General features: G+C 42.1%; 5 protein-coding genes, 3 long non-coding RNA genes and 1 other non-coding gene across 33 annotated transcripts; 5 read left to right on the forward strand and 4 right to left on the reverse strand.

Moving 5' to 3' along the window:
• Positions 1 to 28365: 28365 nt before the first annotated feature.
• MAP3K13 (mitogen-activated protein kinase kinase kinase 13) lies at positions 28366 to 224351 on the forward strand. Of its 3 annotated transcripts, XM_054550329.2 has the most exons (16): positions 28366 to 28472; positions 30940 to 31066; positions 44485 to 44708; positions 171232 to 171791; positions 180181 to 180364; positions 186217 to 186408; positions 190527 to 190685; positions 192653 to 192811; positions 193726 to 193834; positions 203768 to 203877; positions 205959 to 206075; positions 207031 to 207168; positions 213153 to 213939; positions 218813 to 218883; positions 221709 to 222006; positions 223839 to 224351. In XM_054550329.2, exons 4-16 carry the CDS (start codon positions 171317 to 171319, stop codon positions 223938 to 223940), a joined length of 2901 nt encoding a protein of 966 aa, XP_054406304.2. In that variant the 5' UTR covers positions 28366 to 28472; positions 30940 to 31066; positions 44485 to 44708; positions 171232 to 171316; the 3' UTR covers positions 223941 to 224351.
• LOC112132935 (small nucleolar RNA U13) lies at positions 184986 to 185086 on the forward strand. Its single transcript, XR_002914635.3, has one exon. It is a non-coding gene; the product is annotated as a small nucleolar RNA U13 (small nucleolar RNA).
• An 845-nt stretch (positions 224352 to 225196) lies between the features above and the next one.
• On the reverse strand, positions 225197 to 240630 carry TMEM41A (transmembrane protein 41A). 6 transcript variants are annotated; one of them, XR_010139369.1, is made up of 7 exons: positions 240379 to 240587; positions 238379 to 238532; positions 236703 to 236864; positions 236172 to 236310; positions 231461 to 233279; positions 230485 to 230556; positions 225197 to 228060 (listed from the first exon to the last, which is right to left on the reverse strand). XR_010139369.1 is itself a non-coding variant. In XM_054553105.2 (6 exons), exons 1-6 carry the CDS (start codon positions 240495 to 240497, stop codon positions 233264 to 233266), a joined length of 660 nt encoding a protein of 219 aa, XP_054409080.1. In that variant the 5' UTR covers positions 240498 to 240580; the 3' UTR covers positions 225197 to 233263. The 6 variants fall into 6 exon arrangements, 3 of the variants coding, with proteins under 3 accessions (XP_054409080.1, XP_002814416.1, XP_009237897.1); XR_010139368.1 differs by having other exon boundaries at positions 225197 to 230556; XR_010139367.1 differs by having other exon boundaries at positions 230485 to 233279.
• Positions 240562 to 248225, forward strand: LOC134761116 (uncharacterized). Of its 2 annotated transcripts, XR_010139371.1 has the most exons (3): positions 240562 to 241304; positions 241478 to 244950; positions 245632 to 248225. It is a non-coding gene; the product is annotated as an uncharacterized LOC134761116 (long non-coding RNA). The 2 variants fall into 2 exon arrangements; XR_010139370.1 differs by having other exon boundaries at positions 240562 to 244950.
• LIPH (lipase H) lies at positions 247632 to 322408 on the reverse strand. Of its 7 annotated transcripts, XR_008524104.2 has the most exons (14): positions 322205 to 322350; positions 311752 to 311872; positions 306449 to 306521; positions 298112 to 298565; positions 282070 to 282437; positions 280937 to 281045; positions 275013 to 275114; positions 271751 to 271840; positions 266822 to 266989; positions 264747 to 264842; positions 262117 to 262228; positions 252885 to 253058; positions 250367 to 250637; positions 247632 to 250241 (listed from the first exon to the last, which is right to left on the reverse strand). XR_008524104.2 is itself a non-coding variant. In XM_054553103.2 (13 exons), the coding sequence occupies exons 4-13, from the start codon at positions 298158 to 298160 to the stop codon at positions 250154 to 250156; spliced, it is 1356 nt and encodes a 451-aa protein (XP_054409078.2). In that variant the 5' UTR covers positions 298161 to 298565; positions 306449 to 306521; positions 311752 to 311811; positions 322205 to 322350; the 3' UTR covers positions 247632 to 250153. The 7 variants fall into 7 exon arrangements, 6 of the variants coding, with proteins under 6 accessions (XP_054409078.2, XP_024100616.2, XP_063578657.1 ...); XM_054553103.2 differs by lacking the exon at positions 250367 to 250637 and having other exon boundaries at positions 311752 to 311811; XM_024244848.3 differs by lacking the exon at positions 250367 to 250637.
• On the forward strand, positions 261507 to 266047 carry LOC129058754 (uncharacterized). Its single transcript, XR_008524106.2, has 3 exons — positions 261507 to 262481; positions 262996 to 263059; positions 265170 to 266047. It is a non-coding gene; the product is annotated as an uncharacterized LOC129058754 (long non-coding RNA).
• SENP2 (SUMO specific peptidase 2) lies at positions 318811 to 366897 on the forward strand. Of its 4 annotated transcripts, none has more exons than XM_024243984.3 (17): positions 318811 to 319163; positions 326466 to 326521; positions 334638 to 334771; positions 335163 to 335229; positions 336987 to 337077; positions 342425 to 342593; positions 345362 to 345465; positions 347764 to 347858; positions 348730 to 348781; positions 349466 to 349529; positions 350691 to 350867; positions 353582 to 353713; positions 355398 to 355601; positions 357848 to 357927; positions 360008 to 360092; positions 362089 to 362184; positions 365566 to 366897. In XM_024243984.3, the coding sequence occupies exons 1-17, from the start codon at positions 318901 to 318903 to the stop codon at positions 365626 to 365628; spliced, it is 1932 nt and encodes a 643-aa protein (XP_024099752.1). In that variant the 5' UTR covers positions 318811 to 318900; the 3' UTR covers positions 365629 to 366897.
• A 12695-nt stretch (positions 366898 to 379592) lies between these two features.
• On the reverse strand, positions 379593 to 557404 carry IGF2BP2 (insulin like growth factor 2 mRNA binding protein 2). Of its 8 annotated transcripts, none has more exons than XM_024244035.3 (16): positions 557113 to 557404; positions 555483 to 555543; positions 430939 to 430987; positions 429252 to 429303; positions 425317 to 425380; positions 422331 to 422603; positions 420009 to 420143; positions 411187 to 411309; positions 410692 to 410827; positions 407987 to 408115; positions 394257 to 394325; positions 393190 to 393306; positions 387986 to 388060; positions 385257 to 385388; positions 382883 to 382996; positions 379593 to 381475 (listed from the first exon to the last, which is right to left on the reverse strand). In XM_024244035.3, the coding sequence occupies exons 1-16, from the start codon at positions 557288 to 557290 to the stop codon at positions 381383 to 381385; spliced, it is 1800 nt and encodes a 599-aa protein (XP_024099803.2). In that variant the 5' UTR covers positions 557291 to 557404; the 3' UTR covers positions 379593 to 381382.
• LOC129058755 (uncharacterized) lies at positions 484207 to 494679 on the reverse strand. The gene is made up of 2 exons (XR_008524107.2): positions 491248 to 494679; positions 484207 to 490992 (listed from the first exon to the last, which is right to left on the reverse strand). It is a non-coding gene; the product is annotated as an uncharacterized LOC129058755 (long non-coding RNA).
• Positions 557405 to 576716: the final 19312 nt, after the last annotated feature.

Here is a 576716-nt window from a genome sequence, read left to right on the forward strand (position 1 = left end):
GAAACAGCCTTTGCAAAAATTCTAACAGTGAGAAAATTATGGCAGTCAAAGAGATCTGATTTAACCAACCCCATCTTGCCTTTAGCTGCCCTTAATTATTCCTGAGCTTAGGCCAAGTTAACTTTGGGAGACATTTGGTTTACAGTTTAAATGATACTAGCCCTTCCCCAAAACTCAACTGCCTTTGTAAAGCTAACTGAGAGACGACCAGGCTAGGAGGATAGGAGCGTGAATTCTCTCTGCTAAGGTGTAGACATAGACCATTGCCAGCCATTATTCTGGAGGCCACCAGACAGACAACTTCCCCATTTACTCCTGCAGATAACATTACTATTGTAGAACCTAAGTTTGGCCTTTTGAGATATTTTTTCAGGTTTTATGCATGCCTAACACTGATGGCTCCACCTGGACCAGTCAACAGCTCCTGTGGCCCCACCCACAAGCAACTCAGTACAAGAGGATAGCTTCAACCCCCTATGATTTCATCTCCAACCCAACCAGTCAGCATTTTCCATACCCCAGCCCCTGCCCACCAAACCACCTTTGAAAAACCCCTAGCCTACTAGCCTTCGATGAGATTGATTTGAGTAATAACTCCATCTCCCATGTGGCGTGGCCAACCTTACATCAATTAAACTCTTTCCTTACTGCAATGCTGTGGTCTTCCTGAATTGATTTTGTCTGTGCGGCAGGCAGGAAGAACCCATCCAGTGATTACTCTAACATCAACCAAATACTTATATAACATTGTTACTAGAGGAGGGTCTGGACTGCAAGTTGTCCAGGTTCTTGGCGTTTTGAACAAAGAATTGGATGAAACACACAAAGCAAGGGAAAAACAAAGCAACAGAAGCGAATATTTATTGAAAATGAAAAGATACTCCACAGGGTGGGAGTGGGCCCGAGAAAGGGGCTCAAGGGACCTTGTTACAGAATTTTCTGGGGTTCCAATACCCTCTAGAGGTTTCCCATTGGTTACTGGGTGTATGCCCTATGTAAATGAAGAGGACGAAGTGAAGTTACAAAGTCATTTACTCAGTGTACACCTATGTAAATGAAGAGAATATTTCCCGTCATAGCTGAAGTGTTTCCATTTGATTTAGTTCTAGGAAGTCTTTAGGTTCCCTGCCTCCAGGCCCTATACTCCTGCCTCAACATCTTTTTATTTTATTTTTTTATTTTTTGAGACGGAGTCTTGCTCTGTCGGCCAGGCTGCAGTGCAGTGGCGCGATCTCAGCTCACTGCAAGCCCACCTCCCGGGTTCACGCCATTCTCCTGCCTCAGCCTCCCGAGTAGCTGGGACTACAGGCGCTCACCACCATGCCTGGCTAATTTTTTGTATTTTTGGTAGAGGTGGGGTTTCACCGTGTTAGCCAGGATGGTCTCAATCTCCTGACCCTGTGATCCACCTGCCTCGGCCTCCCAAACTGCTGGGATTACAGGTGTGAGCCACCGCACCCGGCCTGCAACATCATTTTTATTTGTCTTACAATCACATGCAACTAGCGAAACTGTTATGGGTGGACGGTATCCAGGTTCTTGGCGTTTTGACCAAAGAATTGAAAATGCAAAAACAAAGCAAGGAAAGAATGAAGTAGCAAAAGCAGAGATTTACTGAAAATGAAAGCACACTCCACAGGGTGGGAGCAGGCCTGAGCAAGTGGCTCAAGGGACCAGTTACAGAATTTTCTAGGATTTCAATACCCTCTAGAGGTTTCCATTGGTTACCTGGTGTATGCCCTATGTAAATGAAGGATGATGGTTGGGTGCAGTGGCTCACACCTGTAATCCCAGCACTTTGGGAGGCCAACGTGGGTAGATCACAAGGTCAGGAGTTCGAGACCAGCCTGACCAACATGGTGAAACCCCGTCTCTAATAAAAATACAAAAATTAGCCCGGCGTGGTGGCACATGCCTGTAATCCCAGCTACTCAGGAGGCTGAGGCAGGAGAATCACTCGAACCCGGGAGGCGGAGGTTGTGGTGAGCTGAGCTTGCACCACTGCACTCCAGCCTGGCAACAGGCGAGTGTCCATCTCAAAAAAAAAAAAAAGAAAACGACAATTTAAATGTTTAAATGGCCCATCAGGTAGCCAAATGTACCTGAAGCTTTGATTGTAAACCAAACATTGGTTATAAACTATTTTAGCAACTTATAAGTCAGCAAACCAATATATATTTAATCTGGATCATTTTATCTTTTCCATGATGAATCATGGAATGCAGAAACTTTAATAACAAAAGCTTTAAGGATTCAGGAAGAACAAGGTGGCCATCTTGGTTTTCCATGAGTCCATGCTTAACACTGGACTTAAGTCGTCTTGAATACCACTTGTTTCTCCAATTTAGGTGCATAGCACTGATAACTAATGGGTTTTCATAGCTAATTTGACTTAGACCATGGAGTTCAAATGACTTTAAATAGTGATAGTTAAAAACACTATTGACAAGGAGATTTGGTTATTTCTGTGGTCTACAATAACACAATAATTATGATTGATAGCATATACTCATATTAGAATTTTAGAAATTCCATACAATTTTGGAACATATATTAATATCATTCACTAACATATAACCTGAAGATGATTAAACATTTTTTTTATTTTCACAATGCTTCCCATGTAACTAAACGTATCAAATAATCCTGTTTACCTCTCTTTTGGATGGTTCACGGGCCTGCTGTAGCATCTCAAAGTTTGAGGTCAGAAAAGACAATTTTGAAGCTGCAATTTGATTTTGGGAAGCTTGTTAAATGTTTATAAAAATTTACATTCCCATGCCTTCTCATTATATTTTACCATTCATTCAACCAGTTTGCACAGAGAGGGGCCAGAAGTCCAACTGGTAAGAAATTCTTACCCTTTTGCCAGCATGTCAGCTTTCTTGAGTTCTCTCTCCATGAGCAGCCCTAGTGACCCTGCTCAACTGTATGCAAACAAACCCATTGCTATGAATTAAGAATATTCACAAACAATTTACAAATTTTGAAGAAATTAGGCAGACAGAGAGAAATATGACTCAAGTTCTATTTACAAAATTATACTCAATACACTTAAAGTATCAGGAAGCCTAATATCCAAAAAGTTAGTTTAGGGTTAAAAAGCTTAGTGTGCTCCATCAATTCCTGTGGGCTTGACAAAGGTAGCCTAGGAATTCCAGATAAATGGAACAAATGATGACGGTAGAAATGCATAGAAAATAAAATAACTATTCACAGAACCGAATAAAAGCCTTCCACTAGAAACTAAAAAAACAACCAAAAAAATGGTTATATATATATGCGACCACAAGCAAAGCCCAGAGGAGAATAAACAGCAAACAAATGAAAATTAGAAGCAAAAACAAATAAACAGGAACCCAACCCTAAATTTTTCCTACTCAATCTACCCTGGAGGCTACAGTGTTACTCAGGGCCCCCAAACACCCACATAATGAATATTTTATTCCTGATACACAATTCAACATCCTTAAGTCCACCAATATCATCATACATCCTGTACAATCAAGAAATTCACTCTAGGCACATGACCAATCAGTACTCCAGTGCCAGCACTATCCATGCAAAACAGTAAACGGTGTGAAGCAATGCATGCATGTATGTGAAATTTAGCTCCATACTTAACCAGCTTCATGCTTAAGTATATTAAAAAATATATTTCTTATTTTACTTTAGTAAAGACTAAGAGCTCTAACTATGAAATGTTAATTAGCCAAATTTCTCCAATTTTCTATCAGGTTTTAAGGAATATTTTATTATCTAAACTTTTTTTTCACATCTCTCTCCCCTACTTACTGGTTCCTTACTACATTGTTTCATAAATAACCTTTTCTTTTTTTTTTTTTATACTTTAAATTCTAGGGTACATGTGCACAACGTGCAGGTTTGTTACATAGGTATACATGTGCCATGTTGGTTTGCTGCATCCATCAACTCATCATTCACATTAGGTATTTCTCCTAATGCTATCCCTCCCCCAGGCCACCATCCACTGACAGGCCCCACTGTGTGATGTTCCCCTCCCTGTGCCCATGTGTTCTCATTGTTCAACTCCCACCTATGAGTGAGAACTTGTGGTAGTTTGCTCAGAATTATGGTTTCCAGCTTCATCCATGTCCCTGCAAAGGACATGAACTCATCCTTTTTTATGGCTGCATAGTATTCCATGGTATATATGTGCCACATTTTCTTAATCCAGTCTATCATTGATGGACATTTGGGTTGGTTCCAAGTCTTTGCTATTGTGAATAGTGCTGCAATAAACATATGTGTGCATGTGTCTTTTTTATTAATATTATACTTTAAGTTCTAGGGTACATGTGCACAACATGCAGGTTTGATACATAGGTATAATGTGCCATGTTGGTTTGCTGTACCCATCAACTCGTCATTTACATTAGGTAGTTCTCCCAATGCTATCCCTCCCCCAGCCCCCCACCACCTGACAGGCCCTGGGGTGTGATGTTCCCCACCCTGTTTCCAAGTGTTCTCATTGTTCAATTCCCACCTATGACTGCGAACATGAGGTGTTTGGTTTTCTGTCCTTGTGATAGTTTGCTGAGAATGATGGTTTCCAGCTTCATCCATGTCCCTGCAAAGGACATGAACTCATCCTTTTTTATGGCTGCATAGTATGCCATGGTGTGTATGTGCCACATTTTCTTAATCCAGTCTATCATTGATGGATATTTGGGTTGGTTCCAAGTCTCTGTTATTGTGAATAGTCCTGCAGTAAACATACGTGTGCATGTGTCTTTATAGTAGCATAATTTATAATCCTTTGGGTATATACAGTAATGCGATTGCTGGGTAAAATGTTATTTCTAGTTCTAGATCCTTGAGGAATTGCCACACTGTCTTCCACAATGGTTGAACTAATTTACACTCCCACCAACAGTGTAAAAGCATTCCTATTTCTCCATATCCTCTCCAGCATCTGTTGTTTCCTGACTTTTTAATGATCACCATTCTAACTGACGTGAGATGGTATCTCATCATGGTTTTGATTTGCATTTCTCTGATGACCAGTGATGATGAGCATTTTTTCATGTCTGTTGGCTGCATAAATGTCTTCTTTTGAGAAGTGTCTGTTCCTATCCTTTGCCCACTTTTTGATGGGGTTGTTTTTTTCTTGTAAATTTGTTTCTTTGTAGATTCTGGATATTAGCCCTTTGTCAGATGGGTAGATTGCAAAGATTTTCTCCTATTCTGTAGGTTGCCTGTTCACTCTGATGACAGTTTCTTTTGCTGTGCAGAAGCTCTTTAGTTTAATTAGATCCCATTTGTCTATTTTGGCTTTTGTTGCCATTGCTTTTGGTATTTTAGTCATGGAGTCTTTGCCCATGCCTATGTCCTTAATGGTATTGCCTCAGTTTTCTTCTAGGGTTTTTATGGTGTTAGGTCTTACATTTAAGTCTTTAATTCATCTTGAGTTAATTTTTGTATACGGTGTAAGGAAGGGATCCAGTTTCAGCTTTCTACATATGGCTAGCCAGTTTTCCCAGCATAATTTACTTACTAGGAGATCTTTTCCCCATTGCTTGTTTTTGTCAGGTTTGTCAAAGATCAGATGGTTGTAGATGTGTGGTGTTATTTCTGAGGGCTCTGTTCTGTTCCATTGGTCTATATATCTGTTTTGGTACTAGTACCGTGCTGTTTTGGTTACTGTAGCCTTGTAGTATAGTTTGAAGTCAGGTAGTGTGATGCCTCCAGAGCTTTGTTCTTCTTGCTTAGGATTGTCTTTTAGATAACTTCTGAATTAGACAAAATTGTTCTTTTTCTCATAAACAACACAACTTTTTCAGGCACATTTTGTATACAGAATTATGTGTTAACTAGAATTCTTATCCTTAGTAACCTAAAACTTTAATGAAATCCTAAAAAGCAAGAAATCCTGAACTACCAGATATGGGCATTTATAGATAAGAACAATTACACAATTATACATATTTCCCCATATCACAAACCTTTCTTAATTGGAAATGACCCAGATATTCAATGAACATCCAAAATAATTTTAAGATTTTAATTTACATAAAAGTTTCCCTAAAACACTTATTCCATTCACTGTACTCAATTCATTCCCCCCCCCTTTTTTTTTTTTTTTTTTTGAGACGGAGTCTCACTCTGTTGCCCAGGCTGGAGTGCAGTTGTATGGCCTTGGCTCACTGCTATCTCCGCCTCCCAGGTTTGAGCAATTCTCCTGCCTCAGCCTCCCGAGTAGCTGGGGTTACAGGCGCCCAGTCATCGTGCCTGGCTAATTTTTGTATCTTTAGTAGAGACGAGGTTTCACTATGGCTGGTCTCAAACTCCTGACCTCAAGTGATCCACCCACCTAGGCCTCCCAAATTGCTGGGATTACAGGTGTGAGCCACTGTGCCTGGCTAATTCTTTTACTTTTTTAAACAGTTTATCTAGATTACTTCTGTAAACTGAGGTATTAGACATTATCATTTAAAGTTAGTTGTTTCCTTGTTAACCATGTTTTTAATAGCCAGTGAACATCAGGTGCTCACCTAAACCTAAGTAAGAGACTCAAAGTTAAATACATTGGTATTTTTACCAGTAACTCAGAAGATTTAGCAAATAATATTAACTTACTCTCATTTGTCAAAAAAAAAAAAAAGGCACTCAAACCAAGATCATTTTGTTTTGGCTGGGTTATAGTTTTATAACCATCTATGCCAAACACTGACATCTCAAAAGTATCTAGCAAAGACAAACATAAAATCCAGACCAACATGTATGCTGACAATTCTGAAGGCATACCTATTTTTATTTTATCAATAATTTTAAAACAAACTTGTTTAGTAAATTATACTTAAGTCACATGAATTTGAAATTGCTTAGATTTATTTACTTAATATATGAGTGCTCTTTTACTTATAAGTCAATTTGGTAGACATCATATAACAATAAGTGTACATACAAATAACCACATCTAGACATGTATACATACACACACACACAAAGATCCAATAGCTTGGAACCCTAGCCATGAGATAGCAATACAAGCTTGCCAGTTTTACTTTGTTTGCCCCAATAGGTAATACAATGCTGTGAACCAAAATTTCAGGTAAAGCAGTTTTCACAGCAGTTTGATATTTAAAGGTCAAACCTCCCCAGGTTCCACAGAACACTGGGGCCAAACAGCACCAAAGAGAACTTCACATACTAACCAGTCCTGATCCTGCTTAGAAGAGCAGCCCAAAAGCCTGGATATATGCAATTCCATTCCACTTTTCCATTCAACAGCAAACTCCAGATTCCAAACAATATTGAGGCCAAACAGTATTGCAACTGCCAGAGAAAATTCTGAGCAGGGCTTAGTACTAGATCTCAGAACCTCTGCCCAGGGTGTTTCCTTTGGAGAGGTTGAGGTCCAGAGGATCCCCCGGGGCACCCCCTTTGGGGTCCAATCTGAGTGTCAGACATCTCTGACCTTATGTGGGCACAGGTGCCGTTTTGCATGTTTTCCTTCCAGAGGCAATGCCCTACTCTGAGCTTTCCTTTGGTTCATGGGTATAATCCCCAACTTTTAGCATCCTTATAATTTGATAAGTTTGTGCTTTCCCATGCTTCCCATTCCACTAGAGTGATAGCCATGAACTGTAATGATAGGAATTGGAGGCTGGGTGAGTTTCTCTTGTCCTCAGCCGAGTAGGGTAAGGGAAGAATTTAGCATAAGAAAAGAAGTGTTGGCCAGGTGCGGTGGCTCACACCTATAATCCCAGCACTTTGGGAAGCCGAGGCGGGTGGATCATGAGGTCAGGAGTTCGAAACCAGCCTGGCCAACATGGTGAAACCCTGTCTCTACTAAAAATACAAAAATTAGCCAGGCGTGGTGGAGCGCGCTTGTAGTCCTAGCTACTTAGGAGGCTGAGGCAGGAGAATCGCTTTAACCTGGAAGGTGGAGTTTGCAGTGAGCCAAGATCACACCACTGCACTCCAGCCTGAGTGATGGAACGAGAATTTGTCTCAAAAAGAGAGACTTTAAGTCACCTGAAACACGTGCGAGTTCACCCTGAGTTGCATCACACATAGTTAGCTATAATTTAAAGGGAATTATTTATAGTAGTCTTTTAAGATTGGTCCCCTATATTAAAACAAGATTTTCCTAAGGTATTGATTTGCTCTTACTGAAATTAGAAAAAATTTTACTTTCAATTTTATAATCTATTTCCTTTATTTATATTATTTATTTTTTTGGAGACAGAATCTCGCTTTGTTGCCCAGGCTGGAGTGCAGTGGCACAGTCTCGGCTCACTGCAGCCTCCACCTCCCAGGTTCAAGCAAGTCTCCTGCCTCAGCCTCCCAAAGTACTAGGATTACAGGTGTGAGCCACCACGCCTGTAATTAAAATTAAAATTAAAAATTTTTAATTTATAAAAAAAATTATTTATTTATTTTGAGATGGAGTCTCGCTCTTGTTGCCCAGGCTGGAGTGCAGTGGCATGATCTCAGCTCACTGCAACCTCCACCTCCTAGGTTCAAGCGATTCTCTTGCCTCAGCCTACTGAGTAACTGGGATTACAGGCATACGCCATCATGCCTGGCTAAATTTTGTATTTTTAGTAGAGACGGGGTTTTACCATGTTGGTCAGGCTGGTCTTAAACTCCTGGCCTCAAGTGATCCCCCCACCTCAGACTCCTGAAGTGGGATTACAGGCATGAGCCACTGTGCCTGGCCTAACCTATTTTTTTTGTTTTTTTTTTTTTGACATGGAGTTTTGCTCTTGTTGCCCAGGCTGGAGTACAATGGTGCGATCTCGGCTCACCACAACCTCCACCTCCCAGGTTCAAGCAATTCTCCTGCCTCAGCCTCCCGAGTAGCTGGGATTACAGGCATACGCCACTACGCCCGGCTAATTTTATATTTTTATTAAAGACGAGGTTTCTCCATGTTGGTCAGGCTGATCTTGAACTCTCGACCTCAGGTGATCTGCCTGCCTCGACCTCCCAAAGTGCAGGGATTACAGTGTGAGCCACTGCGCCCGGCCCGCCTATTTCTTTCAAAAACTCAGAATCACATCTCAGAAGTTCAACTTTTGCCAAGTCTTGCTGCTCTCAGCTTTTTTTCTGCTTGAGAAGGCCTGAGATGGTCTTTCCTTCAGATTCTTTCCCAGTTCCTGTAACTTTCTTTTATTTCCTCTAATTCTAACTATTATGGCCTGATGCTAAAATGCTTTATCTTGAAGGTCTAGAGAAGCAATGTTTTCCTGTAGCATAACTTGATTCTGTACTTTTAGCTTTTCTTGATATGCCAAAATTTTCAATGTAATCAGAAAACTTTTCTTTTCTTTTTTTTTGAGACAGAGTCTCGCTCTGTCACCCAGGCTGGAGTGCAGTGGCGCGATCTCAGCTCACTGCAAGCTCTGCCTCCTGGGTCCACGCCATTCTGCTGTCTCAGCCTCTCGAGTAGCTGGGACTACAGGCGCCCACCACCACTCCCAGCTAATTTTTTGTATTTTTAGTAGAGACGGGTTTTCACCGTGTTAGCCAGGATGGTCTCGATCTCCTGACCTTATGATCCGCCAGCCTCGGCCTCCCAAAGTGCTGGGATTACAGGTGTGAGCCACCACGTCCAGCAGAAAACTTTTCATACTATTCCTTAGAGCCATGTATTTCCCTGCTGTCATCATAACCTTGAACACACTCTTTTTGTGTCTGATTAAATTCAAGCACTTTTATCATCAAGTTTGACTTCCAGGTTATCTAAATGGGCTTCCCATAAGCAGAAGCAGTCACGCTGCAATAGGTTTTTCTTTATATTTTTGGTAACTAGCTTAAGAAATAAGATTTTATCATTCCTATGCTGTCTTTATTAGGTTTTTCATTGCTAAAAAAACAAACAAACAAAAAACAAAACACAGGCCCAGTGCGGTGGCTCATGCCTGTAATCCCAACACTTTGGGAGGCTGAGACGGGCAGATCACCTGAGGTTGGGAGTTCGAAACCAGCCTGACAAACATGGAGAAACCCTGTCTCTTACTAAAAATACAAAAGTAGCCGGGCATCGTGGTGCATGCCTGTAATCCCAGCTACTTGGGAGGCTGAGGCAAGAGAATCACTTGAACCTGGTGAGAGACAGGACTAGTTGGATTTCCTAGGCTAAGAATTCCTAAGCCTAGCTGGGGAAGGTGATCGCACCCACCTTTAAACACGGGGCTTGTAACTCAGCTCACACCCGACCAATCAGGTAGTAAAGAGCACTCACTAAAATACAAATTAGGCTAAAAGCAGGAGGTAAAGAAATAGTCAAATCATATATCGCCTGAGAGCACACAAGGAGGGACAATGATCAGGATATAAAGCCCCAGCATTCGAGTCGGTAGGGGCAACCCCCTTTGGGTCCCCTCCCATTGTATGGGAGCTCTGTTTTCAGTCTATTAAATCTTGCAACTGCACACTCTTCTGGTCCGTGTTTGTTCCGGCTCCAGCTGAGCTTTCGCTCGCCATCCACCACTGCTGAATGCCGCTGTCGCAGACCTGCTGTTGACTCCCACCCCTCCGGATCCAGCAGGGTGTCCGCTGAGCTCCTGATCCAGCAAGGCGCCCACTGCTGCTCCCGATCAGGCTAAAGCCATTGTTCCTGCATGGCTAAGTGCCCAGGTTCGTCCTAACTGAGCTGAACACTAGTTGCTGGGTTCCATGGTTCTCTTCCATGACCCACGGCTTCTAATAGAGCTATAACACTCACCACATGGCCCAAGGTTCTATTCCTTGGAATCCGTGAGGAAAAGAACCCCAGGTCAGAGAACAAAAGGCTTGCTGCCATCTTGGGAGCGGCCGCCACCATCTTGGGAGTTCTAAGAACAAAGACCGACCCTGTAACACTGGGAGGCAGAGGCTGTGGTGAGCCAAGATCGTGCCATTGCCCTCAGGCCTAGGCAACAAGAGCAAAACTCCGTCTTAAAAAACAAAAAACCATCTGAGATTTAAAAGGGTTAAGGTTTTTACATCCATTTAACTTTCTGTATTGCCTTTGAGGTTTTTAAATTATCACTTATCACTCTTGGTTAAATGTATGACTTATTTTACAATAACCTGTGATTCTGTTTTAATCAAATGTTTTGAGCCTGTTTACATCTTAAACAAATGTCCTCAAAATCAAAATCAAAATCCTGAATTAAGTCTCTCATTCTTATTACTGGGGCTTATTGAGGCTATAAAAATTAATCACTGCAAGGCTGTAGACTCTTTCTACAGCTTCTAGTCAGACCATGAACTCCAGTATCACCACCTCAAGCCTGATACTTACATATACTGAAGAAAACCAGTTAAAGGACTCCTTCTTGTCCCCTTAAATGGTCCTTACTAGGTGTTATTAACTAATCCTTGTGCTAAGTTACAGGGTTTTGACTCCTGGGTACACATATCTCATCTGAAGAAGACATTGAGTCCTGCCAGTATCTCACATCAAACCCAAGTTAACCAAAGCCTTGTCTTTAGACCTGGGCAAAAGTGGCAAAGTAAACTGCCTTTTTTTTTTTTTTTGAGACGGAGTCTCCCTCGCTCTGTTGCCCAGGCTGGAGTGCAACGGCTCAATCTCGGCTCACTGCAACCTCCGCCTCCCAGGTTCAAGCAATTCTGCTGCCTTAGCCTCCCAAGTAGCTGAGATTACAGGTGCTTGCCAGCACGCCCAGCTAATTTTTGTATTTTTAGTACAGATGGGGTTTCACCATGTTGGCCAGGCTGGTCTCAAACTCCTGACCTCAGGTGATCCGCCCACCTCAGCCTCACAAAGTGCTGGGATTATAGGCATGAGCCACCTTGCCTAGCCATAAACTGCTTTTGTGAGACATAGGGACAGACCTGCATTCAAAACATTAAAATTCATTTAATAATTTTGCCTTTATCTGAAATTATATAATTTTTTCTATGCCTTGATACTAAATAATTTAAATGGCTACCTATGGGCTTCCTTTCCTATCATTCTTTAGAATTAGGCAAGGCCTATGACCTTTTGTTTAAAACGTTGCTAATTTTTAAATATTTTCTTTTACCTACAGAATTTAAAACTATTAAATCCCTCCAGGCGGCCCAGGGACTATCACATGAGATTGTTAGGGCTGGTCCTGAGGGATAAAATTAATTCAGACCCTCCTAATCGAGGCCAGGTACACAGATGCTTGTGAAAAAAAAATGCTTGTGTTTTGTATTGCTAATTGCTAAAGCCAAGATTACAATAGCTCAATGCATAGAATTTATAGAAAAGTCAATTTTATGACCTTTGTTTTGCTTAAAAGGGGTTTTAAGGGTTGATGAATGCCTGTCCATCTCCATTCCCATCTGGCCTGTAATGTTTAATTGGCTGTAAATCTTTTGACTCTAAGTCCCTTGCCACAGGGTTCCCACTGAAGGACATGATGGACCCGAGGCAGGTAGCAAGTCACCCCAGCATCGATATGGGACAAAATAAAAGCTTGGCTATCGATACTGCCTCTTTCATACCTTGACAAAAAAGGAAATATATGAACTAAAATAAAATCCTAAGCCCCCCAACAGAATGAACACCCCTCTTGGCCAAAAAAGAATGAAAAAAAAAACCTGAAAAAATAGTTCAGCCCATGAAGGAAGTGGGGGGTTGGACACACCTCACTATACTCCCACCACCACCCCTTGGAATTCAGGCACAACTGACCAGCCTTAATATTAAAATAGAGCTTATAAGACTGACAGATTCTTCATGGCGATAAAATATCAAATTATAAACAGAATCTAAGACTATGCCAAGGAAGGGTTAATTCTCCACCCCAAGGTAAACAGTCATATGTTACTTCCATGTTTGTTCAATATACATGCATCAGGACCACTTTCATAAATATTCATAGCTTCCCTGTTCAACCAGGAGACTTAGTCTTATTAAAAACTTGGAGAGAAGGATTCCCTGAAGATCAATTTTAACCAAAATGGAAGGGCCCCTATCAGGTGTTGCTAAGCACTTCAACTGTTGTTAAATTTGAGGGAGTCACTAGCTGGGTATACTTGTCAAACATTAAACCTGTTTCTTATAAGGCCCCGCAGGCACCTGAGAAAGACACCATGACCTACACTTGTAAACCCCTAGGACACCTAAAGCTGTTGTTTTGCAAATAAACACATAAGTAACAGCCTTAGTCCCTCCTACAGGTACTCAGCCTTCTTAACAACTCCCATCCCATACAGATTTGCACCCCCAATGGATATCTATGGCTATGTGGTCACCCATTCAATCTGCCTATAAATAAGTTGTGTTTCCTTTGGGATCTTAAAACACATGGTTACCAGGGTATTGATAATGTTTGGTTCCTGGATCAATGTACAATAGGACAAGCAGAGCCCCCTAACATACAATTATATAACATCACTCATCTGAGCGCTACGCGGGCAATTGGCCTTATATTGGCTAGGGTTGGAGCTGTCGTCGGCTCGTTGGCCCCATGGGGCAACTTCTCATTAAAAGCGCCCTCCCAAGTCTCACTTGGTTTTTGCCCTTCCTAGGACCTTTGATAGCTATCTTGTTATTACTAATCTTTAGCCCTTGCTTGTTTAACATCTTGGTGAAATTTGTGTCATCTAGATTATAATAATCCCATATAAAGATGATGCTGGCACAAGGCTTCTAACCTGTCCTATCTTCTGAGTTGGGAAATAAAGACATCCTGCCTTTAGGCCCCTTAGATCAGGCATCCAGATATTTTTTACTCCTCCTTTACTAGGCAGGGCTATGCTCATAAAATCAGCAGGAAGAAGTTACAGAAGAATGACTTTTGTCCTTCATCTCTCCTTAAGATTAAGGGTTCTCTGAGAAGCAAAGGGAGGATTATGTTAGGGAAATAGAAGCATGGGAAACCCAGGGTAACACCATTTTAAAATCAACTCCATCTTAAAACTAGCAAGGCACATCCCTTGCCAGTCATGACCAGCAGTCATAAGATGTTTAAGGCTAAGGAAACAGCTTAATAATGCCTGTAAGGACCAGTTCACAAAACAGTGGGTCACAAGACCCCACTGATAAAGACAGGTGACAGTAAACAACAGGTCACATGACCGCACTGATAAGACGGGGCAGTAAAGAAACAAGCCTAAACCAGCTAGAAGCAAGATGGCAAAAAAGCAACCTTCAGTACTCATTGTATGCTAATTATAATGCATTAGCATACTAAAAACCCCTCCCACTAGTGTCATGATAGTTTACAAATGCCATGGCAACATCCAGAATTTACCCTGTATGGTCTGGATGGGGGAGAAACCCCCAGTTCCAGGAGCTCCCAGAAAACTCATGAGTAATCCACCCCTTGCATAGCATATAATCAAATAGCTATAAAATAGCCAGCTAGCAGCTCCCTCAATGCTACTCTGCATATGGGGTAGCCCTGCTCTGCTTATGGAGCAGCCACTCTTTTATTCCTTTACTTTTTAATAAACTTGTTTTCACTTTACTCTGTTGGCTTGCTCTTTTTTTATTTATTTATTTTTTTAAGACGGCATCTCCCTCTTTTGCCTAGGCTGGAGTGCAGTGGCGCCCTCTTGGCTCACTGCAACCTCTGCCTCCTGGGTTCAAGCAATTCTTCTGCCTCAGCCTCCCGAGTAGTTGGGGTTACAGGCACACGCCACCATGCCTGGCTAATTTTTGTATTTTTAGTAGAGATGGGGTTTCACCATGTTGGCCAGGCTGGTCTCGAACTCCTGACTTTCAGATGATGCACCCTCCTCAGCCTCCCAAAGTGTTGGGATTACAGGCGTGAGCCACTGCTCCCAGCCTTTTGGCTTGCTCTTGAATTCTTTCTCGCGTGAAGCCAAGAATGCACTTGGCCTCGTGAGCTGAACCTAAATTTGGGGGTTTGCCTGCAACGCTACTACTGTAACTGGGTCACTTGAGATTTTCAGCACCCCAGCATTTTTTAGTGACTGAAATAATGATAATTCTGATCAGGACCTTGCTTGCTTGCTCATGTTAACCACTCGCTTTTTGCCCAATATCCATTTTTCCCACAATATAACTATAAACTTCTGATGCGCTGTTTCTTTGTCAAGTGGGAGGAGATAACTTCAGGGTCACAAAAGGTGTTTGCCGAAGGAATGAATGCATTGAAAGCTATTGCAACCAGCTGCTGACGCCCAGAACTCTGGTTGTTCAAGGTGTTATGTGGGACTGAAGAAACACAGACTTTTCACCTTGATTCCCTAAAACTCTCCCTCCTTTATTCTCTAGCCACATAAAAATTCCCTGCTTTTTCTTCTTGTTAACATGGATTTGAGACATCTTGCTTTCCTACCTTGTTGCTCTGGCCAAATAGAACAAACCTTCCTCTATCTCCAAACTGCTGTGTGTCAGTGTTTGGCATCAATTGCACATCGGGTACAAGAGCCTGAATTTGGGCTTCTACTAGAAAAGTACTGACTGCCTTGAAGCCCTGGTAACAGTAGCAGTGAGACCCCACTCAATTCAGCAAGGACAACTGCCTCAATGGTCAAAGACAACGTCTAGATGACAGCCAATCATAAACAGTCCTAAGCACATGCTTCCGTGTGTTGACAATAAACAACAGCCTCATCACAGCAATCACCTTCTTACAGGTGAGATATCAATCTCTAACACCTCTGCAAATTCGCTGATCCCTGAACTCCATCGTGCTCTAAAACTCTATGTAAGATCAACAGCTTGTTCTGCTTGGAGAGACTGTGCATAGCCAGCACAGTTCTCCCTTACTATAGCAAGCAATAAATTTAGTCATCTTGCTTCAGATATTGGTCTTTAGAGGAACAACCCTGCCAGGGTGTTCTAGCAACTTTGAACATCTCCACAAAGGCTAAGTAGGCAAGGCTTCACAGCTCTGAATAGCCTGAAATTCCTCCTGGAGCAAGGTGAGATAATGAGCATGGTGCGGAGCCACTTTGAGGCAGGCTCTCCTCTGTCTGGTAGGGGTCTGTCACAGGCCATTTCTCATTTATCCTCCTAGTTTCAACTGAATGCAGAACTTTCTGCCTTGTGCCCCCACCTAAGGGTTCGGCTGCAAGCTTCTGTGAAGATCTATAAAAATGCTTGGCAGTAGTTTAGGGTTGGCTCTTAACAGGGCAGGGACTAGGGTGAGGCAAGAAAGACACCTACTGGACAAAACTGGGGGGCACAGTAACAGGGCTGTGCAATGCTGATCCTGCCCTGTTCCTCAACAACAGAGCAACTCACCATTCCTGACATCTGTCATCTGGTTCCTCTGTTTGGTGTCATGCTGTGAGACTAGGGATACAGGGAGCTGACGCCATGCTGACTTTCTTTTCCTGTGAATACTAAACTGTCTAAATCCATCTGGGCTTCTTACTTGCTGAGTCTGTGGAAGACAAGCCAATGTAGCAGCTGCTACCATGCTACTGCTTATAGACTGCCTGACCACTTGACAGTCTCCTTATCATTGTTATGATCTGATATATTCTTAAATTATCTCCTCATTTAATTTGTTTCAGTAATTGCTACTTAACAGGATGCTGGTCCTCTTGGCTAATGCACTTCCACACCATTTTCAAGTTAGTGCTTTTGCTTGTTAAATGCGTTGGTTGGGCTTGTTGTCATTATGTCGCATTATATCCCTAATTCACAAAAGCAGATCAGTTCATCAGAAGTGGTTCATTAAAGCTTAAAACAAAGATAAAAGAATGGAAACACTATAACTTAGCATAATGCCCAGAAGGCAAACGGTGAGCTGGATTTCAATGCAAATACCAAGCTTTTGCCTGATAGAACATGCAAATCTATTGTCATAGGAAGAACAGAAATGGCTATCTAAACCCAGCTTTCCCTGCAATGGTGATCTATTAGCCCTGGAACCCAGGGTGCTGCATGTGAAATTTCATTCAATAGTGACATGAAGCCATCAAAACTGACTTCTCTGGTAAACCAATCAGGTTTTTCTGGAACAAACAAAATAATGCTTTCCAGTCTGGGTGATTAAAGACTGTTAAGGAAGCAATAAATAAATTTGAGTCTGTTTGTTAACAAATTTTACCCTGCCCTAAATGGGCATTGGGTACACTCTTCCAGGGTGAAGTTGGCTGACATTCAAGGAAAAAAGCTACTCACATAAATGTTTGAAATGAGAGATAGGATGGCCGGGCATGGTGGCTCACCCCTGTAATCCCAGCACTTTGGGACGCTGAGGCAGGCGGATCACCTGAGGTCAGGAGTTCCAGACCAGCCTGGCCAACATGGTGAAACCCTGTCTCTACTAAAAATACAAAATTAGCCGGGTGTGGTACCACACGCCTGTAGTCCCAGCTACTCGGGAGGCTGAGGCAGGAGAATTGCTTGGACCCAGGAGGTGGTAGTTGCAGTGAGCCAAGATTGCGCCACTGCACTCCAGCCTGGGCAACAGAGTGAGACTCCATCTCAAAAAAAAAAAAAAAAGAGAGATAGGATGAAAATAACTTCTTCACAATACCAATGTGAAAGTGTCAATCTCAAGATGGGGTCACTCATGTCAAACCCAAAGAAAAAAAGAGTCAGGTTAGAAAGGGAAAGCCCTCCTGCACACATGCCTATGATAAGAACTATAACAAAGACTCTGAAAGTCTCTTATGCTCTTATGCACATATGCCTGTAACAAGAACTTTTGCCAAAGACTTTCTAACCTGCATCTTGCTTCCTGAATCACAGGACAGCTAGCCAAATGCACAAGAATGCTTGCCTGGCACACTGTCTCCACTAATGAACTGACATCATCTTCTGTGATAAGCCACTGTAACCAATGTTCTCTTTGTTTCAAAACAAATTATGTGTACTTCTTTTGCCTTTAAAAGTTTTCCCTTACCTCAACTTCCTCAAATATGCCCACAGTTTACTATGGCCCCAGTGTTCTGGATTGCAATTCTTCTGCTTATTCCCAATTAAACTCAATATTTTTAGAGAGTCTCTCTGCTGGTTTCTTACGTTGACACAAAGAATATCAGTAATGATGATTTATATAATTTCAAGTGGCTTGTTCAAGTGTCAAGTGTTGAGCCTTGGAGATATAAATATATTCATTATATTAATGTTTAATAGAAGCCGTCGGGATTCCTAAAGAAAACCCAATTGTGGCAAAAATGACTCAATCGCATGTTATCTTCATCAGGTGAAATAAGTCAGAGATCAATGATGTATTATTGAGCATATTTAAAGTTCACAGCCATATACTGCAACCAAATCTGAGCTGAACACAGCCAAAAATTGATCTGAGAATGCATTCACTGCTATTTCTCGTGTTTCAACTTCTCAGCTTTTCAGTGAGCCTGGCTTATCGCTTTAGGTTTGCTAGTAGTTTTTCATTACATATGTCATCTCTGTCAGCTTCTGAACTGAAAATCATACAAATGTCCCTTTTCAACACCATAAGCACCTTTTATGACATCTCGGCATTCTCCAACATCCAATTTCATTTCGTGTTGAAAATGCAATTAGGCTATCGTTGGCAGGTCTCTCTCCCAATTTCCCACCGTATATCATTCTTTTCAGAGAATATTTCATTTGCCAATGATCATCCCTTTCAGCTTTTCTGACAAACTGACCCTAGTAAGAAAAAGGCTACATAGGTATATATTGGAGATATGCCCCAGGTAACTTGTGTTGTGTATTCTTTCTAATACAGGAATGCTTAACCACCATTCCTGGCAAAAGATAAAAGATTACTCATCCCCCTGAATGCTTCCAGTGATGGGGAGCACAGTACTCTTCATGGTAGAGAGTTCTGTTTACTTAAAAAAAAAAAGTCCCTATTCTATTCTCTGTGACCTTCCCCTACATGATTCTACTTTTGTTCTCAAGAATTATATATTAAATCTCTCTTTAATAGAATGGTCTTTCATCAAATATTTAAAGATACTAACAAGTCTGCCCTTAGCTGTTCCTCTTAGGGGCTTTCTCAGGGACTACCATGTCTCATATGGTAAGGTATTTCTAGCTGCTATGGTGGTTGTTCACAATACTCTTTGAATTTGTCAATGACTCTTTTTTTAAAAAATTTTTTTATTATACTTTAAGTTTTAGGGTACATGTGCACTACGTGCAGGTTTGTTACATATGTATACATGAGCCATGTTGGTGTGCTGCACCCATTAACTCGTCATTTAACATTAGGTAGATCTCCTAATGCTATCCCTCCCCCCTCCCCACCCCACAACAGGCCCCGATGTGTGATGTTCCCCTTCCTGTGTCCATGTGTTCTCATTGTTCAATTCCCACCTATGAGTGAGAACATGTGGTGTTTGGTTTTTTGTCCTTGCGATAGTTTGCTGAGAATGATGGTTTCCAGCTTCATCCACGTCCCTACAAAGGACATGAACTCATCATTTTTTATGGCTGCATAGTATTCCATGATGTATATGTGCCACATTTTCTTAATCCAGTCTATCATTTTTGGACATTTGGGTTGGTTCCAAGTCTTTGCTATTGTGATTAGTGCCTCAATAAACATACGTGTGCATGTGTCTTATAGCAGCATGTTTTATATTCCTTTGGGTATATACCCAGTAATGGGATGGCTGGGTCAAATGGTATTTCTAGATCTAGATCCCTGACGAATCGCCACACTGACTTCCACAATGGTTGAACTAGTTTACAGTCCCACCAACAGTGTAAAAGTGTTCCTGTTTCTCCACATCCTCTCCAGCACCTGTTGTTTCCTGACTTTTTAATGATCGCCATTCTAACTGGTGTGAGATGGTATCTCATTGTGGTTTTGATTTGCATTTCTCTGATGGCCAGTGACGATGAGCATTTTTTCATGTGTCTTTTGGCTGCATAAATGTCTTCTTTTGAGAAGTGTCTGTTCATATCCTTCACCGAGCATCCATTCCCTGTATTCTGTACCTCTCATCAGTTGGGCCATATTCATGTTTCCTTAACTCATGTTTGCCCTCTCTTTTAAAACTATAAAGACAGGGTACTTTCCCCCCCTTTTAAACTTCCAGCAAAGTGTTTTTTTTGTTGTTGTTTGTTTGTTTTTGAGACAGAGTCTCGCTCTGTTGCCCAGGCTGGAGTGCAGTGGCATGATCTTGGCTCACTGCAACCACTGCTTCCCAGGTTCAAGCAATTCTCATGCCTCAGCCTCCTGAGTAGCTGGGATTACAGGCACGCATCACCATGCCTGGCCAGTTTTTGTATTTTTAGTAGAGGCGGGATTTCACCATGTTGGCCAGGCTGGTCTCAAACCCCTGACCTCAAGTGATCTGCCCACCTTGGCCTCCCAAAGTGCTGGGATTACAGGCGTGAACCAGCACACCTGGCCTGTTTTTTTTTTTCCTTAAAAGGGATAATTAATTTTTTATTGAGGTATAACTCATATACCATACAATTCACCCTTTTATTTTATTTTTGAGACAGGGTCTTCTAGGCTCGAGTGCAGTGATGCACACGGCTCACTGCAGCCTCATCCTTCTCGGCTCAAGTGATCCTCCCACCTCAGCCTCCTGAGCAGCTGGGACCACAGGTGTGTGCCACCACATCTGGCTAAATTGTGTATTTTTTTTGTAGAGACAGGGTTTTGCCATGTTGCCCAGGCTGGTGGCAAACAATTCACCCTTTTAAAGTATAAAACTGAGTGGTTTTTAGTATATTCACAAGGTCGTGCGACCATCACCTCTCTCTAATTTCAGAACATTTTAATGAATTCAAAAATAAATCCTTTATCCATTAAACAGTCCCTTACCATTCCTCTTTCTCTCTATTCTTTGCAACCACCAATCTACTCTAATAGACACACTAACCTGTTTCTATGGGTTTGCCTTTTCTAGATTTTTCAAATAAAGGGAATCACATGACATGTGGCCTTTGGTGTCTGGCTTCTTTCACTTAGAATAACGTTTTCAAGTTTCATCCATGTTGTAGCATGTATCAATACTTCATTTCTTTTTATGGCCGAATATTTCATTGCAAAAATAAACTGTATTTTGTTTATTCATTCACCAGTTGATAGATAGCTGGGTTATTTCTACTTTTTGGCTACTAGTATATGAATATGTATATGAAATTTTTCATGAACTATTCATTTCATATACAAATTTTTGCATAAATTCTCTTGAGTATATATCTAGGAGTCGAATTGCTAGGTCATATGGTAACTCTGCTTAACTTACTGAGGAATTACCAAACTGCTTTCTCGCTTTCTTCATTTTTTTTTTTTTTTGAGATGGAGTCTCGCTCTGTCGTCCAGGCTGGAGTGCGGTGGTGCGATCTTGGGTCACTGCAACCTCTGTCTCTCAGGTTCACGTGATTTTCCTCCGTCAGTCTCCCAAGTACCTGGGATTATAGGTGCATGCCTCCATGCCTGGCTAATTTTTTTTTGTGTGTGTGTATTTTTAGTAGAGACAGGGTTTGATCATGTTAGCCAGGCTGGTCTCGAACTCCCTGGCCTCAAGTAATCCGCCCGCCTCAGCCTCCCAAAGTGCTGGGATTACAGGCATGAGGCACCATGCCCAGCCCCAAACTGCTTTCTAAAGTGGCTACGCCATTTGACATTCACACTAGCAATGTATGAGGTTTCCAATGTCTCCATAACCTTGCCAACACTTGTCAGTTTTTAAAAAATTACTAAAGTATTTGTTCTTAGATATAAATTATATCTTTCTTTGTCACCAAGCATGGTCTTCTCCCTTTTGTGTGAATACATGTTTAGAAGTTGTCTGGCTTACGGAAAGCACTCAATAAAAATATTCATATTGTTAGCCATTATTAGTGTTATGTACCTTTAAGAGGAATCAAATTGAGTTGCCTTTTCTCTAATATTATGTTTCCATCTTCTTTGAGTAGCAAATAGAATACACCTAATATATGATGCATTGTTGAGTTCAAGCCAAAACAGGTTGATATAACTCAAATGTTCCAGCAATTGTTATTTCTTTCCAGGTTTCCCTAACAAAGTGCCTTGATTTTAAGCCTGGGGATTGAGCCACTGTGGAGCAGGTATGCCACCCCTACATGGCAGATGAGGCTTCTGATGTTGACACTGGCCAGGGCCTTTGCAAACAAGCCAGGCCAAAAAGGTTCAACAGTTACAGCAGGTGCTTTAATGAGGGCATTGATCTTCTCCTCTGTGATGGTCACCTCATCAGCATGCAGGGTGAGGGTCAAGTAGATGCAGTGGAACTTGGAGATGAAGACAGCGGCCGTGGTGTGGGTAAAGCAGGGCTGTCTCTGCCAGGTGTAGTGTTAGTCACCGAGTGAAGTGGGTCTCACCCCAATGCAGCTTTAATTTCTTCACAACAGAGCACCTTGGCGACAGATGAGAAAAGGGAGCAATTTCTCAAGACAACAATAAAGTTTGTCACATCAATGGATTCTTCCTTTCATGAAACATTCCTCTGTATCAGGCAATGCTGTTTGGCAGCATTTTATCCACAGGAGAATTTCTTTCAAAATTGGAGTCAATCCTCCCGAAACCTGCCGCTGCCTTGTCAACTAAGTTTATGTAATATTCCAAATCATTTGTTGTCATTTCAACAGTGTTCACAACATCTTCACCAGAAGTAGATTTCATCTGAAGAAACCACTTTCTTTGCTCATTCATAAGAAGCAACTCCTCAGTCCTTCACATTTTATCATGAGATTGCAAGTTTTACCATGAGATTGCAACAATTCAGTCCCATCTTAAGGCTCCACTTTTAATTCTAGTTCTCTTCCTATTTCTACCACATTTGCAGTTTCTTCCTACACTGAAGTCGTGAACCCCTCAAGTTATCCATGTGGGTTGCAATCAACTTCTTCCAAACTTCCAAACTCTTATTAATGTTGATACTTTTACCTACTCAAGCATTATACATTAAATTTATCTTTAATAGAATGGTCTTTCATCAAATATTTAAAGATACTAACAAGTCTGCCCTAAGCCGTTCCTCTTAGGGGCTTTTTCAGGGACTATCATTTCTCATATGGTAAGGTATTTCTAGTTGCTATGTTGGTTGTTCAGAATACTCTTCAAATTTGTCAAATATTCTCATTAATCACAAATGTTCTTAATGGCATCTAGAATGGTAAATCCTTTCCAGAAAGTTTTCAATTTACTTTGCCCAGATCCATCAGAGCAATCACTATCTATTGACAGCTATAGCTTATGACATGTATTTCTTCTTCTTCTTTTTTTTTTTTTTTTTTTTTGACAGAGTCTCGCTCTGTTGCCCAGGCTGGAGTGCAATGGCACGATCTCGGCTCACTGCAACCTGCACCTCCCGGGTTCAAGCAATTCTTCTGCCTCAGCCTCCCGAGTAGCTGGGATTACAGGCATGCGCCACCATGCCTGGCTAATTTTTGTATTTTTAGTAGAGATGGGGTTTCACCATGTTGGCCAGGCTGGTCTTGAACTCCTGATCTCAGGTGATCTGCCCGCCTCAGTCTCCCAAAGTGCTGGGATTACAGGCATGAACCACCATACCTGGCTGAAATGTATTTCTTAAATAATGAGACTTGAGATTTGAAATTGCTCCTTGATCCATGGGCTGCAGAATGGAAGCTGTGTTAGCAGGCATGAAAATAACATTCATCTCCTTGTATATCTCCATCAGAGCTTTTGGATAACAGATGCATTGTCAATGAGCTGCCATATTTTGAAGGAATTTTTTTTTTTTTTTTTTTTTTTTTTTTTGAGACAGAGTCTCGCTCTGTCACCCAGGCTGGAGTGCAGTGGCGCAGTCTCGGCTCACTGCCAGCTCCGCCTCCCGGATTCACACCATTCTCCTGACTCAGCCTCCCGAGTAGCTGGGACCACAGGTGCCCGCTACCACACCTGACTAATTTTTTTGTATTTTTAGTACAGATGGGGTTTCACCATGTTAGCAACGATGGTCTCGATCTCCTGACCTCGTGATCCGCCCGCCTTGGCCTCCCAAAGTGCTGGGATTACAGGCGTGAGCCACCACACCCAGCTGGATTTTATTTTTTAAAGCAGCAGATCTCACCAGTGGGCTTAAGATATTCAGTAAATCATGCTGTAAACAGATGTGCTATCATCCAGGCTTTTTTGTTCCATTTATAAAGCACAGGCAGAGTAGATTTAACGTAATTCTTAAGGACCCTAGGATTTTCAGAATGGCAAATGAGCACTGGCTTCAAGTTAAAGTTACCAGTTGCATTAGACCCTAATGAGAATCAGCAGGTCCTCTAGAGCTTTGAAGCCAGACACTGACTTCTCCTTTTTAGCTATGAAAGTCCTAAATGGCATCTTCTTAAAATAGAAGGCTGTTTCATTGAAAATCTGTTGTTGTTTAATGTGGCCACCTTCATCAATAATCTTAGCTGGATCTTCTGGATAACTTGCTGCAGCTTCTTCATCAGTACTTGCTGCTTGACCTTGCACTTTTATGTTATAGAGAAGGCTTCTTTCCTTAAACCTCATGAATTAACTTCTGCTGGCTTCCAACTTTTCTTCTGAAGCTTCTTCACCTCTCTTAGCCTTCACAGAATTGAAGAGAGTTAGGGCCTTGCTCTGGATTATGCTTTGGCTTAAGGGAATGTTGTGGCTGGTTTGATCTTCTATCCAGATCAATAGAACTTTCTCTATATCATCAATAAAGCTGTTTTGCTTTCTTATCATTCGTGTGTTCACTTAAGTAGCACTTTTAATTTCCTTCACATTTACAACTTGACTAACTATATGGCACAAGAGGCCTAATTTTTGGCCCATCTTGGCTATCTATATGTCTTCCTCACTAAGCTTTACCATTTCTAGCTTTTGGTTTAAAGTGAGAGACATGTGACTCTTCACTTCAACACTTAGACGCCATTGTAGGATTATTAATTGGTCTAATTTCAACATTGTTTTGTTTCAGAATAGGGAGGCCCTAGGAGAGGGACAGAGATGGGGGAAAGGCCCATTGATGAAATAAAACATACACAATATTTATCAATTAAATTTGCTGTCTTAATGGCATGGTTGATGGTGCCCCAAAACAATTACAATAGTAACACTAAAGATCACTGATCACAGATCACTGTAACAGACATAATAATAATGAAAAGTTTGAAAACTGCAAGAATTATCAAAACGTGACAGAGATATGCTGTTAGAAAAATGGCACTGACAGACTTACTCTACACAAAATTGCTACAAACCTTCAATTTGTTAAAAATGCAATATCTGAGAAGCACAAGAAAGTGGTGCACAATACAATGAGGTATGCCTGTACTGAACGTGTGTCCATCCCCTCAGGGTGTGTACAGTGTGTAGATACGAACACAAACTGCTAGAGCGATTTTGCCATCTCAAGGAAAGCTGGCCATAAGTGGAAGAAGATGCTACTGATGGCAGAGCATGACAGAAACAAATACGGGTCCTGGATGATATCGTCGAGTTGCTGAGGCAACCAACCCTGATGCCTGTCATAACACTCCAGTTATAGAAGTCAAGATATGCCCTTATTGTTTAAGCCAATTTGTGTTGCATTTTGTGGAAGATGCAAAGATACGCTGTCCAGATTCCCTTTCAAGGAAGCACTTGCTGCCCAGGTGTAGGGAATGTGGTTAGCAGGCAGCCCCCAGCTATTTTCTTCAGGGTCTGCTTCAGCTGCAGAAGGCCACCTTGCTTGAGATTACACCCTTTATAGGGCAGACAGCATCTAGTATAAGGGGCTGGCCATTTTAGCCTGACAACGATACTCTTGATGGGCAATACTTACTCTAAAGCTCCCTCCCAGGATGGCTGAGGATTTGCTGGACCTGAATAGCAGTTCGACTACTTCCTCTGAACAATCCTGCTTCCACTCCATTCCTCACAAAAATCTTCTCATCTCCAATCTGGAATACCCAATCTGTAACAAGTTTTCTGTAACATCAGGCAAAAACATCCTGAGATTCAGTGGGCTAGTTTGAATTCAATCTTGTCTATAGAAAGAGAAATGCACTCATGATCTCTTATTTTTGACTTTGTATTAAGGAAGATTTCCAGCATGCACAAAAAGAGAAAGAAGAATATAATGTAACAACAATATCAATGTATGACAAATAGTTATCATCTGATACTGTATTATTTTAAAATAAGTCCTAGACATATTATTCCATCCAAAAATACCATAGTGCACCAATGTTTACTTTGAGATGCAATACAATGTCTTCTTCTCTGTTCTCCTCCTAATCCAACTCCTCTTTGTGTTATCTCATCTTTTCTTCCTCTTCCCACCACCATAGGTTAAAAAGAGGAACTGTTTTAATAGAAGGGGCAGGGGTGGCAGTAGTAAGGGATAGAAGGGGCAGGGGTGGCAGTAGTAAGGGATAGAAGGCCCAGAACAAATACTGGAATCCTTTCATTCATTCAACATTCTAGACGTATCCTCTCTCAAAGTCTTGGGATACTCAATCATCACTAGTATAGGGAGTTGTTCAGATAGGTGGTACTGGACAATGACGTTTTTGTTTAGCCAGAAAGGAAGCAAGGAAAAGAGTCCCTTAACACCTGCCATCTAGTGGACACAGTGATAAGGAACATGCAGGTTTTCTACTAAACAGATTAATACATGGTTTGTTATATGGAACAAACAGGAAATTAAGGCCAGAGGGGTAAAGTGATTTAAGGTCATATGGCTAGTTAATAGCAGGGCTTGGCATAGAACCCAAACAAGTTGACTTTAAGACCTAAGTAAATTGTGATTGTTTGAAACATAAATATATCATTCAAATGATTTTAAATTTGATTAAAGTATCATCCTGTTTTGTATTTATTTGTATTAAGTTATAGTATATTAGTATCAAAGGAGAAAAAGTGCCATTGGTTGAATGAGGGAACAAGATGGGCCTATGAGATAACATTAATATTGAATTATTTTTCATTCAATGGTCCCATTACCAACATTTCAATAATAATAATAATAATAATGCCTATGCTAGCTCTGTCATATTCCTAAACAAAGGTTGAATAATTATTAAGAGAAATTGCTTCCAATTAGAGAAAACTAAATGCAATTATGCCACATCATTGACCGTGCATTCACAGAGTCTATATTACCTTCTGGAGTTTGTCGGATCTGTTACTCATTCCTGTCCAGCCAGTTAAAATTGAAGGTAGAGCTCACAGGAGCTGATACTTTACTCTCTACTTCTGGGTAAATATAAGAAGTTTGCCAGGGGAACGGAAATACTGTGTTTCAAATGAATGCAATGGCCACACCAAACATTCAGATGTTCATCACAATTAGGCGGCATCTAGGTTACATTGCCCTTGTCTCTCCAGGACTGGGATTTTCCTAATCCTTTTCACTTGAGAGGGAAGGATTTAAAAGTGAATCTACCCTTACCTTATTAACATTTTGAGGCAGATTTTGGGAATGGGGAGAGGTGGCAGGCATTTCGAGACTCTACTTTTGGTGATAGCATTGAAACTCATTGTGTGACATTTAGACGCTTCTTTGGATCCAATTTTCCTTACCTGTAACAGCAAGAGGTTGACTAAGTGATTGCCTCTAAAAGTTCCTTTCAGTTCTGTCATTCTGCGAAATTTTTATGCTAAGGATAAATCTTCAGCTCAGCTGGTCCCTTCTGCTTTTTCCTGGGTTGACTTCCTTCCTCCCACTATCATTTATTATCTCCACGTTCTTGAGGGTAGGCCTGGGTTTTATTCAACTTTCCCCCATTACCTAGCACAATAACTAAGCAGGTTATTTCCAGCAGGGTTAAGGTTGTTTTCTATATAAGATTCCAACTTTGTCTGGAGGGGCTCACAGTTCCGAAGAGGGTGCCAGGCATCATCAATTAATTAAAAGCTGAGTATCTGTAAAAATAAAATAGTGGGGGGAACATAAAGGGTAGCAGGAAATCTGGTTCCAGTTGTCCTTAAGCACAGGTATGTTCCAACAGGGAATAAGAGTGCATAGTAGTGCAAAAAGTAATGGTTAACACTCATCGAATGCTTTCAATGTGCCAGTGCTTTCCACGTATTATCTCAAGTAATACAATCGTCCTATTTTCTAGGTACTAGTATTATGTTTCACACTTGAAGTGGGCACAGAGAGGTTAAGTAACATGCCCAGGTAACACTGTTACAAGTGAGAAGCAGCACTTGAAACCAGATAGCACAACCTCACTGCCTGCACTCTTAGCACTCCACTAGGTAGATAAATAAGAAAAATCACAGTAACAATCATGATTTCTCCAAGAGGCCAGGTGAATTTGACCAGTGATGAGTCCAAGCTACAGAAGGAGCAGAGGGCAGTGGCTGCCGAAAAGAAGGCTAAAGAAGTTTGCAAAAAGATAACATGCACTTTTCCAGGCTAGATACACAGGCGGAGAAGCAAACTGGCGAAATAAAATCCGACAAGGAAGATCTGGAGCGCATCAGGATGCCAGGTGAACGCAAAGAACAGGTCGGAAGTGACGTCACTGGCCGAGTCGCGCGCTCAGCGGGACTGCGGGTCCGGTGGAATTCCGGCCGGACGTGGCGCACGGGAAGTTACGCAGGGGAGGCGGTACCTGGTTGTGGAGGGTGACGCCATGGGTGGGGCGGAGCGTCTGGGATGCGCTGGGAGCCTCGGATCCCCGACAGGTAACCTGCGGGCGGATCTGAACGGGGGCGAGGGTGGCAGCTGGAGTTGATGGCCTAGGTCGCTCGGGGCCCTAAGCGCGGGTGGACACAGCTTAGGTAATGGACAGCATTAGGTGGTGGCTGGAGAAAAGGCTCCTTGGCATGAGACTCTGAGGGGTTGAGGATATGGAGAACTCTTGGGAACTTGGTCTTGAGGGCCCGAAGTCGTCGAGGAAATACAGACAGGTTGAGTCTTCTAGGAATCAGACATGGCTGGGGGTCATGGGTTTCCGATCATTGGCGCTTATGTTGGAGAGACGGAGCCTGGGGCACTGAGATGAGTTGACCTAGGGTTCACCTACCCCGACCTGTTCTGCTAATAGGGGACAGGGACCTCGACTTTTTGTCTCTTAACTCGTAGCACAGTGCCTTGTCGCAAGTAGGCATTCTTTAGATGTTGTGGAAGGAAGGAATGAATGAATGAATGAACCAACCAACATGATTCTGGCTCCCTGGCAGAACCTCTCCCAAATTTCAGTATTCTAACCTCTGAATGTAGAAATGACTCCAGTTTAGTTTGCTAACCAGGGGTTTATGAGGATGCTCGTGCAGGAGATACCCAGGACATTGTTGGTTTTTGTTAGTTTTGTTTTTTATGGTTATTGAAATTTAGAAATGTGTCTTAGTATTCTTATCCGGGTGGAGAGGATGAGTCATTTACTTTGGCTTCTTTCAGGTTCCTTTACTTTTCTGGGAAGAACTTGTAGGGAAATGATACCAGGGAGGAGTTGCACTGTTGTAAATAAACTGCTGTTGTAGTGCTGACTGTTCTTAATGCTTTCTTTTAAGCAAAGTAAACTTACTTTCCTTTTTCTTTCTTTCTTTTTTTTTTTCTGAGACGGAGTCTCTCTCTGTCGCCAGGCTGGAGTACAGTGGCGATCTCCGCTCACTGCAACCTCCGACCCCCTGGTTCACGTAATTCTCCTCCCAGAGCCTCCCAAGTAGCTGGGATTACAGGCACGCGCCACCACCCCCAGCTAATTTTTGTATTTTTAGTAGAGCCTCGGCCTCCCAAAGTGCTGGGATTACAGGCCTGAACCACTACGCGCGGCCACTTTCCTTTTTCTTGTTTTCTTCCTTATCTTATAAGTAAGTGTACTACTTACATTTGAGATGTGAGAATTTTAACTCACTAAAAATGTTATAATTGAGAATATACCTTATATTTTCCATTATAAAAATGAAAATAGTAATTTATAAAAATCCAGAGATTACAGCTGGTGTTTATAAGTAAGGTTAACTCCTTCCAAACAGTTGTATTAATAGAGGGTCCCCAAAAGAAGATTAAACTGTTTCCTTTGTTGGAAGTACTTGTTTAGGTGTCTTAAATGTGATAACGAGTGGGGCCGGGCATGGTGGCTCACACCTGTAATCCCAGCACTTTGCGAAGCCAAGGTGGGCGGATCACTTGAGGTCAGGAGTTCGAGACGAGCCTGGCCAACATGGTGAAACCCCATCTCTACTAAAAATATGGAAAAAATTAGCCGGGCGGGGCGCGAGCCTGTAATCCCAGCTACTTGGGAGGCTGAGGCAGGAGAATCGCTTGAAGCTAGGAGGGGGAGGTTGCAGGAGCAGAGGTTGTGCCACTGCACTCCAGCCTGGGCGACAGAGTTAACTCCTCAGGAAATATAAATAAATGAATATAAAATATAAATAAATAAATAAAATTTAAAAAATAAAAATTAATTTTAAAAATGTGATAAAAAGTGGGCAGGGACCTAAAAAACAACTACTGTAACCAGATTGGTTTTGGTTGTCAAACGGAAAAAAAGTGCAGATGAGACTGTCATCAGGCTGTGTAATGAAATCTTGGCATGAATTACTACCTAGTCCAGTGAGGTGAATGTTGATGGGCTACATAATGAGATAGCAGCTCTGGTTTCAGAATCTTACTGTTAGATTGGGTATAGTGGGGTAGGAAACCCTGAATTTATGTCATACGGGTGTGTGTGTGTGTGTGTGTGTTTTATGAAGATGAAACTCGTAAGCATTTTTTAGATGTAAAAATCTAATATGTTCTTAAAATAGGTTGAAAACTCCAAAAAGTTGACATGTAAATATATTATTGCACTGTTTAAATTTTAAGTTTACATACCCTTAAACCTTGTGTTCCCAATTTCTGGAAAGTGCCCAGAATCATGCCCATTTGTGTATACTGTTACTGTGGTGCCACCCTTAGAATACATAAAATTATGGTACAAAGTCATGTTTTGAGATCCTGTAGATTTATGTTAATATTATTGTCTTACTTAAAAATGCAGTCTAATTTTGCTACCTCAGTCTCCTGTTCAGTGTCAATCTGCTGTTCAATGTGATGTCCACTAAACTCTGGACATCTAAATGTCTGTGTAGTATAACTTTTATTCATAATGAGTTGGTATCTCAGTGGTACCTTAGGTCTGTACATTGACATTCTTGAGGTTTTTAGTTTTGCAGAACACTGATATCTATGGACTCTAAAATGGACTTCATTTGAAGAAACCCACGGACCATTAATGGACAAAAACATGAGTCAATATGTATTATGGCATTCAAATCCTAGCACTTTGGGAGAGGTAAGTAGTTGACTGTGTTTTATGTTTGGTGAGATGGTAGACCAATCTTAAATTTGCCTAGGAAATTATAGGATTGTAATTGAAAAATACAGTTCTTAATCTATGTTTTAATCAAGACCTTCCAAAGAGAGGTTTGTTTTGTATATATGAAGCAATTGTTCTTATTTTCCTGTAAAGTTGATCAGAAATTTAAGATTGGCAAGCTATATTTATATTGTTCCTGGAAGGCTACTGCTCTGCTTTCTTTTTTTAGGGGGGAACCTCCTTTCAAAACTTTACATCCAGGTAGAAATAATTTAATCTGTGGATCCGTGTAGAAATGAGGCCTCAAATAGTCATTTAAATTATCTTGCATCCAAGTTTTGCTATGTAATAGTATATGTATCAAATCTAGTGATCAATTTTATCTTGTGCCTCAGGTTTAAGCAAGAAAAGAGGCCAAAAAATGTCTTTGTTTCTTTATTCTGCCTTATTTATACTATTTTATTTTTTCTTTCTTCTTCTTTTAAAAAAATTTTGTTTGGTGGTTGATTCTCCAGGCCTTTTATCTTTCTGTCTCAAGGGGGCAAAATTTCTTTTCTCCCATTTTGCCTTTTTTAATTGATCAGTTTGTTCATTTTCAGAACCTTAACTTCTCACTTTATGATAATATTTTTCACCTTTTAATCACTAAGCATTAAACTTACAGTTTTTTGCTGGTCTCCTTTGTAGATACACTGGCTTCTTGTTTAGAATTTGTTTAATTCTATAGCAGGCAGTACTTCTAGGAATTCATCTTTCAGATCTATTTGGCCTTACACACAGAAATTTGCATACAAAGATTTTTGTCACCATATTGTTTGAAATTAAAAAAAAAATCAACCTGCTAGAAATAGCCTGTGCTTCAACAGAGGTCTAGTTAAATGACTGCCTTTATACAGAGTAATACTTTGCAGCTCTTAGGACAAAGTAGGTGCAGAGATGCAGATATGGAAAAATCTCTAATATACGTTGTTAACTGAGAAAACAATAAAAAGAACTTTACATATAGTATGTTTTCATTTGTGTTTATATAAAGCATACATTTATATACATACAAACAAAACTTCTTCAAACCAGTGTAAGGAATTATTGACAGATTACCCTGGGGAATGAGACTAGAGGCCTAGAGTAGGAAGAAGAGACTTACATCTCACATTTTTTCCATATACTATTTCTGCTGGGTTGATTTTTTTTTACTATGAGCATGTTTGTATTTTCATAATACTAAGAAACAAACAGCAAGGCTTTAGGATAATTTAACAATTATGAGAGCCTTTTACTATTCCCTTATGACTTTCTGTTCTTATAATACTTGGACTATTTAGAAGAAGTAGGGTTACACAAATGAGTTAAGTTTTTTTCAGAGCTGCAGTCTATTCCAGTCCATTGTAATAGATTTTAAACCTTGACGTTAGATTGTTACTATTAAGATCTTAAGAATACTCAGTGCTTAGTCTTGCCGAATTCAGTATTCATTTACCGTATATTGCATGTTGCTGACCTGACCAGGTGATACCATGGGTGTTACCTTTGTTTGCAAGCTAGGTTAGTATTGCAGTGGCATAGTTCTGAACTTCACAGTATTACTGAATAGGATGAACTTTGTTTTATTTGAATTGCTATTTAGGGACTTTTTAAACAACTCTTATTATTTTACTTTGTTCTTGATGTTTAGAACTGGCTTAAGGCATTTCGAAGAATAGCTTGTTCTGTTAGTAAAATCAGCAAACCAGAAAAATAATTTGTATAATTGGTAATCTCATTTTGTATTACTTTGAATTGGCTGATTATCTGCCTTGGGAATGCAGCAGAAAATTCTGGTGACTTTTACTTTGATAAACATTTTTGTCTTCCCACATTTTTATTGTAGGACATTTGGAATAGTAGTAATAGATAAGTAAAATGAATTATATGAAAAATTTAAATAATAATCTTTATTTTTTAATAGGGATTTCATTAGAAACTTGCTTGAGAATAGGCTTTATAAGATACATACCTATATGATACAACTTTTTGTGTGTCTGTTGAAATTCATAATGAAGGCTGCTAACTAGGGGTTGAGTCATGATTAGTAGAATAAAAGAAGTTATAGGCTCATGCCTGTAATCCTAGCACTTTGGGAGGCCGAGGTGGGCGAATCACCTGAGGTCGGGAGTTCGAGACCAGCCTGACAACCATGGAGAAACCCCATCTCAACTAAAAATACAAAAAATTAGCTGGGCATGGTGGCACATGCCTGTAATCCCAGCTACTTGGGAGGCTGAGGTAGGAGAATCATTTGAACTCGGGAGGCAGAGGTTGCGGTGAGCCAAGATTGTGCCATTGCACTCCAGCCTGGGCAAACTTGGCAGAGTATTTTGCATGTGGTCATCTCTGTTAAATGATGCTTTGTTTCCTAATGTCCTTGGGATTAATCACTATCATCATGAAGGGGAAATCAGTGAGTGGGATGCCTAGATTTAGACTCCTTATTCTTGCTAAGTGAATGGATAGCAATGAATTGAATCCAAGGACAGATTGTTTTCCTAAATCAAGAGGATAGAATATGGTAAAGGTGACATGGAAAGAAAGGAGATGAACCTGAATGTAAAAATTACATGTAGAAAACACAGAATTGAGGAAAGTTGCTTCTGTATGTGTGTGTATATATGTGTGTACATAGATACATAGTATATTATACCTACATCTATGTATATTACATACATATATGTTCCAGAAATATATATATTTATATAGAGAGAATATATATATTCCAGAAAAATATATATACTTTATATAGGGAGAATATATATATTCCAGAAATATATGTGTGTGTATATATATATATATATAGAGAGAGAGAGAGAGAGAGAGAGAGAGAATATGTATGTGTATGTGTGTGTGTGTATATATATATATTCCAGAAAACCAGATAGGAAGTTATCGAGTTAGTCAATAAGAATAAATAAATAAATAAATAAGTGCATTAAGGCCTTAGAGCTGGGCCTGTCATAGGCTAGTTGGTGATTTTGCGAGTAGCTTAAATAATTTTGGAAGTTTTAAGATTATTCACAGAGTCGAAATGACAGGAAGGCAGACCTAAGCTTAAGTGAGAAAATTAAAATGTAGCAACATAAACTATTATGTTAACCATCTTTTTTGAGATTCTGTTGTGTGTTGTTTTGGGGAGGGCAGAAAGAAGAGAGAACTCAAAAATTTATTGCTGTTCAATTTGAATTGAACTAGAACATAAGTCTTTCCTAGCATTCCAATTGTTTATGACCGAGATTAACCAAGATTAAACAGATCCCTTTAACCTATAAAACATTAATACACAAAAACGGATTTGATTACCTTGCAGAACAGGAGAACTGTTTTTAATCGAAGTTTTGATCCTATAAAAGGGTAATTGTGATGATCTAGATTGAGGGGACTGGGACTTTTTAGAAGACTTTGGAAGGGTTGGAGAAACTCCATAGGAAGTATGCTTGTTCTCTGTTATTTGAGGCCAAATTTCATTCAAAATAAGAGAACGTATAGAACTATTAATAGTTTGCAGTGAAGCAGACTGTGTTGAGAGGCAGTGAACTCCTGGTAATTAGGGTTGCTTAAGCAGAATTTGAACATCAGGAACACTGTAGAGGGGATTTTTCATTGTAAGGGAGAGTGTACTAGATTATTCCGGAGGCCTCTTTCAAATCCTAAAAACTTTTTTATAGTGTAATGAAGTGATTTATTGTCAATGGGTTTAATCTCTTATTCCTATATTTAAATACTGATAGCTAACATATCCACTGGTCACTTATCCACCAACCTTACCTCACCCATAACCAGGACATAAATTTTAAAATTACTTGAACTTCAAATTATAAGACATAAAATTAACATGCGTTTCTCAGGTCCTTACTCAGTTTACTTTTATTTTAGACACAATTCTGATAGGCTTAATTAGCTGGTATCTAACTCCATGAGATATTAGAAGTAACAAATCATGAATAGTCCAGGTGCTTCTATTAGAGGCAAAGAAAAAAAGAAAAAACTCATAAAGCAGACCAGCTAATTTAAAATTGTAGCAACCTGAGTCCTTTTGATAAGATGAAAACAGCTCTATATTAATGGATGTTCAAAATGATAACCCTGACTGAACAGAAATAATTTATGTTTAGTATTTTCTATTGAAGAAAGGAAGAATACCTGAATTTTAGAAAGATCTCTTCAGTGTGTTTAATAACAAAAGACAGTCGGACAGATATTTTGGCATTTGGAGAGGCTGCATTGTATAGTGGAAAGAGCGCAAACTCTAGAGTAATACAGACAGATTTGAATCTGGGCTGCAGTCTATTAATTAAGTTTTATTATTCATTTCAAGCCTCAATTTCCTCAGCTGTAAAAAGGAATTTACTGAAGGTTAATGTATATAAAGTCTTGCCTAAGTAAAAGTAGCTATTATTATTATTTCATTATTACCATAAAGCTTACTTTATCTTGAATAACTTTTTTTTTTGCCTATTCAAGTAGAGCAAGAACAAACTTATGTAATAGTTTTAGCGTAAGTTCAATATATATAATGCCAATAATGGTGATGGCATGCTTGAAAAAACTTTTAAAAAATCATACAAGTAATTCATATCCACTTTACAAAAATTAGGTTATAGAAAATATACCTAAGCAAAAAAAGGAGTAAAGTTGTCAGAATCCTTTATCACTATAATATTTTAGTGCGTGCTTCATTTTTAAACTGCTTTGACATTCCCACAGGGTGTCACTTCTGAGCAGTGACTGCTGAAACGGACTCTATATTACTACTGTTGGGGAATTTATATTAGTCACTGTGCTTTCTAATCATAACATGAAGTGAAAGATTGTGACATGGCACAATGCTGATTAAGATAAAGCCCTGGTCCTGGTAAATTCTGTTGTATTGAAACCAATTTTGTAGAGTGGTGGGTGTTGCTTTCTGTTCTGGAGCCAGAGAGCCCAAGTTTGAATCCCGTCTCTACTATTTACCAGCTGGGTAATTACCTGAATTTCTTAATTTTTTTGTACTTCAGTTTCTTTATCTGTAAATAGGAGACAATAGTAGTATCTAATTCATGGACTGTTGTGAGGATTAAAGGAATTAATCTACATAAAGTGTCTAGAGCAGTGCCTGGCACAAAGTATAGATTCAGTAAATATTAGCTGTTATTATTATTAGTTTTTAGGCAGGTTTATACAAGCATATAAGATAAACAGAATGAGCACAAAATTAAGTCAGTGAGATTAAAAACCTCTTCTGAAAAAGAGAAGGGAGAGGTATGGAACAGAGGCTAGTATACCCTGAGGGACAGAGGCCTCTGGTAATTATTTACTGTGCTGAAATTTCAGAGGGCTATAACCCGTCTTTTGTTGCATCATGCACATGTTTACAATATTTTTACTATATGTTTTTCATTTGAACCTTGCAAAGGGGTCTGAATTTTTCTATTTGAAGGCTTTGTTTCTTTTTCTCCCTGTTTAAATGTTACAATATTTTTGAACCATAATACTTCCACATCAGTTTATTTCCCTACCCCACAAAGTGAACATCATTTTATGCTATCTCTTCCAACAAGCATTTTGGCTATGCTTTCAGAGGTCAAAAGCTCTTTAAGACAATTTGATATCATGGATAGAGATCAAAGACATACAATAAATTATCATTAAATCAGTGTATCTGACTACAGCCCCAGGGAGAATCTGTAAGAACTTTAAATTCTGTTGCAATTTTCAGTGAAGGGTATTAATCAAAGAGATAAGCCAATGAACATATTCAGCCATTCTGTCTACTGTACCTTTTCAAAAATTTTTTTTTCCTTTTCTTTGTTTTTGATTTTCTCCTTTTGTTCTTTTAGCATGGTATCTAGTAATCTGATTAATTACTGACCAAAAAGTAGTTTTTAATTTCCCTTAAAAAATTATTAGACTTGTAGTAGAATTTTTTTGTGTTTTGTTTTGTTTTCAAGCATCAAGTACCACGTTTTTGAAGACCGTGGCCTATCATCATTATGCATTCAAGATTTGAGTTTGAATAACCTCATCAAGACTTAGATCTTCTTCAAAAGCTTCAAGTCTCGTCTGCATTAAAGCCCTCCATTGAACCCTCTCACAAAAGTACAAGCTTAAAGGAACTAAAATCCATTAATACATTCCATTTTATATCCCTTCCTCTGACTTCTCTTCAATTTCCTTGGCCTCTAGGGTCCTTCATATTGCTTATGTTCCTTTAGACTAGAGCCAAGGGGACAGTGCTTTCCAAAAAAAAAAAAATGTGTTCTGTGGCCATAAGTTTTCATTGATAGAGAAGCATAAATTTAACATGATGAATTTAGAATTAGGTCTTTTATCGTATCCTATAAAAAGTTGAGTTAACAGGCCGGGCACCGTGGCTCACGCCTGTAATCCCAGCACTTTGGGAGGCCAAGGTAGCTGGATGCCCTGAGGTCAGGCATTTGAGACCAGCCTGGGCAACATGGCAAAACCCCATCTCTACTAAAAGTACAAAAATTAGCCAGGCGTGGTGGCAGGCGCCTGTAATCCCAGCTACTCGGGAGACTGAGGCAGGAGAATCACTTGAACCCGGGAGGCGGGGGCTGCAGTGAGCCGAGATCGCGCCACTGCATTCCAGCCTGGGTGACAGAGCGAGACTCCGTCTAAAAAAAAAAAAAGTTGAATTAACAATAAGGAAATGAGGATGAAGCAGTAAAAATATTTTGGGTTACATTATACTCTCAGAAGCTATGTGGTTTAGAGAAAAGGGCCCCCAACCACAAAAGTTAGCGGTTCTTATTCTGTCTGCCTTGTACTAGGTATATGGTAACTGTGAAAGTCACTTAACCTCTCTGAACCTTAACTTCGTCATCTATAAAGTGAATCTAACATTTTCCCCCCGGCCTACCTCACAGGGTTGTTGTGAGGATCAAATGAAATAATGTACATGAAAAGACATATATAAAATGTATAATACAGACAAAGGGTCCTGTTACATAGTTGGAAGTCATTCCCTCAGATTTTGGGCCTAGGAAAGTAGGTGATTTAAACTCACTGAAAGCATGTACCATGTCCAGGTTGGATACATGGCAACAAGGCTATGTTAAATTTTTTTTCTCTGAGTTGAGTCCCTAAAATACTATCATGGGCTAGTTCTAAGAAGGAGCATGAATATATATTCCCCTAAAATTATAGCTTAGCATTGTTAATGCTTTAGAGCAGTTATGGGAGTTATAGGTTGTAACATATTAGTGATTTGTGAAACTTTTTTACTAAAATGTGACCCTCATTTTTCTTTAAATGAAAGAACATAGAATATTTCACAATGCATCCCACGTGGTAAGAGTAAAAAATTGTTTTAGTTATATGTACAAATGTGTGTGTGAACGTGTGTGTACTTGGTCATTAAATAAAATGTACTTTTTTTTTCCTGTGAGTTGCACTTGCTGTTCTTTCTTTTCCTTTTCCTTTTTCTTTTTCTTTTTTTTGAGACAGAGTCTGGCTCTGTCACCCAGGCTGGAGTGTAGTGGCACAATGTTGGCTCACTGCAACCTCTGCCTCCTGGGTTCAAGCGATTCTCCTGCCTCAGCCTCCCGAGTAGCTGGGATTACAGGCGCCCACCACCACGCCCAGCTAATTTTTGTATTTTTAGTAGAGATGGGGTTTTGCCATGTTGGCCAGGCTGGTCTCAAATTCCTGACCTCAGGTGATCTACCTGCCTCAGCCTCCCTGGGATTACAGGCGTGAGCCACCATGCCCGGCCTCTTTTTTGTTTTGAGACAGGGTCTCACTTTATTACCCGGGCTGGAGTGCAATGGCACAGGCGGCAGCAGCGCCATGATCATGGCTCACTTCAGCCTTGACCCACCAGGCTCAAGTGATCCTCTCACCTCAGCCTCCCCAGGTAGCTGGGACTACAGGCACATGCCACCACACCCGGCTAATTTTTGTATTTTTTGTAGAGATGGGGTTTCATCATGTTACCCAGGCTGGTCTTGAACTCCTGAGCTCAAGCGATCCACCTGCCTTGGCCTCCCAAAGTGCTGGGATTACAGACATGAGCCACTGTGCCCGCCCGTCAGTTGCTGTTCTTGGAGTACCGTTTTGGCACTAATGCCTTCCTACATATTTGGATTCCTAGGAGACTCAGCATTTTTTTTTCACTTTATACTACTAATTGTGACAAAGAATTTAATATCAATTTGACTTATGGTGTAATTGAAATATTTTTTATTTTGTAGCACAGAGAAAGCCTATATGCCTTATGGATATTTAATATTTTAATATCTATTCTGATAATAGCATTTAAAAGGTTGTTTCAACCTCTACTAGCAGAAAGATTGTATCAAATATTTTGCTTTTTAATTTTTTTTTACTTGTATCTTTCTGGCCTAATGGCAAACAAAACCCTCCTTTTAGCATTACTTGAGGACTAAGTAGAGAGAGGCTATCGAGAATGTAGTTAGCATGACTGGGAATTTGATGGTCTCTGGAAAAGAAAATGCCATTTCTTTTCTTTCTCTGAGTAACTAGGTTTATCTTTAGTTTAATGATTTAAGATAAATAAATCACTGACATTAACTTGTTCAACTGTTACTCCTAAAAATAGATATCTCCCTCTTTGGTGATAGCATTGGTTAAGTTAGCATAGGTGACTTTATTATAGTGTCCGTGAACAATAGGGCATGGCTGCTTCTTCCTAGGGTTGTGCTTTCCAATTCATTGATGAAGAACTAATTTTTTAGTGCTTTAGTGTACTGAAATGCTGTCTTTAGTGCCCTGGAATTACTTATTTAAACTGTGATAGAAGGTTGTACAAGGTATTAATTTTCTCTGCTTATAAATTATATGAATGTATATAGTCCTAGCAATATGAATATTTATCAGAAGATGTATAATGTAGAATCCAACTGCCTCATTCTTCCTGAACAGCCATGGCCAAACTTCTTGCATTAATGGAGACAGAATGAATTGCAAAGGTTGTATAAGTCGAGGCTATTATGTTTATGACAATTGGCAGCTGTGGCATAAAAGGTTCATTACTATATGTAATTGACATTTTGTTGTTCCTTCTTCCTCCACACCTCTGCCAAAAAATGGCATTGGTATTACTACCTCTCCATGTAGGAAGTAGGATCTACCTATGAGAAAGTTCAAGAGAGTAGTTAGGCAACTTCAGCTATCCCTGACCTTCTTCCACAACCCTCATGAAACTAATCCATTGCAAAATTCAGTCTTTTCTACTTCCTAAATATCTTTCAAATTATTCACCTTTGTTTCCATGTCCATCCTTATTTATTTTATCATCTTCGCCTACATTTTTGCAATAACTCTTGAATGGTTTTTTGTATTTACTCCTCCCCTCTCTAATCTCATTGCTTTTAGACTGATTTTTAAAAATACAATTCTAATCTTTTTGGTCCTCTGATCTAAACTCTTAATATCTTATTACCCTTAGAATTCAACTCCAAATCTTCAATCATTCTTTGTCTACTAAGCTCAAGCCATAATGGTCTTCCAATTCTCTGACAATGCCATTTTTTTTTCTTCAGAGTATTTGTTGTTATTTTTGAGACAGAGTCTTGCTCTGTCGCCCAGGCTGGAGTGCAGTGGTGCAATCTCAGCTCACTGCAACCTCCGCCTCCCGGGTTCAAGCACTTCTCTGCCTCAGCCTCCCGAGTGGCTGGGATTATAGGCGCCCGCCACCATGCCCAGCTAATTTTTGTATTTTTAGTAGAGACGGGGTTTCACCATGTTGGCCAGGCTGGTCTTGAACTCCTGACCTCATGATCCACCCGCCTCGGCCTCCCAAAGTGCTGGGATTACAGGCGTAAGCCACCGCGCCCAGCTTTCTTTAGGGCTTTTGCAGATACTTTCTGCTTGGAATGCCCTCCTCTCTCCTGTTCCTCTTCGCATAACCCACTTCTACTCGTACTACCAGTCTCACTTTAAATATTATTTTTTCCAAGAAGCTTTCCTCCATATCTCAGACTAGATTAGGCCTCCCTTCTCTATCATTCTTTCATAAATCACCCATTTTTTTCTCACACCTAGCATAGTTGTAATTATTTCTCATATATAATCATTTATTAATAATCTTACAAGACAACCTTCAGGAGGGCAACGACTGGTGCATGTTTTATTACACTGTATGCCCAGTGTTTAGGAAATTGCCTAGCAAATAGTAGGGATTCAGTAAATATTTGTCAACTGATTCTTCCCACAGCCAACACTCTTCACTTAGATATGTCAGTACTGTAAGTTCTGGGTTGTTTAACTTCCTCTGTTCAAAATCCTCCTCTTGACTGAGTGCAGTGCTCACGCCTGCAATTTCAGCACTTTCGGAGGCCAAGGCAGGAGGATTGCTTGAGGCCAGGAGTTCAAGACCAGCAACACAGTGAGACTCCAGTCTCTACAAAATAAAACTAATTTAAAAATGAGCCGGGCATCGTGGCACATGCCTGTAGTCCCAGCTACTTAGGAGGCTGAGGTGGAAGGATTGCTGGAGCCCAGGAGGTCCAGGCTGCGGTGAGCCATGATTGTGCCACTGCACTCCAGCCTGGGTAACAGAGCGAGACCCTGTCTCAAACACACAAACCAAAACCCTTCAGTTGCTTCTCATCTCACTCCAAGTATGAGCCTAAGTCTTTATAATGGTCTCCAGGGCCTTACCTGATATGCCTCTGCTCTCTCCTTACCTCTCTACCATCTATTGGACTACCCAGCCCAGATCTCTTAGCTGATCCTTAGAAATGCCAAGCTTTCTTCTGCCTCAGGACCTTTGTACTTGATATTCCCTGTGCCTAGAATACCCTTGCCTTAGATGTCTATCTGGTTTACTCTCTCATCTTCTTTAGGCCCTTCAGGTTATGTGACCTCAGTGAGGCCCTCTTTGACCATCTTATTTAAAATTGTAACCTCACTACATGGCATCCCTAGTCTTCTCTGCTTTACTGTTCTCCATCGTACTTATCTCTGATTGGCATTCTCTTCATAGGTATTTTCCCCAGTATTGAGAACAGTGACTGACACATGGTGGGCCCTTAGAACTTATTTATTAGTGGAGTGAATTTAACCTGTACCCACAGAGATGCATATTTGGGACAATGAGACCTGTAGCCCAAATTATGAGGACTTAATATTTCAAGATTAATTAATATTTAATTAATATTTCAAGATTAATTAAATTTATTTATATCCTGCCTTGTTCTAAAAAATATTTTAAAATGCGTATAGTATGTAGGATGGGGACATAAAGAGAATAAGACAAAGCGAATGTAATAGTATTAAAGTAGGTGAAGTTAATGTACAGAAGGTCCTGCACAGTGGCTAAAGTCATGTTATAAATTTGACTTATTAGAGAGTTAGCTTGCTCAGAAATGATTGAACTGGAATCAAGAATTTGTTCTCTGGCACAGGTCACAGATATTTGAGTCTTACATAGAAACCTAGAAAACCTATTTAACTATAAGACATTGTGCAGTTACTCTTCTAAAAAAAAAAAACTTCCTTTCTGTATTAGGAAATTTCCTATTGGCATAAAATGTACACAGTCTGTTCATTACAAAGGCTCTGCTACATTTGAGAGATGGTAGTCACAGCTACCATCTCAGCTTATATCATGTCCAGGACATTCCCAAGGTTGATTTAAACCTAGTAATTGGATATTTTTGAAAGTTAACTGTGAAAAATACCAACCAGCACATCAATTACCCCAGTTTCTCCTCCTCTAATCATGAGGTAGCATGAGAGTCCAGTGGTTGTGGCTTCCTTCCTTTTGAGGTAGATAATTGGCAACTTAGAAATAAGTTCTTGGCTGGGCACAGTGACTCACACCTGTAATCCCAGCACTTCGGGAGGACAAGGCGGGCAGATCACCTGAGGTCAGGAGTTCGAGACCAGCCTGGCCAACATGGTGAAACCCTGTCTCTACTAATAATACAAAAATCAGCCAGGTGTGGTGGCACATGCCTGTAATCCCAGCTACTCGGGAGGCTGAGGTGGGAGAATCTCTTGAACCCAGGAGGCGGAGGTTGCAATGAGCTGAGACCATGCCACTGCACTCCAGTCTGAGCAACACAGTGAGACTCCGTCTCAAAAAAAAAAAAAGAAAAAGAAATAGGTTCTTATGTAGTCACAACTAAACAGGGTAGGAAGATTGGGAGTTAGATGAATTAGACTTCAAGACATTTTTCACCAATACAGTAACCAAAATAAGAGCTATTCTCTCTCTCTCTCTGTGTGCATACAGTTAATAGATATTATATAGTACTTGTCTTTCTGTTCATGGTATGTATAGTTTCCTAATTCTGTCTTTTTTTTTTTTTGTCATTTAAAACTGAGTCTGAGAATTATTGCCATGTCTGCAGGCCAGAGATAAAGTAGGGAACGTGGCGACGGACTACAGGCCTTTCAGTAGACTCTGCAGTACCTCACTAAACAAAGCTGGTATTTTTGAGGCAAAAGATAAGAATATTTAGCTAAATGGTGTTCCACTTGCAAAATGTGCTAGTTCTTGTGTGATTTTTTTCTTCTTTCTTAGAAAGCTTTCTCTTTTCTATCTTTTACTTAGAGATAAATATTACATTTGAAGTCACATCTGTCCCACACCATTTTTTTCAGGGTTGAAAGACGAAAACTAAATGAACCATAGACTTAGGGAAATAATGGAAATATGTATGTTTTAAAAAAAACATTTATGTTCCACATATTTCAAGGCAAGGAAATGAGGAGAAACATTAAGAACACCACAGAACCATTAAAATGGACAACTCAAAGGGAAAGTATTTTACCAAAAGCATTATGTATAACATGTTGCTGATTAAATTTGTGTTGTTATATTTAACGTGTAAGTATACATTATTCTAACTAATTTAAAATATGTTTATTGAATTTGCTTTACATATTTTATTTATTTGATGGAACTTTATATTCATTTTTTAAGAAGTCAAGTATCTCCTCGTTTTGGCATTTGATGAGTAACAGGAGAAAACCTGAGAAGAGACAAAAGTAATGCAAAGGTCACCGTATCTTCCAGCATAAGTGATGTAGAAACAGAAAGATCTTATTTTCAGTCAAAGTGGTGAAGTGGCAGAAAGAAAATATCCCCCGACTGATTTGCTGACACTAATTTTGCCATATAGTGAGGACAAAAAAAATATGTCTAGGCATTTAACTCATTATCTCCTAAACTATGGTACACAGAATGTCTGACACAACTACAAGAGATTTTGTAAGCCAAAAGGTTCTGTAATGACATGTTTGGAAAATGTTGCAGTCTTTTTTGAAAGTTTATAATGTATCTTAACACATTCCAAACGTGTAATCACAATTCTTTTTCGCTGATAAAATCTATTAATAACCCTTGGAATCATCTTTCAGGAAATGCTGAAAATTTTGCTTCTGTTTAGGATGCAGAATGTTGCAAGAGAACATTGTTCCCATCCTAACAATGAGAAAAATCTTGATAATCCACAAAGTCTTGATGCTTCTTGAGCTCATCAGAGAGTTGAGGTCACAAGGCAATCAGATGAACTGAAATTCCAAAGAGAGGCAAGCCCTTTTGAAGAGAGATAGGACACAGAAACTGTGTTACCTTTGGCAGAGCATAAGAGGAAGAGAAGGCATCGTAAAGGTAGGTAAGAAGAAAGCAGCTAAAACTGTAATGAATTCTTAAAAGGCTGAATGTGGGCTAATGTAACATTTCAGAATAACGGGGAGCCCCAGTCACAAAAGGAGCCTGCACTCACTTGCAAGCGTTCTTATATGGGCCCTTGTGTTAGTTTCCTAGGGCTGCCAGAGCAAAGTACAGCAATGTGCTGCTTAACGACATTTCAGTCAATGACTCCATCTTCATATTGCTATCTTCTCTGTATGTCTGTCTCTCTCTTTTTAAAACAATTTTTAAAGATACAGTACAGTAGTGTTAACTGTATATATATTCTTGTGAAACAGATCTCTAGAACTTGTTCATCTTGCAAAACTGAAACTCTGTACCCCTTGAATAACTCATCTTTTCTCTCTTCCCCATTCTACTAGTAGCACCATTCTACTTCCCATTTCTAAGAGTTTGACTATTTTTGATATTTCATATAAGTGGAATCATGCAATATTTTTCTTTTTGTGGCTGGTTTGTTTCACTTAACACAATGTCCTCAAAGTTCATCTGTGTTGTGGCATATGATAGGATTTCCCTTTTTTTTTTTTTTTTCTCAGACGGAGTTTCACTCTGTTGCCCAGGCTGGAGTGCAGTGGTGCGATCTCGGCTCATTGCAACCTCTGCCTCCCCAGTTCAAGCTATTCTCCTGCCTCAGCCTCCCGAGTAGCTGGGATGACAGGCACCCGCCACCACACCCAGCTAAGTTTTTGTATTTTTAGTAGAGACGGGGTTTCACTTGTCTCAAACTCCTGATCGCAGGTGATCCACCTGCCTCGGCCTCCCAAAGTGCTGGGATTACAGGCGTGAGCCACCACGCCCGGCCCTATTTCCTTTTTTTTTTTTTTCTTTTTTTTCTTTTTCAGATGGAGTCTGGCTTTGTTGCCCAGGCTGGAGTGCAATGGTGCCATCTCGGCTCACTGCAACCTCCAGCCTCCTGGGTTCAAGCAGTTCTTCCGCCTCAGCCTCCTGAGTAGCTGGGACCACAGGTGCCTGTCACCACGCTGGCTAATTTTTGTATTTTTGGTAGAGACAGGGATTCACCATGTTGGTCAGGCTGGTCTCAAACTCCTGACCTCAAGTGATCCACCTGTCTCGGCCTCCAAAGTGCTGGGATTACAGACATGAGCCACCACGCCCGGCCTACCTTCTTTTTTAAGGCTGAATATTATCCATTGTGTGAATATACCAAATTTTCTTTATTCATCTATTGGTGGACATTTAGGTTGTTGGCTATTGTGACTAATACTGTAATGAACATGAGCATGCAAATATCTCTTTGAAATCTTGTTTTGAATTCTTTTAGATATATACCCAGAAGTGGGATTGCTAGGTCATATGGTAATTCTATTTTTAATTTTTTGAGGAACTTCCATACTGTTTTCCATAGCAGCTGCACTATTTTACATTCCCACCAACAGTGTACAGAGACTCCAAGTACTCTACATCCTTACCAACACTTGTTATTTTTATTTATTTATTTAATTTTTAATTAATTAATTAATTTTTTAATAGTGGTCATCCTAGTAGGTATGAGGTGATACTATTCTGGTTTTAATTTCCCTTTCCCTGATGATTATTGATGTTGAGGATCTTTTCATATGCTTGTTGGTCATTTGTATATCTTCTTTGGAGAAATGTCTGTCAAGTTCTTTGCCCATTTTTAAATTGGGTTATTTATTTTTTATTATTGAGTTGTAAGACTTCATTATATTAATATATTCTGGATTTTTGTCAAGTTCTCTTGAGAAACTTTTTAAGGTTGCCTTTTCACTGTTAGATTATTTCCTTTGCTGCATGTAAGTTTGTAAGTTCGCTGTAGTCCCATTTGTCTAATTTTTGCACTTGTTGCCTGTGCTTTTCATGTCAATATCCAAATAATAATTGCCAAACCCAATGTCATTAAGCTTTTCCCCTGTGTTTTCTTCCAGGAGTTTTATAGTTTCAGGTCTTACAGTTAGGCGTATGATCCATTCTGAGTTCATCTTTGTAGTCAAATTTTATAGGACCTTTGTATGGCAAGGGTCCAACTTCATTCTTTTGCATGTGGATATCCAGTTTTCCCAATGCCATTTGTTGAAGAGACCATCCTTTTCCCATTGTGTGACCTCAGCACCCTTGTCAAAGATCATTTGACCATATACATGAGGGTTCATTTTGGGGCTATTCTGTTCCATTGGACAATATGTCTGTTTATGCCAGTACTATTCTGTTTTGATTACTAAAGTTTTGTAATATATGTTGAAGTCGGGAAGTTTGAGGCCTTCAGCTTTTTTTTCTTTCTCATATTTTTTAAGGCTATTCAGAGCCTTTTGAGATTTCATATGAATTAAAAATTTTTGTTTTCTATTTCTGCAAAAATGTTGTTAGGATTTTGATAGGGATTGCATGAATCTGTAGGTCACTCTAGGTAGTATGGACATTTTAATAATAAGTCTTGCCAGGCGCGGTGGCTTATGCCTGTAATCCCAGCACTTTGGGAGGCCGAGGCGGGTGGATTACTTGAGGTCAGGGGTTCGAGACCAACCTGGCCAACATAGTGAAACCCCGTCTCTACTAAAAATACAAAAAAAAAAAAAAATTAGCTGAGCGTGGTGGTGCACACCTGTAATCCCAGCTACTTGGGAGGCTGAAGCAGGAGAATTGCTTGAATCCAGGGGCAGAGGTTGCAGTGAGCCGAGATCCCACTACTGCACTCCAACCTGGGTGACAGAGCGAGACTCTGTCTGAAAAAGTAAATAAATAAATGAACAAATAAATAATGTTAAGTCTTCACTCCATGAGTATGATATGTCTTTTCATTTATTTGTGTCTTCTTTAATTTCTTTCAGCAATGTTTTATAGTTTTCAATGTACAAATCTTTTCCCTCCTTCTTTACATTTATTCCTAATTATTTTATTATTTTTGATGCTATTATAAATGGGTTTGTTTTCTTAGTTTCGTTTTTCAGATTGGTCATTGTTAGTGTATAGAAATACACTGATTTTTGTGTTTTGTATTCTGAATCATTGATTTTGTATTCTGCAACTTTGCTGAATTTATTAATTTTTTGTGGAATCTTTAGGTTTTTCTACATATATAATCAAGCCATCTGTGAACAGAGATAGTTTTACTTCTTTCTTTCCAATTTACATGCCTTTTATTTCTTTTTCTTGTATAATTGCCCTGGCCAATACTTCCAATACTATGTTGAGTAGAAGTGGTGAAGGTGGGCATCCTTCCCTTTTTCCTGATATTAAAGGGAAAGTTTTCAGTATTTCACCATGGAGTGTGACATTAGCTGTGGACTTTTCATAAATGGCCTTTATTGTATTAAGATAATATCCTTCTATTTTTAGTTTGTTGGGTGTTTTTATCATGAAAGGGTATTGAAGTTTATCATGCTTTTTCTGAATCAGTTGAGACGGTCATGTGGTTTTTGGCCTTCATTGTGTTAATGTGGTATATTACATTGATTGATTTCATATGTTAAGCCATCCTTGTGTTCCAGGAATAAATCCCACTTGATCATAATGTATAATCCCTTTAATATGCTGTTGAATTCTGTTTGCTAATATTTTGTTCAGGATTTTTACATCTGTGTTCATCAGGGATATTAGTCTGTAGTTTTCCTAGAGTATCATTGTCTGCTTTTAGTATCAGGGTAGTGGTAGTTAGTTTGGAAGTTTTTTATCCTCTTCAATTTTTTGAAAGAGTTTGAGAAGGATCAGTGTTAATTCTTCTTTAAATGTGTGGTAGAATTGTCCATTGAAGGCATCTGGTCCTGGCTGTTTTTGTTGTTGTTGGGAGGTGTTTGATTACTGATTCACTCTCCTTACAGGTTACAGGTCTTTTCCAATTTTTTTTTTTATGATTCAGTCTTGGTAGGTTGTATGTTTCTAGAAATCTATCATTTTTTCTATGTTATCCAATTTGTTTGCATATAATTATTCATAGTAGTCTCTTATGATCCTTTTTATTTCTGTGGCATCAGTTGTAATGTCTTCTCTTTTGCTTTTAATTTTTGTTATTTGAATCTTCTCTATTTTTTACCTTAGTCTAGCTAAGGATTTGTCAATTTTGTTGTCTTTTTTAAAAAGACAAGTTCTTAGTTTTGCCGATTTCTTTCTATTATTTTTCTATCCTCTATTTTATTTATTTCTGTTCTATTTTTTATTATTTCCTTCCTAATACTAATATTGAGTTTAGTTTATAATTTTTTTTTAGTTCCTTGAGGTGTAAAATTAGGTTGTTGATTTCAGATCTTTCTTCTTTTTTATTGTGTGTTTACCACTAATAACTTTCCCCCTTAGTACTACTTTTGCTGCATCCCATACCTTTTGATATGTTGTACTTTTGTTTTCATTTGTCCTCAAGATATTTCCTAATTTTTTGTGATTTCTTGTTTGACCAATTAGTTATTGAGTATATTGTTTATTTTACACATACTTGTGAGTTTTCCAGTTTTCTTTTTGCTGTTGATTTCTCGTTTTGTTTCATTGTGATTGGAAAAGATGCTTGGTATGGTTTCAGTCTTCTTAAATTTGTTAAGACTTGTCATGTGGCCTAACATGTTATCTGTCCCAGAGGATGTTCCATATGCCCTTGAGAAGAATGTGTGTTCTGCTGTTGTGGAGTAGAATATTCTGTATGTCTGTTAATACCAATTGGTCTATGGGGTTATATACATCTGTTTTCTTACTGATTATCTGCCTGGTTGTTCTATCCATTATTAAAAGTGGGGCATTGAAATCTCCTGCTATTATTGTGTTACCATCTGGTTTTTCTTTCAGTCTGTCAATGTTTCCTTTATATATGTGGGTGTTCTGCTGTTACAAATATAAATACATATTTATAATTGCTATTTCTTCCTAGTGAATTGACCCTTTATTATATAATGTCCTTTGTCTTTTGACAATTTTTTTTTTAATTTCAAGTCTCTTTTATCTGATATTAGTGTGGCCACTCATGTTCTCTTTTTTTTGAGACAGAGTCTCGCATTGTCATCCAGGCTGGATTGCAGTGGCGCGATCTTGGCTCACTGCAACCTCTGCCTCCTGGGTTCAAGCGATTCTCCTGCCTCAGCCTCCCAAGTAGCTGGTACTACAGGCATGCGCCACCATGCCCAGCTAATTTTTGTATTTTTAGTAGAGATGGAGTTTCACAATGTTGGCCAGGATGGTCTCAATCTCTTGACTTTGTGATCCGCCCACTTCGGCCTCCCAAAGTGCTGGGATTACAGGTGTGAGCCACCACGCCCGGCCACCCCTGTTCTCTTTTGGTTATCATTTGCATGGAATATCTTTTTCCATCCTTTCACTTTCAGTCTATGTATGTTCTTATATCTAAAGTAAGTTTCTTATACATAGCATATAGTTGGGTCTTTCTTTAAAATTCATTTTCTATGTCTTTTGATTGAGAGTTCTGTTTACATTTAAAGTAATTATTGATAGGGAAGGACTTACTATTGCCATTTTAATATTTGTTTTCTGTATGTCTTGTAGTTCTTTTGTACCTGTTTTCCTCTCTTGCTGCTTGCCTTTTTGTTCTGTTGACTTTTTGTAGAGAGAGACATGCTTTGACACCTTTCTCACTTTCTCTTGTGTATCTTCTAAAGGTATTTTCTTGGTGTTTACGATGGAGATTACATAAAACATCCTATAATTGTAACAGTCTATTTTAAACTGATGTCAGCTTAATTTAAACCATGTACAAAAACTCTACTCCTTTACATACCCTCTACTTTATCAATGTCACAAATTATGTCTTTTATACTTTGTATCTAGTAACATAATTTTATAGTTGTAGTTTTTTTATGCTTTTATCTTTTAAATTCTACATGGGAATTAAAAGTGATTTATGTACCATCATTACAGTATTACATGATTCTGTATTTACCTGTGTATTTACCTTTACAGAGAGCTTTACGTGTTTATATGCTTTCAAGTTGTTATCTACTATCCTTTTATTTCAACCCGAGGGACTTCCTTTCGCATTTCTTGTAAGGCAGCTCTAGTGCTGAACTCCTTCAGCTTTTGATGTTCTGGAAAGTTCTATTTTTTTCCTTCATTACAATTTTTAAAATTGTATATATTTATTTTTATAATTTCAACTTTTATTTTAGATTTAGGGGATATATGTACAGGTTTGTTACATGGGTATATTGCATGATGCTATGGTTTGGGATACAATTGATCCTGTCACCCAGGTAGTGAGCATAGTACCCAATAGTTAGTTTTTCAACTCTTGTCTCCCTTCCTCCCCTTCCTCCCCGTCTACTAGTCCCCAGTGTCTACTGTTGCCATCTTTATGTCTATGTGTACCCAATGTTTAGCTTCCACTTATAAGTGAGAATATGTAGTATTTGATTTTCTATCCTTGTGTTAATTCTCTTAGGATAATGGCCTCAAGCTGCATTCATGTTGCTGCAAAGAACATGATTTCATCCTTTTTTATGACTGCATAGCATTTCATGGTATACATATATCAAATTTTCTTTATCCAATCCACCACTGATGGGCACCTAGGTTGATTTCATGTCTTTGATATTGTGAATAGTGCTGTGATGTACATGAGTGCATGTGTCTTTTTGGTATAACAATTTATTTTCTTTTGGATGTATACCCAGAATTGGAATTGCTAGGTTGAATGGTAGTTCTGTTTTAAGTTCTTTGAGAAATCTCCAAACTGCTTTCCACAGTGGCTGAACTAATCAACATTCCCACCAACAGTGCATAAGCATTCTCTTTTCTCCACAGCCTTATTAGCATCTGTTGTCTTTTGACTTTTTTGTAATAGTCATTCTGACTGGTGTGAGATGGTATCTCATTGTGGTTTTTATTTGCATTTCTCTGATGATTAGTGATGGTGAGCTTTTTTCATATGTTTGTTGGCTGCGTGTATGTCTTGTTTTGAGAAGTGTCTGTTCAAAGTTCCTTTGCACACTTTTTAATGGGGTTATTTGACTTTTGCTTGTTGAATTCTTTAAGTTCCTTATAGATTCTGGATATTAGACCTTTTGGTGGTTGAATAGTTTGTGAATATTTCCTCCCATTCTGTAGGTTGTCTTTTTACTCTGTTGATAGTTTCTTTTGCTGTACAGAAGCTCTTTAGTTTAATGAGGTTCCACTTGTCAATTTTTGTTTTTGTTGCAATTGGTTTTGAGGACTTAATAATACATGCTTTACCAAGGCTAATGTCCAGAATAGTGTTTCCTAGGTTTTCTTCTAGGATTCTTACAGTTTGAGGTCTTATTTAAACTCCTTCAGTTTTGAAGGACAGTTTTGCTGGCTATAGTATTTCTGATTGGCAGTTTTTTTCTTTTAGCAGTTTGAATGTATCATACCACTCTCTCCTCTGCAGTGTTTCTCCTGAGAAATCCAATAATAATCTCATGCGAGTTCTCTTGTATGTGACAAGTCACTTTTCTCTTGCTGCTTTCATGATTCTTTGTGTCTGGCTTTTGATAGTTTGGATACAGTGTGTCTCTGTGGGCCTCTTTGGATTCATCCTAGTTGGAGTCCTTTGGGCTTGTTCAATTTAGATTTCCATTTCTTTCTTCACGTTTGGGACATTTTCAGCCATTATTTTTTCAAATAACCTCTCTGTCCCTTTCTCTCTCTCTCTCCTTCTTTTGATAATCCAGTTAATGCATATATTGGTCAACTAGATGGTGTTCCATAAGTCCCTTAGGCATTCTTCACTTTTCTTCATTCTTTTTACTTTTTGTTCAATTATCAAGCAGGAGCTTGACAATTCTTAATGGGTTTGCTGATTTTGTCTTCTGTTTGATCAAGTTTGCTGTTGAATCTGCTTAGTGTAATTTTTAATTCAGTTTTATATTCTTCAGCTCTATAATTTCCATTTGGTGCACCACCCCCGAGATGCAGTCTTGCTCTGTCGCCCAGAGCTGTAGTGCAATGGTGTGATCTCGATTCTCTGCAACCTCCGCCTCCCAGATTAAAGCAATTCTCCTGCCTCTGCCACCCAAGTAGCTGGGATTACAGGCACGTGCCACCACGCCCAGCTAATTTTTGTATTTTTAGTAGAGATGGGGTTTCACCATGTTGGCCAGGCTGGTCTTGAACTCCTGACCTTGTGATCTGCCCGCCTTGGCCTCCCAAAATGCTGGGATTACAGGCATGAGCCACCACACCCAGCCTTTAAAATAGTTTTTAATCTCTTTGTTGGTATTTTCATTTTGTTCATGTATCATTTTCCTGACTTCCTTTATTTGTCTATCTGTCCTCTTGTAGTGCATTGAGTTTCTTTAAGACAATTATTTTGAGTTCTTTGTCTGGTAATTCATAGACTTTCATTTCTTTGGGGTCTTTTTTTTTTTTTTTTTTTTTTTGAGACTTATTTTGTTCCCTTGGTTGGGCCCTTGTTTCTTCGTATTCTTGATTATTTTTTGCTGGGATTTGCACATTTTTAAAAAACAGCCACTCTCCCAGTCTTCTGGACTGGCTTCATACAGGGAGGAAGAGATGTTAAGACTCTCTTCAGCCCAGCTATACAGTCTTAGGGCCTCTCAAACTTTTAATGGGGTTATATCTCCTCTGAACTGTGCCTGTAATTTCCCAATTACAGAGGTTTGCTGGTTTCTTTTTTAGGCACTTGCTCCCTCTGGTGTCTTTCCATGGTACTGCTGGTTTTCTGGTGTTCCTACAAGCTGCCTAGATCTCTTTCGTTCTCAGCAGTTCGCAGGCATGCAAAAGTTGTCAGTCCTGTCGGCATTCCAAGTCAGGCAAGACAGAAAGCCATCTCTTAAGCAGTCCCCAGAAAAGCTGAAAGGTTGGATATACTTTCTACTCTTCTCTTTTCTTCATGAGAGAAAGGCCATGAGTTGGGTATTGTCTCCCAATAACACTGAGTTCTGTTGTCTTCTGTCTGCTGTGCTGCAGGTTCTCAGGTGCTGCAGCTAGCTGCTGAACTCTCCGCTGTTCTCAGTGGCCCCCAAGCATCCAAAGTATTCTGGTTCTGTCAGTGTTCCACATCAGGCTGGACAGTAACTATTCCCTTGGGCGCTTTCCTAAAAAGCTAGAGCTTTGGATGCACATTCTATCCTTTTCTTTCCCTTCTGATGAGAAGATGCAAGTTTGACATTTACTTGCAATTATGTAGGGCTGGACTGGCTTGGGGAAGGCCTATTATGGGTGAAATGCATTAGCTTTTCTTGCCTGTTTCAATGTGGCTATTCTTGCCTTTGAGCTTGCCTGGGATACTGTGGCTTTTTAACTGGTTTCTGGAGTTCTTATAAAGTCTTTTTGGACCATATGTTGTTGTTAAGTCAGTATCTCTGTGGGGAAATGAGGTCTGGGGATTCCTATTCCACCGTGTTTTCTCTTCTTATAAGGATGCCAGTCATGTTGGATTAGGGCCCACACTATTCCAGTGTGACGTCATCTTAACTTGATTATATCTGCAAAGAGCCTATTTCCAAATAAGGTCACATTCACAGGTGCCAGGGGTTAGGACTTTAATTTATCTTTTAGGGGTACATAACTGAACCTACAATAGCTTCCACCGCTGCTCATGAAAAGATTGAGGCTGGATGCTCACTCTGTAATCCCACCACTTTGGGAGGCCACAAGGAGGTGGGTGGATTGCTTCCGCCCAGGAGTTTAAGACCAGCCTGGGCAACATGGTGAAACCCTGCCTCTACAAAAAGAAAAAAAAATTAGCTGGGTGTGGTGCCACATGCCTGTAGTCCCAGCTACTCTGGAGGCTGGGAGGTGCGAGGGTCGCTTGAGCCCAAGAGGTCAAGGCTGCAGTGAGTGGAGATCACACCACTGCACTCCAGCCTGGTGACAAAGCGAGACCTTGTCTCACAAAAAAAAAAAGAAAAAAGAAACAAAAAGATTGAGGGCAAGACAGCAGATTGAAGAGAGCCACTCTTTAGTGATACACAATTACACACCCTGCCTAAATTATCAGCTATTCTCTCATGTGAAGCAAAAACTTTAAGTGAAAGGAAACCCTTTTGTCCTCAGTCCAGGCAAAGAGTCACTGATTAGGGGGGCAGGGTAGAAGCAAAAGCTGCCTGCCCTTAGGGAAGGCACAGAACATTCTCCAGCAGTAGCTGCTACTATTTTGTATTTAGTGTGATCCGTGGGATACTGGAGGGTTTTTGTTTTGTTTTGTTTTTACAGTGTTCCTCCACAGATATAAGGCAAAATTTCATTGCCAAGAGGTTGGGGTAGGGGCACAGAAAGCCACATACCCAAGGCCTAGGTGCACAGGGCCTAGCTAACATTGAGATATCAAGAGAACAATGAGTTTTCTTAATAGAGTGGAGTTAAAAACAGCTGTAGCCTACTGCTGAGGGAGGGAGAAGGATGGAGAGAGAGAACCCCCTCTATGGCACAGATATGCAGTGACTGCTGAAAGCTGAGATTGGAGCAGGGACGCTGAGTAAAATCCCTTGAACACTGTAGACTCCACATGAAGCACAAGATAGTAGCTACCCGCTGCTAGAGGAAGGTGCACAGAAGGTAACTACAGCAACAGGGAAACAACACCTCAACCACTGAGTAGATTCTCTCTCTTTGGAATTTGTTTACCTGGTGCCTGACAGAATAGCCATCTCTATTTCCAGGAATAACTATTCTTTCCTTCATTTTACAGGAATAACTATTCTTTCCTTCATTTTATACTGTTATTCTATGGACAATATTTGGAATTCTATAAAAAATTATGAAATATGTGAAAAAAAAAAACAACCATTTTCAAGAAATAAAGCAATCAACAGACCCAGACCCAGAGATGACTCAGATGTTGGAAATACCAGATGAGGACTTTAATTATGATTGATATATTACAGGAACAAGTAGAAAAAGTAGGCCTCATGCATGAACAGTTGGGAAATTTCAGCAGAGAAATGTAAACTCTAAAAAGAGTCATATGGACACACTAAAATAAAAAAACATGATATCTGGGATGAAGAACTCTTTTGACAGGCTTTTCAACAGACTGGAAAGAGGTGAGGAATGAATAAATAAATTTGAAGGCGGATCCATAGAAGTTATTCAAACTGAAGCACAAGGAGAAAAAAAGAATGATATGGAAAGGGAAAAAAAAGAGATATGAGAAAGAAATAAAAATAACATGATATAACTCTTCAAATACCCATTTATTCCTGTGATAGGCAGAGGAGTCAATACCTGCCACTATGCTATCATTGCCATTTTTCTTTGTTCATTTCTGTATTCCTTAGTGCTTCTCTGTTCTTGCTGTTTTCTGCTTTCAATATTCACAGTGATAAGCAAAGGTTGTACTCACATTCCAGAACACATCCAGGCTCTATGGTGGAACTTAAGACAACTTTGTAGGAGTTGAGTCAGAAGTCGCTTTGAATTAAACTGTTTTGTGTTTCTCTAAATCATATGTCTCTAAAGCACTCAACAATTGGTACCTTGATTTTCTTTTATTATAGAATGAGTTTCCTAGGAATATTCCTACTCCAAGTCATAGTAACCTTTGTTTCCTCCTTTCTTTGTTAATCCTGTGTATTAGTTCATTTTCATGCTGCTAATAAAGACATACCTAAGACTGGGAAGAAAAAGAGGTTTAGTTGGACTTACAGTTCCACATGGCTGGGGAGACCTCAGAATCATGGCAGGAGGCAAAAGGCACTTCTTACATGGTGGCGGCAAGAGAAAATGAGGAAGAAGCAAAAGTGAAAACCCCTGATAAACCCATCAGATCTCATAAGAGATTATTCACTATCATGAGAATAGCATGGAAAAGACCAGGCCCCATGATTCAATTACCTCCCCCTGGGTCCCTCCCACAATGCGTGGGAATTCTGGGAGATACAATTGAAGTTGAGATTTGAATGGAGACACAGCCAAACCATATCATCCTGCAATTTCATGTGTCTACCATGAGCCCCAGCCCAGAATCACCTTTACTTATTTTCTTGGCAGCCTGGGGAGGTCCTTAGGCTCATCAAGGTTCCCTGATGTCTCAGAGTCCCCCAAATTGGTATGTAGACCTTTAGTTATTGTCTAGACTCCCCTCTCCTTCTCATTTGGCTATTTTGAAAGAACTTTTACATTTTTGGTTGAAAGTGAAGTGGGCAGATACTTAGGCACATGTTTTAGAAAATATGGTAGTCTTTCATGCTTATGCAAGTAATCTACAAAAATGTTCATTGCATTACTGTTTTAAAAGAAAAAAAAGGAAACAGCCTACACAGTCATCAAGAGGAAAGTGAATGAATGAGCTTTGCTGGACTATTCATTCATTGGAATAAAATTTAACAATGAATTATTGAGCTTCATGTATCAACATAGATCGGTCTCAAAAATCATGTTGAATATAAGTTGTGAAACTTATTGGCCTTGTAAGAGCCTAAATGTTATTTAGAAAGGCATCGGGTAAATAGCCGCTGTGTCTTTGGTATCATGAGTGATTTCAGGAAGCTGGGGAAACAGTGGGATTTTTGAATTCCATTTTTCCACGTGAAGAGGAACTCCTTCCTCTACTGGGTATTCTGAAAACTGACTAACCTTTGCCCCAGGCTGCAAGCCAAGGAGAAGTATTTACTTGTATAGCTACCTCCTCCAGTCAGGTCACATGACCCTCCAGAATTACTGCTGCTTTTCACTCTCCAAGATGTAGACAGAAGATAGAAGCTCGGGTATCAGTTCCAATTTTGTTTCTTTGGCTGTGCTGTTATGAGTCTATCCATGCATGTGTGTTTCAAGGGTCACGCAGAGAGATGCTTGGACAGAAATTGGGGATTACCCCTCTGGCTCTGTCTCTGCAGGATTCTGTTGGGGATTTTAATGTTTTGAGGGGCAGGAAGGATTCATATTATCTTGGCAGAGAGTTATCCAGTGAAGAAGTATTTGGGATTATACAATGCAGAGATTTCCCACTTTGTGCTGCCCTAGGAAGGGGATTAAATGCAATCAGGGCACTTCTAAACAAATTAACATTTATCAAGTAATTATATATGAGATATCAATTGTGGAAATATAGTAGGCTGAAATCAAAAGCATCTTGATGCAAATAGATTACATAATTATATGTGAACTATCAGTGTGGGATGATATTTTGAATAAAGTAGAAATAGATAATAAAGTTCTCTAATGAAAATGCCTGACAGTTTATAAAGCAGCATGATTATCAGAAGGCCTATCCCCTGTTGATAGCCACTGAGAAAAAGTACATTTGAAAGTATGTTAGGTGAATATAAAATTCTAACAGTACATACGGACATACTTTCTGAATTTCATAATAAAAATAATAAAGAAATAGAAAATTAGAAAAATAGCTAAGGCAGGCAGATCATCTGAGTCCAGAAGTTCAAGACCAGCCTAGTCAACATGGCAAAACCCTGTCTCTACTAAAAATACAAAAATTAGCCAGGCATGGTGGTGTGTGCCTGTAGTTTCTGCTCTCAGGAGGCTGAGGCAGGAGAATCACTTGAACCCAGGAGGTGGAGGTTGCAGTGAGCTGAGATCACACCTTTGCACTCCAGCCTGAGAGACAGAGTGAGACTCCATCTCAAAAAAAAAAAAAAAAAAAGGAAAATGTAGAATAAAACAAATTTCAGAAGCATTTAGCAGAGTCGGAGTTTCACCGTGTTAGCCAGGATGGTCTCGATGTCTTGACCTCGTGATCCGCCCGCCTCGGCCTCCCAAAGTGCTGGGATTACAGGCATAAGCCACTGCACCCTGCCAATAGTACAATTTTTATTTGGAGAGGTAAACACCAAATTCAGAATAGTGATTAAAGTATTAGGGAGGAGAATATGAACTTGGAAAAGTACAGTTTCCTTTCCAAGTTTGAAAAGTATAAATTTTGGAAAATATCTGATACAGACATGAAAAACATGAAGTAGTGGTAAAAAAAAAAAAAAAGGGAGGGTGAATTATTGTGAAGTTAATGACAGATTAGAATTGGGAAGCTCTTTGGACCCTTTGGTAACCCAGAGGCTGGCTACCTTCTCTACTTGTCTCTCATGGCCTCTGCGCTCTAACCAAGGAGGAATGACCTTCCTGAGTTTGTTAATCACTGTCTGATGGGGAATGCTGCTCTGGCAATGCCTCTGTTTTGGGCATGGATCCCTGGGTTTAGGGCAGCAGAATGTGTTGCCAAGAAACAATGTTTCTCAGAAGTGGAGCGCAAGATTTTCTAAGAGATCCAGATTCAGTTCTTGATCTACTACAGTTTGCCCCTCCTCTGCATGCTGTGCACTTCTGTTGCTGTATTACCAGCTGATGTTGTGAATACTACATTTCTGCCTGTCTTCCTAGGCTATCGGTTATTCAAGCACTCATTCTTTGGCACATAGAGGGTGCTTAATAAATGTGGAATAAATGCAAGTGTGTGCTCCCTTTTAAGACATGGAATAAAAGTGGTAAAAAAAAATTGATTATACCTCAATACATGAAATATGTGGCTAAATGAGAATTTATTTGTTTTATTTAGAAACAAGTTCTCATTCTGACTGGGGGCAGTGGCTCACGCCTGTAATCCTAGCACTTTGGGAGGCCGAAGTGGGTGGATCACTTGAGGTCAGAAGTTTGAGACCAGCCTGGCCAACATGTTGAAACCCCATCTCTACTAAAAATACAAAAATTAGCTGGGCATCGTGGTGCATGCCTGTAATCCCAGCTACTCAGGAGGCTGAGGCGGGAGAATTGCTTGAACCCAGGAGGCGGAGGTTGCAGTGAGCCGAGATCACACCACTGCATTCCAGCCTGGGCGAGAGCGACTCCACATCTCAAAAAAGAAAAGAAAAAAAAAGAAACAAAATCCCACTCTGTCACCCAAGCTGGAGTGCAGTGCTGCAATCATGTTAATAGCTCATTGTAACCTAGAACTTCAGGGCTCAGGTGACCCTCCTGCCTCAAGTGATCCTCCTGCCTCAGCCTCCCAAGTAGCTAGGACTACAGGTACACAGCACCACATCCAGCTAATTTTTAAACATTTTTTGTAGAGATGGGGTTTCATCTTCTTGCCCAGGCTGGTCTCAAACTCCTGGCCTCAAGAGATCCTCCCACCTCGGCCTCCCATAGCGCTTGGATTACAAGTGTGAACCACCACACCGGGCCACAATTTTTAAAAAATAACTGATACATGTTGGCCGGGCGCGGTGGCTCATGCCTGTAATCCCAGCACTTTGGGAGGCTGAGGCAGGCGCATCACGAAGTCAGGAGTTTGAGACCAGCCTGACCAACAAGGTGAAACCTAGTCTCTAAGAATACAAAAAAAATAGCCAGGTGTGGTGGCATGCACTTGTAATCCCAGCTAATCGTGAGGCTGAGGCAGGAGAATCGCTTGAACCTGGGAGGTGGAGGTTGCAGTGAGCTGAGATCGCACCACTGCACTCCAGCCTGGGTGACAGAGCAAGACTCTATCTCAAAAAAGAAAAAAAAAAAAAAACAACTAGAAATATATTACACATAGAACAATGGTCCTCAAACTTTAGTATGCATCAGAACCACCCTAGAGGAGTAACTTAACAAAAAGGGGAGAGAATGTATGTGTGTATGTCTTAACAAAAACAGATTGCTGGGTTCTACCCTAGAGTTTCTGATTCAGTAGGTCTGGTTGGAGTCTGAGAATCTGCATTTCTAAAAAGCTTCCAGGTGATGCTGATACTGCTGGTCCAGCGACCATTAATTGAGAACCACTGCATTAGAAAAATCATGGGAAAAAATATGGAAATACATAATGAAAATAACAAAATCAAATATCCCTTTCCTCCAAGTATCATTCCTTTGGGAATGCCTTCCAAAGAAATCCAAAACAAGCAAATTGTTTCACTATAACACTTAACAAATTTTGTTAGTGTACCCTATTGCAAATGGGATATTAACCACCTTTACTTCCAGGGACCTAATCTGTAAAATGAGGATAATAGTGTATCTTTTAACTAGAAATATCTCACAGGTTTGTGAGGATTAAATTATCAAGTGTTCAGAACAGTGGATTAATATATATTGCTATTATTATATTAATATTTTTGGTTAAGATACATCAAAACTAACCACAGAAAAGTGAGACAGAGAGAAGTTCTGAATAGAAGATATTAATTTGTGAGTCATTAGGATATAGAAGATCAATTAGAGAAAGCCCTGAACAGAAAGGCAATATATTTTTGCTTACTTATAAAAATGAAATTGTATCTTAGAGGGCAAAGTGCTTCTTGATTTTGCATTTGAGAGTTTACTGTTTGATAGATAACTTCACATAAAAACCTTTGCATTGAAAAAAATTATTTTATTGGGATTTTATGGTTACAAATATATTTGAGCTAAAATATGTAAAAAATAAGAGATGTTCTTGAAATTCCACTCCCCACCTCCTGGGATGCCAACATTTTTATTAATATCCTTTCAGACATCTCTCTATATTGCAATAACTTTTAAAGAAAGTGTTTGGGAAAGTAAAAGTTAGGAAATAGTTACAAATTCTTTATGTTAAATATTTTATTAATATCCAAAATAGCATCATCAAAAGTTCTTTTTTTGGCTGGGTGGGGTGGCTCACACCATTAATCCCAACACTTTGGAAAGCTGAGGTGTGCGAGTCACTTGAGCCCAGAAGTTCAAGACCAGCCTGGGCAACATGGCGAAACCCCATCTCTACAAAAAATACAAAAATTAGCTGGGTGTGGTGGCACATGCCTATAGTCCCAGCTACTTGGGAGGCTGAGGCAGGAGGTTCACTTAAGCCCGGGAGGTGGAGGTTGCAGTGAGCCAAGATCACACCATTGCTCTCCAGCCTGGGTGACAGACCTGTCTCAAAAAAGAAAAAAAAAGTTTTTTTGTTTTGCTGACTAGATGGGAGTAGGGAGGTAGAAATGGAAGAGAGAAGTCCTTGGGAAAAAGCAATTTGATTATCTAGTCGTTTCTCTCCCTCTGTCTCCAACCACAACAATTTAATTCCAGTTTTATTTTAAAAATCAAGATTGAGGTTATATGTGGTGTTAGTATCCCATCCTAAATTGGAGACAGTAGGGATAGGAAACATTGTGAGCTTGGGCAGGAAGGACGATGACTGGGTTTTTAATTTTATCCTATAATTATTATGATGTCATGTTAATAGTTTAAACATTCTTGTTGAAAGACTTGTAATATTGAAAATATTCCAGCCACTGTTATAAAATAGTGTATTGAAATATTCTAGGAAAAATATTAAAAAGCAGTGCTTCCTTTGCTGGATTTCCCCGATACTCCACTCTTTCTCCATTCACTCTTGTGTGCCCTTCATGTCAACTTCTGAAGCACCAATATGTTCTGTAGAAACTCAGATTATGAAATCTGAGTTACGTTTTTTCAGCCCTGAAAACAGCTTTGGAGAGGAAGATAGATGACTAGGCTAAAATTCCAGGGCAATCTTTATTGTTCTTTCACCTTCTGAAAATGAGGGCGAGAAGTGCCAAGGGTGAAACTAGAGATGTGGCCAGATCGGGGAAATATTTTGTTTCTGCTCAAAATTGTCCTTCCTGTTGCCTATGACTGGAATGATCTTCAGTGGTTTAGGGTTAGTTTCATACTTGGCTCATACTGGAAAGGAAAGGTTTCCTGAAGCCTTTTCATAGTTAATCTGAAATAATTTCTGTCAGTGAAAATAGGTATTTTAGAAATTCTAAAGTAAAACAAAAATGATAAATGCTTTATATTATCTAGACTTTTAGGTAGTTATACTAAGGTCACAGGAATTACATATGGACTCAGATTCTAACTTTAGCATGATATATTAAATGTCTGACAGACTTGAAAATAGACCTGTCTTTGAATAGCTTGAAGCCATATCAAGAGTAAATTTCTTGAAGTGGGTAAACATGTGAAGTTTTCTATGTATAATTGACCCTACATCTTGATAATGTCAAATATATTTAAACTTGATCTCTTCTTAAATGGCCTAAGTGAGGAAGGGAAAGCTTTCATTGTGTGTGAAGTTTATTGATTCATCTGTGGTGTAACATTCAAGTTCAAGGTATTAAGACAGATACTACTTGGCATACCATTCTAATGCCACTTATGAAAGTAGTTTCTATTTGAAAGTTCCAAATAGATACTCCAGAACTGACAGGGGAATTCCAGCAAGGTCATTCACCCATTAAAACTTTAAAGAAAAAAAAAAAAAAAGCAAAGGAAAAAAATTGCCTTTGTGTAAACATTAACCTATCTGCTTTTAAGTGGTTCTTTTTGTTTAATTTTTTTAATATTAAAGGGAGAGTTCAAACTGGATTTTTAAATATTTCAAGTCACAAATAATAAATTTAATTAATTTAGAAGTTAAGTTTATACCTTTGTGGTTTACTATATCTCTTCTGGGTTGGCAAAATATCCAATGCTTTAAAAAAAAATGGCTTCCCATTATGTAGCCCACAAAATACAAGAGACAGAGTACAGGCAGGAAGGAATTCTTAAAACGTCTGTGGTATGTTATGCTTGGTAGTTATATCAGTTGAAACATACCAAGTTCTTGCTCTTGAAGCTTTATAAACCTGCCTGACAGACAGTCATTTGACTAAGCAAACATTGCTGGATATACATGATGAATTAAAGTATTGTCATTCTGTAAATGTCTTTTGTGAGATCTAGATACACAATGAAATGTTGACTGTTTAGAAAATAGCAAGAGCAGTTATTCATCCCTAGGCTGGCAGTTTATTCAGTCCTGAATCTTGAAATTCATATTTCATTTAATGTTAAAATTCTCACATATGGTCCCTCATAAAATGATAGCACATTGAATTTAGTTTTAATTTTAATTATGTTGGTAGCTTTCAAATCTTTTTTGTTAGAGTTGCTTATGAGTCTGTAGGGGCTTCTGTGAAAGTTTCTATTTAATTTATGTTTTCAGTCCCTCCTGTTCCACAGACTCATACTGCTGCAGAGATGGCAGATACATTCATTATCTGCTTTGGACAAAATAGAGCTTTTAAAAAATGTTTATTAAATGTTGAGTAGATACAAAATATTTATAAAACATCTGTAAGGCTTATGGAATAACTATACAGAGAACATTTGTGTACCTACAGCCCAGTTTAAGAAAGCAGTATTACCATTACTTCTAGTGTCTCCTGTGGGCTCATTCCTGATTCTATACTTTTCTTGTACCCTCAGAAGTAACCAGAGTTTTAAATTTTGTGTTAATAATTCTCTTGCGGTTCTCAATGGTTTTATCACATTTCTATATAACCCTAAACAGTATATTGATTAGTTTTTCATGTCTTTGAACTTTATAAAAATGAAATCCTATTGTATGTCTTTTTCTGGGACATGCCTTTTTTAAAAAAAAAATCTACATTATAGCCTTAGATTTATCCATGTCAATGCTTATAGCATTCCTCATTAGTTTTCACTGCTGTATAATATAGCATTGTATGAGTATTACAGAATTTCTTAGCAGATGAATTGATTGATGAACATTGTGATGTTTCAGTTGTTAGTTATTACAAACATTGCACCTAAGTATACATATATTCCTGTGTTTGTATCTACCACATATATGCAATCATTTCTCCATCAGTGTTCCTAACCTTTTTTGTGTCACGGCACACATAGAAAATGATAGATGACATGTGTGCAATACACTAGGTTAAAGAAGTAAAGCTATGTCCTGGCCTGGGGGCTTCTGCTTAACTAGAGAGCTGAGTTCCATATCTGGGCACACCTGTCACCCATTCATTGCATACTAGGGTACCTTGGCACACCAGTTGGGAAGCTCTGCTAGTGTGTGTGCCTGGGAGTAGAATTGCTGGTTATAGGTGAATGCTTCTTCAGTCCTTCTAGGCTAGATACCAAATTACATGGTAGTATTAGTTATTTCACTTAACTGACATCTAAAGTGTTTGTATCAATTCACGTTCTCTAAATATATTTAAATCAAAAAGATTCGAGAATTCTACCAACCTCCTAATTATGAAGGTTAAGTAGGAAAAGAAATAATTATTCCCTAGGATATCAATTCAAATTTGCTTTCTCGAAACATGATAATGTCAAAATTCTCTGACAATGTGACAGCAGAGAGTTGTAGGTAGCAGGCAATGTTAAAAAGTGACAACATGCCCCGTAGTTGTTATTAATTGTGAAAGCCACAGCTTAAGCGAAATGAATTACTTATGAGAGCTGTAATTCTGTCTTCCAAGTTGGGTATTGCATTGGCTTTTTGTTTCTTAGCCTCAGGGACTGTTTTCAGATAATGTATACAAGATAGAGTAATGAAAACTATTTGCTATGTAAGTAACTTTTTTTTTTTTTTTTTTTGAGAAGGAGTCTCGCTCTGTCACCCAGGCTGGAGTGGAGTGGCGCAATCTCAGCTCACTGCAACCTCCACCTCCTGGATTCAAGCAATTCTCCTGCCTCAACCTCCCGAGTAGCTGGGATTACAGGCGCCCACCACCACGCCCAGCTAATTTTTGTATTTTTAGTAGAGATAAGGTCTCACCATGTTGGCCAGGCTGGTCTCAAACTCCTGACCTCAGGTGATCCGCCCACCTCAGCCTCCCAAAGTGTAAGGATTACAGGCATGAGCCACCGTGCCTGGCCTAAGTAAGTGACTTTTAGTGTAGAAAGACAAACCTTAAGAAAAGAGCTAGTTTATCTTGACTATTGGTTTTCTTTTAAACAGTAGAGCTCTCAATCAGAATTACATTAGGTTAATAAGTGATAATATTAATTTCTCCATTCAAATGACATCAGACTAGAGGATTGATTTTAGAAAAATTACAACCTGACATAGGTTTCCCATGGCATTTTCAAGAAGCTTCTGGACATGACCTCCACAGTTACCATTCTAATGGCTTGCTCATATACAAATTTAAAAGAAATTTTTACTTGGTGGGAGTATTACCTTCTGGCTTCCAGGCTGAGGATATTTAAAATTAGATGGAAAATATGAGAGCAAATATTTCAAACTCATGCTTACCCTGGTTTATGAAAATCTAATGCCAAATTTGTATTTTAATTTATTTGGCAGAGAATTACAGATTAAAACTGTATTTCCATTTTACTGGTATACTGTGCACTACACATAAGTCAGGGTTTCAGTTGTTTTTATATAAATTAGGATTGGAAACATAGTACCTCTTGAATTAACACCTGTAGTATGTGACAGTAGTGCGTGTGTGTGTGTGCGTGCATATATACACACATGTATATATACATAAGTGTGTATATATTACACATACATTATATATACATACATTATATATACATACATATAATATATACTTATGTGTGTATATATTATATATATGCATGCACACACATACACACATGTGTGTATATTATATATATGCACACACAGATATGCACATACCATGCACTCATGTTATACATATGTATGTATGTGTATAGTATTGATTGAGGCTCAATGCATATTTAACAGTATCAAATAGCATTGATTAAGCATCTGGATATAGTCAGTTCTGTAACTTCACTCTAAGCATGTAGCTAAGTTCTAGTTACAGACATAAAGGATACATAATAAATGAGACTCAATAGCAAAATAGTGGTAAATATGAATGATACATTCAAGATTTTTTTCATTATTTTTCTCCTTTGAATACAAAGTGTTTATTGTGATTTGCCACATGTGGCCATATTCTTTTTTTTTTATTATAAGTAACCGAGTTTTTTGATGTTTGTTTGTTTGTTTGAGATGGAGTCTCACTCTGTTGCCAAGGCTGGAGTGCAGTGGCTCAATCTCGGCTCACTGTAACCTCTGCCTCCTGGGTTCAAGCAATTCTCCTGCCTCAGCCTCCCGAGTAGCTGGGATTACAGGCGTGAGCCACCATGCTCGGCTCATTTTTGTATTTTCAGTAGAGACAAGGTTTCACCATGTTGGCCATGATTGTCTCGAACTCTTGACCTCAGGTGACCTGCCTGCTTCAGCCTCCCAAAGTGCTGGGGTTACAGGCGTGAGCCACTGCGCCCGGCTCATTTTTGTATTTTCAGTAGAGACAAGGTTTCACCATGTTGGCCATGATTGTCTCAAACTCTTGACCTCAGGTGATCTGCCCGCCTCAGCCTCCCGAAGTGCTGGGGTTACAGGCGTGTGCCACCGCGCTGGCCGCAACTGAGTTTTAATAGCAAGCACACATTTCCCTATAGCTGGCTATTATATAAGTGCTTCTTTAATTTCTACACAAGTATCCCCTTACGGAAATGGTAAGTCAATTTATAGCCCTAGAAATAGTAAGATGACCTCCTATAAGGACATTCTATGCTTGAAATGTCAGGATTTGTCTTTAAAAGCTCATGTAAAATTTGCATTTTTCATTCTGTTTCAATATATTTTCCCCTATATAAAGTTGACACTACAGAAAGATCTGTTCTGCGGCTTTATATACCCCAGTTTGAGGAGCACGTTAAGTGGAATTCTATTTGCCAAAGCCCTTTAAATCAGAAGGGCTTTCTTCTAGGAAAATGTTGACTTCTGCAATCTGGGTTCCATTTAGGCTTTACTGAAAGTGAAAGAAGTTTCTTGGGTGACTTTGGCCATCAGTGATCTCTCTCTCTTTTTGTAATAATCTTGTCATCTTTTGTATATCTTTGTTTTTTAGACAGTGCATTTGATGGAACCCTTTTTCCTAGATCTTTCTTTTGTCTTGGTTTCCAGGAAATTACACCATCCTGCTCCTTTTCACAATCCTCTGTCCATCCCTACTCTGTTTTCCATGCTTCTCTGGTATTACCCTGTGTTTATATTTCACAGCTCAGTTTTGGCCGCTCCTTCATCACTCTGTATAATCTTTCTCAGTTATCTCAGTTCTGTTCTCTCATACCGTGTATCCAGATGCCTTTTGGACAATCCAACTAGGACATTTTAGAGTCACTTCACACTTTGCCTTTATAAACTCACTCTCACATCCCCAGTGCCTTGCACAGTGCCTTGCACAGTAGGTACCAACAAATATTTATTGAATGAATGAGTTAAATGAATCTCATTCCCTTCATCTAATTTCCATCTTTTGTCACTGGTGTCACTGTTCTGATCTCTCTTTGATATTGCAAGTATTTTTTATTTTTTCTTTTGAAATACATTTTATATTTGATTATTTTCACTGTAATTTCATAATCTTTACCCTAATGTAGGCCTTGTCACCTCATGCCAAGATTACTCCCACAGTTGCCCATCTGACCTTTTCGGTTCTAACTTCTCCTTTCTCCAAGCCATTTTCACCATAGCTGCTCTAATAATTTTTTAAATGTCTGTTTATTGGGAAAAAAGTCTATTGTTTTAATAAACTTTTTGTTTTTGAAATAATTTGAGATGTATAGAAAATCTGCTAAGATAGTACAGAAAGTTCCTGTAGAAACTTTACCCACCTTCTCCTGATGTTAACATCTTACATAACTATGGCTCATTTATCAAAATTAAGAAATTAACATTGGTACATGACTATTAACTAAAAGCCAGACTTTATTTGGTTTTCCCCAGTTTTTCCATGACTGTAGTTTTTCTATTCCAGGATCTAATCCAGTGTACCACATTACATTTGGCATACCTTTTTTTTTTTTTTGAGACGGAGTTTTGCTCTTGTTGCCCAGGCCGGAGTACAATGGCACAGTCTTGGCTCACTGCAACCTCCGCCTCCCGGGTTTGAGCAATTCTGGCTCTGCCTCCCGAGCAGCTGGGATTACAGGCATGTGCCTCCACGCCCAGCTAATTTTGTATTTTTAGTAGAGATGGGGTTTTTCAATGTAGGTCAGGCTGATCTCGAACTCCCGACCTCAGGTGATCCGCCCACCTCGGCCTCCCAAAGTGCTGGGATTCCAGGTGTGAGCCACCGTGCCCAGCCAAAGTCACCTAATTTTTAAATTCCAGTATCCTATTAGATATCTGTACTATAATTTAATTTACTAGTTCCTTCCTGATTTCCATCTTTTTCTTTTGCAAACAATGCTGCAGTTAATATTCATGTACATGTGTATGTTTTTAGTTATTGCTGGGTGAAAGTGTATGTGTTCATAATTTGATTGCCAGTTTGCTCTTCAGAGAGATTCTATCAATTTATCCTCCATTATTTTCCCATAACTTTACCAACATTGTATCTTATGAAACTTTTTTAACTTTGCCAATTTGTTAGGTGAAAATATAGGTTAAGATGACGTCATTGTACTTTTAATTTTGATTTCTCTTATAATGAGTGAGGTTGAGTGTCTTTTTATTTTTATTTTCATTTATTTATTTTTTTGAGACGGAGTCTTGCTCTGTCACCCAAGCTAGAGTGCAGTGGCGCGATCTCGGCTCACTGCCAGCTCCGCCTCCTGGGTTCATGCCATTCTCCTGCCTCGGCTTCCAGAGTAGCTGGGACTACAGGCACCCGCCACCATGCCCGGCTAATTTTTTTTTTTTTCTATTTTTAGTAGAGACGGGGTTTTACCATGTTAGCCAGGATGGTCTCAATCTCCTGACCTCGTGATCCGCCTGCCTCGGCCTCCCAAAGTGCTGGGATTACAGGTGTGAGCCACCGTGCCCGGCCGAGTGTCCTTTTATATATTTAAGAGCCATTTATATTTCTTCTCTGAACTGTTCATGTACTTTGCCCACTTTTCAATTAGGTTGTTTATTAAAGCACTTTATTATTTTATTTTCTTGCTTTAAAATCTTTTGATTCCTCCCATTTTCTGATATTTTAAGTTTAAATCCTAGTCCCTTTTTCTAGACTTTACATTCTGTGTTTCAATTCCGATTTCCCAGTACTTTTCAACAACCGCCCCTGCTATGACCAGCCTGGTTTGTTCCCTCTCCCAGGGGCACACTGTGCTCACCCCTTCCGCCATGCTTTCTTTTCTAATGTTCTACTTTTCTCCTCCACTTGTATCTCCTATTTTGAGGCAGAGATTCATGTCATTTCCTCCATTTGTGTAAACTTCCTTTTAACCTCAAGGAGATTTGTAGAAAAAAGAATTAACTCATAGTTTGTAAACTCTTTAAAAAATGATAATCACTAAGAGCCAGCACAATTAAAAAAAAAACTGCTCAAACTACATCTTCATTTCCATTAGAGTTTGACAAGATTGGGATGCTATGGACATGTCTTTACTTATAAGGTATTTTGTTCTCCTGATATGTTTGAGGAACTACAAAAATATAAGCTGTATGAGAATAGGTGGTTTTGTAGCTGATCAAACATGTGCACCCAAAGAATATTGATTTATGGATCAATATCAAACTAAAGGTCTCTAATAACATGTTTCAGAACTCTATTCTCAATCTTGACTGTTCAATGTTTATTTACTAATAATTTGGGTGAAATCATGGTCATTAAGTAGATGTAGTTAGGCTGAAAAGGTTACTTACTATGACAAAGGACAGCTGGCATGATTCAAAATGATCTTAATAGTTTGGAAAAGTGGGCTAAAACCAAAATGTGAAATGTAAAAAGGTTGTATATAGGGCCCTGTGTTTCATCTTTAAAATTAATTGAGAAAAGAATGAAGGGATTCTCTCACAAGGACAGGTCATTGGATTTAGAGCCCACTTAGATAATCCAGGATGATCTCATTTTGAGATCCTTAGTCACATCTGCAAAGCCTCCTTTTCCAAATACAGTCACATTCATAGATTCTGGGGATTTGACATGGGTTCTTTCTGAGGGGCCACCATTCAGCCTACTACAAAGAGGAACTTGCAGCCGTCACGTGTGTCGCTTTGCATCCCTTGCTCTCTCCTCCTCATAGACTGCTACCTTGGCTCAGGGTCACCTCAAAACTGCCTATTTGGTTTTGCGAGATAGAGGGGTGGTTAAAAGCTGAGAAGGTAAGAAGGACCAGGTATGATCAGACTGGCTGTGAAGGGGATTCTGGAACTTGAAGCAGAGGCTTTGGGCAGGACCAGCTTCCTGTCAAGTTCAAGTGTTCCCTTGTCAATCACATTCTGTCCTTTGGCTGCTGAAAACCCTCCCATGGCATCTCAGTGTATGAAATCCAAACCTCTCCCCACAGTTACAGGGTCCCTGACTACTTTTTTGGCCTCACATTTGGTCCTTGATCTCTGCTTTGGCCACACTGGCCTTCTTCCTCTTGGTTCTTGAGCAAGCCAAGGTCATTCTTGCCTCTGAACCTTTACATTGGCTGTTCCTTTGGCTGAAACACTGTTCCATTCTACTTGCTTCACACTTGGTTCCTTCACTTGAAACACTAGTTCTTCCCCTCACTCCTCAGTTCATGTTCCTCTCAGCTCAAACATCCCTCCTTCTCGGTGAGTCCTGAATATTGAGTTTTCCCCAGTCACCCTGTTCTCTTATCATCACAGCACTTAGCACCCCATGAAATTTCCTGGTTTGTCTGTTCTCCACCCTCCTGCTGGAATGTCAGTCCTGGGAGAATAGGAGTCCTGTCAGATGGATTCATTGTTAGCACAGTGCCTGGCAGGTAGCAAGTGTTCACTTTGCAACTCCAGGGGAAAGTGGGGTTCTCAGACCCGTGAAATCCAACTAGGATCAGCTCAAGCCCTTTCCACATGTACTTAAAAGCCTCAAACCCCACCACAACCCCAGGATTTTAGCAGAATCTAGAGTGGCTCCTGTTCTCCAGGGCACCCCTGCTCCAGAGCAGCTTATCTATTGATCCAAACACGAATCTTAGCCTGTTCCTCAGCTCCCACAAGAAACCCCCTCTTTATAGTAGCAGCTGACATTTACCCAGCAGTTACTATGTTCCAGGCACAGGTCCAAGTACTTTGTATGAGCTACATCACTTCATCCTACCTAAGAAGTAGGTGAAATATTGTGCCCGTTTTACAGATCAGGCAGCTGAGACCCAGAGAGGTTAAGCAAATTACCTAAAACCACTCAGCAAGTAAGGGATAGAACCAGGATTCACACTTGGGAAACTTGTGTGTGTTTGATCCCAACACAGGAAAGAAAAAAAAAAATGAGGGTAGAGCTAGGCACTTGGTTTAATGTAGCTCATGGGCCAAAGGCTTAGGAGGTTACTAGGTTCAGAGTATAATGCTTTAAAAATCTGAAATAATCTTGATTTGCATTTATAAAAGTATAGCATCCAGATTAAGGAATTTGATAGTTCCACAATTTTTTTTCTGCATCAGTTTTCATTTGAGTGTTCTATTCAGTCTTGAGTATTATGTTTTAAAGGGAGCTTGAAATTAAAGTACCTGTATTATTTTTCTATTGCTCCCATAACAAATTATCAAAAACTTTGTGGTTTAAAAACAACACAAGTTTATCTTACAGTTCTGTAAGTCAAAAGACCAACATGGGTCTCACTAGGCTAAACCAGGGTGTCATCAGGGCTGGAGGCTCTGGGGAAAAATCAGTTTCCTTGCCATTCCCAGCTTCTAGAGGCCACCTGCAGTCCTCTGAGTCCCCCTTCCACCATCTTCGAAGCCAGCAAGAGCTAGTCAAGTCCTCGTATCACATCTCCCTGACCACAGCTGGGAGGGAAAAGTTCACCGCCTTTCAAGGATTCATGTGACTAGGTTGGACTCCTCCGGATAATCTCCCCATTTCAAAGTCCTTAAACGTTAATCACATCTGCAAAGTCGCTTTTGCCACGGAAGGTAACATATTGACAGGTTCTCGGGATTAGGACATGGACATCTTTGAGGGGTGCATTATTTTGCCTATCTTGGTGCTTGTTGCAGAAGATCCCCAGGATAGTGAAGGGGTCAAATTGGACACAGAGAGTCTGACTGAAAAGAATTGAAGATGATCCCCAAATTTATTGCCTGGGAGAGAATAAAATAATGTTCATAAAGTGATTAGTGCAGTAAGTATGTAATAAATGGTTACTGCTTCAAGGGCTAATGGTAGAAATTACAAGGCCGGGCGCGGTGGCTCACACCTGTAATCCCAGCACTTTGGGAGGCCAAGGCAGGTGAATCACCTGAGGTCAGGAGTTTGAGACCAGCCTGGTCAACATGGTGAAACCCTGTCTTTACTAAAAGTACAAAAATTAGCCGGATGCAGTGGCGGGCATCTGTAGTCTCAGGTATTCAGGAGGCTGAGGCAGGAGAATGGCTTGAACCTGGGAGGCAGAGGTTGCAGTGAGCCGAGATCGTGCCACTGCGCTCCAGCCTGGACAACAGAGTGAGACTCTGTCAGAAAAAAGAAAGAAAAGAAAGGAAGGAAGGAAGGAAGCAAGGGGGAAGGAGGGAGAGAGGGAGAAAGGAAGGAAGGAAGGAAGGGGGAAGGAGGGAGGAAAGGAAGGAAGGAAATAAAGAAATATGGTAGCTCAGAAGGGAAAGAAGCTTAGGAATGTGGCAAGAGATGAGGCAGTATCATATGTTATCTTGCAAAGAATAGAATTTGGGATCCATGTTCTCACTTTACATCAGATCAGCTGGTGGTTTGAATGTCAGAAAGTACTACGTTTACCAAGAACTTTGCGTTGTTCTTTCACTAGTAAAAGAGTCAGGGAGAATGGAGATGGGGGAGGACTATAGTGGAGAAACAACTTTCTGGCCCTTTTCTGCCATGATTGTACAATGTATAGATTTTGAGGAGGAAGAGAAAGTTGTTTTTTTGTTTTTTGTTTTTTGAAATGGAGTTTCAAAAAGGAGCCTCAGCCTCCCGAGTACCTGGGATTACAGGCACCCGCCACCACGCCCAGCTAATTTTTGTATTTTTAGTAGAGAGGGAGTTTCACCATGTTGGCCAGGCTGGTCTTGAACTCTTGACCTCAGGCGATCTGCCCGCCTCGGCCTCTCAAAGTGCTGGGATTACAGGTGAGAGCCACTGCAGGTGGCTGGGAAAGTTTTATGAGAGGAAAGCAAGATATTTGAAGCTCAGGGGACTATCCTTTTCTTTTTTCTTTTTTCCAGGAACATATGGGAAAGAAATCCCCTCGGAAACCAAAGCGCTGCCATTGGAGATTATAAGATTTTTCAGGCTTTCCTTATAATCTTCCTTACATTTGTCTCTTTAAACACATTTAAGTCGACCTTTGAGAAGTTGCTGATAAGCAGTTATCAAACAAGAGTTAGAGTAAAAAACCCTCCCACCTCGCTCTGTTGGGTGGTAGCTTCCAAGGCTAAGTGTGTATCAGTGTGAACCTGATCCAGAAACAGCCAGGAAGGGAGCAAAGTTTAGTTTAGTCTGTGAGGAAACTGTCGGCTGCTGGTAGTTCCATGCTGTCTGTTCAGACTTCAGCTTGGTGTAAGTAGTTTTTTTTTTTTTTTAAACTATTATGACATTTTCATATAAAAAGGATTGTAAGAATAATTTCCATCAAAGATTAAATCAAGTTTCTACCTGGCTCTAAATCTTACGGATTAGAACTACTGAAAAGAAAGTTTCAGCACTCAGCAGTAGTTTTATTTTTTTTAATGGAAAAGAAAGCCGTGAGGTGTTTCAGCAAGTGTGCTGCTAAAACAGGTCCTGTGTACATGAAATGATTTCTAATGTCTTATGTTGAGTGAAAGTGTTTACAGTTAGAAAATAAAAGTGAGTATGTATCTAGTGCCGAGAGATTGTTTCTAAGCAGTGCTTAGATTTCTCCTCATGTTCTTTCCAGTTGCTTTTCCTCTGGTTTAGGTTCATAGTTACAGATTCATGTTAGCAAATATTTAGCAGTCTCTCAGATAATTAAATTGGAGGTTTTGATGTTCAAAGAAATTAAAAGAATGAGAATAAAAGTAGAACTTAATATCCTGTAACAAGATGTTGGGCTCCTAGATTTAAGAGCAGCAGAATGTATTTTCAAAGAGGAAGAACTTTGTAAAACAGAAGTGGCAAGCAGCCTGAGGTTTCACGCAACTTCGGAGAAATCTGTTTTAAGATTTGACATCTGTATGGATTTTTCAGACTAAATTCCCAGTCTATGGTGCGTAAAATGAGTTTCATATATGAAATTAGAGTTGCCATGTTTCAGCTGTTCTGTCTTGAGATTAGGATCCAGGAACTACACATTGTTACACAAACATATTGACTTTATTAATGCAGCCATGAGAATGTTAAGGTCGCATGTGGTGTTGGAAAGGTTGGTATTTTCTATTTCCCTTTTACCACAATGCATTTTTAAAAAACCTGGTACGTGACAATTATATGACTTTTAACTATATAAAAGGTGGAATTAGCCAGTAGCCTTTCTTTTTTTTTTTTTTTTTGACAGAGTCTCGCTCTGTTGCCCAAGCTGGAGTGCAGTGGCACCATCTTGGCTGACTGCAAGCTCCGCCTCCCGGGTTCAAGGGATTCTCCTGCCTCAGCCTCCCGAGTAGCTGGGATTATAGGTGCCCGCCACCATGCCCGACTAATTTTTTTTTTTTTAGTAGAGATGGGGTTTCACCGTGTTGGCCAGGATGGTCTCAATCTCCTGACCTCGTGATCCACCCGCCTCGGCGTCCCAAAGTGCTGGGATTACAGGCATGAGCCACCGCGCCTGGCCTAGCCAGTAGCCTTTCAAATCACTGGAGGAGTGCTCAAAAGAGAGATTATATAGACGTTCACTGGGTTTCCCCATCCTCTGTCTTCATCTCAGACCTCAGTCTATTTCTCTATCCTGCTTCTTGTTTCTGCTGTACTGAGCGGGAGCCTAGATGATGGTGCTGGGCCCCAACTGAATCTTGGTGAGATGGAATCCAGGACGCGTTGTCCTAAGGCTCTAGGGCTACGATGAACTGAAAACCTTTACTCACTCTCTAGCTTTCTGAATCTCGTGATGCTAGCCTCTTGAGTTGATTAACTTCTTCAAGTCAATAGCTTCTGCTGGGTCAAGTTCCTCATTTACTTGTTGGTTGATGAGAAGGAGTGGAGGGCTGGGGGTGTCCTGGGAAAGAAGCCAGTGTGGCAGGTGACATTGTTACTAGGGAAGCAGCTATTTTTCTCATGGGACTTGAAATATTTCAGTCTCTTAACAACCTGGAAGGCCATACAAGTGTGTACTAGCCAAATCGTAACAAGCCCCTTTGAAAAAAATGTTTTTAACCTCCAGTAGGTGCCCGTACCATCCAGACCACTGCTGGTGCCCTTCAAAGCAGCCCTCAGGATCTGGCTTTCAAGCATATGTTTTACATCATTGCCTGCCATTGTTCTCACTCAGGTTGCTCTAGCTACAAAAGTGTTTTGCTTTCTCTTGAACACATCAGACCTGCTCTTGCCTTAGGGCAGCTGCTGCCTAGAAAGCTCTTCCCCCTCATTGTTTCTTCCCACCCTTCATTCGGGTCTCTATTCAAATAGCTCCTCCTCAGAGAGGCCTTCCCAGACTACCCTAACTAAAATGGCACCCTACTCCACTTCCACCACAACACTTCTTTTTCTTTTAACCTAATTTATCTTTTTTTTTTTTTTTTTTTTTGACGGAGTTTCGCTCTTGTTGCCTAGGCTGGAGTGCAATGGCGGGATCTTGGCTCACTGCAACCTCCGCCTCCCGGGTTCAAGCGATTCTCCTGCCTCAGCCTCCCCAGTAGCTGGGATTACAGGCATGCGCCACCACGCCCAGCTAATTTTGTATTTTTAGTAGAGATGGGGTTTCTCCATGTTGGTCAGGCTGGTCTCGAACTCCTGACCTCAGGTGATCTGCCTGCCTCGGCCTCCCAGAGTGCTGGGATTACAGGCGTGAACCACCGTGCCTGGCCTTTTTTTTTTTTTTTTTTTTTTAAATAGCCACCTGACAGTATTTATTTTATAAATTAAAAAATGTGTGTACATTTATGTATGCCTGTGTGTGTATGTGTGTGTGTGTTGTGTATGTAGGATATATATTTGGTCTTTCCCTCTAGAATGTAAGAACTTTGTCTTGTTCAGGGCCATATTGTCAGTGCCTAGGACAGTGCCTGCTTGACATGTAGTAGACACTTGGTAAATTGTTGTATGACAACTGGTGTCATTAAAATTTATTTCCAACCATAGGAATTTTTTGAATAGATGATATATTCACATTTCCAAGATCAAAACATATCAACTTCGAAAAGTCTTCCCACTCCAGCCAGTCGTCCATCCATTCAGCTCCCATTCAGGGTCCCCAAACCACGGCTATTATTTTTCCATGTATCTTTCCAGAGTTTCTTGATGGAAATATAAAAGTATAAATAGATTCTTATTTCCCTCCTTTTTACACATAACATTATACATAATGTTCTAAATGTTTTCAGTTGTAATATATGTTGAATCTCTTTCCATGTAAGTACATAGAGAGCATCCTCATTTTTAAATAGCTGCCTACTATTCCATTGTACGCATGTACTATAATTTATATAACCAGTGACCTATTGATAGACATTTTGGTTGTTTCCAGTGTCTTCCTATTGTAAACAATGCTGAAGTTCATAGCCTTGCATGTGTATCATTTTATACATGCATACAGTGTATCCATATGACTAAATTCCCCAAAGTAGAATTACTGGATCAAAAGGTATCGTAAATATTGCCTAACTGCCTTCTTTAGGGGTAGTACCAATGTGTACTCCCCCCATTATAAGAGTACTGTTTCTCATATCCTTGCCAACAGAGTCATCAAACTTTTGGATTTTTGCCAGTTTGATAGGTTAAATAATGGTTTCGGCGTAGTGTTTGCTTTTTAGAATTTACAATAAAATTTGTGTTGAAGTTTTAAAAACTAATTTTCATTTTTAATTGTGGTTAAAAATCCTATAACATAAGTAACCATTTTTAAGTGTACAGTTCAGTAGTGTTAAGTATATTCACGTTCTTGTGCGACAGATTTCCAGGACATTTCTGTCTTGTGAAACTGAAATTCTATACTCATTAAATAACAACTCTCCACTTCCTCCTGCTAACTCCTAGCAACTACCATTCTACTTTCTGTTTCAATGAATGACTAGTAGCTATCTCATGTAAGTGGAATCACACAGTAATTATCCTTTTGTGGCTGGCTTATTTCACTTAGCCTAATGTCCTCAAGGCTTATCCATGGTGTAATATATGGCAGGATTTCCTTCATTTGTAAGGTGAACAATATCCCATTGTACGTATATGCCATATCCTGTTTATCCATTCATTCATCAATGGGTATTTGGGTTGCTTCTACCTCTTGGTTATTGCGAATAAGGCCTCTGTGAACACGGATGTGCAGATATATCTTTGAGATCCTGCTTTCAGTTCTTTTGGCTATATACCCAGCAATGGGATTGTTGGATCATATGGTAATTCTATTTTTAGTTTTTTGAGGAACCACCATACGTTTTCCATAGCAGCTATACCATTTTATCATAGTTTTAATTTGTATTTCTTTCATTATGAGAGGGGTTGAGCATCTTTTCATATTTAAAAGAAATGCCTTTTTCTTCTGTGAACTCTTCATATTCTTTGCCAGTAATGGAATTTTTTTCCTATTATTAATTTGATAACATTTTTTGTTCTTATGCCCTTGAGTTTTCCAAATTTATAAGCTAGTCTAGTAGTCGTACATACAGGTATGGAATAAGACTACCTGGGTTTGAATTCTGGATCTACTAATAGCTGTGCAATCTTGATTGGACAAGTTACTGAACCTTTCTGAGCCACATTTTCTTATTTGTTAAATTGGAATAACGTTGGATTGTTGTAAAGATGAGATGATGTATATTAGATACTTAGTATAGGGCGAGTATGATAAGGCAAAAACAAAAAAGGAAAAAGAAATTAAAAGACCTAAAGTGCAGAAAAGAAATAAAACTGTCATTATTAACAGATGACATGATTGCATGCATAAAAAACCTTATGCAATCTATAAAAAAACTTGAATAATTAATGAATTTAGTAAGGCCACAGGTTAGAGTCAACATAAAAATCATACTAGAAACAATTAACAGCTAAAATAGGTGAAAATATCACCATTAAAACTATCTGGCTGGGCACAGTGGGCTCACACCTGTAATCCCAACATTTTAAGAGGCTGAGCCCGGAGGATCACTTGAGGCCAGGAGTTAAAGACCAGCCTAGGCAACATAGCAAGACCTCATATCCATTAAAAAAAAATTAAAAATATGAAAAAAAAATAGAAAGAAAAAGAGGCTGGGTGTGGTGGCCCATGCCTATAAACCTAGCACTTTGGGAGGCTGAGGCAGATGGATTGCTTGAGCTCAGGAGTTCAAGACCATCCTAAGCAACATGACAAAATGCTGTGTCTACAAAAGATACAAAAATTAGCCCGGCATAGAGGCACACACCTGTAGTCTCAGCTACTCAGGAGGGTGAGGTGAGAGGATCGCTTGAGCCCAGGAGGTGGAGATTGTAGTGAGCTATGGTCATGCCACTGCACTCCAGTCTGGGTGACAGAGTGAGACCCTGTCTCAAAAAGAAAGAAAGAAAATAAGAAAAAATACCTAACACACAGGAATAAATCTTTCAAAAGAGCACAACACCTCTATACTCAAGACTGTAAAACATTGCTGAGAAAAACTTAACAACTCAGAAATAGAAAGTGCAATATATATATACCATGATCATGGATATAAATTGTTAAGGTGCCATTTCTCCCTAAATCAGTCTGTAGATCTAATGCAATCCCAATCAAAATTTCAGCAGGCAACATTAACGAAATTGACAAGCTATTTCTAAATTTTTTGTGAAAATACAAAAGATATACAATAGCTAAAACAATCTTGAAAAGTAACAAAAAGGTGAATGATTTGTAATACGTGACTTGAACACTTAACTATGAAACAATAATCAAGACAGTGTGATATTGCCTTGAGGGCAGGCAGATTTGTCAGTGGAACAGAATAGGGAAACCAGAAATAGATTCACGCATATAAGGTCAATTGATTTTTGATCAGGTGGTGAGTCAGTTCAATGAAAAAAGGGTAGTTTTCTTTAACATGTTGCTGAAACAATGGATTTTCTTTTTTTTTTTTCTTTGAGATGAAGTCTCGCTCTGTCACCCAGGCTGGAGTCCAGTGGCGCCATCTTGGCTCACTGCAATCTGCCTCCTGGGTTCAAGCAATTCTCCTGCCTCAGCCTCCCGAGTAGCTGGGATTACAGGTGAGTGCCACCACACGTGGCTAATTTTTGTATTTTTAGTAGAGATGGTGTTTCACCATGTTGGCCAGGCTGGTCTCGAATTCCTAACCTCAAGTGATCTGCCTGCCTCGGCCTCCCAAAGTGCTGGGATTACAGGCATGAGCCACCTTGCCCAGCCAACAAATGGATTTTCTTATAGGGGGAAAAAATTTCATGTCTCTCTCACTATACACAAAACTGCAATAGATATGGATCTATTGATAAATAGTCATGGATCTATTGATAAATAGACATTGATCATAGATCTAAACATAGAACCAGAAACCTTAAAAAAAAAAAAAAACAGCAATCTTGGGTTATGCAAAGATTTCTTGAGCAGGACACTAAAAGCACTAACCATAATAGTACATTAAATACAATTAAATGAACTTATTGCAAGAACTTCTTAGGACCTTTAATATGTTAATGTTTCTAGTAAGAGGACCATGCAGCATTTTCTAAAGTGTTTGATCACAGAATCCTTTATTCATCTGGAACATGGAACATACTTGGAGAAGTGTTGCTTTGATTCTCTCCTCAAAATGTAGTATTTTTGAGAGCTATAATAAGCCCCCTCTTTGATACAAAGTAATGTAATTGGATCCCCTTCCCTTCAACAACTTGAGTAAAGAAAACCCTTCTGCCCAAAGAGCTGTGATTACACCCCATCCCCTATTTGCTGGTTGGCTAGCCAACTGTTGCAATTACTCTAGGCTAATGTCACATTACAGCAGAATTCACCATAGTAAGAGGGGCAAAGAGTGACTGAAGGTGCAAAGCATTTTTCATTTTCCTTGCTGCAGGTTCCATATATATTGTCCCTCAGTATCGGTGGAGGATTGGTTCCACGACCTCCTAGGGATAACAAAATCCAAGGATGTTCAAATTCCTTATATAAAACCTATGTAACCTATGCACATCCTCTCATATACTTTAAATCATCTCTAATTATTTATAATACCTAATGCAATGTAAATGCTATGTGAATCATTGTTATACTTTATTGTTTATGAAATAAGAAAGCCTATACATGTTCAGTACAGATGCAATTTTTTTCCCAAATATTTTCAATTTACAGATAGTGAGGAGGATAAGGAGGGCCAACTGTACTTGCTTGGCCTGCTCAGCCCTCCTCTCTCACTGCCTAGCAAACTCCAGGTTGTTAACCCTTTGCTTCTCTGTACTCAGCTCCCATAGTCCTAGTTCCTAATTGCTTGAAGGGCTGTAGACTGACAGTCTTTATGCATTCTAGATTTCTATAGCATGGCTGGTCTCTGACTCATAGTTTACTGATGAATCAGATTCCCCTACCTGCTGTTGCTGCCCATGAACTGAAGTTTTATGGAATATGAGTTGTCACATAAGAAGTAGGAGAGGAACCAGAAGAGAGAGTAGAGGCCAAACTTCACCTTAACCAGAATTTGACCCAAGGCCCATCCTGTTCAGAAAAGTAAATCTCAAAAAGAAGTCAAAATGGAATGTAATGCCAGAATAAATATAAAAAGAAAAGAAATTGGCTGGGTGTGGTGGCTCACACCTGTAATCCCAGCACTTTGGGAGGCTGAGGTGGGCAGATAGCTTGAGGTCTGGAGTTTGAGACCAGCCTGGCCAACATGGTGAAACCCCATCTCTACTAAAAATACAAAAATTAGCTGGGCATGGTGGTGCATGCCTGTAGTAGCAGCTACTCAGGAGGCTGAGGCAGGAAAATCACTTGAACATAGGAGGCGGAGGCTGCAGTGAGCCGAGATGGCGCCATTGCACTCCAGCCTGGGTGACAGAGTGAGACTTTGTCTCAAAAAAAAAAAAAAAAAGTTTAAGGAAGTATCCCTATAATATTTCTGGGTTGTATTTTTTAAATCGAACTACTGTCATAGATATCAGTTTCTCCTGAATGTGGAAAGCTAATAATGAGATATGGAAATATCATCAATGTCATCTGAATGGGGCTTACTAGATAGACTATACATGACTGGAAGTTAAAAGGCTTTAACTTTAGATCTGCCACTAATTTGCCTTTTGATAGCAAAATATACTCTTTTAAAGAAAAAAATTACTGCCCTCCCCTTATTACAAAAAAAGTATGAATATATGTGCGTTTATGTCTGTATCTATGTACATGTACACCAGGATCTGTCCTAGATACTTCCTCATGTGCCATCTTATTTAATCATCTGTCTGTGTCTCAGCTCCTCAACCTGGAAAATGGGATAATAATATCTCATTCTGCCTTCCTCACAGAACAACAAATGTGATTATAATGAAACAATAAAATATACTACTTTGAGCATGACTCTGTAATTTAAATTACAAAATTTAATTTGTAATTTAAAGACTAAATCTTTTTTTAAAAAAAATTTTAAATAGAAATAGAGATGAGGTCTCACTATGTTGCCCAGGCTGGTCTCGAACTCCTGAGCTCAAGTGATCCTCCCACCTCGGCCTCCCAAAGTGCTAGGATTATAGGTGTAAGCCATCGCAGCCAGCCTAATGACTCAGTCTTTAATGCCATGTTGTGAGATGCGTAGCAGTGGTTTCCATAGCAAAATGATGTGATGAATCCTGGTAAAATTCATTTCAAAATACACTTGCAATACAAACTTAGAAGAAGCAATTTACACAGGATGTTTCACAGACACTCACGGAACACCTGGAAAGCACAGCAACCTTTTCTCTAATTTTCAATAAAGGCAACACAAAGTAAACACATGCTTTACGGTATTTTATGACACATCTCATCTAAGAAAAATGGGCAAGAGAAACACTTAGGCAAATAAGTGGAGGCAGAATGCCAACACAGATGATAATGAAAAGAATTTCACATCAGAACTTGAAAATTGATTTTGGGCCTGTGTTAAGATAAAATGGCTATTTAGAAGATGAGAAATTCCACAGAAGTCATATAGGGGGTTGTAGGGGGTGAAAGGAAAGAGGCTTATATAACTCTAATACTTATTAACCTGGACCTAGTCACTGAAACTTGATCTCTTTTCTAGCAACCTGATTCTTTATTATTTGTAATCAGAAGGTTTAAGAACTACTGGGCCTCACCTCTAGGCTGTCTTTCCATTGTCCATCCAGTTTTCAGAACTTAATAATATGGTGGGGGTGGGGGTGGGGAGGGGACACAATAGCTCCCAAGTATCTAGGAAACTACAAATTTTCCTCACTAAAACTCCCTAAAATAACTAGGTTAACACAAACTAGGAAACAAGCTCATCAAGGAAAGACCATAGAGAGCCATTAATTGAAAAATTGTGAAGGGCTGCCTGTATAATCTATTTTCTGAAAAATGATTTGATAATGAGACCCGTAGGAATAAACATGAAAAGCAATGGCCAGGCGCAGCGGCTCACACCTGTAATCCCAGCACTTTGGGATGCCAAGGTGGGCAGAAAACTTGAGCCCAGGAGTTCGAGACCAGCCTGGCCAACATGGTAAAACCCTGTCTCTACTAAAAATACAAAAAATTAGCTGGGTGTGGTGGCATGCTCCTGTAATCCCAGCTACACGGGAGGCTGAGGCAGGAGAATCTCTTGAACCCAGGAGGCGGAGGTTGCAGTGAGCCAAGATCATGCCATTGCACTCCAGCCTGGGTGACAGAGTGAGACTCCGTCTCAAAAAAAAAAAAAAAAAAAAACAAAACAAAACAAAAAGACAGAAAAACAACTGGCTCATATGGATGTTTTAAGAAACTGTAAAAAAGAAAATAATTTTGCTAGAACTTTTTCCAGTCAAAAGGCCCAAGAATCAAGTGTTCAAACAATGTACTTAAGAAATTATACAAGAAATGACTTAGAAGCCATAAGTAGCAAGTTGGAAATTACTAACATATAAGTGGATGTTAATAGTGCTGGTTCACTGAATAAGGAAAATATTATGAAAACTTTACAACTTAGTACAGAAGTTGCCTTCATTATATAACATTACCCCATGCCTATCAAATGAATTCTTCAATTTTGATATTTTTTATTTCTAGCATTTCTTGATTGTTTTTTATACTTTCCATCTCTGTGGTCAACTTCCCCATTTGTTCATGCTCCCCTTTCCTGCTAGATCCTTTAACAGAGGGAATAATTGTGATGGCAGTTACACGAATCTACATATAAGTTAAAACTCTTAGAACTATACACCATAAAAAGTCAATTTTACTTGTGTTAATTTACAAAGAATGAGATTCTGGCCTGTTTAAGGCAAAAATAATAACAATGTATAATAGTGTTAAGAGCATATAAGGAAATAAAAGACATAATAACAAGAGCACAAAAGGTGGAAACAAAATAGTGTGGTATATGAGGTATAATAAGTGTAATAAGTTAAAATTATAAAATGGTATCTCTAGGCTGGGTGTGGTGGCTCACACCTATAATCCCAGCACTTTAGGAAGCCGAGTGGGTCACCTGAGGTCCAGAGTTTGAGACCAGCCTGGCCAACATGGAGAAACCCCGTCTCTATTAAAAATACAAAAATAGCCAGGTGTGGTGGTGGGTGCCTGTAATCCCAGCTACTCAGGAGGTTGAGGCAGGAGAATCGTTTGAACCGGGGAGGCGGAGGTTGCAGTGAGCCAAGATCGTGCCACTGCACTCCAGCCTGGGTGACAGAGTGAGACTCTGTCTCAAAAAACTATTAAACTAAACTAAAATAATGAAATGAAATGAAATAAAATAAAATAAAATGCTGTCTCTAGAACAGTGTGTTCTCGGAGTGTGTTCTGCAGACCAGCAGCATCAATATTACCTGTGATCTTGTTAGAGATGAAATTTTTGGGCTCCACCCCAGGCCTAACTGAATCAGAAACTCTGGGGGTATGGTACCATGATTTGTTTTTCTGTGATTGTGATGCATGCTAAACTTTACAAAACATTGCTTTAGAGCAGGGGCTGGGAAATTTTTTTCTATAAAGGGCCACATATAAATATCTTTAGGTTTTGTGAGCCATGTAGTCTCTGTAGCAACTACTTAACTCTGCCATTGTAGCACAAATGCAGCTATAGACAATAAATAAATGAAGGAGAGGGGCTGTGTTCTAATGAAGTGTTATTTATAAAAGTAAGCAGCCAGCTGGATTTGGCCCGTGGGCTATAGTTTGCCTACCTCTGCTTTAGAGCAACTATTCACACACAGATACAGCTAAAATGGTGAAAAGAAAATAAAAGGAAACATTAAAACATACAGACAGCCCTCACTTAGTTATATGGGACTATAAAAATGTTCATGCAAGCTAAAACTATGCAAAGCAGTTTTAATAACCAACGGGAAAAATTATGATTGTTTTGTGACCTTTAATTATTTCTTTTTTTTTTTGGTCAAAATATATTTGGTAAGGGGTGGAGGGGAGGTGTTTTATTGACTGGAAAGATGCACCAGGGAACTTTCTAGAGGTTATAAAAATGTTTTAGGTCTTGTTTTGGGTGGTGGTTACATGAATGTATAGCATTGTCAGCATTTATTATACCGAGCACATGAGATTATGAGTTTCATGTATGTAAAGAATATATAATCAAAGATTTTTTAATAGTACAAAATAAAGGTGTGGAATAAAGTATGCAGTTCACATTAGGTGACATTCTTATTGCAAATAAAACCTGATGTAAATTATGGGGTACTTCTCTGTATCCAAGGAAAAGAGGCGACAGGGCACTGTAGGGAGAAGAAGCAGTGAGGCCATGCAGCCTAATAGGTTGGGAGAAGGGGAAGTTCCATTTGACTAGAGTGAATATTAAGGAAGTGGCAGGAAATGAGGACAGATAAGTTGCTAAAGACGCATCAGGAGTGGGTTTATGTACCAAGTCAAGGAATGTGTACTTTATCCTGAGGATGATGAGAAACTTCCCTAATATATTTCAGGGCTTAAGTGTCTCTTTTCTTCTTATAAGGACACCAGTCATTGGATTTAGAGCCCATCTGATATGGTTGGCTGTGTCCCCACCCAAAATTTCATCTTGAATTGTAATCCCCATAATCCTCACGTGTCAAGGGCAGGACCAGGTGGAGGTAATTAGATCACGGGGGCCGTTTGCTCTACGCGGTTCTTGTGATAGTGAGTAAGTCTCACGAGATCTGATGGTTTTATAAGTGTCTGGCATTTCCCCTGCTGGCACTCACTCTGTTCTGCCATGCTGTGAAGGAGGTGCTTGCTTCTCTTTTGCCTTCCACCATGACTGTAAGTTTCCTAAGGCCTTCCCAGCAATGCAGAACTGTGAGTCAGTTAAACATCTTTCCTTTATAAATTATCCATTCTTTGCTATTTCTTCATAGCAGTGTGAGAAAGGACTATTACACCATCCTATCCAGTCTGACTTCATATTAACTTAACTAATGTAATACTTTATTTCCAAATAAAGTTACATTCTGAGATTCTGGGTAGATGTGAATTTTGGGGGCATACTATTCAACACACCACAACACCAAATAGTGTCCCCCCAAAATTCATGTCCACCAGAACTTCAAAATGTGACCTTATTTGGAAACAGGCTCTTTATAGATGTAATTAGTTACATATGAGGTCATAGTAGTTAGGGTGGACTCTAAATCCAACAACTGGTATCTTTATAAGAAGAGGACATACAGAGAAATATATAGGGAAGAGGACCGTGTAAAGACAGAGGTTGAGAGTGGAGTGAAGAAGCTATAAGCCAAGGAGCATCAAAGATTTCCAGGAGCCATCAGAAGCTATGAAGAGGCAAGGAACGGTTTTTTCCCAAAGCCTTCAGCAGGAGCATGGGCCTGCCAACACCTTGATTTTGGAGTTCTAGCCTCCAGAACTGTAAAAGAAAAAATTTCTGTTGTTTTAAGCCACCAGTTTGTGATAATTTGTTAAAGTATGCCCAGGAAACTAATGCAACGTTTAACCCACATTCTGCTTTCTGTGTTAAGCCTGTGGTATTGGTTTTAAGGCATGTCTAAATTTTTTTTTTATTCCTCTCTTTAAGAGGTATAGCCTAATTCCTCTCCCCTTGGGTATGGGCTGGACCTAATGACTAGCTTCTAATGAATAGAATAAAGAAGGAGCAAGAGGCTTCAGGTTTCCAGCCTTGGAGACCAGGTCAGACATTGGCAAACTATAGTCCACAGGCTGACTGCCTATTTTATAAATAAAGTTTTATTGGAACATGCCATGCCCATTTATTTGTGTATTCTATGTGGCTGTTTTTACGTGACAACAACTGAGATGAGCAGCTGTGATACAGACTATAAGGCATACAAGTCTAAAATATTTACTATCTAGCACTTTAAGAAAAAGTTTGCCAAGCCCTGAACTAGGTCATAAGAAGCACTGCAGCTTTTTGCTTGCTGTGAATAACTTGCTCTAGGGGAAGCCAGCTGCCTTGTCATGAGGAGACTCAGATGTCCCTGCAGAAAGGCCCACGTGACAAGTAACCAAGGCCTCCTGCAAACAGCCATGTGAGTGAACAATTTTGGAAGTAGTTCCTCCAGGCTTCAGGGGACTACATCCCTGGTCAACTGCTTGACTGCAACTTAATGAGAGACCCTGAGCCAGAACCACTTACCCATGCTGCTCCGAGATTCCTGCCCCTCAGAGACTGTATGAGATAATAAATGTTAGTTGCTTTTAGTTGTTAAGTTTTGGGGCAATCTGCATGCTGCAGTGCACAAGTAATATACTCATCTGTCCCTTCTGCAGTTTTCAATGCAACCTGCAAGCTGCTCTGTCTGTCTTATCTATGCCACAGGCTTTTGCTATTTTAGAAACATACTGGGAAACGAGACTTTTATATAAAGAAATTCCAAGATGACATAGACAAGACTTTTAGGAAACAAAGGACATTGGAAGGCAAGAATATTTTCATAATTCTCTATCTAATACAATACTAGATATGATTATTGCTACTGATATTAGGTCTATAAATCATGCTTGAGTCATCAGGCAAGATGTTTGTTATGTTACTATTATTTATACAAAAAGGAGTATTAGAGTATGCCATTATAATCTTTATTAGGTGCTTTTTGTAAATGTTTCCTATAAATGTAAAGCAAGTTGTCTCTAGATGGAATAGTGTGAAGTTCTGTAGGTGTATTAATTTTCTCTTACTGCGTAACAATATAATCACAAACTCAGTGGCTCAAAACAATACACATTTGTCACCTCAGTTACTGGGCATGGCCTAGCTTTGTCCTTCTCTGAGGGTCTCACATAGCTTCAGTCAGGGCTGCGTTCTTTGGATGCTCAACTGGGGAACTCATAGACATAAGTTATTAACACCATTCACTTCCTTGTGGTTTTAGGGTGTGGTTGTAGTACCGAGAACTACAGTTTTTTTATTTTGTTTTTTTCTCCCTGTTGGCTAAAGTCTGCCCTTAGGTCACAGAGGCCACCCACATTTCCTTGCCACGCGGGGTTCCCCAGCATGGCCACTAGCCTCCTTACAGCTAGCAAGGGAGGGAGAGACTCCAGACAAGTGCTCCAGTTTTATATAGCATATTCACATATTACGTGCATGTAATCATGTTCATCCCAGCACCTTTTCTGAATTATATTGATTGGAAGCAAGTATTACACTCAAAGAGGAGAATCACACAAGGGTGTGAACACGAGAAGGTAAGGATCATGAGGGGCACCTTAAGAGTTTGCCGTAATGGGCCTGGAGATTACGCAAATCCTACTTGCAGGGTGGAATTAATGCCTTATCAAAGATGGTTTCTGTACCTAAAAAGGCAACAGAGTGCCTTATTTTTATTTTTTCCTCCTCTGTGCTGCAAACGGATGACTCTCAGCAGGGTATTTTTATTTATTTATTTATTTGAGACGGCATCTCGCTCTGTCGCCAGGCTGGAGTGCAGTGGTGTGATCTTGGCTCACTGCAACCTCCGCCTCCCGGGATCAAGTGATTCACCTGCCTCAGCCTCCTGAATAGCTGGGACTACAGGCACGTGCCACCATGCCCAGCTAGTTTTGGTATTTTTAGTAGAGATGGGGTTTCACCATGTTGGCCAGGATGGTCTCGATCTCTTGACCTCGTGATCTGCCCGCCTTGGCCTCCCAAAGTGCTGGGATTACAGGTGTGATCCACCGCGCCTGGTTGGATATTTTTTAATGACTAGAAATGGAATAATAAAAAGCAGGAGGGTAAAAGATATACATGATCTCAAAACATACCTTCAAACTGGAATGTACTGTAGCTGGAAACAGCTTGGCATGCAGCTAACTAGATTGACCTAAGCAAAGGCTTCTTGCCTATAAGGAGCCAAAGGTGCTATTTTTAGGAGCATAAAGGGAACCCATTTCCAGGAGATCAAAGATACAGTGGAAAAACTTTTATTATTTATTCCAGTAAATGTGATGGATCACAAATCTACCTTGCTATAAGATATGCATGCATTCATTCATTTAGAAAATTGCTATTGAATGTTTCCCATACACAAGGCCGTTTGCTAGGTGCTACCCAATTTTGCGTATGTTTGTGGAGTATGTCTGTGGGAAAGAGTGCAACCATCTACTGTCTATACCTGCTATGGGTCTGGGAAGAGGCATAGAGGCACATGTGCCTAGTATCTGCTAGTCCTGGTATATAGTGTTTTTTCAAGAAGTTTGGCAGTAAAGAAAAGGGGAGTGAATAGATAAGTCAGAAGGAAATTCTGAAAAGGAGAGACATGGACATGCTTACAGGAAAAGGAGAAACCCAGCCAATAAGAAGAGACTTGATGATCTGTGACAAAAGAATCTGTTACATAATAGGTGCTCAGTTAATTATCTTACCCCTCTCCTTACACAGTTTCTCCTCACTTCTTTTTTCTTAAACATATATTACCCTGCTCTACTATATGCTATACATGGCAGTAGATATCAAACTGAGTATGCACTTGACCCCTTTCCCTTTATGCCCCATCCAACTTGGAAATATCATTAGCCATTTAATAATCACTTCCGCCCCCCTTATCAGCCTTTGGTCCTTCCTCCTCTGACTATGCCCAACACAGAGTACCTCCTTAATCGTGTTTTCAGCTACCATGTTGATTGCTTTGCATCCTCAGTTAGGCCCTCATGGCTGATTGGTGGCCTTTCATTTTTATCTACTGTTTCCCACAGTGGCTGTCGAAACCTCTCTTGCTGCATAGAATCCCAAATCTGTCACCTTTTCCTTTCACCAGGTGATCTGCCTTCTATAATGTTGTTGGAAATTGGATCTTGCAACTTCATTTCTACTAATCTCATAATTTTTTTTTTTTTGAGATGGAGTCTCGCTCTGTCACCCAGGCTGGAGTGCACTGCAACCTCTACCTCCCAGGTTCAAGTGATTCTCCTGTCTCAGCCTCCTGAGTAGCTGGGATTACAGGCATGAGCCACCATGCCCAGCTAATTTTTGTATTGTTAGTAAAGACAGGATTTCACTATGTTGGCCAGGCTGGTCTTGAACTCCTGACCTCAGGTGATCGCCCGCCTTGGCCTCCCAAAATACTGGAATTATAGGCGTGAGCCACTGCACCTGGCCCCGTTTCTATTAATCTCATCATCTTTTATTGCCATCTGCACTTTTCTGTTTTCTCTCAAAAAAGTATACACACACACACACACACACACACACACACGTAAACACATACGCCTTCTTCTGGTTCAGGCTTTTCATTCCAAATCCTCCCACCTCCTCAAAGTTTATCCCAGCCATGACCATCCCTCACTTTAGTGAAAAGACACGCTATCTATTACAGCGTAGTGCAGGGGTCCCCAAACCCCTGGCCACTGACTGATGCTGGTCTGTGGCCTATTAGCAACCGGACCGCACAGCAGATGAGCAGTAGGCCAGTGAGCTAAGCTTCATCTGGTATTTACAGCTGCTCCCCATCGCTTGCATTATTGCCTGAGCTCCCCCTCCTGTCAGATCAGCGGTGGCATTAGATTTTCATAGGAGCAGGAAACCTATTGTGAAGTGCACATGTGAGAGATCTTGGTTGCGTGCCCTTTATGAGAATCTAATACCTGATGATCTGTCATTGTCTCCCATCACCTCCAGATGACACTGTCTAGTTGCAGGAAAACAAGCTCAGGGCTCCCACTGCTTCTACATTACGGTGAATTGTGTAATTATTTCATTATATATTACAATGTAATAATAGAAATAAAGTGCACAATAAATGTAATGCACTTGAATCATCCCGAAACCACCCCCTCCCATCCCGCCCCCTGAATCCATGGAAAAATTCTCTTCATGAAACTGGTCCCTGGTGCCAAAATGGTTGGGAACTGCTGGCATAGTATATTACAGAATCATTTTCAGGATATCTTGCTTAAATTAGAAGGGAAAAAATTGTAACAAGTTTTGTTTTTGTTTTACCTCACATACCTATTATTTATTTGTGGTGAAACATTTAAAATCTATTCTAGCAATTTTCATGTGTGGAATACGTTGTTATTAACTATAGTCACTGTGTTGTACAAGAGATCTCCTGAACTTATTCCTTCTAACCGAAATTTTGTATCCTTTGACCAACATCTCCCCAAAGCCCCAATAACACATTTTTTAAAGTTAAAATAATTTGGTTAAAATAGCAGTGAACATTTCTTATCAATTTTTGTAACTTTCCCCAAAAGCAATACATTTGCACTTCACAGATAATCTAGAAATTTATATTAAAAGAGAAGAAAATAAAATCACCAGTCTCTCTATATCCAGAGATAGGCATGATATATGTATGATCTATATCCTTCAACCTCCTAGTCATCTATAAATGTTAGATCACCTGGTATCCATTATTATGTTGCCTGCCTTTTTTCACACTTTGTCATGAATATTTTTACCTGTTCCTATACATTTTAGTATACAACCTGTAAAGGTTTTAAGTGTTCTATTGAATAGTTTTATCATAATTTATTTAATACCTTCCATTGTTAGGAGTATTATATTATTCCCAGTTATTTTTGTTTTAAATAATTACATGATGAAATCCTTGTAGCTAGATCGTTTTGCAAAGTGCTGATTATTTATTTAGAATTAATTTCTCAAACTTGAATTTTGGGTCAAAAGATATTTACATTTTAAGCCTACTGATACCTATTGCCAAATTGTACTTCAAAAAAGATGCAGCAATTATTTAGCCATCAGCAGTATATAAGAGTATCTATTTTGCTATACCCTTTCCAAAGGGTGCAACATTTTTGTCTGTGAATTGCTTGTTCATGACCTTTTCCTCCTCCTCCCTCTGCCTTATTAGTATGTTTATCTATCTACCTTGATAATTTTTGAACTCATATTTGTTCAAATTAGTAAAAGTGAATTTCTAATACTTTTGAACTGAGGTGTCATAATATGAAGGAAGATTTTTTTTTTTTTTTTTTTTTTTTTAGTCAGAGTCTCACTCTGTCACCAGGCTGGAGTGCAGTGGTGCAATCTCGGCTCACTGCAACCTCACCTCCCGGGTTCAAGCGATTCTCCTGCCTCAGCCTCCTGAGTAGCTGGGATTACAGCTGTGCACTACCACAGCCAGCTAATTTTTTTGTATTTTTAGTAGAGACGGGGTTTCACCATGTTGGCCAGGATGGTCTCGATCTCTTGACTTCATGATCCACCCGCCTCAGCCTCCCAAAGTGCTGGGATTACAGGCATGAACCACTGCGCCTGGCCGAGATTTGTTTTTATTTATTGGACAGACTACAGATTATGTATACAGATACAGATATATCAAGGTGTGGCTTTACAAAGCCATTTAATACTGTTCTGTGTAGCTTACTCTATTTCTTTATACATCTCTATTTACTCTATTTCTTCTACATTGCCTTATTGATCATCATTCAGAGGCCTGGAATAATTAATAGTTTAGTTAAAAGTAAAGCATGACATTGATCTCAATCTACTTGTCTGACTTATAAATTATTCTTTAATACTAGCCCATTTTCTCTTTCACATTTTTAAAACATATTTTTTAAGTTTGCAGTAGATGGCAACAGCAGAAAGCATTCTTTCATTCGATTGAAAATGTCACCAGGCATTTTGAGGGAACAATACAAAAGAACTTGCCCTAAATGTGAAGAACTTGTGATGGAGGCGATTTCAGAAATATCAATGTAGCCGGGTGCGGTGGCTCGTGCCTGTAATCCCCGCACTTTGGGAGGTTGAGGCGGGTGGATCACCTGAGGACAGGAGTTCGAGACCAGCCTGGCCAACATGGTGAAACCCTGTCTCTACTAAAAATACAAAATTAGCCGGGTGTGTGCGGTGGTGCATACCTGTAATCCCAGCTACTTAGGAGGCTGAGGCAGGAGAATTGCTTGAACCTGGGAGGCGGAGGTTGCAGTGAGCCGAGATTGTGTCATTGCATTCCATCCTGGGCAACAAAAGCAAAACTCCGTCTCAAAAAATAAATAAATAAATAAATAAATAAAAGAAAAGAAAAAGAAAGATAAATGTAGCATGAAATTGGTGACTATTTTATACTCCAACTAAGCAGTGAGCTCCAACAAATAATCTCCTGGGGAAAATGCATTTAATTTTTCAAATGTTGCACTGTTTACTAATTCCAGTATATTTTACTGGTTTTCTGGAATTCTACTTTTTCCTCCTACCTCTCTTTATATTTACTTATAGTGAAAGCCACTTCAAGACACCAGCCTCTTTTCTAGATGAATGGCCTTTTGAAGATGACCATTTATTATGGATCCTTGAGTAATTTAATAAACTAAAAATACATGCTAAGAAAATGTGGCCTTTTAGGCCACTGCTTCCATTTTGAATGATCTTCAATGGAGCTTCATTTTGCTCATTTTGAAATTTAGGCCCAATACATCTCTTGAGTATTTATAATAGTTTTCTCTAGATCATAACATTCCCCCTAAAGTTAGATAAGCATTTTCTGTAATTCACTCATAACAGGAGCAAGCAACACTACCATAGGTGACCTATGGACATGCTGCTTTTCTTTCCAAACTATACTGACAGGTGGATATTCTGTCCCACAGACCACGAGGGGTGGCTATAAGATAGGCCTGGCCAGGCATGGTGGCTCACGCTTGTAATCCCAGCACTTTGGGAGGCCGAGGCGGGTACATCACAAGATTAAGAAATCGAGACCATCCTGGCCAACATGGTGAAAACCTGTCTTTACTAAAAATACAAAAATTAGCTGGGCGTGGTGGTGTGCACCTGTAGTCCCAGCTACTCAGGAGGCTGAGGCAGGACAATCGCTTGAACCCAGGAGGCAGAGGTTGCAGTGAGCCGAGATCATGCCACTGCACTCCAGCCTGGCGACAGAGCAAGATTCTGTCTCAAAACAAACAAACAAACAAACAAATAAATAAAAGATAGGCCTAGTGGTTATGGGTTTTGAAAAGAAAAGAGGAGCACTTGGTACTCTGGCCGGTTGAAAGCTAATGGTGATTTCAAAGGCAGAGAAATCAGATTGTTCTGAACTAGGAACAAGCAGCGGCTGTAAGCATATGGTACTGTAATCAAAGGCTTCCATTTCTACCTATTCTTTTTTTTTTTTTTTAATTTTAGATTCAAGGGGCACATGTGCAGGTTTGTTACATTGGTATATTGTGTCATGGTGGGGTTTGGGCTTCTATTGAACCCATCACGCTAATATTGAACTTAATACCCAGGAGATGGTTTTTCAGTCCTTGCTCTCCTCCCTCCCTTCCTCAGTGTCTCTTATTTCCATCTTTACGTCCTTGTGTCCCCATTGTTTAGCTCTCGCTTATAAGTGAAAACATGCAGTATTTGGTTCTCTGTTTCTGCATTCATCCACTCAGGATAATGGCCTCCAGCTGCATCCATGTTGCAGCAAAGGACATGACTTCATTATTTTTATGGCTCTGCAGAATTCCATGGTGTATATGATCTACCCAGTCTTAAGACTGTCTCAAAATAAGAAAGAACAGATTGGGATTCAGCTAACGAAGATGGTCTGGAGTGGTTTTCAAAAACTGTATTTTGGAGTGAAGAATTTTTTCACCCTTAATTACATCCCAGCCCAAATTCTGTATGTGAGATGTATTAAGAAAGGAAACTTTCCAGTTCTAGACTGTAAGCTTCTTCAGGGCGGGGACTGTGTATTTATTATCAGATCTCAGCTCAGTGCCAGCACATACCATGTGCTCTGAAGTGTCTCCTGAATGAATGAATGAAGTTAACTGCTTTATAGTGACTCTTTCCTTTCATGTCTCCCTAAGACTCCCCTTCTTTTCATATGCTCTTAGCATGCTGTGTGCATACACTGCAGTAGGCAGGAACTCTTTCTCCTCAGCAAGGACGCAGCTTAGAAGAGAGGTTTCTGGTAAAGAATGTCTATTGTTGGTTAGCACAAGGGAGACCCTGGGGCCAAAGCCTTCTGAGGTGGTTTTTAAAAGATTAAAGCATCAAAATTTTCCAGGCCACAGAAAAATAGAAATTTTTATAAGAATTTAAAATATATTTCCAGACCCTAGCATGTTTTATTAGGTTCAGTAGAGCACTTATAAATTGATCCAAGGATTCTTGAATCATATTTTCTATATTCCCAAAGCACTTCTGTTATCAGAACTGCTTCTATGACACTTTCTTTTTTTTTGAGATGGAGCTTTGCTCTTGTTGCCCAGGCTGAAGTGCAATGGCGTGATCTTGGCTCACTGCAACCTCCGCCTCCCGGGTTCAAGCAGTTCTCCTGCCTCAGCCTCCTGAGTAGCTGGGATTACAGGCATGCATTACCACGCCTGGCTAATTTTTCGTATTTTTAGTAGAGACTGGGTTTCACCATGTTGGTCAGGCTGGGCTCAAACTCGCGACCTCAGATGATCCACCTGCCTCGGCATCCCAAAGTGCCAGGATTACAGGTGTAAGCCACTGCGCCCGGCTTCCTATGACACTTTTATGACCATTGTCACTTATATCTTGTTGGATCTCTGACTATAATTGCTTGGGTCCATGTTTCTTGTTTGTTCATCCTTGTTTTAATCATACTATGTGGTATGCTAGTATTTTCTCTTATGTTACATTTCAGATACTTTTGAGACAAAATATGTGATTTTTCAGTAAGATACCATCTCACACCAATCAGAATGGCTATTACAAAAAGTCAAAAAATGACAGATGCTGGCAAGGTCACAGAGAAAATGGAACACATATACACTGTTGGCAGGAATGTAAATTAGCTCAACCATTGTGGAAAGCAGTTTGGCAATTTCTCAAAGAACTTAAAACAGAACTACCATTCGACATAGCAGTCCCATTATTCGGTATACACTCAAAGGAAAATAAATCGTTCTTTCCTAAAGACACATACATGCGTATAATCATCATAGCACTCTTCACTATAGCACAAACATGGAATCAACCTATCAACAGTAGACTGGATAAAGAAAATGTGGTACATGTACACCATGGAATACTACACAGCCATAAAAAAGCATTAGATAATGTTCTGTGCAGCAACATGGATGGAGCTGGAGGCCATTATCCTACGTGAACTAATACAGGAACAGAGCACTAAACACCACGTGTTCTAACTTATAAGTGGGAGCTAAACATTGAGTATACATGGACAATAGACACCAGGGCCTATTTGAGGGATGGGAGGAGGATGCAGACTGAAAAACTACCCATTGGGCACTATGCTTATTACCTGGGTGATGAAATAATCTGTACACTGAACCCCCATGACACACAATTTATCTATATAACAAACCTGCACATATATGCCTGAAACTAGAATAAAAGTTTTTTAAAATGTGACTTTAAAAATTCTTGTTGGCTTTCCTTTAGAATTGAGGACAGTTTTCTATGTCCCAGGATTACCGAGTGAATGTTAACTGACTCTGCAAAGAAAGAGGCAGTGTTAGTGGTCACTATTATCCACAGATGGGATGATGTCATGCAAAGAAGATCCCAGGAGACTGGTAATCAATTCTTGGCTCTGCCATGAATTCCAAGACTATGGACAAATCTCTTAACTTGCATTTATTCATATGTTAAAAAAAGGAAGACAGAGTAGATTGAGTTTTAAGATTTCTCCCAGTATCTTGGTTCTCTGAGTAACTAATTCTCAGAATGTCTAGAGCAATCATTTACTTATCTCATTTAATAAATAGCCACATAACACCAAGTAGCAGGATATATTAGTGGGGTAGAGTAAGTAGCAGTAACAGAGTCTCAAAAAATTTGGTGCCTCATAAAAGGAAGAACACTCATCATTAGCAACCCTAAAGCAGGCAGGTAATTCAGGACAGATAGACAGCTTTGATTCATTAGAATATTCAAAGCCCAGGGTTACTTCTATTTGTTCTGCCATTGCCTAGGGTGTTGTCATCATCTGCATGGTACAAGTTGACTCAGTGTGGCAATGGGGAAAAAGAGTCCAGGACAGAAGCTTCATCTCTAACAAGACCCGGAAGTTGCAAACACCACTCACTCACATCTCATTGACTAGAACTTAGTCATGTGGTCACGTGTACAGCCAGGAAAGTACAGAAATATTTAGCAGAGTGGCCATGTACCCACCTAAAACTTTAAAAGTAGGAGTGGGGGCCGGGCGCGGTGGCCCACTCCTGTAATCCCAGCACTTTGGGAGGCCAAAGTGGGCAGATCACCTGAGGTTGGGAGTTTGAGACCAGCCTGACCAACATGGAGAAACCCCGTCTCTACTAAAAATACAAAATTAGCTGGGTGTGGTCGTGCATGCCTGTAATCCCAGCTACTGAGGAGGCTGAGTCAGGAGAATCACTTGAACCCAGGAGGCAGAGGTTGTGGAGTGCCATTGCACTCCAGCCTGGGCAACGAGCAAAACTCTGTCTAAAAAAAAAAAAAGAGAAAAAGTAGGAGTGGGGATCAAGGATTCTCTTACCAAAAGGAAAGAGGAAAGATTAGATATTGGAGGACAATCTCTACCACTATACCTTCTGTTATAATTTTAAGCCACTAAAACAATTTTTATTTTCCTATTTATTGTGTTTCTTATCTAATGAAATAGGCTGAGATCAGGCTCTGTGATTTATCCCTCTGTGTAAATACACCAGCATATGTTAAGTTATCTTGAACATAGGTGGCATGCATTAAAAAAATGTATACTTGATTTATATATTGATGTTCAGAATATCTAAAAAAGCACTATGGCCAGCCCCCTTCCTCATTCCTATATTCTCCTGTGTCTACTTATTACCTGTTTAATGAATGCTACCTGTACTGCTTTAATTCTCAACCTAGTTGAACAGACTGAATTGGAACCTATGAAGTAAAATTTTAAAAATACAATATAAATTGATTGATTCAGGGCAGGTTGCTGCTAGTAGCAACTACTATCTTTTACTATTTGAGGTAAAGATATTACTATCCTATCTTGGGGTAGTACAATTACACGTAATGGAAAACCAAGAGCTTTCCAATGCGGCTTCATTATTTAATTGTAAGTGTATTTCTTGGACATAATGTATAATTACATTCATGAGTACACTTTAAAACAAGAGTTTTTCCCTGAAAGATTTTTGAGTCCTGTCCCCTCTGTCCCCTTCATCAGTGTTAACAGTAAAGAGATGACTATAGTGCTGGGCATTGTTAAAAGAAAAACTTCAGCCAAATTAAATTTAAAGGAGTTTAATTGAGCAATGAACAATTCGTGAACTCGGCAGCCCCCAGAATCACAGCAGATTCAGAGAGATTCCAGCGCAGCCACGGGATGGAAGAGGATTTATGGACAGCAAAAGGAAAGTGACAGTACAGAAAACGGAAGCGAGGGGCAGAAACAGCTGGCTTGGTTCCAGCTCAGCATTTGCCTTATTTGAACATGGTTCAAACAGTTGACTACATTTGATTGGCCAAAACCCAGTGACTGGCATAGGTGTGGGCTATGGTCAGTTTACACCTCCACTTGCTACAGTTTACAATATACAGAAAAATCTTTAGGCCAAACTTAAATACGTAAGGAGGCAGCTTTAGGCTAAACTTGACTTAACAGTATGACTCTACATAGTATGGACCTGTTTATGGATGGTCATATAAGGCTCATTTTAAAACTGACTTCACAGTTTACTGATTCAGTGTTAATATCTTATCATTTTTGACTTCTAGTTCTTCACTTGCTGTACTCACACACTGTAATCTTATATTAGAATGAAAGGTACTAATGTGTGCCTTACCAGTTTTACATTTGATATGGACCTTGGGGGAATTGTCCCTGCTCTCTCATATCCAGTTTCCCCAAATCCTTCCCCTTCAAGGTCTACCTCCTTGTTGAAACTGACCATAACCACACCCCACCCCCGCCCACCCCAAATGGTCATTCCATCAAAGAGAAGAAAGACTTAATTCAAGCTCTGGGTAAGAGGGTGGCAGTGCAGACTGGGACTAGTAGAGCAAACTGCAGCATTAGACCAGGCTGTGTTTGTGTAAGGACAAGCCTTTATTCCCTTCACAAGCGTGCCAACTTGCCATAGATAAGTAAATCGTAAGTATCGGCTATCGTTTGGTCTAGGCAGAGCGACTCTTGGCCTTGACTCAGCCTCACTTCACATTCCCAGAGCTCTTGATGAGCCTCAACTTGGGGCATCTTTGTTCTTGTCATATTTGTCTCCAGGAGACTTAGATGTTTCCCTAAGGGACAGGACATACGTATCTGCTAACGGTCCGCTCCTACCTCTCTGTGTCAACAGAGGGCAGCAGAGAGTATCACCCGGTAGCCTAACCTGTAGGCTTCAAACCCGGGCAATGGCAATCCAAGTGCCTAGGGAAGCAAATGCATGGGGAGTGTACCCATTGCCCCCTTTTGAAGCCTATAGGTTAGGCTACCGGGTGATGCTCTCCGCTGCCCTCTGTTGACATAGAGAGGTAGGAGCAGACCCTTAGCAGATATGTCCTGTCCCTTAGGGAAATATCTAAGTCCCCTGGAGACAAATGTGACAAGAATAAAGATGCCTCAAGTAGAGGCTCATCAAGAGCCTCAAGAACAACACTGGGACTGTTATAAGCATGGGGGGGCAGGGTACTAAATGTGTTGCTGTATGTAGGATGGTCCCATGCAAGGAAGACTATTCTTGCCCCCAAATTTCAGTTACCTTTCTTCTAGTATTGTATCCCAAATTCAAGTAAAACATTCCTGTCTACCCCACTAATTTAACATCTACACCATTTTGTATTGTTACTCATCTCACCAAAGCTCCTTGATACTTAGAAATTGGCTTTTTAATCTTTGCATTGCTACTTCTTAAAAATTTGTCCTTAATTTTACTCATTGGATGATGAAAAACAGGTCTTTAAAGGGGGAGGGTTAACAGGTAATGGATAGAATTTAAAAGTATAGTTAGTTTCAATAGATAACACAGTTTAGATAAAAGCTATATTAGATGAGCCAATCTCCCCAGGGCCCTAATTTTCTCACATGTAAAGTGGAACCAACAACTACCCTATTTTAAAGAAATTTGTGAACTGTAAAGTGCAGTACAAGATCGTTTACAAAGAATGTCTAGGGCCAGATTTGCTCCCAATTATTATTTCTGGAATTTAGATATCTGAAACTCCAAAAGAGTGCAATATAATGAAGATACGTTAAGGCTGGGCGCGGTGGTTCATGCCTGTAATCCCAGCACTTTGGGAGGCCAAGGTGGGCAGATCACTTGAGGTCAGGAGTTCGAGACTGGCCAACATGGCGAAAACCCGTCTCTACTAAAAATACAAAAATTAGCCTGGCCTGGTGGTGCGTGCCTGTAATCCCAGCTACTCCAGAGGCTGAGGCAGGAGAATCACTTGAACCCAAGAGGCGGAGGTTGCAGTGAGCCAAGATCGTGCCACTGCACTCCAGCCTGGGTGTCAGAGCGAAACTCTATCTCAAAAAAAAAAAAAAAAAAAAAATTAACCGGGCATAGTGGCATACACCTGAAATCCCAGCTACTCAGAAGGCTGAGGCAGAAGAATCACTTGAACCTGGGAGGCAAAGGTTTCAGTGAGCTGAGATCACGCTGCTGCACTCCAGCCTGGGCGACAGAGTGAGTGAGACTCCGTCTCAAAAAAACCAACCAAACAAACAAAAAGCAAAGAGAACTCAGAATTGACTTTAAAATGAAGGTCAGAAAAAGGATAGGTCACAGGAAAAATACGCTTTTATAACCTTTGAATAGAGAAATAGAAAAAAAATTAAGAGATTCAAAGTTATAATCTGTCAACCACAGAATAAGAATAACCTATGAGAAAATGCATGAAATTCAGAAATATAACATATATGTTTAGTTATAGTTTTGATTATGAGGTTATTGAGTAACATAACTAACATTGTTTACCATGTTGAGGTGCTATGCTATACCTATAATTACTTCCATTTTGCAGTGAGTCATTTAAGTGAACATTTAAGTAACCTTGCCCAGGGCTTCAGAATTAATGTATCTTAAAGCCTGGATGAATTGAGATAAACGGTAAAAAGATTTCTGTGAATGTCACTGACTTCAAAATATCAAAGATACAACTTGCTGTTGAGAGGAAATATTGAGTCTTTAAAATGTTGAACTTTTGATGGTGACAAAGATAATAATAATAAAGTGTAAACACCATGTAAGAGTTAGAAGACAGAATTTGAAAGTTAATCTACCAACATATTGAAATTATTAATGTCAGAAAAGGAATTCTATAGTACAGGGAATCTGATTTTAATTTGGTTTTCTTGAATAGGATGAAAGAAAATCAATTAATGACGTTGTGTTAATAAAGACTCTTGCCTGCAATTGACAGAAACCTTTATCAAACTGTTGTTTGTTTGTGTGTTTTTTAAAGGGAGTAGAGAGTAAGGGATTGATTGGCTTATGTAATTGGGAGGTCCAGCAGAGTAACTGGCTTCAGACAAGACTGAAGTTAGATGTCCAGTGGCCTTTTTCAGGAATCTGTCTTCTTTCCTTTATCTCTGGTCTGCTTTCCTCTGCCCGATATATGGATGGAGATGACAGCCCTCTGCCTACTTGTCCTTACAGCTAGTATCCTGATGAAACAAATGTTCAGCCCCAACCCAGCCAATAGTTGTCAAACATCCTGGGGATGACTCAAATGATGCTTATTGGCTGGCTTGGAGGATGTGTTTATCCTTTCACTAATTATTACGACCAGGGAGTTGAGTCGGCCAGCCTTGTGCCACGTGCTCACTCTTGGAGCACTCGCTTCATATGGGGTCATCCCTATCTGAACCATATGGACTAAAAGTGGGGGAGAGATAGTTCCTTCAAATTGAGGATGATACAGAGGCAGGCTTTATGCATGTATGTATGTATTTATGTATTTATGTATCGAGACGGAGTCTCGCTCTGTCGCCCGACCTTAAAAGGCAGATATCCACTACTCTGATGTTTTGGTCTTTAATTATATTGCCTGCAATGTGTGGCTAAAGTGGAAATGCCAACTTGTGTCTAGCTAAAGAAGGGGAGAAATTAAAACAGGATCAAAGAATAGAAGTTAGACAGTTAAGAGGTTTTTTTTTTTCTCTCTCTCTCTTTTTACATGAGCTGTAAGAAAGTATTATGAATTCTAGGCCGGGTGCAGTGGCTCACGCCTGTAATCCCAGCACTTTGGGAGGCCGAGGTGGGAGGATCACCTGAGGTCAGGAGTTTAAGACCAGCCTGGCCAAAATGGTGACACCCCATCTCTACTAAAAATACAAAAAAAATTAGCTGCATGTGGTGGTGGGTGCCTGTAATCTCAGCTACTCAGGAGGCTGAGGCAGGAGAATTGCTTGAACCCGGGAGGCGGAGGTTACGGTGAGCCAAGATCGCGCCATTGCACTCCAGCCTGGGCAACAAGAGTGAAACTCCATCTAAAAAAAATAAATAAATAAAAAGAAAAAGAAAAAGAAAGAAAGAAAGTAGTATGAATTCTATGTGGATGAGTAATCTATAAAGTCTTCTTTTGCTCTTTCAATATATAAAGTACCTCTGCAAACTCAGTATATTATTTTTAATCCTACAAAGGTTTGGTTTATGGTATTTTGCCAGAATTTGTATGTTATGGAATGGTGTATTTTGGGGATGGTAAATATTTTATTAATTGAGAAATCCATCTGCTTTTGATTTGCTTCAGTACATTTGCATTATCAATCAGAGAAGAATCTTATATCCCTCATTGGTAATCATCCTTTTGACAGGAATAACACATTAAAGCTTCATTAAGCTGTTAAGACTTATTCTGAATAGCACATAAAATCTCAAGCAATTGCTTTTCTCCAGCTGGCTAGATATTTTATTATCCTTTAATTAAAAATATTGAATAGTTAAGTCTAATTAACTTGCAATATTCTTTAAAGTTTGCCATAATGTGTACCTTTAATATAAAGATGACTGTAGAATTTAACATGAGGCTTTAATCTTCTTAAAAGTTTACAGATATGTATTTAGTGCAAATTTTTATTTATAGCATACCTTTTCAAAAAGAGTTTGAAGTGCTTATCATAAAAAAGAACATATATATAATAAGGTTAACCATAGAGTAATCCAACCCAAAACAAGGAAGAGAAAGCAAGTATGCATGTAAATATATACTTTTGTGCGTAGCTTATTTTAAAGCATATGAATTTTAAAGTGGGCTCTGAGCTTCCCAGCAGCAGGGGCGAAAAAATGAAAATTCAGTGGATTACATTGTTATCATCTAAAAGGTAGACAGACACCTAATAATTCTTCAAGAACAGAAAATTTTTCCTTCATATTAAGTTGTAAAACAAATTCCTCATGTGAATTCCTTACATGGGAGATATCATTCAAGATAACGGACAACACAGAAGCAATATGAATCTTCCTTATAATAATTTTTAATAAAAGCAAGACCACAACACTCAATGATAGTTATTCTGCTAAGGGGTATTAGGCTAATGATATTTAGATAGCATGTAGCTTTCTGATGATCTCCCTTGACACAAGGATAGATGTGAGTGAACTTATGTTTTTCCTTAGATGTTTCTTAAAAATCACTTTCTCAGATAGGCATTTAATGGGAGCTGGACAGAGAAAAAAATGGCAGTATAATAATAATCTGCTGAGGTGTTTGAATATTGAAATTCAGTTATTGACCAAGGCTCCATATACTTTGGAGTGGAAATAGGGTTAACATTCTGATATGAAAGTGGATAATTCTGACCAGTATTCCCAACTAGGAGACAGATTGTTTTCCAAATTAATTCACATCTTTTTATACAAACTACATCTTTATGTAGAAAAATGTAGCTGCTTTTTAAAAACAATGAATAGAGCTCTTGATCAGCTAGCATAACTACCTGAAGGTTCCCCTGATCTGTTTCAGAACCCCAAAGATATTCCCCAACCACCTGAAGGAAAATGACTTGGATGAACTTCCCTTTGGAAGTTGGGTCACTAGTAGATATTTTTAGAATTTCCTGAAAAGATTTTGTATTAGTCTGTTTTCATGCTGATGATAAAGACATACCTGAGACTGGGCAATTTTCAAAAGAAAGAGGTTTAATTGGACTTATAGTTCCACATGGCTGGGGAAACCTCACAATTATGGTGGAAGGCAAGGAAGAGCAAGTTACATCTTACATGGATGGCAGCAGGCAAAGAGAGAGTGAGGAAGATGCAAAAGTGGAAACCCCTGATAAAACCATCAGATCTTGTGAGACCTATTCACTACCATGAGAACAGTATGGAGGAACCGCCCCCATGATTCAATGACCTCCCACCAGGTCCCTCCCACAACACGTGGGGATTATGGGATTACAATTCAAGATGAGATTTGGGTGGGGACACAGAGCCGAACCATATCAGCTCTGTTCAAGATTTATTATAAGCAAAATAAAGATGTTGTATTAGTTCCTGTGGTTCTGATTCCTGGATCTGCACAGTTGTTGAAATTTCCCTTGCTGAGAGAGTAGCAGGGTCTCAATAACAAAATAAAACCAACTACCAGTATCATTTACTGAGTATCTTCTGTATGTAGGTACTGTGTGCAAATCTTTACATGTGTTATAATATTACTTTAACCTTCACACAATAATATAGGCTATTATAATCCCCATTCTAATAATGAGAAAACTGAAACTCAGGTTTACCTGAATATTCATAACTAATAAGTGGCAGAAACAGGATTTGAGCCCAGATCTCTTTACCAGCTTTTAACCACTACACACTGTTGTCTGTGAAGGAAATTTGAGTCTCCGTGTATTAGCATTTGAGATCACTAAACTCTTTCTTTTTCCTGGTATTTCTGACAAAAATTGCCCATGGGTCATGATACTTTGGACTTCGATTCTGGCTTAAATGAATTGTTTTCCTTTTTTAAAAACATATTTTTTTTTCCTCAAAAAAAAAAAAAAACTCCAAAACAAGAATAGCTTATATTTTTATAGCAGAATTATTGTACCTTAATTTCTATGTATAGATTTTTATCTAATAATGAGTTTTAAATATCTTCTTGCATAATGAGACTAGAGTCATTTTCCAGTTACTACTGAAGTTTGAGGAGATTCATTTGGTTCTTAAAAGAGCTTACTCACCTTGATAATGGCTTTGCAGTCCTCCACACTTAGTATGCCCATGTGCTGAAATTAAAAATTACTTATAATGATGGGACTTGGCTTGATAGCTCTAGAGTTGCATTGTTGCATACCATAGCCACCAGCTACATGTGACTATTTTTGGAGTTAAATAAATTTAAATCACTTTACGTTAAAAATTCACTTCCTCAAGAACACTAGCCATCTTTCAAATGCTCAGTAGCCATATGTGGCTACTGTGTTAGTGCAAATTATGGAACACTCCATAATCACAACAAGTTCTCTTGGGCTGTACTTCTCTAGAGTGTACATTTTTCATGCCTCTATCTCCCTTCCTACCTTCTGCTTCTAAAATGATAATGACTTCCTCCAAGGCTGACTTCTATGTCTTCCGTAATTTGGTGAGACAGCTTATCTTTCCAATGATTTCCCATGATAGTTGACATGGAGGAGTCTTTGTTGGCTGAGTTGATGTTCCTGTGGTACAGGAAGCATGCTAACCCAGGCCAAGTTTATCATCTTACTAAAGTGGCAAGTCCATAAAGCCAGCAAGTTTTTATTTTCCAGGTTATGTATTGAGCCAAGAATCTTAGGTGACTGTTATTAGAAGCATTTATAGACCCTGTTTTGTTGAATTGCTTCAGAGACTACTCCCATCCCTAGTGGACTTATTAGTAATTTTGTTGCTGTCAAACCTTACAGAAAAACTTCTACAACAGCTTTAGCTTTTTTTTTTTTTTTTTTTTTTTGAGAGAGGGAGTCTCACTCTGTCACCAGGCTGGAGTGCAGTGGTGTGATCTCGGCTCACTGCAACCTCTGCCTCCCGGGTTCAAGCGATTCTCATGCCTCAGCTTCCCAAGTAGCTGGGATTACAGATGTGTGCCACCATGCCCAGCTAATTTTTGTATTTTTTAGTAGAGATGGGGTTTCACCACGTTGGCCAGGTTCGTCTCAAACTCTTGACCTCAGATTTTATATGTATATGTATATATATATATATTTATGTGTGTGTATATATACACACATATATACAGATTTTTTATGTGTGTGTGTGTGTGTGTGTGTATATATATATATACACACACATATATATATATATACACACACACACAGCTTGATGTTTCTTGGCTATCTTATTGACATAGTCCACAAAAAGTTTGCCTCTTTCCATTAGTTAGTCTGTATTGTTTTGGAAGAAAAAAAATGTTTTTCATAAATCTGATTCTTTTAATGAATCTTGATTGGCTTTGGTTGTTGTTAAAATAAATAGAGATGTATATTCTTCATCTTTCCATTTGTTCGTTCTTTTTTTTTTTTTTTTTCTTTGAGACGGAGTCTTTCTCTGTCGCCCAGGCTGGAGTGCAGTGGCAGGATCTCGGCTCACTGCAAGCTCCGCCTCCCGGGTTCACGCCATTCTCCTGCCTCAGCCTCCCGAGTAGCTGGGACTACAGGCGCTCACCACTACGCCCGGCTAATTTTGTTTTTGTATTTTTAGTAGAGACGGGGTTTCACCATGTTAGCCAGGATGGTCTCGATCTCCTGACCTCGTGATCCGCCCACCTTGGCCTCCCAAAGTGCTGGGATTATAGGCATGAACCACCGTGCCCCGCCTGTTTGTTCTTAAATAATGTGGTACACTCAGGCCTACTGGGCGTGTACTAATACTGTATTTGCCTTGAGCACTCCCATGTTACATGTGTAAACTTCTTTGGTCTATCTTTTTGTAGTGATATTCCACAATAAGCTCCTTTAGAGAAGTTTGTTAACTATGTTGTTTGCCAACGATATTCTATTGCTTCAATATATACAGTACACTGAATATCTTTGCTGTGTGTAAAGTAATCCTGAAAAGTTTTCCTTTTCCAAATGAGCTAAGAAGTGTGCAATACTCACTAGTGGTCAGGTTTAGACCCTCCAGAACCACTTAGAAACAGGCCACCATTTTCCTTCTCTCACAGTTGTATAAATAATCTGATTGAGAAATAGAGCAGATCTCTGTTCAGAATGTTCTTGGTCACTGGACACCTCATAACTGAGGCTTTATATTAACCACGATCGTTCTAGTTTCAAGGATTTGAGGCCATTTCCCAAGTTCAGAAAAATCATGATCAGTATTTGTCAAGTATTAGTCATTGTGAAGTGTAGTGATGGGGAGTAGGGACAATAAATATATTCATCTCCAATTTTGTATAACTGAAAAGTGTAAAAATAAAGAAGAAAGAGATGCCTTTTGAGTGAGTTTAATACAGCTGTTTTTGCTGTTAATAATAAAACATCTTACTGAAACCAAAATTTGTTCAAAGTTTCATTAAGCGCCCTTTTGGAGCTGTGTCTTAATCGACTGCCAGAAGTTGAATAAACCAATGAGGAAACACTGTACCCTACTTAAAAGTAGCAGTAAATTTTTCTTCCATATCCACTTTTGATACATCATGAAGGTCAGCAAGATGTTACTGCTGTACAAAACGGCTACATTCGTGTAATATTATTTTCCATATGTCTGTTTTCTTAATTACTAGATTATTGTTCCCATGCATTCTTCCCGACAATTTTGCTTTTACAAGTCGTGGTGGGCAGGGCATACATGTTCACTAGTCTGCTAGTTTTAGAAATGGTTTTCCTGACTTTGATTTGTTTTGATCGCATCAGGCATATTGCTGAACAGTAAGAAAAGGGTTGAAGAAAAGAGTTCTAATGAATAAAAGATGGGATTTCTTCTATATGCATTTTTGTTATACTTGATTCCACAGAAATTCTATTTTGATTCCTTCATTCAATAGCAATAATAATGTTTTTATGACTATCACAGCTTGAAACACACACACACACACACACACACACACACGCACACACACACACTCAAGCTGCCAGTCTGTCTTAAGGCAGTGGCAGATGCCTGATTGGCGGGCTCTGTTTATTCTGTGACCAGATTCCTTCTAAAAGAAGGAAGGCCATGTCTGCCTGAAGCCTATTGGCCGGGCCTACTCTGGACCCGCCCCTCTTTTTTTTTCATGGCACACACCACAGCGAAGTCTGTGCGGAATCCTAAACCAGCCCAATTTACATCCATTCATGAATCTGTGACGTCAGCAAGCCTTTGGGCTCCTTTGCGGTGGGCTGGAGGATTGTGTGGGTGGAATCCCCCTCCCCTTTATTTTTCCAATTCTGCAAGGCTTTTAAAATTCACCTTACATCTTTTCAAAGCAGGAAAATGGAACAGCATGTGTAGGAATTCTTCGTTGTTGTGAGTATTGCACTCTGTTTTTCCTGTTTCTTCAGCATTTATTTCACAAGGAGAGACAGAGAATGTATTTGTGATTTGAGGTGATTAGAAAGCTGATATTATTGAGGGCGACACCGTGAGAGAGACAGAGAGACAGAGGCGGAGAGAAACCCGAAACCCCGTTACAGCTAGGAACCTCTGAAACTGACAGCTGGTTTTCCTTTGCTTGTCTGCGTGCTAGACGTGGACATTTTTCATTTACGGTTCTGCACGTTACCTCGGATGCCTGCTTGGCTTTCCTTAAAGCGAGATTCATTTCTCTGAGAGATGATGTGGATGGTATTAGCAGAAAAGCCCAGAACACCAGAAAGGTGCTGAGAAAAGCGGGGCCCGCAAGGCAGAGCAGGTTCTATCCTGCGGGGCACTTGTCTTCCTTGCGGCCGTCCTTTCTGCCGTTCCTCACCCTTCACCTTGCCTTTGTTTCATATTGTGTAACAGTCAGTATCTTGCGATTGCAATTTGGGGAAGATGAATACTTGTTCAACCATTTTTCAAAAGCTCTTATGACGGGAGCCATAGTGGTGTATTTATATATATTCATAGCTCTTCTTTATGTCACTCTATACTTTATTTATAGTGTCAAAAACCTTAAAAGCTGCATTAGAAGGAAAGGGGGAATTATCCTTAAACTTGGGTTTTTCAATATCCTCTAATGAAAACTAAGAAGTGGTTACAATGTTCCACAATTATATTGCATAGAAATGCACATGAGTGTTTTCGTAAGATGAACTTATTAGCTGAAAATAGTTTATTCCACTGTGTTGGGGAAACATGGAAAAGTTCTGACATGTTCCATGTATAAAGTTGGTTTGGTAGTTTGCTACTGTAGTTTTAACAAAAAGTTAGTATTTGTGATTGAATTTGTTTTCCAAGGGTCTGTTTATTCTGGTGAAAGTTGTGAGAGTAAAGAAGAGGGATGTGACGTTTTGACATGTTCTGCCCCTGGGGCAGCTCCTCAACCCGAATAATCTGACAGCATTTCCCAACTGCTTCACTTTGAGCAATTTATATGCCAATCTGCAGCATGTACCCAGTTGTTCTTTCTCGTGAGGAAGCAAAATGCCTGATATTTCTTATAATCCAGGCTGCCATGTTTACCTTGTAAAATCAATACTTAATTTTTAGATTTCTATATTATCTTTTCTCGTGAAGCAAGACTTCTAAATTATGGCTATAATATCTTTTGAATTGTTGTTCTTAATGAATCTTCCAACTGTAAACTCGTCTAATTTCAAACTTATCATACCTGAGGATGTAACATTGTCTTTTGTTTCTCATCTTGATATTACCGTCAATCATTTTGTATTTCTGAGTACATTTGAACGTGCTAGAGTAATAGAGGGAAAACCTCTGCCTGATTCTAAATCAGATCTTTGTCCTATACTCAGACAATTATGGTTTCATATTTTACTATTTTTTATTTGCTGGGTTTAACAGATGAGATGACATTTTAGACACAATATTTGTAAACATCTTGACTTATTTCAGCATTTTCCTTTTTTGTATACCTTCAGAGAGTTTGTTGAAAGTAGCAATTTCCAAGTAATTTTAAATTATTGAAGTCTACTAGCACGAAAGATCAAATTCTTAGGATATTTTTAAAATGTTGTTTACATAATCAAACTCATCTTAAAAAATGTTCATCAGACTCTGTCTTTGATGCACATTTTGCCAAAAGATAGCCTTATTTCTGTGAAAGAATACAGTATGTACTTTGGATTTACTAAAGTAAAACTGTTCCTTTAAGGCACAGAGCAGATATAGAATCCCCCTCTCTCCCCACTCCTAGCGACTGTATTCTACATTATATTTATCTTCATGTATAGTGTACTTGTAGGGACAAAAACAATAACTCTTAATTGTTTAATATCAAACAATAAAATCCTGTGTATCAGTGACTGTCAATAGATGGCTTTCTGTTTAAAAACTGAAGCTACTCCAGAAGTAGGAATTAATTTATTTAGTAAACAAAGTCAGTCAAACCAGAGCCATGTCCTGGGGAACTGTCAAAGGAATGGTTCCTAAGGGCCAGAGGCCACATCCACTGGTAAATGACAGAACAACCATACTTCAGATGGCAAAACCGGTCAGTTTGGTTTGCATTGTGTGCCTATCCTCTTTCTGTGTGCTTCAGCTGAATTAACTGCTTGGAGAGCTCAAATAATTCAAGATAGCCAAGATGACCAATTCTGCCAGGTGGCAGCCTGATCTTGCAATATTGATTAAAATAAAGAACATTCCCCAAGAACAGTTTGTTGCAAAAAATAAAAAAATAAAAATAAATCACACCCTTGCTCTGTGTTACTATTCTGTAAGAATATGGGGGAGAAAAAAATTTAGAAAATGCAGTCTTTACTCTGAAGGAATCTAGAAAGGAAAATGCCGGAAATAAACTTCAGTATTAGAATTACCTGTGGAACCTTTTTCCCTACCCTCCCTACCTCTTTCCCCCATCCCCTCCCCTCCCCTCCCATCCCCTCCCCTTCCCTTTCCCTTCCCTCCCTCCCTCCCTTCCTTCCTTCCTTCCTTCCTTTTCTCTTTTCTTTTTTCCTATTTAACGGTTTTTAGTATGTTCACAGAGTTGTACAATCATCACAATCCATTTTAGAACATTTTCATCATCACAAAAAGAAACCACATACCCATTAGCAGTCACTCCTCATTTCTCTTCACCCCCCAGACCTAGGCAACCGCCAATCTGCTTTCTCTATATATAGATTTGCTCAGTCTGGATATTTCATGTAAATGAAATCATACAGTACATGCTCTTTTGTAACTAGCTTATTTCACTTAGCATAATGTTTTCAAAGTTTGTCCATGTTGTAGCCTATATCAGTACTTCTTATCTTTTTGTTGCCAAGAAATATTCCAATGCACCATATTTTACTTATCCATTCATCAGTTGATAGACATTTGGGTTTCTGCTTTTCGACTGTTAGGAATAATACTTCTACAAACATTTGTGTACACATTTTTGTGTGAATTTGGGTATTTACCTGGGACTGGAATTGCTGGGTCATTATGATTACTATATGTTTAACATTTTCAGGAGATGTCAAATTGTTTTCCAAAGTGGTTGCACCATTTTACATTCCCATCAGCAATGTATGAGGGTCCAGTTTCAGCATATCCTCTTCAACACTTGTTATTATCTATCTTTTTTATTAGAACCATCTTAACAAGTTTGAAATGGGATCTCATTGTGGTTTTGGTTTATATTTCCCTAAAAGTGAATGATGTCAAGGATCTTTTCATGTACTCATTGGCCATCTGTATATCTTCTTTGGAAAAATATCTATTTAGACACATTGTCCACATTAAAAATTAAATTATCTTTTAATCTTGACTTGCAAGTGTCCTTTATATATTCTGGACACAAGCTCTTTATCAGATGTATACTTTGCAAATATTTTCTCTCATTCCATAGGTTGCCTCCACTTTCTTGATAATATTGTTTATGGTATAAAAATTTTTAATTTTGATGAAGTTCAGTTTTATTTTCTTTTGTTGCTTATGCTTTTGGTGTCATATCTAAGTTGGCTTTGCCTGACTCAAGGTCATAAAGATTTACTTCTATGTTTTCTTCTAAGAGTTTTATAGTTTTAGCTCCACATTTAGATCTATGATTCATTTTGGGTTATTTTTTGTGTATGCTATAAAGACAGGGTTCAACTTTATTCTTTTGAATCTGGATATCCAGTTGTTTGAGTAATATTTGTTTAAAAGACTATTCTTCCCCCCATTAAATTGTCTTGGCACCCTACCAGGGAACTTAAAAAAAATACTGATGCCATGCTTCCACCTCCAGAGATTTATATTTAATTGGTTTGTGGTGGGACCCATTGATGATGTATTTTTTAAAAGCTTCCCAGCTGAGTCTAATGTGTAGCTGGGCTTGAAAACTATTGACATGCAGGGTCTTAGAACAGAAGAGAGAGAGAGACTTTCAGAATCAGGAGAGAAAATGAGCGAAAACATAGCATTCTGATATGAAAAGGAGGGAAGAGAGGAAAATTAAGAAGATTCATACCAGAAAGCTTGAGTTTTCTTGTTATTCACTCAAAGAGTGAGGGTATCCTTGGAAGTTAATGAAATATGTTAAAGAGGAGGAGCTAACATTTATTAAGCACTTTCTACATGTCTGTAAATTTTTTTTTTTAAACAAGGTCTCCCTCTGTTACCCAGACTGGAATATAGTGGCTTGATCACCGCTCCCTGCAGCCTCAGCCTCCTGGGCTCAAGCCATCTTCCCACCTCAGGCTCCAAATACCTGGGCCTACAGACACATAACCACTATGGCTGGCTATTTTTTTAAATTTTTTATAGAGATGAGGTCTCCCTATGTCGCCCAGGCTGGTCTCAAACTCCTGTGCTCAAGTGATCCTCCTGCCTTGGCCTTCCAAAATGTTGTAATTACAGACGTGAGCCACTGTGCCCAGCCTACATGGCTATAAACCTGTTGGGAGCTTTTATATACATTATTTTATTAAAATATAATCTTCATCCATCCTGGGCAACATGGCAAAACCCTGGGTCTACAAAAAATACAAAAATTAGCCGGGTGTGGTGGCACACGCCTGTAGTCCCAGTTACTCGGGAGGGAGGCTGAGGCATGAGAATTGCTTGAACTCAGGAGGCAGAGGTTGCAGTGGGCCTTGATTGTGCCACTGCACTCCAGCCTGGGTAACAGAACAGACCCTGTCTCAAAAAATTAATTAATTAAATGTAATCTTCATGATATGAAGTAGGTAGTAGTATTCCCACTGCACAGATGGGGAAAAAAAGGCTCAGATAGGTCATTGACTCAACCAAAGACACCAGGTAGTGTATGTTATATCCAGTTTTCAAACCCAGCTCTAATTCCTAGTTCTGTTCTCTTTCTTCTGTTTACTATGGATTGTGAACATTAAGTATTGCCATGAATTGCTCTTGGTCCTGTCCAGCATGAATTTAAACTCTTCTGTAGCACTGCTCTGGAAAAGGCAAAGAAAGAGTAAGGTAAGTTAGATGTTGGGGGTTATATAGGGTTAAGTGTTGGCACAGCGGGTGTAATGGAAGATAAGAAGTTGGAGGTAAATGAGGATTATCACATAATAACCATGGAGCCTATACAGGCTATACTCTCCCTAGATGTAGCCAGCAGAAAAAGCCCTAAGAGAGTGGAGGGCCAATATACTGGGCATGAAAGAATGATTGAAAGGAATGATAGAAAAGATGAACTTCCAGGCGCAGTGGCTCACAACTGTAAGCCCAGCACTTTGAGAGGCCAAGGCAGGCGGATCACCTGAGGTCAGGAGTTCAAGACCAGCCTGACCAACACAGAGAAACCCCGTCTCTACTAAAAATACAAAAAAATTAGCCGGGCATGGTGGCGCATGCCTGTATTCCCAGCTACTCAGGAGGCTGAGGCAGGAGAATCACTTGAACCTGGGAGGCAGAGGTTGCGGTGAGCTGAGATTGCACCACTGCACTCCAGCCTGGGCAACAAGAGTGAAACTCCATCTCAAAAAAAAAAAAAGTAGAATTAGCAAGTGTAAAGGTGCGTCATCATTTTTCTATTCATTTAATCAACAATATTGACTGAGCATTTACTATGTGTTCTAAGTATGAGGTACGCAGCCGTGAATAAAACAGACAAAAATTGTTGCCCTCTTGGAACTTAGTTTAATCTAATGAAAGGAGATGAACAGTAAGTAAGTAAATTATGTTTAGACAGTGATAAATGTTAAGGAGAAAAATAAAGATGGGAAGGGAATAGAGCGTGCTGGGAGTGGGGTAAATTTAAAATGGGACTTTTGCATTGTATTGTTTATGTGTGGATATTGATTCCTCAAAGAGATGGTGAACCATCAAACAAAGGGGTCAGTGGTTGACCTAGTCAGGCACCCTGAGATGTAAAGAGAGTTTCTTCTAAGTCCTAAAAGTCAAAGTGAATATTCAGTATTAACTTTATTGTATAAGTGCCATTTTGGTAGAGATTAGTGATGTTTCTGTTGGGTGAAGAACAGGGCAAGGGTGGTGCTTGGAGAACTCTTTTAAACTTGCATGCTTCTCTATTAGAATAGATCCTCCTACATAAGTGTGTGGATGCAGATGTGTGCCTTCCCGTAATATCACCACTGAGAATCACTGCATAGTAAGGCATAGTTAATGGGTGGGGTGGGGGGGGATGTGTTCTGCTTCTCAGATGAATTGGGCAGAGAACCACCGATGTAGGCAATATTGAAAACACTTAAATTTCTTTTGCTTTTAAAAACACTTTAGCAGGAGTTTCACACTCACCACCTTGAACAGAGGTTGAATTGAACCCTTGGTGTATAGTAAAGTTTTTAATAAAGAGGTTCTATCATTCATCCATTTACCTGCGTTCTTTATCTAGAAGAGTCTTATACTAAAATAGATAAAATCAACATGTTTTCTCTTTACCTACTGCAAGGCATGAGGATGCAATGGAAAAAGAATTGGACTAAGACTGTAGGAGTCTATGTAGCAATCAGGTCATCCTTACCAGGTCATCCTTAGCAAGGCAATTACCCACTTAGCTTTTAAAAAATTTTCCTCAGCTTTGGTTTTAACATGAGAGATGAAGAAATTGTTCTTAGTGATCTCAAATGTTCTTTTTAACGCTAACATTGTAAGATTCTTGGAACCTGGATGTTAATTAACAACATTAAATAAGCAAGTGACAATTTCTAAGGCAATCTGGTTAAAATCTACTTTTATTCCAATTCTTTCGTAGTATTTTTTGTTTTTTGTTTTCTCGAGATGGAGTTTTGCTCTTGTTGCCCAGGCTGGAGTACAGTGGCGTGATCTCAGCTCACTGCAACCTCCATCTCCTGGGTTCAAGCGATTCTCCTACCACAGCCTCCTGAGTAGCTGGGATTACAGGTATGCACCACCATGCCCAGTTAATTTTTGTATTTTTTAGTAGAGACAGGGTTTCACCATGTTGGCCAGGCTGGTCTTGAACTCCTGACCTCAAGTGATCTGCCTGCCTCGGCCGCCCAAAGTGCTGGGATTACAGGCGTGAGCCACTGCACCCGGCCCTTTCACAGTATTTTTATAGAAATTTAGCCTCCATGGCATGCTGCGACAGCTGGGGAGGAGGAGAAAGTGTTAGAATTGTTTCAGATGGAGACATCTAGGTGATAGATTATAGGTTAAATCATCTTTAGATTTGCCCACGGATTTTCCTTATAAGCAGGAAATAGATTCCTGATCAGTTATGACTTCACTACCTTCACGCATGCCCATTATAAATGTCAATTGTCTGGACCATTGTTCTCTGTAATCAAAAAAAAAAAAAAAAAAACCTTCCATTAGACTAGTGATTTGGTGATCTGGGCTAATAGGGGATGTGGCTACAGATAATCCAGTAACTTCAGTTTGGTTGTACATTGTAGCCTTTTCCTGATGTGACCTTTGTTAGTGCTCCTAACAAAATTCATCCTATTACCTCTTTCTGCCCATCTCTCACTACCTCCTTTTGTCTTCTAACTCGAGCTGAAGCTGGATGAAGGATGAAGACTATATTAAATTGAAAAAATGAAGACCCACTAAATTCATAAATATTATAACCAGCCTTTGTAAAAATAAGATATTATTCTGTATGATAATTGCTAGCTTTTGAAAATTGTTCTTTTCATAATTTTCCCAATAACAAGTTGGTCGATGGATTGGTATTTTAAATTTGTAGATTTTTTCAAAAAAAAAAAGATAAATTTTAAAATTACAAAACAGAAAACTCCCTTTTCATTTGTATGTTCATTTCATCAGTTTGGAATTTTTCTTACACCCTTCTTCATTTATATAATTGTCAAGCCAAGAGGGCTGATGTCTAGTCCTAACAGCTATAATAATTTTCATATAGCATTTTCATTTAGTAACAATACATATCTGTGTAGCAGTGTGGTAAAAACATCTTACAAAAAGCAATCATGTGTTGCAGGGCAACCCTAAGAGAATGTGCAGTAACTATACAATTTTAATTGTTTAAAAATTTTCAGGAAAAACAATGTAGAACGTCTTGCTGACAGATGGTGATTGTCTTCAGTGTGCTAATTTGCATTGTGAATTCCTGGGCTGGGGTAATAGTAGAATTGAGCAATTCTGAGGACATTTTAGTGAAATTCTGGATTCACAAAAGGCCAGAGAAGTGAAAGAATGAATTGATTCAAGGTTAAGGTAGCCAAAGACGAAGGACTGGAGAAAGATGACAGAAAAAAAGGAGAGCAGAGCCCAGGGAGACGGTGGCTCAGCTGATGAGGCAGGTGGCAGCCAGGACAGCAGTTTCCACCTTAAACAGAAGGGAGTGGATCTGGGACTCAGACTGAAAAAGACTCTTTGGAGTCCTAAAGGGGGGCTGTCACAGTTGCCATTACTAAAGAGGGCTCAATTTGCAAAATAAGCCCACTAAGGCTCCTTATTACCCGAGGCATTGTGCCTGCATTTTTAGTAGCTGGCCTGCCTTCCTTTAATGGGACACATTAGGCTATCTGCAGGCTTGGATAACCATGGATAATTGAGACTAGTGAGATAAAGCTCACCAAAATGCAAAGCCATGATTGCTTTTTCCAGGGAAAATAATCTCTTGATTAAAGTTAGGTTAAGCATTTTACTAATTACTCACCAATTATTTCCTCTCCCATAACAAATTTAGATACTATGCACACTAAGAAGGAACAGATGCAACATACCTTTGGATATTTCCAGCCACTGCTTCCAGACCTAAATTACAGACCCACTTTCATTTTTGCTAAGCATAGAAACTCCTGGGAAATACTCACCTGATACTACAGCCATTAGGGCTCAAGAGCCCATTTACAAAGCCATTTTACGACTTTGCCAGGTTCTCCCTTCACCTTCCTCCTCCTTTTTCTGGCCATTTTTGAGCAGAATTCCTTCCATCTGTTTGTCTAAGAGAAAATAATAGATGATTTGCTTGTGTTAATGATTGAAGCTATGCCCTAATCTAGTCTTTTAAGTATTCTCAAAGACCTAGAGGCAGACTAGACCAGGTTTCTTGGAGAAAGAAAAACAGTCACATAATCCTTTATATTTTCTGTAATAATTTCTTTTCTCCAATCAGGGCTTCCACCATAACACATTGAAAAGTACTCACTCATCATCTGCTCTCCTTTGATTAAAAGCTTATCTACATTGATGATAAGGATTTCTTTTAACTGAATCTTAGACCTTTGATACCGGATTTTGTTAAAGCCAATCTGCTTTTGTCACAAATTTTCTTATAAATGGCCTTTATCTTTTTTCTGCTAACTATTTAATAGGCTATGGAATGGCTTTAAAAACAAAGAATAGCCAATCAGTTCTAATAGACTTTGACCATATCTGAAAAGTAAAGAGAGATAATAAGATAACCTCGTTATTAATGCAGAGCAAAGAGGACCCTAAGATAAGGTCCCTCTTTTTCCCACCAGGAAAAGGAAGTCACTCCAAGGGAGTACCTATACGTGAGACTGTCCTGCTAAAGCTTCGCCAAGCTCATGAGAAATATGAAATGATCATTTTGATCTACCTGAAATACATAGAACTTGTACCCAGAAATTCTTTACATTGACAATAGTTATGGACTTGAATTGGCTGTGTGCTGGACTTGAAGTTTTGGGGTAAGGAAACAATAGTCTTGAGAGTTCCATGTTCTAAGAAATAGCTTCTGGTTTATTCTTGGGTAGTGATAGCCAAGGATTTGTCAGAGACTGGGAAGCTAAGCTTCTGGGCCTTGTTTTGGACCTGTGCTTTCATAGCTGTATATTATTTTTCATCACAGGAAACTGAAAAAGTAGAAACAAACAAAAATGTATCTTTGATACTTTTTCCACATTCCTCAGATTCTCCTATTTTTGTATGTAATTCATAAAATATAGTTTATGAAAAACTACTCAATGTTTTTCAGCTGGCTCACGCTTGTAATTCCAGCACTTCAGGAGGCTGAGGCGGGTGGTTCACTTGAAGTCAGGAGTTCGAGACCAGCCTGGCCAACATGATGAAACCCCAATTCTGCTAAAAATACAAAAATTAGCCAGGTGTGGTGGCATACGCCTGTAATCCCAGCTACTCAGGAGGCTGAGGCACAAGAATCACTTGAACCCAGGAGGCGGAGGTTGCAGTGAGCGGAGATCACGCCACTGCATTCCAGCCTGGGTGACAGAGAGAGCCTTCATTTCAGAAAACAAACAAACAAAAAGAATATTTTTCGGATACTTTAATGATAGAGCGTGCCTAAATAACAAGAGAACAAAACTTTTTTTTCTATTTCTGTTTCTTAATTCCCATCCATATTGCCCTACCCCTGCCAACCATGACTAGTTCTCATCAACCTGGTTAGCCTGGTCCTATACAGTGAAAAGGATTTTTTTTTTTTTTTAAACAACAGGGCTGTTTATCTCACCTGGGTGCAGGTGGGCTGAGTCCGAAAAAGAGTCAGCAAAGGGTGGTGGGATTATCATTAGTTCTTATAGGTTTTGGGATAGGTGGTAGAGTTAAGAACAATGTTTTGGGGGCAGGGGGTGGATCTCACAAAGTACATTCTCAAGGGTGGGGAGATTATAAAGAATCTTCTTAAGGGTGGGAGAGATTACAAACTATATTGATCAGTTAGGGTGGGGCAGAAACAAATCACAATGGTGGAATGTCATCGGTTAAGGCTATTTTCACTTCTTTTGTGGATCTTCAGTTACTTCAGGCCATCTGGATGTATACATGCAGGTCACAGGATATGATGGCTTAGCTTAGGCTCAGAGGCCTGACATTCTTGTCTTCTTATATTAATAAGAAAAATAAAACAAAATAGTGGTAAAGTGTTGGGGTGGCGAAAATTTTTGGGGGTGGTATGGAGAGATAATGGGCGATGTTTCTCAGGGCTGCTTCGAGTGGGATTAGGGGCAACGTGGGAACCTAGAGTGGGAGAGATTAAGCTGAAGGAAGATTTTGTGGTAAGGGGTGATATTGTGGGGTTGTTAGAAAAAACGTTTGTCGTATAGAATGATTGGTGATGGCCTGGATACAGTTTTGGATGAGTTGAGAAACTAAACGGAAGATACAAGGTCCGAATAAGAGAAGGAGAAAAACAGGTATTAAAGGACTAAGAATTGGGAGGACCCAGGACATCCAATTAGAGTGTCCAAGGGAGTCCAAGGGGGATTAGTGTAATTACTTGCTTGGTTGGCAAGCTTTTAGGCTCTATCTTTGAGGTTTTTTTTAATGTTGTCATATACCAGGCCAGATTAATTTAGGTAAAAACAGCACTCTTCATTTAAAAATATAGAGTCCCCCTTTTTCTTAACAGTGAGTAAGTGGAGACCTCGGTGATTTTGGAGGAAAGAGAAATGCAAAGCCAGCAAAAAAGATTAGAAATGTCTAGGAGAGAGTGACTGAGATTGACAGTGTGGTGGAGATAGCTGGGGAGAGGTAGAGGGTGGCATAAGAATGGGAACAAGAATAAGAGTAAGCATAAAAGTAAAGAATAGGACTTCATCAGGGTGAAACTATTGGAGGGTACTTTATCACTGAAGATCTTCTATCCACTTAAAGAGAGACTTAAGGGTGGCAGTTTGAGGTAAAACCAGGCACCACTGAATACCAAGAGCCTGAGAAACTGCTTGGGTGATTTGACTAGTAAAGGCTGGTCCATTATCGGACTGTATAGAGGTGGGAAGGCCAAACCGAGGAATTATGTCTGACAGAAGGAAAGAAATGACTGCGGTGGCCTTCTTAGACCCTGTGGGAAAGGCCTCTACCCATCCAGTGAAAGTGTCTACACAGGCCAAGAGGTATTTTAGTTTCCTGACACGAGGCATGTGAGTAAAGTCAATTTGCCAGTCCTGGGTGGGGCAAATCCCTGAGCTTGATGTGTAGGGAAGGGAGGGGGCCTGAGAAATTCTTGAGGAGTAGTAGAATAGCAGATAGAACACTGAGAATTGATTTCCTTGAGGATAGATTCCCATGATGGAAAGGAAATGAGAGGTTCTAAGAGGCGGGCTAGCGGCTTATAACCTACATGGAAGAGGTTATGAAATGATGACAGAATAGAGTGGGCCTGTGAGGCTGGAAGGAGATATTTTCTTTGGTCCAGGAACCATTTGCCTTGTGTGGGAAGAGATAGGTGGAAGTTTCAGTGAGGGAGTAGGTGGGAGCGGCCAGATGAGAAGGAGAAAAACTGCCGTGAGGGATAGAAGTTGGACCGCTAGCTGCTTTTTTAGCTATCTTATCAGCATAAGCATTGTCCTAAGCAATGGGATCTGATGCCTTTTGAAGGCCTTTGCAGTGAATGACTCCAGCTTTCTTTGGAAGTAAAGCGCCTTGAGAAGAGTTTTTATTAAGGAGGCATTAATGATGAAGGACCCTTGCCTAGTGAGGAAACTTCTTCTGCCTATATAACAGCATGGTGGTGCAGGATATGAAAGGCATATTTAGAGTCAGTATAAATATTGATACATAGTCCGTTTGCAAGAGTGAGGGCTCAAGTTAAGGCAATGAGTTCGGCTTGCTGAGAGGTAGTGGAGGGGGGCAGAGCGGTAGCCTGAATGATAGATGTGGAAGATACTATAGCATAGCCTGCCTTTGCTGGTGAGTGGTGATTAGGCCTGGTGGAACTGCCATCAATAAACCAAGTGTGATCAGGGTGAGGAACAGGAAAGAAGGAAACATGGGGAAACGGAGTGAATGTCAGGTGGATCAGAGAGATACAGTCATGGGGGTCAGGTGTGGTATCAGGAATAATGTGTGAGGCTAGATTGAAGTCCGGGACAGGAACAATGGCAACTGTGGGAGACTCAACAAGGAGTGAGTACAGCTGAAGGAGCCGGGAAACAGAAAGTATATGTGTCAGGTGTGAGGAAGAAAATAGATTTTGGAAGTTATGAGAACTGTAGAGAGTGAATTGAGCATAGTTTGTGATTTTGAGAGCCTCTAAAAGTATTAAGGCAGCGGCAGCCACTGCACGCAGACATGAGGGCTAGGCTAAAACAGTAAGGTCAAGTTGTTTGGACAGAAAGGCTACAGGGCGCAGTCCCGGCTCTTGTGTGAGAACTCAGACCGCACAGCCCTGCACTTCGGCTGTATGTAATGAAAAGGGAGTGATGAGTTAGGGAGAGCCAGTGTGGGAGCAGCTTTTAGGGCTGTTTTTTAAGGAATGGAAAGGGGAGTAGGGAAAGGATTTAGGATCTGTTGGGTCAATTATATAATGGTTTAGTCAGGATGGTAAAACTAGGTATCCAAAGGCAGAAGTACCTAACCATGCCCAGGAAGGAAAGGAGTTGTTGTTTTGTAGAAGGGGTTGGGATTTGGGAGATTAACCGGACACGATCAGCAGGGAGAGCACGTGTGTTTTCATGCAGAATTATGTCAAGATAGGTAATGGATGAGGATGAAATTTGGGCTTGACTAAAGTCATAGGGGCTGTCCGTGAAGCCTTGCGGCAGTACAACCCAGGTAATTTGCTGAGCCTGATGGGTGTCAGGGTCAGTCCAAGTGAAAGCAAAGAGAGGTTGGGATGAAGGGTGCAAGGAATAGTAAAGAAGGCATGTTTGAGATCCAGAATAGAATAGTGGGTTGTGGAGATGTTGTGGAGGGAGGTACTGAGGATAGGAGAGTATATGGCTTTGGCATCACGGGGTGGATAGGCAAGACAATTTGGTTGATAAGGCGCAGATCCTGAACTAACCTACAAGGCATGTCTGGTTTTTGGACAGGTAAAATGGGGGAACTGTAAGAAGAGTTTATAGGCTTTAAAAGGCCATGCTGTAACAGGCGAGTGAAAACAGGCTTTAATCCTTTTAAAGCATGCCGTGGGATGGGATACTGGCATTGATCGGGGTAAGGGTGATGAGGTTTTAATGGGATGGTAAGTGGTGCATGATCAGTTGCCAAGGAGGGAGTAGAGGTGTCCTATACTTGTGGTTTAAGGTGGGGAGATACAAGGAGAGGATGCGAAGGAGGCTTTGAACTGAGGAAAAGGGCGGCAGTGAGGTGTGGCTGTAGCCCAAGAATAGTCAGGGAAGCAGATATTTAGTTAAAATGTCTCGACCTAATAAGGGAGCTGGGCAGGTGGGGATAACTAAAAAGGAGTGCATAAATAATGTTGTCCAAGTTGGCACCAGAGTTGGGGAGTTTTAAGAGATTTAGAAGCCTGGCCATCAATACCCACGACAGTTATGGAGGCAAGGGAAACAGGCCCCTGAAAAGAAGGTAATGTGGAGTAGGTAGCCTCCGTATTGATTAAGAAGGGGACGGATTTACCCTCCACTGTAAGAGTTACCCAGAGCATCTGTGATGGTCCAGGAGGCTTCCAAGGCGATCGGGCAGCGTCGGTCGTCAGCCGCTAAGCCGAGAAGATCTGGGAAGGAGCCTTGGGCCAGAGTTCCAGGGCCTCTGGGAGTGGCTGTCGGGCGAGTTGGACAGTCCTATTTCCAGTGGGGTCCCGCACAGATGGGACACGGCTTAGGAGGAATCCCGGGCTGTGGGCATTCCTTGGCCCAGTGGCCAGATTTCCGGCACTTGTAGCAAGCTCCTGGGGGAGGAGGTTCTGGAGGAACCCCTGGCAGCTGTGGTTCAGGCGTTTGGAGTTCTTGTGTGCTGGAGATGTGGCTGGGGTTTGTCTCACAGTGGAGGCAAGGAATTACAACTTAGAAATACATTGCTACTTGGCTGCCTCTACTCTATTATTGTACACCTTGAAGGTGAGGTTAATTAAGTCCTGTTGTGGGGTTTCATAATTTTTGGAGCTTTATTTAATGTCGGGAGCAGATTGGGTAATAAAATAAAATGCATATTGAGACTAAGATGGCCTTCTGACCTTACAGGGTCTAGGGCTATAAAGCATCTCAGGGTTGCTGCCAAACGGGCCATGAACTGGGTTGGGTTTTTATATTTGATGAAAAAAGCCTAAACGCTATCTGATTTGGGATAAAGAAAAAGGAGCATTAACCTTGACTATACCTTTAGCTCCAGCCACCTTTTAAAGAGGAAATTGCTGGGCAGGTGGGGGAGGGCTAGTCACGGAATGAAACTGTAAGCCAGACCATTATGAGGAGGGGAGGTGATAGACGGATTATAGGGTGGGGGAGCAGAGGCTGAGGAAGAGCTGGGACCTGGCTTGGCCTGGCGAGGAGCAGCCTGGGAGAAGGGAGAGGTCACATGAGTCTGTAGAAAAGAAGGATTCAAAGGACTCAGAGCTTGGGGTGGAGACTGAAGGAACAGACAGGGGAGAAAGAAGAAAGATTTGAGATGAGTCGCATTGGGAGCAGAGACTAGGGAGGGACCGATGCACAGAAGGATGCCTGGACGTCAGGCACCTCAGACCATTTGCCCATTTTTCGACAAAAGTTATCTAGGTCTCGTAGGATGGAGAAATCAAAAGTGCCATTTTCTGGCCATTTAGAACCATTGTCGAGTTGGTATTGGGGCCAAGCAGTGTTGCAGAAGAAAATAAGACGCTTAGATTTTAGGTCAGGAGAGAGTTGAAGAGGTTTTAAGTTCTTGAGAACACAGGCTAAGGGAAAAGGAGGAATGAGGGGTGGAAGGTTGCCCATAGTGAAGGAGGCAAGTTTAAAGAGAAGGGTAGAGACACGGAGAAAGGGGGTGGGGAGCAGCCCTGGGCTGCAATGTGGGTGAACAGCCAAAGCAGGTGTCCCCGCAATTGACTTGCCCCCAAGGGAATGTGGTGAATGAGCAAGGCAGGCGTCCCCGCGGAGATCAGACACCAATGGAACGTGGGTGAATAATCAGAGAGGCGTTCCCGCAGTGATTAAACACCAAGGGAAGGCTGCCTTCCCGAGTCCGTGACCGACGCCGGAGTTTTGGGTCCACGGATAAAATGTGTCTCCTTTGTCTCTACCAGAAAATGAAAGAAATTGAAATTAAGAGAAGGGAGAGATTGAAGGATGGCTCCAAGATTGAAAGGAGAAAGAGGTTGAGGGATAGTGAGAGAGGTTGGAGAAGACAGTAAAAAGAGGCCGCTTACCCGATTTAAAATCAGTGAGATGTTCCTTGGGCTGGTTGATCTGAGGACCCGAGGTTGTAGGTGGATCTCTTCACAGAGTGAGGGTGAGGACAGGGGACTGGTCTCCCGAAGGAGTCCCACTGACCCGGGTCTTTGGCACCAAATGTCTCACGTGTCCGTGTGAAGAGACCACCAAACAGGCTTTGCGTGAGCAACAAGGCTGTTTATTTCATCTGGTGCAGGCGGGCTGAGTCCGAAAAAGGAGTCAGCCAGATTTCTTTTGATGAGTTATACATTCATTATTTTTTTCACTCCATCTCACCAAGAAAGATGAATTAGCAATTTAAAAACATCAACTCTGCAAGAGACCTACCCATGAACCAGCTAAGGCTGTGGTTCTCAAAGTGTGGTCCCAGGACCAGGACCATCACCATCACCTGGGAACTTGTTAGAAGTGCTCATTCTTGGCCGGGCATGGTGGCTCATGCCTGTAATCCAAGCACTTTGGGAGGCCGAGGCAGGTGGATCACCTGAGGTCAGGAGTTCGAGACCAGCCTGGCCAACATGGTGAAACCCCGTCTCAACTAAAAATACAAAAATTAGCCAGGCATGATGGCGGGTGCCTTTAGTCCCAGCTACTCAGGAGGCTGAGGTGGGAGAATCACTTGAACTCAAGAGGCAGAGGTTGCAGTGAGCTGAGGTCATGCCATTGCCCTACAGCCTGGGCGACAAAGTGAGGCTCCATCTCAAAAAACAAAACAAAACAAAACACAGAAGAAGTGCTCATTCTCAGGCCGGGCATGGTGGCTCACATCTGTAATCCCAGCACTTTGGGAAGCCAAGGCAGGAGGATCACAAGGTTAAGAGATAGAGACCATCCTGGCCAATATGGTGAAACCCCATCTCTACTAAAAATACAAAAATTAGCTGGGCATGGTGGTGCGTGCCTGCAGTCCCAGCTACTCAGGAGGCTGAGGCAGGAGAATCGCTTGAACCCGGGAGGCGGAGGTTGCAGTGAGCCGAGATCACGTCACGCACTCCAGCCTGGCAACAGAGCGAGACTCCATCTCAAAAAAAAAAAAAAAAAAGTGCTCATTCTCAGGCCACTCCTCAGACATTCTCAGTTAGAAATGTTGAGGGTGGGGCGCAGCCATCTGTGTTTAACAAGCTGGCTAGGTAATGCTGATGCGTGCTAAATTTCAGGAATCCTTGATTTATAGCAGAGCTTCTCAGACTTTTAGTGTGCATAGAAATCACTTGCAGATTTTGCTAAAAAAACAAATTCTGATCACTTGGCCTGGAATGATTTTTGTCAACATTTCTAATTAGCTCCCAAGTGATGCTAACGCTGCTGGTCCTAGGACCACATTTTGTGAGTAGCAAGGATCTGAAGAACTGTCGTAAGGCAGGCACTCCAAGAACTACTACTAGAAGCAGGCTGTATCAAAACTCTAACTTTCCCAGTAGCTCCTAGGGAAATACTCCTAAAAGAGGAAGAAGGCTTTTTTTTTTTTTTTTGAGATGAAGTCTTGCTCTGTTACCCAGGCTGGAGTGCAGTGGCAAGATCTCAGCTCACTGCAACCTCCACCTCCCAGATTCAGCTGATTCTCCTGCCTCAGCCTCCCCAGTAAGTGGGATTACAGGCGTGTGCTACCACGCCCGGCTAATTTTTATATTTTTAGTAGAGACAGAGTTTCACCATGTTGGCCAGGCTGATCTCGAACTCCTGACTCAAGTGATGCACACACCTCAGCCTCCCAAAGTGCTAGGATTACAGGCGTGAGCCACTGCGTCCAGCCAAGAGGAAGAGTTTCATGCATAAAGTATTGATCATAGCATTTATTTTAATAGAAAAAGAAATAGCTTAACTGTTCAATAATGGGGAAATATAGTTAGTTAATCCTCATATATTTGCAAATTCACCTAGTAGCTAGAATCCATTTTTAACCCCCAAATCAATACTCCTGGTGCTTTTACAGTCATTTGCAGACATGCACACAACAGCAAAAAAACTGAGTCACCTGACATAACACACTCCCAGCTGGGGTCGAACAAGATGAGGCTCTGCCTTCTTGTTTTAGCTCTCCTGTTGTAAACAACTGTCCTTCTTAAGGTCTACTTAGTGCCCTGTTTTTTGCATTCTTGTTGGTGATTTCACTGTTTAAAATGGCGCCAAAGCGTAGTGTTGAAATGCTATCTAGTGTTCCCGAGCCCAAGAAGGTTATGATGTGCCTTACAGAGAAATTTCATTTAGGCATGAGTTATTGTGCAGTTGGCCATGAGTTTGATAATAATAAATCAACAATATAGATTATGCAAAGTGTCCTTAAACAGAAGCACACATAAAGCAAGGTTATGTATTGATCAGTTGACAAGCATGTTGTGACCAGAGGCTTACAGAAACCTAACCCTATACTTCCTCTAGGAGCAATGGCTCAATATTCATTAGTTCAGTGCTCACTGAGGCTTTATAGAATGTAGCTATTGTGAATAACAAGACATAACTGTAGTTAATAATCAATATGCTGCCATTTTAAAAGGATAATGATGAAATCTATGCAATAATATAAAAAATGTACACTAGTCCCCCCTTATCCATGGGGGATATGGTTCAAGACCTCCCGGTAGATACCTGAAACTGCGGATAGTATCAAACCCTATACATACCAGGTATTTTTCCTAAACATACTATGATAAAGTTTAATTTATAAATTAGGAATAGTAAGAGATTAGCAACAATAACTAATAATAAAATAGAACAATTATAACAATAGACTAATAAATCTTTGTGAATGTGGTCTCTTTCTCTCTCTCAAAATATCTTACTCATCCAATATCTTACTCATCAAAATTCCTTACTCTTCTATTTTCAGACCATGGTTGACCAAGGTAACTGAAACTGTGGAAAGTGAAACTGCAAATAAGTTAAGACTACTGTATATGATGTAGTGATAAGAGACAAGAAACAGGAGACAAATTGTCAAGTATATTACAATTAAGAGTTACATTTAAAATTTTTTCAGGTAAGAAAATTGAAGGTAGTATACAACTACAGATTGAATGTTTGCCCCTCCAAACTCATGTTGAAATTTGATCCCCAGTGTTGGAGGTGAGGCCTAATGGGAGGTGTTTGGGTCATGAGCTTGGCACCATCCTCATGGTACTGAGTGGGTTTTCACTCTATTAGTTCCCACAAGAGCTGGTTGTTAAAAAAGAGCCTGGTACCGGCCGGGCATGGTGGCTCATACCTGTAATGCCAGCACTTTGGGTAGGCCGAGGCGGGTGGATCACGAGGTCAGGAGATCAAGACCATCCTGGCTAACACGGTGAAACCCCATCTCTTCTAAAAATATTTTTTAAAAAAAATTAGCCGGGCGTGGCGGCAGGCACCTGTAGTCCCAGCTACTCGGGAGGCTGAGGCAGGAGAATGGCGTGAACCCGGAAGGCGGAGCTTGCTGTGAGCCAAGATCACGCCACTGCACTCCAGCCTGGGCGACAGAGTGAGACTCTGTCTCAAAAAAAAAAAAAAAAAAAAAAAAAAGAGGCTGGTACCTTCCACCTCACTCTTGCTTCCTTTCTTGCCACGTAATTTCTGCACATACTCGTACCCCTTCACCTTCCGCCATAAGTGGAAGCAACTTGAGGCTTTCAACCAGATGCCCAGCCTTCTAGCCAGAAGAATCATGAATCAAATAAACCTTTTTTCTTTATAAATTACCCAGTCTCAGATATTCTTTTATGGCAACACAAACAGACTAAGACATATACCAATAGTTTTTAAAATTTTTAATTATACACAATAATTACACATTTATGGGATACATGTGATATTTTAATACATGTATATAATGTGTGATCGTATCAGGGTATTTAGGATATCCATCACCTTGAACAATTACCAGTTTCTTGTGTTAGGAACATTTCAAATCTTCTTTTAGCTGCTTTGAAATATACAATAAATTGTTGTTAACTATAGTCACCCTACTGTGCTATCAAACACTAAAACGTATTCCTTCTTTGTAACAGTATGTTTGTATCTGTTAACCAACCTCTCTTCATCCCCTCTTCTCCACTCTTCCCAGCTTCTGGTAACTATTGTTCTACTACCTACCTCCATGAAGTCAACTTTTTTTTAGCTCCCACATATGAGTGAGAACATGTGGTATTTGTCTTTATGTGCCTGGCTTATTTCACTTAACATAATGACCTCCACCTCTACCTCTGCTGCAAATGACTGTATTCCATTCTTTTTTATGGCTAAATAGTATTCCATTCTGTGTGTGTGTGTGTGTGTGTGTGTGTGTGAGAGAGAGAGAGAGAGAGAGACACATTGTCTCTATCCATTTATCCATTGATGAATACTTGAGTTCATTCCATATCTTGATATTGTAAACAGTGCTGCAGTAAACATGGGGGTGCAGGTATCCCTTTGATACACTGATTTCCTTTCCTTTGGATAAATACCCCATAGTGAGATTGCTGGATCATATGGTAGTTCTATTTGTAGTTTTTTGAGAAACCTCCATATTGTTTTCCATAATGACTGTATTTATTGATGTTCCTATCAACAGTGTATAAGAGTTTCCCTTTCACCACATCCTCACCAACTTTTGTTATTTTTTTGATAATAGCCATTCTAACTGCGATGATATCTCACTGTGGTTTGATTTGCATTTCCCTGATAGTTAGTGATGCTGAGCATCTTTTCGTATACCCATTTGCTATTTATGTCTTCTTTTAAAAAATGTCTATTCAGATCTCTTGCCCACTTTGTAATGGGATTATTATTATTACTTTTTGTTGTTGAGTTGTTTGTATATTCTGCATATTGGTCCCTTGTTGGATGAATAGTTTGCACATATTTTCTTTCACTCTACATGTTATCTCTTCATTTGGCTGATTGTTTCCTTTGCTGTGTAGAAGTTTTTAAATTTAGTATAGTCCCGTTTTTCTATTTTTTGTTTACTGTGCTTTTGAAGTCTTAGCCGTAAAATCTTTGCCTAGACCCATGTACTGACGCATTTCCTTGATATTTTTTTCTAGTAGTTTTATGGTTTCAGGTCTTCAGTTGTCAATCCATTTTGATTAGATTTTTTAATAAGAAAAGCCCAGGACTGGTGGCTTTACTGTTGAATTCTACCAATCTTTTTTGTTTTTGTTTTTGTTTTTGAGGCAAAGTCTCGCTCTGTCTCTCAGGCTGGAGTGCAGTGGTGCAATCTTGGCTCACTGCAACCTCTGCCTCCCGGATTCAAGTGATTCTCCTGCCTCAGCCTCCCGAGTGGCTGGGATTACAGACGTGCACCACCATGTCCAACTAATTTTTGTATTTTTGTTGTTGTTGTTGTTGTTTAGTAGAGATGGGGTTTTGCCATGTTGGCCAGGCTGGTCTCGAACTCCTGGCCTCAAGTGATCCACTCACCTCAGCTTCGCAAAGTGCTGGGATTGCAGGGTGGAGCCACCATGCCTGGCTGAATTCTACCAATCTTATAAAGAAGAACTAACATGAATTCTTCTCAAACTATTCCAAAAAAATGAAGAGGAGGGAATTCCTCCTAATTCATTCTGTGAGGCCAGAATTACCCTGATATCAAAAACTAGTCAAGAACACAACAAAAAAAGAAAACTACAAGCCAGTATCTCTGATGAACATAGATGCAAAAATCCCCAACATAACACTAGGAAACCAAATCCAACAACACATCAAAAAGTTAATACATGGCTGGGTGTGGTGGCTCACGCCTGTAGTCCCAGCACTTTGGGAGGCCAAGGTGGGCTGATCACCTGAGGTCAGGAGTTCGAGACCAGCTTGTCATACACTGCAAAATTCTGTCTCTACTAGAAATACAGAAATTAGCCAGGTGTGGTGGTGGGTGCCTATAGTCCAACATACTTAGGAGGCTGAGGCAGGAGAATTGTTAAAACCTGGGAGGCAGAGGTTGTAGTAAGCCAAGATCACACCACTGCATTCCAGCCTGGGTGACAAAGCAGACCCTATCTTAAAAAAAAAAAAAAAGTTAATACACTTACTACACATGATCAAGTGGAACTTATTAAGATGGATCAGCATATGCAAATCAATAAATGTGATACCATCAAAAAAAAACTATCAACAGAATAAACAGACAATCTACAGAATGGGAGAAGATTTTTGCAATCTATGCATCCAACAAAGGTCTAATATTCAGCATCTATAAGGAGCTTAAACAAATTTACAAGAAAAAAAACAAACATCCCCGTTAAAAAGTGGGCAAAGGACATGAACAGACACTTCTCAAAAGAAGACATACGTGTGGCCAACAAACATATGAAAAACACCTTAACATCACTGATCATTAGGGAAATGCAAATCAAAACCATGATGAAATACCACCTCATACCAATCAGAATGGCTACTAAAAAGTCAAAAAACAACTGATGCTTGCAAGGTAGTGGAGAAAAGGGAATGCTTTTATACTGTTGGTGGGAGTGTAAACTAGTGGAAGATAATGTGGCTATTCCTAAAAGACCTAGAGGCAGAAATACCATTTGACCCAGCGATCCTATTACTCTGTATATATCCAAAGGAATATAAATCATTCTACTCTAAAAACACATGCACACATATGTTCATTGCAGCACTATTCACAATAGCAAAGACAGGGAGTCAACCTAAATGCCCATCAATGATAGATTGGATAAAGAAAATGTGGTACGTATACACCATGGAATACTATGCAGCCATAAGAAGGAATAAGATCATGTTCTTTGCAGGGACATGGATGGAGCTGGAGGCCATTATCTTTAGCAAACTAATGCAGGAACAGAAAACCAAATACCACATGTGCTCACTTATAAGTGGGAACTAAATGATGAGAACACATGGACACATGGTGGGGAACAACACACACTGAAGCCTGTCAGAGGGCAGAGGGTGGGAGGGGGAAGAGGATCAGAAAGAATAAGCTAGTGGATGCTGGGCTTAATACCTGGGTAATGGGATGATGTGTGCAGCAAACCGCCGTGGCACACATTTACCTATGTAACAGACCTGCACATCCTGCACATGTATCTCTGAACTTAAAATAAAAGTTGAAAAAATAAAGGAAAAATAAAGAAATAAATGTGATACATCACATCAACATCAGCAGAATAAAGGACATATGCCATAGTTTAGATAGGGTTTATTTGTTCCCACCAAATTTCATTTTGAAATTTGATTTTCAGTGTTGGAGGTGGGGCCTAATGGGAGATGTTTCGGTCATGGGGCAGATCCCTCATGAGTATACTAATGGCCCTTCCTTGCGGATCAGTGAGTTCTCACTCTATTAGTGCCTGTGAGAGCTGGTTGTTAAAAAGAGCCTGGCACCTTCCCACCTCTCTCTTGCTTCCTCTCTCTCTATGTGATCTCTGCACAAGTTGGCTTCCCTTTGCTTTCCACCATGAGTGGAAGCAGCTAAGGCCCTCACCAGATGAAGATGCCCAGTCTTGAACTTTTTGAGGCATCAGAATCAGGAGCCAGGGAAACCTTTTTTTAAAAAATAAATTACCCAGCCTCGGGTATTCCTTTTTAGGAACACGAAATGGACTAAGACACCATATGATCACCTCAATAGATGCAGAAAAATTATTGATAAAATTCAACATCCCTTCATGATCAAAAACTTTCAACAAATTAGTCATAGAAGGATCATACCTCAACATAATAAAGACCACATGAGAGAAACTCACAGCTATCATCACACTGAAAGGGGAAGGGTGAAAGCCTTTCCTCTAAGAACTAGAACAATATGGTCACTTTCACCAGTCTTATTCAACATAGTATGGGAAGTCCTAGCCGGAGCAATCAAGAAAAGAAGGAAATAAACAGCATCCAGATTGGAAAAGAGGAAGTCAGATTTTTCCTCTTTGCAGATAACATGCTCTTATATATAGAAAATCCTAAAGACTTCACCAAAAAACTCACAGAACTGATAAACAAATTCAGGGAAGTTGCAGGATATGAAAATCAACATACATGAGACAAGAACTTAGGTGGTTAAAAAAAGTTTAAAAATCAGTGCACAAAAATCAGTAGTTTACACAAAATATATACCAATAACAAACTAGCTGAAAAATAATCAAGAAAACAATCTCATTTACAATTGCTACCAAAAAAAAAAAAATCCCAACTAGGAATAAATGTAACCAAGGAGGTAAAAGACTTATACAAGGCAGCTACAAAACACTTATAAAAGAAATTGAAGAGGGCAGGCACCGTAACTTATGCCTGTAATCCTAGCATTTTGGGAGTCTGAGGCAGGTGGATCACTTGAGTCCTGGAGTTCCAGACCACCCTGGGAAATGAGGCAAAATTTTGTCTCTACAAAAAATACAAAAAGTAGCCAGATGTGGTGTGGCATGCACCTATAGTCCCAGCTACTCGGGAGGATGAGATGGGAGGATTGCTTGAGCCCAGGAGGCCAAGGCTGTAGCGAGCCATGATCACAGCACTGCACTCCAGCCTGGGTGACAGAGTGAGACCCTGGCTCAAAAAAAGAAAAAAAAAAGAAGAAAATTGAAGAGAACACAAACAAATGGACCGCTATCACATGCTCATGGATCGGAAGAATTAATATTGTTAAAAATGGCCATATTACCCAAAGCAATCTAGAGATTCAATGCAATCCCTATCAAAATACCAATGATGTTCTTCACAGAAGTAGAAGAAACAATCCTAAAATTCATACGGAACCACAAAAGACCCTGAATAGCCAAAGCAATACTGAACAAAAATGAACAAAGCTGGAGGCATCACAAAACCTGACTCCAAAATATACTACAAAGGCATAGTAACCGAAACAACATGGTATTGCTATAAAAACAGACACATAGACCAATGGATAGAATAGAACCAGAAATAAATTCATGTATTGACAGCCAACTGATTTTTGCCAAAACTTTTTGAGTTAGGGCAATAAAATTACTTTTTTCCTCTATTTCTCAAATTTTCATAATATTGTTGTATTGTTTTTTAAATGTTACACCTTAAAATTTGTGTCGTATTGGTTCTTTCAGAGGTACCTCCTTTTTACTTCCCTGAGCAGCAGAGGCAGTACATTCTGGTTGAGGAGTTGACCTTCTAAGGAAAGACCTTTTGGACATCAGTGTACGAGAGTATGTTCTCTGCGTTAAACAAAATAAAAGTTGCTCTAATTGACAATATGAACATCCAAGAGTCATTCAGAATTACAAACCTCTGGTCAAGAGTAATTCAGAATTACAACCTCTGGTCAAGAGTAATTCAGAATTACAAACCTCTGGTAAAGGTAAACTAGGTACTTAATAGATACTACAAGCACCATGCTTTGTAAATGATTTGTCTTGCCTAATCATAGCCCTCCAAATTTCTCTACACCATCCCACTCTTTCAAAGGGGTTACAAGTTTGGCCTCTAAAGTGAGACGATGCTAGTTGAGTCTTAGTGTTTCCATTTATTACCTGTATGCCTTGGGTAAGTTATTTAAAGTCTCTAAGTTTCTCCTATGTATATAATAGGAGTAATTACAGAACCTAACAGGGGTTAAATGAGATAAGGTACATAAAGTCTGAGGATAATGCATTACATATACTAAGCCCTGAATAAATGATAGTTGCTAATATATATTAGCTTCTTTCTTTTCATTTATTGTCTAACCATGTTTTTAAAAGACTGCCAGTTGATACCTGGCGGAAATTTTTTTAAAAAAAAGATAGAAAAGAAAAAGAAAAAAAATACAATAGTATTCCTGTCCACAAGAATTCACAGTCTACTTGGAGAGATAGACACATATACTATATTTTAGTCGGACAGCGATTCTCAAACTTTTGGTTTCAGGACCAAAAAAAAAAAATGAGGACCCCATACCAAAGAGCTTTTGTTTATGTGAGTTATATCATCTATATTTACCATATTAGAAACTAAAACAAAAAATTTAAGTGTTTATTAATTTATTTTAAAAATAATAAACCTATTATTCAGTAACAGAAAGAACATTTTCTTTCATGAAAAAGAACTACAGTTTCCAAACCTTCATAATTTTTTGTGAGGAGAGTGGTATTGTGAAAAGAGGTCTTTGCAAATGTCTTTAATATCCGACTTAATAGATGATAGCTGGATTCTCATATCTGCTTCTGCTTTCAATCTGTTGTGATATCAAATGGTATATAGTGGCCACAGGGGATGTCCACTGTCTACTTGTGAGAGAATGTGATAAAAAGGAAAATAATATGTTATTATTATGTAAATAATTCACAGACCCCCTAAAAGATCTCAGAGATCCCCAGGAGTTCCCAGAGCATACTATAAGCACCATTGCGTAGGGTGTGAGTAATAGCTAATATCTCTATTGGATTTAGTGTGTGCCAGACACTGTTCACAGTGCTTTACATATTTAATCCTCACAAAGCTCTGTGTGGTGGGTGCTATTGTTATTATCTCTAATTTCCAGATGCAACCAAAGCACAAAGAGAGTAAATTCATCAAGGTGGAGTCAGCATTCAGTTTCAGACTGTCTGGCTTCAGGGTCCAAACTCTTTTCTGTGCCACTGCACTCCTCCCTCCTTGGCAAGTGAGCACAGTTTCATAGAGAAAATAACATTTTTCTTAAAGGCTATGTAAAGATGGAGGTTTTAATAGACAACCCTTAGAGAACACTTTATTGTTACTCATTACAAAGCAGGATTTTATTCTTGTGAATATTTTCAACCTTCAGCTCTATCTCCTAAGTTTCTTTGAAATCACTTTACAGTCAGAATTTTTTTTTTTTTTTTTAGACAGAGTCTTGCTCTGTCACCAGGCTGGAGTGCAGTGGCACAATCTCAGCTCACTGCAACTTCTGCCTTCCAGGTTCAAGCGATTCTCCTGCCTGAGTCAGCCTCCTGAGTAGCTGGGACTACAGGCGCCTGCCACCACACCCAGCTAATTTTTGTATTTTTAGTAGAGATGGGGTTTCACCATGTTGGCCAGGATGGTCTCGATCTCTTGACCTCATGATCCGCCTGCCTCGGCCTCACAAAGTGCTGGGATTACAGGCGTGAGCCACTGAGCTGGGCCGATATCTTCCTTTCTTATACCTGCATCAACAGCACCATCCTACACACCCTAGTCTGTCCAAGGTTCGTACCAATAGCTGCCAGTTACTGCAATTTCAATGCTGAAGGCAGGATTTTGCCCGTTCTTTTTTTCTTATGATAAAATACCTATAGCATAACATTTACAGTTTTAGCCATTTGAAGTGTTTAGTTCAATGGCATTAAGTACATTGATGTTGTTGTGCAACCATCACTCCCACCATCCATCCACAGAACTCTTTTCATTTTGTAAAACTGATACTCTGTACCCATTAACCAGTAACTCCCCATTCCCCCTCCCCACACACCCTGGCAACCACCATCCTATTTTCTGTCTCTATGAATTTGAGTACTGTAAGTACCACATATAAATGAAATCATACAATATTTGTCTTTTTGCGACTGGCTTATTTCACTTAGCATAATGTCTTCAAGACTTATCCATATTGTAGCATGTGCTGTCACTTCCTTTCTTTTTAAGGCTGAATAATACATCTCAAGGATTTTGTCTGTTAAGAATAAACCATAAACACAGGACCTAAATAAATATCAGTTAATTTCAAAAACAAATATAAAATGGTATAAAGAAAGGAACACAGAAAGGACCTGTAATGTACTGTTTCTGTGCCTTATTACAAAGTTACTGTTTTCTACATTCATTCTAAAACTCACGATATTACTTGGTTGAACATAAAAAATCAACAGATTTTTTTTAATGGTTGAGCAACAGCTAGAATCCATCATATCTACCGTAGCCATTTCACGTAATTCTGACCTTCTTTTCCTTTTCTCTTGCTTTTTTCTGTTCCCAATCCCTTTTCCCTATCATAAAGTAAAACAAAACTCTGTTTCATCTCTCCTAGGATGGCCATTCTATGGAACTGTTCACAATTAAAAAGCAGATGGGTTAGATATCTGTAAAATAAAAACCTAAATAAACTGAAGTACATTCTATTTAAGTATAACCTGTGTTTTGGGGTGGGGGTGGGGGAGGTGAGCGCGGGTTGGTAGGGTGGGTCATAGTCCTTGAGAAGGATTTTTATAGTGAAGTTTCTATTATTATCCTGGGACCATGTAGAGAATTCGACTTTCAGAGTATGTTCTTGAATGACTTTTACATGCTGTGCTATGCCCTGGGGATGTAGTGGTAAACAATAGCAGGTTTGAACATGTTGGATATAAGATAAAATTTATGAAAGACATTATATATTGGATTATGGCCTAATGAGTTCAAGGATTTACCCCAGATTATACAGCTGCTTAAGTAAGGATTTCAGGATTCAAACCTGAACATGGCACCTGCCTGCACAGAGCTTAAAGACTAGCAGAGGAGATCATTAAAGAGCAATTATAATACAGCGTGATATGTGCTATTAGGGGAGGAGGTAAAGGGCTGAGGGAATACAGGCTCCACAGGAGGACATAAGCGGAGCATCTAACCCAGACTAGAGAGAGGCTTCCTGAAGGAAGTGGTAACAGAGATGAGCCCTAAAGAACAGGCAAGAATTGGGAGAAGAGAGGCATGTGGAGTGTGTTGCATGCAAAGCGGATTGCAAGTGCTTTATTCCAGAGGTGACAGAGAAGGCAGTGAATTCAGAGAACTGAAATGAATCTGACTGAGAATGGCAGTCAATGTCACACATGAGGCTGGAGAAGCAAAATAGGCCTAGAGGGCTGCACTTTGTTCTGGGAGCAGGAGATTTTATGAAGTTGAGTGGTATGTTCAGAATTACATGCTGAAGAAATCGCTCTGGTTATGGAGATCATGGAATAGGATAAAGAGACTACAGACAAGGGTACAATTAGTGAGCATTAAAATAATCTAGGCTGACCGGTGGCTCACGCTTGTAATCCCAGCACTTTGGGAGGCTGAGGCAGACAGATCACCTGAGGTCAGGAGTTCGAGACCACCCTGGCCAACATGATGAAACCCTGTCTCTATAAAAAAAAATACAAAAATTAGCTAGGCATGGTGGCGGGTGCCTGTAATCCTAGCTACTCGGGAGGCTGAGAGAGGAGAATCACTTGAACTCATCAGGCGGAGGTTGCAGTGAGCCGAGATCACGCCACTGCACTCCAGCCTGGGTGACGGAGTAAGACTCCGTCTCAAAAAAAATAAATAAGTAAAATAAAATAATCTAGGCAAAGATGTTAATGACCTGTGCTAGAAGGGGTTATTGGGGTGGGGAGAAGTATGCAAATTTAAAAGATATTCAGAATGTTAAAGGATACTTTTTATAAGAGAAAAATAATAAGTCATACACACATAAAATGAGTCAAAGATTTTATTTAACTCATTAATTAATGAGGAAACTAGTAAGATGTTATAAGAAAAATTCAAAGCATATGTATATATATATATATGCAATCAGGAATGCTGAAATGAATGTACAATTAGGGGCAAAACCAGTCAATATCCACAGGGCAATAATCAATTACATTCCACCAGAAGGCACAATTCAGTTGCATTTCCATGGATAAGAATCAGCTGCCTTGCTATTTGCTATAATTTGCAGAGTTGTAAATATCTCTTTTTTTTTTTTTTTTTTTTTTTTTGAGATGGAGTTTCGCTCTGTTGTCCAGGCTGGAGTGCAGTGGCACGATCTCGGCTCACTGCAAGCTCCACCTCCCAGGTTCACGCCATTCTCCTGCCTCAGCCTCCCGAGTAGCTGGGACTACAGGTGCCCACCACTGCGCCCGGCTAATTTTTTGTATTTTTAGTAGAGACGGGGTTTCACCGTGTTAGCCAGGATGGTCTTGATCTCTTGACCTCGTGATCCGCCCACCTCGGCCCCCCAAAGTGCTGGGATTACAGGTGTGAGCCACCGTGCCCAGCCGTAAATATCTTAAAAACAAGGAAAGGCTCACAAAAAACTGGGAGTCGTGCCCTGGGCAAGACTACTCAATCATCTTTTTTTAACCTATTTCCTTAGGCAGAATACCCAGTCATTTTTTCTGCCCATTTCAAAGTCTTTCAGTCTTCCCTGACAAGAAGATATCAGCAAGATTTTGGTGATTAATTGGATGTGATGATGGTTAGCAAGGAGGAATGAAAGAGAAAAGTCAAGTGTGGCCACTTATTCAAGGAGGTTGAGGGGGCATTTAGCCAAGATGTGGAGGTTGGAACAGGAGGGTACAAGGGGAAAGTTTTGGAGGCAAGGGAGAATGAGAGGTGGAGTCAGGGAAGAGGATGCCTGAGGAAATATAGGGTTGAGACTAAAAACCAGAGGGGCTTACATCTTCGGTAGTAACAAAGCAGAACAGGAATGTGATGCAAGGTGGGATTAGCTGGCTATAGGTTTGAAAAATTATTCCCAGCAGTCCTCTGATTCATAGATGTCAGTGGCTTCTCATTTAGAATTTTTCATTTATCCTGTGTCCCTCTGGGTACGAGTCCCTGAATACCTGCTTGCTTGGAGTAGAAACATAAAAGAATGATGTTGATTAAGAAGGTAATTTTGACTTAACTAAGTCAATTTAATGAAAATAAACTCTAAGTATAGAGAAACATGTCTCAAGCATCTTTCTATACCTGGGATGTTTAGCATAACATCCAGCAATTATATTTAGTACATATATAGAATGAAAGACGCATATATTGGATTATGGCCTAAAGAGTTCAAGGGCTTACCCCAGATCATATAGCTACATAACTATTCCAGGGTATACTACGTAAGTATACCAGTTCTTATTACTCTAATGCTCAATCACTAGGATGGGGGAGTTAAATTCCAACATCTCATGGAATTTTCAGCCTTCCATTTATTAGGAAAGGTTTTTAAAGTATTTCTTTATTTCTTAATTTCTCATGTTTCCAGTAACTAAATATAACTGCAAAATTTGGATATATTTCTGCTCTAAGGAGAGGAAACTTTCTAGAAAGACCTAATTTGAAATCAGATGGACTGAACAAGCAACCTACTGACTCTGTAACATTAGAGAAGTTATTTAACCTCTCTGTACCTCATGATCTTATCTATAAAATGATGATGATACTGACCTCCATGAAGATATAAAGACTAAATGAGATAAACTATATAAAAATTTAAGCATAATAGATGACTTCATGGAAGTTGATATTTTTAATTCTAAGGTATAAAGTTTTTGCATGCCAACTTTATATCAAAATATGCCTTTTTTCGAACGTGGGATATATTTAGTACTGAGCTCCTTTGCTTAATTCTTGATAAATCTAAATGTAGTTTTTTCAATATAATTTCTGCAGAAAGATTCTTGTTTCTTGATATGGGTATCACGAGTTTCAAATACTTTGCTTTTCTCTCTTTCTTCCCAGTCTATTGACTTTTCTTTTTTCTTTCCACTATACCAAACTTTACCATTGCATGCTTCCAGAATGACATCGCTGTATTATAACTTAAATTAGGTTTGTTTTGTTTGGTCCCCTTTATTATTTCTCAGATGCAACAAGCATTTCTAATTCAATATTATTTCTAATTCAGCTTTTATTTTTATTTTTATTTTTGAGATGGAGTCTTGCTGTGTCACTCAGGCTGGAGTGCAGTGGTGCAGTCTTGGCTTTCTATAACTTCTGCCTCCCAGGTTCAAGCGATTCTCCTGCCTCAGCCTCCCAAGTAGCTGGGATTACAGGCACACATGCTCGGCGAATTTTTGTATTTTTAGTAGAGACAGGGTTTCGCCATGTTGCCCAGGCTGGTCTTGAACTCCCGAGCTCAAAGCAATCTTCCCATCTCAGCCTCCCAAAGTGTTGGGATTACAGGCATGAGCCACTGTGTCTGGCCCTAATTTAGCTTTTAAAAACACCATTACAATTCGAGATTATTACTGATTTCCTTTTTTGGCCATTTTCTGAGTGTATACAAATATACTGAAATCATAAATAGGTATATTCGGCCAGGTGCGGTGGCTCATGCCTGTAATACCAGCACTTTGGGAGGCTGAGGCAGGTGGATCACTTGAGGTCAGAAGTTCAAGACCAGCTTGGCCAACATGGTGAAACCCCATCTCTACTAAAAATACAAAAATTAGCCGGGTGTGGTGGTGCACATCTGTAGTCCCAGCTGTTCGGGAGGCTAAGCAGGAGAACTGCATGAACCCGGGAGGTGGGGGTTGCAGTGAGCCCAGATCGTGCCACTGCACTCCGGCCTGGGTGACAGAGGAAGACTCTGTCTCAAAAATAAATAATTAATTAATTAAAAATAGGTATATCCTTTCAGACCTCTTGGTGATAAAAGCATTTGAAGGAGTTGGAAGTGATAGAATAATGATTTGAGCTGTTTCCCATTGTTAAGGAAAGGGTAATAAACCTCAATTTTCCTCAAAGAAAGATCAATTATACCTGCTCTGTCCACCCTACATGGCTATTATGAGGCTCAAATGAAATTAAAATGTATGAAATTACTTTGGAAATGCAACTCAATATACAAATGTAAGATAACAGTGATTACTGTTATTTGCTGCTGTTTTGATACATTGTTCCTAAGGACATAGGCCGATGGAGCACACCTGCTGTACGGAGCATCTAGATGTCCCCAAACAAATGAGAGCTGACTGTGATCCTCTTCCCTCCTTCCCTCATTTTTTCCGACAGTCAGAAGGGTCGGTGTGGTGAAACCCTATGTGCTCAGTTTGGAGTGACTGAAGGCATGTAGACCTTTTCTTTGCTGGGTGTTGTGTTTGCAGAGTTATTTACACCACCCAGCAACCTAACCCAAGGTGAACAGTCCCTATTAGCAAAGCAGTGACTTGCTGTACCTGTCATTGTTCTGTTAACATAACATCAAACATTTTCTATACCTAGAGGATGACATTTCATCCCCTGCTTTTCCTATGCATTCTTGTTTTGTTTTGTTTTTTTCATGGTTTCCAGAACCAATTCATAAGATAAAAGAATCTTACAATTGAAAGACATAGGAGAGGTCATTCGGTTCAATCCTCTTTCCCAAAGCAAAAATCTTTTGTACAATTTATCTGATAGATGTGCCCCACATTGAGCATTTCCAGTGATGGAGAGCTAATCGGTTGTGAGATATCCTATTCCATTATTGGATTGTTCTAATTTCTTATATTCACAGAATGTTTTTTCTAATTGCTTATATGACCTTAGAGATCATTCTAGTCCAATTCCTTCAGTTTGCAGATGAAGAAATTGAGGCCTGGAGAGGTTAAGTGACTTGCCCAAGGCCAAACAAATAATTTATGGCCCAGCTGGGACTCCTGGTTCATGGTAACTTCTTTCAAAATCATTAAACTACAAAATCGTTGAATTCATAAATATTGAGTGACATTAAATGCTATTATGCAGTATATAAATGCTTTAGTATGTAGCATATTTTAGCATAGCAAATACTTACGTTGCTCTATAGATAAACATTTCTATTTTGATGGAGAAAATGTGACTATTTTGTTAATTGTGTACAAAGATCTCCTTAAAGCTCTCTGAGAAACTCCCTCCTTTAAATAGGACTGTTTTTTTCTTTCCTTTTTACAGGGGGCAGAAAGAAGTAATCAGTCTGACCCTTATAATATATCTAAGATGTCTTATTGTTAGAAGAGACACAAAAACACACTTCTCTGCCTGCCATGAGGGTTGTGGGGTGGACTGGAGCCAGGGGCTTTTTTATATTCCTGTCAGGCGTTGGTTCCCGGCCTGTCAGTGGCCGTGTGGATGAGACTGGAGCGGAGCCTGCCCATATGCCAGGGAGACTTTGAAAGGTCGCCTGGTCTGCCCTGCCTCCTGGAAGGGCTGCACATAAAGGGAACTGGCAACCTTTCTGTCTTGTGAAATTACTTGCTGGAAGCTTTAGGGTCACCTCTGGCCCTGTGGGGTGGGGAGGGCTGGTGGCAAGAAAGGGACAGAACACTGATCGGCTATGATGAGAGAAGCCTACAGACTCTGGAAGGGTTTTGAGGTATTGGACAGACTTGTGGGGGTGAGGAGAGGAACATTCGAAAGAGTGTGACCTAAAGAACTGACAAGCAATGCTGTCTGTTCTGAGAAATAACCGAGAGCCTAAGAAAGGGAACCTGATACTGTCTTTGCGTCTGTGAGCCAGTAGCCCTAATGCCTTTTTAGTTATAGATGTGAAAATACTAATTTAGGGTTTATCAGATGCACCAGAAAGAAAGACATTCCCCCACAAAAAAAATTTCAAACTTTTGATCTCATATCCCATGAAGACAGATGAGCAGCCTCTTATTCCCCAAAAGCAGAAAGAGTAATCTCTCTATTCCTATTGAATCTCACTATACTTAGTGCCTCTAAGTACTTAGCACAGTCTCCCTTCATTAGAACTAATTGCGTTCGTGGATATCTCTGCTACAAGATATTACCATATCCCCTACTAGGTTAGACTTGAGTTCTGAAGAGCCGGGACTGTTTCTTTCTTTTTAAAAAATTATGAAATATATCAGGCATACCAAAAGATAAAGAAGATGTTATCTTTACACCGTTATAGCCGCATATGTCTTCTGAGAAACATGGTGCCTAGCATGTAGCAGGCACACAGGAAAGATTTGCTGAATTGTGGTACCAACTTCCTTCTTATACATATGCACTCATTTCTTCTGTTCCTTGCAGATTATGTCAAATCAGAATCATTTTCTCTAGATGCCTAAGTGCTCAGAGTCAATACAAATATACTCTGATATTCATGGAAAAATAACTGGTCTGAAGTGCCTTTGGAACAGTGGTGCCCACATCAGACAGTCCTGTTGATTGTCATTAGAGCTAAGAGGTAGCCAAGTGTTCTATTCAGAAGACTTAAAGGTTAAAGAAAGCAGTGAAACAATAAAGCTATATGTAGCTAATGGGAATATGGATTTGGGCTTTGATGCTAGTAGTTTTTTATTTATGTTCACCATCACATCCTTTAGCCATCAGTGATTTATTGAGCAAACCAAAGTGTGACTCTTGGAAGACAGAGGGTTTTGAAGAAAGGAACACTGTTGGGTTGAGGAAAGGATAGGAGGAGATTATTCATGTGTATATTAGTGTTAGTGAGGGGAGGAAAAAGAAGCAAAGGAAAGTGATAAAATTACCCTTGAGAAAAAAATGCTGATCACCAAGCTGAGCATAAAATGGGTCCATAAAATTTGTAACTCTCCTGACCTGAGTATAAAAATGATATGACGCCAGGTGCGGTGGCTCACGCCTGTAATCCCAGCACTTTGGGAGGCCGAGGCCGGTGGATCATGAGGTCAGGAGTTCCAGACCAGCCTGGCCAACATGGTGAAACTCCATCTCTACTAAAGATACAAAAAAAATTTTAGCTGGGCATGGTGGCGCGTGCCTGTAATCCCAGCTATTCGGGAGGCTGAGGTAGGAGAATTGCTTGAACCCAGGAGGCAGAGGTTGCAGTGAGCAGAGATCACACCATTGCACTCCAGCCTGGGCATAGGGTGAGACTGCGTCAGAAAGAAAGAAAGAGAGAGAGAGGGAGGGAGGGAGGAAGGAAGGAAGGAAGGAAGGAAGGAAGGAAGGAAGGAAGGAAGGAGGGAAAGAAGGAAGCTTCTCCTTGTATTCATCTAACAATATTTGTAGTTCTTTGCCCCAGTTACAGTTTAGCTACTTCCTTATTTCCCTCCCTGCCTGATGGTGTGTAGGAAAGAATAAACCCTGGCTCGTTACCTCCTCCCTGCAGCTCCCCCGCCCTGCACCCCCTCTGCTGGAGGTCCTGCCTCAATTAGTGGTAACATCGAGTCCTCCACACCAGAAAACCCTCTGTCACCATCACATCCAGCCAGTCACTCTATCCTGTTAATTTTGTCTCCAAAGTGTTGCTCAGATTCTTTCCATTCTCCCTAGAGCTCTTTCCACACCCCATTCGCCCTCCCTCCATTTTCTACCCTGAAACAGAATCATCTTTCAAATCGAATCATGTCACCTCCCTTCACCTCTCCATAGTTCTCTGTCCATAGGAGAAAAAAAAAAAATCCTCGAATCCACCTTTCCAGCCCTATTTTCGACATCTCTCATCACCTCTCACCAGCCCTGCTGATGTTTGTCCCTCTCCCCAAACAACCACGTGATTTCCTTCCCGCCTCCCTGCGTCTGCGCACCCTGCCCCTCTGGATGATATTCTCCATACCCCTTCCCTGGTCATCCTGGGTGGGGATTTTTCCCTTCTCTGTACTTCAATAATTTGTACCCATCTCCCTTAGAGAGCTTCTCACATTACATGGTAACTATTTATTCATCCATTTTTCCTCTAATAGACTCCTCTAGAGCAGGGGTCCACTGTTTTGTTCATCTTCGCATCATTGTTATTGCTTAACACAGATGATTAACACAGATGATTAACATAGCATTTGTTGAGTCAGTGAGCAGAATAGCAAATATCTAAGTGACCACTTTCCTCACAGAAATGGGAGTTTTTAGGTGTGATTTTAGCCTTGTGATTTCAGTAGCAAATCGGATGGGTGCTTTTCTCAGAGGGCTGTGGTGAGAACTGATGTGAGGACATCTATAAAAGTCCTTGAATATTTTCAAAGACACGAAAGATCTAAATTTTAAGTATTTAAGCAGCATGCAAGAAAAAAACAGTTGTTTTAGCACTTCTAATTATATTCTGTTTCTAAGAATGATCTCAAGTGCTTATAAGGCTGCTAGGTTTTTTTTTTTTTTTTTTGACTTGTAATTTTTGATTGTTTCAATAAACGATTTTCTGCACTGTTTCTCTTCTTACTAGGATAATTCTGGGTTTGTTTTTTTTTTTTGGTCTTCTTTTGATCTGCTAATACTATCTTTAACATTGTTATATTTGGGAAATAATCCAAAGCAGCTAAGCTCTTAGCTTGCTGTAAGAGGCAGAAGAGAATCATGGGCCACTAGGGCACCTTGTTTGGGGGCTCTGCCGGTTTATACAAGCTCATGCGTTCAAGTAGTGTTGCCTCTTGCCAGGTGAACATGTCATCAGTAGTTTTCATTTGGTGGTAAATAATATCACCATTTTCTTTTCAATTGATATTTGCAAGTTAACTAACTATGGATAAAGCAGCCCTAAGCCTATTACTTGTTTTCTCTCATTTGAGGACTTTATTTGCCCAGGGCTCTTTGAATCCTAAATTATCCTCTAATTGCCAATATGTAAAGGGGGAGCATTTTCCCTATAATTTCCTGAATTGATGAGTTCGTGTGGGAGCAGGTGAGTGAGAGTTGCTTTTGAAAATCTGACAGCACTTTATCCTGCTGCTGGGGCAGATCCCCTCCCTGTCTGGGCTCAGGGCTGCCCTTGTCTTCAGCCCCTTCTGTGGATGGCTGCACTGATAGATGGAATCTCCTTGGGGAGCTTCATGGATCAGCCCACTGTCCATTACCATGTAGCAGGATTATAATTTATAGCCCCAGATGGTGACTCCCTACCCCACCACTCCCTATTTACTTCAGTAAAGCGGCAGAGGCATTAACTATTAAATTGCTTCCCTCTTTTTAAAATAATTGATGTCATTTGCAAAGGGCTTAATATAAAAATACGCGTACTTATTAAAACATTTTAGTAAGTAAAGTTTCATCACTGTATGAAGAACATTATGCATTGTAATAAAATATAAACAACCACATGGTCAGGCTTATTTATCTTGGCATACTTCCATGTGGAAATGAGGTTCTGAGGCACAATTTCTGGTGAGATTCCTGGATTTTCATCGGAGAGTGTCAGCTCTTTCTTTTTGGTAGATTGTTAAAGCTTATGGAGCTACCTCTTACCTGGAACCCGCATTATTTGCATTCCAGGTTCCTACCAGAAAATATAACCTATAATTTTTAGTTACTCAATATTCTTGAAAGCTTGAGTGTGATAAATAATGCTCAAGGAAGAGTTCCCGAAGGAGATGCAATCCATCCCCTTTTGGATTAAATCAGATTATCGAAGAATTATTTACTTGGACTCTCCCTACTGTAAGTGTTGCTTTTCTGGAATTTGGGGAATCTCACCTTGCGTGGAGAGGTGCTCTTAAAAACGGTCCTAGGAAAGGCACCACTGTGTTTGCTGGGAGGCTATTGTTGAGGCTACTTTATCCTCATTTGGGGTATATCAATGAAAGAAAAGCCTCTCAGGCCATAGCACATACAAATTAGTGTAGTAGTATCACAATTTATTTATTTATTGTCGGGTGTTTTTTTTCTACAAATTATTTTTATCTACTGGTTTTTGCTTTGGGTGGTTTTTTTAAACATTTTATTTGTGTTGTTTCTTCACCTCTTTACCTATTACTGTGTACATCTTTGTCTGGAGTCTGTGTGCTTTCTTCTAGTGTGTACTTTTAAAATTTAAGTCTAAGAAGTCCAGCTTATTATATCCAGTCTCATAGTAAAATCATAATGTTCTGACCTTTGAATTTTAGTATTTACTGTCTATGCTGTTGAATTCTTAAGATCTCTAACATCTCCACAGCGTGAACCATGGACGGCATTTATTAGGACGTAGAGGCCAGATGACGCCTGGAACTCTCACTGTATAATTTAATCCTGGGCGCTGTGTTGTTTGGGTTCATTGGACTCTGAGTGTGCATATATAATTATGTGTGCATGTGTAAAAAACGCAGCCCTGATAGGAAAGAGAGGGAGGAACATCATTAGCAGAGATTAGATTTGTCTCTCCAGCTGGGCAATGTGCCTCTGAATTCCAAGGGCTTTCCCCAGTGTAAATTATTAGACTGACTCAGCTGCTGTTCAATTCCCCCCTGGCTGAACTGCTTTTGCTAATACTGTTAAGCTGTGGCCCAGGAGGCAAAACGTCCTGAGGTACTAGATATATCTGACGCATGCAAAAGGCAAAACCTCCCTCTTTCTCATATTTAGAAGATACTGGTATATAGTCTTCCCAAATCAAAAAATAAAAGGCAAAATGGAGATAAGAAAAACCGTGCCAAACCTCAGCTATACATAGAATACTTTGGAAATTGTTAGTAGACTGAAATAATTTCTATCTAGCTAAAGCAGATAGGCGTAATCTAATCAAAAGAGTTTAATTCAGATCAGTTGAGAGTATCTGACTTTAGATCTGCTGCTGTTCTGAAATTGCTGAAGTCTAAACAAATTAACCCCACTCTGAACCAACATACATCTCCTTGATTGATTCAGGGCGGCAGAGTGGTCTTGCCTGAATTTCTTCAGAGGTGATAATACACTAACATTTATGAAAACTTGAACTTTTTAAATATAGCATGAAGCATAAGGCACAGCATAAGGTACATACTTATTAATTGGTTGAATAGAATTTATAGCTATAGTAAATGCTCTGTTTTAGTTTTTTTTCCATTCACAATTAGGACTATGTGTATGTTGTACTAATGTAATTCAAAAAGATATGGTGAGGTGATGGATATGCTAATTAACTTGATTGTGGTAATCATCACAATGTGCATATATCTCAAAACATCACACTGTACAATTTTTGTCAATTTATTTTTTACTGTAAATATAATTTTTATTTGTCAATTATACCTCAGTAAAGCTGGAAAACAAAAACAAGAAGACATGATATCTTTCCTCTATGGTTTTATTACCTAAAATGGCCAACTTATATATACAGATAAACCTAATGGCTGGTTTATCCATCGCAGGTCAGGAGAATAAATGAAGTGCATAGATAATATAGAAGCTGTAATCAGGTAATTATTTATATCTTTCTTTAAAAAGTCACAGTTTTGTTATCAACTCTATTAACAAGTAGCAAAATTGTCTGACCTAAGACTTGCTTTTTTTCCCCCTCCTTCCTTTCCTTTTACTTTGGAGAAGATGCTGAAGAATAGGACTAAAATATAAAGAACAAGGACATCAGATAACAATGGGATCACTTAATGATCAATTTTTTAGGACTGTAAAATGCCCAGCACAGTGCCTAGGCACTCAGCAAGTGGTACCTGCCACTACCACCATCATTAACATTATCTGCAGCAGTAGCAGCCATACTTACACTCTGCATAAACAGTAGCCTGGATAGTGCGTAAGTGTAAGATTAAATACTGGAAATAGATGAGAACTTATTACCTTACCTGTGATTTTATAAAGAGGGGAAATTTTAAACACAAAAGATCAAGGAAACAAAGCCTGTTTTCAGTAAGCAGAAAATAGCATTGTAAGAACAGATGAAGGTGTCAGCATTTCTCTAAGAGGAACTCTTTTGTGGTCCCCACTGCCAGTGAAGGCAAGGAGGAAAGCACAGTGGTGGAGATGGGATCAATTCTGGGGGCAAATTGATGGCAAAGTTTACACTTGAACGTGAGATCTGTTTTACATACGTCAGGCTATGGAAACAGAATGGATTGTCCTTAAAAGTTGGGGTTGGCAATCAGACCAGCTTCATGGGTATGTAACCTATGCAGTTGCACAGGGACCCATGCTTGGTTTAATTTTTTAAAAATTTTTTCAAGATAGAATCTTGCTCTGTCACCTAGGCTGGAGTGTAGTGGCTTAATATTGGCTCTCTGCAACCTCAGCCTTCTGGGTTCAAGCGATTCTCCTGCCTCAACCTCCCAAATAGCTGGCATTACAGGTGCCTGCCACCACGCCCGGCTAATTTTTGTATTTTTAGTACAGATGGGGTTTCACCATGTTGGCCAGGCTGGTCTCAAACTCCTGACCTCAGGTGATCTGCCCGCCTCTCCTCGGCCTCCCAAAGTGTTGGGATTACAGGCGTGAGCCACCGCGCCCAGCCCTATGCTTGGTTTAATACTCTGTTATCTCCATCTTGAAATTCTTAATAATTCTTAAACAAGGGGTCTTTCATTTTTTAGTTTGTACTGGCCCTGCAAATTTTGTAGCCCATCCTACTAGCAATGTATAAAATCGTAAGTTCTTAGTTGATGTTCTCACTAGCAATGCATTTCAGTACATTGAATATTTCTTGTGTCGTGCCTTTTTTTGCTGCAAGGCCAGCATGCTTATTTCTACCTGACTACTGTTAGATTTCTAGAAGTGGTTCTGAAGAATGTGTCCCTGCCAATGAATGACTTAAGAGAAACTCAGCCTCAATTTTATGCCACCAAACAATGTTATTTTGCTATTAAGGTATATACGCATTATTTAATGTAATCGCATAAATTCAGAAACTACACATTTACACATTCCAATTACTGTGGTCTTGAAAAAAAGCTTTCCGATCATTGCATAAGTAATGAGTAATGTTTTCTATGAGGCCAAATTCTTTTGATCAAAGAAAAGAGACTCCTTAGCCCAGCATTCAAAACCTTTTATGATGTGGCACCACCCTATAGTTACAGCAGTGTTGATCACTGCTCTCTATGCACCTTATGTTCCAGCTCTTCCAGACTGTTTGCTATTCTTGGAAAATGCTATTTATTTCTTGCCCTCCATTCTTTTCTTTGCGCAGTTCCTTTGGCCAGAATATATGTCTTCTTCCAGACAGCAGCCTCATCTCTCTCCATCCTTCACTCATTCTTTACTGGTGTAACTCTGATTCTTTCTTCAAGGCCTCACTTTATTGCTCAAATGTCTCTTTTTCTGTGAAGTCTTCTCTGGTAACTCAATCATAGTTGCTGCTTCCCCTGCCGTGCTTATACTGTGCTTGAAGGCTAAAGTCTGCCTTACATTGTACTTGCTTACTTGCCTATCTGACACAGTAGTTTGTATGCTCCTTGAGAGTAGGACTATCTGACCGGGGTCTATTCCATCATCCATGGCATCGTAACGTGATGTCTGGCACGTGCTCAATACATGTTTACTGAGTGAGGGAACTGGAAGAGCACTGAGTGTTAATTCTCTAAAGTGAAACAGCTAGTTGACGTCAGTTGATCTTGTTAGAAATAGTTTTGACTTTTAGAAGCATTTGTGTAAGAGACAAATAATAAAAGCAGGGCTGTCAGTGGGAATGAGGCCCCCTAGAATTATACAATGTTGTGACCCTGGGTGAAAGAGTAGTAAGAGTTCAATATCATAAGAGTTTAAAAGGATTGGGAGGTCCCAGAGTAGCCAGGAAAAATTACCTAAAACAGTTTGAAGTCAGAAAAACAGGAAGCCCAGGGTGCCACTTGACTCTCAATTTAGCCATTCCTAGCCGGCAATTTAGTTCCCAACTATTCTTTTTGTAGCATCTTCCTTAATTAAATTGTACTGCCATGTCAAGAAAAGGCTTGAAATGAAGCCAGTAACATGGAAGGCATATTTAGAAGTATGCTAAGTACATTTTTATGCTAACACTTTAACTCTCAAACTAAATTCTAGCTATTGTGCAATTTAAGTCTTTTCTCTTGATTCTTTTGTAGTAGTAAGGAAAGAAAGAAAGAGGGAATAAATCAGAATCTGAATCTGAATCTACTGGGATTAAAAAATAATCAGACTATTCTTTGAGCTTCTCTGTAACCACAGCCAAGCATGCCTTCTAATTTTGTCAAATGGGATTAGACATATGTAGGCTAAGGGAAAAAGCCACTAATCCCAAAGCCTAGATGGTACAAAGTATTGTAGATGGGTTAATTTCTAAGATTTTGGTACTATTCTAGTCCTATTGTCATTTCTGTTATTCTGTGAAGAAAGTCATTTAACAGACTATATGTAAGGATTTTGTGATTTTTCCCATAGGCATTTAATAATGACTTATTTTCATATTTTAAATTTTGGTGCACAATTCATTTTCATCTTCTGAGGTTGAATGGATGCCCTATTGCAATAAATATTCTCACTAATGAACCGACTTGTTTTCATGCTAGGCAAGTAAAAAGGGGATCTGTGGAAAAAAGCCTTTAAATGAAAGCCAGAAATTATAGAGTGGGGCTGGATCATTCCAGAAGAGATGTGGGGTATATTCCCACAACATTTTTATCCAGTAAAATAAAGATTAAAATTTTATATTAAAAGCATGCCTAGAAAGAAAAGAAAATTATAAAAGAACAGTAGAAACTCTAAAGATTATATGGGAAGGACACTCTAAGTTGATTTGCCTCAGTAAATGATGGAAATTGTACATGAGCTGATTATCTATTTGTCTGTGAACCTCGGATATAAATAATGTTTCTTTTTTAAACCATTTTTTGCCACCACCAGACTGTAGATCTTGAGCCTTAACCCACCTCCACTTTCTGGAGTGGGAATCTCTAAGGATGGCTTTCCGATTCTAAAGACATGTAACCGTGACTGTGCTAAACTCTTACCTCATTTTGCTGTCTAGACCTATGATTATTAATTTTCATTTGGAAACACTCAGGGGTACCTCTGTCTCAAATGGTGCTAAAGGATTCTAAATACAAAATTAACTCTGATATACACAAAATAGAACATTATAACTATAAAGCAGAGTGACTGCATTTTAACAAAGTTTGCCACACCATGCACAATTAAATGGACTTTGTCAAAGTCTTCTTAAGTGTCTTTGACAAAGTGTCAGGAAAAGTATCAGTGTCCAGCAGCTTGTTGATGCCTTCTGGTGATTCTACTATTGCTCAGGACAGCGTGGGGACTTTAGCTTCAGAGTGCGTTTTGCCAATTTCAGCTCTGGAATTAAGGGGGAAGAAAGCTCAAGTGTGTTCCCTCTTCCCCACACCTCACCCCTATTAATCAGTTCCCACACCTGGCCCCTATTATTTGGTTTCTGTCCTTATAGTGTTGTCTTTTCTATAAATGGATTTCATATAAATGGAATTATACAATATGTAGCCTTTTGTCTTTGCTCGTTTTAGATTTCCTCGTAGAATTTTGAGATTTTTTTATTTTTATTTTTTTTGAGTCAGGGTCTTGCTTTGTCACCCAGGCTGGAGTGAAGTGGCATGGTCATGGCTCACTGTAGCCTTGAACTCCTGCGCTCAAGTGATCCTCCCACCTCGACCTCCCAAAATACTGGGATTACAGGTGTGAGCCACTTTTTTTTTTTCTGCCTTACTTTTATCTTGGTAGAGTCTGGCATGGGCAGAGCAGAGATAAAATGTTTATGTTCAATCTATCACATTTAACTAGAAATCTTGTCTAATAGTTTTAGGGGAAAAAATCAGAAAGTGGGAGTATAGAGTGAAATCTTCCAATTTTGCAGTTGAAATCAAACTTATTTCATGAGAGAAACCATTTGAAGCTTTCAGGGTCTTATTTATGGTAAGCACTCAATAAAATGCCAATTCGGCCAGGTGCGGTGGCTCACACCTGTAATCCCAGCCTGTAATCCCCTTGGGAGGCTGAGGCGGGTGGATCTCTTGAGGTCAGGAGTTTGAGACCAGCCTGGCCAACATGGTGAAATGCCATCTCTACTAAAAGTACAAAAATTAGCTGGGCATGGTGGCACATGCCTGTGATCCCAGCTACTCAGGAGGCTGAGGCAAGAGAATCGCTTTAACTCAGGTGGTATAGGTTGCAGTCAGCCAAAATCATGCCACTGCACTCCAGCCTGGACAACAGAGTGAGACTCCATCTTAAAAAAAAAAAAAAAAAAAAAAGCCGATTAGTTTGATTTGCATCTACAACAACCCCAAAAGGGAGGTTTAGTATATCCTGTATACAAGTGAGGCAACTAGAATTCAGAATATTTACATAACTGTCAAAGACTTCACAGCAGATAAGTGGCTAGGAATCAGACAAGGTATTTCTGATTTGAAAACCTGCATTCTTTGCAATTACAGCACATCATAAGCATTATGTAATAAACATGGAACAACAACTATTTATAATATACCAGGCTTCATTACGATCTGATTTATTACAGTCCTAGGGCAACCTTGCATTAATGGGAGGTTAGTCATGAAATTTGCTCTGTGTGCTGTTTTTGCCCAACCCACTACCACATTGGGCGTCATCAGAAGGCGTGAAATGAAATGAAATATATATATAAAGGTGGACTAGAGTTGGACATAGATCAGACAAGGGCAACTGAGATGATTCAAGGAGCGTGTGTCCTCAAGGAGCGTGTGTCCTGCCTTAGAATTGCAGACTGGAGGCTGGGCCCGGTGGCTCATGCCTGTCATCCCAGCACTTTGGGAGGCCAAAGCGGGCAGATCATGAGGTCAGGAGTTCAAGAGCAGCCTGGCCAATATGGTGAAACCCCATCTTTACCAAAAATACAAAAATTGGCTGGGCGTGGTGGCGTGCGCCTGTAGTCCCAGCTACTTGGGAGTCTGAGGCAGAAGAATTGTTTGAACCCAGGAGGCGGAGGTCACAGTGAGCTGATGTCGCACCACTGCACTCCAGCCTGGGCTACAGAGCGAGACCCTGTCTCTAATTAATTAATTTAAAATAAGCTTAATATCTCTGATTATCAGGGAAGTACAAATCAAAACCGCAGTGAGATATCATCTCACCCATTAAAATGACTATTATCGAAAAGATAAAAACATAAATGCTGGCAAGGATGCATAGAAAATGGAACTGTTATGCACTGTTGGTAGGAATGTAAACTAGTACAGCACTATGGAGAACAGTATAAGGGTTCCTCAAAAAAACACAAACAGAACGGCCATATGGTCCAGCAACCCCACTACTGAATATTTACCCAAAGGAAAAGGAACCAGTATACTGAAGAGATATTTGCACCCCTATGTTTGTTGCAGGACTATTCACGATAGCCAAGGTATGAATCAACCCATGTCCAACAATAGAAGAATGGATAAAGAAAATGTGGTATATGTATGCAATTGAATACTATTCAGCCATAAAAAAAAGAATTAAATCCTGTTATTTGCAGCAATATAATGAATTGCTGCAAATAACATGAATGAGCCTAGAGCAGCAGTCCCCAGCCTTCTTGGCACCGTGGACCAGTTGCGTGGTAGACAATTTTTCCACAGACGAGGGATGTGGTGGGTGGTGGGTAGCAATGGTTTGGGGATGAAACTGTCCCACCTCAGATCATTAGGCATTAGTTAGAGTCTCATAAGGTGCGTACAACCTTATGAGATCCCTCAAACGTGCAGTTCAAATGTGCAGTTCACAACAGGGTTTGCACTCCTGTGAGAATCTAACGCTGCTGCTGATCTGACAGGCGGCAGAGCTCAGGCGGTAATGCTTGCTCGCCTGCTGCTCACCTCCTGCTGTGCAGCCTGGTTCCTAACAAGCCACAAACTGGTACCAGTCTGCGGCCTGGGAGCTGGGGATCCCTGGCCTAGGGGACATTATGTTAAGTGAAACAAGCCAGTAACAGAAAGTTAAACACCACATGTTCTCATTCATACTCAGAAGCTAAGAAAATTAAACTCATAGGAGTAAAGAGCAGAACAGAGGTTTCTAGAGGCTGGGGAGGATAGATAGGGAGGGATTTGTTAAAGGATACAAAATTATAGCTAGATAGGAGGAATAAATTCTACAGCTATAGCATCCCATAGCACTGTAGGATGACAATAGTTAACAATAATATATATTCCCAAATAGCTAGAAAAGAGAATATTTTAATGTTCCCAACACGAAAAAGATAAATATTCAAGATGATGTATATGCTAATTACCCCAATCTGCTCACTATGTATTATATGTATTGAAACATCACTATGTATCCCATAACAATGTACAATTATTATGTGTCAATTTTTAAAAATTAAAAAATAGGCCAGGTGTGATGGGTCATACCTGTAATCCCAACACTTTGGGAGGCTGAGGTGGGTGGATCACCTGAGGTCAACAGTTCAAAACCAGCCTGGCCAACATGGAGAAACCCCATCTCTACTAAAAATACAAAAATTAGCCAGGCACTGTGGCAGGCGCCTGTAATCCCAGCTACTTAGGAGGCTGAGGCAGGAGAATCGCTTGAACTCAGGAGGCAGAGGTTGCAGTGAACTAAGATCACACCGCTGCACTCCAGCCTGGGTGACAGAGCAAGACTCTGTCTAAAAAAAAAAAAAAAGTTCAGCATATGAATAAGAATCTTTCATGGACTATTAAGAGAAGTAAGTGATGTTTATGTTATACCCATTCCTTTTGTAAACAGATGTCACAAAAAACAATGACTTCCCCTACAAAGCTATCATCGGAAGCAAAGTATTAGGTAAAAGGGCCCTTGGTTTTTCCTGGCTCCTTCAAGTAGAGTTGTCTTTTCTTGTCCTCGCTTTATGAGATGTCCTAACTGTAGATTATACCATGATTCAAGAACAGCTAGACATGCATACACATGAATTTGCAATCAGTTATTTAGAACACAGAAAAAAAATCAGAAAATGAAGGGAAAAACATTTGCACATAGCCAGAATGTACATCACGAAACCCATGTACAAAACCTCACAGTTTACTCATATGAAGAGTCATCAAGCTTTTGTACAAAATCTTATTACTGTTATTTTGCACACAGTTCTAACATGTTTGGGCACATGATTTCCAAGCCCATGACAGATATCGACTTCTCATGTAGATTTGCTGGACATACCACCTACTCAGGCAAATTTATTGAGAGCTATGAAATTGACATTTAATTAAACAACTAATACCAGACATTGAAACAACAGAAAATTTAAATTAAGCAAACAAGTACAATAATAAAGCAATCATTAGCATTTCAGAAGGATTCTTCATTTTGCAAGTAGATTTATCAGTGATACTTCAAATAGTAATTTATATTAGTGATTTTTAAATGTTATTTTTAAAATGTGATTTATATGCAACTTTTTAGGAGCACTTAATGAAACCATGTGCACTTGTACTGAATTCAAATGATGATTCCTAAAGGGAGGCAGTTATGTCTTTTTTTTTTTTTTTTTTTTTTGAGACAGAATCTCATTCTGTTGCCCAGGCTGGAGTGTGGTGGCATGATCTCAGCTCACTGCAACCTCCGCCTCCCAGGTTCAAGTGATTCTCCTGCCTCAGCCTCCCGAGTAGCTGGGACTACAGGCATGTACAACACGCCCAACTAATTTTTGTATTTTTAGTAGATATGTGGTTTCACCATGTTGGCCAGGCTGGTCTCGAACTCCTGACCTCAGGTGATTCTCCCACCTCGGCCTCCCAAAGTGCTGGGATTACAGGTGTGAGCCACTGTGCCCAGCCTAAATATGTCTTTAAATTCTATCCTTTGTAATATTAGTCTTTGTATTGAGGGACTACATATTGTTTTCTGTCACAAATAGTTTATTATTTTGCATTTATTTTTCTTTCCATTAGAACTGTCTTATATATTTATCATTTGTATTGAGGGACTACATATTGTTTTCTGTCACAAATAGTTTATTATTTTACATTTATTTTTCTTTCCATTAGAACTGTCTTATATATTTATCATTTTTTTAGCACTTAGAATCAATAATTAATATTTATTGATGTTCTTCCTTGTTATCTTCATTTTGGACAGATGGGATTTATCTAGGATCCTTTAGTAGTCTGCATATTTCAGCTATATATTGGGAGTAGAAATTGAAACTACCCTCAATGAATAATTAAACAATGGGTATGGATTACACTCTAGCACAAAGTCATTCCAAAACAGTGACATAAGACAAGTGAAAAATGGCCAATCTTTGACAATTTCAAATTTCTATTGTTGGTAAAGCTCAAAATGTTCTATCACACATTTTCTAGAGTATCATCTGGATTGAATCATTACTTTAAAAAATTAAAGCTCAGGACTACTTCTGTGAGCAAAAACAACAGTAAGTCACAAGAAATGTAAAAGTCTAAAACAATAGGATCTCTCACTAATTTGGCTTTAGTTACTGCTCTATTAAAATTTGACATTGGATCCAGAGTCAGAAGTGCTTTGTTCACCCTGGAGTTTTTGTCCTGGTCATGTGTAATACAGTCTCCTCTGAGAAGTGACACACACTTCCGGTGATTTGGTAAAACTTCTGTTCCTATTCACCTTTTCCTCCATTAGCCCTCCCCTAGGTTTCTGCCTTTCACCTACACTAGTCCTATGATTAGGAGCTTCAGGGAATGATGGTAGCAGTAATCTAATTTCATTTTTTAGATTCTCCACAAATGAACCTACTTAGATATTGAAAATTATTCCTCTGGTTCCTTTTAGACACCCAGCTATGTTTTCTTGGACAGTCTTTTAAAAGATAAAATCCCCAATTCAGTTTGATCCTGATGAACCATCATTAGAATGAGCTATACTTAAATCATTCACAAATATTACTAAAACATGGTTGCAAACCTGTCATATTAAAATAAGGTAGTGGAGTACTGTGCAGTTAGCAAATTCCCATGTACGAAGGGAGCCACAATGTTGGTTAATCCTTGTAACAGACTAATCTATTAATATGAATAAAGTGCATAGAGCAACACTGGCCAATGGAACTTCCTGTAATGATGGAAATGTTATTTTTCCCACTGTCCTATATGGTTGCCACTAGCTACATGTGGCTACTGAATACCTAAAATGGACTAGTACAGCTGAGGAACTAAATCTTATTTTATTTAATTTTAAAGTTAAATAACTACATATAACTAGAAGCTACAATATTGGATGATGCAAGTATAGAGTTTTAATGTTAAAAACAGAATGGGGCTGGGAGTGGTGGTTCACGCCTGTAATCCCAGCACTTTGGGAGGCCGAGGCGGGTGGATCACCTGAGGCCAGGAGTTCAAGACCAGCCTGGCCAACATGATGAGACCCTACCTCTACTAAAAATGCAAAAATTAGCTGGGTGCGGCAGCACGCGCCTGTAGTCCCAGCTACTCGGGAGGCTGAGGCAGGAGAATTGTTTGAACCCGGGAGGCAGATGTTGCAGTGAGCTGAGATTGTGCCACTGCAATCCAGCCTGGGCGACAGAGCGAGATTCCATCTCAAAAAACAAAAAACGAAACAAAACAAAACCCAGAATGGAGTAAACCCTACAGAAAGTGAGCATATTTTAGAATTCTCCAATTATCTTTAGTTATTGCTAAGAATTCATACTTTTCATCCTAAGTTTAGAACCTAAGTTCAAGGTAAAATATTCCATATTTTTCTGACCTAGACCTTTTTTAGTTAAATAGAAGCCCATTATAATATTGACAATACAGTGTTGTGGTTAAGGGGTTGGTCTTGGGCTCTGGCTCTGGAACTGGAGTGGAACTGGGGTGGAACTGGGTTCAATTCCTGTTTTCGCCACTTAGTAGCTGTGAGTCATTTAAACTATCTGTGCCCCAATTTTTCACCAATTATTGTCAAGGAGTAATAATAATACCTTTCCCCAAAGGGTTGATGTGAGGATTAGATAAGTTAATATGGGAAACGTGTTTACAGCAGTTTCACATAATCTCAATAAATGTTGTTAATACGTTATCATGTTGCTATGTGTGCATGTAAAGTCTTCTCATCCAAAAAAAGTGAATTCCACCATATTATATCAGGTTCTGCACTAGGTGCTGAGGCTAGATGGTGGGAAAAGAAAAAGGACGAGGTACAGAGATAAACAATGTTTGATTCTACTCTTACAAACTTATGAGACTTAGTTGTTTATCTTGAAAAACAGAAGGCATGGCGCAATCACTGCTCCCTCCAAACTTGAACCATCTATGATTCTACCATTCTTAAGAAAGGCCTGAAAAAGCAACGCAAGGATAGCAGAAGGACTTTTGATGGCATCTTGCCTGCCAAGTGTATCTAGGACTTGCCCAGGAACAGTGTGTAGAATCTGCAGCTTTGTGAGAACTTTCATATATGTAATTGGAAGTCAAAGTCTGTTGCTGATGCTCTTCAACAGCCCTAAATATTAAACTGGCAATGAATTATTTGATTTTAATGTATAGTATAAAATAAGTATATAATGTATTATATATTAATATCTCTAGTTATATTTTACTGTCCAACTAAACAATCCAAATACTGACAATGAATTTAATGAGAAAAGAAAATTTCCATAATACGATTTCATTCAAAAAGATTTTTTGGCCAGGCATGGTGGCTCATGCCTGTAATCCTAGCACTTTGGGAGGATGAGGTGGGAGTATTGATTGAGGCCAGGAGTTCAAGATCAGCCTGGGCAATATAGTGAGATCCTGTCGCTACTCTTAAAACAAATTTTTTTAAGACTTTTCCTCCTTTCTCACTTTCTTAGAGTCATGAAGCTCCTGAGAGCAGAGCCAGCCTATTCTTACTAAGCAGCACACTATCCATCACTTCCCAGATGGCATATATTTTTTATTTTTATTTTTATTTCTTTTTTTGTGAGACAGGGCCTCACTCTGTCTTCCAGGCTGGAGTGCAGTGGCGCGATCACAGCTCACTGCAACCTCTGCCTTCTGGCTTCAAGAGATTCTCATGTCTCAGCCTCCTGAGTAGCTGGGACTACAGGCATGTGCCACCATGCCTAGCTAATTTTTGTTTTGTATTTTTAATAGAGACGGGGTTTTCTCATGTTGCCCAGGCTGGTCTTGAACTCCTGGGCTCAAGTGATCTACCTGCTTCAGCCTCCCAAAGTGCTGAGATTACAGGTATGAGCCACCATGCCCTGCCCTGGTCTAATTATTCTTATGTTTAAAGCATAAGCAATGTTTTCCTAGAGATATTTTCTTGAATCAATGAAGTCATCTCCTAATTTAACATCACAGTATTAAAACCAGAGGGGTTAATTTTTTTTTTCTTTTTTTTTTTTTGAGACAGAGTTTTACTCTTGTTGCCCAGGCTGGAGTACAATGGTGCCATCTTGTCTCACTGCAACCTTTGCCTCCCGGGCTCAAGAGATTCTCCTGCCTCAACCTCCCGAGTAGCTGGGATTACAGGCATGTACCACCATGCCCAGCTGATTTTGTGTTTTTAGTAGAGATGGGGTTTCTCCATGTTGGTCAGGCTGGTCTCAAACTCCCAACCTCAGGTGACCTGCCTGCCTCGACCTCCCAAAGTGCTGGGATTGCAGGTGTGAGCCACTGCGCCCGGCCAATTTTTTTCTCCCAAATACTAGAACTACATAGTATTAATATTCTCCCAAATATTATAGCCATGTAGAACCTTCCTTTTTGTGTGTGCAATTTAATTAAAACCTAGAATGTAAAAATAACTGCTGTAATTAAAGACAAAGGAAATGAAATATGAAAAAGAAGTTGCATACATTTGGGATTTTTGTCTCCTATTTTCCATCTTGCTTTTACCCTTTTGACCTGGTATCTCACTGTTTATTGATTCTTTGTGCTTTCATTTATAATACCAAATGAATGTTACAAGCTCAGCTTGCCTCAGTTTCTATATATATCAACCCATTCCCCTCTTCTTAGCTCTCTTTTCTCATCTTATCACTTTCCTAAGGAAAAGCTTGTCTTTCCCTTGCCCTTCTTTTTATCTTTTTATTCCCCTTGATTTCACATATATATTGAGTATATTGACATATATCTGTTTATTCTAATTTTTCTAGTTAAAGATTTGCATAGCTAACAAATATTGAGGGTAAATGTGATATATATATGCTATCTCGTATAATCATCTACTCTATGAGGTGGATTCTGTTGTTAATACTAATTATAGATGACAAAATTGAGGCTTAGAGAGAGTTAGGGTGAGGTTAGTGATTACGATTTGAATCCAGGTCTATCTTCCTCTAGTGCCTTCTCTCTTAAGCTCTTACAATATTGCTCTCAATATGATGAAGTACATCTGAATATAGATTGGGCAAGAAATAACTTTAAAGTGTATATAATAGCACTGTTTTTTTGAGACAGAGCCTTGCTATGTTGTTCAGACTGGAGTACGGTGGAGCAATCATGGCTCACTGCAGCTTAGACCCTCTGGGCTCAAGTGATCCTCAGCCTAGTGAGTAGTTGGGCCTACAGGCACACGCCACCATGCCCAGCTATTTTTTTTTTTTTTTTGTAGTAACAGGGTCTCACTGTGTTGCCCAGGCTGGTCTTGAACTCCTGGGCTCAAGCAATCCTCCCGCCTCAGCCTCCCAAAGTGCTGGTATTACAGGTATGAGCCACCTTGCCCAGCTATAAAACGAATTCTTTAAAAATAATTTTAATTTTATTTTTTCTTTTAACTTTTAGGTTTAATAATAATTTTTAAACCATTTCAATTCTTGTTCTCCTAAACTATGTATCTTAGGAGAGTCCTAGAGTTCCAAAACAGAGAGGAAACAGTCACAAAATAAAAGGAAAAGAAAAGAAGGAAAGGGACTAGCATTTAATGAATGCTTACTGTATACTTAGCATCTTGTCAGGGACCAACTTAAGTTCATAGTTCCACATATTCTGTAATCTTCCTTTTTAAAAAATAGGGTATTTCTTTATCTTCTACTTTTCCATGAACAACTGTCTTGCTTATAGTTCCTGAAGATAATTATTTACCAAAGGTTGTTTTTGTAATCCTAAATGCAAGAGTTTTGGTGCCTTCACATGTAATTCATCTGGACCTTAGAACTTGGAAATAATCAAAACACTGATATATGTTCTTGTCTTTTCATCTGTTTTGGGTTTCAGTTCTCTGAATCATGATCATTCTGCCTTTTCTAGAATCAAATGTGAATCTCATCAGTAGAAAAGGTAAAAACAAAATAGGAGTCATTAACTTTTGTTTGCTCATTGTCATCTTTTTAAGTTCACTTTTCATTTTGAATTTATAATTCTTTTTTTTTTTTTTTTTTTTTTTTTTGAGACAGAGTCTCACTCTGTCGCCCAGGCTGGAGTGCAGTGGCATGAACTTGGCTCACTGCAACCTCTGCCTCCCAGGTTAAAGCAATTCTCCTGCCTCAGCCTCCTGAGTATCTGGGACTACAGATGTGCACCACCACACCCTGCTAATTTTTGTATTTTTAGTAGAGCTGGGGTTTCACCACGTTGGCCAGGCTGGTCTCGAACTCCTGACCTCAGGTGATCCTTCCACCTTGGCCTCCCAAAATGTTGGGATTACAGGCGTGAGCCACCACATCCGGCCTATAATTGTTTTTAAGCCTGTTTGCAAGCCTCAGCACACAGTGACAATTAGCTTTCCTGACAGTATCCTTAACATTTCACATCATTTTTCATATCTGCAAATATAGTGAAGTGGACCCATTAATCTGTGCATTTAAAGCAACAAGGGTTTGTATTGAAAACCTCTGATTAAACAAATAATGCATGCTAATGGTAGAAATTTGGAAAAATATAGAAAACTTCAAAGAACAACAGTAATAACCACTGTTGACCTTTTAAACCTAATTTCTTAAAATGCTTACTTAATTATACACATCTTAAATTTTTATGCCTATTAATATTTATGTATTTAAAGGTACATATATGTCTGTATCTTATTTTTAAAACATTTAAAGCTATTGATTTTATCATTCATATGGCAGCTGGATTTAGGTCACAAAATGTCGAATATTAATACTTAAAATACCATATATTATTTATTAAAGATTTATGGAGATAGCATTGATGATATGATTTATGGATAAATCATTCCTTTGGTCAAGATGTTTCACCTTTGACTTAAGGCATTTTTGAAGCCTCACAAGTTTCTATTTCTTGATAAATTTACAGACTACTACTCTGAAAATGAAGTATCTGTATTCATTTTAAAGCCTACAATAAACTTATTTTAACTGTAATCACAGTTGCATTTATAGGTACTGGTATTCAAAAGGTAATTTGTCACCATGGAGAATTTGCTTCTTTGTAATTTTTATTTTTTTGCTGTCTCCAGCATACTTCAAGATTATTAAACATTTATAATCTTAACCGAAAATAGAGGTACATGGTAAACATGGAATCAATATTTTTGAATGCATAATTGTTGAATGAAATGTTATAAAGAAGATGAAATGAGGTAGGTCAGTGGATTTTGTTGACTGAGTTTTTATTGTTCCTTCAAATAGGCGTTTCAGGAGATGGTCCACAGTTAAGAGAGTAAGTAGGGATAAAGCACGATTGTAGGCCATTCTTTTTATCTGATTTGAAGTCACATACTTCTAATCATATAACTCCATTCGAAGAAGCTAGCTAATGTTTTCAAAGTTCAAATTAAGATCTGGGTGACAGACCTCTATCCTGGAAAGATCATTTTATGTTATTACTATGCACAAGTAGAGTAATCTAAGTTTTAAAATGGGATTGATGCTCCTAGCAGCAGAAATTATTTTATGTTCTCAACTGCTATATGAATTTTAGAGAAATGACCAGAAGGCTAAGATGGCAGTGTTGTATTCATTTTTAAAGATAGGCAAGAAGACGCCAAGTAAAGAGAAGATAGCTTAGAAAGAGCTCAGTGTCAATCAATAAATCTTGTAGCAATAATGCTTAATTTAATTTTTTATTCAATTTTAGTCACATCAAAAACTTTGTGGGGCTAAATTGTCCAAAATCTTTGATTTATTCATATTTATGATATAAAATTTAAAATCTGATCATTATAAAAATCCTCCATTAGTAACATGGGAAAAATTGTATTCTATGATAGAAATCCAAGAATTTGAGGGCCATTTGGCCACATTACCTCCTCCATTCCTCTTTCTCTCTACATTGCATCCTGGGATCTTGGCACAAAACCAAGGTAATTTCCAGAAATTGGCAGTGCCCTGCCAAATGCACAGCTGCTGCTGTCTCCAACTCTTGCCTACTAATTTTGCACAAACCACTTCCTCCTCTTCGGGCCAAGAAACTCAGAAGGCACGGAAAGTGTTCCTCAAGGGCAGATATGGGAGCACTTCCTGCACCCTTTGCAGATCGCGAGCTGTTGTAAGGGCGGCAGTAGCATCACCTCACCTACAGACCTTCCCAGAGTACTTTCTTTTTCTTTTTTCTTTTCTTTTCTTTTTTTGTTTTGTTTGTTTGTTTTTGTTTTGTTTTTGAGACGGAGTCTCCCTCTATTGCCCAGGCTGAAGTGCAGTGGCAGCATCTCTGCAATCTCTGGTCTGTTCCCTGCAATCTCCACCTCCTGGGTTCAAGCGATTCTCCTGCCTCAGCCTCCCGGGTAGCTGGAATTACAGGCGCCTGCCACCATGCCCAGCTAATTTTTTGTATGTTTAGTAGAGATGGGGTTTTGCCATGTTGGGTCTCGAACTCCTGACCTCAGGTGATCCGCCTGCCTCAGCCTCCCAAAGTGCTGGGATTACAGGCATGAGCCACCGCACCTGGCCCCCTTAGTACTTTCTTCTGATAGGGGTGCCACTCCAAACTTGCCCTTTACCCCTCCAACGTTCCTTGTCTTTTTCCCTTTGACTCTCAACATTCAAAAATCTTGACCCACTTCCTTTCTGTCTCCTTCTAATTTATACTAGTTTTGATTCCTTATGAATTGAAAGGACCAATCAATTCTCATGAGGGTATCTGAGACAGATTTGCACAGGGAGAGAGGAACCAAGAGGGCAGAAGACAGCCAGAGACAGGGGAACCACCTGTGTTCCCGCAGTTTCCACATAAGAGTCTCTTCACTGTGCAGTGGCAGCGTGTGGGTGTACGTACAAACACAGGTAAAACTGAGGTATTTTTAGCTTCCTACACTCTTCTTAAATGTAGAGTCAGCTCTGATCATATTTGAATATAGCCATGGTGATGATTTTTCTTTCCCTTTGTTCTTGTACCTCTCTATTTCTCTGTCTTTGTTGGGTCACGTTGGACTGGATATTCTTGGTAAGTATGAGGGAAGCCTATTTGACTACACATCTTTATACACATCTTGAGGTTTACCTCACCTCTGCCCACTCTGAGAGCAGTCAGTGGGTAGCCTCCTGCTGGCCTGTGGATAGGCGCAGGGTCACCCCGCTAGGTGGGCGCCAGTGTTTCCTTGGGAATAGTCTTGGTGCATCTAGAATAGCACTGTGAATTGCTATTGTTTTTGTCATCAGTGGCCATGATACCATGGCTATTTGTTTCTCTTCGAATAAACAAACAACCATGCTAGTGGAAAGAGCTGGGCTGAGGAAGGAGGACTCATCTCAACTCTGCCACTGGTCAGATGTTATATTAAGTAAGTCGGCAATCTCTCTGAAGTTTGATTCTCATATGTGAAATAAGTGGGTCGAACCATATTCCTTGATTGTCCTGTTTTTCCCTGATCTCTTAAATATCAAACTGCATATGATGACTGTGATTAGACTCATTCCCATGCCAATGGGAACAGGTCCACTTTACATTCATCCTTAACCTGTTACAGATAGGGAAAAAATTACAAAACAAACGTGTTTTTCTAACTTTTTGTGTATGAGCTCATCCTAACATTATGTCATTAGGCAGAAGTTCAGGATAAAAAAATTGACAAAGTAGAAATTTACGAGGAATTAATATAAAGTCTGATAGTTTGATTCAAAAAAATAAATCACACAAGGAAGTGTTTGGCTGCAATTCACATATATATTTGGGTGTGCAATTCATGTGAGCCAATAGCATGTAGGACTTGTGCTGTATAACAGGGGTTCCCAACCTCCAGGCCACGGTCTGGTACCAGTCTGTGGCCTGTTAGGAACTGGGTGGAACAGCGGGAGGTGAGCAGCAGGTGGGTGAGCAAGCGGCTTCCTCTGTGTTTATAGCCATTCCCCGTCACTTGTATTACCGCCTGAGCTCCACCTCCTGTCAGATCCGTGGTATTAGATTCTCATAGGAGTGCGAACCCTATTGTGAACTGTGCATGTGAGGGATCTAGGGATCTAGGTTGTGTGCCCCTTATGAGAATCTAATGACTAATGATCTGTCACTGTCCCCTATCACCCCCAGATAGGACTGTCTAGTTGCAGGAAAACAAGCTCAGGGCTCCCACTGATTCTACATTATGGTGAGTTGTAGAATTATTTCATTATGTATTACAATGTAATTATAATAGAAATAAAGTGCACAATACATGTAATGCACTTGAACCATCTCGAAACCATCCCCCTCCCCGGTCCATGGAAGTAGTGTCTTCCACAAAACTGGTCCCTGGTGCCAAAGAGGTTGGGGACTGCTGCTGTATAGGATAACCAAGAGTCCCGGCAGCCAAGGCAGACCGGAAGTAACTGCTGAGTCAGTGGCCGGGTCAGATAGTATGAAATCAGCAGTCTTAAAAGAGATCAGGCAGGGCAAGGTTAGAGAGGCCAAAGGCAGGAGACAGCTCAAGGTTGTGGCAGGTGATCAGCCAGAAAGTATAATGAGGAGATCAGTAATGTCGAAGCTCAGAGATGAGCACGAAAAGAACAGGGGAGGGGAGGCTGGAGTCGGTGGAATGGTGTCTGTAACAAAGGGCTCCAGTTTTTGTTCTTTCTTCCCCCTGCCCCAACCTTACATTCCCAGGCAGCTTCACAAGGCCTAGATTTCTCCATACCCTATAATTTAAGTGCCTCTTAACCTAACCCCATCCAGTTAAAGTGATCTCTCTAGTTTGTTAGGAGGGAAGAATCACCTGCGCTGTATCATAAGCTTTCAGAGCCCACGTGTGGAGGCAGGAGTTAACCTTGCTGCACACTGCTCCCCCACATTAGCCACTGCTGTTTCTGGGTCAGCAACCCCCTCACGCACGCTCTGGTCATTCCTCCTTCCCTGCCTCTGCCAGTGCTCTTATTCGCCCCTGATTTCCTTCCCTCTGTCACACACCTTACCTTCAAAGGTCCGTCTCAAATCCTACCTCTTTTACCATTGTTCCCATCTCTCTTGGCTCTGTAGAACGGAATATGGCTCACTTGTCATGGGGGATGATGGCAGGAGGTTATTCCTTCAGTGTAATTATTAGTTCCATAAGTAGTCCGTGAGCTTCAACAGGATAGGAACCATGTCTTCAGAGACTGCCTGGTACAGGAGAGAATGTCATGATTAGGGAAAATAACCCGGTATTTCATCCTGGCTCTGTGACCTTTAGCATCCACCTCTTTCTAGGCCGTCATTTCCTTCCATGAAAAATAGGGATAATCATTCTGTGTTCTGGGTTCCTTACCTAGGGATCAAAAACTTAGATCAAATGATCACAGATAACAGCATTTTTTAACCTGGAAAGCACTCTATGAAAGTGAGGAGTCATAAAAGTTTCCATCGTGTTGTAAAAAAGGCAAAGGATTTGGGGAATCTGAACTTTGAGCTAGATTTTAATTCCTGCTCTATTACTTACTGAGTATATTACCTTAGAGAAATTTCTTCTCTTGTGAAATAGAAATGACATTATTACAAGGATTATGGTGCTGGAGCTGGCTTATACACCAACTTGTAAGAGCCAATTGTCAAATATTTAGAAACTTTGCAAGCAAGTTGTTAAACTTTTATTAGCTTGAAATCTGCTATGGTGGGAATATTTACACCAGGGAAATGAGCAAACACTACAAACCAGATTGCTGTTGTTTTGGAAAGAGCTGATTTACCAGTATATTGCTGATTATGTAAACAGGCTTCTGTAAATTATAAAGCACTTTGTCTTACTTATTATTAAAAATAGTAATGGTAACAGTAATGTTCTATATCCACAGAATCTAGGCTAGTGCATGGCACAATTCTCAGTATATATTCTTTTTTCTTTTTTGAGACAGGGTCTCGCTCTGTTGCCCAGCCCGCAGTACAGTGGCACAAACACAGCTCACTGCAGCCTCGATTTCCTGGGCTCAAGTGATTCTCTCACCTCAGCCTTCCACCCAAGTAGCTGACACTACAGGTGTACGCCACCATGCCTAGCTAATTTTTGTATTTTTTGTAATTTCTGTATTTTTTGTAATGTTTGTATTTTTTATGTTTTTTGCCATGTTGTGCAGGCTGAGTATATATTCAATAAACACATTTTAAATTTAGCTTTATGATTTGGAAACTTCTGCCCCTGTGATAAATGAGCCCCATCTTTATCTTTCTTCCAATCTCTCTCTACAAAATGTCTTTTTAAAATCAGATAGCATCAGTAAAAGCCTAGCTCCCTAGCTCGGTGCATGATGCATAGTAGGCCTTAAATTCTGTATGTCCATAGTTGAGCTAATTGTCTTCTTTCCAAACCTTTCTTTCTGGCATTTCATATCTCAGTTATTGACATTGTCTGTCTATTTATTATTCCAAATAAGTGATTTGAAAAGTCTTCCCTCTCCCCCTTTTCTTTACCCACCTCCATGTCTAATCAATTACTAGATCTTACCAATTCTACCTCTTAAATCTTTCCTGTTCTCTTCACTGCCATTGCTAACTGACTTATTCAGGTCCAAGTCATTTCTTTTTGAACTATAGCTTCTAACTGGATCTTTAGTCTTTCCCTTTGAATCTAACCTCTGCTTCTATAGATGTGATTTTAATTTATCTGACCAAATTACTCCCTTGCTTAAAATTCCTTAATGGTTCTCTGTTGTCATGAGGATAAAACCCCAAAGATTTAGCTTGTCATACAGGCCTACCATAGTCTAGCCTTTGCCTACTTTTTCTGAGAGTTATCTCCTGCTGTTTCCCCATACTACCTGCAATGCCTAGTCTTTCTTTCCTAGTGACCATTAATTCACCCCTCAAGACTCAATTCAAACAAAACTTCTTCTTATAACATCTATAGACACATTTTATATTTATTTTTCTGAGCTCCCATTGCACCTTATACATATCTTTGTCCCATAGCTAACCATGTGGCTGTTATCTATTGGTCTTTCCTTCTAGATTGTGAGTTCCCAAAGGGTAGGAACCTATGTACCATTTACTAATGCCTAACACATTGCATACCATGTAATAGGAGCTCAGTGAATGAATAAGAATTCAGAGGATAGGATATTTTCCTCTCCCTCTCCCTCTCCCTCTCCCTGTCCCTCTCCCTCTCCCTCTCCCTCTTCTCCTTCTTCTTCTTCTTCTGATGGAGTCTCACTCTGTCGCCCAGGCTAGAGTGTAGTAGCGCAATCTTGGCTCATTGCAACCTCCGCTTGCTGGGTTCGAGCAATTCTCCTGCCTCAGCCTCCTGAGTAGCTGGGACTACAGGCATGCACCACCATGCCTGGCTAATTTTTTGTATTTTTAGTAGAGATGGGGTTTCACCATGCTGGCCAGACTGGTCTCGAACTCCTGACCTCATGATCTGCCCACCTTGGCCTCCGAAAGTTTTGGGATTACAGGCGTGAGCCACCATGCCAGCCAAGGATAGGATGTTTTCATTGGTTCACTAATACAAGCTATTCATGGGATATGGTAATGAATAAAAGGCTTAAAATTTAGGTCTCGGTTATGAAGATAAGAAAATAATAAAATTGAGAGGGTCTATTTTAATCCATAATCCGTGATATAAGATACTATGGCTACCCATCACCTTCAGTATAAAATCTCAAACTCAGCCTGGCATGCAAAGCTCCTTATAGTCTAGCCCCTACCTATCTGTCCATTCATGTCTTTCTGCATGCACTTATATATAGCCTACATTCCAGCCACTTTGGATTTCTCATCTGTTCTATAGTCTTTCAAGCTTCCATGCACTCCTTCACAGTTTCCCCCACACCTGTAATACCTCCCCCCTCTTCTTTCACTCACACCTTCCTGACTTGCTTAATGAATGCCTACACTTCCTTCAAATGGATCAAAAGTTACCACCTTTGAGCACCTTTCCCTGAAACTATTCCTCTCTCTTCTGTGCTCTCAGAGCACTTACTTGATTCATTATAAGCACTGTTCCGTCAATTTTTGTTGGTCTTTCCTTTACCCCCCTGCAAAATGAGGTCATCTTCATACCCTGACCTCTAGCATATTCTAGATGCTTAGTACAGAGTGAGGGAAGGAATGACTGTTACAAACAGATTTAAAAAGAAAGTACATTTCTGATAAAAAACATACTTTGGGCTGGGTGCAGTGGCCCATGCCTGTAATCCCAGCACTTTGTGAGGCAAAGGCAGGTGGATCACCTGAGGTCAGGAGTTCGAGACCAGCCTGGCCAACATAGTGAAACCCCGTCTCTACTAAAAATACAAAAAAAAAATTAGCTGGGCATGGTGGTGCGTGCCTGTAATCCCAGCTACTCAGGAGGCTGTGGCAGGAGAATTGCTTGAACCTGGGAGGCGGAGGTTGCAGCAAGCCGAGATCACACCACTGTACTCCAGGCTAGGTGACGGAGCGAGACTCTGTCTCAAAAAAAAGAAAAAAAAAAAAGAACATACTTTGAATAAATTTAAGATTGACTATGCGTGATCTGGCCAATCTAGAACAAATCTTCACTTTTAAAGGTTAGATGGCCGCAAGAAATGGTGCTAATGGACAGATCAGAAGCAAAGAACAAGTTTAAAGAGTTAGGGCTTAGTTGTGTTACCCCAGATTGGGTGCAGTACAATAAAAACAAATTTTATATCTTAGAAACTTGTCTTGTCACAGACACATGACATTTATCTCCGTGACTTAATGAATGCCTTATAAAGTGACACAGTGCCCAGTTGATAAGACACGAAAGCAAAGAGAAAAGATGAGTAGCAACTTATAACACAGGATGTAGTTTGTAATAAAGATGTGTATATCAGAACAACTAAATTTCCCTTGTAGAAAAGGAAACAATTTTTTCTGATTAAAAAGGCCAGGCGCGGTGGCTTACGCCTGTAATCCCAACACTTTGGGAGGCTGAGGGGGTTGGATCACCTGAGGTGAGGAGTTGGAGACCAGCCTGACCAACATGTAGAAACCCTGTCTCTACTAAAAATACAAAAATTAGCCAGGTGTGATGATGCATGCCTATAATCCAGCTACTTAGGAGGCTGAGGCAGGAGAATCACTTCAACCTGGGAAACGGAGGTTGCAGTGAGCCGAGATCGCGCCATTGCACTCCAGCCTGGGCAACAAGAGTGAAACTCCATCTCAAAAAAAAAAAAAAAGATAATAGATATTAATACAGAATGCTTAGAATACCTTGAAAATCACAACAATATAAACCTCTCCCAAATCTAACCACCTAAAATTAACTATTGTTAATTTCTTGGATTTTTTCCTTCTTTTTTCTTGTATGTATGTCCTTTTAAATAAATTTCTAAGTTACACATGTACCCTAAAACTTAAAGTATAATAATAATAAAAAATAAAAAATAAATAAATAAATAAATTTCTAAGTTAATGTTGTATATATTGTTCTAACCTGTTTTTAATATTAATGTGTAATGGATATTTTGTCGTGTTCATAAATACTCTTCCACAGCATAATTTTTCATTGCTGCACTCATTTCCATCACATGGACTAACCCACAGGTTAACCAATCCCCATTGTTTCAGTTTTTTTTAATGCAAACAGAAGTGTCGTAGTGTGCATACTAAAGAAAGGATGATCTCATATCTCCCTCCTGTTTTTCTCAGGTTTTGGAGCCCTCTCTTAAGTCAGAACTCTGTCCCAAAAATCTTCTGAGTGTCATCTCAGGACCTTGGTTATACTCATGGCACGATGGCCAACTTTCAGGAGCACCTGAGCTGCTCCTCTTCTCCACACTTACCCTTCAGTGAAAGCAAAACCTTCAATGGACTACAAGATGAGCTCACAGCTATGGGGAACCACCCTTCTCCCAAGCTCCTTGAGGACCAGCAGGAAAAGGGGATGGTACGAGCAGAGCTAATCGAGAGTGTGCACAGCCCCGTCACCACAACAGTGTTGACAAGCGTAAGTGAGGATTCCAGGGACCAGTTTGAGAACAGCGTTCTTCAGCTAAGGGAACACGATGAATCAGAGATGGCGGTGTCTCAGGGGAACAGCAACACGGTGGACGGAGAGAGCACGAGTGGAACTGAAGACATAAAGATTCAGTTCAGCAGGTCAGGCAGTGGCAGTGGTGGGTTTCTTGAAGGACTATTTGGATGCTTAAGGCCTGTATGGAATATCATTGGGAAGGCATATTCCACTGATTACAAATTGCAGCAGCAAGGTAAGCTAGAGTATGGACTTGGAAGATATTTCTTGTGTAAACACACCATCACCACCACCATCACCACCATTAGCTGGATAACCTGGGACCTTTGAGCAAATTAAAGAACTAGTGACAGATGAATACCTCATTTCAGTTTCCAGTAGACCGGCTGAAGGGAAGAGATTCACATTTGGTGGGTCTTTTTTGGTCGTAGCCCATCTTTTGTGGTCATCCAGTCTAGTGGCGTCCAAAGTACAGTACATATAAAACAATCCATGGGATTATAAGAAGAAAATATTAGAGATCCTGTTTATCTCATCATTTAAAATTTCTATTTTCATACATTTTCAGATATATTTCATATTTTAATATAGCTGTACAGATATATAATACATAAAGAAATCATGCAGTGGCTACATATTTAAAATTTTTTGCCAGGTGCAGTGGCTCACACCTGTAATCTCAGCACTTTGAGAAGCTGAGGCAGGAGGATCGCTTGAGCCCAGGAGTTTGAGGCTACAGTGAGCTATGATGGTGCCACTGCACTTCAGCCTGGGTAACGGAGTGAGACTGTTTCTCTAAAATAATTAATTAATGGATAAATAAAAATAAATTTTAAAAAGTTTACTGATAACTTATACAATCAAAAAAATCTGATGGCTGCTGGACCAATTTAAAACCAGACAGAAGCCACATGGTAATGCCCCTGAAGATTGTAGGACTTAGATTATAGTAAAACTTAGATTATAGTAAAAAGGAGTTATTTTCTCACAATAAAGGCATAGAAAGCTTACATTTTGAGGAAATGACAAAATATCTAACCAGTCTTGAGAAGTGTTATTATTTCTAGATCCCACAGCTTTTAAAAAAAGGAAGTTTTATTGGGCATTGTGGCTCACGCCTGTAATCACAGCACTTTGGGAGGCTGAGGGGAGCGGATCACCTGAGGTCAGGAGTTCAAGACCAGCCTGGCCAACATGATGAAACCCCATCTCTATTAAAAATACAAAAATTAGCCAGGCATGGTGGCGTGCACCTGTAGTCCCAGCTACTTGGGAGGCTGAGGCACAAGAATTGCTTAAAACCAGCAGAGGTTGCAGTGAGCCAAGATCGTGCCACTGCATTCCAGCCTGGGTGATAGAGTGAAACTCTGCCTCAAAAAAAAAAAAAAAAAAAAAATTAAGTTTTTAACTCCCATCATTGTGTAACAATATATTCACATATTCTAATTCAAATATTAATATTATACTTTTGAAGCCCTGGTGTTCTTTATAACCTCATTTTTTAAAACTTTTATTTTAGGTTCAGGGGTATGTGCACAGGTTTGTTGTATAGGTAAACTTGTGTCATGGGGATTTACTGTACAGATTATTTCATCACTCAGTATCCAATAGTTATTTTATCTGATCCTCTTTCTTCCCCCACCCTCCACCCTCACGTAGGCCCCAGCGTCTGTCATTCCCCTCTTTGTGTCTATGTTTTCTCATCATTTAGCTCCTGCTTGTAAGTGAGAACATGTGGTATTTGGTTTTCTGTTCTTGCATTAGCTTGCTAAGGGCAATGGCCTCTGGCTCCATCCATGTCCTTGCAAAGGACATGATCTTGTATAACCTCATTAATATTCTTCAAAGTAACTTTTTTTCTGATAACAAAAGTAATATATGTATGAAATTTGGAAAATACAAGTAAGTTCCAAAATAATTTTAAAATAATCTATGATCCTCCATCTCCTGAGAATAACCATTAATGTTTTCATTATATATTAGGTTAGTCTATTTGTGTATGTGTGTGTATACTTTTAAAAATTGAGTTATACTGTATTAATCCGTGTTCACACTGCTATAAAGAACTACCTGAGACTGGGTAATTTATGAAGAAAAGAGGTTTAATGGACCCACAGTTCGCCAGGCTTAACAGGAAGCATGGCTAGGAAACCTCAGGAAACTTAGGATCATGGCAGAAGGCGAAGGGGAAGCAAGAAGGTCTTACCATGGCAGAGCAGGAGACAGAGAAGGGGGAAGTGCCACACATTTTCAGACAACCAGATCTCGTGAGAACTCACTCACCATCACAAGAACAGCAAGGGGGAGATCCGCTCCATGATCCAATCACCTCCCACCAGACCCCTCCCCTGACTCGTGGGAATTACAATTAGAGATGAGATTTGGGTGGGGACACAGAGCCAAACCATATCACATATTGTTTTGTAATATTTTTTCACTTCATATTGTGAACATTTTCCATGTCTTAAGTATAATTCTTCAGCATCATTTTTAATGGCCACATAATATTAAATGATGTGAATGTGCCAATATTTTTAAGCAATCCCCTATTGCTCAACATTAATTTGTTTACCTTTTTAGTTATTATAAGCCATACTGCAATGACCATTTGTCTACTCCTTTACTTTTGCATATATCTTTGATTAGTCCTTAGGATAAATTCCTAGGAGAGGAATAGTTGAGTTCAAAAGATGTGTTGTTTTAAGACTTTTGATACGTATCTTTGTGGCCTTATGTAAATGATTAAATTTTTATGAGTTCTCTCATGAAGAAATTCTGGAAAGGGAAAATATGGACCAAAAATGAGATTCTATTTATTTTATAACTGAATTTTAGACTCTGGGACTCTCCCCTGAAAGTCTGTTCATCTCTTTTAGTCAAGACTGTTGACAGCTTTTCCACAATAGCCAGCAGACTTCAGTTACCATTATCTACTTTTCTCATGCATTTTATTTCCCCTGTTTCTGCAATACATTCCTTAAACCAAATACCAACTCCTCCCTCTATACCTGTTTTCCATAAGTATATTGGGATTTACTGGTATATCTATCACTTCCAGGTCCTTTTCAGGATTTGTCAACCATATCATCTATTCTTGCTCCATGCAGAAATTCTTCGTCAGTCCCTGGTTTTATGTATGTGTATCTCTCTCTCTCTCTTTCATACATACTCCGACATGCTACACATTCTGCTTTCATTTTCCCTCCACCCCCTGGCCCCCGTGATTTCAAGGTTTTAAAGGAAATTAGTTGCTTCTTGCTAACAGCATTATTATGTTTTACATTGGAAATAAATATAAGCAGGAAAATAAAATAAAGAAGAAAATAAAAATCACCTGCCTTTCCACAATCCAGAGATAACCATTTCTAATTTTTTTTTCTTTTTTTTTTTTTGAGATAGAGTCTTGCTCTGTCGCCCAGGCTGGAGTGCAATGGCGTGATCTTGGCTCACTGCGACCTCTGTCTTCTGGGTTCAAGCAATTCTCCTGCCTCAGCCTCCCAAGTAGCTGGGATTACAGGCACGTGCCACCACGCCTGGCTAATTTTTGTATTTTTAGTAGAGACAGGGATTCACCATGTTGGCCAGGCTGGTCTTGAACTCCTGACCTCAGGTGATCCGCCTGCCTTGGCCTCCCAAAGTGCTGGGATTACAGGCGTGAGCCACTGTGCCCGGCCCTAATTTGTTATTTTTTAAAAGTTCCCTATTCTTTGGCTGGACACAAAACTTACTGATAGCTGCATATGTGATCTACTACATTTGGTTTTTAGGGTCTCTGCTTGTCCAGTCTTAGACTTACTTTTGGTGATAATTTGAAGATCTCAGGATCCAAGTGCATCATTGAGGTTCAGACTCAGAATGAGGGGCGATACACCCATCCCATATGTTTGTCAAAAGGAGGTTTTAAAATTTTTTGTTATTATTCTGCAAACTAGTATTTAATTTGTGTTCCAATGGATTATGTGACTTTCAAAAAGGTTTATTTCAGAAATAAATAAGAAACAGGCCTGGTCAGCTTAAGATGCTGACACAGGCACAGCAGGTGCCTAGCCTTTCAGCAGATTGCAGGATATCCTACTGAGGGCTGGTGTTGCTGTGCACCATGAAAGAGTTTCGCTAGCCAGAAACTAGCAAATTTCCTTGTCAGGTCTGGGATCAGGGAGCTAATCTTCAATCCTGCATTGCAGTCAACCAAAGGATAGCACATGTCTCAGGCGTGTCCCTACATTTGGTACATATGAGGAAATGTCACTGGATTTTTAAAAAATTTTAATGATGTCCTCATCTCCCTCTGAGTATGTTGATACCCCAAGTAAGATAGCATGCAATTTAAATCTTTTATTGCCAAAAAGTTTCCAGTCTCAAAGCAAGTACTGTCATGGCCATGTCTGAATAAACAAAGGAGAACTGTTGCCTTAAAGTGGGTGGACATGTGTCTTTTTCTCAGTCCTAAGGATTCTGGTGGATATTGGAATTAAGATCGTAGTCATTGGGAAGATAAAAGAGAAGATAAACGCTGGGGAAGAGTATCAATGGGACAGACATAAAAGCAACGAAAAGTTTGGGACTAACCCTAGAGAGAGTGTAGTCAGTTCTTCATTATTATGAGATTAGTTATCTCGCTCATCAATTATCTAGGCCCTTAATTTTGTGCATCCTTATCACCAATTTCCTTTTTTCTGCCATTTTCCCATTTCTGAGCTCTCTGCTCATTATTGACAGGGACTTTGAGACTGGTCAAAGAGTGCTAAATTCATATCAATCGATTTTACTTCTGATAATTAGTTTCGGTAAAAAGATGGATGGAAACATTGTTGAAGCATTACTTTCTTTGTTTTACAATCTGTGTTCTTTTATTACCAGTGCTATCCGCTTTATTTTTCTATGGATAATCAAGACTTGGCTGAACATAGTTGAGTAGCACAGGCATGAGGTAGAGGAGAATTTTATTTTTTATTGCAATACCTGGAATACTTTGTATTTGAGTGCCAAATGTATTTGTATTTTAGTAATTAATCTTTTTATCATCTTATAAAAATAGTAGTAGATATTATTTCTAAAAAATATAGTGAGTTACAATGTAAGGATCCTAAAGCAATATGAAAAGAAAGGACTTTTTAACAAATTATTTGGGAATCATTAAATAGCAATGTGGAAAAAAATAATTTATATCTGTCCTCATACCATACACCAAAATAAGTTTCAGATGAATATAAAGATTAATTTTTTTAAAATGAACTATAGATAACTTTTAGAAGATAAACTAGGCAGTGGAAGAAATTACAAAGGAAATAATAGACAACGATATAGAATAATTTGTTCAAAAATAATAAAATTAAAAGAAAAAGGCTTATAAAAAATATTCTCATTTGTATCAAAGAAATATAGAAGGAGTTTCTTCAAGTTTATGTGAACTATGGAAGGCTAATAGATAAATGAACAAAGGGGTTTTGACAATTCATACAAAGCAGATTGTGAGTATTAAACAAATGTGATCACCGGCAGTTAAACTAGTGCAAAGTTATAAAACACTAAATTAAAATAGAACAAAAAAAAATTGATAACACTTACTGCCAACATGTTCATACATTGCTATTGTGAGCAAAAACTATCAAAATCCTTTTGGATAGAATTTGGAATGTATGTATTCCTGGAGCCAGGAAACTGTCCTCTTTAACCAAGGAATTGAATCTGGGGATATACTTATGCAGAACAGGTAAGAAGGTACAGAACAACTATTAGAACTTATAATAAAAATAGGAACTACATGAAGGATACATGATATGTGAAAAAGTAGAAAAAATTAGACATCACCTGCCATTTTTACATAGCTGTAAACATGAACAAAAACTAGGAGGGAAGGTGGCAAGTGGGTGTGGGATGAGCTTTCACATAAAATCTGGGTTTTTCTGACTTTTCTGATCTTTATCTAATGTTTCCAATGTTTAACAGTAACTAAAGATTGAGTAAATAGGGTAAAAGAGACACCCAAACAGTCTAATTTTAGTAGTCATTCTATTAAAAATTAGGGTAATTTGGGCTTGTGTAAAGCTGTTCAAAGACGTACTGCTCAGTTATGTTCTTGCCCCAGAGTCCAGTAATAATACTTTATTCAGCCCCCAGAATGGCCAAAATGACACTGGGTTTTTTTTTATTTTTGTTTTTGTTTGTTTGTTTGTTGTTGTTGTTTTGAGACAGAGTCTCGCTCTGTCACCCAGGCTGGAGTGCAGTGGCGCAATCTTGGCTCACTGAAACCTCTGCCTCCTGGGTTCAAGCAATTCTCCTGCCTCAGCCTCCTGAGTAGCTGGGATTACAGGCCTGCACCACCATGCCTGGCTATTTTTTTTTTTTTTTTGTATTTTTAATAGAGACAGGGTTTCACCATATTGGCCAGGCTGGTCTCGAGCTCCTGACCTCATGATCCACCCTGCCTCGGCCTCCCAAAGTGCTGGGATTACAGGCGTGAGCCACCACGCCTGGCCAATGACACTGTTTTTAATTTGTCACTGGACCCCTAATGAGGAAAATTATCTTACAATATGCCATCAATATCTGTGTACCACGTGTGCTGCATGTATGAGCCCATGGAGGTGAAAGTGAGATTTCATGAGCCACTTATTAATACTTGTCCTCTATAGAAACCCTAAAGATAGTTAAAATAGCCAACGCTATCACTTGCTGTTTCCTCCCAAATCTCACTTGGTATCATGTGTTCCTTGGGTGATTTTAAATTTTTCAGCTATTTGTATTTGAGAGAGATTTGCTTTTATCTAGCATTTATTCAATTTCAGTAGAGCAGAAACCTTTAATACTGCTCATATCAGGAGAATGGGATGAAGGCCCACGGCATAAACCACCCTCATTTTATATATTTTTTGCTCTACGTAGTTATATTTTGAAGGTTAGGTTTTAGCAATTGTAATGAGAAAACATTTTATTGAGAATCTACAGAATTTCTTTTCTCTTAAGGTAGAGAAAATTAGAGAAGAGGGAAGTGTAGCTCATTTCTAGAGGCAGATAAACTCTTTCCACTCTTGTTTCATCAATGCAGTGGACGGTGAGTTGATTTGCTTTCAAGACCAGAGTATCTTTGAAGCTAACTCAACACTACTTTGTTCCATGTTCTGCAAACACTGGCTTTTGAGTGATCTGAGGAGAATCTCTCATGACCTTTCACACTGTCATCATTTTTCTCACTCCAAGGGACTCTTAGCTCTTTGATATTTGTTTCTTACCTGTGATAATACCCTGGTAAGAAGGGGGAAAGGAGAAGCCTCAATAGATTACATTCTTTTTAAAAAAAGTTTCATGAGATTAAAGCACATATTGATCGAATTTTTGAAGTGCTTTATTTAAAATAGCATTTTATTCATTATAAAAGTGATATAGGCTTATGGTAAAAATAATTTTTAAGACAGAAAACAATAAAGAAATGTAATATGAAGCACTAATAATGCCACCACTTAGAAATGACCCTTCTTAAATTTCTGGTGCAAAAAAATATTCAAACTCTAAGGAAAAAGAAACTTGAAAATACTACAGCTATATGAGTAAGCATATCATGACTAATGACTAATGGCCCTCTCAATTACTTATGAGAGGCAATGTCACATAGGAGAGAAAGCACTCTTCCTAAAATTGGCCAATCCTGGGATTCTAGGCCCAGTTCTACCACTTATCAGTTATATGATTTTAGGAGAATTTACTTAACCACCCTATGCCTTAGTTTTTTTCATCTTTAAGTAACTATAATAAGGCCATACCTGTAGGGTTGTTGTAAGGATTGAACATATGATATATGTAAAGTACTATGCTAGTGTATGGTATATAGTAAGCACTCAATAAAAGGTAAATATTAATGTAAGTAGCATGCATAATGAAGTTCTTAGGAGAGTATCATTAAAAATTCATTAGCGGCCCGGCACAGTGGCTCACACCTGTAATCCCAGCACTTTGGGAGGCCAAGGCTGGTGGATCACCTGAGGTCAGGAGTTCGAGACCAGCCTGACCAACATGGTGAAACCCTGTCTCTACTGAAAAATACAACAATTAGCCAGGCATGGTGGCTGGTGCCTGTAATCCCAGCTACCTGGGTGGCTGAGGCAGGAGAATCTCTTGAACCCCAGAGGCGAAGGTTGCAGTGAGCTGAGATCGTGCCATTGCACTCCAGCCTGGGTGACAGAGCAAGATTCTGTCTCAAAAAAAAAAAAATCATTAGCAAAGATTCACTGAGCATCTGCACTAGAAACTAAAAGAGGAATAAAATAACACCAATAGTGGGTGATGGGGTAGGGATAGTTGCATAGAGACAGATGGGTAAATTGACTGACATGCAAGCTTAAGGTGAGGAGGTAGGACTGCAGGAGTGGTAGGATATGTTTTATTTGGAGGAAGGTATATTGGAGGCTTCTGCTCTGCTTTATTTCAGTGGTTAAAAATTGATACAAACTAACGTTTATGAATATTTGATCTATAGTTCCAAGGTACATAGGAAGGTTCTATCTTTTGGCGGGAGACAGAGGGTAAGGGTCATCCTGGGTGACGATGAAGTTGGTACCTTCAGAATGGCCTTGTAGAGTGGTCCCTTCTGAGATCTCTTCAAGCTTATTTCTTGCTTGTGTGCCTAGATACTTGGGAAGTGCCATTTGAGGAGATCTCAGAGCTGCAGTGGCTGGGTAGTGGAGCCCAAGGAGCGGTCTTCTTGGGCAAGTTCCGGGCGGAAGAGGTGGCCATCAAGAAAGTGAGAGAACAGAATGAGACGGATATCAAGCATTTGAGGAAATTGAAGCACCCTAACATCATCGCATTCAAGTAGGTCAAGGCTTTTTTTTTTAAGAAGTAGACCTATTTTCTTTCCCCTAATATATACACACAAGTTTCTGCCTTGAGAGATATTTCAAAAGCATTCTCTAGATTTAGTGCTGTGCTAGGTGCTTTGGGAGGGTATCAAGAAACTATTAAATTGGAGTTGTGTCCTCAGGCATCTTATAATCCAGTGGTTCATTTTGCCGAAGTATGTGCAAAGTACATGGAAGTACGTGGAAGGGGCATGCACGTGGGGCAGGAAGGGAAAATGTGGGTTCCTGCCAAGCAGTCAGATCTGCTGCATCAACCTCATTTATCAATGGGATGACAGAGGTTACTTCAGTATCACCTGAACAGCCTAAGATTCACTTAAGAAAACAAAACAAAGTTGGCCGGGCGCGGTGGCTCATGTCTGTAATCTCAGCACTTTGGGAGGCCAAGGCAGGCAGATCACTTGAGCCCAGGAGTTTGAGACCAGCCTGGACAACATAGTGGGACCCTGTCTGTAAAATTTTTTTTTTTTTTAATTAGCTGAATGTGGTAGCACAGGCCTGTAGTCCTAGCTACTTAAGAGGATGAGGCAGGGGGATTGCTTGAACCCAGGAGGTTGAGGCTGCGTTGAGCCATGTTCATGCTACTTTCCTCCAGCCTAGGTGACAGAGTAAGACCCTGAAAAAAAAAAGGAAAGAAAGAAAGAAAAAGAAAGAGACAAAGGTAACATCTGAAGTGATCAAAGAACAATCAATCCTTGTGTAGTAGATACACATTTTGTGTTAGGTTCTGTTAGCATCCCTTCTTAAACATTAACTTGTAATAGCAGGTACCTTTAGAGTATAGCCTCTGGTTTTCCTAGATCCCCTTCCAAGCAATGTCAAACATTCAGCTTTCTTAACCTAATGATTGTTGAGTTATTGATAGTAAGTCACATGTTATATTCATTTCACAAAGTGATTGTTTTCAAGAGTCTGTGAACATATCTTTCTAGCCTAGATGATTCTTTTCATAATATTGACTGGGATCCTTAACAGAAGGAGGAGAGTCAAAGTTTAAAGGGTGGAAGTGCTGAGCTCTAAACAGATACGATCTCTTCTGCCTGAACCTTTCCCTTGAGTTCTCTCCCTCGCTAGCCTTTTAATGTTGCCCTAGGCTTAAACAAATAAATGGTAAGTGGCTTTAGAGGAAAGAAGGTGAAGAACAGGACAAATATCTTTAGGTAGGATGAAAGTTTAGAAACTGGAGCTTCGTGATATATTTGATATGTATTTTGCATTCCTGGAAAATAGTATGACCAATGAGGCGACAGCTAAAAGAGGTATAACTTACAAATCCCCCTCCTAAACTAGGAGGAACTTCTCCCAGCCTCAGAATGGATCCTTCCTTGATAAAACTCTGATTATAAAGCTAAAAATGTCATGTGATAAGTCTTAATTGGGATCACATCCACAAAGTAAGGAAGGTAAATCTTGGGTACAGGTTTTGTAGAATGGGTTTAAATGAGTACTGAAGTTGAGTTTTGATTCCCAAACAAGACCCCTTATGGAAAGGGAAAGACGTGTGAAAAAAAGAGAAGCATTCAACCAGGACACTAAGAGACAGAAAGAAGTACTTGGATTCATTTCCTTGGGGAAGGGACATTCATGCAGAGGGCATGGGAGAAAGCCTCAATTGCTGCAGTGAATTCTATCCTTGGTTGACCTAGTAGGGTCAGGAGGATGTGTGACTAAAATGAAATGCTGCAGAGACCAATTATCATCTTTCCAAAGAGGATAAATTTCAAAAGACAATGGGGAGATTATTTCAAGCAGACAGACAAACAGAGACCCTCTTCTTTCTTTCCTTCATTTTACTTCACTGAGACCATCATCACTTCCAGTATGCTACATCGTCCTAAATGGAAGGAAGGGTCAAAAGCTTTTAAACTTAGATCACTAGGACGCTGGGTTTGAGACACAGAATGTTCCGTAGATGAGTATGGCCTTTGGGCCTCTTGAAGTGAATTAGGCTGTGTGTTGCAGGTAAGAGCGCTTTCCAGCAGGGTACCCTAGGTCACTGAAAGTAGAAATGTGTCCTAATAGGATGGTGTTGTGAGAAGCTTTATTTTTACTTCCTTTCTTTTGCTTCTTTCTCTTTCTTCCTGTCTTTTTCCCACCTCACCCTTCTGACTCTCCTACCTGCACATGCAGTTTTCGGCATTGCCCTGCTAGTGCCCAACTCTTTAGGCTGAAGATACTTGACTAGTATTTACCTCTACATGGAAAACAATAGTGAGACTGTGCTCCTGGCCCATTACACCATGCTCTCGGGCATTGTGCAGTGTTATGTTTGCAGCCATCTGTGCCATGTGTTGCTTGGCCAATGAATCCCATTCAGGACCGTCTGGAAGATACACGAGCGAATGATTAGATTTTAGTACATCTCTCTGGATACTGATTTCTGTGCTTACAGCTTCTTTTGAAGTTAATAAAAACCACATACAGAAGGGGAAGTACAAGATAAGAATGCTATATTCTTTTTGCATCCAATTTTTTTGTTAATCTTTTAAGAAAACTCAACCTGACTGTTCCTAATGGAATTCAGTGCCAAGAGGAAGAAAAGGTAGCAATTAGAAGTGATTATAGAGCTGTTATTTATAGCTACTAAGAAACCTTGTCATAGTACAGGGCTGATGGAATGATTGCTCCTTGTTCGTCAGTCAAGGGAAATAAAAGGTGCATAACATCACTGTTAGACCGTTTCTATGTGGAACAAGTTAAAACATAGTCGAATAGGAGGCTGAGTACCTTTAAAAATGTTTATGTTGATATACTTAAGCATATTACATTATACCTGCCGTATTTATTAGTTCTCTGTAATGATAATTAATCATTTGTTTGTAGCTGCCAGACACTTGGGTTCACCAAGCTTTCCTAAGAGACATATAACCGGAATTTGAAAAAAATTATTAAAAATCAAGATAAGAATTCTTTGTAGCCTAGAAAATGATAGGAGAGTAATAGAAATAGCTTTGTGGCATTTGACAGGCACATCAGGGCAGGGGAAAATGAAGACTAATTATACTTCTTCATAACCTGCTATGATGTAAGATCATCATCACCTTCATATGATCAGTGCCATGAGCCATGACCTCTAAATTCTTTCATCACTTACAGCAGCTAAAGAGATAGGCATGGGTTGGTAGCTGGCTGAAGACTTTAACTGGATGTCTTACAGATACTCTGCTAACTTCTCTAGAAAGTTTCAAAGGAATGCATGTATACCCATAAGCGATAAGACATAGAGAATTACATATCGTAATTTTTCTTCTCATCTTGAGAACAAAACAGAAGTAGAGTTACTATGATCATTCCCTCTTTCATGAGATAATGGTGTTAACACAGGAATTCCCAATGCGCTTGTCTAAACAGAAGTTAAAAAGCTAAAAGGGAGGCAGTATTGTGCAGAGTGGAGTGGGCAGGGACTTTCAAATTAGGCAGACTGAGTTTGAATCCCAGCTCTGTCACTTATTAGTTGTATGATCTAGTTGTGATTAGGACAAGTCACTTTCTCACTCTGAGCCTTACTTGTAAAAATGGAAAAGGTAATACTTATCTTACAGTAATTTGGGGCAGATTAAATAAGACAAATAAACATGGAAATATCCTTGAAAAACAGAAGAGGTTCTTTCATGTTAGTCTCCTTCCTCCTCCTCCTCCAGGCCTCTGCACATGTTATTTGAAGGCTTTTTTAGTCAAGAAGGTTGAGGTGAAGTTAACAAACATTTGTTAGAGACTTGCTGTGAACCTCTAGGCCTTGAGGTAGACAGAAAAGAACTTGAAGACCTTTCCCTTCAAGGAGCTTATAATCTGTATGAGGAGAGAAAAACTGCATATAAAGAACTAGTGGCTGTTGTTAGTGGCTGTTGTATATCATAGGAATTTAGGGAAGAGAAAGATCTTTTTGGATTGGAATAATTGGAAAAGGTTTTCATGGATGATGTAGGAATTGATGCAAATAAAGGCTAATAGATATATAATATGTCGTATAGGCTGGACGCAGTAGCTCACGCCTGTAATCCCAGCACTTTGGGAGGCCAAGACGGGTGGATCACTTGAGTACAGGAGTTCAAGAGCAGCCTGGGCAACATGACAAAACCCCGTCTCTACTAAAAATAAAAAAAATTAGTGGCCGGGAGCAGTGGCTCAAGCCTGTAATCCCAGCACTTTGGGAGGCTGAGGCAGGCGGATCACCTGAGGTCAAGAGTTCAAGACCAGCCTGACCAATATGGTGAAACCCTGTTTCTACTAAAAATACAAAAATTAGCTGGGCGTGGTGGTGGGCACCTGTAGTCCCAGCTACCCGGGAGGCTGAGACAGGAGAATTGCTTGAACCCGGGAGGTGGAAGTTGTGGTGAGCCAAGATCATGCCACTGCACTCCAGCCTGGGTGACAGAGCGATTCCATCTCAAAAAAAAAAAAAAAAATTAGCCTGGCATGGTGGTGCACACCTGTAATCCCAGCCACTTGGGAGGCTGAGGCAGGAGAATCACTTGAGCCTGGGAGGCGGAGGTTGCACCACTGCACTCCAGCCTGGATGACAGAGCGAGACTCTGTCTTAAAAAAAAAAAAAAAAGTTGTATATTGTTTTTCATATTCTTTTGTGATTCATAAGCATGACTGGGTGTTCCCACTCGCGGGTGAGATGTGCCTCCCTCCAACCTTGTTACAACGTCAGCACATTACCTGTCTGACATGAAAAAAAAAAGAAATGTTTTTCAAAGATTATGTCAGATGGAAAATTGACTCGTCTTTGGATCCTCAGTCTAGTTAGTTATTTTTAATTTGAGTAAGTTAAAATTCAGCAAATAATATTAAAAGTAGAAGTATTTTGTCTGAATTATCTTTCTGTACAGTCATAAAACCCTCTAAAACTTTAAAAGGAAGAAATTTAAAATTATTCCTTTTTTTTTCTTTTTTTTTTTTTTTTTCTGAGACAGAGTCTCACTCTGTCACCCAGGATGGAGTGCAGTGGCACCATCTCGGCTCACTGGAAACTCCTTCTCCCAGCCTCAAGCAATTCTCCTGCCTCAGCCTCCCGAGTAGCTGGCATTACAGGCGTGCACTACTATGCCTGGCTAATTTTTGTATTTTTAGTAGAGACGTGGTTTCACCATGTTGGCCAGGCTGGTCTCGAACTCCTGACCTTGGTGATCCACCTGCCTCGGACTCCCAAAGTGCTGGGATTACAAGTGTGAGCCACCGCGGCCTGGCCAAATTATTATTATTTTTTATTTTTGAGACGGAGTCTAACTCTGTTTCCCAGGCTAGAGTGCAGTGGTGCAATCCCAGCTCACTGCAACCTCCACCTCCCGGGTTCAAGCAGTTTTCTGCCTCAGTCTCCTGAGTAGCTGGGACTACGGGCACGTGCCACCATGCCCAGCTAATTTTTTTGTATATTTGGTAGAGACGGGGTTTCACTATCTTGGCCAGGCTGGTCTTGAACTCCTGACCTTGTGATCCACCCGCCTTGACCTCCCAAATTTTTCTTAATGATCTAAAACAACATAGTATCCAGCCTGCACAAACTTCAGAAAAGTGTGCTCTTTGTCCCGGAATGGAAGGGTCCCACAGAAAAGGCACCAGACACAGCACAGCATATAGATAGCCAGAGTGAACAAAACAAACAAAAATTGTCTATGTGCATCATAGAGAAACCTGTAGACTAGAGAAGTTTCAATGCTAATTTGAGAATCAGGAACTATTATCTATACACATTTTAAAAATAATTCGGGTATAGAATTGGTTTTTATTAAATACTCTTTAAATATACATATGTATACTTGTATGTGTGTATTGATGTACATGTTTGTGTTTTCTTGGAAGGGGTGTTTGTACTCAGGCCCCATGTTATTGTATTATCATGGAATACTGTGCCCATGGACAACTCTACGAGGTCTTGCGAGCTGGCAGGAAGATCACGCCTCGATTGCTAGTAGACTGGTCCACAGGAATTGCAAGTGGAATGAATTATTTGCACCTCCATAAAATTATTCATCGTGATCTCAAATCACCTAAGTGAGTTCTGGGGCTAATGTTTCAGCTATTTTGTTTTGTTGTTTTGAAATACAGAATTTTTATCAACCTCAGTTGACATTTTCAGACATCATACCTTTAGTTCAGTTTCAATCAGCACGGTGGGTAATTCTGTTTGCGCATCTCTTGGGTTATTGTTGACCTACCTGCTTACCTGTAGGGCAGATACGTCCAGATACCTGAAACCACTTTTCCTTTTTGGTGCTTTTAAATCATACAACTGTGAAACAAAATTCATTATTATCTGAAGTATTCACCTTCTATCATCTCAGATAGCTAATGCCAGACCTTCCCGCTGGAAGGCTTGATTTGTTGTTTTCCATGTGTTCAAAAAACTTTTTAAACTAAGTTTCAGAAATGTATACAACAGGATAAAATGGATAAATAAGAAACAGGCTAGCTGGGTGGAGTGGCTCACACCTGTAATCCTAGCACTTTGGGAGGCCAAGGCGGGTGGATCACTTGAGGTCAGGAGTTCGAGACCAGCCTGACCAACGTGGTGAAACCCTGTCTCTACTAAAAATACAAAAAATCAGCCAGGCATGGTAGCAGGTGCCTGTAGTCCCAGCTACTTGGGAGGCTGAGGCAGAAGAATTGCTTGAACCTAGGAGGAGGAGGTTGCAGTGAGCTGAAATCGCACCGCTGTACTCCAGCCTAGGTGACAGAGCAAGACTCCGTCTCAAAAAAATAAAATAAAATAAAAAAGAAAAAGAAACAGAGGCAAAGGAAAAGTTAAAACATTAGAACCAAAAATTGTTCACAAATTATATGCTGTAAGATTCTGTAGACGTGGATTACAGATTTGGCTTTGAGCTTCTAGTGTCTAAGCAAAGGAGGAAATAAACAGTTATAAGGTTCACAATGGCCATAGGTGAAATGAACACTGGCTATGTAAGAGAAGCAGGGCTGTTTCTAGTAATCTCTGTTTTCAGAATGATTTCTTGGCTACTAATCACTTTAAGAGGAGTGTGTAGTTAGTTCCCCAAATTGCATGAAGAAAGAAATTGATAAAATGATTTATTTCAGTATAACTCCTATTTTTAAACATTATTCTTATTATTTATCATCACATTTTGGGTTAGATGAGCAGAGGATTAATCTCTTTTCAAAATATATTTGTAGCCTGGGCAATATAGTGAAAACCCATCTCTACAAAAAATTCAAAAATTAGCCAGGCATGGTAGTATGAGCCTACAGTCCAAGCTACTCAGGAGGCTGAGTTGGGAGGATCACTTAAGCCCAGAAGGTCAAGCCTACAGTAAGCCATGATCACACCACTGCACTCCAGCCTGGACAACAGAGCACAACCCTGTCTCAAAAAATAATAAAAATAAAAATAAAAATATATATTTATTGTATATACACACCCACATATATATTTGCATAGTGCTTTCATGGTTTATAATATCTTGGGGGGATCCATTATCACATCTTTGATCCTGGCAAAAACTGTGTGGGATACGTAACAAGTATTGTTATTCTTATTTTATGTAAGGGAGACTAGAGCTTAGCCCAAAGTCATGGGGCTAGAACTTGAACCTAGAATTTCTGAACCAAAGGCTACTGCATTCTACCTCATTATGTGAAGGTAGGGGATTCACAATGAATCCTGCCTTTCCTCCATGGATGGTAGAAATCAATCCTTCATTATAAACTTCAAAACAGCTCTTATTTATCACCATCATTCTCAGCAATATTTATTACAGTGCTTAGTTGACTGAACAACCTCCTCCTTGCTTTACTTGCAAGTAAACGTGATTGTGTAGTGTTCATTTCTTCCGTTCACATTCTTACCCTGTTGCTTTTGCCATCCAGTGCATACATGTAAAGGACATGAACTACCTGAAGTCCTCTTGGAATGGTCTCTTTTTTAACCAACTTGTTCTCCTTGTGAATTAATCTTAGAGGGAAGGAGTCAGGAAGCCGTAGAATAGAGTAGTAATCGGGTTACCCAGTAAGCCTTTCCCTCTATTAGCAATAATCCCAGCAGCATTGGCTTCTTTAGGTTTCAAGCTGACTTTGGGAAGACAGAGATCAATCTGACTTGCTGTAACAAGAGATCTCATTGCCTACATTAAATCTGCAGGCTCTGTGACCCCAACTTTGTCTCACAGAAGATTTCAGAAAAGTTCTAATGTTATATTTCTCTAGTCTCCTCCCAAGTCCATCCTCTCTTGTCACACCAACAGAGGCAGAGAGGAAGTTCCCAGAAAAAGTTCCCTCTTCTAGGGGCTTACTGCCTACTCTCACTTTCCTGGTGTATGATATCAATTCTCCAATTCTCTCATATATCCCATAATATTTTAATCCTTATGCATTTTCACTAAGACTAACACTGTTAAATCAAAACTCCTAAGTTATATAGATTTTACATATTAGGTGCAAAACCAGGGCATGGAGGATAGTATTCAAAAGCAATTGTAAGCTCTGAGCTATTTGGTAAATAGCCATTGGTGTTGCGGTTGTGAGCATGGTAAATGTGAAGGAATCCCTGGTTCAAATGGAGAAGCAAGGGGATAGAATCGGATGCTTTCTGCCTCACAGCCTCCTCAATTCTGATACTATTTGAGGATGAAGCCTCTTATCATTTTTTTTTTTTTTTTTTGAGACGGGGTCTCGCTCTGTCACCCAGGCTGTAGTTCAGTGGCGTGATCTCCGCTCACTGCAAGCTCCGCCTCCCGGGTTCACGCCATTCTCCTGCCTCAGCCTCCCAAGTAGCTGTGACTACAAGCGCCCACCACCACGCCCGTAAGCCTCTCATCATTAAACATAGGTCCCTAGATGATTAAAGCCTCTGAAACCCTAAGTCATTAACTTTCTAAAGTTCTGAACAGGTTATTTCAAGTGAATTCGATCTAATGTGAAGCTGTCAATTTGGTACCGGATTGTATTCATCTTCAAGGCTGGCAGAGCACTTTGCCTCAGGTCACATTTTCAGATAACTACTATGACAAGTAAAACAGGACTGGTGTGGAATTTACTTAAGCTTGGATTTATTTTTGCTTTTCCCTATCAGCACTAGTGAAATCCCAGCATATATATTAGCCTCTTAATGTCATTAATCCCAAATATCATGGTCGCATTCATGATATTAGTTGGCTATAATTTAAACAGTGTTTTAAAAGAAGTATTCTTTTTAGTGGGCTGGCTAAAGCCAGCAAGGATGGAAACCAATATTTATTGATAACGGTGCCTTACGTATCTTACCTCATTTAATTCAAATGAAAATTCATTGAGATTATTATTACAGGTCTATCATCCCTTATCCAAAACTCTTGAAGCAAGATATTTTCAGAAAGGTAGTGCACTACCTTAGACATCCAGCGAGGTCTGGAGCAGTACCCTAAAATCAACCACATTAACAAATCTGCAGCAAAACTTATTGTTCACACAAAATGGGATGAAGAAAGTGAGTTTGCCTTATACATGTGAAAAAAATATAAACTGGTTGAGAACTTTTTGCATTTTCAAATTGTGAATAAAACCTGAAGAGTCTCCATCCTAAACATGAGAAAACTGGCTTAGAAGAGTTAAGTAAGGCCGGGTGCAGTGGCTCATGCCTGTAATCGCAGCATTTTGGGAGGCTGAGATGGGTGGATCACCTGAGGTCAGAAGTTCGAGACCAGCCTGGCCTACATGGAGAAACCCCATCTCTACTAAAAATACAAAAATTAGCTGGGCATGGTGGCAGGTGCCTGTAATCGCAGCTACTTGGGAGGCTGGGGCAAGGAGAAAATCCCTTGAACCCAGGAGGCAGAGGTTGCAGTCAGCTGAGATCATGCCATTGCACTCCAGCCTGGGAGGCAAGAGTGAAACTCTGTCTCAAAAAAAAAGAAGTTAAATAACTTGGCAAAGGTCACACAGCAAGTGGAAGAGGCAGAGTAAGACTAGGTGTTAAAAGCCCATTACGCTAAACTGCCTCACAAGTATGAATGATGCTGTTTCTAGTGTATAGCCAATGCCCCAGTGACATTGGAAACTGCAAGCTGAATGCTACAAGATAGGAAGCAGCAGATAAAGTCTTCAGTTTCAGCCATTTAGAATCATGGTTTTCGTTAGTACTAATGATTTGGATGTTTTCTTTTTATTTCTTTTTAAAGTGTTTTAGTGACCCACACAGATGCAGTAAAAATTTCAGATTTTGGTACATCTAAGGAACTCAGTGACAAAAGTACCAAGATGTCATTTGCTGGCACAGTTGCATGGATGGCGCCAGAGGTGATACGGAATGAACCTGTCTCTGAAAAGGTTGATATATGGTGAGTGGCGCCACCAGTTGTGCCAACTAAAAAGCCTTTTCCCACTTTCGCCCTATTAGCACTGTCTTCCTTCAGCACTTACTTTTCCAGAATATTCTTCAGTGTTGCTCACTTTTGTTTGATTTCAGCCTCATATTATCATGAGGTACTTCCCAGTATGGTGATATATGGGGAGAAGGATTAGGGGGAATTAGGGTGACTATCCACTCAGTAAGTCATCAGTTTGGGGGACCTCAGAGAATATGCTGAACTTTCTAGAAAACTGAAAGTTTACTTCAAATGATCATTTAGTATGGAAGTCTTTCTGAAATGTGTTACATAATTCTTACCTTCTTGAGTAAAGTACAAGAGCCTACCTATTCTCAGTGACTCAGGTCATCATTACACATATCAACAATGTGCTTTGCTATGATACAATTATGTTCTCTAGACATGTTTGAGATGTAGGAGGTTATTTTGCCCTTTTATTGAACAGCCTCTATAGGCTATGCTTTTAAAAAAAATCTCTATAACATTTCCTCTGAGGTTATAAGTCTTTTCTATTAACAGTATTTTTCCCTGTAATAGCTTTTCTTCTACCCTTAAAACTGGCAACTAGTAACTTTTAGGCTTAAAACCAAAATAATAGCACATGTCAAAATTGCATGTAATACCAGAGTAAACAGGATAAAGTAGAAATGTGGGGTCATTTGTAATTTAGATAATCATTACCAAAGTACCCTCCTTAGGGATTACTAATTGATGTTCCCACCGGAAATATGTAAGAGTGTTTTCTCAGTCTCACCAACAAAATGTGCTAAACTCTTGGATTTTTGCCAATCATATAGGTTAAAAAAAATGGTATCTTGAGGTAAAAAAACGGTATCTTGGGTGCATTCCTCTTAGGATAAGTGAGCCTATACGTTTGTTCATATGTGTTAGAGCCATTGTATTTTCTTATTTGTGAATGACTCATAATCTTTGCTCAGCTTTCTGATTTTTACTCATAATTTATCAGAGTATTTTATATATTAAGGAGATTCACATTTTGTGTAAATTGTAGATACTTCACATTTTGTTATTTTGCTTATGGTATTTTTTTCCGTGTCAGATTTTGAAAATATAGTTTAATTTCTCAATTTCTCCTTTTATGGCTTTTAGATTTCATGGTTTAAAAAGTCTAAAAGCCAGGCACAGTGGCTCACACCTGTAATTCCAGCACTTTGGGAGGCCGAGGCTGGTGGATCACTTGAGGTCAGGAGTTCGAGACCAGCCTGGCCAACATGGTGAAACCCCATCTCTACTAAAAATACAAAAAATTAGCTGGGCGTGGTGGCACGCGCCTGTATTCCCAGCTACTTGGGAGGCTGAGGCAGCAGAATTGCTTGAACCCAGGAGGTGGAGGTTGCAGTGAGCCAAGATTGTACCACTGCACTCCAGTCTAGGTGACAGAGCAAGATTCTGTCTTAAAAAAAAAAAAATAAAGTCTTTAACACTCCTAGATAATTTTTTAACTCCTTATTTTTTAGAAGATTTTTATGGTTTCATTTTTCTATTTAAATCTTTGATTCATGTGAAATTTATCTTGATTTATGGTGAGTTATAGATTTAATTTTTTTCCCAGCTGTTCCAACAATATTTATTGACTAATCGATTTTTCCCCGCTGGTTTGTGATGTCACTTCTATCATACATTCAATTCCTAAATGTATTTGGTTTATTTCTGGATTTCTTGTCCAGTCCATTATTCTGGTGGTCTGTTCACACACGGGAGTTAATTATTCAGGTTTTAATTTCTGGTAGTGTTGATTACCCCACATAGATTTTTTTTTTTTTCAGAGTTGTCCCAGATGTTTCTGTTTTTCTTACAGCAGTATTAGAATTTTAAAACTGAGTATATGTACTAATTTGATTTAAATTAATAGAGAACTAAAATACCAATCAGTCTTTCTGAAACATCTTCTGTCCATGTTCCCGGCGCTACTGTAGGTCTTTTGGAGTGGTGCTTTGGGAGCTGCTGACAGGAGAAATCCCTTACAAAGATGTAGATTCTTCAGCCATTATCTGGGGTGTTGGAAGCAACAGCCTCCACCTTCCAGTTCCTTCCACTTGCCCTGATGGATTCAAAATCCTTATGAAACAGACATGGTAAGAATATTGTCTCTAAAACAATAGGGAGGTGTCTAATGTTTATTTGGAGTAAATCTGGTGGTGGAAAGAATAGGAGCTTTGGAGTGGGAGAATCTTGGGTTCAAATACTAGCTCTGCCCCTTTCTATCTGTGCAATTTTGGGCATGTTATCCAATATCAGTTTTCTCATTTGTAAAATAGAGACAACACTGATTTATAGAGTTATTGTGTGTAATTAATTAAAATTTAGAAATAAAGAACTCGGTATGATTATCTCGAAATAGTAGGCCTTGGTCAATGATAGCTATTATTTCTTGCTAGTCCTAATGGACTATTATTAAATAGGTCACTGATCCTAGATTTCCATTTCGTCATTAGAGGTATCTCATAATTACTTTTTCCTTTTGCTCTTCAGTATATCAAAACTGTACTGCAGGGCAGCCAGGCACAGTGGCTCACACCTGTAATTCCAACACTTTGGGCAGCAGAGATGGGAGGATTGATTGCTTGAGGCCAGGAGTTCAAGAACAGCTTGGGCAACAGAGTGAGACCCCATCTCTATTTTAAAAACATAAAATAAAATAAAATATAAATAAAAAACTGTACTGCAGGGCCAGGCATGGTGACTCATGCCTGTAATCCCAACACTTTGGGAGGCCGAGGCAGGAGGATCACTTGAGCCCAGGAGTCTGAGATCAGCCTAGGCAACATAGTGAGACCCCATCTCTGAAAAAAAAAAAATACATTTAAAGAAATGTTAAAACTGTACGGAGATACAATTCAGTTATGCTATCCTGATATAATGGAGTACAGCTGGTTTTACTCAGATATAGCCATTTTGAAGTAAACAGTCTTTTTCATAAAGTAAAATAAAATCTTCATTCTCCTGGACACAACTCCTGAAATGCACAAACTGTCTTGTTCACTTTTAGGCAGAGTAAACCTCGAAACCGACCTTCTTTTCGGCAGACACTCATGCATTTAGACATTGCCTCTGCAGATGTACTTGCCACCCCACAAGAAACTTACTTCAAGTCTCAGGTAAGTTGGGAAACTTTCTACCAGGTGCTACTAAACAGAGGACTCTCAATGAAAAAGAGTAACTCTTAGAAGGGCTCATTGTGTTTATTATAATAGTTATATAACTCTATTCATTGTGAAACAATAAATATGATACTTCACAAAACATCTTAAGAGTTTTTAAAGCACTTAACATTATTATTAACTCATTTGAAAAGACACGTGTTGGCCGGGTGCACTTTGGGAGGCCGAGGCAGGCAGATCACCTGAGGCCGGGAGTTCAAGACCAGCCTGGCCAGCATGGAGAAACCCCCCCTTCTACTAAAAATACAAAATTAGCCAGGTATGGTGGCGCATGCCTGTAATCCCACCTACTCAGGAGGCTGAGGCAGGAGAATCACTTGAACCCGGGAAGCGGAGGTAGTGTTGAGCCGAGATCATGCCGTTGTACTCCAGCCTGGGCAACAAGAGCAAAACACCACCTCAAAAAAAAAAAAAAGAAAAAAGAAAGAAAGAAAAGAAAAAACATGTCAGAATATCATCCTTATAGTGGCTCCTGGTAAAACTGCTGAAGAGAAAAGAGAAAAAGAAGATATGAAAGCTGTAATGTACATACACCTGAATTAGGATTACTGCTGACCTTCAAGAAAGTATTACCTTCTTTAAAGTAGAAAAGCTGAAGTACAGAGGTGGGAGGTTAAATACCAGAATGAGCCTATGATAGAACGCAGCCTAGAGAGAACCTTTTCTCTAAGTGTGTCACCTAGTAGCTCCAAATAAGTATAATTTAATGATTCTGTTAGCCTCTACTCTACTACAAACCATCTCAAAACTTTTACTTTTATTTTTTGAGACAAGGTCTCACTCTGTCAACCAGGCAGGAGTACAGTGGTCTGATCTCAGCTCACTATAGCCTTCACCTCCCGGGCTCAAGCAACCCTCCCACTTCAGCCCCCCAAGTACCTAGGACTACAAGCATGCACCACCATACCTGGCTAATTTTTGTTTTTTTGGTAGAGATGTGGTTTCACCATGTTGCCCAGGCTGGGCAACTCCTGGGCTCAAGCGATCTGCCTGCCTTGGCCTCCCAAAGTGCTAGGATTACAGGCATGAGCCATTGCCTGGCCCCATCCCAAAACTTATGGCTTACAACACTAAGCATTTATGTGTATGTAGCTCATGATTCTATGGGTTGGCAATTTGGGCTAGGCAGTTCTACTGGCTTTGACTGGGCTCACTCATGTGTCTATGGTGAATTGTCAGGTCAGCTGGGAGGCTGGCTGGTCCTAGGATGGTCTCATTCACACGCCTGATGATTGGCTGGCTATTAGCTAGAGCACCTTGCTTCTCCTCCACGTGGCCTCTATCCCTCCAGCAGGCCACCTTGGGCTTGTTCACATGGTGTTCTCAGGGTAACAAATGTAGTGAGAGAGCAAGTCCCAATGCACAAGTGATTTCCAGGCCTGTGCTGCCTTATTCCTGCTAATTTCCATTGGCCAAACAAGTCACAGGCCAACCCAGATTCTTGGGATTGAGAAATAGGCTTCACCTCTTCACAAGAGAATCTGCCACAGCACATTGTAAGGGCACGGATCTGGAGAGAGGAAGAATTGGTGGCAATTAAATTAAAAGGGTGCAAATGTCATAAGGATTGGTCATCTAACCACTATCAATGTGGATAAGGGGCTGGTAAGAGATGAATTTTTTATAAGGCCCTTATCCCTTCCAGATCCAGACCCAGGCAATATCAAAAGGGATAGAACTATAACTTTTGAAATAAATGTGATGATCCTAAACTATAGCTGTATGCTTATAGAACATAAGAAAATTATTACCTAATTTCTCATTTCTCATATAGCTTTATCTCACTTAATGTTATGGTGCTTCGGAAATGAATATTTGTAAAGTGAATCGCATCTCCCCGCTGACTTCTAGTATCATTTCAAAGATTCATTCTCGGAAAAGACATTTTACTAGCAATTGGCATTTCAGCCTCCTTCTCATAGCCCCCCATCCCTGAAGGACGATGAGTTTACCCACCAGGAAAGTATCTGATGAAAACAGTCCTGGACTTTGGGAGGGGCATCATCCCTGGGAGCTGAACAAGTCCTTAAATATGCTTTTCACTTTGGGAGGCCAAGGCAGGCAGATCACGAGGTCAAGAGATTGAGACCATCCTGGCCAACATGGTGAAACCCCGTCTCTACTAAAAATACAAAAATTAGCTGCGCGTGGTGCCACACACCTGTAGTCCCAGCTGCTCGGGAGGCTGAGGCAGGAGAATCACTTGAACCTGGGAGGCGGAGGATGCAGTGAGCTGAGATTGCGCCACTGCACTCCAGCCTGGGCGACAGAGCGAGACTCCATCTAAAAAAAAAAAATATATATATATATATATATATATATATGTTTTTCTATCTGCCCCTACCAGAGGCTTGGAGTACTTCTGTGGTATCTGATAGGCAGAGAGACACTCTGCCTATCAGACAGATATTGAGGAATATCTTAGTAAAGGCATAGGTTTTTGTTTTTTGTTTTGATTGCAGTTCCTAAGAAATGATAAATCAGAGACTCCTGTCCTGTTACCAAAGTTCTAACACACTCTCTGTGATCCGTAAACTTAGATCTCCCCACAACTGTGTCTTTAAATAGTCAGGCTTGCCCTATTGTTTGTTACTATTTCTAAGAAATTATTACGTAAGTAAAGTGTTTGCTTTCAGAGGAAATAAGATGAGGTAGGAGGTTGACTTCATGACATTTCCTGCATTCTTTGATACACATTCAGATCAATTCCCTTAGCACTATCACCCATCTGTTCAAATACATGTAGGTATGGGGGCACTGGGTGAGAAATCTTTCAAATATCTTCTGTTAGTAATCAGAAAAAACACTTAACCCTTTTGTGAAATGAAAGAGAACAATAGTACTCGCTAGGAAATCTTTCGAACTTTAAGGTATGGTTGCAATCACAGCTTTGCTTCTCTTTTTTTTTTTTTTGTGAGACGGAGTCTCGCTCTGTCTTACCCAGGCTGGAGTGCAGTGTCGCGATCTCTGCGCACTGCAGCCTCCACCTCCCAGGTTCAAGCAATTCTCCTGTCTCAGCTTCCCGAGTAGCTGGGACTACAGGCGTGCACCACCACACTCGGTTAATTTTTGTATTTTTAGTAGAGACGGGGTTTCACCACGTTGGCCAGGCTGGTCTCGAACTCTTCACCTCAGGTGATCCACCCACCTCGGCCTCCCAAAGTGCTGGGGTTACAGGTGTGAGCCACCATGCACAGCCAACTTTGCTTCCTTTACAATAAAACTGTACATACCATAATTTTGAAAAGCAATTTCTGATGATGGTATTAACTTACAAGCCATTAAGACGGTCAATATAAGTTTACAAATTTGGAAAAACTTCCAGTTCTGAACAGATGTTACTTAAGTCCTCCTAAAACGTCACTTCTGAAGCCAGTCCCACATTTTGAGAACCTACCACTTGCAGAGCCCTGTGCAGGGCAGCTAAGTCGCCACAGTCGGTATCCTCACCTGAAACCGCTCCCAGATTATCAAGATACCCATAGCATGGAGCATTAAAACTGAACTCAGAAAAGGTTGTCTTAGGAAAAGAATAGGAAAGAAAAGGAGAGGAGAGAACAGGAGAGGAGGTCAGAAGAGGAGAGAAGAGGGGAGAAGAAAACTGAGTACATTAAGCATCTATCTTAGCTCAGGCTGCTACAACAAAATGTCACACACTGGGTGGCTTAGAAACAACAGAAGTTAATCTCATGGTTCTGGAGACTGAGAAGTCCGAGGCACCAGCAGAGTTCGTGTCTGCTGAGGGCCCAAGTTCTGGTTCATAGGTGATGCCTTCTCACTGTGTCCTCACGAGGCGGAAGGAAGGTGAACAAGCTCCCTTGGGCCTATTTGATAAGGGCACTTTTCTTATTCATGAGGGCTCTGCACTCATGACCTAATTACTTCCCCAAAGCCCCACCTCCTAATACCGTCCCTTTGGGGTTAAGATTTCAGCATATGAGTTTGGAGGGACCACAAACATTCAGACTATAGCAGCATTTTTTCATATTCACTTATTCTTCTTCCACATTTTTTCCCCAACATAAAATGTCTCTTCTCCTTAAATAGCTCCAAATCTGCTATTTTGCTACCTCCTAGAATTTTCTTGGTATTTATAAGTCAATTTGTCTCTGGATCTGAAAGTGAGACTACCTCTAGCTAATATGAACTGGCTAGTGAGGTACTACAAATAGCAAGAGACCTTTAGTCTAAACCCCGTCCTGTCACTTCATACTGTGTGGTCTTGGCTAAGTCACTCGATTACACTAAACCTCAGCTTATTCACCAAAACAATGAAGATAATCCTATCTTCCCTTCCTTAGGGAGTTTCTGTGAGGAGCAAATGAAAAGATAAAACTGCAAATGCATTGTAGACCATCAAGAACAGTTTGATTGTAAGATGTCATTATTCTTGGCTGGCCACAGTGGCTCATGCCTGTAATCCCAGCACTTTGGGAGACCGAGGTGGGTGGATCATTTGAGGTCAGGAGTTCGAGACCAGTCTGGCCAACATGGCAAAACCACGTGTCTACTAAAAATACAAAAATTAGATGGGTGTAGTGTAATCACCTGTAATCCCAGCTACTTGGGAGGCTGAGGCACGAGAATTGCTTGAACCCAGGAGGCAGAGGTTGCAGTGAGCCAAGATCGAGCCACTGCACTCCAGCCTGGGCAATAGAGCCAGACTCCACCTCAAAAAAAAAAAAAAAAAGATGTCATTATGTCATTATTCTTGAGTTGCATATGATAGTATAAAACAAAAACTAAGGTGTCATTATTTACCTTAATTTTTGTAGCTTTGTGCTAAGTACAAAAATTAAGCCTCCTTTGGGTTGTTACATTCTGGATTCTTTTTCTGATGAACTCCTGAGATAAATAAGATGGCGGCCAGGGAACTCCTATTGTGTTTGACTTTATCCTGCCCCAGTAGGGAAGACCTGGCTTTTTGGCAGGCACATGCTCTTTCTATAGTCCTCTTGTACCTGAGGCCTTGCCTCCTCCTGCCTGCTAAGATCCTCTCAACGTCAGTTATCAATCAATACTTGTTAGCCCCTGGTCTCCACTTTCCACCAAAACTGTCTGTCAAGAGGTGCTGCCAAGAGCCCAGCTGACTCCTTCCTGAGAGAAAATGCATCATTTGTTTTTCATCAACAGCACATGTATAAAGATGTAGCCTATATGAAGCAGATGAACAAAGCAACTGATTTCAATACAATATTAGATTCTGCCAAAGCTATTGCTTCGTTGCTAGACAATCACCCATTTCTCCAAATAGGCAATTACTGTTCCTGGTATTCAATTACATTTGACATGAGTCTTTAGAAAACATTTTCACCCAATTCCAGATCCCAGCTGCTAGGTGGATCGTGTGCCTGGCTTTGAAGCTCTCTCACCCCGCGGCCTTTGCATCATTCTAGTGTTCTCTTGAGTGCCATTGCGACCACCCAGAAATGCAGGGACTGGGAGTTGCAGAGACACCCCAACTCTGAGGTTAGACTCTGCTGCCTTAAAAGTAATCTTCTTGTGAGGGAGCAGATACATATGCAGAGGCTGGACACTCACATCAGGAGAGGAGTCGTGTGCCCAGTAAGGGTTGGACTGGACCCCGCTATGGCTTTTCTGATCCCATCTGATTTCCCTCTACTAAGCCCCCCATATCTTGCTTCTCTACTCCTTAAGCTAGGCTGGAACTGGCTCAATCTCTTTTTTGTTATTGTTATTTACTTTTTTAAAAGTGTGGTAAAATAAAGATAGTATGAAATTTGCCATTTTAACCATTAAAAAAATGTTTTTTTTTGAGACAGAGTTTCGCTCTTGTCACCCAGGCTGGAGTGCAGTGGTGTGATCTCAGCCCACTGCAACCTCCATCTCCCAGGTTCAAGCTATTCTCTCCTGCCTCAGCCTCCCAAGTAGCTGGGACTACAGGCACCTGCCACCATGCCGGCTAATTTTTTGTATTTTTAGTAAAAATGGGGTTTCACCATGTTGGCCAAGCTGGTCTCGAACTCCTGACTTCAGGTGATCCACCCGCCTCAGCCTCTCAAAGTGCTGGGATTGTAGACATGAGCCACCGCGCCCGGCTGATTTTAACCATTTTTGAATGCATGACTCAGTGGCATTAATTACATTCACAATGTTGTGAAATTGTCACCACTATCTGTTTCCAAAAGTTTTTATCATCTCATTCAGCAGTAATTCCCCATTCCCTCCTCCCCACCACCCCCGGTAATCTCTATCTACTTTCTGTCTCTATGAATTTGCCTATTCCAGGTTATTTCATTTAAGTAGAATCATACAATATTTGTTTGTTTGTGCCTGGCTTGTTTCACTTGGTGTGTTTTCAAGGTTCACGTATTTTGTAGCATGTGTCACAACTTCATTACTTTTTATGGCTAAATAATATTTCATGGTATATATACCACATTTTGTTTATCCATTTATCTATTAATTCAACTTCATTTTAACACCTACACAGTATTCCCCACTTATCCGTGGTACATTCCACAACCCCGAGTGGATGCCTAAAACCTTGAATAGTACGGAGCCGGACTGCTGTCCATCAGAACACGTTTCTTTTCATATCTTCCACCCACAAACGTAATGTCTCTTCTATCTTAACTAAGCTCTGTCTTTACTTTTTATTTATTTATTTTTATTTTTTGGAGCAACCCTATTAACTGATTAGGCTCTTATCAATACTGTGGCCAGCAGGAGAGCAACGCTGGTTATGTTCCAGGGTTTCTCAGGCCTTGTAGTGAAACGATGGGAAATGCCCCTCCACTCCTAGGAAGGTGGCTTTGTTGCAGGTCAAGCTCGTGCAGCACTCCTCCCACCCTTAGCCTTCTCTCTCAGAGGCTCCTGATAGCTGTGCAAATTGGCTTTGGGCTTGCCCATCCTCCCTTTCTTCATATGTGCCCAGACATGCCTGAATTGCAGATTAAGCTCAAACTGGAACTCCTTTTCGATGAGATTCTAAGTATATAAAATGGAACTCGAAATCAACATGTGCCAGGAATAGGATACCTTTGGGGGAAACACATTATTCATCAGTACCTGGTGTTTTCCCATACGTCCTTTTTTCTGTTCACAGGAGGGAACTTCTTTTCCGGAAACCTACTTTCTTACAGATTTCAGTCTTCAGGAAGTTCTCCTTGAGTTTCCCTTAATTATAAGCTAGCTGTCAGGAGATTTATTTCCTCTAGAACTAAAACAAATCTCATCTGTGATATAAAATTCCTCACCACCAGAGGGAGGTACTCCTTTTTTTGTCCCTTCTTGAAGTATTTTAGTAGGATACAGTGACAGTTTTGCACAAAAGAGGATACTTCAAGACACAAATCTGACCCTCTTATTCTTTTTTGGTCTAACTACTTTCACTTGTCATTCTTTCCCCTCCTGAAGCTCAAATACTCCTCCTGCTCCATGACTTTGATCTGATGATTGAGAGAATAGCATTACCAGGGGCTCAACCAAACTTTCGTTTACAGCTTAGATGCTGTCAGAGGCCACTATCAAACAATGCAGTAGTGTATTCTGATGAGACTGGGCACGTTCAGGGTGGTATGGCCATAGACTGCAGAAGTTATTCTGGATCTTGGCTTTCTAATGACATTGTTGGATAGATTTGCTGCCTGAAAGTCAACCAACCAACAGAAACTTCTCTCCAGTGTTCAACATATATGTGAGAAAATCTAGCATATTATAGAATGATCATTTTTTGCATGATTAAAATATAATTTCCTCTATAAAAATAGATGAGAAATAGCTAATTTGGGGAAAACCTTCTATAAATCCACAGTTACTTAAGAATAACTTCTTACTTGATCCAGAAAGATACTCTTTCTATTATTGTGGTAAAAACACTTAATGAGAGCTACTGTCTTTTATTTTATTTTATTTTTATTTTTTTATTTTTTTTCTGAGATGGAGTTTCGCTCTTGTTGCCCAGGCTGGAGTGCAATGGCATGATCTTGGCTCGCTGCAACCTCTGCCTCCCAGGTTCAAGCGATTCCCCGGCCTCAGCCTCCCGAGTAGCTGCGATTACAGGTGCCTGCCACCACACCCAGCTAATTTTTGTATTTTTAGTAGAGACAGGGTTTCACCATGTTGGCCAGGCTGGTCTTGAACTCCTGGGCTCAAGCAATCCTCTCACCTCAGCCTCCCAAAGTGCTAGAATTCCAGGCATGAGCCACCGCACCCACAATAGCAATTAGGGATTTCTATTTTTTTTTAATTTTTAAAATATATATAGGCAAGGATGTAGAGAAACTGGAACCCTTGCACTCAGTTGGTGAGAATGCAAAATGGTGCAGCTAACATGGAAAACAATAGGGAGATTCCTCACCAAATTCAAAATGGAGCTACCTAACGATCTGGAGACATACTTTTTAACATGAAGCTAAAGGTAGTAGAATAATTTTAGAAGAAGATTATACAATTAGATACATTTAGTTACAAATCTAACCTTCACTGGAAATTATATCTCATTGGCTTCTGGAGATGGAAGATAGTCTATACATAACATGAGGAAACTTATTTTTGCTGTTTCTCTCTGTGGCCTATTGCTGTAGGCCATATTCCAGTAGTGGTTTTTTTCTACCCCCCAAAATTTAGGTAAAATTAGCTTGAAATTTCATGCCCTGTGGAAAGCTCAATGTCCTTTCTAATACTTCTGTACATTTCTGGGAGAGTGATAATTTCATGGCATCTCTGCCTCTGCCTTCCTAAAATTCTTGGTCCCCACCCCTGCTGCCTTGTGGTTGTGCCTTTATCTTTGTCCCATATTGACCAAACATTCAATTCAGCACCTTTCTTTAAAAAACAAAACAGGGCCGGGTGCGGTGGCTCATGCCTGTAATCCCAGCACTTTGGGAGGCCAAACTGGGTGGATCATTTGAGGTCAGGAGTTCAAGACCAGCCTGGCCAACATGGTGAAATCCCGCCTCTACTAAAAATACAAAAATTAGCCGGGCGTGGTGGCAGGCACCTGTAATCCCAGCTACTCAGGAGGCTAAGGCAGGAGGATCACTTGAACCCGGGAGACGGAGGCTGCAGTGAGCCGAGATCACGCCACTGCACTCCAGCCTGGGCAACAGAGCAAGACTCCGTCTCAAAAATAATAATAAATAAATAAATAAATAAATGTTTTTTTTTAAAAGCAGTCATCCAAAGCCTAGGTGAATGTCAGAGACCTCACTGAAAGTTTAGAAAATTTAAAGAAGTTTACATTTTGAACAACTTCAACCATGTATTAGACATCCATCCCTGTTCTAAAAATTTTGTCAAACTACTAAATTGCTTGGCCATACTCTCTCTTTCCTCCTCCTCCTTCTCTCCTTTCTGTTATTTCCCTCAACTCCAAATTCCCGTAGTTTCTTATATTTCTATTCTAATTTCCTGCTGTTCATGCCTGTAGGGTCTTCTACTCTAGGTATTTTCTCAAGATACTTTCCCAAACAAAGCCTAGGAGGAATTCTAGGGCCAAAAGGTGTTCATAATCTTACACGCACACATGTTTCCATGTGGTTATCAGAGCTGTTTTTTTCTGGCCTGGCAATCTCAGCCACCATCTTGCCTTCAAGTGAACTCTTTTATTCCAAAAGCGATGGCCAGCATGCCGGCTCTGATGTTCCTCATAGCCAGTGCTGGAGGAAAACTTGGAAAAACACAGCATCATATATTGGAGTAGAAATATAGAAATGGGCTGGGGCATGGAGATATAGTAGCATGAGATATTTTGCTATCAATCAAATCATATTTATTGAACATCTATTCTGAAAAAGGCTCTTCAGTAGAAGCATGCAGGGAAAAAAAATCTTGTACGTGACTTTATGGATATATCAGGGATTGAAACTCCTGGAATTTATCAAAATCTAATTTGTCCTTACCCAGGCTGAATGGAGAGAAGAAGTGAAAAAACATTTTGAGAAGATCAAAAGTGAAGGAACTTGTATACACCGGTTAGATGAAGAACTGATTCGAAGGCGCAGAGAAGAGCTCAGGTCAGCTCATCCCTCCTTTCCCACCTCCCCTCATCCCCAGGTCTTCAGATGTTAACAGGCACCCTTATCATAACCACCATTTCACTCTCCACACACCTTTCACCTCTGCTTTTTATTGTTATGCTCTTTAAAAGTTGCCCCAAAAGTTAGCCTTCCTTTGTATCTCTTTCCTATCCTTTCTTCCCAACTCCATTATCCTCTTTTATTATGTCTCTGCAACAAAGATTCTTGAAACAATGCTATTTAATCATTCAGCCAGTGTCCTAGGTGCCATGCAATTCCAGAAATTTATAAAGATTTAGTCCCTGGCTTCAAGATGCTTATAATCTATTAAGAGATATAAGGCCAGGTGCAGTGGCTCACACCTGTAATCCCAGCACTTTGGGAGGCCAAGGCAGGCGGGTCACTTGAGCCCAGGAGTTTGAGACCAGCCTGCCCAGCATGGCAAAACCCCATCTCTACTAAAAATACAAAAAATTAGCTGGGTGTGGTGGCGCACGACACCTGTGATCCCAACTATGCAGGAGACCGAGGCATGAGAATCATTTGAACCCAGGAGATGGAGGCTACAGTGAGCCCAGATTGTGCCACTGCACCCCAGCCTGAGTGACAGAGTGAGATTCTGTCTCAAAAAAAGAGAGATAAGACATGTTCATGAATAATCGCTGATATGGTTTGGCTCTGTGTCTCCACCCAAATCTCACCTCATATTGTAGCCCCCATAATTCTCATGTGTCAAGGACAGAACCAGGTGGAGGAAACTGGATCTTGGGGGCGGCTTTCCCCATGCTGTTTTTGTGATAATGTGTGAGTTCTCAGGAGATCTGATGGTTTTACAAATGTCCGGCATTTCCCCTGCTTGCACTCAATCCATCCTGCCGCCCTGTGAAGAAGGTGCCTGCTTCTCCTTTGCCTTCTGCCATGATTGTAAATTTCCTGAGGCCTCCCCAGCCATGCAGAACTGTGAGTCAATTAAACTTCTTTCCTTTATAAATTACCCAGTCTCCGGTATTTCTTCATAGCAGTGTGAGAACAGACTAATACAATCACATCTGAGTCAGTTCCGAATGCTATAACAAATTTTAGACTGGATAATATATAAACAACAGAAATGTATTGGTCGCAGTCTGGAGCTGAGAAGTCCATAATCAAGGTGCCAGCAGATTCAGTGTCTGGTGAGGGCCTGTTCTTCATAGATGGCACCTTCTATGTGTCCTCACACCTCAGAAGGGCAAAAGGGCTCCCTCAAGTCTTTTTTATAAAGGGACTCATCTCATTGACAAGGGCAGAGCTCTCATGACCTAATCACCTCCTAAAGACCCTACCTATTTATTTATTTATTTTGAGATAGAGTCTCTCTCTGTCGCTCAGGCTGGAGTGCAGTGGCACCATCTCAGCTCACTGCAACCTCCACCTCCCGGGTTTAAGCGATTCTTCTGCCTCAGCCTCCTGAGTAGCTGTTGCAGGTGTGCTAACCACACTGGGCTAATTTTTGTATTTTTAGTAGAGACAGGGTTTCACCATATTGCACAGGCTGGTCTTGAACTCCTGGCCTCGTGGTCCACCTGCCTCAGCCTACCAAAGTGCTGGGATTATAGGCGTGAGCCACTGCATCTGGCTGACCCCACCTCTTAACATTATCATCTTGGGTGTTAGGTTTCAACACATAAATCTGGGGGGACACAAACATTCAGACCATACCAACTACTGTATCACACAGGATCTGGGCCGTGGCTAAGTGTAAATGAGTGATCATGGCATTGGCTTTAACTGCATATTTCCATTAACATATGAGTCTATTCTACCGTATTCTTATTAAGATAGTGACAAATTATAGACAGATTTTTATCTGTGGCCCTCTTGGCTATTCTGTATCTTTAGGATAAACCAAGTGGAGAGCTTAGACTTCCCACCTCCCATTCCATTTTGTCTGAGTTACTGCACTGGACAAGGAAGCCTTAAACTAAGAGGGCCCTTGCGCAAATGCTTTTGTGATCAATCATCCTGTTTCTTATTTCATCAAGCGGACTTTTTTCTCCCAAATTTGGTTGGCCTGGCTGACCCTGTGTTTTCTTTGACAGGCATGCGCTGGATATTCGTGAACACTATGAGCGGAAGCTTGAGCGGGCGAATAATTTATACATGGAATTGAGTGCCATCATGCTGCAGCTAGAAATGCGGGAGAAGGAGCTCGTTAAGTATGTATCCAGACCAGTGTCTGATTTGCGTCTGTCAGTCAGCAGAAACATACCACCCTTCCATGTCGCTGCTACTCAGAACTGGCAGATATTCTATTCATTCACCCAACATTCCTTCCGGGGTGTGCTATGCACGGGTCCCTGCCCCTGGCGAGGTACACAAATAAGTGGAGTTGCCACAGAGCAAGTTATAGGGGAACGTGCACTTGGCAGTCATTTGCTGCATAGGGAAGGGGTCTGCATTTCAAGAAGAGCACGGGATGAAGAGCGGGGAGCCGATTGCCCCCTGGGGAAATGTGTTGGCTGCTGAAAGTGGTGTAAGGTACTCCTGATGGTGGCAAGAACACCCTGGGAATCCTGACCAAATAAGCAGCTACGGAAAACAAGTAGGACTTCTGCCATTGTATAATGTTGGGGAAATGAAAGTGAGTGTTAGTGTCTCAGTCCATGGGCTGAAGAACAGAACGAAGTCAGGTTAATTTGAATTTAGTATTTGCTTTTGTTTTGTTTTGTTTTGTTTTTGAGATGGAGTCTTGCTCTGTCACCCAGGCTGGAGTGCAGTGACACGATCTCAGCTCACTACAACCTCTGCCTCCCGGATTCAAATGATTCTCCTGCCTCAGCCTCCTGAGTAGCTGGGACTACAGGTGCATGCCACCACGCCCAGCTAACTTTCGTATTTTTAGTAGAAATGAGGTTTCACTATGTTGGCCAGGCTGGTCTCGAACTCCCAACCTCAGGTGATCCACCCACCTCGGCCTCCCAAAGTGTTGGGATTACATGCCTGAGCCACCGAGTCCAGCTGTTTGTTTATTTTTTAAACCTGAATAGCAGCCTTGTTATTCAAATAGCTAAATGTGGCCAGAATCTGCGGGTAGAATTAGCTGGTGAAACTATTCTGCCTATCCTTTCTGTCTGCAATGACTGAGGTGTGGCTTTTGCCTTTATTCTGCAGGCGTGAGCAAGCAGTGGAAAAGAAGTATCCTGGGACCTACAAACGACACCCTGTTCGTCCAATCATCCACCCCAATGCCATGGAGAAACTCATGAAAAGGAAAGGAGTGCCTCACAAATCTGGGATGCAGACCAAACGGTGAGACACCTGTACAAACGCAGTATTCAGATAAATGGGGAAAGACCCACCTACAAATCCATTCTCACATGATGGCGGATGTAGCCTCTTCTGTAGCTCATCAGATGAGTGTAGAGATACTCATCTCTGGGTAGAACAGAGTAAGAAGGTGAGAAGTATCACAGACTTTAGGAATCTAGCTTTTACACCTGTGGCATAAATATTTATTGTCTTAGCATGGAAAGAGAAATAAACTGGGGGCCAGACAGACCTGGATGCAAATCCTGGACCGGCCTTATAAGCTATATGACTTGACCTCTGTCAACCCCAGTGTCCTCATGGATAAAATGGTATAATTACAGCACATGAGATTTCTTTTTATTTTTCTGACCTTTAGGACACAGAATTGGGTTAGTCATAATTCTTGATTTACAACGCAATAGACCATGCATGGCTTACTTTTATTCACACATTTAGTTCGTTCTTTTTAATAATGTGGAAAGTACCTGCAAACTCACTGTATTAGTCCTTTCTTGCATTGCCATAAAGAAATACCTGACTTTATGGTGTCTCACGCCTGAAATCCCAGCACTTTGGAAGGCCAAGGTGGGTGGATCACGAGGTCAGAAGATCGAGACCATCCTGGTCAACATGATGAAACCCCATCTCTACTAAAAATACAAAAATTAGCTGGGCGTGGTGGTGTGTGCCTGTAATCCCAGCTACTCAGGAGGCTGAGGCAGGAGAATCGCTTGAACCAGGGAGTTGGAGGTTGCAGTGAGCTGAGATCACGCCACTGCACCCCAGTCTGGTGACAGAGCATGACTCGGTCTCAAAGAAAAAAAAAAAAAAAGAAATACCTGAGACTGGGTAATTTATAAAGATAAAAGGTTTAATTGGCTCACGGTTCTGCAGGCTACACAGGAAGCATGACAGCTTCTGCTCAGCTTCTGGGGAGGCCTCAGGAAACTTACAATCATGGTGAAAGGCGAAGGGGTAGCCAGCACTTCACATGGCTGGAATAGGAGGAAGAGAGAGCAAAGCAGGAGGTGCTACATTCCTTTAAATAACCAAATCTCATGAGAACTCACTCACTCACTATCACGAGAACAGCACCCAGGGGATGATGCTAAACCATTCATGAGAAACTGTCCCCATGATCCAATCACCCCCCACCAGGCCCCACCTCCAACAGCAGGGATTATAATCCAACATGAGATTTGGGTGGGGATGTAGACTCAAACCATATCACTCATCATGGAAACAAAAGCAGGGGCTTTAATAATTACTTATGTCTAACCATATGGTTCCCCTCATTGTACCCTAGCATGGGAGTTTTATGAAGTTTAAATAAGATAACATGTATAACATGTGAAATCATCTATCAAATCATAGGTGCTCAAAAAATGTATTTTGGGATAGTTTAAAAAAAGATTGCCCTTTCCCCTTTTTACTACATATTTGCCTTATATTAGTTTAATCTTGGAATTCTCTTCCTCTCATTTTTCCTTACCAAACTCTGTAGAGACTCATTCCTCCCAAATAACAGAGGGTTGGCTCTCTCCTAGCTAAGTTAATGTAAAGGGAAGGAATGTCCCTAAACCTAGGGTGTAGACCTAATAGTGAGATGTGAGCTAAATGTAATAAGAATAGAGGTAATGAGAGAACACAAACCAAGAATGTATTATGACGCTATCAGAATGGCAGTCATTCTATCATAGCTGGACTAATAGGTACCTGACTTCTAATGAGTAACTACACGGACTAATTCCAATTTTGCTTTTACCTACTGCCCTAACCATCTAATGGTCAAGTTCTAAGAAACTTTTTTCAGATTCCACCTGACACAATACTTGGGGTTGGGGGAAATTCCAACACCCCTTTTCTTTTGTTGTACTAATTAGGGACAAAGTCTGCCCGATGGCTGCTCCCTGCCTTCTGCCTACAGTTAAAACTAAGAGCATTGGGGGAGAAAATAGAACTATTTAGCTTTTTAAAATATGAGCTCATGTTTGCTTTTATTTTGGCTATGAGAAATGTTTGAAAGAGTTTGACACCACAAGTAGATGCTTAGTCAATGAGCTAGCTGAACACGAGGAAGGCAACCTGCAAAGAGCTGTACTGTCAGCTGATTGTCCCTTGAAGGACTTCAGTTTCAGATGATTTGGACAGTCCAATGATTACCTAGTGAGAAGTCTGGAGACCTTGAAGGAAATTAGAGAGGAGAAACCATTCAACCATCCTTAAGCCCAGGTTTCAGTTTATGTTTAGTTAGAGACTAAAAAGAAGAGTGTCAAGTTCAATCATGGACATTTCCAGCCTGTCATAAGTGAGTACAGTCCAAAAAGATAGTCTAAATACCCAGTAATAATGAAAGGCTTGAAATGGGGAAGAACTATGCCTTGGGGTCAAAAGACTTGGGTTCAAGTTATGAGTTCTGCCACTTGCTAGCTTTGTGATGGATACAAGCCAGCATAACCCCAGATCCTCAGTGCACTTCTCCATAAAATGGGTATTGTAATAGTAGGAACCAAGTGCTTTCTGCAGTACAAGTTGGCCAGCTGACCATAGGAAGCTGCCAATAGCAGACAATACCCTACCGACCTTATCATAGACCCTTAATACCTGGAACTTCCATGCTAAGACAAGTCCTTAACTGTACTTTTCCTGTAAAAGAAGAAAATCCCATCTCCTGCTGCCTGCTGCCTACTTATGAGCTGTGGCTATTCAATGTGTGGCCTCACTTTAGCATCATCTGAGAGCTTGTTATACTTGCAGGCTCTTAGGCCCCACCCCAGACCTACTAAATCAAAGTCTTCATTTTTAACAAGAGCCCCAGGTGATTTGTATGTGCCTTCAAGTTTGAACTCTGACCTTCAATAAACCAGATTGAAAATTAGGAGAGACTTTTTGTCTGGATTCTACCACTAATGAGCTATGAGAGCATGAGCCATTTTGGCTGGGCTGTGAGCTCTTTGTCACATATGGTGAAGACAGGACTGTACCTGTGGTTTCCAAGCAAAGCCTGGAACACCCAAGGGCTTGTACAGAGGTTTCTCAGAGGCTACTGCAGGGGTAGGAAGGACAAGGAGGGGGAGCCTGGGAGCCCTGCAGAGAAGGGCTGCTGCTCTCCACTTCAACCGGTTCCACTATACCTTTTTTATATATTGCATTTCTTATAATAATTTGAGAGGATTCTGTTGTTAAAAACAAAAAAGTCTGGGCCCATCACCTGTAAAATTTCATGCTGACTTGTGTCTTTCTGGCCCAAAGAAGGGTAAGGCTACTCGCTGGTAGGAAGAAAGCAGTGGTTCTTCCTGGTAATCCTAGAGGCTCTGCCCTGAATCAGCTCATCAGTTTAGAAACCATTTATTGTTCATCTGCAGGCCTTGGAGTCAGTGTGGGCAAGGTTTACCTTCAGGCCTCTGATTTTCTTTTGCACATAATCTTCACGACTGGCCCAGTGGACACCTGAAAACAGGACTGTGAAAGAATTCCCTCCCTTTAGGATCAAAGTGAAATGCCAGTGTCACTCCACACTAGCCCGTCTCTTCCTGCTTCTACTCAACCTCCTGCTGAGCTCTGTCTTTCCTCCTTCTCTGACCCCTCCCTTCCTTTTCCTTCCTTCAAGCTTCTCTGAGTACTCGCTATAAACAAGACTCCTTGCTTGCTAGGGTGAGGTGTAGGATATAATATAGAAGGAATAACAGAAATCCTCTTTAAGTGGACATGTAGGTTGCTTCCAGCTTTTTCTATTTCAAAAAATACCGTAACATAACATCATCAAACATGTATTTTGATGCACATATGAGGGGACTTCAAAAAGTTCACGGAAAATGTAATTTAAAAGATAACAATTAAAAATATAAACTTTACTTCTCAACATAAGCTCCATCAAGGTTAAGATAGTTTTGTAAGTGATGATATCAGCCATTTAATTCATCCCTAAAGAACTGAGGGTCCTGGGAATGTATCCATGTCAATACAGTCTTTTTACATTATTAACTGAAGAAAAAATGGATGCCCTTTAAAGGTATTTTCAGATTAGGAAACAAAAAGAAATGAGAAGGAGCCAAATCGGGACTGTAAGGTGGATGCTTAATGATCTCCCATAGAAACTCTTGAAAAATTGCCCTTGTTTGATGAGACGAATGAGCAGGAGCATTGTCATGGTGGAGAAGGACTCTCTGGTGAAGGTTTCCTGGATTTTTTTCTGCTAATGTTTTGGCTAACTTTCTAAAACACTCCTATAATAAGCAGATATTGTCATTCTTTGGCCCTCCAGAAAGTCAACAAGCAAAATGCTTTGAGCATCCCAAAAAAACTGTTGCCATGACCTTTGCTTTATTTATTTATTTATTTATTTATATTTTTTGTAGAGATAGGGTCTTGCTATGTTGCTCAGACTGGTCTCAAACTCCTGGCCTCAAGCAATCCTATCTTGGCCCCCAAAGTGCTGGGATTACAGGTGTGAGCCTGTACCTGGACGACCTTTACTCTTTTTTTTTTGAGATGGAGTCTCACTCTTGTCACCCAGGCTGGAGTGCAGTGGCACGATCTCAGCTCACTGCAACCTCCGCCTCCTGGGTTCAAGTGATTCTCCTGCCCCAGCCTCCCGAGTAGCTGGGATTACAGGCGCCCACCACCACGCCTGGCTAATTTTTGTATTTTTAGTAGAAATGGGGTTTCACCATGTTGGCCAGGCTAGTCTCGAACTCCTGACCTCAGGTGATCCACCTGCCTTGGTGTCCCAAAGTGCTGGGATTATAGGTGTGAGCCACCACGCCTGGCCGATCTTTACTCCTGACCAGTCTGTTTTGACTGGACCAGTTCCACCTCTTGGTAGCCATTGTTTTAATTGTGCTTTGTCTTCAGGATCATACTGGTAGAGCTGTGTTTCATCTCCTGTTACAATTTCACTTATTCAAAGAGATGTTTGAAGATCTTGATCCCAAGTGTTTAAAATTTCTATTGAAAGTTCTGCTCTTGTATGCAGCTGATCTGTTTGCAACAGTTTTGGTTCCCATTGAGTGGAAAGTTTGTTCAACTTTAATTTTTCTATTAGAATTGTGTAAGCTGAGCCAAATGAGATGTCTATTGAGTTGGCTATTGTTTCTGCTGTTAATCATCAGTTCTCTTCAATTAGGGCATGAGTAAGATGAATTTTTTTCCTCACAAATTGATGTGGTTGGTCTGCTCCTGTGGGCTTCGTCTTCAACATCATCTCATCCCTTCTTTTTTTTTTTTTTTTTTTTTTTTTGAGACAGAGTCTCACTCTGTTGCCCAGGCTGGAGTAGTGTAGTGGCACCATCTCGGCTCACTGCAACCTCTGCCTCCCGGGTTCAAGCGATTCTCCTGCCTCAGCCTCCTGAGTAGCTGGGACTACAGGCATGCACCACCACGCCCGGCTAATTTTTGTATTTTTAGTAGAGACGGGGTTTCACCATGTTGGCCAGGATGGTCTCAATCTCTTGACCTCGTGATCCACCCTCCTTGGCCTCCCAAAGTGCTGGGATTACAGGCATTAGCCACCGCACCTGGCCCATCCCTTCTTAAAGAAGTTATCCATTTGTAAACTGCTGATTTCTTTGGGACATTGTCCCCATAAACTTTTCATAAAGCATCGATGTTTTCACCATTCTTCCACTTAAGCTTCACCACAAATTTGATGTTTGTTCTTTAATTGTAGCAGAATTCATGTTGCTCTGATAGGGGCTCTTTTCAAAGCGATTGTTCTTAGTGCCTCAATCTAGATCGTGCTTAGAGATGTTACCAATAAGTTGGTATAAGTTTATTTCGATGCGAAAAATTTTGAGATCCATGCATAGTTTTTTCATAATATGCATCTTCCATGAACATTTTGAAGACCCCTCATACGTTATCTCTTTTGGATAAATCCTGGTGACTGCTGATTCAAAGGCTCTGTGTATTTTAAGTCTTAGGATACATTTCTCAAATTTGAATGTGTTTTCATGTGTTTCAGACTAACTGTTCTTTCCTCCCAGGCCAGACTTGTTGAGATCAGAAGGGATCCCCACCACAGAAGTGGCTCCCACTGCATCCCCTTTGTCCGGAAGTCCCAAAATGTCCACCTCTAGCAGCAAGAGCCGATATCGAAGCAAACCACGCCACCGCCGAGGGAATAGCAGAGGCAGCCATAGTGACTTTGTCGCAATCTTGAAAAACCAGCCAGCCCAGGAAAATTCACCCAATCCCACTTACCTACACCAAGCTCAATCCCAATACCCTTCTCTCCATCACCGTAATTCTCTGCAGCAGCAATACCAGCAACCCCCTCCTGCCATGTCCCAGAGTCACCATCCCAGACTCAATATGCACGGACAGGACATTGCAACCTGCGCCAACAACCTGAGGTATTTTGGCCCAGCAGCAGCCCTGCGGAGCCCACTCAGCAACCATGCTCAGAGACAGCTGCCCGGCTCGAGCCCTGACCTCATCTCCACAGCCATGGCTGCAGACTGCTGGAGAAGTTCTGAGCCTGACAAGGACCAAGCTGGTCCCTGGGGCTGTTGCCAGGCTGACCCTTATGACCCCTGCCTTCAGTGCAGGCCAGAACAGTATGGGTCCTTAGACATACCCTCTGCTGAGCCAGTGGGGAGGAGCCCTGACCTTTCCAAGTCACCAGCACACAATCCTCTCTTGGAAAATGCCCAGAGTTCTGAGAAAATGGAAGAAAATGAATTCAGCAGCTGTAGGTCTGAGTCATCCCTCGGCACCTCTCATCTCGTCACCCCCCCAGCGCTACCTCGAAAAACAAGGCCTCTGCAGAAGGTAAAGTGTAATGACAAGAGTGGCCTGCGTCACTGCCTTCAAAGAATGCCAGAGCCTGTCATGTTATACACATTAGAGGTCATATGTAAAAAGTATACATTTTGTAAAAGGACAAGATAACAGAAACATAAATAGAAATTTACTTGACTTTAAATTCTTTCTTTCCACACTGCTTAAGTGATAAACTACGGAATACACTTTAGGAACTACTGAACCAGAGGACTGAGTCAAGTGTATTTATAATAACTTATTTATAGATAACTATATAGTGGGGCTATGGGCTGGACACAGTGGCTCATGCCTGTAATCCTAGCACTTTGGGAGGCCAAGGCAGGAGGATCACTTGAGGTCAAGAGTTTGAGACCATCCTGGCCAACATGGTGAAACCCCATCTCTACTAAAAAAATACAAAAATTAGCCAGGTGTGGTTGCACACACCTGTAATCCAACCTACTCGGGAGACTGAAGCATGAGAATTGCTTGAACCTGGGAGGCGGAGGTTGCACTGAGCCGAGATTGTGCCACTGCACTCCAGCCTGGGCGGCAGAGTGAGACTCTGTCTCAAAAAAAACAAAACAAAACAAAAAAAACTATATAATGGGGATATGTAATCAAAATAGTTTGGAAACTACTATGCTACAGCTCTAGTCCTGAGGGATGTTATGGGAAGTAAGGAGCCTGTTATAGAGTAAGTTTAAGAAGCACAGTATTCTCTCATCCCCTCATACAGATTCCTAAGGCACATTAACAGTCCTCTGCTTTGAGAAATCATGCAGTAAACTTGTTTAACCGAGCATTTCCCTCACCTATTTGAACATACAGCCTTTTAAAATTAACATCTATTAATCCCCCGTGGCACTAGCTTTCTTCACAATTTACTTTGGAAAACATTGCCTTAACTGACAGGCATCGTGAGCCAGATAGTTCTTAGTCATTGAAACCTGTTTCTCTCCTCCTTATCCACTGGCTGCCTGGGATTTGTCAGCTGGGAAGCAGACTACCATAGCAGTTAAGAGCATGAGCCTAGGAGTCAGACAGACCTTACTTTAAAGCCAGGCTCTTGGCCAGGCGTGGTGGCTCACGCTTGTAATCCCAGCACTTTGGAAGGCCGAGGCAGGTGGATCATGAGGTCAGAAGTTCAAGACCAGCCTGGCCAACATGGTGAAACCCCATCTCTACCAAAAATACAAAAATTAGCCAGGCGTGGTGGCAGGCACCTGTAATCCCAGCTACTCAGGATGCTGAGGCAGAGAATTGCTTGAACCCGGGAGGTGGAGGCTGCAGTGAGCTGAGATCCCGCCACTACACTCCGGCCTGGGCGACAGTGTGAGACCCCCCATCTCAAAAAAAAAAAAAAAAAAAAAGCCACGCTCTTCCATTTGGTACCTCTATGGACCTCAGTTTCCTTGTCTATAAAATGGGCCTAATATTGGACTCTGCCTTATCAGTTGTTATAAAGACTACATGCATAAATACATATAAAGCATTTAGAACAGGGCCTGGAAGATACCACTTTTCCAAAAGTATTAGCTCTTCTTGCTGTGAGTCAAAAAATAAGATTATGTATGAAAAATGTTTACAACATGGTAGACACCCACCCAATTCTAAGTATGGTTTCATCTCATCATCATTGTTCACCAGGAATTTAGCTGAAGGAATGAAAGGGTATAAAATGTAATGAGTATGTTTGGTCAACTAGGCATTGAGTAGAAAAGAAGCTGAAGCTGAGGGCTGTCGTCTGGGAACTGCATTTCCCCCTCCACCTACATTGCTGCTTCTGTACTGACTAAGCAGTCCCAGAGATTAAATTGTGTTTCAGGGGCTGGCCGCGGTGGCTCACACCTGCAATCCCAGCACTTTGGGAGGCCAAAGCGGGTGGATCACCTGAGGTCGGGAGTTCGAGACCAGCCTGGCCAATATGGTGAAACCCTGTCTGTACTAAAAACACAAAAATTAGCCAGGCATGGTGGCGCACTCCTGTAATCCCAGGTACTTGGGAGGCTGAGGCAGAAGAATCACTTGAACCCAGGAGGCAGAGGTTGCAGTGAGCCAAGATCGTGCCACTGCACTCCAGCCTGGGCAATAGAGCAAGACTCTGTCTCAATAAATAAATAAATAAATAAATAAATAAATAAATAAAATTGTGTTTCAGCTGGTGCAGTTGATTTAGGCCAATCCATTCTCTGCTCCTCCAACTCCGATGGCCAGTAACTTGTATTTTTTGATAATTTCTTTATTAAGATATAATTTGCATACCATACAGTCCCCCCATTTAAAGTGTATAGTTCAATGCTTTTTATCCACAGAGCTGTGTAACTATCACCACGACCAATTTTACAACACTTTTATCACCCCAGAAACAAACCCCACACCCTTTAGCAGTCACCCCATCCCCCAGGCTCCCCCAAATAACGTGTATCTTTGAACTTTTCTCATGCCATTGTGATACCATCTACGGGTCTTTAGGCCACAGAACACACACCTTGTACATCTACGGGTCTTTAGGCCACAGAACACACACCTTGTACATTTACGGGTCTTTAGGCCATAGAACACACACCTTGTACATCTACGGGTCTTTAGGCCATAGAACACACACCTTGTACATCTACGGGTCTTTAGGCCACAGAACACACACCTTGTACATCTACGGGTCTTTAGGCCATAGAACACACACCTTGTACATCTACGGGTCTTTAGGCCATAGAACACACACCTTGTACATCTACGGGTCTTTAGGCCATAGAACACACACCTTGTACATTTACGGGTCTTTAGGCCATAGAACACACACCTTGTACATCTACGGGTCTTTAGGCCATAGAACACACACCTTGTACATCTACGGGTCTTTAGGCCATAGAACACACACCTTGTACATCTACGGGTCTTTAGGCCATAGAACACACACCTTGTACATCTACGGGTCTTTAGGCCATAGAACACACACCTTGTACATCTACGGGTCTTTAGGCCATAGAACACACACCTTGTACATCTACGGGTCTTTAGGCCATAGAACACACACCTTGTACATCTACGGGTCTTTAGGCCATAGAACACACACCTTGTACATCTACGGGTCTTTAGGCCATAGAACACACACCTTGTACATCTACGGGTCTTTAGGCCATAGAACACACACCTTGTACATCTACGGGTCTTTAGGCCATAGAACACACACCTTGTACATCTACGGGTCTTTAGGCCATAGAACACACACCTTGTACATCTACGGGTCTTTAGGCCATAGAACACACACCTTGTACATCTACGGGTCTTTAGGCCATAGAACACACACCTTGTACATCTACGGGTCTTTAGGCCATAGAACACACACCTTGTACATCTACGGGTCTTTAGGCCATAGAACACACACCTTGTACATCTACGGGTCTTTAGGCCATAGAACACACACCTTGTACATCTACGGGTCTTTAGGCCATAGAACACACACCTTGTACATCTACGGGTCTTTAGGCCATAGAACACACACCTTGTACATCTACGGGTCTTTAGGCCATAGAACACACACCTTGTACATCTACGGGTCTTTAGGCCATAGAACACACACCTTGTACATCTACGGGTCTTTAGGCCATAGAACACACACCTTGTACATTTACGGGTCTTTAGGCCATAGAACACACACCTTGTACATTTACGGGTCTTTAGGCCATAGAACACACACCTTGTACATTTACGGGTCTTTAGGCCATAGAACACACACCTTGTACATTTACGGGTCTTTAGGCCACAGAACACACACCTTGTACATTTGGCCTCATTGGAACCTCACTGCCACAGAGCAGCTCAACTTTTCTTTACCAAAACATAGTCCCACAGGTCCTCCTAGGGTAAACTGCTCATCTCAGCAGTCAGGATAACTTCATCTCTGTCTTTCCTATTTAAAAAAAAAAGCATATCAGAATACAAATGAGTAAGAGTCATGATATTTTAGAACTGACTTTTAAAAAGGTAACTTATTCTCAATATTTGGTACAGTTCCTTGGACCCAATTACCCACCTTACAAGCGACTGGGAAATCCAGCGTATCATGATGCTGTGGTTAAGGACAATTGATCTTAAGTGCGGCTGCTCCTGTGCCCTTGGTTTGAGACGAGTTCTCTGTAAAGGAAGATCACCTCAGTCGGGACACTTACCCCGCCTTCCAGATCAACCATGGAGCCCCAGCAATCACGGGGACTCAAGTGTCCCAGCCAGAGCTCCCTTACTGCTGCCAACGTGCTGACTCAATAAAAATGCATTAAGCACTTTCTTTTAATTGACAAAAAATAATTATACATTTATTTATAGAGATAACATCAATTTTATATGCAGTATTGTATTAATGGAGTGAGGCAGACAGCACAAACAGGATATAGTCTGACCCCTCAACAATGTCTATCTAACTACATAATGTTAGTGAAAAAGGGATTGGTATATAAAAAGGGAAAAAGTAATTGTTCGGCTTTGAGGATTTCAAAGATTACTTCTATGACAGAGCCTGGAACCACTAGTGACAATGATTACAAGAGACTGCCCCCAAATCTTAGACCTCCTCTCCAACTTCCCCCTCCATCACTCACCTCTGGACACTTTAATGGAGCCATCACCTCTCTGAGGACAAAGAAAATTTCACTCAGCTCTACACGTCTTCCAGCATCTCATGCAGGCCCGCCATCATAGGTACCCTGAAAAAGTTGCTAAATGAATAATGAGGACATGTATGTTTAAATATGACATTCAGCAAGCTACTACTAAATGAATGCCTTTTGATGATAATTACATTTTTTACAGGTAGTGGGGATGGGGTGACAGAAACAGAGTGACACTAAAATAAATAAAACTCTTTTCTCCTTGTTCTCCTCAGAGTGGAGATGACTCCTCAGAAGAGGAAGAAGGGGAAGTAGATAGTGAAGTTGAATTTCCACGAAGACAGAGGTAAAACCAACAAATGCACATGATTGCTTTTAGTGGATTGGGGAAAAAATCCTAAGTTTGCCACACCTACTCTTCAACCACAGGTGATTCCCTGGCAGCCACCTTATAGGGAACTTTGAACTCACTGTGTTCATGTTTTCCTGTTGCCACATTTTGGCAGTTGTTCGTGCACAGCAGATCCTAGTTTATCAGCATTCATTTTACAGCAACTTCATGATGAGGAGCATGAATACAGATTCAAGGTTACAAATGAGAATACAGTGGGCAGTTTGTGACAGATGGCCATGCTGTTTTATGGGTAATTGTGTTGGTTTCTAGTATGCCTCCCTGTGTTAGTCTGCTCAGGCTTCTGTAACACAAACTGGATGCTTAAACAACAGAAATTGATTTCTCACAATTCTGGAGCTGGGGAAATTCAAGATCAAGGTTCTAGCTGACTCAGTTCCTGATGAGGGCTCTCCTACTGGCTTGCAGGCAGCCACCTTCTTGCTGTTTCCTCACATCACAGAAAGAGATCTTCCTTCTTTTAAAAGGTCACAGTCTTATTGGGTTAGGGGCCTACTCTTATGACCTCATTTAATATTAATTACCTCCTAAAGACCCTATCTAGAGGGTCTATCTAGATACAATTATATTGGAGTTTAGAACTTCAACCGATGGATTTGGGAGGAAGGCAATTCAGTCCATAGCATTCCCCATGCCTTAGATTTTATACCTCAAGTTAAATATGATTGGATAAGTTGAGTCCACCTTCAACCCAGCCTTAGAAATAGCTTCTTGCTTAGATAGCGATAATAATATTCCTGCTAGGAGTCAATAAGGGCCATCTCTCCTTACTTCTAGAATAAAAGCTGCCCCTAATGTAGAGGAGAAGATAGTTTTCCTACCAAGAGGTCTTTTTCTGCTAATAGACATTCTGTTCTTGAAGAGTAATGCTCTAAGAAGTCTCCCCAGGAAGGTTTGTGTACCTGCCCCAAAACAGGAATTCCCTGCAAACCAAAGGACTCCTGGCCCTTTGATAAGTTATATTCTGGATCCCTGCATTATACACAAAATTGAAATCTGTTCTCATTCCGTGCTATTCCTGGACTCTTTATGACCTCTTCTTATATATCCATGATCCGCCCCCCCGACCCCCAACGAACTCACCTGTCCTGGGCATCAGCCAAGCCTAGGTTATATGGCATAAAATCTCTTTATACTAGACCAGGTGCTGTGGCTCACACCTCTAAACCCAGCACTTTGGAAGGCTGAATCAGGAGTTCAAGACCAGCCTGGCCAACAAGGCGAAACCCCATCTCTACTAAAAATACAAAAATTAGCCAGGCATGGTGGGGCATGCCCGTAGTCCCAGCTACTCAGAAGGCTGAGGCAGGAGAATTGCTTGAACCCAGGAGGCAGAGGTTGCAATGAGCCAAGATGGTACCACTGCACTCCAGCCTGGGCGACAGAGTGAAACTCTGTCTCAAAAAAAAAAAAAAGAAAAAAAAAACTCTATACTAAGAAATACAGAAAGACCAGACAATGTCAAAAGAAAAAGGCAGTCTTTATTATTTGTTTTCTTATTTTTTTAAGCCAGTGTAAGCTAATATCATCCTTATTTACTAAGCTGCTTATAAACAATGGGAAGGAACTGAGGAACTTTTGCAAATTATCTCCCCAGAAGCGTTGGCTCATCAGAGCCAAATTCAGATGTTAACTGGAATGAGCTACTAACTAGCTGGGCAGTACCCACAGCTGCAGAATGAATGTTCCTTCCAAGCTCATTTCTGTTGGAGGTTAGTCAACAGAGGTAGTGAAAGCACTTGGGCCTCCAGGGCCACCATGCCCAGTGGACACTGGGCTCTGGGAAATGAAGCTGGGGTGGATTGACAGGGAGGTGAGGGATGGAGGTTAGAGAAGGACACTGATCAAAGTGTGTGTGTGTAGACCCAGCCCAAGCCTCAGCTCTGCCTTTTCTCATGGTGTGGCCTTAAACAAGTCACTTCCCTTCTCTGGCTCCAGTTTTCTTATCTGGGAAATGAGTTAGTCCAGAGACCCTCCAAAGTCTCTTTCACTTTCACATAGATAGAGAATCTATGACTCTCTAAATAAGAGGCATAATTTCAATTTGGACATTCCATACTATGCATACGTGTACATAACGTGATTAGACAAGCTGATTTTTTTCAAAGGCCAGTCATAGCCATCAGCTTGGAGTGTAGTGTTTAGTCACATAAATATATAAACCAAATGAAAGGGGAAATTAAAATTTCCTTCTTGTGTTAGTCACCTTGGGCTGCCATAACAAAATACTACAGATTGGATGGCTTAAACAACAGGAACTTATTTCTCAAGTTCTGGAGCTGGGGAAGTCCAAGATCGAGGTGTCAGCAGATTCAGTTTCTGATGAGGGCTCTCTTCCTGGCTTGCAGACAGCCACCTTCTCTGTTTCCTCACATGGTCTTTGCCCGGCACATGAATGTTGAAAAAAGGTGGGAAGGAGGAATGAAGAGAATCTCTTCCCCTTTTTATAAGGCCACCAATCCTATTTGATTAGGACCCCACCCTTATGACCCATTTAACTTTATTTACCTCCTAAAAGCCCTATCTCCGAATACAGTCACACTGGTATTAGGGCCTCAACACGGAATTTCATGGGGGATAAAATTCAGTCCATTGCCTTAATGTTAAAAGTTAAATAGTTTCTACCTATCTTGATTTCTTAGGCCTCCTCGATGGCAGGAAAAAAACTAGATTATCTCTACCACTACTATGAGTGACAGATAAGGAAAGGAAAGTAGTTGTTCCTCCGACTAAGTTCTCCTGGTTCTTCTTGGTTCTAGGCCCCATCGCTGTATCAGCAGCTGCCAGTCATATTCAACCTTTAGCTCTGAGAATTTCTCTGTGTCTGATGGAGAAGAGGGAAATACCAGTGATCACTCAAACAGTCCTGATGAGTTAGCTGATAAACTTGAAGACCGCTTGGCGGAGAAGCTAGACGACCTGCTGTCCCAGACGCCAGAGATTCCCATTGACATATCCTCACACTCAGATGGGCTCTCTGACAAGGAGTGTGCCGTGCGCCGTGTGAAGACTCAGATGTCTCTGGGCAAGCTGTGTGTGGAGGAACGTGGCTATGAGGTGGGGGCTTCTCCCTTCTCCTCCCATCACTGTTCCCTTTTTTGCTCTTTGGGGTTCAAGTCTCTAGAGCTTTTACAATTTTCATTTAATAATAAGATACAACAGTGGCCTTGTATTAGTCTGTTCTCACACTGCTATAAAGAACTACCTGAGACTGGGTAACTTATGAAGAAAAGAGATTCAATTGACTCACAGTTCCACAAGCTGTACAGGAAGCATGGCTGGGAGACCTCAGGAAACGCAATCATGGCAGAAGGTGAAGAGGAAGCAAGTATGTCTTCACATGGTGGTAGGACAGAGAGAAAGCAAAGGGGAAAGTGCCACCCACTTTGAAACCATCAGATCTCATGAGAACTCACTCACTATCATGAGAATAGCAAGGGGGAAATACACTCCCATGAGCTAGTCACCTCCCACCAGCTGCCTCCCCCAACATTGGGAATTGCAATTCAACAAGAGATGTAGGTGGGGACACAGAGCCAAACCATATCAGGCCTCCAAGAAGCAAGTAGAAGTACAGAGATCAGCAGAGCTCCCAGAAATGAGGGCAGTTTCTCCCAAATGATACACACACATTGAACTGCTCAGGAACCCATCATGTCAAGATTTAACTCAAAAATCACCTCCTCCCACTCCTATCTCCCAATATGGTTAAAGGTCTGAGCCCAGGTCAGGTGTGGTAGCTCATACCTGTAATCCCAGCACTTTGGGAGGCTGAGGCAGGAGGATCACTCTAGGGTCAGGAGTTCAAGATCAGTCTGGACAACATAGCAAGACCTTGCCTCTACAAAAAAAATTTTTTTTTAATTAGCTGAGTGTGATGGTACATGCCTGCAGTCCCAGCTACTCGGGAGGCTTGAGGTGGAAGGTTCTCTTGAGCCCAGGAGTTTGAGGCTGCAGTGAGCTATGATCACACCACTGCACTCCAGCCTGAGCAACAGTGAGACCCTGTCTCTGGAAAAAAAATATATATATATATTTTAAAGGTCTGAGCTTCCCCCCTCCATACCCTGACTCTTCCCTGGATGATGCCATCATAGGACATATAGCACTTCATTTCATATTCAGGACTGCCTTTGGAGAGGCAGGCTAGCATAGTGGTTGTAAGTGTATAGCCTGGAATCTGACTGCCTGAATGCAAATCGTAGCATTCCACTTACTGTGGGACCCTGGCAAGCCACTTAACCTCTCTGTAAAATGGGGATGATAATAGCATCTGTCTCATAGGGTTATCATGAGGACTAAATGGATTAACAGATGTATTAATAAAGTACTTACCGCCGGGCGCAGTGGCTCATGCCTGTAATCCCAGCACTTTGGGAGGCCGAGGCAGACGGATCACAAGGTCAGGAGATCAAGACCATCCTGGCTAACACAGTGAAACCCCGTATCTACTAAAAATACAAAAAAATTATCCGGGCATGGTGGCACGCGCCTGTAGTCCCAGCCGCTCAGGAGGCTGAGGCAGGAGAATCACTTGAATCCGGGAGGCGGAGGTTGCAGCGAGCCAAGATCGTGCCACTGCACTCCAGCCTGGGTGACAGAGTGAGACTCCATCTCTAAATAAATAAATAAATAAATAAAGTACTTACAACAGTGCCTGGAGCATAGTAAATGCTATATAAGTGGTTGTGTGGTGGGCACTGTTATTGTCATAGCAATCATCATCATGTGTTTTCTTTCTCCATAAGCCCCACAAGGACAGGACCTGGTGTCATTTACCTTTGTAGCCCCCTTACCAAGCACAGTGCCTGTTGTGTGGGAGGTGTTTGACATATTTACTGAGTGATTATAGAAATGAATTAAGGTTTTATTTTGTCCTGCCTTTGCAGAACCCTATGCAGTTTGAAGAATCGGACTGTGACTCTTCAGATGGGGAGTGTTCTGATGCCACAGTTAGGACCAATAAACACTACAGCTCTGCTACCTGGTAATGAAGGAATACACATCCTGAAGATCTCGTGACTATACTGGCATTTCAGATCCACCCCACCCCCAGACTTGTCCCACTCTCTCCCAGCATTTTGTCTGGGAAGAGAGACTACCCCATCTTTACCACCCCCTAGAAATGAGCTGCAATAACAGGAACATGAGACTTCGCAAATCTCTGGAAAATAATATCCAAATGAAATTAAGTCTCACTGAACATTTCAATCAAGAATGGCAGGGATCTATTTTATTGAATATTCTAGCTACTGTAACATTGATATTTATTTTTGTTTGACATTTTAACACTTTATACTGTAAAGAGTGAACTATATATGAGATAGAGAGAGAGACAATAATTTCTTGCAAAAAAAAAAAAAGAGAGAAAGAAAAAGAAAAGAACAGAAAAAAAGAAATAAGTGGAATTTAGGAGCAACATCCTTGGGAATTTGTGGGGCCGGGAGGTATTATTGCTGCTTGAACAGGGGACCAGGTCTTTTGGCCATAAGTGACTAAAGAAGAGCCAGAGCAAGACATTGAACATTTTAGAACACAAAGAACAGCAAAAGAAAAGCAATTCCAGGCAACTTGTGAACAGACCATATTCACTTCAACCAGCTTGTCCAGGTGGCTTACGGAAATGACCTAGAAAAGTCTGGTGACCAGATACTTGCACCCAACGTCTTCAAGGGCGTGTGCTTCCTCTAGGAGGGAAAAACAGACAAACAAACAAACCTATGTATGTGGAAGCTGGTTTCATTTTTAAATGTTTAAGCAGCAGTTGGTAGTGAGGTTTACAGATAGTGTCAAATCTTGTTTTTGGCAAATACGTCCCTTTTTAGTGCTGTCACTGTCATTACCTTGACAAATGTGCTACCTTGACCCAATGTGTTGATCTTTCATACTCAAGTGCCATTTCCTTGTAGCTCATTTCCTTTCTGCCTGCTGACCACTTCCTGTAGGAACAAAGGTTGGGGGGCAGTACCGAGGAGGAGAAAAGGGTAAGAGAGGAAGAACATCTACAATGGTGTTGGGAAAACGAACGTGGAATTTATAAAACTCCATTCTCAGGATCACTCAGTTCAGCTACGTGGAGAAGATGGAATCACCCCTCTCTGGAACCAGGTTGCTTGTCTACTTGAGTCATATTGATTCAAGCAGGAGAACAGACTTTGAAGGCAGCTAGGATGTATGTGTGTGTATACAATGTCTGAGCCCAAACCATCCCTTTGTTTTTATTCACTAACTCATTCTATCTTAGAAGTTCTTTTTTTTTTTTTTTTTTGGTCTGTTGGTTTGTTTTGTTTTGTTTTGTTTTGTTTGTTTTTTTGACAGAGTTTTGCTCTTTTTGCCCAGGCTAGAGTGCAATGGCACAATCTCGGTTCACTGCAATCTCCACCTCCCAGGTTCAAGCGATTCTCCTGCCTCAGCCTCCCGAGTAGCTGGGATTACAGGCACCCGCAACCACACCTGGCTAATTTTGTATTTTTAGTAGAGACAGGGTTTCACCATGTTGGCCAGGCTTGTCTCAAACTCCTGACCTCAGGCGATCCGCCTGCCTCGGCCTCCCAAAGTGCTGGGATTACAGGATGAACCACTGTGCCCAGCCTATCTTAGAAGTCTTAATGACTGGCTACTACTGTCAGAATAAAGGAAAAACAAGCAGCTTGCAAAAGGCAACTCCTCTCCCAGCACAATAACATTTTTGTTCAATGCTACTTGTAAAATACCTTTTACTTCACTCCAAATCAATGCAGTTTTAAATAACTGGATTTGAACATTTGTGGAAAGAACAAGGGATGCTGAGCAGGGATAGGAAAGATTTTTACATTGCCAAAAGCATGAGGTCCTGCCTGTCTCCAGGGTCATGGGCTCTGAAAAGCATTCCAAGGTACTTCATGGTGCCTTGGCCTTAAGGAAAATTTTTTTTAGAATTTTATGTACAAATAGGTGTTGACCTAGTACCTGTCCCTGTCTCCAAGATAGATTACTGTCAAACAACCTCTCTAGATTCGCTGGACTCTGACATTGCATCACGTTGGACATTAGGAAATACTTGCACAGACAGCTGTTAAACCATTTCCAATGCACATGAAAATGTTGCCACTCCTCTGGGTTTCACTGATTGCATCAGCCAAAAAGGAAAGGCAGGAGGGAATTTAGAGTTCCTTTTGCTTGTTTGATCCATTTGTTTACACTTTATGTTGATACATTGATTTAAAATGTAGTGTCTGTGATTTATAGCTCTTAGATAGGATGAAGGAAAATGTTTAATTTATACAAAGAACAGTATTGTTTGCATTAAATTATTCCATTTTGTAAAAATTCTGTAGCTGGACTACATGAAAGATCTTAAGTTATGGCATTATTATCATTGTTATTTTATTTTATAATATTATCATTCTCATTTTCTGTCGATCAGAAGGTGTGATTTATGATGTGGCACAATGGTTGTGTTTATTGCTAACCAGGAATTATTATGGATTTTATGATTTTAATGAAGGAATGGAAATGGAACTCCCATTTGGGAGCTCCCTGGTATTGATCTTAGCTGTGTTCCCTAATTTTCTGTGTATAACAATCATCTGAGGATGCATGTTCTGCCCTGAAGCCCAATGGATACATTGTGATTTTGACTTGATCATGAAAGCTCCTGGGTGGGCCGGTGACCCCCAGGATGTCAAACAGTGGATGGACATATAGTTCAAAAGCTGTAAACTTTCTAAAGTTTCTTAGGAAATAAAATCATGGGACTATATTAGAAATAGAAAGAGAATGATTTAATGTCCTGAGAGGAACAGACCTAGAGGGTTTCCGCACAGGGCTCATGGATTCATTTCAAGAATTGACAACATAGTTTGCAGTCTCCTTCCTGCCAGACCCCTTTGTTCTCCCACCTTTATTCTCCTAGTGGGGAGTAGTAGGGAGACTAAAAAAAAGAAATGGTATACAGTAGTCCCCTCTTACCCATGGCTTCACTTTTCATGGTTTCAGTTATGCTCAACCGCCGTCCAAAAATATTTGATGGAAAATTCCAGAAACAAACAATTCATAAGTTTTAATTGCACAGCATTCTGAGGAGCATGATGAGATCTTGCCCCTTGCTGCCCTGGATGTGATCCTCCCTCTGTCCAGCATATTCATGCTGCTCATCCATTAGTCACTTAGTAGCAGTCTCGGTGATCAGATCAACTGTCTTGGTTATCAGATGACTGTATCACAGTGCTTGTGTTCAAGTACCCTTATTTAATTAATAATAGCCCCAAAGGGCAAGAGTGCTGTGCCTAAATTACAAACTAAATTTTATCATAGATATGTAAGTATAGAAAAAAAAACATAGTACTATCAGAGTCTGGTACTATCAGAGTTTTTAGGCATCCACTGAGGGTCTTGGAATGTATCCCCCAAAGATAAGGGAGGACTACTGTATATACATGTAGGGCATGACATAAAATCCCTAACTGTGATGTCATCCTAGAACAAGACTAAAGAACTTTAAGAAGGAGGCCTGGTCACTTAGAGGACCAACGACTGGAAAAAAATCTTGAAAGGCTATATTTTCCATCCTCTGACTTCAGATCTCACTGTACTGTAAATCTCTCTGGTTCATTATTCTTTGGAACAGAGATGCTACAACTCTATGTCTTCTTTCTATCCAACATAAAACACTGGCACTTTTGTCCAATTCTTGCCCACCTTTAGTGGCAACAGAGAAACATGAAGGTCAGCTTCTATCTTACATCTTTCAGTGATTGTCTTCCTAGAAAACCTACCCCTGATACCTCATAATTTTGATCAATGTTTTTGAATTCTCATCCTGATTATCTGTTACGCTACTGTCATCATACACCTTATCTGGATTAACTGTTATGAGTATGTTAGGGTAGTACGTAGTGGCTGAATCTCAGTCATTCACTGTATAGTTGAGAGTTAAATAAAGTCCATATTGAACACATTTTTTTTTTTAGTAGAATTGACTAGCGGTTTCAGAGAAGAATAAGGTCCTTAGTGGAGGTTAAAAAGGGAAATACCTTTTCTAGCCCAGCCTGGTCCTTCGCTGCCTGCCTTGTGATAACCAGGAAAATCTTGAATTGATGTATGTTTCTTTGAGAACGACTCCACAGTCATCTGAAGAGTGTTGAATCAAGAGCTCAGGGAAGTTATGAGCTAATTCTTCAGTCCTGACAAGTGTGTTACAACAGTGCTTCCAGGAACCTCATAAGACTGTGATTTCAAGCTGCTTCATTGATGGAAAGTTTCACCATCTTGGGATGAATGTCTGTGTTCTGTTAGCATCTGTTTTTGACTGACTGCAAGATGATGAGTTTTAATTTGGGTTGCAGATGAGCATTTGGTTCTGATTTTCATCTATTTCAAGATCATATCCTCTGGATAAAAGTTCCTTTTAAAATTGCTTTGCTGAGGGACTGAGAAGCCTGCATCTACTTTGAAATTATAATGGACCTTACCACCACTTAAGTTTAGACCTGTTTGCAAGATGGTGGGGAGCTCCTACTGAGAAAGATGAAGATGCTAGCTCTATTGTAAACTAGCATCTTCATCTAGCTACTTGAAGTTGAGATACTATATTTTAAAATGTTGGCATCAAACAAATCTATCCTTCTAGAATTAAAGACATTTTGAGTAGGATTTAGTAAGTATTGGACATCTGCTGTAGAGCTTCATCATGCTAAATTATTCCCCTCTCCTTCTAAGTAATAGATGTGCTTGGGTTTGGGATTTACCTGGAACCAACCCAGACTTTTTTTTTGAGGGGAGGGGGGCAGGATCTCACTCTGTCACCAGGTTGGAGTACAGTGGCATGATTATGGCTCACTGCAGCCTCAAACTCCTGGGCTCAAGTGATCCTCCCACCTCAGCCTCCTGAGTAGCTGGGACCACAGGTGTATGTCACCATGCACAACATTTTTTTTTTTTTTGTAGAGATGGGGGGTCTCCCTGTGTTCCCCGGGCTGGTATCGAACTCTGGGCTCTAGCGATCCTCTTGCTTTCACCTCCCAAAGTACTGGGATTACAAGTGTGAGCTGCCACACCCAGCCTCCAGACTATTTTAAATGCCCTCTCCCACTGTGGAACATTGGCATCCCTTAAGAATAAATGCATCCTTTTTGATCAAATGATTTACTCTTTTTTTCTTCAATGTCCTTATGTCTCAATTTTTTTTTCCTTTTCTTAAAACAGTCCCACTTGAACTTCCTGGAACTGAATTCTCCAGAACATAATATTTATAAACCGTAGAGTTCCTGCCCTGCTCTGCAGTAGAGTGTGCTATGTTTTGTTTTTCCACTGAGCCAGAAGCCAAAATATTATACTACCACTTACCACCATCTACCACCTCCAAGACCAAGACCAACATTATGTATTGAGCATCGTATCTTTCCTACTGAGCCTAGACACAGCCTCAGAACCTCTCAACATAGCACTTGGAGCAACAATTGCCACTTGATTGGAATTGCCATCTGAGCTTGAGTTAGCCCCAGTGGCAGAACGACAGGCTCGCACTAGTGTCCTCTTATGGATCCACCTGTGGCTGTCAGGGGCGGTACCACAGAAAGGGAAAAGGCCACTTGCCTCTACCTACTGCCCTTTTGGACAACAATTCCAACTGAAGGAACACCAATCACTGATGGATCCCATTCCAAAATGTCTCTTCATTCACATCATTTAATTCTGTTGAATGAATATGTTCCTCCCTCACCTTTTATAAATAGAAAATTAATATAAGTCCCAGTTACTTGCTTCTTAGACTCTGTGAGACTCATGTACCAAAACAATGTGACATTCTTTTTGAGACTTTGACTTGTACTGTCAGTATGAATTTAGTGCCTTTCCAGGCAGCAAAATATTTCTTCTTTGCTGATTTCATAGGACAAATATCCTAGGATACTCACACCACCAGTGTTACCAACCTCACAGACTGGCACATTAGAATCATATTAATCTGCTTGTTCGCATGTTACAACTGACACTGCAAATGCCTATTCAAGTTGGACTGAACTAGGCTAAGCAGAGGACCCTTGTGGAACCTGGAGCCTTTCTCAGGGACAGGTGGCTAAAGAGGGGAGCTCTGAAATCACTGCTCTGAGAAACAAGAGGTGGGTTAAGGCTTTTGTTAACTGTCACGTGGCCAGGGTACGATGGCAGGACTTCACAGAGCAGAGCCCTAAGCAGATGGCAAGGCCACCATAAGGAAGCTCCCAGCAGCATCCCAGGTCTGCTCTCCAGAGCCACTTCACAGCACTCAGGGATCGCTGGCTCCCGGCCCCAGGCTGCTGTCCAGTGACCAGGTGGACAGGGTCCTCCAGTGACTGCAGGCCAAGGGAACCCCAGCCAGCATGTGTAAGCTATTAGGAAGATGTCCCCTCTTGCCCATATCACCCCAGTGGCTCTTCACCTTCAGAGTGACCACTTCCCAGACTCTGGAAGTGGGAAGACCCTCTTTGATGCTTTATTACAGTAATTTGAGCTCCTATCGACTTGGAGCAAATGAATTTCTCTTTTGTGGTTAAGTCTCCAAATGAACCCCCTTACCTGGCTCCCCTGTGGTCTCCTGTACTGTCAGTCCCCAGCTCCCAGTGTTGTTTTCTGATGCCGGCTCCCTCTCTGTATTGAACAGCAATGGGAACAAGAATGACTATCAAAGCAAACAAATGCATGGAATTAAACAAAAAGTGTACTTCACTGTTTTCTAGTCCTGTCTTTTTCTAAATGTACTGTTTGTGCCCTGAGAGCTGCCTTACTAATCTCAGCATTTGTCAGAACTTGAGGGAAAGGAAGACTTTCCATGACTGGGTTTCCTGCAGCCACAAAAAGCAGGTAATGGAGAAAGCTCGTTTACGTGATTCTTGTATTTGACACAGCCACGAAAGGAAGGGGCAATCATCATTTTATTTGGTGACAGCCTCTTCTTGAGTATTCTGTAAAAGCTAGACCGGCACTCTGCTTCTTCCCTATGCTTTCCTGCTGCCCATCTGGTAGCTACTCCTGTTACTAGTGACCCCACTATACAGGGAGCAGAGAGAGAAAATGAAGATGAAAATCTGGCTGCTGAGAAATTATTTTGGTAAGAAGCATTGAGTGGAAAGCTTAAAACACCATTTTGGACTGTCCAATTTTCAGCCAATCCTAATTCCCACTGGCAAAGGTAGTTGAAAGTTAGCAACATGTTCAAACAAGCACCACATAGAACACTTACATCCATTTATTTGGGAAATTGCTTTGCCTGTAAACTCACAACTGATAAGGCACATTATTGCAAAATGGTGGGGGTGGAGGGAGGGAGGCAAATCTAAGGATCCTGAAAAAGGGCAAAGGGCACACATTTGTGATGATGTGGAAAACATGTTTCTCCTTCCCTCCCCCTACTCCAGAATACCAAAGGCCACAGTCTTCAAAGTCTGCTGCCTCCTTCCCCCACTCTCGTTATCAAGTCTTCTTTTAAAGAAACACGTTTTAAACAACGAAATCCTTGGTGTGAAAGGATCATACCATAACCAAAAACCATCACCTGGGAATGCACTCTTCCTATGGAACATGAGTAACTCCCAAGAATTCATGTAGAACAAGAGGCCTAGATTACAGTCTTGGCAAGACTCTTAGCCAAACCAAATCATCAACCCAGCAGATGATGCCCAAGAGCAGCAGTCTGGTAAGTCCTGATGAGTTACTCCTGTGGGGTGCAGGATCACAGGGCTGGTCAGTTTAGGTGCCAAGGTCCTTCTGTCTTTGGAAGCATTCATCCAGGTCTGTTACAATTCTGTACTGCAGCTACAGGAAGTAATGACAGCTATAGGCCATTAAGATACAACACAACAAAGTTAACAGAAGCCAAGGTTTCCTCTTTGAATTAAAAGATACAATTGTTCTTTAGTTACTCTAAGCAAATAAAAAAATGAAAAACATTCAGAGCGTATACTGCCTGATGGCCCCATATACTGAACCCATTCTCCTAGCATGACACAGAACGGATTCCTGCAGAAGGGACAGAGAAAATGTTTGCCTGGTCATGATTCAGGTGAGTCAAGGGCCGGCCCTACCCCATCCAGATGGGTAAGAATTTCTCCAGAACATATCCAGGACATACAGCGTTTGCTCCATTCATATTTAATAGTCTGTTTGCGATCAGCTTAACTGTCAGGACATGCAATCATAAGGTTTGACATACGTGGTAACGTGTGTCTGAACACAAGAGTGTGACAGAAATCATGTATGTCATCATGTATGTGAGCAATACATGGAAGTCCTAGGCAGTTCGTCAACTTGTTTCACTTGGCTTATGAAGAGGTAGGTCATCAGCAAAAAAATACAAAAGAAATGCTCTTCAAGAGACTAACAGAAGAAGAGCAGTGTCAGTGATGTGGGTTCCCATGTCATCATCGGTACTAAACATCCACAAAGATGCAACAGGAGGACATCTGTCCCAGCAGCCTGTCACTCTGCAAAAGCAGTACTCTGGACAAGGACGATCAGCATCTTCTCCCAAGGCAGCTCAGGGGCTGGCATAAGGCAAATACAACAGGTTATCCCGAGCTCCTTATTAGACCACAAAATACAAACAGCATTTTCTTTTTCTTTTTTTTTTTTTTTTTTTGTTGAGACAGAGTCTCACTCTATCACCCAGGCTGGAGTGCAGTGGTGTGATCTTGGCTCACTGCAACCTCTGCCACCTCGGTTCAAGCAATTCTCCTGCCTCAGCCTCCCCAGTAGCTGGGATTACAGGCGCCTGCCACCATGCCCAGCTAATTTTTGTATTTTTATTAGAGACAGGATTTCACCATCTTGGCCAGGCTGGTCTTGAACTCCTGACCTCGTGAACCACCGGCCTCAAGTGCTGGGATTACAGGCGTGAGCCACCGTGCCTGGCCACAAACAGCATTTTCTAGGAGGCATCCGTTGCAGTGTCTGCTACACCAGGGCTGGTTTGAAAACCTGATGTAATACATCTTCAAGACCAGAGTGTCCTTTCTGACAAGACACTGCACATTGATGCACAGTGTCCACATCACCTATAGAAGGCAATTAAAAACAATGAGGGGCTTTAGAGGGCCACATCCATTACACAAATAAGTAACTGAGTCCAGGAACGTGGCAAACAGAAAATCCAGATCACGTGTCTTTTCTACTGTGTATATGATTAGCAGTGCTTGTTTCATTCAATTGCAGATGTTTCTGACTAAATTTTTTAATGAGGGTTCCAGGAATTAATGCCACCATGGCAATGGCCAACAGCTTAAAGACAGTGTCCCAGGAGAAAAGAGCATCCAGAGAGGTTAGGGTTGACAGGATGGAGCCCGTCTGCACACAGATGAAATTATATGGGATCAAACCTGGAAGAAGAAAAGGGAAAAGCGCCTGTTACTAGCGGCAGCAAAATTAAGAAAATAATAATTCAGAAATGTCACCAGGAACAGTGACTACAGTTTTTTTTTTGCTTGACTCTTGACCCTTACACATATTAACTCTTTCCCTTCTTTCCTTCTTTTCTATTATTTTCCCTCCTTCCCTCACTTCCCATATATGCCTGTCTTGTTCAACAAAAGAACTTGAGATATTTACACAAATAATACACGCTACTATAAGATAATTTTAAAATAGGGCCAGGAATGGTGGCTTATGCCTGTAATCCCAGCACTTTGGGAGGCCGAGGTGGATCACCTGAGGTCAGGAGTTCGAGATCAGCCTGGCCAACATGGTGAAACCCCGTCTCTACTAAAAACACAAAAATTAGCTGGGCGTGGTGGCATGCGCCTGTAATCCTAGCTACTCGGGAGGCTGAGGTAGGAGAATCACTGGAACCTGGGAGGCAGAGGTGGCAGTAAGCTGAGATCTTACCACTGCACTTCAGCCCAGGCGATAGAGCCAGACTCTGTCTCAAAAGTAAATAAATAAATAAAAGTTTAAATACGAAAAGTAAAATGCCTGCAGAAGAATACAAGACATCAGGGAGTACAGTTAGTAGAAAAATGCATAAGGTTCACCTGTTTGCTAAAAGTGGGCCCCAAATTTGGTTCTGAGTACCCAACAGCCAAAGTAAAGAGAGAAGTGCCACTGTTGACAAACAAACAAAAAAACAGTTTTGTAAAAGAAGTACTATTCACATTCTGCACCGTCTCAAAGATGTCATCAAATCCACTGGATTCCAAAAGTCTGGCTGGCTGAACGGGCTGGCTGCAGAACGATCAGCTGGTGACATTGTTAAAAACCACATCCTTCAGCTCCACCCCAGAAATTCTGGTTACTTGGTTCTGGGGTAGTGCCCAGGAACCTGTATTTTAAAAGCCCCTTCTCCACTCCCACCCTGAGATTCCGATTGGTTTGGAACCCTCTGATAGTCCATTCCTCTTCTATAAGAGAGGAAGTATACATGAGATGAAGATCCCAGACCCCTCAGGGTCACACAGCTTGTGAGATAGGGGACAGGAAGCCCGGTCTCCAGAATCTTGCCAAGCCTCATGCCACCTAGGTAATTAGAAGCAGCAAACCCCCACTAGCTGAGGGCCTGAGGCACTTTGTCTGAAAGCCAATATGACCAGAATTGGCTGTGGTAGATCTTGCTTCTATTTAAGATCTCCATTTCTCTCAGGTATCCCTATTAATAGCAGCTGCTCAACCACAGATTTGCTCTGTTTGACCTAGAAGCCCTGAATCGTCTTTCCCTCTAGGCTCTAAGGAAGGTTTAAAGAAAGAGATCCTTGCCTTAGGCTTAAGGAGGGTGGTTTTCTTCCAGTATGGAGAAAGTAGCAGACACTGATTTTATAGGATGTTAGCACTTTACCACTCTGATAAAGGTAGTCCAAGGCCCATACTTCGAGAAACACTGCTCTAGTCCCAGCCCCTTATCTGGACGAGTGGCCCATTCAGAGTAAGTAGCTCGCTGGAGGTCATATAATTGTCAAAGGCAAGGAGAAACTTTAGATATCATCTAAATTCAGTAGACTGCAAAACTCAGGATCCAGCAGAATCCCTTTTAGGGACTAACTACTTCCATCACCTGGAAAACGTTAAAAGATCCTGATCCCTGAGTCCTACCCCAGAGATGATTTAGTTGATATGTGGTGTAGCCTTAGCTTAGGGATTAAAATCTACACAGGTGATGTTTTGTTGTTTTGTTGTGTTTTTTTTTGCTTTTTTTTTTTTTTTTTGAGATGGAGCCTCACTCTGTCACCCAGGCTGGAGTGAAGCGTCATCCTCTCAGCTTACTGCAACCTCCGCCTCCCAGGTTCAAGCGATTCTCCTGCCTCAGCCTCCCAAGTAGTTGAATTACAGATGCACACCACCACGTCAGGCTAATTTTTGTATTTTTAGTAGAGATGAGGTTTCACCATGTTGGCCAGGCTGGTCTTGAACTCCCAACCTCAAGTGATCCGCCTGCCTCAGCCTCCCAAAGTGCTGGGATTACAGGCGTGAGCTGCTGAGCCCGGCTTCCAAGTGGTTTTTAATAGGTTTGCAGGCGATTCTTAATAGGTTTGCAGTTTGAGAACGACTGGGTTTGCAGTTTGAAAATGACTGACTAGGAACTGGATTAAAATGCATATTCCCAGATCCCACTCCCAAGATTCTGATTCAGTAGGTCTGGAGTAGGCCCCAAATCTAGATTCTCAAGAAGCCCCCTGACCCTGCCAATCTGATAAAGGTGGCCCAAGGCCCACACTTTGAGAAACGCTGCTCTATTCCTAGCCAGGTGGCCCATTAAGGGTAAGTAGCTTGCTGCAGGTTGTGCAATTGTCAAAAGGCAGGAAGGAACCTCATTGATGCCAGCAATTCCTAAGGCAGAACTTAATCAAAACAGGGGCCAAAAACCAGACAGGAAGTCCCTTGCTCTGCTCCTTTCTTCTGTCCCCACTCAAAACTCATGGACACACACATACCCTCATTCCAACCCTGCTCTTCCTGCTAGCATTTACTGAGTACTTACTATGGGCCAAGTTGTATACTTTACACAGACTATCTTTTCTAATCCCAGTGCCTAGCACATACAGCCATGCAATGAACAATCTTTATTTAGTCCAAAAGTATTTAAAAGTATTTTTATGGGTTTTCATGTTGAAGCCTGAGTAGATCTGAAATCAGGAATCATTTCTTTAGATCATAAGGCTTGAAGTCACACTTTGTGAGCCTCTGTTCTCAGAAGCAGGCACACGCTCACATGGCCAATAACCCAGGGCAGACCCCCAACGTGACAGCTCTGAAGACTCAAACCTACTCCACTAGCATCTTACCGATAAGAACTGAGAAGAAGAACTGCACGATGGGGATGTTCAGAATCGGGGCCGAGAGGTTCAAGAACCAGTTTGGTGTCATGGGGAAAAGTCTCAAAAACAACAAGAAAAAAAACAAGCTGTTTCTGTTCTCCTCCACCTGTAGCCAAAGAGAAGAAAGCTGTTAAGAAGCAGAAAGGGTCTCCAGGTATTGAAAACCTGCTGGTGCCGGGCACTGTTCTAGACTCTTTACATAATCTGTTCCCAATTCTTCCAACAACCCTCCAAGAAAAGACTGTTTTCCTCATTTTAAAATAGAGATGCTGAGGATCAGAGAAGTTGAGAACTTGCCCAAAGTCACAGAGCTGGTAATGATGGAGCTGGGATTTGATCCCAGGTCTATGTCTCCTGAAGACATCAAAAGAACCCCTAGGACCTCCCGAGACACCGTGGAAGAGTCCTGTGGGAAATCCCTGCCACTGGCTTCTCTCAAGGCCATGCATGAAGTGACTCTCTGGGGTCCCAGCTCTCAGATGTGACCCCTCCCCTTACCTTTCTCTGCAGCAGGGCCACTTTATCAGGAAAGTAGGACACCACCAACTGTTTGCCAAAAATACTGGAGAGCAGGTAGCAGCATGTGGCACCCACTGAGGTCAACACACAGCACAGCAGAAGCCCCAGCCATGGCCCAAACAAGGCACCAGCTAAAACATTCTGCAAAGAAAACAAACCCTCAGGCATGTGAACATCTGGCAGCTACCAGGCACCTCATCTTGGAGCCTGAGAGTCACAGGTTCCCTCCTCCTCCACTGCTTTTTTCCAGCTAAAACCCAACTGCATTATTTATTTATTTATTTAAGAAATAGGATCTCGCTCTGTCACCCATGCTGGAGTACAGTGACATGATCATAGCTCACTACATCCTCGAACTCCTGGATCAAGCGATCCTCCTGCCTCAGCCTCCCAAGCAGCTAGGACTGTAGGCACACACCACCATATCCACCTACTTTTTAAAATTTTTTGTAGAGATGGGGTCTCACTGTGTTGCCCAGGCTGGTTTCAAACTCCTGGACTCAAGTGATCCTCCCACCTCAGCCTCCCAAAGTGCTAGGATTGCAGGCATGAGCCACTGCCCCAGGTCCCAATTGCCATTTAAAGAGGTGAATGAAAAATTATGAAAAGGCTGGGAACTACACCTGGCATCAGTCTCTTCACCTTGAAAATGAGGATAAGGATAAAAGCCTCAGAGGGCAGGAGAGAATTAAATGGGATCTGTGGCTATGGTAGATTCTACAATTACTGGGGCTCCAAGAAAGTAGAAATGAAACTCACAAGTTATTTTTACCATTTCAAAAGATGAACACAAACCATAAATTTTCCCTTGGTAAGACCACACAAGCTATGTTAAGGTGTCTTGTTTCTTTGCTTTTTGCTGGAATTACATCTATGTAGTATGCTAATACCGGGGTTCCATGTTGACCAGAGCTCTAGCCAACACTTGAAGACGTCTCGGTTTAAGAAAAAGGGAAAAGTGAACCAATACTTCCTAAATGCATTTTGGTTGGTAGACATCATCCTGACAAAACATGGGATCCAAGAGAGAAAGTAAAAGGAAGCCTTGGAAGTGGGAAGCCGGGGAGCCGCTGAGCACTGTGTTAAGTGCTTGACTACATGTCCTGTGTAATCCTCACTACATCCCTGAGTCATGCCATCCTTGCCCCATTCTACAGGTGAGAGGTTAAGTATCCTCCCCAAGAGCACAGCAGGCAGAGTCAGGGTTCACCCTCAGATCTGGATGTGGAGCCCCCACCAAGCAGCAGCTGGCTCTCTGCCCTGAAGAGGGATCAGTTCAAGACAGAAGACAGACATAGGGCAGCCTCAAGGAGTCAGCCCCTGACCCCGAGCCCCACACACCTCCCCTGCCTCTCTTAGACATGTTTGCTTTTCTTCTAGTTTCCGACAAGGAAACTGTTTGAGCAGGTCCAGCCTCAGCCTAGAGGAGAGAAACAGGCTGGGGTGGGAGAAGGAAGCAGTACAAAAGGAAGCTGTCAGCGTCTCCCACTTCGGTGCTCAATCCCTCAGTAGGCGCTGAGGGCCAATGTGTGCCAGCCCCGATACACCCACTGTCACGTTTAATCATCCCCACACAACTATCCCATGAGGTTACAGGGGAGTATCCAAATTTTACAGATAAGGAAACACGGTTGGAGGGAGGGCAGGCCACTGACCAGGAAGCTGGAGCCGGGGATGGCAAAGCCCTGTTTGTAGAGGTAGGCGCTGCAGAAGAGCAGGAACACGTAGGCCTGGTGCTCCTTCCGGTACTCTCGAAGGACCTCAGAGAGCTCCCGCAGCTCTGCCAGGTCGGAGGGGAACCACAGCGACCTGGGGATTTGGAAAAGCAGATGGAAACATGAGTTCAGATCAGTCCAGTGCCCATGAAAGTCACTCGCTGTGTCTTCTTTTCAGAGTAGGTTTATAAATATGCCCATCATCTGGTCTGCTGGGAACACATACACTCCCAACGACAGATGACCTGATACAACGTTGCAGAGACAGACAGGAGAGCCCTCGTTTGGAAGCAAAAGACCTGGGTTAACATCCCAACCCTGCTACTTTCTGTTTTATGTCCTTGGACTAGTCCCTGAGTCTGTTTCTTTATCTAAAAAATGAGGGGTTGGTGCTAAACAGTCATTAAGTTCCCCTTTAGCTCTGGGATTTTAGAATCTGTTCTTAAGAGGCAAATGGATTCATTTCCAGGCAAGTTCTAAATGTCCTAAATTGCCTTCCTTTCAAGGACACTGCCTCCCCCACAAACCAAGAACAATTCAAACTGTTCCTGAGGTGCCAAGTAAAACGACTTTTTAGCATTCACTATAAAGCCAATTAAAGATTCTTCAGGAAAGTATATCTATCCCATAGGATAAACGTAACTTTTTTGATAATATGTCAGGCTTGAATCGAACCCTTTCAAAGAGCCCACTATTTAACTCTGCTCTTAATCTGGTCCTCAATGCACTTTGAATCCTGTCCAAGGGTTGTAGTATAAAGGCTACCTTGCCTCTGCCATCTGAACAGTCCTTGAATCCATCACTGATTAATCATGAGCAAACCCTCCTACTTCTCATGAGAATGCTTCTCTTGGTATGTCCGACACCCACAGCAGAGCCTTCTTAGCTATAGCAAAAGAATACAATAACTGAAAACAGCTGCCTTAATAGTCAAATATCAGTAATTCCCTAAACCACGCAATGCTGTACTAGGCACACTTCCATGCACTTTATAAAGAGTATGCAGCACTCACAAAAACCGGCCAGGTAAATACTGCTCTGCCTCCTGCCTCGACCAGTCGTTCATTAGAAGGGGAAAAGGGGGCCAGGCGCGATGGCTCGCGCCTGTAATCCCAAAACTTTGGGAGGCTGAGGCAGGCGGATCACCTGAGGTCAGGGGTCCGAGACCAGCCTGGCCAACATGATGAGACCCCCGTCTTTACTAAAAATACAAAAATTAGCCGGCGGTGGTGGCGCGCGCCTGTAGTCCCAGTTACTTGGGAAGCTGAGGCAGGTGAATCGCTCGAACCCGGGAGGAGGAGGTTAAAGTAAGCCGAGATCGCGCCACTGCACTCCAGCCTGGGTGACAGAGCGAGACTCCGTCTCAGAAAAAAAAAAAAAGGTAAAAGTAGAGACAACCAGGAAGACGGGCAGAGCCTATAATTAATTCGTGAATAATTTAAAGTTGTCTATGCAACATTTCTCCTGAAGATCTAACGTCTAAAGTCTCAAGGGCAGACCTGACGTAAGTGGGGTGGGGAGGAGGAGAGGCAGTTGAAAGTGGACTTGAAGGGGCTGGGGGCCCGCACGGGGGCGAAGGTGGGCTGGAAATGGGGCCCAGGGCTGGGACTGGGAAAGCAACGGCGCGGGCAGGCTCACCGCCGCGTCTCCCCCGGCAAATCCATCCAACCAAAGGCACCGCGGCGTGACGCCCTGCACACCCCGCAGCCGGCACCACACAGGTCCCAGTCAGGCCCGGAACCGGACTCCCATCCACCCGCCTGTCCGAGACCGTGCGGACAAGGGCCCGGATACCAGACCCGGATTCCAGTCCGATAAGTGAACCTCAATTCCCAACGCCTCCGATACCGGAACCCGAATCTCCGAATTTCCGATTCCCAGCCCCGGTCCTCGGACCTGGCTCCCTTCCTCTGACCCGAACCCGGATTCCCGCCACGCACCTGCCTCCAGCCTCCTCGGTGGAGCCCAGTCTCCGCCCGCGGGGCAGTCGCGTCGACAGCAAGTACAAGGCGAAGGTGCAGCCGGCGAAGACCAGAAGGAGGCCGAGCAGCGGGCGCATGTCGGCCCCGCACCCCGGCCCGCGGGGCAGCCGAGAAGCTCACTTGCACCCCGGGACGCAGCGGCGGGCGGACTGAGCCAGCGGAGCACGTTCACGGACGGACCGGGGAGGGGTCCGCGCCAAGACCCGCCCCCGAACCAGGCCCCGCCTCCCGAGTCAGGCCCCCGCGCCCGATTCTGACTCCGCCCTCTCTGTCCTTCGGTGGAGACTCCCGGAAAAACCTGCCTCCCAGTCTGCCCTCTCTCCGTCTGTCTGTGCTTGTTTTTCTACGTTTATCCCTGTCGCTTTCTCCACTTATTCTGCAGGCATGGAGCGCCCCCAGTGCCGGCTTGGTGCCAGGGCTGGGAGATCCGGGGGTGAATCGTGAGCCCGGCCCACAGCGAGCTTGCAGTCTAGAGGTCAAGGCAGTCTTGTCCACAACCTGCTGTCACACAAAGCAAATGTAGCTGGTGTGGCACCAGGGGCTGCTTGAGTGCGGTGGGGCGGCAATAGTGACCACGGAAATAATCAGAATTGCTTTTAATTCAGCTCCTACTATATTCCCGTCATCCCTGAGCCTCACAATCATCCTCCAAGGTAGGTATTTTTGTCTTTCTCTAACAGATGAAAACTCTGAGTTTCAGAAGAATTAAATGACATCCCCCCAAAAGAGAGACAGTATAAGAATCCAAGTCAACCTGAGTCCAAAACCAGTGGCCCTTACACTGTGTGGCTTTATGGAGGAGATGGAGTTTAAGTTTACCTTCAAGGATGAGCAACACTTTTCTTCAAGCAGAAAAAGAAGGGAATGGGTGAACAAGGTCCCAGGTAAGGCACCAGAATCCAGTTTCAGTGAAGCCTAAGGTATATGAGAAATAAGTGAGAATCTGGGGACAAACAAGAGTGCACTGAAGGCAGGCTAAGGAGTTAGACTTTTAATAATGTAGATGAGACACCAACAGAGGTGTTTAAGTAAGAGAATGATTTCGTTCCTGTTTTAGGATGTTCGCTTTGGCAGATGATTAGAATACATGCTGACTTGATAGCCGCAACTGTCCTGATAAGAAAGTACTCCAGCCTGGCTGGGCGTGGTGGCTTACGCCTGTAATCCCAGGATTTTGGGAAGCAGAGGCGGGTGGATCACTTGATGTCAGGAGTTCGAGACTAGCCTGTCCAACATGGTGAAACCCCGTCTGTACTAAAAATACAATAATTAGCCGAGCATGATGGCACGTGCCTGTAATCCCAGTTACTCGGGAGGCTGAGGCACGAGAATCGCTTGAACCTGGAAGGCAGAGGTTGCAGTGAGCCGACATTGCACCACTGCACTCCAGCCTTGGCAACAAGAGCGAAACTGTCTCAAAAAAGAAAGAAAGAAAGCATTCAGGCCTGACCCAGGACCACAGCAACGGACATGGAGGGAGGAGGCTGGAGTAGTTGACTTGGTATGATATGTCACTGAGCAAACGAAGGAAGGGACAGAAAGAGAACTCCAAAGTGTCAAAAGCCTGGACAACAGAGAGAAAGCATCCTTGTCATATTATTTAAAGCACCTGTTGGGCCAAATAGGGAGCACCTTTCAGAATCCATGTGCACAAGATCTCAGCAATTCTACATCCAAGAATCTAACCTACATCCAAGAATGTAATGGAATTTAATTCCACATCCAAGAATCCCCATAGGTAGCAAAGATGTATATTTAAGGGTATTCTCTCAGCTTTGTTTTTAGGTTAGGAGATTGGGAACAACCTAAATGCCCATCAGCTGGCGACTGGCTAGGTTAACTATGGTATATTCACAAATGGAATACTAGGTAGCCTCCTAAAAGAGGAAAGCAATTCTACATATCCTGATACAGTGCGGTCACCAGATAGATGGCTAAGATACAAATAAAACAAACAAGTTGCATGGTTAGAGTATGCTATGTATCACTCCTTTTTAAGGACAAAAAGAGGATATACTTTAACTTTTTAAGATACCAAAGTATTTATTTATTTAAAAGTTTTTTTTCACTGAATTGTTATAGCATGTAGAATCAAAAAATATTTACAAATGAAATTATTCGATGTCTGAGATTTGTGTCAAAATAATGGTATGGGGGTTTAGTGAGTAAGGATATAGGTAGAAAAAGATTATCCATGAGTTGATAGTTGTTGAAGCTGGGTGATCACCTGGGTGTTTTATACTATTTGGGGGTTATACTATTTTTTTTTCTATTCTTGTGTATGTGTCAAATTTCCACTTAAGAAAATGGGGGAAAATGGTGTCAGCCTTCCATTCCAGCTGAACACACCATGTTGGTTCATGCCCCATCACACCACTCTTCTAGCCATCTGTCAATCTTCTCTGCCTGGCAAATTTCTACCCTTTCATCAGGACCCAGGATAATTATCACGTTCTCTGAGAGGCCTTCTCCAACCCCTATAGTCAGAAACATTCCTTCTCCATGCTTGGGGCCCCCTGAGAAATGTCTGTAATCCTGTCGCAAATACATATTCCAGTGTCATTATCCGTCTCCCTAGTAGACAGTGAACATTTCCATCAATGAGACAATGTCTCAACTATCTCTTTCTGTCTCAACCCTTAACACTGGCACTTAATAATTGTTTGTTAAATTCATGGGTCAGGTCTAGTGAAGACAATGATTAGTTGTTTGGTTTGGTACATATTGACCTTGAGAAGTCAAAGGGATATAGAAGGAGAGAAAGTGAATGAGGAACTGATGTTATTGAGCCTGTGCTAGGAGACTGCTGGGGCAAGGAATAGAGTGAGGAGAAAGGAGGCGAGGCTCCTGCTGGCAAGGACCTCCCTTTCATTTCAGCTGGGGAAGAGCATGGAAAGATGTAATTCTAGAGCATGGTAAGTGCCATGGATGAAATAGACAAGGCAAAACTTATTCCACTTCAGCAAAGCGAGTGTCAATATTCTACTCATGGATGAGTGGATGAACACATGTTCAGATGAAATCACTTGAGCAAAGTTTACAGCTGTTAGTGCTGAACAGGAACAAGCCTTTGTCTGCCATCACGTGAGGCCATGCTTTTTCCTCTGCCCTTCACTGCCATTCGACATGCAGGTGACACTCTGGAGCTCAGACCGAACATTCAGATTTGGAGGTCATTCTACAGGAGATAGTTGAAATTAGGGGAGGGGAGAAGGTCTCCTAGAAACCACATGAGAGGGAAAGTAACAGCAGCTGACTTTCACTGAGTACATAGTACACTCCAGACCCCATACTAAGCATTTTTTTTTTTTTTGAGATGGAGTCTCGCTCTGTTGCTCCGGCTGGAGTGCAGTGGTGCGATCTCGGCTCACTGCAACCTCCTTCTCTTGGGTTCAAGCGATTCTCCTGCCTCAGCCTCCCAAGTAGCTGGGACTACAGGTGCGTGCCACCACACCCAGCTAATTTTTTGTATTTTTAGTAGAGACAGCGTTTCACCATGTTAGTCAGGATGGTCTTGATCTCCTGACCTCAAGATCTGCCCGCCTCAGCCTCCCAAAGTGCTGGGATTACAGGCATGAGCCACTGCGCCTGGCCCATACTAAGCCTTTTACTTACATGAGTTTATTTATTCCATATAACAACCTTCATGAAGTAGGAACTCTTTTTTGAGAGACAGGGTATTACTATGTTGCCCAGGCTAGTCTTGAACTTCTGGCCTCTGGTGTTCCTTCTGCCTTGGCCCCACAAAGTGCTGGGATTACAGCCTTCAGCCACAATGCCCGGTCTAAAGTAGGAACTCTTAACAGTCTCACATTTATAGCCTGGGAAAATGAAGCTTAGGAAGAATGAAGTCAACAGAGCAACAGAGGTCATACACCTCGCAAACAGCAGAGCCCAAATGTCTTACCATGCACTACCCTTTTGAGAAAGAAGACCGAAATCAGGAGGCTGGTAAAGAAATGGTGGAAACAGTGAAAGAGAACAAGATGCACTCTCATTTGTGAGATGAGAAACAGAAAAAAAGAAACGTCCTGAGAGCCCAAGAAAGACTATTACAAAAGGAACTGGGGCACAGTGTCAGAGTCCATGGAGAAACCCAGCAGGGAAACCTGAGGGTCATGGAAATTGGCCAACATGAAGCGGTAAGGGACCTTTGACAGAGCTATTTTGGGTGGTGCTAACCTGCTTTGCTACAGGCTCACAACTGGAGCATCTGCTTGCTTCCTCTGACCTGCCCCCTGTACTCATGTTGTCATTCCTCTCGCTCAACCTGTCTGCCTAGGGAAGAAGCCCTGGACTGTGTTTCCCCAATCTCAGCATCCCCAACCCTCCTGGCCCCCAACCCAGTACCTGCAGAGCTAACTTTAATCACCCAGTGCACCTCCCGCAGGCTGCAGCAGCCCCCGTCGAGGCCACTCATTTACAGCACAGGCCCACACAGTCTGACAAAGGACAGCTGCAATCCTCCGTCAACTGCAGTCCTTTCCCAGGCACATGCTGGATTGGGAAACAGGTGGGAGAAACGAACAGGTAAGAGGTTCCCGTGGGAGTGAGTTAGCCTGGCATTTACTGTGCCTCTTTGGGAAGAGCAGCCAACCTTTTCTGGCTTAATCAGGCTTGCCTAGAGCACTTGAAAAGAGTAGCTCTGAAGTCCATGTGATTTTGCTTCCCCACCCCCACCCCAACCATGACTGATTGGAACTGGTTAGATGTCTTCCTCAGGAGGAGGAGCCAAGGGCTGTTTCCTGTCCCTGGACTTTGGAATTGGGCCACCTAGTCAGTGAGTGGCCAAGAACCCAATGAAGCTGCCCCATGAAGGGAGCTGAGCTCAGTCAAAGAGATTCATGGCAGAGCGCTACGGTTAATAAAGGCCCACAAACTCTTGTTGCTGAAGGCTCTAGGGCTGCCCCATCCCTGCCCTTCCTGAGATTTGGTGGATCACCTCTTCCTGGGTTTCCACAAGTCCTGTCTCTCTCTCTCTCAATAATCTGTTAAATTTGGGTGTGAGTGGATTTCTGTCCCTTGCATCCAAAGTCTCCTTGGCTATGATGGAGTTCTATAGGAATGAGAGCAAGGGGCAGGGGTCCAAGGGTAGGAGGTTCTAAGTTTAGGACTTTAGAAATAACATTGTTAAGTGTGTTGATGTCTAAGTCAGAATGGAGGTGATTCCCTCAAGTTTCTAAGCATCATCCATTCCATTCTGTCCAACAGACATTTATCAAGCACCTACTCTGTGCCTAGCATTGTGCTAGGTGCTAGAGAGCCAAAAATAAATAGCAGCTGCTCTTGTGGAGCTCACAGTCTTGGAGGAGTTAAAGACACGGAAACAAATTACAACACAGCATAACAGCAGTGACAGAAGCACGTATGATATGGTTTGACTGTGGCCCCACCCAAATCTCATCCTGAATTGTAGTTCCCATAATCTCCACTTGTGGTGGGAGGGGCCCAGTAAGAGGTAATTGAATCATAAGGGCAGTTTCCCCCATGCTATTCTCGTGATAGTGAGTCCTCACGAGATCTGATGGTTTTATAAGGGGCTTCCCCCTTCACTCAGCTCATTCTTCTCTCTCCTGACACCATGTAAAGAAGGATGTGTTTGGTTTCCCTTCCATCATGATTGTAAGTTTCCTGAGGCCTCCTCAGCCATGTAGAACTGTGGGTCAATTAAATCTCTTTCCTTTATAAATTACCCAGTCTTGGATATTTCTTCATAGCAGCCTGAGAAGGGACTAATACAACATACAAAGTTGGCAGCAAAGTGAGTGGTGGAATGGAGAGTCATGGAAAAGCAAACAAGGGAGGGTTTTAACTACAGCTTGGCAGCCTCCACTAATGTTGTAAGGTCCTGGAGGGTTTTGGAAATTGTGCTAAAATGAGGATGTAAGGACAAAATCCCCTAGATTTTCGACAGGTGAGCTTGTGAGGTGTTGAGACCACCTGGAAGATGTGATAAGAAGTGACAAAGGGGCAGGGTGTAGTGGCTCACACCTATAATCCCAGCACTTTGGGAGGCCAAGGCAGGCATATCTCCGGAGTTCAGGAGTTTGAGACCAGCCTGGCCAACATGGTGAAACCCTGTCTCTACTAAAAATACAAAAATTAGCTGGGCGTGGTGGCATGTGCCTGTAATCCCAGCTACTCGGGAGGCTGAGGCAGGAGAATAGCTTGAACCCATGAGGTGGAGGTTGCAGTGAACCGAGATCAGGTCACTGCACTCCAGCTGGGCAACAGAGCAAGACTCCATCTCAAAAAAAAAAAAAAAAAAAGTGACAAAGGAGCCAACTTCTCTCTTTTCGAGGAAGTCTGGGAAATGGGCTATTGGCCTCCAAAGATAATGGGGACAATAGTAATGAAGGTGTCTGGGAGAAAAGTCTAAGGCAGAGAAGGTTAGGCAGCCTCATGGAAACAGATCATGGCTAGGGTGGAGGGCAAGTCTTTACTCACAACTGAACATGGTTCCATGGGGCTCAGAAAATAACAAAGAGTGTTCATTTAATAAATGTTTCCTGAATGCAGACTATATGGTAAGCACATGGCTCCTGCCTTGCAGAGCAGTCTAGTGGAGAAGACAGATATTTATCAAATAATCACACAAATAAAATAAAAAAAAATAGGCCAGGTGCGGTGGCTCACGCCTGTAATCCCAGTACTTTGGGAGACCGAAGCAGGCAGATCACTTGAGGTCAGGAATTCGACATCAACCTGGCCAATATGGTGAAACCCCGTCTCTACTAAAATTACAAAAATTAGCTGGGCATGGTGGCACTGGCCTGTAGTTCCACCTATTTGGGAGGCTGAGGCACGAGACTCATTGGAACCCGGGAGGCAGAGGTTACAGTGAGCCAAGATTGCACCACTGCACTCCAGCCTAGGTGACAGAGTGAGATTCCGTCTCGAAAAAAATGTTAAAAAATATAAGTAAAAAGTGCTATGAAGGAGAGGTACAGTGTGGAACCTCTCTGTATGGAAATAAGGTCCAAGAAGACTCCCTGAGGAGGTGGCAATTGAGCCACGATCCAAATGATGAGTAGGAGGTCACCAGTGAAGCGGGGAGGGAATAGGGTGGACTGTAATTTAATTGTACTTTGAATTTGGCACTCAGACAGATACATGGTACTGAGAAAGAGAGGGGAGGAGAAGCAAGGATAACAAGAGACAGTCAAAAGTTCCAGGGGCCCTTGGAAGAAAGACTCTGAGAACAGAGTGGCCACAATTATAACTGCCTTTATTTCTCCTGATCACTGTTACATGAAATTTATTGAAATTCATCTCCTCTGGTGAACAAACTTCCTTTCTTTATCCATTCATTCACCCATCTACCCATCCTACAGTGAGCCAGACCATCCTCCTGGTCTAGGAGACCCATGAGCCTAGAGTTTACAAATTGGTAGAAATTCTATTTCTGGCATTTTCTTGCTATTGTTTTGACTCCCTGCTTACCAGGAAAAAGAACAAAAAAGTGACTGTGCTAATCAAAATACGGACCAATAAAACTCTAAGAAGAAACCAGGGCTGCCGGGCGCGATGGCTCACACCTGTAATCCCAGAACTTTGAGAGGCCAAGGCGGGCGGATCACAAGGTTAGGAGTTCAAGGCCAAGACGGTGAAACCAGGTCTCTACTAAAAATACAAAAATTAGCCAGGCATGGCCTGTAATCCCAGCTACTTGGGAGGCTGAGGCAGAGAATTGCTTGAACCCGGGAGGCAGAGGTTGCAGTGAGCAGAGATCGTGCCACTGCACTCCAGCCTGGGTAACACAACGAGACTCCATCTAAAAAAAAAAAAAAGGGCCTACAGCACACTGATATCTCTATCCACAATTGCTGAGGAAATGTGGGAAGGAGGAGGAAGGATGGTAACATGTCCAAGAGCTTGTTCCACTCAGAGTTCAGTCATCCCTCGCTTAAATAAAACAGACTCTGTATTTGCTGCAAATGTAAATCTGTAAGCAGATGTGCCACACAGGAATATAATTATAGATTTCTTTAATTTATGACATAGAGAATCCATTTCTTCACCAGGTGTGGTGGCTCATGCCTGTAATCCCAGCACTTTGGGAGGCCGAGACGGGCAGTCACCTGAGGGCAGGAGTTCGAGACCAGCCTAACTAACATGGTAAAACCCTGTCTCTACTAAAAATACAAAAACTAGCCGGGTGTGGTGGCACATGCCTGTAATCCCAGCTACTCAGGAGGCTGAGGCAGGAGAATCAATTGAACCTGGGAGGTGGAGGTTGCAGTGAGCTGAGATCATACCATTGCACTCCAGCCTAGGCAACTCCAAAAAAAAGAGAGAGAGAGAGTCGATTTCTTCATAACAAGGGCTATTTTCACAGATAGCAGTTGAAGGAGCAATCACTTGGGTGAAGAGCAGGTGACTGGGCCTGTCACCTCCTTTTCACAGACCTTCCTGCAGTGACCACAGCCCTGGGACAGATCGTGCCTCCCCTCCCACTGGGCATCTGGCCCCAGGGATTGTCCTCCCTTTTTTCTGGCCTTGGCCTGACAGGACCTCTTGACTGGACTCCTGCTGTCATTCTAGATTCGCAGACAGCATCTACCTCCAGGGAAGCAAAGGATTCCTCAAACTGGAGGCTTCAGATTTTCCAAAAGTAAACCAGTTCATGCTTTGAATTCACGTGTTAGCAAAACAGGTGACAGCCTTGTTCCAAAAGGCTAACATTAATTACGTCTAATAGGTGGGATCGTGGATAGTATTTTTTTTAATTTTGTATCTATGCATTTTCTAAATTTCCTTCAATAATCATAGATTACATTGGTAATAAAGAAACATAAACATTTCTTAAGGGTTGCTTAAAATGAGGGTTGCCTGTAAAGTGATACTTCTCCACCTTAGGTGAAAAATAAGCTCTGCTTTTCCTTCTCTTGCCTCATGCTCCATCCCCTGTCCCCGTGTGGAGAGGCTGCCCCACAGCTTCCTCGTCCTTCTTTCTTCATCCACTTACTATCTAGTCCCAGCAGCCGCCCTCTTAGCTGTCATTCCATCCCCATCTCCTCCAGCTCCTCCATGCTCCAACAACACTTTAGAGAAGGCAGAGGGCCAGCACCTGGCTTTCTGGCCTTCCCTGAGCAAACAGCCCGAGAGAGAAGCTGGTGTTGATAGAGAGAGGCTCTGTTATTGCAAATTAGATAAGCCCTATGAAAATAAATAAAAGCGTATTCACATTTATCAAACATCTCATAGATGTGGCACCTATGGGATTTCAAAAAACCCTTCAAAGGTATTTGCCTCCCAAACCCACACAGCAGCCCCATGAGGTAGACATCAGTTTCGTTCCCTTCTACGTGTGGGAACTGGAGGAATGTGGCACGGAGAATGCAGAGTTGAGTCCACGGTGAGGCCTCCAGTCCGTCCTTCCCTTGAAGATGCTTGACCCGCAGCCACGATGGGCAGAACCACCCGCGTGACAGGCAGCGGAATTGACAGGTCGGAACAAACGAGGCCCCAGGACGCAGCAGACACAGCGCTGGGCTGCCGCAAGCCTGGCTATTTCTGACTTGCCCTAGTTAGGGGCTCCCTTCCCAGGATCGTTTTATAATCACAAGGTTGTTTGACGTTGTACAATGTGACATCCATAGGACGCTACTGAAAAAAGCCTTGGTTTTTTTCATACTTTTTGTGCCTTGCAGAAAAGGTGAGGTGAAGCTTTCAAACAGCCTGTGGTTGTAGCTTTCTTTCTATTATTGATGCCCATGTGTCCTGGCAAAAGTTACAACTGCAACTCTGGGCAAAGAATAGGTTGGAAGACTGTTTCAACGTTTTCCATCAGGACAAGATCATACCGACACAGCTGGGGTCTGGGAGAATAAGACAAAATATCCTTGTCAATGAATTTATAAAAATGCAATGGTCTAGTAAATAATATTATATCCTTAAGATACAAAATTATTTAGCAATTGTTTTTAATATAGAAAACACTTACAGTGGCCAGGTGCAGTGACTCACGCCTGTAATCCCAGCACTTTAAGAGGCCGAGGCAGACGGATACTTGAGGCCAGGAGTTCAAGATCAGCCTGGCCAACATGGCTAAACCCCGTCTCTACTAAAAATACAAAAATTAGCTGGGCGTGGTAGCACGTGTCTGTGGTTCCAGCTACTCAGGAGGCTGAGGCAGTACTAGAGCCCAGGAGGTGGAGGTTGCAGTGAGCTGAGATCACGCCATTGCACTCTAGCCTGGGCGACAGAACGAGACTCTGTCTCAGAAGAAAAAGAAAGAAAATGCTTATGGTAAGTAAAACACCAAGGAGAAAGCAAGATACATGGCCAGGCACGGTGGTTCACGCTTATAATCCCAGCACTTTGGGAGGCCGAGGCGGGTGGATCACCTGAAGCCAGGAATTGGAGACCAGCCTGACCAACATGGTGAAACACTGTCTCTACTAAAAATACAAAAAATTAGCTGGGCGTGGTCGCGTGTGCCTGTAATCCCAGCTACTTCGGAGGCTGAGGCAAGAGAATTGCTTGAACCCAGGAGGTGGAGGTTGCAGTGAGCCAAGATCGCGCTACTACTGTACTCCAGCCTGGGTGACAGAGCGAGACTCCGTCCCAAAAAAGAAAGATGTAAAATTGTATTTACCACATAACTTTAGCTTTAAAAACAATAAAAGAAAGGAAGATTATATAGAAATAACAATAAATATTAACAGTGGTTGCCTCTGAATAATGACAATATGGGTGATATTTTTCTGCTTCCTAACAATTTCTGTACTTTCTAGATTTTGTCAAATAAACATATATTGTCTGATATTCAGGGGAAAAAAGTATTAAAAAGTTTTAGGATGTAATGACTATCCTCTTAGGAGAAACTTGTATTATTAAATGTTTTAGGGTACCCTAAACTTTCTTTTTTTGTTTTCTTTTTTTTTTTTTTTTTTTTGAGACAGGGTCTCACTCTGTCACCCAGGCTGGAGTGCAGTGGTATGATCTTGGCTCACCGCAACCTCCACCTCCCAGGTACGAGCAATTTTCCTGCCTCAGCCTCCCGAGTAGCTGGGATTACAGGTGCACACCAACACTGCCCAGCTAATTTTTTATATTTTTGGTAGAGACGGGGTTTCACCATGTTGGCCAGGCTGGTCTAGAACTCCTGACCTCAGGTGATCTGCCCACTTTGGCCTCCCAAGCTGCTGGGATTACAGGCATGAGCCACTGTGCTCAGTCCCTAAACTTTTAAGAAAAAGGAATTCACAAAGTACTAACTGCTCACATCATTTCGTGTCTCCCTCTCTGCCCGCAGGTTAGATGCTAGGACTATATGGTAGAGTGGCATTTGTCACAAAACATACATGTCAACACAGCTCTGTACTTAAAAAGTAATAATTCTTCCTCTCCTTCCCCCCCTCTTTCTCTGTTTCTCTCTCTTTCTCTCCCCAAACATACATTGTTTATTTTTTCTGGAGCAATTGAGAATAGATTGTTTATTCCTTAATACTTCATTGTATATTTCCTAAGAACAAGGACATTTTCAGTGCCATTATCAAATTTAAGAAATTCAATATAATACTTTTGTACTGTCAAGGGTGCAGTGGCTCATGCCTATAATCTCAGCACTTTGGGAGACCGAGGCGGGCGGATACTTGAGGCCGGGAGTTCAAGACCAGCCTGGCCAACATGGCGAAACTAAAAATGCAAAAATATTTTTTTCTACTAAAAATACAAAATCACAAATACAAAAATTAGCTGGGTGTGGTGGACATGCCTGTGGTCAAGGGAATAAAATGTTCCAATTTTCTGTACCTTTTTTTAATACTAGGCTCTGTTTAATCAGCTTGCCAAATTATATAAAGCTTTCTTTTCTACAAAAATTACCAGCTTACAAGCAGTGTGGTAGTTAGAGAAGAACTGTATAATTCTAAGCATATAACAACATTATTTCCTTGGATTACTAGGTCATCTACCTTATCTACCTTTAAGTACATGCAGTATAATTTTCTTGGATTACTGGGCTACCTGTTTTTACTTTTAAAATTTTTTATTTAATTTTTTGTTTTTATTTTGAGATAGGATCTTGTTATGTTGCCCAGGCTGGACTCCAACTCCTGGGCTCAAGTGATCCTCTCGTCTCAGCCTCCTGAGTAGTGGGATTACAGGCATGTACCATCAAATGCAGGTGGGCTGGGCCACTTGCTTTCTGTTTTGGGTTGTTTTTTTTTTTTCTCTTTTTGTAGAGACAGGGTCTCCATATGTTGCCCAGGCTGGCTAGAACTCCTGAGCTGAAGCAGTTCTCCCAGCTTGGCCTCCCAAAGTGCTGAGATTATAGGCTTGAGCCAGTACACTTGGCCTGGGCTACTTGTTTGTAATAAAAACTATTTTTGGAAAACCCATCATGTCCCTCATTGTGAATAATAGAGTCTTATTAAAACATCAGACCAAGCAGATTGGACAGGATCCAGCAATATCTTTGGAAAACAGCGTTTTGTCAAACCCTACCCTCAGCTCACCTCTCCGGATGGGCAAGGGACCTTAACTTCATTCGGAGAATCCTGAGCTTGTACCTTGGGCCTATTAGAGATCCTGTAGAGAACATCAAAGAAATTGCAGCCACTTTATCCAGATCTTGATTAAATCTTGCAAGTAGACTCACTTGGTGATATTTCTGAAATGTGGTGGGTTCACTGGAAGGAAGAAATAATATTGAAAAATGGATAAAGACTACTAATGAGAGAAAGCAGTTTTGAAGCCTGCAAGTCACTGGTAAGCTGGTAACTATTTCACCTCATAGCCTGCACCAGCTGACTTTTTTTTTTTTTTTTTTTCTGAGACAGGGTTCACACTGTTGCCCAGGCTGGAGTGTAGAAACCTTCCAAGAACTAGTCAACTTTGATGGGCAAAGTCTGCTGACTCCAAAGAGCTATGTAAGTGACCCAAAATGACATTAGAGAGGTGTGATGCTAATGACTGCCTAGTACACACCAGATGATGTCCTTGTCTCTCGACTCATCTCTCCAACCCCCCGAAACATTCCGCAAGGGGGGCATTATTCTTCTCATTTAATAGACAGAAATAGATGCTTACAGAGATCAAGCTCCCCAGGTGACAGGCCTTATATGTAGCAGTGAAGAGATTCCAACCCAGTTCTGGCTGAGTTCAAAGTTATGATCTTTCCATTAAACTGCATCCCTAGATGCCTAGGTATATCTTTAGCCAAACTAGATGCTAATTGAATTGTGCTTTAGCATGTATTTTTTTTAGTTCTCCCTCTCAAGATGAACCTTAAAAGAGGCAAATCCAGAGTCTGATACTTTTATCCAAGTGTATAGAGATGTTTTCTATAGGTGGAAGACCAAATTGAAGGTAAGGTATATCACTGGAGAGGTTCAGCTCAGTCACTGTCTTTCTGGGGAGGTGGAAGAACCATGGAGCCCCTGGCTTTGGGAACAGAAGGCTTGCTCTAGACATTAATCCTTTTTTTTTTTTTTTTTTTTTTGAGATGGAGTCTTGCTCTGTTGCCCAGGCTGGAGTGCAGTGGTGTGATCTCTCTCGGTTCACGGCAACCTCTGCCTCCCGGGTTCAAGTGATTTTCCTGCCTCAGCCTCCCGAGTAGCTGGGATTACAGGCACCTGCCACTCCTCCTGGATAATTTTTGTATTTTTTAATGGAGACAGGGTTTCACCATATTGGCCAGGCTGGTCTTGAACTCCCGACCTCAGGTGATCCGCCTGCCTTGGCCTCCCAAGGTGCTGGAATTACAGGCATGAGCCACCAAGCCTAGCCAACAGTAATACTTACTTTGGTAATGGGGTGATTGTGACAAGGTATCTGTCACCCCACTGGGATCATGTCAAAGTCCCATGGAGTACAGAAGTGCTACAAATAAAACTAATTTAAAAGGCGCCCAGATTTTGTTTTCTTAATACCATCTCTACTGAAAGAAACCAGGGCTCCCTAGAGAAAATTGTTGATTCCACAGCTGGGGCAGGAAACGTGCAAAGTGATCCTGGAAACCCGTGTGCCAGAAAGTTAGGAAGTGTTTTAAACAGTGATGGAAGCCAGGCATGGTGGCTCATGCCTATAATCCCAGCACTTTGGGAGGCTGAGGCAGGCAGGTCACAAGGTCAAGAGATGGAGATCATCCTGGCCAACATGGTGAAAACCCGTCTCTACTAAAAATATAAAAATTAGCTGGGCATGGTGGCTCGCGCTTGTAGTCCCAGCTACTCGGGAGGGTGAGGCAGGAGATTCGCTTGAACCTGGGAGGTGGAGTTTGCAGTGAGCCGAGATCACGCCACTACACTCCAGCCTGGCAACAGAGCGCGACTCTGTCTCAAAAAAAATAAATAAATAAATAAGTGATGTAAATGTTCAAAAGACACAGAATCATCTCACACCCTTTCAGATGGTTAATATCAAAATAATAGAACATAACAAATGTTGGTGAGGATGTGGAGAAACTGGAACCTGTATGCACTGTCAGTGGGATTGGAAAATTGCACAACCACTAAGGAAAACAGTATAGTGGTGTCTCAAAAAATTAACAATAGAACTACAATATGATCCAGAAACTCCACTTCTGGATATAAGTCCAAAAAAATTGAAAGCAGAGTCTCAGACATTTGCACACCCATGTTCATAGCAGCACTACTCACAATAGCCAAGAGGAGGAGGCAACCCAAGTGTTCATTGATGGAAGAATAAACAAAATGTGGTATATGCATACAATCAAATATTATTCAGCCTTAAAAATGAAGGAAATGAGCCAGGCGCAGTGGCTCACACCTGTAATACCAGCACTTTGGGAAGCCGAGGTGGGCAGATCATGAAGTTAGGAGTTTGAGACCATCCTGGCCAGCATGGTGAAACCCTGTCTCTACTAAAAATACAAAAAATTAGCTGAGCATGGTGGTATGTGCCTGTACAGTCCCAGCTATTCGGGAGGCTGAGGCAGGAGAATCGCTTGAACCTGGGAGGAGGAGATTGCAGTGAGCCAAGATTGCACCACTGCACTCCAGCCTGGGCGACAGAGTGAGACTCTGTCTCAAATAAATAAATAAATAAATAAAATCAATCAATCAATAAGTGAGTTTCCCAGAAAAAAAATGAAGGAAATCCTGTCACGTGCTACAACATGGATGAACATCGAAGACATTATGCTAAGTGAAATAAGCCAGTCACTTATTTCACTTAGTGACTGTATCCAAATACTGTAGGATTCCACTTATATAAGATATCTAACACAGTCAAATTCATAGAGGAAGTAGAATGGGGTTTACTTTGGGGTCGGGGGAAGGGGAGTTGTTTAATGGGTATAGAGTTTTGGTTTCACAAGATGAAAAAGTTCTGGAAATCTATTTCACAACAATGTGAATATACTTAACACTACTAAACTGTAGGTCAAAAAAATGATTAAGATGGTAATTTTTATGTTATTTATTTTTACCACAATAAAAAAAATATATTTTTTTTGAGACAGAGTTTTACTCTTGTTGCCCAGGCTGGAGTGCAATGGCGCAATCTCAGCTCACTGCAACCTCTGCCTCCTGGGTTCAAGCAATTCTCCCGCCTCAGCCTCCTGAGTAGCTGGGATTACAGGCATGTGCCACCACGCCCGGCTAATTTTTTTTTTTTTTTTTTGGAGACAGAGTGTCGCTCTGTCGTCCAGGCTGGAGTGCAGTGGCACGATCTTGACTCACTGCAACCTCTGCCTCCTGGGTTCAAGTGATTCTCCTGCCTCAGCCTCCCGAGTAGCTGGGACTACAGGCGCCCACCACCATGCCTGGCTAATTTTTTGTATTTTTAGGAGAGACGGGGCTTCACCGTGTTAGCCAGGATGGTCTCAATCTCCTGACCTCATGATCCTCCCACCTCAGCCTCCCAAAGTGCTGGGATTACAGGCGTGAGCCACCACGCCCAGCCAATTTTTTGTATTTTTAGTAGAAACAGGGTTTCGCCATGTTGGCCAGGCTGGTCTCAAACTCCTGACCTCAGGTGATCCACCCACCTCGGCCTCACAAAGTGCTGGGATTACAGGTGTGAGCCACCGTGCCCGGCCAAAAAAGAATTTTCTTTAAAAGACAGACAATAATAACAAGTGTTGGCAAGGATGTGGAGAAATTGGAACCCTCATACCTTGCTGGTGGGAATGTTAAATAGTACAACTGCCAGAATAGTTTGGCAGTTCCTCAAAATGTTCAACATAGAATTACCATGTGACCCAGCAATTCTATTCCTGGTATATACCCAAGAGAAATGAAAACGTGGTCACATAAAAACTTTTGTCCAAATGTTCATAGCAGCATTATTCATAATAGCCAAAAAGTGGAAATAACCCAAATGCCCATGAACTGATGCATTAAATGTGGCATATAAATACAATGGAAAACTGTTTGGCCATAAAAAGGAACAAAGTATTTCTACATGCTGCAACTTGGATAAATCTTGAAAACTGTAAACTGGCTGGGCGCGGTGGCTCACGCCTGTAATCCCAGCACTTTGGGAGGCCGAGGCGGGCGGATCACCTGAGGTCGGGAGTTCAAGACCAGCCTGACCAACATAGAGAAACCCCGTCTCTACTAAAAGTATAAAATTAAGCCTGGTGCGGTGGCTCACGCCTGTAATCCCAGCATGTTGGGAGGCCAAGGTGGGCAGATCACCTGAGGTCAGGAGTTCGAGACCACCCTGGCCAACATGGCAAAACCCCGTCTCTACTAAAAGTACAAGAATTAGCTGGGCATTGTGTGGGCACCTGTAATCCCAGCTACTCAGGAGGCTGAGGCAGGAGAATCGCTTGAACCCAGGAGGCAGAGATTGCGGTGAGCCGAGATCGCACCACTGCACTCCAGCCTGGGAGACAAGAGTGAGACTCCGTCTCAAAAAAAAAAAAAAAAAAAAAAAAAAAAAAAAAAAATATATATATATATATATATATATATATATATATATATATATATATATATAAAAATAAAATTAGCCGGGCGTGGTGGCGCACGCCTGTAATCCCAGCTACTCATGAGGCTGAGGAAGAGAATCGCTTGAACCCAGGGAACGGAGGTTTTGGTGAGCCGAGATCATGCCATTACACTCCAGCCTGGGCAATAAGAGCAAAACTCCGTAGAAAAAAAAAGAAAACATTAAACTAACCAAACGAAGCCAGGCACAAAAGGCCACATATCATATGATTCTCTTTATATGACATGTCCAGAATAGGCAAATTCCGAGAAAGTTTAGTGGTTGCCAGCAGGTAGCGAGTAGACATGTAGAATTACTACTAAAGGATATAGGGTTTCTTTCTGAGATGATGAAAATGGTCTGGAATTAAATGATGGTGATTGTTGTACATTTTGTGACTATATTAAAATTTACTAAATTGTACACTTTATTTTTAATTTTTATTTTTTTGAGACAGGGTCTGGTTCTGTTGACCAGGCTGGAGTGCAACGGCACGATCTTGGCTCACTGCAACCTCTGCCTCCTCAAGCCATCCTCCCACTCCCAGCCTTTAAGTAGCTGAGACTACAGGCACAAGTCATCACACCCAGCTAATTTTTGTATTTTTTGTAGAGATGGGGTTTTGCCATGTTGCTCAGGCCGGTCTCGAACTCCTGAGCTCAAGTGATTCCCCATGCCTCGGCATCCCAAACTGCTGGGATTACAGGCATGAGCCACTGCACCCAGCCAAATTGTATACTTTAAAGGGTGAACGTGGCCGGGCACGGTGGCTCACGCCTGTAATTCCAACACTTTGGGAGGCCGACGCAGGCGGATCATCTGAGGTCAGGAGTTAGAGACCAGCCTGGCCAACATGGTGAAACCCCATGTCCACTAAAAATATAAAAATTAGCTGGGTGTGGTGGCAGGCGCCTGTAATCCCAGCTACTCGGGAGGCTGAGGCAGGAGAATCACTTGAACCCACGAGGCGGAGGTTGCAGTGAGCAGAGATTGCGCCACTGCACTCCAGCCTGGGCGACAAATCAAGACTCTGTCTGAAAAAAAAAAAAAAAAGTGAATGTTATGTGAATTACATCTCAATTTTTTATTTTATTTTTTGAGACAAGGTCTCACCTTGTCACTCAAGCTGGACTGCAGTGCTGTAATCATAGCTCACTGTAGTTTCAAACTCCTGGATTCGTGTGATCCCCTTGGCTGAGCCTTTTGAGTAGCTGGGACTACAGGCACATACCACCAAGCCCAGCTGTTTGTTTTTTTGTTTTTGTTTGTTTGTCTGTTTGCTTTCTGTACAGACAGTCTTGCTATGTTGCCTGGGCTGGTTTCAAACTCCTGGGCTCAAGCTATCCCCCTGCCTCAGCCTCCCAAAGTGCTGGGATTACAGGAGTAAGCCACTGGGCCTGGCCTTTTAAAATGATTTTTTAAAAAAGCAAATACAAATACATAAATACAGGGAGAGTCACCAGGCCAATAATAACCTTGACTGGGGGTGGGGGGAGGGGGGAGGGATAGCATTGGGAGATATACCTAATGCTAGATGACGAGTTGGCGGGTGCAGCGCACCAGCATGGCACATGTATACATATGTAACTTACCTGCACGTTGCGCACATGTACCATAGAGCCTAAAGTATAATAATAATAATAATAATAATAATAATAATAACCTTGACTGTGACTTCATCTATTCCCATAGTCTGGTGAGACTGGATCAACTCAGGGTACATGCTCTAATACCATTTTCTTTTTCTTAAATTGTAAAAATAATAAAAAAAAAAAAGTTAAAGTACATCTTGAAAAAAAGAGAAAAGTACCCACAATCTCACCATGTAATAGAACAATTATTTCCTTCTTGTACATATTCTCTGATTGATAGTGACGTTTTCACAAACATGACTAAAATAAGAATGTGCATTAAAGATGTTAAGGTATTTATTTAATCAAGATACAAAACTCCAAATTTACGAATTCCTACTTGGGAGACATCCACTATATAAAATTAAAAATTGGGCTGGGTTTGGTGGCTCATGCCTGTAATCCTGGCACTTTGGGAGGCCAAGGAGTGAGGATCGCTTGAGCTCAGGAGTTCAAGCCTAGCCTGGGCAATAGTGACACATCATCTCTACAAAAAAATTAAAAAGTAGCTAGGCATGGTGGTGCACTTGTAGTCCCAGCTACTCAGGAGGTTGAGCGGAGAGAATCGCTTGTGCCCAGGCAGTTGAGCTACAGTGAGCCATGATCTTGCCACTGCACTTCAGCCTGTGTGACAGAGTGCAACACTGTTTCAAGAAAAAAAAAAAAAAAAAAAAATTCTAAGACATATGTAAAGCAAATATGTAACAAATTATTGACAGAATACTTAAGCTTTGCTAGGTGAGAAAATTTCATTATATAATTGCACAATCTCCCCTGCTAGCTCTTAGAATCTCCAGAATAGAAAATTCTAGATTCTAGATAAGGTCTCTGCTCTAGCTTCCTCACTGAAGAGTCCTCAAGATGCGCCCCCTAGCGGTGCTCTCCCTGAAAATACTGCCCCACCGTGGGTGTGGGTACATTAGCAATGAAACAGACCAACAGGGAACCCTAAAAAAAAAAAAAAACAAAAAACAAAAAACCAGCGGGGCGCGGTGGCTCACGCCTGTAATCCCAGCACTTTGGGAGGCCAAGGCGGGTGGATCAAGAGGTCAGGAGATCGAGACCATCCTGGCTAACACGATGAAATCCCGTCTCTACTAAAAATACAAAAAATTAGCCGGGCGTGGTGGCGGGTGCCTGTAGTCCCAGCTACTCAGGAGGATGAGGCAGGAGAATAGCGTGAACCCGTGAGACGGAGCTTGCAGTGAGCCGAGATCGCGCCACTGCACTCCAGCTGGGGGACAGAGCGAGACTCCGTCTCAAAAACAAACAAACAAAAAACCCACTGCACTCCCAAACTTCAACTGTGGTGGGGCTAGGGGGAGCAATACAGCTTAATGGGAGGAATCTAATGTAGTGATTAAAACTATAGGTGCTGGGGTTGGATAGACCTGCTTCTGATTTCACCTGATTCACACTGATCAACTGTATGATACTGGCCAAATTACCTGGTCTCTCTGAGCCTCAGTTTCTTCATAGATGAAATGGGAATGGTAATAGTACCTCATAGGGTTTTGGTATAATTGCATTAGCCAATTTATATAACATGCTTAGTTCAATAAACAAAGGTTACTATTATGATCCAAAAATGCATTTAAAAAAGCCACCTACAAACCACCCACCCCACACCCACTTTCTCTATTTATCTACACAGTGAACCCGTAGGGTGACTGCCACTTTCAGATGACATTCTATGCAGTCTTCTGTGGATGTGGCCAAGAGACAACCCAAGTGCTTAGTAAACAATAGGTCCCAGAAAACATTTCCTGAATAAAATGAGCTTCAAATTCCTTTGCTTAAAGCCTCCTCACCGCTTTTCCTGATAATAAAAGATTTTCTAAAGTATTAATTAATTTTAACCACATATATCCATCAGAAAGTTAAAAAGAAAAGAGAAGATGAAAAAAAAGTACTCAAATTCCCACCACCCAAAGGGCAATGTAACATTTTGGCATGTTTCTTTTTCATTGATTTTTACATTGTTAAGCTAATTTTGTGCTTTATATCATTTGATATTCTACATTTTTCGCTTAGCACATTATAAGCTTTTCCTTTTCTATGTTTTATAAATGACTTCAGTGTATAGTGGGAATATTTACATTAACCATTTTCCCATTGTTAGATTTTTAGAATGTTTCCAATTTTTATTGCAAATTACTTTTTATTTTATTTTTTTTCTTTTTAGATGGAGCCTTGCTCTGTTGTCCAGGCTGGAGTGCAGTGGCGTGATCTTGGCTCACTGCAAACTCCGTCCCCCCGGATTCAAGCCATTCTCGTGCCTCAGCCTCCCAAGTAGTTGGGACTACAGGCAGAGGCCACCACACCTGCTAATTGTTTTATTTTTAGTAGAGATGGAATCGCACCATGTTGGCCAGGCTAGTCTTGAACTCCTGACCTCAGGTAATCTGCCCGCCTCGGCCTCCTAAAGTGCTGGGATTACAGGCATGAGCCACCATGCCCAGCAGCAAATAACATTTCCTGAGTTTCAGAAACATATATATAAAAACACAACATACATATGTTATATATGTATTATATATGTTTACATATATATTATGAGCTCATGAAAGAATAGAAATGTGTGCGGGTAGAGATGCCTTTTGCCTTTGGGGCTGGGATTGTTGGTGAGATTCGGCAAGGACTTGTACTTTTATGTTTGAAATTCCTTTTTCTAAATTACTATTATTTTTGATTGATAATGAGAAATCATAATTACATAGATTTAGGGGATGCAATGTGATGTTTTGATATATGTATACAATGTGGGATAATTAAATCGGCATATTCCTTTATTGTTTAAATCCTTTATAGCAAACAAGGATAACTTTTGTATTACATGTTTAATCAAAGGAAGTAAGGAAGAGAGGAACGAAGGGAGAAAGGGAGGGAAAGAGAGAGAAAAGGAAAGAAAAAGGGAGGAAGTAAAGAAAGGAAGAAGGGAAGGAGGGAAGGAAAGAAAACCCTTGCACCAATCCCATTTGTAAAGACCCTGGGAGATCAAGAACCAGGGAAGCAACTAAGCAATAGTTCCCCTTATATCTTTTATAGAACAAGGAAAAGCATAGATCTATAAATAAGAAAGTAGGTAGATTTGTGATTTAATTTCTCTGAGCAAAAAGGGAAATAGTGCACTGCAAACAATTGTAACTCAACTTACTGATTGATTTTGGATTCTGTAGTGTTTCCAGCTTTGTCTCTCAATTTGATGGTAATGTCCCCTCTTCTGATATTCTTGTTCCATGTTATAATATCCACAAAGTAATGATACACTGCAAAACAGAGAGAGAACACGGTAAGAGAGAGATACTACCAACTGATCCCCTGAAGGGTTGATTCCTAAAAACTGAACCTCCCTAATCACTGAGTCTCTTCTCTTTCTCTCTAGTTTCTCTGCAAAGATCCAGGGCAGAAGTTTCTAATATTCCCTTCTCTTCTCTTTGGTAAAGATGGCATGAGTGATAGCAGAGTTCACTGGCTTCCAGTCACCATGGTCAGGCATCATCGTTGAACCAGTGTTTCCAGGTATTGTGAAGTCTTAGGGCCTACGGCTGAGTGTGGTTCACATCAATTCCTGCCCATTTTAGACTCAACCAACAAAGGGGCCATTTGGAGACCCTCCATGGCTGAGACGGTTTTCCACAATTTGGGCCATGTCCACCAGCCTACCCAGCCTTCCTCATCCTTCTCCCAATCATGCCCCACCACCTGCACTGCCTTCACCCACCTGGGCACTCTTACTTTGCCAGCTCTGTGAACCCACCTTTCAGGTTTCAGCTTAATGTCATTCCTCCAGAAGGCTTTTCCTGACCCCCAGACTAAGTCAGGTCTCCTTTCTTGATGTTCCTGCTATACTCTGGACTCCCCCCATTATTACTCAGCACACTTTCCTGTATTTACAAAATGCAAGAAAGGATGATAATAAAAATAAAGTGGCATTCCCTAACCAGCAGACTCAGAGAAAAAAAAGTGGTAAATATGTGGGTACATCTATACAAATGTTATCTGAATAATGTCTTATGGGTTTTTTTTTTTAAAGATAAAATTAAAACATGCTACAACAGGAACTAATCAGGGAGATGACAGTCCCACGAAGGAATAAGGTCAGTCCTGGATTCGCCATTTTATGGCCCCAAGTTGCTCAGGGGCTTGCCCCATACAGACCAGGTAGGTGCCAAATCCTGGGCTGCCACACATGGCTCCAAAGAAAGAGGGAAACCCAGTGATCTGCAGGCTTTTTTTGTTTTTTAAAGAGTCTCTCTGTGTTGCCCAGGCTGGAGTGCAGTGGTATAATCTCGGTTCACTGCAACCTCTGCCTCCTGGGTTCAAGCGATTCTCCGGCCTCAGCCTTCTGAGTAGCTGGGATTACAGGCAAGCACCACCATGCCAGGCTAATTTTTGTATTTTGTTTTTGGCGTTTTTGTATTTTTAGTAGAGATGGAGTTTCACCATGTTGGCCAGGCTGGTCTCGAACTCCTGGCCTCAAGTGATCCGCCCGCCTTGGCCTCCCAAAATGCTGGGAATACAGGCATGAGCCACCATGCTTAGCCTCCAGGCTCTTTTAAAAGAGTTGCTCACACCTGGCATGGAGGTTCACACCTGTAATCCCAGCACTAAGGCAGGAGGATTGCTTGAGCCCAAGAGTTCAAGACCAGCCTGTGCAACATAGTGAGACTCTGTCTCTAAAAGAAACAAAAAAAAACAGTTAGCTGGGCATGGTGGTGCATGCCTGAAGTCCCAGCTACTTGGGAGGCTGAGGCGGGAGGATTGCTTGAGTCCAGGAGGTTGAGGCTGTGGTGCCCCATTATTGTGCCACTGCACTCCAGCCTGGGTGACAGAACAAGACCCTGTCTCAAAAAAAAAAAAATAACATAGGCTGGGCATGGTGGCTGATGCCTGTAATCCCAGCACTTTGAGAGGCCAAGGCAGGCAGATCACCTGAGGTCAGGAGTTTGAGACCAGCCTGGCCAACATGGCAAAACCCTGTCTCTACTAAAAATACAAAAATTAGCCAGGCATGGTGATGCACACCTGTAGTCTCAGGTACTCGGCATCCTGAGGCAGGAGAATCACGTGAACCTAGGAGGCAGAGGTTGCAGTGAGCTGAGATTGCGCCACTGAACTTCAACTTGGGTGACAGAGTGAGACCCTGTCTCAAAAAAAATAAATAAAATGAAATAAAATAGTTGTTCCCAAGGAAAGTGAAAATGGGTACAAGACTGTAGGAAAAACACATCTGCCCAAGGAAATTCTAGTTGTTTCCCAAGGCGTCTAATCATCGGCTGCCCCCTTTAATTCCCATCTGGAATACTCAACCTCTCTAGGCCTTTAGGTCATCATGTTTGCTTTAGAGCTGGAACTGACCCGTAGATATGGGTGACACCTGATTTTTCCTAGTCTCAATTTTATGTCTTTTGGGGAATCAAGCAATTTTCTGGAAGATCTTAGTGATTAGAATGGTCATCCAGTGAAACTAACAACTCTGATTTGTTGAGATTTTATTAAATTAATATTTTTAAATGGCATCAGATTAAACCTAATATCCCAGAAAGCAGGCATTATTACCCCCATTTGACCAGTCAGGACACTGAGACTCAGAGAAGTCAAATGACTTCACCAAGGTCCCACAGCTATTATGTGGTAGACTCAGGAGTCAACCGAGGCCCTTCCAGCTCCAAAGTTGATGCTTCATCCTGGCCCTTATTTGCCAAGAAGTAGCCAGGAAGCTGAGACTCAGCCATCCCCAAAATAAGAGTTAGGCAAAAGCCAACAACCACATTCACCACTCACTGCAGAATGGGCTCTCCTCAGCTGTGTCAAAGAATGCCTTCGTCATTGGAGGATCTTTCCCCCTTAGATAGTCTTTCCAATTATCAGCATAATAGCCTATGAAACAAGTTTAAAAAATTGTAAGATTAACATGTATTATATAAACGTAAAAGCAACTGAGGTAGCAAGAACATTGAGTTTGACTGTATCCACCACTTCTGAGAGAAACTCCCTCCCACCTCCATCCCCCATGGTGAGGGCCTTCAGGGTGACCCATCTTGCTGGCCGACCCTGTCCCTAAGAGCTGAAGGGCAACAGGACCCTCCAGTGGTTTTCCCCCTTTACTGGTTCTCAGTAGCAGGGTGGAGGGGTGTGGGGTGTGGCACACACTGGTGTGGACTAAAAATAACACTGACATTTTTCAGTAATACATTCATTTTCTAGATTAAAACAGATTCAAGTTCATACCTAAAATAGCATCACTCTTGAAAAGCAATATGCTTTCTTGAAGAACTACAATGGGACCCCTAAATTGCATAGACCTGGGCTTGCCACATGACTGACTGTGTCACTAAGCAGGTGAGTGTCCTCCTTCGTGTGCTGTCCAGAGGGCCCTCTTTCTCTCCTCTGTCCCTAGCTCCTAGAGAATGGCCTTCACATTCTGCCTTAATTGATCCAGGGTGGGACCCAGGCATCAGTATTGTGTTAAAACTCTTTAGGGGATTCTAAAGCACAATCAAGGTTGAGAACCCCTTGTCTATACCATGCCCTGTTTTTAACTTGGATTTTTCCTTTTGGAAAAAAATAGAAAATCCTCATGGCCATCCAGTTTCAAAGTCCTAACCACCTAGAATATCTGTACTAATCCCTAGCGAATATCCAAGCAGTCTCCACAATATCTATTACCTCACTCCACCTGCTGTACGTGCACACAAGAGCCGGAATGTGGAGTGAGGGCATTTACACAGACATGAGTCTGTGAAAAAGTTCACTTGTCAGGAGGGTCTCTGGGCTCATTGTGGACCCACTCCCAGCAGAGAGGTTGTATGCACAGAACGGGTATTCCTGTCCCCACAGGAGCAGGCTATGTAGAGTGACTGTACCCTGGGTAAGCTTGGAAACTCTTCTGGAACCTTCTATTCCATGCTAGAATAGAGGGTCCAGGGAGGCTGTACTGCCTTCTGGATGGAATACTCTACAGTTACTTTTCTTTTCTTTTCTTTTTTCTTTATTTTGTTTGTTTGCTTTTTGAGACGGAGTTTCACTCTTGTTGCCCAGGCTAGAGTGCAATGGCGCGGTCTCAGCTCACTGCATCCTTCGCCTCCCAGGTTCAAGTGATTCTCCTGCCGCAGCCTCCCAAGTAGCTGGGATTACAGGTGCCCGCCACCATGCCCAGCTAATTTTTTTTGTATTTCTAGTAGAGATGAGGTATCACCATATTGGCCAGGCTGGTCTCGAACTCCTGACCTGTGATTCGCCCGCCTCAGCCTCCCAAAGTGCTGGGATTACAGGCGTGAGCTACCGTGCCTGGTCTACATTGCTTTCTAACACTGTTTATTAGTAGGAGACTAGAGTAGTTCAAAGAACAAATTGGCTAGAAAAAGCTGACTAGAAAAAAAAAAGTCTATTTTTTAAATTTTTTTCTTTTTAAGAAAATTTTTTTTTAATTTTAATCTTTTATTTATTTATTTTTGGAGACAGGGTCTTGCTCTGTGACCCAGGCTGGAGTGCAGTGGCATGATCTCAGTTCACTGCAGCCTCAACCTCCTGGGCTCAAGTGATCCTCCCACCTAAGCCTCCTCTTGAGTAGCTGGGACTATAGGCACGCACCACCACACCCAGCTACTTTTTGTATTTTTGTAGAGACGGGGTGTCACCATTTTGCCCAGGCTGGTCTCAAACTCTTGACCTCAAGTGATCCAGCCGCCTCAACCTCCCAAAGTGCTGGGATTACAGGCATGAGCCACTGTGCCCAGCAGAAAAACAAGTTTTTAATACAATTATGGGGCCGGTTTTTACACGATAAAGTGGTTCTGGGATTCATACCAAAAACTAGTTCTTTGTGAATCAGAGAGGAAACTGCTGGTTGGACTTACCCAGAAGGGGACAGGACTCTTTTTGTGATGCACCGCAGCTGACACACTTGCCATTCCTATAATCCTGGTAGGAGTCACAGGGATACGCAGTGATGGTGCAGCTCTCTCTCAGGGAAGACAGGTACAGGTATACAGACCTCTGGTGGTCACATTTAAAATACTGAAATCCTTGGTTGTAAAAGAAGTGATGAAAGAGTAGAGCGGTTGAAGCCTTAAGTAATACTATATCACAAATTCTATACACACACAATTTCTCATCTGGCCCTGCGCTCTTTCAGTGTATTTTATTTCATTTAATCTTTATAAAATCCCATAGATAAGAATTCATGCTGGCAAGTGGGAGGAGAAAAGATGAAATCAAATTAAGGTTGTGGCAAGAATTAGAGCAAATATGCTTTGGTGAAAGACCCAGGGCCAGGTGCGGTGGCTCACGCCTGTAATCCCAGCACTTTAGGAGGCCGAAGCGGATGGATCGCCTGAGGTCAGGAGTTCGAAACCAGCCTGGCCAACATGGAGAAACCCCCATCTCTACTAAAAATACAAAAAGTCGCTGGGCGTGGTGGTGGACACCTGTAGTCCCAGCTACTCAGGAGGCTGAGGCAGGGAGAATTGCTTGAACCTGGGAGGCGGAGGTTGCTGTGAGCCGAGATCGCGCCACTGCACTCCAGCCTGGGCAACAGAGTGACACTCCATCTCAAAAAAAAAAAAAAAAGACCTGGATTGCTCATGTAGCAATCGAGGTAGCTTTCACTGTCATCCAATGCTTGATCCATAGATTGCCTGCATCAAAATCGTGCTTGTTAAAATACAGAGTTCAGGTCCACCTTCAAACATTTCTAATTCAGAGGAGGTGCAGGCATCAGCATTTTAACAAACACTGTCCCCTGTCTTCCATGCGGTCCTGAAGCATGTAAGTTTGAAAGCCCGTGGTCTAACATTGCAGGGCTACTTCAGACTACAAAGATGCTGTGTCTGCTCATCAAGCTGACATGGTGAGGGTGTTTGGGTCCCAGGCCAACCTTCCCTAGGTCATGGAGAATCAGAAGGAATTACCAAAATCGTTATCATAAAAGTAAATTGCTAGCTGGGCACAGTCTCACGCCTATAATCCCAGCACTTCGGGAGGCTGAGATGGGTGGATCATGAGGTCAGGAGTTCAAGACCAGCCTGACCAACATGGTGACACCCTGTCTCTACTAAAAATACAAAAATTAGCTGGGCGTGGTGGCGCATGCCTGTAATCCCAGCTACTTGGGAGGCTGAGGCAGGAGAATTGCTTGAACCCAGAAGGCGGAGGTTGCAGTGAGCTGAGATTGAGCTACGGCACTCCAGCCTGGACGATAGAGCAAGACTCCATCTCAAAAAAAAAAAAAAGCAAATTGTGAATCATTAACTAATTCCTTTTCATATGATACATTTACTTAGAGAAAGGTTGAAAAATGCAAACAACTAGCTTCAGTCATGGAGCTCTCTCACTCCCCTGCCACATTTATTATGGGAATTTTCAAACAGGCACAAAAATCGAGAGAAGGATACAAAGAACCCTCAGGCCCATATCATCCCCGCTCCAGTAATTGAGTAATTATCAAAATTCTCCCATTCTTATTTCACTTACTCTCCAGCGTTGTGGCATTTAAAAACCAATCTTTCACTGTTAAATACCACTATTAGATCTATTCAAGTCCTAGCTTCTATCTTTTTTTTTGAGATGGAGTCTCGCTCTGTTGCCAAGGCTGGAGTGCAGTGGCGAGATCCCGGCTCACTGCAACCTCCGTCTCCCGGGTTCAAGTAATTCTCCTGCCTCAGCCTCCCAAGTAGGTGAGATTATAGGCTCATACCACCACTTCTGGCTAATTTTGTATTTTTAGTAGATACAGGGTTTCACCATGTTACCCAGGCTGGTCTTGAACTCCTGACCTCAGGTGATCTGCCCACCTCAGCCTCCCAAAGTCCTGGGATTTCAGGCATGAGCCACCGTACTCGGCTGAGTACTAGCTTCTATCTTGAATAGAATAACCTTGACTCTGCTTTTCTCAATGTACAGACTTTGTCTATTAATTCACCATGATAGTTGAACTATTAATACTGTTCTGAACTGTTACAATACACTGAACTGTTCTCCTATAGTTCCAGATCCTAACACAGTGCCAGACGCATGGCAAATTAATAGGTTTTTGTTGGATGAATGAATAAATGCAACCTCTAGCGGGTTCCCCTGTTTGCTGAAACCCGTCTGCTTTATTTCTGCTCGAGGGTTTAACTGGAAGTCTGGTTCTTATGAGCTTCCTTGGTCTGGTACTGTTCAGACTGTTGCCTGTTGCCAGACTATTGACTGTTGCCAATAATCCCAACAACTGCCAAAAACTCAAGAGCAAGAGTCATTCAGATTCCTGCCACATTTTTCATTCATGTCAAAGGCAACGGGGCCTGGCACTGCACAGAAACCAGGCAGACAATCAAGAGAGACATGGGGGACACCTGCCAGATGTTGAGGGTCATTGGAAAGTACAACTGCTCAGTAGTTCCAAAATGCCATTTCTGGACTAGTGCTGGTTTACGACAATGTGTTCACGAGTCTGTAGTAGAGTATGGGAACCACACAGATGAGACAGTGAGTATTTCATTAAGCTAACTGCAATTAATGTAAAGTTCTGCATGCTCTGGGTTTATGTCCTTTCTTTTGTGGGTATATGCGTTAAATGCCCTTTGTTATGAAATAATGGTGATGATAGATGTATTTTTGTGGTTTAGGATTTTTTTTCCTAACTCAGCCAATTAAGTATCCCAAATTTGTTTTCAAATATTTTAAAACCGGAAATGTATACATTGTACTTATAACCGCTGAAATAGAACAATCAGAAACACTATCAACAGCCAGGAATGGTTGTTTGTGCTGGGCCCCTGTTGACTTCATTAAGGATGACACCAGGTTCAAAAGGCTAAAGAAGATACCTAGAGCCAGTGAACAAGACCTACAGCTTATTGGAGGAACTTACGTACAGGGACAGTCCAGTGACAACAGGCCGGACATGAGAACTGCAACCACTTGTACAAAGCATGCAGTTTTTACAGCATCTTCACTTAGCACCCTCACCCCATCCAGCAACCTCCACATGGCAACCCTCATTACTGAAGTGTTGCTGTCAGCTGTGTCTGCTGTAAGGGTCATTCTCAGGGTAGGCTGACATTATTGCTGGCAGGTGTAGCTCACACCTGTAATCCTAACACTTTGGGAGGCCAAGGCAGGAGGATTGCAAAGAAGGAAGAGAAAGGAAGGAAGGGAGGGAGGGGAAGGAAGGAAGGAAGGAAGGAAGGAAGGAAGGAAGGAAGGAAGGAAGGGGAAGGGAAAGGAAAGAAGGAAGGAAGGAAAAGGAAGGAGGGAAGGAAGGAAGGGAAAGGAAGGAAGAGAGAGAAAGGAAGAAAGGAAGGAAGGGAATGAAGGAAGGAAGGAAGCAAGGAGAGAGAGAAAAAAGAAAGAAGGGAGGGAGGGAGAGAAAGAAAGAAGGAAAAGAAAAAAAGAAAGAAGGAAGGAAGGAAGGTGGCCGTCATATTCTGTCAGTCATCTCACTTTTATGTTGCCCTGTAACTCCCCATTTATGTTTTTGAGTTTTTTCTCATTGTAAAAGTAATATATAATTATTTGAAAAACACAAAATGATAGGAAACAGTGATGCAAAAACACCTAAAAGTCTGATATCAACAGATTGCCAGTAATAATTAGTTGGAGCATTTACTTTTAGTCTTTTTATCTGTATTTACATCTGTACAAATACAGATTAAAAAAATAAATTGGCATCATATTAGTTTTATCTTTTTCACTTATCACACTAAGAATTTTTATTAATCTCTGAAAATGTGACTTTTAAGAATTATATTTTTTGTGAGCATACCATAATTCATTTAATAATTTTTGTAAGCTGGCCATTTAAATTATTTCAAAATCTCTAATTATTATAAATAATGTTATGTTGAACATCTTTGCACTCTAATTCTTGTCTACATTTTCCATTATTTCTCTAGGAGCAATTTCCAGGTGTGGAATTTCTAGGTCAAAGACATACCTTTTCAAGAAAGAGAAATAATTCATAATAGCTTTCAAACATGTGGCTATAGTTTTAAAAGTAGTATATTTGAGTTATAATTTATAATTTATATTTATACTACCTGTATCTTCTCAGGAAGTTTGTTTTCTATTAAAAATTACTACATGTAGAATAATGTCAGATTTTAAAGATATGCCTTTTTCTTTTCTTTCTTTTTTTTTCTTTTTTGAGACACGTCTCACTCTGTTGCCTAGGCTAGAGTGCAGTGGCATGATCATGGCTCACTGCAACCTCTACTTCCCAAGCTCAAGCAATCCTCCCACCTCAGCCTTCTGAGTAGCTGAGCCCACAAGCATGCCACAACACCCAGCTAATTTTGTTTTTATTTTTTGTAGAGATGGCATATCCCCTCTGTTGCCCAGGCTGGTCTTGAACTCCTGGGCTCAAGCAAACTTCCCACCTTGGCCTCCCAAAGTGCTGGGATTACAGGTATGTACCACTGCACCTGGCCAAAATATGCCTTTTTATTTTTTTATTTTTATTTTTTTGAGATGGAGTATCACTCTTGTTGCCCAGGCTGGAGTGCAGTGGCGCAAACTCGGCTCACTGCAATCTCCGTCTCCCAGGTTCAAGAGATTCTCTTGCCTCAGCCGCCTGAGTAGCTGGGACTACAGGCATGCATCACCATGCCTGGATAATTTTTTGTATTTAGTAGAGATGGGGTTTCACTATGTTGGCCAGGCTCGTCTCAAACTCCTGACCTCAGGTGATCCACCCGCCTCGGCCTCCCAAAGTGCTGGGATTACAGGCATGAGCCACCATGCACGGCCTCCAAATATGCCTTTTTATACCACTATTTTACAAAATATAAAGTATCTGTGCTTACCTCCCAATATTGTTTTGGGGCAGCCAGGTTGATCCAATCCTCCATTTGGGTAGAAGTCTATGTTTCCTAATGGCTCCTTGTAGCCCAGTGCTAAAAGAGAACACATTCTGCTTTTATACTGCTTTGAATTTTTCCTATCTCACAGCTCATTTGCCTGCCGGATATAAGCAGGAATTGTATTATTATTGTTGTTATATCATTGTTGTTATACCTATGTAAGTGTTTTGCCCAAAGTCACCCAGCTAGTTAGTTAGAAGGCAATGATTTCCAACTAGGTAACTGTGAAGATGGTGAGGAATTTACTTCCAATATTTCTAACGACCTAAGAGAGTTTGGTCACTCATCCACTGCAAGGCTGATAAAATGATACATTTCTTCTCTTTTTTTTTTTTTTTTTTTTTGAGATGGTGTGTTGCTCTGTCGCCCAGGCTGGAATGCAATGACGAGATCTCTGCTCACTGCAACCTCCACCTCCTGGGTTCAAGCAATTTTCCTGCCTCAGCCTCCCGAGTAGCTGGAATTACAGGCATGTGCCACCATGACCAGCTAATTTTTTGTGTTTTTAGTAGAGACGGGGTTTCACCGTGTTGGCCAGGCTGGTCTTGAACTCCTGACCTCGCAATCTGCCCACCTCGGCCTCCCAAAGCGTTGGTATTACAGGCATGAGCCACTGCGCCCGGCCCCATTTCTTCCTTATATTTTGCTGCAACCCTTTAATTGCCTGGTGCTTCCAAGCCTCTATTTGCATTTGTATAACTAATAAATAGGAGACAGGAAAAAATGAATTTTTACTTAGTAGATAAAATCTTTAAATATTTGAGATCTAGGATGGTAAAAAGATTGGAACTACTTCTAGAAAATGAGGACCTAGAAATGTATATATAGGTCGGGTGCAGTGGCTCACCCCTATAATCCCAGCATTTTGGGAGGCTGAGGTGGGAGAATCGAGGCCAGCCTGGGCAAAATGGCGAAACCCTGTCTCTACAAAATATACAAAACTTAGCCAGGCATTGTGGTGTGTGCCTGTAGTTCCAGCTACTCAAGGGGTTGAGGTGGGAGGATCACTCGAGCTAGGAGGAGGAGGGTGCCGTGAGCCAAAAGCGCAACTGCATTCCAGCCTAGGTGACAGAGACAGACCCTGTCTTAAAAAATAATAATAATAAAAATTTTAAAAAGTATATATAGATTTAATAACTGTTTATTGTGTTTATTAAACCTCCAATCAGTAAAGTGCTTGATTTATTAATTTAATGTAGGTGTACATATATATGCACATGTATATACATAATGCATCATAGTAATAATAATAATAGTTATTATATATTGAGAACCCACATGTGTCTCTGGGCATGGTACTAGGTGTTTCACAATGCAAAGTGGCCACTGGTAAATTCAGATGAAACAGCTTAGGTGAAGATATGGGACCAGGCATGGTGGCTCACTCCTGTAATCCTAGCACTTTGGGAGGCCAAGGCAGAAGGATCATTTGAGCTCAGGAGCTTGAGACCAGCCTGGGCAACATAGTGAGACCTCGTCTCTATCAATGAAAAACCAGGAAGCTCAGAGGACTTAAGGAACTAACATGACATCACTAGAAAGGGCAAAACCTGGGATCTGAATCTACATCTGCCTGATGGCAAAACTATATCCTTTCCTTCAAAATTCACTTCCCAAAAATAAATTGCTCTATCCTACTCCACCAAGCATTAAAATGTACTTTGCAAACTTCATAGTAAGAATGCCACTGTTTCACAAAGAGACAATTTCTTTCAAGGCAAATAATTGTTGAACACCACACCAGAATGCCGATGAGAGATGGCAAGGGTTTTTTTAGGTGGTTGTATCATGAAGAGAATGTCCGACTAAATGACCACTCTGCTGTTTCCTCAATCTTCCTCAAATTCCTACTCCAGCTCTTCTCCCAGACACCTGGATATAGGTACCCATCCTTGAGTATCACCCAACCCCACATGACACGTGTCCAATCCCAGACACAAAAACAGCACCGTGAAAGACAGAAATGGGCCAGCTGCAGTGGCTCAAGCCTGTAATCCCAGCACTTTGGGAGGCTGAAGTGGGAGGATCAATTGATCAGCCTGGACAACATAGCGAGACCCCCATCTCTACAAAAAGAAGACAAATTTAAAAATTAAAAAAATAAAGATGGCCGGGCACGGTGGCTCACACCTGTAATCCCAGCACTTTGGGAGGCCAAGGCAGGTGGATCGCCTGACCTCAGGAGTTTGAGACCAGCCTGGCCAACATAGTGAAACCCTGTCTCTAGTAAAAATACAAAAATTAGCTGGGAATGGTGGCAAGTGCCTGTAATCCCAGCTACTTGAATGGTGGCAAGTGCCTGTAATCCCAGCTGCTTGGGAGGCTGGGGCAGGAGAATTGCTTGAACCCAGGAGGCAGAGGTTGCAGTGAGCCAAGATCACACCACTGCACTCCAGCCTGGGCGGCAAGAGCGAAACTCCGTCTCAAAAAAAATAAAATAAAATAAAATAAAAATAAAGACAGCAAAGGCCAAGAAGATCTGCAGAGAGCCAGAGAGCTGTGGGTGCATCAAAGTGACTCTGCGTGGAGAGATTTAACACCTGCAGCTCAAGAAAATAAAAAGAACCAACAACACCAAGAAATCATGCATGCAAACCCAGTCGCATATAGGAAAACACTTATCTTCATGTTGAAAAAATTAGCCTGTCCTTCATTGAGCATGATGATTCCTTTAAAAATATGCCGAGCGCGGTGGCTTATGCCTGTAATCCCAGCACTTTGGGAGGCCGAGGCAGGCAGATCACAAGGTCAGGAGATCGAGACCATCCTGGCTAACATGGTGAAACCCCGTCTCTATTAAAAATACAAAAAATTAGCCAGGCGTGGCGGCGTGCGCCTATAGTCCCAGCTACTCGGGAGGCTGAGGCAGGAGGATGGCGAGAACCTGGGAGGCAGAGCTTGCAGTGAGTCGAGATTGCGCCACTGCACTCCAGCCTGGGCGAAAGAGGGAGACTCTGTCTCAAAAAAAATAAAAAAAATAAAAATATGAAGAGACCGTGGGATAATCATCCATGCTGTAGCACAAGGTCGTGGGTGCCTACATTAAACCAGCTTCCCTTCAATATTTCGGTGGATTTGGAACCCTGCCCGGAAAAAAAGTAGGAATCTAGAGGAACCTGATCTGCTCCTACGTGATGGTCTCTCCCCAGGGGAGACTCTTTAGGAGACTGGGGTAGTCACTGGCCCACGAGGAAAGGAGCGTTACCATCAGTGTCGGAATGGATGACATCAACAAACTGCGCATCACTGGGATCTAATCTGTCCTGGTGAGGTTTCCCGTTGAATAAAGGGCCCGCAGGGTCGAGGCCTGGAAGGAAAACAGAGTCACTTGGCAGCCCCACACCATGAGTCACCTGCAGCCGGGCCTTTGATCCTTCTGGATGAGGGTGGCTCCCAGGCTGCAGGGCACCCTCAGGTGGGCGAGCACTCACACTCCCGTCCCACTTGGCCAGGACTCCTTTCCATGGCTCTGCAGCTTGTTCCCACAGTGAAGACGGTTACCCTGGCTGTGCCCCTGAGAATGGCATCCAGACTCCATCAGGGGCATGTCTCATGCAGAGCTCAACAGTAGGGAACGCACACATGCATGAGGTTCAAGGGGTGGGGATAAACGGGTGTTCCCCAGGAAAAAAGCACCAAAGGGCGCATTAAAGAGAAAAGAGCAGGCGGGCGCAGTGGCTCACACCTGTAATCCCAGCACTTTGGGAGGCCGAGGCAGGCAGATCATGAGGTCAAGAGATCAAGACCATCCCGGACAACATGGTGAAATCCCGTCTCTACTAAAAATACAAAAAAAATAGCTGGGCGTGGTGGTGTGTGCCTGTAGTCCTAGCTACTCGGGAGGCTGAGGCAGGAGGATCGCTTGAACCCGGGAGGCAGAGGTTACAGTGAGCCAAGATCACTGCAGCCTGGCAGCAGAGCAAGGATCCATCTCAAAGAAAGAGAAAGGAAGGAAGGAAGGAAGGAAGGAGCAGATGCTATACTCATCTTTATCTCACTTTAGATGACCCAGAAACCTCACTCAGCCCTTCCTTTTTGTTGTTAATAAATAAAGAACTTCCACTCTTATTCATATATGCTAGCCCATTTGATCCACTTTGCAAACCTGTGAGGGAGGCAGGGTAGCTATTATTATTTTCCAGATGAATGAACTGTGATTCGGGAAGATCAAGAACCTTGATCAGAACACAGCCTCTTAGTGCAACCACTTCTATCAGTTGAGCTCTTGGTTTCACTGCCCTGAGTTTAGCAAGCTCGGCAGGAGAGGGCGAAACTCACTGGTCAGGCCAAGTATCAGGCCAGGTATTGAAGAGGGAAACCAAGTGGGTGTCAGTCCCTGCAGAATTAACCCACTCTATAAATGCCTAAACCGGTTTCTCACTCTTGGTCAACGTTATCTGGGTGTTCCTCACCATCACTACGAAGCAGCTGGAAAAACAGGAGAGAAGCTCCTATGATGTTGTAACCACAAAATAAAGATTAAACAACAACAAGAAAAAGCTGGGTGTGGTGGCGCATGCCTGTAATCCTAGCACTTTGGGAGGCCAAGGTGGGCGGATCACGAGGCCAGGAGATCGAGACCATCCTGGCTAACATGGTGAAACCCCGTCTCTATTAAAAAAAAAAAAAAAAAAAAAATTAGTTGGGCGTGTTGGCACACGCCTGTAGTCCCAGCTACTCGGGAGGCTGAGGCAGGAGAATCATTTGAACCAGGGAGGCAGAGGTTGCAGTGAGCCGAGATCGTGCCACTGCACTCCAGCCTGGGTGACAGAGCAAGACTCCATCTCAAAAAAAAAAAAAAAAGAAAAAGAAAAAGAAAGAAAAAAGGAAAAAAAAACTCAGCAGCTCCAAAAGGTCTGGTTTACCAGATCCCTATCTGGAATGAAGAAGGTTTCAAGGGAAGTCTCCCTTGAAGTTTTTGTCTATGAATGTCATTTTATATCTCCTATCCCCTGGTGTTACATATAAAATGCAAGAGTATCTTTGCCTTTATTTCCTAAGTTCTAGCCTTTTTCTTTCTCTTTTCTTTTTTTTTTTTTTTTTTTTTGGTGGGGCTAGGGGAGGGCTGGTTGTGGGGGTACTTGCTATGTTGCCCAGGCTGGTCTCAAACTCCTGGACCCAAGCAGTCCTCCCGCCTCAGCTTCCCAAAAGGCTAGGATTACAGGTGTGAGCCACCACACCCAGCCTACCTGATTCTAGCTTTAATCCCTCCATTTCAGCTGGTCGCAGTGGCTTACATCTATAATCCTAGAGTTTGGGAGGCCAAGGCAGGAGGATTGCTTGAGACCAGGAGTTCGAGACCAGCCTGGGCAACATATGGAGACCCTGTCTCTACAAAAAAGTTAAAAATTTGTTGGGTGTGGTGGCTCATGCTTGTAATCTTAGCTACTCCGGAGACTGAGACAGAAGGATCACTTGAGCCCAGAAATTCCAGGTTGCAATGAGCCATGATTGTGCCATTGCCCTCCAGCCCAGGTGACAGACCAAGCGAGAGAAAGAAAGAAAGGAAGGAAGGAAGGAAGGAAGGAAATAACCAGTGCCTGGCACAGTGGCATGCGCCTGTAGTCCCTGTAGTCCTAGCTACTTGAGGTGGTGGGGAGATGGACAGAAAGCTGAGCTGTGAGGATGGCTTGAGGCCAGGAGTTTGAGGCTGCAGTGTGCTGTGATTGCACCACTGCACTCCAGCCTGGGTGGCAAAGTAAGACCTTGTCTCAAAAATAAATAAACAAATAAATAAATAAATAAATAAATAAATAAATAGGCTGGGGACAGTGGCTCATGCCTGTAATCCCAGAACTTTGGGAGGCTGAGGTGGGTGGATCACCTGAGGTCAGGAGTTTGAGACCAGCCTAGCCAACATGATGAAACCCCATCTCTACTAAAAATACAAAATTAGCCAGGCGTGGTGGCAGGCACCTGTAGTCCCAGCTACTCGGGAGGCTGAGGCATGAGAATCTCTTGAACCTAGGAGGCGGAGGTTGCAGTGAGCCGAGATTGTGCCACTGTACTCCAGCCTGGGCGACAGAGTGAGACTCGGTCTCAAATAATAATAATAATAATTAATTAATTTAAAAAATACAAAAATCAGCTGGGTGTGGTGGCAGGCGCCTATAATCCCAGCTACTTGGGAGGCTAAGGCACGATAATTGCTTGAATCCGGAGGCAGAGTTTGCAGTGAGCCAAGATCGTGACACTGTAATACAGCCTGGGTGACCGAGTGAGACTGTGTCTCAAAAAAATAAAAATAAATAAATAAAATTAACAGAGCCTCAGTTTATAGCAACCTCTAGATTCATGATGAATGAAACATCTGAACCAGGCAATTTTCAGAGTGATAAGGATGCTATCAATAAGCCTGGGAGTTTGAGGCTGCAGTGAGTTGTGATTGCACCACTGCACTCCAGCCTGGGTAACAAAGTAAGACCCTATCTCAAAAATAAATAAATAAATAAAATTAACGGTGAAAGCCTCAGTTTATAGCAACCTCCAGATTCAAGATGAATAAAACATCTGAACCAGGACAGTTTTCAGAGTGATAACGGTGCTATTAATAATTATACCAAGACAAAGGTACAAACTGAGACTGTCACAGGCAGGCTTGGACTTGGGATTTCCTTAGTGATAAGCCATAGCAAATGATTAGCTTCCAGTGTCAGAAAAAAAATTATAGTAAAAGCTGCATACTATGTGTGAGCAGATAGATACAGAGCCCCAAACCTAGCGCTAACCAGCTGTGTGCCCTTAGGCAGGTTACTTTACTTCTTTGAATCTCAGTTCCTTTAACTTATAAAATAGAGGTAGAATTAATAGCTACTTCAGAAGACTCATAAGGTCAGGTGTGGTGGCTCATGTCTGTAATCCCAGCAATCTGGGAGGCCGAAGCAGGCAGATTGCTTGAACACAGGAGTTCAAGACCAGCCTGGGCAACATGGCGAAACCCCATCTCTAGAAAAAATACAAAAATTAGCCAGGCAGGGTGGTGCATGCCAGTAGTCCCAGCTGTTTGAGAGGCTGAGATGGGAGCCTCAGAGGTGATCACCTGAGCCCGGGGAGCTTCAGGCTGCAGTGAGCCATGATCACGCCACTACACTCCAGCCTGGGCGACAGAGTAAGACTCTGTCTCAAAAAAAAGAAGACTTATGAAAGGACTCCTAAGATCAGGTGGTGGCTCACACCTGTAATCCCAGCACTACGGGAGGCCGATGCAGGAGGATTGCTTGAGCCCAGGAGTTCAAGGCCAACCTGGGCAACATCATGAGATCCCATCACTAAATTAAAAAAATTAAAATAAATAAATGGCTCCTGAATCTAAATCCAGAACATTCTGAGATTATTGTGGAATACAAACAGAATGTAAAAAGTGAGCTTTTCCTTTTTGGTTGCTTTGTTTTGGTTTTTGTTTACTGTTTTTTTGAGACAGGATCTCACTCTGTCACCCAGGCTTGAGTTCAGTGGCACGATCATAGCTCACTGCATCCTCAAGCTCCTAGACTCAAGCTATTCTTCTGCGTTGGCCTCCCAAAGTGCTAGGATTACAGCCATGAACTACTGCACCCAGCCAAAGAGCTTTTTCTTATTGCTCTAAGATCACCAGAAAAATGTTCAGATAAGAATCCTTGGCTTTTATTGCAGCCTTAACTGGTTTGAGAATTTGATGAAAATTCTGGACCCCTCCCCAGGACAGACACCCAACATTTTGCATGCAACTTCATGGCCTCTTACTCCCATACCCGAGATCAACGTAAACTCTTGAAGGAAGTGCTGTCCAACAGAAATACAACATAGGCCGGGCACAGCAGCTCATACCTGTAATCCCAGCGCTTTGGGAGGCTGAGGTGAGAGGATTGCTTGAGCCCAGGAGTTCAAGACCAGCCTGGGCAACATGGTAAGACTCTATCTCTACAAAAAAATTAAAAATTAAGCAGGTGTGGTGGCACACACCTGTAGTCCCAGCTACTTGAAAGGCTGAGTGGAGGATTGCTTGCGCCTATGGGGTTGAGGCTGCAGTGACCTGCGTGCCAGCCTGGGCAACAAAGCGAAACCCTGTCAAAAAAAAAAAAAAAAAAGGCTATGTGCAGTGGCTCATGCCTGTAATCCCAGCACTTTGGGAGGCCAAGATGGGTGGATCACCTGAGGTCAGGAGTTCGAGACCAGCCTGGCCAACATGGTGAAACCTCATCTCTTTTAAAAATACAAAAATTAGCCAAGAGTGGTGGCGCATGCCTGTAATCCCAGCTCCTGAGGAGGCTGAGGCAGGAGAATCACTTGAACCCGGGAGGTGGAGGTTGCAGTGAGCCGAGATTGCACCACTGTACTCCAGCCTGGGTGACAGAGTGAGACTCTTTCTCAAAAATAAATAAATAATAAAATAAAATAAAATTTAAATTAAAAATAAAATTAAAAACTTGCGGCCCTAAAAGTTTACCTCCTAAATGTAGTTGTAATCATTTACCTCTCCCCTTTTTCCATCCACTTCTGCCTTTTCAGTTTCCATAGATTTAAAATAGCCCTCTAGGTATGAGGATGGATTCTGGGAAAGGAGAAATGGGAGAGGCGTTGAGACTCTGAAAGAGAGAGCCACTGTGGAAAACTACTAAGCCCTAGGCAAGAGATTCCAGCAAGCGAGTCTTTGTTTGGGATCTGACCTGCTGCATTTTTGAAGGTTTTCATTCAGTGTTGGCCCGAAAGCTGATATTTAGAGAATAAGCCCCAGCCATCAAAATTCCCATCTCATTTTCTTATGAGACTCCAGCTGTGCCTGGGGACTGAAGCGTATTAGGTTTATAGTTCATGGTCTCCTGGATTAAATAAAAGGAAGAGGACTAACTGCTTGGGGCGCACAGATCTGAATGAGACATAGCTGTTTTTCCAGCCATAATAGAAATAAAGTCACGACCTATCTTTTCTATAGTATACACAATTTACAAAATGCTTTACTTATGTTTTATTACACAGTAGCCTGAGGTCAATATTATTTTGATCTTCCTTTTGCACGCAAGGACCCACGCTCAGAGAGGTTAGGTAATTGGAGCTGACTTTGAACCCAAGGAGTTGGATTGGCCTACATAATGCTCCCCCAGTGAGCACCCTGCCCAGGCCACCACCCCTTGCCCATTCACTGGCACTTACCTGTAATTCTCCCCAGCCATCCATCGTACATCTCTCCAACAAACCCAGATATGTGGGCTCCTAGACTTACTCCGATCATGTAAATGTCATCAAGAGAAGCTCCTTCTGCCTGGAATTTCAAGAGGTCCATCATTGTAAATTGTAAGGGGCCAAGGAATTAACATTTGTAGAAATTTCCTGGCTGTTGACTTTGGAGAAGTAATTCTAAGCACTTTACATCTATTATCTCATTTAAAGGTCACAACACCCATGCAAAGTAAATACTATTCTTTTGATTATGCAGATGAGGAAACTGAGGCCCCAAGTTGAAGTCATCTGCCCCAGATCAGGCAGCTGGGGAGAGAGCAGAGCAGGATTCAAAATAGTCTGTCCGCTGGGCACAGTGGCCCACGCCTGTAATCCCAGCCCTGTGGGAGACCGAGGTGAGCAGATCGCCTGAGGTCGGGGGTTCGAGGCCAGCCTGACCAACATGGAGAAACCCCCGTCTTTACTAAAAATACAAAATTAGCCGGGCGCAGTGGCTCACGCCTGTAATCCCAGCACTTTGGAAGGCCGAGGCAGGTGGATCACAAGGTCAGGAGATCAAGACCAGCCTGGCCAACATGGTGAAACCCTGTCTCTACTAAAAATACAAAAATTAGCTGGGCATGGTGGTGTGTACCTGTAGTCCCAGCTACTCAGCGGGCTGAGGCAAGAGAATCGCTTGAACCCGGTAGGCAGAGATTGTGGTGAGCTGAAATCACACCACTGCACTCCAGCCTGTTGACAGAGCGAGATTCCGTCTCAAAAAAAAAAAAAAAAAAGAAGTTGAGGAAGCTCTAGGCATTCAAACCAAGAACTCCTAGACAGAACCTCTCCCACCTGTAAGACACCTTTATTGTGAGCTAGAAAAAAATGCCCCTTCCTCAAGACACTTTGTCATCATCTGGGAAATTTATCATAATAAATATATAAATCTATAATGTCACAATGACAAGGGTGCTCCCTCATCCCACCTTCCCTGGGGCTTATTCACATTTGCAAAATGTTGCAATATAGGCCTCCTGCTCACTGTAGCTATCTCTTGGCTTTAAGCCCTCAGATAATGGGCCAGTTTCAGCTTAGCTCTGAATCATCTAAGAGAATTCTCTTACCAACATCTGGTCAATAAATTCCTTCAAGACCATGGCTACTTTTCTGGTTTTACTAGAGGCACGGGTGTATATTAAAGTTGTAGCTCCTCGATTCCAATCAACAACAACTACGTTCATGTCTTCAACAGAGAGCAAACCCTTTACTAAGTCGTCCATCCAAACAGGAGGGGAGCCTGTTGGCCTGAATCCATGGACAATGAAGGTGGTTTTCTTGGTCACATTCAAGTTCCCAAAAGCTGAGGAGTTGATGGTTTGTGCGCAGGTCAGGTTTCTCCTTGTGTAGAGCATCAGCCTCACATTTAGTCCCGTACCAACCACTGCACTGTGAAAGCTCAGCCTGGTGAATGAAGGACATGTTTCTTCTGCATCTGAAAATAAAAATTAGATGGCATCACGACAGGTCTTTCCTTAGCTGGGCATCAAGCAAGAGTGCTGTTCTATATTTGTAGGAGTTCTTCTTATGTTCCTGATAGGACCTGGCTAAGGGCTGGATCCAGTTGAATGAAGTTGCAAAATCATATATACATATTTTGAGACAGGGTCTCACTCTCACCCAGGCTGGAGTACAGTGGCGCAATGTCAGCTCACTATAACTTCCACCTCCCAGGCTCAAGCAATTCTCCCACCTCAGCCTCCCTGAGCAGCTGGGACTACAGGCGCATGCCATCATGCCCGGCTAATTTGTGTATTTTTTCATAGAGACGGGGTTTCACCATGTTGGCCAGGCTGATCTCAAACTCTTTTGACCTCAAGTGATCCACTCACCTCGGCCTCCCAAAGTGGTAGGATTACAGGCCTGAGCCCACCGCACCTGGCTGCCAAATCACATTTGTTTTTTTGTTTTTGTTTTTGTTTTGGAGACAGAGTCTCACTCTGTCGCCCAGGCTGGAGTGCAGTGGTGTAATCTCAGCTCACTGCAACCTCCGCCTTCCGGGTTCAAGTGATTCTCATGCCTCAGCCTCCCAAGTAGCTGGGATTACAGTCGCCCACCACAACACCGGGCTAATTTTTGTATTTTTAGAAGAGATGAGGTTTCACCATGTTGGCCAGGCTGGTCTCGAACTCCTGACCTCAGGTGATCTGCCCACCTCAGCCTCCCAAGGTGCTGGGATTACAGGCATGAGCCACTGTGCCCAGCCAACAAAATCATATTTGATCCAGAGCTTGTAAGTAGTGACCTCTTGCTTCACCAGAAAACCATTCTTCCAAATCCTATCCTCCTTGAAGATTTAACCCAAAAGCCACTTTAATGAAGCCTTCTCTGACCCTCCCAGCTATAAGTACTATCCTTCACCCCGGAACTCCCAAAACTCCCTTTATGCACCTTGTTGACGACACAATGAAAACCCACTTTCAGGCACGCATTATAGGTATCTACATACATATGTGTCTATCCTGCTAGAACACAATCTCTTTGAAATGGCAGCTCATTACTTGTATATCCCTAACAGTGCCCAGCACATTAGGTAGAGGACTCAATAACATGTGGAACAGCAAGTCATCCCCAGTTCCAAGTGGGAGATGATGAGTATCTTCTGTAAGATACTCAGAAGAGGCAAGGCACTACCAATGGCCATTCTTGGTGGACAAGAGCAGAAAGGGAAGGCTGTTAACATGCAGTGGGCCAACAGAAGACAAGAGCGCCCTGGGAAACATCAGTCTGACTTCCTCCAGTAGGAATTCAGGAAGCATTTGCTTTGGGTGCCTGTTCTCAATGAATCTTCGTTTGCACATCCAGGAATTATTCTTCAGTCTAAGCCTCAGAGTAACCTTCGTCTTGGGGTCCCTGCCCATCTTTAACAACCTGAGTCTGTTCATTTATGCATTTATTGAAACTTTTCGCAAAGTCTCTGGTACTCAGGAGTGAGTGAAGTTTCATAATAGAATCGGCACAAAACCAATCCCCCAAATAAATAAATATGTAAATAAATAAATAAATAAAAATTAAATGAACTTAAAGGAAATTTACATGTGGCTAGATGTTACTTGTTGGTTATACTTAAATTAATGGCTTTTATCGTTACTTAACAATTAGTGAAATTTGTTCCCAGAAAACACCGTCTGTAGGATTTCTGCTTTCATGAAGTTAAAGAGACTTATTTAGGACTAAAACCTTGCCATTTCATTTATTTATTTGATTTGGAGTCTTGCTCTGTTGCCCAGGCTGGAGTGCACTGGTGCAATCTCGGCTCACTGCAACCTTCATCTCCGGGATTCAAGCGATTCTCCTGCCTCAGCCTCCCAAGTAGCTGGAATTACAGGTGCTCGCCACCATGCCCAGCTAATTTTTGTATTTTTAGTAGAGACAGGGTTTCATCATGTTGGCCAAGGTGGTCTTGAACTCCTGACCTCAGGTGATCCGCCCGCCTCGGCCTCCCAAAGTGTTGGGATTACAGGCATGAGCCATCGTGCCCAGCCAAGCTTGCCATTTTAAATAATTTTTCTTGGTATCTGAAAATTATCTGCATCCTCTGTGTAGTGCTCAAAACTGTGGTTAATCAGGTAGATAAATAATCAGCGAGACTCTATCTCTTAAAAAAAAAAAAGTTAAGGAGGCTTTGAAATCCCTCATCCTAGAAAACAGGTGGTTAATGTTGAACCCCAAATGCGTGCATTCCTCCTTTTACTCTACTGCATCAAGTAGCCTGTGTAGTGAGGCATGCTCATGATGTAAATATTTTCTCCATCCATTGGCCTCTTTCATTTCCTCTTTCTGTAAGTCACATGCTCCTGGGAACATGGACTTGCCCAGTTGTTTGTAGAGCAAAACCCAGAGCAAAGAGTTGCCTGTGTAATTAGTCATCTTCTTATTGAACAGGAGGTGTCTTGGGGTAGGGCTGAGCCTCTCCTTCTTAGCTATCAGTAAGGCTGGGTTTTGTTCCTGGTTGTGCAACTGACTCACCAGGTGGCCTGGGGAAATTATGTCATCTTTCACTTGCCACCTATCTGCCCAAGAGAGGAATCTTGGGGAGACTAATTCCGAATGAGATCATACTTGAGAAGACAGAGATTACTTTCCCAGGAAGAGGATTGTTTGTCTGGTTTTGTGTTTTGTTTTGAGACAAGGTCTTGCTCTGTTGCCCAGGCTGGAGTGCAGTGGCATGATCTCGGCTCATGCAACCTCTGCCTCCTGGGCTCAAGCAATCTGCCCACCTCAACCTCCCAAGTAGCTGGGGCTACAAGCGCACATCACCATGCCTGGCTAATTTTTATATTTTTTGTAGAGACAGGCTTTCGCTATGTTGTCCAGGCTAGTCTTGAACTCCTGGGCTCAAGTGATCCACTTGCCTCGGCCTCCCAGAGTGCTGGGATTACAGCATGAGCCTCCATGCCCAGCCCTACCTAATTTCTTTTAAGTCTTAGTTATTTTTGTAATGGTACTGTCCCCCGGAGAAGTCCATCGTAAGTATTGAGTGAAATAGATTTCCTTGTTCCTCTAAATACTAAATATTATAAGAGCTTTACATATATTATCTCTCATCCTCAGAGAATATGTGCAATTCATTCCAAAAGAATCTACTCTATCCTAGATTCTATGTCAGGAGGCATTTTAGAGGAAGAATCAGTCAGTAATGAAATAATACACACAAATAAGTATAAAACTGCTACCTGTGGTACGTGCCATGTATAAGAGATAGAGTGTAAGATGAGAACTTAAATAGGGAGCTTGGTCTGGTCTGGGGATCAGCAATCTTCTTTCTCTTGCATCCTCTGAAAATAATGAGTATCTAAATGCCAACAATGGGGGATTCTTTTTAAAGAATAAAAACATAACATCAAAGTACGATAACATCACAGTTGGGCAAATTCAAGTTACCCAAACTATTAAGCTTTATTTTTGTAGATTATTTTTCTTTTATTACCTATACTTAATGTTTCAGGTGTTATGTCCTTTTTAATTTTAATATGGCCCTTTTACCTTTAATTCCACCAAATTTTATATATATATATATATATTTTTTTTTTTTTTTTTTTTTGGAGACAGAGTCTTGCTCTGTTGCCAGGCTAGAGTGCAGTGGTATGATCTTGGCTCACTGCAACCTCCACCTCCCGGATTCAAGTGACTCCCCTGCCTGTCTCCCAAGTAGCTGGGACTACAGGTGCGTGCCATCATGTCCAGCTAATTTTTGTATTTTTAGTAGAGACAGGGTTTCACCATGTTGGCCAGGATGATCTCAATCTCTTGACCTTGTGATCCTCCCGCCTCAGCCTCCCAAAGTGCTGGGATTACAGGCGTGAGCCACTGCGCCCGGCCTCAAATGATATTTTTAATCATAACTGGGCTCTTTTTTTGTCAGCATTTGCCTACCATGTCTTTATCCTTTTTACCTTCTGAATTTCTTTATTTCACAGATCTTTTTTTTTTTTGAGACATAGTTTCACTCTGTTGCCCAGGCTGGAGTGCAGTGGCACGATCTTGGATCACTGCAACGTCCACCCCCCGGGTTCAAGTGATTCTTCTGCCTCAGCCTCTGGAGTAGCTGGGATTTTAGGTGCCCGCCACCACGCCCAGCTAATTTTTGTATTTTTAGTAGAGATAGAGTTTCACTAGATTGGCCAGGCTGGTCTCAAACTCCTGACTTCAGGTGATCCACCCGCCTCAGCCTCCCAAAGTGTTGGGATTACAGGCGTGAGCCACCACGCCTGGCCCTATTTTATGGATCTTATATATAGGATCAAATTGACCCATTCTGAGATCCTTTAAAAAAGATAAATGAGTATATCTATTTACATTTATTGGCATAACATATACTTGGTGTGGTGCCCATAGAAATGCCTAAGACCTGCCTTTCAGAGAAACTTCTGGAGGAAGCACAGTTGAGTTGGCCGATAGCCTCCAGCTGCCCCACAGCATTTACATGAAGCCATGGCTCCCCATGCTGCTCCCCACCAATCACTGAGCCAGGCCAGGCAGGTCATTCCTGTCCCATGTGGCCCTCTCTAATTGGAAACTTTGGCTCAAGGACTCCCCATCAGTCTGGCAGAAATATTCTCAGAACTGTGCTGGGATCTGAGGCTCTTCCTACCCAACTTTTCCTTTCTCCTCTGCTTTCTCAGGTGCCAAACTGCCTGCATCATGGTGTGAAGGCTCCCTCTGCCTATTCCCACTCCCTCCTCCTTTATCCTTCACACTTTCTGAAATAGATCTCTTGCACATCCATCCCCATCTTCTCAGAGGTCCCACATGGACACGGCTGAAATGAATTCTACAATGCTATATTTTCCAGGATTAGTGCCTTCTAGGTTCACTATCTTTTGCTTCATGGATTGTCCTCATGTTTTTTGTTGTTGTTTTATTGGGGATTCTTTTGTATGTATGTGTTCTTTCTCATATTGGGAAGTTTATAGCTTGCTTTAATTCTTCTGGTAAACACCTTGATAACTTTATATGAAATATTTAAGGCTGGGCCCGGTGGCTCACTCCTGTAATCCCAGCACTTTGGGAGGCCAAGGCGGGTGGATCACCTGAGGTCAGGAGTTCAAGACAAGCCTGACCAACATGGTGAAACCCCATCTCTACTAAAAATACAAAAATTAGCCGGGCATGGTGGCGTGCGCCTGTAGTCCCAGCTACTCAGGAGGCTGAGACAGGATAATTGTTTGAACCCGGGAGGCGGAGGTTGCAGTGAGCCGAGATCTCACCACTGCATTCTAGCCTGGGCGACAGAGCAACACTCCCTCTCAAAGAAGAAAAAAAAAAAGAAATATTTAAAATCCTTTTTCATGGAATGTAGATGTGAGACCTGTATGCCAGAAGCAGACTACCTGCAGAACTGTTCCAGACTGAAATATATCTATCCACACTTATTCACCAATGTGCAACCCCTGGCAAGGGTTTCTGGGCATCTGGAAACTGGATTTCCAACTCGGAGTGCACCGCCAACTTCTGCCATGTGTCCTGCTGCTGATCTTTGTCAGAACAGCTCTTTCCTGACTCTGCTGTAGTCCTGGTGTTAGTGCCTTGAGACAATATGTAATGCTTCTTTGTTATATGTGACAAGGACATTAACACACTTAATACTTCTCCCCACTAACTGGACTTCTACCTCCTGATTTTTATTAGTTGCAAAATTATTTTTGTCTCATCTGGTGATTCCTTATATAGTTTCAAAATAAATGTTTAAGCCTCTGTGTATTGATGTATCAGTCACAGAGTTTCTGTTCTATTTACTGTATCTGTTCTATCAACTCATTCTCTACCAAGAAAAATGAGAAAGTTAATACACCTATATTGCCTCTCAAATCCTCCTTGATCCTTCCTTCAGAATATATACATACACTCCTGGAAGCATGCAGTCTCTTCCCATTGTCAAATACAGTCGATTCTCATTATTTCTGGATTTTTCTTTGTTTGTTTGTTTGTTTGTTGAGACAGGGTCTCACTCTGTCACCCGGGCTGGAGTACAGTGGCACAATCACAGCTCACTGCAGCCTTGACTTTCTAGGCTCAAGCAATCCTCCTGCCTCAGCCCTGAAAGTGTGTGAGACTACAGGTGAGTGCCACCACACCCGGCTATTTTTTTTTTTGAATTTTTTGAATTTTGGTAGAGATGAGGTCTTGCTATGTTGCCCAGACTGGTCTTGAACCCCTGAGCTCAAATGATCCTCCTGCCTCACCCTCCCAAAGTGTGGGATTATAGGCGTGAGCCACCCCACCCAGCCATATTTGTGGATTTCTTTTTGGTTTTTTGTGTTTTATTTATTTATTTTTTTATTTTTTTTTTTTGAGACAGAGTCTCACTCTGTCACCCAGGCTGGAGTGCAGTGTCATGATCTTGGCTCACTGCAACCTCCGCCTCTCAGGTTCAAGCAATTCTCCCACCTCAGTCTCCTCAGTAGCTGGGATTACAGACGTGCACCACCACGCCTGGCTAATTTTTGTATTTTTAGTAGAGACAGGTTTTCGCCATGTTGGCCAGGCTGGTCTCGAACTCCCGACCTCAGGTGATCTGCCCGCCTCAGCCTCCCAAAGTGCTGGGATTACAAGCGTGAGCCACTGTGCCTGGCCATATTTGTGAATTTCTTATGTGCAAAATTATTCATCACCCCAAAATCAATACTTGAGGAACCTTTTCAGTCATTCAGGGACATGCGTAGAGTGGCGAAAAATTTGTGTTGCTTGACATGCATGATCTCAGCTGAGGTCAGAGAGAGCAACACTCCACCTTCTTATTTGTTTCAGCTCTCATACTCTAAACAGGTGTCCTTTTCATGAACACTTAGGTGACAGTCACTTAGTGCCACGTTTTTTGCTTCCTGTGCTTTTTCTTTTTTCTTTTTCTTTTTTTTTTTTTTGAGAAGGAGTTTTGCTCTTGTCACCCAGGCTGGAGTGCAGTGGCGAGATCTCGGCTCACTGCAACCTCCACCTCCCAGGTTCAGATTCTCCTTGCTTCAGCCTCCTGAGTAGTTGGGATTACAGGCGGCTGCCACCACGCTCCACTAATTTTTGTATTTTTAGTAAAGACAGGGTTTCACCATGTTGTCCAGGCTGGTCTTGAACTCCTGAACTCAGGTGGTCCACCCACCTCAGCCTCCCAAAGTGCTGGGATTACAGGCCTGAGTCACCACACCCAGCCGCTTCCTGTGCTTTTTCTTGGTTATTTCACTGTTTAAAGTGGTGTCCACTCATAGGTTTATAGCAGCAGTATTCACAATAGCAAAGATATGGAATCAACCTAAGTGTCTCTCAAAAGATGATTGGAAAAAGAAAATATGATGTATATATACAATGGAATACTATGTGCTCATAAAAAAGGATGAAATCATGTCTTTTGCAGCAACATGAATAGAACCTGAGGCCATTATCTTAAGTGAAATAACACAGACACAGAAACACAAATACTGCATGTTCTCACTTATAAGAAGAGCTAAATAATATATCTAGGGCTGGGCGTGGTGTCTCACGCCTGTAATCCCAGCACTTTGGGAGGCCAAGGCAGGCAGATCACTTTGAGCTCAGGAATTCGAGACCAGCCTGGGCAACATGGCAAAACGCCGTCTCTACTAAAAATACAAAAATTAGGTAGGCATGGTGGTACACGCCTGTAATCCGAGCTACTCGGGAGGCTGAGGCAGGAGAATTGCTTGAACCCAGGAGGCAGAGGTCGCAGTGAGCTGAGATCATGCCACTGCACTCCAGCCTGGGCAACAGAGCAAGACTCCATCTCAAAAATAAATAAATAAATAAATAAATAAATAAAATGGTGCACAAGCATAATGCTGAAGTGCTGTCTAATGTTTCTAAGCAGAAGAAGGCTATGATGTGCCTTAGAGAGAAAATACATGTGTTAGGTAAGCTTCATTCAAGCATGAGTTAGAGTGCCGTTGGCCATAAGTCCAATGTTAATGAATCAACAGTATATATTAAATCAGATGCCTTTAAACAGAAACACACAGAAAATTATGTATTGATCCACTGACAAAAATATTGTGACCAGAGGCTTGCAGAAAACTAACCTTGGACTTCCCCTAGGAGCAATGGTTCAGCATTTGCTAATTCAGTGTTTGAGGCCACTTCATGGGACATAACTAACACAAACAATGAGAACAGGCTGGATATAAAAATTATCTTCTGGACTCACGCCTGTAATCCCAGTGTTCTGGGAGGTCAAGGCAGGAGGATTGCTTAAGCCCAGGAGTTTGAGACAGCCTGGGCAACATAGCAAGACTCCATATCTATTTTTTTGTAATTATCTTCTGAAACCATACTTCTCCAGTTATGTAGTTTTAGTTCTATAAAGTACATGTCCATTGCTCACTGAGTCCTTTTCCTAAGCTTCTCCCTTTACCACTAAGGTGACTGGCTCTTGCTGTCTTTTTTTTTTTTTTTTTTTCCGATGCACGGTTTCTCACTCTTGTGCCCCAGGCTGGAGTGCAATGGCATGGTCTCGGCTCACTGCAACCTCCACCTCCCGGGTTCAAGTGATTCTCCTGCCTCAGCCTCCCGTAGCTGGGATTACAGGTGCATGCCACCACGCCCAGCTAATTTTTATATTTTTAGTAGAGAGGGTTTCACTGTTTTGGCCAGGCTGGTCTCGAACTCCTGACCTCAGGTGATCCACCTGCCTCGTCCTCCCAAAGTGCTAGGATTACAAGCTTGAGCCAGCATGCCCGGCGCTCTTGCTGTCTTTCAAGGAGGGCTCATGGTTAATATAATGCCTAAATTCATTTGTATCTGGGAATAAATTCCTTAGCCTAAATGATGACCTGGCTTTGAACCATACTCTTTCTTTCAGGAAAAATCAATATTCTACTATTTTCTTGTACTGAATTCTACCCTGGAGAATTTTCCTCTGTTTTTTGTTTTTGTTTTGTTTTGTTTTGTTTTTTTTGAGATGGAGTTTCGCTCTTGTCACCCAGGCTGAAGTGCAATGGCGTGATCTCCGCTCACTGCAAACTCTGCCTCCCAAGTTCAAGCGATTCTCCTCCCTCAGCCTCCCCAAGTAGTTAGGATTACAGGCACCCACAACCACGCCTAGCTAATTTTTGTATTTTTAGTAGATATGGCATTTCACCATGTTGGCCAGGCTGGTCTCGAACTCCTGACCTCAGGTGATCCTCCTGCCTCGGCTGCCCAAGGTGCTGGGATCACAGGCATGAGTTACTGAGCCTGGGCGAGAATTTTCTCCTTTTTATGTCACTTGCATTTTTTCTACCACATACCTGAAGCATTATTTCCTTTTTCCAGAAAAACTCCCCACTGATGTAGAAGCTCCAGGATAATTAATCTGTTCCACCCATTGTAATGTCAGTGCCAAGAACACGGCCTGGTTCAGAGTTAGCATCAATAAATGTTGCTCGAACAAATGAATATCAACCTGCTAGCATGTTCTGCAGACATCAGGTCCTCCAAAGTGTTGGGATTACAGGTGCGAGCTGCCGCACCCAGCCTCATTCTTTAAAAATTTATTTCTGTTGGTATTTCTAAAGTCATCAGATACTTGTATGCCTTCAGAAAGCAAAATCCTTTTGAGTTATTTTATTGTTATGGTACAAAGTCAAGGTTGTTCAGAGGTAGTGCAACAGAGCACATATAACCAGTGACCACAGAACATGTTAAACTGGTTTTTAAAGCTTAACTTCTTCTATTTGAGTTTATCTGAAACAGGAGAAATTTTGCCTGTCCTCTTCAGACTACTTTGAAATTCAGTTACTCTGAAATGCCATTTCCTGTTGACAGTTGGAAAATTACAGTTGGATGAGTGGTGTTTCCAATATCCTTTGATAAGGAATTCGGACTCCTATTTAGAGCAGGCATGATTATCATTTATTCCCTTCTATCTCTTAAAAGAAAAGAAACATATCCAAGTAGGATACCAGGGCAATCTGACTGTAACTTCTTTAGCATAATTGTGCCTGAGATGTTTTCTTGCAATTTAACGCATGGTCGCCTGCAGGTCAAATCTGGTCATGCCCATTTATATATTGTCCATGGCTACTTTCCTGCTCTAAAGGCAGAGTTGAGTGGTTATGACTAATGGCCCATAAAGCTGAAAATATTTACTATCTGGCTCTTTACAGAAAATGTTTGCCAACCCTAGTCTAATGTCCTAAACACAAATACAGGCCAAGTGCGGGTGGCTCACACCTGTAATCCCAGCACTTTGGGAGGGTCCCTTGATGTGAGGAGTGGGAGACCAGCCTGGGCAACATAGTGAGATCCCATCTCTATAAAACAAAAAAAAACAAAAAAACACGTCTTTGGAAACAGCATGAGTTTTTGAGTCAGACCTAGATTTGACGTCCAACTCCACGGCCTATTAGCTATGTGACCCCTGGTAATTAATTGCCTAACCTCTCTGGGCCTCAGCTTTGCATCTGTAAAATAATCATAATAGGCCGGGCACAGCGGCTGACACCTGTAATCCCAGCACTTTGGGAGGCTGAGGCGGGTGGATCACTTGAGGTCAGGAGTTTGAGACCAGCCTGGCCTACATGATGAAACCCCATCTCTACTAAAAATACAAAAAAAAAGAAAAGAAATTAGCTGGGTGTGGTGGCACATGCCTGTAATCCCAGCTACTTGGGAGGCTGAGGCAGGAGGATTGCTTGAACCCGGGAGGCAGAGCTTGCAGTGAGTCGAGACCCAGCCACTGCACTCCAGGCTGGGTGACAGAGTGAGACTCTGTCTCAAAAATAAATAAATAAATAAAAATAAAAATACAAAAATTAGCCAGGTGTGGTAGCGCACACCTGTAATCCCAGCTATTCAGGAGGCTGAGGCAGGAGAATCACTTGAACCCAGCAGGCAGCGGTTGTGGTGGGCCAGGATTGCACCACTGCACTCTTAGCCTGGACGACAGAGTGAGACTCCGTCTCAAAAAAAAAAAATTTCTAAAGCTGGGCATGGTGGTGCAGGCCTATATAATCCCAGCTACTTGGGAGGCTGAGGCAGGAAAACCACTTGAGTCCAGGGTTCAAAGCCTGCCTGGGCAATATGGCAAGACCCATCTCTTTAAAAAAAAAAAAAAATTTCCCGCCGGGTGCTGTGGCTCACGCCTGTAATCCCAATACTTTTGGATGCCAAGGTGGGAGGATCACTTGAGCCCAAGAGTTCAAGACCTGCCTGGAACAATAAGGTGAGACCCTGTCTCTAGAAAAAATCAAAAAGTTAGCTGGGCGTGGTTGCACATGCTGGTGGTCCCAGCTACACCGAGCCTGTGGCAGAAGGTTGGCTTGCACCCAGGAAATCAAGGCTGCAGTGAGCTGTGAGCTGTGATCACACTACTGCACTCCAGCCTGGGCAACAGAGTAAGAACTTGTCTAAAAACAAACAAACAAACAAAAAACAAAAAAACGGCCTGTGCTGTCTCAGCTACACACTCAGCTCTGGCTTCTTAACTTCTACCTCATTTTGGAGGAATTAATTTTATTTCCCACATTTCTGATTGGAGAAAACCCTCTTCAAAGAGAGGAGGCTCCTCATTCATATCCAAAGAGGCATCTGTGAAAAAAGAAGACGGAATTATGGACAGAGGCGAGGAAGTTCTGAGATTCTACGATACTCAATAAACAAAGGCGGGAATTGCTTGAACCCGGGAGGCGGAGGTTGCAGTGAGCCGAGATCACACCACTGCACTCCAGCCTGGGTGACAGAAAGACTCCGTCTCAAAAAAAAAAAAAAAAAAAAAAAGACGATATCTCTGACCCATGGTTGATGAAGGTGCCTTGGACCCTTTGGTCCACTGACCTCCAAACCTACATTACAGAAGTGAAATTCTGACATGTCCTACATGAAATTAACCTTGACATGTAGTGCCCAGTCAGTAAGTAAAACAGCCCTGACTCATACTGATTTTTTATCTCGAGTTTTAGTTTCTAAGGTGTGCTTGAGCTTTCTTCCCCTCCACCCCGCCCCCAAACATGACATAGATGTATATCAATACATTCTTTAGAACAGAGGTTCACAGTCAGGTTTACTGACTTGATGCTGCCTGAAAGTATTTACTGAAGGCAGGGCACGGTGGCTCACGCCTGTAATCCCGGCACTTTGGGAGGCTGAGGAGGGTGGATTGCCTGAGTTCGGGAGTTCGAGAGACCAGCCTGGCCAGCCTGGCCAACATGGTGAAACCCCATCTCTACTAAAAATACAAAAAATTAGCCGGGCGTGGTGGCAGGCACCTGTAATCCCCAGCTACTCGGGAGGCTGAGGCAGGAGAATCACTTGAATCTGGGAGGCAGAGGTTGCAGTGAGCCGAGATCGCACCACTGCACTCCAGCCTGGCAACAGAGCGAGACTCTATCTCAAAAAAAAAAAAAAAGAAAATATTTGTTTCTTTTTTACCCTGGGCAGAGACAGGCAAGAAGCATATGGGCAGGACGCCCTCTTGATTGGAAGGACATGCCTGCTTTTAACCACTGGCTGTATTTCTTTAGGATGCAACCGAGAAAATAAATGAGATGCCAGATTTTCTCATTCTCATTTCTGAATCGTGTGCATAAATATGCACATTCACACCCCCTCATTCACCTTTGCCAACTTGTTAGAGAAAGATGAGTCAGCACACAGGCACAGTTCCAAATCATTCTAGAGGATTGCAAATATCTGAGGAAATAATTCTGGTTTTGGCACTAAACAATTTTTTCTGGGAAAATATCTATCTAGTTTTACAGTTGCTATGGGCCAAAATATTGATAGCAGAGTAACTTTTAAAAATACTTATGTCAAGCAGCCTTAATTTAGAACAATATTTTAAAGCCTATGTTTGTTTCACCACCTGCAGCTGAAAAACCCTGAGGGCTTGTTAAAAATGCAGATTCCAGGCCAGGCACAATGGTATGTGCCTGTAAGTTCCAGATACAGATAGAGCAGGAAAATTTTTGAGACAGGGTCTTGTTCAGCCAGGCTGAAGTGCAATGGCTACTCAGAGGCACAGTCATAGCTCACTGCAGCCTCCAACTCCTGGGCTCAAGCGATCCTCCCCCCTCAGCCTCCCCAAGTGCTGGGACTACAGGTGTGAGCCCCTAGGACCAACCAAAAAATTTTTTAAGATGTAGATTCCAGGATCTCACTCCCAGACCTACTAAGTTTGGATTTTTGGAGGTGGAGTCTGCATTTTAATCAAGCCCTCAGGGGATTCTAGTGTACTTTAGTTTGTTAGCCATTGCTTTGTTCACTGGTAAGATTATGGCAAACATTCCTAACATGATTTGACAAAGATTAGAAAACAAAACAAACATTTCTGAAACTGAATGACTTGTATCCTTGGGATTTCTGAAGCCCATTTTAATGCTTGTTAATTTTTGAACTGCAAGCAGAAGGGAAAAACAAAAAGTCCATGTATTTGAGATTGATAATGTCTGCTACCAGATGAATACTATTCAACACCCTCCCTAATGAAAGTTCCAAGTTTATGGTTTCCTAGACACTGAGAAGACTAGAATTAGCTTACAGCTATACTAGTTTTTTTCCTTCTACCTACAGAAGTTTATTCTTGTGTGTCTCTGTCTGCTGAGATTCTATCATGCAGCAGTGACAGTCTTCTAGAATCATGTAAAACAAGACTTTACTTCTGAGAAGATGCTAAGGAAAAGGAAGGTCACAAAAAAATTAAGTTGCCATTTTTTCAACTTTATAAATGGAGATACATAATGAAAGACTGGAAGAAGGTACCCACAAGCCATCTCATGTTTTTGTGTTAGGGTTGGCCCTGACCCACTTAAGATACCTCTACATTTATATTATTATTATTTTTTTTTTTGAGATGGAGTCTCACTTTGTTGCCCAGGCTGGAATGCAGTGGCACAATCCTGGCTCACTGCAAACTCTGCCTCCCAGGTTCAAGAGATTCTCCCGTCTCAGCCTTCCGAGTAGCTGGGATTATAGGTGCATGCCACCAGGCCCAGCTAATTTTGTATTTTCAGTAGAGACGGAGTTCACCATGTTGGCCAGGCTGGTCTTGAACTCCTGACCTCAGGTGATCCATGTGCCTTGGCCTCCCAAAGTGCTGGGATTATAGGCGTGAGCCACTGCTCCTGGCCATTTATCTTAATTTTTCTAATTTAAAAATGATAATAGGCTGGGTGCAATGGCTCACGCCTGTAATCCCAGCACTTTGGGAGGCCAAGGCGGGTGGATCACAGGATTGAGACCATCCTGGCCAACATGGTGAAACCTCATCTCTACTAAAAATACAAAATTAGCCAGGCGCAGTGGCGCACTCCTGTAGTCCCAGCTACTTGGGAGGCTGAGGCAGGAGAATCGCGTGAACCAGGGAGGGGGAGGTTGTAGTGAGCCGAGATCACGCCACTGCACTCCAGCCTGGATGACAAAGCAAGACTCCGTCTCAAAAAAAAAAAAAAAAGATAATAAACATATACTTTAAAATATCGACTTCTCAGTTAAAAATATCATCATTGGTATGATTTTAACTTACTAGAAAATCAACTTCAAAACCATATATAAAGAAAAATTTATAGGCCAGAAATCCTAATACTATTTTTCCATTTCCCTTCTCAACTTCATTCACATGCATACATACATGATTTTAACATAGTTGTAATTATAGTTTACCAACAAATTTAAGTTATACTTTTTCTACTTTGCATTACTTTAAAAATGTTTGCTTATTTCTGCATATCATCAGAATTAGTTTAAAGGCTACTTTAAAAAAATTAAGTTGATATACTATCTTTTATCCATTCCTGTATGTAGAAACATTTTGGTTATATCTAGTTTCAAGTTATTGCAAGTAATATAGTTAGACTTATCTCTGCATAGGAGGCTTTTTTCTTTTAAAAGTTATTCATTTAGAATAAATTCCCAGCAATGGTTTTACTAGCTTAAAGTATATGAACATTTTTACAGGTCTTAATATATAACATATTTACCCTTTGCCCTTCAAAAAAATTATATCAACCTTCATTACCACAGCTATCTGAAACAAAACTGAATACCTAAAAAGGTTGCAAAGTGTCGAATTTTTTTTTAAGCATTTCACTTTATTTTTGTTACATTATCTGATACATTAGGGTTTTAATTTTGATTTCTTCATTATGATTAATAATTTTTAAGTTATAAGAATGCCAGGAACCATTCCAAGGAGTTTATTTATATAAAATTATGTTTTCTCTAAGAATAATTTAAATAAACTCTCAATGCATGAAAATATATAAACCAACCCTCGATATATTAAATATAAGATAGATTTTTATATTTCCAGAAAATAAATCATCTCATTTCACAGAACTAGAAAGGCACAGATAAATAGGCTAAGAAAGAAAATAAGACTTCTAGATTTTTCAGCATATTTGATTGCTGTAAATAAGAAGAAATTAATTCTAAGACATAATAGCTTCTTTTATTATTGAGAAATTTTTTTCAGGATGAGAAAGTTCATCTAACCTGTATCTTTTTTTTTTTTTTTTTTTTTTTTTAAGGAAAGATTAGGGAAATGATACAGGCTTCCTATATCTTTTTCCTTAAAAACGACTCTATGGAACTTAAGTTCACTGAAGGAAGTGGAATGATGACATGCAAAATGACAACACAACTAATTCTATTTTTTAAGCAGTTAAGAAAACCAGTTTGTAAATAACCTACCTGATCTTGACAAGCACATCAAACTGACGAATAAGTAGAATCTCAACATATGGAAACTGGAGAGATCGTGTGTCACATTCACAAGAATGATTTACTTCGCAGAGGCTTAAGAGTTTCCACTGTGGGATTTTGCTCACAGTGAGCTCAGACGACTCAGAGGTGTGGTGACAACAGGAAGTTCCCTAGGGACTGACTGCAGGCAGTCCCAACCCTTTCAGGATCTTTGACTCCTCCTCTTTTCAATAAAAGGTCAGTTATTGTCTACTTTATACAATTTTGTGCATATCTTAATATTATAATCTGCATCTGCAGAATGACGAGTTCAGAATAGTTTCATTCTTCGTGGGCGGTTTATTAGTTGTTTGGCTTGGTGTGTTGAAACCAAGTATGACTTGAGATCTTTTCCCCTTGGTTCTTGTGAATGAAATAACAAATCCAGTTTGTATCTGTTGGCCTGTATATACAAAACCAGTTTTTATGTTTGTTAATTCATACACTCATTCATCATAGGGCAGTCTTTAGATTTTAAGAACATATCATTAGGTCCAATTATACATCTACATTTGCCAAAATATATGTATGCTTCAGATTAAAAGAAACTTTTTTTGGTATTATATATCTTTATTTGTATTTCTTCCTACCTAGAATTTCTACATCTCTAATAGGTCATTTTTAAAAAAGAAAAACAGGCCGGCGCGGTGGCTCACGTCTGTAATCCTAACACTTTGGGAGGCTGAGGTGGGTGGACTGCTTGAGGTCAGGAGTTTGAGACCAACCTGGCCAACATGGCGAAACCCTGTCTCTACTAAAATTACAAAAATTAGCCGGGTGTGGTGGCACGCACCTGTAATCCCAGCTACCTCAGGAGGCTGAGGCACAAGAATTGCTTGAACCCGGGAGGCAGAGGTTGCAATGAGTCCAGATCACATCACTGCATTTCAGCCTGGGCGACAGAGTGACTGTCTCAAACAATAAATACATAAATAAAAGGGAAAAATGAATGAAAAACTTTCAAATAGAAGCCCGTGCCAGAATCTATGTATCTCAGTGATAGAGGTAACTAAACTTGTGCTGCATAGCTCCAAGGTAATTTAATTCCCTTTCTGGTGAGAATGCTTGCAACACTAACTCAGGCTTCTAGTGGTCTGATGAGCTTAAAAATAAATTAATAAGCCAGGCGCGGTGGCTCACTCCTGTAATACCAGCACTTTGGGAGGCCGAGGCGGGCGGATCACGAGGTCAGGAGATCGAGACCATCCTGGCTAACATGGCGAAACCCCATCTCTACTAAAAATACCATTAGCCAGGCGTGGTGGCGGGCGCCTGTAGTCCCAGCTACTCGGGAGGCTGAAGCAGGAGAATGGTGTGAACCTGGGAGGCGAAGCTTGCAGTGAGCCAAGATCGCGCCACTGCACTCCAGCCTGTGCGACAGAGCAATACTCCGTCTCAAAAAAAATAAATAAATAAAAAATAATAAAAAATAAATTAATATGCTGGGCACGGTGGCTCATGCCTGTAATCCCAGCACTTTGGGAGGCTGAAGGGGGTAGATTGTTTGAGCCCAGGAGTTCCAGTCCAGCCTGGTCAACATGGCAAAAACCCATCTCTGAAAAAAAATACAGACATTCTTTAGTGCATCTGTGGTCCCAGCTACTCAGGAGGCTGAAGTGGGAGGATCACCTGAGCCCAGGAAGCAGGAAGTTGCCATGAGCCAAAATCATACCATTGCACTCCAGCCTGGGTGACAGAGTGAGACCCTGTCTCTAAATAAATAAATAATAAAGACACAACTTAAGAAAACATTTCATCCAAAGCACGAGGCAAAAGCAATTAGTCATTTAGCATTGTCTACCTGAAGTATGGGTTTGTGAAGTAATAGTACTGCTCATATAAGTTTATCTATTAGTTCTCTTCATGTTCCCACCCCATTTGAATAGCAGGAGATTCCTTTGCAGGAAGTAGATTCTAGCAATGCTTCCCAAGAAGTCAGTAAGTCAGAATCACCTGGCAGCTTTTAAAAGTACTGTGGGCAGATTTCTGTGTCACACGTCAGACCTAATGAATACCAAGACTGCCTAGGGCTGACTTATTATACTAACCTGAGTTCGAATCCCTTGTCTTCCACTAGCTTAGTTGTGTAGACTTATGCAAAACATTTAAGTTCTTTTTTTTTTTATTTTTTATTTTTGGTGAGACGGAGTCTCACTCTGTCGCACAGGCTGGAATGCAGTGGCGCGATCTCGGCTCACTGCAAGTTCCGCCTCCCGGGTTCACGCCATTCTCCTGCCTCAGCCTCCCAAGTAGCTGGGACTACAGGGGCCCGCCACCACACCCGGCTGATTTTTTGTATTTTTAGTAGAGACGGGGTTTCACAGTGTTAGCCAGGATGGTCTCATCTCCTGACCTCGTGATCCGCCCGCCTCGGCCTCTCAAAGTGCTGGCGTGAGCCACCGCGCCCGGCCCGCCGCTTTTTTTTCTTTTCTTTTCTTTTTTTTCCAGACAAAGTCTCACTCTACCACCCAGGCTGGAGTGCAGTGGTGCAAGCTCACTGTAACCTCAAACTCCTAGGCTCAAGTGATCCCCCTGCCTCAGCTTCCCTAGAACTACAGGTGTATGCCACCACGCCCGGCTAATTTTTTGATTGTAGAGATGGGATACTTGCTACATTGCTCAGGCTGGTCTCAGAACTTCTGGATTCAAGTGATATTCCCACCTCAGCCTCCCAAAGTGTTGAGATTACAGGCGTGAGTCACCGTGCCTGACCCAACATTTAGGTACTTAAAGTCTGTTTTCTTAGCTGTAAAACGAAGATAATAAAATCACACATTTCACAGGGTTGTTATATGGACTAAATGAGATATTACAGCTAAAGTCCTTAGCACTGTGCTAAGGTAAGCACTCTGGCAACTTGATAACTATTGTTATTATCTAGCTGGCGACACATCTGTACCTTTCCTTTCCAGCAGAAGGCAGGCTGCACAATGTTGAGAAGAGAGACTTAGACAGGATTTTTAGGACTGGGGGGCACCCTAAGTCTTGGGGCTTCAGGTGAGAGACTTCAGTCACCACTTCAGCCTGTTTTTGTTTTTGATTTTGTCTCCTGCTTGGAGAAATAAATTAAGGAACTGTGAATAAGTGAAACCAAATAGGTCGGGTGTGATGGCCCACGCCTGTAATTCCAACACTTTGGGAGGCCAAGGCGGGCGGATCACCTGAGGTCAGGAGTTCAAGACCAGCCTGGCCAACATGGTGAAACCTCATCTTTACTAAAAATACAAAAGTGAGCCAGGCATGGTGGCACACGCCTATAATCCCAGCTACTTGGGAGGCTGAGGCAGGAGAATCGCTTGAACCTGGGAGGTGGAGGTTGCAGTGAGCCGAGATCACGCCACTGCACTCCAGCCTGGGCGACAGAGTGAGACTCTGTCTCGACAACAAAAAAAAGAAAAACCAAATAGATGGCCTGTTAGCCTGTCTATTTCTCGCTCAGCTTTTGTTTAGTTTAGAGAAAAATTTGCTTTTATTGCTGTAAGCTTTACTAATTTGAAAACAACTGCCCTCTGGAACAAACGGAGACTTGTTTCACATATCTTTTAGGAACCTGTTAGGGAATTCCTTGCTCCCTGTTTAATCAGTATACTTGCCTGATAAATATTTGTTGAGGTCCTGTGAGTTTTAAGTACCATGCCAAGTGCTTATCTACACAGAGCTAATGTACATTTTCCTGGAAACTATCCAATTATAGGAATGGGAATCATTTCTGTTGGGAGGACTCTGTGTGTTACTTTTTGTTGTTGTTGTTGTTTTTGAAACAGGTCTCACTCTGTCACCCAGACTTGAGTGCAGTGACTCAATCACAGCTCACTGGTCTTGACCTCCTGGGCTTAAGGGATTCTCCCACCTCAGCCTCCTGAGGAGCTGGGATCACAGGCACATGTCAGCATGCCCTGCTAATTTTTTAATGTTTTTGTAGAGATGGGGTCTCACAGTGTTGCCCAGGCTGGTCTCAAACCCCTGGACTCAAGCAGTCCTCCCGCCTCAGCCTCTCAAAGTCCTGGGATTACAGGCATGAGCCACCGTGCCTGGCCTCTTTGTGTTACTATTAATGATTTTCCTGCTGGTGGGCACAGAAGGTCTCTAACTTCTTAACTGTGCTCCTTTCTATTTTAGGCTTTCAGAACAGCACAAAAATCGATGGAGAATCTGTCCCTTAGTTTTTTGCAATAGTGAGAAATATCAAATATAAGAAAACATAAAACATTGCCGAGAATGGGGAGAGGAGAGGCAGGGAAGAGAGGAGAATGGGTGTGACTGTAAAAGAATCTTTTAGTTGGCCAGGCTCATGCCTGTAATCCCAGCACTTTGGAAGGCCGAGGCAGGTGGATCACCTGATGTCAGGAGTTCGAGACGAGCCTGGCCAACATGGTGAAACCCCGACTGTACTAAAAATACAAAAATTAGCTGGGTGTGGTGGCAGGTGCCTGTAATCCCAGCTACTCAGAAGGCTGAGGCAGAAGAATTGCTTGAACCCAGGAGGTGGAGGTTGCAGTGAGCCGATATCGTGCCACTGCACTCCAGCCTGGGTGACAAGAGCAAGACTCCGTCTTAAAAAAAAAAAAATCATCTTTTAGTGATGAAATAATTGTGTATCTTAATTGTGGTAGTGGCTATGTGGTGGTGGACAGGTGATAAAATAGCACACAACTACACACACTTATATGTGAAACTCTAAATGAGGTCTGTGGGTTGTCAACCAGGGTCAATTTTTTTGTTTTGCTTATTTTTATACTGACTTTATATTTTTTTGAGACAAGGTCTCACCCTGTCACCCACCACAACCTCCAACTCTTGGGCTCAACTGATCCTCCACCTCAGCCTCCTGAGTGGCTGGGACCATAGGCACAAGCCACTGCACCTATTTTTGTAACTTTCTGAGAACCAATAATTCTTTTTATTTTCTTTTAGTTTTCTTTTTTTTTTTTTTTTTTTGTGACACAGTCTTGCTCTGTAGCCCAGGCTAGAGTGTAGTGGTGCAACCTCGGTTCACCGCAACCTCTGCCTCCCAGGTTCTAGCTATCCTCCTGCCCCTCAGCCTCCTAAGTAGCTGGGATAACAGGCATGTGCCACCACGCAGAGCTAATTTTTGTATTTTTTAGTAGAGACAGCGTTTTGCCATGTTGGCCAGGCTGGTCTCAAACTCCTGGACTCAAGTGATCCACCCTCCTCGGCCTCCCAAAGTCCTGGGATTACAGGTGTATGCCACCATGCCCGACCCAAAAATTATTTCAAAAGAAAGTTTTCCAGGCTGGGCGTGGTGGCTCATGTCTGTAATCCCAGCACTTTGGGAGGCTAAGGCGGGTGGATCACCTGAGGTCAGGAGTTCGAGACCAGCCTCACCAATATGATGAAATCCTGTCTCTACTAAAAATACAAAAAAATTCACCAGGCATGGTGGCATACGCCTATAATCCCAGCTACTTGGGAGGCTGAGACAGGAGAATCGCTTGAACCCAGGAGGCAGAGGTTGGGAGGCAGAGGTTGTAGTGAGCTGAGATTGTGCTATTGCACTCCAGCCTGGGAAACAAGAGTGAAACTCCATCTTTCTCTCTCTCTCTCTCTCTCTCTATATATATACACACACACACACACACACACACACACACACAAATTAGCCGGGCATGGTGGCAGGCGACTGTATTCCCAGCTACTCGGGAGGCTGAGGCAGGAGAATCGCTTGAACCCAGGAGGTGGAGGTTGCAGTGAGCCAAGATTGCGCCACTGCACTCCAGTCTGCGCGACAGAGCAAGACTCAGTCTCAAAAAAAAAAAAAAAAAAGAACTTTTCCACAATTTTAAAAGATGAGTCAACTCATAATCATTTGAAATAATTTATTCAAAAGTACTCTAAGAAAAAGCATTTCTTCATTTCCAATCAGTTAACTACTGTTTTCTCAATCCTATGACCTCCTGATTACAACTCAAGAATACCACAGTTTTCCTAGTTTCCAATCTAGAAACCTGTGGGTTTTTCTTCTTCTTTATTAAACCTAAAAGTCACTTGCTACAGAGAGCATATTTAAAAGGTACAGGCAAGCTTCCAAACGCATGGACAGGAAAAACAGGTATGAAGTGTAATGGAGCTAAGGGGTGGAGGTTTTATAACTCTCATTTGTTTCAACAGCCAAGAAAGGTGACCTATGTCCCCATCCGCCCAGGTCTAGGGCTCCCAGCTGGGATATGACTCACTGTAACACCCTTTGGTCTTCCCTTCCACATCAGTGACCCTGCCATTTCTCACTTGCAGTTCAAGTTTGGAAAGATAAGTGGGTTTTTTCAATTCATATCCTGCAAAGAGATAAGGGTAACTTTCCCCAATTCCGTTTATTCGTTTCATTTCATCATTCCCTCATTTATCGAACATTTCTAGAGCTCTCAGTACAAGAAATATGGAAGAAATAGAACATGCTTCTTCCCTCAAGAAGACAGACACATTAACAATGAAAATGGTAATAATAATGCTAATATAGGCCAGCATGGTGGCTCATACCTGTGATGCCAACTGTGGGGGGCGCAAGGCAACATAGTCAAGCTTATGTACAAGGCATCTGAGGTCGGGGCATGGAAAAATACCGAGGCGCTGTGTGTATGTTATTTGTGCATGAGAATGAAACTCGGCCCTGAAAACAGGACAGGGAGTGGAGTGTGTGCTGTGATAAGGAACGCTGAAAACAGCGTCCTGAGAATGCAGTTTGAGCGCTTTTACAAGGCCGCAGGTGCCTCACGACGTGACCTCAAAAAAGCCATCTAGTGGATGTTTGTGGTTTAACAAGCCCTTTTAATAAATACTTGGCGGACGGATGCTGGGGCGGACTCTCTTAGAAGAGCTACCCCCCAATGTCGGGCGCGGTGGCTCACGCCTGTAATCCTAGCACTTTGGCAGACGGAGACGGGTGGGTTACGATTCAAGACCAGCCTGGTCAAGATGGTGAAACCCTGTCTCTACTAAAAATACAAAAAATTAGCCGGGCGTGGTGGCAGGTGCCTGTAATCCCAGCTACTCGGGAGGCTAAGGCAGAGAATTGCTTGAACCCAGCAGGCAGAGGTTGCAGTGAGCCGAGATCATGCCACTGCACTCCAGCCTGGGCAACACAGCGACTCCGTCTCAAAAAAAAAAAAAAAAAGAAAAGAAAAGAAAAGAAAAGAAAGAAAGAAAGAAGAGCCACCCCCCATTCTAACTGGCGTGAGATGGTATCTCATTGCGGTTTTGATTTGCATTTCTCTAATGACCAGTGATGATGATCATCTTTTCATGTGTCTCTTGGCTGCATAAATGTCTTCTTTTGAGAAGTGTCTGTTCACACATCGGGGCCTGTTGTGGACTGGGGAGCTAAGGGAGGGATAACATTAGGAGAAATACCTAATGTAGGTGACGGGTTGATGGGTGCAGCAAACAACCAGGGCACGTGTATACCTATGTAACAAAACTGCACATTCTGCACATGTAACCCAGAACTTAAAGTATAATTAAAAAAAAAGAAAAAGAAAAAGAAAAAGAAGAGCTGCCCCCCACCCCGCTCAGCTGGAATTGTCTGGGCACTCATTTCGTGGCATTCATTGCAAGCTATAAGCTCTGCAAGTGGTGTCCCTGACATGATCGCCTTGAAGTTACGTGTGAAGGAGGAGAGCTCATCAATTTTCGGGGAATCTCTACCTGAAAAGAATTCAGAAGATTTAAAGGGAGAGATTCCTGACTCCCATCAGGAGGACACGACCCACACGTAAAATATCAGGGGTTGGGTTATCATGGGTCAGGAAATGACCAACGAACAGAAAGTTGTTGTTTTTTTTTTTTTTTTTTTTTTTGAGATGGAGTCTCTCTCTGTCGCCCAGGCTGGAGTGCACTGGCCCGATCTCCGCTCACTGCAAGCTCCGCCTCCCGGGTTCACGCCATTCTCCTACCTCAGCCTCCCGAGTAGCTGGGACTACACGCGCCCGTCAGCCTAGTAGAGACGGGGTTTCACCGCGTTAGCCAGGATGATCTCGACCTCCTGACCTCGTGATCCGCCCGCCTCGGCCTCCCAAAGTGCTGGGATTACAGGCGTGAGCCACCGCGCCCGGCCCAGAAAGTATTTTTTAAAACAGTGCAACACCTACTTAAGGCTATCCAGTGCACTGTAGAGCCTGGAGCTCTACACAAGCTCATGCTTTTAATTCGGCAGGAATGTCCTTGGTTTCCTGATCAAGGAACCTTAGATTTAGAGCTATGGGAGCAGGTAGGTCGCTGCCTGAAAAGAGGATATGAGCAAGGTCATTTTACTAATTTTACTATTTTGACCACCTGGGCGCTGGTACACTCTGCGTTGTATCCTCTTTATCTGCCAGATCGCGGTTAGATGGCCCATTATCTCCACCTGAAAATAATTCAGAAGATTTAAAGGGAGCGATTCCTCTCCCCACTTCATTCCCTTCTATGGGGAATAAGGAAGAGATTTTTTCTAGTGAGGAAAAACAGGAACCAGAACAGCGGGGGCGGGGCAGTGCTCCTCTCTCTACTACATTCCCTTCTGTAGAGGGGCCTAATGAGGACTTTTTTTCTAGTGAGGATAAGGACGACCGGAGCCTTTTCCTCCCCGTATAGAAAACCCATTGACCTCCTTTCCTCCACCCTTAAAGGGACCTGCGTTTGTTGGCCCCGTTCGGCCAACAGCACCTCCCATCCCCCTTAAGGAGACTAGAGGCCGCCCGAGGGACAGTTCTTAGATAAGACCCCCTGGTCAGCGAACATCGGTATGATCGGGTGACCGCGTCTCCTCAACCAGCTTCCCTGCTGGAGGGGTGCCGCCAGGAGGGAAGGAAAGTGGCTAATTATGATTGTCTTCCTAATATGCAAGTTCCCATTTCCTATTTCCAGCATCAGCCTTTCTGGCCTTGTCTTTTTTTCTGTTTTTCTGGAGTATAAGGGGAAGTTGCATGCTGCCTCCTTGGTTTTATCCCAGCTAGCTGTAGCTTTCTTGCTGCCCACAGAGGCCTGGGGCAGGAGAGTTGCTAAGATGCCAGGGAGTGCCCATTTGGTCACTGGCAGTCTGGGCAGGTTACCCCTTTCTGGGTTTATGGTGACGGAGGGGAAGCCAAAAGGCAAAGAGCAGGCAGCTCCAGCTGGGTCCTGAGGATACGCCTCACCACGGTCACGTGCCTTAGTAACTGTGCCCAGGAAGTGGCCTGCTGCTCGGTGTGCTGCTCTTTCTGCCCTTCCCTGCCACCCCTCGCATGTCTCAGTTGACAAGCAATTCCTTTGTCTTCCCTGGCTCCCTAGGGAAAGAGCTAAGAAACTGTCCATGTGCACCCCGATCTCACTAGCCTAAGGTGGGCAAAGGAGTGAAGCAGCCTAGAGTACAGAGCCCTGGGGGGGAGGAGCCCGCTAATAAGGGGCGCTCTCCTGTAGCCATATATTAAATGCTAACTAGGTTAAGGTGGAGGAGCTCTGCCAGCTGCTGTCATCTTCAGAAGACAGACACAGCAGTAAGGAATGTTTGTTTTGATTTTTTATAAAATGTTTAAAAACACTGTGGCTAAGAAACTTCAAAGCAGACCCTGTGCTGCATGTGTGCTCCTCCCCTAAGCCTCTCTGCTTGGGGGTGGTAAAAATAATAAAAAGCACATTTTCAGTACCTTACCTAACAGGGTTGGCTCCAGGCGTAGGGGGCCTAGAAGATAAGGGGAGTGGTTTTCTCCCAGCCTGTTACTCTCTTGCCTCCAGCCTCTGCGCTTACACACGCACTTTACCACCCAGTCATTCTCTAGCCTCTTACTGCCAATAGTAGTCTTCCTTCCTTCCTCTCAGGGTAAGGACAGCAACAAGTGGCAGGCTATTAAAAAGAGAAGCTGCCTAAGGAGCCCAGAATGAATAAAAAGAAACCAGCCACAACCCTACTTTCTCGAGCTCACTTCTAAGACATTCCAGCTAAAGGCTGATGCAGGAAAATGGCCAACATCAAAGGACATTTTTTAATGTTTTTTTTTTTTCTGTTTTCTACACACTTAAGCTAACTCAATGCAGGTTTATTATCCTGGCGACTTGCAGTCACATTCTAATGACTTTCAAGGGCCAAAATATAGTAAAAATCACTTAAAATATCCATCCCTTCCATGCCTTAGTTTAACAGGTAGGCTTTATCTTTTGCCATTTCTGTATTTTATATGTTATGTACCTGTCTCATAATTCCTTTAAACATTGCAAAAGACTACAGATTTAATAGCTTCTCTTCTCATAAAGGGATGCCAACGTTGCGTCCAGCTATCAGGATATGACCCTGCTATTCTTTTCCTGTCTTTAAGCGAGGAACAATTTCATACTAAGAGAGTATCTCTTAGCTTGTGATCTTGATTGGCAAGTAGCAATGACTGACTTTATTGGTAATATCAGCTTTCATTTACCAGCCTCTAAGCTCCTGAACTTTTTACAAACTGTGCCTGTTAAATTTGTATCTATTGTTGTCTCTGAGCCTTTTACTTCATGCCACCACTGTCTTTACAGATGGCTCAAAAAAAAAAAAATTGAAAAAGCAGCTATAGTGTGGCAAGATGCCATGCAGAACTGGCAGCACAAAATCCAGGAGCATTTTAAAAACTACATAACAGGCAGAGTTAGGTGTCCTGATATTGGCCTTACAAACTTTTCCTCACCAAGACATATAGTTAGTGATTCCGCTTATGTGATGTATAGTATTATTCATTTAGATCTTGCACATGTGAAGGGCATTACTAATAAACCCTTATTAGCTTTGTTTCTTGCAGCGCAAGAGCTCCTCTGTGCCTGTCATCACCCTCTTTACATCACAGATACCCGCTCTCATTCTATTCTGGGCTACCTGGTCCCCTATCAGAAGGGAACGCTCGAGCTGCTACTCTGGTATGACCACAGATGTGGTTTGCAAATTCTCCTGCTTTTTGCGAGCTCAGGCTGATCATGCTTTTTTTCATCAGAATGCCCGTAGTCTTAAACAACAGTTTCATCTGACACTTATTCAAACGCACATGATTATTAAAACTTGTGCTGATTGCCAACTGCATTCTCTTTCCCCTTTTTCCTTAGGCCTTGGTGCCAACCCACGAGGTCTGCCTAATGCTATTTGGCAAACTGATGCTAGTCAGTATCCACCCTTTTGACGTTTCAAATTTCTCCACGTTACCGTGGACACGTATACAGGCCTGATACATGCTACCCTCCAGACCAGAGAAAAAAACTAAAGATGCAGTTGCTCATTTGTTTAAATCTATTATAACTCTAAGCCTTCCAGACACTAGAAAAACTAATAATGGGCCGGGTGCAGTGGCCTGTAATCCCAGCACTTTGGGAGGCCGAGGCGGGCAGATCACCTGAGGTCAGGAGTTCGAGATCAGCCTGGGCAACATGGTGAAACCCCATCTCTACTAAAAATACAAAATTAGCTGGGCGTGGTGGCACATGCCTGTAATCCCAGCTACTCAGGAGGCTGAGGCAGGAGAATTGCTTGAACCTGGGAGGGAGAGGATGTGGTGAGCCGAGATGGCACCATGAATTCCAGCCTGGGCAACAAGAGTGAATCTCCGTCTCACCAAAACAAAACAAAAAAAATTATAATTAATAATGGACCTTGCTATCTTAGTGCTTGATTTGCATATGCATTGCACCTTTGGCACATACAACACAAAACTGGTATTCCTTATAACTCAACACAAAACTGGTATTCCTTATAACTCAACCAGTCAGTCCATTGTTCAATGAGCTCATCAAACTCTTAAAGTATATCTTAATAAACAAAAAAGGGGGAATATGGGACTCTCTTCTCGAAAACAAGACCTGTTGTTGGAGAACCAACTGACAATGACGGTGATGATTCAGAAGGCACCTGACATTACCTGGGGACAGCTAAAGAAATTGGATCAACAGGCATCTGTTCTGCTTGCAGCCATGGAAGCCCCTGTAACTGCAGAGAATCAGTTTCTTATGTATCTGGCAGTAATTGGGGAAACTTCTGAGAAAGTAAGACAGACATGGATGTTGGAGTGGCTGGTAATTCTTGTCCTTTGTCAGTGGGATCAGCTCAAGAACATGTTTATTTGAGTCATGTTCTAAATCCCCCTGTTTTAATGTTATTACATGGTGGGATGCTGACCTGCCTTTGTCATCTAATGATACTTCTTGGACAGGAGGCTGATGGATGCCCCTGTGTTACCTCTTAACTGAAAATTTGGGATGGATTAAACTTAATGACTCCTTGATTTTATTGTCTAGTAACCCCCCTCTTAGTTTTTCCACAATAGCACATAAGTGTGTTACTCTCATCCCTCAGGAGTATCTTCACTATCAGCCTAAAAGGGATGCTAAGCTTGCAAACTTGACCTTTATTTCTACTATAACCACTAATCTTACCGAGGTCTCTAATCAAGCTTCACAAGTGCCTGATCTTCCTATATGCCTTCCGAGAAGGGACTGGTGACATAAGTTTGAGGCCATCCAGTGGTTGCCGTGCAGACAGCCTACACCATGTCAAGGGCCTCTGTTTGATAATGGCACCTTACTTGATTGGGGTCCCCATGGAAATCTTATGTCTGCAAATCAGACTATTGGACTTAGGAGTCCCTCCAATAGTTCTATTACCTAGTCAGAATGTGGGCTTTCAGGACCAATATTACAACTGAAAGGGAAACAATCTTTAAGCCCTGCTCATACCCAAATTTGGAGATTAGGATTTCCCTTTTTGAACGGGTTATTTCACATGGTGAGTATATTACTAGCGGTGGCAACTATACCCCCTCTTTGCGTAATAATATTACTGACACAGTCCTGATTTGTACTATGCACACTTATATACTTTTGTTTGGGCAAGGTGTTCCTAACATAGAGCAGAATCAATCCTTTTATAGTATTAAAGTCTCTTCCAGTAGTTGGTATGCTACATGCTTGTCTCACCGAAACGTTACACAGTTGAATACAACCTGTCATGATCTTAAAATGGTGTGTGGAATTGTGGCTGCCTGTAAATTTAACCCCGAGCTGGGAAGTAGATTCCACCCTGCAGCTATTTAGAAAAGCGCTGTCTCATACTCGAAAAAAAAAAGATTTCTGGCCACTTTAATTGCCTTTTTAGTCTCAGCTATTATTATATTAGCAACTGCTGCCACTGCAGCTGTTTCTCTGATGGAATCTATTCACACAGCCTCAGTGGCAAACCACATGGTATATAATGTAACCCATGAATTTCAAGAACAGGTAAATATTGATAAAACTATTCTGTCTAATCTGAAGGCTCTTGAAGCTTCTGTTACGTAGCTGGGGAATCAGTAGCAGGCATTCATTACCCATCAAAATTTACACTGTGATTGGCAATATAATTCTATCTGGATCACACCCCTGCCATATAATAGCTCCCAATATAATTGGGAGAGAGTGAAAGCACATCTGCAAGGGGCTTATCACGACCATTTGTCTTCTCAGATTTCCACTCTTGAGTGTGAATTAAAGAAAGGACTTGAAGAATGGTCGCAGTAATTACAAACAAGTACCCTTCAACAATTACAAGAAGGCTTTCAATGGTTAAACCCGAACACTTGGTTGTCTGGGTTAAATATACGCATTTGGATGATGGCCGCTGTACTTACTCTTTTTTGTATCTGTTTGCTAGGCATTTGCAGAAGGCTCTGTGCTGCCACCCGATGCATCTATGACCAGGGAAGAATGATACCAGGGAAGAATTACGTTGCATGGGATGACCAGCAAGCTCTAAGAATTAAAGAAGGGGGAGATGTGGGAGGCACATGGCAACATATTCAAGCTTATGTACAAGGCATTTGAGGTCGGGGCATGGAAAAATACTGAGGCGCTGTGTCTATGTTATGTGTGCATGAGAATGAAACTCGACCCTGAAAACAGGACAGGGAGTGGAGTGTGTGCTGTGATAAGGAACGCTGAAAACAGCCTCCTGAGAATGCAGTTTGAGTGCTTTTACAAGGCCACAGGTGCCTCACGACCCGACCTCAAAAAAGCCATCTAGTGGATGTTTGTGGTTTCACAAGCCCTTTCAATAAATGACAGACGGATGCTAAGGTTGACTCTCTTAGAAGAGCTGCGCCCCGCCCTGCTCAGCTGGAATTGTCTGAGAACTCATTCTTGGCGTTCACTGCAAGCTATAAGCTCTGCACCAATACTTTGGAAGACCAAAGCAGGTGGGTCACCTGAGGTCAGGAGTTTGAGACCAGCCTGGCCAACAATATGAAACCCCATCTCTACCAAAAATACAAAAATTAGCTTGGCGTGGAGGCAGGTGCCTGTAATCCCAGCTGCTTGAGAAGCTGAGGCAGGAGAATTGCTTGAACCTGGGAGGCAGAGGCTGCAGTGAGCCGAGATTGTGCCACTGCATTCCAGCCTGGACAACTGAGAGAGACCCCATCTCAAAAAAAAGAAAGAAAGAAAGAAAGAAAAAAAGTGAATATAGAGACATGGACACAAATTCTATGGGAGAACAGAGGGGAAAGCAATGAGATATAGGGAATCTCAGACATTGCAAAAGCATTGCAAAAGCCTCACGGAGGAGGTGCCCTTTGGTCTGGGTTCCAAAAACTAGGTAAGTGTTCATGAGGTACAGAAGGTGGGGGAAGGGTATTCCAGGCAAAGTGAAAAGACCAGGAGACATGAGGCCATGACAGAAGCGCAGCTTAAGGGATTGGTGTGTATGAACAGGGAAATGATAATTTGAAGATAAGCTGTGAAGAACTTCGTAGCCATGCTTAAGATATCGGATTTCACCTTCGAGGTGGTAGGAACCTGACCATCTTCTTGTTAACTCATTTAAAAGTTAATATGTTTTATTATATAATAATACAAATGAATATAATATAATAATACTTAATATATACTATACTACATAATAAATATAACATATCTATATGTTAACTTATTAACATTATTACACACAAAAAAATTTTGGTCATTTATTACAAAACAAGAAGGAAAGGCTGGGCATGGTGGCTGACGCCTGTAATCCCAGCACTTCGGGAGGCCGAGGTGGGCGGATCACCTGAGGTCAAGAGTTCAAGACCAGCTTGGCCAACATGGCGAAACCTCATCTCTTCAAAAAATACAAAAAGTAGCCAGGCGTGGTGGCGTGTGCCTGTAATCCCAGCTACTAGGGGGCACTGAGGCAGGAGACTTGCTTGAACCCAGGAGGTGGAGGTTACAGTGAGCCCAGATGGCGCCACTGCACTCCCGCCTGTGCAACAAAGGGAGACTCTGTCCCAAAAAAACAAAACAAAACAAAACAGTCTGGGTGCGGTGGCTCACGCCTGTAATCCCAGCAATTTGGGAGGCCAAGGAGGGCGGATCACGAGGTCAGGAGATCGAGACACCATCCTGGCTAACATGGTGAAACCCCGTCTCTACTAAAAATACAAAAAATTAGCAAGGAGTGGTGGCGGGCGCCTGTAGTCCCAGCTACTCGAGAGGCTGAGGCAGGAGAATGGCGTGAACCTGGGAGGCGGAGCTTGCAGTGAGCTGAGATCGCACCACTGCACTCCAGCCTGGGCGACAGAGCGAGACTCCGTCTCAAAAAAAAAAAAAAAAACCGAAGGAAAAATCTATTTAAAATTAAAATCTGGCCAGACGTGGTGGCTCACGCTTGTAATCCCAGCACTTTGGGAGGCTGAGGCAGATAGATCACTTGAGGTCAGGAGTTCAAGACCAGCCTGGCCAACATGGTGAAACCCCATCTCTATTAAAAATACAAAAAAATTAGCTGGCTGTGGTGGTGTACGCCTGTAATCCCAGCTACTAGGGAGGCTGAGACAGGAGAATCATTTGAACCTGGGAGGCAGAGGTTGCAATGAGCTGAGATCATGCCATTGCACTCTAGCCTGGGCGACAGAACGAGACTTCCTCTCAAAAAAAAAAAAATCAGCTAGGTATGGTGGCTCACGCCTGTAATCCCAGTACTTTGGGAGGCCAAGGCGGGTGGATCACCTGAGGTCGGGAGTTTGAGACCAGCCTGATCAACAGAGAGAAACCCCGTCTCTATTAAAAATACAAAATTAGCCAGGCCTGGTGGCCATGCCTGTAATCCCAGCTACTTGGAAGGCTGAGGCAGGAGAATCGCTTGAACCCGGGAGGCGGAGGTTGTGGTGAGCCGAGATCGCGCCACTGCACTTCAGCCTGGGCAACAAGAGCAAAACACCATTTCAAAAAAAAAAAAAAAAAAAAAAATTAGCCAGGCTTGGTGGCACATGCATATAATTTCAGCTACTCGGGAGGCTGAGGCGGGAGAATCGCTTAAACCTGGGAGGCGGAGGTTTCAGTGAGCCGATATCCTGCCATTGCACTCCAGCCTGGGCAACAAGAGCAAACTACTTCTCAAAAAAAAAAAGATAAAGATAAAAGATTAAAATCTGCTTAAAAAGTATTGTTCATGGCATAGAGCTACCATGACTTCTTTACAGACAATGTATCAAACACAATCAATGCAAGTCCACCCTGCCACCTACTGCTTGTATTCAGAGTGCTGCACAGGACATTTCAAGGAGAGATGGCTCTAACAAGGCCAGTATGCACACTAGTAAGACAGAGACAAAACACTTTTTCTTATTGAAAATTTATTTTTTTAATTAATTAATTAATTTTTTTTTTGAGACGGAGTCTTACTCTTGTTGCCCAGGCTGGAGCGCAATGGCGCAATCTCCGCTCACCGCAACCTCTGCCTCCTGGGTTCAAGCGATTCTCCTGCCTCAGCCTCCCAAGTAGCTGGGATTACAGGCACCTGCCACCACGCCCAGCTAATTTTTTGTATTTTTAATGGAGACGGGTTTTCACTATGTTGGCCAGGCTATTCTTGAACTCCTGACCTCAGGTGATCCTCCCGCCTCGGCCTCCCAAAGTGCTGGAATTACAAGTATGAGCCACCATGCCTGGCCTAAAATTTTAAAGTAGAGACGGGGTCTCACAATGTTGTCCAGGATGGTCTCAAACACCTGGGCTCAAGCCGTCCTCCTGCCTTCACTTCCCAAAATGTTGGAATTATAGGTGTGAGCCACCACGTCCAGCCTACTAAAAGTTTTTTTTTTTAATTTAATGCATCCCACTGAAAAAAGTTTTTTTTTGGTTTTGTAATTTGTTTGTTTTTGTTTTTGTTTTGAGACAGGGTCTCACTCTGTCACCCAGGCTGGAGTTCAGTGGCACAATCTCGGTTCACTGCAACCTCCGCCTCCCAGGCTCAAGTGATCCTCCCACCTCGGCCTCCTCAGTAGCTGGGACTACAGGCCCAAACCACCATGCACAGCTAATTTTTTTTTTTTTTTTTGAGACGGCGTCTTACTCTGTAGCCCAGGTGGGAGTGCAGTGGTGCAATCTCGGCTCACTGCAACCTCCACCCCCGTGGCTCAAGCGATTCTCATGCCGTAGCCTCCTGAGTAGCTGGGACTACAGCTGTGCACCACCATGCCCGGCTAATTTTTCTTTTTTGTATTTTAGTAGAGATGGGTTTCACCATGTTGCCCAGGGTGATCTTGAACTCCTGAGGTCAGGTGATCCACCCACCTCGCCCTCCAAGAGTGCTGGGATTATAGGCATGAGCCACTGTGCCTGGCTGCTAATTTTTGTATTTTTAGTAGAGACTGGGTTTTGCCATGTTGGTCAGGCTGGTATCGAGCTTCTAACCTCAGGTGATTCACCTGCCTCAGCCTCCCAAAGTGCTGGGATTACAGGCGTGAGCCACCCCAGCCAGCCATAATTTTTATTTTGAGGTGGAGTCTCACTCTGTCACCCAGGCTGGAGTGCAGTGATGCGATTTCAGCTCACCGCAACCTCTGCCTCCCGGGTTCAAGCAATTCTCCTGCCTTGGCCTCCCAAGTAGCTGGGATTACAGGCGCGCACCACCATGCCTGGCTAATTTATATATTTTTGGTAGAGATGGGGTTTCACCATGTTGGCCAGGCAGGTCTTGAACTCCCGACCTCAAGTGATCCACCCACCTTGGCCTCTCAAAGTGCTGGGATTACAGACGTGAGCCACCACGCCCAGCCTGAAAAAGTTTAAATAAATAAATAAATAAAAATTTGAGGGAAGTGTGCAATATTTACATAACTTTCCATTGGTACCACATAATTTTTAAATGTACTTGGATCTTAAATTGTTATTTTAAAATATTATTCTTAGGGCCAGATTTCTGTTTTTATTTTTACTTAACTGGCTTCCCAAGCATTGGTCATGAAACTGGGAGCCTTTATCAGACAATTGTTTCCTGTAGCATGCATGGAGAGTTGTCTCTCCATGTGAGAAGCAACTCTACGGAAATTTCTGTAATTTGGAAGGTTGATCCTTGTAACGTTTCTTGGGCCATCATTTAGAACCTTCATGAACCATTTAAGGGGTTCATGCTGTTTCACTCTGCAGGGCATTTCTCACTTTGAGGAATCCCTGTCTTCTGGCTGCTCCTAAATTGCAGCTGCTTCCAGAGATGCCTGTCTCTTTTTTCTAGGCTCTCCCCAGGGCCATCCGAAGTTAATTTTAGAGTTGGCTGGGCGCGCTCACTCACTTCGGGAGGCTGAGGTGGGTAGATGGGCTGAGCTCAGAAGTTTCAGACCAGCCTGGGCAACGTGGCAAAACCCCATCTTTACTAAATATACAAAGATTAGCAGGGCATGGTGGTGAGGGTGCCTGTAGTCCTAGCTACTTCAGCTGCTTGGGAGGCTGAGGAGGAAGGAGCGCTCGAGCCCGGGGAAATCGAGGATGCAGTGAGCCCAGATCACTCCATTGCACTCTAACCTAGGTGACAGAACAAGACCCTGTCTCAAAAGAAGAAAAAAAATTTTTTAAGGTTGCCATATGCTCTATATTTTAAGTCAGACCACCCCAAACAAACCTCCCAAATTTGGTGAAAATCAATCCAACCATTTTTAGTCATTCGATAATAGAAAAAGATAGAAACTTAATTTATAAATTTACCTTTCTTAATAAATAAGAATATAAAATTTAGTTTCTTAACAACAACAGAAGAACAAAAGACAAAAGACAACAGGAGAGATCATCCTGCAAACAGCATAAGTTAACAAGATGAAAGGTAGAAGCAGAAATGTCTATTGCAACCGTGTGAGAAATGATCAGCCCCTATAAAAGACTATAGTTCTGGGCCAGGTGCGGTAGGTGGCTCACACCTGTAATCTCAGCACTTTGGGAGGCTGAGGCGGGTGGACCACTTGAGGCCAGGAGTTCATGACCAGCCTGTCCAATATGGTGAAAACCCGTCTCTACAAAAAATACGAAAATTAGCTGGATGTGGTGGCGGGCACCTGTAATCCCAGCTACTCGGGAGGTTGAGGCAGGAGAATTGCTCGAACCCAGGAGGCAGAGATTGCAGTGGGCCAAGATCGCACCACTGCACTTCAGCCTGGGCGACAGAGGGAGATTCTGTCTCAAAAAAAAAAAAAAAAAAAAAAGGAAGGACTGTAGTTCTGATAGGTTTGGAAAGAGGAATGAACAGATCTGTGAAAAATGTAGGATACAGACCAGGCAAGTTAAGATTTATTAGATATGAGAAGGAAGGAGAGGCAAGAGAAATGTTAAGCGTCAGCTAGCTGTGCTGGGCACTGAATAGGCCCTTCATCTACATAAACATTTTTCTTTTTCTTTTCTTTCTTTTTTTTTTTGAGAGGGAGTCTTGCTCTGACGCCCAGGCTGGAGTGCAGTGGCACGATCTCAGCTCACTGCAACCTCTGCCTCCCGGGTTCAAGCGATTCTCCTGTCTCAGCCTCCAGAGTAGCTGGGACTATAGGCACGCGTCATCACGCCCGGCTAATTTTTGTATTTTTTTAGTAGAGACGGGGTTTCACCATATTGGCCAGGCTGGTCTCAAACTCCTGACCTCGTGATCCGCCTGCCTCGGTGTCCCAAAGTGCTGGGATTACAGGCGTGAGCCACCGCGCCCATCATCTTTTCTTTTTTTTTTTTGCGACAGTCTCCCTCTGTCGCCCAGTCTGGAGTGTAGTGGTGAGAACTCGGCTCACTACAACATCGGCCACCCGGGTACAAGCGATTCTCATGCCTCAGCCTTCTGAGTAGGCGGGATTACAGGCACCCACCACCACGCCTGGCTAAATTTTTGTGTATTTTTAGTAGAGACGGTTTCACTATGTTGGCCAGACTGGTCTCGAACGCCTGACCTCGTGATCCACCCGCCTCGGCCTCCCAGAGTGCTGGGATTACAGGCGTGAGCCACCGCGCCTGGCCCTCTTCTGGTACTTAAGAAAAACCTGTAATCCCAGCTACTCAGGAACCTGAGGCAGGAGAATCGTGTGAACCTGGGAGGCGGAGGTTGCAGTGAGCCAAGATCGTGCCACTGCACTCCAGCATGGGTGACAGAATGAGACTCCGTCTCAAAAAAAAAAAAAAAAAAAAGTACCAGAAGGGTTGGTACCTAGAAAGAAATTAATCTACAGAGTGGTGAATTATGTTGGATTTTAGGCACATTAGGCCTAACCCAACACAACCTCCTCTAGGGGCTCTTACCCCTTCCAACAAATGGCCTAGAATTCTTTTCTGTCCAGGGGTCAGGAAAAACAAAGTTGAGAAGAAGTTTGTTAACGTTCTCTGAATGCTTTAAAAGGGGAAATTTGCAACACTAAAGAACGGATTGGAGGGGAGGTAGGTTTGGAGGAAGAAGGGGGTGGGGCCCTGAAAAGGCTTCAAGGAGCTGCTCTGAGCTGAAAGGGGCTAAGGATCTTCTTGGAGAACTGGGGCATCTGACTGGAACACCTACGAAAGCTTAAGCAATGAGGTTGTGCCCTTCTTGCAGTACAAGGCTGCAAATTATCCAAGCCAAGGGCAGAAATCTCAATGTCCTTGTTACTCCATATGGCCTTGGGGTTCTCCCATGGCCCTGCAGTAAAGAGCTGCTAGGTCCCGGAAAGGCTGTGGCAGTGGTGGGGTTGGGGTTAAGGATAATCCCACTCCTTGGCCAGTGGATGGACAGTCACCCATGTCTCTACTGTGGACCACAGGACAGCGAAGGCACCAACCGGCAGACAAGTCCCAGGTGGGAGCGAGTATAAGGATGCGTCTCCTTTTCTTCCTTCTAGAGGGTAACTAGGGGGATATGGAGGGAACATGCACGGTGGGAGGTTGAGGATTGCCACATTCGTTTCATGAGTTACTGTTTGCTGATGGGGTCCTGGGATTCTGACTGAGATCTGTAATCCTGAAGCCTTCGCACTCTTCCTGGCAGATGGCCAGTGTTTCAGTATTGAGTTTGTAAGGGTGCTATTTATGAGGCAGGAAAAGAAAAAAAAATGTGTTGTTGTGTTGCACCGCAGGGCTATCAAGTGTGACCCCAATATATTTTTTTCTTTTTCTTTTTTTTCTTTTTTTTGAGACTATAAATCTCACTCTGTCACTTAGGCTGGAGTGCAGTGGTGAAATCACAGCTCACTGCAGCCTTGACCTCCCACCTCAGCCTCCCAAGTAGCTGGGACTCCAGGCACATGCCACCACTCTTGGCTAATTAAAAAAAAAAAATTTTTTTTAGAGACAGGGTCTCCCTATGTTGCCCAGGCTGGTCTCAAACTCCCTGGCTCAAGTGATCATTCTGCCTGGACCTCCCGAAGTGCTGGGATTACAGGTGTGAGTCACCACACCCAGCCTACCACAGTATTTCTTAAATCTCAGTGGCCAGACCTGGGATAAGTTGCTATTCAAAAGCAGCTTGTAGTTTTTTGTTTTTTTTTTTTTTTGAGACAGAGTCTCGCTCTGTCACCAGGCTGGAGTGCAGTGGCGTGATCTCAGCTTACCGCTACCTCTGCCTCCCGGGTTCAAGCGATTCTCCTGCCTCAGCCTCTCGAGTAGCTGAGATTACAGGCACGTGCCACCACGCCCAGTTAATTTTTAGTAGAGATGGGGTTTCACCATGTTGGCCAGGATGGTCTCGATCTCTTGACCTCGTGATCCACCTGCCACGGCCTCCCAAAGTGCTGGGATTACAGGCATGAGCCACCGTGCCTGGCAGAGCTTGTAGTTTTCTGATTTATGTGTTGTTTTTTTTTTCTTAACTTGGAAAAAAAAATTGTTCTCTTGGGATGTATGATTTGTGTTTAAATGAAGACTGCTCTTTTATTTGGGAGAATCCTCTTCCAGTACTTGAGTGAGCTTCTTGGTTTGGCAAAGGCAAAAGCCCAACTCTCATAGTGAGTGGAAGGGACAGACGTAACTGAACTGCTCTGCACAATAATGCCAATGACTGTCTATTGTTAATAGGAGTCCTGACTCTGATTGCATTTATAGGGAGTCCAGCCTGAAATAGTCGGGGTAGAGGTAGAGGGAAAAGTCCCTTCTGTTGGCAGCTTGCCAAAGGTGTTAAGAGTAAAGGGATGGCCTTGAGGTGAAGGGAATTCCTTTGCGAGACAATAGGCCAGGGACTATAGATGCTGCATAATCTAACAGCCACTTCTAAGTCTTCTCAGCTTTGTAATGCCCCAAACTTTCAGCAACAGCCTGGTTGGTGTTTGCTATGCTTAGGGGAATAAGGGAGGCGGGTGTGTCCACACTTAGGATTTGCTTCCATCCTCTAGGATATGACCCCAGCCCCCCAGGCCAGAGTGGTGGTAGCTTCAGGTGTGTGGCTGGTGATTCCGAAGCTCTAGGGGGTGGCTTGCAGCAGAATTCTGGAATGCTACACATATATATATATGTATTTAATTTGTTTTTTTTTTATTTTTTGAGACAGAGTCTCACTCTGTTGCCTAGGCTGGAGTGCAGTGGTGCAATCTCCGCTTACTGCAATCTCTACCTCCCAGGTTCAAGCGACTCTCCTGCCTCAGCCTTCCAAGTAGCTGGGATTACAGGAGTGTACCACCATGCCTGGCTAATTTTTGTTATTTTTTTTTTAGTAGAGATGGGGGGTGGTCTCACCATGTTGGCCAGGCTGGTCTTGAACTCTTGTCCTCAAGTGATCCGCCTGCCTTGGCATCCCAAAATGCTGGGTTTACAGGCGTGAGCCACCACACCCGGCCTGGAATGCTGTCTATTGAGGAAAGGAAGAGGCTGTACTGGGGAGTGCCAGCGTTGAAGTTCAACCAAGTGTAAAACTCTGGCCTTAACTGAATCACAAGTAGGAAACAGGTTAATCAGGAATGGATTTGTGGGGCATGAAAACCTTTGAGGATTCTCAGGATTGTTTGGAAGAGGGGACTGGATTTTCTACCACTAAATAGGGTGGGATTTGTTTTACAGTTGATAATTTTTTGATGGGGTGCCTCAGGGTCCCACTCTGTCACCCTGGCTGGAGTGCAGTGGCGTGATCACGACTCACTATAGCCTCAACCTCCTGGGCTCAAGCGATCGTCTCACCACAGCCTACCAAGTAGTTGGGACTACAGGTGCGTGCCACCACACCCGGCTAATTTTTGTATTTTTTGTAAAGATGGGGTTTTACTATGTTGCACAGACTGGTCTCAAACTCCTGGGCTCAAGCTATCTGCCCACCTCGGCCACCCAAAGTGCTGGGATTAAGGGCAGGAGCCACCGCGCCCGGCCTGTAGTTGACAATTAACTAGAAGTGTGACCTTGGAATTATAGAGGGAGAGTAACGAGACTCTTTACTTACTAGCCCAGGGTAGAGACATTAGTGGGCCGCAGGTTTCATCCTTAAATTTCTGTGAAGCCTTTCTTGAGGACATCTGCCCTTTCCTTCTCTCCCTCAGTGTGTGGTTTTCCTTTCTCTGGCTCCCACTGCACTCTGCACACATCTTTATCACAGTAACCACTTACGGTGTATTGTAATTTGTAATTATCTATGTACATGTCTCCAAGTAGACTGACCTCAAGGGCCAGGGACTGGCGCTGGTACTTAGACCCCGGGTTCAAGTTCCAGCCACGTCTCTAGCTAGTTTTGTGATCTTAGACAAATAACTTAATCGCTCTATGCCTCAATTTCCTTGACTTATGAAATTGGCATAAGACTCTCTGTCACATGCCATTGCTGGGCATATTAAGGTGACAATGCGTGAAAAGTACGAGGCAAAAGGTAAGTGCAAAATAAAGGGCGCCTAAAACGGTAAACGTGTGTTAATTAACCCGATCTACCTTTACATGTGCACTCAGCAAACACTGAGTCCTCTGGGACCCCGGAACGCCTCCTCCGGAGTGGAGCAGCCTCACAGGTGGCCTGTGGGCCTTGTCCCACGGGCCGGCTCGGGATTGGCTCCGCCGAAGAGAAAACCCTGCCGACAGCCCTTCTGATCTCGTCAGCGATTGGGCCAGGACCGTCCCACAATTACTCTCGTTGCTGGGCTCGGAAATAGGGAGCGGTGCTAGGTTGCGCGTGCGCAGATTGAGAATGGAGCTTTCCGGTCGGGCGGGAGGAGGTGACGTCAGGAGCGGTGGCGGGTGGGGGCCTCTGGTAGCCCTGGGGACGCTGTATCTGTGGGCTCTTGAATCGCGTCACAAATCAGCGACCGAACTCTGGCGGCGGTGGCTGAGACGGCGAAGGCGGCAGCGGCGGCGACAGCTCTGGGGTTTGCGTCTCGGGGTGTGTCGGCCGCCGCTGCTGCTCGGGCCTGGTATGTACAGATGGCTGGTTAGGATTCTCGGCACCATTTTCCGTTTCTGCGACCGGTCGGTGCCCCCTGCCCGGGCCCTCCTGAAGAGGCGGCGCTCAGACAGGTGAGACGCAGAGGGGGCTGAGCGCCAGCCTGGCCTTACCCCCTCCCCCACAGCGGGCTCCTCGGCCGTGATAGCTTTGATTCAGCCAGGCTCACCCGAAGCAGGTCGCCGGGATCCTAGTGACGTAGTCGCTCCCGCCAGGCTGTGGGGAGGCAGCTCCTGATGAAGGAGGAGCTGGTCGTCTTCGTAGCGGCCGGTGATGGCAGGGTCTTTGACATTCTTGTCAGAGGCCAAGCTGGTTGCTGATAACAAATGGGGCTTTGCCGCTCTTAGGCTGAACGCTGACATTGAAGGAATACTGTCTTTGTTGTGGCGCACTGTTTACAAAGCACCCTCGCAAGTGTCATCTGCAGACATTAAGTGCAGTTAAAGGAAGTGAGATTCATAGCTTGCCCAAAGCCGTTTTGACTGTGAGTACTGTCCTTGCAGCAAGAAACAGCACCTGTTTTGTTCTAAAACAGCTGTCAAACAGTCTGTGTGTTTGGGGCCAGAAGGGTTTTGTGCTTTAGAATTAGTGAATGAGTAAAAAGGCTTAGGTGCCTCACTCCTTTAAAACAATCACTAGTCTGTACTCTTAAATTCGGTTAAAATTTGGGGGAAACTCAAAGCTGTTCTTTTCTTTTTTTCTTTTTCTTTTGGTTGAGACGGAGTCTTGCTCTGTCGCCCAGACTGGAGTGCAGTGGTGCGATCTCGGCTTACTGCAGCCTCCGCTCCCCCGGGTTCAAGCGATTCCCCTGCCTCAGCCTCCCAAGTAGCTGGGATTGCAGGTGTGCACCACCACGCCTGGCTAATTTTTGTGTTTTTAGTAGAGATGGGGTTTCACTGTATTGGCCGGGCTGGCCTTGAACATATCCTGACCTCAAGCGATCTGCCCACCCCAGCCTCTGGAAGTGCTGGGACTGCAGGCATGAGCCGCTGCAGCCAGCCCCAAAAGCTATTATTATTTAGCATCTACTCTTTGGAGTGTCCCATTTTATTGTATCGACCTCCTTACCTAAAAATCTGGAAAATAAAATACTATACAAATTCTATGCCCCCTCCCCAACTTTAGTGATCAAGTGTTAATTTCTTTTTCTTTTTCTTTTTTTTTTTTTTTGAGACGGAGTCTCGCTCTGTCCCCCAGGCTGGAGTGCAGTGGTGCAATCTCGGCTCACTGCAAGCTCCGCCTCCCGGGGTCACGCCATTCTCCTGCCTCAGCCTCCCGAGTAGCTGGGACTACAGGCGCCCGCCACCATGCCCGGCTAATTTTTTTTTTTTTTTTTTTTGAGACAGAGTCTCATTTTGTTGCCTAGGCTGATGTGCGGTGGCGCGATCTCAGCTCACTGCAACCTCTGTCCACTGGGTTCAGGCGATTCTCCTGCCTCAGCCTCCGGAGTAGCTGGGATTACAGGCGCCTGCCGCTGCACCCGGCTTATATCTTTTGTATTTTTTTTTAGTAGAGACGGGGTTTCACCATCTTGGCCAGGCTAGTCTTGAACTCCTGACCTCGTGATCCACCCGCCTCGGCCTCCCAAAGTGCTGAGATTACAGGCGTGAGCCACAGCGCCCGGCCACGCCCGGCTAATTTTTTTTTTTTTTTTTTTTTTTTTTTGAGACGGAGTCTCGCTCTGTCGCCCAGGCTGGAGTGCAGTGGCGCGATCTCGGCTCACTGCAACCTCCGCCTTCCGGGTTCACACCATTCTCCTGCCTCAGCCTCTTGAGTAGCTGGGACTACAGGCGCCCACCACCACGCCCAGCTAATTTTTTGTATTTTTAGTATAGACGGGGTTTCACCGTGGTCTCGATCTCCTGACCTCATGATCCGCCCGTCTCGGTCTCCCAGAGTGCTGGGATTACAGGCGTGAGCCACAGCGCCCGGCCCTCGCCCGACTAATTTTTTGTATTTTTTAGTAGAGACGGGGTCTCACCGTGTTAGCCAGGATGGTCTGGATCTCCTGACCTCGTGATCCACCCGCCTCGGCCTCCCAAAATGCTGGGACTACAGGCGTGAGCCGCCGCGCCCGGCCGTTAATTTCATTTTTTTAATTAAGCCTCAATGGCAAGAAAAGTGGAAGAAGTGTTCATTTGTGGGAGCTTGAGAGAACAAGATGTCTAATACATTAGTCTGAGAATGCAGGTTATTGATGAGATTGGTTGTTGGCTAAATTGCATCGTGTGTTCCAGAGATGCATGGTTTTGCCTTATTTTTCTCTCCTATCTTTCCGTCGGGTTGATGTGAGGATCATTTGAGAACGTGGTGTAAAGTGCCTAAACTGATGCTTAATGTATATAAGGGTAGTATTTGTCTGTCCTACCCTGGGGCCTTTTTCAGAGTCTGGTGCATGATAAGCACTTGGTCCCTATTTATGGAATAAGGGAAAGCTAATTTCCTCTCCTTTGTCCTCTCTTTGATGTGAATCCCTGCTAGTCAGTGGAACATGGTTTGGCGATCAAAACCTTGATCTTTACTATACTTTAGGTTCACATCCTTAATCCAAAACAACGCTTCTCAGTGTAAACCAATTTTCAGTCAAAATGAAGCCCTGCAGGGCTTGTTGGAATGTATAAAGTTATGAGCTGAATGGAATCCTGGGATCTCATTCTATTCTTTTTTTTTTTTTTTGCATGTGTGAATATAATTGATCATAAGGGTTCAGAGAGATGATGAGTAATATACTATGACCCTTTAACATTCTGGACATCTGGGTCCTGAAACTTTCCTCAATTCCAAAGTTCTTTATTACCACCGTAATGGAGTTTGCGTGATACAAATGAAATTAAATATAACACTTGATTAAGATTTGTCTTTTTTAAGTTGTAGAACAGTTTTTTTTAACTCCCTTACACACACACAAAAGAAAAAACAATAAAAAAGAATTGTCTTTTAAGGCTGTTCATATTAATACTGTCACCTAAAGTAAAAGATGGCTTTCTTTGGGGATCATTTTCAAAAGGAAATTGCTTGTTTGTTGTTTTTAAATCATTTCTGGAGCGAAAGAGAAAATACTAGTCCTAAACTCTTACCTGGGTTGATTTACTAGCTAAGTGACTTTGGCCAGTTTTAAGTTTGTTCTTTAACCAGATGGCAAATTATTATTTGGTAAGAAGTTTGGGTCTCTCTCAAATAGTTGAAACTGTAGCAGTGAGTCTTCGGATGTGAAAAGCCTACTATAGAATAGCATTCTCTCTTTTGTTTTGCTTTTATTTTTAGTTTTATTTCTTTTTAAGACAAGGTGTCACTCTTTTGATTAGGCTGGAGTGCAGTGGCATGACCTGGGCTCACTGCAGCCTCGACTTCCTGGGCTCAAGTGATCCTCCTGCCTTAGTGTAGCTGGGACCACAGTCACTTACCACCAAGGCTGGCTAATTTTTTATTTATTTTTGTCGTAGAGATGAGGTCTTACTTTGTTGCCCAGGCTGATTGCCCAGGCTGATATCAAACTCCAAGGCTCAAGCGGTCTCCCCCTCGGCCTCCCGAAGTGCTGGGATTACAGGCGCGAGCCACTGCGTCCCACCAACGTTCTCTTTCAAAACATCAGTTGGATCTCATTTTATGACAAAGTGATAGAAGGGGGATGTGTTATTTGAATAGTAAGTTTACTTACAGAAATGAATTGTGTTATTTGAATAGTAAGTTTACTTACAGAAATGAATGTGTGTGTAAATATCTATATATATATATTTTTTTCTTTCTCTTTTTCAGCACTCTGTTTTCTACAGTGGACACTGATGAAATACCAGCCAAAAGACCAAGATTAGGTACTGAATATAAATTTTAAAAATTCTTAGTATTTAAATAGGAAAAATATATGCATGGAACAAAATTCAAAAGGTAAAAAGTATGTGGTAAAAAGTAAGTCTTGGCCGGGCACAGTGGCTCACACCTGTAATCCTAGCACTTTGGGAGGCCAAGGCAAGTGGATCACCTGAGGTCAGGAGTTTGAGACCAGCCTGGCCAACGTGGCGAAACCCTGTCTCTACTAAAAATACAAAAATTAGCTGGGTGTGATGGCAGGCACTTGTAATCCCAGCTACTCGGGAGGCTGAGGCAGGAGAATCGCTTGAACCTGGGAGGTAGAGGTTGCTGTGAGCCGAGATGGTGCCGCTGCACTTCAGCCTGGGGCGACAGAGCAAGACTGTGTCAGGCAAAAAAAACAAAAAACTTAAGTCTCTTTCCTGGCCAGACGCGGTGGCTCAAACCTGTAATCCCAGCACTTCGGAGGCTGAGGTGGGAGGATCACTTGAGGTCAGGAGTTTGAGACCAGCCTGGCCAACATGGTGAAACCCTATCTCTACTAAAAATTAAAAAATTAGCCAAGTAGTGCACACCTATAGTCACAGCTACTTGGGAGGCTGAGGCAGGAGAATCGCGTGAACCTGGGAGGTGGAGGTTGCAGTGAGCCGAGATTCTGCTACTGCACTCCAGCCTGGGTGACAGAGCGACACTCCATCTCAAAAAAAAAAAAGAAAGTCTCTTTTTTTTTTTTTTGAGAGGGAGTCTCGCTCTGTCACCCAGGCTGGAGTGCAGTGGCACAATCTCTGCTCACTGCAACCTCCACCTCCCAGGTTCACGCCATTCTCCTGCCTCAGCCTCCCGAGCAGCTGGGATTACAGGCGCCCGCCACCACACCTGGCTAATTTTTTTGTATTTTTAGTAGAGATGGGGTTTCACCGTGTTAGCCAGGATGGTCTCCATCTCCTGACCTCGTGATCTGCCCGCCTCGGCCTCCCAAAGTGCTGGGGTTACAGGCGTGAGCCACCGCACCCAACCCAAGAAAGTCTCTTTCCTGTCCCTTTCTTACCTTTTCTAGAGGTAACTACTGTTACCAGGGACTTGTCTAATCCTTGCAGGTAAATAAGCCTAGGTGTAGACTATGCATTTTAAAATTCTAAATCATTCTACAAAGAAAAGATACTTCTTATTTATTTATTTTTTGAGATGGAGTCTCGCTCTGTCACCCAGGCTGGAGTGCAGTGGTGCAATCTCGACTCACTGCAACCTCCGCCTCCCGGGTTCACACCATTCTCCTGCCTCAGCGTCCTGAGTAGCTGGGACTACAGGCGCCCGGCTAATTTTTTGTATTTTTAGTAGAGACAGGGTTTCACCATGTTAGCCAGGATGGTCTGTCTCCTGACTTCGTGATCCACCTGCCTCGGCCTCCCAAAGTGCTGGGATTACAGGCGTGAGCCACCGCGCCCGGCCCTACTTATTTTTAAGGAAGAAATGTTGTAAATGTTTCAAACTGAGGTGACTGTTGTTCAGATGGCTGAGGGAACCCATCTTACTTTTCTATTTTTTTTTTTGAGACAGGGTCTCATTCTGTCACCCAGGCTGGGATGCAGTGGCGTAATCATGGCTCACTGCAGCCTCCACCTCCCTGGGCCCAGGTGATCCTTCCATCTCAGCCTCCCAAGTAGTTGGTTGGGCCTAGAGGCACGTTATCACACCTAGCTAATTTTTGTATTTTTTTGTAGAAACAGGGTCTTGCCACATTGCGCAGGCTGAAAATAGGCAGCAGTGGCATTTTGAAAGAATACTCCTGTCTTTAGGAACCGGTAATATTTCTTTTCTTTTCTTTTTTTTTTTTTTTTGAGACAGGATCTTGCTCTGTCTTGATCTTGTCATCAACAATTTTTTTTTTTTAATTTTGTAAGAGGCAAGGGTATCACTCTGTTGCCCAGGCTTCAGTGCAGTGGCACGATCGTAGCTCACTGCAGTCTCAAACTCCTGGGCTCACACAGTCCTCCTGCCTCAGTCTCCTGAGTAGCTGGGACTATAAGCCCGTACCATCACACCTGGCAAATTATTTCATATGTAGATACTGGGTCTCCATATGTTGCCCAGGCTGATCTTGGAACTCCTGCCCTTCTAAGGTGCCGGGATTATGGATATGAGCCACTGTGCCCAGCCAAGTCTTTTACTTCAGTATATCTGAATGGATAAAGAAAATAAAAGTAGATTAAAGGAAAAAGGCATGGTAAAATACTATAATAATATATTCCTCTTTCTCAAAAATGATTATAAATTTGGGTCTACCTCCAGATGTGGTAATTGAGTATGGACATATTTGTGTTAATATTTTGTTTAAATTCAGTGAGTACTTATTGAGCAAGTCTCAGTGCTAACCAATGTGTTAGGTTTTACAGAAAATACAAAAATTAGTAAGACAGGGTCTCCATTTTTTTTTTTTTTTTTTTTTGAGATGGAGTCTTGCTGTGTTGCTCAGGCTGGAGTACAATGGCACAATCTCGGCCCACTGCAACCTCCGCCTCCCGGGTTCAAGTGATTCCCCTGCCTCAGCTTCCCAAGTAGCTGGGACTACAGGTGCCCACCACCACGCCTGGCTAATTTTTGTATTTTTAGTAGAGACAGGGTTTCGCCATGTTGGCCAGGCTGGTCTCGAGCTCCTGACCTCAAGGGATCCACCCGCCTTGGCCTCCCAAAGTGCTGGAATTACAGGCGTGAGCCACTGTGCCTGGCCTGGGTCTCCATTTTTAAGGACCTTATATGATTATATGGTAGGGGTTATAAGACAATCACATAATAATGCTAATGTCAATGAAAATATAAAAAATAAACAAAGATAGTAGCAAAATCCTATCCAATTTTCAGCTCATCGAGTCTCAGTAAATGTTTGCTGGAGTTAGTATGAGTTAGTATGTTAGCCCAGGTCTTGAAGGGGATGGATAGGATATCAAAGGAGAGCAATAGGAAGGAAAAATATTCTAGGCAGAGGGAATAGTATGGGAAAGTTGTGCAAATTCAAGAAATAACGAATAGAGCTCAGGGGAAAAAAATGGCTGAAGACAGGTAGATCAAATTATCATTTTGTTTTGTTTTGTTTTGTTTTTTAATAGAGACAGGGTCTTGCTATATTGCTCAGGCTGATCTCGAACTCCTGGGCTTAAGTGATCCTCTCACCTTGGCTTTCCAAAATGCTGGGATTACAGGCATGAACCACCATCCCCGGCCAAGGATTTTCGAATGACAGGAATTTATACTAAATTCATTAGAACAGTATTTCCCAAAGCACAGGATAGATACCAATTTGGGAAATGATTTTAGGGGATTCAACATTCACAGCATTATGTAACATTTGAATGATGATTATGTACTAAGAAAGGTGTATCCTTTTCAGTTATTTATTTGAGGTGCTCACATTCTGTTTATTTCAAACAGAAAAATCTTGATTTAATGCTAGTATATCTTCAATACTTGTCTAATATATGCTAATCTCCCATTTTTTTAACAGGCCCAACTATAACTTAGTATTATTGTGTTTTCTTTTTTTTTTTTTTTTTTGAGACAGAGTTTTGCTCTCGTTGCCCAAGCTGCAGTGCAATGGTGCGAACTTGGCTCGTTGCAACCTCCACCTCCCAGGTTCAAGTGATTCTCCTGCCTCAGCCTCCTGAGTAGCTGGGATTACAGGTGCCCGCCACTATGCCCGGCTAATTTTTGTATTTTTAATAGAGATAGGGTTTCACCATGTTGGCCAGACTGGTCTCGAACTCCTGACCTCAAGTGATCGCCCGCCTCGGCTTCCCAAAGTGTTGGTATCACAGGCGTGAGCCACCGCACCCGGCTGTGTTTTCATTTCTTTATAAGGCAGGTGATGTTGGCTTTACGTATACAGTAGTAATTTAAAATTATCTTTTTTTTTTTAAGCCAAAAAAGGAAGTCAGTTTTAAAGAAATAGCTTGTACTTGGATGTGGCTAAAAAAAAAAAAAAAAAACAAGAACACAAACTTTGGTATTACAGAAGTTTTCTGACTTAATTATTTAGGATAATCATCTGTTTTATGGATTCTATGTTAAGGATCACTTATTGCATCATTCCCATTAAATATGTAGTATGATTTTCTGAATGGCAAATTGTAGAAGGGAATCTAAACCAAAGAGTAAGCAGTGGGTAGCAGAGTTTGTAAAGGCCTGTAAAGTGCTGTCCAAGAGAACTTCCTGCAGTGATGACTGTTGAGCACTCGAAATATGGCTAGTTCAACTGAGGAACTGAATTTTAAACTTTATTTGATTCTAATAAAACTTTAAGTTAGGTAACCATATCTGGCTACTAGCTACTGTGTTGGACAGTACAACTCCATTGGTTGCTTTTGAGAAAAAAAAAAGCAAAGCAAGGGTAAAAGAAAGAAGACCTCAGAATTTCAGGCTCATGATCTTTTTTTTTTTTTTTTTTTGAGACGGAATCTCGCTGTGTCACCCAGGCTGGAGTGCAGTGGCACAATCTCGGTTCACTGCACCCTCCACCTCCCAGGTTCAAGCGATTCTCCTGCCTCAGTCTCCTGAGTAGCTGGGATTACAGGTGTGCACCACCACGCCCAGCTAATTTTTATATTTTAGTAGAGACAGGGTTTCACCATATTGGCCAGGCTGGTCTCGAACTCCTGACCTCAAGTGATCCACCCACCTTGGCCTCCCAAAGTGCTGGGATTACAGGTGTGAGCCACCGTACCTGGCTCAGGCTCATGACCTTAAAGGTGAAAGAGATTTTAAGAGATCTATGTAGTCTAGTTTCAGGAAAGTAATGTGATCTTTTCCCCATTTTACAGATGAGGCAGGCCTTCTGTTTTTTAAAAAAATCAGTGAGATCTTTTGACATAATCTCAGGGGCATACCCAGATTTTGATAACATTCATAGGAAAATAAATATTATGATATTGTTTAGTAGCCACAATTTGCTATGTTACCAAGAGGCTTCTTGTCCTCTAGAGTCTGGATGACAGACTGTGGATTAAGCATCAATCGCTAAAGCTCTTTTTCTCCTCCTTAGAAAGCGCAGCAGAGTGGGTACTATCCCTCAGCAGTATTAGAGGGGGATAACCTGGAATTCTCTGATCCCTAAAATGAAAAACAACTCATTTGCATAGTTTGGTACTTATAACTATTAGCAAATTACTCAAATTGGATTGTGCTTTACCTGGCCATTACTTTTTCCCTTTTGTTATTCCCCTATGTTTCTGGAAAGTATTTTACATGTTCTGGAGCACTGCTTAAAAGCTACCATTGCAGTCTATCTTTCTCTAAAGCAGAATGGCTAACGTGATGTTCTGTTTTTCTCAAACTAGCATCTTCAAATACCCTTAATTAGGACATAGGAAATTATAGAAAGCTTACATCAGATATATAGAAAGTGAGAAAGAGGTAGTGTAATAAAAGGAGGAAGTGAGGAAAGCACTGAAACCTACCCTTTCATTTTATTTTTGGTGGCAAGGAAGGGTGAGTCTGAGGTTTTTTTTTTTTTTTTTTTTTTTGAGACAGGGTCTCCCTCTGTCACCCAGACTGGAGTGCAGTGCCATGATCTCATCTCACTGCAACCTCCACCTCCCGGGTTCCAACGATTCTTCTGCTTTAGCTTCCCAAGTAGCTGGAATTACAAGCATGTGCCACCAGGCCCTGCTAATTTATTTATTTATTTTGAGATGGAGTCTCACTCTGTTGCCCAGACTGGAGTGCAGTGGTACCTTCTTGGCTCACTGCAACCTCCACCTCCTGGGTTCAAGCGATTCTCCTGCCTCAACCTCCAGAGTAGCTGGGATTATAGGTGTGTGCCATGACGCCCAGCTAATTTTTGTATTTTTAGTAGAGACGGTTTCGCCATGATGGTCAGGCTGGTCTTGAACTCCTGACCTCAAGTGATCTGCCCGCCTCTGCCTCCCAAAGTGCTGGGATTACAGGCATGAGCCACCGTGCCCTGCCTAAGATCTTCTAACACATCTCCACTAGAGGGATAGTCTTGTTCTATCTTAGATGTTTAAAAGGTGCATATTTTAGGCCAGGTGCAGTGGCATACACCTGTAATCTCAGCACTTTGGGAGGCTGAGGCAGAAGGATCACTTGAGCCCAGGAGTTCCAGACCAGCCTGGGCAACATAGTGAGACCTTGCCTCTACCAAAAAATCAAAAAAATTAGCCAGGCATGGTGGTGCATGCCTGTGATCCCAGCTACTCAGGAGACTGAGGTAGGAGGATCACTTGAGCCTGGGAGGTTGAGGCTGCAGTGAGTAGTGATCATGCCACTGCATTCCAGTCTGGGTGACAGAGTAAGACCCTGCCTCAAAAAAAAAAAAAAAAAAAAACTGCATATTTTATACTTTACTTAGCCAACATATAATAGGGGCTTAGTAAATAGTTGTTTAGGGCAACTACAGTATATTGTTACCTGCTTGGGAAATAAGGACAAGCTAGTGAGACTATGACAGTGCTTCCTGTAGAATTCTGCCGTACTTGGTGGCTATATGCTCCTTGTTGTTTAATCATGCCCTCATCTCTGTGGTAAAAATTTATTTATTTATTTATTTGTTTATTTTTTGTGAGATGGAGTCTCATTCTGTCGTCCAGGCTGGAGTGCAATGGCACGATCTCAGCCCACTGCAACCTCTGCTTTCCGGGTTCAAGCGATTCTCCTGCCTCAGCCTGCCAAGTAGCTGGGACTAAAGGCGCACACCACTGAGCCCAGCTAATTTTTGTATTTTTTTTAGAGACGGTATTTCACCATGTTTGCCAGGCTGGTCTTGAACTCCTGACCTCGTGATCTGCCTACCTCGGCCTCCCAAAGCGTTGGGATTACAGGCGTGAGCAACCACGCCCAGCAAAAATTTATTTTATATATCCTGGAGAACTCTGCTTAAAAGCTGTCATTTCAGAACATTTTGTGTATGTGTGTGTGTGTGTGTGTGAATCAGTATGGATTTGCTAAAGTGATGGTTTTATGTTTTTATATTCAGATGTTTTATTTAAAAAACACAATTACAATACTGGCATTCCAGTTATTCAGTTAGAAAAATTTTATTTATTTATTTATTTATTTATTTATTTATTTATTTTGAGATGGAGTCTCACTCTGTCGCCCTGGCTGGAGTGGAATGGCGCGATCTTGGCTCACTGCAACCTCTGCCTCCCGGGTTCAAGCGATTCTCCTGCGTCAGCCTCCTGAGTAGCTGGGACTATAGTCGTGCACCACCATGCCCAGCTAATTTTTTGTATTTTCAGTAGGGACGGGGTTTCACTGTGTTAGCCAGGATGTTCTCAATCTCCTGACCTCAAGTGATCCACCCACCTTGGCCTCCCAAAGTGCTGGGATTACAGATGAGAGCCACAAGTCTGGCCCAATTTTTTTTTGAGATGGAGTTTCGCCCTTGTTGCCCAGGCTGTAGTGCAATGGCACGATCTTGGCTCACCACAACCTCTGCCTCCCAGGTTCAAGCGATTCTCCTGCCTCAGCCTCCTGAATAGGTGGGATTATAGGGATGCGCCACCACGCCCAGCTAATTCTTTGTATTTTTAGTAGAGATGGGGTTTCTCCATGTTAGTCAGGCTGGTCTCGAACTCCTGACCTCAAGTGATCTGCCCACCTCGGCCTCCCGAAGTGCTGGGATTACAGGTGTGAGCCACCATACCCAACCTAGAAAAGGATTATATTTATAAATACCTTTTTATTTCAATGGTTGAAAATAGGACTTTTTTAAATTTTTGTTTTTCAGAGACAGAGTCTCACTCTGTTGCCCAGGCTGGAGTGCAGTAGCACAATCACAGCTCACTGTAGCCTCAACCTTCTGGGCTCAGGTGATCCTCCCACCTCAGCCTCCCAGGTAGCTGGGACTACAGGCGTGTGATACCATCCCCAGCTAATTTTTTGTACAGATGGGGTTTCTCCATGGTGGCCCAAGCTGGTCTCGAGCTCCTGGGCTCAAGCAATCCTCCCACCTCAGCCTCCCAAAGTGTTGGGATTACAGGTGTGAGCCACCACACCCAGCAAATAGAACTTTTGATAAAAATTGAGAGAGGCTTTTTCCAAGATATCATTTTGTTTTTTAGCTGGAAGTTTATTACTTTATATTTACAGTTTGTTGACACTTTCTAGATTGCTTTATTCACCAAGTGAAAAACAGTCTCTACAATGCTGCCAGCTTATTTGGATTCCCATTCCAGCTGACCACAAAGCCCATGGTAACTTCTGCTTGTAATGGAACACGGAATGTGGCCCCTTCAGGAGAGGTCAGTGGGGATGAGACTCCATTAGGAATACTGATCTTAGAAAATTCTCTCTTTGAGAGTTAATGTGTATAATTACTTTTTTCCAGAAATATTTGTATATTTATTAGCTGTGCTATAAAGGCCAAGAAATTAAAGGTTAATAAAATGAACATTTAAAACGCGTTTATAAAGAGCTAAATATTATTATATATGCTTTCTTATTTAAGTATGTACAAAGAAACTAGAATTGTTATTTCTACATCATTTTGTGAGTCTTGACAAATTAAACCTTAGGTCTTATTGATGGTATCTCTTCTGTGAGCTACCTAAGAAAAAGTTATCTTTTCATAATAGAAACTTACTTAGATGAGAAAATTTAGATGCTACAGAAGTGATTCTGTTTGATTTTAAGGTATTTTCGAACTCTTCATCTTGTGAACTGACAGGTTCTGGATCCTGGAACAACATGCTGAAACTGGGTGAGGTGGTCAAAAATATTTCTGTTTCCCCCTACCTCCTTCTGCCCATTTTTTTCCTATATTTTGAAAATATGAAAGGAAAACACTGATTTGGATTGGGATGAGAAAGAGATTCTTTCTACCATTCTAAAAAGCAAATAGCTTTTCTTCAGAATTGTTGTCTTTGAATTTACTGTTGTTTTTTGTTTGTATTATCAGTGTCCTCAATGTGACTTAGATGAAGGTCATATTAAAAAGGTTCATTCATTTAAAAAAAAAAAAGCAAAACATTTCCTGAGAACTTACTCTGTGCCAGGTGCTGTGCTAAGTTATTAAGAATAACAAAATAATAAAACCTTATTCCTGTCCTTTAGGAGTTCATCATCTAGTTGGGGAGCAGCCTTAGGTTCCCAGTTATCACAGTTTTATGGACTAGGGACTTCCATGTCATCCTTAGATCCTGAAGTGGAATTGTCATTAATATATATATGCACTATACAAAATGCTATGGTGGGGAAAAGTAGGAAGAAGCCGGAATCCTGCAAAATAGTTGTGATGTCTGCCACTCAGGAAGGCTTATAAAGTTGCGGGGGAAGGAAGTTAGGGAAAATGAGCTTAGAGAAGTTGTAGGTTTAAAATTCAAAAGTGGAAGAAGTTAAGGAAATGATAAAAGCCTTAGAGTTGTGCTTTTCAAACTTTTTAAAAAAGTACCTCTAGGAGTAGAGAAAAGCAAAGGAGAACAAATACATACCCCTGTGTCTGAGAAGCTAGTTCCTAAAAACTTGGAACAAAGATGATATTTCTTTTTCTTTTTTTCTTTTTTTTTTTTTGAGACAGAGTTTCACCCTTGTTGCCCAGGCTGGAGTGCAATGGGGCGATCTCGGCTCACCGCAACCTCTGCCTCCTGGGTTCAAGCGATTCTTCTGCCTCAGCCTCCCGAGGAGCTGGGATTACAGGCATGCGCCACCACCCTGGCTAATTTAGTATTTTTAGTAGAGACTGGGTTTCTCCATGTTGGTCAGACTGGTCTTGAACTCCCGAGCTCAGGTGATCTGCCCACCTCGGCCTCACAAAGGGCTGGGATTACAGACGTGAGCCACCATGCCCGGCCCAAAGATGATATTTCTTTGAAGGCTTTTATTTCATTTAAAAAGTTAATATAAATTGAATTTTATCATCTGTTTGGAATATTTGTTTAGAATTGTTTACCATTAAGATTGACATATATGAGGGATGGTAGATTTGTGCCTGAGATGCTGGCACTACTGTGTTTCTGTGGGTTTTGTGTAGTCTAGTCAGAGAAGCCCAGGTGTTCCTAGGGCAGGTTTCTTGTGTAAAGAGGTCCACAATCTGTTATCTGCAACCCCTGGGAGCCAGATGTGTTTGGGAATTCAGAATTTTTCATATTTTAGGTATGTTACCAGCCAAACGTATGGCTGGTTTGAATTTGAACAATTTACTCCAATTGATTAGATTACAGAGAGTTATAATCTTTGAGTTCTTCGTGGCCTCTTAACAGTCCCATCAAGCAAAATAAGCAAAGCCTGCCAGTGAATTCTGTTATTACCTATCTGAGATCAAAAACAAACTAAGCCCTATTGCTTTCCTTTAACTTCTACAAAATTTGTGCTAGACTCCTGTGCTATTAATAGACATTGAAAAACAAGATGTTGATTTAGCTCTATGATGTAGGTTGCTCACAGACTTTTTTCTTTCCTTATGCAGACTGTTTGAAGGTGATTTTTCATTTCACAATTACAAATGCATTTTTTAAATAGGTAATAAATCTCCTAATGGAATAAGTGACTATCCAAAGATCAGAGTGACAGTAACCCGAGATCAGCCACGCAGAGTCCTGCCTTCCTTTGGGTAAGTGTTAAATTCTTTCTGTAAATGGAAACTTAGCATTTATTAGGTGCTCATTCTTGCTAGGCAGTCTCACTTTTGTTCTATTATGTAGTCCTGCTAAGCGCTCTGAGGTTAGTAACTTGCTGAATGTCATGCAGCCAGTGAGAGACTTGAACTTAGTAGGAGTGTGTTATGTTTTCTTTCTTTTTTCTTTTTTTTTTTTTTTTTGCGATGGAGTTTTCTCTGTTGCCCAGGCTGGAGTGCATTGGTGCGATCTTGGCTCACCGCAACCTCTGCCTTCCAGGTTCAAGCAATTCTCCTGCCTCAGCCTCCTGAGTAGCTGGGATTACAGGCACCCCTGCACCATGCCCGGCTAATTTTTGTATTTTTAGTAGTTATGGGGTTTCACTATGTTGGCCAGGCTGGTCTCGAACTCCTGACCTCAGGTAATCCGCCCACCTTGGCCTCCCAAAGTGCTGGTATTACAGGCATGAGCCACCGCACCTGGCCTTACATTTTCTACTGTATTATATGCCCATAGCATCTGATTTTGAAAACTGTTTTAGAAAGAATTGCCACTTACTTTATTCTCAACTTAAAAATATAATTATACATACAGAAAAGTGCTGAAATTATAAGTGTACATGGCCTGGTTAATTTTCATATACTGTTCATATCCATCAGTTCTTTAAAATGTTATTATTAATAGTTTTCTTCCTTCCCTTTGTAGAATTTTTATTGCTTGGACATTAGACCTTCTGGATTGATCTAATTTTCCCATATATTCTCTCCTTTTGTTGTTCTTGCTTTTTTTTTTTTTTTGAGATGGGGTCTTGCTCTGTCACCCAGGCAGTTTGGTGGCACAGTCTCGGCTCACTGCAGCATCCGCCTCCTGGGTTCAAGCAATTCTCCCACCTCAGCCTCTTGAGTAGCTGGGATTACAGGGGCGTGCCACCATGCCCGGCTATTTTTTGCATTTTTAGTAGAGACAGGGTTTCACCATGTTGGCCAGGCCAGTCTCGAACTCCTGACCTCAGGTAATCCACCCACCTCAGCCTCTGAAAGTTCTGGGATTACAGGTTTGAGCCACTGCACGCAGCCTTCTTGCTCTTTTTAAAACCGTTTTTTACTAATTCTTTCTTGACTGTCAGTTTTTAAGTTAGAAAAGTTCTCCCCCTGCCTATTCCCAATGTTTTTTTTCTTTCTCTAAGCATCTTGTTCTAAGGATGCAAAATCTTTCCTTATCTCTCTAAAGCTGTTTATTATTTTAAAATATGTTTTGAGTGCTCCTTTCTGGTTTATGCCCTCTCCCTCTGTGTTTGTTTATTTTGGTCTGATCTTTGAAGTTAGAGTCTTGATTCAAGTACTTGGTACTCCTTGGCTATCCACTTATATTTAGGAATGAGAAACTAAAAACTAGCACCCTCTGGAATTGAATAAATGGCTGATTGTAGGGCTAGGAAAGAAAGTATAAAGTGAGTCTGAACATCTTGTGCCAGAAAGTAAAGGAGTGTTCAAAAACTGGGCATGCCACCCTGACAGAGGAGGAGATTTCACAGGGGCTTTCACTGGCCAGATGGGATAATTTAAACATCAAAATGAATAAAGACAGGGACTCAGATGCTAATAAATAAATATATAGTGTTGAGGAGGGATAGATCTTTATAGTAGAATGCCAACTAATAAGTGTGGAAGGAATGATAGAATTAGAAAATCACCATTTTGTAACTGTCTTGGTAATAACTGATATGGGCAGGAATCATCAATTGAGCCAAAACTAATAAATACAAGTTTGCAGCCTGGCCAACATGGCGAGAAATCCCGTCTCTACTAAAAATAGAAAAATTAGCTAGGTGTGGTGGCACGCACCTGTAGTCCCTGCTACTCGGGAGGCTGAGGCAGTAGAATTGCTTGAACCCGGAGGCAGAGGGTGCGGTGAGCTGAGATTACACCACTGCACTCCAGCCTGGGTGACAGAGTGAGACTCTGTCTTAAAAAAAAAAAAGAAAGTTTGATGAGGCACTGGTATTTACATAAACTCAAAATATCTCCTTACACATTACTTTTTTTTTTTTTTTTTTTTTTGAGATGGAGTCTTGCTCTGTTGCCCAGGCTGGAGTTCAGTGGCATGATCTCGGCTCACTGCAACCTCTGCCTCCTGGGTTCAAGTGATTCTCCTGCCTTAGCCTCCCGAGTAGCAGGGACTACAGGGACGTGCCACCATGCCCAGCTAATTTTGTATTTTTGGTAGAGATGGGGTTTCACTATGTTGGCCAGGCTGGTCTCGAACTCCTGACCTCAGGTGATCCACCCGCCTCGGCCTCCCAAAGTGCTGGAATTACAGGCGTGAGCCACCACGCCCAGCCCACATTACTTATTACTTACAAAGGGAAAAATAAAGTGGAGAAGCACGACTGACACCACCTTAACCAAGACATCAAAGTGAAATTGCCAGCAGTTGGACAAACTGACATCATGGCATTCAAATGTATTGCACTGAGAAAGACATCATAACTAAATGCAGCATTCCTGCAAAAATGATAGACTCTAATCATGAGAAAGCTGGTTAAACTGAAATTAAGGTCCATTCTACAAAACCATAGGCCTGTATTCATTAAAAAGATAAAGAAAAGCTGAAAAGTTGTTTCAGACTGAAGGAGATGAAAGATACATGATAACTAAATGCATGCAATGTGAGATCCTGGATTAGATTTTAGATGGGACAAAATTGCTATGACGGTTATTTTTTAATAGCTTTAGAGATATTTGAATATGGGCTACATATTACATTGTACTATTGCAAAAGTTCCTGAATTTGGTGATTATATTGTGGTTATATAAGAGATGCCCTTGTTCTTAGGAGATACAGAGTTAGTTAGGGGTGAACTTATTCTCTAAGCATTTAATGCTGTTTCCCTGTAAGCACTGCTTAGGTGCATTGTCCACATTTTGAAATGTTGGTTTTCATTTTCATTCAATTTAAAATATTTTCTAGGCCAGGTGTGGTGGCTCACACCTGTAATCCCAGCACTTTGGGAGGCCGAGGCGGGCGGATCACTTGAGGTCAGGAGTTTGAGACCAGCCTGGCCAACATGGTGAAACCCCATCTCTACTAAAATACAAAAATTAGCTGGCCATGGTGGCACACACCTGTAATCCCAGGTACTCGAGAGGCTGAGGCAGGAGAATCACTTGAACCCAGGAGGCAGAGGTTGTAATGAGCTGAGATTGGGCCACTGCACTCCAACCTGGGCGACACAGTGAGACACCGTCTCAAAAAAATAAAAAAATAAAAAAGTAAAGAAATATTTTCTAATTTCTGTTTTACTTCCTCTTTGACCTGTGATTTAGAAGGATAGAAATATGTTGTTTAATTTCCAAATATTTGGGACTTTGCAGATATCTGTTATTGATTTCTAGTTTAATTCTATTATGGTTAGAGAATATGCTTTGTATGATTTCATTTCTTTTAAGTTTTTTAATGTTTGTTTTCTGGCCTAGAGTATGGTCCAGTTGGATGATGTTCCATGTACACTTGAAAAGAATGCATATTCTGCTGTTGTTGGGTAGAGTGACCTAAATGTCAGGTCAGCTTGGTTGATAATGTTTTACAGGTGTTAGTGATTTTTCTGTCAACTTTTTTATTGATTGATGAGTCAGGAATTGAGTTTTCTACCATAATTGTGGATTTCTCTATTTCTCCTTCAGCTTTGCTAGTTTTTGCTCCATGTTTTTTTGTCTTCATATATTTTGAAGCTCTATTAGGCGGATAACCTGACCTAGATTCACCAGTTGTTATTCTGTTACATTTGCTTTCTCATTCTCTCATATATACATATTGTTTTGAACCATTTGAGAGTCTTTGATTCATGTCCCTTTAATCCTAAATAGTTGAGTCTGTTTATTTTTTTCTTTTCTTTTTTTTTTGAGATGGAGTCTTGCTCTGTCTCCCAGGCTGGAGTGCAGTGTCACGATCTTGGCTCCCTGCAACCTCCGTCTCCTGGGTTCAAGCAGTTCTCCTGCCTCAGCCTCTCGAGTAGCTGGGACTACAGGCATGCATCACCATGCCCAGCTAATTTTTGTATTTTTAGTAGAGTTGGGGTTCCACCATATTGGCCAGGCTAGTCTTGAACTCCTGACCTCGTGATCCACCCACCTCAGCCTCCCAAAGTGCTGGGATTACAGGCGTGAGCCACCGTGCCTGGCCGAATCTGTTTATTTCTTAAAAATAGGGCATTCAAGACCGGGTGCAGTGGCTCACACCTGTAATCCCAGCACTTTGGGAGGCTGAGGCAGGAGAATTGCTTGAACCTGGTAGGTGGAGGTTGCAGTGAGCCGAGATCGCGCCATTGCACTCCTGCCTGGGGGACAAGAGCAAGACTTCGTCTCAAAAAAAAAAAAAAAAAAGAATAAGGGCATTCACTTACATGATCATGGATTACCAACATCAGGAAATTAACATTGATATAATACTATTATGTAATCTACAGGTCTTATTTAAATTTTTATCTCATAACTTTTTCTTTTTCCTAATACAGGATCCAGTGCAGGATTGGGTATTGCACATAGTTTTCATGTCTCTTTGATCTACTTTATTCTGCAACAACTCCTTGCCCTTTCTTTGTGTTCAGTGGCATTAATATTTTAATTTTGTCTGATATTTACTGATGATTTGCTTCAGATTATGCCTTTTTTTTTTTTTGTGAAACACCGCATAAGTGGTATGCATTTCAAAAGCATCACCCAAGGAAGGAGGGGCATAATGTCAGTTTGTCGCATTGTTGGTAATGGCAGGAAAGGCAGATTTGTCACCAGCAACTGTGACTGGGTAGGAATTCCAGGCTTCAGTTCCTTTAGCATTTATTAATTTAGCATTCAGCAGATATTTATTGAGGGCCTTTTGGCTTAGACCCTGTACTAAGATAACAGTGGTGAAAGGATGTAATCTCTTTTCATGGAATTTAAAGTTTAGTGTGGAATATAGACGTTAAACAAATAATCACACCAATAATGAATTTCAGTGGTTCCAGGTGACTAAAGGAAAAATGCAGTATCAGAAGGGGTATATGCAATAGGGGAGCTAAATCTAGATTTGGGGTTGGAAATGGGCATGAAGAGGAAGGCAGAGACTTTCTTTGTGTGGCAGCTCTAGTTTAGAAACAGACATTCATTCCATAGTGGAATGCTGGGGTGCCCTGTGCTCTAGGGATAGATCTAACTTTTGCATAATTGTACTGGTCTGACTTGCCAAGAGTAAAGCAACTTGCTTGACCTAAAGCAGCTTAATCACAGGATGGTCTGGGAGCTTAGATTCCAGCAATTTAAGCAGCTTGGTGATACTTTTTTTCTTTTTTTTTCTGTTGCTCAGTTTTACTTTGAACTCAGAAGGCTATAATAGAAGACCAGGTGGCCGTCGCCATAGCAAAGGTAATCCAGAGAGTTCTTTAATGTGGAAACCTCAGGAACAGGCTGTAACAGAGATGATTTCTGAAGAGAGTGGCAAGGGTCTGAGGCGTCCCCATTGTACTGTGGAGGAGGTAAGCCTTTTTAGCTTGATTTCTTAAAGAAAATTTTTTACAGCTCTTCCCAAGGATGCTGCCTAGAGACACTCAGAATGGTTCAACATTTGACATACCATTGTAGGTTTTCCTACAATACAGCCTCTAACAAAATGAGGCTGTCTTAAACCCAGATGCACCAAAAATCTGCATGCAGCATGTGCCCAGGCAGACTTTGAGGGGTTCATGCTATGAGACCTAAAGTTCTTATGAGATTGTCCAGATCACATTAGCAAGGCCTATAGCGGCCACGTGTGCTCAATGAGTCCGTGACAGGATCAAGCATGTTGCTTGTCAAGGAGCAGAAAATTGTTGTGAAAGTATTGAAGGCACAGACACAGAGTCAGACAGCTAAATTTAAAAATGAAACTTTTTTGAGTAATAAAAATTAAAAGACTAAAAAGAATTTTTAATGAATATTTTTGGGAGCAAATAATATATCTACTATGTTATATATTTCTTTTTTCCTTTTTTTTTTTTTTTTGAGACAGAGTGAGAATCTTGTCACCCATGCTGGAGTGCAGTGGTGCAGTCTTGGCTCACTGCAACCTCTGTCTCCCATGTTCCAGCATATGTTATATATTTCAAAAGGTACTAAAGTATATACGGTAACTAAGTTTCTCAGACTCCCTTCCATACCTGGCTTCCACCACCATGTTTACTTCTTAGCAAGTAACCTCTGATACCTATATGTATTCTTTTATAGATATTCTATATACATATAATTTAGTCAATTTTTAGATGTGGTTATTTTTATCATAAGGAAGAAAAAGAGTCATGTTAGGAAGAGATAAGATTAAATTCTTTTTTTTTTTTTTTTTTTTTTTTTTTGAGACAGAGTTTTGCTCTTGTTGCCCAGGCTGGAGTACAATGGTGTGATCTTGGCTCACTTCAACCTCCACCTGCCAGGTTCAAGTGATTCTCCTGCCTCAGCCTCCCAAGTAGCTGGGATTACAGGCATGTGCCACCACGCCTGGCTAATTTTTTGTATTTTTAGTAGAGATGAGGTTTCACCATGTTGGCCAGGCTGGTCTCAAACTCCCGACCTCAGGTGATACACCTACCTCAGCCTCCCAAAGTGCTGGGATTACAGGCATGAGCCACTGCGCCTGGCCAAGATTAGATTCTTTTTGGGTAACTGAATTAGTCTAACTTGCTTTTTTAAAAAAAATTTATCAAGTTATTTTTTTATATAGAGAGATGGGATCTCGCTATGTTGTCCAGGCTAGTTTCAAACTTGTGGACTCAAGCGATCCTCCAGCGTCGGCCTCCCAGAGTGCTGGGATTACAGGCGTGAGCCACTGCGTCCAGCCATAACTTGTTTCTTTTTACAAACTTTAATAACTGTGACTAAGGAAGGGAAGTAAATGGTGTGCATCTCTGCTTTTTCCTTCACCTTTCAGAACACTCAGCATGATGAAGAGTCAGTCTTTTTACTTTCCTTTTGAGTTTTTCCTTTATTCCAGGAAAATTTAGAATTATTCCTGTATCTGGCACTCCTGAGGACCATCTGCTGTTTCACTTGCCAACTAGTTTTCTGAGCCACTTGTTTAATTTAGTTCATCAAAGAAATATTTATTTGGGTCCCAGGTGCTGTGCTAGTTGTACTGTGCTAGCAATTCAAGATTAAATGAAATGCAGTTTCTGCTCTCTAAGAGCTTATACATAAATAGTTGCTATTTGATAAGCAGGCAGAGAGAGAGGAATGGATCATATCCCTGAAAGGGGTTTTAAGATGAGGTGTTAAATATTCCAGTCTCTTAGATGAGAAATCAGAAATGGGACTGAGCCAGTATCTACAGGGAAATATGCAGAAGATATACTCTAGAAATATTGGTAGGTAGTATTAGCAAGGACGTATCTGTTGATTAAGTGTGATCTAAAGTAGATAGAAGGGTCTGAGTCCCAGATTTCAGTTTTGGGAATCACTACGTGTCACTTACCAAGATAACCCTATGTTTATGGGGAAGATGATGACTCCAGTTTTGGACATTGTTTAAACTCCCTGTGAAACCCACAAGAAACCCTCTCCTGGAAGCTTGTGGATATATGTGATGGGAATTTTGAGGAGGAGACACATTTCTGAATCTTTAACCTGTTGGTGTTATTTAAATCAAGGGAGCTGATGAGATTATTCAGGGAAGGAATGTAGTGCAAGAAGAGATATGGGCAAACCATCAGTATGATGTAGGCAGAAGGAATAGTCTGCAGTGGAGACAGAGAAAAGAGTCAGAAGAGCTTGTTGTGTAGGAAAGCAAGGCAGGCCAGCAGGGTGGAATGCTGAAGAGAGATCAAGCAACATAAGGGCTGGAAAAGTGTCTGTTAAATGTAGCCATAGAGGTTACTGGTGATGTTGGTGAGGCCAATTCATTTTGGAAGCTGCATATTCTCGTTATGCAAGCAGGTGATTTCTGCTGAGTTTTTTTGTAGTTAACCTAATTCTGTTCAACCCAGTTCTGTCAAAAACCTAGATGCCATCAGAATTTAGCAGATAACACGAATAAAGTGGGCTGGAGAGCAGTGGCTCATCTAAATGGGATAGCCCTACGTAGCTATAGATTGTAGATTCAGTTGATCAAAGGAGGCTAGATTTTTTTATTTTTAAAAAATGTATAAAGTTAGTAATTAATTCAAAGAAATATTAAAAACATAGTGCTGGCAAATAAAACCATCTATGGTTTACATTTGGCCTTTTAATTATAAATTTAATGTGCTGGTACTTATCTAACATGCTTTCTTTTATTTAGGGTGTTCAAAAAGAGGAAAGAGAAAAGTACCGAAAGTTATTGGAACGACTTAAAGAAAGTGGTCATGGAAACTCTGTCTGTCCTGTAACTTCAAATTATCACAGGTGACAATGAGCTAACAGATAATGCTTTGCTAGGCATCTTTTTTTTGTTTGTTTTGGAGAAAGTATTGGTGGGAAGGGCTATATTGAAAGAAGAGGTTAACCCTGAGAGAACTAGCTCTGTCATTTGCCTGGATATTTATCTAGTAATAATATGTAACAGTGGTTTTGCAAAGTAAAATTTTATGTTACCTTTAGCACCTTTTGTTCAAGTAAACTTTTACTTGAAACTCTTATATAAAAAAGTGGATCACTGGTTGAAGTAGGGCTCCCAAGAGGCAGAGAGTTTCTTCAACCTCCCCAGCATACATTTCCCACAATCTCTCTCTCTACCTCCCTTCCCCACCCCACTCCTGCCCATCTCTCCATTTCTCCCATCTCCCTTCCTTCCTTCCTTTCTCCCTTTCTCCTTCACCTCCTTCCGGTCTTTCTTTTTGTCTTTTTTCCTTCCCCTTGCCTCACCCCCACCCCATGAGACACACCTAGTCCCTACGGCATCATAGAGATTGAATCTTAGCACATTTGGAAACCCACTAGAGACAAGATTAAAGTCTCCCAGGTCATAACAATTTTCCTTATAGGACAGCTTGTTAATTAAATAATGATTTGAGCAAATATTAATAGATGAGAGTGGCAGAAGGAAGTGATATTTGGCCTTGTATTTGCCTGTGGAAAGGAGGACAAAAAATGTGTGAGCTCAGGATTGAGGTACAATAGGTAATTCTAACAAGTGGTGTAAGAAAACACAGGGATCCCAGAAATTATATAATAGCAAATCGAAGATTAAAAAGTCACACAATACTATCTAACTTTTTTTTTTTTTTTTTTGAAATGGAGTTTCACTATTGTTGCCCAGGCTGGAGTGTAGTGACGCAATCTCGGCTCACTGCAACCTCCGCCTCTTGGGTTCAAGCGATTATCCTGCCTCATCCTCCTGAGTAGCTGGGATTACAGGCGTCCACCGCCACGCCCAGCTAATTTTTTGTATTTTTGGTAGAGACGGGGTTTCACCATGTTGGCCAGGCCAGTCTCGAACACCTGATCCCAGGTAGTCCACCTGCCTCAGCCTCCCAGAGTGCTGGGATTACAGGCGTGAGCCACCGCACCCAGCCTACTATCTAGCTTTTGAATGCAGAAATAACAGATTATTTGAGAATAATCAGTTGTGAACTTTTAAAAAAAATTCTTTTGGTTTAGTCAGAATGTCAGTATTTTCTCCATTTTGACCAGCCATATGTTGGAAACAGCAGTATGTTTAACGAACTCTTAGCTTTGTCATGTTGGCGAAACCCTCAAACTATTTTTGCTTTTTAAAGTTCCTGCTTTGGCTGGGCACAGTGGCTCACGCCTGTAATCCCAGCACTTTGGGAGGCTGAGGCAGATGGATCACGAGGTCAGGAGATCGAGACCATCCTGGCTAACACGGTGAAATCCCGTCTCTACTAAAAAATACAAAAAATTAGCTGGGCGTGGTGGCGGGCACCTGTAGTCCCAGCTACTCGAGAGGCTGAGGCAGGAGAATGGTGTGAACCCGGGAGGCGGAGCTTGCAGTGAGCAGAGATTGTGCCACTGCACTCCAGCCTGAGCTACAGATCGAGACTCCATCTCAAAATAAATAAATAAATAATTAAAGTTCCTGCTTTTGGCTGGGTGCGGTGGCTCACACCTGTAATCCCAGCGCTTTGGGAGGCCGAGGCAGGTGAGTCACCGGAGGTCAGGACTTCGAGACCAGCCTGACCAACATGGTGAAACCCCATCTCTACTAAAAATACAAAAATTAACCAGGTGTAGTGGCGTGCGCCAGTAATCCCAGCTACTTGGGAGGCTGAGGCAGGAGAACCGCTTGAACCTGAGAGGTAGAGATTTCAGTGAGGCCGAGATCACACCACTGCACTGCAGCCTAGGCGACAGTGGGAGACTCCATCTCAAAAAACAAAAAATTCTTGCTTTTAATGTATTTTTTCAGGATCCACTTAAATATATAGCTTAAAAAGTTTTTTATCTTTTAATCTGAGTTTTGTCACACTGAGATTTTTCAGTTAATGCATCACTGGGGATTCAGAACCTCTGATTTTACAAACAGAGAAACTGGAGGTTAGGTAACATGGCTGAAATATTATTAGAATCAGGATTAGACTCCTTTTATCCTAGTCCCACATAGTTGCTTCCTTTCTGTTGTAATTTGATATAATAGCGTAATCAATCACCCCTATTTGAAGAAGCTTGCTGGACAGAGATAGTGCATATTAATGGTAGACTTTGCTTTTGTATCTGATCTCCCTCACTTTTTGTGTTTCTAAGTTCTCAAAGAAGTCAGATGGACACACTAAAGACCAAAGGCTGGGGGGAAGAGCAAAATCACGGAGTCAAAACAACTCAGTTTGTTCCAAAACAATGTGAGTTCCCAGATTTAGCCTTGTCTTAATATATTGACCTTAGTTCATGTTACAGTGTTCATATGAGGTAGAAAATTGACATTCCAGTGTAGATGGTGTACCAAAATACTGTCAAATCTCGCAGCACTGGGCCGGGCGCGGTGGCTTACGCCTGCAATCCCAGCACTTTGGGAGGCCAAGGCAGGTGGATCACCTGAGGTCAGGAGTTCAAGACCAGCCTGGCCAACATGGTAAAACCCCATCTCTACTAAAAATACAAAAATTAGCCAGGCGTGGTGGCACTTGCCTGTAATCCCAGCTACTCCTGAGTAATTCAGTAGAATTGCCTGAACCTGGGAGGTGGAGATTGCAGTGAGCCAAGATCACGCCACTGCACTCCAGCCTGGGTGACAGCGAGACTCTGTCTCAAAAAAAAAAAAACAACAAAAAAACAAAACTCACAGCATTGACTGGGGCTTATCTAGGAATTTAGTAGAAAAGCTGTTTCAGGGTGAAATAGATTCATAACATGGCTCTGGATTATTATTCCTAAGCTGCTAGATAGTAGCAACTATTTTGTGAGCTGAAATTTTATTATATTCCTTATATAACAATTTCCTTATATTTCTCCACTTACTGTCCACTAAATGACAGCTTACCAGATAAGCAGATATCACTCAGTTTATAGTAAAGATTATATTTAAACAGCGAAGATATGTATGCATTTTTTTAGGCAACTTAGTATATAGGGAGGCTAGTGTCTTTGGAATTCACTGTAGCGTTTCAGTGTAGAGGAATGTTTTGATGTTGTGGAAACTCTGTAAGCTGAAATTCTAACTATATTATCCATTAATGAAGGAAACATTTAATCTTTTCTTTACCATCCTCACAGATAGACTTGTTGAAACAAGGGGACCTCTATGTTCATTGAGAAGTGAAAAGAGGTATGTACATTCAGTTCATTCTACACTTTCTTTTAATATATATTTTCTTACTTTATAAGCTGTATTTATGAGTAAGCAGTTCTGAGGAATTGTGAACTCTCTTGAGTTCTGGTAGTTGGTCGGCATATAGGGTAGATAGGTAGCTAGCTGTTTTGTCAGATGCCCACCCTAGCCTGGTGGGTTGGGGGGTGCCCCTTATCTCCCAGGCATCAGGGGTTGGGAGAAGCACATGCTTCTTAGATGGGAGTTTGGTTGGAGTGGGGATGTCTAGTGATCAGTGTCTTTAGGATAGGAACAGTAAAGGCAGCTCTGCATGCTTTAGGATTTTGGGATGATGGTTTATAGCAGAGTTTGTAAACTATGGCCCATGGGCCAAATCTGGTCTACTTGCTTATTTTTGTATAGTAAATTTCTATTGGAACATGCGAATTCATTTACATACTGTCTGGCTGCTTTTAAATTACAGTGGCAGAGTTGCCAGATGTGCCCAAGACCATAAAACCTGCAAAGCCTAAAATACTGTCTGTTCCTTTTCAGAAAAGTTCGTTGACTCCTGGTTTAGAGTATTATATAAACTCAATGCAATTTTTATTTACAAATTACGAAATCTTATTTCTAAAACTAGGATGTACTAGGTTTGAATCATCTAGCAGAAGTCTATCATCTCTCAATTTTTTTCCTTAGGTGTTCAAAGGGGAAAATTACTGATACAGAGAAGATGGTTGGAATCAGATTTGAAAATGAAAGTGTAAGTAAAAATCCTAGTTACATTTGATATCTGTTTACTTACATAACTTATGTTTTGGTGCCCATGAAAAGCAAGAAAAAGTGTATATATATATATATAAAACTTTGATTGTTAATTCTGTTGTTTTTCTTTAAAAAAGCAGCAAGCCAGCCAGGCATAGTGGCTCATGCCTGTAATCCCAGAACTTTGGGAAGCCAAGGCAGAAGGATCACTTGAGCCCAGGAGTTTGAGACCAGCCTGGGCAACATAGTGAGACTGTCTCCACAAAAAAATTTAAAAGTTAGCCAGGCATGGTGGCATGTCTGTAGTCCCAGCTACTCGGGAAGCTAAGGTGGGAGGATCGCTTGAGCGCAGGAGGTCAAGGCTGCAGTGAGCTGTGATCACACCATAGCACTCCAGCCTAGGTGACAGAATGAGACTCTGTCTCAAAAAAAAAGCAGCAGGAAGCATTGAAAATACACAACTTTTTTCTTCCTTCTGAGTTGTTGGAGTTTTGCCTCTGTACAGTAGCCACCTTTGTTTATGAGAGACGAACCTGCCTCCATACCAGCATGTTACCTACATTTTATGGCTTCTTAGGGAGAATTTCTTAAACATCGTACATCTCTGCAGAGAGATGATATGTTCTGGGTTGCTGGCAGAATTCTATTTGTTTACCACAATTGTGGTATATAGGTGTTCATTTTACAAAAACAAATTAAGTGGTACATTAATGTTTTGTGCATTTTCTGTAATATAAAATGACTTTTTTCAAGGCTAAACTAGAACCAAATTTAGTTACTATAAAGATAGTAGGGATTTATTCTGAGTGATGGGATTATGGGTCATATTGTTTGCTGTTTAAAACTTTCATAATATCTTTTAAACATACTAATTTTAATTGTGATAGGAGAACTAAAAATACTTTTCTTGCTACTTCCAGGGAAGGTGGTGAGTGTTCTGTTTGATGGTTCATAACTGAGGGTCTTGTGAGGCCTAGATCTGGAGCTTTTTTTGTTCCCCCTTGCAGAGACAGACAGATAGGGTAAATCTACTCACTTGGGGGATTTGCTAATTCTCTTTTCTTTCACATTAGTGGCAGTTTTATATTTCATGTGTAATCTGTGTTTATATTTGCAAGTATCAAACATGTCAGTAGAATTTAGATAATTTTTTGATCAGAGGAGGGGATACCAACTGGAGCCTGACCTATCAGAAGAAGTGTCGGCCCGACTCCGCCTGGGCAGTGGAAGCAATGGCTTACTCAGGAGGAAAGTGTCAATAATTGAGACAAAGGAAAAGAATTGCTCAGGCAAAGAAAGGGACAGAAGAACGGATGATCTCCTTGAACTTACAGAGGTATTGTTCTTTGTATTGATCCTAAAAAGAGGCGTGTCTTTAAGTAACCTCAGTTGTTCTAACTTGAATGTTTTGTTTTGAGCACTTTCTCCAGGCTAGGGGTGAGTACATGAAGACAGGCCAGGTCCATGGTCTGTTGATTCACTTTGACGACATTAATCTTTAGTGAGTCATGCTCATTAGTGGCCTAAGGGATCAGATTGATATTCAGCAAATGGGAGTCAACACCATCATCTCATATCTTGGAATACAACAGATTCTTTGTAAATTCTAACCTTCAAATATGTTGAGTTATATAGTATGGGTTTGGCATTAGGAATAAGTTCATTGCATTTTTTTAAAAAGTTATTATAGTTTACTAAAATGCCCCCTTTGTTGATTATTGCATTTGAAAATAGTAAAAACTTACAGAACATAAAGAATGAAGGTAGTTAAAATTCTTATTTTAAAGATGTGCCCACATCTTGGCTTCCTCCACAACGTTGCCCTAGTAGGCAAATCTCTTGAATACTTACTGTTATATTGAGCATGCAGGTGGACAGAGATCCATAAAATAGTGAAGCTATGTGCAGTGGGAAGAAGCATATATTTAGAAGAAAATAATTTCTTTTTTTTGAGACAGAGTTTCGCTCTTGTTGCCCAGGCTGGAGTGCAATGGCACAATCTTGGCTCACTGCAACCTCTGCCTCCTGGGTTCAAGTGATTCTCCTGGCTCAGCCTCCCTAGTAGCTGGGATTACAGGCACTTGCCACCACGCCCAGCTAATTTTTGTATTTTTAGTAGAGACCGGGTTTCACCGTGTTGCCCAGGCTGGTCTTGAATTCCTGACCTTAGATGATCTACCCACCTTGGCCTCCCAAAGTGCTGGGATTATAGGCGCAAGCCACTGCCCCCGGCCTAGAGGAAAATAATTTCTATTGGGTTTATAGATTTAGTTTTGTATCTTAAATAATGCATTTATCTGCATAATTCTTTAGTATGATGAAGCCATTTATTCCATAAGGAGTCAATTGCTAGACTGCTGGGTGATTTCCAAGTTTCTGCCTGTTTGCTTATTCTCTTCATGTCAAAAAGGATGGTATGACCCCTTAGATGTCCTAATCTTATTTTGATGTTTTATTTATTTATTTATTTTTGAGATGGAGTCTCGCTCTGTTGCCAGGCTGGAGTGCAGTGGCACAATCTCAGCTTACTGCAGCCTCTGCCTCGCAGGTTCAAGTGATTCTTCTGCCTTAGCCTCCTGTGTAGCTGGGACTACAGGCGCGTGCCACCACGCCCCGCTAATTTTTGTATTTTTAGTAGAGATGGAGTTTCACCATGCTGGCCGGGCTGGTCTCGAACTCCTGACCTCATGATCTGCCCGTCTTGGCTTCCCAAAGTGCTGGGATTACAGGCGTGAGCCACTGCACCCAGCCTATTTTGATGTTTTAAAAGTTTAAAGGAGAGAATGGAGGTGGCTTATGCCTGTAATCCCAGCACTTTGGGAAGCCAAGAGGGGCGAATCATGAGGTCAGGAGTTCGAGACCAGCCTGGCCAGCATGGTGAAACCCCGTCTTTACTAAAAATACAAAAAAATAGCTGGCATGGTGGTACGCACCTGTAATTCCAGCTAATCAGGAGACTGAGGCATGAAAATTGTTTGAACCTGGGAGGCAGAGGTTGCAGTGAACTGAGATCATGCAGCTGCATGCACTCCAGCCTGGGTAACAAAGTGAGAAGCTGTCTCAAAAAAAAAAAAAAAAATAGGGAAAAAGGGCCAGGCGGGTGGCTCACACCTGTAATCCCAGCACTTTGGGAGGCCGAGATGGGCGGATCACGAGGTCAGGAGATCGAGACCATCCTGGCAAACACAGTGAAACCCCATCTCTACTAAAAATACAAAAAATTAGCTGGGCGTGGTTGCAGGCGCCTGTAGTCCCAGCTACTTGGGAGGCTGAGGCAGGAGAATGGCGTGACCCCAGGAGGTGGAGCTTGCAGTGAGCTGAGATCACACCACTGCACTCCGGCCTGGGAGACTGAGCGAGACTCCGTCTCCAAAAAAGAAAAAAAGTTTAAAGTGGAAAGGGAGCAAAGTCCAGGAAATTAGATGCACCTGGGTTCAAATCTTCGTTCTACCTTTTAATAATTATATGACTTTGAATATGTAAAATAAATTCTCTGGGTTTCAATTTTCTCTATAAAATGGTAATAATGTCTTCCTCACTAATATGGATCAATGATGTGCTTCAAGCATCTAACACCATGTTTGACTCATGGTGGTTAATACGTAGTAGTAGGAAAATTGAGACTATACTTTAGATGTAAATATTATTATTAAATTATTATTTCCACAAGTTAATAAGTGAACCAGGATTTGTTGTAAGTATTACTTACAACAAATAAGTAAGACTACTTTGTAGTTATAAGTTAAAATATTTTCAGGGCTGGTGCGGTGGCTCATGCCTATAATCTCAGCACTTTGGGAGGCCAAGGCGGGTATTGCTTGAGCCCAGGAGTTTGCAACCAACTTGGGCAATATAATGAGGTCCCATCTCTATTACTAAAGATAAGAAAAAAATGTTTTCATACTGTAGTTTAGTAGGTCTTTGATAGTATATTTTTCTCAAGAGTCAGGTGTTGCCGAGATGAAAAACTTTTTTCAGTCTCGGAGTTTTCAATAACTGATAACGAATGGTTCTATATTAAAATAGCAACTTCTGGACTTTCTAATTCAGGACATGGAAAAGGAAATCAGTAATGCCCTAGGCCATGGCCCACAGGATGAAATCCTAAGTAGTGCTTTCAAATTGCGAATTACTCGAGGAGATATTCAGACATTAAAGAACTATCACTGGCTCAATGATGAAGTAAGTTGTATTCCCTCCCCCCTTTTGGCTATCATTAAGTTTATTTATTTATTATCTACAATCAAAGTGACTCCTACTCAGTTATAATGGGTTGGTAAAGCAACTCTTAGTTATAATTAAAACAAAAACATCTTAAATCTTAAAAAGATGGTTAGTTCTGATTTTCTGCCTTTCATTAGCGATGTTTCCCTTTTCTGCATCTGTATTTTATTGCATCCACCACTTCATTTACTGGTCTTCAATAAACCCTGGGTACAGCTGATAAATGGGAGGAAGCAGCAAGTGATACTGTATTTTAGGTGAATTCTTACAGTAGCTGTTTCTTTGTTTTTGTTTTTTGGTTTTGTTTTTGAGACAGAGTTTTGCTCTTGTTGTCCAGGCTGGAGTGCAATGGCACAATCTTGGCTCAGCGCAACCTCCGCCTCCTGGGTTCAAGCAATTCTACCTCAGCCTCCCAAGTAGCTGGGACTACAGGCATGCGCCACCATGCCCGGCTAATTTTGTATTTTTAGTAGAGATAGGGTTTCTCCATGTTGGTCAGGTTGGTCTCAAACTCTGGACCTCAGGTGATCCGCCCACCTTGGCCTCCCAAAGTGCTGGGATTACAGGCGTGAGCCACCGTACCTGGCCTGTTTTATTTTTTGAGTAATAAAGGGATATATTGATCACTATATACTATGTGTATTTTTCTTTGAGTGATAGCTGAAAAATTTTGCCTAACTTGTCATCTTGTAACCTTAATACATTTAGCAAAAGCTAACTCTTAAGTTCTTTGACAATTTTCTGGTGGGTTCTTCCCCGAACTGCTTAGCCCCTGCATCTTCTCTCTTTGAGGGAAGTCCCCTATGACTAGTTACTTATAAACACATTCTTTGAAAACAGGAATGTTTTGTTTTACATTATAAATGTAATTTATTTATCGTAGAACATTTGGAAAAAACAGGAAAAGTAAAAAATATTACTGTTCAAAAGTACCACCACTCGGCCGGGCGTGGTGGCTCACGCCTGTAATCCCAGCACTTTGGAAGGCTGAGGCGGGCGGATCACGAGGTCAGGAGACTGAGACCATCCTGGCTAACACAGTGAAACCCCGTCTCTACTAACAATACAAAAAAATTAGCCAGGCGTGGTGGCGGGTACCTGTAGTGCCAGCTACTTGGGAGGCTGAGGCAGGAGAATGGCGTGAACCCGGGAGGCAGAGCTTGCGGTGAGTCGAGATGGCGCCAGTGGACTCCAGCCTGGGCGACAGAGCAAGACTCCGTCTCAAAAAACAAGTATCACCACTCAGAGATAAATAAAATGTTATTATTTTGGTGTATGTCCTTCCAGTTAATATTTTAAAATTGAAGTCTAATTTATATGTAGTAAAATTCACTTACTGTTAATATTTCTGCATATTTTTGGTGTGATACGGTTATGTAGATCTTTCCATTATTGCACAGACTTTCTTCCTGGATTCCTTCTTCTGGCTGTTAAGTGTTACATGCCTTAAAAGTACAGTTTCATTCCATTTTCATGTGTCCCATTTTGCACTGATCACTTTTTTCCCTGTCTTCTACTATAGACAGTCTTTTTATCCCCTTCTTTAGTAACTTACCTTCGAATTCATCCTTATTCAGGTAGAAATTTAGTTTTGATAATATGTTTGCCATGTTCCAGCTTTTGCTCCCTTGGTATTTTGTAGGTCATTAATTTTTACATGAATCTTCTGGTGGAAAGAAATAAAAAGCAAGGCTATCCAGCACTTCATGTATTCAGTACTTTCTTCTATCCTAAATTAAAGTCTGGGGGTTACCAAGCAGTGAAACGATGGACCAAAGGGGTAAATCTCTTTGAACAAGAAATTATTCTGGTGCCTATTCATCGGAAGGTACATTGGAGCCTGGTGGTGAGTAGAGAGGGTTAATGGTTAATTGTTGGACTTGGATAAAGACCATTTTTTAAAAATAATGCTGCCCTTTTCTGCCCTGTGTATAGAGGCCAATAGTATATATTATAAGCATACTCTGCAGAGTCTCTTTTTAGTTTTTTTTTTTTAATGTCCCATCCTTCACCCAACCCTTTTAGTTCTTTTTATTTATTTATTCTTTAAAAAATTTTATGTTTATTTTATTTTACTATTTTTTAAAATTAGAGACCAGGTCTCGCTCTGTTGCCCAGGCTGGAGTGAATTGGTGCGATCATAGCTCATTGTAGCCTGGAAGTCCTGGACTCAGGTGATCCTCCTGCCTCAGCCTCCTGAGTGACTAGGACTACAGGCATGGTCCACCATGCTTGCCTAATTTTATTTATTTATTTGGCAAGATGGAGTCTTGCTATGTTGCCCTGGTTGGTATCCAATGCTTGGCCTCAAGTGGTTCTCCTGCCTCAGTTTTTCAAAGTGCTGGTATTACAGGTGTGAGCCACCATGCCTGGCCTTTTTTTCTTTTTCTTTCTTTTCTTTTTTTTTAATTTTTATTTTTAGAGACAGGGTCTCATTCTGCCACCCAAGCTGGCATGCAGTGGCACAACCATAGCTCACTGTAACCTCCACCTCCTGTGCACAAGTGATCCTTTCACTTTAGCCTCCCAGGTAGCTGGGACTACAGACATGCACCACTATGCCTGGCTAATTTTTTTAAATTTATTTTAATTTTTTTGTAGAGACAAGAGTCTTGTTTTTTTGCCCAAGCTAGTCTTGAGCTCCTGGCTTTAAGCAGTCCTCCCACCTCAGCCTCTCAAAATGATGGGTGAGATGCCACACCTGGCCTCCTTTTTAGTTCTTGAGTTGAACAACTTTTAGAAGGCTACAAGACAAAGTCCTTGTACTTGAGGAGCTTTTTTTTTTTTTTTTTTTTTGAGATGGAGTTTTGCTCTGTTTCGCAGGCTGGAGTGCAATGGCGCAATCTCGGCTCACTGCAGCCTTCGCCTCCCGGGTTCAAGCGATTCTCCTGCGTCAGCCTCCTGAGTAGCTGGGATTACAGGCAGGCACCACCATACTTGGCTAATTTTTGTATTTTCAGTAGAGATGGGGTTTTACCATGTTGGTCAGACTGGTCTCAAACTCCTGACCTCGTGATCCGCCACCTCAGCCTCCCAAAGTGCTGGGATTATAGGTGGGAGCCATCGCGCCCGGCCGAGGAGCTTTCATTTTTAACAGGAAAGAGTCTTAGTACACATAAGGGTTATTAAATTTATTTAGTTTTGTTTACATGCATTTATAAGGCCAGGTGTGGTGGCTCATGCCTATAATCCCAGACTTTGGGAGGCTGAGGCAGGAGGGGTTGCTTGAGCCCAAGAGTTTGAGACCAGCCTGGGCAACATGCAAAGACCCTGTCTATACAAAAATTTAAAAATTTGCTGGGCCTAGTGGTGCACACCTGTGGTCCCAGCTACTTGGGAGGCTGAGGTGGAAGATTCCCTGAGCCCAGGAGGTCGAGGCTGCAGTGAGCTGTGATCACACCACTGCACTCCAGCCTGGGTGACAGAGTGAGATCTTGTCTCAAAAAAAAAAAAAAAAAAAAGACAAAGAAAAGAAAGGAAGAAAAGAAGGAAAGAAAGAAAGATACAGATATAAAGAAAGCAAAAAAAAAAAGTCTCATCACTCTGAGAGGACCACTAATTTTTTAACTTAGGAACACACTTTTTTTTACTAAAGATACGTAAGATACATTTTTAACTAAAAAAAAATTAATACATGTATCAATATAAGTGGATATCGTTTTTCTTTTTTTTTTTTGAGACAGAGTCTCGCTGTCACCCAGGCTAGAGTTCAGTGGCACAATCTCGGCTCACTGCAACCTCTGCCTCCCGGGTTCAAGTGATTCTCCTGCCTCAGCCTCCTGAGCAGCTAGGATTACAGGCACATGCCATCATGCCCAACTAATTTTTGTATTTCTAGTAGAGATGGGATTTCACCATGTTGGTCAGGCTGGTCTCGAACTCCTGACCTCATGAGCTGCCCGCCTCAGCCTCCCAAAGTGCTGGGATTACAGGTGTGAGCCACCATGCCTGGTCCATAAATGGATTTCTAAGATACATGAACAATTTATATTGGTACATGTATTTTTTAAAAGATGCTTTTATTTTTGGAAGTAAAACTCTCACTCCTCTTACATTTAAGGTATTTCTGGATGTTATCTTTTTCCATTATAGGTGATTGACCTAAGAAAAAAGTGTCTTAAATATCTGGATTCTATGGGACAAAAGGGCCACAGGATCTGTGAGATTCTCCTGTAAGTAAAGGTTGAAAACCTCACTACCCCCTGTTGAGGTGATCGCTCTTCTATCTCATCCTAGGAAGCTGTGTGGATGGTAGTCTAATGTATAGTTAAGGCTATTTCAGGACTTAGCATGCATTTTATTTTTAAAATAATAGCTGATTTCAACTGAGAAAACGTGTTTAGTAGCATCACTGGAAACAAGTTTGTCATGTATTATGATGTAAAATAGATCTTATTAGAATCCTGTGATTTGCATTAGATTTCTTTGGGATCGATACGTTATTCTGAATGTTCTAAGGAACTGTTAGTTGGGGAGTGTTAGTCCTCTAAATTCTTAAGCCCACTCATATCTTTATGCTTTCCATGAGAGTTGAGTTTATCTCAGAACCCAGGCGCAGTGTTTAAAGTGTGTGGTTTGAGGGGACTGTTTCAAATAGTAGTTGCTATAATAGAAACCGGTCTTTAAAGCATAGCTACTTCTTAGCTAGGTAAAGTAGTGACATGAGTTCAGTGAGAAAATGCAGCAGTAAGATGGGTCCATTTTTCCTTTTCTGCTCACTGGAAGCAATGAAGTTCCTTCTTTCAACTTTACTAAGGACAAATGAATCTTGTGAAGAAAAGTTGTTGCTAACAATAATTCAATATTGTTTTAGTATAAAATATTATTCTTATTTATGGTTGTTTACCTTGAATAAAAAGCATAGAGAAGAAAATTCTAAAAATCGTAAGATACACCAATTGTTTATAAAATGGTTCTCTTCTAGTCTTTTCTTTGAAGATGTGTATAGATTGTGCACACATACATTTGCGTTCATACGTATGCATGTATTATCCCATGTATAGAAATGTTCTTACTGGGATCATACAGTATAGTTTGATGTGCTGCTTGTAACAGGACTTGAAAATTCATATTTTATTACATTCATGCTTTTTTTTTTTTTTGAGATGGAGTCTCATTGTGTCACCCCATGCAGTGGTGCAGTCTCAGCTCACTGCAACCTCCACCTCCTGGGTTCAAGTGATGCTCATGCCTCGGCCTCCCAAGAAGCTGGGAGTACAGGCTTCTGTCACTACGCCTGGCTAATTTTTGAATTTTTAGTAGTGACGGAGTTTCTCCATGTTGATCAGGCTGGTCTTGAACTCCCAACCTCAGGTGATCCGCCCACCCCAGCCTCCCAAAGTGCTGGGATTACAGGCGTGAGCCACCGTGCCCGGCGATCTTTGGCTTTTTATGTTATTTATTTTTTGAGATGGAGTTTCACTCTTGCCGCCCAGGCTGGAGTGCAATGGCGTGATCTCGGCTCACTGCAACCTCTGTCTCCCAGGTTCAAGAGATTCTCCTGCCTCAGCTCCCAAGTAGCTGGGATTAAAGCCTTGTGCCACCACGCCCAGCTAATTTTGTATTTTTAGTAGAGATTTAGTAGAGATTTAGTAGCCATTTTGGTCAGGCTGGTCTCAAACTCCCGACCTCAGGTGATCCATCTGCCTTGGCCTCCCAAAATGTTGATTTACAGGCGTGAGCCACCACACCCGGCCTATGTTATTTTTTATATCTTAATTTTGGTGGGGGCATCTAATGCTTATCAACCTGATATATATTTCAACTTTTAAAAACAAGCATGTACAATTTTTGTAAGCAGACCTCCCCAAATTAAATAAAAAATCCAGAAAGCCACTTTGGGAGGCTGAGGCAGGCAGGATCACAGGCTCAGGAGGTCGAGACCATCCTGGCTAACACGGTGAAACCCCGTCTCTACTAAGAAAAATATAAAAAATTAGCAGGGCACGGTGGCGTCCTCCTGTGGTCCCAGCTACTTGGGAGGCTAAGGCAGGAGAATGGCGTGAACCCGGGAAGCACAGGTTGCAGTGAGCCGAGATCATGCCACTGCACTCCAGCCTGGACGACAGAGCGAGACTCTGTCTTAAAAAAAAAAAAAAAAAAAAATCCAGAAAGCAGTCACGTTTTTAAAAAGCTAATGAATATGGATTTGAGAATGGCATATCTGTTTAACATCACAAAGCCCTTTGTAACCATAATGGTTAGTTTCTGTAGGGATTTATTGATGTATTTCTTCTTTGTTTTGCTTTTTAGTCAGTATTTACAGGATGAAAGTAAGACCAAAAGAAATATTGATCTGAATCTTTTAGAGTGGACCCATTACAGCATGAAACCACATGTGAGTGACGATCATCTATATTTGACATACTTTGTTGCATTTACTAATAGTATATTATCCAGATTTGGCTCCCTTCCTGCCCTTCCTCCCTCCCTGCATACTTTTAAAGTACACATCATTTTTTTTCTTTCTTTCTTTTTTGTAGAGATGGGATCTTGCTTTGTTGCCCAGGCTAGTCTTGGGCCTCCCAAAACAAAGTGCTGGGATTACAGGTGTGAGCCACCATGCCTGGCCAGAGTATACATCTTAAGAATGATCTGCTTCTAAATCTTTAGCAATTAATTTAACTAAAATGGTTGCTTAGCTTTCGTCTTCTTGTCTAAATGTAAATATTAACATATGCTTGCATATCTCCCACAGAATTGGGAAGGAACCCACTACATTCAAGTTGGCTAATTTCCCGGTTGGTGCTAATGAAAGTTTACATTTCTTTTCCAAAATTTGGGAGTTTGTTTAAGTCTTAGGATCCCATGCCAAAAAAAGCATTTTAATTTCTAAACTGAAAAATTTGGGCCAGGCGTGGTGGCTCACACCTGTAATCCCAGCACTTTGGGAGGCCTAGGTGGGCAGATCACCTGAGGTCAGGAATTTGAGACCAGCCTGGCCAACATGGCAAAAACTTGTCACCACTAAAAATTAACTGGGTCTGGTGGCACGTGCTTATAATCCTAGCTACTCAGGAGGCTGAAGCAAGAGAATCACTTGAACCTGGTAGGCAGAGGTTGCAGTGAGCGGAGATAGCGCCACTGCACTCCAGCCTGGGCAACAGAGGCGAGACTGTCTCAAAAAAAAAAAAAAAAAAGAAAAAGAAAAATTTGAAGGATAAGCTTTGAAATTTCCTAAGGAGAGCACAGATATAAGGAAGAGTCTGTTAGGATGAATACTGTGTTCTGGTATGGGAAATGGAATAAAGAAAACAAATTGCCTTTCTTTGTATATTGTAGTCTCTAGTTTTGTCCATTCTGTGAGAGATGCTAGGCTCGAGAGAAAAGTGTGAGGTATCTGTGTATGTATGGGTGGTATGTATTTAAGCAAACTTTAAAAATCATAATAAACTTCATTTCTTTGAGTAAAAATTGAGCTATTGTCATCTAATGTGTTTTCCAGCAGTGGAAGTGGCCTCTCCCGTACTCTTACTAACTTGAGCTAATTGTGACTGACAGCCAGAGTGTGTCAGGGACTGCCAAGATTAGGGCAACACAGGCCTGAAGAAGGTGTGAGCTCATTGGGTTTAGAATCCACCACCTTTGGCTTATTATGCTCTTAGTGCTGCTTGTAGCAAGTGTTGTTTTTGCCTTACGGCAGAACTGATCCATCAAGGCAAGATCCTAATTGGTTAAAGCCTATCCAGGAACTTCTCTCTGTCCACCTTGAAGCTGTAGGGTCCAAAGCAGTAGTCTTATCTTCTTAGCTAGAGAAGTTACATTTCCGATTGACCACACTTGGCCCTTTTTAAAATTGATAAATGCTTCTGAAATAATTCTGACTAGCATCCCTGGTAGTAAACCTCCTTTCAGTTTGGTTTCTTGGAATGGGAGCTGAGAGATGCAACTCTCACTTTGTGTTTTTCTCTTCTGAAAAGCATTTCCTGTGGGGTCATGCACTCCATCTCATAGTTAGGGTTTGTGCCCTGCTATGGATTATGCCTATGCCATAGGATTGTGCTACTGCACTCTAGCCAATCAAATGCAGAGCCGTGGAGAATTAAACAAACACAAGAACAGAACAGAAAGGAAAAGCAGTGTTCACAAGTTACATCTTAGACCTGTGGCTTCAGTTCTCACAAGGCCTGTTTTTCCCTTGCTATGATCTATGTTTTATACCACGTAGAGTAAGAATAATTGTGTTTTTTGTATATGACTGTGTGTTTAGGTAATACCTGATTTAATATTTACGTTTATAATATTGTTTACAGCAATATTTAGAAAAAGTCCAAGGAATTTGTATTTAATGATGTTTTACCCTTTCCTCTCTTCTTTTTTCTTTGTAATTTTAGGAGATTCCTCAACAGTTGAATGGGAGTGATTGTGGAATGTTTACTTGTAAATATGCAGATTATATTTCTAGGGACAAACCTATCACATTTACTCAGGTGAGTGAAGACTGTCTTCATCCATTTACTTGTTACTAAGCAAGATAAGGCACTTGGCTAGCGCCTGGCACACATTCAGCTCTCAATAGTAGTAGCTGGCCAGGCGTGGTGGCTCACACCTGTATTCCCAGCACTTTGGGAGGCCAAAGCGGGTGGATCACCTGAGGTCAGGAGTTCAAGACCAGCCTGGCCAACATGGTGAAACCCCATCTCTACTAAAAATACAAAAATTAGCTAGGCATGGTGGTGCATGCCTATAATCCCAGTTACTCAGGAGACTGAGGCAGGAGAATCACTTGAACCCAGGAGGCGGAGGTTGCAGTGAGCCGAGGTCGCACCAGTGCACTCCAGCCTGGACGACAGAGCGAGACTCTGTCTCAAAAATAAATAAATAAAATAAATAGTAGTAGCTGGGCTCATGCCTGTAATCCCAGCACTTTGGGAGGCCGAGGCAGGTGGATCACCTGAGGTCAGGAGTTCGAGACCAGCCTGACCAACATGAAGAAACCATGTCTCTACTAAAAATACAAAAAATTAGCCACGTGGTGGCTGTAATCCCAGCTACTGGGAAGGCTGAGGCAGGAGAATTGCTTGAACCCAGGAGGTGGAGGTTGTGGTGAGCCGAGATTGTGCCATTGCACTTCAGCCTGGGGCAACAAGAGAGAAACCCCATCTCAAAAAAAAAAAAAAAATAGTAGTAGCTGTGCTATTCTTATTGCTTTAAATCTTGGTTTTAGCCCTACTCCTGCCAGAATCAGGGTTATTGCTCTCAGGTTTATCCTAGTCTTTGGTGACACAATGAGCACAATTTGCAAATCTCTGAACTCTGGCATTCATTGGTTCCTGTGTATTATTATTTCTAGCCAAAGAAAGAGGTATGTCAGTGTTTAATAGCAAGGGAAGAATGGGCCTGTGAGAACTGAAGCCACAGATCTAAGATGTAACTTGTGAATACTGCTTTTCCTTTCTGTTCTGCTCTTTTGTGTTTGTTTTGTTTTGGTTTGGTTTGGTTTTGTTTTGTTTGAGATGGAGTCTCGCTTTGTTGCACAGGCTGGAGTGCAGTGGCATGATCTCAGCTCACCACAACCTCTGCCTCCTGGGTTCAAGTGATTCTCCTGCCTCAGCCTCCCCAGTAGCTGGGACTACAGGCGTGTGCCACCATGCCCAGCTAATTTTTGTATTTTTAGCAGAGATGGGGTTTCACCATGTTGGCCAGGCTGGTCTCGAACTCCTGACCTCGTGATCCACCTGCCTCAGCCTCCCAAAGTGCTGGGATTACAGGCGTGAGCCACCGTGCCCGGCCTGTTCTGCTCTTTTGTTTGTTTAATTCTCCATGGCTTTGCATTTGATTGGAAACTCAAGTATGTTGGGAATTCTTGAGAATTTGTAACAGTGGATTCTCAACCTTTTTACAACTGAGGACAACCTTATTAAAAAATATTTTTCATCCACAGACCTTATTTTGATAGATGTTGTCTACCAAGCAAACTGTATGTATTCCATGAATACAAACTGTAATACAAACTCCATTACGTGAAGTAACTAGGACTCCCGTGCTGAATTAATATAATTCCAGTAAAAAATAAAGGCATTTATTGCTTAGTCTCAGCAGTTTTACTAAGCGCAAATGTGCAGTTTTTACTAGATGTTTTGAACTATTTAAAATAATTTAAGAATCATGTGTTAAGACTTTTTAGCCCCCACCCCTAGGTAGGACATCACTAGTTTATTATTATTATTATTTTGAGATAGAGTCTTGCTCTGTTGCCCAGGCTGGAGTGCAGTGTGGTGTGATCTTGGCTCACTGCAACCTCCATCTCTCAGGTTCAAGCAATTCTTCTGCCTCAGCCTCCCCAGTAGGTGGGACTACAGGCATGCACCACCATGCCCGGCTAATTTTTGTATTTTTAGTAGAGACAGGGTTTCACCATATTGGCCAGGCTGGTCTTGAACTCCTGACCTCAGGTGATCCACCTGCCTTGGCCTTCCAAAGTGCTGGGATTACAGGCATGTGCCACCACGCCCGGTGACATCACTAGTTTATAGTAAGGGACATCCAACTATTTATAATGATACATCAGGAGTACCTCAATAATGTGAAATTCTTTTTTTGTTTGTTTGAGACGGAGTTTCGTTCTTGTTGCCCAGGCTGGAGTGCAGTAGCGCGATCTCAGCTCACTGCAACCTCCGCCTCCCGGGTTCAAGCGATTCTCCCGCCTCAGCCTCCCGAGTAGCTGGGATTATAGGCATGCGCCACCACCCCCAGCTAATTTTGTATTTTTAGTAGAGACGGGGTTTCTCCACGTTGGTCAGGCTGGTTTCGAACTCCTGGCCTCAGATGATATGCCCACCTTGGCCTCCCAAAGTGCTGGGATTATAGGCGTGAGCCACTGCGCCCGGCCAAGAATGTGAACTTCCGATTTCACTAGAAGGACTAGTTGTACTACGGGTAATTTTGGAGTTGCTTTTTGTGTTGCTGCTTTGCAAATTGCCCATGTAGTGATTGTCAGTTAAAGCAGAATAATTTATTAAGTAAAACATCTCATTGTTTAATGTTGCCAAATAGCAAAGCAGTTGGCTGTTCTTTGAACCTCATAAGATGAGATTTTAAAGGGAGAAGTTGCTATTTGAACAGAATTGGCAATGTACAACACCTGGTAGAGCAGAAAGAAACTTGTAGATTTCGTTGTTTTTTCTTTATTTAAATAAATATGTTTTTCTCATAAAAAAACAGAATATGTTCATTTTAGAATGTTTTGAAAATTCATATAAGTAGAAAAGTTGTCTATTGTGCCACCACTTGGATATTTGCAGGACTGTCAAGTTGTACTATGCTGTATAATTCTACATCCTGCTTTGGTTTTCCTTAACATATAAAAATGCTTATGGTAGGCTGTGCGTGGTGGCTTTTGCCTATAAATAATCTCAGCACTTTGGGAGGCTGAGGCGGGCAGATCACCTGCAGTCAGGAGGTCAAGACCAGCCTGGCCAACATGGTGAAACCCTGTCTCTACTAAAAATATAAAAATAAGCCGGGTGTGGTGGCGCATGCCCGTTGTCCCAGCTACGCTGGAGACTGAGAGACAAGAATCGCTCGAACCCAGGAGGCAGAGGTTGCAGTGAGCAGATCGCGCCACTGCGCTCCAGCCTGGGCGACAGAGCAAGACTCCATCTCAAAAAAAAAAAAAAAAAAAACTTATGGTACATATCATGTAATTATAAACTTAAAAATGGTTTTATAAGTATGTTCCATGATGTAAAAATGTCAACACTTAGAAAAAGAACATGGACATCCTGCTTAATTACGTGATTACACCTGAAGGTTGTGCTGCTGTGCACATTAATATGTAATGCGTGCGTTGTTTATGGGGTTCTTTGCAGCACCAGATGCCTCTCTTCCGAAAGAAGATGGTGTGGGAAATCCTTCATCAGCAGTTGCTGTGAGAAAACTTTGCCTGGTCCCTCTAGCTGCTGGTGGTTCTTTCACAGACATTTCCATATACCTCATGCATTGTGGGTTAAAAAGTCCCTGCATCACTTCTGTTCTCACAGGTACTGAGCTGTCAAAAGTGCATGAAGGCCTCTCACTGTACTCTAGTCCTGACTTGGGGTGCAGAGGGCTGCTTGCAATCCTGTTTGTAAGGCTGTGCCTGCTCAGAGCTTTGGACTGTTCAACCCACACAAGAACAAACGCTAACTAATATATTTTTTAAGAGATTCTTTTCCCTATGAATGTGGGAAATGCAGGATTTATTCTGTGAATTGTTTGTTTTCTGTGTGTTTGTTCAGCATATTCATTCACTGACTCGTTTGCAAACATAATGGGCAGTGGTCATTTACTGCTGCTCTTTTACAGTTAGCTCTAAATTACTTGTTTGAACTATTTATTTCTGAAAGGAATGTTACTCAAGCTGCCACTCCCTGCTGAAGAGCAGGAGGGAACTCTCACTGGGGGCGGAAGGAAGTGGAGCTGGAGCAGTAACTGCCAACGTGAAGCTGGAGGGTTTGGGATTTGTTTTGTTTTGTTTTTGTTTTTGTTTTTTTGAGGCTCAAAAAATGCTGGGAGAAATGAAAATGCTGTGGGATAGGGCTCCCGTTGCCTGTCAGAGGAAGTCTGACACTACAGCACTAGCACAGTGCCCTGAACAGTGGAACTGTGCCCAAGGGACTCTGACTATCCAAGCATCTTCTGAAGAGTGTCGTGGTCACCTTAAAGAGACTTCCCTTTCTGGAAATGTGGTGACTTGGCTTAGTCTTCAAACTGGATTCATGGATTTGAAGTAACTGTAAACCCTAAATCTTCATTTTCATCCCAGATCTGGTTGAGTATAAACCTCAGAATTTTAGGGGCTGGCCTGAGCTGTTTATTTCAAAAGATACTATTCAATCTAAAGCTATTTTTCCTCAGAGTTTTTCTTTTCTATAAATTAAGTCTAAATTAAGTTTTCTACTCATTAAGACTAACATCTCCCCACTCCATCCCCACTGAAATTTGTGGAAGAAAATTTAGTACTTGGCTCTGAGGTTGCCAGTTATACAATAATCTATTTTGCATATGAAAGTTTGTATTTAACTTTTTTGTTCATTAAAAACCTTACTGATGTGGTTATAATTTCAGACAGTTTAGAGTTGGTCAGGACATATTTTGCAAGATCTAGTGCCTAGTGTTGCTTTTCTGATGTAATAAAAGGTTGTCTGGCAGAACCTAAAAAAGTATATGCTGAAATGATTTCTAACCCTCTCCCTACTTCAACCTCCCAGACTTGTTCTGATTCATAAAAGCAAGAGGTAAAACTGGAAAAATTGGGCACGTGTTATCTATGAATCTACGTGCCTGCCATTTGGAGGGCTCCAGCTGCTGGTCCCAGAGGTATACTGGTTTTAGCTATTGCAGCCAGTTCCCTGAGACTTGTAAAACTCCTGGTTTAGGACATGGGGCCTGTGGTGTGGATGGAAAATGCTGGGCCTACTTGATGGTCAGCCAGAGGCCATGTGGTGGGTGATGACTGAAGCGGGAGCAGGTTGTGCCACACCTCCCTCCCTCCTGTAGCCCCTGCTCCTTTCCCTGGGCTCCTGGCACTATGCCAGTGAGTATTGGGACCAGACAGTGAGCACAGCCAAAAAGGCCAGAGGTTCACTAGGTCAGCATCATACCAAACGCCTGGCTTTCACTGGGCATCAGCGTGCTTCACTTGAGAGTTTGGTACCATGGTTAAGATCAACTCCATGCTAGGTAAGTCCTGTTAGGAATGGCAGTTTGTATTCTGCCCACATGAATGATGCTGGGCTTAATGTATTATTTGAGGGGCTTCTTCAGAGCAGTTCTCACTGAGCTTTCCATTAACCTACACTCTTCCGGACGGCTCTTAAAACTTCCAGGACATAATGAAATTGGGAAGCACAGAGTGTTGAAGTCTATAGCATGGCCTTCTGCTTGACCCTGAGTTCCTGAATTGAATGTGAGAGACCACAGGCCATACTTCTCTAGGCACTCACATGTCTCCCTTGGCATAAACAAACATGTTAGTAGTATAGGTTTTTAGATCCAAACAGTTTATTTGGATCTAAAAGTTTTAAGTGTTGAGTTGAAAAAACAGCTATTGATTTTATTAGTAGCAAATTATCACCATTAAAGCCAGTGGTTTTTGTTTTGTTTTGTTTTTGAGACAGAGTCTCACTCTTCTCGCCCAGGCTGGAGTACAATGGTGCGATCTCAGCTCACTGCAACCTCCGCCTCCCAGGTTCAAGCGATTTTCCTGCCTCAGCCTCCTGCATAGCTGGGATTACAGGTGCCCACCACCACACCCCGCTAATTTTTGTACTTTTAGTAGAGACAGGGTTTCGCCATGTTGGCCAGGCTGGTCTTGAACTCCTGACCTCAGGTGATCCACCCGCCTCAGCCTCCCAAAGTGCTGGTATTACAGGCATGAGCCCTCACCCAGCCTTTTTTTTTTTTGAGATGGAGTTTTGCTCTTGTCATCCAGGCTGGCAGACTGGAGTGCAATGGCACTATCTCGGCTCACTGCAACCTCCGCCTCCCAGGTTCAAGCGATTCTCCTGCCACAGCCTCCCAAGTAGCTGGGATTACAGGCATGTGCCACCACCCCCGGCTAATTTTGTATTTTTAGTAGAGACGGGGTTTCTCCATGTTGGTCAGGCTGGTCTTAAACTCCCAACCTCAAGTGATCTGCCCGCCTCAGCCTCCCAAAGTGCTGGGATTACAGGTGTGAGCCATTGCACCTGTCCCTGCCAGTGTGTTTTTAAAATAGTTTAGGGGGTTGAGAAAAGATGCAGTGAGCCATTATTCTCTTTTAGCAGGTAGTCTCTTAAAAATTGATGTAGATTTTAAAAATATACCATTGAGAGCAAGTATCTTTCTCAAACTTGGCCTTGAACAGAGCTGGATGGGGGCGGGAGGGAAACAGATTTGGGGCATATGGAAGATATTCTTGGGAGCCCCATATTTTACCTCAGTTACCCAAGGCTATTAGAACCTCTGAATTTTTCCTCTGAAATCCTAAGCACAACTTCAGAACACCATGTCTGATAGCGGATGTCTGCCTGCTGTGAGGAGCTGCTTGATGTGGGGACCAAGGTGTGGGTGTGAGCGGAATGTATCCTAGTAGAAACAGTGAACCTCAGATATGAACAAATAAGCAAGAGACCGAAAGTTAAGTGTGTGACAACCTCAGTACTATAGTTAAGCTACATTCTTTAAATTAGCTTTTGTGAACTAATTGGGAACCTAATCTCTTTTATAACTGTTTCTTTGAGAAAAACTCTGAAGCACCTGATATTCAAACAAACTTATGGTACTTAACTATTTGTAAATTGGTGATCTAGCTGGCTGTAGTATTGCTTTGATAATTTTTTTTCTTTTAATTTACCTAATACATATAAGGAAGGGGTTTGGCTATATTAAAATAGGTGTTAATTTTATCTATTTACCAATAAATTCATCTCTTTAATTCAGTGGCTTTCACTTGTTTTTTATTGCAACTCATAGGAATAAGTATTTTATGTTGTGACCACACACACACAGTGTGATTATATATGGACACAAAAATTTCACATACACTTTTGTGAAGTAATACATATCCTTACTATACTCTGATAGTTTTATTTCAGTTTTTAAAAAAATTTAGGTTGTAACCACCAAGTTGATTTCTCTGCCCACTAATGGACAGATGATAATGCAGAGAAGGAAAATACTGCTCTAAGTGACCTGACCACAAGAGGCAAATTATGTTTAAAACCATAAAGCTTGAGACCAAAAAACCATGTATATTATAAATGTGAGGGTGTTTTGAGATGACTCCATCTAAATCTAGGAAAACAGGCTAGCAGCTTTGAGACTTTTGATGGAAATATGTGGTGGAAACAATCCTTAATCTTTAGGTTCTTAGATGGGCATTTCCTAAAATGTGTTAAGTAGAAGTCTTGTAACTTGTATAAAAAATATGAAATTCCAGCACTTTGGGGGCCATTGAGGCAGGAGAATTGCTTGAACCCAGGAGTTTGAGACTAGCCTGGGCAAGATAGCAAGACCCCAATTTTTTTTTTTTTTTAAAGGATATAAAGCAAAGGGTCTGTGGGCCAATGAATATGTGTACCATGTCCTTTCCTCCTGGGGATGTATAACAAACATCATAAGAAGTTTGATATGAACGAGTTATGTCTTAACCTAGCATTTCCCAAAACTTGGACATTGAACCCTTTTCTATGAGACACCTGTGGAACTATTTTATGGAATACACTTAGGAAAGTGCCAGGAGAAGCAACAGAGAGAGTTCTTGGCAGTATGTACTTTAAGAACACACTGGGCAACCTTACAATTTCCCTTCCACGGCCTCCCAGCAACACCCCTTTCCTCATGGTGATCATAAAGACTGATCCCACACTACCACCCTGTCTGTCTCCTTTTATTTTTATTTAATTATATCATCAGTAATAGGGGTTCATAGAAAATACCGATAAGGTAAAGAATGTTAATTCTGCAAATTCACAACCAGAGTTAATACCTCTTAACATTAACATTTGGGGTGGGCGCGGTGGCTCACACATGTAATCCCAGCACTTTGGGAGGCGGAGTTGGGCCAGTGACGAGGTCAGGAGTTCAAGACCAGCCTGACCAACATGATGACACCCCATCTCTACTAGAAATACAAAAATTAGCTGGGTGTGGTGGTGGGTGCCTGTAATCCCAGCTACTGGGGAGGTTGAGGCAGAAGAATTGCTTCAGCCTGGGAGGCGGAGGTTGCAGTGAGCTGAGAGCACACCACTGCACTCCAGCCTGAGACTCTGTCTCAAAGAAAAAAAAAAAAGTGGGTATATATCCTGGCCTTCCCCCTTCATGGGTGTGTGAATACATGTACAGGCTTGTGTGTGTATATAACTTATTAACAAATACGGAACTATATAAACGATTATATAACTCCTTTTCCACTGGAACATTTTCACGTCAATAAATATATCATTTTAATTGCACAGTATTCCACTATATGGCTATAACATTTATTTAATCCAGTATTACTGAATATAACATCTTGCACAATGTTTGGTTTATTCTAAGAAACTCTTAGCATTACAATTTATGGGTTAAAAATTATGTATATTTTTAAAAATCAGGAAAAAGATAATTACCCATTGGTATTTTGACTCATTTCTTCCAGCATGGGATGATTGCGTCTCCACTGATTTAAGTTTTATAACATTTTTCATGTGTAGGCCTTCAGTTCATTCGAAGGGATTTAATATCATTTTAGTCAACAATTCTATCTTTCAACTACTTCACCAAAAAAACTTTTCTTCTGGGGATTTCAAGACTTAGGCAAAATGGAACAGTACAGAAACCCCCCTACCTGTGGTTTTGCTTTCCTTGTTTCAGTTACTCTTGATCAACTGTGGTTTGAAAACATTAAATGAAAATAACAGAAATAAACACTTTGTAAGTTTTAAATTGTACACCATTCTGAGTAACATTATAAAATCTCTCACTGTTCTGCTGTGTCCTGGGTGGGACATGAATCATCCCTTTATTTTTATTTTATTTTTGAGACACAGTCTGGCTGTGTCTCACCCAGGCTGGAGTGCAGTGGTACAATCTCGGCTCACTGCAGCCTCTGCCTCCAGGATTCAAGCAAGTCTCTTGCCTCAGCCTCCCGAGTAGCTGGGACTACAGGTGCCTGCCACCACGCCCGGCTAATTTTTGTATTGTTAGTAGAGATGGGGTTTCACCATATTGGCCAGGCTGGTCTTGAACTCCTGACCTCGTGATCTGCCCACCTCGGCCTCCCAAAGTGCTGGGATTACAGGCGTGAGCCACCGCACCTGGCCTGCAATTATTTTTATTCTTAGAATATATCCCACTAGAGATTCGCAATGAAAATACTGTTTTAAAATCAAAATAATTTTTTCTGTGATTATGCTGTCAACTTGATACACAGTTGGATTCATTTTTTCTCAGTGTTTAGGGACTTGCTTTTTGCTTTTGTTTTGTAGTTCTGTAAAATAAACACCAGTCCAAGAGCAAAAACTACACAAATGCATTCACAGTAGTTTTGCTGGCTTCACCCTGTTTCTTACCCTGTGTAGGTAATGTCTTATTCACCTACAACCTTTACCCATTTTTTTTTTTTTTGTTTTTGGAGACAGGGGCTCACTCTTGCCTGTGCTGGAGTGCGGCGGCATGATTTCAGGTCACTGCAGCCTTGACTTCCTGGGCTCAGGCAATCCTCCCACCTCTGCCCCCCAAGTAGCTGGGATTACAGGCACCTGCCACCACATCTGGCTATTTTTTGTATTTTTAGTAGAGATGGGGTTTCACCATGTTGGCCAGGCTGGCCACAAACTCCTGACCTCAAGTGATCCACCCACCTCGGCCTCCCAAAGTGCCGGGATTACAGGTGTGAGCCACCAGGCCCCCCAAAAAACTATTGAAATAAAAATAATTATTTGAAAAATTAGCCAGGTGTGGTGGTGCATGCCTGTAGTCCCAGCTACTCAGGAGGCTGAGGTGGGAGGATTGCTTGAGCCCAGGAGTTCAAGGCTGCAGTGAGCCATGACTGTGCCACTGCACTCCAGCCTGGGCAACAGAGGAAGACCCTTTGTCCAAAGGGAAAATAAAAAGAATATAATTTTGTCTGTGAGGTTTTCCCCTCGTGCCAGCTGTTTCTGAGAGAGCAAGAGCTGTTAAGAACACTCAATTAGGGTTTCTAGAGACAATGACTTTATGTGGCTGATATGAGTTAGATTAGAAGAATGGGCCAGGCATGGGTGGCTCACGCCTGTAATCCCAGCACTTTGGGAGGTCAAGGCAGGCAGATCACTTGAGGTCAAGAATTCGAGACCAGCCTGGCCAACATGGTGAAACCCCGTCTCTACTAATAATACAAAAATTAGCCGGGTGTGGTGGCGGGCGCCTGTAATCCCAGCTACTCGGGAGGCTGAGGCAGAAGAATCATTGAACTTGAGAGGCGGATGTTGCAGTGAGCCGCGATTGCGCCACTGCACTCCATCCCCGGTGACAAAGCGAGATTCCGTCTCAAGAAAAAAAACAGAAAATTAACCTGTATGGGATGCATCTTCAATTTCTGTTCCTCAGTGCCTTAAGGGGAGTGAAGGGAGGAAATAAAGGGCAGCAGGAGGAATGGACAGTGAACATCCGGGGAATTTGCTAGCAGTGTTGTTGGTCGTCATGGTAGCAGGTCAGAAAGTCTCCAGTAGGCCCCAAGACACAGAAGTTTGGATGCACATATGATTTAGGCTGGTTTCTAGCCATCTGGAGTTGTGGGCTCCTTTCATAATAAAAACATGGAGATACCTCTGTGGCCCACATCCTTCCCCAGGGATGCAGGGGTAAGACTAGGCCAGATGCTTTTCATACTCTTCAAGTCCTTCTCCCTTCTCTGTCTACTCAGCCATTTGGATCCCAATTGGTGCAAGGTTATTGATCTTCCCTGCCTGTCCTTAGCAGCCCAGCGTTCTCTCTCACCCTTGCCTCCCATCACTGTCAAGATGCTGTCTTCCTGTCTACAGCTAATCCTTTCCTTTGGTTCTTTGTTGAAACTCCTCCAAACTTCTATCAGTTCTCCTTTTCTCCTGTTTTAAATTCTCCCCCTATGCTGGACTCCTCTTCTGATCTGCAGCCGGCCTGTATCAGACCTTCCTTCCAGAGCTCCATGTTCGAGGAAGCAAGAATGGCACGGGGCAGAGCTGCAGGGTGGGGGGACAAACAGGACAAAAGGGATGTTCAGGCTCAGATTAACAGACCACTGCGCATCATAGATTTGCAAGGGGTTCCATCTAAGGTGGTAGGAAGGGGCTTTTGGAGTGATGTTGGCTAATGAATAAAACCTTTGTGGTTAAGCTAAATCTCCATTTAACAACTACTATTTTAGTGTAAAATCATGTGCAGTTAGGACTTTCTGGGATGTCAGACTGTCTTGTCAAGACTGGGATTTATAGCTGAAGAAATTAATATGAAGATTGTAGTGGTCTGAGCCCACATGTGAACAGTTCATCAGAGCCCAGTTCACACGCATGAAACTGTTCTTCCTCACTATAAGGTGGAACAGGACGCCATCCTGTAAAGGATGGTCTCAGGCTGGTGCTGCCCTCAGAAAACTCAAGTTGAGCCCAGTTGCAAAATAATCCAGTACTTGGGTTTCCTGGAAATGGGCTGCTGGGAGAAAAGTCCTTGCTTAGGAACAAAGCTAGCTGGTCTTGTTCCTGTCTTCTCCCTCTTCATGTGGTCTCCTCTTCATTTTTCCAGCCCTAGGACACTTTATGGGTGCTTTGTACCAGGGCAAGTCAGACATCATGTCAGCACCCTTTTCTCTTCTTTCTTGCACATATGCATAGACAAATAGTTTGGAAATGGGCACTTTAGAAGCTAAACCTGGAATTCTGCCACCTGTAATACAGGCCAAGCAATGAAATCTGATAGGTGGAGTCAAAGGGGGTCCACTTTTGGAGGTTCCTGTGTCACTTCTCCCCCTCCCAGATGTCTCATCCTGAGTGTCATCACCAAGTTCTTGGGCCTGTACTTAAAGCCCTTCCTTCAAAGATCTGCTGTTCTAGGCCGGGCGCAGTGGCTCATGCCTGCAATCCCACTACCTTGGGAGGTCGAGGCGGGTGGATCACCTGAGGTCAGGAGTTTGAGACCAGTTTGGCCAACATGGTGGAACCCCGTCTCTACTAAAAATACAAAATTAGCTGGGCGTGGTGGCACATGCCTGTAATCCCAGCTACTCGGGAGTCTGAAGCAGGAGAATCACTTCAACCCGGGAGGCAGGGGTTGCAGTGAACCCAGATCGCACCACTGCACTCCAGCCAGGGCAAAAAGAGCAAAACTCCACTCAAAAAAAAAAAAAAAAAAGTGCTGTCCTACCAGGTGCGGTAGCTCACGCCTGTAATCCCAGCACTTTGGGAGACTGAGTCAGGTGGATAACCTGAGATCACGAGTTGGAGACCAGCCTGGCCAACATGGTGAAACCCTGTTTCTACTAAAAATACAAAAATTAGCCGGGCGCGGTGGCTCACGCCTGTAATCCCAGCACTTTGGGAGGCCAAGGCGGGTGGATCACGAGGTCAGGGGTTCGAGACCAGCCTGACCAACATGGTGAAACCCCGTCTCTACTAAAAATACAAAAATTAGCTGGGCGTGGTGGCAGGCGCCTGTAATCCCAGCTACTCAGGAGGCTGAGGCAGGAGAATTGCTTGAACCTGGGAGGCAGAGGTTGCAGTGAGCCGAGATTGTGCCACTGCACTCCAGCCTGGGTGACAGAGCAAGACTCTGTCTAAAAAAAAAAAAAAAAAAAAAAATTAGCCAGGCACGGTGGCATGTGCCTGTAATCCCAGCTACTCGGGAAGCTGAGGCAGGAGAATCACTTGAACCGGGGAAACGGAGGCTGCAGTGAGCCAAGATCGCACCACTGCACTCCAGCCTGGGCAACAGAGAGACACTGTCTCACAAAAAATGTGTTCTTGCTCATTTGCCATGGATACCTCAATTAGGGATCAGCTTTCAGTAATGACGGTGGTTGCCAAGAATCCCCCGGCTTCTCTTGGGCTGGCTGGCACCTATGGCTTGTTTCTACCTTTGTGAGGGCAGTGGGCTTGAGTCCTAAATGAGGGAGGGTGAAGCTGGAGCCACAGGTACAGGGGCTTCTACTGGCCACACGAAGGGCCAGGCTGTCCCTTGTCCATATTCATGCCAACCACAGCAGTGAGAGTAACAGTAGGGGGGACAGCTGGACAGCTCTGTGCCGTAAAACTTCAAAAGTCAAGTCAGCATCACTGAAATTGGAAATGAGAAAATGAGTGAGGACATCAGTGAGGAACACATTTTACATGGTACAGGGGGAATGTGGCTGCTCTGGAATCCCATCAGTTCACCATCAACTGCCCCCGCTGTGCTATGAACTGTCATCCCAAAAAGCCTAACTGGCTACCTCTGGCAGTCAGTGTTAACTCTTTATTCCTAAGATCGCTTGGACGCTTGGCAGCCATCTCTCGTAGGCTCCCCAAGTCTATGAACATAAGCTTATAAATGGAGCACGGCTTTTTTCTTGTCCAACCTTTGCACAGCACGTTGGTGGCAGTGCCAGGTCCAGCACCCACTCCTCAGTCCAAGGCTGATCCTGCCCTTCTGACTTCCCAGAACACAGGCATACCCTGTTTACTGAACTTTGCTTTATTGCACTTGAAGATACTGCGTTTTTTACAAATTGCACATTTGTGACAACCTTGGGTCAAGCAAGTCTATTGGTATGTTTCCAACAGTGTGCTCACTTTGTATCTCTGTGTCACATTTTGGTAATTCTTGCAATATTTATTTCAAACTTTTTCGTTATGATATTATCTATTACGGTGATCTGTGATCAGTGATCTCTGATATCACTTTTGTAATTCGGCACCACAAACCATGCCCACGTGGCAAACAATCTATAAAGGTTGTGTGTGTTCTGACTGCTTCATTGACCTGCCATTCCCCATCTCTTTCCCTTTCCTCCGGCCTTCCTATTCTCTAAGAAACAATATTGAAACAGGCCACTTAATAACCTTGTAATGGCTTCTAAGTGTTCAAGTGAAAGGAAGGGTTACACATCTTTTGTTTTAAACCGAAAGCAAGAAAAATGATTAAGCTTAGTGAGGAAAGCATGTTGATAGTTACAAGCTGAAAGCTGGGCCTTCTGTGCCAAACAGCCAAGTGAACACAAAGGAAAAGTTCTTGATGGAAATTAAAAGTGCTACTCCAGGGAACACAGGAACAGTTAGAAAGTCAAACACCTTTACTGCTGATAGGGAGAAAATTTGAGTGATCTGGATAAAAAATAAAACCAATTACAAGATTCCTTTAGACCAAAGCCTAGTCCAGAGCAAGGCCCTAACTCTCTTCGACTTTATAAAGGCTGAGAGGTGAGGAAGCTGCAGAAGAAAAATTGGAAGCTAGCAATGGTTGGTTCATGAGGTTTAAGGACAGAAGCTGTGTCTGTAATACAGAAGTGCAAGGTGAAGCAGCAGGAGCTGTTGGAGAAACTGCGGCAAGTTATCTGAAAGATCTAAGATCCTTGATGAAGGTTGGCTACACCAAACAACAGATGTTCAATGTTGACCAAACAGCCTTCTATAAGAAGACGTCATCTAGGACTTTTATAGCTAAAGCGGAAAAGTCAATGTTTGGCTTCAGAGCTTCAAAGGAAGGCTGACTCTTAGGGGCTAATACAACTGGTAACTTTGCTGAAGGCAATGCTCATTTACCATTCTAAAAATCCTAGGACCCCTAAGAATGAGGCTAAATCTACTCTGCTTGTGTCCTAGAAATAGAACAACAAAGCCTGAGTGGCAGCACATCTGTTTACAGCATAGTTTACTGAATATTTTAAGCCCCCTATTGAGATTCAAATTATTACTGCTGACAACGCACCTGGTCACCCAAGAGCTGTACAAGGAGATGAATGTTTTCATGTCTGCTAACAACATCCATTCTGTAGCCCATGTATCAAGGAATAATTTCAACCTTCAAATCTTTTTTTTTTTTTTGAGACAGAATCTCTTTGTTGCCCAGGCTGGAGTGCGCTGGCACAATTTCGGCTCACTGCAACCTCCACCTCCCAGATCCAAGCAATTCTCCTGCCTCAGCCTCCCAAGCAGCTGGGATTACAAGCGTGCACCACCACGCCTGGCTAATTTTTGTATTTTTAGTGGAGACAGGGTTTCACCATGTTGCCCAGGCTGGTCTCAAACTCCTGACCTCAGGTGATCTGCCTGCCTCAGCCTCCCAAAGTATTGGGATTACAGGCGTGAGCCACTGCACCCAGCCTCAAATCTTTTTAAGATATAAATTTTTTAAAACATTGGCCAGGCATGGTGGCTCATGCCTGTAATCCTAGCACTTTGGGAGGCCAAGGCAGGAGGATCACTTGAGGTCAGGAGTTCAAAACCAGCCTGGCCAACATGGTGTAAAAATACAAAAAAAGTAGCTGGGCGTGGTGGCAGGTGCCTGTAATCCCAGCTACTTGGGAGGCTGAGGCAGGAGAATTGCTTGAACCTAGGAGTGGAGGCTGCAGTGAGTAGAGATCAAGCCACTACACTCCAGCCTGGGTGACAGAACGAGACTCCGTCTCAAAAATAAAAATAAAAATAAATTAAATTTCATAAGGCTATAGCTGCCATAGATAATGATTCTTCTGATGGATCTGGGCAAAGTAAACTGAAAAGCTGGAAAGGATTCACCATTCTCGGTGTCATTAAGAACATTTGTGATTCATGGAAGGAAGTAAAAATATCAACGTTAACAGGAGCTTGGAAGAAGTTGATTCCAACCCTCATGGATGATATTGAGGGTTCAAGACTTCAGTGGAGGAAGTAACTGCAGATGTGGTGGAAACAGCAAGAGAACTAGAAGTGGAGGCTGAAGATGTGACCGAATTGTACAATCTCATGATCAAACTTGAACAGATGGGCAGAGTTGCTTCTTAAGGATGAGCAAAGAAAGTGGTTTCTTGAGATGGAATCTACTCCTAGTGAAGATGCTGTGAACATTGTTGAAAGGACAACAAAGGATTTAGATTATTACATAAACTTAGTTGATGAAGCAGCAGCAGGGTTTGAGAGAACTGACTCCAATTTTGGGAGAAGTTCTGTGGATAAAGTACTACATCAAACAGCATCGCATGCTACGGAGAAATATCTTGTAAAAGGAAGAGTCAATTGATGCCCCAAACTTCATTATCATCTTATTTGAAAAAACCGTCACAGCCACCCATACCTTCAGCAACCACCACCCTCATCAGTCAGCAGCCATCAACATTGAGGCAAAACTCTTCACTAGCCAAAAGTACGACTTGCCTAAGGCTCAGATGATCCTTAGCATTTTTTAGCAATCAAGTATTTTTAATTAAGATATGTACACTGTTGGGCCGGGCACAGTGGCTCACGCCTGTAATCCCAGCACTTTCGGAGGCCGAGGCAAGCAGATCACGGGGTCAGGAGATTGAGACCGTCCTGGCTAACACGGTGAAGCCCCATCTCTAGTAAAAACACAAAAAATTGGCCAGGTGTGGTGGCACATGCCTGTAGTCCCAACTACTCAGGGTGCTGAGGCAGGAGAATTGCTTGAACCTGGGAGGCAGAGGTTGCAGTGAGCCAAGATTGCACCACGGCACTCCAGCCTGGGCAACAGAGCGAGACTCTGTCACCAAAAAAAAAAAAAAAAAAAAAGTACAGTTTTAGACATAATGCTATTGCACACTTAATACAGTGTAAACATAACTCATATGCAGTGAGACACTAAAACATGTGTATGACTCATTTTATTGCGAAGTTCGCTTTACTGTGGTGGTCTGGAACTGAACCTGCGACGTCCCTGAGGTATGCCTGCACTTGATAGTGAGCTTCCCGTGGAGGCGTGCAGTGCCTCTTCCCGGAACTGCCGGGCATATTATCCTCCCCCTTTCCTCCACTTAAAAAGCAGCTTTGCCTGGCCAGGCTTGCAGTTCCTTAAGGATAGACTGGGCTTCTCTAGCTTGACATGCAGTCAATCCATCCCTCTAGCTCCGAGGTTCTGAAACTTCAGTGCGCACAGCAATCACCCAGAGGCCTTGCTGAAAAGGTTGCTGGGCCTCACCCCCAGGATTTCTGATTCAAGGTGGACCCCAAGAATCTACATTTCTAACAAGTTCCCAGGTGATAGCTGATGCTGCTGGTCTGGGGACTACACTTTGACCACCGATCTAGCTTAGCTTCTCCCAAAGACTTTCGTGGGCAAAACCGGCTTTCTCAGAGTAGCTGTGTGGATCCTGGTCACATCTACCGCCTGTCTGCCCAGGTCCCTCAGAGCTAGGACTCAGCTGACACCTGGGATGAGGCAATGCTTAGTAAAATAAAACACCAAGACACCAGGATCTTGTTAGCTGGATATATTTCTGTTTTTTCTTTTTTTTTTTTTTTTTTTTTTTTTTGTCACAGAACACTGTTTGCAGTAGAGGAAACTGGCATTGCAGTCTGGTGGTATAATGGCTTGTCCACATAAACCAGTACATGTTCATCCTTTAGCGCAAAAAGCCCTAATGGCGCGTACCCTATTAAAATTCAGGACATCTCCAATATTATCTCTCTCTGTTTTTCTTTGTCATCTTTTTTTTTTTTTAAATAAACATTTTCAAGGTTTGTCCAAAAGAAGGCCATATAGGTTCTTGGCTAGCGGAAGACAATTCAGAACAGCTGTTGCACACTTGGACTGTCACCTTCTCCAGGCTGGCAGTTGATATCTTATTTTTTTTCCAACTCATTTTTATTAAAAAAATAAAAAAATGCTCCAACTATCAGTTTTACAAAATCTCTAAGGGAAACACAAGAGCAAGGTGCTGAGGTAAAAAACACCTGAGGTAGCTTTTTCTGTGTGTTTTTCTCGTTAAAAAAATCTGTAAATTTAACGCCCTGGGCCAACAACCTTGGTAAATTTCTACTTTCCTCCACATTTTTTTTTTTTAAAGAAAGAAATCATTTTGCTGAATATTGATGGCTTATACACCAAAATGCAAAAAGACAAAATACATTCTTTCATTGTGGAATTTTTTCTTTGTTTGGTTGGTTGGTTTGATGGGTTCCTGTTTTCCTCTTCCAAAACGCTAGGACAAGTACCATTGACTCTTGTTCTTTTGAGTAACCAAGTGTAAGTTGAGGCTGGTTTGTGTGTTTCGCTTTTGTTCCTTTTGTGTGATGTGATACTCAGAGCACTGCTTTGCCTGGGGTGGGGGGGTGCGTAGATATGGGATTGAGATGGAGGGATGAGGAAATTCAAAGGAATGGAGATGGAGAAGAAGGGGAGGGGAGGGAGGGGAGAGATAAACAGAGAGAGACAGAGAATTATATAGCAGTATGCAAAAAACCAGTTTAAAACCTGTGAAGCAAAGAGAAATGGGTGTATGAGCTAGACAGGCATGAGGAGTGACAGAGTTTCCTCTTCAAGGAGACGGTATCCCTTCTGTTGACATACACAGGTGATCCAGAACTGCTGTGAGTGTCCTTCCGACGAGATTTCCCTCTGGGTGAATTTTGTGTGGATGGCCTCAAAGCTCCTCTCTACACCGTGAGACCTCCCAAAGAAAGACTTTATTCTTTAAAGTCTAGAAAAGCCTGCTTTCTCTTTAAAAAGAAAAAAAAATTAATAATTGATTAAAAATTGGAGTTAGTTGAGTTATTTGATATATTATTTCTAAAATATATTACCGCTGCAGGCACCCTGTGTAACCCACAGGCCACATATCTTAACATCTTCCCCTTCTAATATGTACACACATGTACAGAGACGATTTGCCACAAAAAAAGGGTGTGCATTTTGCTTGGCTTTGAACACGTTCACCTATGTTAATTCAACTAAAAGGGATAGCGTCGTGGGAGTTAAGGAGAGATCCGAGTGGATGGTGAAGTGGATGGCTGAAGCCTGCAGAAGCCCTGGGGGGCGGGGAGGCGGGGCTCGGTGGTTCTGGCAAACCTGGCTGACCTTCCCCACCCCTCCTCGGCCCCTGGGGTTCTCAGGGCCTCCGCAGAGTCCCTGGCCGCCTCCGCAGACTTCTCATTCCTCAGATGGTCTTTGGTTTGCTCCCGATCTGGCTGGCTGCGTTTGGTCTCATTCTGTCAGGTGTTGGAAGGGCTACATTCATCCATTGTTTTGCTGGTGCCTGTGGGAGCCTCACTTGCTGCGCTGTGAGGCAACTCCCTGAGGGTATTTCTGCTCCTGCTGCTTCACCTGTTGTACAATTTCCCTGATCTTGCGCTGTGCAGTCTGCAGCAAGGGAGAGAAGGGAGAGGACGGGACAGGGGAGAAAAGGAACCCAGTTCTGAGGACAAACGGCAGGGGAGGCTCTGGGGCTTGGGGACGAAGGGTGGAATGCTCAGACAAGCATCATCTACCCACCCCCGCACTTTACTCTGGGCCCTTTTCTGCCTGGAAGTAAGTGGCAGAGGTCCCCCCTCCACTCCCACCCCAAGGTCCAGGGTAAGGGGATGGGACTCCGACAGCTTCCAGTTCACTGCTGGACGGACAGGCCAGGAAGCAGAAGCAGGGCGCCAGCAACAGGGGGCCGTGCAACCGTATAGCCCAAGCTACACTTGGGCTCCCGTGCTGCTCCTGCCTCCGTTCTACAGCGGCTAGGAGGGCATGAGTGTGATGGACAGGGGAGGGAGGGAGAAACTGAGCCCAGATGCTGTACCCTGAATAGCTGGAGCACACACATGAACCCCCACCTGTCCTCTCACCCAGCCCAGCATTGTCCCTGCAAGCAGCTCCCTGCAGACTGAACTCCTGTAGGAACCGGCTGTTCAGACACATTCCCAGGGCACTGAGGAGGTGAGCTGGGAGACAGCAGACAGGGGCGTGGCCAGGGACTCTGACTGCAGAAGACCCAAGTGAGAATTTCAAAGGGCACTGGGTGGGGGGTGTGTGTGTGGGTGGCAGGGGATCCAGTGTGGCAAGTGCCCTTTCCTGGACCATCAGGTCTCTTGGCACAGGCACAGGTGTTGGGAGAGCAGGCTGACAGCTTAGACAAACCTTCAGTGTCTGCTTACACCAAGTACACTGTTTGTCTTCACTGGTTTAGGACAAAGACCAGGAACGCTCTCCCCAAAACTCAATTTACAAAAGCATCAAAGAGAAAGAGGCCAGGTGCTGGCCTTTCCCAGTGAAAGAGAAGCAGCTGTGTGGAGGTGCAGTATTTTGATAGGGTGGCTTGTGGTGAGACGGAAGAGGAGGAGGAGAGAGAAATGCCGTGAGCATGTAGCCTTTCAGAGTGAGTGCTCAGGCTTTCAGGGAGGAATCCAGAGGGTGGGCTTGCCTGGCTCCCAGTGGGGAGGCTGGGACTGAGGCCTGAGGATAGAGGGTGAGGGAAGCTGAGGCCATGCCCTTAAGCACTGCAGGGGGCTTGGAACCTGCGTGGCTTTGCTTAAGCGCTTAACTCTCCACTCTTCCCCAAGCTCCTAGCATACATACCTCGGGGATGACAGTGGAGAGAAGTGTGAAACAACGTCCCCTGCCCCGGGGGCCATCCCTAAAGAGCCAGGAAGAACCAGGGAGAGGTTCCATCTTGGCGGGGATTGGTGCTCAGGGCCTGTGGCCACCTGACAGGCCACCAGTAGCTTAGCAGAGAATTGAAAAGAGACTTGCAGGAGAGACGGGGCCCTCACAGCATAGTACCTGGCTAGCAAAGAAGTGCCCGATAATTCTGACGATCACTTCCTCATTTTCATCTGGCGTTTGGTCACGAGGCACGATGACTTCTGCACTGGTTAAGTTCTGCAGTTCATTTACCTGTGAAGGGAGAAACGGCAATGGGTTGGATAGGTTCCCTCCCTGTCAACGTGGTGGGCTCAGGACGGAGTGAGTGGCCAAGAGGTGGAGCAGTGGAAGGAGCGGGGCTGGACTCTGCTCTCCTTTCCTTTTATCGAGGACACCCCGGGGGCTCCTCTGCCCCTGGGTACATGGGGCCATGTTGGTTGGGCCCTGACAGGCTCAATGACAGGGAGAGGGAGTCCAGCCACGGACTCCTGGGGCTGCTTCTGAGGCGAAGTTCTCTTATTCTGGAGTTCCCATCAATGCAGGCCTGCACATGCCCACAGAGACCCCAGGCTTTCCCATAACCCCCCCACTCCCCACCCCTACCCTGTAAGATCATTCCTCCTGGACATGCTCTCCTGGGTGCTGACCACGAGCCCAAACCTCCTCTTGGTTAACTTTCCCTGAGAATCAGCCCTGCTGTTCCCTCCTCCTCGTTTTCACTCCTGCCGCCAAGTCTTGCTCATGCTGTTCCTACCCTTGGATTGTTGTCCTCTCTCCCAGCCAGGGGATCCCGCCCCAGGCCCACCTCCAAGAAGCCTCCAGCCCATGCTGAGCTCCTCGTGTCTCCAGCCACTGCCTGCATTGTTTCTCCTCCCCGCTGCCTCGCTGGGCCTGCTTCCCAACAGGACTGCACGCTACCTGAGGGCTCAGACCCCATCCTCTGGCCCTCTGGCCTGATGCTGAGCTCACAGGCGGGTTCAGCATGTGATTTAGGGGAAACCTGAAAGTCTGGAGGATGCAGAGAATTCAGTGACTAGTTCTGAAATAGCCAAACAGGACACCCAGGGGCTCAGGATTCTGCTCCCTGCTGATCCATCTGCTTTCTTTTGCCTCCTACATTCCAGCTCTGCCTAAAGCGCAGTGTGTGCCCTGGAGCACCAACTGCACTCTGGAGACAGGGGATCATCTGATTCCACACCGCTTCGTTCTTTCGTATAAAGCTGACTCATTATATCTAGAACTTGGTTTTGAATTCCGTTTAAGAGTTTCTATGTAAAGAGCTTTACAGCTGGGTGTGGTGGCTCATGCCTATAATCCCAGCACTTTGGGAGGCCGAGGCCGAGGCGGGCGGGTCACCTGAGGTTGGGAGTTCGAGACCAGCCTGACCTGACCAAAATGGTGAAACCCCGTCTATACTAAAAATATTAAAAAATTAGCTGGGCGTGGTGGCGGGTGCCTGCAGTCCCAGCTACTCAAGAGGCCGAGGCAGGAGAATCACTTGAACCAGGGAGGTGGAGGTTGCAGTGAGCAGAGATGGCGCCACTGCACTCCAGCCTGGGTGACAAGAGTGAAACTCTGTCTCAAAAAAAAAAAGCTTTACAAAAACAGCAAATAACACACATATACATATATACACATACACACTCAGGACTCAAGAGGCCCCCCCACCCCCCACCAAGTTACTGCCATCCAACACTGCTACTTTGCCAGCCAGCCTGCACTAGGCTCTACTGGAACTTCTCAGTGGTCATCTCCCCACCCAGGTCAGTAAGTCACATTCCAGAACATACCTGGGTCTACAGACCACCTGCTCATTCCAACAAGCTTCAGAGTTAACGTTCTGGCACTTTTCAAACTACACTGCATTTGTTCCTGCCACCTTCCGGTAGAAAATGTAGACGATCTTTCAAAAACCAGTCTCCTGGCCCACCCTCCTACTGCTAAACTAGCTCCCCTATAGCCACGTTTGGGGGACAGCCAGAAGATGGAGCCTGCGGAGGGAGAATTAGGGACTGGAGGCATCTGCCAGGAGGGCTGAGAGTCAGAAGAGAGTGCAGGGCACAGGCCTGAGTGAAATCCAGGGAAGGTGGTGGTCTGCCAAGCGGGTTAGCATCTCTCTCAGTGGGACTCCCCGCTTTCCGATTTTAATGGCTGCTACGTGTGGGTATAAAGGAGGCCGAAGACAGCCTCTCTGTTTTCAGGGAGTGGAGGCCTTCATTTATCATGGAGCCAAGATGCGTATTACTGGGCACAGGAACGTGGTGTTTTTGGTGCTGGGCTTATAGCACCATGGATTGGGGGCCCTAAGTTGTGGAGTGAAACCGATGACATTTTTGTCCTTGGGATCCTCATGCCTCAAAGGGTTCAGATGCCAGGAGAGCCTTAGTTTGTCTGCCAAAGACCCTGACTGTACATTGGGACAGAAGGCGCCAAGGGGAGACTGAGGGAACTCAGGCAAGGCCAGAGCGGGGAATCTGACCCAGGTGATGAAGCGAGCCCAGAGCACACTTACGGTCTTGCCACCTTTGCCAATCACCCGGCCAGCTGTGGAAGAGGGCACTCTGATATGCGCTTCCAGCTTCACTTCTTCTTTGGGGTTAAAGAAGTTTTCCTCTTTCAGTTTCCCAAAGATCCGTCCCTGGGCCTGAGAGAGCAAGACATGACTAATGACTCTCAGGCAGCCAACAGCTGGCCACTTCATCAGTGCTGCGAAGGGCACTGGAGAGTCCAGACAACGGGTCAGTCCCATTCCCACACTCCCTGGGACACACAGGAAGCTGCGCGCCCCAGCCTCCGCTCTCTCACAGACCTGGGGGGCGCTGCTCCCGCCACGTCCGATGGCTGCACTTTGAAAAATGTGCACACGCATTCATGTTTTGGTGGTTTGCACAAGACTGCCGCCTCTAGGAAGCGTTCTGTGTGTCAGGGCTAAGGGGATGGGTGAGGGGATGGAACTCCATGTCTTACTTCCATATTATCACCTATAAATGTTCGCTTGATTGACTAAATTTGTTCAGGGGATTCTTAACTCCCATCTCCACAGGGTCATACCCCTGGTCAGTAAAGGATGGAGGTGATGGTGGTGGTGATGGGATTTGAGGAGCCTGATGTTGCTTTTTTAATTAAAAAAATTTTTAATGGAGAACAGGGTCTTGCTCTGTGCCCAGGTTGGAGTGCAGTGGCATGATCATAGCTCATGTTTTTTTTTTTTTTTTTTTAGAGATGGGGTCTCACCATGTTGCCCAGGTTGGTCTTGAACTCATGGCCTCAAGTGATCCTCCCACCTTGGCCTCCCAGAATGCTGGGATTACCGGTGTGAGCCACTACACTCAACATGGTCTTTCTTTTTGATGTCTAACTCCAAAGGCAGAGGAGCCAAGAACCTATTTTTCTTTTTTTTTTTTTTTTTTAGTGAAAAAGAACCACAGCTTATAATGTTCTTTTTTTTTCTTTACTTAAAATATTGAGATATAACTTACATAATCTGAAAGTCACCATTTTGAAGTAAACACTTCAGTCCAGGCGTGGTGGCTCACACCTCTAATCCCAGCACTTTGGGAGGCTGAGGTAGACAGATTGCTTGAGGCCAGGAGTTCAAGACCAGCCTGGTCATCATGGTGAAAACCCATCTCTACTAAAAATACAAAAATTAGCCAGGTGTGGGGGCATGCGCCTGTAATTCCAGCTACTCGGGAGGCTGAGGCACGACAATCACTTGATCCCGAGAGATGGAGGTTGCAGTGAGCCGAGATCGCACCATTGCACTCCAGCCTGGGTGACAGAGGGAGACTCCGTCTCAAAAAAATAAAAACTAAAAAAAAAAAAAAAAAAAGTATCCATTTCAGTGGTATGTTGTGCAATCATCACCATTATCTATTCAGAACATTTCCACACTATTCCCCCAGATAAAAACCTCATACCTATTGGCAGTCAGTTCCAACTCCTCCTATTCTCTGGCAACTGCCAATCTACGTTCTGTCTCTATGGACTGGCCTCTTCTGGACATTTCATATGAACGAAATCATTTCACACGTGGCCTTTATTTATTTTGAGAAAGTCTTGCTCTGTCACCCAGGCTAGAGTGCAGTGGCATGATCACAGCTCACTGCAGCCTTGAGCTTCTGGGTTCAAGTGATCCTCCTGCCTCAGCCTCCCTCCCAAGTAGCTGGGACTACAGGTACATGCTACCACACCCAGCTACTTTAAAATGTTTTTTGTAGAGATGGGGGTCTCACTGTGTTGCCCAGGCTGGTCTCAAACTCCTGGGCTCAAGCAGCCCTCCTGCCTTGGCCTCCTAAAGTGTTGGGATTACAGGAATGAGCCTCCACACCTGGCCTATATGGGGCTTTTGGTGTCTGACTTCTTTTAAAAGAAGTCAACCAACGTGACCAACGTGTGATGGTCAGCCACGTTGCACCCTGCATCAGTACTTCATTCCTTTCTGTGGCTGAATAATATTCCGTTAAATGGATATTCCATATGTTGTCCAATACTGAGTTGAAGGGTTACTGTTTTTTGTTATCTTTTTCTTTTCGTTAGAGATGAGGTCTTGCTATATTGCCCAGCCTGTTCTCAAACTCCTGGGCTCAAGGGATCCTCCTGCCTCTGCCTACCGAGTAGGTGGAACTATAGGAGCATGCTACCACCTGCTGCCCCTGGCTGAGGCTATTGCTTTTGAGCGGTTCCACATGTGTGACTTTCCTCTTCTCAGCTGAATTTCAAATATTTTTAATGATAAGGATTGTACTTTTATAAATAAATAAATATGTGTTTCTCACTTTTAGAAAGCTCAAGTTATAATTTTCCTAGGGAAGAAAAAAAGGCAAAAACAAAACAAAGCAAAACACACCTCACCAAAGAACCTTCCAACAAACCATGCTACTTCCCCTTACACCTGTGTTAGTCCTCCATAGCTTGAAGGGTAGAAATGACTAAATGAGCCGGAGACATCCATCCTCAAAACCAGCACTAAGGGATCAGAGGTGCCAGAGGAGGGGCCACTCGAACTGGGCACCAACAGATGATCTACTTTTCCATGGGAGGGAAGGGAAAGAGGGCTTCCCAGCAGAGGGCAAACGTGCAGAAGGAACAGCCAGGGATGACAGGGTGAGCCTGAGCCCGGTGGGCAGCAGCAGGGAGGGAAATGGAGGCTGGGCCTCCAAAGAAGAGCCTTGAACGTGCCTCTGAGGTGGCTGCTCTGTGCCCAGAGCCTGCAGGGCTGAGGTGTCCCTTGGCACTAACCTTGAACTGGGCTTCCGGTGGCCCGGTGATGATGACCATCCTTTCGCTGACGTCTGGGCCTTCCGCAGGGGCGATCTGTGGTTCACAGGAGAGGAAAACGCTGATGCTCAGCTGCATTCCCCAGCCCCTCTTTCTTGTCTAAGTGGACGGCAAGCATACCAGCAGGAGGTTCCGGGTCTTGCTTCTGCCGTTACCCCTGGCTCTGTCTGATGCCATGCTGCCTCCACTCTGGTCTTAGGAAGTCATGACTGTAATGCCCAGTATCAAATTTGGGGTTTTGGCCACCCAGGGACAGTCAGACACAGGCCAGTAGTTACTGCCTGTCCCTGTCCTGAGCACCAGCTGTGACGGGCCTCCTCTCACTGAGCCAGGTTTTAGGAAATAACCAGGGAGTCAAAAGCTCTAGGAAGAGGGATGTGTAGGCTCTGCCAACCCACCTAGGGCCCAAAGGGAGGGAAGGGCAGGTCCACCAAGGTGTTAAATTGGAGTTGAGCTTGCAGCAAAGCTATCTCTGGTTCTAATTCTCAGCTCACAGGGGTAGTCAGCTGCAAGTGACAATTGAGTTAGAGTATGTGTGGTCAAGACCGCTTCCTCCACGGCAAATGGGTCATGAGTAAAACAGCAGCAGAGGAGAAATGGAGGTACATCGGTTCTAGTCCTGGCTCTGCAAATTCCTCCCCTCGCTGTGCCTCCATTCCCTCATCTGTGAAACATGGGGGCTGGGCCCAGCAAGCTCCAAATCTCCTCTCACTTTCTCACCCAGGCTGGAGGGCAGTGGCGCGATCTCAGCTCACTACAACCTCTACCTCCTGGGTTCAAGTGAGTCTCCTGCCACAGCTCCCAAGTAGCTAGGACTACAGGTATCTGCCACCACACCTAGCTAATTTTTGCATTTTTAGTAGAGATGGGGTTTCACCCTGTTGGCCAGGCTGGTCTCAAAGTCCTCCAAAGAAGAGCTCAAGTGACCTCAAGTGATCCGCCCACCTTGGCCTTCCAAAGTGCTGAGATTACAGGTGTGAGCCACTGCGCCCAGCCTCCTTCTCTCAGTTTCTGTGAGTTCAGGTTCTCTTGTAACACGACTCAAACCCTGGGCTGAGCAGGCATTTTTGTTAGAGAGATCCTTGTTACATATTTGTTTCTGCATGCCCTGCTTTATTAAAAAAAACTTCAGCTAAAAATAAATACAAAATTAAAACTTATTAACACACTGTAGCAAAATTAAATGTCACTAAAAGTAAAATGAGGCCAGGCGTGCAGTGGCTCACACCTGTAATCCCAGCACTTTGGGAGGCCGAGATGGACAGATCACCTGGGGTCAGGAGTTTGAGACCAGCCTGGCCAACATGGTGAAACCCCGTCTCTACTAAAAACACAAAAATTAGCCAGGTGTGGTGGCGCGTGCCTGTAGTCCCAGCTACTTGGGAGGCTGAGGCAGGAGAATCACTTGAACCCAGGAGGTGGAGGCTGCAATGAGCCGAGATCAAACCACTGCACTCCAGCCTGGGCGACAGAGTGAGACTCCGTCTTAAAAAAAAAAAAAAAAAAAAAAAAAGTAAAATGAGTGCACATCAGGCATTTAGGATCGTAAGGATGAGCCAAGACTGAGGTCAGAACACACACATCTCATAAGGTCCCACACACCTGCCCCAGGTTGGCCACAGGTGCAGTTCTAAGCTAAGAGCAAATACGAAACAAGAAACGTGGTCAATGACAGGGACATCATGTTCTAAGGCAAAACCGAAGTAGGGATTCAAGGGAGGCACCATTCCTGAGACTAGGTCTCAAGAAAGATCTGTTTAGTGAAATGGGATTTACCCTCAGTGTTGCATTTGTGCATGGATCACCTCTGGACCACTGTGTCACTCGGGATCCTCCAGGAAGACCTCCACCTCCAGAAGGTTCAATTTTGTTTCCTCTCAGCGTGTGCTATAAGCCAGCTTCCATCCATGGGCCTCAGGATCCAGGGTGGCTGCCCCTGCTTTATTGTAAGTGCACAGCCAACACATGCGCAGACCCTGTCCCGCTCTGGAAGGAGGGACCCCTTCATGGCATCTGCAAAGAGTTCTCTGGCCGTGACTCCTTGGTGGATGAGGATAAATGTGAGACTCAAGTGACCAACAGCTGAGCTTCCTGGGGGACTTCCTTTGCTGTGGGCAGCCATTTCTTGGCAGGGCCTTGGCCAAAAAACACAGATCTGAGTGCGTCCAGGGGTCTGACACCCTCTGGCAGACCACACAGAGCCTGGCCATTGAGACTTCTGGCAGGATCCCTTGACTCTACTTTGAGATCCATAACTGGCATTAAACCTGGTCCTTATCTCTGAGTAAGTAAGAGAGAGCAGATCATGGCTGTGTGGTTCCCAGCTCCTACCACCACCCAAACCGAGAAAGGCGAATGGCTGATTCATGATTCACACTGACCAAATCAGTTCTGCCATCACTGTCCACTTCGTAGTGACTTGTGGCTGCTTTGCTCAGATTCTGAAAGAAACCTCTGAGGGCTCTACTGCCTGGCATTCGCCAGCGTAGACCAGAAGCCGGAGGGCTACTTGTGCACTTGTGTAGTTTTGGAATGTCATTCCATGCGCACACTCCCTCTAAAGGGGCAGGAATGAGGACCCCATCTTATGACTGAAGCAGATGGAACCCAGAGATAACTGCCAATATCACAGGGTAAGCAGGGCTGGAGTCAGGATCTGGAATTAGGTGTCACTGGCTGAATGCATTTTGTGCAGCATTTGGAAGCCTGTTCTACAGGAAAAGCAGGTGACGGAAGCTCAGCTCTCACCTGCAACCAAAGCATCTCTTGGAGTGCATCACCCAGATCTTAGCTCAGCCCACCTCCTCTGGGCACTCTGTTCCCATGGATGAGTGTGAGGCTCTCTCCCTGCCCAGCAGCATCAAATGTGCCCCTCATTGTGGCCCCCAAAGACTGGCAAAGTAGAAACTAGGGGTGGGAGAATCTCTGGAGTTAGTGAGATCATCCGTCTTGCTTTAGAGACAGATGTTTTCAGGAACCTGTTGAGACGAAGGGAATCTAGCAAAACCCAGATTGATTTTTTTACTTTTTTTTTTGAGACAGAGTCTCACCCTGTCACCAAGGCTGCAGTGCAATGGCGTGATCTCAGCTCACTACAACCTCCACCTCCCAGGATCAAGTGATTCTCCTGCCTCAGCCTCTCAAGTAGCTGGGATTACAGGCACCCGCCATCATGCATGGCTAATTTTTGTATTTTTGTAGAGACGGGATTTCACCCTATTGCCCGGGCTGGTCTCCAACTCCTGACCTCAGGTGATCCACTTGCCTCAGCCTCCCAAAGTGCTGGGATTACAGGTATAAGTCACCACACCTGGCCGATTGATTTTAAAAATTTGGAAATTTCCTTCACAAATATTTGGCCTCCCTGGTTTATGCTATGGAGAGAGGCAGGAGCTGGGGAAGTAGAAGGTTGCTGGAGAAGATTGTTGGCCCAACATAAAAAACATTGTCTGGACCCTCCTAAGCTCTAGAGTCCATTCTGTCCTCCGGATGCAGCACTGCTGTCTTTGCCCATCACGGAGCCCAGGAGCACAGTGACACGTCACCACTCGACCTTGCTGGGACCTGGGACTGTGGGATGCAGCCCATGTGACTGATCTCTTATTTTCCTAAAGGGCCTGCTGGGAATGATTCTGGCATCACAGTTAGGTTGCTATGGTGGAAAAACACACTGGACCAGAAACCGGATAACATGGGCAAATCTTGGCTCTCTCATTCTTCAGCTTTGTGGCCTTGGACAAGCCAATGAAAACTCCCTAGGTGCCAGCTCCTCACGGGCAATAGTAAACGAAGAGGCGCTGCAGTGGTGAGCCCCAGGAGGTGCTGGATATCCCAGAAGTCAGCAGAATTTCCATCTCAGAGCCAGCCCTGCCACATGTGTGCCTTGCCCATGTCCCGGCACTCTCTGAGCCTCACTTTTCTCTGCTGAACAAGACAGGGATTTGATGAGATGGTCCCTCAAGTCCCTTTTAGTTGAAATGGTCCTTTCTCCTGCCGGCATCTCAGACTGCAGGACTGAAAGCTGGGCAAGGCCCAAGGGCTGCAGCCAGCTGGGGGGTCTTCCACACTTTACTCAGCCCACCCTCAGGGGTCGGGCCAGAACCTGCCTATCAGTGCCTAGGCCGGGGTCTCACCTGCAGCAGGCCTGCTGGGCACAAGGGCCCCCACACCTCAGGGCTCTCATCCTGTCTGTCCACTCTGCAGATGAGATAAATGAAGTCTGAGAGGGAAAATAATTCACCAAAATGAAATTCTCTGATGGTCTCAGTGCAACCCTTGTTCTGTACTATTCAGAATATTTTGTTTTTGTTTTTCCTCTAGCACACTTGCTGTGGGAGAAATTCCAGCTCTTCCTGGGGAGAAAGTGTAAGCATTCTTTCTCTCCAAGTCATGAGACTTCTCATTTGGAATTCTGGGTTGTCCCATGGTAGCAAATTATTTTGCGTAACAACAAAAACTCTGTTTCCGAAAATGTTTCATGAGGCTTGGGACGTGCTCAGCATTCTGCCCGTGAGTCAGAGCTGATAGCTGGTCTTGGAGCAGGACCAGGGGCAAATAATCCTCCCCTTTCAGCTTCTCTGATGATTCTCCACACTGTGCTCAAGGAGGCAGGATGTGGGCCTGGAGCTGCAGCCACGTCTGCATTCGCAGCCTTTCCATAAGTCAAGGACCGTCCTTCCTGAGCTGCTATGCTCAGGCTGGGCTGCATATTGGGTTAGACCCTCAGCTTTTGTTTATGATTTTATCATTGCTTTTCAAAGAGTTTTTTATTCACATTATTTTCTCGTAGTTCAGGGCCTGTGGAGACTCATTAAAGCACCGTACACTGATACCTGCTAAGTTGTCACTTTACTGCAGTCCCTTCCCTTAGCTTGGGAAAATCCTCAACCTTTCTTTATCTTCTTGAGGACAACAATGATAAAACAAAAAGGACTGGATTGGGTTGTTTGCTACTATTGTTTTCTAATTCAGTGGTTCGCTGAACAGTAAAGGAATAAGAAAAGGAAAGATGAGAGTGGATGGGAACAGTCATGGGGCAAATGTTCTAGATCACTATGGGATTCTCTCTGCACGGTGTGGCACTGCCCGGGACTGAGAGGGAACAAGGGCTGTGGGGTGAGGGGAGGTGGCAAAAGGGCCGCAAGGGCCGTCGGGAGGAGCCTCACCTTGATGGAGGCCCCGGCGAATCTCGCCAGCTGTTTGATGTGTGCCCCCTTCTTCCCGATGATGGCGCCCACAGCCTGGGTTGGGATGAAGAGATTCACAATCTCCTGCTCTGGATACTGGGAGGGCGAGACAAGGAAGAAGACATCATTCCAACCAGGCTTTCTCCTCCAGGCACTCAACAGGTACCAAGCGCCTTACCATGAACCCCATGGTGGGAAGGCCCCGCCACCCAAGGAAATGGCCAAAATGGTGCACGGGATCCTTCTGCGGCCTGCGGCTCTGCAGGTGTGAAGCCTGAGGAAAGGACCTGAGCACAGGCAGTGCTAGTGATAATCAAGGGCATACTCCTCTCGAGCTTCTCAATTTGTTGGATTCCAAAAGCTGTCTGTTCACAGGTTTTCTGTCTTACACAAATGTGATCTGTATCTCTCCTGTGTCTTCACCCAAGAAATGAAAACAGCTATTAAACATACCTGGCCTGAAGACGGCCCCAAGGCATTCTGTTAGAGGGAATGGAAAGCTGCCCAACCCATCTGGTATCCAGAGAAGCATTTTCACAACTAAATCTGACCTGACCCAGCTGCACGGTGACCTGCCCAGGAAGATGGGGTGAACCATCCCTCCTGGGACCCTGTGACAAAAGGCAGAAGCTCTTGGGCAAGGCTGCCAGGGGTCCTTGCAAGTGGGGTCTGTGCAAATGACGTTCTCCTCATTTGCTAGACTTTATTCAAAGATCTTTGGAAACTCTGCTTTTCAGTGCCAACAGCACCTGCTCATCTGGTCTTCTGCTTGCCCATCTGCAGCAGCTCCTGCGGCCTGTGAGGTGTGCGAGCATCCACAGGACTGTGCAACAGGAACGGCCTAGGCCTCTGTAGAACCTCAAGGGCACTCGGGTGCTGGGGAGTTGGGCGTGCTCAGGCTTTGAGGTGTGTCACTCCCAGGACAACCCAGAGCCACAGGAGACAGGACCTGCACTGTGAACATTCACTGGCCACCAAGGGCCAAGTGGGCCCAGCCCCAGGAGAAGGAAAAGTGGCAGGTGCGGCTGAACTGAGGGGGCACTTACAGAGTGATGATGCGGGAACGGGCCAAACTGGTGATGGGGGTACAGGCTGGAGAAGTATCCGGAGTGGGTCTGCAGCATGAGAGAAAGAGTCAGTGGGCGGGTGCCCTCAGGGACTGTGACTGTCCTCAGGGAGGCAAGATTCCCCACATGAGACACAGGCTCTCTGTGGCATCAGCTGGCTCCACTGTCTTGTCTACACGCCTGTCCCTGTGTCTCAGATCTCTGCTCCACTTTTCCCACTCACACCACGGAATGCTTGGCAAGATGTCCCCTGGTTGCAGTAGCTCTCTGGGCTAAATGTTCATCATTTCTAAGCTGAGTCATGCTTGAGGCGTCCTAGGAACATACCATGGGTGTGAACACACACATACACACATACACCCACTGGCACTTGCATCCATACACTCTTAACCTGCCCTCGGGTGGAGAGGCGGGGCCAGTGCCTTTCATTTTCTGGACAATGATGAGTCGTAGATGAAAAAGGACAGAGTGTGCTGGATAAAACCCAAGAGTTATTCAGAACAAGCAAATGTGTTCCTGGGCAGATAGATCAGTCAGCTCCATCAGAGAATTCTAGAAGGAATGGAAAGAATCCTGAGAAGGGAGAAATGTCAAAGGAGACTGAGCTTTGGGAATCTGAAATGGGAGGATCACTTGGGTCCAAGAATTTGAGGCTAGCCTGGGTAACATAGAGAGACCCCATCTCTATAAAAAATAAAAATAAAAAATTAGCTGGGTGTGGTAGTGTGCACTCTGGTCCCAGTTACTCAGGAGGCTGAGGTGGGAGGATCACTTGAGCCTGGGAATTTGAGGCTGCAGTGAGCTATGACTGCACCACTGCACTGGTGCTGTGCCTGGGTGACAGAGCAAGGCCCTGTCTTCATAGGAACAAAAAGAGAGGGAGAGAGACTGAGAGAGGAGAGAAAGAAAATGAATGTGGAGAGAGAGGAGCAGGGAACAGGAGGGCAGATGTGGACAGAAAAAAAGTAGAGCTATTAAGAAAATAGAAATTTAGAAAGTAGCTGCTTTTATTCTATTTCTTTATTTTTGAGATGGCATTTCACTCTTTTGCCCAGGCTGGAGAGAAGTGGCGCAATCTCGGCTCACTGCAACCTCCGCCCCCCCAGGTTCAAGCGAGTCTCCTGCCTCAGCCTCCCAAGTAGCTGGGATTACAGGCACCCCCCACCACGCCTGGTTAATTTTTTGTATTTTTAGTAGAGATGGGGTTTCACCATGTTGGCCAGGCTGGTCTCGTACTACTGACCTCAGGTGATCTACCCACCTCAGCCTCCCAAAGTGACAGGATTATAAGGGTGAGCCACTGCACCCTGCCAAGTAGCTGCTTTTTACTGAATAGGTACTGTGTACTAGATATTAACATAGATATTTTGTGTCTATTCATAAACTCTTTTAATCCTCACAACAGTCCTATGAGAGGGAACTATGTCTGATTTGATACTTTTTTTTTTTTTTGAGATGGTGTTTCACTCTTGTTGACTAGGCTGGAGTACAGTGGTGCGATCTTGGCTCACTGTATCCTCCACCTCCCGGGTTCAAGCGATTCTCCTGCCTCAGCCTCCCAAATAGCTGGGATTACAGGCATGTGCCACCAAGCTCAGCTAATTTTGTATTGTTAGTACAGACAGGGTTTCACCATGTTGGTAAGGCTGGTCTTGAACCCCTGACCTCAAGTGATCCACCCGCCTCGGCCTCCCTTTAAAGTGCTGAGGTTACAGGTGTGAACCACTGCGCCCGGTGATATATTCTTAGAGGCAGAACATTGACCTGAGTCAGCAGAATCGTTAGCTGTGCTTTACACAAGGCTGGGTCAACACTGACATCACTGTTCCAGGAGAGGAAGTAAACAGCTCTGGGCACCACGGAACAATTCCCGTAGGCCCACCCTGCAAGACAGTCCTCCAGGAAGACGATTCCAACGGTGGTCAGACGTGGCCGAGGCTTGGAGTCTGGTGACCCAGCTTTCATTTGAGGATCCCTGAGCAAATCTCACAGTGACGGGCATGCCCTCCATCCCCCGAATCTCCTGAAGGTTAGGATTTTGCCTTATGACCCATTAGGGACAAAATGAAACCGTTGCCCTTTTTGAGCCTGGAGCGAGAAGGCAGAGATGTGAACAACTTGAGGAGCTGCTCCAGGGATGCTGTAGGTTACCCGCCACGCCTGTTGGCGACAGAGCTCCACTTAACACGGCTGTGGTGCCAGCCTTGCTTTGACTTGGAAAGGGGCTGCAGCAGCCCCTCATGCCCACAAGAGGGTGCTATGAGATCAGCAGTCTCTTGGCAAGCTCAAGTTTTGCAGGAAGGTGGGTCTGAAGCAGTTTCTCTCTCTTGGCTCTGCTTCTTTCGAAGGACCTCCTGGAAAGAACATCAGCTCCAGAGCTTTCTCTGCAGGTCAATGTCCTGGGCCATGAAGAGCTGGGGGAGAATTCATGCAACTCTTCTGCACAAAACTCTAGTCTGGGAAAAGAGCACTTCAGTCCTCCTCCTGCCTAAAGAATCGTTCCTTCAGGTCTCACGGCAGAAAGAATTCCTTTGAACTATGATTTGCCATTTCCTTACAAAACTCATGTGAGGTCAGAAATAGAAAAGCCACAGTGTGGCTCCTATTCTGGGTTCAAATACTTCTCACATAAATACTATCAAATTTAGACTTCCTAGGAACTCAGGGTAAGAAAGAGATTTTTAAAATTAGCCATCAAAGGATAAAAAGGACAAATTCTCTTTTATTCATGAGTAACAGCTGGAAAATTGTCACAGAGAAAGAATCTTGAACTCTGCAATCAGGAGCTTGTTTCTAGCGGAGGCTCTGCCATTAGCCCCTGTGAATAGAAGTTAGTTTTTGGAGTCAGAAGATCTGAGTCTCTGAATCACTACAAGTTGGAAAAAATTATTTAACCTTTCTGAGCCTTATCCACAGACAGACTCAAATAATATCTAGTTCTTATAGTAGTGTTGTGAGGGTTTGTTCATTCATTCATTCAAAAGGCATTTGAGGCTGGGCACGGTGGCTCATGCCTGTAATCCTAGCACTTTGGGAGGCTGAGGCAGGCGGATTATTTGAGGTCAGCAGTTCAAGACCAGCCTGTCCAACATGGCGAAACCCCATCGCTAGCAAAAATACAAAAATTAGCTGGGCGTGGTGGTGGGCACCTGTAATTCCAGCTATTCAGGAGGCTGAGGTGGGAGAATCGCTTGAACCCGGGAGACAAGAGGTTTCAGTGAGCCGAAATCATGCCACTGCACTCCAGCCTGGGTGACAGAACAAGACTGTCTCAAAAAAAAAAAAAAAAAAAAAAAGGCATGTGAGCACCTACTCTGTGGGAGACATTGACCCGGGTCCCGGGTGCTGGGGACACAGTTATTAAGACAGTAATGGTCACTGTCAGCATGGAGCTTGTGTTCTACTGGGGAGGCAGGCACAAAAGAGAACTTCAAGTACTGTGAAAGAAATGAACAGGAACAGGCAAGAAGCAGGTGTGGAGGCCAGTGGTCTGGAAAAAGACTACTGCAGTCAAGACCCAGGGAGGAGATGGAGCCCCAGACAAGGCACTGGGAGGGAGCATTCTAAGCAGGGTTCTAGGAGGTCCAGAGCTAGAAAAGGGGTTGGCCTATTTGGAAAACAGAAAGGAGCGCAGTATACTGAATGCGAATGAGGGTTAGCAGGATGTGGCGGGGGAGGCAGCACCAGTGGGCTGCAGATTTGACCCTAAGCACGACAGATGCCCTTGACGGGTGCTATGTGGTATTCAATGAGGTCACAGGAATGAAAGATCTATCACTGGGCATTGGATGAGCTAAATTAATTAGTGATAAATGAGTGCTTATGTATAATGAAATGTCTGGCCAGACATGGTGGCTCACGCCTGTAATCCCAGCACTTTGGGAGGCCGAGGTAGGCAGATCACTTGAGGTCAGGAGTTCAAGACCAGCCTGGCCAACATGGTAAAACCCCACTTCTACCCAAAATACAAAAATTAGCCAGGCATGGTGGTGCACATCTATAGTTCCAGTTACTTGGGAGGCTGAGGCAGGGGAACTGCTTGAACCCGGGAGGCGGAGGTTGCAGTGAGCCGAGATCATGCCACTGTACTCCAGCCTGGGTGACAGAGTGAGACTCCATCTCAAAAAAAAAAAAAAAAAAAGTGTCTTATCAGAGCATACTTTCTATTTCCCCTTCCCATACTTTTAAGATGGACTAGCTCTGTCGCCCAGGCTGGAGTGCAGTGGCATGATCTTGGCCCACTGCAAACTCTGCCTCCGGGTTCAAGCGATTCTCCTGCCTCAGCCTCCTGAGAAGCTGGGATTACAAGTACCCATCACCACGCCTAGCTAATTTTTATATTTTTAGTAGAGACAGGGTTTCACCATGTTGGTCAGGCTGATCTCAAACTCCTGACCTCAGGTGATCCTCCCACCACGGCCTCCCAAAGTGCTGGCATTACAGGCGTGAGCCACTGCAGCAGGCTAATTTTTTTGCATTTTTAGTACAGACAGGGTTTCACCATGTTGGTCAGGCTAGTCTTGAACTCCTGACTTCAAATGATCCATCAGCCTCGGCCTCCCAAAGTGCTGGGATTACAGGAGTGAGCCACCACATCCGGCCCCATTCCCATACTTTCTATTAGGTGATGTCTACAGCCTCAAATGGAAGGGGGCTTTCAAATCTTGCTTATTTATAATGGTCAGAAAAAGTAACTTGGCAATGACTCAAATAACTATTTTAATGGGAAAGCAGGTTGTAGTCATCCGACATCTGGTTCAAGGCCCCGAGGGATAGGGAGGTTGGTAGGGAACCCTGACCCCAATGTGGCCATTAGACTCACTGTCCCAGTTGGAGAGTCCCACCTATTTTATGAGGGAGAAGCTACTTTATTTTTGAGTGTTTCAAAATCATTTTGGCAGTGGGAAGGGGGAAAGGAGGTGTGGTGAAGGCACTCCTGCCAGGTGTGTCCTCACCCCCTCACCCCCCACCCACTAACTGAGAGGCAGAGGGAGGTGGGTAATTGTTATCCACAGGATTGTTTCAAACTCTCAACTTCAGGAACACTGGTGTCTGCCTTTTCTGAGTTTGACTCTTCTGGGTGGTAGGTAGAGGAGTATATATCAAACACACTTGTGAAAATTAAAAAATGGAGTTATAAACAGCGAGGCCTCCTTTTCCTGGGAGAACTGTAGGGATCAAGCTGCGATGTGTGACCATATGATACACAATTTAGGTGATATTCTGAAGCATGAAGAAATCGGGGGTGGGAAGAGTGGAGGGTGGGAAAGGGGAGTGCAGAGGGCAAAGACCAGGCATAGGAATTATGTTTAATTGATCTTTTGTACTGTATTTTTCATTCCAATTTCATTTATTTCCACCCTGATCTTTATTACTTCTTTTCTTCTACTAATTTTGCTGTTGATATGATGTATTACATTGATTGATTTGCATATGTCGAACCACCCTTGCATCCCAGGGATAAATCCCACTTGGTCATGATGAATGGTCTTCCTAATGTACTGCTGAATTTGGTTTGCTAGTATTTTAAGGCATATATATGAATTACGTTCAAATATTTAAATAGTTTTAGTGTGATGATAGACTGATACCAGACTGCAAAGCTGGCAGGTGCTCCCTCTGGGCACCAGGGACATGGGCCTTAGGGAAGGGGTGACGACTTGGCCAGAGGGTTCAGTGTTGTGGACATAGCTTTCTAAGATGCAGAAGGTGCACTGCTCTATGCCAGCTTGTCAAAGTGTCTCCTTACATGCAGCTGCCTGTCCTGCTCTGTGTGTTCTCATGGGACAACCTTAGAAGCTGGAGGGAGCTAGGAACTGGTGAGCCAGCTAGAGGTAGAGCTGAGATGCTAACACAGATCTCTGTGTCTGCCTCTGCAGCCCAAGATCTAAACCACTGCATTCACTGCTGCACTCACCTGGGACATTCTGAACTCACTGGTTCAGGTGGGGTCTGGGGAGCATGCTAAGAAAAAGCTCCCCTAAGGATTGTAATTATGCTCTCTGTTGAGTGCATTTAAATACATAAATGGACAATTAAAATCCATTAGACATATATAAAGAATCAGCAGCACAAAGGAGAGGAGCCCAGCTGCACAAGACAAGCAAATGACCCCAGTGAGTTAATGGAGGGAGAAGGGAGAGCTTTTTACAAAATTGTGATTTGATCTCCTAGTGAGATTCAAGAGGACAGTGCTTCAATAATTTGTATATAGACTGCTATGAGAAATGAACCATCAGAGAACCAGAGTGACCCTGGATATGAAAAACATGGTTAAGTAAAAACTCAGTAGAGGACGTGCAAACAGTAGGGAAGACACTGCTGAAAAGCCCATCGATGCATGAGACTGTTAAACCACACAAAACCAAGACAAAGAGTGGGAAGTGGACAGACACAAAGAATAGAGTGAGGTTTGCTATAACTCTCCTCTTCTGGAGTGGGAACTCCAGAAGGAGAAAACAAAGTGGATGGGACAGAAGCAACACTAAAATTAATTATGGAAGGAAAACATTCTCCTGAGCCAAAGAAAAACACGGATCTTTAGATCAAAGCACTCAGATTCAGATTCCTGAATTCCAAGGGTAAAGGCAAATTATTATAAAAGGCAAAAAAACTTATAGACACCGGACGGGGGGCGGAAAGACAGGCGTGGTGGTGTGCACCTGTAGTCCTGGCTACTCAAGAAGCTGAGGCAGGAGCATCACTTGAGCCCAGGAGTTTGAGATTGCAGTAAGCTGGAATCACACCACTGCACTCCAGCCTACTAGGTGACAGAGCAGGACCCTGTTTCTAAAAAATACATAAATAAATAAATAAATAAATAAAAGAGGAGGAGGAGAAGGAGAAGAAGAAGAAGAAGAAAAAAGATACCTACAATGCTAGAAGTAACATTTTTAGAGTTCTAAAGGAGCTATGGGCTGGGCATGGTGGGTCACACCTGTAATCCCAGCACTTTGGGAGGCCAAGGCAGGCGGATTACTTGAGGTCAGGAGTTCGAGATCAGCCTGGCCAACATGGCAAAATCCTGTCTCTACCAAAAATAGAAAAATTAGCCAGGTGTGGTGGCACATGCCTGTAGTCCCAGCTACTTGGGAGGCTGAGGCATGAGAATCGCTTGCACCTGGGAGGTGGAGGTTGCAGTGAGCCAAAATTGCACCACTGCACTTTAGCCTAGGTGACAGAGCGAGACTCTGTTTCTAAATAGATAGATAAATAGATAGATAGATAGATAGATAGATAGATAGATAGATGGAGGAACTACGACCCTAGAATTTCTAGACACCCAGAATTCATTCACATGTGAAGGAAAAAGAAGAGCACTTTCAGATACAGAAAGGCTTAGAAATTATACTTGTGCAATTTGTTAAAACTTGTTTGAGAAAACACTCCAGACAAACAACAACAAAAAATTCAAATAAATAACTCAAAAATTGATAGGGTGTGGAACACAAGAAGCTGTTTGTAGTGGGCAATGAAATCAGTAAAAGTTTAGTTAATTCTAAGTAACTGGATTATGCGGTTGTGTATTTACTAAGAACACAAGCTTAGGCCGGGCGTAGTGGCTCACGCCTGTAATCCCAGCACTTTGGGAGGCCGAGGCAGGTGGATCACCTGAGGTCAGGAGTTCGAGGCCAGCCTGGGCAACATGGTGAAACCTCGTCTCTACTAAAAATACAAAAATTAGCCGAGCGTGGTGGTGGGCACCTGTAATCCCAGCTGGGAGGCTGAGGCAAGAGAATTACTTGAACCCAGAGGCGGAGGTTACAGTGAGCCGAGATCGTGCCACTGCACTCCAGCCTGGGCGACAGAGCAAGACTCCATCTCGATAAATAAATAAATAAATATTTTTTAAAAAAGAAATTAAGAGAGAGAAATAACCACAAGTCTGGATATTTAAAAGGCAATAGTCTGTTTTGTACCACTTTATATCAATACACATAAAAAGAAAAATTAAGTGGAAAAATGTGTATTTTCATAGGAAAATATAAATCAACAAAATCAAGTTAAAAACTTATAAGAAATTGAAAAGGTAATAATCAGTCTTTCTCCAAACAAAAGTTGGTAGGCCCACATGTTTTTTGATTGAATTTTTACCAATTCTTCAAGGAAGAGAAAATTCCAATCTTTTCTTTGATTTTCCCAAGCATAGTAAAAGTTGGCCACCTTTCCAGTTCATTCTTTGAGGAAAAAAATAACCTTGCTGTTAAAATTGTCAAATAGTATAAAACACATAGAATCTGCTATGTAGACAGAGACAAATGGAATGGAATAGAGTCCAGAAATTTGATTAAGTGAATGAGATTCTATGTGGGCATTCTATGAGATTCAAAGTTGGCATTTTAAGTTGAATGATAAAATGGTGGATTACTCAATAAATGATTTTGGGAAAACTGAATATCCATTTCAAAAAAAAAAAATAAAGTTAGATCTGTATCTCAGTATAAGTCAAGATAAATTCTCTATGAATTGCAGACATACACAATCCCCCAAAACCAACAACTAAAAATTAGTGTAAGAAAACACAGGCCAGGTGCGGTAGCAAGTGCTTGTAGTCCCAGCTATTGAGGAGGCTGAGGTGGGAGGATTGCTTGAGCCCAGGAATTCGAGGCTGCAGTGTGCTATAATTGTGCCTGTGAACAGCTACTGCACTCCAGCCTAGGCAACATAGCATGGTCTCTTAAACAAAGAAAAAGAAAATATGGGAGGATATTTTTACAGTCTTGGATGGAAGAAGGCTTTTTTCCTTAGCATGACGTCAAAGGTCAGAAACTCAAAAAGAAAATATCAATTATTTAACTACCTTAATTTTTAAGTTTTCTGCATGAATTCTGGTGGAGAGAAACCTGTGAATATTTAAAATGCATATACCCTTTGACATAATAATTCCAGTCTTAGAGAATTTACTTTCAGATATACTCACACACTTGTGCAAAGATTTATGTAGAGGCACACCTCATTTTATTGTGTTCAGCTTTATTGCATTTTGCAGATAATCATGTTTTTTACAAACTGGAAGGCTTCTGGCAACACTATGTCACACAAATCTATGGGTATCATTTGTCCAACTGCGCGTGCTCACTTTGTGTTTGTGTCTGCATTTTTTAGCAATACAATATTTTTAAATTAAGGCATGGATATTGTTTTCTCAGACATAATGTTATTGCACACTTAGACTACAGTATAGTGTAAACACAGCTTTTATATGCACTGGGAAACAGAAAAAAAGTGTAACTTGTTTTATCATGTTATTCACTTTACTATGGAGGTCTGGAATATAATCCACAATATCTTCAAGATATGCCTGTAAAGATATTCATTTTGACACTGTCTATAATACGAAAAACTTGGAATCAACCCAAATGCGTAAAACTAGTGTGCTGGTTCAAAAATTATGATAAACTCATTTAATGGAATATTATGCAGCCATTAAATCAAACTAGGTCTAGTTATGGAAAGATGCCCATAATATGTAAAAACAAAATTTGTAATTCACTGTGTACAGCATAATTTCATTTGTATTTTTGAATAATATGATTGTATATATGCCGAGAAAACTTTTTTTAATGTGTAAACATAACTACTACACTTCTAGGGCGGGGGTACTGGGTGAAATTTGGATGAAAGAAGAAAGGCTGAAGGGAAATGTTTACATTTAACTTCAAACAAAAGTTCATTTGTTCGAGAGAGATATATATATATATATAGTGTTCACTACATACATAGTTAAGTGGGAATTCCGTGTATGACAAAGTTGGCATTTTTAAGTTGAACTATGAACTACTGTTCACTATAAATGAACATATATATAATTAAATACATATAATTCTTTATGACATAAGACACCACAAATAAAGCAAAGAGAATATTTGTTGAAAATATTTACAATATGACAAGTGGTTAGCAGCCTTAATATGTAATTAGCTATGACAAATCATTAAGAAAAAGATGAAATAAAAAGATGATGATAATAGCAGCTATGATTTACATAGCAGCTACTGTATGTAGGTTTTAACTTAATTACCTCATAACAATCCCCTAATGTAGGTACTATTATTACTCCCAGACCTGAAGAGCTTAAGTCACTTGCTCAAAGTTAAAAATAGCAAGTGACAGTGTAGAAATTCAAATGCACACATTCTGCTCTAGAACCTAAGCTATAGACTGAGGGGCCAAAAATACAGAAAGCAACTTATTAGAGAAAACAAAAATGACCAATATGAAATTGTTTAGTCATATAATTTAAAAAAGCGCATATTTTAAAATATCAGATGGCAAAGAATAATTGGTAGTGGTGGTATGGAAGAAAAAATCCTGTTCTGTTACACACACTTGATGGGAATGAAAAGTAATATACCTTTTTTTGTATCAAAATTATATACTATGTATCAGCATAGAAAATGTACAGATTCTTTGATTCTACTTCCAGGAAATTATTCTGAGGAAATAATTGGATAAATGAATCAAGATGTATACACACAAGGATTTCCATTCCAGAGTGAAAATTTGGGAGAAAAATATAAATCATATATAAATATACACATGCACATACCTACACAGAAACACTGGTTATATCTAGGTTAAGAAAAAACTTGCACTTTCTGCATTTCTGTATTATTTGCTGTATTATTTCTGTATTATTGCTGTATTATTTGCTGCTTTTTTTTTAGGATCAGAGAAATGTGTTTTTTGGGAAATTCAAAAGTACATACTCCCTGCTTCTTAAACACTATGCACATATTACTATTATAACCAGAAAAACAGTAAAAAAAAAAAAAAGTGGTAAAGTTTTCCTACACACACATATGCATTAAAAATTCCAGAGTTCGGAGACCAACCTAGGTGTGGATGAGCCAGTTACAAGGAGGGACACAGACTCCCTGACCTTTGGATGCTAAAAGCAAAAGCATCAGAGCTTTGTGATATATAAAAGCAACCAAAAAATACCTTAGTTCCTTGAAATGTGAATGCCTATGTGACAGGAAAACAATACTTTAAGTATTTAAAGTGTCTCCACCACCCTATGCTGCTGTTCTCAGGAGTCCTGGGCCCACCAGGGAAGCCCACAGGTCTGCGGTGTGGACTCTCCAGGTATCATTCCAGGAGCAGCCTAGGCCCTGCACAGGTGGGCAGTGAGGGCCGCCTCCACGCCATTGGACCTGCACTTCTGCAGCTGCATGAAGGAGATGTCTGCAGAAGCCATCATGTCTCAGACAGTCAGGACACTGGATTAGAATCTACTCTAATATTGACCCATGGAATCAAGATCAGAATTACCTGGTTGTTTTTGTTTTGTTTTTAGTTTAACAATTTTTTATTTAAAACCTATTTTACAAATAACAGGAACCACATATTTTAGCAAAATGGTTATTCTACTATTTTAGTAAAACTCTGAGATATAAAGGAAGCTTTCCAACTAGCAAAACCTATTTTCAAGTTTAGAAAATATTCTGCTACCAAAAGAAAAATTCTCTCCTTGTTAAATTTAGTTCAGGGATCAGCAAACTTTTTCTGCAAAGGAGCAAATCATAAATATTTTAGGCTTTGTGGCTCATGTGATCTGTATGTATCTACTCAGCTCTGCCACTACAGGGGGAAAGCAGGAATAGATAATATGTATATAAACAGCCGTGGCTGTGTCCCCTAAAAAACTTTACTGATGAAAATAAATGGTGAGCTAGATTTGGCCCTCAGATTGTAGCATGCTGACTCCTATATTTGAGATTACCAATTTAATTTTATATTTATTTATTTTGAGACGAAGTCTCACTCTGTCGCCCAGGCTGGAGTGCAATGCCGTGATCTCAGCTCACCGTAACCTCCGCCTCCAGGGTTCAAGTGATTCTCCTTGCCTCAGCCTCCCAAGTAGCTGGGATTACAGGCATGCACCACCACACCTGGCTAATTTTTGTAGTTTTAGTAGAGACGGGGTTTCACCATGCTGGCTAGGTCGGTCTTGAACTCCTGACCTCAGGAGATTCGCCTGCTTCAGCCTCCCAAAGTGTTGGGATTACAGGCGTGAGCCATCATGCCCGGCCTAATTACTAATTTTAGAATTGGTCTAATTTATTATGCCCTTTTTCTCTCCCCACTTATATTACCCATACTGAGAGGGTAGCCTAACGTTTGAGGTTATCTTCTGTGGGGCTGTATGTACAGCCTCTCTACCAAGAAATGATTATGTGCCTCAATGCCACTTAGTTGTACCTCATTGGGCCATTCTCAGATCTGACAGCAAAAATATGGAGATGTGAAACTCTCAAGCTATTCTTACTGCTTGGCACAGCCATGTGACTTGACAGCTGCCACAATCCCTTGTACTGCATCTTCAGGCTACTCAACACACAAGGCTCAGTGTCAGTCCCCTCCTTCAGTTTAAGAGGAAATGGATATAACTAAAGAGGTGGTATGAAGAGATTCAGAAATGACTCGGGGGGCCGGGCGTGGTGGCTCATGCCTGTAATCCCAGCACTTTGGGAGGCTGAGGCAGGCAGATCACGGGGTCAGGAGACGGAGACCATCCTGGCCAACATGGTGAAACCCCTTCTCTACTAAAATTAGCTGGGTGTGGCGGTGCATGCCTGTAATCCCAGCTACTTGGGAGGCTGAGGCACGAGAATAGCTCGAACCCAGCAGGTGGAGGATGCAGTGAGCCAAGATCGTGCCACTGCACTCCAGCCTGGCAACAGAGCAAGACTCCATCTCAAAAAAAAAAAAAAAGAAAAGAAAAGACTCAGAAGAGCCATATATAAGCAAGAATGCAGAATGTGTGCATATATGTGACTCAGCATGTGGGTGCCAGTTTGTGTCTGCATTTTGTTGGCAGGATGGCACAGGGTATTCATCCTGTCTCTCTACAGATAACACAAAAAGCTACTGGGAATTCACACAATGTGAAGCCTACCCCAGAAAGCACTTCTCAAAAGAACAGAATGGCTGAGGCAATGTTCACCCACCCAATTCTTCCCATTTAAACAGCATAAACATAGGGGGAAAGAAAGTTTGCTTTTAAAAATAAGCAGTCTGCATAGAGAAAAATTAGGAATGAAAAAAAGCTGTCAAGTATCCTGAGCCCCAATTTGGTAATGTATTAAATCTTGAATAATGCTTGTGAATGAAAGCAGTAAGTAAAACACTCACAAAATTCACATTGCTTCTTCTGTTGTGAACAAATACTTACTGAGAACTTACTAAATACCAGGCATTGTGCTAAGTGTTTAGATATCAACAACGTATGTAATATTTTCTTTTAAAAAATTGCCTATTAATAAGACATAATACATTTGACTTGTAAACATAGGTAGAAACTGCACATGTATGTATGTGAGAGAGATATACATCTCTCTTCAAGAATCATCCAGGTATCCTATATATTTTAATAAATTACCATCACTCATGAAATGTTCTTATTTGAGCTAACAAGTTCTTTTCTATAATAAATTAGCTTCTAGTTGATGAATTTGCTGTGAGTTTCTTTCTTTGCTAGTTATGACATACTATATTTAAGAACGTGTTTAGAGGATTGGTTTAATATTAAGTTGCCCATTAGGAAGAAGTCCTAAGAAATGTTGAGTTCAACCTACATTGGATTAATCTCTACTTGAGCATGGCCTTTAAATGAAAGCTTCCGTCCTGATTCCACACAGCAGAGGCATGCTGCTGCCTGGAGGTGCCCAGCGCATAAGCAAACCTCCACAAGCTGAGCTACTTACAGCGAAGGGGTGGTAGGGGGCAGCGGGGGGAGCTCCGCGGGGCCCTGCTGGTGGAGATAGCACGGACAGTCCTGTTGAAAAGATGCCAAGTGCGCTGAGGTTCAACCCTGGGATCAGATTGGCTTGTTGCTGGGAATAGAAATGGAGAAAAAAGATGAAGGGAGGAGACCAGAGAGGCCCACACGCCTGGGTCAACCTCCCTCTCTTGTCTTAATGGCACCAGCGTCTCCTAATCAGCTCTGCCCAGGCTCTTCCTACCCTGTATCAGAGGTGGGTGCCACATCTTAACCTGACCATGGTGTTCCTTCAAGCCTTCTCTGCCACACTTGGGCACGTCTACATATCTTATCATGGAAAATGAGGCTCTTCCTGGGGATGGCAGCCACCTTGCCAGCCTCACTCCTGCTAACCCTTCATCTCCAACCTGGCCAGTCCTGTTTCCTAAATACCTCTGAGCCCCTTCACATGCTATTTATTTCCTAGGCAAGGAAGTGCTTTTCTCCCTTCCCACCTGGCTAAGTCCTGCTGACCTGTGGGTTTCACCTGAGCATAGATGACCCCTCATACAGGAAGCTTTCTTTCAACCCAAAGATCAGCTCGAATGCCCTGTCTGTGCTCTCCAGCATTCCTGTTTCCCTAAGACAGCACTCATTACATGGTATGTGAATAGCCTGTTTAGTTACCTCTTCCCCTTTCAGACCAGAATTTCCTTGCAAACACAGACTGTCTTAGTGTCGTGTTGTCAGTGCCTGGTATATAGTAAGTACTCGATAAATATTTGTTGAATGACTGTTTAAAACAAATTGGATTAACAGTGTTTTCCAACTCCATCCATGGAAAGATCAGATTCTTCACATGATGTAAATTCCCACATACGTAAACTCCATTATCCAGGTTTGGGATGGTTTACAACTTTGTCTCTTTACTATTTAGCTGTCGGCTTTGTGATCGTCTTGCTTGCTTGCTTATCTTACATTTCTACATGGGGATGGTCACACAGACTGGGGGTGGGTTTAGCCACACAGCTCTTCAGAGGCAGAGGAACGTGGTCACCCATTCCAGGCTGTGTCCAACCTGCTTCCAACTTTGTCTCCCTGAACACGAAGCAATTTCGTAACATTTTCTAATCTTTGTCTACATTCACACTGTAACTTGCCTTTTTTTTTGTTTTAGAACGTTTGGAATAGCAGTGCTCGTATCCTTCATCTTTACCTCATTTTGTCTATAAGATGTAGTAATTTTGTTATTCACCTACCAGTGCGTGACTTTGGCACAGACATGAATGGACCTAAGTGGTAAGCTCAGGTGAAGATGTATGAATCACTCAGGCCCTTCTGTAGCTTTTCCAGGTGTTCACAGAAAGAGATGTTTACCATAAGATGTCAAGAACCCACAGGAAGAAAATGAGATTGTCAGATGATACTTCCACAAATATATCCAAACATGGGGAAAAGACCCCACTGCAGTCTCCTGCTCTAGCTCTTCTCATCACGCCCCATAATTGTCATGTGACGTGGGCTGCTAAGGTGGGGGTCGGGGTGAGGTGGGGACAGATTACTGGCTGGAGTAGAGGGTACAATGGAAAGTGCTGCAGTGAGGGACCTGGGTTTAATCTACAGAGTGCTTCGTCGACATTTATTTCTCTAAGAAATATTATCAGGTCTGAGATTTGCTTCAAGGTCATCCAACAGGTATGGAAAGTGGATGTGGATGAGGGTTTAGAGGAAACAAAACAGGTGGTGAGTTGATAACTGCAAAAGGTGGATTATGGGTACATGACAGCTTATTGGAGCATCCTATTCACTTTTGCATAGATCCGAAAAATCTAATAAAAAAGTGAAAAAATTTACTCCTCTGAGCTGAGCTGGACTGTTGCTGACGGCCAATTATTTTAAAGGTTTTTTTTTTTTTGAATGCCGGATCAGTGTCTCCCCATTAAGAGTAAAAATTAGGTAGCAATCACAGGAAGGACAAACCTAATGAGTCTGCTACAAATATACAGTAAAGGCTCGACTGGTTGACAACATTTATCAGGCAATCTAAAAGTGCAGATCAGCAAGCAAGGGAGGAAAATCAGAAGTTAACTTTAAAGCATGCATTTTTAAAATTTAAAAAGTAACAGGACAATATTACATAAGGTTCAGAAGGCTACATACATGGAAAAAATCCCACTTTTCTAATGTGCCAGCTATTTTCATTTTTGTATGTAGCCTTCCAGTCATTCTGATCCATGTTGTTTTACATAATTGTAAATTCACTTATATACTTTTATATCTTGCTTTTCTTATTTAGAGATGGGGTCTCACTCTGTTGCCCAGGCTAGAGTGCAGTGGTGTAATGCCAGCTCACTGCAGTCTCAACCCCCTGGGCTCAAGTGCTCCTCCTGCCTCAGCCTCTTGAGTAGCTGGGACTATAGATGCATGCCACCACACCCAGTTATTCTTGCTTTTCTTAATAAACATTATATCATAAGCTTTTCCTTATTTCAGTCTTCAAAGTTATAACTTTAATGTCTTCACGGGATGTTGTCCAGTGCACTTATCATAATTTACTAGTTGGTTTCCTGATTATTTTAATGCCTTTATCCTAGGAAGTCAGGAAAAACTCTGCATGCCTATCCTAAGGCACTTCCTCATTAGCTGAATGACAAGTATTCTTAGAGAGCCTTGTGAAAACCAGCGGAGAAGCAAGCGTTAGGGACTTACATTAACAGCCAGCATATCATTTTCAAAGGCCTCACGCAGTTTCTTCATAATCTCTATCTCAGCACTGGCACAGGCCTCAACTGTGCCCTTCACAGTGATGGTTCTTTCCGGGTTGTATATGCTCAAATCCTGCAAACTGACCCATGAGAAGAAAAGAGAAATTTTGTTTTCAACAGGAAAAATAAAATGCCCAAAAAAAAAAAAAATCACAAACAAGTTTTGGCGGAGAAGGAGAAGACTCAATTCCCTCCCAACACACTGTGGTGGAGAATCCCTGCCATCTTATTTCAAATCTTACTAGTGATTTAGATCATATCCATAGTGAAAAATGTCTACCTGGTAAGTATTTACATATTTTTTAGAAAGATGATGGAGATAATTGCATCACTTATGATTATATTCCCATTTTAGGGAAAAGTAGATGAATGAACTGGACATATTGAAATGCTCAGGTGTTCCATTATTGGGCATGAGTAATCTGAATAAGTGGCTTACGATGAGATTGTTATCTTGGTCCCTGTTTCATGTTCAATTTTCTTCAAATTTCTGCCTTCTTTTCCAATCAGTCTTCCAACCAAGCCATTGTGGGCCAAGATTTTCAGAGGAATCTCCTCGGCTCTAAAAGAGACAAGCAACAAGTTAACACTTCAGATACGTATGACGGTTGTCTCCCAAAAACCATTACCTTGCTTTTTCTTACAAATGGAAGTCATTTTGTTCAGGTACCAAGTGACGATGGGATTTGGGAGAGGTCAGGTTCCTCACTGACCCCAGTTCATGAATTTTGATTAACGTAAGTCAAACCACGGTAATTCTACGCCCTCGTAGTAACTGGCTGGAAGTGGATCCATGAGGCTGATCTGGCCAATGAGGGTATTACAAGAACTCTATTGGGTGAAGAATGTTCTCCTTGCTCTTAAAAAAAGGTACAAGGGAGAGTGACGTTAGCAAGATGGCAGACTAGGAAGTCACAGGTCTCTTTCCCCCTCACAGACACCTCAAATTAACAAGAGATAGACCAGAATACTTCTGTGAGAACTCTAAAGATCAGCTGAGAAGCTATAATATGAAGTCCACTGTAAACTAAGGAGGTAATTCCAGGCTGGGCGCCGTGGTTCATGCCTATAATTCCAGCACTTTGGGAGGCCAAGGTGGACAATCGCCTAAGCCCGAGAGTTCAAGACCAGCCTCGGCAACATAGCGAAACACCATCCTTACTAAAAATGCAAAATTAGCCAGGCATAGTGGTGCATACCTGCAGTCCTAGCTACTTGGGAGGCTGACGTGGGATTGCTTGAGCCAGGGAGGCCAAAGCTACAGTGAACCATGATCACACACTTCTGCACTCCAGCCTGGGCTACAGAGCAAGACCCTGTCTAAAAACAACAACTATATATATATATATTTACTGGAAATATATATATATATGGAGATGTATATATATATATTTACTGGAGATATATATATATGGAGATATATATTTACTGGAGATATATATATATGGAGATATATACTTACTGGAGATATATATATATTTACTGGAGATATATATATATTTACTGGATATATATATATGGAGATGTATATACATACATTTACTGGAGATATATATATGGAGATATATATTTACTGGAGATATATACGTATTTACTGGAGAGAGATATATATATTTACTGGATATATATATATGGAGATGTATATATATACATTTACTGGAGAGATATATATATGGAGATATATATTTACTGGAGATATATATATGGAGATATATACTTACTGGAGAGATATATATATTTACTGGATATATATATATGGAGATGTGTATATATACATTTACTGGAGATATATATATATGGAGATATATATTTACTGGAGACATATATATATTTACTGGATATATATATATGGAGATATATATATACGGAGATATATATATATGTGGAGATATATATATGGAGATATATATATATGGAGATATATATATGGAGATATATATATGGAGATATCTATATATGGAGATATCTATATATATATGGAGATATATATATGGAGAGAGATATATATATGGAGATATATATATGGAGAGATATATATATATATGAAGAGATATATATATATGTGGAGATATATATATATGTGGAGATATATATATATATGTGGAGATATATATATATATGTGGAGATATATATATATATATAGAGATATATATATATATCCAGTAAAAAAGTTAAGAACATTCAGTGTTTTCAAGGCCCCACCCCCTACATGGCATACTGAAGAGCAAAGGGGAGGAAACCCTAAAGGCTGGTCTCCTCCTTTGGGACAGAAACAAAGACTGGATTACGCATACAACATTTTGGCTTGTCTGGAAGGTGCCAGAAAAACTGGTTTTTGTGTCACTGACTCAGAGCACTGAAGGATCAGCATCAGAGTTCAGAAGCTGCTGAAAACAGAGGCAAGCAGCATTTAAGAACTGCAGTTCTACAGTCAGACACCAGAGGGATCAAGAGATTAGAAAAGGTTTGAGAGGTCCTAGAATCTCTAGCTAGGCTGATTTCAGGTCTTCCACTGCCTAAAGCCAGTACGCAGAGACTGTGAGAGGTGGTTGTTTTTTCAAAGACCCAAATCCCAACAAAAAAACTTACTAGGCGTACAAAGAAACAGAGAAGCATGACCCAATCAAGGGACCAAAATAAAACTCCAAATACTGACTCTAAAGAACACAGATCTACATGCTCCCTGACCAGTAATTAAAAATAATTGTAAAGATGCTCAATGAGCTAAACAAGAACACAGATAGACAACTAAATAAAGTCGGAAAAATTATGCATGAACAAAATGAGAATATCAACAAAGAGAGAGAAACTATAAAAAAGAACCTAACAAATTCTGGAGCTGAAAAATACAATTGAACAGAAAAATTTGTTAAAGGAGTTCAACAGCAGATTTGACCAAACAGAGGAAAGGACCAGCAAATTTGAATGTAGATCATTTGAAATCTTCAAGTTAGAGGATTAAAATAAATAAATACAGTGAAGAGAGCCTAGGGACCTATGAGACATGCCAAGTAGATCAATATAAGCATAATGGGAATCCCAGAAAGAGAAGAGGGAACAAAGGCACATAGGGCTTTATTTGAAGAAGTAATGGCTGAAAACTTCCCAAATGTGAGGAACGAAATGTACATACAAATCAAAAAATTTAAAGCACTCCAACTGGGACAAATCCACAGAAAACCACACTGACACACATTATAATCAAACTGTCTAAAGTCAAAGATAGAGTATCTTCAAAGTGGCAAGAGAAAAGCAATTGTGACACACAAAGGAGCTTCCGTAACACTATCTGCAGATTTCTTAGCAGAAACTTTGCAGGCCAGAAGGGAGTGGGATGATATATTTGAAGTGCTGAAAGAAACTGCCAACCAAGGACACCATGTGTGGTAAAACTGTCCTTCAAAAATAAAGGAGAAATTAAGATTCCCAGATAAATAAAAACTGAGGGACTTTATTACCACTTGACATGCTCTACAAAAAATGCTAAATTCTCTGATTTTCGTTGTGCTGTTGATTTCTGGTTTCATTCCATTGTGATCAGAAAAGATACTCTGTAGTATGATTTCAATCTTCTTGAATTTGTTAAGATTTGTTTTGTATGTTCTCTCTCCTGGAGAGTTCCACATGCACTTGAGAACATATATTCTGCCATTGTTGGGTGGAATGTTCTTGTATGTCTGTTCGTCTATAGTGGTGTTCCAATTCTATTTCCTTATTGTTCTTCTGTCTAGTAGTTTTATCCATTATTGAAAGTGGGGCACTTAAGTTTCCTACTGTTATCATGTTGCTAATTATTTCTCCCTTCAGCTCTTTCAAAGTTGACTTCATATATTTAGAACTCTGAGGTTTGGTGTGTACATATTTACAAGTGTTATATCTCCTTGGTGAACTGTTCTTTTAACATTATATAACGTCCCTCTGTCTCTTGTAACAGTTTTGTTTTTAGTCTATTCATCTGATAATAGTATAGCTCCTCCTCCTCTCTTGTGGTTACCATTTGCATGGAGTATCTTTTTCCATCTTTTTACCTTCAGCCTATATGTGTCCTTATATCTAAAATGAGTCTCTTGTAGACCACATACAGTTAGATCCTGTTTTTAATCCATTTAGCCAAGAATGGGGAGTTTAATTCATTTGCACTTAATTACTGATAAGGAAGGACTTATTTTTGTCATTTTCATTGTTTTCTGTATGTCTTGTAGCTTTTTTGTCCCTTCTTTCCTTTCTTCCTGTCTTCCTTTATGTTTTGTTGATTTTTATTATAGTGATGTGCTTTGATTTTCTTTTGTGTGTTCTTATAGATTTTTTCTTGGTGGATACTATTGCAGTTACATAAAACATCTTAAAGTCATAGCATCCTATTTTGAACTGATAACAACTTCACTTCAATTGCATAAAAAACTCTACTTTTTTACCCCATCCCCAAATATCACAAATTACACCTTTATGTTTTTATACCCATTAACATAGATTTATAGTTAAAAAATTTTTTGTCATTTAAATTCTATGTACCAAAATTACTACAGTACAGGTTACTATATTTGTTAATATTTACCCTTACCAGATAACCATATATTTTCATATGGCTTTGTGTTGCTGTCTATCATTCTTTTATTTTATGTTTTATTTTAACGTTTTTTCTTTTTCTTTCTTTTTTTGAGATGGAATTTCACTCTTTTTGCTGAGGCTGGAGTGCAATGGCATGATCTCAGCTCACTGTAACCTCCACCTCCCGGACTAAAGTGATTCTCCTGCCTCAGCCTCCTGAGTAGCTGGGATTACAGGTGTGTGCCACCACACCCGGCTAATTTCGTATTTTTAGTAGAGACGAGGTTTCACCATGTTGGCCAGGCTGGTCTTCAACTCCTGACCTTGTGATCCGCCCACCTCGGCCTCCCAAAGTGTTGGGATTTACAGGCATGAGCCACCGCACCCAGCCCCATCCTTTTATTTCAACTTGAAAAGAACTAAACCCAAAACCAGCATAAAAATGGCAATAATAAAAATCAGAGCAGAGATAAACAAATACAATCAACAAAACTAAGAGTTGGTTCTTTGAAAAGATCAACCAAACTGACAAATCCTTAGCTAGATTAAGAAAAAAAGACAATATTCAATAACTACAATCAGAAATGAAAGAGGGAACATTACCACCAATACGACAGAGATAAAAAGGATTATAAGAGAATATTATGAAGAATTGTATGCCTACAAATTTAATAACTTAGAAGAAATGGATCAATTTCTAGAGGAAACACACAACCTACCAAGATTGAATCATGAAGAAATGGAAAGTCTGATCAGACCAATAATGAGAGATTGAATCAGTAATCAAAAACCTCCCAACACAGAAAAGCCCAGGACCAGATGGCTTCATCGGAGAATGCTACCAAACATTTAAAGAATTATCGCCAATCCTCCTGAAACTCTTCCAAAAAAATGAAGAGGAGGGAACATTTCCAAGCTCATTCCATGAGGCCAGCTTTACCCTGATTCCAAAGCCAGACAAAGACACCACAAAAAAAGAAAACTTCAGACCATTATCTCCGATGAATATTGATGCAAAAATCCTCAACAAAATACTAGCAAATCAAATTCAGCATATGAAAAGGATTATAAGCCACGACCAAGTGGGATTTGTCCCTGGAATGGAAGCTTTGTTCAGCATACAATTAATGGGAAGCTGGGCGCGGTGGCTTATGCCGGTAATCCCATCACTTTGGGAGGCCGAGGAAAGAGGATTGCTTGAGGCCAGGGGTTCAAGACCAGGCTGGGAAACGTACTGAGACCCCATTTCTATAAACATTTTTTTAAAAAATCAATCAATATAATAAATCACATTAACAGAATGAAGGGGGGGAACCACATGATCGTGTCATTAGAAAAAGTATTTGACAAACTTAACACCCTTTCACGATAAAAACACTCAACAAAATTAGGAATAAAAGGAAATTACTTCAACATAAGACCATTTATGAAAAGCCCACAGCTAACATCACACTCAATGATGAAAGACTGAAAGCAAGGCTTTTCCTCTAAGACCAGGAACAAGGCAAGTATGCCCACTCCTGCCCACTTCTATTCAACATAGTACTGGAAGTCCTAGCCAGAGCAATTAGGTACAAAAAAGAAATAAAAGGCATTCGAATTGGAAAGAAAGACATAAAATGATCTCTATTCACAGATGACATGATTTTATACGTAGAAAGCCTTAAAGATTCTACAAAAAAGGTTAGAATAAATTTAGCAAAATTGCAGGACACAAAAATCAACCAACGTGCAAAAATCATTTACATTTCTATATACAACAATGAACAATCTGAAAAGGAAGTTAAGAAAACACTGCCACTTACAATAGCATCAAAAAGTATAGAATACTTAAGAATAAACCTAACCAAGGAGGTACAAGACTTGTACACTGAAAACCACAAAAGGTTCCTGAAAGAAATTTAAAGGCACAAATAAATGGAAAGACATCCTGTGTTCATGGATTGGAATATTTAATATTGTGAAGATGTTTATACTACCGAAAGCGATCTACAGATTCAATATGAGCTCTATCAAAATCACAGTGGGCTTTGTTTGCAGAAATAGAAAAATTCATATGGAATCTCAAGGGACCTTGAATAGCCAAAACAATTTCAAAAAATAAGGAAGTTGAAGGGCTCAGACTTCCTGCTTTCAAAATATATTACAAAGCTACATAATCAAAACAGTGTAGTACTGGCATAAAAACAATAAATAGACCAATGAAATAGAATAGAGAGCCCAGAAATAAATCCTGCGTATAGTCTCCAGTGATTTTTGATAGGGTGCTGAGACTACTAGATGGGGAAAGAGCAGTCTATTCAGCAGATGGTGCTGGGGAAACTGGACACACACGAAGAATGAAGTTGAATCATTATTTTATATCATATACAAAAATTAACTCAAAATAGGTTAAGGACCTAAACAGACCTAAAACTATCAAACTCCTAAGAGAAAACACAGGGGGGAAAGCTTTATGATATTGGACATGGCAAAGACTTCTTGGTTTCACCATTACACCAAAAGCATAGGCAACAAAAGCAAAATTAGACCAGTGGGAGTACATCAAACTTAAAAACTTTTGTGCATCAAAGGATATAATCAACAAAGTGAAAGGTCAACCCATGGGATGGGAGAAATATTCACCAATTATTTATTTGATAAGGGGTTTGCTATGGTTTCAAATTCCCCTCAAAACTCATGTTGAAATTTAACTGCCACTGTAACAGTGTTGAAAGATAGGACTTTTAGGAGGTGATTAGGTCATGAGTGCCTTCATGAATGGATTAATGCAGTTATCACAGAGTGATACTGTCTCTACTAAAATTACAAAAAATTACAAAAATTAGCCGGGTTTGGTGGCAGGCGCCTGTAATCCCAGCTGCTCGGGAGGCTGAGGCAGGAGAATTGCTTGAACCTGGTAGACAGGAGGTTGCAGTGAGCCGAGATCGTGCCATTGTACTCCAGCCTGGGCAACAAGAGTGAAACTCCGTCTCAAAAAAAAAAAAAAAAAAATAGAATTCAGAAAAGTATTATTTACTAAGTTCCCAGGAACTTGGATGAGAAATGTCTTTTTCAAATTAAACTGTGGCATCTGGGGGATTTCAAAAGCCCAAGTAGAATAAATAATTCATAATAGAAAGGATAGAGTCTATTATGAAATCTAAGAATAGATTTGTAATGTTCTTCTTTTAAGGACCATTTTCATCTTCTTGGTTTTGGAACACTCATGTTTGACATTACTTCTCTATAAAACTGCCACCGTTACCCACAAACAGATTTTGCCAAACTGAAAATCTACTTTTTCTTTTTTTAGGGACAGGGTCGTGCTCTGTCACCCAAGCTGGAGTGTGGTGATGCACTCAAAGCTCATTGCTCAAATTCTTAGGCTCAGCAATTCTGCCTCAGCCTCCTGAGTAGCTGAGACTACAGGTATATGCCACCATGTCTAACTAATTTTTTAAATTTTTTGTAGAGATGGAGGTCTCACTATGTTGCCCAGCCTGGTCTTAAACTCCTAGCCTCCAGCGATCTTCCTGCCTTGGCCTCCCAAAGCACTGAGATTATAAGTATGAACCACTGCACCCAGCATGAAAGTCTATTTTTATTGTGTTATCTATTCCATCACCACTCATTCATTTATAATACAAAGTTAATTTGTTTGGTAAGAACTGTATTTGCCATTCAAACTGGGACAACCCTCATTACACTGTGGAATCTTATAATTACTTCATAAAATAAGGGGAAAGGGCTGGACACGGTGGCTCACGCCTGTAATCCCAGCACTTTGGGAGGACGAGGTGGGCAGATCCTTTGAGGTCAGGAGTTCGAGACTAGCCTGGCCAACATGGTAAAACCTTGTCTCTTCTAAAAATACAAAAATTAGCTGGACATGGTGGCACATGCCTGTAGTCCCAGCTACTCGGGAGGCTGAGGCAGGAGAATCACTTGAACCCAGGAGGCGGAGGTTGCAGTGAGACAAGGTTGAGCTACTGCACTCCAGCCTAGGGCAACAGAGTGAGACTCTGTCTCAAAAAAAAAAAAAAAAAAAAAAAAAAGCGGGGGGTGGGGTAGTGAGGAGGAAGGACAGATAGAAGAAAAAAGTGGAAGAAGAATAAAGCAGCCATGTGGAAACTAGTTTCTACTACTTAAGGAAATGTAATCCAATGTTAAGAGTATAAACAGTTTAGAAGCATGGTGGGAGAAACCTTTTCCAGGACAATAAATGATAGCTTTGGTGACAACATACATTCTACACTTGCACTGTCCAATTCAATGGGCATTAGCTATACACACGGCTACTGAACTCTGAGTAAAAAAATAAAACACTCAGTTCTTCCACTGTACTAGTCACATTTCAAATACTCAGTAGCAACATGTGGCTAGTGGCTGACCTATTGAACAGTGCAGATATAGAACATTTCTATCACTGCAGAAAGTTCTATTGGACAGCACGAGTCTATATGTTCCTCCCAATAATTACTATCAATGGGTGATAGAAGCATTAAAATTCACAAGACAGACACGCAAGTGGAGAGACAGCCATATGTAAATGCAAAAGATCTACTTCCCACTGTATTCTACTTGGGAACAAGTTTCTTAAACATAATCCCTCCCTGCCTCCGTTACTGAGTAACAGATTTGGAGTTTTTAAAAAAAACTTCTTGGGTTAAATGAGGGAGAATCTACTCTTTTTCTCTATTGAGTGATCTGGGCATTGCATGGAAACTTACAGTTTGGTCTCATCTGCCTCTTTCTGCATGATTTCAAGAATCATACGGCATGCTTCAGAAGTCCCCTCTGGGGTGGCATGGATGGTGACAGGTTTCTCTGCAGCTCCAGAGTTCTCTTTTCTATGGATGTCTACCCTGCAGGAAAAGAATCAGGAGCCATGATTACAAGGTCATCTGGATAGGACCCTAGTCCCAAGAAAGCGTCACACCAACCAATGTACAGCAAGGACACAGACAGACAAGGAGGTGTCATCAGCACGTTTGCAATCAGTGCCATTCTCCAAGAAGGAGGCAAGCAGTGCAGGGGGTCTTATGCCAAATTTTAATTATTTGCAGCTTCATTTAGAAGGGAACGATTCTTACAGGAGTGCTGTAGGACAAAGGCACTAAGCCAACTCGGTAATGAAGCCAGTTTGGTAAATGGAAGTATTTTGTGTAGTCTTTCAAAAGACTGCAGAAGTGAAGAGTAAAGTGAGAAGGATAATACTGCACATTGGCACAGTGCCGGTCTCTGAACTGATTGCAGCTTTTAAAAGCCATATGTTAATCCAAATCCAAACACCAAATTCAAGCAAGCTTTATATATTTGAGTGTGGATAGAAAACAGAGGCATGCCCTCTCTCTGCCTAAGTTTTTGATTTCCTTTCCATTGGCAGCCTGCCATTACGACTAATGGCTCAAAAGCTTGATAACTTTATCAGACTTCTTTGGGTAGTTGTGGTCCTACCTGTTTTTGTTAACTTTCAAAATTACATAACTGATTATATCCTTTTTACTTTGGCTGTTAGAAAGTCTAGAGCCAAGTCTTTGGTTGACTTCTAAAAAATGCGCACACACTTTGAGAGCTAACCCCACTTCTATTTAAACTTGTTACATTTTTTTTTTCAAGCCACCTTACACAATTTTTGCAACAAAAAGACATAAATAAAAGTCACTTTCACAGTGAACTTGGAGGAAAAGCCAGGGCTGATTTTAAAATAAAAGGAATACCAAACGGTAACTTCCCTCTCTATTTCCTCACTTCTAAGATGTGGCACTCCAGACTCATCCATATCAGTGTCTATTATTTGGGGATAAATAAGACATTTTGAAGAAAATAGCATTTCTCTTTCAGGTTACAAGACACTGAATGACCTGAATAAAATGTACTAGCCCATGTAAATAATCACTATGTGTCAGTAATTGGGTGCTTTGCAATTTAAGTACTTTCATATTAATTATTTCACTCAATCTCCCTGATTGTGCTAATTGTCGTAATAATCCTGGCAAAACAGACAGGAACCCTCTATTTATTTATTTATTTATTTATTTATTTATTTATTTAGAGATGGAGTTTCACTCTGTTGCCCAGGCTGGAGAGCAGTGGCGCCATCTCGGCTCACTGCAACCTCCGCCTCCTGGGTTCAAGCGATACTCCTGCCTCAGCCTCCTGAGTAGCTGGGATTACAGGCGTGAACCACCACACCTGGCTGATTTTTGTATTTTTAGTAGAGATGGGGTTTCACTATGTTAGCCAGGCTGGTCTCGAACCCCTGACCTCAGATGATCCCCCTGCCTCAGCCTCCCAAAGTGCTGGGATGAGTCTCTGTAATACAGAGGGTGCCCGGCCAGAACCCTCTTTTTATAGAAGAGGCAATTGATGCTCAGAGAGGTTAACATCTTTTCCAAGATCATAAAACCATTTAAAGTGCTACAACTTGAACATAAGTCTTTGTTTTCAAGTCCCGAGCTTGCTTTATTACATCATGCTACAGTCTTAGGAAGATATAAAAATCAACAATTCCATAAGACATTTTATTCACTCCAACTCTTACAACCAGTTTAGTCTCCTTGAACAGGGAGGAAACTAAACAGAAGGCCAGTGTGCTTTATTTCTTGCTTGGCAAGAAGTCACAAAGAAGTGACTCACCCACTTCTTTGTGAGACTACCTATGTGGTCACAAAGAATGGCCACCCCCAGGGCTCTGACTCAGGGGAAGAGGAAGAGCTATGAAGAGTGGGTTCTAGGATCCCGCAGAGCTCCAAACCTCTGCTTTTGTAGAAATTGATGCATCCATAAGCATTAGTTCGCTTACGGGAACAGTCCTGGCTGTGAGGTTATCAGTACCCTCTTTATGAACTTTTAGCCTCTCAGCATGAAAGCTTATCACAGCCCCCAGCTTGATGTTAGTCTGTTAGTAGTCCTGTTGAAAGAAGCCACTGTTTCTTACAGCACAGCCCCCCACTGCTGATGTAAGCAATTGTGACCTAAGAGTGGCTGAGACCCACCAGCACGCAGGGGACCCCTCAGAAGGAAGCAAAGGAAGCCCCAGAGGCACGTACCGGGACTGGGTCTGCTTAGTGATGTTCTTTATGGTCAAGCCCTCCTTTCCGATGATGGCACCAACAAACTGGGTGGGGACCAGGATCCGCAGCGGGAAATCAATCTGTCTGGCCTGAGAAGTGCCCCCAGGGGCGTGGCCTTGCTCCCGGGAAGAGTGGTCCCCACGCTGGGCTCGCTGAGGGGGCGAAGGGGAGCTCACCTCTTCATCCGGGATGTAGGAAATCTTGAAGGAGTAGTTCTCAAACTGATGCCCGCTCAGCTTCTCCACGGCTCTGAAATGCAGCAGGACAGGGGAGCTTCGTCAGAAACCGACATCAAGAAAGACCCTCCTGCAAGACTGGTTCATTCATTCCCATTTAATAGGTGCCTAGATGGTGCCATGCCAGGCACTGAACATACACTGGTGAGCAAGACAGACACCATCTCTGCTCCCTCAGGGCTTGCAGTTAACAGTTAAACAAGTAATCACAACGGATCAGCCTGGTCAGGCTTCATATCCAACACTATAGCCTGGTTTCTCCACCACTCAAGGCCATTTCCCCCTTATCAAAAACTCTTATAAATATCAGTATAAAATTATGACTCATTTTTTTCTCATTTTAATCATCATACATATTATTGAAAATTCAGAAATATATAAGTGCAAATAAAATCCTAATCCACTATCTTTACTTTCTTAAATATAAACATATTATTGCTTATAAAAATGAGTTAATATTGTACATACTATTTTCTAACCTTTAAAAAATAGTTAATATTCTAAACATTTTTCAATGTCACTAAGTACCTTTCAGTATAATTTACACGACTCAACTGCAGTATCAGTATAATTTTTAATGACTGTTTAACATTCTATTCATTTACCATAGTTTTTGCAACTGATCCTTTATAGTTGGATATCTGTTGTGTCCAACCTTTTACAGTTACAGTGTCACCATCGGCATCTTTGCAACTACAACTTTGCACACAGGACAAATTCCTAGTAGAATTGTTAACTATTGCCCAGTGGGCCCCTGGAATGGTTTCAACATTTATGATCCCATAGCAGTTTAGGAGAGAGCATTTGTGTCCTTGAATCTTCAAATGCACAGAGTGCTGTTATTTAAAGATATTTATCAATTTGATAGGGGATAAATGATATACCACTATTATATTCTTAAAATGACACATGAAATACAATATCCTTTTCATATATTTTTAGTAGCATTAACCCAATTTTACTAGGTTAATGTTTAGGACTTGTAAATTTATTACGAAGCAGCACCTTTTGAATTTAATAAAAGCAATAGAGTAATATCATGTACAGAGGTCCACCCAAGCAGCAACTAGATAAGGGCTGTGGAATTGAGTTGTTGGTGTATCTCCACTTACAAATGTGTACAAGGTAAAGTTAACACTAAATGAACTATTACCTTTTTCTTTTTTTTTTTTTTTTTGAGACAGAGTTTCGCCCTTATTGACCAGGCTGGAGTGCAGTGGCGCGATCTCGGCTCAATGCAACCTCCGTCTCCCAAGTTCAAGTGATTCTCTTGCCTCAGCCTCCCGAGTAGCTGGGATTACAGGCATGTGCCACCACGCCCGGCTAATTTTGTATTTTTAGTAGAGACGGTGTTTCTCCATGTTGGTCAGGCTGGTCTCGAACTCCCAGCCTCAGGTGATCTGCCCACCTCGGCCTCCCAAAGGGCTGGGATTACAGGCATGAGCCACCACGCCTGGCCTGAACTATTACCTTTTTCAATGCAAAATTAACATTTTGAAAACTAGCAGTATGAAAATGGGTTAAATATCTTTGTATGTTGAAAAAGAACACTATAATCCTGGGATGTATAGCCAAGGTTATGCCACATCCATAAAGCAAGACCAAATGTGACCATAATTCTAGTTATAATGACCTGACAGGCACTTTAAGGACCTCCTACAAAAAAGGAACTTGTTTTTGTTGTTCTTTTAGAGATGGGGGTCTCATTATTTTGCCCAGGCTGGTCTCAAACTCCTGGTTTCAAGTAATCCTCACCCTCCCAAGTAGCTGGAATTATAAGCATGTGCCACCACATCCGGCTGCTGTTGTTGCTGTTTTGAGAGGCAGGGTCTTGCTCTGTTGCCCAGGCTGGATGGTAGTGGTGCAGTCACAGCTTACTGCAGCCTTATCATCCTGGGCTCAAGTGATCCTCCTGCCTCAGCCTCCCAAGTAGCTAGAACTATAGGTGCAAGCCACCATTCCCAGCTAATTTTTAAATTGTTTTTTGTAGAGACTGGGTCTCCATATGTTGTCCAGGTTGGTCTCAAACTCTTGGGCTCAAGCAATCCTCCAGCCTTGCCCAAAATGCTGGGATTACAGGCATGAGCCACCATGCCTGGCCTCATTGTTTTTTAAGAGACTTGATCTCATGTCCATTAATAGCTAAGCTCAAAATTAACCATCCCTGAAGTAATGAATGGGCACTGGAAAGAGGATGGGGATTGGAGAAAAGAACCCAAACCAGGTGCTATTGATTAACCACTCTCAGACAGTTCTCTTGGCTGCTGCTGTCACTGAGGTGGATTCCCTCTTAATGTTACACACACAAAATTGATGTTTTGGTATAGGCTTGTGCTGCCTCCTCACAGTGCATGGAGGAAGCTCTAGGTAAAAGTGGTCCCAAGTGTTTGGCAAAGCAGAGTCTAGGGGACACAGTGTCACAGATACGGTGCCCTCTATTCCTGATCATGTCAAGACACAGCTCCCATCTTGGTTTTGATGCCAAGGCTCAACATTTTTCAAGTCTCTACACAATCCACAAATATCCCGGTGTGAATGTCCTGGAGCTCCAATGACATGTCAAAGATGGCAGGAATACCCTGGAGCTCCACGGATATGTCAAAGGTGGCACATATCCAGCTCACAGATCTGCATCTTTTTAGAAAACATTTAAAAACACAGAACTCAATGGAATTCAAAGATAAAAACAAATAAATTTAAACAGAAATAAGCCCAAATCTGCTTACATTTTTGCTTCTTCTCTTGTTGCATATGTGACGTTGACAACGGCGGTTTCTGTGTCCGTGTTGACTAGGGAAAAAGCAAAAACTATACTGTCATAGGAAAAAGAGCTGTCACCCTCTGGCTTAATGTAAGCAGACAAACTTTAGACAAAAATGCATAAAACCCTCATCACACTGGCTCCACAGTTATCTGCATCTCTACGTTTATTCATCTGAGTTCACAGTAATTTGTAATCAATTGTATATAACACATTTGTAATCAATAGTATGAACAACTCAGAACTATATTTTCCACATATTTTATAAACACTTTTATATGAGTATTTTGTATCAGTACATTTTCTTTGTATTTTTCATTTTTAATGTCTATATAAAATTGCAGTGAGTCAAATGTACCATGACTTGCCTAACCATTCCCCAACTGTTGGCAAGTAGGCTGTTCCCACTATTTGCTAGTCTAAATAGTGTTGCTAAAAATCACCTTTGTTGCAAACATCACTGGATTGTGTGTTCTTCTGAATTACTTCTTTAGGCTAAAATCACAGAAGAAAAGTAATGCAGTAAAAGAACATGATGCTTTTTAATGCATATTTTCAGACTGGTCTCCTAGAAGTTTGTATCAATTTATTGCATCACTATCAAGGTATGAGTTTTAATTATAATTTGCATTAATTCTTAAATAATTGGATATACATATAAAACAGTTAAGAAAATGTTTTCAATTTAAATTATTCATTCACTGACAAGGTTGAACCATCACTATTTTTGTTTCCCTTTGACTGAACTCTTTGATTGTGTGAGTTAAATCTAATAAATAAAACTGACAATTCTAATTTACTTGGCTAAAAGAGAAAGTATAAACTCTGTGATTGGCTAATAAGGGATTACTGTTGTGAGTTGTCTTATCTTAGATCATAATTTCTTGCCTCTTCTTCTATAGTTAGAAATTAAAAATAAATTCAAATGCCAGAGAAAACTTTCTCAACCCAAGCCAGTAAACTTAAACACCAAAAATACATGTTTCCCAAAACAAAGGTGACTAGATCAATTCTTCCCTTTAAAACATTTAAGCTGTTGGGAGTTTGGAGTTAACAACAACATTAAAGATAATTCAAGAAAATTATGATAAAGCTGCTGTCCAAAGTAATAATAAAACTCTATAATGTACGATTCTTTACCCTGGACCCATGCTTGAGCTTCAAGAACTCTGCAAACCTCTCCAAAATGATTCAAACTTGTGGAAATGTGAATTTTTCTTGTTATTTTATAAGATTTGCAAAGGGACCTGAGACCCCAAAAAGCTTAAGGACTACTGTTAAAAATACTGTTTGTTAAATAACTTTAAAGCAGCTGCAGCCTTTATGGGTTGCAGGGAGTTGTATCTAATGCTCAGAAAGAGCTGCCACTGAGAACTACACGTAATAAACCCGAGCCCAGCTCTGGCCTTGGCCTGGAGTGTTCATAGCATGCTTTAATTCACACTTAACCCACAGAAGTCCTCACAGTGCAAAACAGGGGAGGTGTAGCACATAACTGTCCTCTCTCAGTGCTGACACAGAGAATGCTACAAAGGTTTCATATTTGCTGCTTTCTAGTGCTACAGATGAGGCTGTAGACTCCCAGAAAGGGCTGGGTTTGAACCTCCTGAATAAAGCTATCCATTAGGATTCTCAGATTCTGTGCTCACTTCTTAGTCATATGCTCTGTTCTTCAAAGATGTTAGTCTTCAGGAAATCAGGCAGTTCTTTGATTCTGTGACGAGCTAAGCTCCATTCAAATAATTTATTTCACTGGGCATGAAAGTTCTATAAAGTTGCCTAAAACTCTACTGAAAATATTTTCCCGGTGAATCAGGAATCACTCATGTAACAAGACAAAACAATAACCCAACAGTTCTGTCCTGTCGTTGTTAGGCAGCTGGAAACTGGGGGGTCTCCAGGGCACAGCTGCCCTAGGACCTGTAAACTGCCCCAGGGACCTGGAATATATTTTTCTTGCGTAGCATTGTCCTCAGTTTATAATACAATCTTAACTAGTAACTTTCACAGGTTCATGTCTGCAAGGCCATCTTGCCTACAACACCCAATCATTAGAATGTCTTCTTTTCTGCCAGGCACGGTGGCTCACGCCTGTGATCCCAGCACTCTGGGAGGCCGATGTGGGTGGATCACTTGAGGCCAGGAGTTTGATGCCAGCCTGGCCAACACGGTGAAACCCCGTCTCTACTAAAACTACAAAAATTAGCCAGTCATGGTGGCGCTCACCTATAATCCCAGCTACTAGGGAGGCTGAGGCACAAGAATTGCTTGAACCCGGGAGGCGGAAGTTGCTGGGAGTAGAGATCGTGCTCCTGCACTCCAGCCTGGGCGACCGAGTGAGACTCCGCCTCAAAAAAAAAAGGTGGGGGGGAGTCTTCTTTCCATGTCGAAGGAAATAAGAACTAAGAAATAGAATCCTTATAAATCATGTCTTCTTTCTGAGCTCTTTCCCTTCACCGTTGGGCATGGGCAGGCAGCAGCATAAACTGAATAATATCTGAATAATTACTGCTTTAAAGCTATTAATTAAACTAGCAGAATAGATCGTATACAAGAAAATGGGTTATTTGCAATTTTTCCTAAGTGAACTTGAACAATCCCTTCAGCTTACATATGACTCTGCTGTCTACAAATGCCTTATACATGTTCTCTTTGGGTACCATAACTATCCAGTGATAGAGGAAGGGTAGAAATTTCTCTCTCAATTTTACACTTGTGCATACTGAGTCAGTGAGGTTATGTGACTTTTTCAAGGGTTCACAGTCAGTAAATGACTGAATTTACATTCTGTTTTCTAGGTCAAGGCAAAAATAATCTTTATCACGTATTACTGCCTGTCACATCAGGAGTTTGGAATCTACTTTTCTGGGACTCTTAGAGAGCTACATAAGATACCAGGTTTAGGTACCACTGTTTTCCTTTTAAAAATCATAGTATTTCATGATAAATGAAATACTTTCAGAAGATAAAAAAGAGGTTGGCAGGAAGAAAAGTATCTTCTGGGCATTTGCAGCACTGCTCCTGAGACAGGTGTTCTCAAACTTGAGTGTTCACAAAAATCACTTCAGGGTTTTTGTTTGTTTGTTTGTTTGTTTTGAGACGAAGTCTTACTCTGTCACCCAGGCTGGAGTGCAGTGGTGTAATCTTGGTTCACTGCAACCTCCACCTCCTGGGCTCAAGCGATTCCCATGCCTCAGCCTTCCAAGTAACTGAGATTACAGGCATGCGTCACCATACCTGGCTAATTTTGTATTTTTAGTAGAGACAGGGTTTTGCCATGTTGGCCAGGCTGGTCTTGAACTCCTGGCCTCATGTGATCTGCCCCCTGGGCGTCCCAAAGTGCTGGGATTACAGGTATGAGCCACCACGCCAGCCTTGGGTGCTTTTTTAAATATAGATTCACGAGCTCTTCCCTGCAAGACTCTTACTCAGTATGTCTACAGTAAGCCCTAGGAGTCCGCAATTCACAAGCACTTCAAGGGATTATTGGTATAGGAGTCCTATTCGTTGGGTAACACTCAGTCCAAGACATTAGGGATCTGTTTTTCTTGTCCAGGAAAAGGAAAGTAGCAACCGTGTAAATCCAATTACTCCTAAGTGAATTTAGCTTACCCTAGCCTGACAGCGTTTGTCAGTGCTTGAGCACACTGCACAGTATATGAGAAACAGCTTGTAAATAATATTCCTCGAAAAGGCAAACTACATAGACATAGACAGAGACAGATATCTCTCACATCTATGTAAGATACATCTTACATAGATGTAAATACATATAATCTAGGAAGCTTATTTCAAAGAAATATGAACTTACTATTTCTCCCTGGAGTTGACCTAACCTATAAGAAATAACAGATAATATCTCTCTCCAAAACCCAAAAGGCTAACTTCCTCACTTATTACCTTGTTCCACATTCTCCACTGTCCCATACTGAGCCAGAAGTCCATCCAACACCTAAAAGAGAAAGCTTCCATGTCAAAATGGGAAGGCAAGATCATACACACAAAAAATACTACAGTGATATCCCCCAGCAAATGAATTAAAGAAAAAAAAAAGATGGTTATAGGAATAATCTAATTAAATTGATATCTCAGGTCTTCCATAAAAACAGTTAGAACTGAACAAATATATGGGACCTACATTCGCTTACTGGCTCCCAAATAATCTGTTCACTAAGGTTACACAGCAGAATTTCAGAGTCTTAGTAACTGTTAACAATCACATTCATCATGATGGTTGGAACACACTACTCTTACAATGAGAAGCAGGATAAAGTACAAGACTCACTCCACTTTCTTGAAATATTTAACAATTCTTTTACTAGGATCTCTTCATTTTACAAGGTAATAGGATGTGTATGTTTGAAATGTTCCATAATAATCAGGTTTTTTGTTTTGTTTTGAGATAGAGTCTCCCTCTGTCACCCATGCTGGAGTGCAGTGGCGCCATCTCGGCTCACAGCAACCTCCACCTCCTGGGTTCCAGTGCAGCCACTCTCCTGCCTCAGCCTCCCGAGTAGCTGGGACTACAGGTGCCTGTCACCATGCCTGGCTAATTTTTGTATTTTCAGTAGAGACGTGGTTTCACCATGTTGGTCATGCTGGTCTCAAACTCCTGACCCCAAGTGATCCTCCTGCCTTGGCCTCCTGAAGTGCTGGGATTTACAGGCGTGAGCCACCACACCCAGGCAATAATCGTTTTTTGTTTCTTTTTTTTAAAGTAATAAAAACATTAGATAAAACATTGTTTCCTTTAAGGCACTGTGTTTTCCTTGGGTGGGGAATAAAATATGAGGCAGTTTGTTTTTAAATCACAGTAAGGCCACTCCTCACATTCTTACTTTATTTTAAGGTAGAAATCCTATAAGCTTTACAACTCTGAAAACATACCTTAACTGTTATAGCAACTAATTCAAAACAAACAAAAAATTCTGCTAAAACCAACAAAGACATTTCTACTTTTGTTGCCTTTTCATTCACTTTTTTTTTCAAATTATAATCTGGAAAGATAAAAATCTTTTTAAAAATCATGAGATACAAGGCATGTGGACTGCTTGAGCCTAAGAGTTCGAGGCCAGCCTGGACAACATAGCAAGACCTCATCTCTACAAAAAATACAAAAATTAGCCGGGCGTGGCGGCATGCATCCAAGAGTCCCAGCTACTCAGGAGGCTGGGGTGGGAAGATGGGGTAGGAAGATCCCTGGACCCGGCTGCAGTGAGCTATGATTGGGCCACTGCACTCCAGCCTGGGTGACAAAGTGAGACACTGTCTCAAACAAACAAACCAACAAACCATGAGATACAAATCACAACCAGGTATATATTTTGTTTCTCGGCTTATTTGCTGGTGCTTCGTAGCATGGTACTTGAAAAGACAGAACATGAGGGATCAAAGTACACATTCTATGAAAGAAACAAATACGACCCCAAACTCATTACAGATCACATACATTAGGGTACTGAAAAGAAAGAGGCAGGACCCAGAAGCTTTGTGGGAAACACTGAGTCCCTCTAATTCCTAAATGTAAAATGGAACTAAAGAAGGGAGAAAAGTCTCATCAACCCATTAAAAATTGACACTGGCTTACCTCCCACTGCAGGTGAGGAGGGATGTTTCGAATCTGGATTTTCCTGCTCCTGTAAAGATAAAACCACAGACTATAACACTTTCTCCAGGACACAAACTACAGCAAATAATAAAAGCCGGCTTAAACCCATCATTTGAATTTGTTTTCTCACTGTGTTCACCATGGCATCAACAAAAAATTCCTACTGTGAATCATGAGCATAGTTTTTTTGTTGTTGTTTTTTTTCGAGACAGAGTCTCGCTCTGTCGCCAAGGCTGGAGTATAGGTGGTGCGGTCTCGGCTCACGGCAACCTCTGCCTCCCGGGTTCAAGCGATTCTCCTGCTTCAGCCTCCCGAATAGCTGGGATTACAGGTGCCCACCACCACACCCAATTTTTGTGGGTTTTTTGTTGTTGTTTGTTTGTTTGTTTTTTAAGAAGGGGTCTCACTCTGTCATCCAGGCTGGAGTGCAGTGGTGTGACCTCGGCACACTGCAACCTCTGCCTCCCAGGCTCAAGTGATTCTCCTGCCTCAGCCTCCCAAGTAGCTGGGATTACAGGCATGTGCCACCACACTTGGCTAATTTTTGCATTTTTAGTAGAGATGGGATTTCAACATGTTGGCCAGGCTGGTCTCGAACTGCTGACCTCAAGTGATCCGCCTGCCTCGGCCTCCCAAAGTTTTGGGATTACAGGCGTGAGCCACCACACCGGCCTCATGAGCATGTTTTAAGGTTTTCGATTACTTTGGAAAAAAAACAAAAAACAAATGAAAAACCCAAGAAATCCCAACAAGCTAAAAAAAATAATAATAATAATTTAAATACAGACTCATCTTTTCAATTTCCTACCAAAGTAGTTAGAATTTAAGTCATCATACAGATTCTATTTATAGAATTATCCCCTTCTTCCTCAAAATATATTGGCCTGCAACTGACCCGACCCCAAAGTGTACCTAGGCTCAAACAGCACAGGTGAGGTCATATAGTGGGGCTTCAACAAGATCAGATTTAGTTGCCCCCTTACCTAACAATGCAAAATGCCATTTAAAAATATTTTTATTTCTGAATAGGTACTACAGTCCTAATTCAAAAGTTAAAACACTATAAAAAGTTATACTGTGAAAAGTCTCACCACCCCCTTCTTTCACCAGAAATACTTTCTACATGTTATCTGCGTATCCTTCAGATTCTTTATGCAAATAATAGCAAATGTGAATATATATTCAAATTTTCACCCTTTTCTTATAGAAATATCTGCATATTCTACACATTCTCTGCATCTTGCTTTTTTCTCCTAACAGTCCTATTCTTGAGATCTTTCTCAAGGTAGAGTTAGAGAGCTTCCTCACTCTATTTCATAACTACATAGGTATCCTGAAGTATATTTAATCCATCCCCTACTAATGAACATTTGGGCCTTTTCATTCAGAGGCTTTCCCCAAGACATCCTGCTGTTCTGAAAGGTTTGAATGACTTAGTTTCTTGTTTTCACTTAAGCATTAAAATTAGACAGAAAAAAGAACAGTATAAGTTATGTAATTTTTTTTTTTATCTTTGAGAACATGCTGGATCCACGAAATAAAGCATTTAAATGTAAGAGAGGTTGTTTTAATAGAAGAACTTGACACTGAAATCCTATAAACACTCATTTTGGGGGGTTGCCAGAAAAGAGATGTGGTGTACCACCTTGTGGGGTCAGAGGTACTGAACAGTGGCTATACACAGTCACACGTTTCTCCAGGGCTTTAATCTGGGCAACAGCCCCAGAGAGAAATGTTACAATTCAAGCAGAAAGAGAAAAGGAGAGACACACACACAGAGGTACAGGCACAGAGATGGAAGAAATAAATGGGGAAATAATGAATTAAATGAGGGGCTCTAGTTTTCTCAGCTCCTTTTTATGAAATGTCATGGAGGCAACCCCTCTGTTCTAGCTCCCATATACTACCTTCAGTCTTGTCTATTTTTAAAAAATATTAATATATTCATGCTTTACTAGGGCTGCTTTAATGACTATACAGAATCACTAATTGTCTATCAGGATGGAAAAAGCATCAAGAACTAATTTCTACCTCTATGCTGTGAAGACTAATTCCCGACATGGCCTTTGGCAATAGCTCAGAATAAAACTGCCAGCACCATCCCATACAGTGGCTACATGGAAATTCTCTCTGGAAGATGTCACCAAGCCTAACAGTTTGTAGAAAAGGCATCAGAATTTTCAAGAAAATAAAATATTTCTAAAGAAAAATATTTTTGTTATTTCCAAATATAAACATTGACTTCAACCGCTAACCATCAATTTACTGGTAGATATTCTATTGGAAGAAACTCACGAATGAGCACAAAGAGATGTGAACAAAGACAGCTACTGTAACATTATTTGTAACAAAGATTACATACAATCTAAATATTTACCAACAAGAGATGAATACATATATAATAATACAGCCGAATATAGAATATTATACAGCTCTAAAAAATGAAGTTGACAAGCATGCACTGTCATAGAAAACTCTCCAAGGTATGCTGTTACAAGAAAGGAGGTAATTACAGATTAAGTTGATCCTGCTTTTAAAAAGCACAAAACCAAACTACCTGTTATTCAAGGTGTATGTGTGTAAATGCACAGAAAAAGGTTGCACCAAGCAGATTTAGTTAGTAAAAGGATACTTTTATTTTAGCTACTAATTTATTTATTTATTTATTTTTAATTATTAAATTTGTAATAGAGATGGGGTCTTGATATGTTGTCTGCTGGTCTTGAACTCCTGGGCTCTGGTGATCCTCCCACTTTGGCCTCCCAAAGTGCTAAGATTAAAGGCATGAGCCACCATGCCTACTCCTTGTTTATTTTTTTTAATTGAGAATATATTCACATCTTATCCTACAAGCTTTAAAAAACGAACAATGAAAACTTCTATTAGGGTTGCCTTAATATACAAGACTTATTTTTTTTAAAGTATACTGGAACCTGCTAAATAAAAAAAAAAAAAAAGAAAAAAGAAAAAACCAAGCCTCATTTTCTCCATAATTACACTAGGTATTCTTGAAATCTTCTTTCTTATTCTTGAAATCTAATACAAGTAAAAGTCGTTTCTCATCCTCACTGCCATAGAACTATTAATGTATGTGGCAAACACTTCATAGTGCAAAAGTAGGAAAACTCTGCCCAATGCTAACCGAATGCATCTAAAACAATGGCATTTCCCTGTAATAGTTCAAGTCAAGACTACACGTAAGTTCAGTAACTGGGAATGTCCTGCTTTGTTAAGCCAGACACTTGGAGGAATAATCTCTTAAAAGCTAGACTGTCGCACCTCTGATCTCAGATCAGGATGGAAAGGAAGAAAAGGAACTGAGAGCTACAAAGAGAAATGGAGATCACTACGGTAGAACCAACTAACCTGGAGTTCAGCCTGTCATTTGGGAGACTATCCTGAGGGATTATCTTTTGGGCTCATGAGCAATTAGGATCTCTGAGATCTGCTGACTCCCGTGGCATCATCTGGATGGCATGCCTTCTCATCAGGGTACCCAGGAGGCCTGTCCCCTCCTTCCCCGGGAGGGACTTTGGCATGTCCTTCAGAACGCAGCTCATACATAATCCCTGCTGAGCTTTCCAGAATGTCTCCAGAAAGAACCGTTTCCTCTGCACTTGTCAGCTTTTCTGGTAGCTCACTCTTTGCCATAATTACTTATCTGCTAGTGCTGTGTCCCCTCAACCCCCGCGGTGATTTCGTCAAGGACAGGTTCCTTGTTTACTATTCCACTGTCTAGCACGGGGTCTCATACACAGGGGCTGAGAAGGGCACTTCTGCTGCTGGCTGCAGTCTGTTCATGATGAAGACCCTCCTGACCCCACCCAGGAAAACAAATTGTCTATTTTTTCTTTGCCACGTAGTCAACAGGAGAGGGAAGGAGGTGTTCGTTTCTCTCCTTCCTTTAGACAAGAAAGGAAAGTATTTGGCTCAGTCTCAAATTAGAATATGGATCTTTCTCCCTGAAACTGTGCCCTGCTTTAAAAAAACCAAACACACAGTAACTTAGTAAAGGGATTGGTAATAGGAAAATAATTCTTTGTCCCTTAAAATAATAATTTCACAGTTCCAATATGTTAAATATGAAACCAAGCTTCTCTAATTACAGGTAAAAGGCATTTTTCATCCTCACTCACAGAGCCACAGAACTATTACAGCCGTCTCCCAGCTGGTCCCTCCATCTTTGGCCTGCACCTCCCCCTCTCCCATCCACTCCTCACCTGGCTGCCAGTCACTTTTTCCACACACGGAGAGGGCTACTCCTGCCTTCCTTGACTCCCTGCTGCTGCCTCCTCCCCATCTCTATCTTTAAACACTCCTGCCACACCAAGCCCTTCCACCTGCAGTTCACAGGTGTGCCAGAATGAGCCTTCAACTCCCTCAGCTCACCTTCAAACAGAAGTAAAAAGAGCAGCAGGAACATGTCTTTATTTCACCTTCATTTTAACTGGAAGCAGAATAAGACCCGAAGTCAAGCAAAGGGTGCTCTTTAATACAAATATATAGGCTCTTTCCTTGTGGCTTTCAGATTCAGGAACTTAGAACTTCCCACTCTGAAATTCAAGTAAACTAAGTGTGTGGGAAAGGGCCACCTACCAGGAAACGAGTAATGCAGCCCTGGAGCCATCCTGCTTTGCTGGGGAACTGGCTACCTTCACAGATTCTGGACTCTGGTCAATTGATTATAGCACACATGTGTGGACTATCAAACTGTAAAGAACTACAGAATAAAATATATGTAATCCCAGCTCATCTAACTAATTTATAGTTGACGGGTTCCAAGGACTTTCAACATATAAATGCCTCAGCATACATGTTATAATATATTTATAATACATTATCTTTGGCTGTAGATACCCAGAGGTAACAGAAGGTTCCAACTGAGTGAATTTCAGATAAGCTAGATGTCCATTGTTATGAATTTCAAGGGCCTGGCAGAAATTATTTAGTTACGGTAGAATTTGTTGCTTAAAGTAAGCAGGCAATCAGCTGGGGAAATAAAATCATATTTAACTGTTGAGGAACCTCGTGAAACTGAAGAACCATTTCATCTGTATTATTAAAAAAAAAAGTTGGGAGGCTGAGGCAGATGGATCACTTGAGGTCAGGAGTTCGAGACCAGCCTGGCCAACATGGTGAAACCCTATCTCTATCAAAAACATAAAAATTAGCCGGGCATGGTGGATGGTGTGCACCTATTATCCCAGTTACTCAGGAGGCTGAAGCAGGAGAATCACTTGAACCTGGGAGGCAGAAGCTGCAGTGAGCCGAGACTGAGCCACTGCACTCCAGCCTGGGGGACAAGAGAGAAACTGTCTCAAAAAAAAAAAAAAAAAAAAGAAAGAAAGAAAAAAAGTAAAACACCTGCTTTGGTGTGAGGAGGATAATGCCACAGTTTTCAGGCATATGGTCAATTAGCCACAAGTCTATCAGCTACCTTGAGAACTCTAACCCAAGCCTTGGCTATGCTGTGGGTCTGACTAGAGAACAAATTAACATGAATTGTGAGAACCCAGCTTGCAGGATTCCAGCTTCCATTGGAGAATTAGGCCAACTAGGAACTGGAGGATTCCCAGGTAACTTTTGGGCAAGAGAGGCAACATAGATGGCCTGGTGAGAGTGTCCTTTGGGGCTCCATGCAGGATTCTACCCAAATAGGTCCCATCTGTTTCCACAGCATTTCTGAGCTCCATCAGATGATAAAAGGGATTTCCTTATGTGCATTAGCTGTAAAGAGAGGCAGGTATGCTAACCAAACCCGAGCCGGGACAGAAACCACCAGCGCTCCCAGCCCTCCTCCCCTTTAGCGCTGCAGTCAGATTCCAGTCTATTGCACGCGCTCATTAGTGTGTGTTTCCTATTCCTCATTAGTTTGAAAGTTCCCCTAAACACTTCTGGTCATTCTGTGCAAGGGACATCCTGTGCTAAACTGAACTAGGACCTAGGGCTGCTCAAGGAAGCAAATAAATCACCAGTGATAGCCAAGTCCAATCCTCTACCCAACTGTCTTTCTTTTTTTTGAGACACAGTCTTGCTCTGTCACCCATGCTGCAGTGCAGTGGCATGATCTCAGCTCACTGCAGCCTTGACCTCCCCGGCCCAAGTGACCCTCCCACCTCAGCTTCCTGAGCAGCTGGGGCTACAGGCCCAAGCCACCATGCCCAGCTGTTTTTTGTAGTTTTTGTATAGATGGGGTTTCGCCATATTGCCCAGGCTGGTTTTGAATTCCTGGGCTCAAGCAATCAGCCCACCCTGTCCTCCCAAAGTGCTGGGATTATAGGCATGAGCCACCACGCCCAGCCCAACTGTCTCTTAAAGTTCTCTCTTTCTCTCAAACCCAGACACCACACGGGAGGATCACAGAGACTGATCAAGAGTCAATGAAAAAAATTGTTTAGTCACTTTCTTTGTTGCAAAATGACTAAGAACAATTGCCTCTGCCTCTATGGAATCCAAAATAAAATAAATGCATTAGGAAACGAAATGTGTTCAACATAAATAAACTGTTGAAAATGAACAAAATGAACAAAAAGCAGTTTGGGGTATTTTTTAAGAGAAAAAACAAATGATAAGCACAAATCCCTATGAATATTAGTAGTGTTATGAGCCAAATCATAAGAGGATTAAATTAAATACTGTGGTGACCTGCTGCAAAGGGCTCCCCCGCAAGACGCAGTCTTGCTCTGTTGCCCAGGCTAGAGTGCAGTGGTGCGATCTTGGCTCACTTCAACCTCCGCTTCCCAGGTTCAAGCGATTTTCCTGCCTCAGCCTCCTGAGTAGCTGGGACTACAGGTGCACACCACCACACCTGGCTAATTTTTGTATTTTTAGTAGAGACGGGGTTTCACCATGTTGACCAGAATGGTCTCGATCTCCTGACCTCATGATCTGCCTGCCTCAGCCTCCCAAAGTGCTGGGATTACAGGCATGAGCCACTGTGCCCAGCCCTGCAAAGGGTTTTGAACCAGGAGAACTGCAGTTATGAACCCAGTAACTTCCTGGCTCTATAAACTCATGTTCACAAAACCATAAGCCCCAGAACAGCCCTCATAACTCATGCTTCCTGGGCAATTCAGAGACAGAAACTCATGGAAGTTCACTGCTTGAATGAAACAGGAAAAAAAAAAAAAAAAAATCACTTAATATGATGTGTCTTGGTCCATTTGGACTACTATAACAAAACTCCATAGACTGAGGTTATAAACAGAAATTTATTTCTCACAGTTCTGGAAGCTGGGAAGTCCAAGATCAAGGCACCAGCAGATTTGCTGTCTGCTGAGGGTCTGTTCCTCATAGAAGGCACTGTCTAGCTGTGTCTCTGGATGGAGGAAGGACTGGATATCTCTCTGGGGTCTATTTTATAGAGGTACTAATCCCCTTCATGAGGGTTCCACCTTATGATCTAATCAACTCTCCAAGGCCCTTAAATACCACCACCTTGGGGGTAAGGATTTCAACGTAAGAATTTGGGGGAGACACAAACTTTTAGACCACAGCAAGAAGCAACAGTCTGAGACTAATTCATTTATCTCCCCACAGCCCTCTCAGAGCCTACTAGCTCACAAAAAGACATGACTAACACAATTCTAGATTTCTCTTTTGAGGAAGCCATCAAAGATTCTTAGTTGTTTCCTGTTGAAAGGAGTGGAGCCGGACGTCGTGGCTCACACTTGTAATCCCAGCATTTTGGGAGGCCAAGGTGGGTGGATGGCTTGAGTCCAGGAGTTTGGCACCATCCTGGGCAACATGGCAAGACCTCATCTCTACAAAAAGAGATGGTGGATAATTCCATAATACTATTCATTTTTTAATTATTCGCCAGGCGTGGTGGCACATGCCTGTAGTCCTAGCTACTTGAGCCTGGGAGGTCAAGGCTGCTGAAAGCTGTGACTGTGCCACTGCACTCAAGCCTGGGCAACCGAGTACCGAGTGAGACCCTCTCTCTCTAGCAAAAATAAAGAAGTGGAAGGAGAAAAGTCAGTGAGTCAATGGATCATTAGATGATGTTTAGATGTCTGTGAGAAGACTGGTTGGATGGTTACTCTTGGACAAGATGGTGAAGGAATTCCTCTATTGGGTTAGAGTAGAACTTGCTTGAAATGACCATTATGTTTCATTCCACCTTCAGGATTCTATAAATCTTTTGAACAGAATTGTAACAGGAAGGTTAAAACCATTTCCCATTAAAAAGAAATTAGCATGCTTGTTTATAAATTGAAACCATCACCCACTGTTCTAGTGAAATAGATTATCAGATTTCTCAGAGATTTCTTTTTTTTTTTGAGACAAGGTCTCACTCCAGTCACCCAGGCTGGAGCGCAATGGCATGATCTTGGCTTACTGCAGCCTCAGTGTCCTGGGCTCTGGTGATTCTTCCACCTCAGCCTCCCGAGTAGCTGGGATGACAGGAGAGCACCACCACGCCTGGCTAAATTTTTATATTTTTATTAGAGACAGGGTTTCTCCATGTTGCCTAGGCTGGTCTCAAACTCTTGGGCTCATGAGAGCCACCTGCCTCAGTCTCCCAAAATGCTGAGATTACAGGCATAAGCCACTGTGCCCAGAGATTCAATATTTTAGTTCTTTAAAAAGGACATCACTTAGTCAGATGTGGTGGCACGCGCCTGTAATCCCAGTTACTCGAGAGGCTGAGGCAGAAGAATTGCTTGAACCCAGGAGGTGGAGGCTGCGGTGAGCCAAGATCGCGTCACTGCACTCCAGCCTGGGCAACAAGAGCGAAACTCCGTCTCAAAAAAAAAAAAAAAAAAAAAGACATCACTATCTAAAATTCTGCTTTTTTAAATTTATATTCAGTGTTTAACGAAGCGGCTTTTTTTTTTTTTTTTTTTTTTTTTTTTTGAGACGGAGTCTCACTGTCACCCAGGCTAGAGTGCAGTGGCACGATCTTGGCTAATCACAACTTCCTGCCTCCCAGGTTCAAGCTATTTTCCTGCCTCAGCCTCCTGAGTAGCTGGGACTACAGGGCGCCCACTTCCATGCCCGGCTAATTTTTGTATATTTAGTAGAGACGGGGTTTCACCATGTTGGCCAGGATGTTCTCGAACTCCTGACTTTGTGATCCACCCTCCTTGGCCTCCCAAAGTGCTGGGATTACAGGCATGAGCCACCAAAGAGCCTACTTTTACTGGAACAGTGGTGAATAGCTCAACTATGTGAACTGAAGGAAGACTAAAAATCTATATAATTATTCCAAGAAACATGATAGTTTTTTGGGAGGAGGGGGTCAAGGACCTTATTCGGAAATCAAACAAAAACAAAAACCCTAACACAAAAAAATTGTGATTATCCTTATCGAGGTTTGTGTACAATTCCCTACGATAATACCATCTCTCCCTCCCACCATCCCTCTCCTCAACTCATTCTGTGCAATGTAGAGAAAGAAACACAGTTTTAGCTCAAGTTTTACTAGAACTTCTCCATGGGCTTCGCTGAACACTATCTTTTCTCTGTTTCTGAATTTATTTTATTTGATGAAGTCTAATGTTTCTGAGGTAAACCCAAAACATTCTTCACGGCATGTTTAGCATGAAGGTTTTCCAAAATCACCATTACTACTGACATTCATGGATGCTAAGTATCTCATTTAAGCCTTACCCTTTTGAACTAGGTGTTGTTATTCCCATTTTTCAGAGAAATACACTGAGGAGCTGATGAGTTCCTTGTCTGAGTCTCACAGTTAGGGATCACGGTTAGGGAGTGATATTTTTGACTTGTGGTCTCTATACATTTGAAGTTTTGCTCTTCAAATGTCACTGGATTATTAATTCACCAAAAATAAAATTTACATTTCAGGCATGTATTTTAGTTCAATGAATTTTGGTCAAGATGTCCCCCTCCACCAGCAAATGTTAAGAAAACGTGCCTTCGGAAGGATGTCCAGCTTTTCCTTCTCAGCATCAACCGCACCGTAGAGTCACTGACCAAAAACATCTCCAGGAAGGGTTATTTTGGAAACTTCACTGTGGTAGCTCACTCTTTGCTCCTCAAAAGGATTTACTTAAATATAAATGCCCTTTAGAGAGGGTGATAAAGGTATTAACTGTAAACTCCTTCACGGATTAGCCGACTTCTGGTTAATGGTCAGGCTCCCCTGGCACACGGCGGGGTGCAGCACATACATGGAAAGGCCTGAGGGTGGAATGGTGACGCAAGAAATACCTGCTTATCCCTGGCCCCAACCAGGGCGGTGCCCAGCCTCATGGGGCCAGATCAAGTTTGAGAACCTTCCTCAAAGCATGGATTGCTCTACAGGGAAGGGCGGAATAAATCCCAGATGGCTAGACAAAGTCCTCAGAAGAGCAATAACATTCATGTGTGCTTGAGCACAAACATGCATTTGGATTCAGGAAGGTGAGACTTTGAGACGTAAGGCTGAGTTTTTATGAGCCAAACATCTGCATGCCTGCTTTCAGTTTTTCAAGGTCTAAACAGAGTAAAAACCAAAAGCGTTTTCTTTAATGTTTTAATTCTGCTGTGATGAAGATTCCAGTTAACGAAACCAAATTGTGTTTCTAGAGAAGTGATTAGTCACCCTTACATGGTCCTCAACTCATTATCTGTAATTAAGACTAACTAGGGTAAAAACAAATATTTACACAATCATTTGAGCTCAGATAAATAACATGTACAAACATGATACAACACAAGTTATAATCTAAGTCTATAAATGTTTGCTTTGTGTGGCACATGGTAAATACAAAACCATCTTTGTAAAGGCCAAGAGGGTCACATGCCCAATCACCAACTGTGCCATCCTTTCAGCATCTTGTCAATTAGTTTCCAAAAAATTGTTCTCTTTAGTTCTCCAAACAGCACTTGAATCTGTCCCTTTCCTTCCTCCCCTACTACCTGTGTCTTTTTTTTCCTTCCTCTTCAGCCCAAGCAGTGTCTGGAGCACAGCATGCGCGCAGCAATCAGCAAGCTCCCCAGGGGCATTTGCTGCTGGGCGCTGGCTTCTTTTTCCTGGCCCACTCCATCCCACATTCTGTCTTTCGACTGTAAGAGGAACACATGCTTACTAAAGACACTGGTCTTCAAACAAGCCAAATTCTTTCATTTCCAGTTTATGAGTGTTAAAGTGACAGCAGTTGACTTCTGAAAAGAAGAAACTATTCCCACCAGTTATAATAGATGTTGATCTTATTCATTATCGTTATGGTGATGAAGGAAAATTAAATTCATCTGTAATATAGCCCTAAATCTACCAACAGAGCAGGAAAGACAGGAGAGGGCTGGCCAAATCACGTGCTCCTCCCTCAAAGAGGAACTCCTTCCTCTTGCCATGTAAATCAAACGTATCTCCCATTTCACACAAGAGAGCACCATCTCACCTAGCTGAGGGTCAGGTGGAATGAACAATCCAAACCCCCTCTACCCAAATGTTTCGACTGGAGGTTAATAGATATTTCACCTAGATTCTGGAGAATGGGATGATCTCTAAGATTAAACTAAAAGCTTTTCCAAATTCATTCAATAAATGTTTACTGAGGACCCATTATAGGCTGAGCACTTATGTTACGTGTTGGGGTACAGTAGTGAACAGAACAAAAATAGGACAATATCGATCTCAGCAATTCTGAGAACCTAATTTCAATAAAGCAATAAAATTAGAGTTGGTTACTCAATCCAACTCCTTGCCTTTTCCTAAGCTCATATTTTTAGATTTTTTTTTTTTTTTTTTTTGCTGAAAGTGAACCTAATATCTCTAAATGCCTATTTCTGCACAGTACCTTTATAATGTAATAGCAGCTAGGAAATGGTATCATAGAGTCACTGTTTCCACAGACTGTGGGAAAGTTAAAGATGGGGTAGGTATTGTGTGCATAACAGCATGGGACACCTCCATTGCCCCAGAAGGGTGTCAGAACAGTTTTTCCCAACACCCAGAGTCTGCCCCTTGGCCCCTGAAGTTTCCTCTGTTACAGGAAGGGATACGCTGGAGAAAGTAAAAAAAAGACCGGCTGGGAGCAACGGCTCACGCCTGTATTCCCAGCACTTCGGGAGGCCAAGGTGGGCGGATCACTTGAGATCAGGAGTTCGAGACCAGCCTGACCAATATGGTGAAACCCCGTCTCTACTAAAAATACAAAAATTAGCTGGGCATGGTGGGGGGCGCCTGTAGTCCCAGCTACTTGGGAGGCTGAGGCACAAGAATCCTTTGAACCCAGGAGGCGGAGGTTGCAGTGAGCCAAGATCGCGCCACTCTACTCTAGCCTGGGCAATAGAGCCAGACTCAGTCTCAAAAAAAAAAAAAAAAAAAAAAAGAACAAAACAAAACAAAAAACTTCGAGTGATTCTGGGTACTTCCTCCAGAGGGGAGGAGGAAAAGGAAATTTTTTATCAACAAGGTGAGGGTAGCCAGAAAAATAGCTTCTTACATAATACCAAGAAAAAAAATAAAACCATTTCATAGGATACAATGAAAAACAAATCAGTGAACATCATCATAAAATGCTGAAGAATATCATTAGCTCTCAAACCTAATGTCACATGATTTGAATACAATAAAAACTACTTTTTAAAACCTTGAATAGCCAACTTTAAAAACAGACGAACAAACTAGGGAAAGAGAGCATATAAACTGTTCTTATTATTAAAAGAACTTAACATCTTATCAAGGATTCATCTGAAGATCCCTTTAAATCAGTTCCGTAAAGGGGGAAAATTAGGGCAGAGATAACTTTAAATATGCAAATTTGATTTATAACCAATTTTGGGAGACTAGACTTTTGCACAAATAATTTTTCCAGTGGTGCTGATAGAAATCCAAGATTTCTGACCTGTATCTTTCCTGAACTATGCAAATCCTATTCCTATCCCTGCACATCCACAGCTTCTAGGCTAATGACATGGGCACAGCAGTCTCTCAGTAAACCTGATGAATGAATGAACATGACAGGGTTAACATCTCTGGTGCTTAAACACAGAATTCCTTCCAGTGGCTGATTTACACTATCTTCCGAGTTCTCTGTCCTACAAAGACAATGAACAGCATCTGTCTCAGTTGGTTCTTGAGTTTTCATCGCTTCCTCTCAAGACAGCACCATTAGCTGAGCAGGCTCCAGCAGGACCCGCCAGCAGAGAGGTGCACATGGGAGTCAATACCTGACGTGAATAACGGTGAATGACCTACCTGGCTCAGCAGGTGGCCACAGGCAGTTCCGCTACCACAGCTTCAAATTCCTTTTCCTACCTCTTTTTCCTTCCCTGGACGCAGCCCAGGAGTGCCTCCTACTTTCAGGACCTTTCCTTGCTTAGAGCCTTGTCCTTAGCAGCATGATGGAGAGAAAGAAGAGGGTTGAGTAGGTGCTCTCTCCTTTGGTGTTCACAGGGTCCCAGTCACCATGGTAGATAAGCTCCTACCCTCTCTTCTCACTTGCCTTTCATCAAGCCCCAGGATTATGAGAAAGGACTCCACAAACTGCAAACTCTACAAACACCAAACTCCCCTTTCCCAGCTTTGGTCCTGATGTGCTCAGGAGAGTTGGTGCCTGGGTTTCCTATGAAATGTGAATGAATCTGGCAACTAATTAGAAGGCATGACCTGGAGCCAGCATTGAATCAGGAGAGAAACTACTAAAGTTATACAGAGTCACCTGTAGATTCAGCTAAAGACCTAGTCCAGGGTGGTTTCAGAAGCTGAGAAGTGCAACTGTCAAACCAACAGATTATGCTTCTTTTTTATTTAATAGCACCCTGATTACCATATTTACTAAGAATACCTTTTTTCCTTGGTGTGAAATGTAAAATTTGCAATAATCAATCATAAATACTTATGAAAATACAAACATTTTTATTTACTAGTATCTATAAGCAAAGAAAAAGCCTTGATTTCCTAGGGAACAATGACGTAAGAAAAAATACAAATTTTAAATATATTCCCTAGATTTTCTAACTCCATAATTCTCCCTACTCCTAACAAAACATTTTATTGTTACCAAAGGCTGCCATTATTCCAACACAACAGAGAAGCAGAGTGAGAGATATGCCAAGTGGAAACTGGAGATAAGAATTTGAATCCCAGCTCTACCACAGACAAGTTGTCAGACAGATGCTGAGTTAGTCATTCAACCTCTCTAATGCCTCAGCCATGAGACAGAGAAGATTCTTTCTAAATCTATGATTTACCTCATTTTGACAGCAAAACAGAACTGTTGCAAGGAGAAGGTAAGGAGCAGAAAGAAGAGGTATCCCACATGGACCTTAGGCTACAAATAGATGCTGAATTTTGGAAAAAAAAAAAATAATCTCAACAAATCTTGAATTTTGTTTGGGTCACAATTTTTAACATCCCAATAAATAAGTTAGGTGACAAACTCCACTGTATTTTATAATTGGATGGCTTACAAATAAAAAACAATGGGTTTGTGACTCTACTTGTGTCATGACCCTACAGCCTCCATTTACCCATTTCTTCCCTCTCCTAAAACAGGAAGCTTTACGCCTACACTTTCATTACTGCCAGGATACTCCTGTACAACATCTGGTGTCCAGATTTTGAAAGTATAGGGTTATTTCATGAAATTTACTGTGAACAGAATAGAGGGTGTTGCATAGCCTGCCCTACAGATATATATATAGATATATAGATATATATATCTATATATGTGTGTGTGTGTGTGTGTGTAAGAGACATATACGTGTGTGTGTGTGTGTGTGTGTGTCTTGGTGTAATACTGTGAATGAGAAGACCAGAACTGCACCCAAGGAACTGTACCACTGTCATAAACCACCAGGTCAAAGTTCACATTTCCACTGCATAGAAACAGAACTCTGGCCCATAATTCAGATGTTGGTTAATTAGTAATATAGTGATACTCCACTTGTTACTGCGACTTTGATCTAAATAGCTCTGTAAAGCCCATTATCACATTTTTAAAATAATATGCTTTAGCAGCAGGTGAGGAAAACTTAAGGCATGGCACATTTATTGGAAAAGTGGCAGTGGGCGGCTTGGTTTAATGGCAACACCACTAGATAACTGTCTAAGGCCCTTTCCAGATCCAATGGTCAAGGTAACAGGTAAGTAAGACAGACTCCAAAGGCAGGGGTTTGAGGGGAGTAGGGAGTGCTGGTGAGACATCAGAATGAAAAGTGTTTATTTCACATGGAGCTCTTTCTCGTTATTTTTAACACTGCGATTCTGTGGATCTCAGCAAATCTGAACAGCTATGTCTACCACTCAACTGGTATATTTGAAATAAATTTATATTTTAGAAGTAAGTACTACATATTCTTTTTCATTTTCTTTTGAGACGGAGTCTTGCTCTGTTGCCCAGGCTGGCGTGCAGTGGCGCAATCTCAGCTCACTGAAACCTCCACCTTCTGGGTTCAAGTGATTCTCCTGCCTCAGCCTCCTGAGTAGCTGAGATTACAGACACCCACCACCACATCTGGCTAATTTTTGTGTTTGTAGTAGAGATAGGGTTTCACCATGTTGGCCAGGCTGGTCTTGAACTCTTGACCTCAGGCGATCCACCCATCTTGGCCTCCCAAAGTGCTGGGATTACAGGCATGAGCCACCACGCCCAGCCCAAGTACTATATATTCTTTGCACAAAAATCAAAACGTACCAAAGAATAGAGTAGAAAAATTCTTCTACATCTATCCTTCAGTCCTCCGGGTCCCATTACCCGTTTTTTAAAAATCCTTCCCGAGTAGTCTACACATAAGCATATATGCATACATTCCTTTCTTTTTTTACCCAAACACAAACATTAATGCTCTGTATATGCATTTTTTCACTTAGTATAGGGTAGTATTATTCTTTTTGACAGCTGTATAATATTCAGTTTTATGAATATACCATAATTAAACTGGTCTTCTAGTGATGGACACAAGATGTTTCTAATCTTTTGCTGTTTCCAAAAAGTAAGTGAGTGCTGCAATGAATATCCATCTATCATCTAGCTAGCCATCCATCCATCCATCCATCCATCCATCCATCCATCCATCCATCCATCCATCCATCCATCTCACTTTGCACATGTGAGCATATCTTGGAAGATAAACTCCTAGAAGTGAAATCCTAAAAGTGGAATAGTTATTGGGCTGTGCATTTGTAATGTCAACACACAGTGCAATGCTGGTTTCCCCATGTATCTGAAACATGGGAGCTGAAAACATGGAGCTATCAAACTTTTTGATTTCTGCCCATCCATAGGTGAAAAATACTATCTTGTTTGCATTTTAATTACAAATGAGGGTGATCATTTTTCATATATTAAAGAACCTATGATTAGGTGCGGTGGCTCACACCTCTAATCCCAGCACTTTGGGAGGCCAAGTCGAGAGGATTGCTTGAGCCCAGAAGTTTGAGCCCAGCCTAGGCAACGTAGCAAGACTCCATCCCTACCAAAAACAAAGCAACCAACCTATCCCATCCCATTCACTCTGGGAAACTTCCCAGAATTCTTCCTTGCTTTTTCTCAGTATTCAGGCAGGTGACTATTGGCTTTCTTAATTTCATTTCACTTATTCCACAGACCCTTACCAAGCATTTACTATGTTAGATACCAGAAAGACAGCATGAACCACCTGCTCCCAACCAGGAGGCAAGTGGGCAGGGAGTGCACCTCACATGCCGCGCTGCCAAGGGACAAGCCTGCACCATGCTGGAGGGTGCCTGAGGGGCAAGACAGACAGGAGGGGAAACCTGGCAAGGAACCAGGGGGAGGCAACGCCTTAGCAACGCTCTGAGGAATGGCAGGCAGAATACGCCAAAGGGAAAAGCGAGAGCATAGAGGGGTCAGGAAACATATTCTAAGGGAATGAGGCGCACAAAGGCATGGCAGCCAGGAACAGGAGTTTGAGGAATCTCAAGTCCTCTGATTTGAGAGGAGCAGAGAATGCTTCCAAGGAAAGGCAAGAGAGCAGGCTGGACAGGCTGGCAAGAACCCATGGCAAAGAGTTCCTATTTCCTGAGTTAAACCACGAGGATGAGAAACCTTTCACCAAGACTCACACACGAATCATCACGCCCCACACAGAGTCAGTACACGCCAGGTAGTCACTGGGAGACAGGTAAGCACAGCCAGCAGCACTAACTTCCTTCTCAGAAGATATTTTCTTCTTCTTGGCTTTTCATCCTCAGAAAAGAGAACTCTACAGCGCTGAAATGTGCGGTGCAAGTGTAATTCTACTCTGTTCTGTGGCGGTGTATATCCCACCATCATCACCGCAGTCTTCTGATGATTCGTCGTTTCTTTTTTTTTTTTTCTTCCTTTCTTTTTTTTGAGATGGAGTTTCATTCTTGTTGCCCAGGCTGGAGTGCAATGGCATGGTCTCGGCTCACTGCAACCTCCACCTTCCAGGTTCAAGAGATTCCCCTGCCTCAGCCTCCCAAGTAGCTGGGATTACCGGCACCCGTCACCACGCCCAGCTAATTTTTTTGTATTTTTAGTAGAGACGGGAGTTTTGCCATGTTGGCCAGGCTAGTCCTGAATTCCTGACCTCAGGTGATCCACCTGCCTTAGCCTCCCAAAGTGCTGGGATTGTAGCTGTGAGCCACCATGCCCAGCCTGATTCCTCATTTCTTTTTGACATGTGGCTGCCAGGTCCACTTAACCAACAAATTAAATGCTTCTTTATCTTAAAATAAAAAGCATCTCCCCAACTACTATTCTAATACGCTTCTGTTTTTAACAGGTATTTACCACACTTCTTGAAAGCATAACAAATAGATCCATTAAATATATTAGGAGTGTTTTAGGTTAGTAGAGGGTATGATTGAATAATGATTAAAAAAAAAAACCACCAGAACTTTTATTTTTTTAGTACACACGAATAAGGCCTCCATCAAAGTAATGCTCTTAGAAAACTACTTATTCCGACAATGATTCCTCTGCCCAGCATATTTTTGGAATTCTTTTAATGATATTTTCTGCAGCATTTATCCAATAAACACTGATGTAACTGATTTGCCTTTTGGTCTACAATACAATCTTACAAATATGCTCTGTGTTAAAACAGAACATCCCTCTTTTCTTTCCCCTCCCTCTTTCCATATTCAACACAAACAAAGAAAATCTCAGAGGTCTCTTCTTATGCCTCTGCTAACAATAAAAAAGAACAGCTTTCTGGGAAGTGGGCTGCTTTATTCTGCAGCCCTCCTCAGATACCAAGACTGCTGGGCTGGTCACCATACTCATGTCCTCAGTAAGGAATTTACCTCCTACTTTTCTTCGGGGGCAGGTAGGGAAGCACAGCACCAGCCCTCAGCTGTCTTGGGCTCCCTGATCTGGTTAAGGAGAGTGTATTTACTCAGGGCCATGGTGGTGCATGGAGGAAGCCAACCCTGTCAGCGCTGGCTGGTCATCAGAATGGAAGTGGGATGACATCCTTCATTTCCAGGTCATGCCTGGTTAACATTTCACCTTAACTGAGGGGCCGAAGAGAGGCTATGCAGCCTGGATCAGAGCTCCGACAGCCCTCACCCGGTGGCTTGTTCGTGGAATTTATCACATCCTGTTGTAACACTGTTTACATCTCTGCTGCCCAGCCAGACTCCGCCTCCTGTGATTTTCTCATCCCACCACCCAGTACTGTAGATGCTCAACGGATGACTATAAACAAGTGAACAGATAGCAGGAGTGGCTGCCCTTATGCCCATGGAACTGGGCCTCTCAATTCAGCCCATGTTGGTCATTTCATATCATCTAAATGTAAAGGGTCCTCTCTGTCTCTGACCAGGCTTCCTGCAGGCCTTTGGCAGCCGTGGAGCTCTGAGAGGGACTGGTTTCCTGAGGGCTGGGCACCCCAGTCTATTTATTGGGAGGCCACAAACAGAGAGAGTGGGCATCAGGACCAACGGGCACATGGCCACCACCCAAATACGTGACTCTGGCATGTATTTCACTTCTCTGGGGCCAGATGGCCTCTTCCTAAGATTCTCCTCAGTGCTGAGAGTTCTTCAGTCCTGCCTGCTGACTTCCCTCCAGGACAGAACAGATGCCTCTTCCTCCCATAGATATGATGCAAGAACTGAGCTGTCCAAGCAAAAAAAAAAACCTTTGAAGGAAGAATTTCTGTGCTGTGAGTGGTTTACTCTGAGAATAGGACTCAAGTTTTAGAAATCTTTGTTCAGTGTCAGAGATAGAGCGACTGTAATCTGTGAGCCAAGAAAAAAGGTTTGTAAAGGCTAGAAGAAAAGAAGCCCATGGCTAAGAACTTGCAAAAACATCTACAGCAAACAAGAGTTCCAAGAGAAAGACTGTGAATCAGCAGGCCCACAGGAGCTGGAGAGCGAGCTTTGAAACGATACAGAATTAATTGTCTAAGGGGCAAATAAATGGTGCAGAACACAAATGCAGGAGGTGACACAAACGCACCTGGATTCAACAGAGGACAAGTAGACACATCTATGTCCCAGGCTGCACTAATGAGGAAAGCCCACCAGGTGGGAAGTAGGGACCACTGAGAGTTTATAAGGCTAAAAACCCCAGTCTTGGGATGCGGAGGAGGGAAGGAAGTGAGAATGAACAGGAATGGCATTTTCTGTTCACTTCACTGACAGCTTTGCACTGTGCATTTCCAGCTGGGCACGTCCCAGACATGATCTCTTGCATGGGCTGTACTAACGAACATCAAATGTTCAGGCTGGCAACCAGTTACATGAACCAGTGTCAGGCGTGCACATTAACAGGCATCTGACTAGGGCAGGGCTGGGCAAACTATGGCCCCTGCGCTACATCCAGCCTAAAGCCTGTTTCTGTAAATAAAGTTTTATCAAAACACCCAATTTGTTTCCCTATTGTACGCAGCTTTTTTCATGCTGCATTGGCAGCGCTGGGTAGTTGTGACACAAACCATATGGGCCACAGGGCCTAATGTATCTGCAATCTGGCCCTGTACAGAAAAAAATATGCTGAACCTTGGACTAGTGGGGCAGATAGTGAAGCTGAGAAGATTAAGACCAACGGAGTAGTGGGATGTGGTTCCAGGGCTAAAGCGGTAACTCTATCAGAAAGCAAGTCAGGGCCGGGCGCGGTGGCTCACGCCTGTAATTCCAGCACTTTGGGAGGCTGAGGTGGGCAGATCACGAGGTCAGGAGATTGAGACCATCCTGGCTAACACGGTGAAATCCTCTCTACTAAAAATACAAAAAATTAGCCGGGCGTGGTGGCAGGTGCCTGTAGTCTCAGCTACTCAGCTACTCGGGAGGCTGAGGCAGGAGAATCGCTTGAACCCAGGAGGTGGAGGTTGTGGTGAGCTGAGATCATTCCACCGCACTCCAGCCTGGACAACAGAGCGAGACTCTGTCTCAAAAAAAAAAAAAAGAAAGTCAGAAACTCCCTCCTGGAACTGGCAGATGGGTAGGGTTAAATCTGAGTGGAAAATGGAAGCAGGAAGCAGGGAAGAGCAAAGCCATGATCAAAACCTGAGAAACTGAGAGGATGAACACGGCGCAGAAGTGACACCAAGGTAAGATCCTGTATCTTTTGGAGTCAAGAACCACCATTTTGATGGGCTATTCTGGGCTTCCCAGACCTTCCCAAGAAGCTGCTCCTTACAGCTTACAGGACCACATTCTTGGGAAGCCACAGACCCAAATCATGCCTTGCTAGGTGGTATTCAGTGTGGACCGCAGTAGGACTATGATGGTCAGAGATGACCTTGGGTGGGGAGAGGAAGCAGACACAGGAAGAAACAGACTGTGTTTGGACAAGAGAAAATAGGGTACATCTAATGGGGAGACAGATGAATACTAAGTGGGGACAACTGCAGAGGCCTTATTAAATAAGATGAAGAGTTTGCACTGATACAGTAGGCTATGGGAGATCACTGAAGGGATTTGCATAGGGCAGTCATTTGTGATTCCAGTTACTTGTGAGATAAGGATAGTGGGGCATGACAAAGCTCTACAAAACTGTAAGATACTGTGTATCTTTGATGAACAGTAGTATGAAAGACAAAACAGATTGGGTTTGCTAGAATAAAGGTGCTAACAAGATGGCTGTCACTAGCAATCTGCTGCAGCAACAGGCTCAAACACCCCTACGCAGAGCTCTTCCTTCATGTGCTTCATCTTATTTGCATGAACATTCCTAGGAGTTAAGCAGAAAAAAGGCAGGGATGAGCTTGGAAAATGACCAGGAGTGTTGATTGGGGAGCGAATATTGGAGTACAGGCTGGGTGTGGTGGCTCACACCCATAATCCCAGCACTTTGGGAGGCCGAGGCAGGCAGATCACCTGAGGTCAGGAGTTCCAGACCAGCCTGGCCAATGTGGCGAAACCTGTCTCTACTAAAAGTACAAAAATTAGCCGGAAGTGGTGGTGCGCACCTGTAATCTCAGCTTCTTGGAAGGCTGAGGCAAGAGAATCACTTGAACCTGGGAGGTGGAGGTTGCAGTGAGCCGAGATCATGCCACTGCACTCCAGCCTGGGTGACAGAGCAAGACTCTGTCTCAAAAAAGAAAGAAAGGAAGGAAGGAAAGGAAGGAAGGAAGGAAGAAAAGTTGGAGTACAAAGAAGTGAGCCTTGATAGAAACAAACTCAAATGAGAAAAGCAAGCCACACTGAATCCAAGGGCCATGAATAAATACGAACTCAAACTTTGGTGTGGAAACAGCTGCAGATGTACAATTGTGACTGTCCCTTCTAAAGTGAAATCCCATGGGAAGTGGGAAAATATTCTCCCCCAGGCAATCTTCCATCAACAAGGAGCTTGTGGGCACTGAGCTTTACGGTAAAGCAGGGCATTGAACCTGTGTCCTACCTTCAAGGAGTCTTCAGTCTCTGGCCACGGTCTATAAGAAAGGGCTACCAGCTAAGTGAGAGCACTAGAATAACAGATATATCTAGTGCTATGCTGGTAAATATTTAAAAAATGGCTCTTGCAGGGGGAGGTAAAGCAATCTGTAGTTTTTGCCAATTTCTGTGGTGTGAATACTCTCACCAAAGCCTATTTTATTTAATTAATTATTTATTTTTTAGATGGAGTGTTGCTCTTGCTGCCCAGGCTGGAGTGTAATGGTGCGATCTCGGCTCACCACAACCTCTGCCTCCTGGGTTCAAGCAATTCTTCTGCCACAGCCTCCCGAGTAGCTGGGATTACAGGCATGCACCACCACCACTGGCTAATTTTGTATTTTTAGTAGAGATGGGGTTTCTCCATGTTGGTCAGGCTGGTCTTGAACTCCCAACCTCAGGTGATTCGCCCTCCTCGGCCTCCCAAAGTGCTGGGATTACAGGCGTGAGCCACCGCGCCCGGCCCCGAAAGCCTATTTAAAGCTACTAACATGATATCACCAAAACGGAAATTGGAAAGGACGCACACAATTGGCTCTAGTGAGCCAGGGGAGCCCTCTAGCACAGCACTGGAAATGAAGCTTGTTGCTCATAGCAGCTCTTAACTGGATGTTGGTCTGCTGTGATATTTAAGGACACTGATAGGCCACTAGGAAGGCATGCTGCTGAAGCCACTCTACCCACCCAGTTATTCAGAGGCAGATCTTACAGCTGACATTCTTCAAAGAAGAACCTCAGCTTCAGGCTTTGGAAGAAACTCAGTTTGCGGATTAGGAAACTGAGGTCCAGAGCTGTTCTCCTTGAGCTGCATGTGAGGGCTGGTGTCATCATGCTTTACATAATCAGTAAGAAATTCTGAAACCAGACAGTAACTGCTGTGTGAGAAGGTAGTCGAAAACAGTCAAACTCCATTGCAGTGCAGCAGACACAGGGAAACGTCCTTCAAGGGTAATGTGGTCAAAGGAAAGACAGAAAAGACATCTGGATGCCTACAAGTTGTGTGTGCACACACTTGCACACGTGTGAGCGGGAAGATGTCAGGAAGCACTCATAAATGCCACCTCCTGTGTACTGTCAATAGAGTAAGAAGCCCCAGGCATCTTAATTAAAGTAACAAAAAATTAGTGTGTGGATTTTAACCAATTAATGAATGACACACATGAAGGAGAGGCTCATACCCTTCTTCTTTATTTATTTATTTTTTATTATTATTATTTGTTTTTTGTGAGATGGTGTCTTGCTCTGTCACCCAGGCTGGAGTGCAGTGGTGCAATCTCAGCTCACTGCAACCTCTGCCTCAAACAATTCTCGTGCCTCAGCCTCCCGAGTAGCTGAGATTACAGGCACCCACCACAATGCCCGGCTAATTTTTGTATTTCTAGTAGAGACAGGGTTTTACCATGTTGGCCAGGCTGGTCTCGAACTCCTGACCTCAACTGATCCGCCCGCCTCGGCCTCCCAAAGTGCTGGGATTACAGGCATGAGCCACTGCACCAGGCCCACTCTTCTTTCAAGTAGTTTTTTTTCTTTTCTCTTTTTAGTGGTTAAAACTTTTAATTTTGCTACCTCCTCATCTCAGCAAGTGAATTATGTATTTAATTGGAAATCAAGTCTTTGTCTAAAAACTGTACTTTCATGCTGGTTTCCTCCAGACTAATAAAACACTGTTTATCAGTCTAAGCCTCAAGTAGGTCTCTCATGTACCTGTCTTCCTCTTCTCTGTCTACCACCTCCCTCATTCTCATCTGAAAAGTCATGAACCAGCCCACCTAGTGAGTTCCTTTGACATCAGGGCTAACAGGGCCTGGGTAAACTTCAGCAATGTTGGCTTTGTTCCTGGCTTTTTCTGCTTGAAAAGAAGGCTCTTTTAGCAAGTCAGGGCAGTGTTTTCTGTTTGTGAGGTGCTTTTCTTCTGGGTGGCAGATATGTCTTCTATGTACCAACCATTCACTTACCACTAACCAGCATCCTTGGCAGTTCTTAGAAACTTTCAGGTGGCAAGTACTTGTTTTTTTTGTTTTTGTTTTTTTTTTTAATTTTATTAATATAAGATCAAGGGATCTTCCTGCCTTAGTCGTCTAAGTAGCATGCACCACCACATCTGGTTAATTTAATTTTTTTTTTTTTTTTTTTTTTTTGTAGAGAGAGTATCTCACTATGTTGCCCAGGCTGGTCTCAAATTCCTGGCCTCAAGCCTCCCCACTTCAGCCTCCCAAAGTGCTGGGACTACAGGCACAAGCCACCATGCCCAGCTACAAGTGTTTATCCCCATTTCATAGGGGGTGAAACTGAGGTACAAAAAGAGGAAATCACCATCAGGATATGCCACTGCAGAGAGATACAAGATGAGAGTAATTCAGCTTCATGGGTTATTTTCAAAAAGTAAGGAAGAAACTGCAACAAGAACTGAATCACGCTTTACTACAGCATTGCCTTCTACTTCCTCCACCAGCCAATTGAGAGATGAACTTTTATGAGGAGCAGTATTGACGGATTTAAGTTTTCAATTTTATGTCATTTTGTGCTTTCTGGAGGCGGTACAGTGAGCTTGGAAGTAAGTGATATGGTGGGAAGGTGGAAAGAGGGAAGGTAAAGTGAGAGGCTTGTAGGATCCAGACCTGGGATAATCAAACTAAGAAAAATCAATCTGGTGGAGGTTACACAGAGACTCTGGGAAATGATACCTCAGCTGCTCTCAGCTCACTGGAAAACTGTAGGAACAGCCCTTTTTACATCAGGGCTGGTGGGCAGAGAACTCTGGCCTGATGCTGTGTTTTTATATAATTTATATAATTTTATAATTATATAAACAAATATATAAACACATATACATATACACAGTACACATATATACGTGCTATAAACATATATATGTACAAATGATACATAATTATGTAATTATAATTGAGTTACAAGAACCCACTATGATAGAGTGTTTTCAAAATCAGCCTTCATTTTAAACTCTTGGCCATAAAAACATGCTGTGTTTTGTTCCCAAAGGGGTATGTCATTTTGTTCTGCCTTTGCTAAATAAGAGTTGAAAACTGTTGAAACGTTTCCCGTTGGCTAAGCTGGAGAGAACCAATACAAATCAACAGAGACTTTTACGTCTTCAGAACTGAGATCTGTTGAGGTTTATGTGGGAAGTGGGAAAGGTTTGTGAACATGTTTATGATTCCATCAAATCCAGTCGGCCACAGCTCCACATTAGGGGCACAATCAAAATTACGCAAACAGCTAAGTTTCTATCCCTTGGAAATGATGATATTGGGTCATATTTCCAATACTTAGAACTCACTGCTTGGGTCCACAGCAGCCTACAGTCAAAAGCTTATCAGATAAAGTCATTTTCACAGGGTATTAGGGCTGGGAAGCTGGTTAGGCCAATCCCTTCACTTCATAAACAAGGATGCTGCACCCCAGAGAAGTGACTTGTTCAAAGGCAAACAAAAGTATTTAGGATGAGAAGCCACATCTTGTGAGTCTCCAGATCCCTGAACCTTCTTCCCACCCCAGTGTCTCTGTTGGTGGCATCCACCCCAGTCAATCCATTAACAGACAGGAACTAGCACAGGTGTTCCAGCACTGGGCCAAGCCCCTCAGGAAGACCAAGTGTTTTTGATGCCTAGCTCTGAACAGGCGCTGAGGGCTCCAAACTTGTGTATGACACACAGTTTCTTCCTTACTGGAGCTCCCAGGCTAGGAGGGTCCCATGGAACTAAACAACAGATGAGTATGGAATGGGGTGAAATCATTCCAGAAGAACAGACAGCATATGATGGGAGCTCAGAGGAAAGGCTATACCTAGCCTTGAGGGAGGGTGCAGGAACCAGAAGGAAAAGCAGGCATCATCCAAGTAAAGAAGAGGACAAAAGACAGTGATCCTGCAGAGAAAACAGCATCGAGCAAAGTTGGGAGGCAACCGAAGGGGGTAAGCAGGTTCAGTCTGGGCAATCCCAGGGAAGCCGAAGGAGACAAATCCAGTGCCAGACTATGCAGAGACAAATTTCTGTAACTCCACATGGGGCTGCAATGAGCATGCGGTCACAGCAAACACATGCTTGGGCCAAAAAGTCCTAAGTGGCACCAGGACCCAGGCAGGAATGAACAGATAAGGAGAGAACCAGAAGAAGAGAGCCTTCCAGACAGCACGTGAGCAAAATCGCCCTGCTAAGGTCTGAAGAGGCAGACACAGTCACTGAGATCATTCCCTGGGCTCTTCTTGTCCACTGGGGCGACATGTGGTCTGAAGACTAAGGTAGCTTGACCTATCAATCAGCCAACAACAGTCTTGTTTCTGTTGAGTTGTAAGCTTTCCAGGACTGCAACTAGACAAGTGGGGAGGTCAGATTCTAAATTAAAACTAATTCTTAATAGGTTTTATAACTGCTATCCCTTTTTTCCCTCCCTCCCTGCACCTAGGTTTTTGCCCTGGTAGACGTGGAGACGATATAGCCCAGAAGTTCAGACTGGAGTCAAAGGTTCCGAGTTCAAAGCCCACCCAGCTACTTATTAACTGAATGACCCTAGCAAAGTTGCTTTAACTTTCCCGATTCAGCTCCTTCATCTAAACTCTCAGAATTGTTAGATCAGATAAGAATGCAGAAGTTGCTTTCAACATGGCGCCTGGCCCTAGGAAGGGTTCTGTGAGTGATAGTGTTCTAGTGTTCTATGTAAAAGGCAAGGTAGGCCAGATTTTAAAGGAATCCCCATATCACAGTCTGGACTTTGCTTGGTGCATTTTATTTCCCAAAAAGGAATGCATCAGAATCTTGCCTATATGCGTTCCTTATGGTGTGACTTTGACACTCCTCCCATTGAGAGATGAAATTCTTTATTTCCTCCCCCTTGATAGTCATGCTTCTGAACACGGTGACAGTGATAGTTTGTGACTGCTGAAACCAGATCATAGCATGCCTTTCTTAGGAATGCTTGCTCTTGGAAGCCAGCCACCATGCTGTGAGGAAGAGCAAGCAACACATGGAGAGGCCACTGTTCCAGCCAACAGCCCCAGCTGAGGTCCCAGCTGACAGGCCGCATCAAATCGCCAAGGATGTGAACAAGTAAGCCTTTAGATGTCAATTCACCCCAGCTTTTGTATATTCCCAGCAGAGGCCTTAGACATAACAGTGCCAAGACAAACCATCCTACTGTACCCTTTCCAAATTCCTGACCCACAGAATCTGTGAGTCTGATAATATGGTGGTTATTTTATGCCACTTTGTTTGGGTTTGTTACATAGCAACAGATAATCAATATAATTGTTTTAAGGCAACAGATGGCCATGGAAAGGTTTGAAAGTGGTGAAAAAGCAAGATGTACGTTTCCAGAAGGCTAACCTGACTGCAGTGGGCTGAGGTTGTTGGCAGGGGACTCAGTAGGAGAGCACTGATACTACGTGATGCAAACCTGAATATTAGGGCAGGGGGAGGGTGTTAAAAGTCACAAATTAGATGTTGGGGGTTGACAAAAAGAAAGAACTTCAAATGACACCAAGGTTTGAACTACTAGCGGAACTTGACATAATTAGGTTCATCCAGAAGGGACTAATACTGTTTTTTTCTGGTGGACAGTCGGGGTAGAGGAGAGGAGGTAAATTCCATTCTAAAAACATGGAATTTGCATGATGTCAGTATAATCTAAGAAGTATCAAGTGAGAAGTTACAAATTCAGGACTAGGCTGGCTGTGGTGACTCACTCTGTAATCCCAGCACTTTGGGAGGCCAAAGCAGGAGGATTGCTTGAGGCCAGGAGTTCTAGACCAGCCTCGGCAACATATTGAGACCCCAATCTCTACAAAAATTTTTTTAAAAAAATTAGTTGGGCATGTGTGCCTGTAGTCCCAGTTACTTGGGAGGCTGAGGATTACCTGAGCCCAGGAGGTTGAAGCTACAGTAAGCCATGAACATGCCACTGCACTACAGCCTGCACATCAGGGTGAAACTGTCAAAAAATAAATTAATAAATTAATTACTTAATCCAGGACTAGAAGCTGAACACTGGTGTTGGTTAAAACCTTGAAAATGGATGAGATCACCTCTCAGATCACGCCTATATTTAGGAGAACAGGTGAGCGGGACCAGGGTTAGCCAGTCACAGAGGCAAAATTCTGAGAGTATAATTTCATGAACAAGTTTTGGAAAGGTACGATCATCATTAGTGCCAAATGCTACAGAGAGGTGAAAGAGATGAAAGATTGAGAAAAGGGACTGGAACCCAAAAGGTAATAAGGAATGGACCCAGGGTCAGAGGAGGGCCTCTCCATCCCTGACCAAAAATGAAACAAGACACACAAACTGGGGGGTGAATGAAATTACAAACCCTGCTGCTGGGTACACATCAGAATGTCTTCAGTCTCCATTCAGTTGGAAATTTCCTGTAGGTCTGGAAGGGGGAAATGGTAGGAACTGCTAAAATGAGATGGTGAAATGCACATTCCTAAAGGTATAAAGTGGGCACAGGAACACCTGCCACTTATCTACCTCACAAAGATAAAGCACAAATTAGATTCCTATAAAGTGCTTTGAGTTCTCTGCCATTGTAATAGACCCAATACCTATCTTTCAGCCTTCAGAGAACAGTTCTTAACATTTGCTGAACTCTCCAGCATTCCTGGGAGGTAGATATTATCATTGGATGAGGAAACAAAGGCCACACAGCAAGTCAAAAGCCAAGGCAAGATTAGAACAGGGCCTGCCTTCTGTGTGGGGAAGTCCAGTTGGCTAGATTCCTTTTGTGTCAGTAACAGGTTCTTTGATCTGTAATACAGAAGAGGCTTGTTTCTGGGGAGGCTGTGAAAATAGATACATTAATGACCACGAGGTTCTCTGAAACTCACCAAGGGGGTTGTGGGAAAAAAAGGTGCAGCCAGTCAGATTCTGGAAACAACAGAAGAAATTACAGGCGGCTGAGCACGGTGGCTCACGCCTGTCATCCCAGCACTTTGGGAGGCCAAGGCGGGTGGATCACCTGAGGTCAGGAGTTTGAAACCAGCCTGGCCAGCATGGTGAAACCCCATCTCTACTAAAAATACAAAACTAGCTGGGTGTGGTGGCAAGCACCTGAAATCCCAGCTACTCAGGAGGCTGAGGCAGGAGAATCACTTGAGGCAGGAGAATCGCTTGAACCTGGGAGGCAGAAGTTGCAGTGAGCCGACATCATGCCACTGAACTCCAGCCTGGGCGACAGAGCGAGACTCCGTCTCAAAAAAAGAAAAAGTAAAAGAAAAAGAAAAAAGAAATCACAGGAGCAATGGAGATTGTAAGAACAGCAAGGGAGATGCAGAGCCCTCTGGAAGGTTGGTCTGGGCAGACCCAGAGGCTGCGGGGAGGGGCCTCACAGAGCAGGCTATGCACCAGCCTTAGCCTCCTCACTTGGGGCAGACACAGCATGAACATGGCTGGCTTGGACTGAGGCTCTTGGCCTCAAAGACAGAGCAGTAATTGGATTACTCACAGGTTGAACAGGTGAACAAAAAGGTAGTGCTGTGGATGAGAACACCTCAGGGGGCCCACAAACAGTGAAGAGGAAGACTAATGGTTTTGTGAAAAAGACTTTACTTGAAATCCCTGGAGAAGCAGTAGCATCACAATCCTTCCTCTTCCTATATTTACTTTTTTCTTAAAAATTCAATTTCTTAATAAAAGTATAAATGCAATGATGACACTGTCTGAATATTATAAATTAGATGGAATGGAAGATAAACAAAGTTGGCACAGGGAAGGCAAGAGGCATTTACTGACTGTCTATCATATGCCCTCTCAATATTTAGAATCCCCTCACGAGATACTGGCAGCCCATTTTACAGAGACTAAACAGAGATTTAGAAAGGATAAATCTTTTACCCAAGGCCATGCAGCTAGTCTATGATGGAGCCAGGATTCCAGCCCTGACATGCCTGATTCCAGAGCTCTTGATCTTTTCTGTATACTGCACTACCTACATCTCAACAGTCGTGAGTTCAACATTAGTCAGGTCTGAACTAATGAGATTTACTATAATGCCCCAGAGATGACTGTACCCTACAGCTGGAGAATGCATAGGGAGGGGCACTTCCGTTATGTATACCTGAACTATGCGATTCACACAAAATAAAGAAGTGACCAGGACCAACCCCAGCCTATGAGAGGCAAAGTTACTGCTGCCCGCTCCACTCCACCCTAGAGCGCCCTCTGCTCCGCACGCTCACGCTGCCTTCCAGCTTTCCAGCGGCGCCAGACCCTTGCTGCTCCTGAGCCCCTTCCCCTTGCTCCCTTCATTAGGCGCTCTCCTCTCCTCCAGCCCATCAACACCTTGACTCGGGTGGCAAGAGTTGGTAGGTTAACCAGATTCACCAACCCGTTAAGTCGTTCACTAACATGTTACCCGTTCTAGGATATGGGCTTTTTGTGCTTTTGTTTTTTAACTCAGTTAACATGTACTTTGCCACCATAAAGGTAAAATGACAATGGTGGACGTCTCATTCATCCTGGAAGACTGACAGAGGAGACAGCTTCAAGGCAAGCAGGTCTTTGGGCATTTCCCTAGCTCATCAACCAGCCAATCACAAAATCAAAAAACTAAGTGAGTCTTACAGTTTTTAAAATACTAATTAATATTTATGGTTTAACTATTGAACAGATTTGCTTAGTGAGGTAGGTACTATTATGACACCCATTTTACAGAGAGTATACAGTCAGGAAAAGGTCCAACAACCTCCCAAAGGCTCACAGCTCATAAGCAGCAGGAGCAGGATTCAAACGCAGGCAATCAAGACCCCGAGTCATGCTCTTAACCACTAAGCCACGAGTTCTCAAAGCGTGATCTGCACACCCTTGGGATCCTCAAGACCCTTTCAGGGGTTATTAGGTAAAACCCATTTTCCTAATCATACCAAGATGTTATTTGCCTTGTTTATCATGTTAGTATTTTCACTCATGGTGCAAAAGCAATGGTGGGTAAAACTGCCAGTGCCTGAGGCTGCATTAAGGCAGTGGCTCCACACTGCACCAAGTCGTACGCTCACTGTTGTGTACTCTTAGTGGAGGGGGGGAAGGCCAGCTTCACTTAAAACTGTCCTTGACAAAGCAGTAAAGATTACTGCTTTTTTTTTTTTTTTTTCCAAAAATTTTGACCCTGGAATGCAGATCTTTTAAAATATTTGGTGTGACAAAATGGAAAGTATGCAGAAAACACCGTTGCTGCATCCTGAAGTAAGATGTCTCAGGAAAGGCAACTGTGTGATCATTTGAGTTGGGAGCTGAAATGGCCACTTTCTTCCTGGGTATGTCATTTGTACTTGACAGAACGGACAGACAGTGATGACCATTCAGATCTGGGTAGCTCTCACACATTTTTCTTGAAATGAATAAAGTCAGCCTGTCACTTCAAATAAAACAACTCACAGTATTTGTTGCCAATGATAAAATTTGACCTCTTAAGAACTAGAATTTTAGAATACTTGTATTTACTATTATGAGCTTGCAGCTTCCCAATACTCGTCATGATAGTGATGAATGTAATTTTTTGATATTGTATGGTGCAACATCAACATCCGGAAGATCTGAATAACCCAGTGACCCAATATTTTCCAAATGACTAATGTATAATGCTACAAAACCCTGCATTAGTAAAAAATGTTAATGTAACAGAATATTAACGTTCATATGGTTTCAGATACTACATGGCAACTAACCTGTAACAACTAACACTTTGTTACATGGATATATTGCATAATGAAGTTTGGGTTTCTATTGAACCCATCACTCAAATAGTGAACATTGCACACAATAGTTAATTTTTAGCCCTCACCCCACTCCCACCCTTTCCCCTTTGTGTCCCCAGTGTGTTATTTTCATCTTTATGTCTATGTGTAGCCACTGCTTAGCTCCCACTATGAGTGAGAACATGCAGTATTTAACCTTGTTTTTGAGTAATTTCACATAAGATAATGTGAAATATAAATAGTGCTGCAAGAGAAATAATTTCATTCCTTTTTCTGGCTGCATAGTATTCCATGGTATATTTATACCATCTTTTCTTTATCCAATCATCTGTTGATGGGCTCCCAGGTTGATTCCACGACTTCGCTATTGTGAACCGTGTGATGATAAACATACAAGTGCAGGTGTCTTTTTTTTTTTTTTTTTTTTGAAATGGAGTTTCACTCTTGTGTCCCAGGCTGGAGTGCAATGGCACAGTCTCAGCTGACCACAACCTCCACCTCCAGCGTTCAAACAATTCTCATACCTCAGCCACCTGAGTAGCTGGGATTACAAGCATGTGCCACCATGCCCGGCTAATTTTGTATTTTTGGTAGAGACGGGGTTTCTCCATGTTGGTCAGACTCATCTCAAGCTCCCGACCTCAGGTGATCTGCCCACCTCGGCCTCCCAAGACACCAGCCCAGGTGTCTTTTTTATACAATGGTTCCCTTTGGGTAGATGCACAGGAGTGAGATGATGGTGGTTCTATTTTTAGTTCTTCAAGAAATCTCCGTACTGTTTTCCACAGAGGTTGTACTAATTTACATTCACACTAACAGGGTATAAGGATTCCTTTTTCTCTGCATCCACCCCAACATCTGTTGTTTTTTTGAGTTTTTAATAATAGCCATTCTGACTGGTATAAGATGATACCTCAATGTGGTTTTAATTCACATTTCTCTGATGGTTAGTAATGTTTAGTATTTAGAAAATATAGTTATTTTAAATAAACTGATATTTACATTAAAATGTAATTTTTAAAAAAATGAATGAATAAATACTTTAAAACTTCCTTGGTTTTAACTCCAGATGTGGTAAATATCAAAAGCTCTTTGGATTCCTCAGTAATTTTTAAGAGTATAAAGGGATACAGAGACCAAAATTTGAAAATCACTGCTGTACAGAATGGAACCTAGGAGAGAAGACAAAGAGCAGGCTGTGTAGCTACATCATTTTCCTTTCTTTTTTTTTTTTTAAGATGGAGTCTTGCTGTATCGCCCAGGCTGGAGTGCAATGGTGCGATCTTGGTTCACTGCAGCCTCTGCCTCCTGGGTTCCAGTGATTCTCCTGCCTCAGCCTCCGCAGTAGCTGGGATTACAGGCGTGTGCCACCATGCCAGCTCATTTTTGTATTTTTAGTAGAGACTAGAGATGAGGTTTCACCATGTTGGCCAGGCTGGTCTTGAACTCCTGACCTCAGGTGATCTGCTCACCTCAGCCTCCCAAAGTGCTAGGATAACAGGCGTGAGCCGCTGCACCAGGCCTGCATCACTTTCTAGGTAAGGGGGGAACCATGACTAGTCACTATAAATTTTACAGACTTCTCAGCAAGTAAGTTTCAAGGACCCAATTTCTCATCAGTCTTTAAGGCTTAATGACAATAAATTTTAAAGATCATTCTTGGCCGGGCGCAGTGGCTCATGCCTGTAATCGAGCACTTTGGGAGGCCGAGGCGGGCGGATCACAAGGTCAGGAGATTGAGACCATCCTGTCTAACACGGTGGTCTCTACTAAAATACACACACAAAAAAAATTAGCCGGGAGTGGGGGTGGGTGCCTGTAGTCCCAGCTACTCAGGAGGCTGACGCAGGAGAATGGCGTGAATCCAGGAGGCAGAGTTTGCAGTGAGCCGAGATCACGCCACTGCACTCTAGCCTGGGCGACAGAGCGAGACTCCATCTCAAAAAAAAAAAAAAAGAAAGATCATTCTGGACTTCTTGTGGTTTCCGGAGTACGTTCAGCTCCTGCCTCTAGTCTTGTGCACTCGTTGTTCTCTCTGGTCCATCTGGGAAACTCCAACCCTCCTTCAAAACATATATTGCCAGCCTCTCCTCTCTGCCCCCAGGAACCCTGTATATCCCTTTTCTATAGCACTAAGCACATGGCTCTGATGTTTGTTTACGTGGCTTTTTCTCTATTGGGAGTGTGAGGCCTTGAAAGCTAGAATTTTTTCTTAATCCTGGTACCTTCCTCAGTACTTGGCATGCAGAGTGAAACTCAGAAAAGACCTGTTGAATTAATAAAACCAAGCAACTCCCTAACATGCACCAACCAATCTTTCAGCAGCAATGTGGCTTCTCCAGGGAAGACTATGTTGACCAGCTGGGAGGAACAGTACAGGATTTTTAGTATTTCTCAGTATGATAAACAACTGACATTTTGACTCACTAGCAAGTCTTGATATAGTTAAGACTGGTGTGAAACCTGAAACTGTAAAACTGAGATCCAAATCTGGGACTTCAAAACCCTCTAAGGCAAGCACCCCTTGCCCAGCCGCCAACATACTACAAGGACCCTCCCTAGGGAGACGGCTGGCCTCCTTCTGCAAGACCCATGTCTCAAGCTCTCTAAAATCAAAACAATGCTTTTAAGCAGCCAGGTTGGAAAGAGAAATCTTTAATAAAATGAAGAGTATATGAAGACAATTATAAAGTCACTGCTGTAGCTTGAACTGCTACATGACCAAGGACTTCATAACTCAATTAGAGAAAATATTTTTTCCCAAATTTAATGTAAGCAATGTGTGGGAATAAAGGATGTTGAGTCAGATAATCCCCTGTAGGCCTCACAGATAATACCATGTGTATACGTTTTGAAAAACGTTCACATACCTCAGGATGTTACAGCGTCTTTCTGGAATGTTGCTACTGTCCTGTTAATCCCTCCCCCAACCTGCCCACCACAATGTTCTCTTATCCTGTTGTTCATCACCCCACTTCCCCTCCTTCCACTATACCGTGTTCTCCTGCTTCCCTACCCTGTTCATCTAGGAACTAGGGGAGGATACAATAAAGCTGATAGCCATAAGACATTTCACACACTAGGCTCTGCCAAAGAACACAATCTGATTCCCTTGTCCCTACAAAGTAAGAATCTTGGAAATCATCTATTCTCATTCTTATTTTACTAAAGAGGAACCTGAGAAAATGTAAAGTGATTGATAAGCCATATTTTCTCAATCCATTTCTGTATATTTCAGGAAGCTTGATCCCAAGGAAAAGTGGGTGCTCCACAGTCAAAGGGAGAAGGAAACTGAGGAATAGTTAAGACTGTCAGTACCCACTTATCATCATTTACTGGGCATTTACTAGATGCTAAGCACCAGAAGTCCTATGTTAGCAAAGGCAGACAAAGAAAGCCCTATGTGTTTAAAATTTAACAGATAATAAATCAGAGCCAGACTCGGCGCGGTGGCTCGCGCCTGTAATCCCAACACTTTGGGAGGCCGAGGCAGGCGGATCACCTGAGGTCACGAGTTCGAGACCAGACTGACCAACATGGAGAAACCCCATCTCTACTAAAAATACAAAACTAGCTGGGTGTGGTGGCGCAGGCCTGTAATCCCAGCTACTCAGGAGGGTGAGGCAGGAGAGTCGCTTGAACCCGGGAGGCGGAGGTTGCGGTGAGCCAAGACTGCACCGCTGCACTCCAGCCTGGGCAACAACAGCGAAACTCCATCTCAATAATAATGATAATAATCATAAATAAATAAATAAATAAATTAGAGCCAAAAATAAAGTAAATGCAACAAGCACATTAAAAACAAACAAACAGTAGTTTAGGAAAATGAAAAGTTTAGCAAGTCTCTCTATGAATGGAACAGGAAAGACATGAAGAAAAATTAAAAACTGGGTAAGGACTAAATAATTCACTCACCTTGCAATTTAAGGATTTGTTTAGAAAGAGTGTGTACATTCATTACTGGGAAAGTATTTCTGGTGACCAAAAAAATCCCACAGTAACAACATTGAAGTATTTTTCACAAGAACCCTTAACCCCCTTACTTCGCCACAAGAGGGTGCACATTTCCTTAGGAATACAGTAACCCAGGGAAACCTGCTCAAGTTCCTCTAGGCAGCTGCTCACCTCTGCTCGGGCACCTCTCTCCCTAGCCTGAGTCTTGAGTCTCATGGCAGTAATGAGCATCTGCACATAGTTACATAGGTGAAATCTGTTCACACACTTTATCTCATTCAATTCCAACAATAGCTCTGTGAGGGTGGGTAGGGCAACTTATCAACCCCATTTTAAAGACGAGGAAACACACTCAGAGGTGAAGTGACTTGTCCAAGGCCAGAGAGAGCATAATGTTAGAGCCCAAATGCAAACTCATGTTGTCTAGTTCCCAAATCCTATATACATTTTCCTTACCTCTCTATTAGAGCATAATCAAAAATTCCACAATCGTTCAGCGTCTGTGTTCATTCATTCTACTTCTTCTGAGCAAAGAATCATACACTGGGCAGAAGAGAAACTGCTCACTTTTGCATTGTTAAAAACCAGTGAAAGCTGGTTTTTAACAAGTGTGTGTTAGCACCTGGCAATTATCTTTATAGGCTTCCAGTGAAGTGAGAAGTACGTTGACACTTGTCCACAGTATTTAAGGCAGCAGTAACATGGAAAAGAATAATTTTAATTTCCCTGATTACAACAGGGAAATTAATTGTAAGCTCAACTTTCTTTGGACAGATCTTATGAGACTCAGGCTAAAACCTAACTCCAAAACCCTCCTCCTGTCACAAACACTAGAGTATAGAGGTCAAGGATTTTGGAGTTGGATGCCAGACTGCCTGGGTTCAAATCCAGGTTTTGCCACTTACCATGTGACCTTGGCCAATTACTCAACTCCGATGTACCTCAATCTCCCCTCTGCAGAGTGGAGATAAGAGCAGCAGCTCCCTCACACTGTAATAGCAAAGACAGCATTGTAACATGAAAGCACACATAAGCGCTCAAGCTACAAAAGGCAGCCCTTACTCTAAAAGGCAGATGAGATTATTGTTAGAGACTAAAGAAAACATATTAATTTTATGTGCATTTTATCAGTGAATTACATTTTATGACAATATCAATGCTTGAAAATACATTTAAATCCTTTTGTTTTGAGACCAAGTCTCGCTCTGTCGCCCAGGCTGGAGTGCAGTGGCATGAACTCAGCTCCCTGCAACCTCCGTCTTCCGGGTTCAAGCGATTCTCGTCCCTCTGCCTCCCGAGTAGCTGGGACTACAGGTGTTAGCCACCATGCCCGGCTAATTTTTATATTTTTAGTAGAGATGGGGTTTCGCTGTGTTGGCCAGGCTGGTCTTGAACTCCTGACTTCAGGTGATCCACCTGCCTCAGCCTCCCAAAGTGCTGGGATTACAGGCATGAGCCACTGTGCCTGGCCTTATATCCCTTAATCTATGTGCATAGCAATTATGTCTATCTTAAAGGATTTACAGCATAAATATAAATAGCTAAGAACAAAGCTCTCATATCTTTGCTTTTATGACACCGTTTGGCATTATCGATGGTCAGTCTCATGCCAAGTCCTTGGTCAAGAAAGAAGAGCTAAATTACAGAGTTCCTCCGGGAGGAGATAATGAGCTTTACAGAGGAGAGGGGAAGGCTCCTTACCCCAGGAACCTGAAGACCCAGGCTGTAGTTACAGCTCTGCCACTAAACAGCATCTCCTAATCCCACATCCATAACTCTTAAGTATTTCTAAAAATATACATTTTCATTTCCATCACCATGATCTTAATTCATATCCTTAACGCATGGACTCCTAACTAGCCACAGAAGTGCAGCTCATTAAGTTTGCTGAATGAGTGAATGAATGGGGGGTGGGATAGTGACACCAAAGAAGACCACAGAAAACAGGGGGAAAATATTAGTTTATAAACTATAAGCATACACTTTGTTATCTCAAGTCCTAGCTCAGCTCTGATTTCACGGAATGCTGCACCACTCCAGAGGGGCTAACCTGAAGGAATCCACCCTCCCTCTCAGAATTTTTTCTTAGTGGTAGTGTTACAGGCCTCGAGGGGTCCCCCAGATCACCGTTTCAGTCCAGTTTGTTGGATCAAATCCATCAGATCCTTAAGGCTAGCAGCTCCTGCACCTGGTTGAAGCTGCCTTGGCACCTCTAGGCCTAAGAGGGTACTGGGCTGAGGTCATGGGGACTCGGAGGTGGGGGGGGGGCACTCTTTCACAGGGTCTGAGTGCCTTCCAGCTCCTTCCAAGGGCCCCAACAAGCCCTTCCATTCCAAACACCACACTCCTCCTTTTAAAAAAGACTGCCCTCTAAATTCTGATTTAGTTTGAAGGACATCTCTGTTGCCTAACTCCTATGGGGTAGAGATAATTCCATGGCCACATCTCAATCCAAGGTGAATACTTTTTACAGCTTTGACCTCAGATTTTGACACTGCCATGGGTCCAGCTCCCCTTCTTGGGGACATGGCTTCACACACACAATATGTGCACCATCATTCCCTACCCACGCAATGGCAACATCTTGGGGATGACATTTCCTCCACTGGAATAGGCCCGCTTGCTTACCCAATGTGGCCGTGAATTTAACAATAAGAGAACATCTCTGCATCTTGCTCACAACCTGAAATTCCCAGCAGGGGACACCGTGCAGGTGGGGAATCAGTCATCTGATGGCAGAGTTAATGAGCTCAACACTTAGGGTTGCAAGTTAGGCTTCACGGGCAGTCTCTGCGATGTTGGACTGCATGATGTTGGGGACATGCCTGAATTTGGCTTCCACAGATTGTAACAAGAGTTTTCCTTTTGACCCTGATACGCAAAACTGTGCCATCAGTACTGGGTGGCAAATCTATGCTAGGAAGGGACATGATCTCAGCCATCCAAATTAGAAATGGAACAGCCCTCCCCAAATCTAGGCAGAATAACTTAGTCCTAAATGTCTTAGAAGGGCTTTTGATACTTGTCTTGGGACTCTAATTTACAAGCTAACAAGTGCCACCATGAAAATGGCTTTTTGTGATGTTTAGCATTAATTTGTATTTCTTTTTATATACTGCTTTGATTGATTCTAAATACATTTTCTCTTTCCATGATGTTTACATCCTTCACATTCCTAGGGACTGTTATCATATCCCCTTTAATCATCTGTTGGCCAAGCTATACATATTAAATTCCTTTCATCTCTCCTATGTCCTTCCTTCCAGCAGTGTTGGCTCCTCTTTAAATTCCTTCCAATCTGTCAACATCTTTCTGGAGCTGATGTACGCCCTCCCTTAATAAACATTCTAGGTGCTTCTTGTTTCCTAAGAGTTCTCCAAAGACTCCTACTGTGAAAAAATATTGGACTGGGAGTCAAAAGTGGTAGTTCTAGTCTGGATCTGCTCCAAGCCTCAGTTTTCCCTTTTATAACATGGGAGTAACACCTTTTTTGGCTTGATCAAAAGAGAGTATAAAATATAAAATCACTTTGCAGATTATAAAGTAAATGTGCACAAAGAATGTGTGCATATAGTATTTGCATAATACTAAAAATATAAACAAAAAATAAAATTGGAAACAAGTATGTCAAATAACTGTTGTTAAATCTGATAGTGGCATTCGGAGTAAGTTACATTATTCTATGCATCGAGTGATTCATGTTTCAACTTCAAAGAATTATTTATCCATTTACTACAAGTATTTACTTAACTTCTACTCTACACAAGAAGACAGGCTAGACAATGTGGGACAGCATGAAAAGTTATGATGGTCATCTCCCGTTCTTAGACATTCAGTACTTGGTTTGGATCATATAATATCAGGAAGCTGTTCCTGCTGTCTCTTGGATTATGCTTTATAACATTGTGGTGATTTCTTATTATTTCTTTAGAGTAGATTCTGAGAAATAGAATTACTAGGTCATAGGGTGTGACCATATTTAGGCCTCAAATTTCCAAATAGTTTCCCAGAAAGAGTGTGCCAATTTCTACCCTCACTGCCAATGTTTAACAGTGTCTCTTACCAGGCCATTGCCAACACTGGATATTATCTTTATTCCAAATCCTAATGAATTGCTTTTAGAATTCATAAATAAAGGCATGAAAAAATCTAAAATAAATTCATTTCTACCAAAATTAAGTATCCTCACTTGGTATCTATTTTGATGTCGCCTTGTGGTAAGTATTCAACAGAATCTTTAGTACTTCAAAAGACATTAACTGAGTGCCTATTATTTTCCAGGCAATAAAACTGGGGGTTAAACCACAAAGATGAAATAGTCCCAGATCCTGCCTTTAAAGGGCTCATAATCTAGTGTCAAAGATAAACACTAATAATTACAGAACTAATTATAGAACACTGTGGGCAGAGCTCCTTCCTTGAGAACATGAAAAGTATAAAAGCAACACAGAAGAGGGAGGCAGGAACAGCCTAGGGGAGTCAGGAAGGGCTTCAGGGAGGTGGCGATATCCGTGCTGGGTTTTGAAGGATGAGCAAGTCTTAACCAGAGAAGGGAGAACGAAAGAGATGAATCCAGGCAGAGGAACCAGTTGTTGGTCTTTGCAGCCACTACCATCCTCTCTCAGAAAATGTTTTATTATATAAAGGTTTAGCAATTCAGGGCTAAGCCTCACTGGGCAGTTTTATTGTTTTAATCTCTATCATTTACAGTTGCATTTCTGTCCCTGGAGAAAGCAATCAGAAAATATTCCTGGTACTTCATCCAACAAAGGGCACAAGATCACTGCTGCTTCCTTCACAGAGAATGCTGTTTTATAAAAACAAGTATTAAACAATAATTTTGCTAAATACAAACTTTAAAACTTAGATTGTCAAGCTTGAAGAGAACCTTTAATCCTTAAAGATCCTTAAATACTTTCTCAGGTAAAGTGGGAATATCTATAAATTAAGATGAATAACTTTCCTTTCCACTCCTACAAAATTAAATCAATTGGAGCTACAAAAAAAGTCACAAAACCCAGTTTAAAAAAATAGCATAAGAAATGATTAATGGCATCAGATCAATTTTCAAATAATAAAAATATTCCTAAAAGCTGCCCTTTTATGTGTTTTCACATATCTTTGGTGGCATATATAAATATCCATGTCTGGGATTTAGCAGCGTTCTGAAAAATATACTCTTGTGGAATAGGGATTACAACAGTGGACTTAAAACAAAACAAAACAGCCATTGCAACTGTACTAGGTTACAAGCCTCTAACCTGTCCTGGAATTTTCAAAGCCCAAACATCACTCCTGGTCTCTAATCCTCAGTGTGTTTAAATTGCAGGGCATTTAAACAGAATTGGCAGAAAAACACATACAAAGGGGCCTCTTTATAAACTGTAAAAAGATAGCTTTCCAATTACTTTGTCAATTATTTTCTTTTAAACTAAGTCCTTCAAATTGTGCCGTATGGCTCAAATGTCTTCCTAAACCCTTTTGTTATCAAAAGGCAAATAGATCTTCCCTTGAATCTAAATGACAGCCTGGCTTTCTCTTGGCTCCTTAGGAGTCACTACCACCTGCCGGAATGCAGCTGAATTTGGCCAGGAGCAGACACACTGATGCTGTCCCGTGACGAGGACAGATTCTCTAGTCAGGGAGCTCTAAGGGAAGGCTATGACCGGGAGTCCAGGTACCCAGCCACACTAAGCTTGGCTTTCTGTCTAGCCCCACAATGCAACCCAGATCCCAGCAGAGGTTCCAGACCATCTGCCACTGTGCTTAGGACTCAGGTCAGCCTACGTTCAGATATTGAAAATTACCATTTATCTCCATCTTTATTAAAAATAAATATACCATCAAATTATGTCTTTTTTTTTCCTTTCCCCCCCACCCCGAGACAAGGTCTCACTCCCATTGCTCAGGCTGCAGTGCAGTGGCACAAACGCAGCTCAATGCAGCCCCAACTTCCCAGGTTCAGGTGATTCTCCCACCTCACCCTCCTGAGTAGCTGGTACTACAGGCGTACACCACCGTACCTGTCTAATTTTTAGTACAGATGGGGTTGTGCCATGTTGGCCAGGCTAGTCTCTAACTCCTGGGCTCAAGCAATCTACCCGCCTTGGCCTCCCAAACTGCTGGGATTAAAGGTGTGAGCCACCATACCCGGCCTTTTTATTTCCTTCTCAATTGTTGAAAAGCAAAGGGGATCTTTACACAAAACCATATATGTCCACACAATTGGACTGGCATGAAAAATAAATGTTTGTTTGAATATTTAGAAAGATACATATCACACAAGGTGAAGAATAAAATACTAAACCATTCATTTACCATTTAATCAACAGCACCTACTATGTGCCAAGCACTATGCTGGGCTGAGGACACTGAAATCAATAACACACAGTTTCCCATTCTCAAAACATTCACAGTCTAATACAGACCAGTACTATTTTCTCCTTCATATTAAATGTCTACCTGCTGAGTTTCCAACAGAACTAGCCAAGAGTATCAGATTTACTCACCTCCCAACCTTAGAAGTGTAGTCATTTGAAGTCTTTTTTTTTCTGTTATGCTAATAATAATAGTTAAAACTGATTGAATACCTACTCTATGTCAAAGGTCAAACTAACCTATTTTCTTAATGTTATCAAGAGTAACCCTTTGAGCTAGTTACTCTTATCATTGCTTCTTCACAGGTGAGGAAACCAAGCTCAGAAACCATAGGTGTCTTACTCATAGCCATACACCTAGTAAAGGTTAGAGCCAGGATATAAGCTTGAGTCTGCCCAAACTGGACTTATGCTCTTAATTACCAAGCTTTGTGGTCTATACTCACTCAAGGGACTGTCAAGAGTAGCTGCAAGTTGAGGAAATGTTTGCATATTTTCTTTTTTTATTTTATTTTATTTATTTATTTATTTTGAGGCGGCGTCTCACTCTGTCGCCCAGGCTGGAGTGCAGTGGCGTAATCTCGGCTCACTGCAACCTCTGCCGCCTGGGTTCAAGCAATTCTCCTGCTCAGCCTCCCAAGTAGCTGGGATTACAAGCACATGCCACCACGCCCGGCTAATTTTGTATTTTTAGTAGAGACGGGGTTTCACTGTGTTAGCCAGGATGGTCTCGATCTCCTGACCTCATGATCCACCCGCCTCAGCCTCCCAAAGTGCTGGAATTACAGGCATGAGCCACTGTGCCCGGCCGCATATTTCCTTCTTGAGAAATTGTTCTATCAAAGGCACAAGGGTAAAATACTCCAATAGCATATAAAAATCCTCTCAGAGATAAGTTCAGCGAGTTATTGATTTTCAAACCTCTTACCAGCCTACCGATAATTTTATAAATCCAACAGAACCATATGCAGAATACCTTGCTGCAAGGAGAGGTACAATTTTGAAGCTACTGGTTGTCAATTTTGATTTTTATTGAACTTTCTAAATCTCAAAGCTGACCTTTCAGATTCATTTCTTTCCTATTCAGGATCCATGGGCTAATTTGACCAATACACACAAAATAAAAGAACGAATGGGTATCAATGGTGAGTGGCACCCTGGCCCATGAATAACTGCTTTTTGTCACTGTCAAAAACCTGGAATTCACTCTGAACAGAGAAAAATTCCAGGTCCCATGGGATTACAGATAAGGAGAACTCAACCCAGAACAAAAAGCCATGGAAAAGGTGACAACAGTAACTGGCCACTGTCATTACAAAAATTACAACAGTCAGGGCTGGCTTCATGGGTGAGCTCATTTGATGCCCAATGAGTATGGGATTTCGGTAGACCCACCATGAGTGGCAGTTCGGCAAGACGCAGAGCAAGCACGAGGTAAGCATGTTATATCTATGACTGAGTATGTGTGGGTGCAGCCCAAGAGACCACACTTTCTACTGGAACTAGAATTTGCCTTGAATGTAGAAAGAAGGCAATGGCACTCTGAGAAACATGAACAACCCCTCTTACTCATGTTACTTCTTCATGTTAGCCAACCACTTACATTAAAAGTGGTGATGTATGTCATAGAAGGAAAAGAAGAAATAATCCATAGTTTCTTTTCCATTAGTTTTCCATAGTTCCATTATTCATTAGTAAGCTGAAGGTGGAGAATGTTGGTAAAATGTGCATATATTAAGAAGTGAAATAATAAATGATACATTTTTTTAAAAAGTGAAATAAGTTTGAGACCAGTCTGGGCAACACAGTGAGATCCCATCTCTTAAAAAAAAAAAAAATTAGCCGGCCAGGCACAGTGGCTCACGCCTGTAACCCTAGCACTTTCGGAGACCAAGGCAAGTGGATTACTTGAGGTCAGGGGTTCGATACCAGCCAGGCCAACATGGTGAAACCCCATCTCTACTAAAAATACAAAAAAATTAGCCAGGCATGGTGGCGGGTGCCCGTAATCCCAGCTACTTGGGAGGCTGAGGCAGGAGAATTGCTTGAATCCAGGAGGTGGAGGTTGCAGTGAGCCGAGATTGAGCCACTGCACTCCAGCCTGGGCAACAGAGTGAGACTCCATTTCGAAAAAAAAAAAATATTAGCCGAGCGTAGTGGTGCACACCTGTGATCCCGGCTATTTGGGAGGCTGAGGTGGGAGGATCACTCAAGCCCAGGAGTTTGAGGTTACACTGAGCTATGATCACCCCACTGCACTCCAGCCTGGATGACAGAGTGAGATCTCATCTCAAAAAAATAAAAATAAAAGTGAAACAAAAACAGCTGTTACTTTAATGCAGAATTTCTACAATTTTGGTTAGAACAATGTATGAAGTACAAAATATGAACTGCATGATTTCAGTGATAACAAGCTAAATGCTCTCATATGTGCATTTTAAACTGCATTGCGGCCAGGCGCAGCGGCTCATGCCTGTAATCCCAGCACTTTGGGAGGCTGAGGCGGACAGATCACGAGGTTACGAGTTCGAGACCAGCATGGCCAATATGGTGAAACCCCGTCTCTACTAAAAATGCAAAAATTAGCCAAGCATGGTGGTGTGCACCTGTAGTCCCAGCTACTAGGGAGGCTGAGACAAAAGAATTGCTTGAATCTGGGAGGCGGAGGTTGCAGTGAGCCAAGATCGTGCCACTGCACTCCAGCCTGGGCGACAGAGTGAGACTCCGTCTTAATAAACAAACAAACAAACTGCATTGCACAATATAAAGGCAAACAATAAAATTCATAGTAATAATTACATTTTTTTTTACTTAGAGTGACTTTAAGTAACAAATAAAACACACCATGACAAGTCAGGAGAGAGACGACGGAAGAAAGGAAAACTTTATATTTTAATTTTTTTATTTTTGTTTATTTTTTGAGACAAGAGTCCTGCTCTGTTGCCCAGGCTGGAGTGCAGTAACATGATTTCGGCTCACTGCAACCTCCATCTCCCAGGTTCAAGTGGTTCTCCTGTTTCAGCCTCCAGACCAGCTGTGATTACAGGTGCATGCCACCACGCCTGGCTAATTTTTGTATTTTTAGTAGAAATGGGGTTTCATCATATTGGCCAGGCTGGTCTCAAACTCCTGACTTCAGGTGATGCTCCCGCCTTGGCCTTCCAAAGTGTTGGGATTACAGGCGTGAGCCACCACGCCTGGCCTATATTTTAATTATTTAATGATACTTTTTCTGTTTTTTGAACAAGAGACTCCACATTTTCATTCTGCACTGGGTCCAACAAATTAAATAGCTGACTTTAGTTATAGTATCAGATAAAATTATTAAATTATGATCAATCCATTGCCTCTTTCGAACCAAACCTCAAATCACGATGTAAAAGACTAGATAATTCAATAAAAAAGCAAACAAAAACTCCTGCTTGGAATTCTGGCTTTGGTGAAATCAACAAATCAACACAACCACCTTCCACCACACGCAACAATCCAGGGATCATAGAAAACCAAAGGTAAACAGCACAAAATGTAGGAAAGAGGTATTTAACACCCAGTCAGTCCTAGCAGTTCTCCCAGTGTCTAAATCTACGCCTAAAGGGTTTCCCGGGAGGGAAAAACTGCAGATAGTGCAAGTGGCATAATTGATACATTTTTTAGTGCAAATCTCTGTATGACACAAGCAGCCCCAGACTCTGGCAATGACTTACTGCTTATGTGCACCTGTCATCTTTGGCGCCTGAGAGGTGAGAGATAACTTCTAATGTTTGATGGACATTTTAAGGTTTGAAAAATAAAGCACTTTGCTATACAGTCTTATTTTATTCCTACCATAGCCAAGTGAGGAACTCAGGAAAAGTATTTTTCAATTAAATTTGTATTGTTAGTATTCCAATGATAAAAAGTAATGCTGCTTTTATGTGATTGATCTGGGTAGTAGCTACATGGGTATTCACTTTATACTTATTCATTAAACTGTATATATGTGTTTTGTGTACTTTTGTGTATGATGTAGTCTGCAAAAAAAAAAAAAAAAAAAAAGAACAAAAGGTATAAATGTTCATTGTAGGAAATCAGAAAAGGAGGTTTAAAATCTCCGATAATCCCACCAGAGGAAACTACTATTAATTTGACACCTTCCTTTCTCAGTTTTTACAAAATTGGAATTATTGGCTGGGCGCCATAGCTCACACCTGTAATCCCAGTACTCTAGGAGGCCAAGGCGGGTGGATCACTTGAGGCCAGGAGTTTGAGACTAGCCTGGCCAACATGGTGAAACCCCATCTCTACTAAAAAATACAAAAATTAGCTGGGCGTGGTGGCTGGTGCCTGTAATCTTCAGCTACTTGGGAGGCTGAGGCACAAGAATAGCTTGAACCCTGGAAGTGGAGGTTGCAGTGAGCTGAGACTGCGCCACTGCACTCCAGCCGGGGAGACAGAGTGCGACTCTGTTTCAAAAAAAAAGAAAAAATTGGAAACACATTTTCCACATTTTGTATGTTTTTCTTAAACTCAGCATATCATGTTTTCATACAGCATTAAAAATTCAACACTGCTTAATAAAGATAAACCTAGTTTATTTAACCAATTCCCAACTGTTCGATGTTTAGCTTGTTTCTAAATTTATTTCCAAAATGACCAGAGGGACTTTATTTCTATTTCACGGAAAGTAACATCGTGTGGAGGCATGCCCTTGTTGCTGGTATACGGCAGAGCCAGGAGGAGACATGCCTCCCTGCACTTGGAGGCCTCATTCCCCTCCACATGCTGCTTTGCACTTCCTCTGATCACAAGGGTTTAACTTGACAGATTAAAGGGAAAAACTGTGAAAGACAATCTACCCCTGACCCTTTCCCATGAACTCTCTGCCATCCTAAATAGAGGAATGGTCGACCAAGTTCAAGGTTAAGATCAGGAAGCACGCGCTTCTCTGGTACCTGGCCTGCAGATGAAGGGGCACCAGTGCTGTCCATGTGAGGTGTACTGCTGGGCCCAAATAGTTACTTGGGAGGCCAGGGAAAGAGAATAAACTTTTCAAAAGTACAGAGTTGCAGGGTTCGAGGTTAGTAGAGAGGTTTTATAAATATTTACTGAACAAAACTCTGCCTGTTAACTGGCTGACACAGAGCAAGGTGTGGTTTTCCTTCCCACCCCCAGAGGCGGCCGGGAAAGTTGGTCTGACAAACCAGTGGGAAATGCTGCCCAGCTAAGATGGAACCAAAAGACGGCAAGAATGCCTAAGATGATTCAGGAAATGAGTCCAACCGTCTTCTGTCTGTCCTCTTCCCTCAGCCCCCACAACTCCCACTTCTATTCACTGAAGCAGGAAACCATAGAGAAGACACTCACAAACAAAACACTGGCTGCTGCAATGAGCGCCTGCAGTAGCTGGCCAAACAAACAGCTCTGGTCACAGTGCACAGTGTAGCTGCTGCCCAACAGGTTGAAATATCACTCGCACCATTTCGTATTGTGAATGCCACTGGGTGGCAATAAAAATCATGAGCTGTGGGAAAGTTGTACATAAGAAAAAAAAAAAAAAAAGTCCTAACCTTCCTCTGGTTTGGTGGGTGGTCTGAAAGTTTTCTTTTTGGCAAGGTCATGCCCACTTTTTCACACTCCTTGCTAACTGAAGTAGCCAAGAACCTAGGTTTGGGAAGACAACCTTTCTTCAGATAAAACCACAAGTAAACCAGCCCAGACTTAAGAGAATCTACCCTATTATAAGGACCCCAGAGATAGTAATTCCAAAAGCTACTGAAAAGAAACAAAAATGTTTAGTTACTGTTTACTGGAAATCTCCCCAACACATATATACAAATTCAATTCTAATCCCTGATTTTAAAAATAAACCTGTTACAGTCTACCTGGCTTGATAAATTTGACTTGGGGGCACCTTGAGTAGGCGGAGGGCAATCAAAGTGATAGGAAGTGATGTACCAGCGCCACTAAAGCCAAGACACCACCTGACTGCTCACAGCAACTATGGACATAAAAGCAGCTGGTTCCAAACAGCAGCGTTCTCAAGGGCAGGGGCTCCCAGTGGCAGGGCAATTCACGTGAGCAACTCCATTTTCTCCCTGTAAAAGCAGGGACAGATCTACTTAATGATTATTTTCCTGTGAGCAAAACCGTGGAGGCCACCATCCTAATTCAGAAGGATTGGCTTTTCTATCACTGGAACATGGGTCCAAACTGAATGTCTCTCACTTCTGGATCAAAAAAGCCAGCTCTCAATAACAGGTAGGAAACACCATTTAACTTATAAGCTTTGTGTACCTTTATGAGGAAGATTATATATGAGGGTGGAACAAAAGTGGGGATAAAGCCAACAGGAAACATATATCATATTATGCAACCAAGATACCTATTTATAACTTTTATTAAACTTCCATTTAAATGGTAGATTCTTGAGCTAGGGATTCCTGTAGAAGTTATCTGAACTATTATATAGCAGAAGAGAAAATGCTCTTATGTTTGGAAGCAGGACCAGAAAAAGATCTCTTTGCTGCTTTAAGTAAAGTTGTAAAAGTAGGTCTGTAAAGATCTAGGTATGCAAATGTGACCATGCTAAATTTTGAGTGTGGGCTCTTTTTCATTCCTGGCCTGCCTTCCTCTGGAAGTGTGATTGGACAAGAGGCAAAATCAAAAACAAACAAAGGCAAAAACCAGGCAAAACAGAAAAATAAGCCAGAGACCTAGAAAACTCCACAATGAACAATTTCCAAGTCACTAGGAGCTGAGGATAATTATCCATCTACATATCAATGGAATTACTATGTTTTAACTTTCTAGGATCTTTGTTCTTCCTAAATTAATTATCCACTTACAGCTTCTAACTTAACAATTTATAAATAGCTACCCTTTTACTGCTATGAAGAAATTTAGATTTTTAAGATGTTAACATATTTTAAAGCTCTGAAAACTGGTAACGCTACGATTTATCACTTTTTCTCACTATCCTTATGTTATGGTATTGTCACCAACCCTGGACTTGGAAGTCTTTGGTATTTAGGTCTGTTATTACGGGTTTTAAAAAATATAGACTGGGTGCAGTGGCTCACGCCTGTAATCCCAACACTTTGGGAGGCCAAGACGGGTGGATCACCTGAGGTCAGAACTTCGAGACAAGCCTGACCAACATGGTGAAACCCCATCTCTACTAAAAATATAAAAGTTAGCCAGGCATGGTGGCACCTGCCTGTAAATCCCAGCTACTTGAGAGGCTGAGGGACAAGAATCACTTGAACCTGGGAGGTGGAGGTTGCAGTGAGCTAAGGTCACACCATTGCACTCCAGCCTGGGCGACAGAGCGAGAGTCTATCTCAAAAATAAATAAATGAATAAAATAGTCCATATATATTGTTCATATATATATATGAACAATGACTATTTGGTTTCTTTAGTAGACTGAGAATGTCCCAAACATGGTGATCAAAGGTGACTTCCCATCACGTTTTATTTTTATTTTATTTTATTTTATTTTGAGACGGAGTCTTGCTCTGTTGCCCTGGCTGGAGAGTAGTGGCGCAATCTCGGCTCACTGCAACCTCCACCTCCCAGGTTCAAGCGATTCTCCTGCCTCAGCCTCCCGAGTAGCTGGGACTACAGGCGCCTGCCACCATGCCCAGCTACTTTTTTGTATTTTTAGTAGAGACAGGGTTTCACCGTGTTAGCCAGGATGGTCTCGATCTCCTGACCTCGTGATCCGCCCGCCTCAGCCTCCCAAAGTGCTGGGATTACAGGCGTGAGCCACCACGCCCGGCCACCTATCACCTTTTAAAGGGCTCCCATTTAGACTATCCTCACAGGAGCAAAGAGGTAGAGGAAGAAACTGGGGGGTTACATAATGGATACACTACTAGGTATGTGATACACTGCCAGCCTGTACTCACTGTGTCAGTGAACAAGTACTACTGTGTCTTAATATCAGAAGTAGCAACTGGAAAATAGAAAAATATGCCACAAAGCCTGCTGCTATTCCTATTGTGGGAAGTCAAACAGCAACCTTTTCAAACTTCAATTTTCTTTCCCTCCAGTAATAGGTTACATAGAAATTCTCCTCCAAGTTTTAGAATGTACTTCTAAAAATTCCCAACCAGCAAATTCCAGACCAGCAGTAGGAACTGCTAAGGCATAATATATAACAATCATTATAGACTGAATTCTTCGACTCTTGATTTAGAATATACCAACTGCCATCTCACCCTACCCAAACAGCCTGCACGGTGGCAACCCTGTCCCAGAAAATCTGGCTGTCCCCACAGCATTCAAAAGTCAGACTGGTAAGTCTCATTTTGCAAAACCTGTTCCCCAAGTTCCTGACACAAAGAACTCCAATGCCATTGATAACCTCAGAAATTCTACAAGGTCCCCTTATCAGCCATTAAAATCATTTTAAAGTAAAAATCATTTTACTTAAATTTCGTAATCTAAGAACTTCTTGGCCGGGCGCAGTGGCTCACGCCTGTAATCCCAGCACTTTGGGAGGCCGAGGCAGGCTGATCACTTGAGGTCAGGAGTTCAAGACCAGCCTGGCCAACATGGTGAAACCCCATCTCTACTAAAAATACAAAAATTAGCTGGGCGTGCTGGCACATGCCTGTAATCCCAGCTACTTGGGAGGCTGAGGCAGGAGAATTGCTTGAACCTGGGAGGCAGAGGTTGCAGTGAGCCGAGATCACGCCATTGCATTCTAGCCTAGGTGAAAAAGCGAGACTCCGTCTAAATAAAAAAAAGAAAAAAAAGAAAAAAAATTCTCTCTTTTCTGGCTTGATTTTACTGAGAACAGTAATTTAACCTACACATATACATGTCAAGGCTCTGTTGTAAAGGATAATTGTCTACTAGTTTATTTATCAGACTCCTGGCCTTAAAGATAAATGTCTGGGGGCAGAAAAAAACTGAGAAGTTGGGGTCATCACTTGAAGATTCAACTCACTTAGAGGAATTAAAATACACAATCAATTGTTGATTAGGCAGTAACGATTATAATGAATGCTAAAGTCCAAGTTCAAACAAGCAATTAAGGTTGATACAAGAAGTGTAAACAATTCATGAATGGGCTAATTGCTCTTCTGAATAGGAACTGGCCTCTAGTCCTCACACTGTGTCGGTCTATCCCCAAATCTATCCCTGAATCTCTCTGGTAACTCCCAGGACATTTCCTCCCAGGTGCAGCAGCACTAATATAAGCTTCTCTTTTCTGGACACAACTTCTTCCGCTGGGTAATTCTGAGAAAAAACTTGTTTTACTACCCAGTGTAAAAAGTTAAATAGGACCTGCAATCAGACTTGGAATTAGCCAGGATATGATCTCTCATTGAAAGGCACTATTTCAATTAACAAAGTTGCAGTGTGTTAAAAAACGTCCTTGACATCAAGCCAAGAGCATGAATTAGGTTGGCCCAGAAAGAAATGAGCCTGTGCCTGAGAAAAATCCGGCAAACATACATCTTTAACAAAAATTAAAAGTACACCAAAAATACAATGATATCTGGGCATTTATCACCCACGCGGACTTACTGCAAGAATAGAAGTTCTTCGTAGGTAAGGACTATCTCCTAGCTCAGTTGTTTTGAACTTTAGCACACGTCAGAAGTCCCTGGAAGACTTAACAAGCAAGTTGCAGGAACCACTTCCAGAATTTCTGGGTGAATCTGGGGTGGGGCCTTAGAATTTGCATTTCTAACAAGGTCCCCATTGACAGTGAGAGGACCACACGGAGAATCACTGTCCTGGCTTATCTATTATGTAGTGTGAACAAAGGTCAGAGAATGCTTACCTTTCTGTGGGGAACATCCCCTTCACGGCACTGGAAAGCCGCATTGTGAAAGGATCCTTCAGGAAATGCCCCATTTTGCCTTGACACTGGGAATTTATTATCTGTTGATCTTTAATGTATAAATTATAAACTTCTCTAGACATTGACACCTTCCAAAGAAAGGAGAGAAACTCCCCTAGCCTAGGAACCATCTCGCCTGGAATAACACTTGTCCCATCCCCCAGAGGTACAAATTCTAGAGTAAGACACACCTGAGTATCTAAAGCTCTTAGCCAGAATTCATAGAAAACTCAGTAAACATCAAGGCTAACATGCCTGGTCCTTGCTAAGGACTTCTACAGTTCTCTACGTAGATCACTTGTAATCCAGGAACCCTTCCTCCACAAACTCCTACCTATCCAAGATTTCTCAACCAGATGTCAAGACAAGAGAGAAAGGCTTCTCTTGGGAAAAGATTACGTGCAATCCTCTGGGATTTCTTTGTCTTCCTGTACCCCTGTCTCTGCTCCAATCCAGACCCCCCTCATATACTGTCATAGCCCCTTCACCTGTGTACTTTTACTCAAGTTCAAAAAAGTCTTTCAGTACCAGGATAGGTGCCAGCCACCATAAATCAGCCAAAGATAAGCAAACTGTCACACCACTTGAACACGTGTTTCCTCTGAAATTTATGTCCACGCACATTCTCTTCTTTTAAAACAATTGCTTCCTGGCCGGGCGTGGTGGCTCACGCCTGTAATCCCAGGACTCTGGGAGGCCGATGCGGGCAGATCACTTGAGGTCAGGAGTTTGAGAACAGCCTGGCCAACATAGTGAAACCTTGTCTCTATTAAAAATATATTAGCCGGGCGTGATGGGGTGTGCCTGTAGTCCCAGCTACTAGGGAGGCCAAGGCACGAGAACCGCTTGAACCCAGGAGGCAGAGGCTGCAGTGAGTGGAGATTGTGCCACTGCCTCCGGCCAAAAAATTGCTTCCTTTAAGTAACATTATAAAATCGTACATATAGAAATTAGAAAATTAAGATATTAGTGATTCTATCACCCAGTGATAACCACTGTTAATAATCTAATGAAGGGGCTGGGTGTGGTGGCTCATGCCTGTAATCCCAGCGCTTTGGGAGGCTGAGGCAGGTAGATCACCTGAGGTCGAGAGTTCGAGACCAGCCTGACCAACATGGTAAAACCTCATCTCCACTAAAAATACAAAAATTAGCCAGGCATGGTGGCACATGCCTGTAATCCCAGGTACTCAGGAGGCTGAGGCAGGAGAATTGCTTGAACCCGGGAGACGGAGGTTGTGGTAAGCCGAGATCACGCCATCGCACTGCAGCCTGGGCAACAAGAGGGAAACTCCATCTCAAAAAAAAGAAAAGAAAAGAAAGAAACATAATCTGATGAAGAGGCCAGGCAAGGTGGTTCACGCTTGTAATCCCAGCACTTTGGGAGGCCGAGACGGGCGGATCATGAGGTCAAGGGATTGAGACCATCCTGGCCAACATGGTAAAATCTCGTCTCTACTAAAAATACAAAAATTAGCTGGGCGTGGTGGCGGGTGCCTGTAGTCCCAGCTACTCGAGAGGCTGAGGCAGGAGAATGGCGGGAACCCGGGAGGCGGAGCTTGTAGTGAGCCGAGATCGTGCCACTGCACTCCAGCCTGGGCGACGAGGGAGACTCTGTCTCAAAAAATAATAATAATCTGATGAATGCTATTAGTTGTGTAGGTATTTATGAAAATGGGACCATACTGTTTATTACTCTTCTGCAATCTTCTTCACTTAGTATATTGTACAAGTCTTTACATACCCTTCTACAACGTTTAGTGGCTACAAAGGGTTTCATGGCATAGGTGGACAATAATTTCTTTAACTCCTTGGAGTCTTTCCTCTCTCACACGTTATGTCTACTTAGGGTCCAGCAGAATGACACTTGCATTTACAACCCCTACACTCCATCACTAGGCCACTGCAGGGATAGAATCACTGGATGATAAAGCTAGAGGAATTATTACCTAAATAAACTTGTGGACAGACTTTCTTAATCTGAGAAAAAAACATTTAAATTAATTAAAAAGCATTTCTCTTCATTTCTTCACACTGTAATATTAGGTAGCAGGTGGTCCATAAAGCCGTTCCCTTTTGTACTCCAATGCAGCTGAAACATTTCCCCCCACTTTTGTTTTAATGGAAAATTTAATTGTCAATGAAATTAAATACAATCTGAGTATACTTTACACACATTCCCCAGGGCCTAAAGGTAGTAAGTGTGTAATTTTAAACTTTTTTTTTTTTTGGAGACAGTGTCTCCCTCTGTCACCCAGGCTGGAGTGCAGTGGCATGATCTTGGCTTACTGCAACCTCCACCTCCCAGGTTCAAGCGATTCTCCTGTCTCAGCCTCCCAAGTAGCTAGTATTACACGTGTGTGCCACCACACCCAGCTAATTTTTGTATTTTGGGTAGAGATGGGGTTTCACCATGTTGGCCAAGCTGGTCTCAAACTCCTGACCTCAAGTGATCCTCCCACCTTGGCCTCCCAAAGTTCTGGGATTACAGGCGTGAGCCACCATGCCCAGTCCAATTTTAAACTTTTTAAAAAATAAGTAAGAGGGAGAAGTAAGACATATAAATTGTTTACTACGTTTTCATTCACAACAGGGAGAATGCAGGGGGCTGAGCGTGGTGGTAGGGGAGACAAATCTAAGCCTTACAAGATACATTTTAATTAGTTAATATTGTTAAAGAATCAAAGACCTTGTGTGAGATTAAGTTCAAATCTTTCCATTTACACTGTGCTTCTCAAAGGATTCTCATAAAACCAACCACTGTGAGTGTCGGAATTACCTTTCCAATACCAAGCATTCACGTCTAGAAACACGTACAGTTGTGGCCTCCACTGCTTTCTCTGGTGTTGGAGGTGATATAACTCCTGGGAACTGTACTTGCAGAGTGAGGTGCTCTCTGCCTGTAAGGAAACCTTCTGCCCCCTCTACTCGGCCCCTCCAAATCTGTGTCTTCTGCTTCTCATTTCTCACCAATTACCTCAAAGCATGTGGTCTTTCATCTTGGGAGAATCAACATTACGGGGAAAGATGCAGAAAAGATGATATACAATATCTAGGGAAAAAAATCAACCCATATATCCCTTGTGAAATATTATTTATCACCTCTCAAAACAAGTCATACCTGGGGTGGCCGAGTCTGCCTCTGTGTCACATGAAGATAAGGCAACTGCGCAATCCAAAGAGACCAGCAGGCCACAGCCATCACTTCCTGCGGCTAAGTAGACATTTCCTCTTGATGTCCCAGTATCTCAAATTTAAAATCTCCTCAAACCCACCTCCCCCTTCTGATTTCCATTTACACTTAATAAAACAATAGCAGGATCCTTCTCCCAAGATCCCCATTTCAGGATCTGATATGGCTTGGATGTGTGTCCCCTCCAAAGCTCATGTTGAAATATGATTCCCAATGTTAGAGGCGGGGCCTGGTGGGAGGTATTGGATCATGGGGGTGGATCCCTCACAAATTGCTTGGCACCATCCCCTTGGTGATAAGTGAGTTCTCACTCAGTTAGTGCACACAAGATCTGGTTGTTTAAAAGAGTCTGATGCCAGGCGCCGTGGCTCACACCTGTAATCCCAGCGCTTTGGGAGGCTGAGATGGATGGATCACTCGAGCTCAGGAGTTCGAGACCACCCTGGGCAACATGTTGAAACCCCATCTCTACAAAAAAAAAAATATAAAAATTAGCTGGGTGTTGTGGTGCGTGACGGTAGTCCCAGCTACTTCAGAGGCTGAGGAGGGAGAATTGCTTGAGCCCAGGAGGCAAAGGTTGCAGTGAGCTGAGATCATGCCATCGCACTCTAGCCTGGGTGACAGAGCAAGACCCTGTCTCAAAAAATAAATAAAGTAAGAATACGGGACCTCCCCCTTCTCTCTCTTGATCCCATTCTTGCCATGTGACATGCCTGCTTCCCCTCACCTTCTGCCATGACTAGAAGCTTCCACAGGCCTCAACAGAAGCCAAGCAGAAGCATGCACCACGATTTCTGTACAGACTGCAGAACTGTCAGCCAATTAAACCTCGTTTCTTTATAAATTACCCAGTCTCCGGTATGCCTTTACAGCAATGCAAAAACAGAGTAACACAGAAAATCAGTACTGAAGAGTGGGGCACTGCTATAAAGATAAAGAAAGACGTGGAAGCGGCTGTGGATCTGGGCATTGGGCAGAGGATGGGAAGAGTTTGGAGACAGGAAGATGAGGGAGAGTTTGGAACTTTTTAAAGACTGGTTAAATGGTTGTGACTAAAATGCCAACAGAGATATGGACAGCGAAGTCCAGGCTGATGAGGTCTCAGATGGAAATGTGGAAGTTAATGGGAACTGGAGTAAAAGTCACCTGCATTACATGTTAGCGAAGAACTGAGCTGCACTGTGTTCATGTCCTAGGGATATGTGGAAGCTTGAACTTAAGAGTGATGACACTTAGGGTATCTGGTGGAAGAAATTTCTAAGCAGCAAAGCATTCAAGATGAGGCCTGGCTGCTTCTAACAAACTACAATCAGAATTGGGAACAAAAGAATGACTTAAAGTGGAACTTATATTTAAAAGGGAAGCACAGTGTAAAACTTCGGAAAATTCGCAGCCTGGCCCTATGGCAGAGAAAGAATCCAAGTAGGCTGTGGAGCAACCATTTGCTACAGAGATTAGCATGACTAAAAGGGAGTCAAGTGCTAACATCCAAGACAATGGGGGAAAAAAGCCTCAAAGCCATTTCAGAAATCTTCCAGGTTACCCCTCCCATCACAGGCCCAGAGGCCTAAGGAGGAAAGAATGGTTTAGTGGGCCAGGCCTGGGGCACCAATGCCCTGCACCACCTCAGGAGGCTGCAACCCCCATCTCCACTGCTCCAGCTCCAGGCACGCTGCTCCAGCTCCAGCCACGCTCCAGCTCTGGCCACGCTGCTCCAGCTCCAGCCACGGTTCACAGGGCCCCAGATAGAGCTCGGACTGCTTTGGAGAGTGCAAGATACCACAAACCTTGGTAGCTTCCACATGGTGTTAAGGTTACAGGCACAGAGAGTGCAAGAAGGAATGAGGCGTGGCACCCCCTGCGTAGATTTCAGAGGACGTATAGGAAAGCTTGCTACAGGGGCAGAGCCCCTACAGAGAAACCCTACTGGGGCAGTGTCTACGGGAACTGTGGGGATTAGAGCCCCCACATAGAGTCCCCACCAGGGTACTGCCTAGTGGAGCTATGGGAAGGGGGCCACGCCCTCCAGACCTAAAAATGGTAGAGACACTGGCAGCTTACACCCTCAGCAAGGAAAAGCTATAGGTACTCAGCTCCAACCTAAGAGAGCAGCCATGTGGGCTGTGCTCAGGGAAGCCACGGGGACAGGGTTGCCCAAGGCCTTGGGAGCCCACCTTTCAAATCAAGATGTGGGACATGGAGTCAAGGACTATGTTGGAGCTTTAAGATTTAATGCCTGCTCTACTGGGTTTCAGACTTGCATGGGGCCTATTACTCTTTCCTTTAGGCCAATTTCTCCCTTTTGGAATGGGAATGTTTACCCAATGTCTGTACCACCACTGTACCTTGGAAGTAAATAACTTTTTTTTTTATTTTACAGGTTCATAGGCAGAAGGAAATTGGCTGTGAGTCTCAGATGAGATTTTGGACTTTGAGTTGATGCTGGAACAAGCTTTTGGGAGACTACTGGGAAAGGATGATTGTATTTTGCAATGTGAGAAGGACATGAGATTGAGGGGGCCAGAGACAGAATGACATGGTTTGGATGATGGCCCCTCCAAATCTCATGTTGAAATGTGATCCCCATTGCTGGAGGTGGAACCTGGTAGGAGGTACTAGATCATGGAGGTGGATCCCTCATGAATGGCTTAGTGCCATCCCCTTAGTGAAGAGTGAGTTCTCATATGGTTTATGCAAGATCTGGTTGTTTAAGGGAGTCTGGGACCTCCCCCTTCTCACTCTTGCTCATGCTCTTGCCATATGACACGCCTGCTCTCCCTTCACCTTCTGCCATCATTGGAAGCTTCCTGAAGCCTCCCTCACCAGAAGCCAAGCAGATGCTAGCACCACACTTCCTGTATGGCCTGCAGAACCGTGAGCCAATTAAACCTCATTTCCTTATAAATTACCCAGTCTCAGGTGTTCTTTTATAGAAATACAAAAACAGACTAACACAGGATCACTGAATGATCTTTGATTATTCCTCTTACCTTTGCCATGCTTCAATATCCAGTCACTAACTCAACAAATCATGTTTCTTCTCTCTGCACAATATTTCTCCCATCTGCCTCTTTTTTTCGGCTTCCTCAACCAATATCCTAGTTCAGGCTCTTATTACCCAACACCTAAACATATCTTTAAGCTCTTAACCGGCCTCCCATACACATCAATCCATTCCATCTATGGCCACGTGTTTTGATAATCTTTCTCTGCTGATCAGAAACTCAGGAGGTGGCCGGGCGTGGTGGCTCATGCCTGTAATCCAACACTTTAGAAGGCTGAGGTGGGAAGATTGCTTGAGTCCAGGAGTTTGAGACCAGCTTGGGAAACATAGCAAAACTCCATCTCTACAAAAATAAAACAAAAATTAGCCAGGCATGGTGGTGAGCTTCTGTAGTCTTAGCTAGTCTAGAGACTAAGTTGGGAAGATTGCTTGAGCCCAGAAGTTTGACGTTTGGTAAGCTATGATCACACCACTGAACTCCAGTCTAGGCAACAGAGTGAGATCCTGTCTCTAAATAAATAAAGAAAAGAAACTCAGGAGACTACAGAATAAAATCTTAATGTCTTCTTCCAACACTCACGATACTCCATGGGTCTAGCCATATCTCTGTCCTAGCAAAAGTGGTCTTTTCTACTCCTGGGACACATTACGCACACTTGCGTTTCCAAATTACCCTTGAAACCTTTTCCTGCACTTTGAAACACCTTCCCACTCTTCTCCTGTTCCTTAAATTCTATTTATACCTGAGTGCTCAGCTCAAATCCAACCTCTTCTACAAAGCCATCAGAAAAGCTACTAAGCACTTGCCTCTGCATTCTCATTCATTCAAAAAGTATTTACCTACTAACTTCCTATGATGTGCAAGGCACCAAGTTAGTTGCTGAGTAGAAAATGGTGAAAAAAACCCACACAAACAGGGTTGTTGTTTTTATATTTTCCTTTCTCCATGAGTCATATCTGCATCAATTAAGTATAGCCCTTGGAGAGACTATATCTCATACTTTTTTTTTTTTTTTTTTGAGACAGAGTTTTACTCTGTCACCCAGACTGGAGTGCAGTGGCACGATCATGGCTCACTGCAGCCCTGACTTCCCAGGCTCAGGTGATTTTTCCCATTTTATCCTCCCAAGCAGCTGGACTACAGGTGTGTGTCACCACATCTGGCTAATTTTTGTATTTTTTGTAGAGATGGGGTTTCGCCATGCTGCCCAGGCTGGTCTCAAACTCCTAGCCTTAAATGATCCACCCATGGTCTCTCGAAGTGCCGAGATTACAGATATAAGCCACTGTACCTAGCCCGTATCTCATCTATTTTTTAAAAATCTTTCAAAGCTCCACTCCCAGTATAGTGCCAGGCGCATAGCAAATGCTCAGTAAATGACTGCTGATTGATTTCTGATTGGTGGTTACAGATCCAGTCTACCCACACACATACCTCTGACCTGCCCGTGACAGCAGCTATTTATATAGCCAAGTCAACTGGCTCATATCTGAAGAGACTAACCTTTATTAACACTATACCCCAAAATCAACTGGGCCAACTGGCCACCTGACCAAGAACAATAATTATCTTTTTCATAGAGAATGTGCCAGTTTGCCTTAGGCACTGAGAGCACTTTGTGAAACTCTGATCACAACAGGACAAGGCGTACTTCTGAATGGCAACAGGAGATGATATAGGGAGTCTCTGCCTTCATACGTTCATGCAACAAAACATGGGTACTGTCAAAGAGTCCCACTCAATTAATGCCTTAGAGACTTATAACCATCTCATCTCATATAGCCTTAGGAGGTATGCAGAATGCCTGTCAAGCATCCAAAGTGTGTATCAATTAAGCAAATATTTACCAAACACCAAGAAGAGACAACACACAAGAGAAAGCACAGGCTTTGGAACTAAGAAAACCTGGGTCTGACTGCTGGATTTAGCACTAGTTATGTGGAAAGACGTCTGATCTTGCTCAGCTTTGGTTTCCTTCTCTGTAAAACAAGGACAGGACCACCTACCTCACAGGGTTTGCTTTGAGGATTAAATGAGATAATGCATGTAAAGTACATGGCACGGAGTAGATGTTCAGCAAGTGGTAAGCCGCTGCTATTGCTGAAGGAGAAGATAAACAGGCAGTAGTGATATCTGTAGTGTTGGGCACTGTGTTAGCACTGCTGCATATCCAGCAAGACAATCTCAAGGCAGACCTTTAGGTAGAGAGAAAAATAAGAGAGGGAGACATAAAACTATCTTATGCCTTAGAACACATATCTATCACTAAAGGCTAGGTAATGTGGAAACTCAGATGTTTCACTGATATCATAAGCAACATTATCCCAAAGCATTTAAATGCAATACTCATCTCCAACCACCCTCTGTCACGGTCACTTGTTGCTTTCAGCAATTCAAACTGCTTGGGGTGATAGAGCTCCATGGTAGGAGATTTAACTGCAGTCCTTTACCTTGAGATAAACAGCTTGTAAACTCCTAGAAGGCCACTACTGCTTTTAAAACCAATGTTTGTTCTTTGGGGAAGGTAAGGCTGAGAATCCAAAACCGGTGTAAGAATTCAGCTCCCATGCAGGCCACTGTGAGGAAGACACACCTAGTAGACACACAAATGTTTGCTGAACATAAGAATGAGTTTCAGTTACAATGGACCTCTATATCCAATGTAATATAACACCTGGGATACCAATGCAATACATGTTACTATGAATAAGAGTGCCAGTCTTCAGAATCAGAGAAGGAAATGGAGCAAATATAAATGCCCAGTTTCCATCTCTCCTGAGAACAAACAGAAACGGAAAAAAGTACTGAACCAGAAGCCGGCATTCACTCTCAAACATGTACTACTGTCTCCTCTACCCACTTCTGTCCAGTCTTAAAGGTGTGTGTGCATAGATTAGTGGAATGTGTTTCAAGTTCATAAAGGAAGTCAAGGAAAAATGCCATTCTTTAGCACCTTGCCAAAATACATAGCTTCCGTAAGATGACACTAAATGTAAGTATTCAGCACTCACACCTCACTGAAGAGAAGGGAGAATCAGGAGAAAATGAACTGTAAAGGGCGAAACTACGCTTACGAGGTAAAAGTCCAGCATTCTCTGCCTTTCTGAAGAGTGGCAACCACTCCTTCCACAGCCCCATGCAGCCAGTATCTGAGAAGCACACGGAAGGCTGAAAAAGCTGTGGATGACCTTACTAGAATTTCACGCTTACTTATACATGTGACTTAGAGCCAGCACCCAGGCTTCCAATCTCTCAGAAGTCGCCCATAAATCAGCCAATGAGACAAGTGCTGCAAATAGCATAATTTCTCATGAGTAAGGACCCTGGCTATGTTGCTAGATCCTTCTGTAGTTAACAGCAAAAGATAATATCCATTTTAACATTTTATTATGAAGATTTTGAATTTACACAAAAGTAGACAGATGTGATGAACCCGGCTTTAACAGTTACAACACATAACAAACTTTGTTTCATCTATACCATACCCACTGGATTATTTTAAACTGAAACCCAGGTATCATAGTATTTTATTTATAAATACTTCAGTATATAAAAGATAAGGTTTTTTAAAAAATCACAATACCATTACCAAACATCAACAATGAAAAGCCATTTCCTTGTACTAGCAAATACGCCCTTACAATGTTCAAATGTCCCCAATTGCCTTATAATCCCATCCTCTTTTTACAGTTAGCCAATAACTGAATGCTCATAATGGAAAGAAACTTAGGGACTGCACAGTTCAGTTTCTACCCACTATGACCCAAACTCCCTCACAGCAGTGCCTCGGTTATGACATGTCCCCTGAGAAGTGTGCATTTTGTGGAAGACAAGAATATTAGACTCATCAGTTTTTTTTTCCCTTCAGTATGTTATTTTACTCTCTTCTGTAATTGCATACTTAAGATTTAACAGCTTTATTGAGATATAATTCACATCACAAAACTCACCAATTTAAAGTGTACAATTCAATGATTTTTAGCATATTCACAAAGTTGTGCAGTGATCCCCACTATTTAACTTCTGAACATTTCTATTAACCCAAAAAGAAACTCTGTACTCATGAGCAGTTTCTCCCTCACCCGCCTCGCCCCTTCCCGGCCCCTGGCAACCACCAGTTGGCTTTTTGCCTCTGTGGATTTTGCCTTCCCGGACATTCTTACTCCACTCTCACACTGTTTAAAGTTGTTTGGGGGTCTGTCCTCCAACCCCCAGGTAAGGCAGTAACTTTCCTGGGGGATACGAGGAATATCTGGAATATCTGACCGGCACTCATGGAGTAAGATTCCCTAGCAGGCTCTCCTGGCTCCTCCCTAATCTGGGAGCAGAGGATCAGCTGTTTCTTTTTGCTATGGCTGTTAGAGAGTTCAGGCTTAAATTTGCTGCCCAACTTTAATAACTGTGTATCATATTATCACATACATTTCTCTCACCAAATTTCCCTTTGTCCTCACTTTAGTATTCAACCTTAATTTTCCTTTTGTTTTGTTCATTTGCATTTTTCTTATATTTTCTTATACTTGAAGTATTTTGTACTCAAATACTTTTTTTTGAGGGGGGGAACCAGTAAAGAATGAATGCATAACATTTATCTTCAGACATTCTGGTACTATCTTATCATGTCTTAAAGCCCAGGAAAGTCTCATTTGATTATGATTATTTCTGATGATGGACACCTAGGCTGATATTCCCAAAAACATGGTGTTAGGCTCCAACGAAAGGACACAGAAGAAAAAGAAATGCCTCAAAGACGACTTGGGTGAGGATGTGTGAAATTTACTCCTGTACACACAAAAAAAAGAGGTGTATGTGTAGGGCAGGATTGGAAGAAAATGTTGGTGATTCAGCTTTAGTTAAGAGAACTAAACGTAACAGACTTGATGGCCAGGGGAAATAAAAGGAAGAAAACAGACATGGAAGGTATCACTCCGGGGCCCTGGGCTGATGCCTCCATTAATATTACTGCATTCACTGTGAAGCGTACGTGTCAGCATCAGAGAACAAGAACTATGGCTTCACTGCCAGGAGTGTGAAGAACCACCCCCATCCCAAGTGCTATTTAAGACATTTTACTGGGGGTACTGGTTGCTCTACTCTTGCCAAAAGAAAAATATCCTGTAAGGAGTAACATTAAAACCCAAGCAAAATTTCCCCAGGAAAGACCTCACAAGCAGAGGATATTAATTCCTCCCCTGATAGAGTTCAACAAAACTCTTCCTGCACCCCGGAATGCAATGATTAATCAACTAATCTGGACCCAAGCTTTGTTTATATGTTTCAACCCTAAACATTAATTGAAATATTTCCATTGCAACAAAAACACTTTGGTTAGGATTTAAACACCACTGCATAACAACATGCAAGTGTGCTTCAGAACGTGAAAGCACAATTTAGCAAAATAACAGTCCCTGCATTCGATCCAAGGGGGCACGGAGTGAAAAATGTGTTATTCTAGGGTACATGGTTACTTGAGACACGAATTTCCTTTCCCATGTGATAAACTGCTGTAGATATTCTACCATGCTTTGTACTATTAGAAAAGCTTGCATAAAATTTTTTTTTGCTTGTTAGTGTTTGTTTTGTTAGGGTTGGGTGGTGTGGGTGTTAGGTTTTAGCATGTGAAAAAGAGACACAAGGCCAGATGCGGTGGCTCATGCCTGTAATCCCAGCACTTTGGGAGGCCGATATGGGCAGATTATTTGAGGTCAAGAGTTCGAGAGCAGCCTGGCCACCATGGTGAAACCCTGTCTCTACTAAAAGAAAAATACAAAAATTAGCCAGGCGCGGTGGCTCACACCTGTAATCCTAGCACTTTGGGAGGCCAAGACAAGTGGATCACCTGAGGTCAGGAGTTCAAGACCAGCCTGGCCAACATGGTGAAACCAAGGCTTCACTAAAAAAAAAAAAAAAAAAAAAAAAGCCGGGCGTGGTGGCAGGCACCTGTAGTCCCAACTACTCGGGAGGCTGAGGCAGGAGAATCGCTTGAACCTAGGAGGTGGAGGTTGCAGTGAGACAAGATCATGCCACTGCACTCCAGCCTGGGTGACAGAGGGAAATTCAGTCTCAAAAAAAAAAAGAAAAGAAAAAAAAAAAGAGACACAAATTTGGGAAATACCATGTTTGAGAGAAAGTGTGTTTTGACAGTATTTGAATATGGGTCAAATCCCTTGAAGCAGCTTAGATATAATAATAGAGGTGAATGCAATAATAGAGCTTATACTGGCTGCAGTCTACTTCAGTTACTGCTCTAGGAAGAAGTAGCCTTCAAGAGGGGAGAAAAGTCTGGGCAATTTAAGATGCACAGATGAGTTTCTTAATAATAGCAAATGAATGAATTTTATCCAAGTGCTTTAAAGTACATTTAACACAGAACAATCTGCAGCAGCTATTCTCACCCCCACCAAAACCTCCCTTCCTCAAGATGAACCAATCTCCTGGTTTTTTCAACAATATGAGAAAAGCAAAATGCTTACTTTTTATTTGTTAAGAAGGTTTATCTGCCTAGAATGTGATTCTCAAGCCTGGATACAGGGGATCCCAAAACAGGGATTCATTAGAATCACCTGTATAGATGTTTTTTTGTTTTGTTTTGTTTTTTTAACAACAAAAAATAAAGCAGCTAAGCCCACCCAGAGATTCTAATTTAACTGGTCTGGGATTGGATCCAGGCACTGGTATTTTTTAAAAACACTTCCCAGTGATTCAAACATAAACCTGGGTTGAGAATCAATGGTCTATACAAACACCTCCTCTTTCTACACCAAGTCGTATCTGTGGGGTTTCTGTTTTTGTTTTTTCCATTTTAAAATAAGCTTTTTCTCTCTTCAAGGCTGAATCTCCTCCATGTAATGTACCAAAATTACCTACCTTAGTAGGTCCCTGGTCATGTAATTGTTCCTGACACTCCAAGGTTAAAGCATTTGTATTTCTCCTGTGACTTAAGCATTTATGGATATACTCAGCATTATATTCATAATGTAACCAGTATGTTTATGTTTGTTACTATGGTTTGTGCTTAAGTTACAAGCTTGTCTTATCTCCCTTGTTTGATTCAGCAGATGATTTTGGAATGCATATTATGTGAATGTCACTGTGCTCAAGGCCTGTGGAGGATGCAAAAATGTAAAGCCATTCTTGTAGCTGTCAAGGAACTTAAAATCCAGAATGGAGATAAGACAGAAATAAATAACACCACCATATAGAATATAAAATCTGTAACAGACAGCCAAGGTATACTAGACCACTCTCAGCTGCAGAACAAAGACATATATCAAAATGCTAACAGTGGTTATCTCCAGGAAGTGGGATTAAGAATGTTCTTTGTTTTTGCGTGTTTTTTTTAAGTCTTTTACAGGATGTATGTTATGGGAAACAGTCTCTAAAGAAGGAGAAATCTGTTTGAAGGATGGAAAGTTGACAGGTGGAGAAGGGGCATGAGCAAAGGCAAAGCACCAAATGTATTTGGTGATGGTGGGTAACTCCGTTCTGCTGCTGTTTCTTGGAGTGAGGGCAGAGAGAGAAGAGGGTGAGGTCAGAAGGATTGTAGCAGTATTGCCAAAACCTTGACTGTCATAGAGAGGATTTTTAATTGGCAAATGGGAGCCACTAAAGGTTTTTAAATGGTACTTTTCCTTATTATAAAAATAACACTTTTCTTAAAAAAGGTATTATATGTCTATTATATAAGTAACTGGAAAGGAGTAAAATCCATAAAGTAAATAAAAATTATCACCAGAAAGCTCATCACTCAGAAAAAAAAAAAATTGCTAATATTTTGGCACATTTCCTTTCAGTCTTTTCTGTCTGCAGTCATGAAAGATTTTTTAAGCAGGAATGTGACCTCATCAGGGCCATGCTTTGGGAGGCTGGGTTATGAGATGTCCGATGCACAAAGTGGCTTCCTCACACACATTCTCCACTTCTCCTGCTTATGTTTTTGCTGCAGATCCACACATAAGTCCCAAGAGGCAAGCAGAACCTGAGAGGAAAGCCCAAGGCTGAAGCCTAGGGAGAAGCATTCCTAATATTCAGTGAAACAAACAAGAAGCCCTGGATGGAGGTGAAGAGACCGATCTGCAGAGCAGCAACAGGTTATCAGGAAGGGGAGTCTTGTCTTGATAAGGGAGGCTGTTTCACAGGACCGCAGAGAGTTTTTCTAGAGATCATCTTCACCATAATTCCCAGCGGGGAGATTCCTAAAAATAGGCAATTACCACATCTTGTATGTGATAATTATATTACGATAAAACAGCTCATAGTATGACAGCTACTGCCTGTGAGTAAGAAATCGTGTTGCCTCTGAGATCACAGTTTCAAGAAGGGGTTGACCTGTGTCAAAATCCCCTGACAGGCTTTATTCGTCAAGTCAGTTCTCACAGCACTCAGCTTTGCCCCCGGCTCTGAGACAATGGGGCTCTGTGTAGGAGCAGAGGCCAAAATCTGGAAGGACACTGGCACGCCTCTTCTACCCCACGAGGTGTTTATTATTTTGCTTGCAAACAGGCTGGGTCCAGTGTTTTATTTTCTTCCCCCTTCTTCCCTTTGCTAATTTTATCTCAATTTCAAATTAATATTTTTCAAGAGATAATTTACTTAATTCCCAGCCCCTCCTACCCGTTTATGACTTAGGAATGAACGTAAGCACAAAACATCTTGTGATGGCCTCAAAATAGAAAGCAAGTTTAAAGTTTTATTTTTCTGTCCCAAAGCTGCCAAAGCTCTGGCGTGTTTTAACTTCTGCTCTACACACTGTTTCCCCCTCCGTCCCTCCCATCCAGCTATATTTAGTAAAGCCCAAATAAAAGGGATACATGCAAAGCAAAATTAAATATAGTTTCTTTCAATCAGTAAACCCGAGTTAAAGCTCATACAAACATTCATATACTAAGAAGTACTCTCCTTCTCCAAAGACAGCTCACAGCCTCACCTGTCTCACCAAGTAGCAGGTGCACCTAGGAAGGCAAACACACCATCTCCCCTCCTTAATCTCGGACCACTCCTTCCCCCCCACTTGATCCCACACTGCCCTCCTTCAGTGCCACCCCCACCTCTATGCTCTCCATTTCTAGATGCCAGTGTACCTACATCACATTTTACACTCCACCTGCACCTAGAAGGAAAAGAGGAGAATTGAGAAAGGTCCATCTATTAATACATGAAAGGCATGCAGAAGTGCTCGAGGACCAAGGGAGTGTAGACCAGGCTGCTCCAAAGCACACCACTGCAGCACCTTCACACCACATCTTCATCTCCAGTGACTGATGTCAAACTTATCTTTGACTTTCATTGGCTGAAAGAAATTCTATGGGACTTGAGTGCAAGGAAGACACTCTGATTCTCGTTTTCTAATAGGGATGAAGATATTATAATGGCAACAAGATTTTTGGGGGAAAATTCTTGTCCATAAGGCAGCAAAGCTGTAAAGCTAAATACGGAACATGCCAAAGAAGGGAATGAGGCAAGTTTACAGAGGAGAGTTTGTGGGCATGGGTATGGGAATGTCTCCAAATGCAACTTTTCCCATAAAAGAAGTACCTGAGTGCCCCATCCCTTTTCCAAAACCAAAGGCACACATGAAGATGGGAGAAAATGTGGAGGTTCTAAGAACCCAATGGCTGGGTAGCAAACTCATCCTTCTCAGGATGCTTTCACCTAAATAAAGCCCAAGGTGCTATACACGGCCACTAAGTATATTTAATTCTACTATCAAAGAGGAAGCTACTACCAGGTCCAATGAATGGCAATAAAACTATTTAGATAGTATCATCAAAGCCCCAAATTTATTTGCTACTACATTAAGGCAAAACAACTCTACATTTTAAAATATTTTAAGTATAATGATCTAGAACATGGACCAGCTAACTACAGTTGATAGGTCAAATCCAGCCAGCCACCTGTTTTTGTATAGTCTACAAGCTAAGAATGTTTTTCCCTTTTTTTAAATGGTTGAAAAAAAACAAAAAGAGTATTCCATGACATGTGAAAATTATACAAAATTCAAATCTCAGTGTCCATAAATAAAGTTTTATTGGAACACAGCCATGCTCATCTATTTACATATTGTCTATGGCTGCTCTTGCAGAGTTGAATAGGTACTAAAGGGATAGTATCGTCTAACAAGCCAAAAATATTTACTATCTGGTGTTTTACAGAAAAAGTTTGCCAACCCCTGGTCTAGAGACAAACCTGGGGTGTGAAAAATACTTTTTACTGATTTTATTTAATACTTTATAGTTTTCCCTGGTATATTCACACCTATTACTTTCATTTTATCTTCACTCCAAGTCAGTGAGTTATACCCTGTTTAGAGATGAGATTGCAAGTTTGAAAGTGGACTTGCCCAAGGTCATGCAGCAGCTAAGAGGCAAGGCCAGGGCTATACCCCAGTTTTCTGACTATATATCCCAAGGTGTTCACATCACACAGCTGTCTTCTTGGATGCCTGCTAACTGTAGCTGCTGTCTTTTAGACATTCTCTCCACATCTGATAGTTCACCATAGTGTAAAGTCTATCCTTCCTAAAATAGGACTGAAAACAAACTTCCCAGCCCCACTTCCTGCTAGGATAGAGACACACAACTGTGGACCCAGTGGCTTCCCAATCTGGCAGAGGCAGTTGTGGGAGAAGATTCTCCATGGTGGCACAGGCAACAGCACTCTTGGCAGACCAGTTCTGCAGACTATCAAGAAGCTCTACCTGGAGCCTGTTTCTTCAGGCTGCCCGACAATTCTGTGACTATCTATATACGTCAATGCGTTCTTTTGTGCTTAATCTAGCTACTCTGTGGATTCTGTTCTCCACAGCGATGACCAGAGACCAACACAAGTTCAGAAGAAATCCTTATAATACTACAGTGTTTCCTAAAACCTTCTAGAACAACTTCCCACCATCATTACTATCTTCTAAAATCCAATCCCATTTCCATAAGATGTTAAAGGATTCTGTAGTTAAGTAAATAAATTATAAAACATCAAGTTAAACAGATTTCTTTACTACAGGACTTCTCAGAGCCTTAAAATGCATGTGTGCTTCATAAATCTCCAAGAAAGGGACAAGTATACAACATTTGAAAAACGTATTTGACCACTGAACCATTTTTTAATATGTCTTACCAGTACAGTAATATATTTGGGGAAATACTGATCAACATACCTTCTACTTGGAAAAAAATGTTTATAATTATAAAATATTTTAAAATAAGGCTGCTGAAATGAGGAATACAATTCTGGAATATGTTGGGTGAAATTATGGAAGGTATTAGGGTTGCAAATGATTTCATGTACTGTTCAGGGGATATACTTTAGTGCAGGCATTTTGGAAAGCATTGGCAATGATTATTTTAGGTTAATGCAAAAGTAACTGCAGTTTTTGCCACCGAAAGCAATGGCAGAAACAGCAATTACTTTCACACCAACCTAAATAGCAAGTGTCTTAATCCTTTAATCCAATCATTATACTTCTAGGAATATTTCCTTAAAAAAATCTGAAATGTAGACAACTACCAGATCCTCAGCACTTATATACATTTTTGTGACTTTATGCAAAAGAAAAAAATGTTCTCACTTGAGAAAAACACAGAAGGGTACTGCTTTGTCTTTCTATTCAGGTCATAACTTCCTTATGATTGAGGGAAAAGAGACAAAGGGGCTGTTATTTTCTTAGTGGCATCATGACACTATATAAACATTTATTTAGCTCTTTACCTCCTACAGAAAAAGGAAAAAGGAAAGTTGAGAACTTTCCCAAGAGTATCTCTATTGTTAATTAAAACATCCTCAGCCAGATGCATGGCATCCCCGTAAGTGAAACAGTGAGAAGAACCTGGGCGATATGAGTATGTAGTTAGAGGTGTTATGACGCTGAGCTAACCCGAGGGCTGATGATGAACTACAAATCTTCGGGATAGATTTTTTTTCTGCGGGATTCAGGTTAACTTGGTAAAGAACACGATAATGATAAAGAACCGCATGTTAACCCTTTTAAGTCAATCTAAGTATTTTTAAAAGGTCCTTTAATACTACTTAAATATTTATATTTTGAATATGTGTATACTTAATACATATAAAAATGATATAAATTTTCTGTCTAATTCTGTGGAGGACTGAAGGAAGCTTCAAATTCAGCAACTTGTAGATTCAGATCATGTGACTAGAACAGCACTGCCCTCTAGTGGTAGAGTATCATGCTTTCGCTTTGAAGCTTCCGATAGATCAATAAGCACCTTTAAAAGGTTGAATCTAAGCCGGGCGCAGTGGCTTTATGCCTGTAATCCCAGGCAGGCTGGGATTACAGCCTCCCTGTAACTTTGGGAGGCTGAGGCGGGTGGATCACCTGAGGTCAGGGAGACCAGCCTGACCAATATGGTGAAACCCCATCTCTTCTAAAAATACAGAAATTAACCAGATATGGTGGCATGCGCCTGTAGTCCCAGCTACTCAGGAGGCTGAGACAGGAGAATTGCTTGAAACTGGGAGGTGGAGATTGCACTGAGCTGAGATTACGCCAATGCACTCCAGCCTGGGTGACAGAGTGAGACTCCGTCTCAAAACAAACAAAAAAAAGGTTGAATCTGGGCGGGGCACGGTGGTCCACGCCTGTAATTCCAACACTTTGAGAGGCCGAGGTGGGAGAATCCCTTGAGGCCAGGCATTTGAGATCAGCCTGGGCAACACAGCAAAACCCCCACCTGTATAAAAAATTTTAAAAATTAGCTGAGCATGGGGAGGCTGAGGAGGATGGGAGGATAGATTAGGCCCAGGAGTTGAGGTGGAAGGAGGACTTGGACCCTGGAGTTTGAGGTTGCAATGAGACATCCATGATCATGCCACTGCACTCCAGCCTAAGAGACAGAATGACACCCTGTCTCCAAATTAAAAAAAAAAAAAAAAAAGTGAATCTATTGTTTGAAATGTAAGTTATAAAGAGACAGCAAACATTCAGAAGAAACTGTAACTCTTAAATAGTGAATGCCATGACCAAGTAAAGGTATTCAGTTCAAAGGCCACTCTTCAATTTGCTCTCAAGTGCATTTTACATGGTCTCCAAAGATTAGAAATGGCCTGGCACGGTGGCTCACACTTGTAATCCCAATACTTTTGGAGGTTTGAGGCAGAAGGATAGCTTGAGCCCAGGAGTTCAAGGCCATCCTGGGCAACATGCCGAGATCCCATTTCTACAAAAATTTTTTTTTAATTAATGGTGATGCACACCTGTGGTCCCAGCTACTCAGGAGGCTAAGGTGGAAGGATCGATTGAGCCCAGGAGGTCAATGCTGCAGTGAACTGTGGTCACTGCCACTGCACTCCTGCCTGGATGATAGAATGAGACCCTGTCTCCAAAAAAAAAAAAAGAAAAGAATTTCATCTCAGTCACAAAACCACACGAACCAAGAGGTCTGTGTTTCTGTCATGCTTACTATTAGGCAAAATCCACAAATTAAGAATGAACAAACCATCTTTTCACATTTTATCTCTAAAGAAGTGCCAACTGCCTATAGCAGCAGCCATTGTATCCCTCTTTCCAAAGTTCAGCCCCTGGGGACCAGAGGCCCACACAAACCCAATAAGATCTGGGAACCCCTGGAAGGGAAACGAATCCTGAGCCTTCTCTCTATGTCCTCAAGGAAGCAGAACTGGGGGATGGTCTCTCTCTTAGGCTCCTACGTCAACAGAATCTATGTCTCATAAGAAGGGATGTGGTGGCGGGCGTGTAATTTACATCAGAAAAATGAAGTCTCTACCCATGCTCTGCCATAGCACACTACATAGTTAGGACTCAGGATTGGTCGAGCAGAACCAGCCAACCCGAGGGAGCGTATCTGGTGATTTACGGGAAACTCCAGTTCTCTCAGGGAAAATGGGATGTGGTAGGAAAGGCAAAAACAATGAACAGAGATTCACCATGTTGGAGTGAGAAAGAGTAGTGGCTTATATTTAAAAAGGATTTTGTACATTGGAAAGTATTTTCACAAGCATCTTATTTGCTCCTTTGGTTATGACCCCATAGGCCTTTATTCCAAGGTAACAGATTTTAAAAAGACTGAGAAGTTAAATGACTTGCCTGTGTAATCTGGCAAATTGGTAACAGACTCAAGACTCACCCAGAGGTCTGTTATGTTTCCCACAGCACCTGTGACACCCAAGGTGGAGGTGCCTTAATTACCAGCACATATAAATTATGAGAGGAGGAGCCCCTCTAAGCAGTCACAGAGCAGCACAAAGAGACTGTAATAGATGCTCTTGTGGAAAGGTTTCTGTTCTATTTATCTTTTAGTTAGAGACAGGGTCTCACTGTTGCCCAGGCTGCAGTGCAGTGGCGTGATTATAGCTCACTGCAGCCTCAAACTCCTGGGCTGAAGTAATCCTCCCACCTCAGCCTCTCTAGCAGCTAGGACTACAGATGTGCATGACCACATCTGGCTAATTTTTCCTTTTTTGGTAGAGAAGGAGTCTCACTATGTTGCCCAGACTGGTCTTGAACTCTTGGCCTCAAGCAATCTTCCCACCTTGGCTACCCAAAATGCTGAAATTATAGGCATGAGCCATGGCACCCAGCAAACTGCTTTTAAAAATCCAAAGAACAGTCACAGAACTTAAAAAGTAAACAAGCCTAAGACTAGAAGAGGGACAAGGAGGCCTACAAAACTTGAAAAGAGCCTAAATGGGCCAGGCATGGTGGCTCACGCCTGTAATCTCAGCACTTTGGGAGGGTGAGTTGGGCCGATCACTAGAGGCCAGGAGTTTGAGACCAGCCTGGCCAACATGGTGAAACCCCTGTCTCTACTAAAAATATAAAAAATAGCCAGGTGTGATGGTGCATACCTATAATCCCAGCTACTTGGGTGGCTGAGGCAGGAGAATCACTTGAACCCGGGAGGTGGAGGTTGCAGTGTGGGCTGAGATTGAGCCACTGCACTCCAGCCTGGGCGAAAGAGTAAGACTTCATCTCAAAAAAAAAAAAAAGAGTCTAAATATAATCACTGTTTTAACTGTTTTACAATTAAAATATGTTTATGAGACTCTGTTAAAGATGTAGGTAATGAGAAATCCATTTTAGAAAGACTGATATCCAAAACTCCTAAAACATTTGCTTAAGGAAGTAAACTTTCCACTTTCCACTTTCCAAAAACTTTCTAGATAACCAAGGTTCTGGCTGCAGTCGCTTTTCAACAATTTCAATAAATTAGTGAATCTCTTTCTCTTCTTCCTATGGTCTCATTTTTCCTTACAGTTTGAATAAGTAGTCTTGTCCTCTGAGTTTTTTTTAATGGTACATTTCAAATACTATGAGCTTACTTGCATTGCAACACTTATTCTTGGTAATGAAAGAAAACAATGGGACTGGAAAGGTCTGGGGTCTATAACAGACCCATTTTTGAGGCTATGCAGCTCACATGGCCTCTTTGTCACAGAGGTGGGCTCCTGGAGGCGGTGTTTATATCCTGGAACCCTGTCACTGTGGCCGTATCTGGTTGAGTCAGAAGTAGGCATCTCTGCCCCAAACAGAGCCAGTCAGAAACTCCTTCACAGCAACTCCTTTTGCTTAAACTAGCTTGATTCTGTTTCTATTACTCAGAACCAAAAGGCTCTAGATAATACATTTTATGTATTTATTTGGTTTCTTTGCTGCTTGTCCACACTAAATTGTTTGCTCTACAAGGGCAAGGATTTCTGTCTGTTTTGTTCACTGTTCTAGCTCAAGTGCCTAGAATAATGCCTGGCCAATACTACAAAAATGTTTAGATACTCAAAAATGTTTGCTGAATAACGAATACTGTGAGTCTTTCTTAAAGAGTTTTCCCTACTGTAAGTTTTATTCAGTGGGCTGTTCTATTTGCTGAAGAGAAAACGCTTGGCTCTGTAGAGCTTGGTCTTTACCAACCTTCCACACAACATCTAAATATTTTCAAATTTATCTTTTCCCAAATATCTACTCCTCATGCTTCTGTATCTGAAAGACACTCATCTCTCCTTCACAAGTTAGCAATTCAGTACTACAACGGCTGTACATAGTGTATTATATCATCATCATTACAGTGGGATAATCCCTATACGTCTCCCTCTCTTCCCTTCTCTCTTTTTTTTTTTTTTGAGACAAAGTCTCGCTGTGTCGCCCAGGCTGGAATGCAGTGGTACAATCTCGGCTCACTGCAAGCTCTGCCTCCCAGGTTCAAGCGATTCTCCTGTCTCAGCCTCCCAAGTAGCTGGGACTACAGACATGCCCCACCATGCCCAGCTAATTTTTGTATTTTTAGTACAGACGGGGTTTCACCATGTTAGCCAGGCTACTCTTAAACTCCTGACCTCAGGTGATTCACCCACCTCAGCCTCCCAAAGTGCTGGGATTACAGGCGTGAGCCACCGTGCCTGGCCCTTCCCTTCTCTTTCGCCCTTCTAAATGTCTGCTCTCAATAATGTCATAGACTGGGCCATCTATTAATTGAATGGGCAGAAGACTTCATCCCTGCTTCCCAAGCTCCAGGATTTAAATGGTGCCTGCAAGGGAATATAGAGGTGCTCCAGGAGGCCTGATAACTAGCCCCATCAGGGTACCAATCAGGTTCCCAAGAGGAGCAAAGCATGTGACTGCTACCCAGGAGGCTAAATAGCACAATACCTTTCCAAATCTCTTCACTAAGGACCAGGGAAGCAGACAAACCAAAAAGATAGCTGGCCACATTTTTATACCTCCTAGGTGCTATTCTAACTCCTATTACTGAGCCATTTACCTGCTGTGTGTGTTGATTAGTAAAATAGATAATTCCTACTTCTCTATATTGTTAAGGAAGAATAATCACTATTATAACACTATAGACTATAGAACTTGAGCTTCTGGCTAAGATAGAATGATCTATTAGACCTTCAAATAATTTAACAGGCAGAAGTACTAAATAAATATAAATTGTTCCTATATAAAGTTTGAGTGCAGATTACATATTCAAATGGAAATATACATGAATAGATAATTTTTAGAAGTAGAAAATTTTCCCCAAATACATGGTTTTAAAATTCAGTGTTTATGCTTAAAATTACTTAGTTAAAAACAGAACAAAACAGACTTTAGGTAAGTTTAAATTTCCTACATAAAAACTAAGTTAGGGAGGCCAAGGAGGGGTTTATTTATAAGGTCAAAAGAAACATGATCAGTTGCTCACAGAAAAATGAGCAGCTGGCCTTATCCCTACAGTACTTTACAATTTCTTTGATCAACTCATCTTCTCATGCCACTTTCTTTTTCTTGCTGAAATTTCTTAGTGTAACTTCTTAGGCTTAAATTCTCACAATTTTCATTAGCTCAATTTTACTTGCAGTCTGAATACTCGTTTAAAAACAAGTGCTCTAAAAGCCCTTGTGCCACATTTTTAATGTGCTGAGCACACTCATGCAAGTGATCTAACAAAGACAAATACTTTCTCAGCTCCTTCGCGGAGATCTTCTCACTTCTGGCCCTCCCTTCCTGGAAGTCCTGACTTCACTGATTGAGAGGAGAAACAAATCTCTTTTGATCTCTGGCTGGAGTGAGAGCTGCCTGCTGTTCTCTACCTCTCCTTAACACAGTGCTGAACACAATTTTCTAGAGGAGTGCCAGAATGTGTGCCTTTCTGGAAAGGCAAATAATTATGGCCTCATCCTTACTCCAGTTCATACAATTGAGGCAGGTATGGACAGTACAGAGCACAAGCAAGCAGGAGGGAGACGGTTACACAGGGCTTGCATGGTTTCAACGACTTTCACCAGGTTTCAGACGTCTGCTTGTTTTCCTCTACTAACTGCTAAATCACAGACTAAGAAAGTAAAAACAGGCCGGGCATGGTGGCTCCCGCCTGTAAGGCCTGCACTTTGGGAGGCTGAGGTGGGCGGATCATGAGGTCAGGAGATCGAGACCATCCTGGCTGACACACTGAAACCCTGTCTCTACTAAAAATACAAAAAATTAGCCAGGCATGGTGGTGAGCACCTGTAGTCCCAGCTACTCAGGAGGCTGAGGCAGGAGAACGGCGTGAACCCTGGAGGCGGAGCTTGCAGTGAGCTGAGATCACGCCACTGCACTCCAGCCTGGGCAACAGAGCGAGACTCTGTCTCAAAAAAAAAAAAAAAAAGAAAAAGAAAAGAAAAGAAAAAAGAAAGTAAAAACAACTTCAAGAAACACCAATGGGGCCAACTCCTGCTTTCCCATTGATAAATAAGTCTCACAGACAGTATATGTGACAGTTAAGAGAGAGCTGGGGAGGGCGTGGTGGCTCACACCTGTAATCTCAGCACTTTGGGAGACCAAGGTGGGCAGATCACAAGGTCAGGAGTATCAGACCAGCCTGGCCAATATGATGAAACCCCGTCTCTACTAAAAATACAAAAATTAGCCGGGGGTGCTGGCGGGCTCCTGTAGTCCCAGCTACTTGGGAGGCTGAGGCAGGAGAATCTCTTGAACCCAGGAGGCGGGGTGTGCAGTGAGCCCAGATTGTGCCACTGCACTCCAGCCTGGGCAACAGAGTCAGACTCCGTCTAAAAAGAAAGAAAGAAAAAAAAAAAAAAAAAAAAAGAGGGAGCTGGGTCCAGATTTTGGCTCCAACACTTGTCTGGATGAACTCTAGCAAGTTACTTAAGCTCTATGTCTCAGTTTCTTTATTTGTAAAAGAATAATAACAGCACTGACCTCATAGGATTGTTCAGAAGTTACATGAGAAAAACATGCAAAGCATTTACAATACCTGCCTTGTAAGAGCTCAGTAAATGATGGCAGTAATAGCTGTTGATGTGTGATTACTACCCATATTACTGGTGTTGTTTTCTAAAGGAGTTGTTCCCAAGAATTGCAGTGCCTTCATTCAGCAAACATTTCAATGAACACTTATGATATCTTATATGTGGCTAAACTCTGGAGACAGAGACTCAGAAGCCGCAATCTGGACCCTCCAAACAGCATCCAATCAAGTGGAAGATGATCATTTAAACAACATATCACAGAATGGTAAGAGCTAGAACAGAGATGTACATAGGATCTTGACAAGCCAAAGAAGCAGCCTGAGAGTTCCAAGGAAGGAGAATGATCCAGAGCAAGGAGAAAGGTGAACTGGAGTGTGCACCAACAGAATAGGAGAGGGAACATCATTCTGAGCAAGGTTGGGGAATGGTAAAACATAAGACTAATAAGCTTAGCAAAATGTATGAAAGGTCTAAGATATTTGAACTTTAGCTAGAAGAGAAATGGAGATCACTGACTGTAGGACAAAGGATGGGCTGGGTTAGGGAAATAAAAGGAGGAGATGGCTGAGTGAAGATTACTGCAATAATAAAAACGCCAGTCCAAGCACTAATAAAATGTAAAGGTATAATTTAAGAACTAGCAATTCCACTTCTCAATCCCTAACCTAAAGAAATACTTACACATAAGCGTGAATAATAGGATATTACAAAATGTTTATTGCAGCATGTTTGGAATTGGAAACAGCCTAGCAATAGGCAAATGGCAAGGTGACTCAAGCCCGCAATCCCAGCACTTTGGGTGGCCAAGGCGGGATAATCGCTTGAGCCCAGGAGTTTGAGACGAACCTGGACAACACAGTGAGGTCATGTCTTTACAAAAAATTTTAAAAATTAGCTGGGTGCGGTAGTGCACACCTGTAGTCCCAGCTACCCGGGGAGCTGAGGTGGGAAGATCACTTGAGCCCAGGAATTCAAGGCTGTAGTGCGCTATGATCATGCCACTGTACTCCAGCCTGTGGGACAGGAGTGAGACTCTGCCTCTAAAAATAATAATAAATAAAAATAAAATAAAAACCCCAAGGTGGGCAAGGATAGATTAAAAACTCCAAAGAGCCTTACAGGTAGTATGGAGTAGAGAGAACAGAAAGACCCACAGCATGTTTACAATTTAAAGTGACAGGTCTTAGTTGTGGATTGGATGTGAAGGATCAGAAAATGGAAAAAGTAAAAAGTGAGGATCGGGTTACTGACTGGAGAAATGAAGTTGATGGTGGTGCAACTGAGATCCAGGCAGAGAGGATCTGGGGGAAAGGATGCTGAGCCTAGTTTTGAACGTGTTGCGTTGAGGGACTTAGGGACATTCAGATGGAGCTACCCAATAGGAAGGAAGTCAGAAATACAGATCTGCATTTGTGAATCCAGGGTGAGGGCGGAGATAGAGACGACTCCAGAACGCAGCCAAAGCCACAGCAGGGGTGTCAGGGGAGTTGAAGGTAACGAAGATGGACCAGCCCAGGAGATAAGAGTGCAAGGGAGAAAAAAAGAGCAGATGCCACAGCAACCAACATTTTCTCAGAACTACACTATTTTCATCTTCATCGGTCTTGTCAACAACAACTTTCTCAAACATTCCAATGTTCTTTATTTATATACCATCTGTTTCACAAATATTTGAGGCAGCTTATGGTAAAGACATACAATAAAACAGTGCAATATAAATCAAATGAATACATCAGGGTAAGAAAATAGGAAATTAGATTAGGAGGTCAAGACAGAAGCAGACTCAGAAAGAAAGTAGGGTTAAAATACAATTATTCAGGTCAAAAGGGTACTAAAGAGTTGCTACATTAGAGCTATGAGTTTGGCTCTGAGCTTCCTAGTGGCCAAAGTGAAAAGAGAGATAGTTGCCTCCAAAAGAAGAAACTACAGGAAGTCCTCACTTAATGTTGTCAATAGCTTCTTGGAAACTGCAACTTTAAGCAAAATGATGTGTAACAAAACAAATTTTACCACAGGCTAGTTAATATAAAGAAGAGTTAAGTTTTTAAGGTATATTTCTGGTCACAAAACCATCAGCCTAGGCAACATGGCAAAACCTTGTCTCTAAAAAAATAAAAAATTAGCCAAAACCAAAACGAAAACAAAGCAAAAAAATTAGCTAAGCATGGTGGCTCATGCCTGTAGTCCCAGCTATTCAGGAGGCTGAGGCAGGAGGATAGCTTGGGCCCAGGAAGTCGAGGCTGCAGTGAGCCAAGATCACACCACTAGCCTCTAGCCTGGGTGACAGAGCAAGACCCCATCTCAAAAAAACAACAACAACAACAAAATCACCAAACTTCTAAATAAATACCCAAAACACTTTTAATTTTAAACATTTAAATAAATGAGCTATGCACACATCTAAGAAATATTCATAAAAACAAGCAAGATCATTATTTACCCAATTTTCAGTGAATCAGTGAGTGATGTCAGTCATAATGGTGGTGAGTTAAATCAAGGAATAAATGTTTGCAAAGCTAAAATTGTAAGGAGCATCTCCTATCACCACACGGTTCAAACACAATCACAAGGGCTGGGCACAGTGGCTCACACCTGTAATCCCAGCACTTTGGGAGGCCAAGGCAGGCAGATCTCCTGAGATCAGGAGGTCGAGACCAACCCGGTCAACATGGTGAAATCCTGTTTCTACTAAATATACAAAAAAATTAGCCAGGCACGGTGGTGCACATCTGTAATCCCAGCTACTCAGGAGGCTGAGGCAGGGGAATCTCTTGAACCCGGGAGGCGGAGGTTGCAGTGAGCCCAGATTGCAAGAGTGAGACTCCGTCAAAAAAAAAAAAAAAAATCACAAATGTGGAGTCTCGCTGAGCATTTTTGTGCTGCATCATTTACTGTCGTGCATTTGTACTACCATCTACTTTAATTTTACAATAATTTATATTCATTCATTCATTCATTTTCCAACCTGCTTATTCCAATACAAAGTTGAGAGTGGCTGGAGCATGTCTTGGCAGCTCAGGGCACAAGGCCAGAAGCAACCCTGGACAGGACACCATTCTATCTCACAGCACTCACACACCCCCACACTCACTCAGACTGGGACAACTTAGACACGCCAATTAACCTAATGTGTGCATCTTTAGAATATGGGAGGAAACTGGAGTACTCAGAGAAAAGCCACACAGACAGGGAGAATGTGCAAATTCTACACAGTGGCCTAGCCAGGAGTCAACTTTTTTCTCATCAACATTATAATAAAGCAACATAAAACTGAATAACATTATTCGGGACCTGCTGTATATTCCCTCTCAGGATTAACTGATTTGCCCAAGATCACCTAGTTAAAAGGCGAATAATGCCTTCCCCTCTACCAAGTTGCTTCAACATGCAAGTACTCTACAGCTAGTCACAGTCTCATCATCAGGATGGCACGGCCGGAAGGGAACTAGACTAGGAATCTGGACACCTGGTTCTATAGGACTAACTCTTCTGCTAACCATGAACCCAAATTTACATTTTTGGTGTCTTGTTTTCTCAACTATAAAATAACTACTTTCACTGAACCAGAGTCAACTAACACATGCTATTTGTGCCACAATTCTCCAATCCAGCACACCCTGACCAACATTGCTAGTTAATCACAGAAATCTTTTCTGTTGAACCCAGATGAGACCTCAAAACCTTACATAACAGTGTTCAGGTAATCACTAGTAAGTCAACGTGGGCACTCTGGCCTTAGAGGTTCCTTCTCTAAAGTGCCTCCAGGGCTAACACACTACCATGCAGTGATCATGGTATATGCCACTCTATGGCATCCTCTCTTGAATAAGGAAGGCTGAGGGTGATTTGACTGAGCTGCTAAGGTAGGCAGATATGGAACAAAGCTTTTTTTTTTTTTTTGCAGTTATTTTTAAACTTCTAAAAATACTTTGATATGCTAAAATTAAAACTCATGAGTCAAAATACACTACTGATTAAAATAAAACACTTCCAAATCATCTACCACAGGAAATCTAGGAAAGGCATGGCAGCATGTACCAAGCTGAAAATCCTTAGGAATAACTCAAACTTTAAAGGGATCTTTCTTCTATTTTCAAAGTGTATTGTGAGCATTTCCACAGAATTCTCTGCACGAAAGTAGAGACATACAACAGATCTACAGCACCCATCACCCAGTTTCAATCACCATCAACATTTTGCCATAAATGTTCACAGTATCTAACTTTAAAGGTCAAGACGACTGGGGGCTATGGTCCAAATTCTGGCAAAATATAGCTTCCTAGGAAACATGCTTGTGTCCATGAATTAATGCATGTGCACACACACCCATAAAATAACTTCCAGACAATGCTAAAAAATGAACTGGAGCAAGATTCTTGCTATTCCAAGTGTGGTCCCTGATCATCACCTGAGAGCTTGTTAGAACTACAGACCCCCAGGCCTCATTCCAAACTTACTGAGTCACAATTTACATTTTAACAAAATCCCCAGGTAATGAGTCTGCAAGCTAAGGTTTACAAAAGCACTGGTCTACTCTAGACCACCAAAACTGTCCTCTGAAAGCTTCTCCTAATTGCCGTTCTGAAAAGCTGGGCAAGAAACCAAAGTATGAAATACAGTGTTCATTTTACTTGGGAGAGTTATTTGCCATTAACCAATAAAATGTAAAGGTATATGATTTAAGACCTAGCATTTCCACTTCTCAATCCCTACCCTAGAGAAATACTTGTATATAAGCATAAATAACAGGATATCACAAAGATGTTTATTGCAGCATGTTTGGAATTGGAAACAGCCTAACAATAGGCAAATGGCAAAACAAACCAGTACAGATAGTAAACGGAGGCTAAAGTGAATGAGCCAGATCATGGAAAGTTCTAGACATGTTGCGTGAAAAAAGCCAGTTGTGGAATGTTCCACTTAGTATGACAGTTGTTTAAAGCAAAAGAAAAGAAACACAAATGCCTCATTATATATTCTCTCTGGATACATATACGCATGTGTAAAGAGAAAAGGTCTGGAAAGACAGATAAGGAAAGGAAATAGTGGTTACAACTGGGAAAGGAGGAAAGAGACCAGGATTAGGGGTGGGAGGTTAAAAGAGGATTACGATGTTCTATTTGCTTATTAATTGAAAGGAGAATACATCACTTATCAACTGTGGGACAAATATTTTTCAAGTAGCTATATAGTTCCTTGGTCAAATGAGTTTATGGAGAAAACATATGTTCAGGATAAGGCTGCAGAAAGATGGACAGAAAATTTAAAGATCTTCAGCAAACTGCAGGTATTTGGAAATTAGGTGCACTGGCACAGACCATTTTTTTCTCGCATTTTCTCCCACACACACGTTCAGCTGGTACTGGGTATATTCTGCACTATTTAAAAATGTCTTCAAAAGTGGTATGATGTTTGTTTTTCTGTGTATACACAGAAAAGTAGCTTTTTTCATTTGTCTGTGAGCTACCTGAAAACATGTTATATACGTGATTCCTTCTGCTACTGCACATTCCCACGGATGATATGAATTCTACCTAAATGAATTACTCACCAGGCTATGTATAATCATAATAATATATTTTTAAGATCCTTAAGAAGTGCACAGAGCACATATCATTCCCATTTTATAGTCGAAGAAACCAGCTCAGAAAGGTTGCACGATATGTCTAAGGACTATCTAACCAGTAAGTGGCAAAGCCAGACCTTGGCTCACATCTTGTGATTCCAAGTCCTCTATTATTTCAATTACACCACATTTGCCACACTGTCATATTTAAATATAATACCTATCCACATTTTAAAGCAGTTTTTTGGCAGCTTCAGGTTGGAAATTCTCAGGAGAAACATCAGAATTCAAATAATATGTACACTTTGGGCTCTCAAACCTAGTTATTTGAGTTTTTTAACTTTTCCAATACCTTGCCTTGAACAACCCAAGGAAATAAGGCTGAAAAAAAAATACTACCGCCCTATCCTCAACATAAAGTAGATTAAGGATGAATTCCAGCTATTCTGCGTTTTTAAAAAATTGTCTGTTTTTATTGTGGAAAAAACTCAACAAATACAAAAGCAGACAAATACTATGTATCCATCTCCCAGCTTCAGCAATGATAATCCATTAGAAATGTCCTAGTGACAATGTAAACAGTGTTTGAGGAGCTGGGAGGAAAGGGAGAATCCAGTTGTCTGTCCTGAATAATAGGCTGAAAAATTCCATTTCTAAAGGTAAGTGACACCTGCAAGTTTTTCATGTGAAATATTCTCAATCTGACTCATAGGCTTTGTGAAGTTAAATTCTTTTTAAAGGTTTGGCATTAACAAGGGTTAAAAGGTTACAGTGGGTCCTGGATATTAAATAATAATATTAAAATAATACAACTGACTTCTTGAAGTCAGTTTAAGCATTGTGACTACAGAGGCGCAACTCTGGACATATATGCATGCCTTTATTTATAGCAGCAAGCACCAAGTCTTATGGGAAAAGCTCCTCAATCATTTAAAAATCAAACTATTTTAAGCACCTCACAACTTTCTAAGAATTTTGTTTGTTTGCTTTAACATTGTTCCCAAAAGTTGGGTCATAAGTTGTGTGTGTGTGTGTGTGTGTGTGTGTGTGTGTGTATGCATGAGTGCATTTGCTTTTGGGAAATGTGCAAAATGGGGTTAGTGGGTTTGAAGCATCAAAGGCTCTTTGAATAGTTCTAACCAGGGCTGCATTTGTGGGATAAGGTCCTGGGAGTTCATAGTATGACTAAGAAGTGAATTAGCTACTTGAAATATTTTTTTTTAGAATTGGGCAGAATATATATATTGTTTAAAAAATATGAATCAAGCACAGCTCACTTCAAATAGAAGGCATATTTCCCATAACCATTTAAAACATATGTACTGGTTCTGAGATCTTGCTAAATTTAAACCGTGACTCAGTAAGAGTCAGTAAGACAACTCCTTCCTTCTTCGTTCAGGAAGAAAAGAGTGAAGAGATTGCCCTAGTAGTGAGTACTGCTAAAAAACACCCTCTTTGTGCCAGGAACTTAATGTGCCAAGAAATTTTTAATGATGTAGAGAATTATTAGCCCCCAACTCCCTTTTCTTAAATGAGAAAACAACAGGGTGAAGGTATTTAAAACTTGCTTAAAATCACAAGGCTAATTTCTAATATTGGTCCATTTGACTCCAAAATCCATCCCTTTTCCTATCACATTGATATTCAACTAGACTAGAAGCATCATATGTTTGCTTCAAATAGTCTTGAAACGTTTCAGTGACTATCTCTGCTTGGAATTAACCTTTTGGGCACGGTGTTCTCTAATTTACCATGTTCAAGAAACTCACATTCACTTACATAGAAAGTTATATTACCACCCACTAATTTTGAGACCCTTTGAAAAGGGCTTTCCACTACACCATGGCACTTACAAGGTGGTCACCAAAAAATAATTATTCCTAGTAATTTTATTCCATCACCGGGAGTGCAGACTGTAAATTAACAGGCATACCTATACTGGTCTTACCTGAAAATAGCTGCATGACTGTGTCCACACAGTGACTAGAATATGTCAAAGCATGAAACTCACAGGGTACAAGGATTACACAGAGAAGAGCCTACACGAAGTTCACCAGGATCCCAGGGTGGCGACTGGGAGGTGGAAGTCACTGGTTTTCCGGCATGGTCACCAAGCAACACCCACCTGAGATGTTCTCCCAAAGTCTTGTGGTGGTTATTGTTTTCAACTCCATCTTTAAGAGCACATATGAAGAAGTTATGTACTAGGGATTAACCACCTGTCAGCTGTGGGCCTTGTGTTATCAAGTTACTAACACAATTAATAGTTCTAATTAATTATATAGTTTTTAGTTCAAGTTTAATTCCACTAAAATGTCATGGTGAAACTAGACCATTTATGAAGGTTTATGGATAAAAGGATAGTGATAAGATTAAACGTTATCATATATATGATTCAGAGTTGAGACACACAAGATACTTGCAAACCAAGAGTGGTTCTTCTTGTTCTATGAACAGCAATAAAAGTAAATGTGCCCCTCACCTATACAGACTCCTAAACATCTGGACTCTTACAGAAAATAGACTGAAGCCTCTGCTCTGAGAAGGTCATAGAAGGCCTAACTCCACAACGGCTCTCAGGAGGGAGAATGGGCTAGGCCCTCCACGGTTACAGGGAGCTCTGCAGAGGTGAAGAAGGATTTAAGGTGGTAGAAAGCCACTGTGATTGCCAAGTCAGCAAAAGTGGAGTTCTCACCCCTGAGGGCTGGACAAAGGGTTCCCAGGAATTCCAACCCAGCAGGTGATTACAAACTCAGGGACATAAACCAGGGAAAGTCTATGAGAGCCGTTACCTGGTCACCAGCCAAAGGTCATTGCCTCTATACCTCATTGTCTTTATCACTTTATGTAAAAACAGACTTCTACTTCCGAGACCTGACTGGCGGAAGTGGTTAACACCTGTTTGTGCATAACCAGTAGCTCAGCTATGCTTCTCCATCTACAGTGTAAATCTTCCCAGGGATTCAGAGTGATGGGGTAGGGATACAGAATGGGTGTAGCCCATATTTTCCCCAGTTTATTATAAAGGATATCACATTTTTGTGGAATAGCAACCCCTTGTGAAGTTTTAAAATATTTTTTGATATTTTTACGTTAAAGCAAACATATAGTACAGTACCTTGACAGAAACAGTTATTATACATACCATACGAAAAATATACACAATCTTTATTTGTTAATATTTTAAAATAAAAAACAGAATTAAATAAACAACAGCCGGGTGAGGTGGCTCACGTCAGTAATCCCAGCCTTTTGGGAGGCCGAGGCAGGCGGATCACCTGAGGTCAGGAGTTCAAGACCAGTCTGGCCAACATGGTGAACTTCGTCTCTACTGAAAATACAAAAAAATTAGCCAAGTGTGGTGGCGCATGCCTGTAGTCCCAGATACTTGGGAGGCTGAGGCAGCAGAACTGCTTGAACCTGGGAGACAGAGGTTATAGTGAGCTGAGATCGCACCACTCCACTCCAGCCTCAGCGACAGAGTGAGACTTTGTCTCTAAATAAATAAATAAGTAGATAGATAGATAGATAGATAGATAGACAGACAGACAGACAGACAGACAGACAAGCTTTGTGTTTACAGAGGTCACTTTGATCGAAACGTCCTCCATCCCCTGGGGCATCCTGCTCTGAAGAGAATTTCAGTAGAGATATTTGAGGAACATTGACCTGCTGGATCCCTAGGAAGTTCCCTCAGCACTCAGAATGGAATGGCTCATCCCACCCGCCAAAGGCCACCTCCAGCACAGCACGGCAGGAGGCACCAATCCTTGACATTGCTCTTTAGGGACCCTCCACACACTACCCTCTGAGCAGCTACAGAGCTGGGTACTACTGCATCAGCACTGCTCATGCTATCAACACTTTCCCCATGCAATGAATGCTGTTGCAGCAATCCCCTGCTATTCATCATCATCAAACCCTGCAATAGCAGCAAAAAGGCCAACTGGTAGTAGAGACCAAGTCAAGCTGTATGTATAGAAACGGGCCTGTGAGAGAGGGCAAGCTGGGCCAAAGAAAAATTGTAAGGAGAACTCAAGGGTACAATGGGCATTCGCAGAAGTATCACCAGTACAGCCAGTCCCAGAAGCGCATTCACTAACCACCTACTATGTGCAAGGCAATGGGGATACAGAGATGCCTAAGACAGTCTTTGCCTGTGAGGCAAGTCAGGATGACCTAAATTCCTGACATTTCAGTGGTCTGCTATCAAAATTTATGTATTCTAAATCAGACTTAATTTTTCAGGGAAAATAATGATATGCCTGTGTTTTCTTTTCAATTAAGAGTTGACGTGGGCCAGGCACGGTGGCTCATGCCTGTAATCCCAGCTTTTTGGGAGGCTGAGGCAGGCGGATCACTTGAGGTCAGGAGTTCCAGACCAGCCTGTCCAACGTGGAGAAACCCAGTCTCTACTAAAAATACAAAAATTAGCTGGGCATGGTGACGCACACCTGTAATCCCAGCTACTCGGGAGGTTGAGGCAGGAGAATCGCTTGAACCTGGGAGATGGAGACTGTAGTGAGCCCAGATTGTGCCACTCCAGCCTGGGCAAAAGAGTGAGACTCCTTCTCAAGAAAAAAAAAAAAGAAATGACATGATTGTGAAGAGTTTATATGGAGCTTTCGGGGTAGAGATCGTTATGCCCAGCATTTAGACACTCATTTTACCGTGTCAATAACGACTGTTAAAAAAAAAAAAATGGAATTCTAGTCTAATAGGCAAGAAGCATCTGTCTGATATATCAGGGAGCCTTAAGCATTTGACAAACTTCTAAAGGATTTAAAAGATGTTTTGAAATTAAAATGTCCACAGCACGGTGGCTTGTGCCTGTAATTCCAGCAACTTGGGAGACCAAGGTAGAAGGATCACTTGAGGCCTGGAGTTTGAGACCAGCCTGGGCAACATATCAAGACTCTGCCTCTAAAAATAAAAAAATAAAAAATAATTAGCTGGGCCTGATGGCATATACCTGTAGTCCTAGCTACTGAGGAGGATCACTTGAACCCAGGAGTTTGAGACTACAGTGAGCTACAATGGGACCACTGCACCCCAGCCTGGGTAACAAAGTGAGACCCTGCCTCTTTATAAATTAATTAATTAATTCCAAGGCATAGAGTTCACTGTGTAAACCACTTCTAGACTGAACTGGTCATTAAAAGTAGATCTAAGGATTCTTTCATTCAACTACAAGATAACAAATTTAATAGACTGAAGAAAATGTTCTCAATTCTCTGCTAAATGCAGGTATACTCAGAGGTTGATAAGATACATGTCCTGTCTTCCAGAATTCAGTTTTAAGCAGTGTTTTTCAAACTTATCTTTCATTATCGCTCCCCTAATGAGCTAATTAAACATTTTTTTTCAAATCGCTCCATTACCACCCACTACCCCCGCCAAGAAATTTTAATATCAAAGATAAACTAGGTATCTGTTGATGTACTGTGTCCCTTTGAAAGGCTGCAAGTCATTTACAACAGCTAAGATTTCACTCCCCCCCAAGAACCAATGTTAACTCCCTTGGAGGCAACATGGCCCTACTGAGAAATCCTGGTGTAGAGAAAATGTTCATAGAACCTGTTAGGCCTCTGAGCCCAAGCTAAGCCATCATATCCCCTGTGACCTGCACGTATATGTCCACACGGCCTGAAGCAAGTGAAGAATCACAAAAGAAGTGAAAATGGCTGGTTCCTGCCTTAACTGATGACATTCCACCACTGTGATTTGTTCCTGCCCCACCTTAACTGAGCAATTAACCTTGTGAAATTCCTTCTCCTGGCTCAGAAGCTCCCCCACTGAGCACCTTGTGACCCCCCGCCCCTGCCCATAAGAGAAAAACTCCCTTTGATTGTAATTTTCCACTACCCACCCAAATCCTATAAAACAGCCCCACCCTATGTCCCTTCGCTGACTCTTTTCGGACTCAGCCCACCTGCACCCAGGTGAAATAAACAGCCTTGTTGCTCACACAAAGCCTGTTGAGTGGTCTCTTCACACGGACGCGTGTGACAGAACCCTCTTAAGATACGTGGAAACCCACATATACATTTTTTTCATCAAAATCTTAAAGGACTCCCTGATCAAAAAAGATTAGATCTACAGCAGGCGTCAGAAAACCTGTTCTGTAAAGGACTGGATAATAAATGTGTTTTAGGTTTTGTGGGCCACATACTGCCTCTAAGGCATATTCTTCTTTATTTTTTGTTTTGTTTTTACAACCCTTTCAAAATGTAAAAGTCTTTCTTAGTTCAAGGACCCTACCAAAACAAACTACTGACCAAATCTGTCCTGTGGGCTGGAGTCTGCTGACTCCTGATCTAGAGGAATAATAGCTAACATTTTTTGAAATCTTAACATTTATTTAAAAAAGTAACCATTTGTAGAATGGTGGTGGCCGGGGGCTGAGAGGGGGGCAATGGCAAGTTACTGTTTAATGGGTATAGAGTTTCTGTTTTACAAGACAAAGATAGTTCTGGAGATAGATAGTGGCAATGGCTGCATAACAACGTGATGTAGTTAATGCTCCTGAGTTGCACACTTAAAAATGGTTAGGGTGGTAAAGGTGATGTTATATGTATTTTACCACAATGAAAAAAATCATTTAAAGAAATAAAAAATATGTCATTTAAAAATATTTAATGTTTGTTCAATACCCACTAAAAAAAAATGGGTAGACATTTTATAACTGAAGAATTTAAGGCTAAAAGAGCTCTGACAGGCCGGTTGCGGTGGCTCACGCCTGTAATCCCCAGACTTCGGGAGGCCAAGGCGGGCAGATCACTTGAGGTCAGGAGTTCGAGACCAGCCTGGCCAACATGGTGAAACCCCACCTCTACTAAAGATATAAAAATTAGCTGGGCATGGTGGCAGGAGCCTGTAATTTCTGCTACTCAGGAGGCCGTGGCCTGAGAATCACTTGAACTCAGGAGGCAGAGGCTTCAGTGAGCTAAGATCACACCACTGCACTCCCGCCTGGGCTACAGAGTGAGACTCTGTCTCAAAAAAAAAACAGTTTGCACAAGTTACAAAGCTGCAAGTGGAGTGCTGAGATTGGAAGCTGTAAAGACTGAGCTCTTAGCCAGGATGGATGCTGTTTTCTCAGCACCAAGAACTCCTTTCACTTATTTTCTCCAACAGATCAACATCACTTGTTAATAATTTGTTTTGTTTTTTTAAACAATTCCTTAAAGGTAATATAGACGATCAGAGCTTCAGATTCATTCATGGGTTAGCCCATTCTTAAAAGATAAGCTCTATACTGATATAATTTCAGGCAAAAATCAAAAAGAAATTTGGCATTCTAGTTAGCATGTCAAGATTTTCTTCGTGTAAATCTAAGTTGCATGAAAGCAAGGACCTTCCTTATCTGTCTGTTTCATCAAAGTACCCTCTGTTCCTACAACAGGGCTCTGTATTTAGAAATGTGAAAAAAGTGTTTACCCTCCTTTACTGCTGGGTCCTTAGTATTTGGGAGACCCCACATTATATCTGAAACTACTGAAGGCAGATGGATTCTAGGATCCCTGTCATCTCTAAAGTTGTATGTTTCAGCCGGGTAGAGTGGCTTATACCTGTAATCCCAACACTTTGGGAGGCCGAAGTGGGCTGATCGCTTGAGCCTAGGAGTTCAAGACCAACCTGAGCAATATAGGGAGACCTTGTCTCTACAAATAATAAAAAATTAGCTGGGCACACACCTGTTGTCCCAGCTACTCAGGAGGCTGACGTGGAAGGACCACTTAAGCCTAGGAGCTAGAGGCTGCAGAGAGCTATGACTGCACCACTGCACTCTTAGCCTGGGCAACAGAGCAAGACCCCATCTCTAAAAGTAATAATAATAATAAAGTTGTATGTTTCAATGCCTTGATATGTTTATTCCACTAGTTCAGTCAGTCAACCATAGTTTTTGAGAACACACTACGGCATAAGTGCTGGTCTGGGTTCCTATGGAAAAACAGAGTAAAATAGAAATGTAATCTCAAGTCTACTGGTTGTAAAGTCCAAAACTGACAAACGATTTTTTTTTTTTTTTTTAATCGAGTCTCACTCTGCCCAGGCTGGAGTGCAGTGGCAGAATCTCAGCTCGCTGCAGCCTCCACCTCCTGGGTTCAAAGTAATTCTGCCTCAGCCTCCCAAGTAGCTGGGATTACAGGCACTGCCACCACACCCAGCTAATTTTTGTATTTTTAGTAGAGACAGGGTGTTCACAATGTTGCCCAGGCTGGTCTCAAACTCCTGACCTCAGGTGATCTGCCTGCCTTTGCTTCCCAGAGTGCTGGGATTACAGGTGTGAGCCACTGTGCCCAGCCTCATTCTATTCTTTGGAGACAGGGTCTCACTATATTGCCCAGGCTGGAGTGAAGTGGCTATTCACAGGCCACTGTGAATATTCGATCCTCCTGCCTCAGCCTCTTTAGTAGCCAGGATTACAGGCACCAGCATCAAGAAAGACTGTAAAAGATTTTCAATGAATCAAGGAAAGAATCTTAACTAGTTGTTTGAGCTGAGTTCCATATGGACTAAAAATGCGTGAAAACTGCTGTATCTAACTGTTTACAGCAGTTCCCTCAGGGTATCATCTGTGTGACCTCCCTGGGCATGTGACACAAGCTGAGCCTATCACGCATCCCTTAGAACTGTCACAAACACATGACCTAGGCTAGGCCAGTGAGCATTCTTCCCTGGGATTTGTCAAACTTAAGCTGAGGGGAAAAGAATCCTGTTTTCTCTCAGATCACAGCGATAAAGATGTCTATAGATGGGCAATGACCACAGTCACGTCCCCTTCCATGTAGAGGAAGCCCACCTGCAGTAAGACAAAAATTAAGCCAACACTAAGAGATAAAAGGTGGGGAGAGAGCAAGGAGCCACACAGGGCACATAGCTGTGTTTCAAGTCCCTGGTTATGAATGTCCTTAAAACCCACCTCATTCCAGCTCTTCCTGCAATCTAGTTAAGTAAGCAAAAAAAACCCTTTTGCTTCAGCTACACTATGTGAGTTTCTGTTACTAACAACCAGGAATCTTTTTTTTTTTTTTTTTTTTTGAGACAGAATCTCACTTTGTCACCCAGGCGGTAGTGCAGTGGCACAATTCCGGCTCACTGCAACCTCCAGCACCCGGGTTCAAATGATTCTCCTGCCTCAGCCTCCCAAGTAGCTGGGATTACAGGTGTCCGCCACCACATCTGGCTAATTTTTGTATTTCTAGTAGAGATGGGGTTTCTCCGTGTTGGCCAGGCCAATCTTGAACTCCTGAACTCAGGTTACCTGCCCACCTCAGCTTCCCAAAGTGCTGAGATTACAGGTGTGAGCCACCGTGCCCAGCTGCAACCAGGAATCTTAATGCATGGGCTGAGGAGGCTGACTGACCTAGAGGACCATGTGCATCATCCCAGAAGTAGGCTAAAGGTAACCAGCTCCTCAGCTCACACTGGACTGCTTCCTCATCCTTCCTCCACCTCTAGTTTTCATCTGAGAAACTAGGTTAAACCTCTTTGCTACCAGGTGTGCTCAAATCCCCTAAACAGGCAGATTTGACATAAAGTACTGTTTAATCATTTTTGCTTTTAAACAGAAGTGAGTCTCCCAAAGTCCCCCAAATACAATAATTTTTATCTTAAAAGTGCCTTTACATTGTCTAGATCAAACACTCAAAAACAAGTGGGAAGAAGTGACTGAGCTTCAGGATATATATAACAAAGAGCTTTAAGGGAACCACTAAGAAGGTAATCTCTTCAAACAGCCCACGTAAATTATACTATCTATGGAAAGAAATCTTCCATCACAAAGAGAATAACAAGAAAAATTTCACTTTTTTCCAACCCCAGCCACCAGCCAATCACCCTTTACTTCGCCGATTTCTGTATTATCATGTTCTTACCTTTCCTTCCTAAAATTGTTTTTTCCGTGTGAAACTAGAGGAAGCTATTCATGTTAAATCTGCTCAATTCTACCTAAGATTGGGGAGCTATGAATAGAAACACTATGCATCTGAATTAGTCACCAGCCACAAGGAAACTTGATGTTTGCCTTAATAGAAAACTCAGAAAATTAATAATTTAGTAACAGAATATTCAAAAAAGAGCGTTACCTTTCAAAAATATCTCAAGTTACTATAAGACTTTATTTGAAAGGAAGAGAAGTAAGAATTACTGTCTAATCAAAGACTACGTAATGGTAAACTGCCTACATCATGTTTTTCATTAGTTTATTGTTAAGGACAATTCTGAATAATATTTAAAGTACTTTTTCATCACCAGCATTTAAGGAAAGAAAAGATATTCTGCCCCCAGAAATGGCTTATTCAAGGTCAGCTTATGCATTTCTAAAATAGCAGGAGTTTCTAGATGACAATCGACCCCAGACCTGGCTAGTCTAATGATCGTCCATATTCTTCCACCAGGCTGTCTAAAGGGTAGGCGCTGGAACTGTATTGGTCCACTGCTGTGTTTTTAGTGTCTGACAGTGCCTGGCATATCACACATAGGTGATTAACAAACCTTTGATGAATAAGTACATAAAAGGATCAATAAATAAATCCAACTGTATGTCCTACTTCCAGCTTTGATGAAGAGTTCGACATAAATTCTCGAGTTTGACACAAATTCTAGCTGTAATCCCAGCTACTTGGGAGGCTGAGGCACGAGGACTGCTTAAGCCCAGGAGCTTGCGCCCAGCCTGTAAAATACAGCACAAGAGCCTGTCTCAAAAAAGATATTTCTTGAGAAACTGTCAAGAATGGAAATGGAGAAAGTAAAAGGTTTTCTTCCTTCAACTCAACCAAATTCAACAAGGATCTCTGGGCGTGTCCTCTGTGCCAGGCACTAGGCTAATAATACTTGCTGACACCCAGATAAAGATAAGAGAGCCCCTTCCCCCAGGTGTGCATCACAGTAAGCTGACATCACCTGGAGGCCATCTTTCACAGGGTCTATCTGCACATCAAGGGGGTTCATCTTTAGTAGGAAGAACAGAGAGGAGAAGACAATGGAATACTTTGATTTTGAAATACACTTAAATATCCTAACCAGCCATTGACTGCTTATAGCGTCACGTAACCTATTATTCATATAACAGTGTTTCTACACAAAAACACATTCTAACAAAAATGCTACAGTTCCAGGGATGAACCCCCACATTCCTAATTCTTTACTTCTTCCACTACACCTCTGCTAAGGCAGAGCTGGAGGGAAGGAGAAGGAATAAAGGGCCACTGTGACAACAGGGGCTCTTCTAGGACGATAACATATGGGAAGGAAAGATGGGAGGTGTAATATTCCCATATTTGGCATGGATCATTCAAGTATTTGAAGACAAGAGGGGCTGTACCTTTATTTCCAAACCTCACTAAATCCAGAAGCATCTTCTCATACTGAAATCCATCTTACTAAAGATATTACTATTACTGCCATCGGCTCAAATACATGATCATAGACAAATCATCAAGTTACAGCAAATCCTGTTAAAAAGTAGATGATTATTACTTAATGGGTTCAGGTACCGTCAAATTATGGCCCCTCCAAAAAAGCAGCTATAAAGAATAAAAGTCCAACTAGTTTTGAAATTGAATATCTGCTTTTCTCCTCAACACAAACAGTTTAAAAACAGGGCTGGGCAGGGTGGCTCACGCCTGTAATCCCAGAACTTTGGGAGGCTGAGGCAGTTGGATCACTTGAGACCCGGGGTTCGAAACCAGCCTGGCCAACATGGCGAAACCCTGTCTCTACTAAGAATACAAAAATTAGGCCAGGCGCAGTGGCTCATGCCTGTAATCCCAGCACTTTGGGAGGCCGAGGCAGGTAGATCACCTGAGGTCAAGAGTTTGAGACTATCCTAGCCAACATGGCAAAACTCTGTCTCTACAAAAAATTCAAAAATTAGCCGGGGGTGGTGGCGGGTGCCTGTAATCCCAGCTACTCAGGAGGCTGAGGCATGAGAATTGCTTGAACCTGGGAGTTGGAGATTCCAATGAGCCAAGATCATGCCACTGCACTCCAGCCTGGGGGCTAGAGTGAGACTCTGTCTCCAAAACAAAACAAAACAAAACAAAAAATTAGCCTGGCGTGGTGGTGTGCGCCTATAGTCCTAGCTACTCATGAGACTGAGGCAGAATCTCTTGAACCCAGGAGGCAGACGCTGCAGTGAGCCAAGATCGTGCCACTGCACTCCAACCTGGGTGACAGAGTGAGACTGTCTCAGGGGAAAAAAAAAAAAAAAAAAGATAAAAAACCGATTGCATACATGTTTATTTAGCATAGAGGTTACCAAGGATATAAACAATGATTCTCTAAAATCTGCAAGCTTTTTCATCTATACGCATTCATCCATGGAGCACCAATTATGTGTAAGATACTAACTACATCAGCCTTAGCAAAAAATATGATGGGGAGGGGGGCATAGAAAGGGGATGCACCCTCAATTAGTAATTTCAAGGAGTATTCTTTCTATTAATACTTCCTATCCTGTCTTGTTAAAGTCTAACTGAATGACTAGTAGAATAGGAAAGTAAAATAACCCCCAGGACCTATTCCACACAAAATCAGAGTAGAAGTTAAAAAGATTGAGTAACAGCCACTACTACTTAAAAATACACAGGTGAAGGCCAGGCGCGGTGGCTCACGCCTGTAATCCCAGCACTTTGGGAAGCCGAGGCGGGTGGATCACGAGGTCAGGAGTTCAAGACCAGCCTGGCCAACATGGTGAAACCCCGTCTCTACTAAAAAATATACAAAAATTAGCTGGGCCTGGTGGCGGGCACCTGTAATCCCAACTACTCGGAAGAGTGAGGCAGAGAATTGTTCGAACCCGGGAGGTGGAGGTTACAGTGAGCTGAGATCACGCCACTGCACTCCAGCCTGGACAAGAGAGCAAGACTCCACCTCAAAAAAAAAAAAAAAAATTCACAGGTGCAATCAAAATAAGAATATTTGGTCATATCATCAGCATTCCCCAAAGGTACCACAGAGAGACCTGCAAAGAACTAGTAGCACTGGACTCCCATGACAGTTCCCACACCACACAAGACCCTCTCATGAGCAGCCCACAGCTCTTCCTCCTCTATCTCAGCCAGAATATTCTACTGCCTTAGCACACAATGGCACACAAGAGGACTCAACACTTTGCTCATGGTGATCACAAACATGGCTCAACATCTTCAAACTATTCAGATCTCAGCACATTACAGGGGTGGTTACAAATGTGGTCGGCTACTGATTCTATTATAGTCTTCTGGAATTCTGTAACTGCACAAATATATGGCTTGCTATATTAAGGAGTGCTTGTATTCCAGCACACTCTGCAGGGGAAAAAAGGTGTGGTGTGGCAGAAAGAATACAAACAAGTTTTGCAGTTAAGATAGTTGTTAAGTTCAGATCCAAGGTTTGTCACCTTTCTCACTGGTGGCCTTGGGAGAGTGGCAATCTGAACCTCAGTCTCCTCTTCTGAGGAATAAGGCTGCCACACAGGGATGTTGGGAGATCAGTGATAGCCCAGATAAAGCACCTAGCCCAGTAAAATGGTCTCTACTTTTCACGCCAAGCTACCTATACCTCATCTCACCCAACATATCCACATGCTGACCACAATGGCACTGGGCGTTTCAACCTGACAATCAATCTGTGTGTGTGTAACAAAAGCAAAACTGCTAACATGAGCCTACACGAAACCTCAGGGGACAGATTAACTTGGTACCAAATTACACGCTCCAAACCAAAAAGAAACAACTTTGATATAATTGACACATCAGCCTAGGTAAGAGAGACTCTTTTCTACAGGTTGCCGAAAACAAGGAAAACTTGAGAGGAACAGTTACGGCCCATCCTGAGGCAGTAAGAAACTGATTTCTTCTGATAACACAACTGCTCAATCTAAAGCACTGACAGAAACAGCCCCCTCTCTGGGCCTGGTGTCAAAGTAGGTTTGGAACCCTGGAATTCCAAGATTCCCAGTCTTGGAATCTAACAGCTCTACGGAGTTCTGGCCCTGCCTGGGGAGCAGTGAGGTAGGACGGACAGCAGATTAAAGATACTGATTGTGTTTGCAAACATGCCCCAGATAAGGAATGGTCAAAGCAGATTCTTTTTTTTTTTTTTTTTTTTTTGAGACGGAGTCTTGCTCTGTCGCCCAGGCTAGAGTGTAGTGGTACAAACAAACTCCACTGCAGTCTCAACCTCCTGGGCTCAAGCAATCCTCCTGCCTCAGCCTCTCAAGCAGCTGAGACCACAGGTGCATGCCATCTCGAACTCCTGAGCTCAAGCAATCCTCCCAGCTTGGCCTCCCAAAGTGCTGGGATTGCAGGTGTGAGCCACCACACCTGGCCCAGAGCAGATCCTAGAGACCCAGGCTGCCCTCATATCACAGGTGTGTCTGGCTCCTTATCCTCACACAGGCAGTTGTTCCTAAATAAGTATTTCTTTGCTAAGGACTTAATCATAGACTCACAGAATTCTAGAACAGACAGGAAGGTTGAGTATCAACTAACTTACATCCTCGCATTACTGATGAGAAAACTAACAACCCGATGGGGGATCACAGAGCTGGTTAATGACAGAACCAGATTAGATAGGACTCAGGCCAGTACTCCTTACCCTAGACTTTACCATCTCATTCAAGTATCCATGCACATCCAGAGTTCCCTTCCCAACAGTGCTTCTTTTTAAGCCTTTCAAAACATTGGCTTTATTTGGAGGTCACATCTTTTTTTTTTTTTTTCATTGTGATAAAAAAAAAACATAAAATTTACTATTTTAACAATTTTCAGGTAAACAGCTCAGTGGTGGTTAAGTACATTCACACCGTTGTGTAACCATCACCACCATCCATCTCCAGAATTTCTTTCATCTTCCCAAACTGAAACTCTGTTGCCATAAAACTGTAACTCCCCATCCTCCCCCTTCTCTAGCCCCTGGCAACTACCATTTTACTTTCTGTTTCTATGAATTAGACTACTCCAGTTATCTTTTCTTTTCTTTTCTTTTTTTTTTTTTGAGGCGGAGTCTCACTCCATTGCCCAGGCTGGAGTGCAGTGGCGCAATCTCTGCTCACTGCAAGCTCCGCCTCCCGGCTTCACGCCATTCTCCTGCCTCAGCCTCCTGAGTAGCTGGAACTACAGGCGCCGCCACCACGCCCGGCTACTTCTTTGTATTTTTAGTAGAGACGAGGTTTCACCGTGTTAGCCAGGATGGTCTCGATCTCCTGACCTCGTGATCCACCCGCCTCGGCCTCCCAAAGTGCTGGGATTACAGGCGTGAGCCACCACGCCCAGCCTCCAGTTATCTTCTATAAGTGGAATCATATAGTGCTTATCCTCTTGTGACTTATTTCATTAGCAAAATGTCTTCATGGCTCATCTATGTGGCAGTATGTGTCAAAATTCCCTTCTCCCTTAAGGCTGAAAACATTCCACTGTATGTCCATACCATATTTGTTTCTCCAGGCACCTGGCAATGGACACTTGGGCCACTTCCATATGTTGACCATTGCAAACAATACTGCTTTAACATGGGTGTACACGTATCTGTTCTAGTCCCTGCTTTCAATTCTTTTGGGCACACACCTGACAGTGAAATTGCTGGATCACACAATGTATCAGTGCTATTTTCAAATGTGTCTTGAAAGAGACAAAGAGGAAACAAAATCATCAGGGCTGGTGAATTCTTTAAGAAAATGAAGCCAGAAGCAGTGGGTCAGTCTGTAATCCCAGCAATTTGGGAGGCCGAGGCATGTGGATCACCTGAGGTCAGGAGTTCGAGACCAGCCGGACCAATATGGTGAAAACCTGTATCTACTAAAAATACAAAAATTAGCTGGGTGTGGTGGCGCAGTCCCAGCCTATAGTCCCAGCTACTAGGAAGGCTGAGACAGGAGAACTGCATGAACCCAGAAGGTGGAGGGTGCAGTGAGATGAGACCACACCACTACACTCCAGCCTGGGCAACAGAGCCAGACTCTGTCTCAAAAAAAAAAAAAAAGAAAAGAAAAAAAATGAAAAATACTGTTTTGTTCTTAAATCTAGCTTTACTTCAACACAACAAACTATATGAAAAAATTTTTAGAGACTGTATGATGTAGAGGAAAAAACACAGCACTGAGGAGGATAACTTTCTAGTAATATCCAACATTAACACAGGACATACTTTTTGATGTCTGAGTATGAATTTCCACAGGCAGGGCAGAGTGGCCTAGATAATCCCTAAGGTCTATGGATTCTGTGGGTTCCACGAAAAAACTTATTTAAAGGATTACTATGTCTTTTAATCATTTTTTCTTTTCCTTAGATACAGTTTGCATATTAGAACTTAAAGAACCATTTCTGGCTATAGAATCCAGTGTATTCTTGAAATAAGAGCTCCAGGGATAGGCGGGGCATGGTGGCTCACGCCTGTAATCCCAGCACTTTGGGAGGACGAGGCGGGCAGATCACTTGAGGTCAGGAGTTCGAGACCAGCCTGGCAAACATGGTGAAACCCTGTCTCCACTAAAAATACAAAAATTAGCTGGTCATGGTGGCATACGCCTGTAATCCCAGCTACTCAGGAGGCTGAGATAGGAGAATCACTTGAACTCCCGAGAGGCAGAGGTTGTAGTGAGCAGAGATCGCACCACTGCACTCCAGCCTGGGTGACAGAGTGACACTCCGTCTCAAAAAACAAACAAAAAAAAATACAGGGACAACAAGAACAACTCCTGAGCTAGGGAAAAAAAAAAAAAAAAAAAAGAGAGAGAGAGAGAGACTAAGGTAATACAATAGACAATAATTTTCCTACCAGTACATTTATTTGTTAATTGCTTTAGGATGTCCAGAGTGTAGTACCTGTATACTCTGAGTCACGGTTTACTCTGAGTCACTGTGAACTTGTGTTTACTTTGTAGTAGTCAGTATAAAACTATCAATGCACACTGGGCTCAGTATCAACAGGGCATACCTGCCAAGAAAATTTTGCTACAATAGTTTGGTTCAAACAATACTTCAGTTACTGAGCAACATACTGTTGTCATCAAGATTCCTGACAATGCATTCTGAGTCAAAATGCACATTAGATTCCAGGTACGAAATCAACAACACACTCCAAACCCCATCCACTCTCAGGCCTCTCAGGAAGATTTACAAAGTGAGAAACGTACTGCCCCACCCTGTTTCTCCCTACTTCCCTAGAACTATTTCTGCTTAGGTATCTACCAAAAGCAGGCTTTCCACTCCAGGGACAAGAAGGATAAGAGACAGAATTCTCCATGTTCACTTCACCAATCAATTATTTCAACTACTTATAAAAAGCTTCCTATGCTGGGTACAATGATACACATGAACCTACTCAGTCCTTACAATTCTTCCAGGTAGGTGTGTTTGTGCTCACAGTGTAGGAAAGTGAGGTGGAAGCTCAGGAGTGTCCTATCCAGAGCCACACAAGCAGTAAGGAGTACAGCTAGGCTGGACCAGGTCTTCTGACCCCATGTCCAGTACTCTTTTGGCCACACCATTTGTTTATACTCTTACAAGCCTATGCTAATTTGGACACCCCTAAGAGAACATCTGAAGATCCTCTCCTAGAAAGCAGGACTAATGATCTAACAACTAATGCCTGGCTTTTCAGTTAAGAGCGGAGTTTGCTGGCTTCACTCTTTCCCTTTATTTCAGCTGACAGGCAGAGCTTTGAAGAAACTCAAGGAGAAATTGTGCATCAGTCCCTTCACTTAAAAATGCTTTTCACAGGCCAGGCGCAGTGGCTCATGCCTGTAATCCCAGCACTGTGGGAGGCCAACGCAGGCAGATCAGCTGGGCCCAGGAGTTTGAGACCAGCCTGGCAACATGGCAAAACTCTCTCTCTACAAAAAATACAAAAAAATTAGCCAGGCGTGGAGGTGCACACCTGTAGTCCCAGCTACTGAGGAGGCTGAGGTGGGAGAACCACTTGAGCCTGGCGAGGTCAAGGCTCCAGTGAGCCAAAATCACTCCAGCCTGGGTGACAGAGTGAGACCCTGTCTCTTAAAAAAAAAAAAAAAAAAAAAAAGCCGGGCGCAGTGGCTCTTGCCTGTAATCTCAACAATTTGGGAGGCCGAGGCGGGTGGATCACCTGAGGTCAGGAGTTCCAGACCAGCCTGGCCAACATGGTGAAATCCCGTCTCTATTAAGAATATAATATTAGCCGGGGGTGGTGGTGCCCACCTGTAATCCCAGCTACTCATGAGGCTGAGGCAAGAGAATCGCTTGAACCCGGGAGGTGTATGTTGCAGTGAGCTGAGATTGCGCCACTGCACTCCTGGGCAGAAGAGCAAGACTCTACCTCAAGAGAAAAAAAAAAAATTGCTTTTCAGGGAAAAACACGCCCACATTCTCACCACCTCCAATAATGACAGACAGTGACTGGGCCCCGGTGTTTTATTCACCTCCAGGTTTACTCCCAGGAAATCTACAGTGGGAAAAGGCATCCACTAAAGACTTCCTTCAAAATTTTTAGAGACTTAGGCTATCCAGATCTTTCCTCTCCAAATTCTAAGAATACAAACAAATAGTGTTAATATTTATTACATAATAGAGTCAGGAAACTGTGTTCCTATGACCACATGAATTTTTCTTACACAACATTCATGCCAATTTTATTGGACCTGGAGCATAATTATATTATTTTAAATGACTATGGAGATTTGTAATTATTGTATTGTTGATTTTATGACACATTATTGGTCCCATTCATGATTTATTTGATGCCAAGGCCTTGATCAGGACGTTAACACCCAAATATAACATTTTTCCTGTGGGAAAACACCATTTGCTTTAAAACACCTGCTTTTACGAGGGAGTTTATTAATGCAACACCGTAAGAAGCAGAGAGTACCTGTTCAAGAAAACCCTGAGTAAGCAAAATATAACTAAGTTTTTCTTTTTTCTTTCTTTTTTTTTTTTTTTTTTGAGACAGAATCTTACTCTGTCATCCAGGCTGGATGGAATGCAGTGGTGCGGTCTTGGCTCCCAGGCTCAAGCAACCCTCCCACCTTAGCCTTACAAGTAGCTGAGACTACAGGCACACACCACCACACCTGGCTAATTCTTGTATTTTTTGTAGAAACGGGTTTCACCATGTTGTCCGGGCTGGTCTTGAATTCCTGGGCTCAAGTGATCTGCCCTCCTCAGCCTCCCAAAGTGCTGAGATTACAGGCATGAGCCACTGTGCCTGGCTCTAAGTTTTTCTTTACTCAACATTTAGGAGAAAGAAGCTGCAAGACGGGCACAGCGGCTCACGCCTGTAATCTGAACATATTGGGAGGTCAAGTCAGGCAGATCACTTGAGCCCAGGAGCATGAGACCAGCCCAGGTAAAATAGCAAAACCCCACATCTACAAAAACAAAAATAAGCCAAGGTGTGGTGTCATGTGCCTGTAGTCGCAGCTACTTGAGAAGCTAAGGTGGGAGATTCGCTTGAGCCCAGAAGGCGGAGGCTGCAGTGAGCAGCTCCAATGCACCACTGCCTTCCAGCCCTGGGCAACAGAGCAAGACTGTCACAGAGACAAAACCACAATGACATACCATCTCACACCAGTTAGAATAGTGATCATTAAAAAGTCAGGAAATGCCAGGCGCGGTGGCTCATGCCTGTAATCCCAGCACTTTGGGAGGCCAAGGCGGGCGGATCACGAGGTCAGGCGACCGAGACCATCCTGGCTAACACGGTGAAACCCCGTCTCTACTAAAAAAAATACAAAAAAAATTAGCCGGGCGTGGTGGCAGGCGCCTGTAGTCCCAGCTACTCGGGAGGCTGAGGCAGGAGAATGGCAGGAACCCAGGAGGCAGAGCTTGCAGTGAGCCAAGATTGCACCACTGCACTCCAGCCTGGGAGACAGAGCAAGACTCTGTCTCAAAAAAAAAAAAAAAAAAAAAAAGTCAGGAAACAACAGATGCTGGAGATGATGTGGAGAAATAGGAACACTTTTACACTGTTGGTGGGAGTGTAAATTAGTTCAACCATTGTGGAAGACAGTGTAGCGATTCCTCAAGGATCTAGAACTAGAAATACCATTTGACCCAGCAATTCCGTTACTGGGTATATACCCAAAGGATTATAAATCATGCTACTATAAAGGCACATGCACACGTATCTTTACTGCGGCACTATTCACAATAGCAAAGACTTGGAACCAACCCAAATGTCCATCAATGATAGACTGGATTAAGAAAATGTGGCACATATACACCATGGAATACTATGCAGCCATAAAAAGGATGAGTCCATGTCCTTTGCAGGGACATGGATGAAGCTGGAAACCATCATTCTCAGTAAACTATCACAAGGAGAGAAAACCAAACACCGCATGTTGTCACTCATAGGTGGGAATTGAACAATGAGAACACTTGGACACAAGGCGGGGAACGTCACAGACCGGGGCCTGCCGGAGGGTGGGGACTGGGGGAGGTATAGCATTAGGAGAAATACCTAATGTAAATGACAAGTTGATGGGTTCAGCAAACCAACATATGGCACATGTATACCTATGTAACAAACCTGCACATTGTGCACGTGTACCCTAGAGGTATAATAATAAAATATAATAATAAAAAATAAAAAAAAGAAAGTACTTGCTGATGTGGTGTGCTTGCTCATACCTGTAATCCCTGCACTTTGTGAGGCTGAGGCAACGATCATTTGAGGTCAGGGGCTCAAGACCAGCCTAACCAACATGGAGAAACGCCGTCTCTACTAAAAATACAAAATTAGTCAGGCGTGGTGGCACATGCCTGTAATCCCAGCTACTCAGGAGGCTGAGGCAGGAGAATTGCTTGAATCCAGGAGGCGGAGGTTGTGGTGAGCCAAGATGCTGTCATTGCACCCCAGCCTGGGGAACAAGAGCAAAACTCCATCTCAAAAAAAAAAAAAAAAAAAAAGTCAGGAAACAACAGATGCTGGCGAGGCTGTGGAGAAATAAGAACACTTTTACGCTGTTGGGAATGCAAATTAGTTCAACTATTGTGGAAGACAGTGTGGCAATGCCTCAAGGATCTAGAACCAGAAATACGACTTGACCCAGCAATCCCATTACTGGGTGTATACCCAAAGGATTATAAATCATGCTACTATAAACACATGCACACTTACGTTTACTGCAGCACTATTTACAACAGCAAAGACTTGGAACCAACCCAAATGCCCATCAATGATAGACTGGATAAAGAAAATGTGGCACACATACAGCATGGAATACTATGTAGCCATAAAAAGAATGAGTCCATATCCTTTACAGGGACATGGATGAAACTGGAAGCCATCATTCTCAGCAAACACAGGAACAGAAAACCAACCACCACCTGTTCTCACTCATAAGTGGGAGTTGAATGAGAACACGTGGACACAGGGAGGGGACCATCACACACCAGGGCCTGTCAAGCAGTAGGGGGCAAGGGGAGGGAGAGCATTAGGACAAATACCTAATGCATGTGGGGCTTAAAACCTAGATGACGGGTTGATAGGTGCAGCAAACCGCTATGGCACATGTATACCTATGTAACAAACCTGCATGTTCTGCACATGTATCCCAGAACTTAAAACTAGAAAAAAAAAAAAAGAAATCTGGAAGGTAAACCTAATGCATCGCAGGGGAGCACACAGGTAGAGAGGTTCTGATCACCAGTCCTTTGCTCTCTAAGTAGCATCCTCATTCCAGCTTAACACATGAAGTGTTCTTGACTAACCAAGACATGTTCTTGACTAATTACGGTAACACATAAGGCTGGTGTTGGAATGGTAAGGTGGAAAAGAAGCAGTTTGCCCAAGGTTTCTTTCTGCAAATTTGGAAATAACAGAAGATTCCTCAGAGCCGAGCTCATGAATGCAGGGACAGAGGGTTGGCCTCTTCTGTAACCTGTAGTCTGAGCCCCATTCTGGCTAATGCATTGTAGTGGGTGCTCAAGTCATGCTCTTCCAAGTTGAAATAACTTGTTGAATTCATTACTGGGTCTTGAGAACATTTTTTAAATTATTCACACACAATTTAGCATTCAGCAATTAATACAGCTGAGGAAACTGAGAGCTGGCAGGCAGTTAATTTCAAAACCCAATGCAGCATTACCAACTAGGTATAAAATATCTCTTACACACCCACCAGCCAGACAAAGCACCATCAAGAAAGTATAGGTCTCTAAAGACCCTTGAGAGAGAAAATATTCAGAAGGAAAAGCTTTTCTCAAGATGAGGACACCCACAAACACTTTCCTGTTGTTAGAAAGACTTAAATAAATGTAGAAGTTAAGTTCTGAGAGTAGCCTTTGGAGTGCTAATGTAGCAGGGGTGAGCCACCCGCCAGGCCAGTTATCCTATTTCTGACAAATGTAGTTTGCTAGGCTTAATCTCAGAGGTTACCCACAGCACTTCTTTTTAAACTAAAATGTATCTTAATTTTATTTTTAGAGGGCAGAATGAAATGTCAAGTGATCAAACATTAAAATAGCCCCAAATCAGGATGGACGCGGTGGCTCACGCCTGTAATTCCAGCACTTTTTGAGGCCTAGGCGGGTGGATTACTTGAGGTCAGGAGTTCAAGACCAGCCTGGCTAACATGGTGAAACCCTGTCTCTAATAAAAATACAAAAAGTAGCCGGGTGTGGTGGCAGGTGCCTGTAACCCCAACTACTTAGGAGGCTGAGGCAGGATAATCACTTGAACCTGGGAGGCAGAGGTTGCAGCGAGCCGAGATCACGCCACTGCACTCCAGCCTGGACAACAGAGCGAGACTCCATCTCAAAAAACTAAACAAAATAAAATAGCCCTAAATTAAAGTATTACTGGTTACTGGATTCTTCTTGGTAAATATTTCCCAAATAAAAGTACCGAAAAAAGAAGTATTTCCATTTTCTTTAATTGTAAGTATTCTGATCAAAGTTATTTTCATTTTCTGTTGATTAAAGAATACTGTATTGCCATGATTTAAATTAAACGCTTTTGAATGGGTGGATTTTTTTAACCACTTTCTGTCACATGGAAGTAATTAAGACATCATCCTAACTTCTTCTAGCATAGGATGGCACCCAGATATTTGTGTCTCAATAGCACCAGAAACCTAAAATGAATCAAGATTGTAGTTCACTGAACAGTGAAATATTATTAATTCTAATTGTAATAGGACAGAACTGAAATTAATCTTTCCTTTAAAGGGGAGTAGGGGTACTCATTCAACAAAGGAATCAATATAAACAAGATCATAAAAGGGAAATAAGCTATTTAAACACATTTCAGGCTGGACGCAGTGGCTCATGCCTGTAATCCCAGCACTTTAGGAGGCCGAGGCGGGTGGATCACCTGAGGTCAGGAGTTCCAGACCAGCCTGGCCAACATGGTGAAAACCCATCTCTACTAAAAGTACAAAAATTGGCCAGGTGCAGCGGCTCACGCCTATAATCCCGGCACTTTGGGAGGCTGAGGTGGGTGTATCACAAGGTTAGGAGCTCAAGACCAGCCTGGCTGAGATGGTGAAACCCCATCTCTACTAAAAATACAAAAATTAGCCAGGCGTGGTGGCATGTGCCTGTAATCCCAGCTACTCGGGAGACTGAGGCAGAGAATCACCTGAACCCAGGAGGTGGAGGCTGCAGTGAGCCAAGATGGAGCCATTGTACTCCAGCCTGGGCAACAGAGCAAGACTCCGTCTCAAAAAAAAAAAAAAAAAAAAAAGTACAAAAATTAGCCAGGTATGGTGGCGCACGCCTGTAATCCCAGCTACTCGGGAGGCTGAGGCAGGAGAATTGCTTGAACCCGTGAGGCAGAGGTTGCAGTGAGCTGAGATCGCGCCACTGCACTCCAGCCTAGGCGACAAGAGCGAGACTCTGTCTCAAACAAACAAAAAAAACCAAAACACACCACATTTCCCAAGTATTGATATATAACTGATATGCTGAATATAAGTCATTTTTTTCTATTCAATGAGAAGGTCCAGTAGGATTGTTTTTTAGCAACATTTTGTTAGTTTCCTCAGGTTACAATATTTAATTGAAAACAATATAAATTTTTTAAAATCTGCCCATTCAGGCATTCTACTAATTATCACTGCTCTTCCCTTTACCGCAACTAGCTTGAATCAATGAAGCCTCAATGTATTTAATTACAATCATAGGCCAGGCACCGTGGCTCACGTCTGTAATCCCAGCACTTTGGGAGGCAGAGGCAGGCGGATCATGAGGTAAGGAGTTCGAGACCATCCTGGCTAACACAGTGAAACCCCGCCTCTACTAAAAATATTTTTAAAAAATTAGCTGGGCGTGGGTGGCGGGTGCCTGTAGTCCCAGCTACTCGGGAGGCTGAGGCAGGAGAATGGCGCGAACCAGGGAGGCGCAGCTTGCAGTGAGCCGAGATCGCGCCACTGCACTCCAGCCTGGGCGACAGAGCAAGACTCCGTATCAAAAAAAAAAAAAAAAAAATTACAGTCATAACCTCAGGCCACGAACTGAACAACATCCACCAATGTGATGGAAAATGCTCAACCATTTTCATTCCACTTTACGTAGATCCTAGGCTCTTAGGCACACACAGTGAATGTCTGAGGTTCAAGTATCAATTGTACTGGCCCAGAAGTATTTCTGAAAATCCAGTAAACACAGGTTTCCAAAGGCTGACAACCATACAACTAGAGTTAGCACATATCCAGGGGCCCTCAGAGGAGTGTGGTGCTAACTTGAGCTGTGGAAAGCCTCTGTGATGAGCTTTTGTAGGTAGAGAGACCTATGAGGCTTTCTCAGAAGGGCTGGGAAAGACTGCCTGGTTACCAAGTAAGAAATTTTCTCTTTCTACCTCAAATGGTGCTGTTCTTGACTTCAAAAACAAATCAAATGAAGGGCAAATTAAGGAAGAATAATCAAGACTGTGTGAGACCTGAACCGGTCACTGGAGGTGGTTTGGCCCACCACAAGGCTTCTGATTTTCCCTGCTCCCTTTCCCCCAGGCTGAGATTATACAAAGAAAAAAAGTCACTGAGAAAAAATGAGAAAAAAATACATTTCTTTGGGTGCATATCCACTTTAAAAACCAACAAGGCCATAGAGTTATAGATCACATTTGATCCTCTGTGCTCACGGAATTCCCTGTTCATGCTCACTTTTAACCTCTTAACTCAGGAAGATTATAAAAATGTGAAGTAAATCTTTTTTTTTTCCTTTTTTTTTTTTTTTTTTTTTTTGAGACGGAGCTTCACTCTTACCACCCAGGCTGGAGTGCAGTGGCGTGATCTCAGCTCACTGCAATGTCCGCCTCCCGGTTCAACTGATTCTCTTGCCTCAGCCTCCCAAGTAGCTAGGATTACAGGTGCCCACCACCCCCCACCCCCAGCTAATTTTTGTATTTTCAGTACAAACAGGGTTTCACCATCTTGGCCAGACTGGTCTCGAACACCTGATCTCAGGTGATCCACCCGCCTCAGCCTCCCAAAGTGCTGGGATTACAAGCATGAGCCACTGCGCCCGGCCAAATGTGAAGTAAATCTTAAACTCAGTCTGCCCACTGAAGACAGTCAGGGAGTTCTCTCTAAACTCCCTAAAGCAGAAAAAAAAAGTTTAACTATTATCATTTGACTGTTTTGTGAAAAAATATTTCAAGATTTTAAACTACAGACAGGTCAGGAAGTCACTTAAGAGCACACACAAGAGAGGCGGGAAAAGGATAACTTAGCATCTATTCTGGTTGACTAAAATATATAGACTACATAGAAAATTATATTTACCCGTAGTGTTTTTTAAATCATAAAAAAGCATCTATCTATCCTAAAGAGTAAGCACTCCTAAGGGACTCTAATATTTTCTAAGCCTCAGTCTATACACATTCGAAAGGAAACAACCAAAATAACTTTTCACTTCACATAACTATCATGTTATCAGAACCTTTCAAAGAAAAGGTTACATGGGTTATGGGAATATGTAATGCAAATAAAGCAAGCATTGAGATTCAAAAAATTTAAAAACTTGACTATTAATACACTATACTTGACTGAAGTCAAAACAATGTAGGACATTCTATAGGCAAAATTCAGAGGTTTGCCTAAGTTTGGCAAAATGCTCACACAGAATGAATCATTTAACATCAACATGGATATGCTTGACATCAAAAACAACACAAAACACTATCAAATTTCTTCAAGAAAAGGGTTTCAAATACCATTATAAATATTTGCAATATTTTTCTAATATATAATAAAGGTAAATGCAAAAGATCTGAGGGCCTGATGCGTTGTAGTTTTAGCAGGGGAGAGAACTGGACTTGTTTGATATCAACATGAACACTCATTTTGCCTAAGATTTACTCATATTTGGTATAGTAAATGGCGCATTTCTTAGAAAACCAATGATTTTAAAGAAGGATAAATTTATTTTCCTCTTGTAGACCATGGCTAACCACAGTATGGCACAATTCTGGAGCAATCGGACCTCACCCAGATACAAAAATAGCAAAAAGGACTTCTGCTGCTGGCAGAAAAGTAACAAACAACTTTATTGATACTAGAAGGGCAGTGTTTTAAAATTTTCAATTAGGCACTGAAAAAAATCAGCTTTCTGAGATAATACAGAAAGGGAACAATTAAACTGTATTTTACAAAAGGTAAAGTAATTGAATCATTCTTCAGGGGAAAGAAAGGTGAAGAAAAAGAAAAAAAACCTGAGGTTGAATGCTAAAAATGTGACCCCACCTAAAGCACTGAGAACAATTTAGGCCTTAGTTCCCTAATTTATGAAATGGGGATAACAGTATCTTCCTTCCTCATTCTACAAAATGTGAAAATTCAGTAAGGATCATAAAAGAACTCAGTAATCAGTAATTATTACTACTGTTGTAAGAAATTCCAGTTTTACTCCAAAAGAGGTTAATTATAAATGTAAGGGGATTATTACTTTTTAGTATATGCCCCAAATTAAGTATCGTTTCAATTTGTTGACTTTTCCTAATTATTAAAAACCTAGATGGCTCCCAAAGATTCTCATCTCCTGGTATTCAACTTATTGAGTAATCCTTTCCCATAGAGTATGGGCTGGACTTCATGTCTCATGTTTAATGAAGAAAATAAGGCAGACTCAGTGACTGTATCATAAAAGAAAAGGTGATGTCACTCTCCTTGGCTTTCTTGTTTTATTCACTCTGGGGGAAGACTGTTGTCATGCTGTGAGGAACTAAGGCCTCCAGCCAACAACCACATGAGTAAGCTTAGTAGCCAACCTTCCAGCCCCAGCTGAGCCATCGGATGACTGTAAACCCAGATGGCAGCTTGACTGCCATCTCCTGAAAGATGATGAATCAGAACAATCCAGCTAAAATGCTGACATCGTCCTGATCCTCAGAAAACGTGTGAGATAATAAATGTTTGTTGTTTTAATTAGCTGGGTGTAGTGGTGCATACCTACAGTCCCAGCTATTCAGGAGGCTGAGGTAGGAGAATAGCTTGAGCCTGCGAGTTCGAGTCCAGCCTGGACAAGATACCAAGACCTCATTTCTTAAAAAAAAAAAAGAAAGAAAGAAAGAAAAATGCTTTAAATTGCTAATAGAGGCTGGGCATGGCCTCTTTCACACCTGTAATCCCAGGACTTTGGGAGGCCGAGGCAGGTGGATCACCGGATCACCTGAGGTCAGGAGTTCGAGACCAGCCTGCCAACATGGTGAAACACTGTCTCTACTAAAAATACAAAAAAAAATTAGCTGAGTGTGGCGGCAGGCACCTGTAATCCCAGCTACCAGGGAGGCTGATGCAGGAGAACTGCTTGAACCTGGGAGGCAGAGGCTGCAGTGAGCCAACATCACACCATTGCACTCCAGCCTGGGTAACAAGAGCTAAACTCCATCTCAAAAATACTAAATAGTAATAATTTTAAAAATTAAATTGCTAATAGATTACTAACACACAGCTTTTTAAAATTTTTTCTTTTTTCTTCTGAGACAGGGTCTCTCTCTCTATTACCCAGGCTGGAGTGCAGTGGCGCAATCTCAGCTCACTGCAATCTCTGCCTCCCAGGCTCAAGCGATTCTCATGCCTCAGCCTCCTAAGTAGCTGGGACCACAGGTGCATGCCACCACACCTGGCTATTTTTTTTTATCATTTTAGTAGAGATGGAGTTTTGCCATGTTGGCCAGGCCGGTCTCAAATTCCTGGCCTCAAGCAATCCACCCGCCTCAGCCTCTCAAAGTGCTGGGATTACAGGCATGTGCCACCGCACCCAACCTAATAGAGAGCATTTGACAGCATTCTGCTTTGCAATTAAAATTTAGTCAGTCACTTCCTTGGTTATGTATGAATTACTTTGTCCATTGGTAGGTATTGTTAGACTTGTCTGGTTTTTTCACAGTAACTTTAGATGCTGTCTGCTTAATTTATTATAAACAAACATATCTTAAATCTGATTCTTGTATCCACCTATTATATTGCAATAAGCGAATAGCTAGTTGGGTTTTTTTGTTTTTTGTTTTGTGTTTTTTTGTTTGTTTTTTGTTTTTTCAAATAGGTTTTTCTTCTGTTATTCCCAGTAAATTTTTAATGGAATTTGACTTTCAGGGAGAAATACCTATGAGGAAAATTATATTTTCATGTAATCACACTGAATCTTATTCTAAAACCAACCTATTCTTACCTTATTTGATAAAAAAAAAAAGAAAGAAAAGAAAGACTGATTTGCGAAACCTATTCTGGTTCCACCAACTCTAAAATTTTGCTTTCCAATGTTCATTTTGCAGCCCTGTGCAATTGTTCTTTGCAGCCGGCCTTATGAAGGTTTAAAGAACCTTCATACCTAAAATACCCATGAAGAGATGTTATTCCACTAAGGCCAAAGATTCACTCGCAAGTTTTAAAAGGCTGGGTACAGTGGCTCATGCCTGTAGTCCCAGCGACTCCGGAGCCTGAGGTGGGAGGATCACCTGAGCACTGGAGGATGAGGCTGCAGTGAGCCATGATTGCACCATTGCACCCTAGCCTGGGTGACAGAGTGAGACCCCCTGTCAGAAAGAAAGGAAAGAAAGAAAAAAGGAAAAAATTTTTTTAATAAAGTAAAAAGTTTTAAAAACCCATTCATAAAAAAGCAAAATCTTTCAACCACAATTTTCCCCCTCCATTCTGAAAATACAGAAGAAAAATAAGAGGAAAAGGGAAGAAGAAATAAAAGTAAATTTTTATCGATATTACAGCTTCAATCTTAATTTATTCAAAAATATTTCATGAACAGCCATTTCCACTATTCAAGGCACTCGAGGTGCATCTGTCCAAATAAAAAACAAGACCCAGCTCTCGTGGAACTTCAAATTTTTTAAATTCAAAAGACCAGTCCAGAAAATAGAGTTGGCTATTTTTGCAGAAGCATTAAGATCCATCACAAATTAGGGGAGCCAAATATTAATAAAATCCTGAATTCCCAGGCTCCTGTGTGCCACTCTTTTATGCCCTACCATCTATCATTTGCTAACCTACGTTTTCTAAGACATGCGCTTTACCTGACCATTATAAAGTGATTACTAATGAGTTATTTCATTCTGCATGTAAGTTACACATTTTTTTAAATGCTAATGCCAACTATCAGAGTAGTCTTGGACTTTTTTTTTGTTGTTTTATAAAAAGGTCCCTTAGGCAACTCGAAGTTTCCTTTCGTTTAGCCTTAATGATTATATTCTGCACCCAGGGAACAGAAGCAGAGTCCATATGGCCTTCAATTTCCTTAACTTAAATACAGAAAAGTGCAGCAGTAACCAAAACACTTTTCAAACTATTTAAAAGCACCACTTTTCACCACTGAATTTTCCTATGGCACACTGTGTGCTTTTAAAACAATTTGCCTTATATCAGACATTTAACAGGCAGAATGGCCACATGCAATGGCTCATGCCTGTAATCCCAGCACTTTAGGGGGCCAAGGCAGGCAGATCACCTGAGGTCAGGAGTTCAAGATCAGCCTGGCCAACATGGCGAAACCCCATCTCTACTAAAAATACAAAAATTAGCCAAGCGTGGTGGTGGACACCTGTAATCCCAGTTACTCAGGAGGCTGAGGCAGGAGAATTGCTTGAACCCGGGAGGAGGAGGTTGCAGTGAGCCAAGATCGTGCCACTGCACTCCAGCCTGGGCAACAGCGAGACTCTGTCTCAAAAAAAAAAAAAAAAAAACAAAAACTAAAAAACAAACAAAAAAAACAGAACTACTCAAGTTTTTACTTTACAACGTGTTTTCTGGACACATGAGAATCAAATTTTCTTAGAAAGTGGCTTAAAACATTATCTATAGTTGGCTTAGTGTTTAATTGGAGAGGGTGTAATTTAGATTGATTTGGAAACCTGTTCCTCCAATTATATGAAAATAGAGGCTTATTTTTTTTTCATAAACATGTATTATGAAATACTATATAAACTTACAGGACAGTCACATATTCAGCATATATATACATATTCTACATTTACAAAAGAATTTCAGATGGTTTAATATAACAGAAACACAATAAGATCATCACATAAAGATAAAAATGTAGGGTACTTTATAATGGAGAAAATAAAATAATTATTATTTTATTAATAAGTAAAATAATAATTAATGAAAAATGGCTACTGCAACTAAGACCTAATTTGATTTTGAGTTTCCAAACAGCTATCATCATTAGATAAGATCCATACGAGTTCATCCTGTCTTTCAAGAAAAGGACTTTTCCCTCTCACTCACAGACAAGCCTATGTGTAAGAGATACTAAACATAAAGGACAGTGTCTTCAACAACGTTTTGTAGAAGATACAGATTTTCATGTGGCAGAGACTGCAAACTGGCAACCCACGGGCCAGATTCAACCCACAGCTGTCTTTTTTTGACCTTCAGTGTCTACAAAAAATTTTGAATTGTTGCCAATATTTAAAACTTCAGATATTTAACATAAGAACTCTGACTTCCACCTTCTCTTGAAAAATCAGATTTGGGAACACTGGCCCTACATTTCCAAATGGCAGCAGTTGGCTGGAGCTAACTAATAGCTGTCCCTCCTGCACTATCCAGAACACCCTTGCCACCACTTACGTCATCCACTCCTGTAAACATATGGTGATCTCTTACAAAAATCTTACTACAAAAGTTGTGTGCAAAATACGAAACCATGGGTCTCTGAAGGCCAGTCTGTGGGAGGCTACAGTGATGGAGCACATGGCAGGGGACGGTGCTCAGAGTAGGGTGTCTCTCTCTCTCTCTCCCCCCCTCCCTGCCTGGGCATCAGAACCTCTCAGGGGATCTTTAACAACACGTAGCTAAATTCCAAGGACTTTCAGGACTTTCCAAGAGTCCTTGGCCATAAGGGAAGAAATCACTGAGAGAACAGTATTTTTACTGTTTTAAAGTAATATCCTGTTTTTGAACAAAAATCATGTATGTAGGACTGATACTGAGGGGGTGTGTATTAGAGTATCACGGCTTGTGACCTAGCACATTTGTCGGGCATTCGTTCTAACCGACTGAAAATGTTTTGAAGATCACTCCTGTGTTCGTGGAGTCCCATCTTACAGAACAGATAAGAGGAGGCTGCTCTGCCTCAAGAAGGATTAGCAAGCCAACCCTGCTTCCACCTCCTGAAGCAAAAACTTGTTTTCGATGAATGAATGGGTCCCGTGTCACCATGCCCATCACTCTTCAAAGGCAGTTGACTCTAATGGCTCTGCCAAGAGCCGGAGCGCAATCACTGGCCAAGGAGCTCCCTGGAAAGTTCCTGAAGGGCATGCATTCTATGTTGTTGACTATAGAAAAATCCATAGATTTAGTAGTCTGGCATGCAGTTGGCAAAGCAGATACTTGTTACCAAAATGAAAGTGACAAGAAATAGACGGCCATTCCATGGAAAGCAGATGTAGGAGTAACAAGGGCAGGGTCTAAACTTTCCTCAAGAAAGGGCTTTGGGTCAAATCAAGGAATGGACTGAAGACTCAGAATTACACACTTTACACACTGTAGGGTGGGTGCTTACAAACTGTTTTAAAGCAGCAAACCCCTTTTCTAAACCAAATTTTAGACTCAACTCCAATTCTGTGTATAAAACAGCAACAAATGCAGCTGTCTTCGTATTGCGCAGTGGGTAAGAAGCCAGGATTCCCATGTACGTACATCCATTCGTCCTTCCCATAAATTTGGCATCTCCTTGGAATCCTAAGGCTCTATGGAACAGTGTTTAATAAAAACTGCCATAGAGAATAAAAGATACAATGTTGGCCTAGAAATTTATAAGGCAGGTACTAACACCATGACCACAATCGATACATGTGAACTAAAGCCACTGATCAATTTCAATATCTAAATCATTTTTTTGAAACCATTATTGAAATAGACACAACATACCATTAATATGCAAATCAGTGAACAAAGAGCTAACTTCCCTGGCAACACTCTCGTGATGTAGAAATAATTATATTAGAACCAATCACCTGTTCCTGGGCCCTTTGTAACTCTTAAAATGCCTTTTCGATTTACCTACTTTACAAATCTAAATCTCTGTCTTCTTTAATTCAAATAATTGAGTAACCAGTACCTTTGTCATTTCAAATATTTTAAGAAGAAAAACATATAAACATTTTAAAAAATAATAAACAGCCAAAAATTTTAAATATTAAGCAACTAGTATTTTGTTCTCTATTCCTTAAAAGGGAGAATCAATTCCACATTTTTCAATATCTGAGCTTAAAATTTGGTTTCTCAAATCCTTGATTTCATCATCTTTAGTGGTGGCACAACTCAGGGAGTTTTACAAGGCTTAGTTTACAAATCCAGTGTCCATGACTTGAAGACATCACTATCAGTTCGAAAAGAAAGGGGTAAACAGTAGTACAGCTGGATCCAGGAGAGAGGCCAGATTATTTATGCATCCACAACATTATTTTCTATCCGTCAATGGTTTAAAAACAAAAAATAAAGATGTTTTCCCTTTCCAAAGAATAAATACAACTGCACTTCAGGGGAAAAAAGTAACCCAAATTTTCAACCACTTACAAAAGCCTACAACGTTAGACCCCTACGACCATCGAAGCTCATGTGTCTGCTGCACATTCCAAGTAAGTGTATGCCACAGAACCCATACATTCCAACACATTGAGCAAGCACACACATGCCTTGCCGGCTTCCCCAACCCTCAGCCAACCAGGGGGCAATGGGGCTGCAGGCAGGCCTACACACCAGGCACCACACTGCCAGCCCTTTCCAGCCATCCCCAAGGAAATGCAAAGGAGAAGGAGAATGAGAGAGGAAGTGGCCGGTGTGAGGCCTTAGAGAAAGAAATGCAAAACCTTTTTTGGGGCAGGGCAACCACATACTCAGAGTTTTTAAGTGTCAAAGAAAAGAATACGTTGTGTGAGACTCCCAGTCCTGCTGTCACCATTGGAATCACTTACTATCTTCCACACACTATCAGTGAGGACCAGTCTTTGCCACGTGCTCTAGAAGTATAGAAAGAAAACGCAGAAGCTGTACACATGGTTTAGTCACCTACACTTCTATGGTCTCCTCCTTTCTCCTCTCCTCCCTCCCTTTCCCTCCTCCCTTCCTTCTTTCTTAATAATTTAAGAGGCTTAACTGCACTTTTTCAGTGTTAAACTGTTTTTATCATCTACCTCTGACTCTCTTAAATAAAGAGGCACAAAACATTTTACTTCAAAACCTTATTCATACAATGATAAAGAAAAACATCCACTGAAATTTCAAAGTATGCACTGTTAAAAATCACAAAGATCAGTAGGGACCAAAGTAAAAGGTCTCCATGTAATCCAAAAACACTATATAGCCTATCCTCACATAAGCTTTTTCAAAAACACCCTCTATTTCATGAATTGGTATGAGGTTAACCTGTCCAAAGAATCACCACTCGATTTTTTGTTTCATTTTTCAAAGAGAAAGAAAAGATATAGTAATAAAAATGTCTTTCCTGGTAATTTTTAAAGCTCTATTAGAGGTTCTCGACTGAGGAAAGTAATTATTTTATCTCATAAATTATATAAAATTATGTTCTTGTCAAAAAGCATGGCGTCTATCTAGAAGAAAACCTCTTATATATCTCATTTCATTGGTGGTTTAACTGTATCTTAAGTCCTATGTTACTAAACAAAAAAAGTAACAAAATGCATGAGATAAAAAAGTAACAAATGCATAAGATACTTAAGTATTGTATCAAAAAGTGCTTTCACTGACTTTTTCACGTGTCAAAGAGGTTTAAAATGTTCTGTTAATAAAGTGAACCATTTTCTAAAAAGTAATTTACAAAAATTCCATTATTTTCCTTAAGACATAGATATTTTTAAAAATACATATAAAAATGAAAGCATGCCAACCTTTGTGCAATATTCTGTATCCTAAACAAAAAAACCTCAAGTTTTTTTTTCAGGATTTGAAAATATATATATATCTGGGTCAAAGGCATGGAACAGGCCCTCCTCCCACACTGCATACATGTATGTTTTTTACACTTAACTGTCAACCACAATGATTTTAAAAAAAAACCTCTTTCTCTTTATATAATTATAAATGCTTCTACTATAGGACTACTTCAAGGAAGTTCCTTCAAATTATGACTAACACTTTTAATTCTTTTCAATTATATTAAATTAAAAATATACTGAACTTCAGTTCCTAATCTTTCTCAGCATAGGTTTTATATATGGAAATTTTCTCTTATTCCAAGTTAGGAATAATATACAAAGTTACTCTATAGCCTGTATACATATTATCACAACCTTCTACTTCATTGCTAAGGTTCTGTTGCAGTATTCAAATGAGATGGACAACAAGCCACTGCCTTCTGAAGTTATGGTCAGGAGCAAGGAGTTATTTTAGAGTCTGAAGCTTTAGACCCTTTGTGTAAGAAGGATAAAGATGGGTCTCTTCAGGCTGTGGGGAGGATAAAACAGGAAGCCTAGTCCAGTGCCTAGCACATAGCAGCCACCCAGTATTAGTTACCTCTCTTCCTCTCCCCCATCTCCTGAGTCAGAATTCCACGGAAAATGCCATATCCCACTCTGGACTGTACTAACTCGAAGAAATGCATGGGGAGTTGGAAATAACCTTCTTTCACCTATTTTTTTCCTTGATAATTCCTCCCTCCCTCCCACCAGCACCATAAACAGTCCATAAGAGTTAAAGGAAACGAAGATAAATGCAGGAAAAGTTTACAGTTGAGGGGAAATGAACTGTACTTCACATGCTTCATTATTTAGCATATTTTTTTATGCGATTGTAAAATTAATAAAGAACTCAGAACTTTATGGATACTATCCCTATTTAACACTCACCCCATACTCAAGAGAGTATGAGAGGCCCAAGGCCTTATTCAGTACAGAAAGTGACGTAGAGAAAGATACCACCTCTGGGAAAGACCTGGCAGTTCCTACCAGGGAAACACGTAAACCACAACACAGCCCTGACCTCTGCAACAGGCTGTCTGAACCCCGTGAAGAACCCACCCAGGAGATTCTTTGAGCTAGACTTTCATTTACCACATGGCACATAGTCTTGACCCGGGTGACAGTTCGCTGTCTAATCTGTGTGGCTCAGATGTTGAAAGAAATGTTTGTCTTGTTATGTCAGGAACACAACCGCCGAAAAAAGCAACATAACAACAACAACAACAACCCCACAACCTGCTTAGGTATACTCCCCACTTCTGTCTGTGGGCAAGCACAGAGATGGGAAGACGTGCAATGCTACTTTTAAAATTACCTCTATTTCTAATTATTTTTTTCTAAAAACTATAGCAAAGTACAGATCACTCAGACTGATGTAGCATCATTGCAAAGGTTCAATTCACAAATGTATTTTCATATATTTCTACCACCCTCGAATAGCACTCTTCAAACTTTGTAACACATTCAGCTGACTTCTTTAATGTAAAACGTTAAATGGAGAGGAAGTACAGTGGAGCGAGACTCAGGGACCTCAAAAGACCTGGGTTCTAGCCCTACTACTTAATTAACAGTCATGTGGCCTAAACAAATTATTAAGCTTCTCTGGGACTGGGTTTCCTCATCCAAAAAAAAGAGATAATATCAATTGTCCTATTTTTCACAAAATTATTATTTGGAATAAACGAAATAATGTGTCAAAGAGGCTGGAACAGCATCAGTACTGTATGACTATTAAGACGCAGGCACAAAAAATACTCCTCCCTGAGATAATACTACTACCATTGTTTAAATATCAATACATGAAATCATCAACCTTTCTGATCACATTTAAAACAAAAATTTAAAAATTCAAGCTTCCCACTACAGCAAATCCTTACTTTGAGACACATTAATTATATGACAATAAGAAAAACTGAAAATATAATTCTTATTGCAATGTTCCCATAGAAATTTTTCTGGTCATTAGATGCAACATTTATGATGATATGGGTAAATAAGAGCAAGCTCAAAACATGCATCAGAACTCTTAATTTTCATTTATCAGACTTATTAAAATATCTGCTTTATTTATGAAATGTCCTTGACACAAAGCAGAATGGGAAAATCCTAACTGAATGTTCACATTTTCAGAAATAAAGTGTAGAACAGATAAATGATGAGGAATAAACAAAATGTATCTCAAAAATACAGATATTATTTAGTGAAAAGCAGAGGCTTGGGGAGGAGACATAACTATCAAATGATGGAACAGGGCTAGCTTTTGGGCTTGAATGCCTCCTATTAATGCAAAAGCATCCATTTTCACTGTTGTACTTATTCTATCTCAATATACCATCAAACTCTAAACCAAATTAAAGAAATAATTATTGTATTCCTTCTTCTCTTTGGCAGCCAAGCAACAGAATCTGAAGTTTTCTACAAAAGAAAATAATTTTTCTTCACTATTTTATGGAGAGACCAGACTGAAGTCCATGATCAAAACAGGAAAAGTAAAACCTTAAAAATAATGCTCTGAGCACTCTGCAATTTTGCTGCCTAAAATAGAACCCATAGAGTCCATGCCACCAAATGAAAATTATAAGTTTGTAAGCATGAAGTCAAATTATAAAGTAAAAGTTTTAAAATGTTTTAATGGTGATGATAAATGGGAGGAAAGACTTATCTTCGTTGGTAGGTGTTTGCTGTTTATTCGCTATTATTTGTTCAATGATACTGCTTTTGAATGAATACCCAAAATAATTTGAACTTGAATTTGAATATAAGAAGGATAAAACTTTACTAATAAATTCTGGGGGCATGTTTTGTTAAACAGAACACTCCCATCTCTCAATTTAAGAAGTTAATCATAGCTTTTGAGAGATAATGCTTTTGACAGAAAGTTTTAGAGCATGAACTCTTTAAAAATTAGCTTAGCCAAGCCCACTACTTTCTAACACTGAAAAGAACACTGAAGACTTTTGTGATGTTTAAATATAATTTTTAAAATTATATTTTGAAATGTATAATTCAACATTTTTAAGTCTCCAAAGAAACTATTTCAATATAACGCTTCTTCTAATGAAGTTTACTGACAGCACTTGTGTTATGCAAAATACCATATTGCTTTTCAAAGTATAGAATTTCTAAATGAAAGTGCATATTCAAATCTTGAATTTTCTGACACTTAAAAAAATGGCTTATAAAATCATCAAAGCCTTCACAGAATCTTTTGTGACAGGGGATAGCCAAGTGAAAAGGAAGGAGGGCAGATGCTGCACTGATGGTCCTTTCAGTAGCATGCTCACTGTAAAACCTACTCCAGGTACCTGTAACTTGGCTTTCACAACAAGGTTAACCACCTACAAGAGTTACTCATCACTCAAGGCAAATATCACTGCACTTGATTCCCTTTGCCACAGGTTTCAATCACCAAGTAACTTTCTTGAGCCTTGCCAAGACTGAATTCCAGAGCAACTGTTGTTCAATTAAAGATCTCCTGCTCCCTTTTGATACCATCTACCTGAAACTGTCCCCCACAAAAAACATACACACACTTGGACGTACACCACTGAAACAGAGAGAGGAAACATTTAGCTCAAATAATATCCTCTAACAATTCTGACCAATTGCTCATCTACTTTTGAGGGTTTCATAGAGGACTTGGAAGAGTGATTCAGCTACAGACAGCAAATATTTAGAAAAGCTTGAAAGTATCAAATATATAAACAGTTCCTGTAGAAATCTGGTTTTCATAGCTTTTTTGACTTTTAATAAATGTGCCTAAGTCACTATCCTTTTATGCATAATTCAAAATCATTTACATTTCCCCAACACAGTACTTGAAAATCTGGAGCAACCTCCACACATTAAAAAAACACAAAAACCTGTGTTTACTCAAAATAATAGTGAAATGATAATTTTGATATGCAATTTGTTCTAAATCTTTTAAAAATATTTTAAAAGTTAAATGCGTTTTCTCTTAAAGAAAACATATTGCACTTTAGATCATCAAGTATAAAAGGCTTTGTACAAATATTACTAATATCCTCTCATCTTCTCTCTACCAAAGGATAATCTCAGGTTAACATAATAAAAAACAAAATGCTTAGAACATCTCTTACTGGTCATCTTATACCTGGCCATAAGTATAAGGAAACACATGAAAAGCACCATTTGACAGCTGCACTACATATCACAAATCACCTTTTGGAATTAATGTTTAGGTGTTTAGCCATTAAATAGTTTTATAAATTGTTATATTACAATTTAAAATTTTTATGTATTTGGTGAATTGAAAAAAATCAAGCAAACCATAAAATCTATTTTGATGTATAAATCTCATTGGTTTCTAATATTTAATTAAATGATGTAAAAGCATCAAATAACCAGTCTTTTAAAAATGTAAACTAGAATTTTTAACCAATATCACCAAGTTCACCTTTTTCTGTATTGCTTCTATTTTAACTCTAATACTTATCTCTTCGAGGTCACAATATGCAACTCTCCAGGGTATTACCTAGCACTATGTGAAAAAATTACTAACATTTTTTTTTTCTGGGAAACTAAAAGTTTAACTCCAAAGCCAAATCAAAAGTAACCTTACAGTTTAATATCATATATTCTGTGTTAATATATGTTATATCTACACATGGAATCTATGTAAGTAAATGCAGGTATTAATTTCTAAGTCAACAAATTCTTAAAGTAGGAAGGTACCACACAATTTTAACCTAATAAAAGTCATTTCTGTTTCTAGAAAATTAAAAATTGATGCAGCAAAAGACTGCAGCAGGGAGGGCCTGAGATTGGATGTTTTTTTTCTTCTTTTTGGTATTTAATTCAACTATACACAATGTAGTACATACAAGCAAAATACAATTGAGATACTGTTTTCTTTAACATTCCTATAGGAGACCAAATTCATTTGCATTGGAGTGAACACAATTACTGATTTTTAACTCATGAAAGACAAATTCATAGCTTTTTCCTACACTATCTCATAGTATTCACACCATCTCAGCGAAAGAATGTCTAGAACCACTTAGTTACTTCCTAGAGGTGGGCAGAAATTGCATTTTTCAAAGTTTTGTTTCTCACAGAATCATTCAACTTGAGGTACAAAAGCACATTCAAGTTAACATGTCTTAGTTCAAAACAAGGCATGCAGTGTGTGTGTGTGTGTGTGTGTGTATACATATATATATATGTGTATACACACACACATAATTTTTAAGTTAACCTTCATCAACACCAAAAATGAAATTTCTGTCAAGGAAGTTTCCAAAACTTTTAACAGCATTTTAAAGCTTACCAGTTTTTTCCTCTTTAATAAACATTTGACCATATGTACTATCAAGAAATATTAACAGAGAAAAAAGATTCAAACACTTTTATTCAACAGAGCCTGAAACCAACTTACAAAGAGAAATAAATGCTTTATGTGTGGTTGACATTAGAATAATTTGCATTTAATAAGAATAAAACATACGCTGCAAAAAGAAAAGAGTTTTCTATTTCTAAGTGACCCTGAGAAAATAATGGCATCTAGTCTATTATGCTATTATAAAATGATGCCAGAATATTTAACAAAAGATACAACTGGTAAGTAAATGGCATGCCAATAATTTCATAAGATAAAAACATCTCCTCCCAAACTATCATTAACCTTAAAAAATCTATTTGAGATATAGATATTAAAACTAATTCTTGAGAAATCAAAGAAATCACTACAATACAAAGAAAATGCACTCAATTGTTGAATGATTTTTAAGTAAGCAAGCAATGAGGATGAACTATTTTCTTCCCATTTTCATTTCAACTAACACAAAAACCACATATAGAATTGACTTAACACTGCCAAATTTACTTCTAACTTGTTAATATTCATCGAAATGCAACACAAGAACACCAAAATAGTCTCCATATAACATAAAAGCTTTGGTTTCAAATGTCACAGTACCCTGGATTTAGACAGCCATCAACGTGGTAGTGTCCAGGACATGAGAACATACAGCTGCTTCATCCCTGAAGTCTGATCTCAGTACACAATACCGGTCATTAGCTATCTCTCCCTTAGCCTGCAGTACAAGTAGCTAATTTCTGCATTTAAACTAATAAAGGAAAGGAAAAAAAAATTAAAACCATCCAATCAGGAATGATGCAACTCCTCTAGTGCAGCAGCTTATGCATACATTTGGAATGTTAAACATTTTCAGTGTAGTGAATCATACACAGCGTATTTTAATCTACCTCCTGGGTATTTCACATCGCCCACATGTTCAAAGAAATCATCAACTACTAGGGCTGTATAAATCCTAGATTGCTCTTAATTAAATTTATACTAAAAACTGGGGACATGCCTTTAATTCTGAACTCTTAAACAGAACAAAATTACTTAAATGACACTCCGGCTAACAGCAAATAATCTGCATTTTGAAAGAAAAAAGATAAAAAGTAGTACATTTGTGAGAAGTTTTAGGAGCTGTTAATAACTTTAGATAAACCAGTATTTCACATATACTACAAAATTAAATAATGCACACTGCAACATGAAATGAGACACCAACTAACAAAGATAAAATTCTAGTAATTTTTTTTTTACTAATTATAACCCCCGAAAGTATTCATAACCGCAAACAGCCAGCAGAATTAGACATTTATAGAAACATACTGTATCAAATACTTGGGGTAGTTATTTCACTGTTCAATATATTCATTCTGCAAATTTTCAAGTGTTGTGAGATAGTAATTTATATTTGTTGTAAATAGTTAATATATCAGAAAGCTTCAACTTGGACTTCTCAAGCAAAAAATATTATTTTAAAGAAAAGTATACAAATTTAGAATACCTTATTGAAAACCAATTGGTTACACATTACATCTTTCCCAATAGAGGAAAGAACTAGCTTAATATTACACATGAAACTGAAAATCATAACTCACCTTTTTTAAATTAAAAAAAACAGAATTTAAGTAATTTTCTCATATGCCACAGAGGTCATTTGCAAACAAAAGTTATTCTGTTGCTTACTTAAAATAAAACATATCTGGAAACGTGGCACACAATTTTTAAAAATCCCTTCAGCAACATATCTAAGTATTTCTAAAATTAGGGTAGTTTGTTTTAAAATCTACTCAATCCTGGCAAAAATCAGGTGGTTAAACTATTGACTGATAAACTGTAAAGGTGGCAATCAAAAACTTCACTGAACAGCTCCAGTCCAGCTACTTAATGACTAATGGTGAAGAAATGTATGTGAATGGGATATAAACTAAGTTTCGACACACAGCAGAAGAAAAAAATTTAGAATGAGTAATAAAGGGCCCAAATTTAAAGTCCACAATAAACTTTAAACAAAGATGTTTTCTCTTCTCTTCTCATGTTAGCAAATCACTGTGGAGAAATCCAACCTCCACAAAACTTGTTACTCCGTCATTAACAACAGTGCACTTAAATATAACTATAGATTTCACAAGGGTATTTATTTTAGCCGCAAACATTTCTTACAAGCAACAACAACAAAATGCTCAGAAGCTATACTCAGTAGTCTGTGACTGAAAAAGTCCGGCTTTTAACTGCCATCCAATCCAAACAACCCACTTCTTTAGAAAGCTATGCAAAATATTGACCCCTTACTGAATTATTTTACTATTCAACATTAAACTATCTAAAAGAGAAAAGTAATTAATCGCTAAGTTTAGTTAAGCAATTTAGCTGACATAGTAAATATTTACTCTTCACATCTCACAGGAAGTCTTGACAAGCATTTGCTGCTATTCTGCTGGGGGTAGGGGCGGGAGGTGGGGGTGGGAGGTAATTTTTGATAAACAAGTTACAGGGTCCCAGCGAACTGAACATAGCTAGTGTTCGCCACCCCGACCCCAAATTAGGCACCAGATATTTTCCAAGAACAGTAAACACCTTATATAATGAAAGTAAAAAAAAAAAGTAGCTTTCTAAACTATGTATCTCCACTAACAAAACAAACAAAAGCCCCTTTAAAAACTACCAAGAGCACGTTTTTTAAAGCTGTGTGTACGTTTTTTACTTATACGTAAGGCCAATCGCAAAAAAAAAACTAAGCAAAGTATATTTACCTTAGCTTTTTAGAGACTGAGTAATCAACTTCCATGATTTTCCCATGCAATTCCACTTTACCTTTAAAACAGAAATTAAAGCACTCAGAACCTTGCTTAGATCAAGCCCGCGGGGGTCTAGGAGGGGCACGCACGGAACTCCACGCTCGGGCTCCGCCTTCGGGCGCCCCCAAGGGGTCTCCTACCCGGATCGAGCTGGGCGAACTTGGTTCCCAGTGGAAAGAAAGGTGGGCGCCCGGTGTCTCGGGACAAGGCGAGAAGGGTGCGAGCCCGGGTGGGACCCCAGGTATAGCCGTGGGTGGCATTACCGGAAAAACAAATTTAATAAAGAGCGGCGCCAATTTGAAAGGATGAGCTCATTTGAAACTCAAGCTGCAGGGCTGGCGCGGCCCCGCTGCTCTCCCGGCCCCCACCTCTCCATTCCGCTAATCCGGGGCCCGAAGGCTCCACCGGGCTCCCCTCCCTGCCCTCTCCTCCCGGTGGCCCCGAGAAAACGAGCCGAAGCCCCCCGGAGTCCGCCGCAGCGAGAGCCCTGTCCCTGCCCGCTCCTGGGTGTCACCTTGGCCTCGCCGCCGCCCCGCCCCCACTCCACACGCCGGTGGGGAAGGGGCTCCTGCCGGGCAGGGGTTCGGGGGGCGCCGGCCGGGGCCCGGGGGCCCGCGCGGCTGGGAGCGGAGCGTGTGCTGGGGAGAGTTGGGGAGTGCGCGCGCGCGTGTGTGTGTGTGTGTCGCTCTCCGTCTCCTGTCTGGGCTCCAGCGCGCTCGCGGGCCCCCCGGTCGCCTCTTTCCCGGTTCTCAACCCTGGCCCCCACCGAGTTGAGACAGGGCACCTCGTAAAAAGGTGCTTCTGGCCGAGCGGGAGGCGGGGGGACGGGCGGCGGAAAGCCCCCAGCCCCGAGTTCTTCTCAATAAAATCGGACAAAAAATTCAGAGAAAAATAGGAGCGCTTGAGAGAGCAAGCGAGAGGGGACTGAGGTTCGGGAAAGGACCGAGGGGATGTGCCGTCGTGCGAGGGCTGGGGCTGGGGGAGCCCCGAGATCTCGAAGGGGGTCACCAGGGTGGCGCCGAGGGGGTGCCAAAAGTGGGGGGCCGTGGGGCGAGGTGGGGAGGGGGCTCGAAAGGAGAGTGCGGCTCAGGAGACGCCAGAGGGCGAGAGGTTCTGGGCACGAGGCACTGGAAGAGAGAAGGTCCGGCCAGGGGAGGAGGAAGAGACGCTGGATTTGGGGAAGGGGGGACCCTGACAAAGGGGGTGACAGGAAGGTCAGGGGAGAAGTGAGACGGGGGACGCTCAAAGGGTGGGGGGCGGGGAAGCTCAGAGCAGCCCGGGGCGCCAGGGGAACGAGGGGTGCCCCTAAGGAGCCGGCGAGCCTCGGGAGCCCTCGAAGCGGCACGGGGGGCGCCCCAAGGCTGCGGCCCCGAGGGCGAGGGCAGAGTCCAGAGCTGTGGGGGGAGGGGAGCGGGCCGTCCCAGGAGCGGGCCGGCGGCGAGAGTTGAGGGTCTGGTGCGTGGAAGTGAGCGTGCGGGCGCAGGAGCCGCCGCCGGGCGCCGCCCGCCGGACTCGGCCTCCCTCCCGGCGCCGTCCCGGCCTGAGCGGGGCGAGGCGGGGGGAGGGGGCCGCGCTGAGTGCTCACCCGAGAGGGTCTCGATGGCGCGGATGGCCCAGTTCTGGTCGGGGTAGTCCACGAAGGCGTAGCCGGACTTCAGCAGGACCTGTCCCGCCAGGGGCAGCTTCCTGTCCCCAAAGAGCTGCCGGAGGTCGTCAACGGTGACGGCGGGGCTCAGGTTCCCGATGTAAAGCTTGTTCATCATCCGTCTCTTCCCCGAGAGCCCGCGGCTCCCCCGGCCCGGTACCCGGCGCTCCTCGCCTCCTCCGCTGCCCTCGTCTCTCCTCCTCCTCCGCCCCCCCTCCCCGCCCTCCGCCCGCCCGCCACCCACCCCCACCCTCAGCCTGGCTCCCCCCACCGCGGCCGGCCCGGCCCGCCCGGGGGCAGAGGCGGAGGCGGGGACTCGGCGCGGCTGCCTCCTCGGGGCAGAGTCCCGGGCCGGGCGGCGGCGCGCGGACAAAGCGCTCTCTCTGCCTCCCTCTCTCTCCCTCTCAAGGCGGTGGCGGGAGGAGGAGCAGCGGCGGGCGGCGGCAGCGCACCCCGCGTGTGTCTGTGTGAGAGTTTGTACGGGCGTGTGCGCAGCCGAGAGGGAGCGAGCGAGCGCCCCCTCCCCGCCCCGCGCCGCTGCGCCCCTCGCCTCGCGCCCACCGCGCTCGGCAGTGGCTGCTCGGGCTCCGGCCCCGCGCCAGGCGGGCGGAAGCGGGTCGCGGCCCCGGGCTGGGGCTCCGGGCGCCGGAACCCCGGGCGGGCGCGGCGCCGAGGCCGGGCGAGCGGCGGGGCGGGGAAGGCGCGCCCCGGGCGCGGGTGGGAGCGCGCGAGGGGGCGACGGGGAGCCGCGGGCGTGGGAGGGAGAGGGGCTGCGAGTGAGCGCGGAGAGGGGTGTGCGCAAGGTGGACCGGATGTGAGTGCGCTGCTGCCAGGGCAAGCGGGAAGGTGTGTCCCGGAGGTGAGAGGCGAGGGCAGGCTGGGAGACAACAACTTTCGCAGCGACTTGGCCGGGGCTGGCGCCCTGCGCGTTCCCGGGCCGTGCGCTCGCTCTGAGACCCGCTCCCCGCCACGCTCTCTGAGGTGACCGAGCGGCGCGTGTGGTCGAAGGATCGCGCGCGGGAGTCGGGACGCCTGGGACCGGGGTTGGCCGGGCCCTCGCGGACCGTACTCGCGGGGAAGTGGTTCCCGGTCCCGGGCCTCAGTTTCCCGACCGGGGAGGGAAGGCGGAAGGCCAGCGCGGAGTCACGTTCTCTCCGCCCAGACCCCGCGCGTCCGGAACCCCGCGGCAGGCGGCAGCCTGACGTTGGCAGCTGCTCTCTATTCTGGGAAGTGCCGAGGGCTTCCCGGGCGGCGGCGGCGAAAGCCAGGTGGCGGGTGGGGAAACGAACGCCGAGGGGCCAGGGGCTGCGGCGAGGCCGGAGCGCTGGGGTCAGCGGCCGGGGGACGGATGCTCGCTGCCCGGCTGCGCGGCCGGTTCAGCTCCAAAGCCAGGGTGGTGGGAGGCGAGGGTGGCTGGAAGCGGAGGAGCGCAGGCTGTGTAGGAGTTCCCCGAGCACTGGGAAGGGCCCGGAGAGGAAAGAGGTCCTTCCAAGCGGAGGAAACAACGTGACCGACGGAAGAGGCAGGGTTGGGATGAGAGCAGACTGGAGCCGAGGGGCTCGGGCAGGAGCCAGACAGGCTGGAGCGGGCTGCAAGTTCCGGGGCCCGGCTGGAAGCCTGATGGTTAGAGCCTGGTCCCAGCCAGGAAATGAAATTCTACAGGAGGGAGAAGAATGGCAGGATTCAGAGGTGAGGAGGCAGAAGAAGATTCCAAGCTCTGGACCTCTGGGGGCCATTGGGGAGAGTTGAAGGTTTGATCGCGGATATGTTGGGTTTTGTGAGGGCGTTGGGGCGCGGGTGCGGGGGGTGTCCTTGGGTGGAGAAGTCACGAATGTAGGAATGGAACAAGTTCGGGTCTCCTGACTGGGTCGTGAAGTAGTATTGTCTTTCCCAAGCTTTCCTGTTGATGAGCGGCGTGGAGGGAACGGGGCTTGCTGGATTTTGTATTTTCCGCAAGTACTCCCAGGTGATTCTGGTCTGGTAAACACTGTTGGAGTGGAAGGCCTATCTGCCCCGGACTCAGACCTTCTCTCTGCCCCCATCTTTGTGCCCTGAGATGTTCCAGCATTCTCGAGCCTAAGTTTCTTCATCTATAAGGAGATAAAATAACCAGTCCTCGCAGGGCTGTTGTGAGGGCTACAAGAAGGATAACTGCCTAGCGTGTTGAGACACGGGTGGTCAGACACTTAATGCCTGTTTCTCTTCTTTCCCCCAGGAATTCATGAACTTTTAGAATACTTTATTCTAGAGAAGGAGATCTTCTTAATTATTTAGGTGTCGAGAGGAGAAAGTAATGAATCCATTTTCACCTAGATATTTGCAGTTATTTGAATTCTGGCTTTTGTCTCAAGTATTCACATTTTTTTTCTCTCTCTAGAAAAAGAATCGGATTTTACTGCTCCAGGAGTTGAGAATGAACTTGGTTACTAATCCCCAAAGTAATAGATAAACTAGGTGTGGATGCTTCTTTACTAAATTGTATCAGAGAATCACGAACATGACTTGTGCATGCATAAACCTCAGCAGACTGAACTAACCATCTTTAGATTATTTACACATGTGCTCCTAATTGATATGGTCACCTTTATATTATAGGACAGCATGTTTGCTTATTACTTATTCACAGGTACATGTAAAGGAGAAACGAGAGTGGTAGGAATAGTTGGCTTCATTCCTCTCCAACAGGTTAGAAAAACTGTGTTGTTGTTTTGTAGCATTTTAGATACATCAATTATTTGGTCTTACTGTAAGACGAAAAACAACTTCACATGGGCAGTAGACAATGTGCAGATTCTTGGCAGAGGTGGTGTATCAGTCCATTTTCATACTGCTCTGAAGAAATGCCCAAGACTGGGTAATTTATAAAGAAAAAGTTTTAATGGACTCACAGTTCCACATGGCCCAGGAGGCCTCCTCATAGCGGAAGGTGAAGGAGGAGCAAAGGCACATCTTACATGGGGGCAGGCAAGAGCACGTGTGCAGGGGAACTGCCCTTTATACAACCATCAGATTTCGTGATACTTACTCACTATCACAAGAACAGCATGGGAAAAACCCACCCCCATGATTCAGTTACCTCCCACCGCGTCCTGCCCATGACGTGGGGATTATGGGAGCTACGTTTCAAAATGAGATTTGCGTGAGGACACAGCCGAACCATATCAGGTGGCGTCTGGTGAACTCTTCTTACCCTGCTTCACCAAGTCACTTTGAAACTTTTTTTTTCTGAGAAATCACTGCTCTTTGCTGCAGTTGTCAACTGTCCTGCTGGACTTTGGGAAACAGCAGGGCTGCAGAAGGAGGGCTTGAACTGTAAGTGTGATGGAGGGCATGCTTCCCCTGCACCCCTGGTTTGCAGCGTCTGCAGTGCCTTATCTTAGAATGCAGAGTTACTTTTCACGTGATAGAGAAGGGGTTGGGGACATTTGAAGACAATAGAGGACAGCCTCCAAGTGCAAAGCCAGAAATTCAGAGGCCTCGCTCCTGCCAGGCAAAACTTATTTTCTACCTGTTTTCTCTCGAGTTCCCCTACTTATCCCTCCCCCAGAGAGCTGAAACAGAGATCATCTTGATTGATCTAGACTTGGTTTGCGCCTGATAAGCTTTACGCCTGATAAGCCAAGATTTTATGAATGTTTAACAGAGGTCAGAAATTTGGAGAAAATCTTATAGTAGGCATATTACCTTTTAAAGCATGAATTAACTAATGTTTTCCCCAAGAGTTTCGAAGGCAGTACAGATCCTCATTGTTTCCCAGCGATTCTTTTGGGCAAGACAGTGATAAGGTGGCTGGGACAAGCTTTCTTAATCCTCCTTTTCAGGTAAGAAAACTGAAGCCCAGGAAAGTATAATTTTTTCTTAATCACATGGAGGGCCTGAAACACACCTGGAAAAAACATTTTAGTCTAACAACAAAGAGTTCATAAGTGTTAATTCTTTTTCTTTTTTTTTTTTTTTTTTTTTAAAAAAACAGAGTCTTACTGTCACCCAGGCTGGAGTGTAGTGGGGTGATCATGGCTCACTGCAATCTCAAACTTCCAGACTCAAGCAGTCCTCCCACCTCAGTCTCACAAGTAGCTGGGACTACAGATGCATGCCACCATGCCCAGCTAAAATTTTTTTTAAGAGATGGGGTCTCACTATGTTGCCCAGGCTGGTCTCAAACTCTTGAGCTCAAGCGATCCTTTTGAACCTACAAAGCCATAGCAGAATGTTTTTTTGCTCAACTGATAATGTAGTCAGTTTAACCAGTGTCTCTAGATAATGTGAGAAGTTGAAAGAAAAAGTGAAGCCTATTTGCTGGAAGACTGGGGCAAAACCAACATTTGGAGGTAATTCTTAGAAGGTCCTGCACCTGCCTGTGCATCAGGAATGATTTGGTAGTAGGGTAATGTCCCTTAGACCAGTAGTCCCCAACCATTTTGGCACCAGGGACTGGTTTCATGGAAGACTATTTTTCCACAGACAGATTGGGGGGTGGTTTCAGGATGAAACTGCTTCACCTCAAATCATCAGGCATTAGTTAGATTCTCACAGGGAGCATGCAACCTACCCTCACATGTGCAGTTCAAAATAAGGTTCAAACTCTGATGAGAATCTAATGCCACCGCTGATCTGACAGGAAGTGGAGCTCAGGCAGTAATGCTTGCCTGCTCCTCACCTCCTGCTGTGGTTCCTAACCTGCCACAGTACCAGTCCATGGCACCAGGGTTGGGGACCCCTGCCTTAGACACCTTTTCTTGAGTTGGCATAAGATAATTGCCTTATGCCAGTTACTTCACCTGTTTGAGCTTCAGATTCCTCATTTGTAAACTAGCCCAATTGTTTCCTCACTATAAACTCTAGCCCACCTCCTCCTGCAGTTTCATATTATGCAGATGCTAGGACATTTCAGAATTCCGTCTTTTTGCACATTTGTTCTCTTTACCTGGAATGCATTTCTTCCCCTGGTAAACTCCTGTCTTTCCCTGACTTGGCCCCATGATACACGCAGCACTTCGTACAGATAAAAAGTATTTTGTCTAGTGATAGTTGTACAACTTTGTGAATATATTAAAAACCATCGAAGTGTATTTTAAGTGAGTAAATTTTATGATATGTGAGTTATATCTGAATTCGTAAACATGGAGGATGGAGGGAAGCCTTCCCTACTACATGGTGGGTTTCTGGAGGAATGAGATCTTCTCATTTTCCTGTTTGAATTTCCTTTGGCCAGTATGAAACCTGGTCCATAATAAAGGCTCGGGTAATATTGTTGAATAAACAATGACCATCTGAGGTTTGCTCTAAGGGATTAAATGAAGATGTATGTGATGGTATTTATCTTGCACAATCCCCTTGTTGAATTCATTTATTCATGTGCTAAGCACTGAGGATACAGAATGAATAAACATCATCCTGATCTCAAGGAATTTATGGTCAGTGGAGGAGGCAGACGTATAAACAGACCATAGCATGGCATTAGAGGTGCCACAGTAGACTTTGTGAGCATACAAGATAGAGCATCCCATTCAGCCTAGTGTTGGGGAAGGGAACATCAGGAAAGAATTGATTTTCGTTTTGAAGGATAATTAAGGATTTACTAGAATACAAGGCATAAGAGAGGAAATACATCCTAGGCAGAAAGAATAGCATATGCAAAGGCACAGACACACAAAGTATCTGTTCCACATCTGAAATCCAATCCAAATGTTAACTCAGAAATGTTTGAGAACAAGACAGAAGAAATAATGCAAAACAAGATTCTCAGAATCAAAGACATGGATCTCCAGATCAAAGAGTTTGCAGAAGGCCCAGCAAAATGAATGATAGACGATCTAAAAAGCACATCATCATGAAATTCTGAACTCAAATTATAAAAGCATCTGGACAAAACAGGTCGCATACGAAGGAGTTGGAACAGGAATGAGAATGTATTTTCCTAAAACAAAGGAAACTAGGCAGTCAATAGAGCAATGCCTTTAAAACTAAGTGGAAATTATCTTCAATCTAGAATTCTAAACCTAGTGAGACCATCAGTTTAAAAAGATATGCAAGAATTCAGACATGCCCATTTTGGGGAAGCTACTGGGAGATAAGTGTCAGCAAAACCATAGAAGAAGATTACATGGGATTTGGGAAATAAGGAATCCAACATGGTAGACTCTGAATTTAAAAATCCAGAATGCCTGCAATGCAGCCATCCCACGAGCAACCAGCACAGATTGGAACAAGAGGATAGATGGCTCAGAATGAGGTCTTCAAGGAACAACAACAACAACAAAATGGAACTCATTTGTATGAGTGCATAATGATTATTTCTGATAGGATGGCAGACATGTTGGAGCATTTGGAAAAAATTAATCACAAGTATATGGAAAGCCAGACAAGTGGGAAAACAAGGAAATCATTAACGGAAGGAAAAATACATGGTCATACAAGAAAGGAGCAATGGTCATAGGCTCAACAGTGAAAATGTTTGTACAGTCATAGCGTAAACACTGATGTATTATCCAAACTGCATAAAGAGATCTTACAAATCAATTAGAAAAAGACAACCATTGGAAAAACGAGCAAAGAGTATGAATGGGCTAATTCACAGAAGATGAAACTCAAGCTCAACTCATGAGTAATTGGGGAAATTAAAACTATTCACTGGCTGGGCATGGTGGCTCACGCCTGTAATTCCAGCACTTTGGGAGCCTGAAGCAGGAGGGACTGCCTGAGGCCAGGAGTTCAAGACCAACCTGGTCAATAAAGTGAGACCCAGTCTCTACAAAAAAAAAATTAAAAATTAGCAGGGTGTGGTAGTACATACCTGTAGTCCTAGCCATTCAGGAGGCTGAGGCAAGAGGATTCCTTGAGTCCAAAAGATTCAGGCTACAGTGAGCTATGATCATGCCACTGCACTCCAGTTTAGGTGACAAGAGCGAGACCCTGTCATTTATACATACATATGTACATAAAATCAAATTGACAAAAATCTTAAAATTCTGATGGTTCAAGGGTCTTAGTGAGGGTATGGAGCATCAGAAACAGTCATCCACTGCTTGCAAGAGTATACACAGGTACAATTACTCTGAATAGTAATTCGTCAGTATCTAGCAAAGCTGAAGATACAGGCCCTGAGTACGGCCTGGCAATCTGTCTCCAAGATGGTTATTTCTTATCTCACTTTCAGCTTCTAATTGATCATCTCCACCCAGGATCTCAGCTGATAACCCTGCTTTCTATTTCACTGAGAGACTAGAAGCAAGCAGAAGAGCACTTCAAATATTTGCCCACATACTTGCACCTGTGCCCATGGACTCTGTATTTCTTAAATTACTATGATGGCCATGCGTGATTTAGAGGAGAGGTAAAAACTGATGACTCCAGAGAAAATAAACATCCACACCCTTTGTGGAAGAAACACATATGACCATTCATTGTAGCACCGTGATGGTGGAAAACTTAAATGTCCGTCAACAATAACACTGGTACGTTGTGGCATAGCTGTAAATTGACTACTATATATTGAGTCAAAGGGGACATATGTTTATTCATTTTCTCTGGAATCATTACTGTCTCCTCACTTCTGGATGAAATAAAATAGGCAATGTGTCAACATTAACCACGTAAACAAAAAAAACCAAACATATGCTAAGTGAAAAGTTATAGAAGGATGTTGGTTATGCGAAGTTTGCTTTCTTTCTTCCCCACCCCGCTGACCCCGAGACGGGGTCTTGCATTGTCACCCAGGCTGCAGGACAGTGGCATGATCTCGGCTCACTGCAACCCCTGCCTTCCAGGCTGAAACATTCCTCCCACCTCAGCCTACTGAGTAACTGGGGCTACAAGTGTGCGCCACCACACTGGCTAATTTTTTATACTTTTGGAAGAGATGGAGTTTTGCCATGTTCCCTATGATTGGTCTCGAATGACTGAGCCCAAGCTATCCATCCTCGTTGGCCTCCCAAAGTGCTGGGATTATAGGTGTGAGCCACTATAGCTGATCTGTACAAAGTTTGAAAACATGCAAAGCAATTCTGTTGTTGATATGGACACATTTGTGTGGCATAATTGTATAAAAACATGCATGGGAACAGCAAACTCTAAATTGGGGATAATTATTACCTTTAAGGAGGGAGAAAAGAGAATGGGGGAGATGGAAGGGCACACATAGAATTTCTATTTTTTTAAATTTTATTATTATTTTTTTTACACGGAGTTTCACTCTTGTTGCCCAGGCTGGAGTGCAATGGCGCAATCTTGGCTCACCACAACCTCTGCCTCCCGGATTCAAGCGATTCTCCTGCCTCAGCCTCCCAAGTAACTGGGATTGCAGGCATGCACTACCACGCCCGGCTAATTTTTATATTTTTAGTAGAGAGGGAGTTTCTTCATGTTGGCCAGGCTGGTCTCGAACTCCCAACCTCAGGTGATCTGCCAGTCTCGGCCTCCCAAAGTGATGGGATTACAGGCGTGAGCCACCAAGCCCCGCCAATTTTTGTTTTTTAAAAGTAGGTGGCAGGTACATGGATGTTTAGTTACATTTTTATTACTTTGAGACAGAGGTTAATTTTTGTCAGATGTGCATCATAATCACCAAGAAAACCTTCAAAAATACAGATTCTCAAGACCTACCATGAGAACTCCTGAATCAGAATTTTCAGGGTGGAAGCCCACGAATCTATTTTTCTTTTGTTTTGTTTTACAGTACATTCTTAATATGCTTACCCAGAATCTACATTTAAAAAAAAAGTAAAAGAATATGTATATGTGTGTGTATATATACACAATAATATTACAAGAAGTCCCATATACTCTTTACCCAGATTCCCCAAATGTTAACATTTATTTTATGTTTCTCTGAATCATATGCCTAAATACCTCAGTTTGTATCGGCTTAAAAAAAAAAAAAAATTAGGCCGGGCACGGTGGCTCATGCCTGTAATCCCAGCACTTTGGGAGGCCAAGGTGGGTGGATCACCTGAGGTCAGGAGTTCGAGACCAGCCTGGCCAGCATGGTGAAACCCTGTCTCTGCTAATAATACAAAAATTAGCAGGGCGTGGTGGCGCGTGCCTGTAATCCCAGCTACTCGGGAGGCTGAAGCAGGAGAATCACTTGAACCCGGGAAGCAGAGTTTGCAGTGAGCCAAGATCATGCCATTGCACTCCTGCCTGGGCACAAGAGCGAAACTATGTCTCAAAAAAGAAAAAAAAAGTCTATTCCCAGTACAATGACAAAAACCAGTAAATAAACATTGATACTATAATCTGCAGACATTTCAAATTTTATGAATTGTGTCAATATTATTATTGCAAAAGAAAATCCCAAATCATTTGTTGTGTATGGTTACCTTGTCTCTTTACTCTCCTTTAATTTGGACAGTTCTTCAGTCATTCTTTGTTTTTCATGACATTGATGTTGATTACTGCGGGCTGTTTATTTGGTAGAATGCCATTGAATATGAATTTGATGTTTTCTTATGATTAGATTTATGTGCCGTATTGTCTTGCAGGAATGCCGCAGAGGTTATAATTGTGGTCAGATAATGTGCATTGTCTCTGGAAGCACTTGTTGATTGGTCCCATTATTGGTGATGTTAACTTCGCTCCCTTGGTTAAGACAGTGTGTCAGTATGTATCAGGTTTCTTCATTGTAAAATTACTGAGTGTCTCTTGGGGAGATATTTTGAAACTACGTAGATGCTCTGTTACCCATCAAAATTTCAACCACGAGTTTTAGTTATCTAGTGTTGAGTCTTGCTTGGATTAATTATTATTAGGGTTGACAAGCGGTGATTCTGATTTCATCATTTCTTTTATATTTATTAGTTGACTTTCTACCATAGAGCTTTCCCTTCATCCCATGTATTGTATCACTGTGGACAAATGGATTCTTTTTTTTTTTCCTTTGGTTTTATGATGGAGTCTTGCTCAGTCTGGCTCTGTCGCTCTGAACCACGTTGGCCAGGCTGGTCTCAAACTCCTGACCTCAGGTGATCCGCCCACCTTGGCCTCCCAAAGTGCTGTGTGAGCCACCACGCCTGGCCTGGATTCCTACTGTATTTAAAGTGCCATAAATGTTTACTATTAGTAAGTATTTTGATGCTCAAATTGTCTCAGATTTGGCCAGCAAGAGCCCCTTCAAGCTGGCACATGTGAACTTCTGTTATTGTTTTAGGTTTGTACTTTATCTGCCTTGCCTATAATCAACCACTTATCCAAGGAGTCCAGGTACTTTTTAGTGTTTATAAACCAAGATCTGCATGCTACATATGCTCACTGCTACAGGAATATCATTGATTCTACACCCTCTTAGTTGGTGGAGGTAGGTAATAGATTATATATATAAACACACACATAGACCTACACCTGTCTATTCTGGCTAGTGCTGTATTAAAAATCACAAGTTTGGGCTGGGCACAGTAGCTCACGCCTGTAATCCCAGCACTTTGGGAGGCCGAGGCGGGTGGATCACAAGGTCAAGAGTTCAAGACCAGCCTGGCCAAGATAATGAAATCCCGTCTTTACTAAAAATACAACAAAAAAAAAAAATTAGCCAGGCATAGTGGCAGGTACCTATAATCCCAGCTACTTGGGAGGCTCAGGCAGAGAATCGCTTGAACCTGGGAGGCAGAGGTTGCAGTGAGCTGAGATCATGCCACTGTACTCCAGCCTGGGTGACAGAGTGAGACTCCGTCTCAAAAAAAAAAAAAAAAAAAAAAAATCACAAGTTCACACTGATACTTTTTTTGTTTTTTGTTTTGTTTTGTTTTTTGAGACAGAGTCTCACTCTGTCATCCAGGTTGGAGTGCAGTGGTGCGATCTCAGCTCACTGCAACCTCCATCTCCCAGGTTCAAGGGATTCTCCTGCCTCAGCCTCCCGAGTAGCTGGGGATACAGGTGCCCGCCACCACGCCTGGCTAATTTTTGTATATTTGTTTATTTAGTAGAAACAGGGTTTCACCATGTTAGCTAGGCTGGTCTCAAACTCCTGACCTCGGGTGATCCACCTGCCTTGGCCTCCCAAAGTGCTGGGATTACAGGCGTGAGCCACCACACCCAGCCCACACTGATACTTCTGATTCCAGTGAAACACTGTAAGATTCTCCTTCCCACTTTTCATATTTGTAACTCTTTCCTTAAATAGTGAGAAACCTGGCTCCCATTATCTACAATATATTTACTTATTCAATCTTACACACTTAAAATTGGATTGATTCATTTGCTTCTGTTTCGTTTCTTTTCTTCTCTTTTTTTTTTTTTTTTTTTTTTTTTTTTGAGGCAGAGTCTCACTCTGTTGCCCAGGCTGGAGTGCAGTGGCACAATCTTGGCTCACTGCAACCTCCGCCTCCCAGGTGCAAGCAATTCTTCTGTCTCAGCCTCCCAAGTAGCTGGGACTACAGGCATGCGCCACCACGCCCAGCTAATTTTTGTATTTTTAGTAGAGATGGGATTTCACCGTATTGGCCAGGCTGGTCTCGAACTCCTGACCTCGTGATCCACCTGCCTCAACCTCCCAAAGTGCTGGGATTACAGGCGTGAGCCACCACGTCAGGCCGCTTCTGTTTCTTCTACTTTATTTCCCACCACCACCCACCCCCCCCACCCGCCGCCATCCTAGTTGTTTTTATTTTTGTTTTTGTTGTTAAGTAAAATATTAACAAGATTGCAAAACGCAGAATGTATAGTCAGAGGAGTTCCATCCCCTCCCCATTCCTTCTATTCTGTCCAGTTAATTTCCACCCAATCCCTGAGGGTAAACAATTGTATTAACTTCTGGTTTCTCTTTCCTGTGTGTTTCTTTTTTTTTTTTTTTTTTGAGACGGAGTCTCAGTCTGTCGGCCAGACTGGAGTGCAGTGGCGTGATCTCGGCTCACTGCAAGCTCCGCATCTTGGGTTCACACCATTCTCCTGCCTCAGCTTCCCGAGTAGCTGGGACTACAGGCACCTGCTACCACACCCGGTTCATTTTTTGTGTGTTTTTAGTAGAGACGGGGTTTCACCAAGTTAGCCAGGATGGTCTCGATGTCCTGACCTTGTGATCTGCCCGCCTCGGCCTCCCAAAGTGCTGGGATTACAGGCATGAGCCACCGCACCCAGCCTTTCCTGTGTTTCTTTTTACACAAATGAACATATACATGCATATTTCCTCCTTTCCTACAAAAATGGTAGCATATTGCCAATACTCTTTTCCACTTTGCTTTCTTCCTTTAACAAGATATCTTGTATCAGTTCATAGAAATCTTTCTCCTTTTTTAAACAGCTGCATAATACTCATATGCCATATATATGGGCATGTCAGTGACTTCCAATATATTGTAATTTTACAAAAATGATGCTATGAATAACCTAGTATGGATGTATAGTTGGAGGTTTATCTTCAGGGTAAATTCCTAGGAGTAAGGTTGCTAGGTCAAAAAATAATACGTGTGCACTGTGCGTGTGTATGTGTGTTAAATATTTATTGTGAAATTCTCCATAGAGATTATACCAGCTTGCATTCCACCAGCACTGTATGAGTGCCTGTTTCCCAACAGCCTGCCAACAAACTCTGTGATTACGCTTTTTACTTTTTGCCAATCTGATAAGTGAGAAATTGTATCTCAGTGTAGTTTTAATTTGTAGTTCTCTCATTATGAGTGAAAACGAACATTTTTTTCATGTGTTTAAAGGTCATCTTTTTTGTTGTTGTTGGGGATACATTCTCTGTTCATGTCTTTTGCCCATTCTTCTATTGAAGAGTTTTGATCTATTTTTCTTCTCAACTTTTATGAGTTATTTAAATATTATGGATGTAAGGTTTTTGTCTGTGATACGTGTTACAAATATTTTCTCCCAGGTCTTAATTATCTTTTTACATTGTTCATGGTGTTTCTTCCTATGCAAAAGGTTTTACTTTTATGTAGTCAAGTTTATCAGTCTTTTATTTCATTTTATTTAATTTTGAGTTATAGTTAGAATGCTTTCCCCTACCCCAGATTAAAGAGAAATTTACTCATTTTAAAAATAGTATGTGTATGGTGATAGATAGATACATAAATAGATAGGTAGGTAGGTAAGTAGGTAGATAGATCGATTCTTGATCCATTTGGAATTTGTTCTTGTCGATGGTATGAGGTATGGATCTCCTTTTACCTTTTTCTTCTAAGTACCTAATTGTTCCAGTACCATTTATTTTAAAAATCCTTTTGGCCCAGGTGTTTTGAGACACCATCTTTATTACATACTAAAGTTTCATATGTACTTCGTCCTACTTCTGGACTTTCTTTTCTACTGGTCTATCCATATTACCATACTCTACTGTTTAATTATAAAGGCTTTATGGTATGTTTTCATGTCTGGTAGGCCAAGTCCCCCTTGTGACTTTTTTCTTTTCTTAGTATTTTCCTGGCTATTCTTGTATGTTTGCCTTTCTGTATGAAGTTTAGTGTCAGTTTCTCAAGCTCCATAAAAAGGTTGTTGGTGCAGCCATAAAAAAGAATGAGATCGTGTCCTTTGCAGGGACATGAATGGAGATGGAGGCCATTATCCTTAGCAAACTAATTCAGGAACAGAAAACCAAATACCATATGTTCTCACTTATAAGTGGAAGCGAAATGATGGCAACACTTGTACAAAAGATGAGAACAACAGGCCAGGCGTGGTGGCTCACACCTGTAATCCCAGCACTTTGGGAGGTTGAGGCAGGTGAATCACTTGAAGCCAAGGAGTTTGAGACCAGCCTGGCCAACATGACGAAACCCTGTCTCTACTAAAAATAACAAAAAAACAGCCAGGCATGGTGGCGCACACCTGTAATCCCAGCTACGCAGGAGGCTGAGGCATGAGAATCCCTTGAACCCAGGAGGCAGAGGTTGCAGTGAGCTGAGATCGCGCCACTGCACTCCAGCCGGGGTGACAGAGAGACTCTGGTTTCCAAAAAAAAGAAGAAGGGAAAAACACACACTGGGGCCTTTTGGAGGGTGGAAGGAAGGAGAGGATCAGGAAAAATAAATAACTAGTGAGTACTAGCCTTAATACCTCATGAAATAATCTGTATAAACAAACCCCATGACACAAGTTTACCTATATAACAAACCTGCACTTGTACCCCGACCTTTGTGCCATTGACTTGATGGGAAGTTAACAGATAATGGCTAAAATTGAAAAATCTAAGAATGGCATAAACAAATTAGTTAGAAATACATAGATAAATACCTAAAGAAGAAAGAGCTTCAAAAGTGAGGAGACTTTATTTTTTATTTTTATTTTATTTATTTATTTTTGAGATGGAGTTTTGCACTGTCACCTGGGCTGGAGTGCAATGGCGCAATCTCGGCTCACTGAATTCTCTGCCTCCTGGGTTCAAGTGATTCTCCTGCCTCACCTCCTGAGTAGCTGGGATTACAGGCACACACCACCACACCCGGCTTTTTTTTTTTTTTTTTTTTTTTTTTTGTATTTTTAGTAGAGATGAGGTTTCACTAAGTTGGCCACGATGGTCTTGAACTCCTGACCTCGTGATCCACCCACCTTGGCCTCCCAAAGTGCTAGTATTACAGGCGTGAGCCACTGTGCCCAGCCAAATGAGGAGACTTTTTCTTTAAAAAAAAATAAATAAATAAGGCTTTTAGTACATATATTAGTCAGGCTCCTGGTAGGAAACAGATGGCTAACTTAATCAGGGTGATTAAAAATCTTATAGAAGTACAGTAGGTCTTCTGTGTCCTTGGATTAACCAGCCATGGATTGAAAATATTCAGAAAACAATAAAAATAACAATATAACAACAAATAATAATAGAAATAGGTCAGGTGAGGTGCCTCACATCTGTAATCCCAGCACTTTGGACAGCTGAGGCAGGAGGATTGCTTGAGACCAGGAGATTGAGACCAGCAACAAAGTGAGGCCCTTTCTCTACAAAAAAAAAGAAAAAAAGTTACCTGGGCTTGGCTTTGCATACCAGTAGTCCCGGTTGTCTGGTAGGCCGAGGCAGGAGTATCACTTGAGCCCAGAAGTTCTAGGCTGCAGGGACCTATGATCACACCACTGCATTCCAGCCTGGGCAACAGAATAAGACACCATTTAAAAAATTAAAAATAAAAAAAGATGCAAATTTTTAAAACAGTATAACAACATTTGCATAGTATTTACAGTGTATTAGGTGTTATAAGTAATCTAGAGATAATTTAAAGTATATGGGATCACTTTGGGAGGACTCACTTGAGGCCAGGAGTTTGAGACCAGCCTGGCCAACACGGAGAAACCCTGTCTCTACTAAAAATACAAAAATGGTCAGGCGCAGTGACTCATGCCTGTAATCCCAGCACTTTGGGAGGCCAAGGCGAGTGGATCATGAGGTCAGGAGATCGAGACCATCCTGGCCAACATGGTGAAACCTCGTCTCTACTAAAACACGAAAAATTAGCCAGGCATAGTAGCCTGTGCCTGTAGTCCCAGCTACTTGGGAGGCTGAGGCAGGGGAATCGCTTGAACCTGGAAGGCGGAGGTTGCAGTGAGCGATTACACCACTGCACTCCAGCCTGGCAACAGAGCAAGACTCCATCTCAAAAAAAAAATACAAAAAATACAAAATTAGCCAGGCATGGTGGTGCACCCCTGTAATCCCAACTACTCAGGAGGCTGAGGCATAAGAATCACTTAAACCCGGGAGGCAGAGGTTGCAGTGAGCAAGATTGTGCTACTGCACTCCAGCCTGGGCGACAGAGCGAGACTCTGTCTCAAAAAAAAAAAAAAAGTGTGTGAGAGGATATGCGTAGGTTATATGCAAATACTATACCGTTTTATGTAAGGAGCTTGAGCATCCATGGATTTTGGTATCTTCATGGGGGTCTTGGGATACCAAAGAGGATACTGAAGGACAACTGTACTGTTTAGAAGTGTGAGTGGGCTTAAGGGACATAAACATGGGTTGGTGAAGCACCCTGCCACTAGAGCCACAGGGAGCAGTTTCTACTCCTTGGCCTAAAGGGTGACAAGAAGTACAGCTTAATGGAACAAAAAAAACTATGGAAGAGGACTACCCAATAGAAATCATGGACTTGAGTAGAACATAAGTCACTACTTAGTGCAGCATGACAAGTTGGGAACTGCAGAATAAACATTATCTTACTCTCCTCCCATTCCTGCCAGGAGCCTCTAATGGCTAAACTGAAGCAGAGGTGGAGAGCAAGGAAGCCCATTGGTGCCATTTATAATGAGCAGCCTCCAGAAACAGTAGGGCAGGGAGGGGTAGAGAGTGGATTTGCAGGGGCACATGTAAGAAATGCAAGCAGTACTATAATACATTTAAATATATAAATGTACAGCATAATAAAACAAAAAACAGTGGAGAAGATCAGGTGTAGTGGCTCACACCTTAATTCCAGCACTTTGGGAGGCCGAGGTGGGCAGATCACCTGACCTCAGGTCTCACCTGGCCAGCATAGTGAAACTCCGTCTCTACTAAAAATACAAAAATTAGCCAGGCATGGTGGTGCATGCCTACACTCCCAGCTACTTGGGAGGCTGAGGCACAAGAATCACTTGAACCTGGGAGGCGGAGGTTGCAATGAGCTGAGATCGTGTCACTGAACTCCAGCCTGGATGACAGCAAGACTAAGTCTCAAAAAAAAAAAAAGTGAAAAAGCAACTTTTTTCAATGAATCTATGGTCTAAGGGCACATGAGTCAATTATAACAAAGATGGAAAGGTGGTACATGCCTGAGGAGAGACTGGAGACACTCCCAGTGAGGAAAACCAACAGATTCTCTGGAAATGGTGACCTTTGAGCTAGGGATCTAACTTATATCATCATATAGCGGCTGGGTGATGGATGCTGGTCTATTCTTATGCAATAAAACATCTGTAGGAGAACTGAAGAAATCCCTCAAACCTCATGGTTTCCATTGTCCTGCTTCCTGTGGATATTTGCCTTTTCACATTTTTAAGGTTTTTATTGTTATAATTTTTCCAATCTATATTTTATATTGATGTCCCCAAGACGGAATGACTGATTTTGTACTATGCCCCTGGTATAGTGTTAAAGACTTTAGATGCATGAGCCCAAACAAATATGAGGTTGATCTTATTATACCCATTTTACAGAAAAACTGTGGTTTGGAGATAAGTAACTTACCGAAGGACAAATAACTAGATCGAAATCAGAATATAGGTTTGACTTAACAGCTCTTTTACCAGCATTCTAAATTGCTTCTCAGTATAGGGATTTCTGGCCAGATGTGGTGGCTCATGGCTGTAATCTCAACACTTTGGGAGGCCGAGACAGGAGGATCATTTCAGCCCTAGGAATTCGAGACCAGACTGGGCGACATAGCGAGACTTTGTCACTACAAAAAAATTTTTTAAATCAGCCAGGTGCCGTGGTGTGCACCTGTAGCCCCAGCTACTCAGGAGGCTGAGGTGGAAGGATCACTTGAGCCTGGAAGGTTGAGGCTGCAGTGAGCAGTGATTGTGCCACTGCACTCCATCCTGGGTGCCAACCAGTCTCAAAAAATAAAAACAAAAATTGGATACAATTCCCAGGTTGCTTTATTAGGGTGCAAATAAGTCCGTTTCTTCCTATTCAGCTTTTAACTCTTCTTGTCTCAGGGAATGGTTGAGCTAACACAATGAAACCTTGGTTGTGCTTTGTCTAGTTATAGCCCCTGAATTTCAGATACCAACCCCTACCAAGAAAGAGTAGTTTAGAAACTTCAGTATGCAGGCCGGGCGCGGTGGCTCACCGCTGTAATCCCAGCACTTCAGGAGGCCAAGGCAGGTGGATCACTTGAGATCAAGAGTTCTAGACCAGCCTGACCAACATGGAGAAACCCTGTCTCTACCAAAAATACAAAATTAGCCGGGCGTGGTGGCACACGTCTGTAATCCCAGCTACTTGGGAGGCTGAGGCAGGAGAATCACTTGAACCTGGGAGACGGAGGTTGCAGTAAGCCAAGGTCGCGCCATTGCACTCCAGCCTGGGCAACAACACCGAAACTCTGTCTCAAAAAAAAAAACAGAAAACAAAAAACCAACAACAACTCATATTCCAGGGTCCTGCTTCTGGAGTCATCTAGACTTAAGGAACCCAGAAGTCTGTGCTTTTACTAGTGCCCCACACAATCCTGGCAGGTGATTCATAGACCATATTTGAGAAGTTATAATGGAACCAAGTGTACCTAGACTTGCTAAACATTGAGCGTTGGAGAGTGAGGACAGAAAGGAAACTTGGGTTTGGGTTGTAAACTGACTCATGAAAGATACAGCCCATCTTTTCCTCATGGGTACTCTGGGCTTAAACTGTGAGGAATTTTATAGCATCTCAGACCAGAGACGACTTTGTGGTGGGCCTTAGAGAATGATCAAGGCAACATGTTCTAAGGTCTTGATGACAGAAGCACCAGGAGCCTATTGTTTTATAATTAAATGTCTATTATTGGTACAGTGGACTGTCAAACTCGGCATGTAAGTAAACACCCCCTCCCTGCCCACAGACCATGGGAGTTTAATCTTTAGTTCGTGGCTTCTAATTTATACTGTACTTGACTTCCCTGCCGTTCTACCCCTTCTCCATGTTTCTTGCCTCCTCCCATTGTACACTGCTCCTCTGAGAAAGGGAGACATAGTGGAAAGTGCTGCAATGAAGCCAGCAGTCCTAACATTAAGTTCTCTTTCACTTACTAGCTGTGTGACTTTAGTAAAGTTACTTAGCCTCTCTGAGCCTTGATTCTCTTTTGTAAAAGGAGAATAATACCTACCTCATAAAATTGCTATAAGAGTTAGAAATGCCAGACAGGGCACAGTGGCTCATGCCTATAATCCTAGCACTTTGGGAGGCCAAGGCAGGAGGATTGCTTGAAGCCAGGAGTTCAAGACCAGCCTAAGCAAAAGAGCAAGACGCTGTCTCTAAAAAGAGAGATGCTCTATGTCAAGTACCTGGCACAAGACTTGTCACTCAGTAGGTGGCAGGTGGGGATCCTGCCCTACTGCAGACTGGGGCTTTCCCTCCTCCTGCTGAGGTTCTTGACTCAGAACACTTCAGCATTGCTACAGTGGGAGTTGCTCTCTTGGCAATTACTTGAAAGTTTCTAGACAAAGTTGGAAAGGACTTTAGCAGTCATCTGGTCCATCTGGCCCAGTGGATGCAGGAGATCCTGGCACAGGCCTCATGACAGATGGGCACCCCAACTCTGCCCATACCAATGGAGAGCTCCCTCCTGAAGCTGACTGTCATTGGAAGATTGGTTGATTGGAAGAAAGCTTTTCCTTGAATTGAGCTGAAATCATTTCCCCACTAATTATAGACTCAAAACCAGTTAGAGCTAAAAGACATCTTCAAGATCTTCAAACCCACCCACTGATTTTATGAATGAGGACTCGGAGGCTCAGGGAAGTAGGGTGAGGTGCTTGTTCATGCAGAGCTAAGCAGACCAATGTCTCCTTCAGTGTCACTGATTCACATGGCCTTTTAGTTCTTACAGTGTCTCCCCCACCCACATTCCCTCAACTTTCCTCCCATGAACCAGGATCCACTCTTCACCCCTCTGATTACCCACCTTTGCATATGCAAGTTTGTGATGCCAAGAACTAAGCAT

Source organism: Pongo abelii, chromosome 2 (genome assembly GCF_028885655.2).
Source record: "Pongo abelii isolate AG06213 chromosome 2, NHGRI_mPonAbe1-v2.0_pri, whole genome shotgun sequence".
In the NCBI taxonomy this organism is placed as follows: Eukaryota; Metazoa; Chordata; class Mammalia; order Primates; family Hominidae; genus Pongo; species Pongo abelii.

Coding starts and splice junctions, on each gene's coding strand:
- SENP2 (XM_024243984.3), top strand. CDS start 318,901: ATGAGGTTGTGCCCTTCTTGCAGTACAAGGCTGCAAATTATCCAAGCC. Junction 335,230..336,986: donor GAACAACATGCTGAAACTGG/GTGAGGTGGTCA, acceptor TTTTTTAAATAG/GTAATAAATCTCCTAATGGA. Junction 345,466..347,763: donor GTAACTTCAAATTATCACAG/GTGACAATGAGC, acceptor TGTGTTTCTAAG/TTCTCAAAGAAGTCAGATGG.
- IGF2BP2 (XM_063721556.1), bottom strand. CDS start 557,290: ATGATGAACAAGCTTTACATCGGGAACCTGAGCCCCGCCGTCACCGTT. Junction 555,544..557,112: donor CGCCATCGAGACCCTCTCGG/GTGAGCACTCAG, acceptor TCTGTTTTAAAG/GTAAAGTGGAATTGCATGGG. Junction 422,604..425,316: donor ACAAGAGAAGAAGCAAAAAT/GTAAGCAGATTT, acceptor GCTGCATTTCAG/AGCCGTGGAGAAGCTGAGCG.
- TMEM41A (XM_002814370.5), bottom strand. CDS start 240,497: ATGCGCCCGCTGCTCGGCCTCCTTCTGGTCTTCGCCGGCTGCACCTTC. Junction 238,533..240,378: donor ACCGAGGAGGCTGGAGGCAG/GTGCGTGGCGGG, acceptor CCAAATCCCCAG/GTCGCTGTGGTTCCCCTCCG. Junction 236,311..236,702: donor TGGCCCTGCTGCAGAGAAAG/GTAAGGGGAGGG, acceptor CTTTGGCTACAG/GTGGAGGAGAACAGAAACAG.
- MAP3K13 (XM_054550329.2), top strand. CDS start 171,317: ATGGCCAACTTTCAGGAGCACCTGAGCTGCTCCTCTTCTCCACACTTA. Junction 180,365..186,216: donor CCTAACATCATCGCATTCAA/GTAGGTCAAGGC, acceptor TTTTCTTGGAAG/GGGTGTTTGTACTCAGGCCC. Junction 186,409..190,526: donor CGTGATCTCAAATCACCTAA/GTGAGTTCTGGG, acceptor TTCTTTTTAAAG/TGTTTTAGTGACCCACACAG.
- LIPH (XM_063722586.1), bottom strand. CDS start 298,160: ATGTTGAGATTCTACTTATTCGTCAGTTTGATGTGCTTGTCAAGATCA. Junction 282,438..298,111: donor GATGTGCTTGTCAAGATCAG/GTAGGTTATTTA, acceptor TTTTATTTTCAG/ATGCAGAAGAAACATGTCCT. Junction 281,046..282,069: donor AATTTATTGACCAGATGTTG/GTAAGAGAATTC, acceptor TTGAAATTCCAG/GCAGAAGGAGCTTCTCTTGA.